Consider the following 563437-nt stretch of genomic DNA (forward strand, 5'->3'; position numbering starts at 1 on the left):
GCAGCTGGTGTAAGTTTGATGTTAAATCTATTTGGGGGGGAAAGTAAAAAAATCTATGCTGCCACAGCCATGATACAGCTTTTTAAATGGCTGAAGCTTTATGACACAAATTTTAGTGCAAGTGGCTTTTTAGCCACAAAGTTTGAATAACTGTAATCATTTTTAAATCAAATGCAGCAGCAAAATGTTAGAGTGCTCTGACAAAAATATAGGTGAATAATAGCAAGAAAACTGGTATCTGATGACATAGAGAGAATGTGAGATTAAACCTAGATGAACTGCAAAATGTAACAAATATATTCCATTGTAACATTTGGTGTGAAACTTGTATATAGTTTATAGGCTTTTTAAAGTGCTTTGAAGTTCCTGGTCAACTTAACAGAGGGTTGATACTTTTACCCTGAGGCATCAATTATACAACCACTATGCTTGTCTAGCTTGGGATATAAAAGCTAACAGAGAAAGGAAATGTTTTATTCTGTGATTTTTTACCAGTCAGCTCAGTTTGGATGTCACAGTGACAGGCAACCTTAGCTTTATCAGAATACATGTTCCAGCTGGAATTTGGCTGTGTGGAAGCAACTGGTCAACCTATTTGTATCTCTTGGCCTCTTCATTATTTCCACAAGAGTGGGCTTACTTGAGATCAGGCAGTTGGGTTTTGACACCTAGCAGGACAAGAAAAGTCTGCTCCTTGATGACTCCATTACCACTTACTTTCCTTCGCATCCTGTGATGACACTGGCATCAATTACCTTGACATCCTTCTTGGCCTCGGCCCGGATCTCACAGAGAAGCTGAGCTGCTGAAGGACTGCATTGACAATTGTGATTCATTCATGACCTAAACTGCCACAATTTTATCCTTCCTCTACAGTCCCTGTATGTTTTAGAGGGTAGTAGCAACCCTTTGATGCCTGTTTTTACAACAAACTGGCTTCCCGCCCACCAAATTCCAGTAAGTGTTTCTGAAATTTGAAAGGCAGAGGCCAGGGCTGATTCATGCACCATACACACAAACATGAGTCTCAGATGTACGTCAAAATCTCATGCCAAGCTTACAGGTAGCCTTTTGTATGGAGAAAATGAAAATGAATGAATAAAATATCTTCCCATCTACTTGGATCTCCATCGGTCTCTGCTCTGACCTGAGCTCTCAGGGTCTGTCTTCCTTCCCATTTAAGCATCTGATTCAGCTTGCACTGAAGTCAATGGAGAGACGCCCATTGAGTTTGAGGGAATGTAGATCAAGCTCTTATGCTACAATAAATCAAAAATGTAAGACTTATTTATTGCTGTTGTGAGCACCATAGCAAAAGGCTGTGTCAGCAGTCCTGCTAAAACCTAACGTATTACATGGCTTATAAATTTGCCATAAAGCTTGACTGCAGACTAAAGCTCGGCAACAAAGCATATGGCTTTGATGAGCATTCAGTTTCTCTTTGTTTTTGCAAAATGCAAAATGCAAAAAAAAAAAAAAATGATATGACTATCTTTAAGTTTACAGCTGTAACAAAATACATAGTCATTTCTAGCAAGTTCTTTTATTTTTTCATTTTCTCCTTTCTACAAATGTGAACCAAGAAATTTTCTTAGATTTTAACCCTACAGGTCTGTAACCCCCTTTTTCTGCAAATGAGATTTTTTTTTTCTACAAAAAGAGAAATGAGATGATTGTCCACAAGAAAGGTTGCCTGGCTGAAGAACCCATTTGGTTCCTCATGGAAGAGTTCATGAGACTCTTCCATGAGATGTAGTTATAGAAACAAATTTTCCTGTGTTCTCAACACTACTCATACTTTTTATGTGGGGAATGTATTTCCCACTCTGTCTACCTTGAGAGACACAGTCAAGCTATGCCTAAGATATTTCATGTGTGGATAGGACTGTATGATTCTGCCCCGATCATGTGCCTTGATGAAGCATTTGGGAAGAGTAATCACAATTTGATGGTATATTGGTTCAATATTCCCTTTCATTTTTAGGGGAGAACATATGAACTGCATTCCCTTGTCTCCTAACATTTCATTTCATATCACTATCTGAGCTAACATATGGACAGGATTTGGTTACTTTTCTTTCAGTGGTCCTCTGTGAAAAATTTAGTCCTTTTTATTTTGTTTTAGTTCCTGTCTTTTCTTTTCTTATGGTAAATTATTAGACAATATGCAAAAAAAAAAAAAAAAAAAAAAAAAAAAAAAAAAAAAAGAGAGAGAGAGAGAGAGAGAGAGAAAGGCAAAGGCAAAGGAAAAAAAAAGCTAAAAAAAAAGCTAAATCAAGTCTTCTACCCAGGGTTATGTATTTCATTATGTCGTGTTTTACGCATTTAATACTCTGCAGCAAACCCAGCTGCCTTTCGGGAAGATGCCGTCTGATTAGGAGGTGCAGAATGGGCTCTGTCCTTGAGGACTGGGGGCTGCTGCTCATGAGGGAAATGCAGCACCCCTTCAGATTTCCTAAATGTGAGCAGCTTTTCTTTACTACAGTCTCTTAATTGACGCAGCGTACTTTCCCCTCATCAGCAAACGAGCCACAGTGCCTGCTGAACGGCAGAAGGAAAAGAGCAATTGCTATTCCTATCACAATCTGTCCCCACACCATTTTGTGGAGAGGCACTCCACAGGGAAACAACTGTAGAAACCTTTCTCCTCTCTTGAAAGCAAGAACTGTCTGGTTATCCGTTTTTATGCTGGCCCTGCAAGAGAGGAAGAAAGAGACTGTTTAGTTTTTCCTTCCCTGCACATCCAGGACCTAACTGGCCCTCAATCTATTTCTGCATGAAGTTATTTTCACTTAAATTGAAATGTAGATCATCCATCTAAACACAAGCCAGACTTGCTGAAGGCCATAAGAGGTCAGTTTTTTCCTGGCAGCTAAAACCAAAACAATAGTAAAAACTCAGCTAGTGCTGTATCTCTCCTCTGGTCGCTATAAATACTATGGGAAAGAACACCAGCCGCAGTGAGAATGAATGTTAAAAAATACAGTCTGCTAGACAAAGGCCAAGATCCGCTGTTTTTGCTATACAACCACCTGAAAACCAGTGATACTAGGTGGATGTAACAGAGGTTTTTCATCACTACAAAACATGCAACGTACATCAGAGGAAGTCACACTTTCCCTCTGAATGTGCCTAAGAATGCTTTTCATGGCAATATATTCTGATTCACAGACCTGCTGCTTCCAAAGGTTTCTCTTTGTCCCCCTTCTCCTCCATTTTTCCACCTTCATTTTTTTTAAGGGTGTAAATGAAACTCAGCTTTTTTTTTTTTTCCTTTTTTTTCCTGAAATGAAGATAGTTGCATGAACTTGTTTCGTTCTGACATTTAGAATTAAAAGATGAATGCTGTCATTATTATTACTGAAAATAACTGGGAGAGAAATTCTCCGTTAGCTATCTAGCCTTTGTATTCCCAGGTCTTTTTGTGTTATTTGATTAAAAATTACCATTATGAATATGAATGCCATTATTTCTTTCAAAAAGATTATTGTTGTGCCTATTTTTCATCTGTATTGACCTCGTCCTTTCTATGTGACTGTGACTTCATTCATATATAATCACACTGAGGTATAAAAGGGGTCCATGAAATTAGGTCCTGCAAAAAAGAATAAAGAATAAAGGACTGTGACTTAGAAGTAAAGAATACCATGGTCCCCCCTTCCCGCCCCCCCCGGCAAAAAGAAACCACAAACAATTTAAAGTTTTTTGTTTTTGTTTTGTTTTTGTTTTGTTTTTAACTAATGAGACATAATAGTTAGGCTAATAAAATTATCCCCCAGAAAATCTGAAAAAGTCTGATGTGAAAGTTATTTGTAGCAATGGGTCTTTCTTCCTCACTAATTCCTATTTTCTTCTGACCTGCAGACATTAGGGATCTCTTTGCCACTTCTAAGAGTTAATTTTTGTGCTAATTCAGTCTTCTTCTCAACATCTGTAAGAACAGAGCCTCTTATTTTTCTTTTTTTTTTTTTCTCAGAGGACTCTGTACCTACATTTTTGCAATTTTTACAGTGAGCTGTTTTTCTTTTCTCTCCTGCATCTTTGATCTGATTATTTAAATGGTGCAAGGAGGTAATAGAATAAAATGATATAATAATACCAGAATCCTACTTGTTAAAACTTTTTAATAACTCAACGACCAGAATAACTCAGAGAACTACTGCTGTGGCTTTGAATTTCCACATTCATTCACAAATTCACAGTGGAAGAGTTTCTCAGCTGTTCTCATTATCATTGAAGAGTACATACACATGTCCTCCTGCTAATTCATAACCTACATTTGCCAGCTAGTCAAAGTATGAACCAAGCTTAGTGCAGTCTTAACAAGCCTGAAAACAGGGCAAGATTTGCTCCAACTATTTTCATTTCGGAATAGAACTGTATGATTGGATGTAAGATGTTTTAAGTAGTAATTCAACATCCGCTTCTCTTTCAAAATAGATGAAAAAAGATCTTCTGTTAGTGGAGATGGTAATTAACATAGTAATCCACATAAAAATTGTCCAGTTTTATTTTATGTTTTTGTAGACTTACATGGCTGACTTGGAAGCTGTGCCTGGAAGAAAATCAAATATGACCTTTCTATACCAATGGCTCATCAGTTCTCTCTTGCTGGTTATTTTAAGTGTTTTCTATCAGCTTTAAAGTGAAAATTGGAAAGACAGACAAGAAAATAAGAAAACCCTAGAGAAATATCTAGTCCATTTTTCCTTTTTTCTTTTTTTTTTTCCTTTTTCATTTCACAAGCCACCAAACGGTGTTTAATGCAACAAGAACTGAAACAAATTTCCCAGTTTCACTTTGGATTGGGTCATATATCAAAATACTCCACTGAACTACTTTAAGAAGTGAATCTCTGACCCCTGAAAGTTGCTAAATATCCTGATGCACCCATATAACAAATAACATAGTTGCATGTTGTATGCTGACTATGTCTATATATTCCTACTGGAACACAGAATTAACATACTGAAGATGCTAATTAGCTATACAAGTGATCAGACCTTTCTGGAACTTCAAGAAGGCTGTATTATGAAGATGAGAGGACTACACTGTTGTACGGTCAAAACTCAGGAGATGCCAAAGAAAAGGCTTCTGGTATAACTGTAACTGAGTTAGAAAGCATATGGAAAGTCTGCTGTCCATGCAGGTATATTATTTTCAGAATCTAGTTGATAAATCTTTTATAACATTCAAAAAACTCATTTCATTAAACATGTTCAGAATAAAAACTTAAACATGAAATACTTTCATGAAATACTCATGAAATACTGGTAATCTTTTAATGTCTGCTTGATTTTTTTTTTTAATTAGAAGAGCCTAGACTTTTTTCTTACTTGCTCTATAAGCAAGCTCTCTTTCTATCTTAAAAAATAAAAAAAGAGAAATGATTTTCAAAGAGAAAAAATGCCTGGAAAATATAGCCTCCAAAAGACATAACTTCTGGAGTCATACAAATTGTTTGCAATGAGGGATTAGAACTGATACAATTATGAAAACCTACATACAGCAAGCACAAATACTTTACATTACGGAACAGCAACGAGTTATGTAGCAGGCAGTACCTTTGCATTAATTACTTACATAAGGTAATATAAAAATGTGGGCCAAGAGACATAGTATATAATCAGCCATTCAGAATTCACAGTGTTGTTTACCAACTATGTACAGCATGTGTGCATAGTTCAATGTTCATATGCTTTCTTCAGTTAATATAGAAGCTCTGCAAATTTTAAAGCCTTTTTTATACTTCATTATTCTGATCTGTGTTTTCAATGTGTCTGTGCGACACTGCTCCTTCACCTAGTTTCATCATGGCTGTGTCTATATCAAGAAATTAAACAGTATCATCAAATTCTGCTGGGCACAGAAATTCAATTCTCCATACTGTTAAATTGTCAGAAAAGCCACTGGCATTGCTTTAGTGTGATCCAGCTAGTACTTTTTCAAAAAGTTTCTGAGAAAACTGAGTGTTAGTATAGGCCAAGGACAATTACCAGGAGGTAGTTAGTTGTGGTTAGAAGGTGTGCTAAATGTTCTAGTAGAGATATAAGTAATGGGATTGCTCTACCACATGGTATTAAGAACCCAGAGCTGTAACCCCAGAAAACATTTCTTTCTTAAAAAAAAGAAAAAAAAATACAGACCAAAAATCCCACACAGTTAAAGTCAGTCACCACTGCTGATATAGAAATAAAACTCGGCTTCTGGTAACACTTGCATATCCAAAATAACTTCATTTAGATCAATTGAGTTAATCCATCTAACGCAGTATAGTAGAATGGAAAGGAAAATTTCTATTTTGTCTACAAAGTAGATGATCATTTGACAAATGTTACTGTTAAAATAATACATAAATATTAAAGTAACCCCATAGAGAACTCTGATGATTGAAGCCACTGTGTCTTAACTGCTTCTCTTTTCTGTGAATTCAAACACAGGGTGTCTCATTCGAAGCTAACGAAGCCACGAAATGGTGAAATCAAAATGTTAGGATTTGGGTCATCTGAGTACATTTACACTGCTAAATAAGAGAGGGTCTGATAGTGAACTCAAGTATTGGACCACTGGTCCTTCTCACAATTTACTTATCTCCTTCCTTAGCTCTCTTCTGTTCTGGACATCTCCAGCCAGCCACTCAAAACACAGCTTGGATATGGTCTTCAGCTCCATGACTTCCAAGAAATGAGTGTGGGCAAGACTTAATTTTATACCTTCTTCCAGCATAGTCCTACCAAGCTTTGAGTATTCTTATTTGCTCTCACGCTTCCCAAAGGTGGAGCATATCCACTTGGTTTCATGCTACTGTTCCAGTGGTCTACAGCACAACCGTCACGCTAGTTTGAACAGAACCTCCTCCACTTCAAGAGCAAAAGATAATAATTATCTCTCAGGACAAAGAGGCAACTAATAGGCTGAGACAAGACCCAGAGAAAAGCCATATATTGAAGTGTCTGTTCTTGTCTGAAGGGGTTAGCCCTAAGCAACGAGGAAGTGAACCAGTCCATTTCTGTTAGTCTTGGGTCTCTGGATCAGAGCTCTTTAATCTGCTGTCACATGATCCTTGACCTTACAGGTTCATAGGTGTATGTATGGGAGTCCTTAAGCTACTTGTAAATTGGCCACTAAAAACTATTGTGATGATCTAAGGCAACTATGCTGTGGCATCCAATTTATGCAAAAAAAATTAAAAAAACAAAAAAGAAAGAGTAACAGAATATACACTGGAGAGGCCAACAGATCAGAGAGATCTGCAGCCAAAGGAAGCTTCAGAGCACATGATTCAAAAACAAAAGGGACAGTGAATTAAAATGAATAGTATCCAGTGAATAGTACCTTTATTAGGATTTAAAAAAAAGAATTTTAATAATTAACTCTTGAAATATTGTTTATTGTAATGAACTTAAAAGATTGCAAATATTTATCATTATAATCTACAGATAAGAAAGCAATGTGCACACAAAGTATCAATATTGTTTTTATTGTAATGAAGAAATGACACTAGAAGAGACAGTCACTTGAGATTAAGAATTTTGTAAAGCCAGACTATCAAGGCCGACACAGAAAGAGGTAACTTTCAGTTTCTCTCTCCCACAGATCAATTGAATATCACAGATTCAACAGACATAAAACATCTACTGAAAATAACATAAGGTATCTCTCTACATTCTTAAAAGTATAAATATCTTGAAAATCTAGTGTTTAGTAAATACAAATACAGTAGAGAAGTCTAGCAGCAACAATAAGCTGCAAAGGCAACAAAAAGTCATTATCTCCCATCTTCATCAGAAGGATGTCACAGAATCTCAGAATGGTTGAGGCTGGAAGGAGATCATCTAGTCCAAACCCCCTGCTCAAGTAGGGGCACCTACAGCATGTTAGATGGGATCACATCTGAGTGAGTTTTGAATATCACTAGAGAAGGAGACTCCACAACCTCTCCGGGCAACCTGTGCCAGTGCTCCGTCACTCTCACAGGGAAGAAGTTTTTCCTCATATTCATGTGGAACTTCCTGTGTTTCAGTTTGGGCCTGTTACCTCTTGTCCTGTCACATGGGACAACTGAAAAGAGCCTAGTCCCATCCTCTTGACATCTGCCCCCTTCAGGTACTTGTACACATTGGTAAGATCCCCCCTCAGTCTTCCCCCCAGGCTGAAGAGGCCCAGCTCTCACAGCCGTTCCTCGTAGGGCAGGTGCTCCAGCCCTCTGACCATCTTTGTAGCCCTACGCTGGACTCTCTGCAGTAGCTCCACGTCTCTCTTGTAGTGGGGAGCCCAGAACTGGACACTGTACTCGAGATGAGGCCTCCCCAGGGCTGAGTAGAGGGGCAGGATCACCTCCCTCGACCTGCTGATGATGTCAATAAATTAAGTTTGGATTCTCAGGCTTAGAGCTACAAAAAGGGTTTTCCATGTCTGCACGATCACCTTTGATCAGAAATATTAATGCAAGACACACATACTTCCTGATGTCAACATAGCCTTACAAAAGTTACCTTACCTAGGTTCAATCAGAATTTACCAGAAAACACCAGAATATTCTCCATTGATTAGTGTCAGCTGTATTAGTGCAATTACAATGGCTTGAACACTTTGGTACTTTCCAAGGACCTATTTATATATAGCAGTCTATTACTAAACTCTGACAACAGCAGCCCAAATTATGATGCACTTACTCACTTTGGAGAGTACTTTGTACCACGAGCAGTCACACTTTGAATAAGGCATTCACGATCTGGCCCATCACCCTTTAATTATAGACATTTCAGAGAAGAGTGAGCATCAGGGTTCACTGCACTATTTATAAAACAAGCAAAAAGCCAAGCATTACAAGGCTTCTGCTGCTTCAAAAACCAACTTTCCTTCCTTTTATGAGCCCTTCTGTTGTGCACTTTACACTCATTTGAAGGTTTAAAGCACAGCATTGTAGTAAAAGAAGCATCTACAAATGAGAAATAATCTCAGCCCGTGGAAAAATCCAGCAGTTAAATCGCTGATTTACAGTGTTATTCTGGAAATTAAATATAATATGTTTATTAATGCAACAAAGCATTCTTCAATTATAGGCTGTCATATTACTGTAAAGCATATTAGGTCACACTACAATAGCTATCACTATGTGAGCTAAATACCCTCTGAAACACAAAGAAATCGGTCTGCCTTGTCCCTTACACAAACAGGACTAAACCAAAACACTAATGTACACAAGCCAGCCTCTCTCTACCCAGTAAAATCCAGGAGAAAGTGCTTTATCCCTGTCTTTCCATGAATGGAGTGTTAGGTCTTCCCTTTGAAGTCTCTACTGCTAAACATTGTCTGAAGCAGGATATAAGCCTGAAAACAGCAGCATCTAGATTCAATAGCACAGGTGAGATTTCCTCAGTGTACAAGGGGAAATGTCCATGATATTCCAGTATACCACTGGGGAGACATGGGAAGAGTTTCCTTATCCCACACCGCAAGTGGCAGAGAAGGTCTCCAACTTGGATTCAAACCTTTCTGTACCCCTACTCTAAATTTACTTAGCCATTCTAGATCCCATGCTGTTATAACATAAAAACTGTATATAATTTTAGAATTAACTGGAAATATCAGTTCCTCGTCAAACTTATTCTTTGTATTTCCAAGTCAGTGCTGTTTTTGCTGATTGTCAGTGTTTTTGTGTATGTACAGATTACATATTACAGGCTACAGATTACATAGAATTATTAAAACACGTACACACCTGATGCAGTTTGTCTCCATAAAACCTGCTTTCAGCCTTGAGCCATTTACCATTCCTTGCCATAATATTTTGTGCTATCTCTAGATATTTCTATGGCCCTTTTCCCTGTAGCGTATGAATGTCTTAATCTAAAATGTTCCTCTCTTCTTTCTTTAGCCTTACAATATCCTATCAGGCTGAAAATAGTTACCACCCGCCTGGCAGGTGAGACTCAGTGGGTTTGTCAGTACTTCCTGAGGCTTGTGTGACGGAACTCCTCTCACCATTACTTCCTTCTCTCTTCTCTCAGATGATGTTGTTCCAAGAGGCAAAAGTATTCTTCTGCAGAGGTAGCCTTAGCGGTTCTCTCTCAATGGAATAATCTGTCTTTGATAAAGGATTTTTTGCTGGTGTAATTTCTTCTGTATAAGGGTTATTAACACTATGATCACACCACTAAAGGATTAGCTTTTTTTCCTTCCAACCAATACAGCTAAGCTGGCAAAACTTCTAAGCACACAAATGACCAAGTTAGAGAGATTTGTCCATGGATGTAAAGAAAGAATATGACAAAAAAGAGATCTGTCTGTTTGGGTACAAAAGGTATTTGTTTTGTGTTCTAGAGCAAAGCACTGGATCAGCTCATTGGTCATCCTTTATAAGATGCTACTGATCTTGAGGGATGCGATGATTTCTCTGGTACATAGCTGGAGAACCCCCCCCCTGTGAAGGGAAAAGGGAGAATCACAATTCTATATGTTCCCATTACCTATAAGAACAGGTGCACGGAAAAAAAAGTCTTCTTATTAGCTCTAAGGTTTCATTTTAAAGCAAAGCCATTCTTCTGCTTCAGGTGGAGCTCTTTTTGGAGCAGAGCAGATGGGCACTAGGTGGGGAAGATATATAGGGGACAAATACCCTGTACTACATGGTGAGTATACATTTATGTCCAAGATGAATGTCCCAAACACAGCATTTTGCTTTCTGGTCTCTGTTGCCACATGAGGACACAAAGCACCACAGTATGGAGTGGAGTTCAGAAGGCCTAAGTAAGGTGTTGAATGAGTCCCAGTCTAGTGCCAGCTAATATAAAATATTAGACACAGGGGCTTAGAGGAATTCAGGTCATCTGACTCAGACACCCAGTTCACTGAGTCCGTCATAAATGCTGCCTTTTAAACACTCCGTTCTGGAGAAGAGCTGAAAGTCTGTGACAGAAATGACTTGATTTCTAATAATAGTCAATTATAAGTTCTCTGCAATTGTGTTTGGAAATACAGTGTGACTGCTTCTGCTGGAAAAAGCTAATTTGTCTTCATTTTCCTCCGATTTCTAAAAATAGATTAGAATTAAATGTCATGTACCTTTGGAATGTGTATGTTTGGTAACTAACAAACTCACTTTGTCACTGTTTATGATCTCAGAATTCTTTCCATGGAAACTATTATAAGGTCACTATTATCATCAAGCAGCAATGAATGCTGTTCATATTTTAGAGAGTCATTAGGGAAAGGACAATCTTAAGACCTTAAAACCCATTTGTCCAGCAGGAAAGGAATGTATAATACTTTTTTGTATATATATGGTTTTATGTGAATATAGACAGACATTTTTGGTTTTAAGATTCAGAGTAATACACACTACCTCTTGCAGGAAACTCCTTGTCTGTCAGATGCATTTTGCTAGACTCTTAAACTACATTTTCATAAATGGCTCACATTTAAATGAAGACAAAAGCTACAAGGCTCTAAGTGGCCTTCAATCTCCATTAGCCCCTTTTTAAGGGCATTCATTACCTTGCAGAACTGAGATGTTTGTTCAGTGACAGCCAGATACTGAATTGTACCCTACTGACAGTACAAAGAAGTCGTAAAGCCAATAGAGCTGTACTTTTCTTATGTTGGAAGATTTTCTTCCATTACCAGACTGTTTTAAAGAAGTTCTCAAATAAAAATGTGGTACAGGAGTGGTTTATTAATGTAAGCTGTTCATGTGGAAAGCACTGATATTTACTCTAAATCAAATAGGATAATATAGACTTGTTCCAGTATTTCACTGTGTAAAAGACTCTGTTGCTTATTTCAGTGCCTCATACCATTTATACTATCATAACAGGGGGCTGCATGGCATAAAACAGCAGTGGTATTTTGGGAATGTAAGGTTTTGAGAATGATTTGAAAAGCTTTATTGCATATGCATGATTATATGTATAATTCAGCTAATGAATCTAACTTAGACTGTCTCTGGAGAACTACCATTGATTGATAGGAGTAGCTTTGGAAGCAAAGGAGAAAACATAGTCAATAGAGCATGCTACTCACACACATGTGCACAGATATGTATCATACTGAGCAGAAGAAGACTTTCATCAGTCAAGGCATTTCTTCACACTTTTCTACTATTAATCTGCTAGCAGGTTTGCACATTAGTTCAACCTCTTCCCTAGCTTTTGAGAAGATTTAATTAGAATCAGGAAGCAAACTGTGAATTTCAAGATTTTTATTAAAGTAAAAAAAATTATAAACACATGGATGGACTTGTGATGACAAGCTGAACATGGAGGTTTAAAATTCTTTTATTCAGAGCAAACTGAAAAATACCAGCTCAACAAAAATGCCTGAAATCTTGACTCGTTAATCTAACAGATAGAAATACAGATGTAAATACCTGCAGCTGTTTCCTAATACAGACTCTACGTAATATTAGTTGGCAAAGATAATGGTTTTATAAACAGTTACTCATAGAAGGTAGGAAATATCATTCACCCTAGGGTGACAGAGTGTCTGATCTAGCTGTAGTAAAAAGTGTGCAGATATTCTTTTTTAATTTCCTTTCCTTTCCCATTTGTTTTCCAAGTAGATTTCTTGAGCCTTACCAAACTTGACTAACGATAGTGACTTACCTAATGGCCATGTTTTAAACAAGACTATACTTTGGCTTGGTCTGATTTCTTTTGCTACAAAGTCTCAAACGCATAAGGATTTTCTGTACATAGCACTTCATATTGCAAATGTCAGGTGTCTCTGAGGTGCCGCTGGTTTACCGAAGGTGAATTTGCCTCATTACTTTATCTCACTTAATGTTTCTTACACATAACATCTTTTAATTAATTTGTAGAACATCTTTTAATTAATTTGTAGATCTTTTTGGAAAAAAAGTTTAATCTTTTTTTGAAGTAAATGTCAGTAAGAAATTGTATTTGATTGTCTCAGTTTCACATGCATATACAAGGAAGTTTAAATGAAGAATTCTCACAGACCTTAAATGATAGCCTGATTCAGAAATGAGCGGTGTTGTTTGTGAAGAAAAGTGACTACCTGGAAAATTGTCCTGTTTTCTCTCCCCGTGAAATATTCTGTCAGACATAGCTAGCAGAAGGAATTTCTTGTTTACCTGACATACATAATCTTCAGTATTCCCGAGGTTCCACAGATGGCCCTAGTCATCACTGGGTAATACTGTTGTATTGTCAATATATTGTAAAGCCCATGAAAATATTTTTCCTTTTCTGCATGCTGACTATGAACCAGCAGTTATTATTTATTCTTCTACTTATTTCTTCCAGGCTTGTAGACATCTTTGTGATGGCAGTATCTATGTCCTTGAGAAAGTAATTTGCATCTGTGGTATTACTCAGATAGAGATAATCACTAGTTTGCATGGTTCCTGGACTTCTTGAGCAGTCTGCTGCCATAGTCAAGAAAGGGGAAAATATCTTGGACTTCACTGAATGATTGAAAACCAAGTGATAACTGTCTGCTTTCTGTTTGGAGTTGCTATAGTACCTTAGAAATGCCCTAGTCACACAGCAATAACTTTAGAATCCATCAGCTGATTTCAATCAGATTTGGCACAGGGATGAAATCTCAAAGCCAGATGTGTTTCTACAAGTCCTATTAAAAACATACAGTTTGAAGAGAGATGCCCTCAGTGTGATTTCAGCCTCTCTTCAGAGCCCTGCAAACAGGATCCTACAGTATAGATTATGTAGATGTCCACTACATAGTCAATTTCTCACTACAGTTGATGACCATCTGGAGTGGTAGTCATTTGTCTAAACATTAGCATCTAGGGCCATCTGAGATGCCTCAGTGTATTTCCCCTAGCATCCAATTGCCACTTCAGAAGACCATGCAGTAGGTCCTTATCATACCAAGTGGATGTCTTAAATACCTTATGAATTACAAAGAGCAATTAAATCAAGCTCTAGATCTCCACTAACCAAAATGGGTACTTAACTATGCTTAAATGTCTGAATCTGTAGTAAATTCTAGCTCACGAACAGGATGCAGTTACCTCATATCAGTATCATCTTTAGACACCGTCTCTTCACTGCTTCTCCAGAAGGACATGGGTCTTGTAAATCCTGTCTGTTGGTCTTGGTCCTGTTCAGTCAGTGTCTTGACCAAAAGAAAGCTGTAATGTGATTTCACAGGCATTGAAATTCATCATTGAAAGAGGAATTATACATCTCCCAACCTTGAATAAAGTGCCTGTAAAAGTTTTCAACCCATGGCATGGCCTCCTGCAGATAGAGCCCAGAGAGGAATATCTCTCATGAAAGCTGAGATTCTGGAGCAGAAGCAAAGCCACTGCAGAGAGACATAACATTCTGCACATAACTCCTTTTAAAATAAAGCCTCAGAAGAAGGTGAACTGTACCTTCGTGATTGGCCGGCAAGAGCTGACTTTTTTTTACAGTCTTGTTCATCACCCCATCTTCAGACTTTATTTTTTTTCAGACTTTAGGTTTGAATTTCTCCCCAATTTCTCTGGATAAGCTGGACATTCAGAGCATTCTGTGTGAGGAGCAATGACATTCTTCTCAACCAGAACTTTTATACAAGCCCTTAGACCCTCTCCTTCATCCCTAGGAAACACCTAAAAGATTTTTCTTTCAGTAACTATCAATAAATAAATAAATAAATAAATAAATAAATAAGTGGTAGGGCTGTGCAAGAGGCAGTTTTCCCTAGTTCAGCTGAACTAACCTTTAGCAAGTACCACCTTCTGCCTCCAAGAGGTTTATGAAGACTTGCCCCTAGCAAGGACTAGCTTGCTCATGCCTTCCTTTTCTTCAGGCCTTAGCCTAACTTGGGCTTTGAGCTGAAAGTCCCTCTTCCTGACCTGCCTCCTTGCAGCCATTCCCTCAGATGAAGATGTTATTTGTTGGTAGTATGGTCATGGCAAGGAGGGTTGATTAATTTGCCTATTTGGCAGTCAGAGAGATTGCCTTACTGGAAGTTACATTTTTGTTTCTCAGTACCAGTCAGTACAGGTCTCACTGAACCTTTCTGGTATTCCTCTTTAGACCTGCCTATTGATTCAGCTGTGTGACGTAGGTATTTTCCTTCAAACCCAATTTTCATTCATAGTTCAACAAAAGGAAATTATTTACTTCACCTGTTTTGCAGGAAAAATAAGTGCTGGCATAGAAACCTGCTTCCAGCCTAATTTTCCATCCTTAGAGTCTCCTAAGTGACAGGCACAGTGATAGTTATTTACACAGCCATTCCTGCTTCTGAGATGAACAGCAGTTCCAAGCTGTATGCTCCATTATAACCAGAGCAGCCAGTATATGTGGGGCTTGTCTGCACATGGAAGAAGTTAGGGAACATCTAATTTGTGCATCCTGTCAAATAGTAGGAAAAATTAGGTTGCTTGGATGTTTGACTATATCTGAATGCTCCTGGTTGTTCATATGTTCCCATGACCTTGCCAGGATGAACGTGGCCTTGAAAGAATACCAGACACAAAAATGTGCCCTTGTACGGACATCAACATCTACAGGAAGTCATCTTAGACATCTCTGAAAGTCTATGGAGATAAAGGGCATTTTGGGAATGTGATTCATCTATTTTATATGTCTGTTTTAAAATGAGATAAATTGCTCTCCAGAAATACCTATCTTTACTAACTATGAAGGATGCTGATAGTGACCAGCTCAGACGTTGATGTCTCCATCATAGATGTCTCTCGTCAGATCAATGCCATCTCCATGGGCTTTAGGGATCAGTTGAATGAGGCTTTTCTGAATGTCTGGTGGGTACTGTAATATGGGATTTAACTGTCTATATATTGAGGCATCTCAGTTCCCTTTGCAAATCTAGTATCAACTGTTGCCAATTCTACTGGTGAGAAAAATGTCCAAGAGGAACTAGTACAAAACCACTAAGATAATTTCCAAAACATTAGGAGCAAAAATTCATGTTATTGTAGCATTTTTTTTTCATTATTTCTCCTCCAAAAAGAGGAAAATATTGAGCAGCTGAAAAGGTCAAGTCTTCTGAATTTGCCATGTTTTAGTGAATAAGTACCCCTGAGTGACCTTGATTGGCACTTTATAAACATTAACAGCCTTGATAGTCTTTACTAATTGCTATGTTTCTCAACTCTGGGAATACTGGAGACCTATTCCTGCTTTTATTAATTTATATATTTATTATAGTGTTGTTTCCTCTCTTCCAAAGCTGAGAGAGTATTCATGAAACTGTCCTGTGGGATCATCTCTTGAAAATAGTTTTTCACACTCAGGAAAGAATATTCTGCACCACACTTCGGATTTTCTGGCCTCACTGAGAAAAATGCTGCAGGGGAAATGGGAGTGGGGAGAGAAGGGGTACCTTGCATTCATCTCAGAAAAAGAAAACCCCAAACCAACAACCTTTGAAGATGTTTTGTTTTAACTGTTTTATGTGAGTAAGGTTAGTTCAGTATATAATAACAGGCTGTCTTGGCAACAAAAGGCTGAATCAACACAGAACATGATTGGAATTATGCATGTCAATTATAATGAATCTCATTATGCAACACGAAAGTCTAATTCTTTTGTAAAGGCCTGCAGTCTGCAGTCTTAAGGCTGATGTCAATGCTGAACAATAACTGCCCTCTCCCCCACGTCAGAGCCATAAAGAACAAATATAAACCTAATTTCTGTAGCTTTTTAATATGCAAATTTTCCTGGGGGAGGGGAAAAGAGAGATTTCTTCCTTTAATTAAAAATAGACAACTGCTCTGGTCTTAAAGTAGTCCATCATGTCCACAGCTTCTTTAGCTTCAACATTTTGCTTCCCACAGGAAAAATTTAAGTGCTGTTATTAAGTTCTTTCCTTGTATCAAAATAAAAAGCAAGAATGATCATTCCCCATACCAGCTCAGTATTTTATTGATCAAAAAAATAAAAATGTTATAGCTGTACTGATTAGGCTCTAATTTCTAGAAAGTAAGTTACAGTAACACAGGTGATAGTAACACCTTAATGAAATTACAGTGTAGTAGGGGTATATTCTCTCTGTGTGGTTACAATCTGCTATTTTTCACCATTATTTATTGCAAGTATTCTAACACTTCCAGTTGAAATGTCTGGGTTTAGGAGTTTGTTGCACAGTAATAAATATAAAGGTGGCTTTTCCTTTATGAGTACATGATTGGAATGCTGCTTGAGCTATTAAATATCTCATAATTCGTTGTTAAATAGTTGATAAGTTCTGCTAGAAACAGGTCTACAACAGGCATTTTTATTTGTCTGTTGTGACTCCACTAGATGGGGGCATGTTGCTAAATGGTAGGCAAATAAAATTCAAGATTTACAATCTTGAGACTGCCATGTGGCAGGACTAGGTGAGCACATTATGATGGGGAAACAATGTCTGCAGATTACTGAAGCTGGCCCATGGTCATCAAAAAATACTTTGCAGAATGTAACAGGACTAGTCAGTAACCTATTATATAACTGGTTACTTTCAGCAGTCATTGCAGAAAGGTACTGCAGTTGACAGCGAAGTTTACACTCATGAATACCTATACTCCAGGAGATGGGACTTACAACTGCAAAATAGTTACAGGGTCTGCACTGCAGTTCTGTGTGAGAATTCACGGCTCAGAGCTAGTTTACAAAAAAGCTTGTACTAAAATATCCATTTCTAGCTTGTGTAAATTGAGTTCTTAAAATCTATTATTCACACCAAAATTGCAACAAGGTATGTAGAGTCCAAAATAAATGTTGACCCAGAATTTCTTTGAACTATCACTGTTCTGACAGATCACAATTATTCACCTTTTCCTATTAAAGGGTAGATGAAAAATAAATTTGCTAGATACTGAACAAAACTTCCAGTTATTAGATCTAGGACAGATATTCATTACATAATTAGAACAGCAGTCCAAATTTTCCTGGTTTAGAATTTCTAGCAGCTTTCATGGGAAATGTATGATTCAGGTATTTTGCATCCTGGGGGAAAAAAAAAAAGTTCCTCAACGCTGACCATGACATTTATGGCACTATCTGGCTATCACTGAAAACAAGCTTTATATTTGTACCATTAAAATGTAATGTTACTGTAACGATGAATAGCACAAGAAAAATGATTAGAGACAGTAAATTTATAAATATTGTTTTTTAGAAAAACAGAAGTTATTCTTGTTATTATTATTGCTGTTATTGTTATGATCATCATCATCAGTGCAATTTTTTTCTGAGCTGGTAGAAACCAGTGTCCAGACCATTTCCTCAAGACTGCAACTTCCTTTGCACCTGCTTGTAAAGATCTATGGGGTCTTTTTGAATTAGTAGCTTTGTGCTGTTTTCTTCGTCAAGCAGAGGATAGGGCACAAAATGTCAGAAAAAGGACTAGCTACAAGGCCAGTTGAAAGACCTCCCGTTGAAGTGATAAAAGGAAGGAGGAAGTTCTCTAGTGCCAGGAGCACAAAACAAAATCAGGCATCTGGAATTTGCCATAGCCAGCTCCAATGTGAAATAAGAGGACCTGGGCTTGTTCTGCAAAGGGAGCGTGAGGGTCTAGAAAAAAGAAAGACCTATGTGCCAATCCTTGTTCCACCACAGACTTCCTTTGTGACCTCTGGTATGTCACTTAAGCCCAAAACTCTCCAATATTTTTATACATTTAACCCTCACTGACCCCCAGTTCTAGTTCACCCATCAGGTAAACTGAGCTGGTATTTTGGAAACCTGTGCCCTGTGGCAGCTTGCAAGTGTAGTCTTAGCTCTAATAAAAAGTTTTGGGGAACAGAGGGCATTTGGGGCTGTCTAAAGAGGCAGAAGTGCCCCTGGAATGGCCCTAATACAGAACTGGGTGCAGCTTTGACCCAGAGGATGGAGGGAGATGGACTGCAGCAGCCCCTAGCCCCTCTCCCCTAGGACTACAGACCACAGAGCAGGTGGTAATGGGGCAGAGGGAGGGCAAGGGAAATAAATAGACTATAACCACATCCTTCTCCAAGAATGTCCAGCCTAGTTTAACAAGATTTAAAATACTGTGCACATGAGAACAAGAAATGCATTTGCCTTCCTGACTATGCTCTTAGTTTATAGTAAGGTAACTGGGTTTCTCGGTCACCTTTTTCTATCAGACATGTGTGGTTGCATCGCCTTACTAAACCTATTACTTCTATTACAGTGTATATACTTACATACCAGCGGACTCTTCAGTGTGCAGTGATCTTTTGCAGTTTAATAAATAGCAACACAAGAATTATCTGCTCTTTGAGTGTTAATCTGTAAAATGCAGTCAGCAGAAGTGCTTAGCACAGGATTTTATTTTTAGTTTTATGGAGATTTGACTATAGGCAAATGAAGACCATGCAGTATGTCAAGGATATATGTATGATAATTATGGAGATGAAAGATTTTAATTCAAGGAAATAATCTTCTTTAGTTACAAAAAATTGCAACTTTAATGTTCTGATTAAGCAAAACATCCACATGATGAAATTCTTGGAGTGCATTTTATATAGATGGAAGAGAGTGTAAGGGCTTAAGAAATAATAATTATGAAGACTCCAAGCTAGGATAAAGTGGAACAAAGCAGAGGTTTTAGGGCATATTCAGTGTTAACTTTTCATCAGGCAAACCACAAAGTTCTAATCCATCCTTAGGTCCTGCTTTCCAGATATTAGGGGACATACCTTTACATTTATTTTTAATAAACAAGCTTCTTTCCTATAAAATAAAATTGTTCTCATGAAGATGGTCACAATATAGCATTAAAACTGCATAGGAGAATGTTCCTTGAGAAAGGGAACAGTGGATAAACAAAACATCCTTCTATATAGGTACAACACAAATGCATGCATTCAATATACGAATAATTAGTGTTACTGACAGCTGTGCTGTTCATAATTTCTCAAAGGTAATTCTCCAATCAGCAGTTATTTTTAAACAAAGCATTTACTAATTCTAATCTCCCTCTGCAATTGCTGTATTAGATTATGATTTACAAAAAAAAAAAAAACCTACAATATATAAAAATAAAAAATACATACATATATACATACATATAAATATATATATCCCATATATATCCCTACAGAACTGGTGTGTGAACACGATGATTTACCCTTAGCATAATCGCAGCCACAAGCCCTTTTGGTGTATGCAGCTGGAATTAGAATTCTTGAGGAAGAATCCTAAGTGAAGGGCTGCGGCAAGGTCTTTCTTTTTTTCTTTTCTTTTTTTTCTAGAGAACAAAAAACCCCAGTCTCTCCCTGTCTGGACAGAATGGTACTGTCCCAGACAGAAAGGTCCCCATAGGCCAAGCTATTCATGTAGCACTAGGCTGCCGAGAGTTTAAAGCTATGGTAAGGATAGGGAGCAAAAACAAGGAAACAACTGCAGTGCCCGCGTGGCAATTAACACAGTACAGATTGGCTTTTCTTGCCAGTCCTGAAGGAGGAGAGAGAGCGAAAAATAGAAAAAGAGAAACAAAGAAAAAGAGAAAGAGAGAGAAAGAGAAAAAGAGAGACAGGGAAGACAGAAAGAAAGAGAGAGAGAGAAAGGAAGGAATGGAGGGAGGGAAGGAAGGAAGTAATGAAGAAAGAGAAAGAGAGAGAAAGAGACAAGGAAGAAAGGAAGGAAGAAAGGAAAAAAGAACCACTAGAATTGTGTAAGGCAGGATTTAATAATTCAGAATGAATCATGAGTAAAAAAGGCAAGGTGGCAAATCAGTCTTTTCCCAAGTTATTTTGTAAAAGTGAAAAAATAGTGTTGTTTATTATTTTGCTTTAGAGAATATTCAGATTCATTTGTTAAATAAATGTGGGAATAAATTCACTGAGCATATGCAAAGTTCCCTGATTGACTATATCTCTGAGGGCCTTTCTCCTTTTTCAGGCCTTTTTTTTAGTGTTTGCCTACACTTTTTTAATAAAGATCACATGCTTCTCTGACCAAAGAATTTATGTTAAAAGATTCAAAAATTCCTAAAACAAAGGCAACACCAAAGAGAGATGATGGAAAAGAATTCAGTGAATATTCTCCAATGTGCCAGTAATAAAAACATTTTTCACGGTAACATCTCAAGGTGATGTATCGGGTTTTATGCACATCACTGGTAGTAAAACCAGCAGGAATAATCAATGTATATATCTGTGTGCTGAAGGAGAATTGGAACATTTAGTGTATGCCCTAATATTATGTCCCCTGAAAAACTGGACCATATTTTTCAGCAAGGAAAGATTTTTTTTTATCATCATGAAAAATTACACATGTAAGCAGTGTCTCCTTAATTCTAGTTTGGATTATTTTAGTGATATCCCAGACTAGAAAACAGTTATCATTCACTTGTCTCCTCCTATCCCCTCACACACTGCTGTTCATGATTCTCCTGTCATGCAGACATCCCAGCCGTGTCCCCTCCTTTATTTTTTCCTACTACATTTGATAAAACACAGTATTTTCACTTTTAGTTAATGTAAATTTCCTGTGATCAATGATAGTTTAAAACATACTTATGATGGGTTTCTTATCCTTTAAAAGCTTTCCCTTTTTATGGTCTTAAAGACTCACTAAACATTATTGCCTCACATATATAATCACAATACAAACACTGCAGAAAGGAGAATACCAAGATGCAAGGCAAAACAAATCAACCTAAGAAAATCACCCTATTACATTATCTATACACTAAATACATATACATTCATACACATTCATAATAGATGCATATATGTACACATATATAGAAACTTATATACACATTTTTATATAAGGTAAATCTAAGCACTTCATTTTTTGTGACTGATAGCTTAAAGTACCATTCGCTTCCTTGGATGCTTGGAAACTCTCTGGATTGGGCCCTGTATTACATTTCAGATGCTGCTTCCCCTTCTGCTTATGGTTTATTTGTAGAAAGTGGAGTGAGTTGCTGCAAGTGATTTAACTATCTCAGTATTTACCACAGCTAAGGCTGGTCCTCCATCGTCCTCAGTGAGGATGTAAAACGGAAAAACTTTCTGAAAACAAAACTAGTCAGACTGACAGTATTAGCATGGGCCTAATGCTCACAAGCAAAATCTCTTAGCATAAGATAGTGTTATGCTGCATAAGGGCTGTGGCTGACACAGTGAAGCCATCAGGACTGCCCACTCACTGGCCCTGGGTTGCTCGCTCTAACACCCCTGGCTGCATGACGATACCCCTTCGCTTAGGATGGCTCTGCAGCTTGTCTGATCCTGTGCTGAGATCACCATGCTGTTAGGAAACCCCCTAGAAGTGATGGTCAAGCACAAAGGGTGGTGGTTAATGGGTTATACTCTGCCTGGAGACTTGTAAAGAGCTGAGTACTGCAGGCATCCATCCTGGGACCTGTGCCATTTAATATCAATGACCTTGAGCGGGTGGCAGAGGGACTTTCATGGAGTTTGTAGATGGCATGAAATTGAGAGGATCAATCAATATATTTAAGGGTAGAGTTATTGTCTAGAGGAACCTAAACCTCTACCTGAAGGCTGGAGTGATGGACTGACAGGAACCTTGTGAAATTCACCAAGGAGAACTGCCAAGTCCTGTACCTCAGAAGGAAGAGCCCCTTGCAGTGACACATGCTGGGGACCACTGGCTGGGAGCAGCTCTGCCAGAAAGACCTGGGGGCCAGCGAACCAGCAACATGTCTCAGCATCTGGGATATAATTAATGGGAACACAGATAGTAGATCAAGGGAAGTGACTATTCTGATTTACCTGGCACTTATTAGACCACAACTAGACTACTGCATCCAGGTTTGTCCTCTACCCTCAAGTACAAGAGAAAAATTGACAAACTAGACCAAGGTCAGCCACTAGGATGGTGTCTTGTGAGGAGAGGCTGAGGGAGTGGGGCTTGTTCAGCATGGAGAAGAGACAGCTGCCTGCCAGGGCCTACGAGGTGGGGTCGGAGAAGTTGGAGCTATGTTCTTCACAGTGGTGCACTGCAGGAGGATGAGAGTCAAAGGGCATAAATTGAACAAGAGAGATTCAGGCTGGATATGAGAAGACACTTTATCACCATGAGAACAGTCAGGCAGAAGGATATTTTGTTCAGGGAGGTTGTGCAGTCTCTGTCCGCAGAAGCTTTCAAGACTGACTAGTCAAAGCCCTGAGCAACATGGTCTGATCTCATGGCTGACCTTGCTTTGAGGTTTGTTGAGAGACCTGTGGAGGTCCTTTCCTGCCTGGATTATCTTGTGAGCCTATGAAAAGTGAATAGTTTTCCCACGGTTTAATGAACTCTCCTCTCCTCTCCTCTCCTCTGCTCTCCTCTGCTCTGCTCTCCTCTCTCCTCTGCTCTGCTCTCCTCTCCTCTCCGTCCTCATCTTCACACTATTTGTCTATGTCCACCTCATCAAGCAATCCAAGTTGTTCTGTACCTGTAACCTCTTGTAGTATTTAGTCAATCTTTATATCATTTGCAAGCTTTATCAGTACTATTTTAATGTTTGATTTCAAGACATTCATAGAAGTCTTAGAAGATAAAGCAGGCTGAAAAGTGACCAGCAAAAGAAAAGCAATTCTGCTCATTCATATTTTCTCCTTATGTTGGTGTGATCTCTCAGCTGTTTTTTTAATCCATGTCATATATGCATAATTTATGAAGCACTAATATTTATTTAGAATATTATGTGATACTAAGTTGAATTCTTAAGAAACTGGAAAAAATATATTATGCCAGTTCAGTTACCCATGCTAGCTAGACTAGAAATCTTGTCAAAGAATAATATAGTGCAAATATCAGCTATATCAAGTGATGACGAATATCACATACATGAGTTTTGACTTTTAATTTTACAGTTTTTCCTTTGAACATCCACAGACACAAAGAACAGATTTTTCCCTTCTTCACAACTGCCAGTCTGGATATTCAAATTCCAGTCCCTCCCTGGAAGATTGATGGATGGGTAACTCAACTCGAGATTTAAAAGGAGTTTGAGCCATAGGATTGCTATGCCAACCTCCTACCACCTCTACTCCCAGTAACTATTTCCACACAAGAACATTTTCTTCTTCCTTAATGTCTTCAAGAAATTAATGTGATTAGAGTAGTACAAAGCGATGGGTTAGATGTTAAGGCTAGGGAGGAAATATTTTGATATTGTTCCTCTCTTCCAAATTACTTTTCATCTTCCTCTTTTCTTTTCATCCTCCTCCAAGCAATATGATACACAATAGATGAAATAGATGAGTAAGTTCTTTGTGACTCAGAATCTCCTTAAGAGAAAAAGAAAAATGACTGCTTCAATTTGCTGTGGAAATATACTGACTCAGCACAACCTCATGCCCCTTCTCACTTCTTGCCTGGTGTAGCTTCTCAAGTAGCCGCTTCTCTCCTTCCCCCTGAACTGAGTGAGTTAGCATTGTATTTCCTAATTAGCAGTTTTGTACCACTGCTTATAGTGACAGCAACTGGCTAATATTTACTCATGTTGCATGTAGCATGTCAGAAAAAGAATCTGAAAGCCAATTTATCATGTCAAGACTGACTAAACTTGGGCACTTTCAGGTAAACCTCATCCATCTTCCATGGAGGCTTGGTGATCATAAAACACACTGACAAGTGTGGGATACAGTATACATGAAGACTGCTTTTCACTATAACCAGATCATCTCCCTTTAGCTGAAATAAAGATTTTACTACTTACAACATTATAACAACAGAAGTCCACTGGTGTGGTTTTCCACGTAACAACTGGAAATGCTTCCTTTGAAAAATGACAAAGTGTGGGTTAGATTCAGTATCTGGCATGCCATTCTCAGTGGTGGTGGAGCTAAGGGCAAATTAAGCCTCTTTTTTTAAAAAAAAGTTTTGGCAACACAGTATTTATGCACTTTTCACTGTTCATCTTTGAACATCAGGGATGGGTTCTCTGTGTTTTAATTTACTACTACACCACTGATTGTTAGAAGCTAGATGCCTTCAGGTAAAGTTAACATCAACCACTTGAAAAATTTCTGGTCTGATTTCCTGTGAAGACTGCTATCAGCACAGAAACTATTGTAGCTTAATCATAGTTTTATTTGAAAAAGAAGAATACATATTTACTTTGATAATATTTTTGAGTTCCTAAAGGCCAAATTCTGTTCCCACTGGTGTCAGTGGCAAAACTCCCATTAACTTCAATGGAAACAAGAGCAACCACTTAGTTTGCATAATCTGCAGAGAGTAAATATTTTAACACTTGTTATCTGTGATTTTAAGCAACTAATAAAAATGTGCATGCAAAACTGCTGCATATTTATTTAAGCCGATAAAAAAGTGACTTTCATATAGGACAAAATATAGGACAAAAATATTTTGTAAATGAATATTCAATAAATAAAGCTGATTTTTCTCCTTTCTCACCTACCGTGCAGCATATGCTATTTAATAATGTAATGGAAATATGGCTGTGAACACTGAAAACAAATAAAATGTACTTATTATGGACATAAAATGGTACATAATGACTTCAAGTCCTGGAGTCTTCTACTGTAACACGTACATATATATTTATGTAAGGAAAAGGTAAATTGACAAACTACTCTCCTTGAGCTTATTTCTGCAAAAGCCATCTCAGTCCAGTTGCTAATGTGCTATTTATCCATTAAAGAATGTTGCTATAGTTACAATATCTATTGCAAAAATAATTTAGTAATATGAGAGAGCAGATGAAGAATGTAGAATAAACAAGCTTTCATATTTCCAATGTCTGGAATCTTATACTTGCACATGAAAGTTAAAAAACTTATAGTTCAAAATCCTTTAATGCTAGCTCTGCTTTGAATTAAAGCATTAGAACAGTACCATTTTACTCAGCAGACCTAATTTTTGGTACATTTGGTGTTATAGGAGGTAACTTCTATGACAAATAAAGGTTCTACTGCACAAGTTTAATCAAAATTTTCACTATATGAACTTTGAGCCATCATGTAGGAAGATAAAAACATCAAGATATGATTCTTCTATCCCAGTTTTCATTTGGAAGATCAGAAGACAGAAAGATTGTTTTATTGATAAACTGAGCAAAATAGGTATGAAACTTTGGACTGGTAATTACTATGCAATTCCACAATGTCATTTTAACAAGGCCATATTTCAGCACAGAGCTGCTCTTTGGCTGTGTTTTACATGAAGACATTCCAGATAGGTTTGATCTCCCCACCCTAAATTTGCTTCGGTGAAATCCTTTAACTATACAGAAGAGTAGTTGTACCACAACTCAGCTGCTTTGTCTTGTGGTAATTTGCACCAGAATTATAATGCAGTGTTGCTACGTCTAAGCAATGTGTAGATAGATGTAGAAGTCTGCCAAACTCCTGTTAGCCTTTAATCTTTCCCGTTTAAACAGAAAACATGATTTTTTATTTTCCCTTTTTTTTTTTAAAGGAATATGAAAATAATAAACAATTCTATCTAAGAAATTGTACAGTTGAACTAAGTGCTTTTTACAGTTTCTGGCCTAGAATCTGCTCAGTTAACAGCAGTTGATAATAAACTAGGATTAGGCTCTTCTTTTAGATAAAACACCCCTGATCCAAGAGTCATGGAGCTTAATTCAGAAGGTTCTTGGACTAGTATGAAGCCTTAAACTAACTCCAGAAAAGTTGATATAGTTACTTCAGTCTTAAAACTATTTGATATCAAAGGCATTTTTCCTCCACAGACTTTCTGCGGCCATTGTGCTTGAGAACAATTGAGACAATATTGCTCTCAAAGTAATCTTGAGTACTCTGACCCTTCACAGTTGAAGAGATAAACATGAAGACATGTAGGCAACATTTCTTTTTTGGATAACCTCCACAAAATTTAACCCAGAAAAGACTATAGGACTTTCAACTGGAATGTCACCTTGATAAGCATTGAGAATATCTGTTTTTCAAACACTAAAACTTATGGCCCTGAGCTATATATATATGTATATATGTATGTGTATGTATGTATATATACACACATAAAAGAGTACTGAAGTGAGGCTATGTCTATATTGTCAGATAATTTAGCTCAGTTCATTCCCTGGTTCCTGTCCATAATACTGCATGAATCACAGAATCACAGAATGGCTGAGGCTGGAAGGGACCTCAAGAGATCACCTAGTTCAACCCCCCTACTCAAGTAGGGGCACCTACAGCATGTTAGACAGTATCACATTCAGGTGGGTTTTGAGTATTTCTGGAGCAGGGGACTCCACAACCTCTCTGGGCAACCTGTGCCAGTGCTCCGTCACTCTCACAGGGAAGAAATTCCCCCTCACGGTCAGGCGGAGCTTCCTGTGGTTTAGTTTGTGCCTGTTGCCTCTTGTCCTGTCACTTGGTACCACGGAAAAGTCTGGCCCCATCCTCTTGACATCATCCCCTTAAGGTATCTGTAGACATTGATAAGATCCCCTCTCAGTCTTTTCTTCTCCAGGCTAAACATGTCCAGCTCTTACAGCCTTTTCTCACAGGAGAGATGCTCCAGTCCTCTAATCATCTTCATAGTCCTCTGCTGGACTCTCTGCAGTAGCTCCATGCCTCTCTTGCACTGGGGAGCCCACAACTGGACACAGTACTTCAGATGTGGCCTAACCAAGGTGGAGGATTGCCTCCTCGGCCTGCTGATGACAGTCTTCCTAATGCACCCCAGGAAACCATTGGCTTTCTTGACCACAAGGGCACATTTCTGACTCATGGTTAACTTGCTCACCAGCACTCTCAGGTCTTTCTCTGCACGGTTGCTTTTCAGCAGACCAGCTCCTAGCCTGTATAATGATGCACAGGGTTATTCATCCCTAGGTGCAGGACCCTGCTCTTGCCTTTGCTGAACTTCATGAGGTTCCTTTCTGCCCGTATATGCCCATATATACCTGTCGAGGTCTCTCCGAATGGCAGCACAGCCTTCTGGTGTATCAGCCACTCCTCCCAGTTCCGAATCATCAGCAAACTTGCTGAGGAGGCATTCCAGGTCATCATTGATGAATAAGTTGGACAAATCTGGACCACTGGGGGACACCACTCACCACTAGCTACTGGTCCCCAACAAGACTCTGCACCACTGAGCACAACCAACCGAGCTCTGCCATTCAGCCAGTTCTCAATACATCTCACTGTCTACTCACCTAACCCACATTTCCTGAGCTTACCTAGGAGGATGTTATGGGAGATAGTGTCAAAAGCCTTGCTGAAGTCAAGGTAAACAACATCCACTGCTCTCCCCTCATATATCCAGCCAGTCATTCCATCAGAGAAGGCTATCAGATTAGTTAAGCAGGATTTCCCCTTGGTGCATCCATGCTGACTACTCCTGGTCACCTTCTTTTCCTTCACATGCTTAGAGATGACATCCAGAATGAGCTGTTCCATCACCTTTCCAGGGATCGAGGTGAGGCTGACTGGTCTATAGTTGCCTGGGTCCTCCTTCTTGCCCTTTTTGAAGACTTGAGTGATACTGGCTTTCGTCCAGCCCTCAGGCACCTCTCCAGTTCTTCATAACCTTTCAAAGAGGATGGAGAGTGGCCTAGCTCCCTCACCACTTGTAGGTGTATCCCATCAGGTCCCATGGATTTGTGGGTGTCAAGTTTGCCCAAAAGATCCCTAACCTGATCTTTCTCGATCAAGGGAAAGTCTTCCTTTCTCCAGACCTTTTCTGTCATTTCTAGGGTCTGGGATTCCTAAGGGCTGCCCTTAGCAGTAAAGACTGGAGCAAAGAAGGCATTCAGTAACTTTGCCTTCTCTGTATCCCTTGTCACCAGGGCACCCATCCCACTCAGCAGTGGGCCAACATTTTCCCTAGTGTTCCTTTTGCTACTGATGTATTTGAAGAAGCCCTTCTTGTTGTACTTGATATCATCTTACCAGACTTAATTCCAAATGGGTCTTAGCCTTCCTTGTCACATCCCTGCATACTCTGACAGTGTTCCTATATTCCTCCCATGTGGCATGTTTCTTTTTCCACATTCTGTATGCTTTATTTTTTTGCTTGAGTTTGGCCAGGAGTTCCCTGTTAGTTCCATTCTGGTTTCTGTTTTGCAGAGATCCAACTCAGATCCCTGGCAAGGCCCAAGCTGGGTTCTTGTTTTCCTTAGCTCTGCTTCTAGCAGGCATTATAGACAAGAGTGCACAAGAGAAGACTCAGGGCCAATGCTAGCTAGTGAGAATGTAGCAGTCTGCTCCTCAAAAGGACTAGCGCCTGACCCACTTCGCAGCCCCTGGCCTATGAGCTACTGAATATTTGCTAGGACTGATGCATTTAACAATACAGACATAGTCTGATATTTAGTCAGAATCTATTCTTTCAAGACAGACTTACGCAATCAGACTGCTGAGTATCAGACGGACAACATCCACCTGCTTTTTTGCCAGTGGCTGTGTCTAACATTCTGCTCTTGTGGCTATCCAGAAGTATTACTTTAGCTGCACTGAGATCCTGCCAAAGCCTGTTTGAAATTCACAGACCTCCACCTGAATTACCAGGGAGGCCTATCTGTACTAACTATGCTAAGTGCAATGGCTTTGGCAGAAAGAACAGTGGTTGCTTTCACTGAACAGTTCAGCTGGCTGTGCCTGGCTCTTATAGCTATGCTTGTCTCTTATATCTGAGTAGCCAGAGCACACAAAAAGTACGGGATGTTATACCTTCGGTTTCTTATGAGGGTGCCCTAACTGTGAAGCAAATGACAAAGCTTAGATACAGACATGTTCCAAAACTACTGAGACTGTGACCATCATGCCACTGAGAATGTGACAGAGCAAGCAGGAAGAAGTGTGGTTAGATCTCCAGGCATTCACTTGATAAAGAAGCAGCTCAAAATAATGTATGCATTTTAGCAGCTGATTGCATAGTGCAAAATGCATAAGCATTTCTTTCTTGTTCTTGCTTGTTCTAAGGTCCAGAACAAGAATGAACAGCTTTGGAGGCAGAACAGTATTGGGCAGAGCAGTAAGCCATTAGCCAAAGGTGTTTGGCTCTTAAGTCTCATTCTAGATTTGATTCAAGGGATTGGAAAAGGTTTTTATTTTATCTGAGGAAGTCAGTATATCCTATAAAACCCTACTTAATGAGCTAGTCTGATTCTGCAATACCTATCATATTCATAACTTGGACCATATTGTGGAGTGCTGCATGGAGACTTCAACTGGCTGAGGGGGAGCGTAATTAACTCAAACATAATACTCTGCTAATATATCTGCATAGCTTTCAGGATCTATGCTGATGTCTTGTATTGCTCTCCTCTGGTGGCCAATTTCTGCACTGTATGTCCTTTGTGGTATAGTACTTTGTGGAAGTTACTGGATGAGAGGAGAAAATTGGGACATAAAGGGACACCAGCTACAGACACTCTTAAGCATCTGCTATGGGTCATTGCTGGAAAAGTGAAAATGGGCTGGGTAGATCTTTCCTTGGAGTCTGAATTCACTACAGTCAAATCCTGAATAAACTTGAATGGTGGTACACCTCAGTTGTCAAGCCTTGCAGGATAAATGAAAAGTCAGACTTTGTCCCCAGTGTAATATCAACTAAATATGTTCCCCCATGACCCATCTGCTGACTGCCTCGTCTCCTACTAATGCAGATACTAAGGACACTGCATGCTAGGCTGATACATTAGTCATTTATTATTAGTTTAACCAGCACTTATAATACTTCAACATATCTAAGACTCATATGTCAGAACTTCTGTAATTTAAAATTACTTTTTTTTTCGAATAATAGCTCATGTTAGATGAATTACTAAGAATTATGACCACTTCATATGTATTCCTGCATTTATTGATTGTACAATATGAATAAAGCAATAAATGTTCACAAAATTATTCTTTAAACTTTTATTTCATAGTTCTTTTGTCCTAAAGAGATGTATGATATTTTTTCAGTATTTGCTGATATTTTCAGTGCAGACTGTAAACTTAGTGGATCATAAATGTTAAAAAGATCCTATTTTAATACTAGATTCTTTTATAAAATTACCAATATTATTTTTAATGATTCCGCATCACCTATTTGCTTCTATATGACCTGTAAAAATATTGCCTGGGAACTGAATAAGCTCACTATTTCACATTAAGGCTTAGGAACTGTGACCCATATTTGATTAGATGTTCCTCGTAGTTACTTATCTGCTTTTTATAAACCATTACTTCTAAATCTCAAGTTTTCCTAAACTAGCAAGAACATACTTGGCTTCATTACCATCATAGCCTATTGCTTATTTTCATTGCCAGACATCACCAGGTGTATTTTTCTAGTTTGGTTCCTTCCTTTGATCTCTAGCTTCAGGACCAGTAGAGATGAGATACAATTACCAAGAAGCCTAATTCTAAAAGTTAGACCCTCAGAAGTCCAACTCTCTGGCTACCTAAGAATGCTAGGGAGTAAATACAAAAATATCATGATGTTCAACTACCTGGAGACTGATCCCTGTGGTGAATCCACAGCTCTGAGCCAAGTCAGTTCCTCATAACACGAATGGGAAGAATGGAGTGTATGGGTAAGGGAGCCAGCTGTCAAAAGGAAATAACAGGGGAAGGGTGTTTCTTAAGCCCCATTTCTGGGCTGTAGGTAGTTCTGACCATTGGTCTGATCTGAACCATCTTCCCATACGTAATACCTCTGACAGCTATTTGTTACAGAAATGTCACCCTGCTGTCAACTGACAACTGAAAGGCCAAAGAAACCATCCAGGATTGATGTGGGTTAAACATGAGGAGGTCTGTTTGGGAGAAGGGAGGGGTTCCTCCCATCTTCTAATGAAGCAGATTGCTGGACTGCAATATTTCACCGTTAGCTAGTGAGGAGCAACTTCTGATGATGGTCTTTGTTGGAAAAAAAAAGGAAAAGGTCCAATCCAAGATACTTAGTGAGGGTCTGTTCCCCTCACTAGCTCCCAGGTAGCTGCTGACAAGAAAATGAGTACAGACTTTCCTCAAGGGGTATATGTACATTGAACAACTTTTATGTAGCAGTATAGACATGAACAAAGAGTCACGGTGCCAAAGAATGTGAATAAGAATTCATTGAACACATAATGGCAATGTATGTGCCTGACAGCGAATGGAAACCCTGGGCTTCATTGAAAGCAGTGCACCATATCACATTGCAGAAAGGATGACAATGCTCAGATAAATTTCCTTCCCAGAGGATCAGGGGCAGACAGCCTTTGTATGCCAGGATACACACTGGTTCTTGTTCCTGTTCTCAGCTTATGTAATGTTAGTAGCCATAGGTGCTGCTGACATTGCTGGTTACTGTGTGACCCAGCTCATGTCCAGTTCCCTTCCATCAGCCCTCATCCCAGGAAGATCGCTACAGGATTGACAAAGAACTGGTGTTATCTCTTACTTTCAACTGTCTCCAGAGCTCCATCGCTGGAGCTCTGCATATTGCTTGGCTTTTAGCCCTGTGATGATTCTGGCATACTGTTAATAGTGTCAGAAAGTAGACTCACATGCTGCCCTTCTCTTTGGCCCAAGGAGCATTTAATTATTCTGTCCAACTGGCTTGAACAAAAATGTTTAAGAGCAGTCAGAGAAATTAGGCTTATGTTATAGAAAACGGGCAAATAGAAAATGAAAAGTTCACAGGTGAACTCACGATTGAATGTTTGACTGCTTCCTGAAGTCAAGACAGGTCGTCCATGTACTTTCCTTCCACTTCTCTAAGACAGAAAAAGATAAAAGGAAATCCAACATACAAACAAGTATTTTTCCATTTGACTATTGTCATTACTTTCCTGCAGAACAACAAAACCCCAGCTTTATTTACAAGAGCTCAGTAAAAAATAGTTATTTGGACATTGACGTACTGATAGCTTGGGATTTAACATCATCTCTTCAGGTGAGTAGTCATACTAACACCCTCCCTCCTAAGCACTTAGTACAAAAAATCTTTTTGAAGAAATCTATTATTTAAGTTTACTGCAATTAATCCTACAGCGGTCAGATCTCTGAGGAATCCACCTAGTGTTTTCATTAGATGTTCTCTTTCCTTTCCTATGTAACCAAGCAGCCTCACTGACATTTATTTGTATCAGCTCTCTGGTGCTAGCTCTCCCTTCCAAGAGCCAAAGACTGTTGCAGAGATCTAAAGGTCTGCTTCTATCCAGCAGTGATCAGTGATAGGACTGCTCACTCACTTCAGAAACTGTAACCCCCTCATGTAGATCTGTTTTAACCTTCACCTCATTGTAAATTATTTTCAATTGTATCTAAAACACTTCATTATACATCATTATTGCTATGGGTACTGTTAAGCTGTGGGTGTGGTAATCAGACCTCTAAATTGCACTGCAATACTTCTTTCAAGGAAACTGGAAAGGTTAGAAAGGGAGTGATACTAGGTTCCTGGACCTGAATCAGACAAAAGGTTAAAGGAGAGTTTCTGGCCTTTGCCTCCTGTCAGTATGGCCTATTCACAACATTCTATTATATTCTTCTCTCCTTGATTTTTCTAGCAAATGTTTTTGATAAGGTTGAGATGGTCATTGGTTCTTGGGTCATGGTGGCAGCAGTGCAGTTTAGCAGGACTTTGATATTGCCATGAAAGTGCAGGGACATCAGGAAGATCAGAACAAAGACAGACTTAGAAAAAAGGGAGCACATAAAAATCTACTAAAGTTCTTCTCTCTTTTTTTTCCTCAGAGTGAAAAATCAATAAAGCGGTATACGCCAGATAGCATGAAATATACAACTCCTAGACCTCCAATCTATGTATAAACTGACCTTGACCTGTAGACTTCTATTCTGCAATTTCCTATCATTAATTTATTATGTACCTCTCCTAACCACATCACTATAAACCACACAGAAAAACAAAACTTAAGAGCCGGATATTTTTATTTTCTTTTAAAGAAGTAGACTTACCAGGGAATAAAAAAAAAAACGGTTATTATTTACAACAAAGAGGGAAATAATTTCTGAAACTTTCTGAAAGTGTAATTATTTTCTGTACTTTTCTGCCTCTAGCCTCACATTGTTCTTTGTGATATTTCATGAGTATATGATCATAATGAGAGCAGGAAAATGGAAATGTGAAAATAGTTTGTCAATCAATTAGAAAAAAACTTAAACACATCACAGCAACAGTCATAGATCAGTTCATTGTATAAACTGCAAACAGAGGAAGATACTAACTTCTGTTTATATGTGGGCCAGGTAAGACAGAGATGTTAACTGAGTTATTCAGGTCATACAGTGCAGAAGCAGTGGACTCTGAAGTAGATCTCAATGTTTCAATACCAGTTATAACAAATGGACTTTAAATACATGTATGGAGAGCAAACTTTGGAAATTCTGTTTTCTATGCTTCTAGTCAAGCTCCTTCTATAGCTCTAATGACACATTCAAGATCCAATTCATACAAATGGTACCAAGGCAGTAATGCAGTCCATGGTTTTATACAGCTGATTTAGCTCTTGGAGTGCTTCATTTCACTTGGCTCTTCCTTATTTAGCTTGTTCTGGGCAGGTGGGTCTCATCCTCTCAGCAATAAAACTGTTGTGGGCCAGATTTAGTCACGTAAATGTCTTTCCTTGAAGAGCCCTGCAGGTGACTGAAATCATGAGAAGGTACCAGCTTTTGCACATATACTTGATCATCAGACAAAAAACAACTGGAAGCAAGGGTTTAAATCCATTATTCTGAGTCATGGTCAGGGTCCTAGCCACTGGGAAAAGGCCTTCAGTATTCTTCTTGTTCAGTCACATACCTGACAAAATGCAGGCCAAGCTTCAAAAGAAAAGGTGAAGATTATATTCACCCAGGACAGGCTATGGTCTGGAAGCTACAGCACAAGCTGGAGCTTTGGGAAATGATACTTCAATCCTGACTAGTGCCTAAAATCCAAGATCTTCTCCTTCCAGACCAAAAGACTAATACTGAAAGGTAGATACCCCTTCGCTCTGCTAGATAACCCTCCACAGGTGAGGGCAGCATGGCACGGCTTTCTGTCAATAAGACAGCCAGCAGGATGCTACAACACACTATGTAGCATCCCTGTCAGCTCTTCAACAGCTGAAGAGGTAGATGCCTAACAACTGTCTGAATCCCCGTCTTGAGGTACCCAAGTTCCTTACACAGCTGGTATTAGGGAAGTTCCTAGGTGAGGGACAGCAGTGCTCTCTCTGCAGTTTTCAACCTCTCCCTTTTGACAAACTGGAGAATTTAGACAACTCGGTTCAAGCAGATCCTTCTTCCTCCTTCCCTCCAACACCCATCTCCTCCTAGGGGCACATGCCTGAGATGAGGCAATGCCTAAATTAGGTGGCCTGGATTATCACCTTGTTCAGGTTATTCCACTAAACATACTGCCCTGATCTTACTAGAGTTCCAATTCAATTTTAATATCAAAAAGCCCTGAGAACATTGTGCATGATGGTGACAGAAGGTGATACTTAACCAAAATCAAGCTTTTATTTTCAAGCATGAACACTGAAAGTAGTTGCTGGGTTTTTCTACTCTACAGCATTTCAAGTCTTCAGCCAAACTGATCAAGCAGCCAACACAGTGAAAGGCACACTTACATTAACCGCAATTACTTCCCCAAATAACAAGTTTTCAAAAGACTTTCAAAATCATTAGTAAACAGCATTTCCAAAAATAGCAGCATGTTATTGATCCTCGGTGCTGTGCAGATGTGAGACTGACAGGGCACGTATCCACCTGCAGGGTAATGCAGTGCCTCAAAAGCATGGGTGCTTTGTGGATCAGAGCAGAGCGCTGTGAACTATAGCCAGCTTCACATCTGTGCTGCGTGGGTGCCCACCACTTCTTAAAATCCCCAGATCTGCTTGCATGTTTGCCCTTGATTTCAACAGAAGCAGGATCCTGCTCTCTGAGGGCACTTGAGAGCTGCTCTGCAGCTCGAGTACAAAGTGAGCGCATTCATACGCGGAGCCCTGTCACTCCTATTCACTGCCCGCTATACTAAACCCCAGGGAAGTTTTTTCTGGGTCAATGTCTTGTACAGTTGTTCCAAAGTCCTGGTCAGGAATCTGGAGGGGACAGACTCAAGACTTTCCCCAATAGTTTCAGATTCCCCTTTTCTTGCACTCTGGCTGAAATCTGCAGGGGTTTCACCCTGTAACCCTGCCTTCTGCTGCAGTATTGATTGGTGCTCCCCTGGCACTTGGGGATCTATATATCATACACACCTTTCACTTTTTCAATTCAAATGCAAACAGCATGTAAAAAAGACAGTGTCTCTTCTTGTCTGAACAAACACAGCTTTGCAGGAAGAGCAGCATCAGGCCCATACCGCTTACATTTCCATGACAGTAGAAAGAATAATGTAAACTAGTTTCTTTCAGAGTGAACCACTGCAAAAGCAGGTCTGCTTTGGCTGACTGGAAACAACAGGTATAAATAACCTCCCCTGCCCTAGAAAGCAAGAGCCTGGAAAGGCTCCTTGGGTTGTTTTCTGCACAGCAGCCTATGAGCTCGGCGTGTTTAATGCTCTGTTGATGCCACAGGAGCCGATAGAAGCAGGGACAGATTACACGGAGAAGGAGGTAAACAAGTTGTTTACGACTCAGCGGGGCTGCAGTGTATCCTCCTTGCATCGGCTGAAAGGCAGTGAGAGCATTGGACACTGGGCTGCTGATGGGAAAGGATCCCTGGAGCTGCCAAGCTCTGGCTCCAGAAATGTCTGTGGGGCTTCAATAACAGGAAATCACGTGTGCTGATGCTGCTGAGCGAGACAGATGCACCCAGATCAATATCAGTGTCCAATATCAAAGAGCTATTGTGAAGGTACGGAGCATTTTGAACTAAGGAGAACAACAAAAATATTTTAAATGATTAGGGCTGGCAAAAATCCCCAGCCTTTCTCTTTTCTGCTTTGTGTTTTTCTTCTCTGAGGCAGTGGACTCATCACAATTACAGGAACTGAAAGTCCTCTCTGCACAACGTAACTTTGATCCTTATTGATCTAATTAAACTATGTTTGCTTAAGGTTGCAGAGGGAAAGGGCTGAAAATCTTCCTGATCTCTCACAATAGTAAAGAGTATCTGTTCGCTCAGCTTGTCTTTCAGGAGGGCTGAAACCGGACTAAGCTTCGCTTAGTATGCCACATCTTCTGTTCTCTGAAAATGTAATTTAGGAACACAGCAAAACATCCTCAGGGATGTTTTTGTTCAAAACAGGACTTGGTGAGCAGAAATGTTGTGAACATAGACAAGTGTGCTCCCTGCACTAACATTACAGCTGTGGGGGTCCAGATCACACTGTCATTACACTAAACTGTTGATTTCTGTAATCGGCTTTGTGTTTCTTGTCATTAGTGTTGTCAACTAAAATACAACTGTAAACAAGGAAGCCATTTTTTGTATCGTACAAATTATATACTAAGAGCTAAATCCTGTTTTATGTGGAAATACATCCCTCGTGATATTTGTGCTTTTTTAAAATAGTTGATAGGTTAGGATATTTTGAAGGATTTTTTTTTCTTTTTAAAACATGGCAAAATGCTGCAGAGAATTCAGAAGTCTCCAGGCCTAGGATGTTCAATGGAAATTCACAGGTAGAATCAGGGAGCTGCTTTCACAGAATTTGAACAGAAATGCTTCTGTTATGCAAGGAACAGCCCCGCAAAAGGATTCATAGGAGGGATTTTGGTCCCTCCTTTTTCAGGCAGGGAAGAATCTGTGTCAAAAAGAATGGTCATAAGGTGAAACAGGTACTTCTCCCCATTGCTTCAGCTAGGTGACTGCTGTGCTATTAGCATTTCAGAAAAAAACCCACAGTTAAAATAGCTATTGTCTTTTACCACTTCTGATGGTGGCTCATCTGTTTGCACTACAAACTGTAGTTCATAATAGTGTGGCTGTATATTTGCATGCATGTGTAAACTGCTCACATAATCCTGAATATCCTTACAAGATCGCTCCATGAGGAAGAGAGACAGCACACTTGACGTGCTAACTCGCATACACATTTCTCTCAAGTCAGATATCTGAAGGGAGGTAAGCAGATTTACACCAGGAAAAGATCCAGCTTTGATTTTATTCCGGGTTGGGGAGCGGCCCTGGACTGAAGGGGTTTACCAGGTTTCATTCCCTTTAGTTCTTAACAGCAATCGGTGCAAGGAAAGCTGAGAGGCGGGGTGGGACCAGTGCTGGCTGAAGCAGAGACCTTCTTCTCTTACCTATACCCTGAGCAACTCCTCCACTGCTTCATTAAGGCTTGTGCCTTCAGCAGTCACCCTGATTGCTGCCCCTTCACCTGCCTTTAAAGCAGCCCTGCCTAGTTTCCGAACAGATGGGCCACCTCAGCGACTGAATCGGAGCTGGGCAGCTATTTCCTTTGCGCTGGCAAAGGCTTCCGCAAGGAAGGAGTTAAAGCAGCCGGTTCTCAGCGCTCCCATGTGATCGTCTAGGGCCTCTCCCAGAGCCCCCCTCCGCCTGTTTCGGGGGGCCTGAAGGAGATACCCTCTGGAGTACAAGGCTTGTCTCCCATGATAAGACAGACGAGTCCTTAATGTGATTCCTCAGCTCCCCAGAGAGAGATCCAGAAATGCTGCAGAATAAACAAACAGGGGAAATAATGAATGGGAGCGGAGCAGTACGGCAACAAAACGGGGCAGCGCCTGCGAGCCGTAGTAAACAAGTGCACATGCAGCTCCAGAACCGCCCCTTGCTCAGCAGGCTTAAGCCAGCCGCCCTCAAGTGCTCCCTTCCCCTGAAAGAGATTACGGCCTTGTCTAAATTCCTCTTTTCGACTTGCTCCAAGCCTGGATTGTGAGGTGTTCGCTCACGTGCTTTGAATGCATCATGCTATTTTTACAGCTGTCTGAGAGCCCTGGTTTCCTCTTGCAGATCCACTGCTAACACTGTTACCCAGCAGAGGAGAAAAGAAATGAAGCTGCTAAAATAACTGTGCATCACAAAAATAAATGGAAAAGGCATATTAGGTCAGGCAATCCATGCACTAGCCAGTAAAGGTTGCTCCCTACAGAATAAATCTGAGTACTCTGCAGATCAGCTTTATGTTGAAATATTCGACTCCCTGTTGCAAATGGATCTTTTTGAGCCCAAGTTTTGTTGTTTTTTTGATCACCTTGACCCAAAGTCTTTGCCAGTATAACCTGGCATAGCTTTGCTCTATGGTGGTAACTGTTTATCCCAGGCAAAATTTAGTTTCTTTTCCTCTTCTGACCACTTTTAATGATACAAAAGCTTACTCTGGGCAATACAGAAATGTTCCACAAGGTCACTTGCACAAAATGTAATAAAGTTGCTCTTTCCCAGAAGTTTATGTTTGAATTTCCCCCCTTTTTATTTAAACTCCTATCTGCAATGTGCTCACTTGAGCGGGGTTCAACTGTGAAAGTCACACAAGACTCCTGACTGACTCCTTGTAATATTGTTTCACACTGTTAACGTGTTCCAGTCAGTGAAGCAGATATTCCAGGGTTTCTCTGACCTTTCTAAATATTATAATAATCGATGGCCATCAAGTGACCCTGTCATTCCTTGGAGGCTTAGACAGTCAGGTAAACAAATCCACACTGACCTTCCGTTTGCATCCTGCCCATTCGTTCTCTTTGTTCTTCCTCTGGGAGGCCCAAGGTCCGAAGGGGGAACTGTCCCCACGGTGCAGCATAGCTGAAATGCCCTGACCTGGCCAAAGAAAGTTGGAGGGAGAAGTGGAAAACAACAGCTGAAATCTGGTGGTTGCTGTTAGTTGCTGTGTCTCAAGCTGAGACAATTTCATTGCCGTGGCTGCATCACCAGATCTGAGAGAGCTTCTGTGCTTCTGAGGCAGGGTAGGTGCTCTAGCCATATCCTAACCCCATATCAAAGCCTGATTCATATGTCAGCCTTCTCCAGCCTGCTCCTCAGTGTCTGTGGCAATTAAATCTTATAGTTTAATTTTACCCGGAGTGCTAAGTCTAGATGTGAATCTTCTGTGATTCTGTGATTCTCTTTGTCCCTTGTGATCCAGAGGAGAGGCATTAGCTTAAATCATTGGAAAGATCTGTTAGAGGAGAAACAGAGTGAAAAACAAGTGAAACACAGGAAGAGTGCTTACAGACTCAGGAGCAGGTAGAAGGTAGTTTTAAGAAGCTTCTCCCTATCAGATCTTAGGTATAGGCTTCTGCCACCCAATGGAGACAGTGCCTGCCTGTGTCCTAATTTGCCTGTGGCAAGAGTGGGCCAAATATACAGTTCAAACATGCAAAAGCCATTGAGAGAAAAGTATGCAAAATCTTTTTCCTACAAGGGTTTAAAATTTGCATCTCTCCTCAGGAGAGGAGGGAGTTTTGAGGCGAGAACAGGGATAGATTATGAGGAACTCAGCTTTGTCATTTGAGATACGGTGAATATCTTTCACTGTTTGCGCATGAACATTATAGTATCTACAACACGCAGCAGAGCATTCCAAATTTATTCTAAGAGAGCAATGATAAACATACTATATAAGTAGCATGTTAGACTAAATTTTATCTGTGTGATAAATTTTGCAGTTCTGAAACAAAAGAAAAATATTTTTTTTTAATTAGATTTTCAAAAGAGATAGGCCACATCATTGGGAATATTTCACCGTGGAGATGGAATATGAATTAACCATCTTTACAATTTGGTTAAGGAACAATAGCCAACAGAGGGAGACTAAAGTTAAATAATACATCAAGGTCTGAGCTGTTTGGGGTGCCTAGAGTAGCTGAGAGGGAAGCAGGAACATTTCCAACGAGTAAGGAAGAGAACCAGGAGAAGATTGGGCAGTAGGTCCAGATGTGAAGAAGAAGGCTATGACTAAGTGATTACTGAAAGCAGCAAGGTGTTTGAATGTGCAGGTGGTTCCTTGAGAAGGAGATAGAGAGATGACTTTGGTGACGCTGTTAAAAAGAACTTGAAAGCAGGAGGAGGACGATGACAACGACAACAACAACAGCTATAGAGACTGAAAAAAGGCAATGGGGATTAGAGCTACTGCTGTCATAAAGCAGTGGGGATTAGAGCTACTGCTGTCATAGACTGAAATAAGGAAATAGCATTATGATGGTAGAAGAGGAAGTGCAAAGAGATTTGTAGTGGAGGAAGTTAGCCTGTGCTGAACTTTTACCAGCTTCTTTCAGTGCCACAGCATTTGGCAGAAGAGAAAATGGATTATTGCTGATACGTATTTCTAGATTCCCATTTAATTTTAAAATGGAAAGAATGGGGTGGAGAAATGTATTTGTCTGCGTCTTCTACAGCCATTTTTTCTATTAAAAGAATGACTTTAGCCCTTTATATTTCAGCTTGTAACAGCTCTCCAATGAATCACACAGTCCTTTTAAGTAGCTTGTATGTAATGGCTCTTACAGGCATCTGCTCAAACTGTATCCAATTAAAAAAATAAATCTAGGAACAAACTGCTCCCAGTTTCAACTGGCTGACAGGTATGAATTCTACTTTCGTAAATGGCTTATTCCTGTTTTCAGTCCTGTTTATGGCCATCAGGCCAGGGGAAATTTATCATGTAACTTTAAAGTCATACAGCCTTTAAAATTTATCTAATGCTATTATTTGCAAATAAAATTACAACGATGACATCAATGCAGTGTAATAAACAGAACAAAACAGCTCAGAAAGAAAAATTGTGATAACATACCTTATTACAAAATACTACCAGGAATTTTGGGGAGTTAAGTGTGTTGCATTTCATTGGTTTGGGGGATAGATCTTATTGATTTCTGCCAAAATTCAGATGCTTCTTAAAGTAAACAGTTTCAATAAACACAAAACAAACACACAATCCCTGCCACTCGTGGTATCTCCCATCTCATGAGATCCAGGAAAAAGAGTTTATAAGCCTCCCTTACTTAAAGTCTATTTAGCATTAGCACAATTAACATCACTATAGAATGGTGTGTGGCATGGAATTCCAACAATGGCATTAGGGTAGCATTTTTGGCACTGGGTTTAGTACTCACTCATAAATAAGCTACGGTAAATTTTTGCACTCCAGTCTCCCTGCGGTTTGTAAGAACTAAAGCTGCTGGAAGTGTAGCAACAGGGCATGTAAGTGTTAGAATTTGCACTTGTAAAATTTATAGGGACCAACTGGCTTTGCAGGTGTAGTGCCTAACACTTGCGAGCATCCAGTTGCTGGAATATATAAAGTGTGAGCCTGGAGCTGGAATGCTCGCCGGTGCCTCGGGTGTTCGGTGCCACCCCGAGGCAGCTAAAAGGGGCCTGTTTGAAGAGGGAGAGTTCTTGGCTCTGTCTCTAAAACAGACCCTTATATGGTATGAAGTTTGACTCTCAGAAACTTGAGTATCTCTAAACACTATACTTTTTTGAAAAGGTTAGACCAGAAAATTGTTCACACTTAGAAAATACAGGCATGTAAAGTAGAGGCCTGGTACAAGGTCTTTAGATAATATAACTCATAACGTCAAGTCAGACACTTTTATTTTAACCATTAGACATAATCTCCAGCTCCTTATTTACTACCCATCTGCTCAAAGGATTTGTACTTGCAACCAGATTTGCTGTGGAGAGAAGCAGGGAAGAAAAGGAGTGGGAGAGGTGCTGGAAGGAAAATAAGACCCTCCCATGGATGATGTGACTGAAGCAACTCCTGCCACTGTGTGCGCCTTTCACTGTTCGGGCTGCAGTCGAGATGTTCTGTGGCCCCTAATTTAATTCTCCTTTCTTTTTAAATATTCTCAAAAGCATAGGAGAGTAAATGAGTATATCCAGTAAATGATACATTTCCATTTTTAATGATGACTGCTATTAATGTATGATGCAAACTGGTTGTTGATGACACAATATCCAGACATAGGATTTTCTTAGAGATCATGAGCTGATGACTGTTTCCATTTCTGATGCGCTTTCCTAGTAATTTTTCCCCATCAGTAGAATGAATATCAAAGTGTGCATAGCTTCCTGTTAACAAATATCTAATTGTAAAATGTCTTATTAGTTGACTCTAAGATCCGAACAAATAATTTTTTACTCTGTGCATCAGTGCCAAATAAGCTCCATAGTAGTCACAGTCTGTAAGCATTAGAATTCAAGATATTTTGATTAGAAACACTTTATCTGATGAGTTGTACCTTACTGTTTCTGATTAGACTGTCTATCAAAAGTCATTTTGTGTAAGAAGGAAGAAGAGTGATAATTTTACACATTCCCCTGCAGGACTGAACAGCTGAGGACATCAGCTATTGCACATTAATTCTAATAGTTTTGTGTGAGAAAGAACTGCTTTAAGAGCAGTTGCACCCAAGCCTCAGTGTGGCATAAAACTGTGAATCTGTGTATGCAAACTGAGGATAAGCAAACCCTTCTGTGCAGAATCCTTATTTGAACCTCTGTGTACTGTGGATCCAGCTGCAGCGGTGGTGGGGTATGTATCTATTCTAATAACTCCGCGTCTAATATAATTTTGGTGTTTTCTTCTGGCGATCACACAAATGATGTCGCGGCAAAACCTGCCCTGCGGTGCTCCATCTTTCTCAGTGCCGAGGGTGGCGAGGAAGCAGAGCGCTGCGATGCGCTGAGCTCCCTCCTTCTGTGCTCGCCGACCTCGGTGCGTGTAAACATGCCAGGACTGGAATGCCGCAGGCATCTGGGGCTGGGAGCCGGCCTCCCGGGGGCAGCGGCAAGGAGCAGCTGCTTTGTGTGACAGGCTGTCACCCGCAGCTCCTCTGAAGCCAGGGAGCCTTCTAAGGCTGCGGAGAGGCTCCCGGGGAGGCTGGCGGGCTCGGCGGCCCAGCTGCCAAGCGGCTCTTCTGCTGATCCGCCGGCGGCGGCGGATTCCACGCGCTCGCCCGTGCTGCGGTGCCGGGAGAAGCCAATTCCAACATATCTGCCCTCTGCTCCTCGTTCAGAGCACAGAACTTCTAACGCAGAGGCGTCGCGTGTCGGGAGGCACGTTAATTTTGTGCTTTTAAATCCTGCCCTTCCAGCTGCCGCGTAGTTCGACGTGAGAATCCGACCTAGGCTTTCCTTTGCACGTTCGCGGCCAAGCCAGAAACCAAGATAGAAGTGGTTTATCGAGAGCAGGTTTTGCTCGGAGCACGTTGCAGGAATTCCCAGCTGCTCTCTGTGGACATCTTTAAGCTGAAATTCACCATTAGATAAGAACTGAAACGAACTTTCTAGCTGGGTGCCCGTGAGGACAAGGTAGAGAGTGGGTCCATAAATCAAGTTAGTACTTTCACCCTCTTTGCAGATTTATCTCATTTTAAGATATCCTGTACTGCACAAAGATTTCCTTAAACTGATCAGAAAGAACATCCTTATTCCTCTGGGAGAGCGAGGGTCTTGTGGTTCATTCTCTACAAATCTATGCTGTTTTGTGAAAAGGCAATCTTTTCTCTGAGTGTCCTGAAGCTCTATTACGTATTGTTTGCTACACAAACTGAAACTCTGGACTGCAAATTTAACTTAAAAACAGCAAAGTATTCTTTGTTGAGGGAAAAAGCCTATGTGACACACAGATTGACCTGGGAGGAAGAAATTTGGCTAAATTACACCAAACTGTCATCCTTTTGTTGCCAAATATTTTTTGTGCCTGAAAACACGCTGAGTTGTCAGAACTCCCTAAGCACACAGAATAACTCTTTAAATAGCCACTGATCATCATATCATTACTTTCCTGTTCTGAAAACCGAAATGCCCTTTAATTATCCAGCTGTAGGAACATACAAGATCGTACTAAATTTTGCTTAAGTACAGACTATTGCCAAAAAGGAAGCCAAAATATATAATTATGTTGGCATTAACATTTTATAGCCGTGTGATATCAAACTGCACAATGGCTGGAACATTGTGTGAAGGGCAACGCTGTCTGGGTAATGTAGCAGAAACACTTATCTAATAGCGTGCCCTCCTGTGCCCTCTGTCAGAGCGCCAGCGTATTAGTCCTATTATCAGCCTGCAAATACTGGAGGCTTCCACGTTGGAGATGCTGCCAAAGGAAACAGTCTTCCCTGTTACGGGAGCAAATGTCTGCGCACACAAATGAAACTGAAGGGTAATTAGATTACCGTGATGCCAACTGACCCCTGTGCAACAAAATATTCGGGCCTGCTAATTTACATTAATAAAGATCCCACTGTTTTTACAGAATGTTTGATTTAGTTCACAGGTCGGGCGTTTTCCATAATACGTTCTAAACAGACTATTTCAATCAAGTAAGGAAAAAATGCTGAGGTGACCTCTCCTAAAATCATCTTTAAAAGCACTGCTTGTCTTTTCCTTTCCCATGCATTTTATAGATATATGTGTATTTTTATGTGGGATTATTATTTCATATATCATTTGGGTTTTTTTTTTACTTGACAATTTAAGCTGAATAGGCAAAAAATAAAAAACAGTGACAAACACTTGCCCAGTCAATACCCCTCAAAAACTGCCAGGGAATTATTTAGTGTATTTAGCTCTTTCATTAGAAGCATATTGCAATAATCTGTCATTGTATGACAGGCATTTTTGAAACAATTTCATTTAGTACAAGAAAAAAGGAACCAGACTTATGAGGCTAAAACAAAAAAAAAACAAAAAAACAAAACAAAAAAAAAAACACCACAAACTAAAAAAAAATGTATTCATTTAAGTTATTTCTAATAAAACAAATAATAGAATGCAGTTTTCAGGAATGAATTCATCCATTTGTTTGTAAATATTCTCATCAGTGCTATAGAGTAAAAAACATCTGTTCATTGGAAGCCATGTAGCTGAATTCATATTAGCTTATATAGTCAATCTATCTACTATTAAGCTCATCACAGTAAAAATAAATCAATCAGTGGTCAAAGAAGAAAAAAGAGAAGGATGAGTATTGTATGTAGTTTAGATTTTGTATTTATAAACTTCCAAAGTATTTTCCTGAAACCTAAAATAATAAGCCTATCAAAACTGAACCCTTCACTCTTTTGCTTCAGTTTAGATTACTCTTTATAATCCTGCTCTTTATAATGGCCAATTTGGTTTCCACAACTTTATGGAAAAATGCACTCAAAAACAATTTAATATAATATTGCAACGTTTTACACACAATGTTACATTTTGACTATAGTAGCAGTTCTTTTATATGGTTCTTAGTGTTTCGTTATTGACAGTAGAGGTTACCACTATTGCCTTGCAATAGATACTGGCTTTAAGCCTGTTCTCAACTAAATCACTGAGAAACATATTTCTCATCTTTTGCCCTAAATCAGTTCTACAGTGTGGACAAACTATGAGCACTGGATAAAATCATCTCCTTCTTTTAAAATAAACTCCATTTATTTATTCACAGAAAAGACTTGTAAGATGTCAGGAAAGAAAGAGTTAGAGATAGCTATAAAACCTAACTATAATCCAGTATTTGGGGGGGGGGGGGAGAGGGGAGAAAGAAAAAGAAAAGAATGAAAAAGAAAAATGAAGTGACGTAATTTCTTCCTTACCTGGAAAGTGAACCTTAAAAAAAAAAAAAAAAAAAAAAAAAAAAAAGAGAGAGCCAACACATTTATTTGCATTCAGGATGTGTGCCATTAGCTTTTTTTCGCCTCATAAAAGCAGTGCCTCAGCATTAAATCAGCACCCCTCAGTTAACTGGTGTCTCAGAAGAGCGTGCAAGCCCCTCACTTTTTAACAGGGAGTTTTGTGCATGCCAGGATGGATGAAGCCTGATTTCCAATGGATTCTTGCTTGTAGTTAATGGACGTTTTAGCTTTGTATACGAAGGCTGCATAGCAAGCGCCTTGCTATGTCCCTACATACCCCCTGTACCGAAACCTTGGGGCTCCCCGAGCGGCGCTGAGCTCTTGGCAGCCTGGGGCTGTGCTGCCAGCCTGGGGTTAGGTGAGCGCCGGGCTGCCGGCCGGGGAGCGCTGCGCGGGAGCCGGGGGAGCTGGGGTCACTGCCACTGGGGGAAACCTGCTTCACCCAGGCTTCGAGAGGTTTCACTCCCTTAGGACGGCAGGCTGAAAATGCACGTTATTAATTTTCTCTTGGCAGAATAAAAGTGGCAGGGAGAAAGCTGAGGTCTTGCCAAAGCAGAAACCAGATCCAGTAAGAAATCAATGGAAGTGCCACTGGCTAGGGAGGTGAGAGATTTGGGTTTAATTGCTCGTTCTGCTCCAGAACTTCAGGACATTCTTGGACAACTTGTTTAACACAAGGTTCTTTATGAAACATGAGGATAAGGACAATTTTATGCATTCCATACTGTCAGCATGGCATGGCATAACATGCTGGTGACTATGGTGATGGGGGACCCACCAGTGAAAATATATAGAGGGAGTGCAGACGTAAGCAGATTTGTTTTGTAGAAGAGAGAAAACAAGAGAAATGGTAATTTTATTGTTATGTTCTCAGGAGGAACTAGGTTAATACTTAGGAAAATCTATTTGCAAACAAGTATGTGAAATCCTGTTATGTACAGACTAGTGCTTTTTCCCTTTGGCTATGAATATTCATGCAATCAATTTTAATTCACCTGACTGGAGAGGTGCTTTTGTCTGAACAGAGATGGATATTCATGCACGAGTGCGGTATTTCGAAGCAAACAACCGAAAGTCATACTCAGAGTTCCCATCTGCACACGGTGTACCTGCTGGTTGAGTGAGTTAAGGACAGAGACGTTTTGAGATCAGAAGAGGAAGGAGCAGGTGAGAACGCCAGCAGCTTGCAAAGAGCCTCCGGTGCCTCGGTCAGCGCGGGCGACGGTGACAAAGCGAGGTGGCGTAACAGACGGAGAGTGCTGATGTGGTGGCAAACCCTCTGTCCTAGTGACACATTTAGTGTGTTTCAGCCTCGAAAGGCAGCGCTGCCTGCCTGTAGCGTGGGGCACGTCCTGGGGAGAAGAGCAGCCGCTGAGCGCAGCTGAAGGGGACACGGCGTGCCTGGGTCTTAACTGATCTTTACACTTAGGTGGCTCTGCCTGCAGGCTGAAATTGCCTCCAGCGCTGCATTATTAAAAGGCACGAGGGTCTGAATTCATCTTGTGTAATTATGGGATTATCGAGGATGCCTAAATTAGGACTGTAGCCACTTCACACTCCCTCTATGGGCCTCTCTAACTGTGAGATATAGGCACTGTCAGTAGGCAAACTGTATACAGAGCTTTCTTTGCTGTATGCTGTGTAGCACTTTTTATGGACCCTCTCTTTTCATCTTACCCTTGCAGAGTCCACACTGAAGATGTGTTAGCTTTCACATCATCTCTTTTTGGCTGTTTTGATAATTACTTCTGTGCTTTGTTCCACACTCTCCAAAGCATAGTCTCTAATCTACGCAAACCAAAGAGCCCCTATTTTTTATTCTTGCAATATCTGGTTCTCTCGATGCCTAAAGTCCTGAGATAGCCTACTGTTCTGCATATTCCTTTTAATTTACCTCCTGAAATAATTCATCCTGTTGTGTCCTGAATCTAACTGATGTTTCCTCTGGTCTATTCTTTTGTCGTGCCCCGCAATTACATTCCTGTCTGAGATCCATTCATAAGCTCATCAAGGCAGGAATTACAGCATTTATACATGTCACATCTTTGTTAAAATAGCTAATAATATGACCAATTATACAGCTAGACTAGGGGATACTGCAACTGAATGGTCAAATAAGGAAAACAGCTGAGAACAGCTTTTACACAAAAACATCCAGCTCAAATATGTTCATGATGGGCACTTCTTAAATGGTTACTACATATCCATAAAAATCATGATCAATGTTAGCTTACAGAGAGCAAAAAGAGGCATACCTGGTGACAGTTCAGAAATGACATTTGGTCAAGTGTAATCTAAAGTTTAGAAAACAAAGGTAATGTGATCACATGTAATGTCTTGAAATTTGTATTTAGAAGCTAAAGATAGGCAAATTCAAGTGGGAATTAGCAAGAAGGATTCTAACAGTGTGGATAATCAACTAGGAAGCACAACTCACTTGTGGGTACAGTTGCCTCTTCATCATTTTTTTTTTCAAATTAGCCACAGACTTCTGTTTTTTACCATTAAATCCTACAGTTCAATTTATGATTAAGATAATTATGGATTAGGTCTTCTGGTCCGACTTATGCAGAAGATCAAACTAAATTATCATGATGGTTCCTTGCAGTCTGAAAATCCATTTGAGGGGGCAAGGGGAGGAATGGGGTGGGAGGTGGTGGTGCTTTGTTTTTCATTCTGCACTTTGTGCAAACGACAGTGATTTCTTGTCAGGTGCCTGAAATTAGCAGATGTGGAAGAAAGACTAAAATAATCTCTCATTCTTACCACTGGGTATAGTGGGTATATTTTCCATTATAAAGATATATTCTCTGTATGTTTTAGGAATAAAAAGATATTTTCAGCAAGTAGTCATAACAGTCAGATACTTAAAAGACACTAAATAAAGAGTTTGCAAGGTTCTTTGGCACCTTCTCAAATACTGTTGCCTGCTGATCTGTGACTAAATTTAATATTATTCACTTTTTGTTGCATTGTGCAGATTGAGTCTTCTAAATGCATGATATTCCTTTTCTAGTCTTTATCCAAGTTGACTGTCTTTGAGGTCATAAGGTGATAATGATTTGATTTATATTAAAAATACAGATTTATACTACTGCATACAGAAAGGACAAAGAAAAGAATGAAAAGAAGTGTCTCGAAAATATCCATTATCAGACTACATCGTATGACCTTACTTTTATTTAACTCATAGAGTTTCAACTAGCAGATCTTTGTGCTTGGAGATAACACAAGTAACTAACTTTTATATTTTATGTTTCAAAATTTAAAGTATTTCAGTAAAACAGAGAAAATACAAAATCAGCAACAAAAGAGAGGTGAACTTCTGTGCCTCCAACTCCAGAAGGGCAAAGTTCTTCCTGTAAATTGTCAGCATTTATTTTCAGATAACTGATATTATAATGTGTACTAACCAATGTTTCTAAAATATTTTAACCATTCTTAAATTTGTACAGTTCCCCTCTGAAAGTGACACGTGGGAGACAATTTCCAATACATCCGTATTTTCAGATGTGTTATTTAAGCTTACAACTTTCCTTTTTTTTTTTTTTTTTTTTTTAAACCAGAAAGATCTGGAGCTGGCTTCTTATTGGAGCTGACACTGGACATTTCAAGCACTCCTTGTTCTGAAATAATCCACGCAGAAAAATCTTACTCTTTCTAAATCTTTAAGAGATATAAACTATCTCAACTACTTGAAATGATCCAGTGTTTCCTTAGCTCATCAAAGTTAGCCAAGGATGCTCAAATTGTCAGAGAAAAATACAACAACCTGAGTTTCAATTCATGTTGTTAGAGGAGGATAAAGCTGACAGAACAGCTTGGGTTGAATTTAAGAATAGTTGCTCCTAACTCCTGTTAAAATTAGCCTGTTCTCACTGCTACCAAACCTGAAATGACGAACTCTGGACAATTAACTAACATTTGGAATTTCTCTTTCTTACTTTTCATTGTAGAGTCTCTCTCCTCAGGAAAAGTATGGCAGAGTCCCAGGACTTTACTATAAAGACCTAGAAGAGTTTTGGAAAAAGAAAAAAAAAATCCTATGGAGAGGTGGAGAGTTGCATATGACTTAAAACTTTAGCGAAATGAATAAAGTTTGATGACTCGCATGATCAAACAGATTTTTGTTTTGTCTAAGTTCATTTATTTTTGTCTAGGTTCATTTAGCCATCGAAAATCCACTGTGACAAAGGAAATACCTGTACTGACCTTTCTGTGCTTCAAGCGTTCACCGAAATATTTCGGTAAGAATTCTTCCTAGATAGAAATTGGAAATTTCTGATAAGACTTATTTTTCACTGTAGTTTGTTTCCCCTTTGCCTTGCAAAACCTTTCAGGCCTGTGAACAGAGTAGCTGCTTGTATCTGCAGTGGTGGAATTTAACAAGGATTATTTTTTCCTGAAAAGAAGAAAGAAGATTATGTATCTTCCTCAGTATTTTTTAAAGTAAGAGGGATTTTAAGTTGAAAACAACACAGCATTTGGAACTATAAAAATGTGAACTACTTCAAGCCAGTGGATTACTGCTGTCACTGGAGTTATTCAAAGTTGTAAGCTGTGACGAATGTTGCCTGGTGACAAATGCCTAAAGAATCATGTCCTAAAGTCCTATCTTTCCTTCCCTTATTCAGGTAAACAGCTCCTGTTAGTCCCATGGAGGACAGTGGGCTCAACCCTGAAGCTGTCAGTCCGTGCTTAATCAGTTGTCAGTCAGGCAAACCACCTGGGAAGTCAAGGGGAGTTTGCCTGAGAAACGACAGAGCAGGAATTTATTAAAGCCCTTAAAATTGAAATGTATTCGCAAGATTTGCAGGATCAGGCCTTTAATTTAGCATGAACTGAAAACATTGATGGAAAGTTGATCATTTAAAAAATGTCGAAAGACTGAGCAGGGGCAGACGCAGTTCCGGGAAATGCCTGTCGTGTCTCTATATGTTATGGGAGTAGTGTAACAAGAAGCGACTTATGTAGTTTGACAGAACACTTTAAAATGACACATTGAGCTACATGCAATGAAAGGATAATGGACAGATGGTTTTCATTTTCCGAATTTTAATGGCTATTTGACGTTCTTAGCCATTAGTTATCATGCTTAAAACTTTATTGAGTAGTGATAATTTTGTTTCCCATTTAAACAGAACAATAGCACTGCTATCACTGCAGTCAGCAAAGCACGACTATTAAAAATTTCTACTTTTCAGGAGAATGATTGAAAGAAGGACTATTTGCATACAAAATATGCATACTTCCGTTCAACAAAAAAGTGGTGTGAGGGAAGAATTGGTCTTCTTTAACAGTCTGAGGATAGGTAGACTCACTACTCTACAGTGGTAGCATTTTAGTTCTTCAAATTGCCATTCAAAATCGTTTTGTAAAGTGAGAAGTAAAATGAACATATTCTATTTTCTGCTGAGATCTACTATTACAATTTTAAAAATATGAAGAGAAGTTTTAAAATAGACTCCTGGAAATCAGGTAAAATGTTATCAAATACATCCAACATTTTACAGAATTACAGTCCCGCAGAATACTAATCTAGACATGCCTGTAAACAAAGGTTCACATCCAAATCTATACAATTTTCTGTCTCAGATTTCAACTTTACAGCAAAGTTCACACTACTAGGTAAGAAAAATACAAACATCGTATACAGTTATATAATTTTTTTAAGCTACTGAATAATTACATAACTGCATATTCCCTACAGTGCTCTTTCTTTATTTATATTTTTGGTCTTTTATTTACTTGTGGATTGCTGCTGCCTTTAGAAAGTGTAAAAATATCAACATCATTACACATACAGCAATCAGATTCGAAAGAAGATAGCTAGTCAAGTGTCTATCTTTCATGAAGATACAAAATCCGCTGTTTCTTTGATGAAACAGATTCAGAGTACACATAGGTACATGTCTGAAAGAATGCAATTACTGTTTTTGTGAGTAACCTGAAGCTCTTTTCCAAAACATAGAATGCCATTTTTTTATAGTTTCATAATGATCTAGTGAAAATCTGGACATGAATTCGTTTTTTATATCATTTTCTGATTTATACTTTATTTCTTTTTCTACAGTAAAAGCTTATGGCTGTAGAATTTCTAGTATTGGCTTCTCTTTTTTTCTTTTTTTCTTTTTTCTTTTTAGCAAAACCAGTGTTACTTTATTTGCTACAGAAAGTTATGGTTATTCCAAATATGTAAGTTAATATTATGAGCTCTACACAGATCTAACAAACAGACACAAGAATAAAAGGTCAAGTTTGTAGCCTGTTGGCTCTGGCAGTTTCCTTTTAAAGCATTATTGTTTACCAGTGGATTCCTGTTATCAGACACATTGCATTTTCATTATTTATAAATGGTACAAGGCTTATTTCATCATTTATTTATTCAGATCCTATGTCCTTTCCTGAGGTAGTGAGTGTTCAGGTAACTTCCGCAGTGTCATGCAAAAGGTCAGATTATCAGCCCCACTTAGCACTCTGCACTTCGCCAAAACACATCAAAGCCCCCTCTCGAGTATTTGGCTGCTGGCCAAGCAGGAGGTAAAAGCCTTGATGGTGTAAAACTTGTATATTCCCTTGGCTGTGCTGGGAAGGGCAGAGGGAAAGAATATGCCTCCCAGGTCGTATTCCCACCCCATCCTGGTGGATCCAACCCATCTGTGCAAATGTGAGACTACTTCAGCCTGCACAGAGGACGGAGTCTGGGCTGGTGACCGGTTGCACAAGCATCTCTGTCCTCTCCTATGCCCAGAGCCGCAGCAGCTCCCAGGTCCCAAACAAACTGCATCTCCCTGCACCAAAAAGCGTACGATAAATTAGCAATATGCTTCTGGGAAAGAAACCTTCCCTTTCCACCAAGACACTGTGTTTGCATCCGCTGTTTCCAGTTCTCTCCCCAAGATCCGTTTTGCACCTCGAACCATCTGAGCTGCTGCGGCAGCCTGAGCATATTGCACTGGCAGCTGCGGGAGCCAGGTGCAGGACTGGACTCAGCTCGGCAGAGGCTTAGCGTACTGCAGCAAGGATATATGCACTCCCGAGGGGGCGAGGTGGGTGGCCAGTGCCAGCTGTCCCCTCACCCTGCACTGTCGCAATCGTGGGGTGACATTGGCGTCACTTCCATAAAGAGACCAACACGATTCTGCCTCTAAGGGGCCACAATGGCAAAACTGCACACACGGGCAGAAAGTTAAAATATGCACTGGAAATGCACGCAAAGAAGTAGTCTCCAGGTTTAATTTGAGGTGTGAACCCGATAAAAGAGCTTCCCGCATTCCTGGACAAGTGCTATCAAGACTTAAGTCTATCCTGAAAGTAGAGAGTTAAAAATGATCACACAGCAAAGTTTGTGTATGTAACCTTATCACCTGGCTGACAGAAGTAAGTCAGGTCTTACATATTGCTATACGCTGGTGGAGCTAATATCTGTGTAAAACAAAGAATTTTTAAAACAGGGAGGAAAAATTAAAAAGATAAATATAAATATTAAAAAAGAAAGAAGCAAGACTAATTTTAGAGGATTTTAAATATTTCTTTTAATTTCCGGTAAATCCTATTTTTCTTAATGATTTGTTATGCCCGACAAGTCACAATCTTTATTTTTTAAATTTAATTTTAATATCTTTTGTATCTGCAAAAAATATGATTTGACTCAGTATATGGCTTAAGTCTTTCACTTTTGCAGTGAAGGATATTTTTCTTAATTTTTTTTCACAGTGCTTTTATAATGGGATCACAGTTCTGAGTCCTGACTTGGAGGAATCATTCTGTTATACACTTCTTCACTAATGTCTCCAGTGATGCGGGTAAGAGGAATGCCAAAGGAACTGCTATTGTTTTCATGTAGCATGACAACCTCTTCAGCAGGAATAATTGGCTCTGACCAACAAGTCATTTCATATATATGGCAGAAAACCCATCTAAATTATTTACCCAAGTTGGGTTTGAACCAGCAGCCATATGATTTAAATGGGAGATGAGCATTGATCTCAAAATAACCCCAGCATTCTAAGCCAAGGAAAGTACAAAGGCTGAATGCTTAGCAGTGCAGAAAAATAAATGCCCTATTTTAGAAAACAGACCTTGTCACAAAAACCTAACACCCGCATATCACCTACTACCTTAAGTTGAAGAGTGTGCCTCTGCTGGTAAATACAAGGAAAATAATAAGAAAAAAGAAACAACATTTAATGAATCTTTACTGTAGTAGTATTCCAGTGCTGCTGCAGTGATGGGCATATCAGATATACCTATACTGATTATGATAATGTCAAGCATATCAAATTACATATCAGGTTACAGAGAAAGACTAGCTAAAAAGAACAGTAGCAGAGTAATGGAAACAAGTTGCTCGGCATACTAGAGAGTCCCATCTCTAATTTATGTATTTATGTGTGTATATGTATATATATGTATATATGTTTATATTTATATACATATATAGATAAATCTATAATGTGTCACATCTCCCAAGTTAACAAGTATTCATTACAAAGTTGACCCAAGCAATAGTTTCCTGAATTATTTTCTCTCCTCATGACAAGTGAGGCTCTTCCTCAAAATTTATATTTCAGACAGATAAAATTAAATCTATAGAATTGCCTCATATTTCAGATAGGCAAGGAGACACAGTGGGTGAAAAACATGTCAGCTTGTGCCAGGCCTGTTTTCTCATGCTCTCTGGAGCGTGTGGCTGGACAGCTCTGCTAGCACCAGGTGTCCAAACAGTCTGTTGCTGAAAATTCAGGGGAGAGGGATTTTTCTCCCAGCAAGAATCCAAGAGGGCCTTTGAGGAGAGAACCAAGTTTTTCTCCAGAACAGTTTACCATGTGACAAGTATTTTGCCTGTACAAGAGGGTATGTTTTGCTTCTGGAATCCACGGTGTAAACTGCAAAGAAAATAATAACTTCAGCTAAATGTGAACCCAGCGCAGCATCCGTTAATCTACTTGTTTATACCACAGGTAATATGTAAGTGCTTTTCAGAGCTAATCCTGTCAGCCATAGCATGAATGTGAAGGCCAATAAGATTACTTGGAGATGAAGCGTTTTAATAGCATCACGCAGTCAGGAAGTAAACAGGTTATGAAAATCAACAGCTGGCATTGATTTTGTTTTGCAACTTGGCCCAAATGTCCAAAACTTGATGACTCTTGGAATCAATATTCTTTGAATTTCACATAAGATTCAATCTTATCCAGAGAATAGGGAAATATGCAATTTCAAAAATCAGAAAGTTAAGAGCCGAAATGATGGGAGGGAAGAAAATCACAGTGTAAAACATAGTAATGATCTTCTTTTTGCCCAGCCACTGCGTGTCAGGGTTCACAGAATGACGTATGAAACAGCTGTGAAATGGACACTTGTGACAGTGCCCATCTGGAAGTCAACTCTTCAGGGACAATTCAGATTCTGTCAGTGTTTTGCCCCAAGCTTCTCCATCTGTAGGTTTATCCTTTTCTCCTCTTTTGCTATGGAATGCTCCCAGTGAGGACTGCGTTATTCTGTATTGCTTTTAATAATAAAGTGTGCATCTAGAATAAAGCTTTCAGCTTCACTTCTTCTGAAAGGAATCTAGCTCATGTGCAGCAAAACCACTTTGCAGATTGAACTGATGCATGGGGATGATCAAGGAAGCAGTGCTTCAAAACTGCACTATTACTTCAAACTCTAACTCTGATGGGTTTGAAGTAGATGAGGTAATATGACCTAAGTTACCAATTTGGGAGAGTTAATTTTTTGACAACCATCACAGCGTAAAAGCTGTTTGTCCCTGCTATACTACTACTATGAAAGTTCTCTACAATTGGTATGGAAACTGAGAAGTATCTCTCTGCAAGCATGACATTTTTGGAGAGCATAGGGGAAGTATGGATCAAAAGATTGTATATTATCTCGGATTTTCTGCCACATAAACCTTGATATAATGGAAGAAAGCACTGTGTTTGATTAAGTTAGCTAGCAAGATTTAATTAACAGGAGTTTCATACATGCTGTTTGCTTAAAGCAGGAACAATTGACACATCTTTTGCCACAGCTGCTTTTTATCCCCAAAGTGTTAAATAATGTTCAACATTTTGTCAAAAAAAAAAAAAAAAAAAAAAAAAGCCTGTATCTGATAAATGGTATAGGTATGGCCCCCACAGTTCCATTGGTATTTGCAGATCCAATGGATTTTAATACATTTTGAATCTGATCTATTTGAAATTCAACTCTTCCACTTTTCTCTACAGTTAGGCATTTTTTTTTCTTTTATAATCAGCTTTTACCAAGAGTTTATGCTGAATCTGCCACTCTACTCCTTCTGTGTGGTTATATTTCCATTTCATACTTCCAGGCTAAATGAGAGGACAGTTACGCTCCCCTTATTTTAGTAATAGCTGAAGCAAAAGAAGTTACTGCATAACAGTAGACAGGGACTAGGTAAAACAATTCAACAAATACACTTTGGTGCTGTCACGTGGGAGGGACTGGTTGGATGTAGAAGTGAAAGATAAACAGCAGAAACATGTTGAGTGCACACAGAGGAATAACAGCAAGCTGAGAGGAAAGCAAAAGGAAGGATTGGATGCCAGTGAGAGATCATAAGCACAACCATTTCCACACACAGCTCTGTTTCTTGGGCTACTCTCTCCTGTAAGAAAGTGGCTTGGATTTGGCAACATCCAAATTCATTAGGTATTTTGAGGCTAACTTCTACTGAAGCCTTAGCTCTTAATTTCGTAAAGCCTTTGGGTTTTTCTCAAGTTTTTGAAACAGAATTTCTGTATTTTTTGCACTGCATTACTTACCTTGAAAACTCTCCCAAGTCTGATGTATAAATATCATGATGTATCCTACAAATTCTTCTCAAAATGTACTTTTCCAATAGATCTATGAGAAGCAAATTAATTATGTGCTAGTTTTATGAGGAGAAGGGTTTTGTGTAGGGTTGATAGGGAGGAGATAAGAAAGTAAATCCAGAGGTGCATAATCAAATATTTTTATTGTGTATTTGAAGCAGGTATGGTCCAGCTAAGAATCAGAGTTTGTGGAAGGGGAAGGAGTAAATTCCATAATTTCCACACAAAATCAGCCTTTAAAAATCTGACCTGTCTTCTGGATCTATTTTTTCTGGAGAAATATTTCTCTTTTAAGGCTTTTGGAGAAGTGTTTCTCTTTTAAGGCTTACACAGACAATTTCATGACAGGCATGTAGTTTGTACTAAAGGGTCACCTCATTCTTCATGAGAATCCTCAGGCAGAGCATAAGTGGTATACTGTATAATAATACAACAAACAAAATGTTATTTGACTTATTTAATGAAAGCTTGATTTTAACTGATCCTTCACTGGCTGCTAATTTAGTGTATGATTTAGCCCCAAGACTTTCTGATTTTCTGGTAGTTTTGCCTTCCCAGTATAGTTACCACCTGCCCAAATTTTCCGTCATGTGTGTCAGTTTTGAGATTCATCCCTGTGACGGCTTACCTAAGTCATTGACCAAGAACTGCATTTCCTGCAAAGAGCAGCTGAGCATTCAAGGGTACGACAAGAGCTTTCTCTCCTACTTTATCAGCTGCCCTGTAGGCCAGTGGCCACACCTGAGTGACCCAGTGCCTGTGTTTTAAACACTGGGGGGAAAAAACTGGCATAGATTCCTGACTACTGTAACTATGATTGCCACTTTAGCAAAGTGATAAAACACTACAAGTTGTGAGTTTGTCTGCTGAGGCAGGTTAATGCTGTAATTCTTGCTCCACAGATTTTGTGGAAGCTTTTTGACATTACTACTCCAAAATCCACTTTTTGTTTTTTTTCCGCCTTCCAATTCTAGGAAAGCATGCAAGCATGTCACCATTCACCTTACATCCTACACTCAGGTTAAGGAAGGCATCATGCTTTCAAGCCTTCTAGAGATTCCTCTCTGTAGAGTCCCTTTTACTTCTTCTCAGCAGTTTGTCTCCTCTACTATCTCTCCTCGTCTTTTTGGAAAGGTGTGACAGGGCTTTTCCGGCTGACATAGTGCCATAATAGCACCTGTGCACCCTGGCACAACAGGTCGCCAGGCACTGTTCATCCCCAGGAGCCCATCGCGGTGGCTTATCTGTGCTGGTGTTCTGGCACCCAAGAGTCCTTCCTGAGTCGTAGATTTTATATGTTACATGAGCACTTAGTGTTATGCCAGAAAACCCCTCACGTCGCTTTTCTGCTCCATGATGTGGAGCAGAGGTAAGGCAGAAAATTTCAACAATAGCCCCCTGTTGCTGGTCAGAGGTTTTTTCCTAGACTGGGTATTATCCAGTGGCATCTGCTGCCCAGCTTGAAGTAACCATCTTTTTCTGCTACAGCTTCTGTCTGGGTTGGTCTTCTTACCCCTCCTTCTCTTAGTGCTGAAGAACAATTCACCTCTTGTCAGCAAAAGTACCTGCTGGCTTTTGTAGCCCAGAGTTGTTTAAGAGCTCATTTTGACATGTTTATAATGACTTAAAGCGAAAAGAATGAGCAAAAGCCCACTGTGATATCTTCCATTCCATCATATCGATGGAATAAAGATTTAAATTCTCAAAAATTAAAAACAGACAAGTAGCCACAGTATTATTAACCACTGCATTGTAACACTTCTCTTGCAGTCTAAATATGTCAGTGTTTCAATATTTATGTAATCTATGTTAATGTAAAACAACAACAGAACTATTGAAACAGAAAACCACCTCTTGAAAACCTCCATAATGATTAGACTATGCTCTCTACTGCAGAAATAATAGCATAAGGAAATATCCAGATGAATTATGTTTGGTGGGAAATGCTTTAGTCCTTCTGTCATTACTCATCTTGAAAAATAAAGCACCTACAACCATAATTTGCTGTTCTAGATTGTGGAAATGTTTAGGAAAATGTATACCCTTGTAGTGCCTGCATTGCAATTGTAGGGCTAGGGAATCAACGAAGTGAGTTTCTCTGCAAAAGGGATCAGCTATCACTGTGATAGGTAGAGAACTAGTCTGAAAATTATGAGAATTGGTTCCTTTCTATCTATTAAATACTGCACTGTTGCTGATGGAACTGTAAGTCTGCAATAAAATAAAAAACTCCATGTATAGAGCGTCATAGTGATACTGTATGAAAATGTAAGTATATTGTTTTAACCTTCCTGTAATCCTGCCAGATATGCTACTAACTATCCTGGCTTATGCTGTTAAAAAAAGAGCTCATACATTCTCCTATCAGATTGCTGAAACAGCAAGTTTTACAATATAAGAAATCATCCATTGTTTCCTTTATTTTATAGTAGCCTAGGTAAGGCACTGCACTGTAGATACAATCTGAAAATAAGCAAGCAATTTTCTAAATATTGGTATAAAAACTACGCAATAGTCTTGCAGCTTAATTTCAACTGAGCTGTGAAAATTTTCTAAAAAATCTTCATGTTTCTTAAAGTATTTCTCTGTCTTCCTCCATCTTCTTGTAATACAATAATCTATGTGTTACCTAGAAAAGAACAAAATCACAAAAACCACAGTTCATACATCTGTAATCTTTTCTGTGTTTCTTTGTTTTGGGTTATATTTATTTTTTTGAATGGTATATTGATTTTAGGATAACGATGCTGGACCAGACGTTAGTGTAAGCTCTAATAACAAACCTAAGAAATGTATTTTACAGTTCACTTCTGAGATTGGCTTTAAGCCACAAGCAATAATCTTTATGCATATTTTAAAATAAAAATAAGTATTCTGAGAAAAATGGAAGCTTACATACAACATTTTATGTTCACTTTCCTTCTCCCTAATTGTCTACGTGCATGAAAACACAAAAAATATAAATAATACTGAGTATAAATAACATTAAGTACAGTGCAGGAAATATTTCCATAGAATTGAAAAGCATTGGATTTGATATCATTGTATTAGCATTTAAATGGCATCTGTACAGTCAAACTATTTGCTAGAAAATAATTAGCATATGCAGAGTAATACTGGAAGCCTTATGAGTTTAAAAAACTCATGGGACATATCGAGAAAACACAAAACAGATGGGCTGTGAGTCTAAGGAATGTCAAGTCTCCTAATTTTTAAAATGTATATGGAACAAGCTTTTACAGTAAAACTCATATTTATTTCTAGAGCTGAAAGTCAGCCTGAAATGGACCCAAAATGCAAATACAAATGCAAGTGATCTTTAGGATCTTTTTAGGATCGGTTACTCACTGAAAAGAGAAAACAAATGTGATTCCCATTGAAGTAGAATTTCAGGAAAGTTATATATTCAGCTGATTTACATATTTAGCAGTAATTTACACTGAATCACAAAACTAATATTTATGACTTACAAGTAGGTAAATTTTATATTTAAACCATTAAAAATCCTGTACAACAAATTCTTCCATTTCTGCACAAGGTAGCAAGCTAGAATAATCTTTTTCTTTATAACTCTCTCCTTAGAATAAATTTTCTTATTCTAAGACTACTAAGAGTAATATGTTCCCCATCCTCCATCTCCTTCTTGGCCTATTTGGAAAAAGAATTGGTGCAGATTAGGAAGGCAAGTTTCTGTTGCAAGCACTATAAATTCTACTTATAGAGCAAATAAAAGCTGAAAACAAATGTCTACAAAAGAAATTCAAAGTTTGGATTTTGAAATATTCTTCATGGATTAGTTTTTAAGGTGTTTTCATTTATAAAATCTAAAAAAAAATTTAACAGCTCTGCATTAATATATTCATTTTAAGGAAAGGTCATTTTAGACCATTTTTAATTCAGTTATAATCTCTGCTTCTCTGCAGAAACAATTTCTCTTCTTCCTCTCTGTAGGTTTAAAAATACCCTTTAAAATATAATATGGAATCACAGAATTGCTGAGATTGAAAGGAACATCTAGAGACCATCCAGTCCAATTCCCCTGCTGAAAGCTGAATCATCTAGAGCTGGCTGCTCAGGACTGGTTCCAGTTGGTTTTGAATATGTCTAAGCATGGATGCTCCAAAGCCTCTCTGGACAGCATATTCCAGTGTCTGATCACCCTCATAATAATAAAAAAAGAGTTTTTATGTTTAAATGGAATTTCCTTTATTTCGGTTTGTGCCTGTTGCCTCTCATCCTGTTATTGGCTATCACCGAGAAGAGTCTGTCTCCATCTTTTTTACTCCTCCATCAGGTGTTTATACACATTGATGAGATCCTCTTAAGCCTTCTCTTTTTACAGCCTGACAGTTCCCAACTCTCTCAGCCTCTGGGATATGTCAGATGCTCAAATCTCTTAATCATCTTTGTGGCCCTTTGTTGGACTTGCTCCAGTATGCCCATGTCTCTTTTGTAGTGGCAAGTCCAGCACTGGACCCAGCAGTCCAGTGGCTCGCCAGGCCTGAGCAGAGGGGAAGGATCATCTCCCTTGATATACTGGCAACACTCTTCCTAATGAGTCCAACAGTTCAGGAAGCAGTTGGACTTCTTTCCCACAAGGGCACATTGCTGAGTCACAGTCAGCTTGGCGTTTATCAGGACCCGTAAGTCCTTTTCTACAAAGCTGCTTTTCATCCAGTCTGCCCCCAGCCTGCACTGGTGTGTGGGGTTATTCCTCCTCAAATGCAGGACTTGGCATTTGTCTTTATTGAACTTCGTGAGGTTCCTGTTGGCCTATTCCAGCTTGTCAAGGTCCCTCTGAATGGCAGCAGAGCCATCTGATGTGTCAGCCACTCCTCCCAGTTCTGAATCATCAGCAAACTTGCTGAGGGTGTACTCTGTCTCATTATCCAGATCACAATGAATATGTTAAACAGTATTGGTCCCAGTATTGACCTCTGGGACGCACCAGTAGTGACTGGCCTCCAGCTGGACTATGTACTGCTGATCACAATCCTTTAAGCCTGGCAGCTCAGCCAGTTTCCAGTTTTTTCAGTTCACCATACTGTCCATTTATGTAGACCATACTTCATCAGTTTGCCAGTGAGGATGATATGGGAGACAGTGTTGAAAGTCTTACTAAAGTCTAACCAAACAATATCTACTGCTTTCTCCTTCTCCACTGAACCAATCATCCCACTGTAAAAGGCTGTCAGGTTGGTCAAGCATGATTTCCCCTTCATAAGCCTGTGCTGCTTATTCCCCATTGCCTTCTCGGACTTAATAGAATTATTAAGTTCCAGAATTATTTGTTCTATCACCTTCCCAGGGATTAAGGGGAAGTGACTGCCCTGAACTTCCTCAGATCTTCCTTTTGCCTTTCTTGAAGATAGAAGTGATTTTTCCTGTCTTCCAGTCCTTAGGAATCTCCCTCAATTGCCATGACCTTTCGCAGATGATGGTGTCTGGCCTTACGATGGTATCAGCACTCCCTCAGCACTTACAAACAGTCGGGTCCCACAGACTTGCACATATTTGGTCTGTTTAAATATTCCCTAATCTGAATCTTCTCCACTAAGGGTAAGTCTTTGTGGCTCCAGATTTTTGCAGTGGTACGAGGGGCCTGGATTCCTGAAGGCAAGTCTTATTGGTGAAGAGTGAGGTGAATAAAGCATCGAGTATCTCCTCAACCTTTTCTGTAACGTTTGTCACTAGGTTTCCTGCCCCACTTAGCAGCAGGCCCACATTTTTCTTAGTCTTTCTTTTGATACAGATATACTTGTAGAAGCCTTTCATGTTGCCTCTTATATCTCTTTCCAGTTTCAGCTCCAGGAGGGTTTTGGCTTTTCTAATCCAAGCCAGGCACTCTTGGACAATGTCTCTGTGTTCCTCCCAGGTCATGAGATCCTGCTTCCACCTTTTGTATACTTTATTTTTATGGCTAAGTTGCACCAGGAGCTCCTTGTTCATCCATACAGGTCTCCTGCCAATTTTGCTTGATTCCCTGCATGTTGGGATGGATCATTCTTGAGACTGGAGCATGTGATCCTTGAAAATGAACCGGCTCTCCCGGACTCCTCGTCTCTCTGGGACCATCTCCTACAGAATTCTCCCAAGCAGATCCTTGAAGAGGCCAAGTCTGCTCTCCTGAAGTACAGCACTGTGATTCTGCTCTTTGCCCTGCTCCCTCCTCACAGGATCCTGCACTCCACTGTTTGGTGGTCACTGCAGCCATGGCTGCCCCTGGTATTCAGATTCCCAACTTCCTTGTTTCTAAGTATGAGGTTCAGCAGAGTGCCTCCCCTCGGCAGATCCTTGATCACCTGTGTCAAGAAAATGTTGTCAATGCACTCCAGAAACTTCATAGATTGCTTGTGCCCTGCTGTGTAGCCCTCCCAGCAGATACTGGGTTGGTTCAAGTTGGTTCATGAGGCCTGCAAACATGAGACTTCTATCAGCTCTCTGAAGAAGGCATCATCTACTTATTTTTTATTCAGGCACTTGGTAGCACCACACCATGGTAGGTTTCACCACACCATGTTGATCTGCTGACTCACAAGGTCTCAACTGATCCCTCATCCATCCCAAAGCAGGGCTCCAGTCATTCCCTCTGCTCTCTCACATAAATGGCAACTTCCCCTCCTCATCTTCCTGGCCTGTCATTCCTGAAGAGCCACCACGTCTCTGTGATCCCAGTGAGAGCATAGCTCTTCAACTATGTATGGACATCTAATTCCACCTCAAAATTCATAGGACTGAATGCTTCTGAACTACTGGTTTACTTTTGAACTGCCAATTTGAACTCATTGAAGGGAATGAAGATCATTCCCATCTAATGAATGGCTACTCTTAAATGGATTTTATGAGTCTTGTATTTCATTCTCTAATACATCTTCATTAATAACTATAATGAAAAATTCCAAAAGATTTTTGCAGCTATGTACTTGATTTAATTACATTAGTCATACAAAAGAGATTTAAACTATTGTAGTAACTAAACCAAGATTTTTTTCTTCCTCTTGTACTGTCTTAATATGTTGTATAAATATAATACTTCGTCTTGTTCGTGGAAAGGCATGTCTGAACAATTCTCAAGACATTTTTTCTGGAACATACATTCTACAATTTGCTATTCAGATAAAGCTGCTAATCTCACAAAAGTTTTAGCTTAAACTTAACTTTAAGAAAATGAATATATCATGAGAATATAAGTCCATATCCATCTGTGCAGAGTTAAGTATGAGTGCAAAGCTTCAGGTCACTAGAACACTTAAACATGTGCTTAACTTTAAACTTAAAGTCGGGCATATTCTAGCACTAAGTACACAACTGAATGCTTTGCCTGATTTAGACCCTGAATCTTTACTGGTCCTGCAAAGATTCAGGGCTTAGGACTGGTTTCACAAAGAAATCAATAGCTAGCCTCTGTGTATTGGGACTATTTCTTATCATCAGTTCTGTGGAGAAACACCATTTCTACAGTCTACTGCAAGGTACTGAAATGTACTTTTTACCTGAATAATCAATCTTTGTTCAACCTGAAACATATTTGTAGTTAATCTGAAGTAATACACTTTACCAAATGCTCTTTTATATTATATTGCATATCTTTCTGAAACAAAAAATTGTAAACATTGATTATAAACCTAGCAAACTATGTCTTGGATTTTGATTGGGTAGAAAATCAGTTGTTAACTTGGTAAAATCAATAATTTTCCAGCACAACTGCTCAAACATTCTGGGACGCTTACCATGAAAAAAAAAGAAAAAAAAAAAAAAAAAAAAAAAAAGAGAGAGAGAGAGAGAAAGAAAAGATTACCACCATTGTAAAGTATTGATTACAGTTTATTGCAAAAATAATTGCATTTAATCAATTTCACAGTTAACAAGTGATTTCTTAGGGTTTATTATTATCTAATTGTTATTAAAGATCAACTACAGATGGCATATGCAATTGCTTGTAGTTACTTTTACAAGCACAGATGGCATAGTAGAAACAGTAAGACTGTCAAGCAGTGATCTTTTGCTTATAATATCAAATGAATGTACAGAGTGATATTTCTAGTTTTGTTAAAGTGCTGTAACATTGCTAATGGACTCAACTCTTCAGATCATTTTGTCTCAACAGCAATTCCTGCAGATTGCGTGTAAAAGACTGTTCAAGAGATTTCCAGATTAATGCTACACACTCAAAATATTTGGGTTCTGATTCTCATTCCAGCTTGCCTGAAATTACCCTTTTTTTATAAGAGTCAGTTTAACTTGAACTTTGTAAACTCTGCTGGCAAAACTTCTAAGTTATCAAAGTACTAATAACAGTCTTACAAAAAGGTTAGTCAAAAGTTAGTTCAAGAACATTTTAAGGCAGTTTATTTGAAAACAAAGTGGTAGCTCTTTAAAAACTAGAAAAAATACAAAAGATACTTATGTAAGAGCCAAAAAAAAAAAAAAAAAACCCTTTAAACTAGCAAGAAAGAATTACTTCAGTGAAAGATCAAAACTTTGTTCAAGAGTAGAAATGCAGCACATGTGATACTTTCTTACCTTGCTTTCCATTTTTGGGTCATAAGTGAGTGGGTGGGAGGATAAGCATGTAATTTTGCTGACTGTCTAGTTAGATTAAATGTATCCTAAAAGCAAGAGAAGTGTGCTGTGATAAGTACAGCTTAATTCTTTTGGCCAAGTTTATCCAGCAATTATGTCTTGAGGTTACATTCCCTCTCCAAGTCTTGATATTGAGCAAGCAAGTCAATCATGTCATTTATGGTTGAATGGAATTATCACAATGTCTGAGAAGTGTTAGATTTCTAAGACGTAATTATAGTACTCCTGCATGAGAGCTTTCATAGTCATCAGTTACACAAAGTTGGAACATATTTTCACTATTCAGCTTAAGTCATACTAAAAATGTATATTTTGCCCTCATTAAAAATTTCTTATTAACATCTCAGAGAAAGCAAATAACAATGCTAAATGTTATTATTAGAGAAAATGTTACTGAAATACTTCCGTTTCTGAATAGAATGAAAAATGCATTTCATGATAAGAATATCAAACATGAAATAATGCTAAGTGTACAAAAATAGAAAAGAGAAAATGCATAATCATATATTGAAATGAAAAAAAAAACAGATAGTAAATCAGTTAAACATCAGAATAGTTACCTTTGGCTGAAAACATATCTCACAATAGCTACAGGCTCAAGTTTGTAATAAATAAAAGGAATTAAAGTAACATTATTTGTTATTAAAATACATATCTGCAAGTTCTTCCATTGCACTAATTCTGCCATACACTAATTATAAATCTCAACACCTCTAATATTTGAACTTATTATTAAAAACCTCCAAAGTTACATTCACTACTTTTATGTCCTTCTGAGTCTAATTCAGCATGACAAGATGTCAACAAAAAATGCTCTCTGATTTCTAAATAAAGTTTTTAATAATACGGTCAAATTCTATCCTTATATATAGAGTACTTACAAGGTCAAAAATGATTTAATTATCTTGTCATATTGAATTACTACTCAGCAGCTGAGCTGTGGTAACTGGCAAAATGCACACACTAGTAGAATCCATCTGGCAAGTAAAAATCCATTAGCTTAAACCATGATGAAAGAATTGTGCATAAGAAAATTGCCATGAAGGAGTTGGGGTTTAACTGGTGGTTCGATCTGGTGTGTTTTATTTTGCAACTGTAGCAGGCTAAAAGCATACACACAGGCCTTATCATAGCTTGCTAGAGAAGTAATAACTTGTTCAGTCATAGTGACATGATTGCTTCTCTTCTATGACCCATTCCTTACATATATTCCATTAACTTCAACAAAGAAGGGCCTGGTTCTACCTATCTTATGTTAAATGTGGGCTATTCAGAGTACACACAGCTGAACAGAAACTTCAAGCAACTTTTTTCCACCTTCAGTTTAACTGAGAGTAAAATAATTTTGCCTTTAAGGCTCACTAGAAGCCAAATACATGACAAGAAATAATAGACCGTTTGGTGAGCTGAAAATAGCAGATGTGTCAAGTTCAAAGGGTCATATCAGTGGTTCAATCAATGGTTCAACATCTGATTGTTGGCCAGCAACCAGCAGAGTACCCCAGGTGTCAATACCGGGGCCCTTACTGTTTATCATATTTATCAACAACCTAGCTGATTTCATAGTGCACCCTCAAAAATTTTAAATTAGAGGGATGACTGCCATAACAAGGAGCAGACCATGATAAATTGGAGGACTAGACTAGCAGAAACCTTCTGATGTTCAGCGAAGAAAAGCATAAAGTTTTGCATGCAGAGTGCAGTGCTCCTTATCTGGGAGTCAACTGATTGAGAAGTAGGTAAGTAGGTTGGTACATAGAGCACAAGATACACGAGAGGATGAGGGAGCTTGGCCATTTAATCTGGTTAAAATGGACCAAGGGGTGATGTAAAGCTGCCTAAAACTAGGGTAGCTAAAAAGGTGAGAGACAAACTGCTCTATCACTAGTTATATCACTGCAGGTGATATAACTAGGGGCAACAGCCACAAGCAGTGACTTGGGAGGTTAAAATTGGACCTTAGGAAAGACTTTTTCACCAGGAGAGGACTAAAGCACTGAAACAGGTTACCCATACAGGTTGTGTAATTCACATCATTGGAAATTTTCATAACTTGGCTCAGCAGCGCTATGGTTGACCTGATCAAGTGGCTGTCCGCCTTGATGGTGGGTGTGGAGTGGGCAGCCTCCATAGGTCCCTTCCACCCAACATTTCCGTGCTGCTAAAATTCTGTGGCTTTATGATGTATCCATATGTACTGAGTACAATTCAAGTACCTATTTTGGAGATAAGAAGACTTTCAGTAGTAGTAACATAACCATTTTAAGTATACAAAGCCCATGCCAGCCAAACATGCTCAGTATTAAGTGGTGGAACAACAACCAGAAAATAGTGGAATGGATCATATACTCCACGGTTATGGCTCAAACATAAGAAATAGAGGAAGAAAAAAAAACACTCAAGAAGTCTTCTGAAGTTTCTTACCCTCCCCCCTTTTTCCTTTTTTTTTTTTTTTTTTTCACGGGGCAGGGGGGGAATTCTACCCAGCACTAAGCTTCCTGTGATAACAAAAACAGGCAAGGAAACCCTTCATGAGGCTTTCTGGGGACTAAAGATATTTAATTTGTTCTCTTCAGCATTGATTTATTAGGATGAGAAAAAACTCTTCCTGGGATTTCAAAGAAAAAGTGGATATAATTAAATACAAAACAGTCCAAAATCTCTGTTGCTTTCAAATAGAATGTGACATAGAAGGAGGACTAAATGGTATATTGTCTCTGAACTGTAATTATTTCAGTATAATATGCTTTCCTTCCCAGTCTCTGCTTGTTAGCTTTAAATAAATTGTGGAGTATATGTGAAGCGATCCTGAGTTTTTCTTATGTCCCTTTTAATCCATTTTGTGAGGTGCTTTATTTTTAACTTTTTCTAGTCTTAGTCATTTCATCACTTCCACACTCTGAGATTGCTCTGCCTACTCTTCTCCACACCTTGCTCAGAGAAGTGTTGTACTCATGGAAGTCCCAAAGTCTTGATATAATTACTGGGAATGATCATTGTTATTACACAAGCCTGTGGCATTGGTGGAGAAGAGAGAGTGGTTCCTCAAGCTTTTCATCAACAGGCTCCTCCTGCTGTGTCTTCTTACACTGTTCTCTGCTGCTGCTGTGAGGAGGATTTATTGCACAACTGCCATGGATCACTGTGGCATGGATAATTTTTTACCTAATTAGTTCAATGACAAGTACAGTCAACTACCCCCTAGCCTCCCTGTATTCTTTCATGCAGGCTCTTTGAAGTATGCATGCAAACATCTCCTCCCAAAACACAAAATGTGCAGAGGACACAAAATGTGCAGGGGATTCTCCCTGAATGACCACACTTTTGAGTGACTGTGAATCAAAAGTGGTACAAATCTCCTAACCTTTTCCTGAAAGCATGTGGACAATAGAACGGAACCAATAAGTTTCTATAAAAATTCAGAGAATGTTACCCTTATTCAAAACATCTGTTATAAACAGTAATTGCTGAGTTAAAACTGTAGCCAAAACTTCATTGCCTTGATCTGGCAGTCAGAACTTCATTGGTCCTTCTCAGGAAAGTATTTCATCTTTGGTGAGGTCCTGCAAAGTATCTTTTTATTTTTACAGATGTTGTGGCTCAGGGACAAAACTAACCTTAATAAAAGTAATAAAGAAAATGTCGGCGTTTCAGAAAATGTTTGAAATTGTGAAGGATCTGAGACAAGCTGATCTTTATTTGAAAGCCAGCACTTTTTATCAGAGCTAAGATGTAACAACTTCAATATTCAGATGTGATTAGAAAGTAAACCTATCTTTTTCTTTGGTTCAAGTATTTCTGGAACAAGTGCTTTCTTCCTGCGCTGAAACTTTCAGCACTTCAGAGAGAAGTGTCCAGAATCCTGCTGTAAGGTTTTGAGTCTCAAAACCTGGTATAGATTTATAATCATTAAAATATAAAAATAAAAAAAAAATGTAAAATTAAGCAAACACAAAAGATCCCTTTGAAATACTTTTTCAAGAGTAAAGTAATGACCTGAATTCCTAGCACATGCACGTGTTTAACAAGAAAAAAAGGAATGAGCATGTGTACAGCTCCATATAATTGCATGGCAAGCAATTTATATGACTATTTACTCAGGGTTTGTTTTAATGAATTTGCTTCAGATGTGCTTTTCCCCCTTTCATATTCATTTTCAAACATGTATGGGTTGTGATCATGCATCTTAGACTTGAAGCTGCCAGAGCATTAGCAAAACCAATTGACACATCAGAGAGTATTTGTGCACTCCCCTAATCCGAGAACAGAAACACCATATGATTTGTCTGACCAGTCACAACTAATCAACACAACCAGAATAACGAATATCAGACACTGCATAAACACAGAAAACTGTTCACAAGAAGTCTCAAAATTACAGTTGCATAATAAATACGCATGATCTGCTCATAGCAGCATCAGCAGCAGGAAGGCTTAGGCTTATTAGAAGTATTATTAGTTTCTTTCTGTTTTCTTTAGTTTTCAGCAGATTTTTACTTCAGGTCAGTCAGTATGTGCACTTAGAATAAAGCTTCCCCATTCTTGAGATCTTCTCCATTAGCAAAATGGTAATTTTAAAATAAGCACTATTCTAATTTTTTAATTTCATCTTGCTTAAACCCAATGCTCCTTCATCAAAGGTCACCAAGTCATAACTTTAGTCCCAATTTTCTTCATGTTCTGTTTCCATCTATGTAACTCTATATGTAGCAGTGAGTCAATGATCTTGGTATGTTGAATGACCCAAAGCATAACAGAGCAATGGTTTTGTTACAGTTAACATTGGGAATTCCCTTTAGGAAAGAACAGATTCTCCTAAGTATGTATTCCAAAATCCACAACTTACTGAAGTCATCCTCCTGGAGACAGTGAGTGGTGAGGACAGAATAACAAAGATGAAAAAAGATCTGGAAAAGAGAAAGTAGGTAGGGAAATACAGCTTTTTTAATGCTTTGCAGATTTTCTTTCTTTTCTTTTTTCTTTTTCCTTGACTTTAATTTCATTTGCTTTGCTGTTTGAAGATTACGCCACTATACTGATTGTGCCTAAAATGGTCTTACTTGTTGAACATTTACCTCATACTTGGCATCAGTGGCCCCACTGGGAAAATCTATTAGACAATGGCATTTGGACACAGATTTTTCTACTGAAGGAAGTATAAATGTAACTTTATGAACCAGATGTTCACTTCAGAATAAAACTGCCGCTTTCTTGAGATCTTCCCAATGAAGCTGATGTATGACATGTGGCTTGGAAACAGAGCACCACACATGAGCTGATGGTTATTATTAGCCTGTGTGGTGTATAACCTGAAGAATAATTTACTGCTCTCAGTAAACTTACATGTTTGAAAGCAACAGGGGCAGATAAACTAGCAGGTCTGGAGACAATCTCCTTCTGAGGATCTGTAGCATTAGATCTCACTGTTCAGCAAATAGAGGCACTTGCTATCTCCTCCCTTCCCCATGGTCTGTGTGAAGTACTTTTATGGCACTCCTGACTCCCTCCCAAGGCAGGGAGAAAATACCAAGGCAAGAAGTCAAGTGGCTGCTGATTTTAACACATACAAGAGAGGCATAATAGCTGATTCAGAGCTATTTGCAGTCCAGGGAGCTGTCAGTAGCACGTTATCATTAAATACATGTAATATGACTTGTCAGTAACAGGATGCTAAGTTTGTCCTTCAGCAGCATGTCTCTGAGACTCCGCTTCTTAGTGCTCTCAAATCGAGCTGGACAGCCTGTGATTTCCTACTATTCAAGAGAAGGCAGTAGTACCTGTTCAGAAGCAACTCAGACGTCTGAGTATCTCCAACAGCTGAAGAAAGCTGACAACCAGCTCACGAGGACCAAAAAGTCAGCAGACAAGAAAACAAAAAGAATAAGCTGGCCATTCAGCCCTTCTCCCCATCGCCTTGTGTCTGTGAGGCCATAAGCCTAGTACCTAAGTTTTCAACAACAAACTCACTTAAGTGTTCAATTTATTCAAGGCTACTAGACAGAGATGTCACCATCTTGACTAATTTTCCTTATATGGTCACTTGCAGTTCAAAATCTAGATATCCTGGATAGCCTAGTTCAACAGACAATCTCAGATCATGTCTCACCACTTTAACACAACTAATAAAAAAAAACATTTGAAAATAAGAATGTCAGTGCCAACAATTTGAACAAAATATCCACTGTTTAGAGGGCTCACTTAGTAGAAAACTTTAGACAAAAGAGAACTAAAAACTATTTCTTCTATACTATAATCAATAAGTCACAGAACAGAAAAAGAAAATTGACCATAGGCAGCCAAAAACCTAAAAGTCATGAGGCAATCAGATAGAAATCAGGACATCTCTGTAATCTTCGATTAGGCATGAAGCGGAAGTCCTGGTCTTACTTACATATTTGCATTTTCTAATTTATGTAACTTTAAAAAGACAAATATGTAGAAAATTGGATCTCAAAAATTTATATATTATGTACTTTCTTCTCAAAATATTTTTGTAGACACAGTGACTTACTTAGTGTTTAAACTGTGACAATTTTAGTAAGTCAGTACCAAACATAACTGCTTTAGCTTATATGAGTTCTACAAAACAAAACTTAGTGATTCAGGTACTCCTATTCTCACTCATTTGTGTCTTAATTCATTTACATTCAGAGTATCCATTTGATCTTATAATGATCACATAATTTACAGTAGCTATAAGGCACAGGTCTCATTTGCAGGATGTAAGGTTCTTAGTAGTGTGCAAACTTTGCTTAGCATTAAACAGGCATTATTTAGCATTATTGGGAAACATCAGAAGATACCACAAGGATGACCCACATAATGTTAGCCATGATGCAATTCCCTTTTTGGAAGTGCTTATTCAGTTAACCATACTTTACTGAATAAAAATATCTTTTAGTCACACATCTGATACTAAAGTGTTATATTCTGAAACAAATGGTACCAAAACACCATTTAGAAGGAATTAAAACATTTACGTTTGAGATACTATTTAAATCTCTTAATTTTTTAAAAAAGTTTTTTTTTCTAATGTAAATCAGTATGCAATCAATAACCCATCCTTTTCTGACTTTTGTATATTGACTTACTTTTCCCTTGTCAGTTCAAGATTTTTTGCAGTTTCACTTACCTGTGGTGTTAGGTGGTTATTCTTTGAACAATTTGCATATACAAAGATCAGGCTAATGATCATACCGACTGCAAAATGGGTTCCCACTGAGACTTTCACTCACTCCTCTAATTATAAAGGTTTTGCACAGGCAAAACTGGTTTCAATTTGACAAACCATTTTGTTGATAATACAGCCATTCAAGGTATCAAAGAGTGAACTGAAATCATCTCCCAGCCAGAACAAGCTCTACGGCATTAAAAGGAATAGAAAGCAGAACAAGCATGGCTGTTATTAACACTGTATATCCCAATGAACCCAAGTAAATATAATGCAAATATCAGTCATATAAAAAAGTGCCATTTTTGCATAGTCACTGTTCAGAGCAGAACCATATTTCAGCAGCTTTAACAAAACTTTTTCCAGTATCTTTATAGTCTAAACTTGAATCACACAACATAATGTACGTGGAACACAACACACTGAACATCCATCTAAAGAGTAATCAGTAAGCACTATACTTTTGCAAAATATAAACAAACAAATGGCACCATAATTCATCTATTTGTACAGTGTAACCCCTACTTCTAGGCATAATTGCTGTTTATAAAAAACAATTTACTTAATACATTTTGAAATCAACTATTAATATCACTATATGTATGTCACCTATAGAAAGTTGATAATCATGACTATGTTCACTCATCATATTTGGAAAGCAAGTAAAACAAATAGGACTGTCATTTATTCATTAAAATTCAAATGTAAAAAAACCCTAATTATTGTACCTTCGAGGAATTTAGCCTAATATTTTGGAGTACTTGGTTGTGCAAACCAAAGCATCTTGGATAGCAAGAGCATGTTATACTTACATAAAGCACTAGGAAAGAGAATAATCCAGCACCAACCAGCTTGTTCATTTCTAATACACATTTCTGCAGGAGTAAATTGATTTACCTTCATACATCAGGCAGGCATACAAGGTTCATTATGAAAATAAGCTATTATCAGTGAAAGCCAACAAGCATTTATAAAATGCACCTAAACCTACACAAGAGATATCTTTCTAACATTAGTAAACCTCTTCCCTGCATTACAATACAAGTCGTACCGTAAGCCAAAAGCTGGGATCTCTTAATAGCCAGAGACCAATAGAAACATGTTAAACCTCCCAGAAATGCCTTGAACTAATTCCCTGAGAATCCTGGGGAGTGTCGTTAGGCCTCTAAATAATAAAAAAAGACTTTGAACCTTTTTGTTTAAAATGGAGACAATCATTCATATCTTGATCAAATAGGCATTTGATATAGTAGGATGTTGACAAATCTAGAATGCAAGGAAGAGAGAGAATTCTCTTTTTTCCCCTCAATTTCTTTTTTTTTTTTTTCTCTAATCTCCTTTGTTTCTTTCCCTTTCTGCATGATTGGCATGTTCACTTCTGCTCATTAATTCCAAACCCGTCTTTTTCAGTTGTCCACGTATGCAATCATCTAGTATTGACGCTTACATAGGCACAACTATCATTGCCTGCAAGACGGATAGAATGCTTATAACAACCCTCTGCTGTTGCAAACTAAGTCCAAACCAAGGTTCTGAAAACATCTGCTTAGCTACCATTTTAATCACAAGTATCTTTACTTTGCTAGGCACCCAGCTGTGGGCCTTACAGCTCCCCATGTGTTTACAATGCTGCATTTTCCTGCAGTCAGAAAAGTCTAGTTTATACCTGCAGTTAGGTATAAACCTGCAGTAGCTACAAACTGCAGGTACTGGTCTGAGCCCTTATCTCCTTTCAGCCGTCATAAAGTCACCTCAGGTCCTGGCAATGAGCAAGATACTATCCTCTCTATCAGCCTTAAAAGAATTCATATCTGTGGACAGTTTGTAGGCTGCAGGAGCTGCCTGCACACTTTTTCTGCTCCTGAATAAGGAATTTGCCCTGTAACATTCTAAATATGGTAAAACTGACTTACTATATTTATACAAGTTGCTGTCCTGTTATCTCTTGATCTTTCCTGTTCTCTTTAGGATAATTATACACCTTTATCTTGATATTCTCACAGAGTATATTCTAACTACTCTTTAGTTCCAGTAGCCCAATATATATTTAATTTATTGGTTTGAACTGTGGTAAGCCTTGCGGTGCATTAATATGCTGCATGAATTAATGTACAGAACAGGACTCTATGGCAAAATGTCCTTTAATGAGGTTTGGTCTTAACAATGATGCTGCCACTCCATGCAACAGAAGAACAGCCTTTTATTTTGACTAGTTTTGACTCTGTTTTCCTTTTTTCTTTTCCATTTGAGAATGGAAGAATGAAAATGAAAATTGTTATAGAATCATTCCCTGTAAATAGCTAGAGTAATAATGTGAAAATGAATTCAAGTTCCATGGTGGGAAGTTAAAATTAAAACAAACAAAGAAAACCTCTAAGAAACTAAACTTGACAAATGATAATAATTTTATAGTTATTAATATTAAAGCTTTATCTGTGTATTGTTACCTGAGTTATGTCACAGTTTAATTAAATATGAAAATTGTATAGAACAGCAAAAGGATTGTTTGTCTCTACAACAAAATGCTTGACGTTTCAAAATACTTTCCATTCCACATCAGGACAAAATTACGACCTTCTGACAATTCTCATTTAAAAAAACACATATCACCTTGCAGCACACTCATTTTGAGATGATGGTACAAGTCACTTCCCAAATTTGGGCAGAATAGGGTCTTAAGCTGAAGCTGAGCCATCAGTATTTGACAAAGAACCCACAGAATTGCTCTGAGCATCTTGCCATGCAGTGTTCTTGCATGAAATGGCAGCAAGGTTTCTTCAGGCTCCTTCCTTTCTAATCTTTTCTCTAATTTGGAATTTCCCATTAAAATGTTTATAAACTTTAAACTTATATATATGTATTTTAGTTTTGACCAACTGTAAGGAAAAACTTTATAAAAGGTCTTCAGGCTTTTTAATCTGTTCCTTATTGCACTGTAGGATGTCTTTGTCTGGGGGTGTTTTTGCCACCGAGTGTTGTAGAAGGTGTTCTTATTGCAGCAATATTGCTTTTCCTGTTGCATCTTACTTACATTGTCATCCTGAAAGTCACCTAGCTCATATTCTTGTGAATATACTTTTAGATTCAATAAGCCAAAAGAAGAAATGATTTGTAATGGTAATGATAAAGAGAGTCAGTTACCCACTGGAAGTTACCCACTTTTTTCTGGAAAAGCTTACGTTAGGTCACTATACTCGCATTATCCATCTGAACCAATATACAGCTGCTGTTTTCCCAAATCCTTACTCCAGGTTTGCTGCAGTGCTGTAAACAATACCAGAAATAAACCTCTGTTACTCTTACTTATGCAAATCTACTTTGGGTTCATGACACTGAAGAAAAGACATATCAACAAACCTGCTTTATTCATGCACTTCTTCCTTTTCCAGTGTTTTACTACCTTAAAATGAATGCTACCACTGTAAGTGTACATGCACCATTCAACCACTAAGCTGAGTCAAAAGAAGATGCCGATTCCCCAAACAGAGAGTCTGGTCCAGGGCTCCAATATCAGCAGAAGATCAGCAGGTGTTGTGCTGGACCCTGAAACAGCCTTCTAAGTCTTTTTTAGGCTCAGAACAGATTGATCAATGTAAAATCCTAGCAAAGCACTGCGCTTTGGGGTTTAAATATCAAGGAAAGACTGAGTGATTTCCCAACTTGGCCCAGTGCCTCTTTCCACCTCTCCATCTAGATCTGATCTTTTTTCCTCCTGTGAAAATCTGCTGCTCCCTTGCTTCCCTGCTCTTCTGTTTCTTAATCCGTTATTATAGTATTTTTACATTCTATAACATTTGGGGATAGAGTTTTACTAAAGCACATGTCCAAATATAACTGCACAGTACTTGCTTTAAAATCCAGCACAATATCTCCTATTAATGGAGCAGTAGTTAGGCAAATAAATCTTCCCTGCCACTGAGATTAGAAAATTATACCTCAAAGTATTTACTCACTAAAACAGGCCATAAGGGGAAAAGAGAGAAAAGAGAACTTTATAGATTATTGTCTGGCATTTATTTAATATATTAATCAAGCTGGCTTGAGTCCCACGATTGAACAAACAACTCTGTTTATTGCCAAAGTATCGACCCCATGACTCAACTAATGACAAAAGTTCTGATACGAGAAATTAGCTGATTTAGGCATAATCTCTTTTTAAAAAAAATTTATTATACCTATAAACACAGTATTACAAATGCTGAGGGAATTTTTTTTATGACAAATGCTAGATAAAGCTATTCATAACAGCTTTAACTGTTTTAACTATTAAACCACTTTCATGGGCCTAGAGAGAAAAAATTAGCCTAAAGACAAAAATAAATATTCTTTTGTTCTATTAATTAATCTCCTGTTACACAATCTATGAATTAGTATTACTGGAACTCAACTTTTACCATACCCCCTGTGACACTGTCTAACCATTTATACTTCTTGCATTTAAATGAAACCCTGGGCTTGAAAGCAGGCCTTTCGCTTCTCATTTGCTTTCTCCTAACAGGAAGAAATGATTGACTCTTTGCTCAGAGATGTCAGTACCTCATGACGGCACTGATCACTTCTTCCTTCCACTAGAGAGTTATTTTAATTATCAATCCCATTTTGCAGTTCTAACTAGGATGGGAGTTTGACTGTCTCTCTGTCCTTCCACAGAAAAGACAGAGGCTACAGGATGCTAAAGGTGGATAAATTATGGTTATGGATAAATCATGTGTTATTCCATCTTCATTCGTGATATACTACATTATCAGTTCTTCTGACCAGCTGGCGTTCTTAAAGCTGACTGTCCTCTTGACTGTCCCAAAACAAATCCAAAGAGGAAGAAGTAAAATGAAAGCAACATGAAAGGAACTTTCTTGGTCTGAGAACCAGGGAAGTATCATACACTTTTTATTCAAAAGATCTAACTGAGAGCATCACAGGAGGGTGATGAAAGGTGATAGAACTTGAGAATGGTCATGGAAAAAGGTCTTGGTTTCATATTACAAAAATATTTCCAACTCTAGATTTAAGCTAATAGTACTGATAGGTCAGGTCAATAAAGAAACTACAAAATGCTGCTTTGTTATGATTTCACATGTTCTTATTTCACATGTATTATAGTAACTTGAAGTCATTTGAATTCTTAATATCTTGTGGAAAAACTCTTTTTCATTTGTTGAACTCCTGTAAAAGCTCTCAGAGGTTGTTCAGTGAGGATAGCATAATGTTGCAGTACAGAAATTTTTTATGCTAGGAGTTGAAGTGGCTTTACGCAAACTCTTAGCTCATTTATTTGTAAAATAGAAAACTAATATTTCATTGATTGCTTTCCAAGCAACAATTAGAATCTGAGATAAGGTGCAACCCAGCTGTCTGCTGGAAAGATGTCATATGATTGAGGGTATGTATGTCACGTTGGACAATACTACAGCCTGCATACCTTCAGTGAGAATATGGAATATAAGGAAGGGAGTATTTCTTAATTAGGATATATCTTCTTCAGATGGAGTAATGCATCCTGCACAATTGGAATGCAAACTGCCTCACAAAATCTGATGCACTAGAGAGTAGATCTGATCTGAAAATAAAGTGTATTTATTTCAATGACCTGAATTCTACAGATGTGTCCATTTATTACAAAGTGAATCCTGGATAATTTTCCTTTTCTGATTCACAAGTCTTCATGTTTTCATCCACTTGAGAGTATAGTTTGGACAACAATATATTTGAGAATATATTGGACAACAAGCTGAATATGAGCCAGCAATGTGCTCTTGTGGCCAGGAAGGCCAATGGTCTCCTGGGGTGCATTGGGAAGCGTGTTGCCAGCAGGTCAAGGGAGGTGATCCTGCCCCTCTACACAGCCCTGGGGAGGTGATCTCTGGAATACTGTGTCCCATTCTGGGCTCCCCACTACAAGAGAGACATGGAGATACTAGAGAGAGTTCAGTGTAGGGCTATGAAGATGATCAGAGGGCTGGAGCACCTGCCCTATGAGGAACGGCTGCGAGAGCTGGGCCTCTTCAGCCTGGGGAAGAGAAGACTGAGGGGGGATCTGATCAATGTGTACAAGTACCTGAAGGGAGGGTGTCAAGGGGACAGGGACAAACTGTTTTCAGTTGTCCCGTGTGACAGGACAAGAGGCAATGGGCAGAAATTGAAGCACAGGAAGTTCCGCCTGAGCGTGAGGGGGAATTTCTTCCCTGTGAGAGTGATGGAGCACTGGCACAGGTTGCCCAGAGAGGTTGTGGAGTCTCCTTCTCTGGAGATCTTCAAGGCCTGCCTGAATGCAACCCTAACATGCTCTAGGTGACCCTGCTGAGTGGGGAGGTTGGACTAGATGATCTCCAGAGGTCCCTTCCAACCTTACTGATTCTGTGATTCTATGGTAAGTTAGCAAAGTTGATTTATTTCTTTTAATTTCTGGTGGTTTTGTCTAGCTTTATATTATCTCCAAGCTAACTTCACAGTATTCTGAAAGACACCTTGTATATACAGAATAAAAGCATACATTTTTTAGTATTCTCCTATATTTGATATTTCTTTCAATAGCATTTTCCTGAAGTGCAGGAAAGTGATTTAGACGAGTATCTTGAGAACATATTGACATTTCTGGAAGAGAGCTCTTGTTCGAATGGTTTAGCAATTTTTCTATTTATCAGCTCTTCTAGCTGTGTGCCTTCTTAAAAACATCTCTTCTTCTCCCTTCCTCCCCTTCCCCCAAAAAGCAAACCCCTACATGGAAAAGGAAGTAAATTACAATTAGGTACAACATCATCTGTGGCAAATTCTTTGATTCTTCAAATGCCAGAAATAGCAGTCAAGCTGATAGGTACTGCTTCCTGTCGTATGTCTTGCTTGTCACAGGATTCACTTGTTCTAATTGCAGGTAATTATTGAACAAGTCACATTCCACTTCTCCTGTTTCAGTCCTTTTGGTCTGGTGCAGTTCTCCACGTAAGGAAGAAGCACTTGGGGAATGTGAGATTTAATAACGAGGAAATCCGAGGAGTCTTCTTTTCCTCTAGAGAGAAATGCTGTATGTTCCTGTGTTTGTGGAAAACATCCATAAAGTACCTGATAATAGAAAGTCAAACTCATTTGCTACATATAAGCCTGTCTATAACTTCTGCTGACACTGTTAAAAAGCAAAAGAAATGAAGAAACAAAAGAAATAAAAACAAAATCTTTATTAAAAAAGAGAAAAATATATGTATTATCTATCAGTATGACCTTTGTCATTAATAATCGCTAAAATTGAGGAAAAATATGTAAAATATCTATTATATTAACAAAGTACACTGTTTGTTTGGACTATTTTTCCAAAACAATCTTTTAGCTTTATGCCTTTCAAGCAGTTGTTTGCAAAGTCTAGCTTAGTAATCAGCATAAACTAGAATTACAGATTTCTGGAAACATTAGAAACATTAAGGGCAGGACAAATAATGACAGTAATCAAAAAAGTATTCAAATTTGTGGTGAAATTCATCAAAAAGATGAGTTCAGTATGGTTCTACTAATTAGTGTCATGAATACATATATGCTGAAAATTCTCAATGGCCCATCATTTTTTCACTGTAGTATATTTTGTAAGTGGAATATAAATCCCACAGCAGCTGGAAAATGATAACAACTCACAATTTATATTGTTCATATTACTCATTCCTGTTACACAGAGAAGTGAAAAGGAAGAGACTGTTTTTTAATGCCCTATCCACCTTATGAAAACCTGTCTTGTCATAATGTTTAAAGGATCTAGTTAAAGCCCCTAAGATAGTTCTCTTGGAAAGGTAGGTATTACCAATCCGCCCTTTTTAAATTTACAATTATTTTGATTATCAGAAATTTTTATTGACAGTTCTCAAATCTTGAAAGTTATGGATCAATGTCAAGTTAATTAATTTTATCCTTTAAAATTAGAAAAAAAAAATTCTCAATAAAGTCAGCAAGAAATTTGTCTTTGATCTTTGACAAAAACTTTTCCTATATAGAAAGCTCAGCATGTGTGTGTATGTGTGTGTGTGCACGTGTGTGCGTATGTGTATGTAAAGATGTATATTTGTGAATATTTATGTATGCACGTACACAAGTGTGTGTGTGTGTGTGTGTACTCCTTCATTCCATCCATAAATCATTCCATCAAACACAAAGACTACTTTGTGAAAAGGTAGAAAGTTATATATGAAGATAACACATACTGACAACCTACTAATTAGCAAGTTTTTGTAAGATTCATATTTTCCCACTTACATAAATGTTTTCATAAAATATAACTTTAAAATTCCTATATTAATTCTATGGCTTTATGATATTACTTGAAGATTTTTCATATACAATATCACTCCTACCCTGGATCAAAATGTTACATTCCTCTAAGCAGAGTAATTTGGGATTAATTTACCCCTAAATGAATAGTACAGATACCATGAATTACTTCCAGAAGCCAAGCAAAACTCTTGAACCATAATTTTTTTAGGGTTATTTTTTCCTGTACCAATATTATGATTGTTTCTTTCTGCATTTTCCTTCCTAGTAAATAAATTCTCATGACCTTCTACACAAATTTTAATCACAAAGTCTTGATGAAATCTTTAAATTTGATTTTCCACTTGTTCCTGTTATCCACATTCATTTTATCACCGAATAAAAATAGAATATAGTACTACCAACTTTAACAACAATATTGCCAACTCTTCATATGGAGTCAGAAGAACTAGAAGCTCAGAAAAAAATTGTCTTGATCACCCTGTTCTTTAGCAAATTATCCCTGCAAAACATGGCTATTCTTCAAAATATGTTTTTCATTTGAAGGAAAGAAAAATTACCTTCTCAAGTCACCTTTCTATGGCATTTTATGATATGAACACATCAGAGGCTTATTTTAACACACCTCTCCTTAAATACCTTTCATTAAAAATATACTTCGCTATATTAGTCTTGTCAAAATTATTTCCTGCAGCTAATCCCAGAAGGAACTGGAGTTTACCACTGTTGTGACTGTGGCGTATCAAAGCTGGCTTTATACTTTGCAGTGTGTGTCTGCAGTTGCAGTCCAAATCAGGAGCAAGTTGAGGGCAGCTTAACCTCCTGTTTGGTTCACTCACACCCCTGGGTTCATTGTCAGGGTTGGCATCCTGCTCTGAAGTTCTCATCACCATTGCTAGGCTGTTCCTGTACCTCAGCTGATTTAAAGCCAGTTTTGGCATTCCTTATGCAGCACTAAGCATACTGATGGTAAAATAAGGATTAAAAGAGAATAACTGTAATACTGACTCAAAGTAGACATGATCAAAATCCTTCTTACTAGAACAACATAATGTATCTTGATTTCAAAAATGATAATGGAAATTGCCTTTTGTTACGCAAGTTAATGGAGTATTGACTGACTTAATATTAACGATATGTATCCCCATAGTTAATCATTGACTGCTGGGATGTTACAAAACAAGTGAAAGCTGTCACATAAGCAAGACTGAGTTTTGCCATGTAATGGTGCACTTTGAACAAAACTGCTTATAGTTTATAGTCCCTTTTCTTATACTTTTTGAGGCCCTCGACTTGAGCTTGATGACATCTGAGCACCCTTGAGTCCTATCATCATCAACCCTTTGTTGTTTCAGTTTTAACAAAGAATCTTATTACCTATTCTCTCTGCATGCCGTACCTGTTCACTTTATGCAAGTGAATTATACTGTCGCAGGGAAGAATTAGAGATGCGCAAATTTACTTTTTCAGAAGTAGGTGCAGGGATTCCTTTGTTCAAGTTCCAAAACTCATAACCAAACATAGCTACTTAAGCAAAAAAGCAGATGTGATTCCCTCTTCATAACCTTTCCATAAGACTCTTTGGCTCTGAGAATTAAATCTATACTTAACTAACATGACAGTTTGCCTGTGATTCCTCAATCTGCCAAAAAAATGTCAAATAGATTTGAGTGGTGAGTGGCTCTGAGAAACATCGTCTTGTTTCTCCTTTTAATGTTACTCTGAATCTGATAGCACTGCTGAAAGAATTGACTCTTCATTTGTTGTTGTTTGCTAAGAACCAGCATCCATGATGCTGTGAAAAGGAAAGCTAATTTTGCCTTACATTGTGTAGAAATTGAGCCATAAGTCTGTTTTCATAAGTTATTATGCAGATCCAGAGCTCTGAGATCATTTAGAAAACACAGATTGTCTTTCAATATATGTCTCTGAACTGGACTTCATATGTATGTTTATTTGAATTGCATTTCCTTTGGCACAGTCACCTTTATTCACCTGAAGGTTCCTTTCATCTTTCATGAAGCAAATGGACATACAGTACTAGTATCAAAGATAAGATCGGATACATAGCTAACATAAATCATCCTAGCCCTACTGAGTTGCTCATTTACTTCAGTCAAAGTTCAGATCTTAAACTCGTTGTCTGTTTTCTTCTGTACAGTGATAATAAATATATTAAATAGCACACTTTCTGCTGATATCCATAGAAGATCATATAATTAACCACAATCCACTCAGAAGCAACTGACTATGAAAGCTTCTTCACCATGTCTTGGAGTTTTCACTTGCTGATGTCTTTAGATATCAGTATGGCACACAGATTTCTGGTTAATAATCTCTGCTGTATGAATCATCAATTAGCAATGATGATTAGTTTAGACAAGCCTGTTAACTTTGATATATTTAACTAATACTTGCTGTTAACTTGCCCACAGCTACTGGAAGTAGAGCTGGAGTCACCACTGAATGGATCCATTTTTGTCAGTAAATTAAAACTTGTGGTCAGTTTCTGTTAGATAATTTGAGGTAAAGCATACCCATATTTTCCCACAGAGGGTGGTTTAATTTGGTTGGAGTTAACAAATAAACTCATGTCTAGCTTTGAAATCCTCTGCCATGTGGACAAATACATGCAAAATGGTGCTGTGGGCACAATCAGAAATCCAGTTTGCCTTGCAAATGTTCTCAGTCTATGCCTGGGGAAGAACAAAGACAACTGAAAGAAACTCCTTCTTCCAGCTGTTCCCAAATTTGGTAAACATCCATAAACACTTGCACTGTAATTCATTTTCAGTTAATACAGTTATACCTCCTCCAAAATATTAAGAGTATTCTAAGCAGAATCATTAGATATTAAGAACTAAGCATATTTTTATTGCAGTTCAGTGTTTGCATTATAAACAAAGGCTTCTCATTCAATTAATCTAACTTTCCTTTAAATCATTGACACCTGTAGTGTTCATACTTATGTCTTACTTGTACAACTCTCACGAACACTGTCACAATAACTTCAGGATCTTCAAAAGTTGGTATGAAGTATTTATAGTGTGTCTGAACTGGAGAATTTATTGGAGATGCTTGACAGTTGTAAGTAGTTATTGTGGGTACTATTAACTTTATAGCTGCAAACTCAGAGCTCAGTGTAGGTTAATTGCTTGGATATGTATTCTTCTCTTTTTCTAGCTTCTGATGATCCTTGTGTTACTGTGGCAGGAACATTTCTACCGCATGAGTAGCTAATTTAAATGTAACTCTGGCATCTCAACTCTATGTTTCAATGACAGCGGTGGCAGTATCGCAGACGTGCATTAAACTTTATTCAATGGGTCCTCAGTGACCCATTCACAACGCTGAAGAAATGAATGAGTAACTCATCACAACCATACATCCTCTTCTGAAGAGATGCTTTTGTAGACAGAAAGTCACTTCTAGCAAAGTGAAAATACATAACAGTGAAAGATCACCTTCATTCTGAGTCCTACCCACAGTGAGCCTAGCTGCATTATATTAGAGGTTTGGTCTTCCTAAGGAGACCTCTAGGACACTGTAAAAAGTGCAACTCATTTTGCTTTCGCTTCCCATTGATAAATTCACCCTTTTGGAAACAGAGAACTGAAGGCAGCCTGTGTTAGGTCCATGTATACCTGAGTTTGTGACTAATACACTCATTGCACTTTATGACAAGCTCTTTCTTTGCCTGCATTCAACTCTCTTCATGTTAGCTGATGTTCTGACTTACTGTGACGTATTCTGTCTTCTTTTGGCCCAATTTGCTGAGCTAACTGTGTACAGAGCCCTAGCAACAGCAACCAATGTAAATGCTTCTTATCTGCTTGCCAGACAGTTTCAGAACTGGGTAAGCAGAATGATAGATCTGTGTTCTCTGCTGACCACTCTTGACTTTCTCTGAATGTACTTTGTCACTTTGTGGGCAAAAATATTACCCATAAGCTTTCAACAGCAACAACAGATGGCCCTAAGGACCACTTGAGGCTGTTTACAGCATGTAGTAGTATGCTGAATAAGGCAAAAATATTTGTTGCTTTCATCTATTTGCTTCTGCCTCTTCATTATCCACTTCCAAAACAAGACAGTGTGTCAAAATACGCACAAGTTCTGATATTTTTATGTGAAGAGTGCTCTGCTATTTGAATGTTTCTTTTGTTTTGTTTTGTCTTTTTTTCAGTAGGCCAGACTGGGAGAGATCGCAATTTTGGTTTCTTCTGTCCCTTGAGTGGGTTCTGAGCTTTATTTTGTTTTTGGTAGATTGGAGGTTGCTAAAGTGGAGTGGCATTTGAGAAAAAGACTATGTTTTTCTCCCTCTGTCTATGTTTGTGCTTATGATCTTGAAGATTTAAGCAGGTTTCCTGTGAATCTGAAATGTGCTTATTAAATGGAAGTACAAATTTTGATACTTTGAACTGCTTTTCAGATTTAACTACATATATTTATTTGACACATCTGTTACTGTTAGCACAACAAGTCTACACAATTCTTTCACAGGCTATCACCTCTGTGTGATCTGTGTAAGTTCTGGCAGGGAAGTTGACCCTATCTTGCCCTCATACATCCGTGTCTGGCCAAGTCCATGGTGACCCTTTACCTTCACATGAAGAAACAAAGTGGAAAGTGAATCTGTGACATTTTCATCCTGTTTACAAATGGCCACAACTAAGAAGATGAATTTATTTAAGTATGACAATTTTTTCCTAAGATGGAGCAAGATATTTTGTGGTACTCCTGCCAGGAAACTGCATGGAGAGTTTTGTGGCCAAATTCTTTGAGCTGCATTGCTTTCAGATTCCTTCCTAATTATTGTGATGTCAGGAATGGCAAATCCAAAAGATCACTTTACGTAGTCCTGGAAGAGATTCTTCTCCCTTCTCTTTCTTTGCCTGAGAAATTACAATGAGCTGAGCTTGTTCATGTCTTTGTATCTCATTTGAATATGCTAAATACCTGACTCGCATTTACTGATTGACCCAATTACTGTAAATTAAACTAGACTATAAATAAATGAACTAATACACTGAACTAGAAAAAAAAATCAAAATGTACATCCAAAATAGTATCTTTGACAACTGGGAGAATGTTCACATAGGTTTAATGCAGCCTCCTGTTAACTACCAGGGAGTTTAGGAACTCAGTACCTTCTTTTTTATGTACTGCCCACTAGCACCAAATATTCTTCTTTACTTCAAAGAAAACTATTTTGGGGCAACAGTTCACAAATTATTTCATGAAATATTTTGCCAAAATGTCAAAATGTTTAGTAACTTTGTAGCCAGAGTTATCAGAGGAAACTCATATCTGAACGTAATAGTCTTTGTGTCTTCAGGTATTTTGATATAGCCAGAATAACACCGAGGGTCGGGGGAGAACCTTTTCATCGTATCCTTTCCATAAATTTCTACCATTTATAAGACAAGATACTGTACCCTTGGGGCTACCTAGTTGAATGAATGGAGGCTGTCTTGGATGGGATACATAGACTACTGTAGGAAGCTTCAAAATAAATTGCTCAGCTAGTGGAACTAATCTAAGAGTATAGATAGCTTTTCTGCTGGTATGAGATCATATTCATCGAGTCAGTGGCTTAGCGCTGATGCTGGCACATGACATCTCCTGCTCCAGAGTTCCCAGTGCTCCAGGCTCCCAGACACTTCCCCTGGGTGAGATGTCACACCACATAAGCATAAGGCCCCATACCAGGTGTCATATGGCTAGGACTGTGGACTCAATGCACTACATAGCCTCATAGAACAGCTTAAGCAGGGCTAATTATCTCAGATATTACACTTACACATAGCCTTGCTGCTTCCAAATCAAGCATTTGCATGAAGTTGTATCTGAGATAACCAGCCCCACTGGGATGGAGCTGGCCCCATCTGCGACACAGCAGATGCACAGTCAGGATAAACTTCTCACGGACAGCAGAGGAAAGATCACTTCTGCAGGTGTTTTTGCGAGGCCAGACAAGCTTCACAAGCTGAATTCAATCATATACTCACAGTCAATGGATTCAGGGAGATGTAAAAAGTGAGAAATGTTGGTTCAAATCATCTCAAGCAGAGGAGGGAATGGAGAACATGTTTCCTATGATGTTGTGGTCTCTTGGCCCTATTATATAAGACAAAAAGTGGACAACTATTTTTTATAGTTTAAATAGAAAAGCAGTCTGATCCACATATCCTGTATGAACAGAGGTACTGAAGCTTGCTGAGCCAGAATTTTAAGATTTCCTCCTACCCACGACAATTCTTTATCTCTCATTTGGCAGCTGCACATGGAGAAAGCTGGATCATCGTTGTGAAGGGTGTATATCATTTCAGACACTGTACTCATGCTTAGGTGTCTAGTTTAGTGACCTGGATGCCACTTGAATGTTCCTCTGTATTTGACATTTCGTCTTTCTGACTTCCTTTTACTTCTTCTATCAGGTTTCAGTTTTAATTTAGTGGAAGAGAAAAATTTAAAACACTATAGCTAATGCAGTGCTTCATAACTATAGCCTGCAGTTGAAAGTCACTTTTCACCTCTACTAGGAGAAACTGAGCCTTTTCCATTGTTCTGTTGGGATTCAGGTTTACCTGATGATGGACAAGCACAGCCTGGAATGGAGTCCCCTGAGCTTCACCATACAGTCAGCACCATACAAATTTCACCACAAAAAGACTCTGATTAGACAATTTCAGATATTGGATAACTGTGGGTTGTTGTATATAGAGAAAAAAACTCTACCTTCTTAAGTTATGAACCTTTGAAACCAGGAAAACTGGAATATTAAAGCATTAAGACTTCTCATGTCTTAATGATTGCATTCTGCTTAACATGTGCATTCTGCTTAACTTTTAGCAGAATTGTTTTCAGCTTGCCCTAGTTTGCTTTTCTGTTTTTCTTTTACTTTCCATTCCCCCTCCCGCCTTTTCTTGTAGACTAAAATAGCTAGAATAGCTCATACATTGTTTTGGAACTTGTAGTACTTCTGCTATGCTGTAGCTAGACTTTAAAAATGAAGCTTCATTGGTCCAGGCCTTTGTGGAGCTAGAAAATAAGGACCTATGCAGTTCAGCATACAAAAGAGATCCAGGCTCAGTCTCATAAAGAAAAACATCTAAACATTTATGTGATTACTAGGAACAGCATATTCTCCTGCACCCATGTGCTCCTGGATGCATTCCAAGATATTAATAGCAATAGTGGCAGGGCTGTACATTATATTGTTATTTCCTCCTTGGAGAGAACAGAATGTTAGACTGTGAGAATATGACATGGAAACTATGTGAGTTGGCTGCCCTGTTCTATTTTATTTACTCCTTCTTAGATCTTTCTGACTTTTGGGCTTTTGCAATCACTTTAAAAGGGATTCACTTTTTACCCAGGAAGAGGAACACTGGAATTTCCACTCTGGATCAGATTATAGACTAAAATCTATATAGTGTTCAGGCTTCTGTCTCTATCTGTCAGAAAAAAAAAACAGTCTGCAGTAGCCAATAATACATCATACAAAGGCTAAATCTTAAATTTCCTCTCCTCTTGAGTTAATATGGTGATCAAAACATGCCAATAAATATAAATATTGATAAGCTTCATATTTGTCATCTTGTTTGGACAGCAATAGATATTATACATTCAGATAAATGTCCATTTTATAGTTTCTCTTGCTAGACTAATCAATGACACTGGGTCTTCCTCAAGTTAGATCTAGGATTCAGCTAAGAGCAGGTCAAATACTACAAAGAGACAGACTGAGAAAGTAGGCAGAAAATAGTCGTTCATTTTTTTCTTCCTATTAGAATGCGGGGTGGTTGCTTTCCGGAAATTTGCTGTTCTACTGTTAAACGGGAGACCAAGTGTCTCTTAAACTGTCTTAGTCTGGACTGAGTCAAGTTACATTTTCCAAGTCTGGGTTTTTAAATTGATGGTTTCCCCAGCACTCTAATGAGGAGCAAACTAGTGGAGCTGTAAAAGCGGCAGCTGCCTCTTTTCTACACCTTCTTCTCTCTCCCACTTTTCCTTGCACTGCCCAAGCTCTTGTGCCAAAACAACTATTAATGTCACAGCATGGTAAATCAGATCAGGTAATTGTTCCATTTGGAAAGTGACTTTGTTTTAAAAACTTGAGCCTGTTTTGCACTGCCATTCACAATTCACTCATACCAGGTCACACTGAAGACTCAAGGTAGAAGGCAGCACAGGCTGGAGGTGAAAGAGGAGAGGAAGATGGGCAGAGCTGGCTCCATCTGCAGTGGTGCTGCCTGACATTTTCTTAAAATATTTTTGAAATTATGGGCTAAGACACTGTCAAGCTTACATTTCTTAACAGAGTATTTCATGGAGAAGTAAGATTTCACCATATAATGGCGCTAGATTCTGAAGGTTTGAAAAAATATCCTTGTTTCTCAAGACAGTGAAGTTTGTCATATGTATGCTCTCTGTGAACAAAACCAGTGTGTGCTTAGAGACCGTAGTGAAGCTAAACATAGCAAAACTACTTCAAACTACAGGCAATGGGAAGGATTATAGAATACTGACAATTTGTAAATGTATGGTAATAGTTGATAAATTTGTATTTCTACCCTAGATTTGAGGATTGTTTCTCTTGTTCTCCATATAAAAGAATCTGGACTAAAAAAAATGCCAATCAAGATAATGATGCCTGTAAAATGTTGAAATAATACTGCATTTCAAGGGATCTGGATTCAGCAATCTATACAGTACCTTTCAGTTTTCTGTGCAATGTTATCTTTGTTCCTTGTCTATTAGTTACAACACAGCCTGTAATTAAACACTTTGAAGGGAGACTTTTCTGTCTGGCCTGCCACGAATTAGGAATAGGGTGAGGGGAGAGGCTGGATGCAAACTTTTGTAGTGTTTCGATCCTTCCTTCCACAAATTGCAGACAGCCACTCGTATTCTCTGAGGACTGTATCGGCTGACCCTCATGAGATGATAGACAATAATAAGATAAGATTTCTCACACCATTTTACAGAAGCTGTATCCCATTGAGGATTTTGCTGTAGATTCATTCAGATTATGTACTCCATCTAGCAGAAAGACTAAGGCTCCAAACCTGATGCAGTGGTGTTTGCGTAGGTTATTAGAGGTGGCCCTTAGCATAACTTAGCCCTACGACCCCAGCTGAATTTTATTTCCGAGAGAATAAGATGGTTTGCTCCAGGATAATGAACAGTATATATTCAGTGTGGGTGATCAGGGCTCGTGACATAAGTTTGAGTTGCTTCATAGTATAGACATGGTCTGCCTACAGGATCTTCTATGTTTTGGTGGCTTTTTAATATAGGAGCCATAAAGTTTTACTGTTTGAAAACTATTTTTTTCCCAAATTTACGAAAGTGCTATTTAGATGTATGCAAAAGTTCCCAATTTTTCTTGCTGTATCAGTCTATGTGAAGAGCTAAGCATGTAATTTGTGTGGTGATCTGTGAAATTTCCATACAGATCTTCAGAGGTACTTGTCCATCTGCAGTGGCTGTACATACAGGTGCTTATTTAAGAGTAGTGGTTCACCTCCTATCCTTTTTGCTTCCAGCCTTCCTTCATCATTCTGCATTTAAGAGCCTAGTGCCAATTGCCCAACCTGATCTCGTTGGATCTGAATCTAAAATCCGTTTACACTTTCCTTTAGAAATAAGCCATGTTCATTTTCTGTGCCTAGTAGAAGGTATTACAAATACCAAACTTCTGTTTTCTGAAAGCAATCACTTGAGACTTTTATTATTACTTCATTTGCTCTCAATGCGAAATTACTCTTAGAGTTCTACCTGTGATTTATTTGATAAAACAGCACATCTACTCCTTGTAAGATTGTTCCATTCTAAATAAATTATTTTTCTGCTTGAATTAGAGTTGGATGCAGCTATGCAATTCTACCTGAATTCTCTGACAAAGTTTGCATTTGGGATCCTGCTTCAGATTTCTTTGCAGAGATAGGTCAGAGACATAAAAACTGAGTTTTACATTGCTGCTGAAATGATGTGGATGCCCAGAACCACAGTTTTGAAAATAGCAACTTACGTGCAGGTTTAACACCATATTAGGTTTGCCTCAGAGTGTCAGGGGCTACAGAGCTGACGTGCAGGCCCTTGTCAGTGCAGCGCAAAGCATTGCAGAGCAGAGCAGGGCGGGAGGGACCTCCCGGGCTCTGAAGCATTCCAAAACCTGCCGACAAAGGTGCCCATCGAGGAGATTAACCTCTAAAGGCCATACTTTCCTGATAGATATGAAAGGAACTTCATTTCATCATAAAACAAGTATTCAGGTTTCAAGAAGATTTGTGAAATGCTGATGTAAGCATTGTGGCATAAGACTCCTTACTTTTCTTTTTTGTTGTTTTCTTCCAGTTTGGTGAACATAACAGTGAAAACAGGAAAGCATTTACACATGACAATAAAACTACTTAATGTTATATATGGATTTTTCTGCCATTTAGAAAAAGTGAACAACATTTCCTTGGTATGTTTTTGAAGGGTTTTTGTTGTTTTATTTTTTCTTTCAAGTGAAGTGCTAAAGTCCAAATACATCAATAAAGCATTTTAATTAAAATAGCTAATCTGAATAGCTCTGTGATGAAGATTTTGCCATGGTACCTTCCAGCAAATAAATAAAGATACAGTGGCTCACACTTGCACAATGAGCTCATCAGGAAGTTACTTGTGGAACAGCAGCTGCAGCTAGTGTTAATCTAGAGAATTGATAAGGAAATAGGATGGACTAACGCACTTTCCTGGAGTGCTTATCTGTCATTTTGGCTTATATAAATTATTCTAATAATGTGCAGACCCTAGTAGCTAGAAGCTGTCACTAGGGTATCAGAGGAATCAGGGTTTGCATAACAACAGGAGGGGGTATCCTTGTTATGTTTCCTCCTCTTCTCTTGTTCCCAGCCTTCCCTGCATCTGGAATGTAAATTCTAAACCACTAAACAAGGCAGCAAGCTAATCCGCACAAGGCAGCCAGCAGGTGGGCAGCAAGTGGTGAGGACAGCAGGAGGGCACCAATACACTCTATGTCCTGACATTCAATATAGCTGTTAGGAGATTTCAGAGCATGCACAATCTGTACGGAAGACCATGGCTCAGATGTTCAGCTGCATGAAGAGCAAGCATGAAATCCGGTGCTTGAGCATCACTCACTCAAGTTTCCTGAAGATAATCTGGCCTGGGGTACTTAAAAAAGACACTTCTTAGTCAAGAGAGACCTCAGTTACATCGAATTCTTCTGCATATAAACTGAGTGTTCATGAAAGGATCTTGGATGACAGCATTGACGGCTGATGCGATCTTCATCTGTACAATTCATGGGTTATGGTGAACTTCACCACATAGCCCTGTTTGATTACAGAATGTCCTTTGAAGAGAAAGTGAGTAAGTCAAATCCACTGACCATTCTGACAGCCTCTAGGAGAAAATAGGTTTATAAAATCAGATAAAACTTGTTTGTTTGTTTGTTTGTTTGTTTTTAGTAAAAAGAATTCAAGGGCAGCTGAATGGGAAGAAGCCAAAAAAGCATATGGAAGAGAAAATAATATCCCAAAAGCCTAAGAATCACTAGAAAACCAGCAGTCAAACAAGAATAACAACAAAAAAAATCAATATGAAAAAATGCATATACTGAACCTAATCATATTTGCATTGATTATAGAGAGGAAAACAAAACAAATTTCTACTCATCTTTCTACTATTTGATTTAGAGAATAGTGTCCTTGTTTAAAACATTCCCATATTCCATTTCCATGATATTTAGTTTTCTCCTCTGAGAATGTGCCATACAGTCTGTTTGTCATTTGTGAGAGAATAAAATAAAAATAAGCAGAGAAGTCACTAAAATCAATCTGAGTTTTGAGAACTAAAAAATGCCCTGTACAAAAACAAAGAACTGAATGAATAATTAGGAACAATGAATATAAAAATCACACAGAGTGAAGAAAAACATCAAAAACAGCATCTTGCAATATGAAATTGTTTCTGTGAACAAGTGAAAATCAGTCTTCCAGAGTGTTCAAAACTTATCTACTTAAATGACCCCTCTGTTCCTTGAGAAAGCAGAAAGGCTTTCCAGTTCTTACTTGGTATTCTTCTGCCCTCTTTGCTACTATATGCCTGTGTACATATCTGTGCTTCACTCTGTCTCTTCTGCAGGCTTATTTTCTGTCTCATTCCGTCCTTTAATTTTTCATACATGGGTGTTTTGTTCATATACAAATCAAGAGTATGAACACTAGGGGCATATTTTCAATGACATTTATGTAAGCAGACTCCTGAAGGCTTTCTGCAGGCAGATGAGAAACAGGAGCCATCGAATCAAATGGCCTAGCATGATCTGTGACTCCCACTCCCCATGTAAGAAATGAGGAAAACAGGGAGGGAGAAGAAAGAGTGCAGAGCCTGGCCAATGCAATTTGGCCAAGGGTGCTTTTAGAGATACCTGTTTCAGGTTTGGCCACATGTTAAAGCAGGGCTAAGGAAGGACAAAAATTGATAGATACTTGTTCCTTCTTCTCAGCGGTGTGTGGTAGAAACAGTGGAGTATAAATTCAAACCACATCTAAGAGCCTATCTAATATCTCAGTTAAAATTCTTCAGCCTAGGCACTAACAAGTAGTGCACAAAGGTATTCAGGTATCTAACACTCACTTCAGTACCTACTATTCCCAGTTAATCCTATTGTTCTGACTGCTGTAGCCCATTTTACATCGAGGTCCGTATGCAAATCTGGATCAGGCAAGTGGATGAGAAACAGAAAATAAGCTAATATTTAGGTGTTTAAGGGCTTGTGGCTCTAAATTTCATAAGGAAGATAGTTAAAAACAACTATTTTTAATGTTTTAATGTTTTATTGACTTGAAGTTTCATTGGCTTTCCAGTTGAAGTGAGGATGATTTCGGAATTATAGTTAAAAAATCAAAAATAATGGATAAATTTGGAATTTATCATGGTACTTTTGGGGAGAGAGGGCCCCCAAAATGCTGCTTTTGTTTGTTTCAGATAATTGAGAAGTATCTATTCACAGAATATGTTTACTGACTTGGACTGAGATTAATCCCTCCTCACATCTAATATCTAAAAATGCAGTGTCTGATAAGTGCAAATTTGATAAGACCAGAAAATGTTCGATGTCTAAGGCAGATGTCTAAGGAGGTGAAATAAATTGTTTTTAAAATGTTCTTGCTTTTCAGCCAATGCAACAAATTTGAAAGAACTCATCTCACTTCTAGGCAGTTAAAGTTCAGTGAAAGGAATCACAGCTTGAGATCTAGAGTCAGAAAGGTATCTAAGCATCTGCTAATTTCCGTGAGAGTGTATTGAGAGATCTAGCTTTAGAATGCTATGTTCATACACTCTGCAGTTCAGGGCACTGTGGTGAAACATGAAGATCTGCAAGAACTTCCCAAAAGAGACATCTATGAAATTGTCTTTCTCTTTGGTTTCTTTGTTTTATTGTTGATGTTGTTGCTGTTTGGTTGATTGGTTTGATTTGGTTTGATTTGGGGTGTTTTTTTACCTTCTAACTCCAGTAAGGTGTCAACATGATAACATACTATATACAATGCACCATAAAGGGGAAAGTAAGCAACAAATTTCTGTAGCTACAGGGAGAAAGACAGAACGAACACATTATTTTCAATACAAAATAATTAGGCTGGGCTAATTTGGGCTAAAAAATAGTCCAAATTGTTAGAGGGGTGGAACAATGAAAGAGAAAACCAGAGTGCTTGTACAGTTTTCTTTACTGGAAATGCATAACAGCAGGTCAACTCACCTGTTAGTGACGATCTACAGGTAATAGACTCAGTCATCCTGCAAGAAAGGAGGATTGAGCTTGCTGACTTTTAGCCTAACACTTTACAATATTATGAAATGTCTAATCCTTTGCATTAGTGCTGGTCTGAGAAAATCTCTAAGCTCTACAAGGCATGTATGCCATGGTCCAGCCGTGTTTTAAATTCCCCAGCGTTACTGATTGATAGAGAATAAAGATTGTCTCACTTGGGTTTGCCAAGACTTGAGCAAGGCTGAGCAAGAACTGAAATGTTACTCAAAGTATTTGGAAAACTTTAAATTGAAATACTGGAATAGAATTTAGCAAAAAATTGAGCAGCTGAGCAGAATCACAGCTTTGAACTTTGGTGTCTGTGTGTTCTGTGTAAATCCCAATTTTGGTAAGTCTCTTTGGCTCTGCCTATGATGTGGGATGTGGAAGACCCTGCCAGCTTCTGCATCCCTGAAACTGGATCTGTGCACATACCATCTGCCTTTGCTCACCATGCTGTGGTCTTTAGCCAACAAAAATTCAGGCATAAAAGGAAGAAGATAATCACAGCAAGTTTCAGCAATTCCCCTACATGAGTGGGAGGTGGGAGTCAGGACTAGGTGAAGAGGGGTTACCACTGAGGACAATCAGCACAGCATAAGTGATCGCTCAGGCCATTCAAGGAGAGGCAGTATGTTCATTTAGTATGATACTGTATTTCCTGCACAAACCAGTGGCAGATGCCAAAGAAAGGTTTTCTGCCTCTCAATATAGACGTGGCCTCTATAATCTGATCCAGACAGCTGCCCCGAATCAAGTAAGCAAGCTTCTGAGAAGTCAGTTTTTTAATCAAATGTCATTAATTGGAAAGATGTTATGGATAAGTAAATGTTAAGCTTTGCTGCCAATAAATTAATATACCTCCTGAATGATCATCAGTTATTGTCAGAAATGTGTGCTGATCTGGAAGCTCTTTGGTGACTGGCCAAGCTGGAAGCAGGTGTATCCATTTGAATCCATTGTGACCTTTGGTTCATGTCATACGCTCATGTCTTGTCACATTACCTCTTCATACACAAAAGCTAAATATCAGACTGTGTAGGGTTAACCTAAGAGGGCTCATCAGTACGACTGTTTTCAGATTAGGTATCATGTAACAAGTGCATGGTAAATGCATTAGATCATGGGTTATTTTAATTGATAGCTGTAGAGTAAGAAAATGAAGGCAATACTCACACAAATAACAGATATTGTAGTTTATTCATAATTTATTTTGAAATAGAGGCTTATTTACTGAGCATTATTTCATAAATCATTTTGGTCAGTATTAACAAACCATATGAACAATTCTTTTCAATTGTTAGTACCTAGCCTTTTGGAAATCTGCTGATGAAGGGTCTCTGAATTATCACTATGTTTGAGATGAAAAAGTGTAGTACTTGAGGACAACTGCCTTATAAAATTCTTTGCCTTCTGTGTAGCTGTGGGATTGCCCTACTTACCGTGCTTGTAGCTTTCTATCAACCTCTGAGTCAAAGCCTAGTAATTTAATCAAGCATGTGTCTGTTTATAAAGCTTATGTCACCTGAGTAGGAAACTGAAGCAATCCCTTGTGACTTAGTGGATCAGTTGCACATAGCCAAGAATGACTGACCATGGAACTTGGTTGCCACAGGACATAATTTGTTTAGACAAATGGCTAGCAAACAACTGTGAGCAATGCACAGGATTGGAGAAATTATCATCGGTCCACAGAAAGCTCACAGACTGGAAAAGAAGGCAGGCAAAAGATACATTCACTATGTAAACTGGTTAAGTCATCTTTCCAGGCATACTCTGTCCATATCATGCTATCCTTTGACAAGAAATATATAAAATCAAAACAGTTAAAATTTAACATTCTAAGGACAAGTAACTTCCACATAGTTTCAAAATGACACTTGGCGGTCCTTGGGGAAAGTAGATATCATGCTTTCTCGGTGGGCGGAAAATGCTGCTTTCAGAAGATCTTTGCTTCTCAGAAGGTAGAAGCTGGATAGATCTGGAAATAAGAGGTTTTCAAAGCAAATGCTTCTAGTTGTTCCTCTAAATATGGTATGGGCTTTTCTTTCTTTCTTTTTTTCCCCTGTTTGGTGAGCACAGGAAGATGCAATTCCAGTGAGCGTGGTTGTGTCAGGCTACAAGAGAGAAACGTCTTACCCCACTTCCCTTCTCCTCCTCCTGTGCCATACTGGGTATGTAGGTTGGGAGGGGAAGGATATTGCAGAGCTGAGGCCTTTATGCCAAGTCACATGCTGGGACATTCCCAGTTCCTTTCCCTACCTCTAACACACTAACCCCTTGTCCACTATCTCATGCACATGATGGGGAGCTAGAGGCTCGTGAGACAGTGGAGAACGTTACACTTTTTGCATGCTGCTCATCTGCTTTGAAAGTCTGGGTGCGATTTAGCATTTGGCAGTCAGGAGAAGTAGTAAAATAGTGGGAGAGGGGACTTAATCTATTGTGATTAAGGACTTAATAGGGCTTTTGAGGTAAAGGTCAGCTTCTTTCAAGAGTGGATTCCTCCACTCACTCACTCCTTTTGCTTTCCTGTCACCATCTTCAGCTGAAACATCTGAAACTTACTAACTAAATCATTAACTGAGTTAAGCATTTTAATAGGCTAAGTAATTACTGCCCATGGTCATAGTAAATGATACGGAGGGAGATTTTTGGATGAAGATATGTTTTCCCACCCCCATATAGAAAATGACCTTCAATGTAGACCGTATTTTTGCTCACTCTGCTGCCCTGAGTGCATCACTTCTGTTTATATATATAAAAATAATGTTAATGATACAGTTGTAACCACATGGCTGCATTTAAATGAATCTCATTCCAGACTTTCCCTGAAGGGTGTAATCATACAGTTTTTTTTTTTCAGAACTACTCCTAGTTGTAATGCTGGGATTGACTAGTATGGTTGGTGGTTCTTTTGAGCATCTATATGCCAGTCCAAGTGTATACACACAGATATGACACAGCATTGAAAAATAAAAGCTTAACAAATACGACTACAAAGTACATCGCTTTAACAGCAATGATCAATGTTAAAGATTTACCTTTCTGCAGAATAGATGAATACAATTCTGAGCTAGCACTTCAGTGTAGGGTAGAAAACATATTTTCTGTTAGTTTTTTCCATTATACAATTGAAGGTAAATACATTTTTTCAATGTGTAATCATAGATGTTTCAAAATAATAACTAATTCAAAAAGAAGTTTTTGCTTGATACCCTTAAATTAAAGGCCTGCTTCAAAATCTGACACTTGGTACATTGGTGTGTCAGGGTATATTGATCTAGAGATGATACCTAAGTTCCGATGGAGTAGTTCTGGATTTATACCAATGCCAATGAGCACTAATTTCACCTTCTAAACATGTAATTGTTCTTAGTGCAAAATATCTATTAATCCCTCACAGCAGTCACTGACTGTGGAATTTTAACAATAACAGCCATCATGATTGAGTATTTTCAGTGCTTACTAACAGATGGTCATTGTGTTACAAAACAGCCTCCAGTAAATAACGACCAAATCCGCATGAGAGATAGAAAATGATTCTCCATTGTACAATACTTTTTTGCTGCACATAATGAAGTAGGAATGTGTCTTCTACTCCATTTTATACTGATGTTAAAAGGCTAAAACTTCCATTTGAATGGAAATTGATAAGAGAATGAAAGTGGAAAGGTTCCACGTTAGTTTTATTTGCTTGCTCGCCTGCTTGTTTGCTTCTAACAAACCATCATGACTTTGTGGTTAATCTTTGTCTACCACTATTTCATGGTATACAGTTCCCTGAGTTCTCTAATGAAACTGCTCTTCAAAGATCACAAGTAAACTAAAGGCATAAATATAGTTTAATAGTTACAAACGATAGGGCTAAAATTCTCTTAATGTGTTGAGTATGAAAGTGCATGGTGGTCTGCATCACTGGGGCAGAGATTTCATTCCAACTCAACCGTGACATATCCTAACAGTTTATTGCATTGACATTCACAGAGAGCTGTGAATTTGCTAATGTTTACCGCTATAGAAATTCATAGAATCATAGAACCAGAGAATCATTAAGGTTGGAAGGGACATCTGGAGATCATCTAGTCCAACCTCCCTGCTCAGAAGGGCCACCTAGAGCATGTTAGACAGAGTTGCATCCAGGCAGGCCTTGAAGATCTCCAGAGAAGGAGACTCCACAACCTCTCTGGGCAACCTGTGCCAGTGCTCTGTCACTCTCACAGGGAAGAAATTCCCCCTCACGCTCAGGCGGAACTTCCTGTGCTTCAATTTCTGCCCATTGCCTCTAGTCCTGTCACACGGGACAACTGAAATCAGTTTGTCCCCGTCCCCTTCACACCCTCCCTTCAGGTGCTTGTACACATTGATAAGATCCCCCCTCAGTCTTCTCTTCCCCAAGCTGAAGAGGCCCAGCTCTCGCAGCTGTTCCTCACAGGGCAGGTGCCCTCTGATCATCTTTGTAGCCCTGCGCTGGACTCTCTGCAGTAGCTCCATGTCTCTCTTGTCCTGAGGAGCCCAGAACTGGACACAGGACTCGAGATGAGGCCTCCCCAGGGCTGAGGAGAGGGGCAGGATCACCTCCCTCCACCTGCTGGCAACACTCTTCCTAATGCAGCACAGGATCCTGTTGGCTTTCTTGGCCACAAGGGCACATTGCTGGCTCATGGTCAACTTGTCATCCACCAGCACGCCCAGGTCTTTCTCTGCAGAGCTGCTTTACAGCAGGTCAGCCCCCACCTTGTACTGGTGCATGCAGTTATTCCTCCCTAGGTGCAGGACTCTGCACTTGCCCTTGTCGAACCTCAGGAGATTGCTCTCTTCCCAGCTCTCCAGCCTGTCCAGGTCTCTGAATGGCAGCACAGCCCTCAGGTGTATCAGCCACTCCTCCCAGCTTGGTATCATCAGCAAATTTGCTGAGGAGGCACTCTGTCCCCTCATCCAGGTCATTGATGAAGAAGTTGAACAGGATGGGACCCAGTACTGAGCCCTGGGGGATGCCACTAGCCACAGACCTCCAACTGGACTCCACACCACTGATGACGACCCTCTGAGCTCTGCCTTTCAGCCAGTTCTCAATCCACCTCACAGTCCACTCATCTAACCCACACTTCCTGAGCTTCTCTAGGAGGATGTTACGGCAGAGAGTGTCAAAAGCCTTGCTAAAGTCAAGGTACACAACGTCCGCTGCTCTGCCTTCATCTACCCAGCCAGACATTCCATCATTGAAGGCTATCAGATTGGTTAAGCAGGATTTCCCCTTGGTGAATCCCTGCTGGCTACTCCTGATCACCCTCTTTTCCTCCTTGGGTCTGTAATGTTGAGAAAGAATCTAAAGCACCAAACATGTTCAACAGATGCTTCAAAAATGTTATTATTAAAGGCCTTATTGTTACAGCAGGAATAGTGCAGTGGAAGTAGAAGAAGTGCTTCTACCTGACTAGGAGGTTGGAGCAGAATGAGTAAAATGTATTGTCTTGTACCAAATTATTGCTAAATAAAAGGAAAGGAGTGCTCTTCACAGGCACAGAGGCAGTTAAGCCTACCTCACTGAACGCATGTGATGCTTACTTTCTGAAGAATGAAGCATTGATCAGTAACTGTCTTCATTCTGACTGCAGAAAGTGTCAATGATTCAACTGAGTTGAAGTGAAACAATATGAAGTACAAATGAAAAATGAATTCACATAGCTATTTTTTGATGCTTTGACTGTTCAAGAGAACAAAAAGTAGCTTTTTCTTTTTTTTTGCCATTAAAAAGAGCAGATATATCTAAATGCATGGAATGAACAGATCTGTCAAGTCAGAATGTGTCTGTCAGCTCTCAGAACCAAATTATACTTCATCAGTAATTTTCAGCCCCATTTTTCACAATCTACAGCAAAAAGACTCATGGCTCCCATTGGATCTTTATCCATTTTGAACTTGATTTCTCTACATTTCACATTTGCATCTCACTGCATTTCATCATACATTTGATGACTTAAAAACTGGATTATTTCAATGGGTCTTACTTTTTTAATCAGAAGAAAAACAAACTTCTAAAAACACATACATTTTGTCTACAGAAGTTTTCAGGGCACACTTTGCACAAAGTTCACTGATACTGAGGTCAATAATCAGACTGAACTCAGAAACTACCGTGTGTCTGAGTGACCCATTCCAATTGCGAATACTCTTGGGTCATAACTTCTGGGTTTACTATCCCTTCTGTATGTTTACATATGTTTAAATTAAGAGTTGTGCTGAATCAGGTTCTGTGATCAGAAGCAAGAACAGTTCTTTTATTAGGAGCCATAATGAGTTCTCAGAGCTAGTCACTTGACCCTGACAAGCTGTGGGAAATATTTTCTGTCGTGGTTCCCATTTCTTTTTGATAGTAAAGTAGCCTCTTCAAGACAGACTAATTTCAGTGAAGGTGAGAGACATTCCCTTATCTATTAAATAACTATTTATAATTCAGAAGAACATTTCTGAAAGCAGCAGCATGCTTTTTGTCTTCTATATATGGGGATGACATTCAATTCTTAAGCTAAGTGAGCACTTTTGCAACAGCTTGTTGGCAGTTTGGAATCCTGTGGGGAATAAGTGCACGGCTTCATCACCTGCTGGAGACTGATCACAGCTCACCCTTTGCTAGTTATCCCACAGACCTTAAAAGTTGAATGAACACAGAGGTTTACCCTATCACCTTTTAAAGGTTGTGCCTTCCCCTCAAGATTGCAACACAGCAAAATAGACCTTGTAATAGCAGTAAAAAGATGTCTCTAATTTAGATTTCTGGCAATTTCAAGACCCTTTCATTGTTGTAACATAATTTAAACATGTCACTGTTTCTAAGTGAAATATATTAAAACAAATTCTTCTCCCTCTAAGCCAAGCAGCTTTGAAAGGTAAAGACAAAAATCATTCATTTCCTCATTTTCATTGTCACAGTCTTGACAAACTACTTCCTTGTCCAGTTGTACTTTAAGTATGTTCACCAGTTGTACACAAATGGAGCTAAATCTTACTTGATCGCCTCATAATGCTTCCATCCACTTTTTATTTGCTTGCATGAAAAACAGAAGGGGACATGGGAAATACTATTTCTCCAAATAACTGGCTGCAGAGCTGTGACACATGTACACATTGTACAGGGAGCAGGGTAGGGTGGGGGAAGAACATTTTTAACACCTTCTCAGAAGTCATATAAAGGAATAATGTTTGCATTATTGCAAAGGTTGACTTGAGAATCCTACAGTTCCTACAAGGGATTTGTAGGCACAAAGGAGCACATGCTAACTATATACACACACATATAGAGTATATATATGTGTCTGTGTACCACATTTATGACAATACTGAAGGCAATATTTTCAAAATTTTACCTCCATGCAGATGACCCAAACTGCCTAATCCAAAGGGCCCATGGACTCCAGCTTGCTGTTTGTGCTTTGAGACTGCTGCACTCCTAGGAAAGCTGATCAGGGCAAACATTTCATGACAATCAAATCTGTGGTCTCTGGACTAGGTAACTATGGCATCTTTCCATCATCTCCTTTCACTTCCTTTGGACCCTTTACTGCAAAACTCATGCATTGCCTGAGAGCATCTTGCCTCTGCCCATGCTATGGCTGTATCCTGCCCAGCCCTCCGCCAACCTTCACCTCATGTTCCACCCAAATTGTTCATATTTCCAGGCCCCTCTCCTAGCTTTCATACCAAGTACTTGTGTCCCTGCTCACATTGACTCAGCATGCTTCATCAGTTCACTCAGTAGCTTAGATATGGTCTTACTAACTTGAGATTTTCCCTCACTTTCTGGAAGAGCTACAGGGCTTGGAGTCTTCTTTTCTTCTGGGACTATGGGTGTGCATCTTCTCAGTAGAGGGAAGGAAAGAGCATCTCTTATTTTCCTTACTGCAAAGCCAAAATCTGAGTTATTCCCCCAACACTGCCCCCAATATTTCACTAAGTGCAGACTAAGTATCAGTGGGGTCCTACGTACACCAACCCCTTGGCATTTTCCTTTCATGATTCTGACATACATTTAGACTGTGGTTTTCTGTAAGTCTGATCCCATTTTCTGCATCTTGTTTTGCAAGTTGTTCTGCATCAAGTTCTGCATCTTAGGCAGAAACCTACCTCCTCTCCTCTCACACAACAGTACAGGCCTCCAGGCTGACTGGATAGGAAGCAGCTTTGTAGAAAGGACATGAAGGTCGTGAGAGATGACAGGTTTAACTTGAGTCAGTAGCATGCCTTTGTAACAGTGAAAGTGAACCTCATACTGGGCTATACTAGGAAGAGTGCTAGCAGGCTGAGGGAACAGATCCTTCCCCTCTATCTGACATATGTAAGGCCTCCTCTGGAGTATTGTGCCCAGTTTCACCCTTCCAGTACAAGAAATACTGGAGTAAGTCCATACTGGAGTAAGTCCAGCAGAGAGTCACTGAGAGAATTTGTGCTGGAGCACATGACATATGAGGAGAGGCTCTGGCAACTGGGTTTGTTCAGACTTAAGAAAAGGAAAGCTTAGTGGAGACCTTATTGCTGCCCACAACCACCTCATGGCTGAATTTAGAGGAGATGTTACCGCTCACAGTGGTGCATGGTCATGGGACAAGAGGCAAAAGACACAGATTACAATAAGGAAAATTCCAGCTAGATAGCAGAAAAAGAATTTCACAGTGGGGTAGTCAAACTTGGGAACAAGCTGCCCGGAGATGACATGAAATCTCAGCTCCTGGGGATATTCAGAATTCAACTGGATAAGATACTGAACAATCTGTTCTAATTTGGCCCTGATTTGAGAGGGGGTACAGTGGATCAGATGATCTCCAGATGTTCCTTCCCAACTATATTCCTGTATGAAAATATTAAATGGCCCATATTTCCTTAGTTTGTTTAAAGAATGTCATAGACTACAGTATCAAAAGCCTGTTGTGGTTAGGTTCAGCTCAGTTGGTTAGAGCGTGGTGCTATAATGCCAAGGTCACGGGCCCAATCCGCATATGGGCCTCTTGCTTGGGGGTTGGACTAGATGCTCTGCAGAGGTCCTTTCCAATCTTGCTAGTTCCATGATTCTACAATGAATTTTAAGAGAGAATATAGATACTGCTTTGTGTATGTATATACACATATATATGTATCTTTCAAGTCACTTACCTTGTTAAAGAAAAAATGATAGATACATGTGCTTCTGAGAACCCCATTTCAGCTTTTTTAAAAAAATCTAGACAGTTATATAATCACTTCTAGCATCAGAATGAGAAACAAAATAAAGTTGGCTAGGTATAATTTTATGCGTCTTTTTTTTCCTTCCTTTTTCTAATGTTTGCTCATCTTTATCTGTTTTAATCTTCTCTATCTTCTACAGGTTCTAGATGAGAATTGCTACCTGGGAATATATGCACCATCTTGAGAAGCTCTGTGTTCCTCTCCAGGATTTGTTTGTCCCTGCCTGGGCTTTTACTTCTACCTGGGAGTATCTGCAAGAACACTAACCTTGATTCATGCTTGTACTATCACTTTCAAATTAGATGCCAGCATCACTTCTCCTAAATTCAGGGTCACACTAAGTGAAAGGCATGGCAGTTTGGCAAGCTTCACAAATTTTCTGTTAAGTCTCAGAAACTCTCGAACTTCCTGGGAAGATGGAGTCTCTGTTCCTTTCATCTTCTTCTGTGTGCTGTGGATACACCCATTTCATTGCACAGGGATTTCAGGCTGCTGCTGTCTACTCCTTTTCTCTCTGAACTATAGTTTTTCTTGTTTCACGTACATAAGTGCTCTAACACTACACTTCAGAGCTCATAGCAGTTTCTTAGTCCACCATCTCTTCAAAGTGTTCTGCCAACCCTAGTGTCTGCTTTTGGAAGTGTCAAACTCTATGTTTCCTACCCTGCAAGCAAGTCTCATAGCAAGAAAGTTGGAAAAGGAAACCCAGCACAGTCATTATGGAAACTCAGCACAAAATTCTACACTCCTTTTCAGGAACAAGGCAGCTAAAAGGAAGGTTTCATGTTAATTTCCTCATGGGACCCAAATTCTCACAAGGATCTGTCTTTTTCCAGGGCCAGAATCCTACCCAGGGATTAAATAAAAGACTAGATCTGTGGAATTCATGTGATTTATTGCACTTATAGTCTTGGCTGGTCCTTTTGAAATCCAATATTGTATTTTATGGCTTCAAACTACTGCTCAGAACAATGAGGAAGGAAGGTCGTAATGTTTGAAGATTTCCATTTCTGGAACTGGGTCCTTAAATTTGGCTGTAGAAACACCAAAGTACCTCAGACTTATCTGTCCATACCTGACAAATCTCCTATCCTAGGCCTGTCAAAATTAATCACCAGACATTTTTTGCCTATCTAATTTGTTAGGCTCAGACTATATTACCAGGATCTGCACTATACACAGCTAGAACAAGTAGTTTCAGTCCAAAAGATCCATGCGGATACATCTTCCTGAAGGATGAAAAACTAGCTTCCCTGCATTTCAGAAGATTATTTTTGACCACTAAGTCACAGCTCATGTTGTAAGGCAGAGGAGCTACATGTACCTTCAGCTGAAGCTATTTTGTTTTGCATGGATGTTCATTGCCAAAACAAAATAGCTTCCTAACCTAGTACGTTGTTCACATTTGGCTAGTGACAGAGTTGCGTTCTGATTCCCATTTTCAGAAATATTTAAATAATTTGCACTACAGAACTACCTGGAGCACATTTTTCCCCCTTCCATGGGAGTGCTTTTTTTTTTTTTTTTTTTTCCACTGATGAAAGGCTCAGTCCTTTTCTTTGTGTAGTCTAATGAATTACAGGAGATGGGCGAGTTCATGTCCACATAGACAGGGAAGATCTAGAGCCCAGACTGGAACAGGAGGGGCACCACTAACAGTTGTCACATGAACATTGCTAGATTGGCAATATATCTGTGCTTGTCACATTTCCCCTGTTCACACTTGCAAGGACCTCAGCAGTCCTCTTGCAGCTTGAAAAAATATTGATTAGCATAGACTTTTCAGAGAAGAGTAGATTTATGAAAAATGTTGTCTGGGAAGGATTGCAATTGTATAAATTCAGAGTGCATCCAGCGAATAATTTCAGCTGGAAAAGGTAAAAAGCATTTTGAAAATACTGACGTATTTTATTTTAGTCTGTTTAAATGTATAATTTTCTGTAAAAGTTTGTTTGAAAATTAACATAAGATCATAGGAAAGAGACCTATGAGAGCTCCCCCCCCCTTTTTTTTTACTCTCTCCAAGTCAATAGCAAAACAAGCTACTTCAGGTTGAATTAAATGCTTCTAGCTAACTCAAGATTCTTTTTTTGTTTACTATAATAAATCAAAAATCCTCAGAAATCCTTTTCTGACTAGATTTTTGCCTTAGCCACTTCACAGCAAAATCCATGATTCAGTCAGATCTAACATTCATTCATGTGGTCAGGGAAAGTGTCAAGTCACAGGTGGAAAGACAGTCAGCCTTTGTTAATGATCTAATTCTCACAACCACGGTATACACCAGCACAGGGATTTATTTACTTCTTCCAAAAAAGGAAAATCCTGAGTACACATAGAAACAGCAAAGCTGGAAGAAAAGCATTTCCTTATATGCCCTTGTGTTTTGTTCTGATAGTGTGAAATAGTTATGCAGAGGTGACATTTTCTTTTAAAAAACTGCATATATAGAGTACAAAGCCATGAAATGTTTAATACTCTTCTGGAAAACTGACTTGTACAGAGTTTAATTACATAAATTCATTATTTAACAAGAGAATGGTAAAACTTATTTTAGGCTTCTCAGAGCATTTCAAATATTAGCAGGCTTTATAAAGATAATAAGGTGATTACTAGGGTTCTCAGTACTGTATAGAGCAGAATTGAAAACTACAATGAATATGGCTATTACTATCACTTTAGAACTATGCTACAATCTATTATGCTTTCTTAGCAAGTTAATGAAATTCTTTGTCCCCCACACAAAGGACTTGCAATGTAATAAAGTTATTAATGAACATAAGTCAACCTTTTAGAAGGAATAAAAAGGATCACTGGCAAAAAAAAAAGGGGGGAAATTTAATTCACTTATTCAACAATCATACTATTGTTTTGTAAACAATACAAAGTTTTAAAAGGCTTATCACTTCATGCTGTACACAGATGTTTTGTAAAATACTGGTGCAAGTATTTCTTCAAACATTTAAATCCAATTTTAAAAAGTAGAAGCAAGGTTTGCTTTTAATCTGCAATAGGATTGTAACTACAGCAACTAAAAACCACCAAGTGCTATTTCAGGAGTAACGAGGCAGATTTGCAGGCTTTAAAAATTTCTCATGCCAGCAGCTGTTGTTTTCTTTTAATATGGTTTTAGAATTCCCTTGGATTTAAGACCAATGAGTTCTTAAACATATCAGATTCTTACTGTCTTACACTGGAGATGTTGATTTGTTAGAAGTTTTGTTTGTTTCACATATGAAAAATTAAGCAATAAGGCACAATGTGGAGGTGTGATTATCTGATGATAATCCCAGCTTCCTGAAATTGCTTTATTGCAAATATATGTTAGATTGTTCATTGGATATTAAGGACATTAGCATGTTCATAGAGTTTAATCTTTCCCTTTAGAATATTGAATTCATTCACCTTTTTTTTCGTCCAAGCTATTTTTGAATGTACAAGAGAGAACTTCATATACTCAAGAAGTACTATAATTGGCTGGTGCATACACCTCTGGGGAGATTAATTTACAAGAACTGTACAGTTCTGCTAAAACTACTTCTCAACATTTCAAAATATCGATAGTATATTTTCCCGGCCCTGTAAACACATTTTGATACACAATATAAACCTTAATGGTAGTTTTAAGACCCCTCTGGGGGTATGGTTATTTAAGCAATAAGACACAGTAGGGTGTGAATTATGGTACAATAATTCCCTACCAACTGCACTGTTAGGCGCGAGGCCAAAGGCCAAGGGACCAATGAATGCACTAGGTGGGAATTATGACATTATAAGTCACACTCTGGAGTGTCTTGCTGCAATTAGAGAAACGCATGCTTTTAACACAAATACTTTTCCTATGGTATGGTGTTTTAATTGAATATCCTGAAAAATCTTCCAAGCTAAGAGTTGGCCATTGTACATCCTGGAACAAGTAACAAAATTTTAAAAAAGATCCTATATCCTCTGCTATTTACTTTGTAGCACTGTACTGTAGTTACATGCTCCAATGAAGAGCCCCATAAAATATAAGTCTTATCCAGGTTTGCGGAAAACAGGACAAAGGCTTTCTGCAAGGGGAGGAGTAATGTGCTTTGCCCTTTGTCTGGAGAATCAGACTCCCTACATCAGGTTCCTATCGGCTTCTTCTGCGTAACTGTATTGATGAAACTGCTAGAAGAGGTTTCTTCTAGCTTTTTTTTTCATACATGGCTTAAGCAGCTGCACTGGGATACAATACAGACTTTGAAAGAGCACCGAAAAGGTTCCTTAAATCCCATTTCAGCCCTTGCAGCTGAGACTGATCACAGTTCTAAGACAACTTTTAATAAGGATTGCAAAGAGTATAATGTTCATGATCCCTTTTTAAACTCCATTTGACAAATGTAGTCTCTGCCCTCTGGGTATTCCCACATTACAGACGCAGTAATGGCTATAGTGCAGTCCAGAGATGCATAAGCTTACCTTACAAATAGCTAGCTTGGTGACTGGTAACAGGCTAATTGCAGCAGCAGGGATCTCAACATGATCTAAACTGGCTTCTCAGACAGCTTTTACAGCTTGCCCTAAACCTCCACGCTGCTGTGAATTGATGGCTACCAGTCACTCAGCCAGCTAGTAGGCATTGGAGGGCGCAATATGGATGGCGCTTATGAGACGGCTATTTGCCAGGTCTGTTTGAGGAGCGATAAGCCCGAAGGCACGTCTGCATGGCTCAGTGCAGTGAGGTGTTAGGGATGGCAGAGCTAGCTGGGCAGGAGTCGTTATGGCTATGTACAGTGCTGCTGTGCCACGCAGAGATAGCAACTTGCATCCTGGAAGCAACGTAGCAGCAAGGGCAGGTTAATTAGCTCCCTTGCATCCAGTTCTGGAGCCAGTTCATTTCACTCTCATGCAGTGATCTCTGCATGTCCCTGGTTAGTCAAGCTGCAAGACAGACACCTCAGTCCTGCCAGTCTAAGCCTAGTTCTGACATAATTGTTTTGGAGGTGGGAGCTGATTTCTACATACTCACACAGTTGCCTTTTGCCCCTGCTTGGAAAGTAATGGTCTATGACCACATACATCAGATGAGGGTAAGGTTTAGAGTCCAGAATCCCTGCTTCTCCATGAAATAACAGGTAATCTTACATGGAGGACTGCTGGGGAGGCAATACTGTTAACAAGGTAAAATTCCATGCTGAGTGGTATTTGTCCTAAGAATCAGCAATCAACACACAACTAAAAAGAGAGTTAACCTGGTGCCTCCCCTTGCTTGTCCACTTATAGTGGCTATTTTAATTTCCAGCAAGAGAAGGCACCAAGTTCTGGCCACAGCTTATTGATGATCTTCAGGGTCTCAGGGGGACAATTTGAGCTTTTCTGTTTCCCCCGTAAAAACAAACATACACACACAAACAAGCAAGCAAGCAAGCATAGCACAGCATTACTCAGCCTGCTTGAAGCTTCTGTCAAATATGATAGAAAAATCTACATCTCTGTGCAGTTTTTTTCCCCACTCAACAACTTACAAGCAAGGATGAGCTCATTTTTTTAATGTCACTTACATTTTAAAACATCATTTTTATATCCACTTGCAAAATTACAGGCACTTTTCCCTGGATCCCAATAGGAATGGGGCAAACAGCCAAGAAGACCGCCTCACATTGGATGTAGATGCTCCAAGAACTTAAAATAAGCGCCCCCGACAAAATACCTTTGTGTATATATAAATTACACGTTTCATCGGCAAAGTAGTATTTCAAAGACTGCTGAGCAGTAGCTAACATGTTTCCAGCAGCATGCTTTTCATATATTAACATTGCTGCTCAGAACTCATATCCTCCAACTAGAATGCTCCAACTTCTGAAACCATTTCATTACATGAAATTTGATGTATAAATGCATCACTGTACTACTATAAGGACATAATCCTTTGATATACCCATCTCCGTAAAGCCTCCTGGCTTTTAACAATAAATCACAGCCCTATTTTCATACCTCATTACCATTATGTATTTTTCCAATGACACCTGACCTTATGCATAATCAGGTATGAATTTCAAACTGTACTTATAACCTAAATGAGTGCCTCATTATTTTACATAACCCAGAATGAAGATCAGAGATGTAACTAAAGAATTCACAGTTCACTCATTTGGAAACACAGGCTTATTGTAAGAAAGTCATGCTCTCTAATTCATGACTGCAAACAACATTAAACAACACCTGCAAATGGAAGCTTTGCAAGAATTTCTCAGTTTGATTTTAAAAAGGACATTGCCAGTTCTGGAAAAACAACACAGAGTTGAAACTGGTATGCTGTTAAGGATAAACTATGAAAGAAAAATGTGAGTACAGTATTTATTATCTGTATTTTGAAGAAAGAATAACAGCACCAATTGCATAAAGTTATAAAACACCAGTAATAAACATGTAAATAATCATTGGGTTTGCAACTCCAATAAAACACAGACATCTACAAAGAAATATATATATGTATACATGTAATATAATAAAACCATTCATTGAGGAACAAGAAACATCATATTTTTGTACTATATAAAACAGCTGTACAGTGTGCACACAGACTTTCCTGATCTCTCTGAAATGCCTGTCAGTTAGCTCTGCCCAATCTCATTTGCTTAACATAGAGTTTCCTCATTGTCCGTGGGAGAGCTTTAAATGACGGTCTTGTACTTTTAAGCTAAGTACTTATAGTGCAGTTTGTCTCCATATATATATATAAATATATATACATACATACACACACATATATACTCACAGATGCAACATATATGTGTGTACATATATATATATGAAAAGAACAAACATACACATATACACGCACACACAACAGATCTACATAGCTCCTGCCTCCTGTGCTCTTGAATGAGTGCTTGTAAAAAATCCCTGCACACTTTGTGGAGGGAAGGAAACTTGCTGATTGTGCAGATGGAAATCATCACATGGTTTCATTCTCAGCAGTCTGCAGACACACGCATCTAAATCATATAGTGGTATCCCATAGGCCTGAAGAGAGTCTGTTGCAGGAGGTATCTTCTACCTTCTTCAGCAGCGTTGGCTTTTTACAAGGGGGTGGAGGTGGGGCTGTGATCCTTTGCTCGGTGTTGTGCAAGATTTGCTGCCAGTCTTCTCTTTCTTCACACAGCTTTCTCCTCCAATCTAGAAGCTCCTGCAGAGCCACACTCTCATTCTCTGAAAGTCTAAGCTGATGAATAACCTGTTAGTGAGAAGCAAATGAAAGATAAAAATGGATGAAGCTAATTCTCTTGGCAGTGTAAAACTGCAGTGCCCATGCTTAAGGATACTCAGCACAGTATCCTCTGCCTCCTCCCTCACTGATGTAAACCTATGGTGAGGGCACAATCAGGTCCCTGCTTTCTTATCTCTGCAAAGAGCTCAGTGACATATATAATACTGTGATACATATAGTATATGAACAATAGTGATTTTCAACAAAATAACCTTGCCTTGAACTTACTAGAGGTATTTTATACTGCCAAGCCCTCTGTTGGAGGGAACCACTTTTTGCTCTACATACTACATCTTATTATTTGCAGAGAGCACTGCGGAGGATTATGAGCTTATCCACACGTTCTAGTAGGATCATGAACAGAAATCCTGAGACTGCTACCGTGTGGCCTGGCTTAGCCACTCTAGATGGTGAGTGGTTGGTGACTACTCCCATTCTAATATTTACAATTAAAGAAAAAAATAAATGCCTGTGGGTAAACAGTCAAGTTTTACACCTTTGCTTAGGTGCTATCATTTGTACTACAGCTGACAGAAAAGAGCTCAAACAACTTAATAATTTGAAGCGATCTTCTCCTGCAAGAGGATTTAAAACTTGGTGCTTAACTCTCCCTTACCAAGTGAACAACTATTTTCTTCCCATTTATCATTGTTTACACTGGAAAGAAAATTAAGGTATTAGAATTGTGTTCCATCATTCTCATGTCTGAAAGTCACAGACCTCAAGTTGTATGAAGCAGCTGCCAAAACCAAATGAATGGAAAAAACACCTTTACATCAGCCAAGAGCGCAGGAACACAGTCCTTTGAAACACACAAAACGATCACCTACACTGATGCATAGTCCATATTTCTAACAACCTATAATGCTTCTATACTCACAGACTATGCTTTTTCGCAGAGCAAAGAGCAGCTGCAGAAGTAGTAAGAGTTTGCCTATAACCCAAACAACCATAGCCAAGAAACTATACCCTGTTTTGCTACTTAGCATTAGTAATGCTGCTATGTGTCACAGATATATATTATCCTTAGAATTAGGGCCTGGCACTTCTCTTCCTCCAGAGGACACATTATCCACTAAAAATGTAGTTTCAGTCATTTTTATACTGAAAATAGTAAAGCTTCTTCCATGCCTAATGGAACTATTTATAAGCTCATGGTGAAGTAGCCAAACAGTTTTGAACTGGATTCATAAACCTTCTAGAAGAAACTGTTCCCTTCCATTTAACTTTTCTGATCCAAAGATTATTTGATATGCGGCAATTTGGAGCCCTTGTGTCAGTCATTCCACTAACCTAGGAAGTCAGTCTGACTATCCTTCAAGACCTAATTGTCCTCTATGCAGCTGAGCAGTATCTAGAGCAAGTGCTGAAAGCCACTTGCTTCTGGATACTCTGTAGCAGGAGTAGGGACTGTGAACCAGACTCATCCTAACAACTAATGGCCCACAGCCCCTTCACTTGCTGTCTTCTTTATCAAGGGCCCCAGATCGACTAAAATGCACATGCTTCACACCACGTGATGGGCACACATCCAGTCATGTGGGAAGTATGGCTATTCATGTCAAGGTTGCATCTACATTCTTCGGCATAATGAAGGATGGCTGCACTTTAATCACCACGACAAAGGCTTTGACGTGCACTGCCTTTAAATGCTTCCGTGAGAGCCCATGTATGCGGTCAGTTCCAGCTGCAAGGCCGGTTGGGTGATGTGAAGGACATTTTCATCACCGATGGGCAGTGAGCTTCTAGGGTAGAAGACTGTGATATTGTCTGTGGCTCCTGCTATTCCTTGTAGGAACTAGGGGGTACAGAAACCTGTGTACACAGGTTTTTATTATGCTGTTTCATATGTCATGTGTAAGTCTGACCTTGAACATATGGTGTCAGAGAAGAAAGCAGCTCTTACATGCTGATGCCTGAAGGTCTATGGTTAATTGGCTTAATTTCTGGCTGGTTGATATTATTATTTCCAAGATAACTGTTTTAACTTGTAAAATATCTTAATAGAAGGTATTATAATTTCAACTACAGTTTTAAATGCATTTTTAAGAAAAAAGAAAAGAGGAAGACATTTAAAATACTTTGCTACATCATATTTCGGTCTCATAATACCTAATTAGATAGCACTACGAAATCAAAAAAACATTTTATTTTTTTTTAAACAAATGCACTATGCATCCCAGTGACTCAAAGGGCAATGAAATATCCCGTGGATGGTTATTAGTTACTTCTTGTGTACCAAAACATATCAGTTTTTTTTTTTTTTTTTTTCAGCATGGGTGGGGATTAGAAGACAAAGGAAACTTTTGTAATTGGAAGCAATTTATCAAGAAAGAGATACCAGGTAATATTACCCTATAGAACAGGTATATAGTTTGGGAGGGTCTGTAGGTTATTGTGGTTGATTTCTAAAGATTTGTGTGGGTTAGATTATAGGCACAACCCTGTTTAGAAGACAGGTAGATTAGAATCTAGTCTCCTCAATTTAGACTCCTTATTTGCACCCAAATTTTAGGCAGTTCACGAACCTGTATTAGGTTCGCTTCTAGAAGAAGTGCTAGTACATATGAAAAGCTATGTTAGACTGCAAGAGTTAGTTAGCAAAAGTTTTATATGTGGGAGTTTCAGAGATTAATAAACAACGATGTGCCTAAATACTGGGAGAGAAGAAAACACACATTTTTAAACTCTGTAGATGCTATTGGGTGTGTTAGAGTGACAAAAGTTTGACAGCCTGACTCTAACAAAGTATGGAGGCATTTTCAGTTTTGAAAGATGTATGAAGTAGCTGAATTGAGACAGCTCTGCTGCTATTCTAAGAAACATTTTGCCTGGGCAAGGCAATTGACAAATGCATCCTATTTATAGCTTATAGGCACGGAAGAAGCTTTACTGTTCTGACACCGCTTATGCATGCTGTAAATTACTGTTGTGTCAGCAGTTCCACTACATAGCTCATTTTCCAGTGTATAGTGGACAAATCTTGGTCCAGTCTGCAAATAAGTGTACATCTCTTACTGCATTTTTTAAACAAGGATGCAAGAACACCTCATATCTTTATTCATTATGAGATTGATCTGGTAAATAAGCTGTACAAAATTTGTACTTCAACCTGCATGAAGGATATACAATAGAACTGCAGTGGAAATTAAACACAAATACACAGTAACTCACAGAGGTTTATATAAATCAATTAGTTTAATTAGATCTGTTTGAACAACAAGGTGATTTTTTTCCTGTCTTTTCTGTTCCTGATTAGACCTGTGACAAGCTAAAGATTTCTTACACATATTCATTATACAAAAGACTTGCTGAATTATTTTATATGAAGCAGAGTGTAAACTAGCAAGCCATGTTTCTTTATACTATTCTATATCTCGAACCATTGTGAAGGGTGATTGAGGTGTGTAGGAAGTAATTATTTTAAGAGTACCGATATTTTAAAAGAACACTGAACAAACAACTTTAACCATTAAGAGACAGAGATGGTACCAACTGTAGGCCAGGATTTTCCCACTGACAGTCAACGGTAAATTGGACATGGGCAACATAGTATTTGGGCTAGATCCACCAAGACGTATAAAATTCAAATACTTAACATTTAACAGCCCTGCCATCTGGTGGAAACACCTACCCTGTGTTTGGTGCCCAGAGTCCCTGCTGAGCAGATAAGGAAAGCAAAACTGTCAAAGAAAATGATGCATAAGAAAAAAGTATGTGGAATTGCCACATCTATTAAATGAAAAAAAAATTAAAAAAAAGTTTGAAACAGCTAAGCAAGGTCTGTTCTTTCTGCTAAGCAGTATGGCAGGAAATACAAAAGAGCTTTCTACTGAGCAGCCCAGGGAAGAGCACCCAGGAATTGCTCCTCCCAAGCAACAGTCCAAAGCATAACACTGCAGAGGCAAGCACTCTCCTTCTCACATTATGGATTTTGGTTGGTGACATAGCACTGATGGCTCAGTTCCAACAGGAAAAGCACAGTGGGGCTTTTCAACATAATCTAGTAGTTAGTGCACATCTGGAAAGCACAAGATGTGGATTTGACTTCTCTCAGGTTAAGGAAGAGACTTGAGTTCCCACAGCCTGAGAGCATGCTACAGACACTGCAGCTACACAGAGATGGCCTCTGAGTCTGAGGAAAAAGGATTTTGGCTCCCCCGTGTTGTGCTAAGGTGAGCTATCCATGTGTACTAAGTGTGTGCTAATAGCCATTCTTTCAGAGTGGGTCCCTTGTGGTTTTAATGTAAAGAGAAGAACACTGAGATGGAGGACTTTTTGGTGTATGTTGGCATCTACGAAAATTTTAGATGGAACAGGATTGTGCCTACTGAGTTACAAGCATTTAAGTATTAGATAGTCATTGGAGCATGAGTTCCTCAACTGCTTTGCTGGATTTAGGCTTCTAAATTCTTTGTAAGCTTCATCTTAGGAGCTAAAGTGGACACACTGGATTTCAATTTTGTCTTAGAATTAAGACAAGTAGCTATAAGTCAATAAATTTTCTGAATTATAACCTAATTTCTTAGGCTAGTGTAAAAATTCAGAGTTTTTAATTATGAGAGGTTGAAAGTTTCACACTTTTAAATAATTTGTGACAAAAAGGTGTGCCAGATAAAAAGATTAACAGGTCCATTTAACATCAACTTTAATTTGAGTTATTTACAGACTTAATTGCAAAATCTCAGGAAATTCATTCTTCATTAAAAGATCAAATAGTATAACTTTAAGGATGATAGTTTGTAACAATCAGAAGTGACAAAGTGCTTATATCCTCTGTCTGTGTGAAATCCAACACAAACTTAGCCATCAAACTATGGCAAGTGGATTCATTAAAATCTCTCTAACAAACATAGATTTATTGATTTACATTATTAGACTCTTTAAAAGTGTTTATGAGTATTTTATCCCATTTTTCTTTCTTCCTGGCCAATACAGGATTTACTTTTTCAAAACAAACAAAAAAAAGTATTCTGTATTCTAGTAAAGCTTTGGTCATTCATGATTGCATTGATCCTTCCACCACTCTTCACCAGAAAATTAAAAGAAGCATTTAATTACCTTCTGGTTGTTAAAATATATAAATAATTTTGTTTGCACAAAACATAGCTCTGTATGCTTTATTATAGTTTTATTTTTAGTTTCTTCCATAAGTTTTGGTAAAGTTCATTAATAAAGACATAAAACTACTATAGAAGATATCCTTTTAACAATATTACAATTTAAGGATACATATAGCATATAAATGTGTACTCTAGAGATACTTACATGAGGTAACTGGTCCATATTTTACTTTCAGAGAATTAATGCCATTATGTTCTTTAATAGATTCGTCGATTTTGATGCCTTTAAGGTAAACATCGGTAGATTCTCTCAATTAATTATTACAGCAGTAATACCCTTTCATCAGTGTTTTATGTTATTAGTAAAGCTGAAGTCCCATCATGGAAAAACCATGGGGAGATTACGTATAAAAAGGCAGTAATTTCCCTCTCTAAAATCTGATTGGGATTTAAAGTGACTTATGCCATAGTGTAAAATATTGATGACAAATTACCTTAATTAACTTACAAATTGCCTTGACAAAATCCATGTTTTTATCTCTTTCAATTTGCGAATTTTAAATTCCCTAAAAAATTGTAAGCAAAACAAATTTCAGCATGCAACCAATATATGGCTCTAGTCATCTTTCTTAGAGCCCTCAAAAGTAGTTCATGGACCCCAGTGGGTCAGCTGCTTCTCATCAGTTTTAAAGACAGGAGCGATCAGGACATTCTCACCTCTCATTTCACAATTAAGGATATAGAATTTCATTCAGTAACTCTGGAAATAACTCTTATTGTACATGATTATTAGGGAGACCAACACATTTTGATTCAGTCTGTGACAGGCATTCATTTCTCTCACACAAAGAAATGTTTCTAACTCATTTTAATGGCTTCACTTTTCTGTTTTCCTTTTGCATCTCACAAGCTGCCACACTGAATACTTCCAAAAATGTAAGACATAACTTTCTTCCTAACTACAAGACACACACAGTGCAACCTCAAAAATCTTGGCCCCCACTGACCTTTTAGGTACCAAAATAGATATGCTTTTATGTGTGTTATAAAAAGTATAGATTGGAAAAGAATTGCTTTGTTACCAACCCTTGAATCAAGAAAAGAAAAATCAGTCTACATGTTAGTTAGCAATGCCATATTCATTTAAAGACACAAGGAGAAAGCACACACAAAAACAAGGGTGTGCTAAGAAGCCTAGATAAGCATTCAACATAAATCAAATCAATATGTAAATTTATGTTTGATTGGGAAACCTGCATTGGTCACATAAGATCCCAGCAGGGAGCACAGAGTTGCTATGATAAATGAGTTTACATGCTTCTAAATACCAATTAAAAATCTTCAAATACAAAGGTACCACTGGGATCCAAGCTGATTCATCCAATTGTCTTGGGAATGCTGAGACATGCATTTTTTTGCAAATGCAGACCCACTGGACAGAATAACACGATATGTGTTCTGCAACGTTAAAGTGATTTTAGTTAATCATTCTCTTAAACTGCTGATGATTTCCCTTTGTATTTGAGTAATCTTACCATCTTCAAAAACAAAACTCTTCAAATGGTTGTCAAATGGGTTTACTGGAAAGGACAAAATACCAAAAGAGGAAGGTATTCAATCGGGTACAAATTTGAAATTGCTCTGGAGAAGGTATGCCAGTTTAAATAGAAATAAACATGAGATTCATAATTGATATGCAATGTCTGCTTTGCTCTGAACCAGAAAAACTTTGTCTCTTTCAGTTTAAATTTCTTGTTATACCGAAAGAATAAACTGTTTTTCGAAGAATTTCAAATAAAATGACATAATAAGGAAATGACATATAGCCGACATTTAAAAATGAAGAACAATCTTAAAAGTAACACCCTTTGTATTTAAAAAAAAAAAAAAAACAGAAAGGGACTATATTTCTGAACAAAAATTGATCACTACAAGAGTCAGGAAGAAATGTTTTCCCCTATGACAGTCATTTCTTATCTATCTGGGTTTGTTTGGAGAGAGATTTCATTTTCCTTCCAAACATCAGTCACATGGTAATGCTGGAGGCAGGATAGTCTAGTGGCAGAGGTCACTCAGACATAGGCATCCTCTCAATTGCATAGTTCAGTCCTCTGCTATCACATAGCATTTGGAAATGTATCAAGCTTTATCTTAAAAAATAAATTCCATTGTTTACCTTTGTCACACTTTCTGAAAGCTTTTTTCCAGAAAAGTACATGGAAGAAAAGTCCACCGAGCTTTACTAGCTACGAAATGACCTCTAGCACCAGAAGGCCCTCCATCACGGACCGCTGGAAGCTGGGAAAATGTACTAACAAAACAGACACCCTGTACAAATCTTTTTTTCCCCAGACCGCATCTTCTTGCCTCTGAAAGAAAGAGAATCCTGGGCTACACAGACCTTTGGTGTGACCCAGACTGAAGATTTTATATTCCTAATCTGACCAGAACTCCATTTCTGGCACAAATTCTCTGCTTTTCTCACACTTTTTTTCTTTTCTTTTCTTTTCTTTTCTTTTCTTTTCTTTTCTTTTCTTTTCTTTTCTTTTCTTTTCTTTTCTTTTCTTTTCTTTTCTTTTCTTTTCTTTTCTTTTCTTTTTTCTTTTCTTTTCTTTTTTCTTTTCTTTTCTTTTTTCTTTCTTCCCCCCCAGGACAGCTTTTAGTTGCAAAAAGGGGGGGTCTGGTTTTCAGATCTTTTGTACCTCTGCCTTAGTGATGTAGTAATACAATTGGGACCAAAATATTCTAGATTGATTAGGCTAATCCTCTTCCATGTAGGTTGGAGGTCTTTTAGCAATAAAACAGTAAATAACTTCACAAAATAGAGTAAATATACAAAACCTGAGTATAGCTGTAATGTATAAACCAGCATAAAGTATTAGAATAAAGTAAGAAATATTCAATAATATATGACTGTGTACATTTCAGGCACTCTGATTATCTGAGCTGGAAATTCAGTTGGACAAGCGTACACACTCAAAGCAGGAGTGTGTTTATTTATTTATTTGGACATTGTGGGTTTTATTATTTATTTGTTTTGGTTGAGTTTACCTCAGCTCAGTTTTTTTGATATTAACTAGAAATGATACCTTCCCAAAGTGACTAAAACGTCAGGTAATATAAAAAAATATTGTTTTTTCCTCTAAACTAATATTTCTCTCTCCCAAATAGACTCTCTACAAAATGCTTTTTAAAACCTTCAGGAGCATCCTCATAATTCACCACCTGACTCTTGAGAAAAACATTGTGTTCAGGATAGCAACTGTGTCTTTCTCCAGATGAGCTGTGAAAACAAATCATCTATTGTAGACATCTTCAGAACAGCTGACCTAACAATAGTGATACCACTTCATACATACACTTAAAAAAAAAAAAAAAAAAAATCTGAGAAACTGAAATTTTGTTTCTGTTTATTGGATCACTGCTACTTTGTGGTATTAACAGAGATATTTTTTCCGATCAAACCTCAATTACATCGCCAATCATTTTCCTCAGATGTTATCAAAAATCTCTCTGGTCAGTTTGAGACTAGTTTTACCACATTGCTTTTGCTTTTGCAGCAAGTATGAAAACAGTTACCAAGTCATATTTGCTTACATTGTATATAATCCTTCATTTTATAAAGAGGCTACAATTACAGTCAAATAGCATTAGAGGCAAATACCTCTTAATTTATGGGCTATTAGCAACTTAAATCCGTGACGATCTACATATATACCTGTTTCTAAATTAGGATGAGCCTGCAACTGGCAGTGTGCGAGTGTAAGAATGCATCAAGGACATAAGGACCCATTTATTCTCCCTCCTATCAGGTACCTGTGATGCTAAGTCAGAAGTGAAGTCATTGCCCACTTGCACTGCCAGGGCAAGGAGGCCACCCTCCCACTCCACTCGAGTCTGAGGAGGCCTTCTGAGGTGACCCATTGGCCATTGGGCCAACCCAAGGGGACTAGATACATACCTCAGACAAGCACCTGAGCTTAGGGAGGCTTAGGTGGTTCTGTTCCCTTCTTCTCAACACAGCCTCACAGTCACCCCTCTAGTATGGGAAAATGCAATGAGAATGAAGAAGCGGAAAGACAGTGAAGTGGCCTCAAATGTGCAAGAAGCTGGTTACAGCATCTACAGGTTCAAAGGGGCGAATCTGAGCTTTTTTCTCTTTTGGAGGTCACTGCAGTCATAACTAGGACTTACAAAGCCCTCAATACAGCAATTACAAGATTTGCGTACCAACTGATGAATTTATACTGTGCATTACCTCATACTATTTAACATATCAGGAACACGTTTTTGACTGCAAGTGACTAAGAAATAAAGCTGCACTGGGTTGGAAGCTCTGATTTTTGTCTGTATGTGACATTACAAAGAGAATTCTTTGATGTTACTGTCAAAACAATAAACAAAACATGATTTAGAGGAATATATTGATTCAGACTGATGATAAATATATAGCATTCTATGTCCTCTTTTGGACGTTACGTGTTAAAAAGATGTCAGTGCTTTGCTGTTACACTAGACTTATTTGATTGCCATATTTTTCTTCAAAGATGATCAAAGATTGCTTCCAGCTAATAGCCAAACATGACAGATATTAATAATGAATGTTAGAGCCCTGTGTTTAGGACTGTGACAATGGGCTAGGTGTAACAACGCATTGCATTCTTCAGTATTCATTTTTTTTTAACTTCCGAACACTCAACAAAAGAAGTGATTGGCAACAAATATTAAATCAAGTAGGAACAAAGAAAGCCCTTGAAACTATAATGAATATGCAGCTTTTTCTGAGAGAAGAGACCGCTGAAAGCAATGAGATTTCAGAAAATAAGAGCTATGGCTTAAGCTATAATGAAACAATAAATACATTCTTCATGAATACGAAAAGACATTTCCAATTTTTCATTGTCAGATGTTGGCTCTTGTATTACTGCAAGCTGCCAACCAGCACTATGAGGTTTAAACAAAATAGAAGAGATAAGACTGCAGATTTTTTAATATAACCATATGTGAAAAAATAACTGGCATTTTTTATATTACCTCTTTGAGCCCAAGCAACAGATAAAACAGATATTTCAGAAGTGGGTAACCAAAATGTTATGCCAGTGTGTGTTGTAAGCCTGATATTATTTTACTTGCTGAGATGGAAACACGCTTGTTTATTTGTTTCCTGTTCTGGGGGTTTTTCCATAGGATGCTGAATGCATGTGACTTCATCTGATTTCAAATGAATCAGCATTCAATCATTACAAAAATAAATTTCACAAAGATGTTTAGAAGCTGTTAATGGGAAATTTTCTACCTCTATTTCTCTGATGGTGGAATTTTCTGAAGACTAGGGTTGTAAACTAACTATGGTAAGCCACACTACAAATGTAGGTATATTAAGGATATTACAAAATTATTTTTGTTTTAAAGAAAAGAAAATATCACATTGATATGTGTCTGAAGATGAATGTTATATATGTAACATCACATTAACTTTCTTTTTACTCCTTAGTGTCTCACTCCTTTTTCCCCACTGACCTGTGCTCTTTCCCTGGTTCTTACTCTTCCATTTTATCTTCCTTTTAGTTGTTTCTCCCTCTGCTCTGCTTTTTATTCTCTTCAGCTATTTCCCCTTCCATCTTTCTAAATATCCTATTCCTTCTTCCATTATTTATTTTCTATTTTCTGTCTCTCTTGGTCACTTTGTTCTTGCTTCAACTTTTGTCTTTGATTCATCCTTTATCTGGTGCCTGTTTTATTCCCCACCATCCCAACACAGACACTTACTATCACTCACTCTTTAATCTGCCTTCACTTCCCACTTCTTTATCTCCAGGTTTTCCATCCCATCCCTTTACAGACAGACCATGTTGTTTCTTACTGCCCACGTAAGAAACAAGGAGCCTTTCAGCTGGCCTGCTTTTCCGCATTCCACTGTGTCTTTCTCTCACCACATCTCACTTCATAGTGAATGCTAATAACAACTTTACAATATTTTAACCTAAAAGACCCACAAACCCCAAATACAGTCCTGACTCTGTGAAAAATAAGAAGATGGCGATGCTTAGCTTTTTATGCTTGGTGCCAAGGATACAGCCCTGCTAGTAGTAGTCCACACTACTTTACTTTGTCTTTCTGCTGTTCCTGACATGCCAAAGTGCTTGTATATTTCCCGAATCTTCATGTTTATATCTTTTACACATATGTGCTCATAGAAGCTACCTAGAAAGAAGGAAGCAATAAATATAGACCAAAAAGGGTCCATCCGACTGGTTAAGGATCTGAGAAATGACTGGTATAAAATAAATGGATCACAAAGGCAACATAAACATTATAGAACTTGTGTAATTTGTAGGAGGTTTGGGGTTTTAGGCACTCTACTAAGTAATCTTAAGATTTTTGTAGTCTCCAGTATGTTCTAGGATCACTTCTTGGAGTGTAACTAAACAGAAATGGCTCTTCTATCATAATGTAATTTTCTGTTTAAGCCCGATCATGGCACGTACAAGCAGAAGAAACATCTCTTCCACTTTGGTGGTTTCTTTGCCTCTGGAAGAAATTATGAGATTCAAGACAATGGATCTAGGCATCCTTGATAGTCCCAAACCATTTCAACAAATCACTGAAGGAGTTGGCAAGGATCAGCTAAACTAATTTTGAATCATGTTTAGAAAAGGAACTATCACAGTTTTCTGCTATTTAGGGAGTAAGTGGGCAAGCACAGCTACCAAGAGGCTGCAGTTGATGTATTTGGGCTCAGCCATTCTCCTGTAAGGGTACATTAGGATATTGTTTCTTGAAAGACTATTTTATTGTAAATTTCTAGTTTACATTTTGAAATTTTTCTTGACTAGAATATTTCATTTTACAACGAAAGCATAAAATACATGGGATGTGGCACAGTGAGTTGAGATAAAGAACACACGTGGTTCTTCGTTAACAGATCATTTCCTAAGGATGTGGTTTCTTTAACAAACTAAAATTCATGGAACTTCTGGATAGCTGGTTCTGAGATCTATGACTCTCAAACCCAGGATTCAGGCTTCATCTCAATCAAAGACAAAGAAGATGCTGTGGCAGCATTATATCTGATATGAAGTTCTATATGTTTTTATGTGGTGCTTACTTGTATTCCATAGATATAATCATTTGGAAATCTATAACCATACAGCTCTAGAACAATACAAAGGAAAAGGTATTAGTTAAAAAAAAAGTTTTTTTTTTTTCTTTTAAAACACAAGACCTTTCATTTCTTTTGATGGAATTTCTTTCATTTTGATGGGACAAAAATTGGACTTGATTTTTAATTCCCTTCCCCTGATCTCTGGCTGAACAAAGTAGACTTTTTCCCATAACTTTCAAATGAGAAGTATTCTGTCAATATTTTAAAGATTTTTTTTCAATTTTGTCCTTTTTCATTCTACTAAAAATAGGGCTTTTTAAACAATAATTGCCTGCAAAAAGTAGTGTTCATGGCCAACAATGAACATCTTTGTTGTCAAATACCTTTAAGGATGTCTAGTTAAGTTGCTGGGTTCACATCTGTAAGATATTTTATACTAGTAATTGCTTCCAAAAGTATTTGTTAAGAGTTGATCCTTACCAAACATGTCTACAGAAACTAGGCTGAAGGATTTGTTCTCTACACTGTGTTTGTAGGCAGTGTGCAGGAAGCATCAGGCAGTGATGCAGGTAATTATCAACTGATGTGACAACTTGATGGTACAATGAGCCACAATACCTTAACTTTAGTTGGATGTATGTGAGCCCTGAGATCCTGTGACAAAAATGAAATTAATTCCTGTCACTTTAGTAAAGAACCAGCAGGGAGATATTAAAACACACACACATGCACACATACACACACTCTAGAAGTCCCTGAAGGCTAATGAACCAGTTTCCTTTAGCTGAAATGACAGAGTGTCTGCCAAGAAATCCAAGGACTCTGTCTATGTTTTTCTCTCTAAAGCAATTAGTCAATCAGTACCTTCACAGATCTGTGAAACAATCTGTCCTATTTTATATGTCTCTACAAGAATTACTTTAAAGTGATAAGGTTACTGCAGTGAAGCCTGGTAAAGAGTCCTACAATAGGGCTGTATGCTGTTAGAGTCACCAGCAGCATGCTAAGAAATGTCAACTGTAATTAAAACCAACCATTTCCAAATGCATGCCATGGTTTGGAAAGGGTGAGAAATGCTTCCTGCTCTGTGGATTTTCACACCTATGAGAACAGATTTTTTATTTTTATCTTTTTTAATGGAAGGAAGCTTGCAGCATTATTTTGGAGTATGTGTATCCATTATAGCAAATTGTATAAAAAAAATCACTAAACTGCAATCACTGCAGCTTCCTTCTCTCAACGTGTCACAGCTCTTGTTAAGGCTGCATTTAAAGATTGCCCCTACATGTACTTCTGCATACATGGTATGGAATTTATTTTAAAGATTTGTGAAAAACTTCAACAAAACATACAGTCAGTGAAAAGTGACATTTCAAAACACTGAACTGAACCTGTGCTGAGTGTTTGGCAAGTAGTCTTGGAAGAAACAAAAATAGATGTTTGTAAATGGTGAAAAACTTCTAAAATAAAGTATTTAAATGTTTCAGACTAACTTCACATAAGCATGTAGTGTCCGTTTGCAAAGATAAGAAGAGGATGATGGCTCTGCTATACTCAGTTCACTTGACTCTCCATGTACCGCACTGATGTAATAATTTAAACATGATCCTCCTAGCTCCAGGGCAAGCATTATAGCAATAGAAGTATAAGATACTCTGGGATGAAACTGTCTCACTATGCAAGGTTTATCATTGCAGCACTGTCTGGAACTTGGATTTTTCATTCCCTAGAGAGTGCTTTTCAGTTACTCTCATTCTTAATAAATATTTGGTTGATCATTTAAAAAACAAGCAAACAAACAAAAAACCAGAAACCACCAACCCCCATAGTCCTTATAATCTCATGTCTTCATTCAGTACCTTGACTTGAAGATAGTAGACCTGAAATCATTTTTTTCACAGTATGATAAAAGCACTTTTTGAAGGTCTGAGAAGCGTGGTGATGGCAAAGATCTGTTGTTCTTTGCAAAACACACATGTGCCAAGGCCCTCTTGCAGGCCTTGCTTATATATCTGAAGAGAGTAGTGTACTGCTGAGTGCTGTCCTGGCACAGTTTTTCAACTCAGAATGGGCCCTGTAGCTTTCCCTGTCCTTCAGACAGTGGGGCATAAAATCAACATGAAGACTTTTGTATTTACTCAGAGTCAGTTAAAACTAACTGTTTTTCAAAGTTAAGACCATTATGCTGAGGGTTGAATCCTGTTCCCATTGGAATCAATGGTCAAACATTCAACAGGTATTTATTAGGGCCAGGATCTTACTCTACTGGTTTAGAAATGCCAGCCCTCCCCCTTCCAGGCAATGAGCAGTTTCTAAATATGATAAAGCACTTTCCTTACCTTCTGCTAAAACATTTTGGAACCTGTAGCATTGGTTAATGATGGCTTTCTATTGAAGAAAATTCTTGTCAGCTCCAACATATTTTCCCTTTGGACAATATTTGGCACTTACTGTAAAATTCTTACAATCTCAAATGAAAAATGAACCAGGAGTTCTCTTAGAAAAGAGAACTGAAGATATAAATATTACAAGAGAATACGCTAATTCCATTTAAATGAAATCAAACAAAATTGTTTGACTGCTTTGATGCCTGAATTGACAACTTAGAATGTTAAGTGTTTCACTTTATATACAAAATGCTAAACAAAGGAATGAAGAAAATAAATTACAACAAATTTTGTTGCTTTTTGTTCACTTAATGCACTTCAAACTTAATTTTGTGTTATTATTATGAAGTGGCACTAATTAAACAGAAATTTTAAAATACCAAAGTGCAAACTTCACACTACGTTAGTATCTACTGATATTTTCAGTGTCTTCACTGCTTTTATATATACAGGAAATATAATTTTATGCATTTGTTTCTATAGAGTTGATTATTATGCCACTTTTTCTGGTATGATGCAATATTCTGAGTCTTTTTTCTCTTAGGGTGAAGAGACATATTTCCTGCCTGAATATAGCATCCTCACAACCTGCAACTGTAATTGCCATAAACTTTGAACTCTTCTATGAGAAACCTTCATGACAATTATCTTCCCTAGTGACAAAAGATAAGAGTAAATTAATTATTGTCTTTGGTTCAATACAACCGAATACTGTTAGAGAAGCCTGTATATTTGAAACCCAACACGCAAATGTGACTCAGGAAAGCTTTCAACACACAGGTACTGTGAACTTTTTAAATCCATTTTAGTGGATTCTATTAGCCCAACAATGAAACTTTTACCTGACTAGTGTGGCTCTCCCTATGTCTTTGAATTGATGAGCTTGCTGTAGTGCTGGTCGATATTCTTGAATATTCATTTTCCTCTGGTAAACCTAAAACAGAAAAATACTAATTTATAATCTGACATTTAGGCATGTTATCCCAGCTGTTTCTGACATGAGATTCAAAATACCTTGATGTAGTTTACTAAATAAGAGTACAAAACATCGTAAATTTCCCTGGATATTTACTATCCCCATGCCTACTGAAACTGTAAAGATTATTTTTATTGTTTATTGAGCATAATAAGTATCATAGGTATCCATGCTGGTTTACAGAAGGAGATATTGAACTGAAAGAGCCTACAAATAAGGTTACCTATTCACTGGCCAGAGATTCCTCCTGCAATGCGGAAATCTCTGGCACCTCTCCCCTGGCTCCTTTTCATCACAGAAGTAATGCAAAGGAATGGAAAATCGGCCTGTGGTCTGCTCTGAAATTAATGTCTCAAGGTCACTCAGGAAGTCAATAGTAGGTCCAGGATTTACAACTCAATCTCCTCACTACAGTGCTTATTGCACTTCTTGTACACTCTCTGTGTGGGAATTAGCTGCCCAAAGTTCAGTCGTGCGAAAACCAGTCATCCGGTATAAAAGAGCCAGGGAGCCTCCCTCTGTGGTCAGGAGAAACAAACATCTCTGTAAAGTGGTCCTAGAGTGAGGCTCACTGCTGGTGTTCCCCCATCATTTCTGCTGGACCAGGACCATTCCCGTAACGCTATAAAAGATCTGCAATTAGGAGAAGCAAAGGCAGTGGCAGAAACACAGTGAAGTCATGATATGCTGTCAGTAAGCTGCTTGCAAGCTCGAATCATAGATGTCATGGTAGGACTGGTAACTAGCAATTTTGATATGGCTTAATATAGCTCATATTCCAAATTCTCATACTACTATTGTATCCATAAATAGCACCTGATTACTCCTTCTTTAGTCAACTGAAAAGAGATAGGCACCACTACAAGATGACGTGTCCTGTCAAAAGATATGTAAGATGTAAGTTTGACTTGTTCTCTGTAGATAAGCATCTTACTCTAACAACTAGAAAGAGATAATATCTATTCTGAACCATTAGATTAGATTAGACATTTACTTTTTATTTGGCTAAAGCTAGATTAGATGAATCTGGAGCCAAATATGTATCTGTTAGACAGATAAGGAAAAATGAGAGCTATTCTCAGTCTTTGCATCTTATACACTGCATACGCACAAGCAATTCTAAGTCCAAATGAGTGAATAATAAACTGTATTTGACACTATGTTCTGTACTGAGAGGTTCAGTCATGCAACTGGCATAGAAACATACCGTATAAAATGTGTTTTTCTTCCGAATTTCTTTCTTTCAGAACTAAAAATGATTATTTTTTTCTTTTAATAGTGAGCAAAAACTCTGATGTCGTTATTGATACATGAATTATTTCATAAAATATCAGTTGTATGAATAATCATATAAGGTTCTTTGATTTTGTGAGAGAAACAGAACAAGAATTTTAAAGAGAAGGAAGGCAAATCTTTTTGGCCTCTCTCTTTTAGTCTCGCTCCTCCTTATACGGGGATATCACAGCTTTCTAGCTAGGGATGGCTCTTTTGTTGTTTTTGTATTCTGTAGAAAGCTTGTGTAAACTATCTTTTTTCTACAGCTACAAGTTCATTTGGACTTCATTTGGATACACATAGGCAGTGAAGAAGGTGGAGCTCCTACTTGTAGCTCAAGAGCTAGGGCCAAACCTAGTGAGAACCTAGCATTTCAGTCACACATCATATGGAGAGGAAATGTGATCCCTTCTCTCAGTGCTTTGAACTATGTGTTGTTTCAAGGTGGAGTTCTTTCTTTTTGAAGCTGGTCTGTGAAGTACTAAGTACATACTGGAACAAAAATATCTTGCTCCGGTATACTAGTTTGCAAAATACGCTATATATGAGCTATTACTACTGCTCTCTTGCCTTTTGTTAAAGTCAGTAATCAGTATCTGTCCTCCAGGTAAAAATCCTCCCTGAACAAAAAGCATATACATTTGGTCAAACAAAATGCTTGAAATAAATGCTTTTTCACTCATCCAGAATTTCCCTTCAAAAATTCAATTTTTGCCAACACACAAAAAATACTTTTTTTCCTGATTCAGTTACAGAACAATAATTTATTCACATGGAGCTACTATGGCTACCTCTCAAACAAAGTAATAAAAAAATCCACATTTTCAATGCAAAAGACCTTTTAAAGTGAATGTTATTCATGTCACTGGAAGAAAAGATATAATGTAAGGTATTTTCATGATACTAGATCACCATAAATGAATGAAATTATTTTCCTAGGCCACGAGCATGCTTTCAAGAAGGAAATCACTTGTGCACTGTATTTATACACTTTAGGATCTATGATACATGGTAGTCTTGATCTAAGCATAATGTTATCAATGATATGCTGTTTATTTCTATGAAAAGCACTTTGATAAGAGGTCTTATCAAATAAGTAAAGTTTCCATGTACAGTAAAAGCACGTCAGCACAGACATGGCAAGCAGAGACATGGTAGAGTTTGGAAAGATAAATGGAGCAGCTGATTACATTCCGAAAGTTTTCCTTTACATACACCTAAGTAAATATTAGGATACCACAGCTGTGTACTGAATAAGACCTTGCTTTATTTGGCACAAGGTTGGAAGCATCAATTTAGCAGGGCCAGGGGCAGAAGTACAAGAACATATGTTAATCACAGGTTCAGGTTGGAGCATAAATTACATCATCTGGACTGGGCTTTCTTACAGGTATTCTAAAGTTACCCAGAGTAAGTATAATTTGGCAAAAGCATTCTGCTTGGTAAGGTTATTATAGAAATTATATGAGGTGAGAAGTGTCTTAGCTGAGAATATAGTTCAATAATCTATGACAGGGAAAGTTAAATTTCTGGAACCTAAGAAATGCATTTCACTATTTTCATACAGTCAAGTCATCATTGGGTGAGACAGTCATCTTGTCTCACCCAATGCATATCTTCAAAAAAGAAGCTCAGTCTTTTACCCACTTACCCTCCTATTGCGTATTTACATGTCTCCTCAAAGGATGATCTCACACCCAAGATTTAATCTCCTCCCTCCCATACTTTCTACTACCTCTGCCTGCCTTGTTCTCAAATACCGCTGTTAGAATCAGGGTAAATCACCTTCCCCTAAAAATTTTGAGATCTAGATCACTGGCTGTCTATAGGTGGTTCTGTGGTTCCAGAGAACATCAACTCTCACATGCTCTACTATCTCAGATCTGTAGATCCTACACCTCCTGGCTTCCAATATCCATGTTTTCAAAACAACTGCAAAGCCACAGAGGCTCTGGATCCTTGCAACAGAGATCATACATTATACCCTAAAGCTTCTACCATCCTCCATGATTCTGCTTTCACATGGCTTGGAGCTACTGATCAAGTCCATTTGATAGATCAGCTGCCACACTGTGAAAGAGGAGACATCACAGGGAAAAGCGGGAAGGACTCCCTGTTTAGCTCCATGTTCAGCAGGATGCAACCTGTGTCATGGGAGTTTCTTACCTCATCACATGACCTCAACATGCCCCTTTTCTGTCAGGTTATCGGATATGACACCTCTCCCATTCTGTGACTTTCTGGGCAGATGTGACTTGTTGCCTGACTGGCTTAGATCTGGAGGCAAATTTCCAGACTCCACAGCAGACTGCAGCCCATAGATGACCTGCTTAGATAGAATGACTACTTCAAGACAGCTAAAGTTAGATAATTGCCCTATCTGAATAATGCTTAAGGCTCTTCGTGAAACAGGTAGATTCTTGACAGTAATTCTATCATGCTGCTCAGCAAAAACTATATAGTGACTCTAGTATCAAAACTACTCAATGCAGACTGAAAACTTACGATCATGGTAGCAAACCCAGGAGCTGACTCTGACACATAGTTGCTTAGGAAGGAACTCCAAAAATCTGAATTGTTTTTATCCCTTTGCACGTCTTTGTGAAGAGCTTACAGCATATTCTCCACACTTGAGTAAAATCGTCCTTAGCTGCAAGACAGTTCATGCCAGCTGTCCATAGCTGACCAGTTGTGATGCCGTGAGCTATAGCCTACGACTCATCAACTGCCCATTCAGTTTGAGGTAAAAGTGCTATCATACCCAAATTTTGTTCTTAGCTCATATTTATCTCCATACACAAACAGTGCCCCTGAGTTATAAGTGAGGAGAAGAGTAAACACAGGGAGGCTTCTTTAGAGGGACAGCAGTGTGCTAACGAAGCTGGATGCGTAACACAGCAAAGTGCATGTCTCCCTCTACGCCCAGATGGCACAGAGCAGCACAATGCTGTTAGTATGGCCACCTTTGGTCCATCTATACAATATCTAGTCTAATCTTCAAATGGATTACACTAAGTACCTCTACAACACACTTTATTGGGAGTAAAGAACTGTCCGATATTTGGAGAATTTCTCTCTTGCACTTCTCAATGGTTAGGCCACCTCAATCACTTTATAATAATTGTCGTATTTAATCATTTCACTTAATGATCAACCACTCTTCTATTTCATATTAGGCACTAACTGGAAATTAAGAACACAAATTTCCATTCAGTTTTACCTGCAGTGTTAGAGTGTCTTGCTCATAGAGAGGAAATACTTTTTTGTGAGATTTAGGATGATGATTTTCAGCACTATAATACAAAAAGTTATTATTACTCTGCTTGCAACTGTGTGTAACAGAGTTACAACAAACAGTAAAAAAGTTCTTTCCTTTAGACTAAAAACTTAGGTAGGTGTGGAAAGCTTGCGATAGAGAAATCATATTTTTATAGTACAGAGCTGTAGAAGGCTGTAACTACTAATATTAAAGATAAACTAGAGAGGAAGAGGATTACATTATATGAAATGAAAGAGAAACTTCTATTAAAATTCCAAACTAATAGCAGTGCTAGAAATTAAACTCAGCTTCTGAAAGCAACATACCATTAATCTATTTGGAAGCTGAGCAAGCCAGCTTTTGAGCTGCTTAGTAATCATTTTCTAAAGAATTCATCAGGTTACTTAATAAGTAAGATTAAAGTTTTGGTCAGAATGATCATTGTTATGAGCACAATGTCTTTACTTTTCTTTTATTATACAGACACCCCAGAGAATGATGTAGATGCTTCACTTCATAACAGAAAAAGACTAGTCTTATTTATGAAACTGCTTTCGTATTAACTCATAATAATGCATGGATCTAGATTCTAGTTCTAACAGTGCAAAGTAGGTTATATAGTTCCACTATGTAACAGCGGTAAGCAGGTTGCTCTCTAGTCAGGAATTCTGTAATCTCAGTATCAGATGTTTAATAACGCATTTTAAGTTTTATTTTCCACAAAGCCAGAAGAGTTTGATATACAGTTACAAAGAAATGAAAAAAGGATTTTCCATGGGGGGAAAAAAAAAGATACTAAGGCTGAATCCTGGAGAGACTTTTCCTTAAGTAACTTCTTTTTGAATTCATACAATAAAAGACCTCCAAAGTTTTCTACACTGTTAACTTTTTCAATTATTATTAAGGCTGTCTGGAAAACTAGAACTCCATAATACAAAGTGTACTAAGTTCCAGCATTTGATTTTGTTCTGCATCAAGATGAAACTAAAGCTCGCTTCATTTCTACAACAGTCTGATTGGCAAAATGGGGATTTGACCCTTGAAATGCCACAAACAAAGTCAATTCCTTAGCCAGTGGGAAACTGCCAGACTTAAAGAGACTTTTTTCTGCTCTTAGTCTACAGTGACTGTCAAAACTATTCCTTATGAAAGCTGCATCAAAACTGGCAACCTTCCATGAAAAGTTTGGGTTTGATGAATCAGTATTCTATATCGGAAAAAATGTCTCACTGGAAAATTCCATTGCAAAACATTTCACTTTCATGATTAAACCTTCAATTTATAAATAATTTGAAAAGAATTAGTTTACGCATTGCAGATATTGTGCCTTATCAACATAAGTATTCCTGGCTACTGATAGTTGAAAATACACTAATAAAAAATTTCATGTAAAAAATTGTAAGCACCCATCTCGTTCACTACTTGGCCATTTATTCAAGCAATGATCATTTATTTGTGTAACTGAGATCTCTTACTAATGTAACTATAAGCATTACAAATTATAAAGTATCATTTCATTTCAAAGCTGAAAGGAATACAACTCTTGTGATTAAACTCCCAGTTTAAGGGATCAGGGAATAAAAGGGTTGCTCTGATAAAAAGCTGATCCCCCCACAGGTCCCATTAGGGCATTAGAATATACGATTAAAATCCTACATAGAAAAGAATCAAAAACTTGGGCTACCCACAGATTTTAAGATAATATAACAGTCTGACTGTTACACATACAGAAAGTATGCTTCCTTCCTCCTCAAACTATTACATTGCTACTGCTCCAAGTGGGGACACACTTACAGTGGGACAAAGATGCCTTCTTTTCTGTTATAGTACGTTACTAGTTCCACATGGGAATGAATGTACCTTTACACTGATATAACTGCTCACACTAGATGAGTTTTCTGTTCTGAGTAACAGAGAGAGCATGAAGAATTAGTTTGCCCAAAGACTGTAGAATTTGGAAAGTAATTTTTCTTGTCAAGAAAGGAACTTTTAAATTTTGAAGATCTTGATTTTGTTAAAAAAGCTTGGTTTTTCAGTTCAAAATAGTAGAGCTTGCAAGCTAACAGCTGCATTATGTGCAGTTCTCTCCTTAACAATTAAGGCAATACAGCTGTTCTACTTATATAAACCTTGTGTAGATTTAAGTTACTGGTATGAAAGTAACTGTACCCAACTCAAAGCATCTAGGCACCTGCTTCTCTGCATGTCAACAAAATAAATAGGAAGTTACATGATTTATATGACACAAGTGTTATATCCTTAGGATTTATGCTTTTAGGACCTTAAGAAATTTCATTCTTTCTGCTATTACTCTTGCACCATTTTGATTACCTTGGTACAATCATAAGCAAATTGTCATTCACTGATAAGGCACTAGTACCAAAGGAAGATCCTGATTTTCCATTTGCTGTCCCATTTGTATTGATTATAAGATTGGGAATCTCAAATCTCAGTCCCCCATGCCTCAGCCTACTTACGGACTTGGAGGTAAGATAATTACAAATTCCTCAACAGAGGCCTTTCTAGTTCCTTCACATTCAGCTTTTATAGATAAAGGGCTTACCAGATCATATATATAAAACTAAGATAGCTCCAGAAAGATGGGTATTTCACAGCTCAAAAGATTCCAGTTTGACTATATCTTAAAAAGCAGCAGTTCAATAATTATATGTTAGAAGAGCTTTAGAATTAAAAACTGCTTACCATTTGACACTGAATTTCCGTTTTCAGCAGTCACAGAACTGGACAGTGGATTAGATGACTGAGTTCCATGGTTGTTTGCATTTTTATCCTGGGCTTCTGATCCAACATCTGATGTATTTGGATCTTCCCTGCTTCTCAAGTTAAGGTTAGTTTCAACACCTGGCACAAACAGAGGAAAAGCTTGTCAGCTTCATATTTACTAGTGTCTCTCATATACAGATAGGCAAAACTAACATCTAGAAATCAAATTACTTTATACAATCAGTTATTTAACAATCAGTTAATTACTAAACTCACTAGACCAGTGGTAAGTGTGGAAGGTTTAAAACACTGATTTCAGTGATTTTTGTCTTTTCTTTTTTTTTTTTCATTAGTGTTAGATGCGTAGCCTTCTAAAATTTATGAAAGTGAAAGACACAAAGTTTTATTTGCAATGTTTATTTTCACAAAAATATTAGCTGATAAAAGCAAAAATATGTTTTTATTGCTATTTTAGGTTCTATTCTATTTCATATGAATTCAAATACTGCTGTCATTATTGTGATCTATCTTTCACCATTGTACTATTAGATGCGAGTAACAGCTATAACATGGGTTTATTTCTTGTCTTATCTCCTCCCATGAGAAATGAAGTGCCTTTGATAGAAAACCATATCCAGCAAGATTCCTTCCAGCAGTGTCTCCCCCGTGGGCATTATTCATCCTGCCTAAGGGCTCTCCACTCATCAATTGTCATTTTCTATATAGTTCCAGGTTTTCATGTCATAGCCTTTTAATTAAATTTCTTCAAGACATCAAGGGGAGCCCTTGTCCTGTAGAAGTTCACAAGCTGCATTCAGTGCACAAGATTTTCACCAAAAAGAAAGGCAAAACTCTTCTCTTCTTCTCCATTTAGCTATGGCACATCTACTCACAGCAGTACCGTTCACAGCAAAGAGCCCTGAGCTGGCTCTGAGCTTGCCTGGCTGCATCAGCTCAGGGCAGTGTAAGAAACAGGGCTCTGGCATCAGGTGTGTCCAAGTGGTGCATTCCTACTGCAGTTGAGAGGCTGGGCTACTGGGATACAAGACCATGAAAAGATGGGGTCATGTGCCTGTGATGGGGATGGTCAGAAGGAGCTGCAACTTAATCCTGTTATCTCAAGCTCTCCCTACTCCACCCCTGTGGCATGGCTGGTGAGATCGGAAAAGGTTGTCCTGAGAGGATGTGGAGGCTCCTTCTCTGGAAATACTCAAAACCAGCCTGGACATGGTCACATGCAATGTGTTCTAGGTGACACTGCTTGAGCAGCAGGGTTGGACTAGATGATCTCCAGAGGTCTCGCCTAACCTCAACCATTCTGTAATCCCGTGAAAAACATTTCTTCACCAGGTAACAGACATTTTGCCTACAGGTCTTCAAACTTGAGTGGATAGTTGATTTATCAGTTTCCTGTCTTACCTGAAAAAATGGGTTACAAAGAATGAAAATTTTTAGAGTGAACTAAGGAAATGGAAATTCTGGTCGATTTGAATGTTATTTAAGATTTCATTCTCCAACGAAAGAGCTGTCTTCAAAAGTCAAAAAGTTCATTTCCAAACTGTCAGAATATATAGCATTTCAATGTTTTTTTTCCCTCCCTTCATTCCCTGATCATTATTTTATGCCAGATTTAATCGGAGTGTTTTAGTTGTATTGTTTCATAAACTGCATATTTAGGCAAATGTGCTATGCACTGAAAAAATTAGGCCAGCTCTACCCATAGTAACTGATTTGGGAAGTGAGGTAGAATCCAGAGTCTGAGATGGAAAATGCATGCAGTACAATTATAAGAGCATGCCTGATTTAGCTTTGGTACAAGCAAGTTGACCGCAAAATGCATCTTTGCAGCTCATATTAAATTTGTCTGCAAAGGAAATGTCACGTTTAGATGTTAATAGTCAGTGCACTTGCCTATAGATCATAATCCACCTACATAATTACCGTGTCACCTTTTACATCAAGAGTCTTGGGGGAAGTGGCTGAGATCCTTATTTTTCTTGATATCCAAAAGATTTATTGATTTGCCTGACATCTGCAATTCATTTGAGAACATGCAAGCAGAAAGACTTTTTCTTGCATCTTTGGTTTGCAAACGTCTTTTGTTTCATATGTGCCATGAAATGAAAAAGGTTACCTTTTTTCCCTTTATATCTGTAATATGCAATACAACAAAGTGTTGTGGACAGTTACTACCCAGCTAAAATATCATCACAAATTGGCAGAAACAAATACTGGACAGATAGGTGGCATATCCTTCAGGAAAGCTGTTTAGATACAGATTTGTTATCCTATTTGCTCCGTTCAGTCATTGTAAGCAATGCATACCTTTATTTCCTAAAGAGAAAATTTAATTTGTAGTGTCTTATTTTCTTAGGATAATCTAAAAGTGGTGCAAAATAGGTCTATATTTTGCTTCAAAATAATCTCGATTATATAAAGGAACTTGTACTAATTTTATATATACAGACATTTTCAGCTCCTCTTTGGTGCTGTCATGAAGCTATCAAAAAAGCGTAACTCTATATGTTGGCTAACTTATAAAAGAACCCTGAACCCGCCAGAGTATATTCCTCACCAACAACTACTGCTTTTTTATATTGGACTTTGTAAAATGGGTGTAAAAAAAAAAACTTCTTAAGACTATTTTTTCTATAAACAGCATAACAAGAGGATGCTTTAGTCAGGTGCAATCAGTGTACTGGGTCAATGCTGTCAACTTTACACAGGGTTAAAGAATAATTCAGGTTGGAAGGGACTTTGGAACTAATCCAAACCCCTGATCAAACCAAGGTCAGCTGTGAGATCAGATCAGGTTGCTCAGGGCTTCATCCACTCAGATCTTGAAAACCTCCAGGGAGAGGGCCTGCACAGCTCTTCTACACTATCTGGCCCACCGCTTGACTGTCCTCTTGGAGAGAAAGTTTCAGTATTCAGCCTGAACCTCTTTTGTTTACGTTCAAGCTCCCTGTATCTTTTCCTCCTGTCACACCTTTCTGTGAAGACCTGGTTCCATCCTCTCGCTGCCCTCCTCAAAGGTGCAGGAAGGTGGCTGTGGGGTGCTTCAAAGTTGCCTCTGCCCCAGGCTAAACAAGCCCTGCTCCTTTAGCCTCTCCTCATGGGGCAAGTGCTTCAGCCCTCAATCATCTGGAGCGTCCTCTGCTGAACTCACTCCAATTTATTGATGTCTTTCTTCACTGGGACCCCCAAAACATGGATGCAGTACTCTACATCTTGTCTAATGAGTACTGAGCAAGGGGGATAGTCACTGCCCTTGATCTTGCTCCTCTTAACACTGCCCTGGATACCACTGGCTGTCCCCGCTGCCAGGGCATGCTGCCAGCTCATGTCCAGCTTGCTGCCCACATGGTCTTTTCTGCAGAGCTGCTCCCCATCCAGGATGTCCCCAACCTACATTGTTGCAAGTGATTATTTTTCCCCAGGTGCACAACTTCACATTTGTTTTTTTCAATAGGCTGTAACATGTCAAAAGGCCCTGCCCTCACCTTCTGACCTGTAGACCTCTTTGTCTTTCCTCTCCATTACTCCAAAAATCTCTGAGCATAACAAATATGTCTCCTGACTTTTTAATCATAGTATTTTTATTCCAAAAAAATGTAGCACTGCAAAGTGTTATCTTAGACATGCATACTGTGGGCACTTATATAAGGAAATATAGGGAATATAGGGAAATAGTCTGGTAACATTAAAGGCTTATGTGAAAATTCCCACCAGTTCTAATTTTATCCATCAAATATTGGTCTGAAATTTATTTCAGTCTCATGTCTTTTTCGTCATCTGATATAAAAGTTTGGATTTTTCTCTATATTTCCAAATCCCTCCCTGCCCCCCCTCCACCACTGCCCTGAATCTTTGCAGATAGGAATAGGTACTCCTCCCTCATTCTTTATCTACTTTCTAGAATAGTCACAAATGGTTAAGGAGAGAGGTTTTTGTTGTTGTTGTTGTTTTTTTCAAAGTCATGGCTCCTATAGTCACCACATCTTCACTCACCAATCTGCTGAATATTAGCTCTTCATTCAGATCTGAATTCTGCTATTCTAACCAGATGGATTATTTACCAGAAGTTTCCATTTTTTTTTAGTAGTAATGTCTTCACAGTTTCCAACTAGCAATAAAAGTTGTTTGTAGAGTTATCCATGCCTATTTGTGAGAGAGTAGCTACAGAGACGTATCAGCATAACAGCATGATGGGACTTCATGATTGTAAAAGCTTCAAGTGAACACCTACTGGATATTTGCAACAGTGTACATTGCTTGGGATATTATTTGGTAAACTGGTGTTACCAGAAAGATATCTCTGACTCAGTCAAATTCTGCTCTAACTTCTCTTTGCAGTTAGTGAGGATGTACGGATTGTAAATAGGCGCATAACATGCCCCTCAGCTGTAGCATAGTTAATAGCTGGAAGCAATCTCATGTACTAGTACAACACTTCTATCCAAAGTATGACAAAACAAAGTGTAACAACTATTTCCTACAAGCAAACTCTGTATTCCAATAAACTCATAATTAATTATGTTAATTGTACTTGTAAATTGTAAAGGAGAAGGCATGCAATAGAGGCAGCTTATGAAATCCCCATTTACATGTTATTCTCAAAATTCCTGGAAAAGATTGAGTTTAGAGCTGATGACAAAGTCATAAGGCACAGGGTGTGCTGAAATTTTGCTTATTTTGGAAAGAAAAATCAGAGTATGGCAATCACAGAAATGATTTAATAAATCTGTTTTTTTTATTTTTTGCTTTACATTTTGAATCACTATCTCTCTCTTAAAAGAAATCTAGCACATTGAAAGTCTAAATGATCTAACTTCTTTGTCAAAAGACTAACTTGACTTTTTTTAATTGAGCTGCAAGTTCCAAACATCCTATCATAAAGCTCTTTTTTCTCAAGCATAAAATGTAGAAACACCATTCCAAACACTGTCACTATTTTTCAAATAGGATTTAGGTTGAATTAATGCTGTCATCATCAAATTACAAAATGAACTAATATTGGTTCTATTAAGGTGACAGATTAAAGTGCAGTACTGAAACATTTTGAGAAACTGTTTATTAGTTTTCAAAAGAAGGTATATATTTAGATTATTTAGTAAAATCAAAAGCAAAGTATAAATTAATTGATCAATCATGGACTGATTCATACTAGCATTTAGGTGGATTCTCTATAGACTCTCTGTGCAGCAGGACATGAAAAAAACAGAGTATTATTAAAAGTCCAATAGTAACTGACCTGACTGGATTGTATTTATCTTTCCTATCAATGCCTTTTTTTGCTCTCCTCTCTTTAAAAGTAGGCATACCCATTATTACATCTTTCCCTACACGTTCTTTTTTTTTTTTTTTTTTTCAAATATTTTTCCTTTTAGCATTTAGCCCTCATTTAAAGTCTGAGTGAAAACCTGTTAATAACAACAGAAGGCCTCTACTGCATTCAGTAGGTTTTGGATTAGATTCATGCTTACCTTGGATGCTTTCTACATTACTGCCAGTGCACTAAGGGATTCATAATATAGGGCGAATCTAGAGTGCCTCTTGCTTTGTCTATCCTAGTAATTTAAAAATGCTTGCGACCGGTTCCTGGCCCCGAGACAAACGATTAGAGAGACCCATGGCTGCGGTATTAAACTTTCCCGGTCTTTGCAGAAGACAGGCTGCATCCAGACTGTCTCATGGGAGCAGTTCCTGGCCTGTGCCATTTCCTGAACCATGCCCGGGACCTGTCTGGAAGAGAGCTAGTCTGCCTGGCCCCAAACCATGCCAGGGCCTGCTCTAACACTTTAACTGCTCAGATGATTTGAGCTGCAATACCCAGGACATTCCCTGGCACTGGCTCATTTACTAATATCGGCATAGCCCTTTGCCTTGGCAGCATTAGTTGCCACTATTAGAAAGGAAAAGAAAATCAGCATCAAAGGACAAAGTGACCAATATTAAGTACTTCTCAGAAAGGAAAGAAAAAAAAGGAAGAAAAGGAACCTCAGACTGGATGGGACCAGCAGGGCAGAGAATCACTGTTCAGTCTCTACTGAAGCTGCCACGTAAGAGTTTCATCCTGACTGGCATTACATACCAACATGGGAGAGAACAAGTCACCCTAGCTTTCCTCTGGTGTTAATGAAAAGTAATATACACTGCGTGATCTGACTGCGTATCTGGACTACTCTCTCAAGGCATACATTCCTTTTCATTAATTAAATAGAGAAATTAAGCTGAGTGTATTCCCAACTGAGGAATTTCAGTGCCAGAAATTAGGCAGGATGTATCTGGGTTCTAAACTAGGAAATAATCTCTGTCCTACTCCACAAAACATCAACTCCATAAACCAGAAACCACAAATACTATACAAAAAGCTTAAAAGCTCTGCCACAAAGGAACTACAAAAACATATAACACATTTATGAAAAAAGTGGGAATAATCCTTCTTATTATAATAAAGCCAGGATAATGTCAAACCTTTTATTTTTTTATTCATGAAGAGTATGAATTCCTGTAACCAAAAATTAATACATGACTTTCACATAATGTTATCAAAATCCAGAGGTGTTTGCACTTTGTAAGTTAAGAAGTAACTGAGAATTCTAGATAATACTTAAATTCCAGTAGAGAAATCAATGCGCTACTGGAGAGGAAGCATTTTGTAGGCAGGTTATCATGGAACCTAAAAGCTGAATAGCTTGATTTTCTTGAAACCTATGGCTGCTGTCCAGCAAAATGAAAATTTCAAATCAAGCGGCTTGTCATGATACACATGAATATGAGAGAACTGAGGGATCCTATTAGCTGACATATGGAATAAAAGACCTTGTGGACAGAAGGGGTTTGTAATCTGCGCCCTCATTCTCTCTTGGGAGAGTCAGGAACATACAGAATCCTAGTGACCAACTCTGAATGTTCGTTACATTTACCGTGGTAGTTGGACACAGTGAACTGAGAAAAAAAAAAAAAAGATGATTGCACAAATTATGCAGGTATTTTCTGATGGGAGAAAGCAAGAGGAAGGTTAAATAAGAACAGATCATTTTATTTTAGTTCCAGTGTTTACCGCTGCGTTTTGTTGCACCTTGACAATTTCACTTGACATTTCCTGTTTTGCCCTGACTTACCGCTCAGAAATTTCTTGCCAGTGTATTTTGCTAGCTACCGTTAGCAATGCTGCCTTGGGTGTCATTTTGCTGGATGAATGCATATTGCTTCAGATTAGTTCAGTTTACCCACATGAAGTCACACTGTGACCTGCTGTAGCATGACTGTTTACTTTGTCTGCTGAGAGCTGGAGGCAAACAGATGCATCTTATTTGCTGAAAGAAATGGAGCAGGATGAAGACTGTCAAGACAGGATTCCCCCAGCCTATTAGCGTGCACTGTCTGCTGTCTCACCCTCATAGCTGTGCTGCTGGCTGCCACTGCTGTGAGAGGCCATAATTATTCACTGATTTATTTCAGCTCGCAAAGCCTGCCTGTAGAGCAGCCATTGTCTAAGACATTCCCCCCCAGCGATGCTCCTAGGATAAGCAACAATGAATTGGTACCATTGCTTCCAGCACCCTCTCTCTCACAGCTGTGTAAATGGAGCTATCAGACTGTGTTACATGCCACTCTAGAAATCACGTTCTTAAATGGAGCAAGTAAATCTGGCACAAGGGAAACAGTGGTCTGCGTTGCTCTGGAAGACGTATTTGTGGAAGTGCTCCATGAACACCAGGAAGTAAAGAGAGGAGAAGAAGGCCATGAGGACTTTAAATTGACAAGACTCACTCCATTAAAGGTAAAGAGCTCCTCTGAATAATATTAAGGTGACACTGATCAATCAGAGTTCAGAAGGGAAGGCTAGTAAGAAAAGTTAGTTGCTGGAGCAAGTTCATTAACTCCAAGGTATGATCAAACCCTTAGAAAACCATCAGCTCAATCCCTCTTTTGTAAATGACTTTATAGCTATGGAAAGGCTATGGGAAGTATACATCTGGAACTGAAAATGTTCACAAAGGTTTCTTCTGCTTCCTTCTCTGATGGACTTGATGGGAAGTTTGTGGGAAAACTGCACTCTTAATTTACATTTGTGTGGATTACATAATGATCTACAAACCTTTCACTCCTTCCTATAAATGATAGAGATGTCTCATGGTCATGCAACTTTCAGACTTGGTGCGGGAGATAGTATAAGTGCCTCTTCTCACTGTCTGGAGGACCTTGCATTGTTTGAAATAGTGTGGTTCCTAACTTCAGAAGAAGAATACTGCTGCTAAAGTAGAGAAGGCAGACCTCTTAAATATTGTAACTCATGAAGAATACAGAATAGCATCTCTCCTGCTTCACAGTATTTAAGCACATCCTTGGAACACCTTTCTAATGCAGCAGGTATGATAGAGTCCATCAAGCATACATGTTTCAGAGAACAGGGGTTTCAATCACCCCAGCTTATTTAGGAACTGATCTCTGCAGAGCTTTCTGAGGCCACTACTAACCACAGAGGGAAGAAGGAAGACAGCATTGCTTAGGACAATTTCTTCCCTTAGGGGAAGCATCTCTCCCCACTAAATTCCCCCAGCTTTTCATGTCTAATATGGAAAAAGCAGCTGATTTTACTCTGTAATAGTTCTGTTTACAGTCAGATATGTTTAAATGGATGACCAAAGAATCTATTTCTTGTGTTTATGTGGTTAATAAACTGCTGGTGTGCTGGAAAAGGAGGAGGCAATTTGGTGAGAAACACAGCTTCCTTTTTTTAAACTGTTTTCTTCTAACTAATCTGGATGTAACAGTTCTTTTTGAAGACAAGCATTTAAGTTTGTTTACTTTTGTGTGTGGTATCTCAGTAACAGAACAGCCATTACTGCTGGGCTTCAGCTGCTGTTGGAAGGAATTATGTGACGAGACACTGTCTCAACCTTCCTCCCCCTCAAACATAGTAGTAAATATTGTGAAAATAAACAAATAAAAAATCCCAAACAAACAAACAGACAGGGATTTGCTACTGCCAACATTATCACATCAGGTCTATTTGCTTTTCCCACAAAATAGTTCAACAGAGATTTTTCAGGATCTCTGTCATACAGCTCTGGCCCTGACTTCAACACAGAAGTCTTAGTGCAAAGTGGTTGGATTGGGCAGATAAATTGTTTGTGTAGATTCTAGGAAATATGTTTGGATCACCTATACTCTAACCCATTCCATCAGTCAGGGATAGGTATTCTGGAAAATCCCTCAGACAACATTCCCAGTTTTGGAAGTCAGTTTTTCAAATAAGAATTGACTTTATAGATGTTTCTCTGCCTTGTCTTTACATTCATATTGAGGGCTTATTGTGACGGTCAATGACATGTCCATGTACCTCAAAGCAGAAACATATGCCTATCACAGATGCAGTGTGATAAGCACCTATACTGTGCACAAATGTAGGCAACCTGTGGCTAAAAACTGTCACTACATACTAGTAATATGTTAGCATAATTATACTAGAATCAGACCTTAAGTAAACTAGAAGAACAGAGCTAAAATAAATGATGTAACACTGAGTTTCAGGGATAAAATCTTTTTAATGAATTTTTCCTTTAAAAAGTTGCACTACGCACAGGATATTCATTTTAAAATAAAGTCAAAATTATACTCAAAAGAGCCCTGAATTTGAAGGTTTCTTTATTCTCCTATTCATTGGTAGGCTCAGGCAGAAGATGGATGCCCCAGATTGCTACCCCTCCTCTTACTGATACAGTGCAGTTGTGAGGAGAGAGCATGAGGGTTGGAGCACCCTTGCATTTATGATCATGTCTTTTTCCAGTACTGGGTCCAATTTGTTCAGCTCATTCGTCAATGACCTGAATGAACGGACAGAATGCTCCTCAGTAAGTCTGCAGACAATAGAAAACCGGGAGGAGTGGCTGATACACCAGAAGGCTGTGCAGCCATTCAGAGAGGTCCGGACAGGCAGGATAAACGGACAGAGAGGAACCTCATGAAGTTCAACAAAGGCAAGTGCATGTCCTGCACCTAGGAAAGAATAAGCCCATGCATCAGTATGGGTTGGGGGCTGACCTGCTGGAAAGCAGCTCTGCAGAGAGGACCCGGGAGTCCGAGTCAACAAGCTAACAATTAACCAGCAATGTGCCCTTGTGGCCAAGAAAGCCAACGGTATCCTGGGGTGCATTAGGAAGAGCATTGCCAGCAGGTCAAGGGAGGTGATCCTGCCCCTCTACTCAGCCCTGGTGAGGTCACCTCTGGAGTGCAATGTTAAATTCTGAGCTCCTCGGTACAAAAGAGTCCTGCAGAGAGTCCAGCATAGGGCCATGAAGGTGATGAGGAGACTGAAGCACCTTATGAGGAAAGGCTGTGAGAATTGCCGTTCACCATGGAGAAGAGAAGACTGAGAGGGGATCTTATCAATGTCTATAAATACCTTAAGGGGGAGTGTCAAGAGGATGGGGCCAGACTGTTTTCAGTAGTGCCCAGCAACAGGACAAGAGGCAATGCGCACAAACTGCAACGCAGGAAGTTCTGCCTGAACGTGCGGAGGAATTTCTTCCCTGTGAGAGTGACAGAGCACTGGCACAGGTTGCCCAGAGAGGTTGTGGAGTCTCCTTCTCTAGTGATATTCAAAACCTGCCTGGATGTGATCCTGTGCAATGTGCCCTAGGTGACCCTACTTGAGCAGGGACGTTAGACTAGATGATCTCTTGAGGTCCATTCCAACCTCAGCCATTCTGTGATTCCAAGTCTCTCTCCAGCTATTTTCTCCTGCTTTTCCATCCTGACAGACACACATAGGTCTTTATAATTTCATATGACAAGCTGCACAGTTCTACCAAGAACCTGGGGTAACCACCAAGGTGCTAAATTTTGTACAGTCACAACTGTGTTGCTCTTGGATACCTGAACTGCCAAGTTTAGAACCAGTTTTGTTTGTTTGTAGCAGACAAAAGCACATCTTTGTTTCGCAGACATCCCTCTATATGATGCACTGACCACTGTGCAAGTTGTCACTGGTAAACTCATGTCAAAAAAAGGGTCAAAGCTTCTCCTTGTTACTATTTTCAGTAAGAAACAAACAAACAAACAAAAACCCTCCTACCTAAATCTCTAAGTGAAGGACTGAAACATGAGTACAGGTGGGATTTTACTAAATCTCTAGGCTTGAAAGGTCCTAAGTTGAATCAGTACAATATGGTCATTGTGCTCCTGTTACAGAGAGGATGAAGGGGACATAAAGTAATTCAAACTCAGGAGAGTCTAAACTAAGGGAAATTAGCTTATAAATGGAATGCCCAAAGATCTCAGAAATGGACTATGCAAAAGAGAACAACAAAGATCTGTGCATCTAACTCTCCTCAGCTTCCTTTCTGATAAGCAGTGATTAGGTACAAACATTGAAAGCACCTGCACTGGGTCAAGCCAAAGGTCTCCAGGATCCTTTTCTGACAGCTGTAGATACTTACAGTATAAGACCAGGTCAAAAGTGCAGTAGTATTTCCTACATGATCCCGGGGCTGCACAGCCCTTCCTCTACTCCTTTGGGTGTGTGTTGGGGGTGCTAAGATTCGTTTTTATTTTTGTTAAAAATACTTAAAATGTAATACAAATATAGAAAGGTTTAGGACAATATGAATTCATTTTTTTTACCTGAAATTTAAATTAATCTTGATGTGTGCTTTTCTAATAATCTTCAGGTAAAAAAATTGTCTTTGGTATTCATATATAAAGCTTCTTTATCATGTCACAACAGAAAATCAAAGCAAATAATACATTACATGATTTTAGGCTGTAAGAGCAAACAGTGAAATCAACCTCAACCTCAAAGAAGGTAAATAGTACAATGAAAAAATTTTGTCATGACAAACCCCAAAATTTCTTCAGCAGAAAAATACACTGCTTTTCATAAATTCTATTAAAGTCATGGTTAATTATGCTTGGTGTAGTGTGTTTTTCCTAAAACAATAGTTCTCTTTTATGACAGATTATCCAGAAAATGGTAGACTTATAGATTAAGGGGGTATCTTTCAGATGGTAAAAAGTTCATAAGTATTTAGTGAACAGGAATTTCACTATACTATAAGAAGTATTTCACTAGCCTCTTCTATCCCCTTTTCCTGCTGCAGTAATGCAAACCACAATTGCTTCCCCAAGAAAAAAAAAATCATCGAGTACAGGACTCTCTGGCCTGTATTGTAACTATTTTGCCACCAGTTTTATCTTTATTTTCTGTGTAGGACATCTACAGCTAGCCAAATATGGGCCTTGTTTGTGACTCACTGCAGCATTAAACTGTTACCAGCAGTGCTTTAGCTTTTTCCCACTTTTCTTGGCCTAGTGCAAGAAAGCAGATCTGAATTAAGAGTTGTAAGTAACCCATGATGAATCAGAATGATGACTTTCCTATGTTTAGATATCTAATCTGAAAATTAGTCATTGAAAGTCATCTTCATTCCCTGTCAATTAAGACAATTATATAAACAGGTAATCTCTCTCTGAGAAGTATTGTGAAGCTTAATTCCTTAAAGTTTTAATGCTTTGAGAATCTCACCTGAAAGATGTTATGGAAGTGCAATGTCTCATGTAATCGGTTCTCTAGCTTTCTCAGGTAAAAGGAGATCAAAGGTGACAATACAGCTTTTTATATTACTCATGTTTTGTGAGTTGTTAGCTTTTGACACAAAGAAAATAAAACTATTATATTGCATCAATATGATGTAGGAATAATGAGATGCAGATATGAATATTATCTTTATTAAGTTGCTTAAGAGGAAAAGCTGAGTGGCTTAGAGGATAAGGAACTAGGATTTCATCTCAGAAATCCCAGTGGGAATTTAATTTGCAATCCACTGTTGAGATGTTAGCTGCACAAAAGTAGCTTATTTTAATCTGCTGATAGAGGGAAATTATTTACTAGCTATCCCAAGCATACCTGCCTTTGTCAGGGGAGTACTTCCTATACATACACAATAAATCCCATTATTTTCCAGAATAGTTTAGTGGCTTTAGTCTCAACTAGGAACATATAAATATTTTTATCTGTCATTTGCAACTATTTTCCTCTGACTTCCAGTGCTTAAAGTGGAGATCATGGAATAACTCACTGAAGTGTGAAGCTACCTGCTTTGGAATTATCTCACTTACGAAAAAAAAAAAAAAAAAGAAAAAAGAAAAAGCGATTCCCACAGTTAATGCATGCCAAAGATATCAGGCAAACATCTCATTAACGGTACCGATATTTTGGTAGTACTATACTGTTTGTATGCCTTTTCTGTTGCTACTATGTAAGTTGCTAAACTGTTTTGGAAAGGACTGGATCACAGAAGCACGAATTCATCTGTCCATACAGGTCTACTTTTTTGAAACTCTAATACAACTGAGGAAACTTTGAAGTCTATATGCTGATGAGTTAAATAAAGGAATGGTATTCCTAATTTTATTTCTTAGGATTTAGGCACCTAAATCTTGTTGGTAAATTTGCACAGACTCGGAGGCTCATAAATTATCTATGCTAGCCTTTTCTCAACAAACATGAAGCAGAGAAGGCATTAAGTTTTTATCTCAGCAGCCTGATTATAAGCAAAGCCTCTCAGGTTAAGGGAAAAAAAAGTTTAATTTGCTCAGTACCCTTGCATATATGTGTGCCTTATATACATACCCACATACATACATATCCCTTATCCATATGAATAGTGACTCTGCCGGTGTCAGTGGATGTAGCATGGATGATAGGGTGGGAATTATTCTATCTTTTGTTTTGAAGTTGAAACCATTCAATTTTGCAAGGAATAGCTTATTAATTCTATCAAACCAAGAGAAATAACACTATGACCTAGCAGTCTGAATACTCATCAAGACTGAGGAGAACAAAATTCTGTCCTTACTCCACAAATATTAAATATTAAATATGTAAACATGTAATTACCTCTTCCTTCTCAGGAATGCCGTATATGTTGAAAAGTGAAAAATATTTGTACATTCTGCTAGAGAGGGTAGTTTTGTGATTAAGGCATTGAACTGGATTTTATGAAGTCTAGTTTCAAATCTAAGGTTCCCACCTAGAGATACTGGGGTGCAGGGGTGGAACAACAAATGATCATTTAGTTTCTATCTCACTTGCAAGCTAAGCTTTCTCTGTAGAAATTAGGATGAACAAAAGAATACGGTGTTTGTGCGTGAGTGTGTGTGTGTGTGTTTGTATGTGTATTATGGCTATCCTGCATTCAGGTTTTATTTGATATTGGATTTAAAAAAATCCATGTTTAGCAATACAGATAGATGTACCTTTGGTGACAACCTCTTTTTGACCTTGGAGAAATCACTTCTGTTTTCAACTGTTACTGTTTTGCTTACTTAGACTACAGGCTCTGTGGAGCAGAAAATTTCTCTTACAACACGTACAATATTTTGCAAGAAATTGTATGCTATGTGATTCTGATCATTGCTTGAACATCTAGATGCTATTATTGCATTAAAAAAATAGGTCAGATATGCCCAACTAGGCCAACAGGTAATGAAAGTTGTTGCCATTTAATTATTCTTTTGTTGCCTGTGTGAAATAAAGATCTCGATTCAGTTCACAATGAGCCAACAGTCCATCACAAAACTACGAGTCCATTCCACTGGAATTCTAGACGAACTTTTTCCACAGAGGGGTCAGGAGGCAAAAGGATATAAGTGCTCTCAAGCCTCAAAATTACTCCTCCAGGTGAAAGGGAGGCATGCTGGGGGTCTGTCTGTATTGCATTTTAATTGTCAAAGATGCTTTTATCTCCAAGGTTGATGACCTGGTACAGAAACTTACTGATTTCTATAGAAAACTTTCCTTGACCTCAAAATGGCTCACAATTTCACTTCCTATTTTGAGTTAAGGTTGTTGGTAGGTTATGACTTTTGTAAATAAAGGAAATTGCACAACATCATAGAAGGCTGCTCTGGACAAAGTCTTTAATTTTCACAAATTTACCATATCACCTTCTATAAATAAAATACTACTACTTTAAAAAAGAGTTTGAGGAAGGGAGGAGTCTTCCAAGCATTTAATATGCATTAAGCAATGGGTGATAAAAGATCACAAGGTAAGACCAGGACAACTTCTAGTTTTACATAACACAGTCCACTCTGCTGGTTGCATCAGAAGTTAATTAAATAAAAGATAATATTTATTCCAGCTGCTACTCTAGAAAAGAACTGAACACAAGCAGTACACAACAAGATGTATTGTAAAAACTCTCCACACATATTCACCTTTATTTCTTTGTTACTTCCAGTCCATCTATTCATCACTGAACTAGTCATGTACTTAGTATTATACAGTAGCTTCCTAGCTCATAAAATATTGATTCAATTTTTTTATTGTATATCCTTCTTGAACTTTGATCTTTCATACTTAGTGTTGCCTTGATGAAATATTTAGAAGTAAAATGTTTCTCATACAGAAAGTAAATTTAGAGTTTTTAGATGTTAGGCTCTGTTAATGTACTAGCTTCAACCCACAGGAGACTGAGGCTGAACTCTATCCTTGGTCACATTTAGTTGAAAATTGACTTTGTACAAATCCTCAAACCCAAAGCAACATTTGTTGTCTATGGTAAAAGTAAATTTGCTGATTCGGTTAGAGTGAGCTTACCACACACGTACGAGGTACATTCAGTGAACTTTGAGCGATGTATACAAGGTGTTGATTTCAAAATCTGAGAGTTACTTCTCAGTGAATAGAATGTCTTAGTGCTATAATAAAACAAGACTCCTAATTAAAAAAAAAAAATCCTGAAGATGTTTACATATGGTTATTGTTATCAGTTAGTTTTGCCAAAGGAAACAAACCCACTGCAATGTCTCCTTTACAAATTTCATCAATTCATATACTCAACACAACAAATAAGGCATTCTCTTGAGGCTGAGAACTGATGAAGTCTGGATTTGTAACTCACAGGGGAATGAATTCAGCAGCTAAGGAAATACAAGGTCCAACTAACACTTTTTCAAGTAGAAACACCTACACGGGTTTTCTCTGCAGTGGCTTCTCTGATGACTGGTAGGAACATTTACTACATTTTAGGTCTCTTTTTTCCACCTAGCCACTGGTTTTCATGATACTTATAGACAGATAATTATTTTTGAGATCATTGTCTCCTTGTTATATTTGGTCAAAAGGGGCCAATGGCTGCCAAGGTTCCCAGGGATGGAGTGACAGGCCAGCACGCACACAGACACACACACATCCAGAGTAAGGTCAAACACCTGCTTCTGCTCTATTACATCTACATAAGCCAGAGTTTGATACAGAAATCAATGAGCAGTACATATATATATAAGAAAATAGACAATGAATAAGAGGATAATCTATCTAATTCTCTACTATTTTGTTATATTTCAAAAATGGGACTTCATATTCCCCATTTTGAATATGCTATACACAGCCCATCATTAAGGCAAGCTGGACAGATAGAAGTGAAGAGGCAGAGAGGTTCCATCACTCTGAACTTTAAACTCATAACATTTTGTGCAAATTAAATGTTGTACACAAGTCAGGTTGTTTGGGAGATGTTACTAGGGGGAAAAGTTTCTGTACACAGTGTACTGCAACTGTTTTCAATAGAAGCGCTTTTTTAGTTAGAAAAATAACATGAGGACCGAAGTCAGTGTTGTAACTGATACGCGGGATAGGCTTTACTTAATTGACTTTAAAAGTCAAGAACTTAAAATTCTACTAGGTTAATCATTTAGGCATTCCTCATATCCAGTGGAGAGATATATGTGGGAGGAATCCAGCTCTCAAACTGAATGTCTTTTCATAGAGTAACAGATAACTAGCTTTTAGGTGGACAAAGTTAGATCAAAAGCATCTCACCCCAACAGAGTATCTAAACAAATCTTTTTACATTAGGATGAATTTTTGAGATTCATAAGACCCATAGATCTTACAGTAATATCATCAAATCCTCCATTATCTGCACAAGGCAAATAACTAGCTGATATGGTCTGAGGATTGTGGTATCAAAAAATGTTAGCCAATTGGAAAGCTTTGCTTCTTTTTATAGCTGGGTTTTGCACCAGATACAAAAGATGTTCTCCAGATGCCAGAAAGCCAGGAGACCAAGTGGGTATGTACATAAGTATATGTGAACAATAGGAAGAATTAGAATAAAAGGATAGCACATGGAAATAAATAGAGTTTGTGGCAACACACTTTGTGTTCATTTAGAAGAAATATAGCAGTATTATCAAACTCACATTTTCATGGAAATTAAATAATGAAACTTTAAAATAAAGTATATGCTATCTTCCAGACAGCTAGTAAACTGAAATATTAAAATATATTTCATTCAAGGTATTTCCATGGGTTGATACCATAAACTAATTTTTCACATGATGTAACATGTATACTTATTTTATTGACACTGCTGGTATGTGAAAAAAATTCCATTTAAATGTGTGTCATCCAAATGTACTGGTAACAGAAATGTTGACATCTCAGAGAATACTTGAAGGCTTATACTTTTCATACATAACGCACTTTCCTTATTTGTTTCTTATGACCACAAAAGATCTTAAAAAAAAGTTTTGTTTTGTATTTTTTCTGACTCTACTGGCTTCTAATGTAAGACCCATTTTGGTGCAGAAGGAATACACTATACAGAAGCACAGAGCTCAGTCTTACCTTCAGGCTCCCTGATCTTTCTTCCTGCTGCAGATTTTCGTAGCACGCTTCGTCCTGAGTTGAACAAGCTAGTTAACTCATCGAGGGGACTGGTCAATGACCTTGAGTTTGTAGGACTGTATGGAAATGAAGACGATGAATTAGAGTTTGATCTCCTGTGATCTGCTCTTGCCAACTTTGGAGAGTAAGGCAGTTTGGAGAATGGAGAAGATGAGCATCCAAGCTGAGCAGAATTTTGTCTCTGAGGTACTTTTGACAGATCTGAGTTTGTTCCTGTTTTCCCTGTATTAATCAGAAAACTAGCACAAGTCTCTGAAGGAAATGCAAAATGTGTGGAAGCTCGGTAGGAAATAGGAGGTGGCACAGGAGGAGGGGGTGGAGGAAGTGGAGGAGGGGGTGTTGAAGGAGGAGTCACTTTGCTGGAAACGTTGAACACAACCAGGCTAGGAGATGCTGGTCTTTCATTCTCCCCTTTCTGGTTTTTTGAGTACTGTGGAGATAAAGGACTCGAGCCTTCTGACTGAACAGAGTATTTTAGGTTGGTTTCCAAGACAGGAAGCTTTTTGACTTCTAGTGGTGTTAGAGGTGATTCATCAGAAGCAGGTGAACACGTGACAGGGGTTGGAGGAAACACAAGAAGTGGTGGCCTGTGAGGGAGGAGGTTTGGGAAAGGGGCTGGAATGTCACATGAGTCTTTATAGTTGAAAGCTGCTTGACTGTTTCCATCCAGTTCTTCAATGTTAACATTTTTTTTGCTTTCAAACAACAGTGGAGGAGATCCAGTCACTACTGGAATTATTCCATTACCATTGGTTCCTTCTTCTGGAAGAAAATACTTCATTTCTTCATATACAGACTCGCCTTGTTCCGGGCTTTCTGCTTCAGCAGAACTGCTCTTCATTGCATTCCCTACCATTTCAATATAGACAGGCTCATTTTCCTCCTCTTCCTGTGACATATACAGACTCAATGTGCCATGCTGTGGCCCATCAGCAGAAGCAATTCTCTGTACAGTCACAGTGTCATAGACTACTGGTTTAATTACTGTGCCTGCCTGTTTCATATCCCCAGGCTTTTGACCAGGTATTTCTTCGTAAGAGCCACTAAGTTTTGTGTTGGGACTTCGTTTCGGTTTCCTGGGAGGGATTTTTTTCATTGTACTATAGTCATCGCTGTGTGGCCTTGGACGTGTCAGTACTAGGAAAGTGAAAAAGGTATGTGTTATTAACAGATCAAAATCTGTTTTCTCTTGCACAGGTACAGTACTTAAGCCTTCAAATATTGCCTATATTTTCACAATGAGCAGCAGTCATGAAAACAGGTATCCAATCAAAAATATATGTATGATAGGGAATAAAATGCAGAACTTTCAGCTTCCAAACCACAAGCCTTTGCCACTGGGCATACAATCTACTTTGCCTGTCACTACAGTTACTAAAAGGTGAAACCCAAACACCTGACAACTTATATTTTGAATCCAATTGTTCATTACAGGGTCTACAACAAATGAAAATACCCCAAGGGAGAAGATATGCGGCATGTAACTAGGAGTTTCAGCATGGTGCTACTTTGGCATATACGTTATCACCAGTAACTGAAATATCTCCCTTTCGTGTAAATATCCGTAAAACCCTAAACACAGGCAGATGCTATATTTACCTCCGCTTCTTTTGTACTGGTGTGTGGAAATAATTTATGAAGTTAGGGAATCCCGTAGCCTAAGGGGAATTCCCCAACTGAGTGTATAGATAACAAAACTAGATATCTTTTCACAGCTTGTAGGCAAGGAAGTGGTGGAGGGTGTAGATAGCTATCATCAGTAGAAGACAGGTCTTTTAAGATCAGAATTAGATTGCATAAATCAGAGTTCATCTTGGATGAAGTCTCAGAAAACCGCCATAAGTCTCGGAAAATGAGTACAGCAGAGAAACTGGTCCTATCATTTCAAATATACGAGAAGAATTCCAAACTTGTTTTGTGAGTGTATATAAACATTAGTATTAAGACCACATGTGCAAATACAAATTGCCTTCAAATACAATGAGCCTTCTTTCAGAAAGCTCTGCTAAAGCTTTTTAGTTAAGTCAATCATTTTTTGCAGTTCTGGGCACAGACAGACTAAACTACAGAGCTCCTAAAAGCACACTGAACTAGTCTGAAGTACCATACTGAACAAAGCGCTTCTCTCTCTACAAGGAGAGAATCTACAATCTCTCCTTGTAGAGACTGACTGAGGAGGTAAGAGGTTAGGAAAAATTGACTTGCAGCTAAACTGGATAGGAAAACTGTAATTATTATGCAAAAGCGAGCTGCAGAGGTCTCCAGCCATGGTATTCAAGATTAGAGAATAGTTGTACACAGCTTTAGACCCAACCTGAAGAATCTTCCCTGATAAACTTAGAGGACCCTTTCCACAAACCATGACTACTGAGACTTATAGAGGGAAAGTTGAATACATCCCTCTTATTCATCTTTTATTCATACATTTCAAGGGAGAGAACAATTTAACTCAAAACTGGACTTAATGCTTTGACATGCATTGAAACACATTGGGACTTTCATAGCACTTTCATTCTAACTGAGAAAAAATACTGTGACCAAGTTATGGCACAAATGTAAATCACTGAATGCACGGGTTATTCATGTTACCATAAAAAAAGTAGGAGAAAGATTAATGTTTAACTTGCTAGCTTTGAACATTGAAACATTCTGTTCTAACTATCCAAGGTATTCTAACATATAGTTTAAAAGGTGAAATGAAAGAGGCAGCAGGGTAGAATAGCTGAAGTTGACAAAGAGCATTTGTCTCTAAGGGGAATTCTGCAAATCTGTTTTGGTTGTTGACAAACTAGGCAATTAGAACATATGAGTAGTTATTTGCTGATTTATGAACAAATGACAAATTGACTAATTTTATTTACTGCCACCGAAAATATTTTAAGGAAGCGAGGCTTTTCAAAGGCGCTTGACTGCATTTAAAAGGATCAAAGCAAGAAGTATAAATCAATAACCTAAAGCAACACTTGTGACGGTTTCTCCCTTTTATGCCTAACCTTCATTAGCGGTTTCCTTAGAAGCTGCCGACAAGCAGGCACTAACAGCCTCGTAGGACGCGCTCAGTCGTGTGTTAGGGTCCCTCTTTGGCTTGGGAGGAGGCTGTTTCCTTGGTGACGGCAGGCTATTGCCATCATCCATGCTGAACACAGAGTGCAGGGAGGGGGATCTGATGGATGATCCCGCCGCAGAATGTACCAAGCCGTCCACCGCCATGGGGACAGGGACGGAGCTGGAATGGAAGTGCTTAGGCGTTCGACAGCCGGCAAAGCTGTCCTCAGGGACCTTCCCACCCCTGTCTTCAGCTCTGAAAGCACAGAAAGGAGGCCCAGATGCATTATTCAAGTGATAACAATGAACCTGTTCATGCAAACATAACAACAGCTTTTTGGTAAACAATCTCACAACTCCCCTGCTGTGCCTAGGGGATGTGTGTAGTAATCTTCTGACAAACAAATCCAGATCAAGCTGCTAGCTTTCTTCCATTTCCTGATTTATGATAAATCAGGACACTGGCCCTTTTTTCACACAAATGCGGCTTTCCTTAGGCAGTTTCATATTGTTCATCAGACATTCACTGAATGAATTGTTCACACTTTGATTGTTACACACAATCAGAAGCTGCGTTTTCAATCTGAATTATAATTTCTGGGAAATCCATTTTAATAGAAAGTTACTGAGGCAGTGAATGCTGAGCCTTTATCATTATTTTCCAAAAAGAAGACTGTAAATTCTATTTAGATAATCCAAATATTTAAAATATTAGACGACCTTTTTAACTAATAACTCTGCCTGCCTGGACTATTCCACCTGGATACCTACATGTCTTCCTGCTTAAGCTTAACTATTAGTTATTCTTTTGTTGACATTAACTATGACATTATAATTAGCTATCATTTTAATCACATTTGTAGAGTGTTTCACTTACTGCATTACTTTTTCCTGTTGACTTTGCTGTTTCAGTCTGTATTGAGAAACAATGCTTTATCACTTGCTTCCACTAAACTGATATTTTTTAAATATTCATGTAATGTTTTATTCCTCCAAAATCAAGATATCAAAAACTTTATAATTTAGAGTAGTAGTATATAAGGTAGAAGACATCCAAGACATCCATTTTACAAAAAAGCATTTTTTTTCAATTGTATTTCTGCTTTTTTAAAATGTATTTCTGCATTTTCAGCAGAGCTGGAATTCAACTACAGTATATAGCCAGTTGCCCATGTAGCAAATGAAATAGCTAAAGATGAAAGCTTGGTGTTCAGTGGATAATTTGTTTTCACTGTAATGTTTAATTACAGTCTTTCCTACAAAGGCATTTCCTCCAATATGTAATCACTGGGATATTTGGAGCTAATTAAGCAGATGCGTTGCCATTTTCACTTTAATAAAAATTACTGACAAAAGCAATGAAATCAAAGGGAGTTGTTCCTGATGAGGATTACATTTCTACGGAAGAATAAACAAGTTACAGACACACACAACAAGTAGCTGCTATAAGTACTGCAAAAATTACCTCTGCCCATTGAGGTATCTGTGAGTAAAGACTGGGGACTCAACTCCTAGGGAGACGCTCTCCAGTATTTTCTGGATTTGTACAACAGATATTCCTGAAAACTGTGTTGTGAGCTAAACTCTGACTGGAACAAAAAACTTTGGTATATTTTTAAATGAGAGGAAAGGATCCTCTTGGCAATCTGTCTAGTTCAACACATAATCAGTATTTCTTTATTTGGATTTCATTGTTTTGACAATTTCCCAACGTTGGAAGTCAGAGGAGTTTTTGTTTTGTTAGGTTTGGTTAAAGCTCCACTATAATTTATTTATCTTAGAATTAAAAAAGTATTTTTGTAAAAAAATAAACGCTCAAAGACTTGGATAAGTTCCTGTAAAACACAGCATCTCTTGAATCTGATATAATGAGTGTCTGTAAGTTTCTAGAATGCATTACCTGATACACAAACAAAACAGGGTCTAACATTGGTTTGAGGTAAGCATATACTTGAGAATTCACTTTCAGCTCTTCAGTCACTTCTATAGGCATAGAAGTGGACTTTCTAAGCAGTGAAGAAATGCACTAGAACTGGAGAAGTGTTTTAATTCTTCACTCTACAGCACTGTATATTCTTTCTCTTCTTACCTTTTAGGGACTTCTTCTGGTCTGTTTCTAGCCTCTAGCTTTTCCCTGTGATAAGCAGCATTCATTTCATTGCGGAGCCGGTCGTTTTCCCGAGCAATGTCAGATGCGTTTTGAATGACCAAAGCATCATATGTTTTCAGTCCCATATCCTCGGCATTTTGCAGGAAGCTTTTGATTGAGGTGACCTCTTGCTGTTTGATGCTCATCTTCTTTAGCAAACGCTGACGGGCTAGAAATCCTCTTACAACTACCATCATAGAAGAAAAAAATATGGACTAATGAAAGAGAACTAATTCATTAGTGAATAATTCAATATTATTGTGTGTTCTGCTGCAAAAGCTTGTAAATCAAGTTCAATCAGTACCCTGTACAAAGAATGAAAGAAATGTGACTGTATATAAATGTCATGCTAACATGGAACTCTATGTTTCTTATTGGTAGTGCTTTAAGTATGATAGTAAATTCATTCATAAATTTGAACTAGCACAACTCAAAATGTTTAGTTTCAATGAATACTTTTTTTATATATTACAACTGGCAATGTGTATGCATGCTGCAGAATGTGAAAGCACACATATACACTGAAAAATTCATATATCCAAATAAAACATTGAGTACCTGATTTTGTGATTGAATTCAGTAAGAATCAAAAATTTTTTTGGTTGTACTCAATTTAAAACAATATTTAAATATTTCTGTGCACTAAAAAAGGAGAAAAATCAAGATCAACACAAGACTTTTCAATAACACATCATATTAAGGACTTTTTAACCCACTTTCTTTCAGCCAAAACAATTAGATGAGTTTAAGGCAAATTTCTAAAATGTTTCTGTCACACTAAGTCTGTATTTTTCATGTTAAAATTTCATCTACATTGCATCAACTTTATGTATCTATTAGCTCTATTTTTTTTACACTTTGTCAGCCCTCTCAGGTAGGGAGAAGATTTTGGTGTACCTCCTATTATAGATTTCTGTATTATTTTCCTATGTACGTACAAATACTACAACAAATACCATACAATCTAAACTCCACCTAATCTACTGAACTTTCAGAAGTACTTAACTGATCAGAAACATATGGTATGGGAACTTATGGGACTTAATGAATATGGCCCCAAATTAATCACTCTACCTGCAACAAGTGGTATTGGTATTCTTTTGAGCATATGCTCTGGCTGGGAAGAAAGATACTAGCTAAAACATGCTTTATTTGTATTCTTCTTCTTCTTCTTTTTTTTTTTTTTTTTTTTTTTAATGCCACAAGGTACAATTTCTTTTCAGATCTAGAATATATGCTGTGTATTTCAAAGAGAAGAACTTATTTTGGAATTAATTAATTGATACCTGAAATACTATTGATGTTCAGGATCTCAACTTCTCCAAATATAAAAACTTATTAAATAAAATAGCTAAAATAGAGGGCAATATAAGGTGTTTTCTATCACCATCTCTATCCTTGTTCATATTTTTAAAATAAGATTTTTTTTTTTTAGAGATTCTCAGTGCCTGACTGCTGAAATACAACAAAGAGTAATGTTAAAGTATTGATAGTGCTCATGTCCAAAATTCAATGATTTGGAAATATACAGCTTCATCTCTTTTGAAATTATTTATTATGGGAAAATTTGAAGGTTTACATTTTTATAATCATAAACATTCATGCCAATTTCAATCCCTTTATTACATTCCATAATAAAAAATGAGGTCTTAAACACCTGAAACAACAATGTATTTCCTTAATTTAGTTGAAAAGGAAATTAATAGCACAGTTTGGTTGACAATTTGATGAGAATTCATATTGGCTGTATACATCACCGAATTTGAATTCATAATGTTGCTGTTGAGAAGGTAATGAATGCCTATATAGATCATTATCAGAGTTCACTGCTCACAAGTATGAAAAATTTGAAAGAGCTTAATAATCTAGAGTTGCTCCTTCTCCTGCGGTATTTTCTTTAAAACTATCTGCTAAAGAGCAGATAGGATATTTGACAAATGGTTAAGCATCAAATCCTCGATGACCTCTGGAAAAAGCCTGTCTTTAGAAGTTCCAATGCATTTTTAAAAGTATATGTGTGTGTATGTGTGCACTTTTACTTCGAACAGAAAGATAAGTGGTCACTAACACCACGAAGATGGGTTAGGAAAAAGAAATACAGAGGTTAATCCTCCAGCAGGATTGTTACCAGGCACGAGCCTGGGTAACAGGGTAGCCTGCTAGAACGGTGCAGTAAAATGATATCCTTTAGAGCTAGCTGTATCACTCAGAGATGGTGCAGCTACTCTGAACTATGCACTGGCATCAAAGTTGAGATGTTCTGAAGAAACATTTAACAAACTTTTGTAAAGATCTGGCACACAGACACTCCTTTTCTTTGCACAGATTTTTATGAACTGATAGCTCAGGTAGCTCAGGTTTGCATTTGAAAATGGACATTTCATCACAATTCCTTTTTTATAAGAGCATTTCAAAGATTTTATCTTCAGTTCAACACAGGGGAAAAAAAAAACGATTTTGTAACCTCAAAAGCTGCTCTGAAATGAAACTGTCATCTCCTAGACCTTTACTACTCAGTTTCATCTGCTACTATACCGGTACTACAAATAGTTTGTCTTCTGCACTTGTTCCTCAATTATGTAGATCTCAAATAATTCTCACTTATGGAAACTAAAATAATTGAGGTTAGCACTCTCAAGGCAGAGAAATATCTAATTCTTTGCAGCTCATCTAAGGATAAACAGTAGAACAGCAGAAATTCAAGTAGGCTGTGGATTAGGCTTCCATGACAAAGGTGTTAGCTATTGTGTATACAATGTATTAAAGTTAATTCCTAGTCTGTCTGAGCTCTGATGAAAGGACTTCAGAAGGATGGACTACGAATGCAGTTTCAGGACTACGCCAGAACTATGCACAGGTGCACTACCCTATTCACCGCTTCCCAGAGCTCTTTCACGTGCCAAAGAGCCAGTTTACTGCCAGTTCAGAGCTGTTCCTGCTTGTGAAGAGCAGTCTAGTTCATGAGCTACTACAGGGAAACAGATGTTTGCCTGCTCCTTACTCACACAAGTTCTTTATTCTCTCAGTTTTCCCAGACTGTAAAGACCGTGCAGACGAGCCACAGATACGATAGAAGTTTTGAATGCATGGGTTTGGGGAAGATGACTTTTCAACTTAGCCTAATTAAGGAGGACTAGAAATAAAAAAAGGAAAAAAATAAATGTGTAAGGAGCCAAGAAAACCTATTATCTTCGTCGTTCAGGCAGGATTTTGCAGATGTCTGTTCTTTTAACTCTACAGAGCATGGATGTATTTGAGGATGCTATACATTTTGATGTAGGGTTACATTAAAGTACTTTGCATAAATTTGACTAGGAAAGGTAAACATTTTATTTCTTTGGTAAGTCCGTACATGAAGGGAAAGAGGATAAAGCACTATTGCTTTTCTAAAAGAGTAATGTGCACAGCTATGCATAAAAAACAGAAGTTTAAGAACCTGACTGAACTGTAGTCTGTGTTACCGGTCACCCTCAACATTCGTTCCTGAACTGCTATGATTCTGGTTCTGTTTGCTTCGAGTTTTGTCTTGGTTTCTTTCATTTTTCACTCTATCCTCTCAGTGAAGAACAGACAATTAAAATGAAAAGTGGTTTATATACTTTCATATCTAGAATATTAAAAGGTGCTAATGGGAATTGTTGAAGACCTCAGCCAATTATATACTATTTTATAATATATTGTGTGAAGGAAGCGTCTTCATGAAAAACAATATTCAAATTTTCAGTAGTTATTTGAGATTTTGATAGGAAAAGGAATAGAAGTGGCAGGAAATCAGGTGCCAAATATGTCATATTGGCCTTAGCAAATACACTGTCATAAATATAAACAAAAAGTAAGTGCTGCCAAATATGAAAGCTACAAGAAAAGGAGAAAAATAAAGAAATCTAACCATATTAAATTATTAACTTAGTATTCACTATTGCTATATGTGTATACATACCAATTTTGCATCATTGTTGCTCTATGTGATTTTCAACCAGAAGTTAAGGTTGATACTGATGCCTTGAAAAATTACTGAACATATAAAAAGGAAATATTCAGGATCCCCTTAGTTTTAATTATAGTCAAAGTTTTCCACAAAATTATTTTTGACAGATAGAAAAGTGCAAGCACTGCCAATGTTAGTCTGGCCCTCAAGAAATCTGTATAAGCAGTTAGCTGGAAATATGTCTGTGTGGAAATATATAAAACACAACAACTATTCAAAGAGAAAAATTCTTTGCAATGCAATGTTCTTCTGCTTAGTGTACAAAGCTATAGCTCAGGAATATTTGTTCTGTAATTGTTACCTTTTTGACAGGTTATAATTTTCTTCTGAAGCTGAAGGCACAAATCGTTGAGATGGTCAGCTTGCCAGTATTTAAGAAACACTTTTCGAACTCCAATCTAGAATACAAACAGCAGGGGTAAACCTTCACTATCAAGAAAAAAAGCCAAAATGATGACAGGTAAATAATGATAATAAGTATACAATTCAGCTAAGGGTTGAGACAAGATTTGCAATTTAAGAATAGTACAATGCCAATGCTTGTTCATAGGGGTAATATCACTTGGTTTAATAAAAGACAAATCTGGAAAGGACAAACAAGCTCTCAGGCACACAGTCCCCCTTCAGGTCCAAATCCAAAAGAGATACCATAGAGTTCAAGCTAAATACAGGTTGGAAAAAAAAACATTCTGAATGCAATTTAATTATGCTAATGTGTTAGTCAATGTAATAAAAAATAAGACTTGGCATTTATATAACAGGGAGATGGAGGCAAGGAGAATGGCGGTAAGTCATAAACCTATGTGGAGCAGAAAAAGAGCAACAGACAGCTGCCATCTGTGGAAAAGCAAGAATTTAGCCAAAGTTAGAGGATGGGAGAAAACGGGCCATGAGCAAGAATGATTCTAGTGTCCAGCAAAATTATGAATCCCAGCTCCCAAACTTGCCTATTAAAACTATTCTGCAGGTCTCCCTTTAGGATCAAGCCTGAGAGGTCAGAGAGAGTGACCTATTTGTGAAAAACATACTCCTAAGTACTGACTGAGTGTATAATAGTATTCTAGTGCTGAGGAGTTGCATGATTTAACTCACCTAGTTCTTTGAAGGCATTAACACACACAGCAGCTGCTAACATTCTTCTCCTTTTACAGGAAAATTTAGCTTGTCAGGCCAAATGAAAATACCTTCCTTTTGATAGGTTTTGAACATGCTGAAACAACCCTTAAAATTCTTTTATGCATAATTTTCAAAGACATTCCTTTCTAATTGCCTTAAAAAAGCCCCAACAAATCTGCTACTCCACAAATAGCAACTTAATAAGAATGGACCAGTGAATAAATCATATTTTTTCTTATTGCCCATTTTCATCTCAGGAATTCTGTAAAAGATTTTTTCCTTCACTCCTTAGAAATAGGAAAGACCAGCACTAAATAGCTGTGCTTTCCACTGAAGACTACAGCTTCTGTCTTGCTATTCATTTTGAATGGCTAATAAGCATATTCATTAACTAATACAAGTCTGGCTGAAATTCTACAGATTTATTCCAAGTCTTCTTTGCTTCTTTGCCTACAGCTCACAAGCTCCTTTTCTTCCTATTACACCATCTTTTTTTTTTTTTTTTTTTTTTTTTTTTGTTGTAATAGATTTGTGAGACAGGTATTAGCAGGAAGATTTGCACACTTTTTCAACTAATCACTTTAAATTCAAACACTAGTCAGATGTAATTCACTGGTAGTGATCAACTATAGAAAACCAGGATATAAAACCATGTTTAAACTGCACAAATTCAGAAATGAGTGGGGCACTGTTTTGTCCCTCAATTTCCCTTCTTGCTACTGCAGAGGAAAAATATTTTGAATCAATTTGAAAGTCTCTAATTCCGAAGTTTGAACTAACAGACAATGATGGTGCAACTATTAGTCTTCCAGTTAAAATTAGATGCCAAATGCCAAAATTACAATGTTTTCAGAATTCTTTTTCTGCTAGTATCTCTTTCCTTAACAAAACATGTCTTTCTGGGTTATTATGAAGTGTGTGAAGATAAAGTGGTTAAAAAACATGATTTAGTAGTCTTGCCATTGTAGAAATCCATAAATAGAGGACAGGCTTTCTCAACGTGGCAGAAAACTCCTGGCACAGCTATTTCAGAAAGCACTGTGCTACTGTTCCAGAATATTTCCTCTATGCAGACCATCTAATTTGCACTAATCCTTCCATTTATAAAGTGAAGTATTCCAGAACAAAATTCCTGTTCTGTTCCACAGCACTGTTTCTGCAATGGTAACTACCCCAGTAAAACAGGTGTTGGCATCTATTTTTTAACTTTATATTAATTCAAAGTAATCTTACTGAGATTTCTAGTTCACACTTTCACACACTGCTCTCAGGGACATCCGCTCATCCTCCTTTTACTGACTACTGATTTCAAACAGTGTTTAGTTTTCTTTCTGTCCATTCCGCATATTCCTGGTTCCTTTAACTCTGACTTCCTTATTCGTCCATCATCTGTTCTGGAAAATTTACTGCTTTTCCAAGGCTTGTTAAATTTGCTTAGAAATCTTTCCTTTTGTCTCCACTTCTTTTATTCCTTATTTCTTCAACAAGTTCTATGAAAATGAGGTCATTTACTTTCTTTGTTTAAAGTTTTTGGTTTAAATTTGTTTCTCTTTCAAACATCCAATTCTGAGTCATGATCAAGCAGACTCTTCATGTTTTCCCAGCAAACTACGTCAATTTTCACGTCTCTTCTTTTCATCCAAAAACTCAAGTATTTATTTTTTTCTTTTTTTTCATGCCTTCAACTTTTTCTCTGGGATACTCGAACTCTATCGCCACTCCCTCCTGTCACTAAACCCTGACAATTCTGTAAAAAATCTGATGGAACAATTTTTTCCCATCCATCCTAACATACATTGAATCTTCCTTATTACTAGCTTTCACTACTATATCATCCATCTCCTGGCTCACATCACCTTACACTCAGAATTCTTCTGTAAGTAGTAATTGAATTATTATTCACATGGTTAACTGTAATTAAAATATCAGGTAATTATCATCATTGGTCTTCTGAGAGTTACCTTGGTGAAAATACTAAGGATCAAATATAGATACTTCATTCTTTTCCACAAGCCCTCTATATCACATTCAAGCCTTTTTCTCCACCTCTCTCAGGCTTATGCCCAACCATTCATTTCTTTTCATTTATTATTTATTTCCTCCCATTCCTAAAAATGCTTGTTTCTCCTCTTTCTTTCTCACTGGAAATCTCTAAACATAGAAACAGAAATCTCTGTTCCTCTCTACAAGGGCAAGGTTTGACAATACTTTGACAACAGAAACGTTGGAAAAAGAAGTCAGAAGGGATGAAAACTTACATTTCAAAATCTATCCCCCCAATTACCAGCACTGCTTACAGCAAAATTAATAATCCCCTTCTCAATTAGTCCCATAATTAACACACCTATCCCATCTATGCTACATTTCAAGCATTTAACTTAACTAAATATTGAACTCTAACTTACTTGGCAGTGTTTGGTTACAAAACCACTTTTAGGAAGACTGCTCCAGCTTACAGTCAGCTTAGCCACAAATGTTTGCTATTTGGCATTGTAGATTTACAAAACCAGCTGTGGGACATTAAAAGCTTTAGCTCTCTTTTCTCCTGTCCTGCACACTAGTGACAGCATAAATGGAGTTACTGCTGTATCCCTTTTATTGAGAACTTCATTAGTGGAAGTCTTCTAAGATTTACAACTGAATGAAGAAAGGACAGAAGTCCACATTCATATTTACATTCAGATAAAAGCTATTTACAGATTTTCTATCATATGGCAGATCTACTGAGAACAGCCCTTGAGACAGAACCAGGTTTAGAAGAAATTGTTATTTGTTTACATCATTATTGCTGGAGATCTGTATTACTTCATTTTTACACTGTATCTGTTACTCTCTGAAGCTGACCGAGAACAAGCTCGTCTCACTGCCCTCTGTACAGATCTGGTGTTCAGCAAGAGCACGAATCCTGAGAAATGTTGGAATTTCATACTTCAAACAGTAGTTATGTGCCTGATGTCAAACCAGTTTTTGAGGTTGCCACATGTCTCTGTTCTGATCTTTTCTCTAATCATAGAATGTTTCCTGCTTGCCTCAAGGGGGAAAAAAAAGGTTAAAATGTTCTCCCGTGAAAGTACTCACTTTTCAGTACTTTCTGGACTACAAAGTGCTCTCTCATCTGAGTCTGAAATTTTAATGTCATTCAGATTTCTGTAAAAGTAAACCATCTGTGAATTACAGTCATAGTTATTTTAATTAGAAAAGCATTAGGGTTTTAAATGTTATTTTTCAAAATGACAGATTTTTAAAAGAGTAAGTAAAATTGTCATTGATGACTACCAAAGCTTCAATTACTGCTACAGGCTGCTTCTTCCTTTTTTTTTTTTTTTTTTTTTTTTTTTTTTCCTTTTTTTCTTCTTTTCTTTTTTTCCCCTGGGAGGAGGGTGAAAAGATGGGAGGGGGATGTTCTTTCTCTCTCTCTCTCTCTCTCTCTTTCTTTTTCTTTTTTTCTTCCCCCCCCCCTTTTTTTTTGTACAGAAAAGGTGTAGGATGTAGAAGTACAGACATTCAAAACTATGGAATGGATGCTGAGATGGTGTGTAGGTGGCATGGAGGCAGTATTAACTCATACTTAATAGGTGTCAAGGGAATCTGTAAAGCTGTTCTTTAGTTTAAAAAAGGCAATTTGTGGGAGTGCTGTGTGTTTCTGGCAGTACTTTCAGAATAGCTACCCACAAAAGACAGAGAACTATAATCTAATGATATTTTACACAATGACACACATTTTCACAGTGCATTAATGAAATGTAGAAAAAAAGCCCTGGAACTACTGTAAAATGTGTCTTTTTGCAGTGTATATGTCTGCAAAAGTATTATAATGACAAACAAATTTACAGGGGACTGATCTTTTACAAGGGCTGAAATGTTATTCTTAAAAGCTTACTCTCTCTGCTTCATTTGTTAGCTTTTCTTTACGCAGTTGAAGAGTCCTCATTTGTTTCAGGCAAACTACTGACCTTACACAGCGGCACACGCTGAATAAACCCTTAGTTTAATGTAGCTTATGTACGGCCTTAATGTGAGGTAGGTGAGCAGCCCAGTATCCACACATGTAATACTAAGCACTTATGCAAGTATGCGTCAGGATCTGGACTTTCAAGAGAAAAACTGTCATTCAGCTCTGGGAAAGGATGGAACAAAGGTACATTACCAAAAATTGTACAAATCTCACAGTTCTCTGCACCTGTGAGACGACGAAAAGGACTGCAGCACAGGAAAGGAAATGTACAGAAAATATAAAATGCATCTAAGAGACCCTTAGTGGAGAAAACACTACTCTAGTTTTATCTCAAAGGACCTCTATACTGTGGACCTCTAATTCTGTTATTTGAAAATTCTAGAAATAGGCATAGGTACTGAAAGAAACAACATGGAAGTGTCTCTGTGTGTGAGCCGAGAAATGCAGGTAACAGCAACAAGAATAGCAATGGTGGAGAAAATAACCTGTGAGGTGGGAGGCTGGAGAACTGATACCAGACAAATAAGAGATCAAGGTCAGAAGAGAGTATTGAGTGAAGTATCCAGAAAATAAAGAAAGAGAGGAGAAGGAGAGAAAAGGGCCAAGGGAAGGCAAATGGAGAAAATCAGCTGTGAATTAAAACCTTGGAACCCAGACCTGAAAGCAGATTTGGATGCAAAAAACCTCAGGAAGAAAATAGTTTCCAGGACTAGTGACCAAAAGCAAATTCTGATGGGGGATGGAGGAATGGAAGAATATATTGTGGAGGGAAACAAAAGATAAGAGGAACCAAGAGTAGGGCTCAGTGTTGAAAGACTGAGAGCCTGTGAGTGTTCTGAGGTCCAGATGAATGATCCATCCCACCAGGATCTCTTAGGCCCAGGGGACAGGATGGACCTGTACTGTGTGGCACAAGTAGTTGCTAAGAAAGCTTGCAGGCAGCATCTAGCTCAGGCCAGGTAATCAGTAATATTGGTGAGGCTGAAATATGCTCAGGGGCCACTTCTGCTGCTAGCACATTATTTCCAAGAACATAATGGGATATGCTTCTTGGACAATGTAGTTTTGCTGACACAATTCAAAGTAAGGAAATATAGGTGATGGTGTTTTATTCATCTACGGTTAGTCTGGAAAATCTTCCCGAGATTATTTTTTTCATATGATCTTCATAATTTATCTAATTTTAAAATTGGCTAAAGGAAACGGACTCTTCAAATAAGACATTCAAAACAGAAAGGCACATTTACTTCCAGGACAGTTATGATTACCAAATGATAAATGAATAAATGGACATCCATTTTATGAGTACTCAAAGTTTTCCTACTCGAGGGGAAAAAGAGTTAAGAATCTCTTCTATATTACATTGCTTGCAAAGTAACCAAATTCTTTATCATATTAAGTACAAAGCAATTCGTATTTCAATGTAGCATAACTACTTTCATTTTAAGCCAAAATAAACAGTATTGTTTAAACAATAACTTAAAAACTCTGTTGTGAATTAAGCATACAATTTACATATATATATGATTTCATATGCTTTTGCTCATTTTTCTGATTTAATCATCTGTCACTTCTGTGCTATATTTTTGTATTAAATCATAAATATACTTTTCCAAGAAAGGCCTCTGGTATGCTAATATTCAAGATGTATATTAACGTCTTGAAGATCAAAAATATTTAAAGACAGTTGTATCAAAATCAATATATTAAACACCTGCAGGTCAATAATGAAATATGATGTTTCTTTTTGTGCCTGGTAAGAACTTATGGATCAGATTCTTCATTTTCCTTCTGCAATTCTAGGACTTAAGAAGAACATAAAATCTCTAGAGAGACTTCTGGGAATTCCCTTTATTGAAGACTTATTCTCTGCTTTTGTATTCTTCTTCTGTGGAAAAAGTTTTATAATATATCATCAAAATGGCAAGGACGATTTCTCCAGAAACACTGCAGACTTCTGAAACAACTACTGCAGTGTCTGTAGGTGAATAAATGCAGATGGGTAGCAACACAAAGTATCTGTCTCATTCAACTACTTGATGCTGATTTTGGAGCTTCATAAAAACATTCTGACTGACCTGCACCTAGTCTTAGGACTATTTTGGATCATCTCATTCAAACTTAAGACCTGTGTTACTGTTTCCAAAACAAGCAATCTATGGAGTTCAGGATTCAATGCCATTAATAAGAAGAAATCATTGTAGATTAGAACAAACAGGCTAAAAACTGTAAGGATAAATTCACACAAAGCATTTTGGATAAAGAGTCCTATATTTACCCAGACAAGTATTTCTAGAAGTCAAAGGCTGAAAGATGCACTTTTAGTGAAGTCTGGTCCTTGCAGCTCTTGCACTTAAAAGCTACACTGTAGAATGAGAGCATTTTAAACTGATGCTTTGTTTTACCTTTCGTATAATGCAAGTTGTTTGCATTTCAGCAAGATTAAGTAATTTAGCAGCACTAACGGCAGACCACTGACCACTGACTAGACAAAATGTAAAACTCCAAGTTTTGATAAGAAAGCCCAGTAACCTAAGAGCTAACCCTCCTTTACTGAATTAATATTTGCAAGCTCAATAGTGAGGAATGATAATCCAAATAAATGAAAGCTTCCTTCTGTCAGTAAGAGGAAGCCAAGGACTGTTTGTGCCCTGTATTTCTCCCTAACTGTGATAAAGTTTGCAGGCTAGTCATGCTGCTGGAACTATAGGATTTCCTTACCTAATGGCAATAAATGAGCAGAGTAAAGAAAATGTGGACTGGCTAACGTAAAGGCCATCAGATTTCTGGGAGCTAAGAGAATCTCCTGTATTGTAGCCCTGTGCTGAGCCATCAGTACTTTCACTGAATTTGACTCTAAAGTTACTAGATTATCATCTTGCTCCCTCTACTATTAATGGCAAAACTCTCACTGACTTCTCTGGGAGTTAGACAAGTTATTACTTTCACTCTGTCTGGAGTAGGAATGGTTTGTTTTGATTTAGAAATCTGATTTTCTTTTACATAAGATATGCTTAAAAGTCATAGCAAGTAGCTAAGCTTGTCATGATCAAGTATATATTTAAACTGAAAAGAAGACCTTATCTAGGCTGCACACAGAGTCAGGATGTAAAAACATAATAGCTCTGCACTTTCATAATTCTACTATTTAAGCTAAGTGCATGACTGAAACTGCACTGTATGTCAGCTTCAATGAAACAGCTATTTTATTGTCCTAGTTTAGTTATCTCCAGCTCAGCTTACCCAAGAAACAGCAACATTTCATAAATCTATCAACACTTCTCTAATAAATACTTTCTTCTAACACAGAAGCTGCTGAATCAAGCACCAGACCCTGGCTAGCTGATAGTGTTTGCTCTTCTGCTCTACAAGACAGCAGAAAATAAACCATGACTGGATTCTGGTCTTGGATTTTGTTCATCTGCCTTCTATTTTTAAGCAAATAGCAGCATTTACAAGAAGAAGAAGAACCCATTCTGTGAGCAGGCTCTAGGTTTTGTTGTTTTGTTGATTAAGAAAACATTCTCCAAACACAAGTTATGTGAGAAAGCAAAGAAAAACTGTCAAGTAGAAAATAAAGAAACCATTTTCTTTGCTCATTTTTGGGAGCTCACTCCAGAACACAGATTTACTTCCCTTGCCTCTCAACTTAATATCACCTTTCACAAAATGGGATAGTGAGGTACATTCTCACAAGGAGGTTAAATAATATATCGTCCAGATTCATCCAGCTATAGAGTCCACATTTTCCTTTTTCCCTCCTTTACCAGTGAACTCTGATGATGACATATAAGCAGGAGGTTGGGTTTTGATGTGTGTTGCTTTCTCCAAAACTTCATTATCTTCTTTCTTTCCTTCCTTCCTTCCCTTCCTTTCTTCCTTCATTTCTTTCCTTTACTTTTCTTTTTCCCTTCCCTTCTCCTCCCCCTCCCCTTTCCCCTTTCCTCTTCTCCTTTCCCTCCCCCTTCCCCTTCCCTACCCTTTCCCTTCCCCTCCCCCCCCTTTTTTTTCTTTCTTCCTGTCTATTTGTCTGTCTATTTGTTGGTATATCTATCTACTGAATCTTCTACTGCCCTTCAGGTAAGGACAGGTAACAGTGCTGCTGGGGAAGACACTCCTTGACTTACTAATAAACCCTTGCAGCAGATAGATTTTCAGCTTCAGCAGTGATTCATTTGAAGTAATCACTGCTGGCAATAGTGGCTGAATAAACTGGTTATACATGCAACCTCCGACCTTTCGGATAACTTTTAGTAATACTCTACAAATGACTCCTTTTAGTAATTTTAGTAACACATCTACAAATGACTCCTTTTCTTTAGATGTGGTAGCTGACATCATGTTGGATTTCTAATTCCTCTTTTCCTTCTCTTTTTTTCTCCCTCTTTCTCCTCTTCTATTTATTTTTTTTAAACAAGTCCTCTGCTGTAAAAGTACAGAGGAGGGCACCCATGACAACTGCAGATTGTATAAGCTTCCTCATTTAGACTGTTCAAATTTTGTGATTAGTCAAATGAATCAAAAAAGATAATTGAAAGAGAGATTATGTGACACAGACGTTAGTCACTAATGCTGAGGATCTGGATATATGGTTTTGTATCATCTACTACATTAGTGTCAAGCTGGTATTCACTGGGCATTTGTCTGTAAGAAATTTCTTTGGATTTAGAATGTTTTTTGTCCTAGTTCTTTTTTTTCTGCCATTGTCATCTTTTCATCTGTTTGTCATAGCTCTCTGTGGTTTGGAGAAGGTGTAAGGAGGTCACTCATTTTTTCAGACCTTGTTCCTTTTCACCTATCCTGTTCCTATGTGCCTCTTAGGTACTAAGTGACAACGGTATAACCCTCATCCCCAAACCCTCCTATTCCATTTAACTTGCTTAGCAGCTTTTAGAAGTTTTGTGCTTTTCTGTTTTGACGGACAATGCATTACACACTGCTGTAGTTCTGTACACCTCACTTTTCATGGTGTTAATATTATTCTGGAGGCAGGACCTCTAAAACCTGCCTGAGATCACAACTTTCAGTCCCCTGCACGATAGAGAGATTCTATTTTGCAATTTCCTTTTTATATTCATGTCTTTCAGGGTTTCAGGTTTGTTTTCAAATGTCAGTCACTATAGAATCACTACTCCTCACTGAAAGCCAGCTACTTTTTTTCAGGCTGTAATACTGTTACTGGCTCCTGGGGAAACAAACTACGTAGACATCCTGCTGTGTGCTTTTTGGAGCACAATGTGTGGTTATCATTACTCAGCTTTTTCCAAATGTCAAACTTGTAGCCCCAACTAAAGTTCTGAAGGCTAGTGGTACCCTCAGCTCCAGGTGCTTGCGAGCTCAGATACAACTTCTATATATTAATAATAGATTTTTTTCTAGGGAACTTCGTGGCAAGGTTGCAGAATATACTCTAGAAAGTTAATAATGAAATGCAGGTTCTGGTTGAATTAAGAGATATGGATAGGGACAATAAGCTCATTTTAATACTTCTCTTTTGTCAGAATATTTCCTTTTGTTGTATGCTATTAATAGGCAGTTGGACAATATGACAATATGTGCCCATTACACACTTTAATGACCAAAATGGAATTTAAATAGTATTTTGACCAAGAGAAAATTCTTATGTGTCCAGGCACACGTGCCCAGGCATGTGTGCCCCCAATCTAGAAAGGCAGTTACCTTCTTTCCTATTGTAACTGAAGAGACTGTCATATGGACCACTGAGAAATATCCACAGCACTGAGTCCAACAAAGTCATTGCCCTTCAGAAATAGTTGCAGATTTTTTTTCTGGACATCTTAATGCTTTGAGGTCTTAAACGACTTAGAAGACTTATGCTAACCTCTTCCTTTAAGCTATGCTTCCAAAGCCTACAGGAATGCCCTAACCACTAGCCAGTCCCTACAGTTCATACCTGCTCCTGAAACTGGTCTGGATGCTCTCTCTCATGCTGTCCAGGTGAATATTCTATACACTAAGCTACAGAAAGCCTCCTTTCTATACAATAGCTTATATACAGTACATGGGAACTCTGGTTTCTTTTGAAGTTGGATCTTAAAGAAATAAATCCTGCTCAACTACAAAACCACTCTATGACAACTGAGTTATCTGAATTAGTGGAGGTATCCACTTTCCAATCCTCATCCTGGAAAAGATTAAATATGTTATAAAAAGATTAAATATGTTATAAACAAGGTAAAGAGATAAGATGAGAAGTTAAGAGCTTCTTATTGAATTTTTCTTTTTTTTTCTTTTTATTTGCTTGCTGAAGTACAGAGATCCTAGGTACCTAATTCTAGCTCTGAATCAGCTAGTTGTTGCCTACACAGGCACTGCTTATATGGGAAGACCTAAGTAGATGTTTTGATTGTCTCCCATTCCTGTACTTATTGTACAACATCTGGTGCATTGGCTTACATAAAAAGAGCATGCAGATCTTTCTGTAATTTGAAAATTGCATTAAAGCACAAAATCACTCCAGCACTAAAAAAATGTTCACCTAGACACCTTAAAAAACCTTGTTGTAAATCCATAAAATGTACATGCTTAATTGAACTCTTCTGCTTCTCACAAGAATACACTGATTTTTTTGACACAATGATCATAGCTACTTTATGCTAGAAAATTCAGAAAATCAGTTTGATTCTATTCCAAAGCAGATAATAAATGTCAAAAGAATATACTGCTGCAAAGGATCTGGTAGCTTCCCACAATGGAAGTGACTCAGCTAGCTTGTTTAAAGAATGATATTTTAATTGCTTTGTAGATCACAAACCTGCCAGCCTTGTAATTTACACTGCTGAAGAACAAGACGACATCTCTCTTTGGCAGACAACTTCTTCTTCTCTCCTGCTGCTGTATCAGCCAAATCTTTATACCTATAAAAATCAGGAGAAGTAGAGTTACTCTATGTTGGCCGACACTGTCAGTTTTCCTCTGGCTTTCAAAGAGATATCCAAACTGGAAGCTCAGAATTCCGCTATGGGTGAAGAAAACAGAGAAGGTCACTTGCTTCAAATCTTTTATATTGTTAGACATGACCTTGGTTAATAATGGTGTGGGACAAGTAAGGACTAAAACTCAGATTTGCTTCTTACTGGTTCTTTTGATGTCTCATGGAAAATCCATGAAGAAAGAATACAAAGCCTCATCAATGATTTTTATCATCATCAAATCAGGTTAGTAAAAGGACACAAATATTTTTCAGTACTTCAGCCACATTACATGCGGCTATTAAGAAGTAATTCATATGATAGTGACATTGTTATGTAATATAAAAATGTTTTCCATCAATCTGATTTTTTCATTTTGAAGGATTTGAACAAAATGTCTTATAGCAAAGGGACTTTAAGGTACTCAATCAATTTATACTACTGAAAAAAGATCAAGAGGAGATTTGATTGCAATGTCAGAGTACCTTCAAAGACAGAAAATTCTAGAAAAAAACTATTTAGTAAATGCTCAGATTAGCAGTAGGAAACCAGGAGACCCTAGCTTCCTGACAGTTCAGCTAGCTGGATGGTCAAGGTGCTTGCATTATGGACTGCAGTTAAGGTTGGGGCCATCTGATTTCCATACTTATAACAATTGGATTTTCTTCAGCATCATGAAGAATCACAGGTGTTAGAGAGAAAACTGCTAGAAGGCTTGAAACACAGTCAGCTTACCACCTGCTGACTGAAACAAAAATGATTCAAGGTTGACTCATAACATAAAAAAGCAACTGTGAAAGCGGTCAGCTCACTCACTGTAGAACCCTAAAGGAATATACCTCATTCCTGAAAAAGAATCAAATTAAAATGCAAAAGGCTGAAATTCTAATCTTAGATTGGATTTATTTGAGATCTATACAAGTGGCAAGACTCAGAGTAAGGATAAACAAACATTTCATACAACTGGTATTATACAAGCAGCCAGATGAAAATGATCTACTGATTCCCCCAACCCTTAAAAGCCTTTGAAATTATATCATATCATCCTAGAACTCCAAGTAGAGTTCACAATTCCCTTCTAAAGTAGGCTCTAGATTAAAGAAAGAAAATAAACTAATTGTTATGGTAATAGAGGAGAAAGAACTAATGAAAATTTAAATTCATTTCCCACTTCTGCCACAAATCTCTAGGAACAGAACAAATCACTTGGAACAGAATCTGCCTCCCTCTGTGTTAGCCACTGAAAGCTATGCTCCTAGTCAGAGTTAGTCATCTCGTGCTCTCTATAATCTCTGGAGATGGGTATCTCCATAGGGAGATTTATTCAATGCATCATGGACATTTTTCTTAAGTAAGGATAGATTGCCCTCTGGAGGTACCCTCCTCTACTGACTATATATGGAGCTTAGAAGAAAAGTCTAAACCGGATGCCTGCAATCTGGGTGGCTGAGATGAATCTCACTCCGAGGTCTACCTGTCTGACATACTTATCTGCAGAATGAGACTAATAGAACTTCCTCATTTCTCCTGTCTATTGCGTACAGATATGTTGGCTAACTAAGCAGTCAGGATGAAGAAGCACCTTTATCCTTGGTAACCATCCTCTGGCATCTCAGACCACAGCCTCACCATCACTTCAACTGTGTATAAGACTGCATGGCTGCTGAAGATCAATCAAAAATGATACAAAAAGTGCAGCTAGTTTTCAGCCAGATTGGTTCCTTGAACTGACTCTCAGATCAGTTCTGCAAATCCTGCTGCTGGCATCAGGGAAGTAACTAGAATGGGTAAGTGGCGATGGGCAGACTACACCTGTTGGTGGCAGCCCACATTTATCCTAGACAGAAGTGGCTGTGTAAACATAAGCTTTATCTTTTTTTGTACCTAATTTCAACTATTAATGATTCAAATTAACAATTACATCTTAAGTATTAACATTTAAAGTATTTCAGATTTTTTCAGTATTACTTTTCTTTTTGGATGAAAAACAAACCATACAGTTTTGGTTCAGGGGTTTACTGTATTTTAAACATGATATTGGCTATACAACCCATTGCTAAAAAGAAAGCAAAATAAAATTGATAATAAACTAAGAAATAAAAAATAAACAAAAACTTAAAATAAACAGTACGTTATTATCAAAATGACTTCAAGTATCAAATCTTTTCTACTGTGAAATGAAGCTTGCGTAACCATGTAGACACAATAATTTACTGTCCTCTTAAACTTAGCCCTTTCACAACCTCAAGAATAGCAAAGAAAACTTTTTTTTTTTTTTTTTTTTTTTTTGTCAAACACTATATCACAGCAAACTAATAAATAGACACTGAATTCATGGAGCAGTCTTGTACAGATAACTTGAGTTTGCTTGCAAACAGCAGGTCTTGCTTCTCTGGAAATGTAATCTGAAGAGACTTTGAGACTTTCCCTTACCAGAGAATTCTTCTGCCACAACCACAGTCTTAGCTCATTCTGACATGAATCACCAAAACTGATTAAAAAACAGGCTGCTTCTCAAATGGCACGTCATATATGTTACTCCACCAAAATAATGCTGAGTGTAAGCCATTAGAAAGGTTCCTGAGGGACCTAGTGACCAAATTCAGTGCTACCTTGTTAGAAAACAGTTTAATCAAGCAGAATTCATGTCAGATAAACATAGATTGATGAGTTAGTTGTCTGGACTTTCTTAAGGGTCAGTGGAAGGCACTAGAAGGGTTTAATTTACCCTATTGTAATACTGATGTTTAAAATACGGTCAGATGGACTGTGTAATGTAAGACCCCATTTCTTCCCATTGAGTACAAAGGTAGTCTATGCTATTCATTCCAGTACAGACACTGGACATTAGATGAGGTGAATCTCTCCCCTAGGCAAGTGAAAAAGCAGACAAAACCCAAGATTTCATGGCCTAGTCAGAGGACCTCATTCATTAATGAATCCCAAAACCAGGGAGAAATAAGGGCCTGAACTGAAACATCTCCCCACACACTCCCGTATCACCACATCGGCACTAATCTAGAGTCGATTAGGAGACATGAGACCTCTTTGCGTACATCCACCTTCCTGTTCCAAGCTGAGACAGGAAATATGCTATTGCCAGGGGAGCACTCCCCAACTCCGTCCTTGCCACAGGAATTCAGCCTGAGCAAAGCCTCACTTTCCCCAGCTTTGCCCACAGGGCTTTGCACTTTCCTCTTCCCACCCTATCATTTTTACACACCTCAGCAGAAGACCCTGAGCTTTTGGCCAAGACTAGCCGTGTCAGCATGTGCTGCCTCTGCTGCTGCAGGAGCGGTGCTCTGACCTCTTTCCGCTTCTGAACGATGTACTTTATCAGGGAGAATTTCTGTTTGTTCAGACTAAATACTGCTGCCAATACCTCCAGGTAGCTGGTGAATATGGAAAACTCAGTTCTGTCGGGCCTTCACAGATAAGCATTTTATCTGATCATTTTCTCCCTCACTTCCCTAAGTGCGCAGCTGACAAGATCCAGCAGGCTGCCTTTTACTGAGACTGAATACCGCCCAGTTCAGGTTCTGGCACAGTAGCCTGCAGTATCATTCCCAGGCTCCGCACGCTCTTTGATTTACACAGGGAGCGCACAAATAAGCTGTAGGGCTGTACTCCCAGTTCTGTATGCGCAGCGAATCTTTAAGCATCGAAATAAACACCACGCACTCGGTTTCAATAGCACATCAACACGATGGCAGATACTAATGGAAAGAACAGGGCAAATACAAAGGGCATGAAAACAAGGAACTCCACATCAACAGCTTGAGCAAACCACGTAGAAGTCCTTGAACTAATGCCTCAGACCAGCTCCCCACCAGGATTTAGCTAATCTTTTTATGAGGATTATAATCTTTTCTCTTGCCCAGAAAAAGAAAACCCCAAACTGATGAAGTCAGATTTATCTACTGACTGCAATCCAAATACACTCAGTAATAGTTTTGAACACTAGAACTCAAATCATTCTTGAAAGCATCATCTTCTCACTGCTTCTCTGTCTTGCTATTAAGAATGAAAATCATGTACGGTTAGCTTGTAGCTGCCTCATAACAATGCTAAGTAACACAGTTCTAAACATTCAAACACAACTTATACAAGGAAGAATAATCAGTTCTGTCACTGTAATTCATTATGTTGCAGTTTCATTTTCTCTTTCTTTTGTTTATTACAATGTATTGCGTTTGCCAAGTTAAAATGGCAGGATTCTGTCAATACAAATTCAAAAGGGAATGCATTAAAGAAGAGGATTAAAATTAATTTGTATCCTGTGATTCTCCTAAAAAATGTAAAAATTATCATCAGAAAGGAGTAAAACCAGGTTGTACTGTCTTGCTAAATTCTCTTTTATTCCTTCCTAAACTTCCTCTTTTCTTTCTTTGACAGCCAGTAACAGATTGATGTATTATTATTTCTGTGAAATATGTGAAAGAGATGGACTTTGTTTGCAAAACTTGTCACTGTGCGCTCATAACTCAAAATTTTTAGCTTTGTTTGTTTAGATTTGGGAAGGATGGGAGAGTGGGTTAGGCATGATTTGTGCTTGGGAAAAAAAAAACTATGAAGTGAGAGCTGAAATATCTAGCAGCCCTATCTGCTGCAAAGGGAACCCTTTTTAAGAAAAAGAAAGGATGGCTGGAAAATTTGCACATACTAAAAATCTTGTAAAAATAGCCACCAGGAAAGGACAGGATCGAATTTTGATTAATGCTATGTATCTATAAATGATACATACTCATTCCAGTTCCTGTGTTATATCTTTTTTTATTATTATTAAAGGAATAACCTAATTATTTTTGAAATATGAGGAACAGGGGAAATTCCATATAATTAAAAAAAGGGAAATAGAGTACTATCATTTCCAAGAAAAGAAAAGAACCCTGATTCTGCCGATTTCTGTATGACATACATATAATATAAATCTCCAATTATATGACACCAAATATTAACACCAATAGCACATATTCAAAATTCTAGACAGAATAAATCATTGGATGGGAAAAAGAAAAAAATACCTTTATAACAAACAGATCATAGCAGACAAAACATATTGCATTTTGTTTCTGTGATAGGATTACAAAAATACAGTATAAGGCTCACCTTTATAGGAAACATTTTGTATTGAAGCTGCTTCATACAGGCTTATAAAAATAACTGAATTCAGCTAGAGGTGAACATACATGCATGAAGTGTAATTTACCTGATAGATCAGAAACAATGAATAATTATATAAGACAATGAATCAAAACTTTACAGTAGCTGCCTCTGGTACCAGTTTTATTTTTTTAAATATCCTGATTATTGGCTTAGACTGATATTGAACAACATGGGATGAAACGAATAGATCGGCAGACAAATTAAAGTTAATAGAGAAAATAAAATTAGACTCATTTTGGAAAAAAAAAAAAAAAAAAAAGATGTAAACGGCTTTATTCTCTCTGGGTTAATCTGATACACAGATATTTACTGACAAAAAGAAGTCTGGAAAGCAATAATACTGAGAGTGACCTTAAGATAAATTGATCAGGTATCTTAGTTTTATCACAATCCAGTGGCAATAAGGCAATGGAAGCCAGAAACTTTCCAGCTGCTGAAACATTCTCAACTTCTACTCCAGCAGTTACAACTTAATTTCTTATACAAAGAGATATAGGTGCCTACATAGCATGGTTTAACATGTTCGTGAAAAAAGGAAAATATATTTAGCGTGACATAAATGGTATGTAACTGAGATAGAAAGGCAAAATTAAGAACTAAGAAATAAAAGTGAAAAGAACTAAGAAAAGCCTCAGGACAAAATTCTACAGGGCTGCCCATGGGTCAGCCTGGCCCCAGGCAGACCTCAGTTCAGACTTCCGAAGGAGGATCACAGCGGTGGAATCCACTCAACTAGAATACCCACGCAAAGGACGTTGCCACTTGGGATATTTTAATATGGACTGGACAAAAGCTAAAACAAATACCTGAAGTAAAGATACTTACTTTGTGATGGGCAAATTATTTTTTTTTCCTAAATTTTATGGTTTTGTGTTAGGTTTCACTGCCTTCAGTCTTTTCTAGACATCTGAATTCTAATTTCTGGAGAAAAGAAATAACGAAGATGTGTGTGTCTTAATCCTAGAATATTTATTCATATACTTCATGCAATTAAGCAGGGGCTTCCTCATCTCAGACAATGTGGCAGCAGAATAATAAGTAGAATATAAATTATAGTTCAGCTCTTGGGATTAGTGGATTCAGCTATGCAAATAAAAAATGAATTCACAACATCTGCTAGAGATTTGCATTACAATACCTTTGCATCATCTTACTTAAAGCTGATATTCTCATTCTATCTTGATAAAGCAATGTAAAAATATATTTATTTAAGAAATGGCAAAAATGACATGTTAATGCAGAATTATGCTAGCACCAAAGAGACAATCAGCCCTATTACATGAACACTTCCTCTAACTCTGTAAATGTTTACATTTACCTCCAGATAGTTAGCTTTCTCTGTAGCTAACTTCATCCTCATGTTTGGGCACTCTATACACATACACATGTGCATAGCACATAATAACCTCATATAGTGCCCCTGTCCGGTGTTCCTTGCCATGGACCAACACCCAGCGGTGCCAGGGATTCTCCTGCACCCTTATTGCCTTGATCGGGAAATCACTGGGGAACCCCCAAGCAGATGCAGGAGTAATAAATGCCCAGTACCGACCATAGTGTGCCTTGTGTTGTGCATCTGTCCCTGCTCGGAGTCCGGGCATTGCCCTCGCCTTACCGTCACAGGATATTTAGAGAAGAACAAGTTTAGGCCCAGATCCTGGAAGCCTAGAAGCAGCTGCCTGAAATAACTGAAAACAGATTTTGTAAAGCAGAGAGCCTTACTGCACAATTTTTTTTTTTTTTTTTTTTTTTCTGAAAAATACATAAGACCTTTTTAGAGAGTTGATGTGACCCTGATTCGAAATGTTGCAGCCAATGTGGGTTTGTGCACTTTCCCATTTGGTCTCCTGCCACTAGATGGGATGCCGCTTCACTGGCTTTTTGGCTGCCAGGAAACCACTTCCCAGCCTATTTGGAAGTACTCTGGGATAGATACTTATTGCAGAAGTGGAAAGGAAAACAAAATGGAAAATGTATTCTAAGGGGAAACAGGATTGTGTTTGATGATCGATCTAGATGATTCTTGAATTCTTTGCTTTTCTTTTTCTCTTGTCTGCAACCTTCCCTAACTCACGGCTCAGAGCCAAATACGAACAGAAACACATAATATACTTTGTGACATGGCTCAGACAAAAAGCATTGGGATTATGAGGAAGACTTTCAGGATCTTAGTCCATACAAGCAAAATATCTACCTCTGCTGTCTTCTGTGTCTTCTTCTCCCTTGCGCCCTCTAAAACCTGTGAGCATCAGCCTGGATGAAAGCCTGTTCCAAGGGCTCCAGGGCTTAGACAAACTCTAGACAATCACCATTTTTTTTTAAGACAGGCTCTCTTGGGCTACTGTATGAATGCTGGATCAGGTTCTGCTCATATTTGCAACAGGAGTAATCATGCTGAAATTGATGTTGCTAAATTAGTGCAAAGCTGATCTAAGAGCAGAGTAAGATCCAGGCATTCATCTATGTAAAAGGATTTTACGTGCATAATTGTACAGGATTTTGTGTTTGTTCTCAGATGGCACCAGTATCAATACTTTCAGTCAGGCTGGGAAAATTGGCTTTAAGCAGTCTCACTTCATTCCAGGTTCTTCTACTGAAGATTAAAGGGATTCAAGGAATATCAGGATGTGAGAAAAGCGGAAAAAAGGTGCAGTGAATATCGGTGATGAACGGAAAGAACTTAACAGCTGCAACACCACAGAAATAAAGAATAAGAGGACAGTCACAGTGGGGTTTGAGTGTCGGGCAGCTGGACTACATTTATACAAGTCACATGAGCTGAACAGAAGTAGTGCAGAGCAAACAGTCACATTATTTTAGGCACTGGAAGCATACAGTTATATTGAATTAATCAATAAATAAATAGGAATTATTTAAAAACTATGTTTTATGGTAAAATTAACCTGTCCATGTGACTATTTACACCATAATTGGATAATTTAAGCTTCCTAAATGTTGCTATTAGCATAAAATAATGTGTAGCATATTTACTTCTTTAAAGTGTTTATTCTCTGAGGTAGTTTGTTTGTATTATGAGCTTTATTATTTTAATAGGCATTTCCTTAAAAGGAAATGTATAAGAATTTGTGAAGAAGTTAGTGGCTGATAATATTTTAACAGTTTTATTTCTATGGTGGGCATTTAACTAAAATTCTTACTACCATATATAAATCTATGTCCATTATCTTTGTCGTTATGTGCTGTCAGCAAATTATGAGGTACTCAAGAATTATTTTGGTTGAAATATCAAGGTTCTAAAGTCATTTAATGTTATCAGCTACTTGTTATGGACACACAGACCTCAGGCAGCTTGTTAAGATATCGATCAAGAACTTGTATTTGTACACAGATATAAATTTATCAGTCTTTGTATTTCAGGCCTTTAGACAGAATCCAGTACTGAGGTATTTTAGCACTCTATGGGAATATTTCTCCATGTTTAGAAACAGCACTAGCTTTTAAATTCATGGATGTAAAATATGTGTAGATATTATCAGGATATTATGGAGTAACAGGATTATTTATTGACTTAGTAATTATTTAGTTAATCTTGAGAGATGAGAAACAAATGCTAGCAAGAGCTGCATGTTACAGAGGTACCAATGGTAGCATGTAACTCTGGAAATGAAATAAACATTTTAAAATTTTAGAGATACCCATTTTAGTTAAAATAAAGAAAATTACTGGAACTGTTGAAATAGTTTGGTTACGCCGATGTTTGTTTTGCTCAGTATATCTATAATTACATATGAAAACAAACCTAATTAGGAAAAAAAAAACAGAAAAAAATATCACTCTCATAGCACTAGTAATGAAGGAATAGCAATATCCTGAGTTTCTCTTTGAATCAGTCTTTCTCTAACACAGAAAACAATAAACTCTCTGTTAGAAGCCCTGCTATGTAAGCTTTAGAAATACATTTTCATACTAAACGAAATTTAGATAACACTGAAAGATTATTCAGATTGCAAAACAAATACTTGGAAGCTAGGAACTGCCAGAGTTAAAACTGACCATGCCACTTTTATTTCCTTTTATGGAAGGAAATAAAAGTATATTTAATTTAATTTGGGTACTTAATTACCTAATCCCCACCTTCCCCCACCCAAGAGATCCCCGCTCCAGGTCAGTCTTGATCCTGCAGAACTCTAAGTACATGACAAACGTGAATAATTCAGCTGATTTCAGAAGAATGACATAATTCACATGCATTTGCAATTGCTTTAACAAATGAGGGTGTCTTTTTAAAACTTAGAAGGTGCCCAGCAAACAAGTTAGATGAAATACTTATTTTTATCTTCTATATACAGAGTAAATAAATGCTAGATACTTGATCTACCTTGAAAACTCCAGTGAAAAAAAGAATCTTTATTTTCTCTTATACTTATTGCTGCACTGATGGTAAACCCCAGAAACCCCAGCAGCATTATCATCCTCACAGTCCAGCTCTGCCACGTGTAACATAAGGACTGATACTGTGCGTGTACAATACTGCTAATTCTGTGGGCTGAAAAACTGACGATACTGTACGGTAACTGCAAAAGCTGCTTCTGTTTCAACTCCAAAATGTTGATCTCTGGAGTTTTTTTTTTTTTTTTTTTTTTTAATAAGCCTGTTAAAATCCACTAATTATTTGCCATAGAAAGGAGAATCAATATAGCTATAGACTGAGCATGTGAAATACCTGCAATGGGTAAATCTAAAATAAGTCAGTTGAATCATAGGCTAAAAGTACCCATTTTTCTCTATAAATTAAGTTCTAGGCTAATTAGTTGAATCACTATAGACATCTAGTTATCCTAGATTTATTTTTTGTTTTTTGAGTATTAAGGAGGCCCTAAGGAGAACACAGGGGATAATAATGTTAAACAGCTACAAGCAAACACCCCTAAAGAAGGTAAAAAAATATATATTCTAACATTTAGTATATGTTTACTACATGGAGAAATTTAGTTTGTTCATAATATGACACTACTACTAATACAATTCAAATGGCCGATGGCCTCCAAGACAGTGCCAAATACCCACTTACAACTAGGCACATCCCTAGGTGATGTGCACCAGTTATAATATATGTCTGTGACTTGCCAGGGACAACGTCATAGCGCTCTGAGCTCTGGCACCCCCTTACAGCACAATCAGTCCCTCGCATCCTCCCTCACATCAGCAAGGGATTAGTAATTTAGACTAATCCTGAGACTGCTGTAAATTATTCCAGAGCGTACACCGATATGAGCGAGATTAGGTGAAGAAGCACAAAGACGATACGCTTCATTTCCCCCGCTCAAGTGCAGCAAGAAGCACAGTTTGAGGTTAGGTTTGAGGACAAAGGAGTGCTAATATTGTGAACGAAAAAAGGAAAACCCTAACATTTCTTTGGAGCATCATTCATATTTGAACCTCACAGAAATGGTAACGTTCTGTTTTCTCTACTTCTCTGTGGATCCAGACTTACGAAAGTCTGAGGCCAAGATTTACCTCTGACATTAGAATACTAAATTTTCTTTTCTTTTCTACCTAGCTGCACATTAACAAAATGAATCTCCTGCTCAAGACCTCCACTTTTCTATTCTTTTATACAATTATTACAACAATTTCTTTATAGAATTTGATGATTACAGAAACTGCCAAAGAGATGGTCATTTTGAAAAGCACTGTTTTAAGCTTTGTGGATGACCTTCATCCTCTGCAGGAAATTAGTCATCACCATGTTTATGAATGTGGATTTAAAGTGATCTCATAATGATAGCTTCAAAATATTTCATTTATTCATCTTTGCTTGCATTCTGAAAGAATGTGCTCTTCCCTTTACCGAAACACAAACAAAAATGATCACACTACTTATCATATCAGCCAGAAATATCACTCCCAGATCTAACTGTGAAGCTACAACCTACATAATGGCTAGAATGCCAACTGGTACAAATTGGCACCATTACATTTATTTAACGGGCCAGCCAGAATATACCTTGCTTTTCTTGCAAGGATTAAAGGTATCATAGCATATATCATCCTACTGCTTTATGAGAAGAATGATGATATAGTATCACAGTCAGCAAACAAAATGGCCAGTCAGCCTGATGACCTATCATTTTGCAGTCTATTCAGTACACCAGTCTTACTAATGCCCTAACTAACTTGCTCACAAATATCTGAAAAGTTTAGCTGCATTTTTTTTTTATTCACAAATGATTTTTTTAAAAACGTTATCATTCCCCTGCTTCCTGGAAAGCTAGCTTTCATGGAACAAAAAAAGAAAGAGAGGAAAGCAAAAAAAGGTCAAAAATCCATCAAAAACATCAAAAAACATCAAAACACCAAAAAGCTTCTGGACAAAGGAAGTTCAGACATGCAATAATGAGTGCTACACAAGAGCCACAAACATTAACAACACATCTGTGCCAACAGAGCAGACTTGATCAAAAGCTTACAATAGGCTTAATGTTGGCTTTATGCCAGTTGCAGAAGGCCAGACAATTTCTGATAAAGCAATGATAGTACAAACACAAACTTTCCCGGGTAAAGAGTATTTTTTTCAAAATGATCTCCAAGCAGAGTAAACTGTCTGGATGAGTTTGCACTGACTAAAGTACTCTGAAGCCAATTTTGATTTTGTACTAAAATTCACTATTAGAGCATTGCAGTATCAACGAACACTGACCTGAGTAGAACTGCAAATTTCAGGATCTGCAGTTAAGTATGACTTCTAAGAAAAACCTCATAATGAAATCAGTGGAAAACCTGTAATTAGAAGAGGCATTGAACGTACTTTTTTCATCCTCACTGCTATGAATCTATTATTATTGTTTCATACCGTCAACCCTAATATTTCCTATTAAAATGGATGTTTTGCCATCTTTTTAAAATTTATTTTAAGACAAAAAAAGCATGAGAGTGTTAACTTCCTTTAACTTTCTATTTTTAAAACATTACAATCTTAAAGTTTTTTATTATTTTAATTGGCTCAATATGGCTTCTGAATTATAATGTATATATTTTAATGTATTCTGCACATAGGAGAGAATAAGATTAGTCAATTAAATGAAAAATAATAATTACAAGGTCTAACACCAAACCTATGCATGACACTGTCATATCGGTTAGCAAAAACAATTGCTATGAACTCGTTGTGTGTATAAGCATAGGGAAAACAAAAGATTAGATTGATATAATTTAAGCCATTGTTAAAGAGAACCGGAAATGGTGAATCATCCTGTTCTAGAGAACTACGTCTTCCTTCCATAACACTAAGACATGATTCTACACATAGCTTATAGGTTCTCCTTGACAGTACAAAATTTTCTGTGCTGTTCCTCAAGCAGTAATAGGAGTCAGGATGGGAGCTCCATCATGTAAGAGGCAAGACGGAGCTGAAAGAGTTAAACCCCCAAAAGGTAGTCTGGAAACCTGTGAGGCAGTGATGAAATTCTAAAGAACATTCAAAAATTGCAGAAACAAAGAGAAGGAACAGCACACTAGCAGACAATTATTTGGGCTTTCTGAACAATTTATGGTTTGTCATAGACATCCTGCAACTTTTGTAAGCTATTAAGTGAAAGGCTGCATTTGCTAATCAGTTCACATATCCCATAAGGATTACTCAGAGGGCCAGCAGGCCTGCACACGTGCCACAGTTGGCAGGGAAGGCTAGCAGGGATGCTGTTATTTCAGAACCTGTACAAGTGGATTTAGCAATCTCCATTGCTAAGCTGAGTCTCAAACACAAGACCTATGTCTAGCATTTGTACCTCAGTCTCTAAGGCAAAAGGGAGCTCATAAATTCTGCTCAGACCAAAGAACCCAAAACTTGGGCAGAGCAAAGAATTGGATATAGTTCAGTAACTTGCTGAATCTCATTAAAGAAAAAAAAAGGGAAAAATATTTTAATTTATAATCAAATTTATAACACGCTAATGGTATACAAAATTGAGGAAGATGGAATCAAAATCAAATTGTTCAGAATGAGTGAAACAGAGCACCTCACTGCCTCATTTCTTCCTGAAAATGCCTGAACAACTGTATTACTATCCTTCACTGAACGAGAAATATAAGCTCAGCTCATTACTCTAGATGGGTCCTTGATCACTATCATTATTTTTAAAAATTTATATTCCAAATGGCTTTTACATGTCTTCCTCGAGCACCAAGTGAGGTGAATGACATGAAAAGTCAGCCAGTTTCCATTTTATTAATTGATGCAAAGAGATTAGGTCCTAGATATTAAGCTAGCGCAATCAGGCTCCGCCTGTGCCCTGGAGAGCTTCTGTGCCCCATCATTCCACACCGCTAATACAGCGCATACTGGATGCTCACGTTGCCCTTGCACCAAATACCACGAACACAACGTATGTGTTCCTCCTAAAGTGCTCTCTGGATATCTTAGGCAGAATTAACTTGATTATAATTAACATATCAAGATGCTAAATGCTTGAGCTAGTCAGTCTTGACTCTCTTTCTTGGTGACTAGAAGGAGACAGCCACCTGCAGACAGTTACATTTTTGACTTGGATGTTGTGCTAGGTGGTGCTGAATTGCTATTTGGTAGCACTTGTTTTCCCCTGGCTACCTAAGAGGTGGCATAGACCATGCTACATCAATCTGTTTAATTTTAAGAGCTGGGAGGGAAAAATTCCATCATCTATGGTCCTTTGTAATAGCTGTGTACAAACTGGAAAAAAACAGTAGAGTCTGAGAAAGCTGTGTGAAAAGTTCCTACTTATATGGTTATTTTATTGTTTTCTTTCCTCCAGGAAAAGGATATTTGAGGATATTTTACCTATGCATATAATTTTTGCTGCAAATTAGAATCTTTGAGTTCTTTACAACATTATTTGCACTTTAACTTTGTCTGAAAATTATAGCTGAAATTTCAAAATCTAGTCCAATAAATGATTCTTACAATTTAATGCTAAAGATCTAGGTAAAATTTTCCTGAAGTTCAAAATGCATGTTATTCAACATTTTCTGTTTTAAAAAAGAAGGTAAAGCTTGGTATCTGTCTCTCTACTCAAAGAGCTTTAGAAACTGAGCCAGCACTGCAGGCAAATTCAGCAGAAACACTGCAGCTGGAGTTGGCACATCCCCTGAAATCACATATATCACTTTATAATTATATTGGTGCTGCCTGTTTTTACAGCATTTAATAGCATCTGACCTTATTAATTCCCATTTTTATTATATATTCATTGACAGTAACTGTCACAGCTTCCACTTAAGAACCCAAAATTCCACAAGGCTTCTCTTCTGATCAATGAACCTTGGCGATTGAGGGGTTCAGATAGCAGCTGTCAACTTCTACTTTCATAATACAGAGGCATAATGGTGAATCCAAAAGGATAGCAATAGAAATAATGATTAAGTTTTGTAGCCCAGGAAGAGGTGCTTTTGCAAAATATGACCTTTCCTTAGCAACACTCTTTCTTTAGCTATTGAAAGAGCTCAAATATGATTCATAAGTATATCCTAGGGACCAGTCATATTTATCCCTAATTAGGCATTAATTCAAATTCATTTAATTTCATTCAATTAAAAAAGGAACGATACTCTCTATTACTCACAGAATATCCAGTTGTTCTGATATACTATTCCTCTTCCACAAAGACCACTAATTCAAACATGCTGTCTTCTAATTGCCCACAAAAAAGCTTCTGTTTTTAAAGTTGTCATTAATTATTTTTTTAAAATTCTGACCACATTACTGATGCGATAAGCAAAAGCCTAAAAATAAATAGACAAAAACTGCAGTGGGGCTGGGAGGAGTGTAGTAATTTACTGTCATTTGAGAATTCAGTTTGGGATCTGGGCCACAAATTCTCTCTGATTTTGCATAGTGCTTTCAGACACACCATTAATATCCTTTACTTCTCAGGCCAGGCAAGCTCAGGAGAACCGGGCAGTACATTCAGCTCCAGGAAAAAAAAAAAAAAAAAAAAAAAAAAAAAAAAAAAAAAAAAAAAGGAGAGTGAGAGCGAGAGATTTCCTTGCAGTACTACTATAAAACACCTTGCAGCTGACCTGAGTGAAGCTGTGAACCACAAGCTGCATTCACTGAAACTTAGTCCATCAAAGGGATACTTCAAGACAAACACTGAAGGTGAAACTCTTACAATTATGGGTAACCCTCTCATGGGCACCAATAAGGGCACACATTTGGCTACCTTCATCTCTTTTTGGTTGAAACCATTTGTTCCTGGACTGATAGTTTTTATAGGTCAACTACAATAAGATAACAGGCCTGTTGTGTTTTACATCTGTAGGCTTTTTTCTCCCCTCTGGGGTCACATGGTCAAATTTATAGCTAATACGGCTCAACTGGTGAGGAAACCCTCCCCTCCAAAAAAGATAACTCACATGAAAATGAAGAGTCTTCTTTTAGTAGGGACCTAGCACAGAACAACAGCATACACCAAAAATGATTTATATTTGTATTTCTTATAAATCTTTCAAGAAAAGATTAAGGCATAGGCAAACTGCATTTCACTCCAGTGCATCCATCTCTGAGTTGAGAGAAGCAAATTGTCTATTTTTAATCTCTCCCTGTGGGTGTTTCTTCTGTTAGCTGACACTGTCTTTCTCCCTAAAGTCATGGGCAGTATTTCCTTTGCCTCTTGGGGTAAGCCATGGGAGACTAAACCTTTTCAGCCTGGTTAGAACTTGCTAAGAGCATTCACTTGGTCACAGCTCCCCACAGTAAAGAACGTAACTCCTTCATAATAAAGAACAACTCCTTCATCTTTGCCTGTGTTTTATTTCCTGATTTTTCAGACTCTGTCAGTAAAATCAGTGTAATATTAAACAATCATAATTAATTATTTCTTAAACAAAACAAAACAACATCATTTTCATTCCCTGTGATAGAAGCTGTAGTTTGTCTCTGGGACTCTGAGCATAATGGGTCTTTCTGGACGTGAAAGTATCATAGAAACTGGAGGCCAACTTATTACCAGTATATCTAAGGTACTCTAAGGTAATCAGTAAGTGTTCATTGTCTCTTACCTCCTATTCCTGCTCAAGATCGAAAGAGTTAATGAAGATTAACTATGAGGTTTCTACAAAACCTCTAATTATCCATCTGTTTATCTACAGCAACAGGAGTTTTGCAGGGAGAGGCGAGTTGCTTGTTTTTTTTCCCCTTGGCTCCAAGATAACTTGGGATGGAGTTTGTTCACATACACACCAATATTACTGTGGTCTACTGTGACCAATACTAGTCAAACTGAGACTTTTTATTTTAGCTGTTTGTATTGTATTTGGATGCCTGTTTTAGACTGAAGGACTGAGGGACTTTACGTAAAAATTAAGCTGATGCTATTTTTTATATTTCTTACAGTTTGAAGAACAATAACCATTATCTTTCAGGATGCTAAACTCTTCTGCAGCATCCACACTGCTCTGCAAGAAGTGGCTCATGGAAAGCTCAGTGCTCAGCACTCAGTAGCTCCGTGCTTGTGCTCCAAGTCTGTAAGAAGGCCACTCCAGTGCCACTACCACGGCCCATCCAGGGGATGGAAATCACAGAGCATCCTCAACCTCAACAGTGAAAAGGTCAGGATGAAGGAAAAATAATCATAGAGACAGATAAGATACTACTTTCCCATGGGCTGTTGGAACATTAGAAATAATGGTTTGGTACCAAAGGAAGTGAAAAATTAAAAGTGAGAAAGTCTATCAACTTCCACTCTATAAGTGTATAAGAAAATCTCAGAAAATCATTCCTCATTCTAACCAGTGAAGAGCAGGACGAGCTCAGAGTTAGGCTGAACAACCAACAAAGAAAAACAAGTTTCTAAGAACATCTCCAAATCCAGACATCCAGTTTCCAAAACTATCCAAACCAGACATGGAGGCAGTCTGGAGATATACTATAAGTGGCATTTTTCTCTAAGACTATCTAAAAAGGCAACTCATAAACTCTAAATTCAGTAATCTTCTACTCTTCTTATCTATAGGCCATTAGCTAAAAAAATATACAGCACTGAAAGGTGGCAGCATTTTTGAGCTGCAGTCTAATACTTCTGCTTAAAAATGTCATAGATAACTTTTCACTCAATAACAGAAAAAAATGCAGGTTTGCATTATTTCAAATGAAAAAAAATCATTCAAATAAACTGAAAATTAATATGAAGATTAACTGGTTATGTGAGAAAGTGAAGGATTTACATCTTTCACTATTCAAAGTAACATAAGCTTCAGACTGCATGACAGTAATGGCCGCAGTAAAAAGCCTGACGGCGCTGACGGTTCCTTGCAGCGCTTCTGAGACAAGAGTTCTACAAGCACTTGTGTGAGTCACATATCCTGTTTGTGCACAAATCTGAAAATCGGCAGTATCAAGAGATATATGCTGAATGACTATTTTTAATTTCTGAGTATAGTCAAAAGGTTGTAACTGGCAGTATTTTAAAGCAGTATTCTTTTTCAGTGAAACCATGTTAGCCACACCAATTCATTCACTTTATAATAATGCAATTATTACTGTCTGCTACCTGGTGCAAATAGGTAAAAAGATATAGGCCCAGCTGCAAGGACTCTGTAATTTATTGTAGGGAAAAAGGGGTAGAAATAGACAGCAAACTGGAATACCTTAAAATAGCATCATAAACATTATTAGCACTATATTGTTAGGTTATATTGCAATTCTTGTTTATTATCATTGCTTCAAACAAATATTCGTTATGGGAAACCAGGTGGCTTCTTGACTTTTAGGTAGAAGTCTGTCTTCAGGAGGTACTTGAGGTAGAGGAGAAGAATTGATATTATATTTGAATACTTAGATATTCTTTTTGTGTTATTTTACAATAAAATTTCTCCACAAAAGACCAGACATTCATAACTTCTGCCTGTGTTAGAGGGACAATGGGTGAGGCTATTCTCTGGGACTGACGGTAATTAACAAAAAATCGTCCTGTACTGTTATATTCTTTTACACTCAAAAGCAGAGCTGCTATATCCAAACTGGTCTCACCCAGCCTGCATTTCTGCATTCAAACTGTAAGATGAATATTGTCACAGGATATAAGCTCCTCTAGTCCTCTGCTTTTTGAATATTCACAGAAAAAATACAGCCCTGCTGAAGCAGTAATTTAACATACACAACCTTTTTTCCAAGAACACAACCGAGAGTTTAGATATGAGTAAGCAACAAATATTTCTGCATTTTTCCAGAACTAAAATAATACACAGGCAGGTCATGACTGATCGATATATCAATCAAGGCATAGAACATGCAGAGAGGATGAACATACGTGTGTGCAAGATGTTACTTACCTTGTATCTCTTGGATATTGTTTTGTCCCTGCTGAAGCATCTGAGAACGTAAATTAGCCAAAACCCAATAAATGAAATGGAGGGAAAGTTTAATTCACCCATACCTGGTAACATAAGTATTTTCTTCTTTTCCTCAAATTAATTCAAAATTTCACTCATTTCTAAAAACAATAATAGAAGTGGAGCCATAGCATGAACATTAATAACTGATTGTCATGCAGAAATAGGTCCTAGAATGTGAAATACAAATACTGGACCCACTACACCTACAATAAGAAACTAGAAAAATAAGATTATTTCTCCATCTGCTTTATAATTACCTGGAGACAAGATCCACTCTATTTTATTTTGGCATTTCTGAATTTTTCTTTTTATAAATTGAATACATTTTGCTGATGATATTTCATAAATGTTCACAATGTTTCACAAAGTTCATCATTATTTCGAATAAGCCCCCCCCACACACACTCCACATCCATGCTGACAGACATGATTTTTCTCTGAAGAAAGTCTGCAAGCACTTTTAGAACATAACAGAAGACATTGTGGTGCAGGCAAGAAAAAGCTTTTGTCAACTCAAAAGAATTTACCTTGACAAGAAGTCTGTGAAAGAGAGACGTACGGGATATCCGTGTCGTATGACTTTGACCATCTCTAGGACACCAATATACTGTAGTTGAGCAGACACATAAAAATTGTCGAAAGTATCTGGTGACTTAGAGTTATTAGGTTTTATACAATGAACAGAATGTAGTGTGCAGTTCTGCAGCTTCCCAATAATATCTGTGAGTGATTTCTGTGGAAAAAGTTAGTTACCAGTCACTACTGTGCAGCAAAAGCAGTTGCTCAGTGCAGCACAAACATGCTTTTCCAAACTTTTCAATACCATTTTCTTAAAAGGCATGCAAGTTGCTTACTCATGCATATCATTTTTCTGCCTTTGCAGTCTGTAAAGCCTAATACTGCTTTTTATTTATTTTTAATTTTCTTTTCTGTCCAGCAAATATTCACTAACCCTGAGCTGTGTTGCCACAGTGGTTGGACCCCCTCGTTCCAGTCTCTGAAGAAATGAGGAAGTTCCTTTCTTTTTCAACAGCTGTTAGGAGAAAAGCACACTAACATTATCTTAAGCTCAGCAGTAAGCCTTCTTATTCACTGTTAGATGATTTACTAATAAAGGCAAATATTTACACAAATACCTTGTCATAGACAGACAAATCATTAGAGTTTCAGAAAGAATTGAGAAAGTGGCTAAGTATTCTTAAATATCTGTGGAGGCATGGCTGGCAGGAAAGTTTTGATTTCAAAAGCAGCTGTGTGCTATTATAAAGATAAAATTCCATTTCAGAATAACTGAGTAAAGTAATATGATCTGGAATTCTATTGCAGAAGCAGGACTGGTACAGTTAGTATCCCATACAGTTTGCATATTAATAGTGCAATTCTGTTTCTCTCTAAAGATGTTCCTTATGTCTTTGGCAGATGCTTAAGTGAATAAACATAAGCAAGGAGGACCGAAAAATTTTGAATAGAAAACAATAACATTCTTATAAAGATATCTTCTGTTTTCTCCATGCATAAGTGAATGTCGTTAAAATTTCTTTTTTAACCACTTACCCGTTTCAGCCACAAATTATCAATAATCTTATGTCTCACTAGAACCAATGGTATACTACACATCGGAATTGGGAGTGGCGAATAGATTTCTTTTTTACTGTGCTTCTTCCTATCTTTGAGACTAAAATCGTAGAAATTAACTATTCTAGAAGTGGTCTAAAGAAGCAAGCTTTTTTTGTTAAACTATCTACAGCAAGGCTGCAAACTCACTGCATTCTAAGATGCGGCCAAGCAGCTAAATTATTACTCAAATCTCTGGACCAGTGACAGCCTTTCCACCTCTGACCTCTCTTTACTGCCTTTCTCCAGTCCACTTGCCCCGTAAAACTCCCTTTCTATCACATCAGCATGTTCTGTCCTACTCCTATCTTTTTCTAGTTGTGTCAGAAAAGTATATTTCTTCAATTTGCCCCACCTAGGTAAAAATTCACTAAAAATAATGCAGTGCCAGCACTTCTCTTCTCACTGTGCTCAACTGTGGAGTTCTTTTTCATTTCAAATCTCACTTATCAGAATGCAATAAGATTTTAAAGGCAAACTCATTTTCTACTTCAAATTGCAAAAGTAAAAAAGAACTGCTTGTTCCAGGTCTTCTCATAGAAAAGGCACTAGCCTGCCTATAATGCTTCTCAGTTAACGCTTACAAAATGTTTTAGGAATATAAGTAGAATAGTTGACAAATAATGCAGTCACCCCTTCCTCCCAACAGTTTGAGTCACTAGCTGAAGACCATTTGCTGAGTCAGCAGAAGAACCAGGAACAAAATTTCATATCCTAAAATTCCTGCCTGCTGTGCTGTGTTGCATACTTTTTTCCTATGGGAAAAAAATATTTGCATCAGAAAAAAGAAAGGAAACAAGATAAGAACAAAAAATGAATTTAATTCAACCTCTTCAAACCTGGATGTCCAAACTCTGACCTCTGGAATAAGATCTTATCACTCAATCTATACTTTCTATTACCCTCTAATATATAGCTTCAAGAAGCAATTTTATATTGGAAAATCTTGTACCTCCAATCTACAGAAAAAATGTACATATAAAACTTTGCAATTTCTCTTAAGAAGTTGAAAATTTCTCTTAAAAATCTCTACCACCACAATGTTGTAAAGCTTTACATAGAAGACACACCAAAAGCTTTGCAACAGGTAAGTTCTTAAAAAAAAAGAGACAATGAAACAAAATGACCATAAAGAGAATCAATCAACAGAGAGGAAAACCCAGTGCTAGTGATGTGTATTCATGTTATTAGACGTCCGCGGTATGAACTCTGAAGTTTCTCTCCCCTGGCTATGATGGAGTCTAGATGACTATGAGGTAGTCAAGTGAGATCTCATCTTTGGAAAGGGTTTCCTCTGCCCCAGCTGAGATTTCTACAGGTAGACACCTAAGAACGAAGCCATTCCTAGCTGTATTTTGGGGCCTCTATTATGATGATCAATGGAGCGAAATGTGAATTTACAAAAGTTTCCAACAGATTTACACTAACTTTTAGATCATGAGAGATAAGACATAGCACACTGCCCTCAAAAATGTTCCTATCAGTCTATACCTCCTGATCCCTTCCATTTTATCCATATATAGTAACATAGATACCATTCATTTTGTATTTCTCATTGCCTACAGTGTGATGAAAGTTACAATTCAGTCTCAAACAAGTTTCAAATATTAATGGAATGCCAGTCTCCCTGGTTGATAATTCTCTGCCTAATGCTTCTTTTTCTTTCTCCCCCTTATTTCTTATTTTGCTTGTTACCTTTACTCATGGAATAAACTCAAAAGAAGCAGTGGTTATGACTTTCCAAAATCTAGTCATTTTAATTCTAAGCTGATAAAGAATGGGCCTGACATTACACTTCCAGTTACAACAATAATAACAATATTATTTGAGCTTATCACAGTAGATTTTCAAGGATGTGCTGCAAAATGGCAGAAATTATGTGGGACAGCACAGTCATAGATGTGGCCTCGATCCACAGAAGAATTTAAGCATGTATCTGGTTCCATCTTCTGCATCAGCTATCTTGTTCCAAAATGCCAGGTTCTTCTGTTTTTTTGTCACTGCAACAGCTTAGATGCCTAAAGTTTTGCTTCAGTCCTGCTGGTCAGCACAGTACCTTGCTCAAATTAGGCCAACTTAGTATCTACAAACTAAGTAGTCTTCTGTCTCACTTGTACAACTCTTTTCAAAGAACATCCTTATGGACATCCTCATCTCTGTGGGCAGATGATGGAGGAAGTTCTTCCCACCTTTGATCTAGTACCTAAAAGTTGAGAGCATCCTCAGTGAACCTTGAGGATCGGATGTTATTTATTGTGCTCCCCAAAGGAATCTGGACAGGTTTTCTATCTTTCAGCAGAACAACCTAAGCTATAAGATATTCTAGAATGGTAAAAAGTCTTACAGTTTCAGAGAGCTGAGCAGAATGGTGTTTCCCCTTGGCTTGAACTTGAAGTTAGAACTAGGGTTCTAACTTAAGTGCACCCTCTGTGCTTTCCTCCATGATAGGACTTTTCCTTCCATGCATAGGATCTTTCTCACATCCTTAGGAAGCTTTCACTAGGAAGCTGTGATTTTTACTCTAGTAGAAAGGCATCTAAAAGTAGGCATTGCTGTGCCTCAGCCATTTGATAAATCTAACCTTAAATCAACACCATTTCCACTGAGATTACTGGCAACAGCAGTAAACTAAAGTTATGTTACCAAGCAGGGAGCAGGGCCATAAGAAAACTTTCACTGACATTTTTTGGATGTACTTGCAAGAAGACCTCCATGAAGACACATGACAGTAGGCTCCTTCGTCACATGACAAATCAATTTTACGCGGCTCTATGCCAAAATAAAGTTGTAAGCTTCAAGAAGCCTGGAAAGGCAGTTGACTGAGACTACTGCTTGCTTCTTTTCTAAAAGAAGGAGGATTTCCAAAACCGTATCAAGAATGGACTCAGGAAATTATGTGATTTCCTCTCAAATGTAGCACTCAGCTTCTAGGACAACTACAATTTCCACAATTTGTTTAACTACTATAAAAAGTCAATAACTTTATAAAAGCTTTTAACCCAGCACAAAAAATCTGTCCAACAAGAGATAATGTTACATGTGAACTATTAATTTTCTGGACAACCTTCCTTTTTTTTTTTTTCCCCATCCTCTTTTTTGTTTGTTTGTTTTTTTTGGCTGACTTACCTAACGGAAATGGAGACAGGTTCAGAAATGGATGAGTTTGATTTAAATTCAAATAGGCTGGGAAAATTTACATGCAAGTGACCACTCAGAAGAATAATATTTTCCAAAATTTACAGGTTCGAGCTTCATACAAGACCTCACAATCAATCTTTTACAAATCAAAATTCCTCTCAAATTGTTAACACAATAAAGACATGGAGGTTTATTTCTGAGCTTCCTATCTTAAGTTACTTAACCTTTCATCAAAGCTGGTCAAGGAGATGAAGCAAAGAAGTGTTCCTAGACAGACATAAAACTAGTAAGATTCACTGCTAAGTTACAGAGCCATAGAATCATAGAATGATTTAGGCTGGAAGGGACCTCAGGAGGTCCTCTAGTCCAATCTGCTGCTCAAGGAGTTCCAGGAAGAGGTTCTTTAACCAACATATTTACTAATATACTACTATCTGCTAGTTCTCACTATTGGTTTACTGCTGAAGTTAAGAACCAGGTTATTTCAATAATTTAATGCGCACACAGAAATAAGCGGAGGAAATGGAGCTTTCAGAAAAGACAAAGTTACTGAGAAAAACCTTAGAAAAAGAGCATAAAGAGTCCTAAATTCTTACCTTGCTGAGCTCCATATACTTTTTTGCTTCTCCACTTCCATAGGCCACTGATGGCTTTTTATTGAGTAAAGCTGCTTTACACCCTTTGATTTTGAGAGAATGATATGGAGGAACAAGTGATCCAGTTTGTGTCAGCTTGGACTGGAACAATTGATTGATGACTATATTTTCACTGGCTGGGAAAAAAGTGGTAATTAATGCATGAAGATAAAATATATGTAAGAAAAGTACATATTTGGTATTTAGAAGGCCTGTGCTAAACAAAATAGGGTGGAAAACAAAACTTTTCAGACTGTCTAAGCTTTTGTTTACTTATGTGAAAATCCTTCTGAATTTTGTTCTCTTCCAAACTCTTAGCCTACAGCTATTTATCCATACATTAAAGCAATACCACAGAGATGCAGGCTACATAACATTTACCTAACATGTAGCATTTACAAATGATCAAAGCATTTGATAGACATCAATTACAGACGGTCATTGCACTAAAGGAAAATAATTATACAAAACAGATTATAAAGGGATGAAAAAAAATGCTGGGAGAAAGATAGCTCTATAACAAGTTAGGTTCACACTTTTCTACATCAAGACCTTGCTTATAAACATTTTCAAAAAAGAGATCATAATGCCATATATATTTTTGATGTGGTGGTGGTAACCAGCACAAAACAAACACACTTCCAATAAATGCTTTTTTGGAATAAAAATATCTAAATTTTAATACAGAGAGGACACTTCATGCTAATTTCAGTTATGTTCTACTTTATGAGATTTTGGTGACTGTTTTTTTTTAAGATGAACATGGTAATTACATGCTGCTTGTACTGCCACAGCATCAATAAGCATTGAAAACCACTATGTGTGATATATCCTCAATCATCTTTTTTAAAAAACTAACAATCTGGGATTATGATACACTCATCATGTGAACAAAAGAAAGCAAAAAAAAAAATAGACGAATGGGATGAAGGTCATAAATAATGTCATTAAATTTACAGTAAAAGGCAGAAAGCTTAATTTTGCTCATTAGCTGTGTAATTATGTATTTATTTTATTACATAAATTTATTAAACTAAATGTTTAAATATAACAGATTTGTTTCCCCCCTTTTTTGTGGAGATTACTACTGTTGACTTAACAGGAATAATAAAGTTATGAGAAGGACAGCAAACAGATACTTGAATTCATTTCAGTAATACAAACTGTAATCAGTGTAGGACCATAAGCACAATCAGTGGAGGACAAGGTACACGTCCATATTTTAAATCAGGATAAATGCAGTAAATAAGGCTAGCAAAGGCATTAAAACTAGCCTTTAAATTAAAGCAGATAAAATCAATGTTAATAGTCTCTCATATTTTATTTGTGGGATAGGTATGTTCTGCATTCCAACGTATATATGCAAATATATTTAATGTCTTTAGTGTATATAAAATTTTTGAACCAAGTAAAGAAATTAAACTCAATGAAAATAGAAAGCAGTGAACACTTCTTTCTTGTGTGTGTGTGTGTGTGTGTGTGTGTGTGTGTGTGTGTGTGTATACATACACACATTACATTCTTATACGTGTATATATACACACACACACACACACTTAAAGTATAAGTCTGTATAACTTATGGAACCGGCCCTAAAGGATATGTGTCACTGACATCTAATAGGTTCTAAGTTCTCAAAAGCCTATGTTACCTTAAAAAGAAGGAACATAACCCTTAAATCACTTATATGTTTGCAAATACTCTGCCTTCAGAATTGAAACATTAATTATATTTGTTATTATTTGACTTCTTAATTATATATACTCAGTATTCTCTGCAAATCAAACATTTTATATCCAATCCAAATCTCCATTCTTCCCTTTTAACAGTTCCCATAGCTTATTACACAAAGTAGCAAAGAAAATACAAAATGAGACTATTTGAGAGAATGAAAAATTATCTCTGTTGCACTGATAGAACACACTGTAAGTTGACATAACTTCTCATACCGTTTGATAGATTATTATGCAAGTTCCAACTAGTAGGAACTGGAATGTCTCTAAAACTATAATCAATAGGATTATATTTAAGATCAATTCTTCCATTTCTTTTTTCATCCTTAGTGCACATTACTTGCCTTTAAAATACATCAATGATTTTACTAGGAAGTTTAGCTAATTTCACAGTAAAATTGTTAAAAGTCAATATACTGTAATAGTAGTTCTGATTTGGAAGACAAGTATGACCTCCAGAAGACCTTTATTTCTATGGAAGCAAATATATACCATAGTAAGTGAAGGAATTTGCAGTGATTAAAGAAAAGAAAAATAACATTTCAGGATGCACTGACATCCAAGGATAATGTTTTGTTTTCCTTAACAGAAAGAGTAAACAATAGAGGTTTTTAATTAACTAATTATGAATCATTAATGAACAAACTAAGATGTACTATTTTTAGACATATAATTATACAATATGCACATGGAAAGGTATTAAATTTTGTAATTCAATGGACGTTGTATCTGTTCACTGAAAAACAAAAGAACACCCACAAGATGCTACTTTTAGAAAAGGTACTTAGGCAGTTAACTACATTCTGTTGCAGTCTCTGCAACTTCAGAAGCCTTATTTATTTTCCTTATTTTCTAGGGTGGATTCATTTTTAATTCACAATGATATTTTTAAATTTATACTTATTTATCATACTATATCATTTTTACAGCACATCAGTTCTTTATATCACATCACATTATACAAAGATGTTTTATATTCACAGACTCTAAAAGCTTTCTAAAAAAAATAGAGTAAGTTTCAGACAATGTGTACATACTTCAGAAAGAAGATGCAGGGGGGGAGTTTGTCACTGGGAATAAAACTATATACAAGTTCTTCTTAAAATTAAGATGAAATTTACAATCAAGTCATAATAATGTTGCTCTCTAACAATAGCAACCACAAAACCAATTACTTACTTTTCATTACAAATAGGAGATTTTGTGAAAGGGAATCTTTATTTTTTTCTACTGAGCCAGCAATTTCGTAAGTAACCTATAATAAAATATTATGACATGATTAGTAATGACCAATGCATTTATTAAAAATCTTACAGCAGTAGAAACGAAACTGTGTGGTTGTTTTGCGCTCCACCATTAAAAGCTGGCACCAAGTAGTGTCATTTGTTCCTTTCTTAACTATGCCAATAATATTAACCAGAAGAACTGGTCGTTGAACATCGTGCATCTCTGTGTGAACAGAAGAAATTTCATCAGACATCATTGCACAATGCAAGACTCAAAGGTGTAAAACAGAACAGGAGACAGTGATTTAAACGTTATTTTCCCTCCAAGATGAGCCAGTCACTCCCAGACCACAGGTCTCCTTGTCAATGAGAAACTGTCCACACTCACTATGACAAATTGTTCTTGGAGCGATCTGAATCCCAGCTTACACCCAACACAAGCTCCAGCCATTTATTCTGCCTTTGGAGGAAAGCTGCCTTCAGTCTATAGGTTATGTACAAACCCCATTTACCCTTCTAACAGGTACGCAAATGAAGACTTTGGATCACCTTGTCTGCCTGATATCATTACTTCAAGAGCAGACAGCTGGAGCGTTACTCCATCTATTAGCTGAATGCACATAAAGTCCAACACATGCAGAGGGCATGTCTCCAGCACGAGTCCTGGGAATATGCCCAAAACAATGAAATTTGACAAAGTGACTGTTTTAGTACTGATACTGTGAGCCACTGTACAGAAAAGCAGTAATGAGACCAAAAAGCAGTCACTGAGCCCAAAGTGCCAGTTAAAACCCTTGCATCAGCATTTGATTTTTTTTTTGTCTTCAGATTTCCAAACTGAAGTTTATGTTGCCAAAAGTATTAACCTTTCACAACATATAATGATTAAAATAAAACAGCAGAAAAGAATTTTCATATCTAGAGTTTATGAATATGCTTCACACCATGGTTAGCATGGTAACCTGTATGAAAGACAGACGAGAGGAAAAACTTTCAAAATGAACTGGAGTATTTAAGTTCTGTTTTTAAAAATGGTCTAAGTACAAATGGTGGGATCCCTCTCACCTTACAGAGAAAAACAGTATTTTACACAGTGATTCATCTGGCCTATTTTTCAATGGGATGCATTTCATCATAGCAAATGCCTGTTTCCATTCATTGTCTACAAAGGTAGTTTAGATAGCTAGCTCTAATGTACATGCCTCCAGTCACATCAAAGGACATTTGGTTAGATGACGCTGACCCAGAGACCCTAAGAAATTCCATCCTTCCATGGACTAAGACTCCACCAACAAGCCATAATGATGCCTAAGCTTTATGTGATTAACTCTTGGAATGGAAGCAAGGACTGGACCAGCTAGACCTCCAGATCAGCACCAAGGGTGTTACGTGACTCAGCAAGGGATTGAATTCAAATTGTATCCAGCACCTACAGCCCATAATTCTTTCTTATAGCTACTCTTCAAGTAACTAAAATTCTTTTGGTCTTTTTTCTTTTTATTCTTTTTTTCTTTTTTTTTTCCTTTAGGTTTATTCTTTTTTTTTTAAGTGAATGCAGTTGACTACAGTAGATGTGTTTATTAATAGTATAATAGTATTAATAGTATTCTTACTCTGCAGAAAACAAGCTAGAAACACCCAAGTTAGATGAGACACCCAAGGCAATCTAGCCACAAAAGCTTAGAGCTTCATTAAACCTAAATTACCTACATGAAGAGAAAAAAATCAGTCCAAGCAACACTCTTACACACACACACACACTAAACCTACATAGCGGATTACAAAATAAATCCACCTTCAGTTTTTAGAGCAAACAGGAATAAAGAGGGAGAAAGAAATAAATTTCCCTCCTCTGATCAAGGTAGGAATTTACAGTTCTTCCCTCCCAATGCAGTTTTGTAAACTAGAGAGGATAGACGGAGTTGAAAGAAACGGTCCTCTCCCTTCCACTGATGCATTGCCTAAAGGCAGTTCAGTCACTAAGGTTTTTCTGGATATACTCTTAATCCTAAATTCTGTGCTGCATGGCAACTTTGCTTTAACTTAGGGAAAAAAATGCTTATTCCTGCTTCCTCTGCGAACTCCATTATTATCCCTGTCTTGGAGCTCGGTCACTCCCATACTAACCAGAACGTACAGACCCGATTCCCCTCCAGCTAAGGCAGCAGTAAACCCATGCTTCCTGCTTCTAAGACAAAAGCTCTCACCACTGAACTGCTACATAATGGGTAAGCGCTACTTAGCGGCTTTCTCCATGAAAGGGAAATTTTGTGAGAAGTTTATTTCTCTTGATGGGTATTTGCCATGTTTTACATGGCTTCTATGCAGGATGGTGGAGAAACAGCTGGTTTCTTCACTGGCTTTAGAAATAAGAGCTCTGGCTTGCACAGTAGTAGAACTCAAAGAGAATTTTAAAGTTAAATAGGAAGAAAATGTGCTGTACCTCCAGGATCAAGGAGACATTTAATGTGAACTTCTTAGAACACTTTTTTTTTTTTTAATTTAACAAGGGACCATGCTTTTATCTAAATCTTGTTTTAAATTCTTTATTGGCTTTATATCCTAAGCCACTTAGGTATTTGGGGAACTTTTTATCCTTGTCTAAGTGCATTTAATAAAGCCGTAAATATATAATTAACATTAGTAATACTAATCAGTACATTAATTATTTTTTACATTGGGTCATTTGACAATTATGTAATGCTATCTTACTCAGGAAAAGATTATATGACTTGAATCCGTATAATCTGTTACATTAAGTAATTGTCAAATGATGCAATTAGTTTGGCATCTGCCATAGAAAAGGTATAACAATAGAATTACATTCTTTTCTGTGACAGATGCAATATTATGCAATTTTCTAATTGTATCTCAAAAGACCATACAACACAGTAAACTATTAGGATAATTTAAGTATACTATTAAATGCTTTTAGTGTATTTAAAGTAAATGTTCCACCATACTGGCCCATAAAAGATAATTAACAGAACTTATTCTGCAAATCTATAATGCCAATTCCTAATTGAGTGTCTTAGTCTTTAACTAAATTAGAAAAAGCGAGTTAGTATTGGTGGAAAGAGTAGGTAAGTATAGCAGTGGGAGATAATAAATTATGATTACATGCCTACATTGAAACAGAGGGAAGTTGGGTATTGGTGTAATACATCACCAACCTTTAGAACTATATTCATAAGACATCTCTCATATCACATAAAATACATAAAATTTAACAGGATTCCCTTTTATGAAGAAATTGTTAACTCTCTAAGACTTTTTCCACAGAACTGGTAAGTTGAGTCACTGGATAAAGATGCTGAAAACTCACCCAAGCAAATGGTACTTCAGGTTCCATATTTATTGTCAGCTCCACAAATAAGAGAAAGAAAAAAAGAAGTCCGTTTCAAGCTGTTGACTTTGTAAATCTAATCCTGTCCCAATCAGAGACGCCAACCTACAACAGCCCTTTACTTTTACTGAAAGTGCAAATATTTCCCATTTTTTTTTCCAGGGGGGCATCTAAAGTAAACCAGACCAAAACTCTACACTGACTGGTGCTCAAATACAGTGGACAGTTATTCTGAGGAGAAAAAAAAAGACAAACAAATATTAAATGATTCAGATAGGAAATGTGCACTTAGTTAGCTCACAGTTCTAGTAACAGAAAACATACGCGTTATTTCCACTATTATCTGTTACAGCTGTTCTATCTTGCTTTGCATGGTGAGCCCTTTGAGTACAGACTATGTAAACCTACATTTCTATATTGATCGCAAGAAACATCTTTAGCTGCTATCTCAACTAGCTGTTTTTATTAAAAAATAAAATAACATACAGTTCCATATAGCATTTTATTTCAATAAAAACTGATTAAAACAAAAAAGGGATTGGATTTGGCTCCCTTTTTCACTTAAATTCAGAAAGCAAAACAAATTAAATTAAGCATACTGGTAGTGTGGCAGGCCAAATGTTCATCCAGCCCAGTTATTTTGTCCTGGACTTTAGGGAAAAATATAGTGTAAGACTCCTACCAGTTCTCATCTCAGCTTCCAGGACTCTGACCATTAGGGATTTCTTGAACTGAAGGCTGTATCTCATCTTGGTGTTTAACAGGTCTTGATGGATATTTTCTCCATGAGTCTGTCTAACTGGTTTTGGAACTCAGTATTTTTGGCACTGGCAAAACTCTGTGGCAGGGAGTTTTATTAGTTATTAGCTATATGAAAAAATATTTCATTCTGTTTGTTTCAAACCTGTTTTCTGGTCATTTAGGTTGGTGTCATTAGGTTGAGTCATTCAGGTTTAGGTTCTAATATGCTGAGAATCAGTATATAAGGACAGAAGATTAAAAAAAAAAAAAAAGATATGCACAGAGCTAACTTTGGGAACTGCACAACCCTCTTACCTTCCTACATATGCTCTCCACTACTTATCCTCAAGCCACTCCATTCTATAAATCTCTATGGTATTTTCTCTCACAAATCTCTTTTCTGAGCTCAAGTATTCTCCCTCCCACCTCAAATCACAGGACTTTGGCAAAGGACTTTAAATTTATTGGATTCCTCAATATACAGTATCAACAAGGCTACCTTTACCCCTAATTTTCATCAATCCCTTCAAACAGTAATTTTTTGTCAAAGACTGTCATATCTTGCCCAAAGCAAAAGTGGGAATTTAACTCTGCTAAGAATGCAGGGAGAATGCTCTTTGGCACTCGTGGTTCGCAGCGGATCCAATGAAAACCGCGAAAAACCAGGAAAGTGGTAATGTCAATTTGGCTGTATTCATAGCTAAAAAGGAAGATGTGACTATTTTAATAGTCAAATGTAATTCAGATATTCACAATTTTGTATTTTTTTTAAAAAAAATCAGTTAATAAGGATATACTCAGCTCACCTAAAATGTTAGCGAACATGTTCAAGGTCATTTTCAATGCACAGAAAGGTCACTTGTTATTACTTTTCTGCCATTACTTAAAGTGAGTGATACTATTTAAAAGCTTGAACCTGCCAAATTTTTAGGATAGTTGGGTTTTCCCCCAAGCAAAAACAAGGCTTGTTAAGCAATGCGTGAACTAAATACTCCTCCTATGGTCTGTAATTTTTATTCTAATACTTTGATAGAAATAACAGAATATTAAAAACCAGAGATACTTGGAAGCAAAAACTCCATGTGATTTCTACTGCTGTAGAATGCAGTATTCTACCTTTTTCTTCTTTAGCACAACCTGCTAGTGAATGTCCAAAAAAGTCTGAGAAAGAAAGATAGAGAAAAAGAAAGAAAGAAAGAGAGAAAAGAGAAAGGAAAAGGAAAAGGAACAGGAACAGGAAAAGAAAAAAAAGGAAAAAATAAAAAGAGCACAACTATCTTGTCTATGTGAAAAAGATAATCTTTGTCAAATAACCTTTAGAGGCTTTGGTATAGCTTAGACTAGACTGATTTGATTGTTATGTCTGGAGATTCAGCCTGGGGAAAACATAAAGAAAATGAAAGTGTCCTTATTGATTAATCCATCTCCTTTTGTCTTTTGATTTAGAGGTTCAGTTTCAGAGTCTGCCTGGGATATATAAGCATTTCAAAGAAGACTCCATTGGTGAAGGTGAGTGGACAGCTGGGAGGTATTTTTGAAAAGTGCATAGCTTAGAAATTGAACACACATTGATCTGCACTTAAAGGACATTATGTACACTTCTTTAAGGAGCAAAGCAGTTTGTCTTTTGGTCTGTTCAGTTTATTGCAGTACTATAGGTCAGAACAGTGGCAAGGGAAAACAGTGACAAGGGACCTGTAAGATTTGTTAATTCAAGTATGAATTTAAACTGCATAAATTTTAAATTATGATGACAGATCATTCAGATTATATGAAGAAGGGGCAAGTAGTTCATTATCTCATATACCAGTATGCTAAATACCACTGCTAGCTAACGATGCATCTCTTGGTATTGTGTTAAGATAACATATTTCAAATTTACTTACTGGTTTGTTAATGCTTTCATGAAATTAAGAAGAGGACTTTTGAATCCTGGAGAAAGCTCAATGATGGAATGTTATCCTTCAAAAACACTACTATCAGCAAGGCTAACAGTTCAGTCATATAATTCATGCACAGCCCTACATTACATGAGAGCCTATAAAGTATGTATTAATGTTATCATAAAAGTATCTAGAAATTCAGTCTGACACATTCTTAGAGCAGTTTCAGCTGATGTTAAGATGCACTGATCAGCTACACTCACAAAACGCTTTGTCTCCTCAAGACAAGTGCAGTATGCAGCATTGAACCAACCTGCCTCTGCTCTCATGATGCTGCCAGGCAGAGCCTTTACAAGAAGTAGCTGAGAATGCCCACACTCATGTTAAGGAATCCGAAATAAAGCAATATCCTACAGGAGCAGAATTTTTCCAGAAGAGATCGGATGACACCAGTGTTCAGAACATGTAAAACAACTTTCAGATAAAGCCTTCCACTAGATTTTTTTAAAGTTATATGCAGCCTAAGTCATTCTTTTCTGCCTTCTGCCTGAAGAGAATAGAGATAAGCTTTTTGTGTTTCAGCACGCAGATACCAAGACATTAAATGGCTCTTAGAACAGACTCATCATATGTCAAGGCATTGTGGAATTCTGTTCAGCTGCAAAATTGGAGATAAAGTAAAATACTTGATATGATCAAGTATTAATATTCTCACAGTGGTCTTTATTAAGCATGTGATCATATAGTTAACAACTGTATCATATTTGTCATGCATAAAATGTGACATTTAGTACTGTACAGGCATAGTATTGAATAAAATTTAAGTGAAAAGAAGAAGAAGTTGTTTGCTTTCTTCTACAGGACTTGTCAAATTTCTCTCATACAGCATTCTCGCTCAATTTCCACTGAAAAAAACACACATATTTTGATTTCTTTCATGTGCATAACCTTACTCGTGCACATTTTTGTTCCTCTTTTACTTATTTCTTCATCCCAAAACAAACAATAAAAATATCAAGTAAGGTCACAGACTTTTCTAATATATCATCTCCCCCGCAAAATCAAGCATGCATTCCAAATACTTTGCTTTTTTCCATTAGACATTATTCTGAGCCTCATCTCCCTATATGCCTTTTTAGGCTCACTTTCCATTGTTACTCACTTTTCTCCATTTCTTTGTGTTATCTCTACTCTTTTTCTCATAGTATTGCCTTTCCTGGAATAGTCTAAGGGTAATTAGGCTAGGAACAATGTTAGGACTAACAACATTCATCCTAGGAAAGGCTACCGAGCATAAAACATATGGGAAGGGGTGATACTTGACAATGCATAACTATGATCAATCCAAAAGGCTTGTTAGTGGAAGAAAAGACAATTTTCATTTCCATGACTATGCTGACACAAAATGTTAAGTTATCAAGGTTTTAGTGGTATTTAAAACTCCATGGACACATTGGTAATATCAGCTATAACTACCTCATACCACAGAGATTTCAGTTTGGTTCATGAAAGGCTCCCTGCTAATCTCAATAAACAAAAATAAGCAAAATGGGTCTCTTCAGTGAGGAAGTATCATTTTTAACAGCTGTTTTTCCAGTACAACTGCACTTGTAAGTTGCCAAAGCAGCTACAGGAAGCCCCTGGGTAAAGACGTGAACCCACTTCTTTGGAGACTGAGAGCTACATCCATAACCTACCGATGAAAAAGGGCCCTAATTGCAAGGGTCCATATGGTGGTCGTACCAGGGCCAGGCTGGGCTACCAGCCCTTCAGTGCTCTAGCTGACATGGAGAACCAGCTGCTTCACATCAACTGGGAACTGGAGCACAGTTACAACTTTTGTTACTCAGGGAAACGAGGCTGTCTGCCCTCACCTTCTGTTTAACATAAAGCCGGCACTCAGTGTAACTTCCTTCGCAAATACCAACCCAGACACATCACCAGAATATAAATGATTAAGCCAAGAAGTGGAAAAATTCATATTCAATTACCTGTCACATTTTACTGCTAATTCCTTTTCTACCCTCTGGGTCTGATTCAGCTTTCAGTTACACTCATGTAAATAATGAGATGCTTTACCAAGCTAAATGAGTTACATCAGTGAAAAATTGCGGTAAGTGAGAATAAAATCAGGCCCTCTTGTCTTAAATTTGGGTATCTCTGAAGGTAATGACTCAGAGAAAAAAATGTTTTATACTTCACTCACTTTAGACTCATTTAATTGATATAAGACTATAATAATGGCTATCAAAATCTGCCAAACTATACTGTTACTTTATATATGAAAGTGCCAATAAAACTTGATATATTTAGAAGTCTGATCTATTAACAATTTTTATCAAGCATAAATCACAAATGACTTCTATAAAATCGCTGCTACAATGTAGTAATAGCACAATCTCAAGAACAGCATCAGCAATTTTAAAATCCCTTAAAAATTTCATTTTTTTAATCAACTTATCAGGGTATATTAGTCTAGGAATAAATTTCACTTGTGCAATTGTTTAGTACATAAATACTATCACCAGATATTATGCAAATACATAATCACTGGAAATTATAACCTACGTTGATAACATGATAGTTTCATGAGATATCAAAAACGATTTTTAAGGATCTTGTTCAATTACTACTCCAAGAAGGAGAGTTAAACATTCCTACTGGATTTTTTTCTATTTTGATAAGGATAAGAACATTTTACTGCTGTAAGGAAGCAAAGAACAACCTGACAGTCTGGAATAGTCGTCCTTCGACTTCAAAGGAATTTGTGAATTCACATAACTTGGAGAGCTGTCTATTTGTTCATACTTTTAGTTTAGCTGTCATTACTACTATCAGGAACAGATCAAAGCAAGAGTCTTTGTAATAATAATAAAAAAGAATCTAAACAATTATGCAAGGATAAAACACATTAATGAAAACTATACTCCATATCACTTACAGTTTAACTTTCAGAACTGGACACTTGAAACTTTGATCTTAATAAATGTTCTTACTGAGCACTACTTCAGGGAATAAGACATACATTATTTTGTGGTTGTTCTTTTGAAGAAATATGTTTATTGTTCTGGTTGTTATTCTAATGCTCTTTCATTAGCTGCTTTTTTTTGTGTGTGTGTGAAAGTTTTCTTCAGCTATTCTGATAAATTTGTATAAACACAACAGAACTTTATGAAAAACTATTTACCTAACAACTACAGAACAGATTTACATGAGAATTTATACATCTGGAGTCCACTCTCAGCACCTAACTCTATCCCTTTAAGTGCCAATAAATTTTGCAAAATCCTCACTGTGCTGTTATCTAATATCTGTGTTTCTGCACTTCTGCTGAAAAAGCCCCAGTAATGGAAGTATTCAAATCACTTAACTTTGGGAACCGATGAAAGAAAAGCCTCCACAGAGAGCTATTCAGAGTATTTAGGTTAGGAATTTAAGTACTGACCAATTAGTCTTCATCTATTCCATGATGACGACATTTCTGTCACTGGGCAGGAACAAATTTGCCTACATCTTAACGCTAGTGAATCATTTGCACCTACTTCATTTCTGATGCCAAAAAAATATTTCCCTACTTATACTGCTGGCAAGGACCCTTATCCAGTAAAAGAAGTCTAAGCACACACATTCTGACTTCTCATCTGCTCTGGATAGCTCAGTGGATATAATGTTAATGTGATAAATGACAGAGTCAGTAAATATTTTTTGATGACTTAGAGACAAGTCTTGAATATGTCCTAAGAGTTCCCCCTACCAGTAGATGATTGGGTGTTCAATAGCATAAATCTGTTCCATCTAAAATATTCATCACATCAGAAATTGTGTTGTCCCGTCAAACATCTTTAGCAACATAGGTTAGAGTCATTTTTTATGATATCCTTGTCTTAGTGAGCATATCAAAAACTCCCTTCTGAATCTAAACTGATATTTCAGCAGCATGCTGGATAACCCCTTTGCATTTGCTATGTTGAAAGCCATGTGAAGAGAAGTCTGCTCTAATTATCTGTCACGATAAGGAGCAGGAAAGCTGTGACATTTGTTTCAGAACTGTAATAGGCACTCTCATCAAAACACTTCATCACAGCTGACCAACTTCCCACTTACTAGCCTTACCGTTACTTTCTCTGCTTCTGTAAAGTAGTCTAGGGATTAGTTGCCATACTGAAGCACCTGCTGTTTTCACATGCCTTTCACAAAAAATTCTCACGTGATTAGGTAAATATCACATTTACAACCAAAAGCTGGAGGGACTTGGTAGGACTTTGTCTAACCTTGTTTGTTAACTATGCACAGCCAAACATTCAAACAACTTACCCGCCCAGCATAATGCATAATAGTGAAAGTCGAGCTCTGATCCTTTGGGGCAAGGTTGCCATTGCCATCTCTTGTGGAGGAATATACTGTATTTGTTTCTGATGTATCCAGGTAAGACTGAATGCGTTTAGAAAGACTCTGTTCCATTGACCAAACAGATTGGCTTTCTTCATCCAGCATTGACAAAAAGCCTGACGGCTTCTGAAATGAAAAATAGATTTTCTGTTTTTAGGAGCAATAGAATTCCAGTTGTTTGCTTGTAATTTAGTAAACAATATTATATTGTTTACTAAAACAGTATATTGCCTTTGAGGGGAAAAAAATGAAAAAATGGTTAAAGTATGCTGCTAAGTCTCCAAATCTATGTACATCAGATAATTCTGCAAGATATATAGGGAATAATATTTCATTTGCCTAAAATGGTAGTTATTGTTGATCTTTTAGGAAGCTGCTTAGGCTATTTCTTTTTTAGAAGTTGTATTCCAAAAACTAGCTCTAGGCACAGAAGAGACAGTCAAGCTTACAACAGGGGCTGAAGGGCATGGAATGACACACAGGTCCTACGTGTGGACCAGTACAGGCAAGGAGCTTTGGTTACATCTTCTACGCAGGACTGTTACAAATCTCTATTAGTCCTCGTGCAACGGGCAGTTATGATGGCCCCTCTCTGTGGCCTCTTTGGACCCATAACCTTCTTGACAGATTCATAAATCAGAAAATGCAGGCACAAGTTTTTATTAGTCTAACACGCAGAGTATGTGCATAAATATGCATGGTGTGAAATGGATCTGAAAAACTACCTGAAAGAAAAAATCCAAGGCTGCAGTATGGTTACCAGGAGAATACACTGTTTCCATGGTGACTCCCTCTTGTACACATTCGGCCTGCTCTTGTAGGAAAAGCACTTCATTGATATACTGGTGTATCTTCTCATTGGTCATGTTGACACATAGCTATTGTAAAAGGAAGAAAAAATGAGTATTAGAAGTTTACTGGATAATTCATCAGTACAGGGTTTACTGCATGTCTAATACTGAATTTGATGAAATGCCAATCTGCACTATGTTATCTCTCAGTAAACCACAGATTAGGAAGACCCTAGAGAAATTTACACTGTAACAACCATTATTATTAAATTGGGAAGAAACAGTTTTCCATCTGTATAGATCATTCTGAATTCCACGTAAGAATTTCATACATGCCAATTTCTACCAGAATTATCAAATACAGTGTAAAGTCACACTAATTCTATTGATTGAAATGGAGTAACACTACATATAAATTGGTTCACTTAATATTCTTCTGCAGTTTATACTCAGGAAAACTACACAGTCACAATGTGTTTTAGAAAAACAACTACGTATTTGATTAGGATGGTAATTATTCAGTTAGTTCAATACTAACAAAGACATTCAAATTCTGCTTCCGCATATAACATCACTCAAGTCTAAAATGGTCTCTGAAGAACTCACTCTATCTTGTCCAAATATGTCTTCTAAAACAACTGAGCTAGATAGTCTTCCTGCCTTCAATATTCTAAGGAAAGGTCGACAAGAAATAATAATATGACTATTGAGTGCCTTATGAGAATTATAGTGCCTTTTGCTTTCATTCTCCTTTTAGGGGCCCTGCTGCCTGATATAACACCTCCAGTAATGCACCCCACCCTCAGCTTCTGAAATACAGTGAGGCACAGAGGGACTTTTACAGCAATGGAGCATATGGAAGTTAAAGGTCAAGCCTTTAATTTGCTGCAGGAGGAATGGGTGCAAAAGACAGCTGAAATGCAACTCCCACAAAATGCTTCAATAGCATTTAATGTCTCCAGGTGCTTTTGTCCTCAGATACATTATGTGATTTGGGGATGACAGTAGAAATATTTGCAATATCAACTTCTATTTTTTTTTTAATAAAATCTCCAAATTATCTACACAATGCCTCTATTGCAAATCAAATAGTTTGCAGGAATCTGATTTTCAATTAAAAATAGGTAGAGGCTGTATCAGCTTTATTTTGGGACTTTTCTTACCTCTATAAAAAACATCAACCTGAAAAAGTAAATATTCAGTAATTGTGCGGAATAAAATTTTTAACTGGTTTGTTTAATTTGAAGCAGAAAATTCAGTGGAAAATTTTAAAATCTCTTCAAATGTTACATAAGAAACAATAGGAAGTTAAGAAAATAGAAACTCTTAAAGGTTTGGAAGAACTGATATATGAACAATGATGTAAGGAATGATTGCATACAGTCTGTTTTCAGATTAAACTGTTCACATATTTGTTTTGGCCATAAACGATATCTTCCATGAATAAAGTATGTAAAAGCAATTCCACCAGAAAGTCATATTAGAAAATATGAAATATTCAGATCCATCATAAAAGTACATGGCTTAACATTCACATGAGGGAAAAGAACCAAGTAATGTATAACAGTGGCCTGAATTTTCCATTAACACCTCATGCTAATACAGTCTACTTGCATTTGCCGTATAATGAAATAGGCTAGTGTGAATAACAGCAAGAAAAACAGCACAGAATTTTATAACCAAATGTCTGTTATTAATTGAGTGTCTTTACCAATGCAGGAAAGTACAGACAAAAGAGAACCTTAAATAAAACCAGATTTTTAAAAATAGGATTTCTCAAATTCTGTTATCTCATTCAATTAACTATAAAAGCATAAAAATGACTTATGTGTGATTTATTATGTAAGCAAAGAGATAGCTTTTTAAAGTTTCTGCCTGCCAAAATACTGATCACTGTCCAAATTCTATTTCTAATTACAAAATCTTTTCAGAAGCTTAACATTATTTTATAAGATAGATATGAGGTCACAAGCTTATATTTCACAGGATAGGTAAAGCTTTAAATTAATTTATGCTGTTTACACCTTCATTTACAAGGGTTCTTTAGAGCATCATGTCATTTTATTTTACACAATTATATTTTACCATTAGAGAAGCTGAAAAAATTGCTACAGAATCAAGTTTATTTTTTATCCTGTGCAATTCCCCTAAAAAATTGTATAAGCAGAATAAATGCACTTGAAGATCTGACTGTGCAGCAAAATTATTAAACTATGTAATTTGAGCTGGAGGGTAAGAATGTCTTAGTCATATCTTAAAAAAGACCTGATAAACAACACTGGCTTCAACTGCCAATGGTAAAAGACATATTATTTTGTTAACACACTCACAGGGAACACGCTGGACTAGTAGAGGCAAAAAGCATTTGTAAATTTTACTGATTGGCATATTATGGCATACAGCGGTACGCTTTCTAGCGATGTAAGCAACAGCGTCACTCAGATCAGCAGACTTGCCCTCACGACAAGAAGGCTCTGCGAACCAGCTCAGAAAGCAAGCTCGAGTGCTTAGACAGACTGCAAGCTGCTCGAGAGCTGCTCTAGCTAGCAGCGGTTGTGAGCAACAGCTCTGCAGCACGAGAAGCAGGAGACCAGCCAGGGACTGTTGAAAAGCAAGACACTCAGCTTGCGTCTTTCCCCATTTCAGTGTGCTTTATGCAGCACGCTGGGAAAAGGTGATAAAAAGAACGCTTCAAAATGATATAGTTAAAACGGTTGAAATGTAGAAACGGGATGAAAATGAACTAAGCTAGCTTTCTAACCCAGTGGGGTTTTTTGCTCTGTCATATGAAATACTATGTAAAACAATGCTATATTTTCTATCTACACACAAAGAAATGAAAAGTTCAAAAAAACACATTTTTTAAACATGCACAATTGCATCAAAGAAAAATGGAGGGAAAAGTAGCAGTAATAAAAGAAAACACAACAAAATCTCTACCTAAAATAGATGTTGTGGGAGTACTTTTAGGCATTGTTTATTTGCTTCATTTTGCAGAGTTACCCAACATTACCTGTAGTGTTTCTTGTCGTTAATCACCACTGTTAAGCTATCATTCACATTCTTCTTACCAACTTGTCCCTCTGTAAGAAATCCTCTAATTCTTCTATCATTTGTAGGTAAAAAACCACATACGTGGTCTGTGTTAGACTCTTCATTGAAAAGTACTTTTAGAATATCATTAGAAAACAAAAAATGGATCTACTTCTTGCTCAGATATTTAAACAAACTAATTGTAAAGTAGCAATTTTTGTTGCTGTTGAACTTTGTAAAAAAATATAATGGCATTTGATAAAATCTTTAGGTATTCATTGCATTAGATATTTTTAGCTTGAACTTGTCCTAGCGCCTTTTTTTACAAATACATTTGACTGGTTAGTACTGGTCAACTTTAAAACTGTAAATCCAAATTTAGATAGGAGACCAAAACGATACTATATTCCAAAGACAATCAAGCACCTTTCAAAAATTGAAATTTCCTGATTCCCTGCTCTTCACTTTATATATACACACATATATGTACATATACACACACTCATTTATACATACAAATATATAGGCATAAGGCATAGCAAAATAAATTTGAATTTCTTAAAAGAAAACTCAGTGACTGTCAACCCATTGAGGGAATGATGGATATAAACATCCTCTGGAGCGCACATCCTTTGGTCATGCCGAAGGATTAGCTCTCTCTAGAGATGTGTATTCAGAGCATCAAGTAAAGCTTACAGCTGTCATATCTATCAAGCTGTGTGCTATGGGCTAAGATGATGAAACTCCAAAGCCAGGTTTAATTTGCTAGGACGTGCTCTAGCTTTTCTCAAAAATATAATTCTGAGACAATGGAAGGCAGAACCATCTTTTATTTACCGATGTTGGATACAGAAAATAATTTAAAACCTAATGTAGATAATCACTGATTTCTCAGAAGCATTTTGGCTACTGTTCCCCCTTCTATCTACCACCTTAAGGAAAAAAGAATTAAAAAGTTTTTCCTTTGTCTGTATGTGTCAGTAGATTTCCAAATCTTTTACATAGACTGCCACTCAGAATATTTTCAATGAATGTATAATAAAACCTAAAACCATCACATTTCTTCCTTTGTCTTTTTCAGGGCATCAGGACCTAATACTGACTTATTCTCTCACCTGGTGCAGCTCCAACACCAATTCAAAGTCCTGCCTCTCTGGCAGAATTTTATTTGCTAGGAATTTGAGTTGTCTCTGGTGTCATTTTCAATTAGCTGATCTTTGTTTCCCACATTCAGAAAATAGAACCCAACACTGTATTACAATTTTATTTTGAAAAGCTTATCAACTGTAAAGCTCTCCATAATGACTATAATTCAATTCAAAATGGAAATTCTTGAACCTGATTTTGAATGTATAACAACAACAACAACATTAAACCCATACACAAACATGGTAGTAACAGTCTTTCCTTGAAAGAATTTGGAATTAAAGATTCTTAAATAGTTCTGAATGCCAGTAATTCAATATTTCATACTGGCCAGCAAGAAAGTATTGTATGATGTAAAAGGATGTTGCTATGAAAAAGTAACATAGCAATTAATAATTGCCCTTGTGCAGTATTTTACCAATCACAAACTGAATCTAGGTGGGAATACATATTTTAAGTAACTGATTTTATTGACAGCTAAAAGGTATCTACTACAAAACAAAGAAGAAAAATTAAAGCATTTCAGTATTAGGTATATGATAAAATGTTGACATATCCAGCTCTAACAATGAGTAAAATTGGCTTTCCAGTGGCTTACTGGAAAACCTGACAGATGATAACGGTGTCCTACCCAATGAAAAAAATATGTGCAGAAAAAAGACCAAAAAGATTGTGAGGGAACAAGGAAACACCATAACCAAAGCCAGTCACGGTATAAGCTCTCCAGGAATTGGGTCCAGGAACAAATGAGAACTTGTGTATATGACCTCACATCCATGATCATTGAGACCGCTACGACAGCAGAAAATTAAAGCCACGTAACTTTTACCTATTCATATCCACCTGTCTACGTAAGAGGCACTAACATCTTACACTTGGACAGTTAGAACCAGTGTTGTGACTACAGCAATGCGATGTAATCAAGAATATGCGTTATTGGCTAGGGAAACTCCCACGACAAAATTAAATGCCACCTCAACAGGGTTAAAGAAATAATCCATTCAGAAGTCAAAATTTACCATGCCTGGTAAAAAGTATAGAGGGAAATTCCTGTGAATGCAGCTAGGCTGTGCAAGCCCCCTTGCTTCACCTTAGAGACTCCCAAGTCCTGAGCGGAGCAGGTGATGCTCTGCGGTATCGGGACAAGCGGACTCCTGTGTCAGGAAAGCCTTTGAGAAGGGCTGCAAAGAGCGGCCCCAGGAGCCACGCTTCTCCCAGCCCTCCGCTGCATCACACAAGTAACACTGCATATTGTTTAATGGTTGAGTGGGAGTAAAGAGACACTTGGCTCTTTCAGTGACCCGCAGTTCTGTTTCAGATAAATCACCTCTATTTCCTATGAAAAGGAAGTTACAAGAGGTATGTTCTTCTGCAAAGCTTAAAAGGTCCACAGAGGCAAAATACCATGCAAGAGCTACATACATTATTTACCAAGAGCTAAGTATTATTTCAGTTTACCACTCAAAATAGCCAGCAGAGAGGAAAGACTGTACTGGAGTCCATTTCACTTAATCTCATCACTGTTCTTCCCAACCCTCGGCAACCACAGAGGTCCATTCCTCCGACCCCATGCAAGGCAAAGAAGTGGTTCTTCTGATACAACAGTGTCTTCTTAGAAACGGCTTAGCAAAAATGGCACAGACAACTTCCTCAGCCTTCCCTCCTGCTTACTGCCAGCCTGTGTTCAGTTGTTGCAGGTTCTCTTCGTTTGTGTTGTGTGCTCATGTGGGCAAAGCACATACCAGCACAAAGGGATCTTGACCCTGGCTAGGTTTTTTGAGGGTGAACTGTGCAGGACCATGAGCAAGGACTAACCTAGTTTTAAACTCTACCAGAACAAAAGTGGATTTTTTTCTATTTTTTTAAAGGAGCGCAAACTGAACTGTAAGTGAAGGTAGCCCCTCAATGAAGAAGCCTAGGAAAACATTGAAAACTGCTGTTGCTATTTTTGGTAGTTCACTCATATTTCCTGAAATGATCACAAGATTGGGGCCATTTTTTTTACAGAATAGGAAAGATAAATCTCTGCTCACTTCTAACCATGCTCCAGTATGTCTGTATACAAATCTGCTCTGGCACAGCAGGTATGCAGCTGCTCTAGGAAAATGCTGTTCCCAGGCTAATGATTTCTGCTAAGAAGTGATTGTAAATTGTAATTGGGGTGAGCTAAAAGTGTGCTGTAGTCATTTACCGTAGATCAGCTGATGAGCAGTAACTCACTGAGTCCTGCTAATTCAAAAGCTTTCAGTCTTTCCTGAGCAATGACTCCCTCAGTCTGTGGCTTCTAAAAACAGTCCTGTGCCTTTGCAGTTTTAAAATCTGTGCTGTAAGAGTTTCATACTAGAAATCACAACTCCACCCATTGTCTCTTATTCTATACGATCAGTTACTTATGTTATTTCAGAAAAAAATGTGTTCTATTTTTGTTACTATTCTTTAAATATGTGTCACATATGTATGTTGTATAAAATGAGGACTTACTAATCCTCATCAAACACATGCAAGATTGAACACCTCATTAATGTTGCTTTTAAATTACGATGCATGCTTCTTTGACATATATAAAAAAATTCTGCATGTAAGCTGCCAGTTACATCACTTTGCAGAATTTATCAAGTCCTTGGTATAGAGATAATTAACCTTACTTTTCTAGTTCTTTGACATCTGCTTTCCTATGCATTGTTTATTAACAATCACTAGACTAATTCTTTGTTTGCCTTTAACATTTCAATACCCTAATGCCTTATCATTCCAACACACTCACTGGAGTGAACATGTTATTCTACTGAGTTTGTCCAGCTCTCCGTTCTTGAACCATCTTCAAACACAGTCTATTTAAATTTATTGCTTAAATTGACATATGACTCAGTACCATATTGCTCTTTTAACTATTACATTAACATGTCTATCAGCTGACCTGATTGGAAGGACCAGAGAGATTCAAAGCAGCTGCTTGGAAAGTGCTCAGGTTTGGGCAATCAGAGGGTCTTAATCTTTCTTGAAAAGAGTTGCAAATTTCTTTCAAGAAAGCAGGCAAACAGATATCAAGACGAAAACCTTTGAAACAAAAGGTTCATTTTCTCCAAATTATTTTTGCAATGCCATTTTACAAGATGTTAATCTAAATGCAATGAAAAAGGCAGTAATTTTTTATGGCTGCTCCACTGTTTGACTTTTAGGCCCATTTAATATTAATGTTCTTCAATCACAGGCCTTCACCCTGGGCATTATTTGCAGACATTATGCAACGCTTTGCATGAGAACCCTATCTGGGCTAGTCGGCCTGTTTCTCATCAGGGTTAACGAGCGCAGGCAGGAGACTGAACTAGGCTAGACGGCTAGACAGCTCGAGCTTCTCTGTGCAGACTGTTTGGGGCATGTCTGCGCGATTACATTGTGCCATGTGGAGATACCAACAGGTTCCCTTCACTGATATGCCATTTCAGGAATCCCATGTGTTAAGCACATTACAGAGTCCATATCAAAATGAACTTGGTAATTCATTAAATTCATGCAATTCACTAAATTCAGTAGTTTCTGAGGTAATGACACTGAATATTACTAAGGAAAATGCAGTCAGTCCAGGCTGGAGGACAGTCAGTGTCTGCTGAAATGCGTTTGCTTACAAAAAAAAAAAAAAAAAAAAAAAAAAAAAAAAAAAAAAAAAAAGCTGACTTTGAAATTACCATGATTGCCACACAGAAATCATAAATCATAACAAATAAATTACTCTAATCATTTCTCTGTAAGTCTATTTTCTTTTCAAGCATTCTCTGAACTCAGTTACCAGAAAATGATCTATCCCAGAAACTGAAATTCAGAGTATCTCATATGAGGTCAGTCACAGAACTTATGCGAGTCTGATGACAAAAAAACAACGCAGAATACAGTCAAAGAAAATAATCAGTACGTTCCAAGACACACCTCTCTCCTCTGAGATACATTTAAAATGTATAAAAGCTACTTTATCCTTATTAGTAGGTTTTATGGAAGGCTCTTTTTCTTTTCCTATCTCAGTCTGTTAAATTGATTTCTATTTTTCACTTCATTTTTTCACCCAGCGCAGACCTTTGCAGTCATGACTGTGAATATTGGGATGCATCAATAAGCCTCAGCTCAGCAAAGCTTTCAAGGAAGGTAGAATCTTAATAGCCCAAAGAGTTTTGTGAGAGGAGAACTGGGACTCTTGTGTAAGCATGTTACTGTACGCCTATGTGTTCCTTAGAAGTAGAGGTAAGTTCACTTTCCTTGGCTCTCACACATCTGGAAATTCAGTAGCCACATCAACATGCCGAAGACACTAAACTAATGTGGCTCCATGACTTTTGTTTCACTAGGCTGAGCCACCCATAAGACAGAGAATTGAATGGGATAAAAGGGTGACTTCTACCATTCTACTGATTTCAAAGAGCAAGAGGTCCTGCTGGTGACATCAGCTTTCTCCGACTGCTTTAATTTTCTTCAGCTGCATTACCCAAAGGATGAACAACTTAACAATAACTTACGTGGCTCCTTCAGCAGGTTGTATAAAGCAGCTAATGCTTTCTAAAATAGTTCAGAAGAGCTTTGGTGTTCAGAGATCAACTTTAAAGATGGGCATATAGTTCTGTAGTTTTCAAAAAATGTTTAATTTTAACAGGATTTTAAAGCATTCAGTGAGCTAAAATTTAATTTATTTCCCACAGATCTAATTCAATTTTTTAAGAAGTCATATGTTGTAAAGTCAGATAGAGGCAAATCTGTCAGTAATCACAGGTAGCATAATGTAGCATTTTTATTCTATTTATTTATTCTATTTATTTTTCTGGGGCATTTGAAGACCTTTTAATCTTACTTCTAATCCAGTCTACTGTCCTCCTACTTGCTGATCTAGTTGAAGTATCACTTGCATAAGCATGAAACCAGAAAACACTAAGTACTTTTCTCAAAATGTCTTTCAATGCTGATACTACTCTTCTTCAAGTGATTATGGTCATGTTTATTAGACTCTTTTAAAATGATTAATAACTCTGCAAAGCCTGTATTTTAATTCAGAGCCAGGCAGGCAGAATGGAAAAAAAAATGTTTTAAGGGTAAATTTTCTCCTCTGTGTATGTTTCTATTCTAATTAAAAAATTTGTTTTGGCAAAAACTCAAAACCTGAATAGACAAATGATAGTTACAGTAAAATCAGAAAAATAAAGCTACTTACCTGTTCAAAAGTATTCTTTTGGAATTCTTCAAATCCAAAAATATCCAGTATCCCAATTTCAAATATCTGATCACTGGAACAAAGCATATTATAGATCATAAGAGTTCAAGGAAATGAATAATATAGCTATTGTTTCTAATAATGTTACTTCTGTTCTAGCACAAAAGCAGCCTCTGTTTCAAAACATGCTATGAAATACAAAAGCAGACCATATACACAACAGAATTAAAATTGCAGAATGGTGTAACAAACAGTATTTATTTGGCTGCCTCATTTCTACCCACCAACCTATTATATCGAAGGTGAGTAAAAAAGTGGGGCTTGAGATTGTTTTAGAAGCCACTTTTAAAACTAAAATTGAAAGAGAAGGAAAAGAAACCAAACCAACTTAGCTTCTCTAAGGCCCAGTTTCCAAAGGTGTAGGTATCTACTCACTCAGGTGAGGGATACCACCTAAGGGAAGTTTCAGAATTGGTGTGTAGTTGCACTTAGTTACCCCATTCAGTTTATGAAAGTCAGAGTATGTGCTCCTACTAAATGCACATCAATAAAATCTGCTAAGCCAAAGCCCCCCGTGCCAGCTTGAAGTAGAGGTTGTGAACTTGGGCTGTACAAGAGGTGACGTTTCCCAGGAAAAGAATAGTCAGCGTCTGGGCATGCACAGGGAAGATGTTTCTTCTCTGTATTTATAAAAGAATAATGGCTGGCAGGGCAAAAAATTTGTCGTATGACTGTTTGCATTCAGGGAAGGGCTTTTATTTTGGCCTAGTGGAAGGATGAGGGTACCGTAGTCAGCTAGGTTTCAGAGCGGGAATATGGGGATGGGACAGAGGCTTTATTATTCTGTTCATACTTAGTAATTCTCATCCAGATTTGGAGGAGAAACTAACTTCATTACAGAGATTGAGATTAATGTTTTGGGATACCTGCTTGCCTGCTTTGGAAGTTCTGAAGAAAGGATGACAATCAAAAAGTTTTTGGAGCTTGCCTTTACGAATCTACTGGGATTGCCCAAGGGTGAAATGATCTACTAGCAGGATGGAAGATTTTGCACCATAGCCAGTGGCTCTCTTGGAGCAGGAAAAAACCTAATGAAATCCTTTAGCTTTGCAAACAAGGAGATGGATACTTTCTGAAGGAGATGAGTTTTTCTTTCTCTTTCCCAATATAATTTGCTTTTGTATTTGTTGAGTTTATACACATACAAATAAAATTGCAGCTTGTAGTTTTTGAAACCTGCTTTTGTTCCACATTGCCCCTTTCCCCCATATCAAAATTTACATGTATATCAGGGCACAGAGGTAAATGAAAAAAGGTGTAGCACTTTGGTATAGTTCTAAAATAGTCACTGAAACTGCAAGCATTTAATTAGGCAAAGATCCAGGCCTGAAAACAATTTCACATATAACAAACAAAAAATAAAATAATAAAAAATTGAGTACAATAAGACAAAGAAAAACAATACTGCTAACATTTTGCTCTTTTTGAGCATTCCTCAGGGACAGGCAGACCCTTCTACGGATATCATATCCATGAAGCCTGTCTTGATTTCTAAGGCATAGTAGTTCAATGCATTACTGATCATCACAGGACTGGCTCTACGTGCAAATGTCAGACAGAGAGAGCTGCATAATAAATCCAGTCTAGAATGACTATGTTGGGCAGGAGAGGTTATCGTGAGGTCGATTAGCCTCCAAGGGAATTTCTACAACAGGAAGCATAAAGATCTATCACTATCTCCATCTTTAACCATGAGTGCAATTTAAATTTTGTGTTTAAAAATGTAAGCCTCATTTTCAAGTGTTCTTGATTAGAAATGGGTAAACACTCTTTTTCATAATGGGGTTTCAAAAAAAAGTCAAATTTTCATAAAGAAAAATGAAGCATTTTGACAACAAACTACCTCAAAATAACATTTAAGAATAGAATTATTACATTATCTATAGATGTTTTGAAAAAATAGCTTAGAATTTTAAAATTTAGAAATAGATTTTCATTCTTATTATTTTTCATTTATCTATAATCTATTTCATAAGAAGGCAAAACATAGACTATTCAACACTAAAAAACAGCTGGCTGAAATATTGCATTGTACTTTACAACTATTAAGAGCATCTGCTACTTAACACTGATGCAGGAGCTTACCCCTTCTCTGTCTAATTCGATGAATGGAATTGAAGCTGAATTGCTTACATCCGAGCTCATTTTTATGACCATTATTTTGTCAAATTAGTCTCTCTTGCTCTTTCTCAAGGAAAATATAAATATTTACGTCAAAATGTTCTGTCTTCTTCTTTTTCTCTTATACTACTTTTTTTCTCAGAAGAAAGGTCCATTTTTTTGCTAGCTGTCAATCATAGTAATTCTAGCAAAATTACTTTCCTTAAATTAATCATAGCAGAGATTGCCAAGGCAAAATAAAGCATTAATGATTCTATGTTTACAAATTAAAGGGCACATCACCAGTGTCTAAAAGAACAAATATTAGAAAAGATGACTTTTTGTTCTGAAGAATCCCCTTGTTTTACTTTATTCTTTTATGTTTACTAAATATCACTGACTCTTTTCCTTTTTATGCTTCAGATATTCAATATTTCGTATGTAAAAATAAAGCAGATATCATAAAATACTGGACACAGAGATTCCGTTTTCAGTAAGTAATGCTCTGTTTGTATCTAGAAAATAAGAGAAAGTGATGCTTTCCTTTGTATTTTGAACGGAGGCAAAATTCAATTATAAAGCAGTAATTAGATATGTGTTATTATTATGGCTGATTTTTTTTCAAGCTTGACATACTTCCTAGCATACAAATTAGAAAAAACAGCAATTTGCCAGTATTTGGAGAATGTTGCCATCTCTCAGACCAGTACATAACTGTGAATAGTAAAAACATGAAGTGAATCTGAACTACATCTGATTTGATTTTTGTGGTTTACAAAGCAGTATTTCAACTGATAGTGTTTTAAAATGTCTGCAGTTCTGCTTTCTTCTTCAGAATGAAGTCTCTGTAAAGATGCTCCATGCAGACTAGAAACACCTTTTGTTCTTATACACTGAATAACAGCATTATAAATAAATTACATAAAAATTCTTGACAACTCCTAAGAACAACACATACATACTAGACATCCTGTCTGATGATGTATTGTCCTGGCATTTATCAAGAGTTGCTTTTGACCCATTTGTCATTCCTGGTAGAAGTGAACAGAATTCCCTTACTATAGCTCTGAACGATCATTTCAGACAAACCTACAGGATGTTATTTGATCACTATTTTTTCATCCCGGATGGTTTTTGGTTACAAAATCCTTAGAGTTCACTCCCATTGTCATTTTTTTGTAATCCGTCCTGTTTAAGGCAGTGAGAAGAATCTGTTGAGGCAGTATGATCTAACATGCCTTTTAATCTGTCCCAGATATAATATTTCTTGCTCTTCCTCCAACTTCTACTAGTAACCAGGAAGGAAGCCAGTTGGCTTATGTCTGGTTGGGATAAAGCAGAAGTGACACTGATTAATGAGGAGTACTTCTAGGATCAGATGAAGTATATAACCGCTCTTTCACAGGAGAGCATTTGCCATCACCCTCTGAATCCTGCTTAGACCCCTCACTGCTCCCAGGGGAGAGGTTACACCCGTTGTCATTAATGCAGCTCTTGAAGGGTGATGTTCGTGAGAGTGGGGCTGAGGTGCTCCTGGTAGCAAATGTTCTTTGCCTAGAACAGCTACAGACACAAATCCGTCTCCAAGACTTCTGACACAGATTTTTGAGAGATTTTTTGAGATTTTTTTTCAGATTTTTGCTGAGATTGAGTGGCATTGCTATCTCTGTCACCTTGCTGAAAACCTGCTATTTTTCTTTTAATATCATCTTACCAAAATGGGAATGGCACAGATAGACAGCAGCTGGACTCAGTGGGGAGAAATACTGGCTTCTTATCTGACAGGGATTTATTTTGAGTGACAGGGCAGGTATGACAGGAAGGACGGATTTTTTTTTTCACTAATAGACTTAAAATCTATAGCTGTCTTATCAATACCACATAAATTTTGCCTCTTTAAGGCAAAATTTGTTCCATGCTTTAAAAAATAGCAGCAGCATTTACTTAATGAAACACTAGAAATGATCTAGACTGAGGCAGACCTCAGAAAATGATATTATATGCCACATGGTATTGGCTGTTTTGTATTGCTTGTCTGTTTTAAAGATTTCCCTACCTCTCTCTACATACAAAGACAACTCTATTATGCTGGGGGTTCATGCACAGAACAGGAATTCTCTTTCTGCCTCTCTCACATTCTCAATACCCTTCTACTAAGTTCAGCAATGGAGGAAGGAATACATGTTCTGGTTTATGTTCTGATTTTCTTCTTAGGCTGGGCAGGATTTTGCTTGATATCTCACTCGTGATCATGTTATAAATCAGATGATGCATATTAAGAATTTGCTGAATGAGAGTCCTAAAATATCATCGTTTTCCAAATAAATGTTGCCACTGCTACTCTCTGTCAATGTTTAATTTCATTAGGTATAAGATTACACATCTGGAATACGCAAGTTTTAAGAACAGACAGATTTAGATGCATTTTATATGCTATATTTGAAACAGAAATCTGTCTGACCTGGTGACACAGATGGAGGGCATAACTGAATACTAACTTTCTTTAAATGTCTATAATCCTCACATACATTGGCATTAGCCCCATCTTCAGGCCATGTAACAGAGACACTCTTTACGAACTAGGCATTACAAACATAGTGCCTTCTATGAAGCAGCAAGGAAGACAGTATCTAGATTTTCTACAGTAAATACATCTAACTAAGCATGTTTTTCATCAGCAGAGAAAAAACTATATATCTCCCAAGAGTTCACAAACATTCTTGCATCCTCATGAATGTAAAGTCCTGTTACAGAATGAATCATAATCTTAACACATTTTATTACCAATATTTGGATCACTAGAGCCAACTTCAGCTAGAGTGCAAATAAAGTACTTTGATAGCAACATTTAGACAACTATGACTGCTCTAGTCTCTTCTATCCACAAAACTGACAACTGGCATAATTATTTGAATGAAAGTAAAGCATTTAGTAATAATAAACTTTAACAGTCTTTGGGAGATGTTCAGCTAGATGATTTCTAAAATAATAAGATTAGTAGAACAGGAAATCATTGATATCAATTAATCTAAATATCAATCATTAAAACAATGATAAACACCTGTGAGGAATTTTAATAGCTTTACTCCCATTCTAGGGTCCAAATACTGAAAATCAGTTTCTCTAGTGAATTTCTTCAAAACGTCATCTAGTATGATGAACAAAGTAAGAAACATCAAAGTGCCTTGAAAAGAGTCTAAACTAGCATTTATGATTATAATTTAGCTTTAATTAGACAAAATCAAAAGTAGCTTCTTATGAAAGAGAACAACATTTCTGAACTCACATTAAAACTCTTGCTATATATTCATTGGACAGTATTATAAAGTAATGCATTCCTAGGATTCTGTCAATGCTTTTATCCTGTACACTTTACACCTTTAGAGCTTGGTTTTTACATGTGTTCATAGAATCTCCTGCCTTTCCGTTAGATCTCATGGCAATCATCACTTTTACTTTGCCTGAAACTAGCTATAAGATGTTTCATGGTAAATATAAATCAATATTAATGATCAATATCTAAGTAGCTTCACCATAAAAGCTAAAACCAGGTAACTTGTTTCCTCAAAAATGCCAGAGTGAAATGTTTCTCTTAGTGAGAGTTATTAAGCCAATAAATACAATTTTACTGCTTCATAAATTCTCATGAAGTGGGATGGAAGTATAGCTAAGCTACCTCACAACAAGAGACCTGAGTTGGAAACCTTATTCCAGATTTGTGCTGAAGGTTTCAGCCCATCTGAAAAGTAGTAATTATGTACCTTTCTAACTGGGAATTAAGTGTGGCCTGAAATGTATTAGCCTTATTTAACCACATTAGTTAGTGCCTTTGGTGGATCGTTAGGCAGAGACTTATTAGAAGAACTCTGAAAGAATTCTTTATCTGGAGTCAAATGTTGCTTCAAATTATATTATTCAAATTACATCAAATTCGAGAGATAAACTGCTGGTTGATGGAATTGCTCAGGTGTATGTTATAGAAATATGAACCACAAATCACAGATTGATGCTATGACTTGCGTTAATCCAACTTGCATCATAAACAGTGTTATGTGTTGATCTACTATAACAGCTTACACAATATGATTGGGCTGAGAAAAAAAAAAGAAAAAAAAAGGAAAGAAAGAAGAAAGATATATTCCCACCTTAAGATGGCTAAACCAAATGTGCTACCTGAGGCTGAAATATCAACGAAAGACAGTCCATTTCATTTTTACTTGAAATTAGCTGTTTGGCTCAAGTTCAGGAAGGAGCTGAGGCTGCATTTATCTGCACTGCAAATTTATCCTGAACTAGTTAGCTCACAGTAGCCAACCTAAATGAAGAACTCTATTTTTTCAAACATAGGCATAACATAAGACTATTATAAATTCTTTGTTCCCAACAGCATCAAACAGCTGTCCTGTTTTAGGTAGGACTAACACCATCACGTAATCTTCAAATTTCCAGACCACTAGAAATAATTTCATAGAGTAATATTTACACCTCAAGTACATACGATCCCAATAAGATGAAAATTCAAGGTAAACAATATATAAACACCTCTCATTTGCATTATTTTAAGATCCTATGACACCTAGAAATTATAGCTTCACATAAAACCGAGATGCACAATCCTTTATCCTGAATGATCTTGAGAAATCAAGTGTCACTATTACACACCTACTCACTGAAAAAATGATTTCAAATACTTTGAGGGTTTTTTAATGTACTGATCCTCAAAAATCACTACAAATGAGCTCATAGTAATTAAGAATTCCTGAGCCGGACTGTTGTCTGTGACAGACAGGAGCCGAACTAAGCACATATTCCCTAAGTCCTAGGAATGAATAGGGAAATGTTAACTGTGACTACATGTTGCTGTCCTTCCTTGTTTTATAAGCAGACTATTTCAAATTTACATATGGATTGGAAAGTGGCTCTAGCTTGGTTGCCTTGGTTCCTGCAATTATAAGGGGCTGTACAATCAGAAGGAGACCAAGTACAACTATTCAATATTACTGGAAAGTCTTCTCTTTCCCTCCAGCAGGAAGCTGTATATAGCTAGACATTCAGGTGTTATATGTAACCAAGGGAAAGCTTTTATGTACACAAACATATGAGCTACTCAAGCAAGGTAACCTTTACTGTTAGCTAAGCTAAGCTAAGCCAAGAAAACAAATGTCATTTAGTACCAATTGGTCTACAAATAGGATAGGTACAAAAAAAGGTTGTGAAGTTTTCAAACTCTTCATATGTCTGAAAGAGTTCATCTCATAAATATTTGTCATATGAAGTCAATGCAGCTATGATGCAAGGAAAAATCACTTAGTCTTTTTTGGAAGTCCCATATCTGTCTTTTGTGGATTGCCATTTATCAATAATGCCAAGACATCTTGTACTTAGTGTTCATAATAAAGCCCATCTGAGCATGTGAGATGTTGAATCTTGGTTATGTTGCATGCATATGATCATCTAATTATGTCTCTTGTCTTAGTTTGCTGCCTTGATTCTACTGAGATTTCTTCCTTTTTATTTCTTGACTGCTCCACTGATGCACATTAATTAGCATTCATTTTTTCTAAGAAACCACAGTGGATAGCAACTGCATTGAATTTCACAGATGACAACCTAGAGACACTATAAAATTCTTGTAAGATTTACTTCAGTGGTAACTGAAGTTTAAACATGTGTCTGAAAGCCTTTGAACAGAATTCTGTTTTTAATAACCTGTGCTAAGGTCATAGATTTTGAGAGAAGGAACAAATATATTTTGCACTGAATGAACATTGAGCAGGCTTTCCTTGTTGAAGGGTTCATCCTGCATTGTCAGCTCTTAAAGATTACTAATTCTAACCACCAATCTAGATGACTGTATAATATACCACATTCCCCAACAGAAAATGCAATTTCTAATATAAAATACAGTGCCACAGGAAGGCTAACATACTTAGCACAGTTACTGGGTTTGGTTTGTATAAACAGATTATCATCTATATGCATATATTATTAGATGCTGACATCTTTTTGCGGTTGTAACTGTTTGCATACAAGCAAATAAATACATCACTGAGGAAAGGATTTGAAATATTTCAGGAAAGACCAGTAGTTTAAATACTCAAGTGTCAGTACTACACTATAATAAAAAACTTTAAATGATGGCATTATGTTTCCTTTGTGGAACTGGATTTGAATAGTTAATAACACACTTATTAGTTTGTAACGGTACTCATACCTGCCAGTCTCATCTTGATTTTGGAGGTAGCAGTTGATCGTGTTGACTAAAAAGCTAAATAAACGACCATATAGGGATTTTGCCAAGAGATCCCGGTAAAATTCTGCAATCTCTATCGTGTGTCTCCGTACAATCATGTCTCCTAAGACAGAAAGCAGAAGATGGAAAGGAAGGCATGTTGTAAAGCTTGCTTTAAATAGTTGTAGCTACAATACTAAGTCCTTCCACTATTTTCATTTCTCCTTTTGACAAACCTAGACATGATGCTAGTTTTCTCTGACGCCTCCAGTGGAAGAGAGGTCACAAGACTCATTATCTGCAAGATACACAGGCTGGAAACATGCACTTTTTTCAACAAAAATGGGATCACACAGAACTAGCATTTCACAGAAAAGCACTTCTGAGAATATGGAGTGTTTCCCCTCTCCCCTTCCCTCCCTTGTTTAAGGGCACTCCTGTTGACTTTAGTTCTTAGCATTAATATCTAATCTGTTACCTTGATACACTTTCTTAAGATTAATCATGCTAGGAGTACATCAGTGTCAGACTGAGGAACTGATTTGCTCCACGTTACAGAGGCTGTTGTAATTCAGTGGACCAGCCTGATGTATTGCATGGCAGATTATCCTACATGTTCCTCAGAGAAGAATTTTACAAGACCACTGAAGTAAGAAATAAAAAATCATCTGCTTCTAAAAGTTTGATCTCAGACAGATCAAAATACCACCAGGTATGATCTACGAGAATGTAAACCTGGAGGAGATTACCTTTAAAATACTGAACATCAGTTGTTAAGGCTGAAGCCAGTTCATCTGACGAAACCTGCAGCATTCCTGCCACTGAAATGAAAAGAATTTAAAGAAATTTGTGTTTTGTGTTCTACATCATGTTGCATTGTTTAGAACAAATTTTTGTACTTAGATGCTAATTTCTGAACAGTGGAAGAATCCACGTGCTAAAGAAAAAAGCACAGTCACAGCAGTAATCAAAATTAATGAACATGTAAAATTAGATTACTATAATCAGCATTTTGTGAAGTTTGATTGTATCTGTATATTACACTGCAGCTTTCCTCTTTGCAGATTACTCTGGCCTTTCCGCAGGGCTTGGCAGCCTCTCTCTAGCATTAGAGAGTAAGGTATGCTGCTTATGGACAATCTCTAGCCATAAACTCCTTTGAAAAGATTTGCAAGTGACCAACAGGGCAACTGCAAAGCACGAAACCAAGAGCCTCTTTTAAGACAAAGGTTTTGAGCGTAAGGAATCCCACTCGGTGCAAATTGCTCAGCTGCTGACAAGCAGCACAAGAGTGCTTTAAAATAAGACTGTGCAAAGCGCACTGCACAATTCCTTTTGGCAAATGACACCACTGAATCTGGCACTGAGTTAGATAATTTGCCATAATCCCATTTTATTTAGTCTTATAAAAATTAGTATCCAACTCGTTTGGATACCACCTTCCCCCAGTAATTTCTGGGACTTCCGAGCGCGGTTCTCTGTCTCGCTAGGACCGCGTTTCCTTCCGTCGGCAGATCAGCGAAACAGCCCCACGGCCGCGTCCTACCGACCTTGCTCCAGGAGCTGCAGGTCCGACACGAACGCCGTCTCCGCGTCCGTCAGAGCAGTAAACCGGATGTCTCCGAGATGCAGGACTGCGGCGAGAATTACAAACAGGTTCTCCACCTCCTGCACATATTTTAGACACAATTAAAGATAGAGAAGAGGTCTGTTGGAAACACCAGTGAACGGGAATGCTTTACAAACCACGCAAGTGCTGGTAGCTTGTATCATTGGCTTTTGCTAAATTAGAAAGGGTTCGTGTGTGAAAAGGAATAGGAAATCTGGATTTAGAAATCAAGCTGGGGCCCATCTAGGATATAAAACAGAATCAGAGAATAGTTTCTGCGAAACAGCAAATTTCTTTCTTTTTTTTCCCCCCTTTGTAATAATATAAATCATATTAACTGCTGGGTTAACAACCTTTTTTCGAATGTGAGAAAAAAAACACTGAAATATCTTTAATGGATGACTTATTTCTGCAAGAAATAAACATTTTTTCCCCATGGAGAATTTTAAGCAAGACAAATTCCATATCTGGGAACAGCCAGGTTTGTTTCTTTTTAATTTTTTCTCAGCCAATTGCATTCACAAGTAAATTGTCTAGCTTTAAATTATAGCAGGTTCCAGGTAGTAAAAGCTGTAGTTAATATTTGAAAGAAATAAAACCAACCCTCTTACCCCATCATGGTTCAGATGCCTCTAATGTTGTGAGGCAGTTATCTTTAAGGTTATATTTTTTTCTGGACTGATTTTTACCAAAGAAGGAGAGACTTAATTTTTTTTTTTTGGTTAATGTTTTTTGATATTTTTAAATTCAAGCACAAAAATGATGCCTGGAAAAAGAACCAAAAATGATATGACATATAAAATAATGTGTTTTGTGGGATCATTTTTTAAGGTCAATTCTACAACAATGGTACTCCTCTAAAATTATTAAAGAAGGAAATCTGATATACACTATAGCATGACATGCCACTATATATAGCAAATTTGTGTGTTACCTTTTACTTGAAATATTTCTGAGAAATAATATTTAGAATCTGATCTTAATGAAATATTATGTAAAGTGAGAAGCCTCACTTACTGAAATTTGCAGAATAAAATTCAAAAATATGCTACAGACCAAATACTTAGCCAATGCATCCTATTTATTTTCAGTGCAGCACAAATTAAGAGTTTGCACTGTATTTTGAAAATGCTGAAACTGACCTTGAATAACTTTTAATTGGTTAGCAAAAACAAGAGATCAGATTTTTTTTTAAAAAAAAGATCTGTTCTTGATCTGTTTCCTTCTCATTCTCTTTTCTAATAAATATTAAGACACTAAAAAAATCTCTGGGACATACACTATGGGGCCTCTGATGCTGTTTAAGTAAATCTGATTCTCTTAAACAAACTACATTTGGAGACAAGCACTTCAATTTCTTACTGTATGAGCTAGATGTAAAAATGGCAATAGTATTTTTTTTCCATTACACAGTTCCAACGCTGAAGACTGAAAAGAAAACAAGATATCAAAAAATATTTTGTTACCTTTCTTCATAGGCAAACCCTGAATAAGATAGCTCTTGCAGTAGAAGGAAAATTGCCATGCTAATATGGCATTTGAGCTAGGGTGATATATTCTGTTTCTCACGAGAGTCTCTTAGATGGGACTGAATATTGTACTAATACTGCACATTTCTTTCTTCTTTTTTAGCATGTTCAGAAGGTGGAGGTACAGTATCGAACAGAAGCAGGGGAAGATAGCTGTTGATTTTGGTGATTTTCATAAGGCCTCAGGTTTAGCCCAAATTCTAAAATATTTATCTGTAAAATTAGCTTTTAGTAAATGTTAATGCACTTTGCAGGATTTCATTAAAGATTGTTTAGGAATGTTTAGTTCTTCATAAAGATAATTTACTCTACTATTAAATGTGGCTAGATGGCCAAGGAGTAACACACACAGACCTATCCATATATCTTAGAAATTATGCAAGGTTATTTTATATGTGTTTTATTTACATTATTCTCTTCCTGTAGCCTCCAATACAGGAGATCTGTGCACAGTACCTTGGAACGTCACAGATTTCTAGCCACCTAGGTGGTCATTCTGGTGCTATTTGGGTGTGGAGGAGCTTGAAACTGGTTTAAGTTTTCCCATGGCAATTTCCTTTCTGGAACTCTGAATTTGTTGAAGCTTAGTGCTGAATCCAAAAGAATACTGTATTTTTCTAAGTAAAGGGTTTCCAGATAGTGTCTGGAGGCTTCCAAAATGTAATTTAATATGCATTAGTTATTTATTTATGGGCTGATGCCTTTCCTCAACTGAACGGAAATATTAATAAAAGAGGTAGAGAGATAAACTAGTGTGTGAACACTGTGCCAAATGCTGGGATAGATGAAACAAATGGAACTTTTTAATCAAATTCTACAGGTGCAGAGCTTGAGTCATTAAGTGTAAAAAATAATTCTGTTAAATACAGACATATGTGTTTGATTTCATAAGTGGCCACATGAATAATCATGGGGAAAAAAACCAACTTTTTTTTTTTAAATTGAAAGGTGACACAGGTTACCAAATAACATTTGTTACTATCTTAACTATGGAACACCAACCAACTACATGATGCACTATCACCACAGAAGCTGGTCTACCTCACAGCTAAATAACAGCTTCAGCACAGGGTCACAATCTTTTTGCTGATGTCCCTTGATCCCTTTTTATTACAATGGTTGCCCATCTGTCATCTTTTATAGCATACTGCCACATTAACTTTTCCTCAGCTTTTTTCCTGTGATGCTAGATATTATGTAGGGACAAAGGAAAGTAATTTTTGCCTCTTTCTGGAATTTCTGTTGTGTTTATACATTTGTTTTGCAGATTGCCTCAGCTATAGTTTGCTATGTAGCATATAAATTTGTCAGTTAATTACTATCTTAGACCTCCGTTTCCTCTGATTCCCCTCACATCTTTGTCCTCCAGAACCCTCTTCTTGATTAATTTCCTATGTTATCTTCATTAGAATTGAAGACAAATATCAGGCCTATCTTCCCTCGATGGTTTGGGAGGGGGACTTAAATCAGCTCTTTCAGGTTACACAGCTATAATTTTGTTTGTCTAAACATATATATGCTTCTTTTCAGATGCTGCTAGTAAAGGCATTTGGAAAGTGTGTTTCACAAAATTAAAAGGGACGGGGAGATAATCAGGGAAGGGAAAAAAGTCCTCTGGGTTTTATGAGGTTTCTGTCACATGGGATTTGATTGTTTCTTTTTATCTATGCAATTTAATTGTTCAGAGTATTATACCTTGCAGCTGTTTTGTGAATCTTTAAGAATGAAAAAGATCTACATTGTTGCTGCTTTGTCTAATTAAAAGTGATTACAGTAATTTCCCTGGAGTGAACTAGTACTGTATATTGTTTCAAGGTCTTTACCAATGGAAAAAAGAAAGACAGAAAGATACTTCTTTTCCCCACAAAAGATTATCAGTGAGAGTTCCTCATGATCTGCTTTTAACTAACACTGTGATTTTAGCTAGAAATATCATAAGCTTGTATAACTTACCAGGCTATTGAATCCCAGAGCACTTAGAGCTTGTTTGAGCACAGCTAATTTCTCCTTGTTTTGAGGGTTGGCTGTTACCATCGTCTCTTCCAGTACGGTCTGGCTTAGATATCTGCACAGAGGGAAAAACAGCACATGTAGTCTTTACAAGGCTGGTGCATAATCAAACTTGCAAGGTTAAAACTCTTCTTTTCCCTTCTAGCATAAGAAAAGATGTACAATGTGACCAATGTACACGTACAAGGTGCTCAAGTGTCAACCGGAGATTGATCACACAGTTTTATCAGCCTTTGGAGGGAACAGTACTTTCGACAGAATGCACCACATTTCTTCCCTTAAGTTCTTAGTTAAATGTACATTTCTTGAATACAGATATTAGTTCACAGACTGTACTCGTGATACTTGCTGTGTACAGACAAAATTCATAGGGTACATTTCTGTCACTCATGAAGAGACAAGTGAGATGGCTTCCTTTTTGTATCCTGATATTCTCTGGCCTTAACTAGCTCAGAAAAGAAATCTTGAAGAGGAGTTCTTCATGGCTCCTTGATTCTCAACTGTAGGCATAAACATAAGCTAAAACTTCAGGTTTAATTTATAGTATTGAGACTTTTGCCATTCTTGAATTACTAGAGATTTCCCCTTCAGAAGCAAGATATGAGGAGATCCCTTGGTTTAAACTCCTCTCCTGCTGCCAGGGGAAAAGATCAGTTCTTATCTACTGGATCCCAAGACCATTTTCTCCCTGAGCTGCTGAAGGGGTGACAAGTATACTCAGCAACTCTTAGACCAAAGTAGTACACTGAGTACGTAAAAGTGGAAAGCGTAGTAAATGTACTCAGCCTTAAGCTGTACCACAGCACACACTGTGAACCAAAAGGAAAGAACACACCATACTAAAATCTTCCCCAAAAATAATGATCAGAAGAGAGCGAGGGACAACCAGTGCAACAACTAACTCAGAAAAAATAAACAGAGCCGATAAAAAGAGTAGTAACATAAAACACAGTAACCAGAAACTATAGTACAGCAGACTACTGAAAAGAGCAGCAAGCCAACCTTCACCACAATGTATTTTGTCTTGCTTGAAATAATGACTGGGTCACATTTTAAAAAGTATTTAGGTGTCTAAGTACAACTGAAATCAGTAAGCCTGAGGTATCAGAATAAGATTTGTTTTTTAATTACATCATGCTGAGAACAGCAAATAGAAGTCTATGCACCTTCAGGTGACCTGTCCCAAACAAACAGAGCTGTTTGTCTGAAATTCTGCCAATCCGTGTCCACAGTCCTATTCAAACTGCGCCACCAGGGCCACAGTATGGTCTAAAAATGAACCAGAGGAAGATTGGCAGTGCTGGTAGCTCTCCTAAAGGCAGCCCTTTGTGTGAATGTATGTAGCTTTTAGAAACAGGCAGAGGAACTGGTATTTGCACTTTTCTAACTGACATTGAGGTTTATGAGGTATATGCAATGAAATGCATAGTGTGTCTTTAGTGAATTGATACTGGGTTTACCAGTGGGGATTTACCTTGGCTTGATATAACTTACCTCAGAAAATGAGTAGAGAAAAAATGATGAGGAGAAACATGTGCCTGGATGCATAAGCACTTCCCACACCCACAACACAACTCAATCAGCAGATATTTCAAGTACAAGCAAGTCTCACATCACAGTGGCTAAAGCCTGTGAATTAACACAACCTTTGAGAATGTGGTTCTATGATCATCCATACAAGAGCTCTGCACTGTTTCCTTCAGGTTACTAAAAACAAGAATTTTGTCCAAATCAGGTAGGAACACACGCTAGCACATCTGTCAAATTAGCTAGAACAGATGATACAGAGCATATGGCCGATTTCTTTTTTTTTTTTTTTTTGGACATTTCTCTAAAGGAGGCTAGAATAAACCTGAAACTGAACCTGGCATAGAACCTCATGGTGTAAAGGTTAATTCACCAGAACATTTTCCATAGCTCTGACCTGCAGTGTGAGTTTATATCAGTTCAGGGCTGTGCATCCTGCCTTTTTTCATCTGTGCCTTTTTTCATGCATCGTTAGGAGCCTTCCAGTGGCATCTATTCTGCTGCCAAAACATCCTATTGTTGGATGGCTGGAGGAGCTGGAAGCTTATGGACACATTTTACAAAAAAGGTTCCTCACTGGTGTTCTGCCTAAAGAACTCACTGTCTCTCTCTCTGGGTACTGAGCAGGAAACACACTTCCCCGTCCTGTGAAGACAGGATTGCATACCCTTCTTATTTAAGCAACGTCATTTAATTAGTTCTTTTTAGCATAGTTAAAGTGCTTGTGGATACCGTCCTAACAGAAAGATCCGTGAATACTACCAAGCCATATCAAAGCAGGCTGCGGTATCACAAAGTGACCCAGAATGTTTACTCCCCTAGGAGAGAGAGAGAGAGAGAGGGGAAGAAAAAAAAAAAAAAAAAAAAAAAGCTGTGATATGAACCAACACGTGGCACTTCTTGCCTTCAGTGCAAGCATTTCTTGCTGAGGCAGCAGGGGGCAAACTGGCTAGCCACCAAACCAGATGCCTCTGGCTCCTTCAACCTGGCGGCAGCATCTGCCGGGACATGCCTGTTGGAAGAGCAGCTGACTTTCCCAGTATAAATCTCTTGAGGTTTTAATCAGTAGATGTGCTGGTGCCCTTGGAAAGGGCTGTACTTGGACATTGTCTAAGGTGCATTTGAATTTAGAATCAATTTTCCCAGTCTAAAAGCAACAAAATTCCTTAACTTTTATAACATGTCACAAGGCCCACTCATTTTCCAGGCTATTTAATGACTGACGAAAGATGAAAATTGCTTCAGTGATGTGCCTATTTAACTGTTTTATGTTTGTAAAGTATTTTAAGGCTGAATTAATTGTACAAAGCACTTAGAACTGTAGAAAGATACTACACAAATCCCAATAAATGCACAAAATATGCAGTGTAGCAGAGTGGGGGCATTATACTGTCTGCACAAGGAGTCGCATAACAGATTTTTCTATTCTGCCTCAGAAGCATAACAACATTTAGATGGAAGTAAGAACAAATTTCTTTTCTTCCTGTAAAATACTTCCTTGCTCTCACCTTCCTTTCCCCTGAAGACCTTGAGGATGAAAAAGATTTGAGACATTATTAATATTATTACTACTGCCTATTTACACTTAAGAACCAGAGTGCTAAAGGAATTTTAAGTTGTTGCATCTGCTATAAAAATAAGAAAGGAGGGGAGGAGTATCTCATAGTGCTGAAGTCTTAATATTCCTGTAACAGTCTTTCACTGCAGATATGTCATTATTCCATAAAATATAAAACTGTTTTTAGTAGGCACAGTTTTTCTCTCATTTATAGAATGTTTTTGTCTTTTTGACTTTTGAGTGACCTGCACAGGATTACACTGCTGCTGCTGGAGGGGGATTAAACTGCTTAGAATTTCCACTGTGAGCTTACCATGTAGCTGCTGGTTATTAGTTTTACATACTTGTTTGCTACTGTAAACTACAGTGTTATTGGCATCACACATTTATAAAATCCTATGCCGTTGCTAGAGTGTGTCTGATGGTCCCATAAGCTTCCAGCAAGGCAGTTTGGAATCAAATACAAACCAGACCTGGTCACTCCTGGATTCATTCTTACTGAAAAATTTAGAAAAAGAGATATTCTATATAAGATGTTACTGATGTACAAGTCAGAAGTGAGTTTTCATAATATTTGACGCCTGCAGGCTGTGCACCAAGTGTGGAATTACTTATAGTTTTATGAGCCTTATTAGTCTGTGTGTGCAAAAATCATTCTGCAAATGCACATTTGCCTGATCTTTTACTTCAGAAAAAGATTCTCAGATTTTGGCTGAAGCTGAACCTTTTAGTTGTAGGTAGCTGCTCAGACAAGTGATGTTTATATCTCTGATAAACGTGATGAACCAACCAGTCTAGGCAGTTCTAATAATTAACTTCTCTCTACTGGCTGTCTAACCATCCATTTAAATGACGCCATGTCAACATTTGCACTGGACTAGTACTCCTGGCAGACAGCTTCTCAGCACACAGAAAAGTTTTAAGGACATGTGATCAATGACTGTTTATTTCAAAAAAAGAAGAAATTCACTGATCCACAAAATTGGGTTCATCTAGGAAGATAAACTAATCAATAATTGTAGTAGAGCACAGTCACTTGGAGTAAAGCACAATGATGCATCAGACAGAGAATTACTTACAGAAATGGAAAGGAGACCTTTTCATTCTATTTTTTCTTCTAAAAGCTATAATCTACATGTCTATAATATTCTCATATCTATGCTAATTTGCCAAAAGATACAAAATATGGGCTACTTAGAAAAAAATCATTGGTGCTAATTTTTCTTTATCTTGCTTATCATAGTACAATTTTTCAATTGTAATTTGAAGAATTTAAAGGACATAGATCAAGCTTTTCATGGAGGAGTCTGATTGTTGTGTCCAAGATTGTAAGAAGTTACACTTATTGTGACATTAAATTATTCATGATCATATAACTTAACAGCTATTATATGTATTACCATTCTCATTATAATTGTCACAACTCATTTATATTATTCCACTTATACCAGCAGCAGAGTTCATAATTTAGCACATACATCTCAAATACAAAGAATTACATAGGAAAAAATGCAAGTTTCTCTGAACAATCACGAGTCTTTGCAACATAAGCACCTTTCAAAATTTCTTAGAAAATTCTACTGGTTAAAAACTTTCTTTAAAGTAACACAGTCTACTTAGATGATAAAGCAATAACAAGGAGCTGAGACTAAAAATAAAAGTTTTGATTATCAGATTTAATATTGAATATTTGACTAATTTGCTCTTCTGCCAAAACATAGCAAAACAATATTTGTTTTGTATTAAGTCCATTTCTTTTCTTTTCTTTTGAAATGCAACCTGATAGCATTTAATATCAAATGAAGTAATCTGCTTCATTTTCATAAAAAAAAATGTGTCATTTCATTTCCTTACAAGAAAAGCAAATGAAATGAAAGGCATGAAAGGATTCACAAAATTATTGCAAAAGGTTAAAGTGCCTTTTTAGTTTCAGTCTATTAGAATTGTTATGTTTTTTATAAAATCCTTGAAGAGATTAAAAAAAATAACATCTTGAAAATTTGGTAATTATGGTATTCATTTGGGAAAGGAGTACCTGTTCTCTGCTTACTGCCCCACTGTCAGTCTGGTTCACAGTAAAGACCTGGAGCTTCCCTTCTTTTATGCGTCAGGTAGTCTAATTCAAATCAAGTAGAATAGAATAGAATATTAAGCCTTCATAGCCCACAACCCAGGTAAGTTCTGCAACTTTCTAGCTAGCTGATAAAAAGATGCTGGGGCAGAAAACCTTTATGCAGCTCCACTCAAGAAGTTCCAATATCTTTCTGCGTGAAGTTTAAGAATATCACGGGCTTTCAAAATTACATTTTTCTTGAGATTTTAAGTATAGTCAAAGCAAAATCAGAAACAATCACCTTTTGTGCCTGCGTCTATTCCTCTACACGGAAAAGCTTGTTCTTTGATATTTGATATCAATTTGATATATCCATAAACATCCAGGCTGTAGTCATCAGAGCTTCAAAAGAGATCTAAAGTGTTGATGTATGGCACAAAGGGACCTTGTAAGGATATCTCACCTCATTCTCTCTCTAGCGAGAAAGGCTGAAAAATAAGATATTTTGCACTAATCAACTCTATAGGTGATTATAATCAAAATGCAGGCTCTATTGTTTACTCTTGTCAGGTGAGAAAAAAGAACTTGAAATATAAGGTTGACCACAAAGAGGGATCGCAAGGGTGGCCACAAGGACCCTGCCATAGCAGGCTTTTCTGCAGATCATTGCATAGTTTGATATTTTACCAACATGCTTCCTCAACCTCTAAACACTCTGCATTTGTAAAGTCTGACACTTGAAATGTTCAAGCATTCTGTAAGAACAATCACTTTGTATCTATGCCATGTACATATACTGCTGTTCCTCACACAAACATACCTCGTTCATTACAGTAGTTCAACTGATATCTGACAGTGGAGCTGTCTGAAAGAGATTATCAGTTTGGGTCCACCTGATCAGAAATTCCCTTTCATCAGGATAGCTAAAGTTGGGTTCCAATTAGGTGAGAAGAGGAAGCCTGTTTTTGCCAGATGGACACTTCTTTTCAGAAGGCTTTCCTGAAGTAAATGCAATCTGTCATAAATAATTAAGAGAATTCTTGGTGGGATTATATCATTAAGTGGTTCTAAGCCACTATAAAGGTTTAAAATGAAGCCTTGTGATGAAAGAAAATGGATTTTTTTTAAAGTCAACATCTAGTTGCTTGCTTCTTTCGTCCTTTCCTGGTAGAAGCTGACTGCTGTTACATTTGAATTTTGTTGTAAAGCTTGATTGGCCATACAAGGCTTGATATAAAGGAAACATAATATAAAGATTAGTTGTTAGTCTTGAAATTTTATTATAGTTGATAAGTCAGTGCAATAAATGTTGCTTGTGGTAATAAAGATCTCTCAGATCACAGTTAACCTCTTCAACAAAAAAGCTCTGGTTATAGGTGAAAAGATTACTTTTCAAATTGCTTATACTCAGTTTTTTTGAGGTTTCAGAGTATTCTAAAGCTTCTGGGCTGTGCTCAGATTAGAAACAGAAGACATATCTTTAATACAAAAATAAAAACATAGAAGAGTAAGGTTCTGAATAAGGTTATTTGACCTAATTTCTTGGTTAGAGAAAGCGTCAGGAAGACCAGATGAAAGCACGTTTCTTCAAGGAGTTAAGGCAAACATGAATGAGTGCTATCATGATACAATTCAGCTGAGAACAAATGTAAAATAGGACACAACAATAATTGAATGTACAGTCAATTTTGCCTGTCTTGAATCTATGTCATGGATCTTAAAGAATACGTCACAAACCAAATGTGAGTCCCTATGTAAAAATGTGAGTACCTTGCAAAAAAGTAATCATCAAAAAAGTAATCATCATATGTAACATCCTTATTTACAAATCCCAGTATAAAAGCAATAAACATTCAAGCTTCAGTTGGACTATTCCACCAATTTTGGACGTCTCATTTCAGGAAAATTAGGATCAGTTATAGAAAATACAGGTGAAAGCAGTAGGAAATGTATCAGCAAATTTAATCTAAAGCGAAAAAGTAGATTTCACATAGCCTGATGAACATTGAGAGAAGAGGAAGAGTTCTACAGCTTATTGAATGCGTTGAGTCCAAAAACATGGACATGGAAAAATCACTGATTCATGCAGAACACACAAAACATTTATTGCTCCAAATTTTTTTTTTTAAAAAAAGCTTAAGTTGAACTATCTTGAAGATGCTGTTGCTGGCAGAATCACCAGGAAATAATCATCTCTCCCACAAAAATCTCAGTGAAGATAGGATTTTTATTTTGAAAAATTCTACTGGGCTTCCAGGTAAGCAAACTAAATGAAGGCAGCAGGGTGTAGCACATTAAATGATCTCATCTTACTTTATTTAGATGTTAGTTTTTTTAATGTTGTGTGAACTAGAGGAAAGATGTAGCTGAGACAGTGACTATAGACACTTTATTTATTCTAAATATCATCCTGAGGCAGAAATTTGCAAGTTTCAAGATTCAAGAATGATAAAATCATCTTCCTGGTAAGAACTAGGAACGTGAATGGGAACATAGCTAAAACCTGTCATTAGCTTAAGAGTCAGTAAGTTATCTCTTCCTTTTCTGTGGCTGTTGCAATGATTTTCAAAGAACTTGTCTGTTTGCACAGCAGATCCTGTTTTGATACAGAGTTGGATCAGATCTCTGGAGGCCCATTTCAAACAAAGGGTAAAGGAAAAAAAATATATTTTTTCTGCTTATATTCTTTTTGTTAGTGAAGGGGGAAAAATGCCTAAGATGGGCTGAATGTCATAATCTATTCTTCTTGGAGATACCACGGTAACTGGTTTCTGTGGGGAAATGTAACTTTCTATGGGGTTGTTTCTTCTTCTGATACCTGTCCATGTTGCAGTTTTCTGTTATTAGTATGATTACCCTTAGCCAAACCAAAGAAAAACAGAATAACATCAATCCTGGCTGTAGCACAGTTGACTACACTACCTAATATATTCTAGATCAATGGGTGAAGAATTTTCACATGGAGGCAGCTTAGAGTAAATATTTAAATAATTAACTAAATACAAGATTTGTCAGCATTACTTAATTATGCAATACAAATAACTGCAGATAGTGTTACAAATTAGAAATCCTGGATTTTGTAGACAAACCCCTTATTTCTCTTACGAAACAACTTATAAATAAAGCTTTTAATGACCATTCACTAATTCAAAATAGCTGTTAAAACTAAGATCCTGATAGATCTAATTTTTGGTTGAATATCATGCTGCAATCATGTGAAATCTATCATGCAATGATTGTCCAAAAGTATTCCGTACTGTTCTGTTGAAGAAATTCAGAACACAGAAATGAAGTGACGCTGTTTCAAAACATCATCTTCATCCTAAATGTAATTTCCTTCAAAACTCTTCCAACATGCAGAAGTATCCACATTTTTTGTAATTTTATTGACAGACAGTAATTAGGAGAATTAGCTTGTTGCTTGCTTTGCATTAGCTGGTCTGTAAGGCCAAGCTTTATAGGAAACTAGTAGGAACTACTAGTTCTGTTTTTATCCTAGAGGAGAAAACATTACTTGGACAGAATAGATTCAAAATACTTACTTTAAGTGTTCATACAATTATTGAAAATTGACCTGAACTCGACCTTAATTAAACTAACCTGACCGTAATTAAAATGGGTCATTAAAAACCATACACAAGCATCCTCCCTGTGCTAGCTTCTATAAAACATTGCACTAAGTGCTGTAAAAACACAGACAATGCACAATGTCATGACATCCTACTTAGTGGTTTGAGGCCATTGGAACAAAAGGAGGAAAGTAAAGATTATTTTTCTTGCCAGGTTTCTATGTACTGAGAAGCAGGATAATGATTTATTCCACTACTGCATACTGTCCAATTCAGCAAAAAAAAAAAAAAAAAAAAAAAAAGTGTGTGAATAACTTTAAACCCACACTCATCCCACTGTCTTCAATTGAATCTTTGTATCCTAATACATGCTATATAATACTAATACACGACCAGCATCTACAGTTATAGCTTGGCACCCTATGTCTAGCTCTGATTCATTATAAAAGGGAGGAAAGCAGATGAGATATTCAAGAGAGACAGCAAAAGATAACTAGCACTGGAGATTTAGTCTCCAAGTTGCCCTAAGTATCCTACATAATTTCTAGGCAAGCCATCTTATCATGTATTTATATCTATGCAGCACAATGCAGTATCACACAAAGATACCTGAATTAGCTCTGCACGACCTACTTCTGGTACAGGAAGTATTACAACTGAGTCTGGTTAACTGAAAGGGGACCACTGCCCCAATGTAGCTATGCTACTTTTGCTCAGCACCATCTGAGGTGTCTGTTACCTCCCACAATGATCCACATGGACATACCTTTTACCTGTACCTATCTTTACATAATACCTGTAAAATAAAACCAACATGAATTGATCTTTCCTTATTAAGAAGTCTTAAATCGTCATTAATCAATGCTTTGTTGCTAGAAAATTCTCAAGAGAGCCAACATCATAGGAGAGCAAAAGTAGTATTTCATAAACAGGTGTCAGCTCTAGCACGATCAATATGCATGTTGTGGGTGCCATTTAATGTGATGTTGTATTAAGAAGAATGGACTAATAAGCTAAATCCCTTCCTTTTCCTTATCAGTGCTACCCAGTGAAGCATGTACCTGTACAGACATATGAAATGTTTGTGGCTTTTGCCTGTGCAGCCCGTGTCTCTCCTTCCCATTCAGCTCAGCAGAGTCATTCTAATTAAGCACAATGGTCGCCACTGAAAATTCAACATTATCAATTCAGTTAATTTTACTTTAAGCTATGGGGAAATTGCAGTAGTGTAATACATACGTAAGCATGCTATTGCTTATAAGTATATGGCAATTCAAGAGAAAATATAACCCTTTATACAACAAGTTGTCTAAAAATGAGGCCAGTTTACTATCCTCGCTTTAAATATTTGTGGATTGTTTCTTTAAAATATGCCGAATCTTGCTACAAGGCTATCTATTCCTGTGCCTATTCTCAAAATCCCAAGAGTTGAGTTAGGTAGAACTAAACATTTACTTTATCAACAGTTTTGCCAGACTGAGAATAAATGACTTCACAGTTACACATATATTTTGAAAAATGCTTTCAAAGGTGCTGTGTAGAAGGGTATTGAGTGTATAAATACAGGGAATTACCTTTAAAAAATAAGCAAATCTGAATAATCCCTTCTACATTTGCAAAGTCACAGAATAAGAAATTACAACAAACATATTTACTTCTTTAGATCTCTCATGTGAATATGAGAGGATAATGTACTCTGTTTAGTGGGGAAAAGCTCTCTTGCACTTAGCACTGTTTGGTGTATAAACAGAAATGAGATAAGGACAAAACAAAAAGGTTGACATCAATGAAGTCAACGACATTTACAGAATATGATAACGAATGCCTACTGGCTTTTTCTTTGAGGGAAAGGCATATTTTACTACTTTTTTTCCTTGTCTTCAGCTTTTAAACCTATTCCGACCTGACAAAATTTTATATCCTTTGAACCATGTAATGCAGTAGCAGCAACTGAACTGAAATTACTGCTATTTAGTTATACAGATCTCTGCTCATGACTATAGCAATAATATACCAAAAATTGCCTTTTAAAGATAACAATAATTGTTAATGTCCATCAGTAAAGTATAAGCACAGTATTAGTAAATTAAATACTGCAGAGAGCTTTGGTGATAGCCAGAACACAGATCTTGTTTTTATTTTTCTAAACTGAGAAAATCACATGCTACAATACCTCTTCTGTAAACTGTATTCAGCACAAAAAGCCTATATTGGCTCTTGCACTGTTCTGTAAACAGTTTTGCCTTGACATTTTCACAATACAAAATCTTAAATAACTCTGTAAGTACTGTACCTATACTATGAGGTGTACAATAACTTTTTACAGACAGCAGATAGATCAAATGGGAAATGAAAAAATACATCTTCCTGGTCTTTATTTTCAAAATGCCAAATGTCAATAGGCTAAACTCAAGCATACTTTTTTTTGTTTAATTGCATAGATATTCCTGTGGAATAGTTTTAACGTAGAAACTTTAGCACTGTGTTCCGAAAATTACATATAAAAACGTACTTGGTACATAACAATGTAAATCTAGGATAATTGCACTAAAGAAAAAAAATGAATGCACAACAGCAATGACTCAAGATAGGATTTTTCAAACTTCTGGTGATATTAAAAGAAATAAAAAAGGCAGTACGCCTTTTAGTGCCTGTTTCTCCTACTCATAGTAATCAGTATTTTATGAACAAAAATGTTCAGGAGAAGTTCATAATCCTGCTAACTATCACCTGACCAGAATAATTTTGAAGCCAAATATATATTAAATAACAAGCATAATGATGATAATAATAAAAGAGTAGCAAGTATTCAGCATGGTTGAATATGCAGTCAGTTTGCACGCAAGTGCAAACTGGTGCAGTCTGTGTCCTGAAATGTTTCACAAAATCTTTGCTCCTACAGCTGGGATTAATTCTGTATTTCTGTGTTCATACTTATTTCAGCACAAGTTGCCAGGTAAATGACATTAAGTTTATGAGCCTCAAGGAATTTCTCCATCAGCAATCACTACCTTTTTTATTAATGATCTATTAAATAAAGCTTATTAGGAGCTATAGATCTAAAAGTTAAGAAGTACTTTCGGTACCAGATTATGACTTTCATCTGTAACCAGTTAAAACATTGATAATCTCATAACCGCTGAATGTAATCTGTGGATTAGTTTCTGATCAGCTGATTTAAGAAACACCCTCTTCCTGTATATGCAAGCATGGATGTGTGCTTTCAAAAATGTATGGTGAACAAGTAATTCTTGTTCTTGCTCAATAAGATCCTTTTAAAATCCTTTAACTTTACAAATGCAAAACTGAAGGACTCCCAGTCACTGGTCACGTTTGAAATACCGGGATTCATACATTATTTATACAAGAATGAGGCATAAGACAAGACACTTTTTTAAAGAGGCAATAGTAAAGCATTATATCAATTATTTACCTCTCACAAGGCTAAGAAAATCTCATACATGAATATGAGTTGGCGCAGTACCAAACATAACCCACTTGCTCCACAAAGGAAGGCTATTCTTTCTAGTCTATAGTTTAAATGCAGAAAATAGGTATGTTTCTATATAAATAGATATCTGTTGAGCAATCAGCCATCTTCCATCATTAGTGGACACTACCTCAGTGTTAGAAGAGATTATTCAAAACCCAGGGTTTTTCAAAAGCTCTGCTTTTTCACAACTGGTATATCACATGACTTTGAAAACAGATTTCAGTTATGGAGAGTTCAAGGCCTCCCTCTCATGCAAAGAGAGGCAAAGACAGTCTTCCTGCCTTTGCCTCCCCTCGCGCTGGGACCCATTTCCATTCCAGGTGCCCTTCCAAGACTGCCAAAGAGGCAAATAGGGGGTATGTGTGTGCACACATTTCTCTCACACCTTCCCTGCCCTCTTGGTAAAATCATGCTTGATGAGAGCTCGTGAAGGAAGGACTTTTGACATTAAATTTCCCGTTTTCTTCCATCACCTTTCATGAGGCAGGGAGTCCTAAAGACCAATAAGTTGTATTCTCAAACCCAAAGGAAACCTTAGAGGAGAACTTGATTCACAGGCTGAAGTCAGATTGACTTTTCACTGCATAAAAGAAATTGACTTGCCTGCATCAAGAAAATGTGCAGATTCCTTCAGTGTTTTTGTGGTTTGGACATCCAAGCAGCAAAATGAGACTCTTCTGTTGAGTCTTAGCACTATAATCTACCCTGCATTTACATTTACGCTGAGATTTGCCGTTTGTGCAATTTAGCTCTGTAAGGAAGCTAGGTTTCTATACAACTGCATTGTTTTCTTTGATAAAATATGACAAAATAAAGAAAAATATAAAAAATATAATGGCAGAATAAATTATGCCTCAGAGTAGTCCTTCTTTCATAGGTATGTGGGAAACTGAAGTGGAAAGAGAATGAAGTGCATTGCAGTTGCACATTTGAAAAACAGGCTCCACAATAAAGTGCAGAACTACGTAATTCGATAATATGTTCCCTATTCCTAGTTTTGACTGGAGGATCAACCTAATCCCATAAAAAGATGTACCATGGTGAACTTCAATGAGTATGTTATTAGATGTATTCTCAGTCTGCTCCATTCTTTTGGATGAGGAGGGCTGTTTAAATGGGGGATGTGGGGCTTTAGACATGGAAATATGGCAAATATACATAAACGATATGAAAGTGTAGTGAGAAAGCAGTAACTGAGGGCATGACAGAAACAGGTTAAGGGACTGCAGACACAAGAAAGTACAAATGCATTTCTAATAGATAATCTGATTTCTCTACTTACACCCCAAAACAAAGATACATGACTTATTTAGAAGTAAACATAAAGAAAACCTCACAAATATTATAATTAAAATTCTCTAACAGCAGCAGTTTGAACCAGCTTGTATTTCAGTCAGAAAATGAAGTCCAAGCTAACAATGATGTAAATAGCTAAACATATCAAAGGAGGATGATACAGACATTATCTGTGTCCCACTTACTATAGGAAAATTTTAGTGACATAGGAGAGTCCCCAACTGCCTTCCAACAAACTATTCTTCTAATTAAATAATTTTCCTATTTAATGCTATGATTTTTATCATTCATTTTCACTGTGAGAATGCCACAGATATTTTTTCCAAGTTACCAGCACTGGTCTCATCTTGGATGATGAAACTGGCATCTTGGATTATAAAAATCAGTATCAGTGTCAAAATAAACACTGGAATTACTACATGGGTCTAATAATAGTAAGCTGCCATACTAGCCTGGCAAACCGACTTTTACCCATTTAAAAATTTGGTTATGTTAAGATTTCATGAAGGTTAAAGCAGATATTAAAAGGTGACAGCATTTCTCATAAGCCATTAATTACATTTCTCTGTAACTACTGTTACAAACTTTGTCAAATAAAGTTTGTATTTGTACATTGTTTAAGTGCCATTTTCTGTCATTTTAGTCAGCAAAAAATTCTAAGTTCTTTATTTTAGAGGACTCTCTTGATTTACATAAATCTTTCTGCAAACTGAATTCAATCTAACAAGTTTTCTCACCCGTATTACTAATACTGAAGAAACGTTGAATCTTCAAACTGGATAAGCAGAGGCCTTGTTAGCACAAACAGCTGATCAAAATGGTATGTTAGGAAGCACAGACCCTAGCAGATCTTTTTTCCTCAAAACATTCTGAATTGCTCCCAATTATCTCTCTCCACTATGTCCCCTTATCTGATTCAGACTGCTGTTTGCACAGATCTGGTAGAAAGACCACTTTCTGTGCTTAAGCAAGTTAATGAATGTGTGAAAATCATTAAGCATCCCAGAAACACCTGCACTTTTCTACACCTGTTGATTGTTTCTGAATCAAATGTGACTTGATTTTTTTTTTTACTTATGATATCAGTTACTCAGTACATCAAATTTTATGTTTTATGTACTGAACTAAGCTGTGATTCCAAAAAATGTGTCATAAGCTAACTAGAGATAGACAGGATCTATACATAGAATAAAGAAGTTCAAAAGATCATCTGGGTGATGGTGGTTCAGTACATGATATTCCTGGACTGTTCTATCCTGTATTATATTGTATAACATAATCTTAGAAAGCACGACTGACAACTGCCATTTTTAGGAGCCATACAAAACAGATCCTAACAACTTCTGGTCATTAGCACTCTCCTAACATGATCGCAAGAACTGGATTGGTTATATGTAGGCCTTAGACAAAATTCAGCTTAAGTATTAACACGTTTTAACTATAAAAAATCCACGTGCATTTTCATCAGGAATCAAAGGAACACTGTGAATGGCACTAAACTGACATAATACAGTTTGACATCAGTGTAGAGGTCATTTTGAGATATGATCAATGAAAGAACTAAGGGAAGAAAACCATGCTAAGCTTTCAGTTGATCTTGCCTGACTTTCCCAGAGAGAGTCAGTTAGAGCAACAGTAAAGTTATTCCACTGCAATCAAAAAAATCAGGCTGGCTTAGGGAGCTCACATAGTAAGTTCAAATAATGGTGAGAGGTGTCATCTCTCTTAGATCTACCATTAAGTGGAGATGAGCTAGGTTCAATAACAGGCTTCCGCATGCCAATAACAAATTCTTAAATGACCCATTCCTGACTGGAAATTCATCCACAGTAATTGTATCAGGATGATTTTAAAAGTGACTTTTGAAATATAAATTGCAGAATTATATTATCACTCTAGATTTATGCAATATAATAGCTAAATGGTTTCAGGAGTTGAATCCACTGAATCTCCCCCCATATATGAGATGATTAGCATCCTAGTAAAGTGCAGAGGCATATTTTGTACTTAAACTAAAAGCCAAATGAACTCCTCTACCATTTTTATAAGTGAGTAATCACATCTACTTTTAAGCTGCAGTTTCTACAGCAATTTCACCCTTTGGAGCTACATCTATTTTCAGGCTGATGTGAAATACTGTTGGGCTACCTAAACAGTCAGAGCTTAATTTCTCCAACAGAGGATCAAATTTTGCCCCAAAGTATATATAACTGCCACAGACCTAAAAGGCTTTTTTTTTTCCTTTTCTTAAAAATGATTGAACTTGGCCCAGAAACTTTGAAGTGTAAGATACTCATCAACAGAATTAAACTCAAATTGGAAAGACAAATTGTTCATGTTATAGTTATTTTTGCTTTCTCTATTTCTATGAATTTTGCTTTCTCTATTTCAACTAACTTATTTCAAACGATGTTTCATTACATGTTTAGTTTTCTGTTAACACTAAGGCTGATGTATGTTCTGTCTTCAGTAGACTTGCATATATTCAATAGATCCTGGGGCTCTGAGCAGAGGTCTTCTTTTAAAAACAAAAACAAAAAAGCACTTAATTACTGAGTTTGTTTCTCTTATGGATTAAAGAGATTTCTTTCTTTCTTTCTTTTCTTTCTTTTCTTTCTTTTCTTTCTTTTCTTTTCTTTTCTTTTCCTTTTTTTTTTTATTTTTTTTTGCTGCCTCCCTCTCTCTATCTTTCATGCCACAGGCATTCTCCTCTTATTTTCTGCATGTGTATCTCTATTATGCTTACTCCAAAAGAGAGGAGAGAAAAAAAGCCTCTCTCAAGCAAAGAAATAGCAAATGATATCATACCAGGTCAAATGAAATAAATCCAAATTTGTGGATTAAAACTTAACATGCAAAAGTAAATAGAGTAGAGCTATAAAAAGAACTACCATATGAGTAGGAATTTCCATATAAAACCTAAACAAGTTTTATATGATCTGATGTTACTTTTCTGTTCTGAACAGTCCACTGGCACCAACAGAACACAGAATACCAAAGATGACCAGTTTTCTGAGTTCCTTTAGGATAATACAGAAGTACTGGGAGGAGTATACACCCCTCTATAAATGCAATTTGCTCCTACAAAAACACCTCATTTGTTTATTTATACATAGTTCTGCATCTTCAGCTTGTTAGGATTATGAGGGAGACATGATTTCTCTACCTCTGAGAGTCTGTCAGTGGAGCGCTGTACGTTCTCTGCCAGTATTCAATCAATATGTATGAAGAATAATACAAGGAAGAGCGGACTGTTAACATCAGATGAAGCAATATACCCAGAGGAACATTAGTTTTTCATTTACTCTTTCAAACAAAGCAGAATTTCTACAGCATTTATTCTGAAAGCCAGTCAAATAATAAGTCCATCTGGGATCTAAGACAAAGACACTGTGCTAAGTCTCAGACTTATCTTATTACTCTTATTTTGTTAAATAAAGATTATTCTTAGAATTCATACAAATTAATGATTACCAAACATTACAGGAGTTATATTCTCTTAAAGGCTTTTTTGGGTGAAAGCAGTCATGATATAATATACAGCTAATATCAGAACTGGAATCAATAAATAAATTAAACATCAAAATCCTAAGATACTGCATCTCTGCTTTCAAGCAGAAAAGTACTATTCTGGATTTTTCGGACATGTAATTACAGTGTGTGTGCACATGTGTGTGTGTAACTAACCCCCAATTCAGCATGATCCACTCTAAACAACTGCCAAGCCATACACGTTTTTGCAAAATAATGTTAATAACATAGGTGTATACTTCACGCTTGAGGTACAGGTATCTGCAGACAGAGAGAAACCTAACTGCTTAATTTGCAAAAGAAAGTAGAATATCCAAATGAATATTTCAGTTCTGTTTGAAAACCTGAGCCGTGATCCTTATTACATGTTCTTTAATTGCAATGTTCTCTCCTAGTAATATATCTTGTAGGATGTAACTATCAGTAAATGCCTCGTGAAGAGGGAGTTTAAGACAGAGGGAATTTAGTGAATTTCCAGGGAGATATCATATATTATTAGCTTTAATGCTGAATAGCAGACACTACTGCGAGCTATTTGTTGAATATTTAAGCGCACAGAAATAACCTTAGAGGAAAAGCTCTAGTCTACACAATCCAGTCATCACACTGCCTCATTAAAAAAATAATAATAATTTGTTAGCTGCACAATAATAAGTTGCTTAGAGTTCCACTTCATTTCCATTAAAATCTGAGAGACTATTTACCTATTTACCTGAAAAGAAGTGAACGAGTAGGAAAAAAATTAGAAGAATTAGATCTTAAAGTAACTGCTTAAAAAAGTCAATATTGGATGCAAAAATTCCTTAGACATTGTTGAAACTGCTATTCTTTCAGTTGTCAGGTACATCTAAATACACCTTCTGTAAAATGATCAGATTTCATCAAATTTAGATAAAATTAGTTTTGATCAATCACTAGCACTTTGTAACATGAAGATACATCTGAAAACAGAAGATTTTCCAGTGTCCCTCCCCAACAAAAACAAGTGAGCTAGTCACGATTATCATTATGCTTCATTACAAATAAATCACATACATCAGCCATTTACTGGCATTGACTCAACACTTCCTTTGAAGTCAAAAGAACAACAGAGATGCTTAAAGATCATGCTCCAAGAGATTAATGGAGCCTGAATTTCAAAGAAAGAATAGGGCAAGAAAAAGAGAGCTGAGGAAAAAGAAATGCTTGTTTAGGTTCAATTCATGTTCATTTTTGAGGAAGTAAAAGAGTAAAACAAGCTGAATAATCCCATGAACCCCAGAATATATGCATTAATGAGAAAAACAAAGGAAAAATAAAACAGGTAAGACTACTGAATTTGACAGTAATGAATGCTACCAGCTGAAATAAAAGAGAAGCGAAGGCTGAATTAAAGAGAGTATAAAAAAACCCATATGTTTTTCTATTAAAGATAAAAATTTGAAAGTGCATTTTCTAGAATATGCAAATGTTACACATCCAGAATGGAAAGTCCAACCTCCAAAAACACCTGCAAAAAAACTCAGGCATCAGAAAATGCAGGGTAAACAGAGAAAGACAAAGGCCATACACCAAACAAAGTAAATTAAAAAAAAAAAAAAAAAAAAAAAAGACAATACAGAAGATTTAGGCAATTCTTTAGATACTGAAGTGATTTCAGGTTACATAGATGTAAAATTCAGTGAAGCAACCTTCCCTCCCCATTAGCTTTCTAATAACTATCTGGTGTAGTTTAGCTGTCAGACTTCACCAGAATCTAAGTAAATGGAACTGTCTCTTTCCTACTGTTTACATTATTACAGTAGGAGAATCTATAGATCTTGTCCTCAAAATAGTACCACTGGTTGTGAGTCAGATTTTCCACAGTATGGGAACAGTTAGAAAACAATACTTTGTAGGTATGGCTTTTCGTTAGACATATGAAATGTAAGAAAAGCATATCATGAAGATTAATTGAAAATCAATTAAAGTATATAATTTTAATGTTATTTGATAACATGTAGATAAAATTCCTTTGTTTCCATTTTTAACTATGGCTTCACCTATCCATTTTTACTTCTTGTACCAAAATGAATTCCAGCAGAATTCCAACTAAAGTTAAGGGGGTAATTAAAGTAAGGGGAGTAAAGGGATGCCAAATGCTTCAACTTTGGTGCAGGTCTAAGAAGTAAGTTAATAATCTTGCTATAGCATAGGAAAAAGCTGAGTCTTTAGTTTTAAAGAACGTCTGACTATCCTGACTTTTCAACATGAGACAAAGAGAAGCACTAGCCGTCCAGGTGTTTTGAGTTCTCCCACCTGTAATCATAAAAACTGAAGAAAACAAAAATAACACATTTCTTTTCAAAATTTTGTCTGAGTACAACAGAAGCTGTTTGTTGTACAAAGCATATTAACTTAAACAGTCCTTGGCCCTGTATAGGAAGGCAAAGGAGATAAAATAAACACAATGACAATAAACACTTCTAAAGTGTTAACTATGGTGTCTATAAAGCAAAAATTAATGACAGCCAGCAAAATCATTGTAAAAATTTTCAGATTTTGGTTTACATTTAGTTCTCTTGAATACAGCAATCTTGAGACATAGCTTATCTCATATTAATTTGTTCAAGTTTCCCATACATTGTGAGAACATACATCTCATACATAGTGAGAAACTACAATTATCAGCTTAATGAAGGTAAGCCATACTTGCAGGTAGTTGGAAAGTGTTGCAAATGTTTCAGTTATTATTGAGATATCCAACAGTGTATATTCCAGGCAGTTAATTTTAGATGTCACATTTGAGACCTTGTAAAGAATCCAACTTTTGGGAGAAGAATATGCAGTGCTTTTTAGGGGTGTTTTTTCACTTATACAGAAACAAAAAAAAAATGGATATAATTGTTCAGTTAGAACTAGAATGTTTGTTTCCAATTTAAGAAATCTTTGGAAGAAAAGAAGGAAGAAGGAAGAAGCAGAAGAGTGGAAAAAATATTGAGTAAAACCATATTCGGTATGTGTTTCCTGTTTCTAGGAAATGCTTATATGTATATTACTTTGAGACATCTGAAATACAATAAGAAAGTGAATAAAACACATGTTCCTGAACCTTCAATAAATATTTTTAAAAAATCTAATGACACTAGGAAATGTCTCATAAAAATCTTATTTCACAAAAATCTGAGTTTCAACTGTAAATCTTGCAGCTGGTATCCATAATATTTACAGTCGAGAAAAGTCGAGAGAATTCAAAAGTATTAAGACAGGAAATTAAATTTATCTTGTATGCCCAATGAAGAGTAATATCTTTCTCTCAGAGTACTCCAGAATTACTTTTGTCAAAGTAAAACTTTTTCTAGAATAATGTCAGGATAGAAATTTGAAAATTAACTTTCTGCTCAGCATTCATCGCTGAAGAAATATGTTGGAGCAGGAAAATGACAAGATGATGTGATTTCAGATACTGTTTTTGAGAACCATCCATATAAAGCTACCTAATCTTTTAAAACTGTTATCTCTGTAAAATATCAGGTGCACTTCTATTTTTTCAAGTTCTTAGATCACCCTTCTAAGAAATGAACCATGCTAAGTATAGGAGAATGAACATTAAAAAAGTGAGTGGTAAGTGAGCTGTATGATTTAATGTAAGATAAAAAAATAGTTTGGTAAGGGAAAAAAAAGAAGTTGGAGATTGATTCAGGCTTTTCCTTTTATTCACCCACATCTTTACTAAGAGCTTAAATGCCAAAAGAATCATGGAGAAAAAATCTTAGGGGCAATGACAAACTTCAATTTATTAGCCTAATAGTTGTCGCAACAATAGCTGCCACAAGAGGGAAAAAATGTATTGGAAGTGTTAACTAAGCACAGGTTTACAGGGAAAAATCTAAGGAAAATACATATACTGAAGAGAATATACATATGCAAAGGATAGCAATTGAATGAGAGCATTGAAGATTTAGTTGCTGCTTGATAATGCAGGAAAACAGACTAGCTATTCATTAGTACTCATTAAAAATTGATGAAGAATGATTTATGCTACTGTTAGACTTTGCGTGCCTCCTGCCCCGAGGGTTTAGCTGCATGGGCTTTGCAAGGAACCTTCCTGGGGCCCTCCTGGCTCCTGAGCAGCCGTGCCTGTGCCTGTCCCCATCTCCACCGCCCTGCCTGGCCACCGCGGGCCGTGCTGGACCCGGGGATGGTCCCTGGACCTGCTCTGCTCTTCACGTAGCCCCTCCAGATGTGGCTATTTCATCCACAGTATTTAGACCCAGTTTTGTAAGGCAGGTTTAATACCTGTTTGGATTTCCCTCTAGTCATCAGACACAGGTACCTGCAATGGGCACTTTATGAAGCAAGGAGCTCAAAACGGCATTAGGTAACCATCTCAGTTAACTGTTACAGATGCAGCTGGGCTTTGTGTGGGTACTGAAAGCTTTAATCAAAAATAAATCACTACGAGAAAAAAAGGGAGGATTAACCATGTTGGAATACGAAAAAAATCAGAGGACCAGAACATACCTAAGAAGTCTGTTTTTCTCCAACTATGTAGACTAATTTAAAATATAACCTTTCTCTGTCGTTTAGCTTTGTATTATTAGACTGCCATAGCTACACTTGTAAACAAATGGCACAGATATGGGAAATTGTTAGGCCATTTTCAAGATGGGTATTTCTCTCTGTTGCATTTGAAATGGAAAAAAAAATCAAACAACTAGAAACCAAAAAAAAAAAAAAAAATAATAGCATCCAAAGATAAAAGGAAGGAAATAAGAAGCAGAGAAGAGATAGGAACATGCAATGCCATCCTGGCTTTATATCTATAGCAGTCAGAAAACAAAGAAGCTGTTTCCCAAGTATGCTGATCTGGGGAAAGTTGAGGTAAGCGTTCTCTCACAGTCCTGAAAATTCTCATCTTGTGTTCCTGGTGTGAGGGAGATGCTTTCATCGCCAAAGTAGAGATCTATATGAAAGATCCCAGAATAACCACTATTTTGTGTCGCACTGTTAGAACTTATACGAAAAGATGATGACTGAATGTAGAAAAAATCAGATATGAAAGATTTTGCACTTAATGTTTCCGAAAAATAGCTACTGGGCTCTTTCCTATGCCATTCACTTTCCCTCACTATATTCTCCAAGCCCTTTTTGACAACCAAACTCCATCATTTAGATTTGGGAATGATATTCTCAGTGATCAAGCAAAGAGGTCCTGATTAATTCAGATTTTAACAAGCAATTCAATCACCTCACTGAAATTACAACTTTATACATGAAATTAATGGAAATTTTTCTTACTGCCTGTAAACAGGGTATCTGCAACAAAAATCTGTAAAAGGAGATACACAATTTAGGCCAGTTCTGTGACCTGACCTATCTTTGCAGAAGAGTTACACTGCATATAAGGGATAGCAGAAACAGCATAGGCAGACAGAGCAAACACCACAGTGCACACTGTTCTGTGGGAGGATGGAAAGTAGCACACATCTGGGCATAGCAGCCTGAAAACTCAAATACAAAACGCAATTCCTGACCACAGTCCAGCTTCTGTATGAGTGCATGTGCATTTACATTTTCCCCACTTGAATGATGAAGTTTCTTTTTGCATAATATATATTATAGACAAACAATATACTTCAAAGTATAGATGTTGGGTGAGAGAGTTCTGACATTACAAAGGAGGACTAAAAAGTGCCTATCTGTAAGCATCTTTCTGCAATATTCAGATCTCTGCATCACTTTGCCTGGGCTACCAAAAACTGTACCAGTACAATCAATTAGGACAACTAGCAACCTTGTTTAAACTGAAAATGGTGACATTGAGTTGAACAAGTTGCCAAACTCACCATCATTTTTGAAATCATTTCCTATATCTAAGCAGTCTTAAGCTATGTTTCCAATATGCATACACAAATGTAATGATATGTTTTTCAAGGGCAACATGTTTGAACACCTGCATATACCTATGTATTGACATTTATATAAACTGTATACAGAGCTATACAAAGACACTGTTATAGCTTTGAAATGTTAATGCTAATGTAATGTAAATGGCCCAGAATAACAGGAGTCAGATTTACCACTTTTTTTCTGTCAGATTTTCCCAATTTTTTTCTTTCCTGTCTTTCGAAACTCTCTGGTCCCCTTTCTTCAGCAGAGTTGAGGACCTTTACAAGCTCATCTTTCACCACTGTCACCCCTTTTCAAGGCTCTCATTTTGGTTGCAAAATTCTTCACTTAGGTAGTACATATTGTAACTATGAGGCTAAACACATGCCAGAAGTGCAATGCTTAAAGAAACTGTAATGCTTACAGCAGTCAAAAAATCAAGGGCAAACTAAGAATATAACTTAAAATTTTTAATATTTCTGTATTACATCCCATTTCTACAAAAACTAGAATTCTCTATATCTTTTGAAGCATACGAAGTTAATGCAAATTCTGGAAATTTCAATCAAAGATCTGATGACAAGATCACTTCCTAAATGAAGTGAACACAGGGCAGAAGCTGCTGACAGTCAAAAAGCCTTAACTTGCCTTGTCAAGACTCTCTCCATTTCTGATGTACTCTCCTCCACTTAGTCATGAAAACTGGTATTACATTTCCATAATTCCTTCTACCTTTATCCATCATAGAATCATAGAATCAGTAAGGTTGGAAGGGACCTCTGGAGATCATCTAGTCCAACCCCCCTGCTCAGCAGGGTCACCTACAGCATGTTAGACAGGGTTGCATCCAGCTGGGCCTTGGAGATCTCCAAAGAAGGAGACTCCACAACCTCTCTGGGCAACCTGGTCCAGTGCTCCGTCACTCTCGCAGGGAAGAAATTCCCCCTCACGCTCAGGCGGAACTTCCTGAGGTTCAGTTTCTGCCCATTGCCTCTTGTCCTGTCACACGGGACAACTGAAAAGAGTTTGTCCCTGTCCCCTTGACATCCTCCCTTCATGAACTTGTACACATTGATAAGATCCCTCCTCAGTCTTCTCTTCCCCAGGCTGAAGAGGCCCAGCTCTCGCAGCCGTTCCTCACAGGGCAGGTGCTCCAGCCCTCTGATCATCTTTGTAGCCCTACGCTGGACTCTCTCCAGTAGCTCCATGTCTCTGTTGGACTCGGGAGCCCAGAACTGTACAGAGTACTTGAGATGAGGCCTCCCGAGGGCTGAGTCCAGGGGCAGGATCACCTCCCTCGACCTGCTGGCAACAGTCTTCCCAATGCACCCCAGGAGACCACTGGCCTTCTTGGCCACAAGGGCACAGTCTCAGTTCTCATACTGCAATATGCTTAAGCAAGTAGAATGAAAAAATATGTGTATCTTCTGATGTTAACAGGTGTTGCGTATTAAGACTGTTCAATTTAGTGGTGCAATATTAAACAACTTAAATAGAAACAGGAAAATTATCAAAACCAGTCAGGCATGAACCAACTACAGTTTCAAAAGGGCTGTTATCTAGTTACATTTTCTATTAGAATCAAGATTATACTTGTTTAAAGAAAGAAAACATGACAAATTCAACTATTGATTTTACATGAATGATATGATCTCATCAAAATTTGACTAAGCCAGAAATCATGAATTGATGACAGAGACCAAATCTTGCCTTCCTGATTCATGCATATGTTTGATGCAGTAGAAATTCACCTCTATCAGCTATTCAGTTCTATCAATCAACACCAATCTGGCCCACCAAACTATTACACTCAGGAGTTTAAGGGAAATAATATTTGGCCTGAACTCTCCCTCAGTAATACATGATACAATTTACTCTATGTAACCAAAGTAAAGTCTTATTGATAAAAGCAACTTTATGCAAATACTCAGCTATAAATTAGTTCCAAAGCTTTGGCACTGCAGTATACAGACATCTATGTAGAAACACTATTCTGTTCTTTTTGGAAGCTTATCAGATATCTTATCAGATAAAGCTTTGTTCATGTGAATCTAATTATTCAGGCTTTTTCTAAGCTCTTTCCTGTTGGAGCTTCTCGCAAAGTAACTTCAAACTGTTTCATTTTCTGAATGAACTGAGTGATTCTAAACAACTGCTGCTAAAAGAGGAGTAAATTAATGATCTGGCGCTCACAATCCTTTTGGTCTTCAAATCCTTCAAAGGATTTAAAATATAATATTTAACTCTTTTTTTTCCCTCTTTGAAGCAGGTCATTTTTAGTAAAGCAACTTAGCCACAGGTTTCTTCAAAGTTAGTGACTTAAAATATTCTGTCAGGAACCACGGCAAAATATTTACATATCAGAAGTGTTAATAGCTTAAAATGTTACCAAACAACACTATTCTAAAGATTTCTGCATAAGAAACAATCAGAATCAGGCAAAATGTTTCTGAATCTTTCTCTTTACAACTCCCAAATCTAGAAAAGTATTATTTTATTCAAATACTAGCTGGAAGACAGAAAAATTGACAAAAAGAATCCAAGGGAAAAGGTTCAGCTACAAAAGCCTCAAGACATGTATTTTAGATCATTGTCCTTTTTGCAGTTACTCACTTAGTACTAGAAACCTGGTCAACTTACGAGAAAATCACTAAGGCCAAAGAGGTCTCTTTCATTTCAGTGATATTTCCTAGGAATCACTGAAAGACAGATGATCTAATTCAAAAATATGTTTTCCTTCTAAAAGAGTCTGAATATTAATTTTGACACCCAAATTGCCTTAAAATAAGAAAACCTTTTTGTCAGATTAAACATTTGGAGTAGATTCAGCCTTAGACACGCTACATTTAAGTGTATATGTACAGCTCTTTATATGTAGGCTGTTATAGTTAAAAGGGTATATAGTTAAAAAGGAGTTCTTCAAGCTGCAAAAGTGGTTCAGTTCATGTTGAAGCACGCATCTACACATGTATCTACAAGGACCTGATTAGCTCCTTACACTCCCCTGATGGTATGAACTTGTCCTGCTTTGATTGTGAATGGGAGCCAGAACAACTGGCTCACATGGAAACACACACAGATACCTAACACCTTTAATTTTAAGCATTCAAAAATTTATTCCTGTTTTTCTTAATAATATGAAGTAAATATAAAACTTAAATTTCATTAGAATGAAAATTTATCAAAATCAATATATCCCAGGAGAGAAATTTAATCTTAATGTAGCAGTCTTTCCTGAGGACAAAATATTTCATCAGAAAAAATGGACATCTACTCTAGTGCACTGAAAACGTGGAAAAAAAAAAGTTAAGAAGTTTTTCTCCATTTTTTCCATTAATACAATTCTAAAAGACATAAGAATGTGATTTCATTAAGAGTGCATATATTCTCCAGAATGATATCCTGGAGATATCCAGAATGATATCTGTGAAAAGAAAATTAATGATAAATAACTTTAGAGATCATTGAAAAGTTTGAACAGTCAGCTATCAGAGGAAGCATCTCAACTCCCCAAAGGCACAAAAATAAAGAAAATATTAACTCCACACTAAATATAAAGTTGTTCTCCTACCTGTGTGTAGACAAATTACTGAGGTACAGGCTGTACTTTTCTTCAGCAGACAGTCCATCCATCATCAAATAAAAAACATGAAAATTGCTCTGGTTCAGAGGTTGCATAATGACACGAGACTTCTCCAACATGTACGTATAAATCCTAGCTGATTAAGAAATAAACAAATAAATAAATTCATCATTACACTGATTGTTCTAAACTGATTGCTCTGTTTTAAACAATTTGCCATTGTGACACTGACTAATAGACAATATGTTTCTTATAAAATAATCTGAGGCAAGCATGACATCAAAAATATTACCATTCATCCCAGCCTGGTTTTCTATATTAATCACATACAATAAAATTCACGGCATAAATTTATTTCTATTAATTTTAAAGATAATGCCAGTGATATATACCTCATTCTGGTTGTTTGAGGAACCTGCTGTCATATTTGGCTACATTTACAAAGGGACCATCACCTTAGCTTCAGGCATCTAAGAATTAGCATCTAAGCTCCCTCTTAATGAAGAGAAAAAAAAAGCAGGAGCGGTTTAAGAGATGTTGGAAGAACTGCACTTGGAATCATTTCCTCTTTCCCTAGTGGCTATAAGGAGAGCTCGGATTAATAGTTTAGATCAGCCACCCAGCTTCTAAACAGCTACAAGTAAATGAGACAAATCCAGTGCAGAGTCGATCATTAACAAGCTTACTAACCGGTGCTTGGAGAAACCTGGGCATCTCAGAAGGGCTATGATGAGCATACCAAATGAAAAACCAGGCCAGTCAGCACATCTGGGAGGAAGGGGGAAGAGGAACAACCTGCCTACAATTTGCCTACGGAAATGACTACAAAATCATGCCCAGAAAGGTTCTGAAGGAGGCCGGGCTACAAAAAAACAGGGAAAATATAGCACCCTGATATACATTCACCTGCTTCCCCAGATTATAGGCATTTTAGAGCTAAACGTGAAGCAGAGAGAGATTTGCTCATCTGGGTGGATTACAATTCAGCCCTTCCCTGAATATATGACACCATGTAATTCCAGATGCAGCAGGCTAAAGACAGCAAGGGACAAGGGAATGCCTCACTGTAGCTAGTGCTCACGTTACTCCACTGAGCAGGAATCTGACTCCAGCTCCCTCTTACTCCATTTTTTGCATACTTTATCCAGTGACCACTTAATGTAAAATACAGCCTGGGGTGCAAGACCAGAATCAGGTCCATCCACACACAACTGAGCATCCCCACCACTAGGATGCAGTGCATTCCTTTGCAGCTTTATGCTGTTAATTCTCTGCAATGTGGCAGAGCATTCACAGGGTGTTAGCAACCATCCTTACCCTGGAAAAGATCATCAAGTTTAGTGGTTAAAGTGTGCTCTTCAGCAAAGGAGAAGATGTATTTTTGAATCTCTGTGACCAGAGGAGGATATTAAGCCAAGATTTCCCATAGTCTGGATGGCTGACAACTCAACTAAGGCTCCTTCTCTAAGAACTAGAAGTAGTTATTGCACATGCAATGATATAAAACACTGGTATATGCATTCTGTAGAACAGTATGTTCTCTAAACACATACCATATTGAGCTTCTCAAGATTTTTTAAAGATTTTTTTCATTTTTTTTTGAAACAAACAAGGATTAAACATCCTATAAAATCCTATAAAATAGCACTGGGTTACTCAGTGCAGTCAAGACTGTATCATTTCTAGGCATATGCAGAAGCTCAGCAACAGATACTGGAGAGACTTGAAGTTTGAGGCACAGCAGGGAACTTAAGGACTTCTGCATATGGGGACAGTTGAAAGAAAATTTTCAGAATCAGCTCTGGACTTTGGACACCTAAGTTTAAAGCTACAGCCAATGTAACACTGAGCAAAGTTATGCAAGTTGGTTCTAAGTATGGTAGCAGCAGCACTAGCCTGAACACTAGGATAGAAACCAGAATGTTACACTCCTGTCACTGTGTAGGTGCCAACATCCATAGTAGCTCAATCAGAGCTAGCTTGGTTATCTCTGTACCACCCATACTGGTCTGCAAAATATAGTTTAAAATCACCTAAGTGACTTCTTATCTTTTGGAGAGTTGTAAGTCTATGTCTGTACTGTTAAACAAAATAGAGCCAGTGGTCTGTCTTTTTAAATTACTTTAAGTTATGTGTGTGAGAGAACGTGACCTGTGAGGCTAGTGCTGAAGGACAGTGCAAAATGGAGGGAAACCAAACAGGTAAATCTTGAACATAATGCTTTAAGGATGGTCACGGGTGAGTGCTGTCTGTGAACTACGTACAACCTTGCACTGCCTCAGAAAGTGCTACTTGGCACAGTCCAAACCATGCTTAACCATCCCTGGTTAAGCAGTATGGATGATTAGTGGTACACAGCACTACCTGGGGCCACTTTCTACTTTTTCTTATATTTAGCAGTACAAGTGTGGCCAGACACTAATGTTCAAAATCATGACTGGGGTTCTGGTTTCAGAAGAGACAGTAGAACAGACACAGTAAAGCTGCATGGCTGACTTGCCAAACCAGTGAGACATGATCTGGCCTATTTAATCATCCTACAATAAAATAATAGTGAATTGGCCACCTAACCCTCTAAGAAAAAAAGAACTGTGATGGAACTAAAAGGACATGCTTGTGAAATCATTAAGTTGGTACCAGGATAGGTTTTTGACTCCAGTAGCTGTTGCAGCACAGTATAAATTGAAGCAATGCAAACCCAGCCTCCCACGGCAGGACTGGTCCAGGCACACACTGTCAGTCATTACCTGGCTGCCATTTCAACAGGATAAAACAGAATACACGAACTGGAGGGATGATTTCTACCCTTTATTGTTCTTGTAACTTACTTCTCAGTAAAACTAACCTTACTATCAAATAATTTGGAAAAAAAAAAAAAAAAAAAAGCTGTTGCTAATCCTCAATAACCTTCTTGGGTGCAGTGGTGTTCACTACGGCTGTCTTAACTATCACACAGGTGCTTTTAATATTCATCGATTAATAAAAGGAAGAAAAATGATACTGAAGTCATCAGACTGATACATTTTACTTCAGTGGGGCAGCACCACTCATTTAGATGACACAAACTAATTCAGCTTCTTTCAACTACTTCAAGTCACCCACTTCAACAAGGCTAAATACACTTCATCTCAGTTTGCATCTCCAGCAATGGGAATTGCTGTTAAGAACTGTTAGGTTTCTTCTCAAGAATCAAACATACCATTGTCTTAATGGAGCTAAATTTATTTTGAGAGAAAATGACCATGATAATATGACTCTTCTACAAAGTGAAATGATATGTTCTTTAAGGTGTGCTGAAATACAAGGAAAAAATAATATAGCTCCAAAGCAAAATCTGTCATTTTTGTGCAATGTTAATCATGCCTGTAGATGTGAGGAAATTTGAGGAAATGTAAGGAAAAAAAAATCCCTTTAATAGTTCATTTGATCTGATGGACAGCTACAAAGTCAGCAAGAAGACTCTGTACTGAAAGTATGGCCAGTGAAATCTTTCTTCCAACAATGTACTCTTTCAAACTACCTTTCTTAAAACCCTGGCTGTCTTAAACACAGCTATTGATAAAAGCAAAAGAATGTTTGAAATTTCAGAGTTAAAACATTGTACAAAAAATATATCAGAGTTTGGTACCTGCAGTCTTTTTTTATACCAAAAAAGGAAACTCAAACTTGATTTTTTTTTAATTGATCAAAATTGTTTATAATACACACAAGGGCAGATGTATTCTGCTTCCTTTTACAAATCAAAGGCAGGATTGATCCTGCCATTTTAGTGTAACTTAACAGTTAATTCAGACCTTATTTTTTTTAAAAAAAAAGAGAAGTGAGAAAAGCAAGACAGAAAACACTTCCTTGTGTTTAGGCAGTGTATGTTAGGATATAAGTACGTTAGGACTGTTTTTCTCTTGCTAACCTTTTCTTTTTTGATCATTTGAGGATATTTACTGAAGTTTTACCTTTCATCATATGTCAGATGTCAACTTGCTCAGGAGAGCATTTATCCTCTTCCCTCCCAAATTAAATGCATGAATTTTACTTCTGGAAATACATAAGGTTTCACTGCTATGCACTGGGCTTCCTTTACAAAGAAATGTGTTTTTTTGATAGAGGTCAAAATCAGTAGGTGGATTCTGTTAGGTGTGACTTTCTTTTAGAAACTTAAGTCGCTGGTCTGCAGTTTATTCTGTATTTGTGTTCATGTAACACTTTTCACTAAGTTCCCACTGCCTTATCTTATTTAATACCAGTGAACAAGAACTTAATCTTGGTTATGCCTTTTCCACCTGTTTGATTGGACTATAACACAAAAGGTATCGCACCATTAAAGTTTTTTTTCACAGGAAAACTCCCATTTGAACCAACATTCATCAGGAGCAAGAGTCAGAGGAGGCACATAAAACCTCTGCTGCTGTCCACACTGGCTTTTAGTAAAGTCACATGCAAGGGCTCCATCCTTGTCTTCACAACTTCATGGCAAAGCCGCGGTTTAGCAGAAAGACAAAATCAAGCCCATAGATGAACATTAAGGGCAGCATTTCTGTTCTTTGAGTATAGTGGGCTTTCTGCTGTAAGAATAAACCTTATGTGACAAAGAGCACTTTCAGGGTATAGGCAGAAAAGAACACAAGTACAAACAAAAGAGCTGTCACAAACATCATTGAATTCCACTTAAAATGCAAGGAATGCTAACTTGAACTTCTCTTCTATAATAAAAATGTATATGTGTACTCTGCATGCATCTTTCTTAGTAAATTGTTTTGCATCTGCTCTCTTAGGCTTTTTCTGTTGAAGAGGTTAAACAGCCTAAACCCTTTCCCAGAGGCAGCTTAGTATTGCTTGAATTTTTATTTACAAATCAGACTTATTTAGCCCAGTTTGCATAAAGGAGTTATAAAATCATGTCTCAGCAGAATCAGGTGCTCTGCATATTTACACTGTTCATTCACGTTTAAATAGTGCAAGACAAAGTAAATACTGCTGTCAATGATCTTTCAGATAGATATACAGAATCATTGAGTGGGATTTAAACTGAAGCCAAAGATAACGTGCCTGATTCTTTTCTCATTTACAGGGTTGTAAATTAGGGACAATTTAACTCCGAACTGCTGTTTAGCCATGGCCTAAAAGGTAACTTCAATAACACGAACAAATAACATGAACAAGCGTAGTATTAGAACTCTTTATAACAGTACAAAAATTACTCTGCTGTGGTTTTTGACTTTTGACTCTATATTGTGGAGCTTTTGGCTACCTTAATTTAATAAGAGTAATTGATTCAAGTCCTAAATAACCAGGGAATGGGAGGCCATATAAGTCATTGGTTTATATTTTTAAATGGGCTTGACTCATCCCTCAGTTTTGCCATTTTATACTTGAGTTTTCAAAGTGATAGAAGCACAGCATTTGTGTAAGAGAACACTGATATCAGGGCTTAGTTAAATGGGTCTACATTTATATTGTTATCAAACAAGGGCTGTGAATTAAACTGATAAGTCTGAGTAAAGCTCCTTGAAACATCAGGTCCCTGCAACCTCAAGCATTGCACCTGAAAAGAGTGGAAACATTCAGCCTTAATAGTTTGATGCTTCAGTTCCTCATCTGTAAATGGAGTGACACAATCCTAAGTCAGAAGTACTGTGAAATTAAAACCATTTATGTTCCTGAAACACTCATACACTTAAGGATAATGATGAACACTTGAGCATTCTACAGGAAAATTATCATTCTGTTTTTAAAGCAGGATATACAATAAAAAGTCATCTACACAGAGACCAAAGAAAAGAAAAACTATTTAGTAGCTGATCACTGAGGCAACGTAGCACATTCTCTGCACTGAAATAAGTTGGGGTGGGATGAAAAAAAGGACACTATTAAATTTGTATCTACAAGACAACCAAAGATTATCTCAGACAACTTCAGCATTTACTAACATTCATAGGCTTAACTTTTCAGTGTACCATTTTCATCTGTTTGTCCAATGTATGTAAGAGTGACAGAGAAAGCATCTAAGTGTCATAACTCCCCTGACTCTACTTAAATACATATAATAAATAAGACTATTAAAATGTTAGTTCCAGAGATTGAACTTAATTTTACATACTCAATTCAAGACCTATTTTAGTACATTCTCATGTTTAGATCAATTTTATTACATTTCTCCTGAAATATTCATGAATGAAAAAACCGCAATGCACACTTTTTAATTTTACTCTATTCACAAATATTCTACATTTATTGTAAAACAAAACAGAAAAAGAAATGATATTGATTTCCCACACAGTGATATTTTCATCATTTTGACAAAAGCAACTATCTTATTTGACAGGGTATGGTGAACTCCCTAGAGAAAATGAATTATAATTGCCTTATGAAATATTTGGAAAGACTATACTTAGGAAACTCCTCTGAAAGCATAAGCCTATTTTTTAATGTTAAAAAATGGGTAGTTTTGTAAATGTTTAGCCCTTAAAAACTAATTTAGACCAAAAAATGCATTTCACCACACAGCTCTGCCATCCAGGAGAAACAGCATGAGTAGGAAACCATGCCCGTGTACAACTACTTCTGCATTCACCATCAGCACGGAAGAATTTTATGATGGCCTATAGGCACCAGAAATGAAAGTGCTCCCAGACTGGCTCAGATGATCAGAATACTCAGGATTAACCTGAAGTTTTGCCCATTATTCGTTTTCACCGCTGAAGAACGCTTGCCAGGGAGGAGCAGACTTCCACGCAGTGTGAAAGCACTTTCCACACTAGCCCGAAGAAGCATCTGAGCGATTCCTGCTGCCTTCAGAGGAAGCTCAGCGCTGTAGATAGTACCTTCCGGGGAGGGTATTACAGAGCATACTTGGTTTTTCTTTGCACCAGATGAGTTCACCACTTGTTTAAGACATACTTACAATACTCAGTACAATATTAGTTACAAATGCAAATAGTAATTCCTTCATGGCTTTTACTTCACATAACCGTCATACCTTGCTAATCTCAGACGTAAAGGGAAATACCATTTCCTGGGAAACCTTAGACAAGTCAGCTGCTGTTCAATTTTTTCCTATGTTTCCCTGCCATCTACTGGTTACACAGGGCAGGTTTCTCCTTTTTAATACTGCACACTGCTCTTGATGGCAATGAACTGGTCACGCGCTATTAATCATGCTACTCGTCCGCTTTGCACTCCGCAAAACCGCCTTACCCCTCTCCCGTAGCTCAGCCTCATTTCTGTCTGTGTCTATGGCACACTGGGACCCCGATCTCGTAGTCCGGAGGTGGTATCATAATAAAATCATTAGACAGCATACATAAAACTTACCTCCAGCTACTGTTTTTTTCTTCTCACAGAACTGCAGCTCAAAATATTTTATAAAACAGCTGGTCAAATCATTCAAGGGTGTCTTAGCATGTCCAAAGGCCTCCAAGATACAGTTTGCCTGCAAGAAAATGATAAACAAGAAAGGAAATAAGTAGATGTCAGTGAGAATGGTTTGCAGTCAATAATAATAACAAAATATAGTATTAGCTTTGAATTTAACAAATTCCTTGAATTTTTTGCATATATCAAAATTAAGATAGCTCAACAGAAGAAAAAAAATATGTTGTCAGACTAGTTGAAGTTGCAAATGAAAGAGGAAAGGTAATGACTTGACCTTGAACTCTGCCTTTGCAGGTAGTATGGATACAGATGACTGGAGTCATATGCTCCTAGCTGGCATGGCTGACAAAAAGATTAGGAACTTTGGCGCTGGCTTGGCTAGTACAGTGCCAGTCAGCTGATAACAGTAACCAGGCAAAAGAATTCACAAACTTTATATGATGCCATAAATGAAGTATAAAAGAGAAAGTGAGCCTAAATTATTAATTTCAAACAGAATTGCTTCAGCATTATACTAGCATAAAAGTAAGAAAAATCAGATTCAGCTTTTTTTCCTGGCATTCCACTATTAATGCATTTCCATGTTTCATGTCCATGCTCAAAATATTCTAAAAATAGTATTTTCAAAGCACTAAATGCATTAAAATGTATTAAATGTGTCAGATTTATTCCAAGTTTTTCTATGTATTTAGTTATTTCTGTGTATAATTAGTTTCTTACACTAAATTGAACACCTTCAATATTTTCATGTTTGCACCTGGAGAAACTGATTGCAAAGTGGCTCCAATTTACTTCTGCTCTTTATAACAGTGATTTGCAGGATAAGCCTAACTTACAGACCACGGCAGTGGCAGGTAGGAGGAAAGAGGGCTGCAGAGTGGCACAGATTATTCATGACTCCAGACACAGAAGGTCTAAAAATCAGAACCTCCAAAGTTATTAACCAAATCAGCTATTTGTGCAGTAGGTGGCAGCAAAAAACTAGGCAGTCCATTTCTGGTTCCACTGCAGTAGCACGGCACTGGCTGTATTTGCTCAAACTAGGCTAATTCAGCATTTGTTTTGACCAGTACAGTTTTATTAACTTTAATGGTGCTTTGTATAGCTGCAACAGGAATGAATACAGGTCATCTTGTTCATTAGAGCATCTTAAAAGGCAGCTAAAAGAGAAATTCCACTTGCTTCCCCATGGGTAAGATCTGTTACATCTACCTTAGCTGTCTGAAGTCAGGAATCTCATCTAAGCTAGTTATGAGGGATCTTTCTATAAGAAAAGACAACTCATTTTTCTTAATACGAGATTCTCATCTACCTACACAGACTCAGAATCATTGATATGTGTGTTAGGTCTACACTATTAAACTAAACAGGACTAGGTACTCCACTCCCTAATCTGTATGGTAAGTGGCACGATGAAGTTCACATTCCTGCATTTAACAACTCTTCCTTTGCAGAATGGGGTGCTCATGCTGCTGGGAATGGTTCCTGGCACATTCTGTCCTCTGAACTTTGGCCAGAGATCTGTAGATCTGACTCCTGTGTTTGCAATAAACTAAAAGTATATTGTCCCTATATAACAGTCCTACTGCAACATTAAACTTCAAAAATTAAATCAGAAAATTGAAAAATTAACAATAGTATTCTCGACGTTGTTGCATGAAAATTGGATTAAACATGTCAACCTAGGACCATCATCAACGAATCTGATCACACTGTGAAAAACACTTTAATGTGGCAATTTATTACTGTATGAAGCAAAGCAAAGCTGAAGCTTATTGAAGTGTAGTGTTTTTAGTGTCACCAGTGAGTCTTTACAAAATTTTTAAAATCCACACAAAATCCATAGGGCTTCTATTTCCTTATCAGCTGGAATGTAAAAAATATGAACCAGTAAATATATAGCTTTCCCTACATCCTAATAGTCCTGATTTGTAGGTTGTGTGTTTGTGTCAGCTGTACTTCTGACACTATTTTTTCATCTTTCTGGATCGAATTATGCATAATTCAGTGATAAAGTGGTGTGTTTTGAATGATGCATGTGACATTGTCAAACATTAATAAAACAAAAACAATGAAAAAGAGTTTAGAGTTTTATTGGATATCATACATCTGGCAAGGTAAGGCTGCAAAAAAGAGTATCTGGGGTTTACTGTAAGTGCTATACATGAAGGACACCAGAATGGGTGAAAAAGTTTAAGTATTTTTAAGCATGAAACTCAGAACTCAGTGACAATATAGACTATCTTAAAATATTTCATGTAAATCTGTCTCTGAGCTAAAATCTCAGATAAGAAGTTTCAGCAGAAAAGGAAGTTTTTTGAAAGAACCTGAATTGGCAAACTAGAGTTCTGTATAATCTAGAAAGCCAGTCTGAACTTGTGTAGTAGTATTAAAAACATAAATATGCAAAACACAACTGAGTTGCAATGCTCTGTCAAATGAAGATTTTATATTTATAATTTACTACGATGGAGACAAATTAATCTGATACACGAATAAGGTTCTCATGATTTCATGACTTGCACTGTGCAGAATCTGCTTGTGCTGTGGGAATTTGATATTTCAACAACTATTTCATATTTCATTTTTGCCTTGTTCTAACCTGTGCTCAGAATGTTACTTACATGTTTTATCTTGTTATCAAAGGTGTTTCTGCTGGAGCTGGCTCTGCAAGTGAGGTGCTTCACTATCTGTTTGCAGGCTTCAGTCTTTCCAGAACCACTTTCTCCACTGCAAGATAACAGACAAGGAGGAGAGAGAAGAATCATTGCTATATCACAGTTGACACTTTATGTTATTTATACTCTCTGCTATCTCTCTTGGAACGGATTTAACGTATCTCAGGCAAACTTCCACTTCAAATAATGGAAGGTTTATGGATGGCAAATAATAAAAAACAGAACATTGGAGATAGACTGGCCAACCGTCTGTGTCTGTGTGAGCTATCAGAGCTGTCATGTCGTACTGTCTTATAAAACAAGCCAAGCTAACCAAATCTGAAGCTCACAACCATTTTGAAAGTATTTAAAGCAAAGCATTTATCTCTTCCTTTATCTCCTGTCCAGCAAAGGAGTCTGCTTATACTGAAACTGTCTGGTTCTCTTTGCAGATGGGGAAGCACTACTGTGGTAATGACAGGAATCAGAAGGAAAGAAAAATGTAGAAAATAATAGGAATAGGTAGACAAAATAAAAGGAACAGGAAAGGAAAAGGAAAGGAATAGGAAAGAAAAGAGAAAGATATCTGAGGGTTAGGTGGCACTGAACAGTGTTAAACAGGCACAGTTTCTTTTTGCAGCACTGCCCTGCTCAGTAAAAAAGCTGCAGAGATTTTACAAGCTGCCCCATCTCTGCAGTGCAATATACTCAATATACTCCTGTTTCATTTCATTCCTTTCACGTGATGGAGAATAAATTATTCCAAAGAATGAGGACCTCTGATGGGAGAAATGAACAAAGAAAACAAGATTACAGGCAATGTGAACAACAAAGGTGGGAGGAAACAACAGAGAAGTGGAAGAATAGGGGGAGGGAAGGAAACTCAGTGGTGCAATTTAAGCACGGAGAAGGAAGGAAAAGAGACAAAGGAGCTGAAAAGGACAAAGTTAGTGAAGCCTGATTAAGAAATCCATGTAAGAATTTCCAGGGTGAATTGTCAGAAATTGTTTTTAACTGAATCAGACAAAATGTAATTTGATGCTCCTCCTTAATCTGCTCAGTCAAACTTAAACAGCTGTTTCTACAATAGCCAATTAGATTTGCCCAAGTATGGCCATGCTAGATGGTCAGTTGTTACTTACCGAATCTAGTAGTTTATGAAAATGAGGGGGCAGTGGCCATGGCCAACTGTCACATTTACTCCAATCTCACATGGAAGGAAAAAACAATTAAATAGAGTAAGAAACAAAAAATGGAAAGGAAAAAAGAGATCTTCATACTCAGACAGAAACAGGATCTCTGCATGATTTATTTCTATTTGATTATTATGGGACATACATGCAGCTTTGGTGAATTTCACAGTCGTTAACTGTTACGAGTCTTAGGTGACCAGACAGGTATCTTTAGCATACATGACACATCAAACCACTTCTGTCTGTATCCTCCTTGTTTCTGTAACCAGCTGGAGTCTGACCCTAGACTTCAAACTCCAGCTGGCATCACTAGGAGGTTTGTAGTGTAAGATTGCAAAAGCTGGCAACACAGATGCATGTTACACAAAGACCTCAAATAACAGGTCACCAGGCCATATTTAAGCCAGGGCTTAGAAAAAAAGAAATTATGTAAAGACAAGAAGGTCACTGTCACAGTTATTGTCACAGCTAATGTGACATTTCTTTTTGGAAGTCAGATGATACTCAAGGTCACCCTCTAAAATGTGCATGTGCTTCTGTTCTCTTAACCATGACTTCACTCTCCCAAAGCTGCACCATGCTGAATCTGTTCTTAAGAAATGACATTAGCCCTCTGCCTTTCTAACAGCTGTGCCCAGATCTCCTATCCTTTTTGCTATGACTAACAGGAAAACTAACAGGAAAAGAAAAAAGTGAAAGAATGGCATTAATCCTGTGATATTCCTCTCCTAGAGATATTTCATACCCTTGCAAATTACAGATCTTGGGCTCTTCTTATGCAGAATGTCAGTGAACTGTAGATAGTTTTGGATCTGGTACTGAAAAAGTATGTTTTGCTTACCCTAGGTTTCTGCATATTAGCCAGATTTTTCTAAATCTGTGTGAATTCAGATAGTTTCCTTAGCTGGATCATTTTTACTTGGTCAAATGTCAATTCTGCTATAACCTAAATCCTAACAATCATCTGCTTGGAGAACAACGTGAAAACATATCATAGAATAAGTAAGAAGGCATGTACCTATCACTTTAGATTGTGTAAGTGAGGAGAGTTAATATTGACTTTGTTTCAGTTTCAATTCTGAAAAAAAATGTACCACATTCAGAAGGGTAGGAACATTTAACAAAACAGACAAAAAAGACTATTCTTGCAGTACTTGAATCACAATCAGAAAATTTAAAACTTGCTCAAGTAAGATTTCCACCAGTGTAACACCAGTGCTAAAGCAAGATTCAGATCAGCATATACATGCTTGATGTTTTGTATGAACTTCTGAAACTCATCGTTTACTGTACCACCCTCAAATGTGTACAGTATTAATCCAAACACCCTTTCTGAGATAGCTATGGAAGACAGAGTGAGTTTACAAGCTTTTTAGAGGCCAGGATAATTCCTTCCTTCTCAGTTTGCACATTGCCTAAACAAGACATTGGGTCTTGCTCCATGACTGGGATTGCTAGATTTGAAATATAATTGTGTAAGCATACATGTAAAAGAAAGCATTTTGCATCAGCAGTAGTAATATTTGTAAACGACCAACCCATTACATTAGTGGGAAATTATATTTCTAAAGTAAACTAAACTAGAAAGTGTATTTCTAAATGATCTAAATTATAAATAGGATGCCTAAATCTACAATTATACTGCAGTAGACCATCCCAGTTATAACACACTGAATTATAATTTAAAAATTACAGATTATTAACTTGAACTGAATTCATGTGGTGATGCTAAACTGAGGAAATAAAAGGCTGTTAAGGCACTTTGCTTTAAGAGAGGATGACTTCTCCATTCCAGATTATTGGGCTTATAAATGTGGTTTATATCACAATAAAACCACTGGATATTGATATTTCTGGCTGTTAAAATGTACACAATTATAGCAATTCATTTGATATATTTTTTTGTTTTTTTTTTTTTTAATCACCAAATTAGTCATTGGTGTCCCATAAACCACTGGTTTGATCGACTAGGGATGCTTAGCTCTTAACAAGCCTGTAAACTATGTTTAAGCTTTCTAGACAGCTCTCACTTATCTTGTCAGTGCTTAATGCGTTCTCATATCCTGAACAGCATGGAGGTAAAATCCATTTAGAAGCAAGTTAATTAGGGTGGAAAAAAGCCTGTCTATTGGCTGTTTAGGAGTATAACATAATATTATTTTATTCTATAATTTTCATACAAAGTTTATATCAAGTAGTGTTAAGTATGCATGAATGATGGTGGTTTGCTATAGATTAAAAATGATAGTGAATATGCGGGAGCACACTCTTTCTTCAGTGTTTTGACTAAATACTTCCCTGCTGTAAAACATTAGATTTCAGTGAGCAAATATTTGATGTAAGGTGACTAAATTGACTAAATAAATAAATAAATAAAAAACAAAATACAAACAAAATTTTCTCATATCAGTGGTAACTCCACAGAGGAAATTAAGAGTAAATTTTCAAATAAAAAGAAAAATAGGCAAATTTTCAAATAAAGCAAGAAAAGACAAGGGGTTTAGATAAACTGCCTTTTTTTTTTTCTTTTTTTTTTCCTGACGAGTTCCATAGCACAGATATGACAGGATGTTTATGAGAGATGAGAATACTCACAAAGAAAACTAAAACAAGTCAACAGTTATATTTACATAAAATAGTAGTAAGTTTATATTAAATCTGAAAATGAAAACACAGCTTTACACAGTTTGAATAGGACCTTATGAAGGTTCCGCAAAATAGTGCCTTAACATTGTTTGAAAATCTAACAGTCTAAAGCTCAGACTGGATACTATACTTTGATTTTCTCTTGGCTTTAAACCTTCTTTAATGATAGGTGATCTGATAGATTCTCGAGTTCTGTAAGTTTTGGGTACGTGGAAGCATTTTCATTCCTACAGTGTCTATAGGCACAGGAAATGGAAAGGGTCCATATTAGGTGATAAAACTACAGAGGGGAGGATTTTCTTTTATTTGGCACAAGCCCATGCTGTTTTTGCAAACAGTAAGTAGCCTGGCACTCTGAGTACAGCCATACTCATGACAGAAGTGCTGATTTTTTATTCGATTGACTTTTGTGCACAGGGAGAAGCCACAGCAGATTTGAAGCTACAAACCTCTTCCCTGGAATCACAACATAGGAGCTTCTCAAAGCCAAATCTCTGTTCTTTGTTCTCAGAGAGAAAGTGGTGTCTCTGCTGCAGTATGTCTAATTACTATATTATTACAGTCATTTATTTGGAGTCAGGAGACTCCAGCCATGCACCTGCTGGCCAATGATAGAAACTGTCTGGCCCCGAAGAGCTTTCAGTTAAAACATTTGACTAGACACAAGAAATCCAACAAAAACAAACAAACAAAAATCAGATGGAAGGTGTATGAGAGAGAGAGAAGACAATAACTAAGAGTAGTGTTGTATACAATAAGCACAACTGCTCGCGTGTGTGTGCCTAATTTATGAAGGGTCTGATCCTACTGGATTGGCAATGATTTGAGAAAGTTTGTTGAAAAGACTTTAGCGCAGAAATACCTAATTTCTGGATCCCAGTCAGGCTTGAGCATGAAATAAATACTACTGTGAGGCTCTGCCCTATGAGAAAATATGTACAGAAAATATGTGTGTGTTCTGAACACACACACACACACACGGACTAAATATACAAGCAAGATTTGAAGGTCAGAAAATAGAACCTGGTAATTCAGCAAGGATTTGAAGACCATAACTTTGGACTTAGGTGGCTAAGTTCTCACTAAAACAACTTCAGGTGCCTTCATCTCTTTTCATTACTCTCTCTTGGGAAAATGTGGAAGGCAAAAATGACTATTTATACTATGAAAAATAGTACCGTTAAGTTACACTGCATGCAGAATTCATTAGCAACAGTATGTGTCCAATAGAAGAGTAATTCATGAGTTATTAGTAATGGCCACTAAGTTTATGGGAAGCTTCTTCATGTAATTAAGCTCTGGCAGAGAAAAAAATGTTGAATTGAAAACCACTGCTAACAGAAAATAAATGTTATTTCCACAAATTAAGCAAGCTGCCACGCTTGATGAAGATGATCAGATTAACATGAATAAAGATATATTTTCTGATATTATCTCCAGTCTTTTTGAAAAGATAGCAGGTAGCTTCAAAATAAAATAGAAGCCTTTTGTAAAGAAATTTTTGTTTTTAGAATAACAAATTCAAACTTTTCAGGAGGAACTCAGATGAGAGATCTATTCTGTTATCACTTGGTTCTGTGGCAGTTAACAGTTAAATTAGATATGTTTTGAGAATTGTACATGAAAAATAAAATATTAATAGTGGTATGGCACTAATTTTTAATGCTCTACATCATATATACAGAGCAAAACAGTAGCCTCTTCTTGTATTAAAAGCTATTATAATAAAACTAAAGCACAATTACTTTTACAAATTCTACTAGCAAAATATTTACTTATACTATAACATTTTGTTATATATACTTAAAAGTTAAGTAGACTTAAAAAAAGTAGAAATTGGGGGGATGAGGAGTTATTCTATAATTGCATCATCTTTCACTTACTAACAGTTCTGTGTACTTCTGTACACAAGTACACTTCCGTACTCTCAGTGTCCACTTTTAAGAGCACCTGTGAGCCAGAATGAAGTATCTTAATGGAACTCCATCTTGAAATTAGTGCATTCACATGAGGATGATCTGCTTTCACACAATTTTCTACTAATAAAAACACACAAAACTAGCAGCCTTCTGATATAGTGTGGTTATTTTCCTACGTGGCCTACTGATGCTACTCATTGCTAGAGCTCTGACTTGGACAGAGTTTCAGGCCACCACTTTGATCTTACAGGAGCAGCAAAAATTCTCTAGGTGACTTGAGTACGGGGATTCCAGAAGCTATCTACTTCAAGCCAAAACCATTAGCAAAACCACTGGGCCCTGCTATTCCTGCTCCGGAAACTCATTTCACCTCCTTGTGAATTTGGTTTGGGAAGTGATTCAGGTTAAAACAATGCTCCTGCCCACCACCACCACCAACCACCACTACTCTCCCTAGGAGTATTCTGACCCGGGAGCATTTCCCCAGTCCGCAACCCCACCCAAATTTTTGTGGTAAGACGACAGACGGTGTGAATATGAGGAAAGGAGTAGCCAAAGGTAGGAGAAGGGCAGGACCTCCAACTGGCAATAATGCCAGCTATTCCAGTGTAAAGTTCTCGTGGATCTACAGCATCACCAAAGAACTGAAGACTTGTTCACTTGTTTGTTCACAGGCTGCTTCCGTCTGACCTCTTCCGTGAAATGTCCTCTTTCTCCTAAGGAGTGCTTCCCTGAGCTTCCTCATCTTCACTCATCCAGAGATTCATATTAGAGAGAAGTGTATTGTTTTACTTTTAAAATTTGTTTTTAGGCGCACTCACTGCCCTATACGTATATGCATGCAAATGTAATCACAGCTCAGCTTTACAGCTGGAGATATTTTTAAAACTTCAGGCCATAGGCTGAACATGTTCAGAATTTCTCTCTCAGGAATGAAGAATATACTTGATAAGAACAACTAGAGAAAGCAATGTAAAACACAGAAGTGTGTGGAAATGGTTTTGAGCTTTAGAATTGCAGAACAAAGGTTGTCTAGTTCTGATAGGAAAGGAAACCGAGACCTTACAAAACTTTCCATAAATCCCTCCTCAAGCAAAGAAAATAAAGAAAAACTGACTGGATGCAATGCCACATGCCTTCAGGGCCAAAAAGTATGCCCTAGTCTATATTACTTTTAGCATAGAAATAACCAATGAACCGTTCCACACAGTCCTAGAACTACCTTCTCTTGCTGATAAATAATGTTATTTTGCACCTTAAATATGGAGAATGAAGAAATCCACTTTGACCACAAACACAAGTTTATCTGTGCATATTATATACACGCACATACATATTCAAATACTAATGCCATCAGCAGAGCACTCTCCTGTCACAGTCTCTCCATCAGGTCAATGATTTATAATAAGCTCCAGTTGGCTGGACAAGGATCAAGAGTATGATTAGCACATGCCTTGCCATCCTGATGTGAAATTACCACCAGTATCCATTCCCTAGCATCAAACCCATTCACTATTGAATAGACTGCTCTTTGCATATTACCATATAGTCCTTAATTTAGCAGTTAGCCTTTTTTTGAAGTTTGAGGAAATACTATTTTCATGCTTCATCTCTGTCTATACTTACAGTGAACCTCATAAAGATATTAATCAATCAGCTATGTCCCCAAAAAATAAGAAGAGAAAACTTTTACTCTGAAGAAAATGCTGAACACAGTGCATAAGGAAATTTCTTATTTTTATCAAAATTAACTATTTCAACTGGATTAGTGTGATATTTGTGAGGAAAAAATATGAACATACAGTAATGACTTCCTGATATTGCTTATATCTTCACTTGAATGTCACTGCTCACCAGATAATTAACATCTCCATTCTGATTAGGTTACAGAAAAGCTAGCAATTTGTTTCAACTAATCAATAGCTAGTTCTGTACATAATCAATTTAAACACTATGCAAACTTCTTTTAAAATAAACATTTAACTACAAAATTCAGATATATTTGAAGACTTTATATATAAAACTTCAAATAGTCAAAGGAGTCTGTATCCACATAAACAGAATGCAATGAAAAGGAATATATATGATCATATCTATGTGTTTATTTTAACTCTTATAACTCTACAACAATATGATCAGCTGCTTTTGCTTATTTGAATATCATCTCTCTTCCTTTTCACAGCATTCAAGTCACCTATAATCAGAGGTGGATCAAGAGCAATTACAAGTTTTTGAAATGGATCACTACTTTATTCCTGGCCAAAGCGAAATGTTTTTTTTGTTTTTTTCCTGTCTCCTATGAAATTCAGCAAACTCTTGCCAAATTTTCAGCCAACAGCAGCAGCAACTGATAACACCGAGAAACAAGTTTCCTTGAGCAACTACATCAGTCACTAGACTCTGCCTTCAGGTAGATGAAGGAAGAAAAGGAAGGGCAGAAGATTATTAGATTTGAGAGATCAAAAATTCCCAAATGAATTAGAAGTTTCACTGTCATTAAATTGGCACAGTTGGATGAAATTCTGCTTCACTGTAGATTTCTAACACGCTTATTCACCATCTTGAATGTATTTGTCATTGCAACAACACAACAAATTAAGGAAGGGGTTTAACTGCATTTTAAAGATAGAAAACTGACTAGCAAGAGCTCCTGGTCTCACAAACATATGGGGCAGAGCAAGAGCTCCAGTCTAGGTGCCCCAGCTCAGAGACTTGTGACTTAGTCAAGGACTTCCCATTTTCATTTTCATTAGATTCCAATTCTAATCCTGTTCCATGTAAGATAAGAAAACACACAGGAGTCTTGGATTCTTTTTCATCAACTCTTTCTTTCTAATTAAATACAACTAGATGGAGTGGCAGTTCCCCAAGATTTATGAACTTGAGATGTAATTAAACTTTTTCCAGTTCTATTTTGCTCTAACATATGAGACAGAGATCAGTACACAGAAAGAAATCAGTGAGAGAAAAAAAAATGGAAATCTTAACTGCTGAGTCCTGGGAGAAACAACTGAAAGGCAAGAGTTATAAATTAGTTAATAGAAAGACAGATTTTCACCTGAGGATGAAGCACTGGGGACGCTGCTCCTGGAATAGCATGTGGAAAGCTCTTTCGGCACAGGAAAATATATGTGGGGGAAGCGAGGAACACAGTTTTCCAGTGTTGCTTAAATAAAGTTGAGTGACCTGAAAAAATTGTTGAAAATTAACATGATCAAACTAATTGTGTTTCACACCCTAATTCTGGGTCTTCTGTAAAGCTCTCTTTCATCTCATGATGAAAAGAACTTCTCTATGGATAAAAACGGTACCTTTAAACTATCTGGGAAGAATTTAATTTAGTGAAAACAGCACAGAAGCTTAGAAGTCACCAGAGAACTCAACAATACTAGTTTGTGTATTAAATTAAACAAAAGCTAGTAAGTTACTTTGTTTATACCTCAAGTATATAGCTTTTCAATGTCTTGACTTTAAAATCTTACAAAGTAAGACTACCCTCCAAAAAAATAGAAATCAACAAGCTTAAGTTTTATGTTAATTAAGCTGTTCTATGTCAGAGCAGTTTCCACAAATACTGTCTGTACAGTAATACACACAGATGGCAACATACACAATCCTTAATGCTTAAGTATGAATAAAAACAACTATCTGTTTTGAACCCACAATTTTTCTGAAAATTTCCTGTTATTTTTTTCAACTAATAACAACCAATTAACTTTTAGCAAAACTAGACAGTCTGCTAATATCTACAAATTAACTCTTTCAGAATAAATAAATTTAATAAATACTGAATTTGAGTTAATGAGGTTGTGAGCAGAAGCACAAACTATTTTGCACATATTCTTAAATAAATAATTTTAGATGTCTTGTTATATAGCTTTTTTAAACTTCCTCATGGGTCTGGAAAATTAGGTCCCACAGGAACCCACAGCTTTCTACTGTGGCAGGTAGAGGCTAGTTGGAATACTAAAAAGCACCTAAAATACCACAGGAGAACAACTAAACAACTGAATTTCCCTCTTCCCACCACTTCCTGTTTGCTCTAACCATTCTCTCTAACAGTCTTTCCATCTTTTTATTCACTCCTTTCTACAAACTTTTTTTTTCTATCTTGCTGCCTTTCCCAGCTTTTTTTTTTTTTCATTTTTCCTTTCATTTATTTAATTTCCCTCCAAACTAGAGCTGTTCTCCTCAATACTAATAGTGAAAGCCATGCAGTATTTGCTGCCATCACATTGACCTCTGTATTTTTTATCACCTGTTCCCATGCCTGTATTATTTACTTAGATACTAAACTCTTCAATCTTGGGACCACCTACAAAAAGAAGACTAAACAAGATTAGAAGAGAATACATTCATACCAATTCTCACAGAATCACTTCAGCATGGCACAAACCATCCTGAAAGAACTTAACACATTTACCCTCACTGCAAAATGTTGCAAGTGTTCTGCAAGGCTAGATACTTTGCTAGTGGGTAAATTTAAACAAATTACTTCTGCCCTGTCCTAATCACAAATAAGTACTGCATAAACGTAACAAACTAGGATGACCGTAGTACAAGCTGTTTCTACAAAGTAGCTACAAATGTATCTCTAAAATGGTATCTGCATGTTCCTACTAGCTATATTGTACTTCAGCGTAAAAATTCATTAACATCATCATCTGGCAATTGCATCAAATGAAGCAATGCACATCAGCTTTCATTAGTGTATGATTCTTTATGTCATCTCAGAATGAAAAACTGGTCATAAAAGGATTTATTTCAGTCATTAGAAGTCTGTTGGAAGTAAATGCTGGAGGTCAATGCAGTACAAAAAATTAAAGACTGCCAATAAGAATGAAAAGTGATTAAAAAAAAAAGCAAATATAAGACGTTGCTGTTATTGAACACGGTACATGATCATCCTTTCGTTGTTTCATCCTGGATTTAAAAACAATGTCAAGTCCAATATATCTTTACATTCTTTGATAGTTAACAAACCACATACCTGAAAGAATAACACTACCTAATGAGCCACATCATATAGCATGTCAGTGTCTACAGAAGAATTTACATCATCAATTTTTATTACTTTAATTCACAGACCATCTAATACTTAAAGACTTGAATATAATACCAACTAAGCTGCTGCAGTGTATTTGAGGATTTCTGTTACCGACAGCAGCTGTCTTATAGCTTTGATCAGTTTTGATCAACTGGGAAATATCTGTCTAATGCACAATACTATACAGATAATAATGACAAGCTGAAAGCAATGGACATCTCAGATGACCCAGAACAGGGCTGCAGGACATTAAGAGTCTCCTACTAAAAGTGGCTAAACAGGTGTATCAAAGACAGGTCAAGAGAAGACGTAGCAAACATTCAGGAAACATTTTAATAGTTAAGCCTACCACCTAAATTCTTTTTCTTTACAGTTCTATACTGGTGCACAAACTCACTGTATATCTAACACAAAATACACAGTGACAGGAAAACTATCATCACCCAAAACCTTGTGGATGATTTGCATTTCTATAATCCAAATTTAGAATCCCAGCTTGGAGCCTGAAGTTAGTGCCATCAAAGGCAGTATCATTTATTTTCCTCAGTTTTACTACTGATACACCCAAAGCAACACAACACAGCAAAGAGTCAGTTTTCTAAAAACATTTTTGAACTCTTTATAATACCTGTAAGCTCAATAAAAATATTTGAACACTGCCTACCCAAACATGGGACCTGATATCAGTACAATAATGAGGAAAAATCAACACACTAATACTCTGAAATGGCTGAGTAGAGATCAGATAATCTGAATTTACATTATTCCCACAGACCTACAAAATCCATTTAATTTAACACCAGTGCCCCAGTACTGAAAAGATAAAGCCCTTTGTAAAGAACTGGTCTCCATCTCACACGTCCGTGTTGGCAGATGCAGCAGCAGCTCTGTGGCTGCTCTGCCCCGGGGCAGAGCTAAGCTCTTGCTGAGCGCTCTGCGCTCACTGCCTCTGCGGTGCCTGATCCAACGTCCTGGCACGGAGCGCACGGCGGCAAGTTTGAGCCTCTTCGTAACTCTCCACTTTGTCACTCCCTTAATTACATTTAGGGTTGTGGGGGGAGAACCTCAAACAAGCAGTGCAAGAAACATGCTTGTCTCTTCTTGCAAGATTGATGTTTGGCAGAGGTAGAAACCACCAAGCACAAGATATACATCAGGAAATATTTTTAAACAATCAAAAGTGCTATTGCTAAAACAAAAAAATCCATCTGCAGGAAGGTGGCTGCTCTACAGATAAGACACCAGGAGCAAAAATACTGGTGTATTTGAAGAAATCAATATTTCTTTTGCTAAAATGTTAAACTGAGATACTCTCAACATAAGAATGGGCAGGCAGGTTAATTTTTGGTATGCCAAATAAAAAATATGAAACCACTGAAAAAGGTCCACACTGTAACATTTTAAACAGGCAATGCTTACCATGGTAGAATAAATAGGAAGTTCTTTAAATGGATTAACAAGCAACAGTATATCACCAATGTAAGTCTGAAAAAGAAAAGAAGGAAAATATATAACTGCTTTTTAAAGTACTAAATTAATTCTTAAAGGAAGTAAATGGTTCTCTTCCAGAAAAGACTTTTGGCAAAAGGAATTTAAACCCAGCTATCAACATATTAAATATAATTTGAGAATTCAGGGCCCTTTGAATACCCAACTTTAAATTTACAATTCAGATAGCATGATTTATTCTTTTTGTAATAAAACTGAGTTTTTCATAACACAAAATTATGCACAGAAGAATTGCACTGCGTATATTATTGTTAGATTATCTGAAAGTTAATTTGTAATTCACCATTTGTTAAACTACAAAAATGTGACATCTTTACCACATAAACAAGTTCCTCAATAAACTTACCATGGGATAGATGACAGAATGTAGCAATGCTTACATTGCTTATGCTGAATGGATATGTTAAAATGTGTTGCTTATGGAATAAGAAAAGGAATTGATACATTTATAAATATTTCTGTATTTGTGTATGTGTATATGCACATACTCATACACATACAGAAAAAAACCACACTGTGGTAAAAAGAAAGTGTGGTAAAATCAGTATCAAATTACCCACCTACTCCAAAGTTGCCACAGTTTTACTCTTTCATATTCAGACTCTCATATTTGAAAGACGTACTTAAACAGCTCAACCTCATCACTACACTTCTCCCCCTACACACATCACTGCTGCTGTATCACAAATTTATTCTTTCTTAGAATGGAAAAATTCCAGGCTTCTGCCCCTGAAGAAATCAGAAAGTAAACTAGCATGTGAACAGCCCAGCGATGCTGCCATTTTCAAAAAGTATTTTGGTTTTGGGAGGTGGCAAATATTGCCTGCTCTAATGAATTTAATTTTTTCTTCTGAAGTGCCTTAATTTATTTCCTCTTTCTCTCTCCTCTTGATTTTAGTTTCGGGTTTTCCAAGGAACTTCATTAAGCTTTATGAAGCACAAAACAGGAACCATACAGTGCTCAGGAGGATTTCAGTTTGGAATTGAGTCCAAGGACTTTTCCGTGTAAGACTGTGAACGAAATTACTCAAAGATGCAATTCCCTGTATTCATTTAGTCTGAACAGTGCAACCAACTCATACATTTAAGACAAATCTGCATTTTTCACATTCACAGGTAACTTGGCTGTTCAATAAATGAGCAAAAAGGATTATGAACAGGAATGCCAAAATTTTCATGTGCAGATTTTTATGCAGAAACTATCTATACCTAACAAAATGCTTCCTGTGTTTAATACGGAAAAAATGGGAAAACTTACTTTAGAGAAATCTCCTTATAATGATTTCATTTGATATCTAAATGACAAATATTTTAATACAGAGAGAATGATTTGTGTGGATGATAGGAAATGATAATGACAAATCAAATCTCTCATGCTAATTTTTAATTCTTCAAACATCCGAATTTATTTTCTATTTCCAGTAATCACATGTTCAATTAAAATTAAGTTAACATAATGTTAAAGATGGAGGGATCTTTTGGTAGTTTGATAGTGAAGATTACAATGCACTTTCTCTGTGAAAAAAATATACACACTATTTTCAGTCAGACCTATTTGAAGCATTATTCCATTTTTTACATCTGATTCCTAAATCTGATATGCTTCGATAAGCTTGAGAAATTTTAGGGTTTATACATACATATGTCTTGTTCCATTTAAATATTAGTCATGGGAACTGGCCAGGTTAGTGTCCAGTAATTACGAAAGTAATTCTGTTCTTCCTATTCTCTCATTTGTGTTTTTGTGAAAGCTGGCCATTGACGGTGAACAGCAACACTGCAGTGGCAGTTTCCAAGTAACTCACATATATCTGATTATTACTGAAACGCTTCTGAATCTCGTAAAGCAGGCTGCTGTCTGTTAGCTCACTCAAAGAAGCCAGATCATCATTTGGAGCTGGAGGCATTAGCTTGATCTGGAAAATAAAAAAATATTCAGAGAAATAAAATAACTTCACAACCAATAATCCTGTACTGTAATGTTCTAACCTCAACTATAATACTAGATCACTAGAATTTATGGAAATTTATGAAAAATGTACTAGAAAACTAGAAAGTTATCACTCCTCCCAAACAAGTACACATCGTTAATCTTAAGCAAGAGAAGCACACCAAACAGCATCATCGATGTTAAATTGTATAATTGAATGAGTCTGATGGGCTTTTAAGAACACAGACCACTACTTGAGCGCCATTCGTCATTCACGAATCCATAAAGACTCCTAGCTCAAGTGCAATTCTCCTGCTCTCTTCATTAACTGTTTATGGCAGAAGAAATCAAGACTATAAAAAGTTAATGCACTTGTAAACTATTTATTGCCTACTATTGAACAAAGCTCTCATATTACTCGTCATCATACAGAATTTAAAATTCTATTAATTTTTTTTCTGCAGAATAAATGCAAGCTAATAAGAAGGAGGAATCATGTTGTCAAGGCGACCAGAAGAGATTCAGAAGCACCTACTGTAGCCAAAACTGGTGAATGAAATGAGATGGGTATTTTTCAGATTTAGGAGAAACAATATAAGCCCCGAAAGGCAAAGTAAGTACTAAGGAAACAAAAATAATTATCAAAAGACAAAATTGAACAAAGAAATAAAAACAGTGAGCCATAAGGGAAATATGATTAAAGACAAAATAAACAGATATCCCAAGCAGTGTGTTTATAAATTATGAACTACACTTAAAACGCAGGTTAATTCTTTTTCATGTCAGCCCAAAGAAAAGTTCTTTTGCATGTCAGTGGAAAACCTGGAAACAGCAAATTCTCATGTGACAGATGACAGAATGATTTGAGCTTACTGCAAAAGTACCCTGTGGTGTCTATTTTGAGGAAGGGTGATGTAGAAGAACCGTGACTGTTCGACTGTTCTGGTTACAGCGAAGCCTAGGAGAAAGGCAGACACTGCCCCTTCCCAGAGAGCAGTGGCATATTCTCAGCCCCTGGAAGCAGTGATGGAAGCAGCAAGCAAATCAGGAGATTTCTGAGGTTGCTTCTGGCATGGAGCAGATCACAATGAGTATGGAGAGCGATATATAATACTGGGGAGCTGAACCCGACCTGCTCAACTTCCACACAGTTTTCATGGGTTCACAGTCGTGATTCGAAGAATGTGACATTCTGGGTTCTCTTCCTAAACTTGTCAGTGTGCACTATGTGATACTGCTGAATAATTTCATCTTTCATCTCAGTGAAATAAGGCTAATATTATCACTTTGGCTCATTGTTCCAAGTTTTTTGAAACAAACACTCATTTCCATACCACATTAGGCAACCATGAGCAAACACTAAGGAGTCCGTAGTAATAACCAGGCAGGGTGAATCAGACATGATTTTATATCTTCTCTAAACCATAGAGCTTTGGTCCTATCAATATTTTCCTTCTAAAAAATAGTATTTAATATCAGTATCAACAAACAGACATGAAACAGATGGCATGCTTACCCTTCTATTTTGCCAAGAAAAAGCAACCCACACCAAACATCACAACCACAAAACTACTAGCTTTCGTGAGATAAAACCAAATCCTGTTTTTTTTTTCTATTTAAATATTTCACCTACTTTACTACTACTTAGGTGTTGGTATCGTACAACTGAAGCCACAGACTTTGAAATCCTCTCTAGTCTACAAAGAGAAAAATACAAATAGTTTGTAGATTATCAACTCTACACTTTGTTTTACACTAAAAATTGGGTTCAAGATGCTTGTCAAAAATGACAGCTCGCACATCAGCACAAAAAAACCCAAGAGACAGCTCTTTTTAACTATAGTTCTGGTAGCAAATGTTTTTTTTTCTGTTTTCCTTTTTTTGTTTGCCTCCATACTTATTATATGCTTGATTCACAGTGTGCCTCTATGAACAATTTTTCTTAGCTTCCAAGCTTTCTTATGGGCTTAATTATCCTAATATCCTATTATCTCCATTTGCTCACATTTCAAATAAATTGTCAATTATTATACCTGGCTTTTACTCACACAATTCAACCTACACTTGTCTTCATTTAAATCCAATATTGAATAAAAAGACACCAGCTTAATCACTCCAAAGAAACGGCCAAGTAGAGCAAAAGTAACTTTAAGAAATCTAGCACAGGAAGCATGAAGCCACAGCTCCTCGCATAGGAAAGGTATATGTAGCAGGGGTTACTGGACCCCAGATCCTGCAGAGTCCCAGAGCCCTTGCAGCACCTTTTGGCTGCAAAAGGCACATCCCTCGAAAGACCGGACTCTTTCATATTATGGAAAACAAATTCCAAAATACAAACTTTATATACTTCTTGGGCTCATATGCCTTATGATAGTTGCAAGAGTCAGTATTAGACCAGCTACATAGACATGAGTAGATGATGAGAATGATGAGAAGGCAGAAGAACAATTACATGTTGATGTTGCTTTGTATTTCCTGCTTTCTCTGAAAAAATTATGAAAAAATAGCTCCCATTCCATGAAGTCCAGAAAGGCATAAACGTGCACGTATAATGGAATAAATAGTTCAAGGAGTTACCTTACCTTTTTTTTTTTTTTTTTTTTTTTTTGTAAATATACATGTAAAATGTACTTACCTACATGTGTAAATTGTGGAGATATGCAAACAGGCTAGCTGAAAATTTCACAGTGAGCTTATTTCTCATGTACCTTACAGCTGTCCTCATTTAACTGACCCAGCTCTTTCAGAAGAGATGTGTACAGAGAAGTGGAGCACTGGACTGGGGTTCTCTATCATTTTGAACTGTTGGCACACTTCCTTGCATGGTTTTGGGCCATGCTGGTTAGCACTTGTGTAGATAAGTCTGTGTATGATTCAGGTTACAAGTCAACGGCCATGCCCAGTAGGCAGTCTGGAAATGGCCACATTTTTGAGTAGAAGAGCTTTGTCTTATGGATGTGCATTGAGCCAACCCACATGGCCCTATGCCTGGAAACAAGCCCTGCCTTGTTTTATCTTGTAATACAGGTTTAGCCAAAGATGCTGAGTCTGTAGATAGATATACAAACATAGTCTGTAGAAGTGCAAAGTGCTCAGTTAAATTCCTGGCTGAGAAAGTAGGGGATTTCAAATCTCTCACAGCTAACATACTTTTCTATAAAGTTTAGGGTTGGTGATTCAGCATTTTCTAACAAACTCATTACATTAAAATTCACAGTTAAATTCAATGAGCAAGCAAATAAGCTAAAAAATTACATTTAAACTGAGGTAGTATGTTAAGAAATAAGACATTCTAAATGTATTTAACTGACAAGTGATTTGACCTAGGCATAAACACTCTTTACATTATTAATAATTTATTTGAGAGCACCTTCAAATTCTGTTCCGCTCATCGCCTGTTTTGAGCACACAGATGCACTTTCTCTATTTTCCCCTTGCTGCAGGTATTTGGCTGTCACAGTAACATTGTGCATATTTCAGAAGACAGATATAAAAGAAAAATAACCGTAAAAACAACATAAAGTCTAAAATAACTACATCTCAGGAAGTTATTAGTTTTGAGATCTTTTAATGCTAACAATGAAGATTCCTATTTACACATTTAAATTAGATACACTTAAGAGCAGTCGCAATCTGCTCAGAGAACACTCTCTAGTGATTTTTATTTTTTAATTACTTGTGTCACTGAAATAAGTATGCATTCTAGGTTTTATGTGCTATACTATGATATACACTGCTGTCCCTTGTGCGTGTGGTAAGTGATACTGGAACAATAAAAAGAGCACTAGGGGATACTTGGCCACAGAGTTTGTGCGGCCAACAGTATGTAAACAAGAATTATGTGCCAAAGACAAAATATTAAAAAAAGAATGGCCTAATTAAGAAAAAAGAAAAGATTTAATCTATCTTTGTTTGTAGAACGAAGCACACAATTCAGTTCCAGGCCAGTGATTTCAATCTACTATCGGAGAAATATCCTTCCCAGCTGAGAGGAAAAGAAATCACCAACTATGCTAAAATTCTGGGAATTATTCATACAGCTTTCTTTGTTTGGCAGTATAAACCTTGAAATTACAGATAATCAAAGAACAGCTTTTACCGAGGAAAAGAAAAAGCTAGTATAAGCCAAGTGACTAAAAATGTTTTATCATTGTAGTCATTTGATCTCCTACATTTCATGTAATAAAAATCTTACTTCATGAGAAATAATATTTTGCTAAGGCTCTTTTTCTTTTTCTTTTTTTTTTTTTTGAAATAAAAAAAATAAACTACATATAAATCTGAGCTGTTATTTTTCTCAAAGTCGAAAAAGTTTAGTGTTTTCTGTATTAAAAAAGTATGTTTCAGATGTAGTAAGATGAAAAATTTCTCTCTGATCCCTCAATAAAGGCCTAATCTGCATGCCTTCTTGTCTATGCATGTATGGTATTTCTGATACAAAGCATATGAAAGATCATGCTGATCCATTTTAATAATATATGAACATAAAATCCAAGTAATGACTCCACATATCCTAATGAAAAATTAAACAGAACATAATTACTTTGAATGTAGTTTGGAATGCAACTGGTAAGGATAAATGACAGTGACCCTCAACAGAATTAGTATATCTAAGAGATATGTGAGGGGAAGTGTTCAGAGCTTTCTGCTGGAATTGGCAATAAATAAAAATTTCACTTTTCAATAATAAACAGTAATAGCATACAACAACAACAATAATAAGATGTGTTATTTGGAAATATCAACTCTGAAAATTCAGATCTGCATATTACACATACATATACACACACAATATGTACCCACAGTTCAGAATGTGTGCCAAACAGCACAGAATAAAATCCCTCTTTCTCACACGGCAACAAAAAAATGCTGCTACATTAACAAAAAAAAAAAAAAAAAAAAAAAAAGCAGCCAAAAAGTTTGGTCTTTGCTTCAGCTATGATACTTTTTACTGTCTCTTGATTCTTAAGGCCAGCTCATGATCAGCAGCTCTTTATTGCAAAAGAGAAGAGAATGGAAGAAACACCATAAAGCACCATAAAGCAATATGGTTAGGTTACCACAGCTTACTGCTCCATAAAAACTGAGACTGCCAATAAATACGGCAAAAATTTGGCAAGAGCACACTGAAGCAAGAAACAGTTATGAGAGAAAGGTCAGTTTCCAGGTTGCCACCTATTTCACTTAAAAAGTAATAATTAAGAAAAAGTACTCATATTTTTATCTTGACAAAACATGGGAAGCTAGCATCTTCACTTCAGCTAAATATCTCTACAAAGGACATTTTTAGAATTTGCCTGTAGTAGCAAAAATCTTATTTAATCCTTCCTGCAATGCTCTGACCTCTGTGATTTCATATCAAGAACATAAAAAGTAAAGGCAATAATGCTTTCTTTAGTTTACTAAAACTGTTATTTCTCAAAGTGATTGTTATTTTATCTTCTTTTTTTTTTCCATAAGAGGTCAAGCAAATTAAGCCCTGCTCAACTGAGAAATTGTGTTAATCTATGAGTTCTTCTGTTTTAATGTAACCAGTCATTTAAAAGTGTTACAGCTGAAATAGTAAGGTCTATGCTCCTAACCTATATTCCCTGTTAGTACTACCTTCTCAGATAGGACTATTCCTAATTATTTGCTTTCAAGGGAGCCAACAGTCCTTATTCAGCAACTGCAGATATTGTGCAAGCTTTGCATTGGTTTTACTGTTTCTAAAAGACCACAAAACGTACATTCCTTCTTGTTCATCTACAGCAGAATTTCAAAGAGAGACTTCTGCAGAAATTTATCAGCTAATGGGACTAAAAGAGATTCACCTTTAATTCTGTTTACTGTCACGTCTTTGAATCGTAACTATTGCACAAAGTTGCAGTACGGTGAAATAGCAGAAGAAATACATTTTTGAAAATGCACTAGGGCATTGAAATGGCTCAGGAACATCACGGTGGAGGGGCATGGTAGAGGCACATGAAGACCTCTGCTCTTTCTCACCAAAAAATTTGCTGCTTTTCTTTCAGTCACTTTCGTATTCATTTTGCTGCATGGACCGTAAAGGAAAAGATCTAGTCTAGACAAACAAAAACTACAACAAAAACTTTACAACAAAAACTTTAAAAATTTTAGCTAGGCCTGCAACAAATCAGAAATATGCGAGACAAAAGTATATATGGTCTGATCTACTTCAACTTCTATTAAACATGTAGAAGCAATTGAAAATTTCAGCAAAATCCAATTAAACACCCCTCTCTCTCTCTCTCTCTCTTCCCTGTCAATTATAGGAAGGTCTCTCCTAACACGGATAAGGTTCCAAGCATTTACATTCTTTACCAAAATTGCTTATCTTTGAGACTGATCATGTTATCACCACATCAGTGCACAGTCAGCAAGGCCAGAATTAGTATGAAACGAGAACAAGATAGATGTCAACTCCATCTGAAGTGGTCCCTTCTGATGGAGGAACTGAATAGGAACCTGGGAGCTAGGTGAGATTTCAGAACTGAGGACGTTCAGGGATAGACCTCACTGAACGAACTCACATGATTAATGCATTCCTCTGAAACTTGTTCAGGAGGAAGCCATGGTGAGTGCACATGCTTCTGCCACGGCAGGTGGGCAATTCTTCTGAACTAAACATGGTTTAAATGGAACCAGAATCTGGCTCCTTTGGTACCTTTCAAACTCTCAGAAATGTCTTTAAATGGACATTTCTCTCCCTACCCTCCATGCCCCATATTCTGATGTAGTTTTCTTTCTTTTTTTTTTTTTTTTTTTAATGGCTTAACACTTCTAGAATATGTGTTTCTTGAATGCATAAAACAAAAAATAAAGCCCCTCTCCTTCTCTCCTCCAAATATTTAAATTCTAAACATTCAAAGTTAGGACATGCCAGATTTACAACTATTCAAACAAAGGGTAAATGTCTCTTCTTACATTCGCCCCAACAAAATGGGGTTGTGATCCTATGAAGAAAAAAATAACGTCTCTGAATAACTAATGCCTATATACTAGCATATAAGCACAAGAAAGGGAGTTAACACTGCATCCCAGCTGTAAATCTGGCAATTCCTATCTTTAAATTTACAGTTACTGACTTTGCAACTTAATATTCCCTCGTCATTCCTTTTGTTTTGGGGTACATTCCCTTCCTCTGTAAACCAAAGGCGTAAACGGAGCGTGCTTTGGGCAGTGCTAGCAGTCGTCCCTCCCCGTTGTGAGCCATCAGTAGAGTGTGACCTGCCACCCCCAACTGCTGCAGCCCCGGACCTGCCACTAGTCGCTGGCGGAAAGCAGCTGCTCATTTTTCAGAGTGGAAACTCTTTGCAGTGCCTAGATTGTGACTGCAGGGCATGATCAAGGAGACAAGGCTCTTTCCCACAGTGCAAATCGTACCGCCATGTGGAGAGGGAAAAAAAAAATTACTATATTCTTAGGCTTCCTTGATCATTAAATTTGCAATTTCCAGGCCTAAGCACTAACTAGCAATTTAAAAAACTGCATGCGTTACCTGTTCAAGTTTGGTTGTACCGTTCACCGCGACATTTTCAGATGCACTGTCTTGAGATTGCTGCTTACATAAACCTTTAGCTGCATCTTTAAACATGGTGTCTTTCTCCAGCAAACTGTCTTGCTTGGCAATCGGTAAAGCCAGGGGATTGCTACAAAGAGAATCAATAAAGCAATTACACTCCTCCTGAAGATGTCAGACAAACAAAAGATTGTCAAATGTGGGTGGCACAAACACAGAACTAAGATATAATTCAGGTCTGAGACGATAGTTCCTGATACAAGTAGAGAGAGAGAAAAAAAAAGGGGGGAAAAGAAAGAAACAAAGACTGCTCATGTAGGTTGGTCTGTGCTCAAGCACACATGGGTCTCAGCAAAACACTTTGATTTGAAATTCACCTTTATGCATATCTGTTCTAAAGCAGAACTAAGCAAGCCAAACAGCGTACGCATGAGTTTGTATTTGACAGCAGTTGCCAAATTAATAGGCAATTTATAAATTGAATTTCAAATGCATAATTAACTTGCACAATAGTATTTTTAAAAGTAATATATTTTAAAATAATTCAATATAGATACTAGCATTGCAGTTTAAACATTCAAAATTCAAATTTTTTTAAAAAATAAAAGTCACTATACAAGTTATGTTTTATTTAGAAGAAAAGCTGCTTTGATTTTGTGATATGGTAAAAAAAAACAGCGCACACACATACACAAACGCACATACGCAGTCTGCATATGGAGATGCTTTCCCTACTGATGCTTCAGATCATACGACACTTTTGAAAAGACAGCAATGCCAAAATCTTAGATGATCTTGGCTGTGCTGTACATCCATGGGAACCAGGAAGGAATTAACTCCAGGAGCTGAGTCCACAAAGATCTCAGAAATAATCTTCTGACCTCTGAGCGTGCAAATGAGACAGCCTCATGGCAGCTGCTTGCCAGAATGCACGCACACTTTCTTTGACAGGAACTGTGGACTCAGTGTGGGAATATGGGAACGGTGCATTCCACTATGGCATAGAACCCAGATGTCAACCTCTGTTTAAAAAAAAAAAAATCTCATTTTTACTCTAGGTTATGTGAGTCTCACCACTGGTTATAATAAAGCCAGAACTAGATACATACACTCAAGTATATAGTATATACTGAAATATAAACACTCAAGTTTACTCAGATGAAATGAAGCAGGACTCACAGCTAATGTTGACTTCAACTCAGGTTAAGAACTGCTAGTGGAAACAAAAATGAAGTGTGGGCCTACCTGTAGAAAGGTGCAGTACTAAACAGAGGCAAAATACCTCCTAAGCAGAATCCGTTCGCAAACCAGTGTCAAAATAGCTTTCCATTAGAAAAAAGTCATAGCAGCAAAACTGGTTTTGATGAAATCCCATCAGTTATGATGGAGTTTGGATTTGTAAAGACAGAAAAAATGTTTTGCAAATATCAAAATAATTGATTTCAATATTTTGTAATGAAAGGTTGACATTTTATTTTCTAATGATGTTGTGCTTAACACATTTTACATTAAAATGTCTAGTGGGACACCAGTGAAATTAATTTTTTAATGTACTGTTTTGATTGATCCACAGTGATTTTGTCATAAATTTATTTACCAAAATCACACAACCAAAAGACCCAAGTGTCAACTATTTTTGCCCTTTGATTTGGGCTATAGAACAGAAAAGTCATTATCCAACTCTTTTCATGAAGCTTGGCAATTTTTAGATATCATACAATATAAGATACCATTGACTAGGATATAGAAAAAATAAATTAGCTTTGATACCCTGAAGCAGAACTAACTGGCACTATTTCACATTTTCCCAAAATTAGAATTGACAAAACATAATTATACACCACTTTCTTTTCAATAGTCTTTTGCTGTTCTCCAAAACTGCTCAAATTCCTTCAGACTAAATTATTTTTATATTTAACCACAACTGAAGAAAAAATTTTAAAATATCGTAAGTCAAATGAAATCAAACATTAAAAATGTTAGCATTGTCACTTACAGCTTTTTAGTATTCATAAGATGCCTCTTCTAAATTGAGAAGAACCAGGATTTGGGGGTTTTGCTATGAAATTTAACTTTTACTGTTTATTCTTACCACTTTTGTGCTGATTCCACAACACGCTTTAGAAACACTGTTTTTAAAATTTGGCTGTAAACTCCTCAGCATAGCTAGATAAAAAATAAACTTTTAAAGTGTTGTAGAAGAGAAGTAGGTTATAGAGGACACCAAAGTGTGGGGGAAAAAAAATGTCTACTGTTTCCACAGAGGCATTTTGAACTTAAAAGGAGAACAATGTATGAAATGTAGAACAAACACATTCAATGGGAAGCATTAATACATATGAATAGCAGTAAACCACAGAATATGACTTAAACAAGAAGTGTGGTAAGTACTAATGTATAGAAGAATATTATATGACCTATGTGCACTTGTGAGACATTAACAGGATTTTAAGCGATAAAAATGTTAGTATATAATTCATATTATAACAAAAATATGAACAATTAGAAGACAGAAAAAACAGATTAAGATCACTCAAATAATTCATTTTGACTTAGGTTCAAGAAGACACCATGAAAAACCAAACAAACTGAAATAAAATGTTTCCAGGGAACAGAGTGGCTTCTTAGATTCAACATTCATATACATTTCTACTAGTCACAAGATGAAGTCAAGAAAATTGCAGGACAGTGTGAAAGAAGATTTTATGTTAATGCAAGCAAGTGAATTAGCATGAACTGTCATCTTCAATGATAATTAATAGATAATTAATCACAAAGGGAGGCTTGATCCAAAATGATGTTGCATAATAGACAAGAGGAGGAGTTATCTAGGGTAATCTTATTTGAACAAGGAAGGATTGTTGCATACACTGGCATATATAACTGGCAAAAAATCTAGCATGTTATATGGAGGAATAGTCCCTTAAATTTTTTGGTGTATAAGCCATCATATGCATAATTAACTTTTTTTTGTTGTTGTTTTAGGTAATGGAGATGGAGTTATAGAAAACTTTACATCAAGACAGACTCTGTACAGTTTCTGTTGGAGAGCTGTAACTTCTCAGTACTGTTACTATGATCCTTCCATAGACAACTCTGAGATCCTCCAAACAAATCATAAGCCAGTCAACCTCTGTAAACTGTAAAAAGTCTGAAACTTCAGTCTAAAAACTTTTTAAAGTTCCACAAAGAAGACTTATAAATGGATGAAACACTAGAAGAATGTTCTAAAACACTAGAATAATTGAAACGTAAGTTGCTGCATAAATGGTTATAAATGGAAATGCTTTGTAAGAAAAAGAAAAATGTAATCTCTTTTCTGCTGTTGACTCTCACATATTCATCTATGCTTTTACATTCTTCCATTGATTTTGAACCTATTACTTGCTTAAATACATATTGTCAAACACACAACATGACTAAGTTGGCAATAGTTTGAGAATGAGTTCCAAATATGTTAGAAGTTAATACTACCCAGACTACTGGACTATTTGTGAACTTAGGGTAAAATTCACCTAAAAAGGTTCTACAAACACATATACTAAACTCAATTTGTTGTGGTGATCATTCAAGCCATATCACAAACCTAAACTTACCTTAAAATGATAGAGCCATTTTATTTCCTGAACTATAAGCTATTAATGTTTTCTAGTACAATTGTTTTTGCCAATGCAGTGTGGGAATCTGTTCTGACTATACTATTAGAAATATAACTAATTACTAGTTGTTCTATTCTTTAGCTAATTAACTTGGTCATCCTTCAAAGAAATTTTTACTGGCAATAGAAAGGAAAGACAATCTGATTATATAACAATGTGATCTCTAATACAAAATTAGCTTCCTACTCTTTGAACTCCACTGCCCACACATTTCACTGTGCCAGGTTCCACATTTTTATTCACAAATAGTAGTACCTTAGCAAAAAAGTAAGAGACACTTACTTAGATAAACTGGCAATGCATTAAGTCATGACGTATCACAAACACACTTGTAAATCCTTATCATGAGATGTTGTTAAAATATAAATTATAGAAATGAGCAAAATGCATTTCCTGAAAATTACCTTCCTAGTCCACCCATCCTAAATCAGATAGACAAATAGACCAAGGAGAAGACCTATAAAAGGGTAGTATCTAATGCTGGAATTATGGCTTCTTAATAACAGGAGTTCAGGTGGATGAACTCAATAACTGCCGAAAGCAAACTAGGTCCACTTGATAATCTAGAATAATGAAAACACACTGACCACTAATCTTTTTCTTTTTTTTAAAAAAAAAACCAAGTAAAAATATTGACCTTCAGTTCATCTATTCCATAGTATTCTTCCAGAAATCAATACTGTAATTTAATCTAGAACCAAAATTAGGTTTTGTTGACACAGTACAAGCTATTCACAATTGTTTGTTCATCATTATTGAGTCCTCTTTTGAATATTGTTTTCTTCTGCTTTAGGAGTTTAGCAGCTACAGTCAAATCTCGCTACAACACATAGTTATATCAAGTCTTGTAAAACTATCACCTCAGGCTAAACATACTTCCTTGTATCAGGAGAGTAAAAATCAAACCTTTGCTTACTCCTAAATCAAAAAGGAGAACATAAAATGTAGTCAACTACATTATCCATTTACTGTGGATACAATACAGACTAAAGGAAGAGCAAATGTAGGCTTTTATTATGTGGTCCTCTTTGTGGTACTAAAAAAAATCTGTCTGGTATGCAAGTATAGCACAAAGAGATTCATCTTCATCCTAGTGTATTTCATGACTCTCTAATGGCTACTTTAATAAAGCATGAGAAATGGAATTCTTTGCTTTTTACATTGACTATTGAAAGGTAGGAATTTATTTGAACTTAGTCATCCAGGTGCCTCCATAATTAGCTGAGAAAAATAGGCACTCTAGAGGATAGATCATTCAATATAACTTAAGTGGATGTCAGGTTTTGTTTTTCAGTGTTGAACAAGCTTACTACTACAGAGCTGAGGAGACTTGTTTGAAAATTTGATTTTCAGGTGACTATAAAGTAAGATTAGGTATATTGCTTCTAAACAAACTGGAAATATATGGACATTGTATGGATTATCCACAGTTTTCCACATTTTCCACATAGTCACAACTGGGTCATGAACAGGCCAAAGGCACCAATTTTCTGCCTTCTAAGAGCTCTTCCATGTCAGAGAAATTGCTAGCAAGGTCTTTGATACTTCAAGCCTACCATAGCCTTGTATTTTCCCTTCATGGATTTGCAATGGAGCACTGCTGAAGTCAGTGTGCTGAGTAAAACAGACCTTTAGTTTGACCTATTTCTGCATTCTCACATAGGCTGCTTGAGCACAACCAAATCAGCTACAACTGCATGCTTGGGACTAAACTGCCAACAGATCCTACAGAGGATGCTCAGTCAATTTCCACACATAAATTTGTTCCCTTCATTTTCCCATTCAAGAGACTTTCCTTTTCTAAGACTTCTGATGAAGTTCATGACTCACAGCAGCTTTGTATTATTGACATCTGAAGGGTAACTGTTTAGAAACTTCACAAAAAGTAGCTCTCCTCATTTACATTTCAGGAAGGAAAGGGTAAGGAGAGAAGATTCTTAGGGCACTTCTACTGTGCCCCAATCATTTATTTCACAAGTTGATGGGTTTGAACGTAAAGAATAGTCTCTAGTGCAAAGTTCCAGAATATGAGACACTGGAAATGAATCTAATGGTCAAGAGCAACAAAGCAGCTACCAATGTCTCTACAACCTTTAAGAATAACTCATTTGATAGGTATCATTATAATGTCACATGCGATTCTACTTCTGATATTTGACTGTTTAGTAATAATGATAAATTGGTTTTCTTTATGTCTGGGAATGTAAAGCCTTGGTTTTACATCTTAAAATTCAAACTTCTGACTTATCTTGAGACTGTGGACAAACACATAATTTTCAAGAGCATGACTCAGGATATTCAAACAGTAGATTAGACTAGAAGGCTGTTTATTTCATAAACAATTAAAAAGCATAAGAAATTAATAATTTCATAAGCAATTATGTCCAAAATCCAGGTATGCACATTAGTGTGACTACCAATCACTCAGCTGAAACAATATTCTGGGTGCACAAATATGCATGAAATATGCAAATATTACTATATATAAATATATCCTATGGAGTTCTGAATTCAATGGATTAACCATTTCATGACAATTACTAATTTCTTCCAGATTTTAATGTATTGCAGATACTCTTCATAGACCATAAATTGTGACTATTATGAAATAAAAGAAAGTACATGTTCTCCATCTCTCCATAAATAATCTGTTTTTTTGTTTGTTTTTTGTTTGTTTTTGTTTTGTTTAATTTGCTTCTGAAGTATGCTTTGGTGGTCAACACAGAAAAATTAATGACAATATTTCACAAGCTTACACAGCCAACATGTTTCAATTACACAGCAACTGCATACTATACGAAGAAATTATCTTCACCCTTTAAAATTCTCACAGACCATAATATCTGGAAATGAGAATGTAAGAAACCAATCTGTCCTGCACTACCATAAAACTACTGTTACTACTTCATATGCAGCTTCCTCTTCTGTTGACATACCACAACAGTCTTAAGATTTGTAAAAATATAGGAAAAGGTCAAAATTTAAAGATTACGATACAAATGGACTCTATATTCAATTCAATACTGAAATCTAAGATCACGCTGCTGAATTCTGCTTGATTCCACCTGAACTTTACACAGTACAAATCTAACTATGAATCTGTAACAGTCTGGAGCTGTATCATTTTATCTGTTATTGCTTCTATTATTTTTAGTTTAGGACTTGTCCGTGCTTCTCTCATCAACAATGGTAGTTTTACTAAGTTATTCCTAGCTACCTTGTGATGATTGGGTCTCGAGTATTAACCTGTAATAATTCTGCTAAGGCAGCCCTGGTTATTTTTACTGGCAATTACAACAATGTATTATATTGTTCATAGTTTGTATGTATAAAATTGAAGTTGACAAAAATGCAAACACAAAAGACTATTCAGAAAATTTCCAAAATGGAAGACTTCTGTGACCCATCAAACAGAATTCAAACAATAATCTGCCTCAGTTTGTCACTTTTAACAAGAAACACTTACAGTTTATTGGACAGCGTGGGCAGATCGTGGATGATCTCTTCATATGGTTCTTCTTGAGATAAAGTAGAAATAGATAAAGGATCTTTCATTTTTTCCTCCCAGACAATTTCCGCCTTTAGAAGCATTTCCTCAATAAACTCGGAAGCTGCAATATCTAAGACATTGGAATAGCAAGATATGACACCAAAGAAAATAGTGCAGAAAAACTCCTTTCGATTCAAATCTCTAGATTACATTAAGCAGCTGTCTGATAACCATTTTGTTAAAATGGAAAGAATTGCTCTAATATTGAACATAAAATAATAGTTGAAATTACTAGGGAACAAAGCAAAGGCAAGGTACGTTAAGTATGAAATTAAGTTATCATTTACAAAACTTCAAAACTCACATATACTTATTGCACACACACAAGTGATAAAATCTGTTTCCATACAGTTAACTTGACTGTGTTAAATACATGTGGACCGTTCTCAGTTTGGTCCGCAGTCTTTTACCCAAATACAAATTGGCATCTGTCTAACCACAAAGAACTTTCCTGAGGTTGTGTTGTGCAGTTTCATAGAAGAGTATTTTTAGATGACACATTATTTTGAAACAAAACATATTTTAGTTTTTTACACAAAGAGATTTTCTCCTCCTAATCGGACAGAAACATTGTTCAATCTTCTGCATTCCTAGGTTCCTTCTTCACTTTATCCTAGGCCTGGAAAGTTGCATAAGCATCTGTTTTTCTCTCCAACCGATCTAGCATCACTGATGTTAGTTGTGCTTTGATTATCGGAGGCCAGATGATAGTCCATGATTCTATTTCCTTTAAAGCTGGTGCTTAAGTTCTCTTTCACTTTGCGAACTAAGAAGATGCATTCTACTACGTGAACAGTGCATATTAAATTTGAAAATTGAATGTTGAATTTGTGTTTATTTAGCAGCTACAGGGATTCTGATTTATAGCTGCATGCAGCCATGTGATATCATCAGTCAAGACAGGGAGGGGAAAATTAGACAAAAGTCATCAAAAAAGTGTAAATGCAGCTACTGCAAATGCACTGAAGAACCCACGAGGGAGAAAAAACAACTGAGAGTAAATGAGGAGTAAAATTGTAAGTAAATGCCATCATTTAGTAGGACATCTTGTGTGATTATGACTAGCAGTTCTCAACACCATACAAAAATCATATAAGGACATGTTCATATGTGTATGTAACTGTCTACATTATATACACTGTGCATATATATTTATGTTACATATATACACATACATATGTGCATGTGTGCACTTGTATGTGTGACGAAGCAAACAAGAAGGAAAGAAGACAGTCTTACAACAATCAGTGCATGCAAAATGTGTTTGGATTTTCACCAACCTGAAGGCTTTTCATTATTGCAGTTAAGAAGATTGGGATTTGCCCAGCGCGTCAAAAGCAGCTTCACCAGATTTGTCTAAAAATGGGCAAAAATAGAAGTTTTTGAACAGGCAAAAGTAGGACAGAAGTACCGCAGTCATCATTCAGTTTATTCTCTCTCCTGCATTGGTTGGAATCATATAATAAACTACAAGAGATACCTCCAAAATTCCAGCTGCTGCAGCTACTACACACAGGTACTGTACAATTCACAACAGGCACAGTAATATCCAGTTTTCCAATGATTTCACTGTATCCTCAGCATATCTTACTCCCCAGAAGTCTTCCTCCACCCTCACAGATGCAAACAGATCCATATCAACACAGAAAAAATTAGCCCTTCATCATCATCATGTCTTAGATCATAAACATTTCTTTACACCTAACTAATTCACCAAATGTGTAGTATCATTGCCAAAGGGGATTGATTCACAGCCACTATGGACAGAAATCTGTCTCTGTAGCTAGTAGAAATTGGGACATCTATCTTACGTTTACCAAATCTATTTAATCTATTAGCGATGGCAGCAATTAAATAGTAGTATATCATCAATGACAAAATGTAACATATTTTTCAATTCCTGCAAGAATGCTGCAAGCAACTGTTTTAGCAAGCTTTTCTATTACTGCACTGAAGTCTCTTGAGATATTCTCCATCAAAGACTGCAGCAATGCCTACTTTGATAAATTCTTTGGTCAGAAAAAAGTAAGAAAATGAAAAAAAAAAGAAAAAACACATTTAGAATGTGAGCTGAAAACTAAACAAAAGGAAAAAAATGTTTTTGCACTTTGCAAAATATACTAAAGAAAACAGAATTTACAATATAAATGTGATTACATTTGGACATTTGGATTACATTTGGACACCGCAGGGAAAGCGAGGATGAGCACAGCGGAAAATAAGCTGTGAGACAAAGAAAGGATTCTTCAGAGCAAAAGAAGAGAGTAAAAGAAAAATGGGACATGGATTGGAAAGCAGTAGGGATTGGATAGCAATTTGGCACGAAAACAAGAAGACAGTTTAAATAAATAAATAAATGCTATGAATGAAGGAAAACACTGCAAAATAAATATAAAAATTCAATATGAATTCAATAGACAGGAGGCAATTTATCCAAAAACACCACACAAAGCAAGCACTATTTAAATACAGAACCAACCCCCCAAAAAAACCCAACCACCCTCTAGTGACATAAAACAGAAAATATGTTGCAGATTTCTATAAAAGTAAGAAAGATCTTGAGTTCCTCAGCTTGTTAATGCAGACTTTCCATTCTGGCAATAACAGCAGAGAATTCAGCAGACTGTGGAAGTGGGGAGGAAGCCATGACGGCTTTATTTCCAAATCCAATTAGCCCTGCTTTCAACTTAGAAGCCTCAGCACATATATCTCTGTTTTTTCATTATGAAAAAAAATAGAACATGCTTATTCATTGAGCAGACTAACTCAGCAGCAATTGCATAATCTTGTTAACAGCAGCTCTGAAAAGTGGCAGTAGTTGCATCAAAGCAGGTTTTTCAGTACTCTTTCCATTTAGTAACAATAGAGAGGTTTTTGGGTAACCGAAGTCTTAGATTTATGCCACAAGAGGTCTCCTCCATGCTGTAATGTCAATGCTTCCTGCTGTCAAAGAAATAATTCAAGCTGGAAATCCTGGATGAACATCACCAAGACTAAGATATTCAGGTCACTGCTAATTTCAGTTACCTGCTCTTGTATACAGGAGTCTGTCTATGTCAGTTTTAAACTCAATTTGTTTACATGTTTTAGAAGTCAGTTAAAATCCAGCTGTCACGTATCTTCAGAACTGTGCCTAACAATGGAAATGTTTCTAAAACAATTACAGCAAATTACTGCTATACATAGGCATTTAAATTGTAGAAACAGCTACTAATAAAGCAGATACGACTATTTCAAGAGAAATTATAGTATCTAATGTAGCATTGTAGATCCTAAGGATAAAATGCCGGAAAACTGTTAATGTGCAAAGAAGATATATTTTAATTCTTATTTTCCAGTGTTCTCTTTGCCAGTCAGTATACACAAAGGAATGAATACGGGATGGCTCATGTGCAGAAATATAGTAATAGCAATTATTTAAAACATACGCTTACAAAATGTCACTTATCCTGCTTCTCCCCTATCCCCCTAATTATTAGTCAGTGTCCAGGAAACCTCTTAGACTCTTCTTTTTTCTTTTCAAGACTTATTTCTGAGTAATCTCCTTCACAAAATACAAACCTTTGCTGTACAAATAAAGCACAGCTCTATCTCCACCGTCTAGGTGTTCTGTCCAAATTACAATTTTTCCCTCTCTCTCTAACACCTCTTCCCAGATGTCTTGCCCTCCGACCATTGAGAATGCTGCTGCAAGGAGTATTTCGCTATCTCACTTCTTTAATCTGAAAGTCCTTTACACTGTCCACTGGTTTCTTCTTTTCTCTGCAAAGTATATACCTCTTCTCCTCATTTTTAAAAGGCTTCCAGAGATGCTCCTTGTCTTACTTATTCCCATTTTATCAGCATTCAGACTCCAGTTCCAACCTCACATCATCAGTTTGCGACAATGGCCTTCATTAATGCATTTGAAAATTATTATTTCTGTGCTTTTTTCCAAGTGATTTCTCACACTAATAAGAAATTCTTCATAACATCTGCAAAATTACATTGTTAATCTCCATTCACAACTAGTTCTGATGTGGTGCTTACAAAGCAGAGAAGCAGTTTGGTCACTACCGTTCTGAAGCTAATGCAGAGAAAATCCCAGCTTCTTCATGCCTGAGATGATAACAAATCTGTTGATACATACGTAAGCTGGAATTATACAGGATGACTTGATAATATCTATTACAGGAATAAAGTTGGAAAGCTACTATAAAGCCTACTTGAGGTTTCTTTCCAAGTTTTCTCCAGCTTCTTATAGAAGAGGTATTATTTATAGTAGCATAGGATCTGTGTTTATGTTTTAGGGGAAGCTTCAGAAACCTTGATATTTGCATGGATATATGTTAATGTCATAGTTAATCAAAAATGAAACATCTCTTATAGCAACTGAAAACCATACTGAAACATTGTTCTGATTCTTTAGTAGATTTTCCTGTTAGGAATGAATGAAACTCATGGCTCTGGTGCATAATGAAAGTCAACTACATAAACAGACTCCCTCCTTCTCTCTTCTCCCAAATATAAAACCCTCAGCACACAAATCAATCATCAAATTAATGAGACAAGGAATAAGCCTCTGAAAGGTAGTGTTTTTCCCACGACAGCTAATATGAATGCTGTTTTCTCACAGGCTTTAGGTTCTCATTGCCTTCACTGCCTCTCAGCAGCTCCTGTGGACCCATTAGAGCCCCCTCCAAGGGAGCTGGCTTGGCTGCTGCTGGCAGTGTGCCCACATGAGGCTCCTCAGCATGGACAACCTGCCCAGGCGCTTCCTTGGCAGTCTTGGACAAGACCTGTAGCCTGGTTCTTTGCTATCTGCTCTCTGTCTCTTTTCTGCAGAGCAGCCTCTGAGACGCCACTATTTATAGTGCAGCCTTTTAGACCTGAGCTCTGAACTCCAGCGGATTTGGAGCCATCTCACAAGCAGCTTGGCTCTCTGCCGCCAAGCTGGGGGCTGTGGTCCTCGACTGTGGGTCAATTTTAAAGGTACACTAGGGTGGTCACATTTAAAATAACGGTTTCACTGCTGACATAATTATCTCTAGAGGCAGAATACAGAAATAGACATATAATGGTTTTTACCCTAAAGGGAAAAGTGTCCTCTCTCAGTCCTTGGTATGCAAAGCACTCATCTATTTTCATTGCTTCGGTCATGGCTTATCTTTCCATATTAGCAAAACAGCAAAAGCTAATGTGATAAAAGAAGTGGTAAACAGATACTCAGTATCATTTACCATAGAAAAACAGCACAGCTGGAATCATGTTAGTCTCCAAAATTTTACTGTCCATTAATATCTTCATTGCTATGGTAACACAGGCCTTTTGTTTGAAAGTTGCCAGTGTCAGAGGAGAAAAAAATATATTAAGTAAGGCAGTATTTCAACAGTGATTGTACTCTACAGTCATAAAGTTCAGTCAAATTTAACTTCCCTAAATTCCTTTCCAGCATCATCACATACACTTTAACATAGCAGAGGTCATCTATGACTTTTCCAAAGCAGACCATTTTTTCCTCCATCTGAATCAATCTGTTAGTAAATATTTACAAATTTGAATATTTATGGACACAAGAAATTCTTGATGAAAGGTGTTAAGAAAGATTATAATAATCACACCTTCACATTAATCAGATTAAAGAAAAGCTTTGTGCATGTGTGTGTGTGTGTGTGCGCGCACATTTGCAAATGCTCAGTGTTGAGCTAAACAAGACAGAAAACACGATCAGATGTGCAAACAGACTACTACGGTAAAACCAACAGAACTGTATTTTCCCCCAAATAGCAAGTGATTAAAATCATTATTTTCCTGAGTTTGATCTAAATTTAAGAAGATGCTAATCTGAGCTTTTCTTTTAGAGAAGTCAACTTGGCATGTTATTGTTCTGACTGGGAAATCAAATTGCCGGGAGAACCCAGTCAAGACTAATCAATGTTTTATTAGCCATATACTAGTCTTTCAACAACTGTAATAAGAGGTAGAGGGAAACAGAGAAACTATTTTTTGAAAAAAACATAGAAGGCTCTTTCTGTCATCCTTATGAAAAATTCATCCAGCAACTAGCCTTGGAAAAAGCTCAGTGTGAAAGAGCTTTGACAGAATTATCAGTAGCTAATTTCTATCTGCTTGGACTAGTTATACCATGCAGGTATAGTGAACACTGACCTGAGTTTGTGAGACGACTTCCTACAGGAGGTGTCTTCCTTTCTCTCTCTTTTCTTTTTTCTTTTTTTTTTTTTTTTTTTGGTTGGTAAAAAAGAAAACTCTACGTCAGCATATAAATTTCCTTGCACCCAAATGTCATATCTCACTCTGAGATGTGCATTTATGGAAGGATCAGATGAGCACCCTCTAATAATGTAGATAAGGACACACAAACTCTGCTTCACATTTGCACACTGGCTGGAGATAAAGAGCTCACACTGTTAAAAAATACAGCCTTCCTACTGCAAACTTAAGCTTTAGTCCTCAAAGGAAATGTTACAAGGAAATGAAATGTGACCCACACTAATGGCAGCAATGTTTATAATCTAAGGAAATAGAAATATATATACATATATGAACAAAGAAAACACTGACAGGAGGAAGACTGGAGCTGAACCACTCTTTAAAGCTAATGAATTAGGGAGTGCAATACCGAAACCAAAAAGCTATAGGAGAAAAAAAGCTGCATAAATAGGTAAACTACTCAAGGCACATTACACAGCCTTCAAATACAATTCCACTCTGCCAAAATTAAAGGGAGATGAGTAAATTCCATCGCACATAAAGGTTTAGCTAAGAAAGTCAAGTACAGTTTCATAAACCACAGGCTTAGGTGCACAAATGTTGGCCAGCTGACAGACTGTGAGGCCTGTTGCCACAGATAAGATGACACTGCAGTGGCAGCATAGGAAATATGAGATGAGCAGTAGTGATTGAAATTCCTCAGGAATCTCCCTATACACTTGAGGCTGCAAAGGCAGCTTCAAGCTGCTCTTAAGCCACATGTTTTACTGCTAGTGATGTAGCTCAAGAGCAAAATGAATGCTTGTGAAAAATGTCTCCCTTTCCTTTCCTTTCCGGTCTAGTATTTTCTTCTGAAGCAGTTTACAGGATGCTACATCTGTGCCAGCACCTGCAAAGGATGAGCTGCAGGCTCAGGCTGAGCTTTGCACTCTCGAATTACTATCCAAACCTTAGTGCCACTAGCTCACAGCATTTTTCCCTTCTCTGTGACTGGGGAGATACCTGCCAGATCTGCAAATTCAGAGACCTGGAGGTTTTATGCTAATGGACTGGTGTGCATAGCAATGAATATGTATCATCTAATTTGCATGCACTTGCAACAGTAAATTCCTTCTATCCCTCACTCTTCTTCCTTGTCAAACCCAGCACTTCTCTCCATACCTCTCTTTCTAAGTCAGACATTACCTTGCCTCTTTGTGATCTGGTTCACCATCAAATTTTTGTTCATTTCTGCCACCCCGTTCTTGATTCCTCAAGCCCTCTCTCCCTATTCCCTATATCTTGTTAAATTGCTAAATCCTCCCAGCTCTCTACATGTACTTCCATCTATCTCCCTAACCTTCTATCTTTTTCTTGGTGCCATCACTCCTTTTTTGAGTCAAATCCTTTTTTCCTTTCCTTCCTGATATCCTTACTTCAGTCCTTGACTAAAAGCTCCTTACTCAGCTCCTGCATCAGCATCCCATCTGCTGCCACTATTCAGATTCCCACTCCACTTTCTCTGGATGTGGTCCCATATTCTTATCAAGACTGAAACACAGCCATATAATAATAGTACACAAGTGGATTGACAGCCTTAGATGAAAATTAGTATTACCTCGGAACACAAATCTCATGATATTGTGTGACATATAATGAAATTCCCAAGCATTATTTTAATCTTTAAGCTGTTTAATCTTTAAGGTGTTTATTCACAGGTGAACAATAGGCAGAACACATGAAATAACACTGGTTATACCAAAATTATAAGTGGTCTAGAAGCTTCATCACTGAGTAAGATAGCTTACATCTGCATTCACAATAACATGTTTCCAGTTGCTTTTAAGTATGCTAAACTTAACTTCACTAGGCTAGAAGATTGGGTATTTATCTCCCTGTGTGATTTTTGCTAGCCACTTTGCTAGGATTGCTGCATGTATGTGCTCGTGTTTCAACTTCTAAAAAAATAGATAGATGAATCAACCAAAAATGAAAATATGGGAAAATATATTGCTCAATCCTGAGGAGCTCTTCTACTATAAGCTCCAATGTTTGCATGATTTGAAGTCTTCATATTAGGCAGAAGACAAATTTATGTGGGTTGAGGATATTCTTTTGTTGTCACTTTGGAAAACTGTCAAAATTTAGCCAAGTTTCAAACCTCTGAAGCCAAGTTAAAAGCCATCACATGTTTATAAGAGAGCTTTAAGATAACAGATAAATCAAAGATCTCACCTTTGTTAGCATAATCTACTGTTGGCCTAAATGTTAGTCTAACTAGTATCAGTGTCTGTTAGATAGATGAAAACTTGGATATCTCAAAAATTTGCAACAAAACGAAACAAAAAAAAAGATCAGGGAAGTAGTCTAGATGATGATGATGATGAATTCTGTGGTGAAATTTCTGTAACTTCAGACTAGCCAGACTAGCCATATTCAACAGATATGTGTAAATCCCGAGCAGCAGTATCTTTCAGAGGCTAAGCAGCATTTCCTCCGCAATTGCAGGTCTGATCTATGGTACTGCTCCAGACACAGGAAATGACATCTGAAGCTTGTTACAGATCTCCTCTTCTTAATACAGAAGAGAGGAGGAAGGTATTTTTCCTGTTTGAGAAGATTTTAACAACCTGCAATCAGCAAAGTGGAACAGATAGGAAAAGGAGGTCAAGGGAACAAGACTAGCAATAGAGAAGAAAGAGTAGAGCGGAAAAATAGAACAGAGCATGGATAAAATGCTGAGATTTGGAATTATCAACATAAGTGAAGTGTAAGAGAAGAAGAAGAGAGATTTGGCAAGGAGCCAGGCCATAGGTAGGGGCAGACTAAACAAAGAGAATTAAAGAGTGACACGGTGAGGAAAACAACCCACTGAGATTCAACAAGGGAGGACAGGATTTTGAGTTAAGTGGGAAAAAGGGATAAAGTGTAACAGAAGGGCAGGGAGGTTGGCATGAAGCCAAAGTAGAGGAGTGAAAAAGCTGAGATGAGAAATGAGAAGGAGGGAGAGGAGGAGGGACAGAGGCTGGCTGTGCAAGGAATTAGGATTGGCATAAGAAGCCTAAGGAAGGGATATGAAGCCAGGTAAATGAATAGGATAGTAATGTTAAAGTGGGACTACACTAAAGGCGAGAATGGAACAGACTGGAGAAAATGGAACGAGCAAGGTTACATGCAGGAGGAATGAACTGAAAAGACTGTTTATATACAGAACTTGGAATGGTCCCCAAGCATCACCACTACCTTTCTCTTAGTATGTTTAACATATATTGCCTACATATATACCTTTTCTGCCTCTGGAATAGTTCATACAAAGGACAACATTGTACGTTTTTAGCTATCTTAAGAAGTGAGTAAGGTCAGTTAAGTTTTTCTTCAGCATTTGAGCCAGGTAGCTGGAAGACTGATAACCTAAATTGTTTCTTTTCAGTCTCCCTAGGAAATTAGAGAAAAATAAGGCAGAATAGATATCACATGATGAGGAGGATGATTAAAGATGCTTGTGAGTCATGTGCATAGAAGTTCTATATGAATACCACACAGAGAAATCTGAAATCTGGCACTTCCCAGAGTCTGTCTGTTTGTACTGTCTTATTAGCTCTCTTTTTCACATATGCCTTTGGTATTTTATATAAACACATATATGTTTATGACACAAAGTTATTATAGTTGGCATTTCAAAGAAAATTAAATTTATATTGATCAATGAGATACTGCAATTGTCAAGCAGAATATATAATGCAGTTCATGTACATCTCAGTTAACAACATATATATATATAAAACATATATATAAACACTGGATTTTTTTTTTTTTTTTTTTTTTTTTTTTTTTTTTTTTTTTGGTGAACTGTGGTTGCCCCTTCTGTTTATGAAGCTCAGGCTTGTAAATCTATTTTCTTATCATTTGGTATTGTGTGAATCTAGCTTCTCCTGCTTTAGTATTCTGTATCCACAATTAGCATTCAAAGGATTTATAGAAATCACCTGAATATATTGAGAGTGAAAGAAAGATATCACAGGCAGAAATCCCAAAGTGCTCCCTCTGCTTCAGGGAAATGAGTGTAATTTGATCTGAAGGGAAATGCTGCTGTTCTACCTGAGCATCATCATGCATGCCAAAGAAGAACAAAAAGACTAAAGAAAAGAGGATGAGATGTATCTGGATAAAACATTCTCTGAAGGATTTTCTGACCATAAATGAAATATTCCAACTGCGTGGCAGGGAAAATATGTATCCCCTGAGTGACTCTATTGTATTCCTTTTGAAATACTGAACAAGCATAACCTTCTTTAGGCTCTTCTCAGTGAAAACATTTGTGGAATGTGTTTGCTTAAGTCTAGAAACTGAATTCAAAGGAACTGCTATGACAATGGCCAAACTTGAATGAGATTTAGTATGACTTCTTACACTGAGTTTGGGTATCTCATTTAAGTTGAAGCATGATTCTGAATTTTCAATCTAGTTGTAAGAATGCACTTAGAGAAAATGAAATTAAACTACAGTCCATTACCGAGCCAAATAACTAGTGTGTCTGGGTAACGAGGAGCACATTAGACCATGCAGTACCTAGGTGTGTTCTTGCAGACATAGCGTCTCTTCTGAAAGAGTCTGAAAGAAATGCAGTATTTGGAGGAACTAGCTAGCTAGATGGGTATTATTCAGTCCAACCAAACAAGCCAAGCAATTGTATTAAGGGAGAACGTTCTTACAGGACAGCAATTTTCTTCACACATTTTGAAAATGATTCAGGATATATATAATGCAGTAACAATGAGTAACTGCACATGTGAGCTCCCTAAACGTCAACAAATTTAATTTTGCTTAATGAGACAGCCTTGCTTGTCCAATTGTTATTCTTGGAGAGATACAGGCAGAAGCTCATGAATTTTCTTTGCATTTGACATCATGAAATTGTTAAAGCCTCAAAGCCACAGGCTAAGTCTATCTTGTTAAGTAAGAGAGCACCACAGAACAAGCTTAAGTAGCTCTTAAGTAGCACTCCTTCCCTGACTGTACTTTGGATCATTCCAACCAGCTCTCTAAGAACGAGTTTAATCTCCTATAGATGGAGCTGGGTCTATACAACGTGGAACTGAGCCAGAATCTGTCATCTAGCTTAATCCCTGGCCTTCTTTTATTTAGCAAGTTAACAGTTTAGACATGGCCAGCATGTCTGAAGAATTAAATTTTGGGAGAGGTAGTGTTTAAGCTACTGAGGAGTCAGCTCTGACCTGCATGCTTCCCATAGCTGGTTTGAAAGGTGACACTTCTGTGATAAACAACAAAGAAACAGCTTGTGCCTGGGAAATGTGCCAAAGTACCCAAGGAAAATGTCAGAGCTGCAGCCTATTCCCACTGCGGCGAGGGCGAGCGTGTGCTCTCCTCATTGCAGCAGCCGGGAAGGTGTCTGGCAGGGGCAGCACTCCCCCTGCCAGATTAATAGCTCTTCAGAAAAGGATTGCTACGCTAATCCCAAAATTCAAATTAGGGGTCAGCTAAGAAATCGAAGTTGCCCTTCTACAGCTGGTGTCAGTGACAGTACGGAAGGGGTGATGCCCCAGTGAGTGTGTGTGCTCCATCACGGTCACACATGTATCAGCACTCCCCATCCTGCTGTGAATGAGATGGAGAGCCACAATTGCTGTCAATGACAACATGAGCGTGCATATGTCCAAAAGGCTCAGTTAAATTTATGTAGCCAACCCCGACATATTCTAACTTCTTGATATTCGACTTCACTGCCTTCATTACCTTATTCTGAAGAGCTTTTTGTGTGCAACTGATGCAGATTTACATGTGGGCTGAAGAGGTTCTTATATCCCATTATTTTATTTAAGTATTGAGCAACTCTGACCTTAATACCTGAATAATATCTATTTTTCGTGTAATGTGAGAATCTCAACTTGCATTAAAAAGAGGTCTTCAGCGCTCTTAGTTACAGGGGGGTGAAATGACAACAATAGTCCTAAAAACTCAGAAGAATATCACTTAAAAATATGCCTATGTTTTAATGCGACTATTACTGTTTTCTTAATGTTTGCAGCTGCTAGTATTTCAGTAACTAGTTTGCTGCACTCATTGTAATCTAATCTGTTCCTGCAAAGCAGAGCCTCATCTTACAAAGAGAAAGTGACCTTCAGTCAGCAGCTTCAGTAGCCTCATCTTGTACTCAACAGCCATATACTGCACATATCCCTCAGACGCAGTAATAATATGCTGTACGCCCGTGCAAGGAAGAAATATGTTCTACACTGGAGCTACACTCTGGCCCGAATACAACAATTCATATATCATTCATTTATTTTCTTTTTAAAATATATGCACAATTTTTAAGTACATTTTAGATAGTAAGTCTATCAGCGACTAGAATATGTTTAAAACTGCTTTTAAAAAGTATATGCAAATAGCTACATTTTTTTCATATCAGATATTGTATTATAATATAATATAACATAGCCACTTAAAGCTTAGGCTATTCCTTCTTTGGAAAAAATGCAACAAATCATTTTTGCTTTGCTTTTGATAAGACTGATATTCCTTCAAATCTTTAACTCTTCCTATTTTTCCTCTGTAGGATTAATTCTTTGCAACTTTAAGCCAACTAAGAGTAAAAGCCGTACCCCATACCTACCATCCAATGCCCATGGGTAGCCATGGGCAATCTACCTATCATTTGGTCTGTTCACTCCTCACTTTGAAAATATATCTGAAAGTATATGTTTTAATGACTAAGAAATTTGCAGGTACATCATGAACAGAACGAGAAGAACTGTCAGTCATTATGACTCATGAAATAATACTACTAATAATATCCCAGGTGGGGGCTGGCTGCAGATCCTTCAGCAGCAGTGCTAGTGAACTACTAAATACCAGTGTTACAGAAAGGCTCTTCTTGTTTGTTTGGTTTTCTAACATCTAGAACTAATCACTAAAGGATCATTGCTTATTAGACAAGCTGCTAGACAAGAACCTCTATTCTTCCACTCAGATACATTCCTGGAAGGAAGGAAATCAATTCAAAAGAAAAGAACTTGCAGGTAGAATGCTAATTCAGTGTAATGGAGATGGGAGAATGCATTATACATGAACTTTAAAAAATATGGAATTAAAAATACATAAAACTGTGAACCAAAAAGACTGTTAAAGATTCCCAGCATAGTTTTTTTCTATATATTCACATTTTAAAAGGCATCTGCTTCCCTCCATAAATTTAAATGGATCTGTCCCATTCATTTAGATAGGAGGTTGCACGGGAGTTAGTTTATCACACCTGAAAATGGCTGCCTTTCTCACTGTAAATACAAACGGTAGTTCATCAAACTAAACCAAATAGATTTATTTATAATTTTCTGCTAGAAGACACAGATTTATCACTCTAGTAAAAGTTATCCAAGTGAGACTTTTAAACAAAAGCAACCACAGATTTGTACTATAAGAAATTGTGAAATCGTAAGGGCCTAATGATTGTGAATTTTAAGAAATGCTAAGCGAGGAATTTATATTAATAACTTCCTCAGGAAACAAATTTTTTTTTTGTTAAAAATCAACTAATTCCTTGAAAATATATTTTTATTTAATACAGAATATCCTAAGTCATATCTTGACTAAGATTATTCCTATTCTACCATTTTTCCTCTCATATTTGTCTATAATTAATTATTCAAAATGGAATTATAAATACGACATGCATATGAATCAAGACTAAAAGATGTTTCAAAATTACTACCATAAGAATGGAAATATTAAAAACACTCTGATGGCTTAGTTACTGGATGGAATATTTTCTCTCTATAAATCCCTCTTGATAAAGCAATTTAAATATGATTTACTTCTTCTTACAAACAGAATCCATACACAAGCCATATCTATTTTCTAAATAAAGAAGATAAATTATCTATAATGTTAATAAAATAGCTCCAAGATAGTATTATTCATTAACAACGCATAAGGAAGATATTTGCTCTGTATTTTGTTACTATTGGTGAGGAAAATCATGCATTACTGCATTTGTCTTGCTCAAATACAAGTTGTGCTTGTCGAGTGCCTGGCACAATTAGTCCCTGGTTTCTCACTGTAAACTCTGAGGACAGAATGATAACAAAAAATCAGTGTCATCATCATCTGGAACATGAAGGGAAATAATTCAAAAAAAAAAAAAGCCATCTATGAGGATCATCTCACAGAACAGCAGGCTGAGCTCTTACAAGACTGCAAAAGAAAAGTTATTATTTTTCCATTAGCCACTTGCAATCACAAACTTAAGACTTATCTAAGTATGGAGTTTGCATTCTCCGCAAAAATCCACCAGTATTTCTATTTATATTTACTGAAAATTAAAAAAAGGAAACCAAGCAGAATCATACAAAGGATCATCAACATTTTGCCATTGTGTGTTATGCATAAAAGCGCGCTTTTTCTCTGAGGCAAACTGATAGAAACAGGCATTACAATATGTCAAAATACAGGGGAATGGCTTGATAGCCGCAATTCACAGCGTGTTCGTACACCTCCACCCACCCGTGGCGAAGGACATCCCTGCCGTCAGCAGGAATCTGGGCAGAGGAAAGCAGGAAGCTGAGCGCAAGGCAGCGATGCTCCGCACCGCGTCCCCGGCCCAGAGCGGGTCCCCGCGCCTCGCGGCACGGGGCAGACGCGGGAAGGGGCGAGTCCTCCGGGGGCGGCAGCGGAGCCCTGGCGGGAGCAAGGGCAGGAAGGCGGGAGGCCGAGCTGGGACGCGTCGGAGGGGTTTCAGGAAGGCAGCCGTGGGCAAGCGGCAGGTGACAAGCGGGTAGGGGTGCGTGAGTGGGACGAACGAAGATGGAATGAAGGCGCGTGGGGTGCTCTGGGAGAGCGGGGCTGAAGAAACCGTGAAATGGTGGGGTGGGAAGGAAGAGGCACGAGCCACACTGAGACGTGCCCCGAGATCCCCGTTCAGCAGATTCTTCCGCAACTCAACGTCCGGAAAGATTTCAATGCAACAACTGTGTTAAGTGGATCCTGGACGTTCCTTCACAGAAAAGTACACAGCAAATCAGCCAGCTAAAACCAAGCCTTTGACATCAGAATAAGAGAAAATAAGCAAATGTGGTTTTTTTTTGGCTTCCTTTCAAATTTCAGTGTAAATTTAACTTTTACAGAAGAGAAACTGTTGTTGACGGTATATTGACCTTAACGAGCTGTACCAGGTTCATAGCTTTGTGATGTTTATTCTCAAGTGCTGTCTGCCGTTTCCTATGCCACTTATAGTGCAGAAATGTTAATTTTTTTCATATTAAAAATAAAATCGTCTTCTAACGTAAATGTATTTACCATTGCTAGAAAATACTATCACAGAAAAGAGAATGAAAAGAAGAATCATGCTTTACCTGTCCATACTTTGCAGCTAAATGCAGGGGTGTCCAGTACTGATTATCCACCACATTGAGATCAGCCCCATGATCCAGAATCAGAGATGCCACATTCTTGTATCCATTTGCACAGGCCACGTGAAGCTGCAATGTGAAAGCAGTTTACACAACTCTTACAGACCTGTAAGGGGTTATAGGACACGTTGGGTGTTCCACAGAGCTAGCCATATAAATCTCATCAAAGACAAAAGCAAAATCTACATGTTGCAAACAACATTCTAGGGAACCACAGCAGAATCTTTTTTAGCATTCATAAAGAAAATCTACCAATAAGCACGAACGCCAGCTTATTTATATTTATTTTTCCTTTAAACAATCTAGTTCCACACAATTTCAAGCATATCCTTTTAAACATTTACTTGAGCTCATGAAATTTGTGAAGATTCATATGTTTCAGCAGAGCTTGGCCTAGACCTGACTTTCTTTTATGATAGTTCAAATACCTTTTAGCTGTAAACTGACACTGTTTTACTCTAAATTGAATTCATTAACACAGAATCAGACTAAGCACATTGGGTTTACAGTGCAAAATCAGTCGCAGTTCCCAATTTTCAAACAGAATGTTTTTATTTCTCTTATTTACCCTGCTTCACTAGATATTGCTTAATTACTTTGGGAGGTATTGCTTTAATAATTTGAGTTGGTTACCTAGATCAGTAAACTTCATTTCAGAATCAAAGCTGAACAGAGAGTGCGGAAAGTGTGAGGGACAACTTTAAAGTTAGCTCCTTTTGCCTGTGGCTTGTCATCTTGAGTAGCAAGGACAGTATGAGAGATCAGGTAGTGAGGACTAAAGTGGTAAGAAGGGGTAAGAGAAAGCTCAAAAATATTTTCTGGTATTAACAGTTTTTTATTTAATAGCTTGTTAATAGATTTGAGAAACTGGACATTCACTGTGTGATATATTGATAAACAAGGCTCTACATGTGCTTGGCATTCATATCAGCAATAAAATAAACTACAGATGGTTTCTATAGCATAGGCTTAAAATAATTTAAATATAATAGAAATATATATATAATAAAAATAAATAAAACAACAAATATGTAATAAAAATATAAAACTGACATAAATATAAAACCAAAGAGGGTTGTGAAGAGAACCACACAAATCAATCATATAGAAAGATATGCATTATAAGACAACATAAATTCTTTATTTACTCTAGTAAATCAAGTAAAAAGGAAAATGAAATTAAAAAAATCATACATCGGAGAAAATTTATCAGTAGTGGTTCTTGGTGAAAACTGCTTCATATTTATTGTGAATAAGTGTGTTGAGTCACATACTTCAGATGTCCCAAATCATTCAGCTTACAGCTTGGGAGTGTTTAATGTCTTGTGGTTCTCTGCTATGATTGCAAATATTTCCTCTACTTCTGGGAGCAAAGGGGATAAAACTTGCATTTGGAAACCAGCACAATATAACTACTCTTCCACAGTTACGAGGAATCAGCTCTCACAAGGTCAGTGAGAACAGGCCTCCATAAGTTTGCAAGAATGGAGGTTTGCTGGAATGGGGGAAGTTTGCAAGAACTGCAAAGTATGCCCTTTGACTCAGGGCAAGAGAGATCCAACAGATACCGTGAAGCAACACTACCCGAAGAAACAGGGTAACAGCGTTTTTCTGAGAACTGAAATGGATGGCTAATGGCAGAAAAAGGTTTTGCAATAAATCTATCTTAGATTTGAGTAGTCTCAGAGTAACTATAAGAATAGGAGCCTCCAAAAAATGAGTCGTATTTGCCAGCTATTTCTGGTTGAGCTGCATCTGCAAAGTATGCACGTTTTTCCTTTTTAACATTCTTGATACAGATGGATGAAATATACAGCTCAAAAAAATTTACTCTAGAAAATTTTCCCACCAAGAAGCAATTCCTTATCAAAAATGGAATGGGAAATGTGTCCAGGAACAGAAAAGGGGGGGAGGGGGGGCAGAACACCAATTCTGTGCACTATAATTGCTTTCATTTCAAGTGTACAAACAAACAAAATTTTTCCCCTAATTTGATTTAGCTTTGGCTTTTTGCTTTTAGGGAAAGAAATTTTATTTTCCATTGAAATATCAATTTGATAACTGCTATTTTAAAGCTGTTTAAAAGTTCACAGGACAAAAGACATATTCTATGATTGAAATATCTCTTCTACAAAAGATTTTCACTAGAAAATTTCTCATAAAAATATTTTTGCCAGGTATCGTTCTTTATCTGTATATATGTATATATTATGCATATAGCACAACATGCACATACATATTTATGGGCCTCAATTTTTGATCTTATTCATCCTATTTTCCACATGGACTCAGATAATGTAGCTTTCCTGAAGAAGAGATTGTTTCTGACCTATAGAGAATAAATACCTGAGCAGGCTTCAGTGCTACTTTTCCCATAGAGTTTGCCACCACAAAGAAAGTACTTTATGTTTGTCCTGCTGGTGCAGGTTATCCAGAGATACACCAAAACGCTTTGGTACACCTGATTGCTATAAAATAAAGAATCTTGCTGTGTTAAGGTTTGTAATAAGACTTATAATCCACCTTCAGAAATGAAGAATATTCAGGGAATATAAAATATACTCGATTGCATGCAGTAAGAATGAAAGCACATGAAACAAGTGTTATAGGGAAAAACAGACTTGCTGAACTTCTGTCAATAGGATTGGAGCAACAAACTTTTAGTTTTTGGTAGAGTTTCACATATAACAATATCCCAGTCTTAAACTGTATCAATTTGGACTCTATCAGGAAAAAAAAAAGAAAAAAAAATTGCTACTTAAAACTAGTATTTTTGTTGTTGTCTCTGTACAGATAGATTTAGAGCAACAAGAACATATTCCCATAACCCTTTGATACACATACAGCTACGGGGCAGACTGGCTGACTCCACACCGATGAATAGAGACAGAGCACTCTAACAAACTGTGGATTTCCCACCAGTTTGTAAGACAAAAGTTTCACATAATAGAAATCTCCAACAAAAGCAAAATGATCCACTCTGCAGCTACTTGTTGCAAGACTGTGAAAGAAGTTCAGAAATCAAAGTTCAACATTAAATCCATTCACATAAAAACATCCCCTTTGTCCACACTCCACCAAGCAAAGAACAAAAAAAGCAGGCTATTCAAAATGATTTTTCCTGATGCATGTAATAGTTACACACATTTCAGGCATCTATTTCAGCTAAATATCAAAGAAGTTTTATACAGTGATGATTATGTAAGTTCTTAACTTGGTTTAACTAAGCCAATTCAGACTAAAATATCAGTAAGAGCAAAGTAGAATGCACACAACTTGCATTTTCCTGTTGAATTAGCATCATAGCTTAAATGTACCAGGAAACCTGAAGTTACATCAATGCTTTAATGAAATAAACTAAAGTTGCCTCATCGCGCTTTCTCAACCCATTGTTCCTGGTTTTTACTGCAGTTTTGCCACCCCAGAATTATAACTTTCAGTGCAGACATAATTAGTGTCTGAATTCAATAACCCTAGATATGAGGCTGCTCACTTTTTCAGTTTGATAGTTTAAGTGCCCTGCAAGTTTTCAAAATGTGGCACTAAATACTAATGATCTGGTGCATTAATTCAGTATCATTGGATGTAATTTAGCAGAAATGCAATGGTTCAGTAACACTAGTCTTTTTAATTATTTTAGTTTTGTATTTTCAGAAAAAAAGCAGGACAACAGAAAAAAAGGGATTCAACATCTAGATGCTACTGATGACTATTTACTGATTTATAACAATATTGAGAATGTTTTATGCAGAGAGAACATTTCACAGACGTATTCAATTTAGGAAAAAAAATAATTACTTTTTAAAATGATTCAACAGCTGAAAAAATAGTAATCTTGAAAAAAGAGAACAGAAAAAACGAAAGTACAACAAAAGTACATAAAAAAGACTTTAGAAATAAAATGCAAATTTTGAAGAGAGAATATTTATCCTCAGATATGCCGAATACTCCATTACATTTAATCAACGGGATACCTCCTAGCTCAGCCAGAAGACACAAGCTTAAAATAGGAATCACTCAGCGAAGTTTTAGGACATCTGTGAAACAGAATATTAGGGATCATAAAATCTGCTGTAGTTTTAAACTACACTGCACAATACTTTTCTTGCTGTTAATTTTTTACGTGAATGTTCAGTGTAGTTTTAAAAAATATAATTAGAGCTAAGAGTGAAAAAGTTGTCATTAAAACACAGATGCTGCACTAGACTTTTAAAAATCAGGACAGGATATTGACATAAAGCTATTTTCAAAAGGCCGGATGAGGACCAAAATCTTGTATTCCTACATTTTCTCTTTGTATCAACAGACCCTTCTAGCTCAGTGGATTCTCCTGCATCCATATTTGCAAATATGCTCACTGGTAAACAGCTGAAAAACATGCGTATTCACAGGGCTGAAACTCTGATTTTGACATATTTCCACTCACCAGTGTAACTCCTTCATCATTCTTCTGATTGACATTTCCACCATTTGATATGAGTTGTCGGACATCTGTAAGCATTGTCATAGGTCTCTGTATCTTCATTTGGCGCAACGAATTCAGATCTACACCTGCACGAAAAATAAAAAGAAAATGGTTAAAACCTTCTGCTACTTCATTCATCAGGAAAGAATACATAAATGATTTTGTTTTCTGGGTTTGTAAAAGTGTAATCAACAGCTTAATCAGATTTCAGTATGCATTTATAGAACATTTGCCACTTATATTTACCAACAAGTTTACTCATATCTTTATTTATCAGTAGATGACTTAATGTCAGTCAACAATTCCAAATACATGTGCTTGATTCACTACTCACAATAGCAGTTGTAGGTAAAGCAGTTGTAATATCATTAAACCTACAGGGACCGTGAAATGTAAAAGAGCTGCAAACAGGACTTTGCACTTGAAGGAAGCCACTTCAAGTCTTCAGGTCTTATTTAATGAATATGACTTTTGGCTCCATTCTTTCATCCCCATGTGTATATCACAGCACCCAGACCAATCCCTAAAATGTGTCAGCTCTGTTGCTTGAGAGATCGAGAAGTCAGGGAAACGACATTAAAAATCAACACATTTTTTTTTAATCTGCCTAGGTAATTTTTAAACGGGATTAGTTTTCCATCCGGGCCTGGACCTTTGTAAGTCCATAAACAAGTGAATATGTGGTGTGGAGGCAGGAACAAATGGGAGGGGACTAAAGGAACAAAGCGCCTGGGACAGCTTGCGTCAGCATTGCTATTGAAATAAACACTTGTCAAGGGACAGCTTCAAATGGAAGATAACCAAGGCAGTCTATAACCAAAAGGAAGCATGGTGTCCAATTTGAAAAGATATAAAATTAGAAACAGAGAGTACAATAAAATTGCAAAGTGGTTAAATTAGCAACTGGCCACGGCTTGATCAGAATAGCTAACCAAAATTCAGGGCTTGATTCTCCGGCTCGTAGCTTCCAGTGGCAATTTACATCCATATATAGAAAATGTAACTTGAGTATAAAAATTCTTCCTCACTGGCTTAGCCATGACTTAATGAAAACCACATGAAAAGTGAGTTCTTGGTTCTCTCCTACATTTGTCAGTGAGCTTAAGAGTGACAAATGATTTGTACGCAACCTAAATATTTTATTTTATATTTTCTCTTCAATGTTTATTTTTTTACCCTGTTAAAACAATCGAAGCATTTCAATATAAAAGCATATTTAAAATTTCTTAGCTTTATGCTATCCCAGAACTTGCACGTATATATATGTCTTGTATGTAGTTCAGCAAAGAATCCTGTTCATTTTCTTTCTTTAACATCCTACTTAATACATTGCCTTATGTTCTGAATTTTATCTGCATGCAGCACTTCAAAGAGTTTCAGCTCTGAGGTGAAGTGTTGAGAGCATAAACACTGTGGCCTCGACCACATATTCTTATAGTTTCATACCTGTCACCTACATGATACTAAATGACACACTAAATGATAAAAAAAATGTAAAATACAAATATAAAGCTAAGCTAGAGAAAATGAGATGGGTATATTAAGAAATTGTTTTCTGTATTTGGGCTGAAACCTATCATCTTTCACATAAATGCAGTTCAGACTGCAGATACACATTTAAGTATAGCTTCCATTAGATCACCACCCAAAATGTTCAGTATTTCTTTCACCACAAGTCAGAGAGTTAGCTCTTTAAGTCTTCTACAGGATTTTTAAATGGTAGATGGTTCATGAACCATCTCTTCTAGCATGAGGCTGGCATGTGGCACAGGGCCCTAACGAACACCAGATGTGGAGCTCCCAAAATACAGTCTTAGTTTAGTAGCAGCCACAGTACTAACCAGCAGGCTAATCCTGTAAGATGCTACTAACATAATGCTTTAATACTTTAATGCTGGCATGAGTACAACACGCTGTAGCTTTATCAGGCATAGACATTCTAGGAGACTTGGACAAGGAGACCTCACCACTAACTGCCTCACCGTTAATGAAGTCTGTAAGTCCAGAGAGTCCCTCCCCAGGGAGTGATTCTGTTCATGTATTTGCATAGTATAAAAAAAAAAATTACTCATACAGTAACTCTTGTTGGCTAAATCAGAGAGTGACCTTCATGTTGCTTTTCAAAGGGAAAATATGGTCTAGATATTCAGTTTAAATGGGATGAGAGCCAACATGAATAAATAGAGGAAGAAAACAAAACTGGCACGTACTATGGGAACAGATTCACATTAAGAAGAGGAGGAAAGTCAAAGAAAGGCACAGGATGGAAAATACACTCCAAATACCCTGTAAAATCAGAACAAGACCTAAATGCTTTCAAATCCCTGCTGGAGATGGGGAGGAAAAGAAATAGTTAAAAAAAATTAGTGATCCTGCATGGCACAAAGTTTGGTGATGAGTATCAGCGCTGATGACAGACAGGGGCATAACCTAAAATCTAGAGGCTGCCGCACTTCTCACTGCTTAAGACAGACACCTGACAAGGCCATTTCATGACCTTTGGCTATCTCACCCTCTCTGGCATATGATTATAAAATTGACAAACCAAAGGAGTGTAAAAACCTTGGATATTAAGGGGCAAGTAGCTTTTAGGAAGTTAAGAGTGGTAAAGAAATACGTGGCAGACAGAACTGAGAATATTTTCTTCCAAGACGTCTAGCAATCAGGACGTCTCCCCACCCGCAAGGAGAGTTCACCTGTTTCTGCACCTGGTGCAAAGCAATACACTCCAACACTCTTGGTTAAATACCAGTTCCACACTCCCAGCAGCCACTTTTTTCATAACTTGCATGTCTCACTCCCTAGCGGGCATAACAGTTTTTAGGAGAAATCAATATCATCTTGTCTTGAAAATACAAATATGGGTTAAAAACTTGTAACAGCTTTGATAAGCCAATTCTCCCTCTTATTAAGTCATATTTACATGCTCTTTCCTCATACTTATATGCTATATACTATCATTAAATACGTTATAAAAGCAGGTGAAGGACACTCGGTCTGTTCCCCTCTACTCTGAGGGAGAATGCTATCAGGAATGAGAATTCTTGTGTCCTCCTCATGGAGGTACGAAAGTGATAACTCTCCTTCTGCAGCGAAACATGACGGAGCTTTTTCCCCTCCTGTACAAGAATGATGATCATATCCCTTCTAGCTAAAAATTAGTTCAGTGTACTCTGTCTCTTTTTATTTTGTATGATGAGAGAAATAATCTTTGCTCTTTATTTTAACACAAGCACAACATCAAGGCTAACTACTAAAGCATTCATCTATGGATATGTCTTTCACATTTACTCTTTTGTCTCTTTAGCCTTTTCTAATATTAATATTAGAACACAGAAGCAAAACAAGGACAGCATTGTGCCAGGTTAGTTGCCACAAGTCTGAGGTCTGAAACGAGGTCAGCACATACGGTGCTGGATACTTCTATATTCAGTCTTTTTCCACAAGTTCTTAATATGTTACGCTTGTACGTTTTCGTGAGGCAGCAGTGAAAGCAGGCTGCTCAACAAGGGCAGCAGAGCCGGGAGCTGAGCAACAGATCACAGGTGAAGCCAGGAATTTAAGTCAATGAGTCAGGGTCAAGATTAGGAAGGAAGAAAGCTGGGCTCTGATACAGCTCACGCAAGAACCACAGCAAGAGCCTGAGCTCAAATGCAGCTCCGGAGGCAACGGATGAGTGAAAGATTATGATGTGACAAGGTATCTCCTCCTCATGACTTAGGTGTTTTTCCAGTCCTCTGCTCCCAGGTTGCATGGCTGCACCATCAAGATACCTGGGGAACAGGTTGCAGAGCCAGTGGGTGTACACTCAGATGGTAACTTTTTTTTTTTTGATAACTTTTTCCAAACTATTTAAAGGTTACAGTTTCATGAATTTCATCAACATTAATATTTTATTTCTGAAAGCATACAAAAGCATATCCCCAGTTTCTGAGTTTTTTCACACTTTTTTTCAAATTTCTGCACAGCTTATTAGTTGAGGTATTATACGAGTTGAGGGTATGCCCATTTCTAGCATCTCACTTCAAAGTCAAATACTCAAAAGTTAGAAAACATAAAATCTAAGGTGGCCTGTTTGGGCTTGCCTCAGCAAGCACAAAGGCCAAAGGAAGACAGATGTGCAATCTCAACCATGACATTTTCCATGTGTCACATTTCTGTGTGCTTGATGCATAGGACTGGAAGTGACCCTCTGAAACAGTTTGGTCCAACATTCTCACAAGCAACAGCATCATATAACCCCTACCATGAACTAATCCAGCTCTACAGAGGCTAGACAGATTTTTCTGTGTGCCATAATCTTAATGGTAGGTCTTCCCCAATCAGTAAAAAAAAATCAGAGTGAAAAGTTTTGAACTGCCCTGAAGTTGTTTGGTTTTGGTTGGCTGGTTTTCTATCAACTTACTGCATCAATATTTTCAACAGAAAATTTATAAGCAGAAATCAGAATTATTTTGAATATTGTTCTAAAATAGAGGAAAAAAAAGAATCAGGAAAATAAATTTTAGCTGAAGTTCACTAAACTTTAGTGCTAACAGTCCGAATATGTTGACATTTTAGTCATTTCTTATTGTAGTATCTTAGCAATAATTCATTACTGTTTAAAAAAAGCCTTTCAAATCCTTAGATATGAAAGTCTACAGAATTTTCTTTAATCAAATGTGATTGATTTATAATAACTGATTTTCTTGAAGGCACTGAAGAAATGACACAGGTTTTTTTTCCCCTTATATTTTGGCACATGATTTCTTAACTTTTTTTAAAATAAAAACAATCAATTAACGTAACTGATTAAAACTGGGGTCCCATACATAACTTGGATTTTCATATTAATTTTTTTTTCATAAAAAGTGTGAGAATGCTGAGAAAGCCATGACTGGATTTCATTAAATATTTCAAATTATTTCAACTTTTAAACCACAATAACCTTTTGGATGTTTATCACTCTCAAATCATAGATTACTATATTTCCTTAGTCTTATGACTCATTTATCTTTAATCCTTTTTACAAATTTTAATGGGCTGTGGTCTATTTTTGCAAAATCTGGATAATATTTTAATAATTTATATCATATTAAACTATTTATGTAGGTAGCATTTGTACATGACTTTGGCTCTATATATTTCACATTGAAGTTTTTAGAGAGTTAAACGTGATCCACTTAATATTCACAAAACAAAATATATCCATTACTCACACAGCTTGGAATTCTATAAAAGATTTTGATTAAGCACATGGAATCTCTATTATCATCAAAGGTCAATAAACTTAAATCAGCTACTTTAAATTAGTTCGGTGCATGGAAAGTTAATTGCTAAAAAGAAAAAAATACTTTGTAGTAGGGTAGTAACCATTTTTTCAACACCTGAGTCATATTCCAGGTGAAAAAAAAACATCTGTATCTTCCAGTTGATAAATTAAATATAAGCATTCTTTCAATAAATTATTTCACATCACATTATTTTCTTTTCTTTTTTTAACAATTTGATAATGCATAAGTTGTCATTATACAATAGACAAGCAAGACTTTGTTTTCTAATGTGGCTACTGTGACAGCTCTTGTCACGGTAAAAAAGCAAACTAAAAAACCTCAAAGATATTGTTTTCTGAGATTAAATAACATGCTGATGTTCTCAGAACGCACAGTTATCATACTGAAAGCAGATACCTAAGATCTTGGAGAATAAAAGGGAACTCCTCTTTTTTGGATACTATTTACACGATGAATTTGTCACATCCCGTCACATGTCAAAGATGAAAACAAGAAGTATGTGTCAGTCATTTCCAGTTTATAAGTCATTTAATCTACCATGCAACTAAATATTAAGAAAGAAAGCACAAAAAAGAAAAGAAAAAAAAAAGAAATGAGTTTCAAAGCATTTAAAATTTAGAACAGCCAAAAGAAAAAAAAGGAAGCATAAGTATCATACACCGCAATCAGTGTTTTGCTGCCACACTTCTGCAGTAGAACATTCTGCCTCCAAAAACACATAGAATATTATTTAAAACATAAGTCACAACAAATTGTGCCTTTCAAATATGTTACGAGTTAATTCAAAATATGATGTTTTTAAAACAGCTTTAACAAATGAAAGTTTCCTTTTAAACAAATTGCTGATTTTACTCTAAATAGAGGTTAATGAAAGGTTCCAGGTGGACATTCTTTATGATCCCAATAATCCACCAAGCACAAAACAAAACAGAAGTAGTAAAAACTCAAAGCCTTTGTACACTTCCCAGTGTTTCCACTTCACCTCTGAAGTGAGACATTCTCAGAGGTGAACAATGGAATGATAACAGTCAAAAGTTGCAATAAATAAAATTCTAGTTGACTATTAAAAAAAAAAAAAATCTCCATGAAGATAGTTCAGTCCTTCGACAATAGGCCAGAGTGACTGTGGAATCTCTAACTTTGGAAACAGAATTTGACTGAAAATGGCCCTGAGCAACCTGAGCTACCCCTAAGTTGGTCTTGCTTTGGCAGGACATAGGACGAGAAGGCCTCTCAATCTTCTTTGTCAAATTCTTTAAGCATCGTAACCTTCTTCTGATACTGACGTAAGAACAGCAATAAGCAGAAGCAATGAAACAAGGGCAAAGAACAAATTTAAGGACGTTTAACAGTATTTGTATCTGTACTAGCAGCATTACCTAGAACTCCACTAATTGTAACAGGAACTTAGACACCTAAGCTCATGTGTAGGTACCTATTTGTAGGCCTGTAAGTGTAAATATCATACCCTTAAGCTGAATCAATCCTTCCTTCCTAGCCCACAGAGAAAAACATGGAGTTCAGGTCATGATTCATCTGAACCATTACAGACACCTATATCTGAAGCATCTCCTTTGCCATAAGGTGAATTAGAGTGGCTAGCAGACATCTGTTTTAGCTAAGTCGATCCTAAAGTCCTGGAGCTCAGGAGTACACTAGGCTTCTGAGTGCTCCCAGGACATGACCAGCTCTCATATAGTTAAGCTATTTCTACCACTTGTCTAAATATGACATTGAATGCTGTAGTCCTACTTCTACTTTCGATTAAGGATCTCTTAAACGAGGCTTATAATAAATTAGAAATGTTAATCACCTAACACAAAGGATGTTCCTAATACGCAGAGGATATATACAACAACTCGTTTCTTCCTAGGTAAGTTAAAACTGCCTCTTATTTTCTTCAACTGATAATTAGTTTCAGTAGATACCATAAAATCAGTACAGTACTTATTAGAAGCTGTTATAAAGCTGATATTGCTATAGCAAAATAGAATATTTTAATGAAATACACCAAGTTTCATGTAGATATCCATATTAGAATGTGCATATAGAATTCTGATACGCCATGTCTCAGAACACCACCACAAAATATATAAAATTTTTCAGGCAGTTGCTAGAGGAATAACTTTACTTTGCATTTGTGATACTCTTATGCGTAAAAATATTTTACAAACAGAACTCAGAGGACTCCATTTCCCCTCAGCTGTATTATGTTTCCTTAAGTTTTCCTCCTCAATACACACCTGCAGACTCTCTGAACGGAAGTCATGCGCTAAGATTTGCAATGCAGGTAAATGCATCAAAGTTAACTTCAACATAGCTAGGCTGGATGCTGTAAGTCATGTGGACGTGGAAGGGAATTATTCAAGAAAGCTGTCTGGGAACCTGAGCAAATATTTAAGCAGCTGGTCAGTCTGAGCTTCATGTCTGCAAGGCTTGCAATTTATCTCGGTTAGGCCTGTACAAACTGAAATGTATTTATACTTCCAGAAAGTAGAAGGGTTCAGTAACTTAAAACCTCTCAGGAAGTACTTGAGATAATGAAGAACAAGAATCCTTACCAAATAATCACATGTGGAAACACAAGACTGGAACTGTCATTTACACAGAAATGCTACATTTTTGTTATCTTCAGTGAGATGTTTACCTATCCAACATTTTAATGACACTCCTCAAATCAGAGAGCTAGTAAGAGAGGAAATTTAAATTATGCTTTTCCAATTAAAAAAAAAAAAAAAAAAAAAAGAGAGAGAGAGAGAAAAGATTTGAAGGGTTTTTTTTGTAAGTTAACTTACAAAAATACAAGAACAAAATAATGGTTTATCTCATATAAGCATCACCAGCAACTGGAAGCAGTTAACTACCACAGTGATGAAATCTGGAAGAAATTATAAATCCACAAGAGTTTTAAGAACTTTAATCTCCCCAATTAACAAAGTTTTCTATAGCATCAAAGCTAATTGCTCCAATCCTAACTTTGTTTCATCAAAGTAAATTCATAGCTTCTTGTTTTCTTGTTAGCTGAGTCATAACGCCCTCTACTTTATTTTTTTCTGTGAACTCTCTGCAATTAGAGGCAATGATAGAATACAGTCTATTTTACATGGCAATTACTTCATGTTGTAAAATAGGCTGCATGGCTGAATGGAAAACATCAAGGGAACCTTTCAGGTATGCAGGGGAAGTACAGGCAACAGGGAAATGCATCTCATTTTGTACTTACAGGGTGAGACTGGATGTGAGCATTTCAAAATACTACAAATTGAAGAAGGTATTTACTACCGGATCACCTAATGCTCTTGTACAACAAAATTTTGGACCATGACATTGCTTTGCATGTGAGTATGCATGTACTGCAATAACAAGGGCTTCAGGAAAACAATCCACAAAGATCCCTTTAGTCTCTGCATTTCAAAATAATTTATACTTATCCAGATACCTTTATTCTCCTTAATGATCTCCTCTTCAACTATTATTTTTGTATATATAGTAGACTACTCCAATACTTTAGAAGATACTAATTAAAATTTTAAAACTAAGTACAAAATATACAGGTACATTACACCACTGCCTATAGTGAGAGAAGAAAAGCAGCAGACCAAGTAAACTTGACAGGATTTTTGTCACTGACCACCAGAAGGTCAGGATTTCACCTAGAACTTCTATTAAAGGGTAAATTGATCAACTCTAACCCTCTAAAATTAAAACCAATCAACTAGAACTTGTCAACCTAAGTTCCCATTACAATCAACAGAAAAAGGCAGTCCTGGAATTCAGTTCTTCTGATCTAGCTATCTTAGGAAGAGCTGAAATGCTATATATGTTTCCTATTTCTCTGTCTTGACCAAAAGAAAAATCTGTGGATAATTAGCTCAGGCTTAGCAATCTCAAGTTAGTAGATGTAGAAAGCTTAATCAGGTTTAATTTTTTATTCTCTAGAAATTTTCCACATTCACAGAATCATTGTTTTAATGTGAGATAGTACCTCTGCTATCTACCATAAAAAAGCAACATTGATAACATCGAAGTCATAAAAATCTACTGTTCTATACACCTTCCTTCAATGCAAGCATATTGCAAAGAAACTAGCATTTTTTTAATTCTATTCTTAAATTTCTTTTCTGCAACCAAATCTAAACAGAGACAAACCAATGAGATGGGAAGTTTCTTCTGATGGATCTACGTAGATGTTCTATATTTTGTTGTATAATCACATGCTTTATAAATGCAACATCAGCCAAAGCTTTTAGACCTCTAAATATATGCATTTTGCAAGACACCAAGGATTTTAGTATCTTGCCATTGAAAAAAAAGTCCAAAACTAGAGTCCAGGAGCTAAGAAGGCTTTTCCAGGCACCACAGAAATAAAATTATGAAAATACCAGGGTGTGTAACACACAAGATATACTGCTGACTAAACACACAGGATCAGACACTGAATGTTATTTCCTCGACAAACAAAATTAGCTTTTAAATGTCCATTAACAGGAAGTAACTTAACTTGGTTTAAGTTAAAGCAAATTTCTTTTATGGGGACAATGTTAAAGTTACATTTTTTGTATTATAGCTCTTTATTATTTCTGTTTAATACATTTCCCTCCATTTTATGCCACATAAAATCTGAATGCAAACTATTACAGTCAAAAGCAATATTAGATATCTCATTTCAAAACCCATATCTTATTTAGGAGCTGGTAAATGACAAAGCATATTTTGGTATATAGGCGCTGCCATCTACAACGTATTTTATATAATACAATATTATATAATACAAATCTACCTACAATATTTTCTCCATACAAAACAAAAACAGTAATAATATTTTGGAATAAGCGGTAAAGTTTCACATAGACTTCCATTCAGAAGACTTGAACAGATTTGTATTTAGCAGCTATCACTGAAGAAAACAAAGGCTGCAGCTATGCATCACTCATATGTAAAATGAAACTAAATGTGAAACCTGGCCTTCAAACTGTTCGATTAGTTGTTCCAAAAGCATCTGGGCTACTGCTGTTTCTCTGCTTTTAATTCACATTTTGGCATCTCCATATGAATGGGCAAAAACAAAGCCGACAGTCACCAATTGTCACTAACCTATATCAGTTTTCCCAAACTAGAGCTACTGAAACGGAGTCCGTGACTCCAAACCCTCTTCATCTCTAAACTAATATAGTTCCAGAGGCTTCAGTGATGACTTATGTTAAATGAATATCTAGCCTTTTTACTTTTATGGCATGTTCAATAAAAACATTTCAGAATTTGAAGAGCTGACTTACCATTTTCTTCCAAGTACATCAGAAGGATGCTGCTGGATTCGGTCCCTTCTATGGCATAATCAAGTGCAATGCTTCCATTAACATCTTGTAGTAGCACATTTGCTCCAGCCTACACACAAGAATTAAGAACATTTCAGGATTTTGTAATGAAATCTCAAAACACTATGGGGATTCTAACATATTGGGATCAGTTAACATTCCCCCTCAGAAACATTTCAGAATTTGTGCTTTGGGACTGTAGGTTCATTGTAACCTGAAACACAAAATGAAAACAAAGACAAAACTAAAGGACTCCGGATCGTCAGAAAGAGCTGGCACAGCTGACGCTGGCAGCGCCCAAGCTGTCCAGCCTGCTTGTACTGCACAGATGTCTGAGCCGCCCATCAATGAGATTTGGAACCACCACGGTTTGTAACACAGTGTCTCAAAGTAAAGAAAGCTGTCACCAATTACAGCCTGCCTTAAAATACTGCACACCAAACAGCAATGGTTCGGCAGCTGACTGACAAGCAGCACAGACACCCATGCAGCAGGGATGGGTAGACAGCTGGTAGGGGTAACCTCGTCAGCCGGACCAACCTCTGTGGCCTCATTCATCAATCAAACTTCAAAGAGAATCATCCCTTGCTGAATAAAATTGCCATTTGTCACCAACTGAAGACAATGAAAGTGGGCTTGATAATTTCAGCTGTAGTCCCTAAAGGAGCCAAGCTGACATTTCTATAAGCTTCATTCAAAATCCAACATAAAGGACAGACAACTAAAGGGAGCTACAGAATGATTTGAAGAGTGTGGAAGTGGATAGGGGGAATAAGCACAATAACCACAGAAAGAAACTACCAGAATGATGAGAAAATTCACATTTTCTGTATTGAATATTGTTAATGCTCTAGCATTTGCAGTATGAAGGGCATTTTTTTTGTCTTTCTTCTTTAATATGAAAGCTTTCTTCTTTTCCTTGAAAATATTATATATTTCTGGTGGACATAAAAGTTTAAACTACAGGGAAGTGTCATCTGTCATCTTTTAGAGGGCATAATTTTAATCCATTTAAAGTGCTCTTTCTACGGCTTTAAACTGGAAGCAATTATGAAACAAAAGTGACCTCTGGTAAATTTAATTACTTTTCTTACCTACTTGTATGAAAAAGTTGTAACTAATGAAAATGATGGCTACCAGTGACAGCTTTTCACAGTGGCAAAGGTAAACTAGTAATAAGGAATTATTAATATTGAAAGATATGACATCTTCTTTCAGGAGTCTGCACTGTAAGTACCATATCAAATAAAAACTCCCAGTGGGGTCAGCTCCTGGCTCAAGGTAATGTATGACATGAAAATTCATGTGGGTTTCATGTCCTCCAAATTAAACTGTTGAAGCTGGACTGCTAGTCTGAGCTAATCTCCTGTGTTCCCTTTCTAGTGAAAGAGGAGACAGGCATCAGAGGACTCATCCCAGGTATCTCAAACACTGAGATATCCTACTCAAGGATATCCTACACTGTAGGATAACCTGTCTTACTACAAGATATAGTACTTTCTGGTAGTGTCTATCTCGCTCCACTGACCATAAGAGGAAACTAGGACAGTAAATTTAGATTAGATGCATAATTTGTAGATAGCTGAATGAGATTAGGAGAGGAGCTAAATGAGAGGAGTTGAGTTTTCTCTCTTGGTGAAAAGGAATGGAGGGAGACTTTCAAAACCTAAATTTTACATTCATTATAGTGCTATAAAAGTAAAATTTTGTTTATCTATCCTACAACTGAGAGCTAGAACTGAAGAGGTGATAAAAAGCTGGTAAGGGATGGATTTGTAGAACACAACTTCTTTGAATGATGGCTTAATGATATTCACTGTACTTGTTCCACTACTAGGCAGCAAGATTTTGTGTTTGGACTTCTATTCACTAACTCATGAGAGTTTACTGGTGATGATAGAGTCAAAGAAGTAAAAGTAACAAATTTTTGTGTCTGATTGATTTATACATAATGAAAAAAAAAGCATAAAGTCTTTAAGGTATCTATCCTGCCTAATTTTCAAAGTCAGAAGTTAAAGTAGATAATTAAAAAATAAACCTACTTACATTCTCTTCCTTGTTGATCTAAGAAACCATATATCTTTAAAATACTAAGATTCGGGAAAAGTGGGATATTTAGCTTGACCAGCAGCTCACTGTCCGTTCTTTATCTAAGGTGTAATATCATTGAACAATACATGGAATTATTCAGTTCCCCATAATTTTTTATTGGGTAATTTTACATTAGTTTATTTTTTTTCTTCAAGTGTTGCATTTTCCTAAATATCTTTTTTTTAGTTACCAGAAGATACATGTTAGTACTTGTGAAATCTCAGCAGCACCTGAACACATTCTTGATCATTTCTGTTTCTTCCTCTATATAGTACCAAGGCTACAGAGGCATTATTTAGTGTGGACCCCAAATAGCTCCATCAATTTACTTCACTAACAGATTTTATTATGAGATAATGTATGCGCTGCTTATGGGCTACATACAATAAAACAAACCTGAGATTCAACTTTCCAGGACAATGACTTATCTGTCAACTTGTTTTCCTTGCACCATTTTTAAAGTGCTAAAAAAAAATGACTGAGGCTCCAAATAATCATTAGAATGACCTCAAAACTATACTTGGCTTTTTAAATCTGCCTGATTATTTATGTATTTATTTTATGATTACTACCATAAAATTTTCTTCCAGAACCATAACAAACAGAAACTTGCACTTTATTAAAATTGAAGATGAGCCTGCTAGATTCATCTGACTTCAGCAAATTTGATTTTAAGAACTGTATCAAATGTTTTGAGAATAATCAGAAAGACTGTCATTTGTAAAGTCCAATATGTTTCATAAAGAAAGCAATTATAAGTATAGCATATAAAAGAAGGTAACTCCTCTTCTGTGAGAGGAAGCATCTTATCCGGGATTATGCGTTTGAGGATTTAAGTGCATATGGATTTGGGTACTAGAAATGTTTCCTTGAAGTTCAGTTTCTTTGGTACATTCTCATAATGGTTCTTAATTCTGTTTCTATACTTAGCTATGCTTTCAAATAAATCCTGACCTGAAATAATCCCTCTTTGTGATAGTTATCTGAAAAAGCTTTCAGAGAGAAATTAAGAAAAAAATCCCTATTTTTCCCTATCTATTTCCCTATTAGTCCCTATCTGACAATTTTTTCTATTGATATAAAAAACAAAAGTTGAAAAAGAGTAAACAGATAAAGATTGTTTCCCTTCTTATCAAGTTCTATTTTTTTCTCATTTTCCTCTCTTTCACAGGAGGGCATGGAAGGCAGACTCTTCACTGTAACCATTTGCAAGTAACTTGGTAAAAAAGAGTTTTTATCCAGGAACTGATTTTAATGAACTTTTTATATTCTGAACCAGATTCTGGAGTAGATATAGATGAAATACTCTCACTAGTTCTTAGTATTTATCATTCAAACCTTCAAACCAATGAAAAACAAAATCATTAATCCAGGTACATGGAAAGCATTGCAAATGTATACCGCTCTACAGCTGCTCACAATATCAATGTCATCTAGATTTAGTGATACAGCCACTGTCACAGATGAGAAGGAGTATAGAATTTCCCAGATGTTTCCACTGGCTCTCTGGGCACTTTTCTGCTATTAACCGACACTCAGTTACCCGAAGAAAAGTAACCTATAATGCATGCTTCATGTTAATCAAGAAAATACGGGGAATTCTTAATAAAGTAACTCCTAATAGATGTGTATCTTTTCATTGTGCCACACAGCAACATGCACATATATTGCAGACTGCACAAGTGCTACTGAAACTTGTGGAAATGCAATGGCATCAATTCACAGGGAAAGGGGAGACATTCCAAGACATGCAAAGCAGCTGATGACAAGTTAGGAGCTTGTTTGCTCGTATAGGAGAGGTTTACATAGCCATGAATACAGATAGACCAGAATTCTTCCATCTTTGCTGTAAGCTGGTGGATTTGAGCTAGGACCTGAGCTAGCTCAGGTCCACAAATTTCCCACCTGTGAAAACATGGCATCATGGCTAACAGGTTTGTTGACTATTATCCAAGTTGAAGGCTTCCAGATTTTTTGAGAAAAAAAATAAAATCCAAAGCAAAGAAACACTGTTTTTGTTTGGAATTAGACTGAAACACAAAACTTGTAATGCTAAAATTATCCGTGAAATGGAAATCCTGGGTTTCAAACAACTTTGATTACAATTCATAAATATATTGTGATGGCTATCTACATGTGGGAAATTTCACTGTGTTTCCCCTCTTCAGTGAGTTCCTGTCAAAAAGTCTGCAGTTGTTAGTATGACACAAAATGTGCAAACCAATATTTTCAAGCATGCATAGGGTAGAGCATATCTTCCTGTTCAACTCTGATCATGTATTTGTCTGCAATATATTGGAAATTCTTCATTGTTTAATGTGAGACTGGCTTTCCCGTTACCCAGGATACCTTTTACTTCCAGGTATCTCTCAGCTAGTCATGGCCAGTGCTAAAAATTTATTTGAAATTCGTTTTCTAATTAAACCTCAAATTTTCCATTAGCTTATTGCATAAGTAGAATGGAAATGGGAATGCCACAGCTGGCAGAAAACATGACAGAAACTCACACAAGTATCAGATGGGGATCAGACTCTGATAAATGAGAGAGAGGTAGGCTGAGCTAAGCAGCAACAAGACAGAAGAGCAGTAGATTCAAGCAGAAGTGTGGATAGAGCATGACAAAGATGTGCAACGTTGTAAATAATAGATGTCACAAGCATTGTACATATATGTCCAAATTCAGATGGCCAAAACTGTACTGAACTATTCAAGTGTTACCAACATATATATGGCCTTGTAGACTAGACAATAAAAAAACCCCACAGATATAATTAAAGATATAGATGGAATTAAGACCATCTGAATATTGTCTTATCTTGCTCTTAGGTCCAGAGTTCTTAAGAAATTATGGGGAATACAGTACCCAGACTATTGAAATTTGAGATTCCAAATATATATTGGAATTGTATAAATATGTTGGTCTTGTTTATATTCAAATGCAATTCTGAATTTATTCTATTTCCATTCAAATATTTTATCCACTCACTTGAATTCAGCATGCAGTGTGCAGCTTACATGAAAAGCTACTGGTTTATCCATTCAATAACACATCTTCATTTTCCTATTATTTCTTAGCAAGAACCCCCTTAAAAAACTCTATCCAATATACCCTCTAATTGTTACAAAAATATTTTTAAGAAAAATATTTTTCCAAAATGATAACTTGCTTCATTTCAGCAAGACTGTAAATAATAAGACCGCCAAGCAAGAACACGTTTAAATATGATAAAAGAAATGCTCCTAAGAAAACCTACTTCAAAATGCCACGGAAGTAGATGCACTGTTATGTGAGAACAACATCCATACACAGAGGGTGAGTGAACTCTGGTTCTCAGTAATTACCGAGGAGATGGTGCCAGACTTACACAGTATCTCCATATGATCAGAAACCAAAACCTGTTACCAGAGAGAAAATACCTTTTCCTAGAGAAAGGAGGTAAGATTTTTCTTATGGTTCTGGCAACAATGACTGAAAAGAATTGAAAAGACTTCAATTTATCTTAGGACCAATTTAGTATACACTTTTAATCTCTTTTAATTTTTTCATTATTCATTAATTATTCATTAATTTGTAGAATCCATATGTCTTCATTTAAGATAAACTCAGTGGAATAGCTTAATTCCACATATATTAAAAGACTGATGATACTAGAGACTGAGACTGATCTCAAAAATAGAATAGAGCAACATAGGTAGATATGAACTGCTTTGCAATACCTATCTATATACAGACCCTTGGTTTTTTGCCAAGTGTGAGGTATTTGAGGTGTCTTACCATTCAGTAGGAGACAGATGAACAACTTCAGATTCAGCACAGAATATTATGAATCAAGAGTATGTACATCAATTGTCACTGTACATCACATACATCACACAATGTATGTTCCCACTCTAACTTCTCTGGCTTATCCCATGCTCACGTCTCTGTATATCTATATACTTAACTCTGCCTTCCCAAATACTGTTTCAGAAAGTAGGTGAAGAATCCAATAGCTTCTGGAGTCCAAGCTCTATTAAAGATACCACATTTCTACACAATACCGCATATTCACATGTGAAGTGTGTTCTTCAAGGTAGACACAGTATGTGTTTTAGCATGTATGATCTAAAAAGCAAAACTTTACATCCTTCAGCATCTCAATATGAGTCTGCATTACTGGAGTGTATCAACCATGCTTCTTAAGAACAACTTCAGTTCAAAAAAAAAAAAAAAAAAACAGGGCATGAAAACAATAAACACATCTATAAATGTTGTTCACTGCTGCATTTTCCCTTGTCTGACACTGATGATGCAATCACATGCATCATTTTTTTTACTATGTGCTACAGTAACTGTTTAAAACAATAGTATCATTACAGTAAAAATTAGCCCTCTGAATTACCACTAAACAGTTGTGGCATTTCACTTACCATAACATAAGCACGTTTATTTTTTTCTGCATTGACCTATACCTTTGCACCTATTTCACTAAAAGGTTTTGTTCATTGAAGCATATCCAAGACTTACACATAGTCTCAAGCACACCTGGACAAAGTACACACAGTCCATCCTTCTGAAGAACTGTGTTGAAAACCTCTGCTAAAAGTTTTGTCGTATGCTATCAGTTGAATAGAAAGCAACAGCAAACAGGATATAATGCTCTATTTGCTTGTTAACAGGGAAACATACTGGAAATCCCACATGTCCAAGGGCTCCAGCGACCCATTTGATCTGGCTCTGCAATCTCAAAGGCTTGCATGAATTTTCATTCAGGACACCAAATCCCAGAAACCTAGCCGGCTCCTCTTTTTGTAGCTTATATTGGCTTTCATTAGTTTGACTTCCATTCATTAACAAAGCCAAAGGTATAATGTTTTTCAATATAGTGTTGTTTTACACATTACTAGCAATGGATCTTGCTTTTCACAAATTCATGATGCTAAGCAGAACAGGAAAAGCTGTCAAGGAGGCCTCACAAAAGTCAAAGACTTTTCTACGTTAGAAAACTGCAGACAAAGAAATAAAATTAGACATTAAATGAGAATGGCTGAGCAGCTGCTCTCAGTTCAACAGCATGTTTTTTTTTCCAACTCATTTCAACAACAGAATTCCTGTAGGCAGGATATTTCACAGAAATAACAACATAGTTACTAGAAGAGCTGGGGGAAAAACAAATGAGGATTTAGTGTTTACCAGTCATAGATTTGCACTGACAGCTCCCCTAGCTACTCCCTGTTGCAATCCTGCTTACTAAGAAGACACCTGACATGTACATAAGCTGAGCAGCTACTTTTGATTTCAATTTTTAGACATAAGACAATCTAGCAACTATTTTATTGAATTTGGATATTGTCCTTCAGAATGTTGATTGCAGTCTTAATACTTTCATTTTGACTTTTTCCACAAATCTTTCCACTAATCTAGCCTCCACTCCCACCTCTGCCTGCTCCACAGCACTGCAGATTCTTAAGACATCAGAGATACAGTTAATAGTATCTGTCTATTCTGGAGTAAAGCATGGATTCTTGTCCAAGAATAAAATGTCAGAAGTGCCCAGAAGCCCATGCAAAGCCAACTATCTTCCCCTGAGCAGATTCAGGACTAGGAATTTATCATACAGCTTACATACTTCTAAATTTTAATCATTATTCCTGCTCCTCGGGGCTTGACAGAGAATGGAAGAGGAAATATAAATACCTTAAGGGAGAGCGTCAAGAGGATGAGGCCAGACTCTTTTTAGTGGTGGCCAGCAACAGCAGAAGAAGCAACAGGCACAAACTGAAACACAGGAAGTTCCACCTGAATATAAGGCAAAACTTCTTTCCTGTGAGAGAGCCCTGGGACAGGCTGTGGAGTCTCCTTCTCTGGAAATATTCAAAACCCGCCTGGATGCAACCCTGTCTAACATACTCGAGGTGACCCTGCTTGAGCAGGGGGGTTGGACTAGATGATCTCCAGAGGCCCCTTCCAACTTCAACCACTCTGTGATTCAGTGAAAGATAAATGTTTATAAGCCATCTGTAAAGACCTGTAACTTTCACTATAGTCCATGACCCCCAATGAAGCCTGCCAAACAAAAGGGCACAATAATTTCCCAGTACAGAAGACTGGTTGAAAGTCATTTACCAAACAGTGATATCTGCTATATACCTAATGCTAGAAGGCTTTTGTTTCATATATCTTGGTGGAACAGAAAGTAATTAAAATTTCAGTTGTACAAAATCAGCATTTCACAAGCCTCTTCTTCAGGGCAGTTTCCATCATTGCATCTTGAGGAGACACACCTGATCTTTGATTAAATGCAAATTTCAGCCACTCAAGATTGATGACTGGAGCTTCAAAGTATTATGTTTTGCAAATAATAAAATATAATTTCTCTCAGTTAGTTAAATTTCATATCTAAACACCCCCCCCACACACACACACAGACTGCAACAGAAACCAGACCTGGGCACAACTTTTCCAAATGATAGCTATTCCTCAGTAAATTCTGATTTATTAAAACCTGAACTTTTAAGTGCCTTGAAGAAATGCAGACAGCACTCTCATTATAATGTAGGAATTTTCAATTCGAAAGTATTTTCTTCCTTTGTTTCCAGAGTGTCTTTGCTCAAAATAATCTGAATAGTAAGTCAAACTCTGTGCAACAACTTAGAATTTAGATCTAGAAATCATTAAAATTATCAATGTTCAATAATCATTTTGATAATCATTTAATTTATGGGAAAGGCAATTTTTCTTAAACTAGTAATAAGTAGGCAATGTCATGCCACAGAAAGGATTTTCAAGTTAAAAAAAATAAGTCTGTCATGGGACATATTGCAGATTGCTTGACAGGCATAGTCTGTTCCACTAATGCATTCAGAAGATAAAAGAATTAGCAGTGATGACTGAAAACTAAAGACCAATATTTTCCAATCTGCTTGTGCACCATGGGGACTTAAATTCTGCCCATCAGCTGGAAGGCTTGTAAAAGGCAAAAAAGAAGCCCACCCACTTCCAGTACTGAACTCTACTGATAACACTGCAGAAGTCAGTGTGTTTTCAGTAACTTCTTTCATGGTAAAATACAACTCAGCATAGGGTTAGGAGATGCGAAGTTAAAATCTACTAACCCAGAAGCTACCAATTCAAAAATAATGCAAATTTCTCAAATTATGGCTGTTTCCATGCCCTAGCACCACAACATTCATGAGGATTTGGGAATATCTTATTAATTCAAAATGCGTACAGCTATTTACATGGATCTTAATTAGTTGGCAAGTAGGCTTTCATGGTTGTTCTCCATATTTTGGCTCAGTATGCATCCCCAAGGTTTCTTGGAATATAAGCTTTTCATTTCTGAGCTAAATAAACTGGTTTCCGTGACCTACTTTTTCCTCAAGAAATTATTTTTCTTCCCTCTCTTCTCCTACCTAAGTCTGAAAACATGAAGAACCATCAAGTTAGTTTAATCAGAACGTAGGACAGAATTGTATTTGTTGTATCCATTTTTCCTTTTTTACTACCATACTTTGGTATTTTTCCAACAAGCTCAAGCTAAGCAGTCTTAACAATCTAAATCCTTAGCTCAAATACATGACCAAATTTTGTAATTCAATTTGAACACTAACTGCAGCAGCCTTCATGTGTCATCTGCATATGTAATCATGGCTATTTGATTAGTCATCTGCTTTTAAAGCTATGAGGAAAGGCGCAAAACCAATACGCTTTTCTCCTGCCTGTCATGTTGGCTGCATATGAGAAAGGGGTGGTACACTCCCACTTAGACACAGTGTTGGGTAAATGAAGGAGTTTAAGGTCTGATAATAATTTCCACCAGACAGTTGGGACTATGGGTAGGATATGTTCAAGTTCAGGACCAGGTTCCCCAATTACTCATGTCCTTTAACATCCAATTCTCCAGTCTCCATGCATAAGCTTTATTCAAACACAAATGGCTGGAAAGTATCTTGCTCTTGAGATCCGTACTTTTCTTAATGTAAGTCAAGATTGTGGCTACCTTGCATTTAAAAAACTATTAAGATGTTAAAGGGCAGCTACTGAAGAATTATATCCCTGATTTTCATCTCCATGGCCTGGTATGATAGGAAGAAAGTAGTGTCTTCCTTTATTTATTTATAGGGGCGCTCTTGGGTCAAAATTCCTATTGGACAGTTTTAGTGAGGACTTATCAAAAAAAAAAAAAAAAGAGAGAGATATAAAGATGAGGCAGTAAGGGATATGAGTGGGTGCTATAAGCATGAAGAAATTCCTAGTTAGCATGGCAGAAGAAGAAAGTTAAATTGGGATAATTATATGAATTGGATGAAGTAGTTTGAATATCACAAAATGTGCTAGATAAAACTTTAATCAAACATTTTTCTTTGCAAGTAAGAAAAAATTCAGGAAAGACTTCAGAATATATTTTCATAGAATAATTTCGTATCTATACTGGAGGTTGAGGTACACTAAAGAAATGGCACAATAAAAAACCAGCAAAGCATAGTTGTGTAATAGTACATCACAAAGAAAAGTTTTCTTTGTCTCAAGCAGCATTCAGTTCTATTTTTAAGACACTGCAGCAAAAATGCTAATGACCAGAACAAGGTCATCAAAAAGGGTAGCTAAAGTACAGAGGATGGGTATATGACTTGGTATTGCCAATCCTCAAATTGTTTGGCAAGAAAAGAGAATTAGAAGGGAACCTTCAAAGAGCACTGATGGCTAAAGACTAAACTTTCCCCATCTGCTTGTGCACATGGGACTTCCACACTCCCCATCAGTAGCAAGGCTTATAGCAAAAAATTAAATGATTCAAGCACTGAATGCCTCTGATAACAGTATAGAAGCACACATTCTTTTCAATTCTAAATTAATTTTAATCATTAAAAATGCACAGACACACTGAAAAGTGATCAGTTGCTGTCTCATTATATGGGAAGAAAAGGTCACTTTGCAAAATTATTGCATGTTAGTCTTAGAACAAGAAGAAGGAATTTTTTCACAGAGCAGGGAGTGAGCCTGTCAAAAAGTCTTTTGAGTCAGATCATAGAACCACAGAATCACAGAATCAGTAAGGTTGGAAGGGACCTCTGGAGATCATCTAGTCCAACCTCCCTGCTCAGCAGGGTCACCTAGAGCATGGTAGACAGGGTTGCATCCAGGTGGGCCTTGAAGATCTCCAGAGAAGGAGACTCCACCACCTCTCTGGGCAACCTGTGCCAGTGCTCCGTCACTCTCACAGAGAAGAAATTCCCCCTCACGTTCAGGCGGAACTTCCTGAGGTTCAATTTCTGCCCATTGCCTCTTGTCCTGTCACACAGGACAACTGAAAAGAGTTTGATACTATAGTTATTGTAAGAACTAGTATGTTTTACTTTATAATCATTAATGAAGTATGTAATTGCATAAGGTTAACAAAATCTTGTATTTTAGGAAAAAAAGATCACTTCTCAGGGTTAGTAAGAACTGTTGTTCATGTACACCACTGCACAGTAAATAAGGTACAATTTTACTGGAGGCAAAAAGGAGTAAGAAACATCCTCTGACATTCAACTATAGTACAGCCAGGGACAGGGCATAAACCAAGCTAGAATGAAATTAAATTTTCTGATAAAAAATTGCAAGTATTACCTTTTACTAATACATTTCCTATTAGTTTCCACATACGTATGCATGTATGTGTGTGTGCATTTGTGTGCACACACACGCGTGCATGCTTCCAGTGACGCAAATTAAGTGATGCAAAGGTGGAAAATCTGACTGCAACCAAAACTTTAGACCCTATTTAATAAGATGGTCATCTTCTTACTCTCTGTTTATGGGAAGTCAGTTAGCCTTTTCTTCCTTTCAATGCACACTGCCATATCCTTGACTGTAGTTACACAAGTTCAAGTGACTGATACTGAATACTGATTTTCATACTCCAGTCTATGTTGAGATTATATGTATGTATTTGTGAATGTCTATTATGTCTGTAAATTATATATGCTTCAAATAGCACATAGAAATAAAAAGAACCACTTCAGATATGACATTAGATACCATCATTTTACTGATACAGAGAAAATGACAAAGCCTACATAAATGTATAGACATGTACAGTAAAAGTAAAGAAAAGCACACTACATGTCTCTGTTGGAAAAGACAAGAGATACCTAGAGGTACATAGAAAATGATAGCTGCATACAGTATATAGTTTCTGCAAAGACAATTGCATTCATTTCCTGCAAGGAACTAAGTGTACAGAAACACTAATTTAACACAGTTAATTTGCATTTTTGTTATGAAACAAGCTCATTGTGTTGATTGATAACATAAGCATATTCCCAGTGTACAGGGAAGAGACTGTGTAGCAGCTTAATCAGCATCTAGAGTGACACTGACCTGCTGGTTAGTAATTAAATCTATACACTCTACAAACAAGTCACTGTGTGAAATACCAATGGTATTTAGGAAGTTTAGTATGCCAGTCATCTTCACATAGAAAGAAATTGGTTTCTCAGAACACTAGAGTATGCTCGACAACTCGCAAACAGCTTACATCATTATTTTACTATGCCTAGTTGATGCATGAAGTGTAGTATATATAAAAAACTTCCAGCCACACAAAGTAACCCTAATCTTCTGCACAGGATTGTGCTATCCTAAAACAGCCCTGGTGGAAAAAATATCCCATGCCAAATTTTCTCTTCAGTTGCATACAAACGACAGCATGTATCTATATATTCCACCAATAGGAGCATAACCCACAGCTGTAATTTACATATTAATCAACCATAAGATTATAGGTCTACCTGCATAACATACTGTCAATTATTTAATACATAGTTCGACAAAGTGACAGAATTTTAGAAAAACATAAAACAAAAACACCTAAAGACATAATGCTATGTGGATCATGGATTACCTATGTATTTTAACAGGCAAATTCTTTTTAAATCAGTTGTGTTCACACAGTAAAATCTTAGTAATAAATGATGAGGTGATGGGCATGAAAGATTAGTTCCTATCATGGCCCAGCAACGTTTGCCCATAATCATTCCCTAATGATCCTCTGATCTTCTTCGTTGCTCCAAAAGCTTTTCCCACCTCCAATACCCTTATAATGTTTATGAACATCCTTCTTCCCAACAAATGGAGTATGATTAATCTTGTGTTATTTTTTCTAATTCAACAAATATTTCCCTTTTTTAACATTTTGCAAAAAATGATCTTATGTACAATATTTAAAAAGTTTGCTGTAAATCATATTTCCTAATGAGTCATTTGAAACGAAGGCAAGTATGATTTGATAAACTTTGTTTCTCACATAGTTGACGCTGCAGCTGTTTTTCATAAATCTTATAGAAAGTAATCTTTTTCATTACATTTTCCAACATCCTCTTAGCCTTTCTTCCTTGCAAACAGCAACCACATCTTGTTTAAGCTCTTTATCAAAAAGAAGACCAAAATTCCCTTAACTCTCCACTATTTTTTTTTGTAAGTCTTTAATTCTCATGCTTCATTATGCATCCCAGTCTCATTATCTCACACTGTTTTGCATTGAACTGAATTACCTACTTTTTCTCATAAAGTTTATACTAGTTATTTCAAATTTGAGATGTCAGTATTTTTCTCCTTTTTTTCCTATTATAATTGAAGAGACTTCAAAAATGCATGCAAACATAAGCCTTTTACTGATCCTCAGGTCACCTCATTTATTACCTCCACTAACCCTGCATTGTTATAATTTACCAAAACCATCTGCTTTCAATACATAAGCTAGTTTTTCCTGTGGCAATTTTCTTTCCAATGACTTTATACATCAATCTTTATGGCATATCAATACAGGTTGCCCTTGAACTATTGATAAATTGTATCAGTGCTGCATTTTCCCCTGCTAGTTCACTCATGAATTCCAGAATTCATGAAAATTCATTTGATGGCTCTTTTTCATGTTCACTAGCCGTTCTAAATTATGCATTTCAAAATACGTGATAGAGCTATTTCATTCCACTGTTTCCCAAACAAAAACACACAAAAAAGCCATATAATTGAGTTCTTTTTTTGGAGCGGAGGGAGATTTTTTTGAATACTGCAGGACAGCCTTACTCCCAAAGAATATCCCTCTCTCCACTTATTTCAAAGAAGGTCAGCAGCTGACAATAGAGGTTCTAAAAAATTTCTAAACCGTGGAAATCACATCTACCATTCTTGATATAGCTTTGTTTTACTGGAGTCTTGCACATGCTGCAAGGCTCAGTCATTTTCTGTGAGCTAGCCATTTTTCTCAGTCACAAGAAAATGGTGATCATAAGAGATCTCAAACACCAGAAACATGGTTTTGGCTTATTATGGTTGTTAATAACTTGATTAATTATTGAAGAAGAGAGCATAAAAAGGAACTGAAGGAGTCTAGTCTGTTGTTGAATATTTCATATTTTGCAGGAGTGCCTAAAGCAAAGGGCAGACACAACCTTCTTTTACTAGTAGGGGGAAGACAAATGTTGGTAGGTAATCACTTCCATAAGAGAATATAATATATGTGTACATCCTGCTCCACTAGCTCTAACACCAATGGCACACTAACATTCAAACAAGCTGTTCAACCCAGCACACTGCCAGAACTATCTCCTTCCCCCTAAGCACCCTAGACTTCAAGAGAGATGGCAGCTTGTAGGAGTAGACAAATTAGCTGCAACCAGCTCAGGTCCTGCTGACTGTCCTGTCCGGGCAGCACAGAACTTAGCACAAGCTATTTTGTCTATTTTCTCAAGTAGTTTTACAGCTGGCTGACCTGCACGCTAAGCTAAGTGGAGCCTCAGATAACACAGACTTACATTACACCTCCTATCCTAGGTCTTCCATACACCAGACTACTGCTCTAATCATTAGACCTGACAAAATTCATATCTTTATATTTTCAAATATTCTTTTATTTGTATAGCTCTTGTTAAAAAAAAAGGGGGGGGGGACTAATAAGAATAAGGAAATCAACAGGAACTGTTAATAATTTCAAAGGAACTTCACTGAAGGATTCTCTTATATAACTTTTATTTTCTCTTTGTAATTCTCACCTTAATAATTTTTTTGACTAACCAGATTGCTTGGTATATTTCTATTTTGTCTGCCTGTTCATACTTGTTATTGAGACAATATTCAGATTTATGCACCAGTCTGCAGTTTCTCTTACAAATACTGCTGAGGCAAATAATTAATTGCAGATCTAAATATAATTCTCAGCTCTAAATATAATTCTCAGCTTATTACCAGTGATTCTGTATCTGACTTTTGTAGTTTTGGGGTTCCTTTTCCTGAAGAAGTGTCCTCCATTTAATGAAAAATTTTTTGGTCTTGGTCTTGATTTCATACTGCTTGTCTGATATGCATTTGCTTTTCATATACTAGTCAGTATATTTTTTTTTGCTTTATTTGCTGTAACTCAGATGAACAGCATTTTTAAATATCCTCTGTATGTAAGTTTATTATTTCAAAGACACAAACGGGATAATTATATCTGCACAGCCCTCTGAACATATGCCAGGTGGGAATGTAGTATTTGACTGAATCTCCTGAGACACTACCTTGCTAACGCAGGTAAATACGGAACATATACTCTCATTCACAAATTTGAACTCCATCTTAAAACCAATTAGGGCTTTTTTATCCCTATTACTCCTACATGGAATGCTATTTCCCAGCCTAAGTCTCCTAACATCTAGAAAAATTAATTTAATTTCTATCATAAGTTTATTCCTGGCCATTTTATACTTACTTATTTTCAAGCCAACAGTAACCTCAGGCTTCACAGCTCTTCTTACTTCCTCCTCTATCCTGATATACTTACAGAGAGTTACACAGCATCTCTCTCTTGGCCTTTGTTTTTTTTTTTTTTTTTTTTTTTTAAGGTTAAAAAAGCCAGTTATTTTTAGCATCTTCTCATAAGATTGGCTTTCTATTCCCCTGCTTATTATTGTAGTTTTCCTCTGTGCAATTTAGCAGTCTTGAACATGGCTGTACATAGTTAACTTCAGGCAGTCTTTGCAGAGCCTTGCACCAAGAGCAATAATTCTTTCCTCCTCTCTACTGGAAACGTTTCCATTCTGATAAAGCCAAGAATCCCTTTTCCCTGTTGGCAGCTGCATATTGCCAGCATATAATCATTTTACAACTGCCTAAAGCTCCCAGATCTTTCTCCTTCCTTGCTATTTCCAACTGATGATTCCTGAGTATATCACAGAAATGCCTATTACAGCTAGCTCAGAGCATGACCTTGTACTTGGTACTCTTAAATTCCACTCCCATTTGTATAACTCAAGTCTTCGGGGACATCCTATTCTTTCTGTGCAACATTCTAATCCTCACCTGAATTGACAAGGCATCTCAGCTTTGTGTCATCAACAAATTTCATTATCACACTCCTGTTTTTTCTCCAAGGTTATCACTGAAAACTCCATGTAAAATAGCACAGTAAAACCAATCCTAAAGAAGCTAGAGTATTAACTCCCACCCACAGAGTTTCTCTCTTAAAACCTAGCCCGTTCTTTTCAGGTTACCAAGTTTTCAATTACCAGACAGCTTTTTTCTTCTCTAATTTAGCTAAAACTTTTCCTCCTATTTGCTAGCTATTCCATAACATTCCATACAGATTAACTGTATCACTGATTCAGACAGTGGCCACCTGGCAGAAAGATTGAATCTCACCTTCTTCAAGTGTCTCCCAGTGGTAGAACATTCCTAGATCTTTTTTTTTCATAGCACAAACCTGCTTCCTGAAGATCAAAAAGCCAGATGTTGACTTTCATTATCTTGTCATTCTTTCATCCTTTTTCTCTGAGGATCAAGAAAATTTCACTGAAGCTAATCCAAAATTCCACATCTGTCCTCCGCTTGGTATAATTGCCCTGATGCATTCCAGCCAAAAACAATGGTGTTATTTTTTCCAACATGAAAGCAATTTATGCATATTGTTGTACTTTCCTCAAGATACTATTCAATCTCAGGTCAGCATTTTTAACTCCAGGAATTTTTTATTTTCTGGATGGGCTCTGGTGACAGGCTTGTGAATTCTTCTAAGAAAGGACTCCAAATCACACAGATCTTGTTACACTGGTTTGAGTAACTCAACTGCTATGCCACCCCAGACCAACAAGCTCGAATTTTTTCTTGCAATTTAAAGTCAAATAAATCTCTTATATATTGTTCATGTAGAAATATCCTTTTCTTTCCTACCTGAATGTGAAAAAAACTTTTAAGTTCATCCTTTTTTTTTTGTAAATCTGCTGTATCTTATATCACCAGAAATTACTGTGGAGAAGAGTTACTGGTGGCACTTTTCCAACACTTTTCCTTGTAAGGTCTCAGCCCAAAAAGATTCAATTCCCCTCCTGATGACAATGGACATCTTGGTGATTTCTAGCCAATTGGCATTCACAGACTCTTCATACATAAAATCATTATCTTATGTCTGAAAACAGCACATGATCTTGCATTCTCCATGCTGTGTGCATATTCTGTTGTTTTTCTTTCTGCCTATAGAAGAGGTTTTTCTCCTCTCATTACACTATCTTCATTTCTTTGCTAGGTTACAGTCCTTACACTATCTCCGCTATTTATTTTGACGTCCATCTTTTGTTTAGGTCTAAGAAAAATCTCTTCCTAAAATCTACTTGTTCAGTAATAGCTGGTCACTTCTTCCACTTTCTTTATGACCGTATTATAAGCATCTGCCTTGTTTAGCATCTTCCTTGGTCTATGTTTTCATGTTGGCAGCTCTATGCAAATCTTTTTTCTTTAACCTGTTTTTTCTTCTCTTCTTCAGTTTCTGCATATCTCCATAGGAACTTCATGTTCAAGGAATGTCTAACCCTTGGATTCCCTCTGACAAATTCATAGCACCAAGCAATATTTCATATACAAATAGCTCTCATGACAGCATTCAAAAGACAAAATACATTCCAAAGCCACCGTATCCAGTTAAGCTCCTTTTCTTGTCTCTCCTTGTACAACTTTTAGTGCTGCATCACTATCTAGCTTCATCCCTTCCTCTCAGCCTTAAAGGAGAAAGAATACTATTTCTACAGCTTCCCCTAAGAATTGCCATATGGTGTTTACAACTTTTTATTAGACCTCACCTGGATTCATCTATCCTAGCTCAGCCAGCATTTATTTCTCTGTTAGCAATGATTAAAGGCAGTAAGCCAGGCAGGGAGTACACACTTTGTGGATGGTCCCTCCTATGCTCAACAAAATATTTAAATATGTATCCATAGCTTTTCATACAAAAGACTTCAATTGAAAGCCTTTTATAATTACTAGATATTTTCAGCTATCTCTACAACAAGAGAAGATCATACAAAAATAGTCATTTTTCTTTTAGGCTGTACTTTCATTTATACTTTGAATTGACATCCACAGTCTCCTCTCTGCCTCCCAGTGCTACTCATTCTCTCCACTTTACTGTTCTGTCTTACAATAACACAAAAGAGCAAGAAACATTGGGCAGGAATAAGTGGAAGGGCAAAATTACTTTCTTTTGAGGAAACAATTGCTTATCCTGGTTTAATTATTTCTGAAACTATGAAAGATAAAAATCTTTCATTAAATCCTAAAGCTAATAACATTGCGTTCATCTCTGTTTGCTAAAACAGTCTGATGCAGCTGCAAAGAACAAGGGCAGAATAATTATGAGACTGTTCTCTGATTACATGACCTGAAATACAGGCCATATCAAGTGCGTGGAAAAGGAGAAAAAACAGTTACACCCCCCTTAAGATTTCTTTCCTACTCCCACTAGTAAATCTCTTTAGCTATTTCCAGTAAATCTATTCCTGTATCTGTTTTGTAAGACCTACATACAAAAGAGCTTCTAACTCAAAAGCAAAAGTAGGCATCCTACAGAAAATATAAAATGCCTATCCCCAAAGGGCTAAAACGGACAACAGTGAAGTAACTAATAAAGTCAAATTTGGCTAATTGAATATAGTTTTTATCCTGTCAGGCAAAAATGTGGTAATGTTGCTGGAGGGCTTTTTTATAAAGTATTTCCTAAAGCCCCAAAGAAAAATAGAATCCTTTCAGCTCACACAAGCTAATCAGAGTCAGCATAGCTCATGGCAATTTCATAGATAATATTCCAATATACCTAGAAAGAAATCCATAAGATGATGTCCTGCCTTCTTCAATAGCCCAGTATTTCATTTAAAAGCACCAGGCTTCTGGATAAAGTCATGAGAAATTACCTAGCACTTGCTTTACTGTATGTTTTGCAAGAGAAATTGTTCAGATGGCCAAGCTTGAACTAGCATAATCATGTTCTGTTTAATGGCATATCCTCTGTAGTTGCTTCTGTATTCTTTCCTTTAAGCAGTATGTAATGAACCTTTTGCAGAATCAGTAAGTTTCAATACAGAGAAAGCTGGAGTTCCGTAAAAGGTCAAATATTATTCTACTGATTGTCTGACTATGCATTGAAAATCCACTCTGACGAGTGAGAAGATTAAGAAATAATACATACGATTTACAAATTACAAATTTAAGTCTTTCTTATTACATCAAAATGAGGAAAAATAAAGCAAAGTGTGGGGAAATTCTTGTCCTTCCAAATAATGTTCATATTCCTTTGGAGGCCACAAGTATACAGACACAGCTCTATTGCTCACACAGAGATGAGAGGTTTTACTTAGCGCCAGTTCAGAGTACCATCGAAAGTACCTCCATCCACTTATACAAGTGTAATACAGATCTTCACTAGAGCCTCCCATGTACAGGCCCATAAAGCTATCTCAAGCACAAACTGAGAAATGAGAAGCCACATCTACTGTTGCAGGGCCTTAAATACTGCCTTTCTGATACTTTGCTTATGGTGATGGAGACTGTGAAATCCACCTTCTACTTCCTCTCTTCCCTACTGCACTCCAGGCTCTTTCCACACTCTGCTTCTTTTCTTAATTGTGCTGGCACACCCGAGTCCTTTGCTCCAAAAGACTTCTAAACATCTGCAGCAGTACTTTGAGAGCCTTTGAAAATAAGGACAAAGGAGGAAGCTTCTAGATAACATGGACATACTAGAGACCTCACAGAAGGACTTAGAAGAGTCCTTGAAAGAGACATCACAGACCTGCAGTTTGAAGGCAACAGGCCACAGCAGGAACAGATACAGCTGATAATGATGATAGAAAACTATGTGGTTTATACAAAAATAAAACAAAACAAAACAATCAAAAAACCCCAAATAAATCAAGTCCCAAGCTGGAGCCACAACACAGAGTTTGATTACACTTTTCACGTTTCACCAGCATTAATCATTTTTGCCTAAAATGTTTATGCGATATTTCTTGCTACTTTATTCACAGCCTTCTATGTCTAGTAAAAAGCCTTGCAAGTTTAGTCTAGATCTTGGTGAGAAGTAGGCCTTGAAGTTACTTGATACATCTAATCTACTTAGTTAAAAAAAATACAGTATGAACAAAAACCTCTTTTCCATTTCAGCCTACAAAGGGGACAGTCATGAATGTAAATAAATTAATTGGGTCTAACATTTCTAAAACTTAACTCCAAAAACACATAACCACTTAGAGATGATTAACCATATGAAACTCTTTTTAAAATGTCTTTATATGAAATAGCAAGATCTGTAATGTGATGATATATTTTTTACAGAAATAATCTTCTAAACTGAGGAAATTTTATTTATTAAAGTCTTCTCTATAAAGGATAAATCATTTCAGACTGATTAAAAGTACCTGCTCTTCTCTGTATTTCTCCCATTCACTTCTGAATGCTCTGTTAGTGATAAGTCATATGGTTTATTCTCAGGGCATAAAACAATTTGCAGAGTAGGATCAGTATATTCGGAAGACATCCTGACCTCTGAGTACATTTTAAAATGCCCAAATAAACTCAGTGGTGGATAGCCTTATGCTGTTCAAGTATTCTAGCCAACACTATTCATCTACTGTTGGTGACTGTATATCCAACAAATGATTCAAGCATACTGCCTCCCTTTTGCACACTGCTAAGCACTGATCTCCCTAAGTTCTTAAAAGGAGAATGAAGGAATAAATCTCCACTGTGCAATGCATTGTGTGAACACTAGAATGCAGTCTAGTATTCCTAGTTTCATTCAATAAGATCTGGCACTATATAGAGAGGAAAACATTATTCATGTTGCCCACTAAAATGTGCATCCTGATGATGGCAAAATAAAGTGGATTACACTATAAACATGCATTCTCACTTGCTTTATTTTTTCTGCTGCTCTTAACTTTAGCTCAGTCAACTTAAGAAACTCCATGTCTCTTTTGAGGGTGTGGAAGAAACCTCCCCAAAACCAAAACCTACTGTATCAAAAAAGAAAATGCATTACCATCAACCTATTATGTGTATATTCAGTGATAAAGCCCAATGATGAATTATCTGTGACACACTGTGACATTAAGGAGTAACAGCAGGCCAAAAAGAGTTCATAATACAAACACAGTTATCTACAGTCAAAACACAATCACAGTTATCTTGAGAAAAGTAACTAAACATAGGAGCTTAATATGACTGTGATACCTAAACACTATGTTTCAGAAATAGGGAGAAAATAGTGTGCCAGGATCCAACTAAATATATCATGGAATTACATAGATATGAGTCAGAATTTTATCAGTTATATTTTTTCTATTTAATTTGCAAATGCTTTTGAGGTGGAGGGGATATAGGAGAGGAGGACAGCCAGACAGCTTGACCTCCTTTGTCTGTTTTAATGATCCAGTGCTAATTCTTACAACAAAGAATTCATAACAACAAATAAAACTGTCAAAATGAATAAAAATGAACAGAAAAAGAAAAAAATAAGATTCTTCAAAGTGATATTTATTTACATTTCCTATTGTTTAAGTAGCTGAGGTTAATTCACTAAATTCCAACAGTACTAATGTTACTCTATCAGAAGAATTTGGTCAGATCTGATTTGCACCAGATATTTTGATTAATACATAAGTGAAGGTTGGCTCCTCTTAAGTGTCAAACAGAAAAACACATGAAGCTAGAAAGTGTATACTGCAAAGGAACAATTATACTGTAAGCCAAGGATAGAAATTTAAAGATACAGCCACTTAAAGTGGTGCAGAATGGACTGAACACTTTCCTTCAGCTAACAAAGCATGGGCAAAGCATTTCTGGAACAGTCAGTTAGCATTTTCTATAGGATAAACAACTTTAGATATTAAAATAACAAATTTTAGGATCTGGTGTTTCAATTCCATATAAAAGATATGGAAGAAAGCTCACGCAAAATGCAATTTTGCAATGTGCCCAGAGATGATGGAAAAGGCATGCAGCACAGTGGGACAGAACTGCTCTCAATAGGTCCAGTTCTGAGTGCTCAGTTCAAAAGGCAGCGAGACAAGATAGAGCAAACACTTCTAATTAACAGCTGGTTGCTTTCACGCCCTCTTGGAGGTTTCGTTTGGGCACAAAGGTATACAAGCCTCTACATCTTTGGTCTTAAGTGAACGGAGCTTCAGCACTCTCCTCAACCTGCTACAGAAGCTTTCTGAATACAACATTTACAGAAACAGTCCCCTACCCCAAGGAGAAAACCTCCAACCCCAATGCTGCCAGACAACGATTTATGAATCTGACCTTTTCCACCCCATTAGCATGTATGGCAACCAGACCTCTAAGGATTACCTTGATCTCTGTATTTCCTCATGTGCTAGCAGCTGCCCCGGGGCAAGTTCTTCAGTGGCTGACTGTTTTAGCAGATATGGGATATATTTCCTGGCTGTACTGCCCAATGCCCTGCCTTGCTGACATCTACAAAACGGAGGAGATGCAAACTCCTTCCCTGGAATGTTATTATACCTTGAGTAAAAGGTTGAGTTTGGAGGAAAAAAAAAGGTTCAAGCACTCCATCCTGCACTGATTCTACGAATGATGCCTGCAATGCTAATCACCATTCGATTTGGATGTGATAGCAGATTATCATATTACAGACAACCACAGCCCCTCCTAGCTCTCAGTGAAAGGGATTTCAGCTAACAAGCTTTGCTTTGTCTTTGCTTTCTACCAGAGGACAGAAATACTGAGTTACCTACCCCAGCTCAGCTGATGAACGATAGATCACTATCTTGTTTGAGTCAGAGGAACATGAAGACCACCAAAAGTGGGATATAATCAGAAGTGGGGCATGCTTAGTTCAGCTTTCATAAATAGTCTTCTAGGATTTATATATAACCTATACTTCTTTCATTCTGATTTCCTTGTAGAAAGGAAAGTCCTCATTGAAAAAAACCTTCACCGGCTTCCATGGCATTTTTGCAGGAATCAACTTGCACAGGTTTCAATTTCAGGATCTTGCTGTTGTCTTTTAGCTCACATCTTTAAAACAGGTAATACAGGACTGAAATATGAAATATTTCATTAATATTTTTATGAAATATAAGTCATATGAAATATGACTTATAAAGTCATTTCAGAAAAAATACAAATCTAAAAGTAATTCTTGAGGGTACATGAAGTGTTATTTACTCTTCCAACTAAAATTTGTGGCATAATAGAAGCTGCCTGTAGCTCATATTAACATTATCCAAACCCATGCTACACATTAGACATGGCCCATGAAACACTTCAACCTCAAGGCAAAGTAATTTCTAATATCAAATACTCATGCAAAGACAGTTCAGGGTTGTGAAAAATACTTCCCTCCAACCTCAATTTCCATTTTCACTTAGTGAAATATTATTAAATACAGCATTAATGTCATGGTTCAAAAACTACTGCTTACCTAAGAATATTTCCCTTTCTTTGCCACAATTTTCTATTTATTATTCCCTTCCCTGAAGGGAAAGCATAAAGTTATTATTTATGCATTCAAGGAAACTCTAGCTTGAGAAGTGCTGACCACTTAGAATGTGGGAAAAATTTGCCAGAAGTTATTACAAATAATACATAAAATTCAAACATGTATTGTAAAAACCCATATGGATATACCACTCAGTGAAAACTTTAATACATAAGATGACCTATTTAGCCCAATGTATCAGAAGATACTCAGAATTTCAGGAAAGGAGTGTTTGTAATAAACAAGGAGCAAACTGAACAATGCTCAAATAAAATAGGATATGAAAAATAATTCTAGATATAGCCCTGGATAAAAATACTTAATGAGTCTTTACCGGACTGAGCTTCTTGGAAACTCACACCCAAGTACAATCCTAAATGCTCCTATTAACATGAAAAGTAGTATAGCTTTCAATATTTTTGAAAATTCCCCATTGAGCAATATAACAGTTGTTACAGATGAGCTCAGTTTTAACCACTTTTGTGGTTCACACAGAATCTAACAGATGCACTGACTTCAAAAGTATATACATAGTACAGATCAAGAAAATTTAAAAGATCTTAATTTAAAAGACCTTACAGAAATTTTATTCTTGATTTGCCAAAAGTTGTTTCAATATTTAGAATAGGATACTCCTAGTAAACATATGAGACAGCTGCAGTTTAAATAAGTAATACTACTTTAAACACTAAAAACAGAAAACAATAGTTATATATAATACATTTCACATTTACTGGGACTAATTACAACTGTAATAGACAAGTTGAGAAAACTGACATTCCACACAGACCCACACATTACAAAGGCTATATTTATGCCACTAAATCAAATGTGCCTGGGAACTTTGTAGGCATTGAAGACAGCTGGAACTAACCTCATTTATTCCAGTAAATGATAACATAACAACTGGATGCAAACTGGTCCCTGGAACTTTCTAACTTCAGAACCTACTGGAAGACTGTCTGGAAGAGAACTAGGTGGCACATGCCACAGTCATGCCAGAGAATATTCTAAGGTTACTACAATAGATGATCGTGGTCCAAAAAGGTTCCTGGATGCTATTTAATCTTCTAGAGCAGGTACAGCCAGAGGCCATCAAAATCATGAGAAATGATCTGGACAGATTTGGTACAGTTCAGTGTTAAAGCAAGAGTTACATACTGGAAAAAGCAACCAGAAGACACGGTAAGAGTAATTCCAGATTCCAAATTAAGGTTTTAGTGACACCCCTGCCATTTACAGAAGGTCAGGTAGTAGCCAGAGTATTTCTTTCAGATACCTGACATTATATTATAATTAGCATAGTTATTAACTCAAAATCATATAATTCACTGTGCTGAAGTAAGTCAGATGATCATCCCCTCAACTATTGAAGAATACTGAGACTATTCACTGGTGGTGCCATTATAATTGAATATATTATATATTCCACAACATATAATTTTCAAGTCTAATACAACATGCTGACTTTGACCTATGAGATTCTAAATGCAATCAATCTTATTTATGTTATTAAAAAACATAAAAGAACATCACAAAAATTCTTCTCATAAAAGGTTTCATAACAATTTAAGAACACAACCTATGTTTATAGGGACACTTTTTTTTTTTTTTTTTTTTTTTTGAAGAATTCCTCCATTGAAAAATTCTTTCAGATTTGGTGTGATAGAACAAGAGTCTTCTCATAGGAAAACCTTCAAGACTTACCTGTCCCATCTTCAAATAAAGTTCAAAATTTAGATATTCAGAATTGAGGTGAAGGGAAGGAAAGCATTACTAATTCTGAACTGAATAAAATATTTTATTTTGGATTTATTTTCTAATTTAGTTTAACTTTACTCTGTTTTCTATAAAATGAAGTATATTTGTTAGAAGGGAGAACATCTGTACATTTTAGCAGCAGCTTGCATGTAACTGAGAAAGTCTGAAACAATAGCTCTAAGATGTAAACTATCCCATTAATCTCAGTGGATGCTAGTTTGTATGCTGTTTACTTAAAATTAGCAATTAAGCATCAGAGCATTCATACGAAAGGAATGGTATTATGAAGCCTACCCAAAAGCATAGTAAAATACTCTCCTAGGAGAAGATACGGATTTGACTCTTCAGCAGAGGAGAAGACATTTGGATGCAAGTCCTCAGAAGCCCAAGAGGTCTCTAACCAGTATGACACTGAGAAAAGCTCCCCTTCCCATCACTGACCTAATGTAGGCATATAGTTCCAGAACAGTGTTTCCTTATACAATCCTTAACCTTTCCTTACAACAAATTAGACAGCTATTAAAAAGGACAAAGCTTAGGTTTACCCTTTTATATAGTATTTCCTATTGTCTAGCTAGACAGCTTACCATTCAAAATACTGCCTCATTTTTAGGCTTTTAATTTTCTTGTATACTATGTAAGAGACCTGAGCATTACAGTTAAGATCCTAAATTACTAAAGGTGGTCAGATGCCTAAAGTTATTCCTAAGCAATGCAATCCTTTGGAAGTGCATTGACAGTAACTTCCTGACACAGGTGATGGAGCAGCCAACAAGGGGAGGTGTTTGGCTGGACCTCATACTTACAAACAGGAAAGACTATATGGGGATGTGGAGGCTGGAGTGACCACAAGATAGCGGAATTCAGGATCATGAGAGGCAGGAATAAGCAACGAGCAGGACCACAACCCTGGATTTCTTGAGAGCAAACTTTGGCTTCTTCAAGGATCTGCTTGGAAGAGATGGTCCTGGACAGAAGAGGGATCCAGAAGAGCTGGTTGATTTTCAAGGATCGCATTTTCCAAGCCCAAGAATGGTCCATCCCAACAAGCAGGAAACCAAGCAAAGGTGGCAGGAAGCCTGCACGGATGAACAAGTTGCTCCTGGCTAAACTCAGTTGTAGAAAGGAGGCATACAAGAGGTGAAAGCAGGGACAGGTGGCCCAGGAGGAATAGAGAGACACTGTCTGAGCATGCAGGGATGAGGTCAAGAATACTAAAGTCCACCAGCAGTTGAATCTGCTAGGGGTGAAAGTCAGTAAGAAGTGTTTCTACAGCAGCAAAAGTAGGTAGGGAAATGTGGAGTCACTGCTGAATGAGGCAGAGGCCCTGGTGACAAAGAACTTGGAAAAGACTGATGCGCTCAATACCTTTTTTGCCTTGGTCTTGTAAAACTAGCCTTCAAGACTAAAATTAGGCTACTAATTACTTATAAAACTACCCAGGTCCCTGAGACCTGCTGGAAAAATTAGAGCAAGAAAGACTTACCTTTGGAGAAGAAAATTCAGGTTAGGGTACATTTAAATAAACTGAACATACTAAGTACACAGAACTTGATAGGATGCACACAAGAGTGCTGATGGAACTAGCTGATGTCAGTGTGAGGCCAAATCTGATCATCTTTGAATGATCACGGCAATCAGAGGGGTTCCTGAGGACTGGAAAAAAAAAATAAATGTCCCTCCTGTCATAAAGAAGGCCAAGAAAGAAGACATGGGGGGAACTACAGGCCAGTCAGCCTCACTTTGCTCCCTGGGAAGGTGATGCAGCAAATAATCCTGGAAACCATTTCCAAACACAGGAAGGACAAGAAGGTGCCTGGGAGTAGTCAGCATGAATTTAAATCATGCTTAACCACCCCGACAGCCTTCTACAATGAGATGACTAGCTCAGTCAATGAGGGGAGAACTTTAGATACTGTTTATCTCAACTTTAGCAAGGCTTCTGACACCGTCTCCCATACTATCCTCATAGACAAGCTCATGAAGTACAAACTACAAAATGGACTGTAGGATAGACTGAAAACCGGCTGTACAGTTGCTCTCAAAGGGTTGTGAACAGCAGCTCAAAGAACAGCTGGAGGCCAGTCACTAGTGAGTACCCCAGGGGCTGATAGGAGGGCCAATACAGTTAATGACTTTCACTGAAGACCTGGATGATTGGATTGAGTGCACACTCCAGAAGTTTGTAGATGATAGAAAAGTGGGAGGGGTGGCTGATATCCTAGATGGCTATACTGCCATTTGGAGGGGTCTCAACAACACTACAGAAATGAGCCAACAAGAACCTCATAAAATTCAACAAAGGGAAATGCAGGTGGGGAGGAATAATCTCCACACACGAGTGCAGGCTGGAAGCTGATAGCCTAGAAAGCAGCTTTGCAGAAAGGGTACTGGGCATCCTAGTAGACCACAGGTTGACCATGAGCCAACAATGTCCCCTCATGCTGAAGAAGGTCAATAGCTTCCTGCACTATATTAGGGAAAGCATTGCCAGTAGGTCAAGGGAGGTGATCCTCCCCTTCTACTCAGCCCTAGTGAGGCCAAATCTGGAGGGCTGGGTCCAACTCTGGGCTCCCCAATGCAAGAGAGACATGGACCTACTGAAGCAAGTCCTGCAAAGGTCCAAAAAAAGATTATTAAGGAACTGACACATCTCTCATAGTATGAAAGACAGCTGAGAATATTCAGCCTGGAGAAGAGAAGGCTTAGAGGGATCTCATGAATGTGTATAAATACCAGATAGAGGAGTAAAAAACAGGAGTCAGACTCTTTTCAGTAGTGCTCAGTGAAAGGACAAAAGGCAGTAAGCAGCAATTGAAATACAGGAAATTCTTTTTAAAAATAAGGAAAAAAACTTTTTTTTCCCCTCTAAAGGAGGTCAAACCCTGGAACATATTGCTCAGAGAGGTTGTGATATGCCTGATGAAATTCAAAACCTTACTGGACATGGTCCTGAGCCACCTGCTCTAGTTGACCCTGCTTTGAGTAGGGAGACTGGGCTAGATAATCTCTAGAGATATCATCCAACTTTAACCATTCTGTGATTCCATGAAAGCTATTATCAAATATACAGTCTTGAAAAAATATTTCTCCCTTCATCTTTACCCATAAAACATGGAAATATCATTATGAGTACACTAATAAATGCTGATCTACTTGCAATGATTTATTAAAATCATATACACAGTTTAAAATTATATAAATAGATTAGAAAACAGTAAGTCAGATGGTGAACCATTTTTGCACTATTGCTTTAAACAGTATATAAAACAAAATGGTACAATCAGCTGCATTAAAATTCTAGACTAAAACTAAAGGCTGGGTTCCTAGGCACGGAAGCACAAGAAAAAGCTGTTTTCTACAAAGGCTTGAATGCCTTAACTCTTACTATATTGGGTATTCTCTACTTCAAAAATTAAAAGCCGTTTAGAAAATTTAAATTGGCCTTACTTTGGCCACGTTCACAATTGCTTCTTTATGAATACTGAGTGTAATTGAGTGTATACTTGCTTTTAAGAAGCAGCTCTTGATAAGATTGTCTGCCAACTCAACCCTTAACAGAAAGTGACAAGGAGAAGAGAAAGGAAATTATCTGAATATCCCATTTGGGACTGAATGCTTATCAGAGATATAAGCTCATGACTACAGGGAAGAGACAGAGGAGACTTGGCATGACATTTATACTGTATTCACTTTAGAGACCTGAATATGCCCTACTATATGCCTTCTAAAAAAAATTAGAACCCTCCAAAATGTTAAGAAAACAAAGAAATATAATATATGCTTTTACTGATACAATTAGTTATATATTGCATTCATACAGCAGTTTCAGAATGTATGGTGTTAAATTCTGCTTCCTTTTCAAGTGCACAATGCATTGTATTGTTTTACTTACTAGTAGCAGTAGCAGGACAATATCAGGATTATCACACGCACAGGCTACATGCATTGATGTCCAAAAATCCTCATCTTGATGATTTACATTAACTCCTCTATCAATTAGAATTTCTGCAGCAAATGCATTATCATAGCGGGCACACTAGAAGAAAGAAGAGGAGATTAGAGACTCAGGGGACAACTGAATTTATTATATACATTTTTTTCTTTTTCTTTTTTCTTTTTTTTTTCTTTTTGCCCCATTTACCATTTAAATTGAGCAGATCACAAACTGTAGTTTAAATAGCTGTTTGTAAGGGACAACAGCTGATGAGTCCATAGAAATAGCTTTGTGCAGACTAGAGGTTCCATGTGCAAGACTCACAGGGTCCCTTATTCCCTGTGAAACAACACTATGTGAAATCTGCTGAAAGCTACAGTGAAGGTGAGATTTTCTTCCAGATCAATACTGTCATTCCAAATCAGCGCACTGGCACTGAATGAACACACTGTGAGTAGAAGGGTCTACATATATGCACACCACACATACACATGTCCACACATATACGAACTCCTCCCTTTTATGCAGTTTGTAACAATAATACATGCCTTTTTTATATTGATATTATACTGATCCCCATTCAGGTCTCTGACACTGCAAACTAGTGTGTGTGAGCATGAGCGTGTGTACTTTGCTTCATTTCGATGACCGAGGTCACTATTTTTGCCAAAGAACTAGCTTTGCCATAGTTTCAAACTTAGTACTCTCTCATACCTTTGATGTTTTATGTATTTGCTCATGGATGATAATTTCAAGGACAATTAGAGAACCTAAGTTAAGATCCTAAGTCAAGTCTAATATATACTCACAGTAACCATTTGTAGAAAGACCCTCTCTCTTTCCCCACCAGAGGGAGGCTTCAGGGAGCCTAAATTTCTATACTGGACACTTAGATGCTTTGAATATCATTCTTAATCTCTATGCCTTGACCCATATATAAAACCATGGTTACATTTTTCTGTCCCAGAAAACACACATATACACTGAGAGCATAAATGTAATGAAATTTGCAGATAATTTGCAAATTAGGGTCACATAATTGTCTATATCACATATGGAAATTCACCATGGCTTCCATCCAGTTTGCTCACCCATATTAATTTGGTGTAGAAGCCAGGACATTGGAGGAAAAGAGGAAGAAGGAAGAGTATTTAACTGGATCTCACTTAAGTGGATCTCACTTGAGTGGATCTTCCACTGGGAAGTTAAAACATAACAGAGTTACTCAGCTGAACACACACTGCACATACTACTGGGCTCATTATCCCAGATGTAACATAGACACCTGCGAAAATGAAAATTAAACTCTAGGAGGTGAAGAGCAGCCCTGCCTTAAATAATTTCCAAATATGTTGGCTATTAAATTACAGAACAGAAATTAAGTTCTAATGTAATGAACTTTGTCTAGTTTGTAACTTATCTGATACCTCTAGAAACAGACAGAAGTTTTGGTTGTATCAGTATCATTGTTCAGCATACACTGAATTATTCAATGTTCAAATTTTAACAAATCAGAGATAAGACATTTTCTAATACAGGTCAGCACAAGCTCATATCAATCACATTTTCAACATATGGTTAAACAACATAACCATAACAAGTTGGCGTTGAAAAAAGACTTTCTATAGAGCATCCATACAAAACAAATGACAAATGTCATTGTATCATTTCTTGTAGGAATAATAGATATAAAGCCTTTTGTAATTAGCTACTAGTTTGAAAAATAGTCTAGATTTGCAGTAGCAGTATACTGCTGCTCCTTGATTCTTGTTTAATGGCCTTTGTGAAGTAATTCAGAAACCTCAGTCAAAGTTGCAGGAGAAAATTACCACTTGTCCACTTTGTTGCTAGGGTGGGTTGATTGCCTGGGTGAGGTGGTATGATATTATTGTGCCTCCTACTGAATGAGCAACTTAGACAAGTACTGGATTTTGCTGTTTCTCCTTTTATGGATTTTAATGAGAGTTCAGTGAGCACCTTTGAAGCTTGCATAGCCTACATGAGATTCAAGCATACTGGGCTACTATCTGCAAAGACAAGGACAGAGTCCTTATTAAGCACTGTTACATTCATTTTTTGTAGAAGCATGTCATATTCAGGAAGAATATGGAAAAGGGAGAAGGAAAAAATATATTAGGAATCTGGTTTTTTTGACTGAATGAAATGTGAAAATAAATATATTTTCTATTCATTCTGGAGCAAAAAGATTTACCCTATAACCAGAAAGAACTAACACCGATCAGACTCCTCCTTCAAGAAGTAGCTTGCATAGAATTACAGTGATAAAACCAGTACACACAACGGAGCTTAAAAAAAAGTTTGTCAAATTACTATTTTGAGTTCTTGCTGAAAAAGAAACTTGGTTTATCTTTTTCCTTCATCATGACTACCCTCTTCTGTTTGCACTACTCCTACATGGGGGCCAAATTCAGGTTTCATTGAAATGAATTAGCATTTTGCCCCTGTCTCTAACAGGACAAGCATTTTGCTTTATATGAATTAAGAATGCTTACAAGCAACTAAACTGAGGCAGTAGGTTACACACTGCTTTGTATAGCACTTTTGTTACTGCAGGGAGTTTTCCCTCCTTTTGAAGTGTACGTGTGACTGTGAAGTAGCCAGTCCCAATGGAGAGATACTGAATGTGCTAGACTAATGAGGCATGATACAGAAGAACATGAAACCTGAAAAGACACTGTTCACTAAAATCTGCAATTAAAAAGTGCATATCAGTTGAATTAGACAAAGCAAGCAAAAATCCCTAAAGATGGATTATTTTTTTCTCTTTTATTATAAAATGTCAATGGGACAGATGGCACATCAGCCACACTGAAGACCCATGTTGTCTCCTAGGGCTTTCACCATAAGGCAAGATTTGGAATGTCTCAGTTTTGGGAGTCTCAAAGATAACACCTCATACGGGCTGCATTTTTTAAAGAGTGATTGGTTCAGCACCTTCACAAAGGATAAAGAGTTTGAGAATAGACAAGAAAACTTAAGTTTCTCAGCTGTATCTCATTACTGCAGCCTCCCCTTATATAGGTCTGTATTCCCCAAAGTCCTTGGTAACCAGCATCACCACAGAAGATGGAGAGCAGAGACTCATTACACAAGGAAATGGCTACATATTGCAAGAGTATGGTTCCAGGAGCGCTGCATTCCAGTAATGTTACAGGATCCTTTTTTGATCAATAAATTGCTCTGTCAAGGGAGGGTGTCAAGAGCATGGAGCTGGACTCTTTCTAGTGGCGCCCAGTGACAGGACAAAAGGCAATGGGCACAACCTGAAACACAGGAAGTTCCAGCTGAACTTTTAGAGGAAAACTTCTTTACTGTGAGAGTGACAGAGCACTGGAAAAGGTTGCCTAGAGAGGTTGTGGAGTCTCCTCTCAAGATATTCAAAACCTGCCTGGATGTGATCCTGTTTAACATGCTGTAGGTAATTCTGCTTGAGTAGGGGTTTGGACTAGATGATCTCCAGAGGTCCCTCCCAACCTCAAACATTCTGTGATTCTGTGTTTTGTGGATCTACTAAGAAAAACTGAACTAAAATGAAACACTCTGCTAGCAGACTTTTGAACAGATCAGTTATGTCCTTGTATTTGTGAAGACACATTTATTTCAGAAAATTATGCAAAAAACTTGGATCCAAGTATTTTAAGAGAGTTTCAGACTGAACAGAGAGCAAATCTGCAACTGAAGTGTTACAGAGCAAAATGCAGGATCACAAGGCTTAGGAATTTATGATGAGTTTTGCCACTCTCTTCAGCAAAGGCAAAATTTTACCTCTGCAGTATTTTCTCCCTGGCTGTCTGTCAGTTTTTCTCCCATAAGCCCTTACACATTGTTTCTGTTTTAGTCACTGAAATAAACAACCTGGGTTTCCTTTTATCTCTCAGCTATTTAATGTAAATTGATATTCAAATAATCATAAAGTAAATGCATGTAATGTATAAAACATGTCTACGTAGGAAAGCAATGTAAGAAAATATACACAAAAACAAAAGTAGGATGTTACATCACTGCATTTTTCAAATAGGATTCATGAGTCTTTGAATAGTATTATTCTATCTGTAGAATCAAGCAGTATTTCTTTTGGTTTTACTTATTGTGTAGATAGTTAATATATAAAACATTTCATTCTACTTTGTTAACAACAATTCCTATGACATGATCCATCCTTTCATAAGCAATTTGAAAACCACCACTTACTTTACATGCATAGCTGGATGCAATCACAATCACTGTGGAGGACACTGAAGAAAAAAAATTATTGCTAAGCCTTTATTTTTGTTAATATGCCCAGTCATCTCAGAATCCCACCATATTTATCCACAGCCACTAACACTAATCTTCAATCACTCTTACCAGATGCAGCAAGGAGCCTCCTGAGGAAATGAGTGTATGAGGGTCAACACCATCCTTCAACAGCCGTAGCACTGAAATATAAAAGAAAAGAGGAATAAGAATTAATGCAGCAATATACCCAATTCTGAGCTGTTAATAGCCTGATTCTTCATCATCTTCATTAACAGTTTTAATAATAAATGCAAACCTCTGAGATAACATTTGCAAAACTATCATGCCAGCATTTTCCATCTCATCTATTTTAATGAGTAGGCCTGGAAACATAGGACCTTTGATAATGATGTTGACTATGAACAATATCAAGGCCTTCTCAAGAGGAAAGATGAGGATATTTAGTTCTGTAGACAAGGGAGGGGAGAGGAGTGGAGGGGAAATCCAAAAGAGAGCCTGTGTCTGAAGGTCAATATTATCTGATTAGTTCATGTGGTAGCAAAATCAAAGTTAACTGGTTTTATTTTATTTCGTAGAATTCCCGTGAGACCTATTGGCTTTTTCAGTAAAATGATTGAGACCAGTGTTCATAACTTACATCATTGCTCAAAGTTAATCTTCATGCCCATAGCTAAGTGAATTGCATTCAATTCCACAACGCATTGTCAGATCACTAACGCAGCATAATTCTTAAAATGATATTCTGGAGCCAAATTCCACTTCTAGTTACACATATCAAAACCTCTTTGAAATGAAAGCAGGCCTTTAAATGCAAGCAGAAAGCAATCCTGCATATTGGCGTCCTTCAAGTATGAAAATTCAGTGCATTTTCCCCTTGGTCTTTACTGCCTTTATAACCTCTTCACTTGGAATTAAAGCATTGACAGACTGATGCTATCAGTGTTCATTCCTGGAGCAGGATTGCATAGTGACAACGTCAGACGCTATCAGAGGAATTCACCCCTGTATTGCACCCTTTCTTCAGTCAGCTGATATAAAGAACACCTTTACAAGGTCACCATCCAGGAGAATTACTGCCAAGAGTCTTCTCTCTGTAGGAACACAGTTGGTTCTACCTCTTTCATCATATGGAAATTCTGGTTTTAATTTCTATTTAAAAACATGAATGGAGTTGTGAAAGGCCGGCACAGAACTCTGAAGGTCCAAATTCCCTGGAAGCTTGCACTTCTGCAACATCTGTCATATGGGAGGGCCATAAATTTGTCTCAAATCTGTTCTCACTTTTGTTGATCTGTCAAGAGACTAAACCATCTCTTTCTTGTCCATGCATCTTTTTGTGTTTTCCTTATCTTAAGAATATCTTTCAACTGCATGTTTTTTTCACCGTACATTTAAACTTCTTACTGCCTTCAAACATATAGCTGATCTATTTTAAACTGATCAGATTTCTTTTCAAATACTGGCAATTTACACGGTATCTTCTGAAAATGTTCAATTATTTTCCATCATGTGTTCTAGAAAAATTCAGCCTGAAAAATAAAATTTAGCTAAATGGTAGCATTAAAATGAAAGCAGACCATAAAATTCAGAAAGACTTGACACCATCATTATTAAATGCTGCACACATAGTAAACACACAGGCACATCAGGCACAGATGTACAGTACTTATACACATCCCTTTAATCTTTTTCTCTTTTTTACACTTTGAAAATCAAAAATCAATCCAAGCCAGTTAAAATTCATCCTTTATGAATAGTTCTGTGGTACCTATTTCACCTCACTCAAGGTTTTGCTTCATTTAATTTATATAACTGTAAAAGACTTAAGTTCTGGCAATGCCATTTTGAAAGTTAACTACTATTAGAAGACACTGCTGTCCCCAGCATATCCATTAAAAGTAGAAGCGGAACATTAAGTAACATAGATTAAATGAGCTGTACAACAACTGCCAAGCAAGATGAAAAACACTGAAGGATAGGGGGAGGGTGGAGAAACACTCACAAATTTTCATAACCTTGCAAAAAATGGATGAATGACAAAAAACAAAGGACTTCTTTCTGCTCTCAGATACAGACATCCAATACTGAAGGATATAATTGTCCTCATCTAGCCAGAGCCCATTAAAAATAAATATTCAAAACTAAGTTCCCTTCTTCTCCTACTTTTATTACCTAAACTGCTGATCATAAATGGAAACATTTTCCCTACCTCAAGTTTTAGTGGGTGAAGACCTTACTTTGAATCCCCCCTCTTTCAACTACATCCCAAAGAGTTGTTATTTTTGATATTTGTATGCTATGTAGTTTTCTTTGTGGGCCAGAAAATAAGAATTCTGTATCACAAAGGATGTTTTTCAGGCTCCAAAAGTAATTTCATTCTGCCAATCCTGTCAGGATTTCATCAGAACAAATTAACGTTTAAAGTCATTCCCCGTCCTGCATCTCTGTGTTTCGTGGTGGGGGAGGGAGAAATAAATCCCACCCATTTCAGTCTCTAAGCCACTAATACAGTGTTTTTTATGTAACATTCTTTCTTATAGACTCTGCACATGGCTTAACCATGTAAACCATGGTTTCATCCACAAAGAAGTACTCTTTTGCAAATGTGGAGATTAAGGCAGATAGTCTTTAAAAATGTGGTTTGTAGGAATTATTAAACTACCATAATTCTGTTCTCAAGGAGATTTTAATTAATGACATGAGCTGGAATATGTCATTCTTTGAAAATGCTGTTTTTATGGTGTAGTTGCTGCTGCCAAAAAGGGGAAGGCATGCTTTCTACCGCATGCTCTACTCTTCCCTCGTGCCAGCTCTCCCCACACATGCCACTGCACACTCAGCTAGACCAGTAAGTCTTTTTTATTATTATTTTTTGGAGGGATCAGAGTTAGTTTTCAGCCCATCAATACTGATGACTGCATAATTGCATAACCACAGAGGACACAAATGCATAGGTCGGGTGGAGGCAAATGAAATCATATTGTTAGGCAGTGTTTTCACAAGATGAGATGAGCTGATCCAGCAGCCAGCCTAAAGGCCCTTCCCTCATTCACCAAAGGTGATACACATCATCTACCCCTGCCTACTTCTGCCTCTGGGAACTGACTCAAACAGCAGAAAATAATCCCAGCAATAATAAAGTGGATAATTTCTTCTTAGGTCATTGAGATGAGCTCACTCAACACAGGTCTTGGGAGCACCAAAACTGGCAAAGGTAGAAAATGAAAACCTCTCGGTTTTGACAGGACACATCACAAGGTCAGAGTGTTGGGAAACTGCAGATCTGAAAATATTCCACAAGAGTTTCATCTGGAGCCTAAAACAGTAAACAAGTGACAGAAAAACGCTGTGACTACTTCAGCACACAAAATACAGGCAATTTACTGAGTCTTTTGCATCCATCAAACTCCCAAAGACATGGTTCTTTACAAAATAGCTTTGCAAAATGAAATAATGTGTTTACAGTCCCACTTAGCAACATGCTACTGTCGAGAACTTAAAAAAAATAAGCTCATTTCTAGATCTGAGACCTTCTGACTTGGTAACAAATACAAAATAACCACCCATTTCAAGATTATATCATAAAATATTAATAATTAAACTGCAAGCTTAAACTAGAGTTATGGACTATAATTATGTCCATAAACAAATGATTGGCTTACGTATAAAAAATCAGGGTAAGTGGGTAAGAAGTAAGCAATTCTTTTCTTTGGTTTATTTTTCATTATTGCACACAGCTTCATCAGTGCTACAGGAAATGCACATCACAAAGACTACCAGCGAGTATATGTGATCTCTCATTTCAGCTAGGCAGGAATCTTTGATCTCATCCAGAATTATTTGCTACATTCCTCAACACATAAAGTCAGCTAAAAAAAAAAAAAAAAAAAAAAAAAAAAAAACAAAAAACAACAAAAAAAACCCCCTTCCTCTTTCCTTCAAATCACCTCCCCCTCCAAAGAAAAAAAAAAAAAAAGTGATCACAACAGCAAAATGTTCCTGCCCAACATGTAATTCACTTAGGTCATTCACTGAAGACTTTACTAGTCAGTATGAAAATCTTTAGTATATGTTTAATTTTTCTTTTTTGTAGATCTGCTCTAGTTATTACTAGAGGACTTTGGGATCCATAGCTCTAATGAGGGAAAAGCCATAGATCACTATATTCCAGAAATGTTATGTATCTCTTAATTAGTTTCCTTTCATGGAATTTTTCATAGGGCTTGCTTTTAAAACTTTTCAGATTGAAAACAATCTTTAAAGCTGACATTTACTTGAAAGAAAATATTTGAGAGAGATTCTGGATGAGCTGAAGCTCTCCACAAGCCATGGATACTGACCGTAGTGACTAGACTACAATTTATTACATAGCCCTACAGCCCAGTAAAGACTAATGCCATGCCTGCTACCAGTCACAGGCCTTGTACTAGCTTTGCAAAGTCTCAGGACTTGGGCTGTGAGACTTATTTTGCCCGAGCTTGTCTTAGTTTGCTTGGAGCTTAGTTTTAGCTTGTTTAGTTGTTACAGCAATTGCTTAATGAGCTGGTAACAACTACCTAACTTGTTTTAGTTTTGCTTAACTTTGTAGAAGTGCCATGTAATGTCTACTGTTAATAATTTTGATACATACATCAATGACAAGCTGGTATGCTATGCTACATAGAATAGCATTAGTTATTCTAGCATGTAGAGTTATCTATGACACTAGAGTATGCTGCAGACTAAAGGAGCACAAAGCTGGAGTGACAGCTGAGCCTTGGAGGCATGGGTGTAAGAGGGTATCAGAAGTTCCAGGACTATTGACAAATCACCTGCAGTTAGTTACTGATGGCAATGCAAGCTTAGAAGCTGGACAAAAACAGTTTTAGTAGTAACAGAAAAGACAAAGAATATATGTAAAATACACCACCGGCCATCTGGTGTATTATGGTGCTGAATACAGGGTACAAGCAGATGTTTCTACCAGTCAAGCCTCTGGCAGTAGCAGCTAGCTAGTGTAAACTTTGTCCTTGTTAATGTTTACTTCTGTTCTCTTCAGTTCACAGAGAATAAATCTAGCTGGAATGCTCTACTTGTTTGTTATGTACTGAAACACAACTCTTTAACTGCTGAAGCCTAGCTAAGACCATGCTGCTGCTGAAAAGGATTATTCTAAGTTCCTCCTGCTCAAGGCTGCAGGTTTCCAGCACTTTCTTTGTGCTGACACATGCCAAAGATTGTTGAGCTACTTGAAAACTATCTGGGAATGTGTGGCAGAGGAGGGAGAATGGGATAGCCGCTACTTCCAGCCAAAACCGGAAGCAGTTTAGGTATAAGCTGATCATCAAACTGTACTACTGGACAACAGAAGTGATATTGGATAAAGAGAAAAAACATACTTCTACCATCAGTAGTTAAGGAATTGAAAGAAAATATTTTGCCCTTTCCTTACTACAAAATTCTGCTATTTCAAACTCTGCATAAATGAACCACTTAGAATTCCTGCCACCTTCATGTCTCTCTAGTATTCTTGCCTTATTCTAGTCACACTATATTTTCATCTTGTATCAAATGCAGTTATGAGAAAATTGTTATACAAATCAGCTGTTTATGAGTGCAGATGAACACCAATCTCCGGTAAGTTATTCTTAATCAGAACAGCAAATTAAATCAAGCCAAATGTCATAAATTTTTGACAAATGCAGTCTTAGAATAATACTTACCTTGATACCTTCACTACGAAGAGTTTAAAAGGAAATTTTAAAATTCAAGTAGCATTACTGGTAGATTTAATCATCCTTTTCATTTGTCTTGTTTATCTAATGGAAACACATTTAGAAGCAATACTGTTACTACACTGTAACTAGTGAGATTGCTGACACTTTCCTTCAAAGCAAGCTCTTCTTCTTGGCTTAGAGTGATTATTCAGAACAGTCATACCCTTATTGCCTTGTTCAAGGAACTGAGTCAATCCCACCGCTTTTTCCATCCTTGAAATATTTCCAGCAATCACTCTCAACATCTGTCAAACTTGTTCAAACCTCATCTTATTTTTCATTTCTGAAGAATAATTACGTTCTTGGAACTAAATTCCCACCTCCACTGCATAAAGATTAAAGTCAACAAACCATAAAGGAAATAAGCACAACATTTGGAAAACTAAGGCTCATGCCTTTCACAGGAAGCAGAAATTGAGGGAGGAAAGAGACTTTTTCCACGCTGACTGAATTTGAGAACGTTAGCCTTGATAGCCAAGCTATATTGATCACTGTTGAACAGAGCACTGATTGGGATAGGATTGATGCTTCCATTCTCCCTGGAAAGAGTTTATGTTTGTTTGTTTGTTTGTTTGTTTGTTTAAGGCAGCCAGGAATCAGATTATGATGGCCCAAAGTAACTAAGATATTTTATTTATTTGCTGAATTTGAAAGCGCGATGTGAATTGTCAGGCTAATTTTTGAGCTCCATTCAACACAGTGTTATCTTTAAAGCAACCAAACCAAACCACCACCAAAATGGACTGACAGGGATAGTCCTACAGCCTCAGGCGACATCTCTTGCAGTTTTAGCGTTGGGCCCCAGTCTCCTGATCACAACACACATTAGTTTTCTGCCATGCTGCCTTTGTGCAGAAAACAATCAGACCTCAAACTTGGAAGTGGTTCAGGGGATAGATCACTCCACTGCATGAACGAACGTTAAGCAGCACAGGTAAGCACATGTCGAATCACATCTGTTCCCTTGTGCATACTCCTCTGCTGCTTTCCCACAAAGCCTCGCACCCTCTGCTGTTCTTCTATTTTTTATGCCTAGGCATTCAACAACTCTGACAGCATCACACTTACACATTATTATTCTGGAGGTCTAGAGCACAACCCTCCTGTTACCCGAGATGCCTTGAGCAGGAAAACTGCGTAAAAACAAAACTGCGTAAAAACAATGGTTTTATCTCAGTTTACATACTGACACTAAGTCAAAGCCAAACGAGGTCCAGAGGAAGGTTAACCCAGCATGGCAGGTATATCTAGCAGTGCATACATAGCCATAATAATTCACCAGTTTAGGGTCTACTTAACAACTGCTTTCATTTCCTCTGTTTAATTTAATTTCTATATTCATTTCTCCATATATGATATTTACAGTGCAGTCTGTGCCTGCACTGGGAAATACTGAGGCCACAAACTGAATGGCCTAAAAAACACTAGTGTGTACTCACAGTGCCCAAGCACAGTGATACAAATTAAACTACCTCTTTATACAAAGACTACAACCAGTAGCACTCAAATTTGACAGGCCATGAGTTAAGCTGCAGTGTGGTAGGCTATGTATCTGAAAAGACAGATACTCACATGAAAAAACAGTGTGGGCTCAGATCACTTCAAACCAACAAGATTTAAAATTAACTGGGCCATGTTACCTAACATCTAAATATGACTTTTCCCTCTCTCTCTTTTTCTTTGTAAGAAATTTATTCCTAAGCACTTTTTTTTTTTCACTTCACAATATCCAACTCCTTCCTGCTATATAGCTACTCTTTCAAACAAAAGGACCCTAATCCACATCACTTACATGGAATTACTTGCACTGATAGTACCTAGGTTCATGCCAGAGTGAGATGGAAAGTCAGATGTCTCAATCACAGTAACTTAAAGAAGACTGGAAGCAGCAGTTCAGTTCCTTTACTCAGAGACATTGCTGCAAGGAGCACACCGCCAGGGCACCACCCTCAGAGGTGATCGATATCGCCTGATCCCTTCCAACGACGTTGAATCAGCTCTTCTAGAGCTAGAAGCCGGTTCAGGTCAAAAGGGGGAAATTGCTGGGGTAATGTCTGTCTTATTAGGTTATAAAACTTTGTGTTTTCACCTCAGTAAAACCAAGGACTACACGTATTACAGAGAGGCTGCTACAACAGTTTACACTACCTCACAGAATAACACAGGCTTAACTAAAAATAATGCTGCTGTCAGCACAGCTGATAGCTACCCTGGCAAAAGCCCTGCTGTGCTACGCCCCACGGCAAAACAGCTATGTCAGCAAAAGCCAGCAGCACAGACCTGACTGAATTCTGAATTTCTGCTAATGAGGTAAAATTACAAGAAAAACAAAGCTTTTTAAAATTTACCATAAGATGAGTGCTCTAAAATTAATCTTAGGGGGAAAGTGGTCCATCACATAGTAAATTTTAGAAAGATTTTCCCAAGGTTTTTACTCAAGTTAGCTCATTAACTCAAATAACATTTGAGTTATTTATCTCAGGTTAAAAAAAGACAAAAAGATTTAAAAAACCCCAACCTAATAGTTTAGCATTTAGGTCATCTCTAATATTCTATACATCCATCCATATTTTATCTGGCTTTCCTGTGTAGGCTATCCTGAGGGTCCAGAGAAAGGTTGCTACAGTTGGTTATACAAAAGCTCACATCCCACTGGGAATATCTCAGAAGCATCTGTCAGTTAGAAGACTAAAATTACATGTGCAGGATAACTCTTCTGCTACAGATACATCTAGCAGCACATTCAACTCAGCAAACACTTGAATACAAAGTTTCAGATTCATACAACATTTTATTAAATATGTTAATTTCAGGTTTTACAGGTTTTCAATTTGATATGCATTAAATGATGGACACTAAAACACACATCAGCAGAATAACTCATTCTGTGGCTAGTATTACCTATTCTTGTTCATCTTAAAGCAAATTATTGTCTATTTTAAAGTCAGCAACTATTTTCTTACAGCTTGAAAAATTATTCCCAACACATTAATTTGGAAAGCTATAGTCATCACTTGCTTTTCCCTACTCTAACAATAAAAGTTAAAAGAATTTCCACACAATTCAATTCTTCTGCTGAAGAGACTGTATTCTCTGTGAGTCATCCACCACTTACAGTGAATCTACACCAATATTACTTAATTGGCATAAATCAAATTACTCCTGACGTACATTCCATATGAAGTGAGACGCAATCCCTCTTTTAGCTCTCCTACCATGCAGAGCAAGTTTATGCCAGCTGTTTTACAAGCAGTGTGAGCAAGTCATTATGATTTGTATTAGAGATCTTCAAGGATAACAAGCTATTACCCTGCTAAGCAGCTGCTAAATGGTACTAATTACCAGCTGTAGACCACTGGCTGGGTAGATTTTGTGTGTACAGTGGAATTCCCAGGATGTATACAAGGGAGCAAACAAAAAACAGACAGCATGGAACAAACTATGGACATTAACTATCTACACATTAATCCAAAATAGCTATGCATGTGGCAGATGAGTTGCCAGGCCTAACAAGGAAACATCTGGTTTCAGGAATATTTCACGACTTGACACATTTGGCTCAGGCACCCCCTTTCAAACATTTCTGTGTAGTCTATGACATTTACACTGTCAATCTACATTGGAGATGCTTCACTCTTGTTCCTGCTTCTATCAATGCACTCCTTCCCTCCACCTTGCCCAGCAGTGGCATGTGACTGACCATCATGAGCTGCAGGGTAACCTTGTGAAAGAGTTTTCAGCTGATTTAGCTCCCTGAACTGGCTTCCTTCAAGGGGAGCATAAAGGAAAGAGCAAGAAAGGACAGGGCAGAAAGGAAAACAACCCATGGCACCCCCAATTTAGCTTAGCTTTCAGTTGTGTTAGAAACATACTCTGCAAGTGCCGCTGGATATTATGTGTTTCCTTCAGCTACTGTCAAAATTATGCCAGTGGCTCCTAGCTGCCTGCACCTTCCTCCCCACTTTCTGTGCATCAGCCCCATCAATTATGCAGCAGCAAGGTGACTCAACTCAGTGAGCTGACATAGCAGGTAACTGTTCATTTCCTGGGCTGGTTCATTCTGCCGAGCAGGATCAGTTTGCTGAGCTGATTTGCTTTGCAGCCACACAATTGCTAGATCCGATACAAGGATTACTCAGCCAGAGCTGTGGTAGGAACAGGCTTGTAAAAATAGGAATGCAAAACTCTAAATTAGAGAATACAAATGAAAAAATACTGGCCTAACATCCAAGGAATATAGAGATATACCAGAATAAGCATGCATTTTATCAATATAGTTTGACTCTCTATTAAGACACTCATGTTGTAGAAGTACCTTTTTACCGATGTCCCTACCCTCGTATCTGAGCGTGCAGTACAATTTCAATTAAAGCAGTGTGACTGCAGTGATCCAGTTCTCATTCTTTTTAGGCGAACCATCACCTATAGAAGGCCGCTACATGGTGTAATCAGGATAATACTCCCCCAAATTTTCAATATATAGAAAATACTTATAACTGAGAAAGTTTACATAAACAATGCAGATTTGATGGATTGTAAAAAAACATTATTTTAAGTGTCCCAAATAACGAATACTGCCTATGTCATCTGGCAGATCTCATTATCCAAGAATTTTTCTCCGCCTTCTAAATCCAACCTACATTCTTTGTTTTCTTTGATTTTATTTACTCCGTCTTTCTGTATCTGCTAGCTACATTCCAGTTCCTTCCCATATTGGTATTTATGTGTTACAGATAAAAACCACCATAGCAAACTTTCATTAATACTTGCCCTTATCATTTAGGTAGCTCTCAGTTTTTACTCACAAATCGTATCAATTGCCCTGCTAGTTTCCCTTTCCTATCTTGACACTATCTTTCAGATGATTTACAGTGATAGTATGACAATTAATGAAGCCTTTCTGTAAGAGCAAGCTTAAAGTGGATTTCTCCTCCCAAATTCAATATTTTGGTCTTTACTGTTATCTTTCACTTAAACAATCGTTATCCACTGTGGATGATGTTGGATGCTGTACAGCCATCAGGTCCCTGGGGGCACCGCCAGCCTCCTGTCCCTGCCCCTCCTCCACGACCGCCCCATCCAGCCCTGGCTCCTCTCAGCCCAGCCTGGGGCGGTCAGCCGCTGCCCCGTCACACTGCGGTGCAAGCTCTGGCCTCACCACGGCCCGGCATCTGCCCAGCCACAGGATCTCCACCCCTGTCCCTGCCATGCTGCCCGACACCCCTGGGGCCCTGCTCCCTCGGGGTGGAGGGATGGGCCCTGGCGGCCAGCCCTGGCCCAAGCCCCCACTGGAAGCCCCCATCTGCACTGGCACCCCTGGCCCTGGGGAGTCCCCAGCCCCTGCAGTGCCCTGTCTTCATTCACCTGTATTTGATTAAGTTCAAGCAATCACCTCATCATGGATTTAGAATCCCACTCACACTTGATGACAAAGCTTCCACTGATTTCCTGCAAGTAGGATTGCACCTCCGCTGTTGCACCCTTGCACCTTGCAAGTCCATGGAATAAAGTTTTCCTGACTAAATTCCTTATTATCCAACTATGTCACTTTTCGCACTTTAAAATTTGCGGACTGTGAGACATTTTCTGGTTGAGGTACAGTCTCCTGTATGGTAGATTTAATTCTATCAGCCCAGCTCAGTCTTTTAATACTAGTTGTCTCTTTCAGGCATCTCAGAGCTGGTCAACAGATGTGAATAGTGTAGGCTACTGTTCTATATACGAACTTATTTCTCTCTTAACATTTACATTTTGTTATGGAGAGAAGTTGGATTTTGACATATACATCCATTATTTGGCAACACTCATTATTTTTAAGTTTCAAAGATATTAGCATTCAATCATAGTATTTTATGATTTGCCAAAAACTGAGAACATATTAAACTTTTAGGTAATTCTTTTCTAGTTTACAATGCATACCACACCTCTCAATCTCTTTCCTTCTGTTTCCTTCCTTCCTTCCTTCCTTCTCTCTCTCTTTCCTTCTCTCTCTCTCCCCCTTTCTCTTACCTATCTCCTTCTGTCTTTCTAAGGCATGAGATTTGCAAAACCTAGTAACTCCTTGCACATATGGACAACATAAGCCACATATGCCTGCTGTAGATGATGTATCATGAATCCCATAGACTGGACATAAGGGAGAAAGTCTAGAGAAGGGAAGACCTTCCTTTGGTTCTTGTATTGCAAGGGTAGTCTCTCCAGATCTCACTATTCAGTCTCACAGTAAGCTTTATGTAGCAGATGATAGGTGAAGAGTAAGAAAGACTCCAAGCTTTCTTCCCAGAAGCTCCCCATTCTGGATGTATCTCTGCTTGGTAATCTTATCCTTGAGCTGACAACGAGAGCAGATCTTGTTACATAGAATCATAGAATCAGTAAGGTTGGAAGGGACCTCTGGAGATCATCTAGTCCAACCCCCCTGCTCAGCAGGGTCACCTAGAGCATGGTAGACAGGGTTGCATCCAGGCAGGCCTTGAACATCTCCACAGAAGGAGACTCCACAACCTCTCTGGGCAACCTGCTCCAGTGCTCCGTCACCCTCACAGGGAAGAAATTCCCCCTCAATTCAGGCAGAACTTCCTGTGGTTCAATTTCTGCCCATTGCCTCTTGTCCTGTCACATGGGACAACTGAAAAGAGTTTGTCCCCATCCCCTTGACACCCTCCCTTCAGGTACTTATACACATTGATAAGATCCCCCCTCAGTCTTCTCTTCCCCAGGCTGAAGAGACCCAGCTCTCGCAGCTGTTCCTCATAGGGCAGGTGCTCCAGTCCTCTGATCATCTTTGTAGCCCTACACTGGACTCTGTCCAGTAGCTCCATGTCTCTGTTGTAGTGGGGAGCCCAGAAGTGGATGCAGTACTCGAGATGAGGCCTCCCCAGGGCTGAGTCGAGGGGCAGGATCACCTCCCTCCACCTGCTGGCAACAGTCTTCCCAATGCACCCCAGGAGACCATTGGCCTTCTTGGCCACACGGGCACATTGCTGGCTCATGGTCAATTTGTCATCCACCAGCACTCCCAGGTCCTTCTCTGCAGAGCTGCTCTCCAGAAGGTCAGCCCCCACCTTGTACTGGTGCCTAGGGTTATTTCTCCCTAGGTGTAGGACTCTGCGCTTGCCCTTGTTGAACCTCAGGAGGTTCCTCTCTGCCCAACTCTCCAGCCTGTCCAGGTCTCTCTGAATGGCAGCACAGCCCTCGGGTGTGTCAGCCACTCCTCCCAGCTTGGTATCATCAGCAAACTTGCTGAGGAGGCACTCTGTCCCCTCATCCAGGTCACTGATGAAGAAGTTGAACAGGATGGGACCCAGTACTGAGCCCTGGGGGATGCCACTATCCACAGGCCTCCAACTGGACTCCACACCACTGATGACGACCCTCTGAGCTCTGCCTTTCAGCCACTTCTCAATCCACCTCACTGTCCACTCATCTAACCCACACTTCCTGAGCTTATCTAGGAGGATGTTATGGAAGACAGTGTCAAAAGCCTTGCTGAAGTCAATGTACACAGCGTCCACTGCTCTGCCCTTGTCTACCCAGCCAGTCATTCCATCCTAGAAGGCTATCAGATTGGTTAAGCAGGACTTCCCCTTGGTGAATCCATGCTGGCTACTCCTGATCACCTTCTTTTCCTCCCTGTGTCTGGAGATGACATCCAGAATGAGCTGTTCCATCACCTTTCCAGGGATGAAGGTGAGGCTGACCAGCCTATAGTTGCCTAGGTCCTCCTTCTTGCAACTCCAGCCTCTCCAAAATTCAGATATAGAAGTTGGAATTACAGACCTCTGCTTCTGATTTACCTTCCCAATTCCCTGCCATGCATTTAAAGCCTCTACAGCTATTCCTTGTCTCCCCACTGAACTAGAGGCTTAAGAGGATTATGCTGCCTCTTGTGGAGGTGGAAGGACCACATCAGGACCGTATGTCAGAAATTCAGCAATTGCATGCCTACAGTCATTACTAACTTATCAAATACATAGAAAAATATACATTCATTTTCAGAAATGGAGGAAAATAGAGTGTAAATAACCCCCAGCAACAACAGAGGCTGGGGACTCACTGGCTGGGGAACAACTCTGCAAGAAATGCCCTGGGGGACAGCAACCTGGGCATGAGCCAGCAACATGTCCTGGTTGCAGGGATGGTCAACAGCATCCTGCATGCTACTTTAACAGGAGCACAGGCAGTTGATTGAGGGAATTGATTATCTCCCTCTGTCTGGCACTCACTAGACCATCTACAGTATTTTGCCCAGTTTGGGGGACTTCAAATACAGAAGGACTTTGATTAAGTGGGGCAAGTTCAGTAGAGGGCACCACAATGGTTGGGTACTGGAGCAGTTGCTCTGCAAGGAGAGGTTGGGAGAGCAGCGCTTGTTCAGCCTGGAGAACGGACAACTTTAGGGAGAACTAATAGCAGCCTGCCAGTATCTATGAGGAGTTTATTGATAAGATAGAGCTAGGCTCATCACAGTGGTGCACGGCAGGAGGACAAGAGGTATGAGCTGTAACAAGACAGAATTCTATAGGATGTAAGGAAAAACTTTTTCACCATAAAAAGAGTCAGGCAGTGGAGAAGGCTGCCCAGGGAGGTTGTGCAATCTCTGTTCTTGGAATTTTTCAAGACCTGACTGGACAAGCCTTAATAACCTGATCTGATCTCATAGCTGACCTTCCTGGAGCAGGAGGTTGGAGTAGAGATCTCCTGAGGTCCTTTCCAACCTAAGTGATTCTACAACTCAATGAATTCACCAATAATGAGGTGGACATGGAAAAGGGTAGACAAAACCACATTATCTGACTGCTTCCCAGTTCCAAGACACCATGAGTCCATGCTCATATGGAGCCACATGGTAGGTTTGGGCTGCAGTGCTGAGCTACAACTGTAGGGGCACAAACTTCCCAAATGATAAGCAATGCCAATTTCTCTTCTGCTCAAAAAATCTATGCAACAGACCTGTAAGTTACATCTGGCACACAAAACTGAGAAATCAAGGAGAAGCCAGAACCCTGTACTAGAAATGCATGTTACCAGTTTCCAACAGAACAAAAGCTGAGGACTAATCTAAAGAGAATATGCATGAATATAATTAAAATCACATATATAGCAGTAACAAATTATGCCCATGTAAGAATCAGTGGAATCAGTGTAAAGTATTTACTTTACATCTGGCCTTTTCTGTTCCTATTGCATGGTTTTGAATAGTTGCACCAATGAGTTTTTTTTAGGGAGTGGAGGGATGCGGGGGGAAGGATTTAAACCAAAACAAGTCCAACATTCATCCCATATAGGAATTCAGTAAAGCCAGTGAAGTTCAGATGGGATTTATTAAAAAGTTTACCATGACAGCTGGTGCCCTGTTACAGGATGCTCCTTGGTAGACAGAGCAGCAGTTCACATTTCAGACAGATGCTTCCAGCTTTAAGAAAACTGCAAGTCATATTTTCCTTATTCTCAAGGAGTTTATGTGGAATTCTAGGAAAAACTACTACTATATAACAACAATAGTTGTGATTGCTAAAATCTGGAGCATAGACCATAGCTCAGTGATTTAATGCTGCAGCTGTCATGTTTGCCTTTTGAGTCTGAATTTAATCAAACAGTACACAGTGTGAGAATCAGCTCCTGCAACCATCTTATTGTTTCTCATGTAGAATCACAGTGTGTACTGCTTCAAGGTCACATATATACTACACTGCAATATACAGTCATTGGAAAGCAACAATGTAAGAAAGTAATACGCAGCCTCAGGCTAACTGTCAAAATTCTACCTTGAACTGTTTACATAATGCTTAAAATCCATGTTTAAAGCCTGACATTTAGAAATATTGTCAATGTTACCTTAACTACTGACCTGCCCACCTCTGATCCTGGATGCAATTTACATAAAAATACAAGTTAGATTACCTATTCCTTTAGATTTGTCGATTGTATGTACAAGCTTCAATTCCATCCCTGTAATAACCTGTAACTGTGATGGCTGCAAATAGCAAAAAATCAAGAAGAATCAGTTGTCTATTCATTATGCCATAAAACCCTTTTTATTTATTTCCTTCTTAGAACTACAGACCTTGTTCTCTGTCAGCTTGATGTGCAAAAGGTTTTAGCAGCTAAAGCCCTGCATATCAAGTTATGATACCTAACTGTATTAAGAAAAAAGAATCCATCAATGTATATTTCAGCAAAAAGAAAGATCATTGAAATAATAAGCACTAAACATACTTGGTGTTTAGACTTTTTATTGAGGAAGGACAGACTTAAAGAAAACTCACAAAACACTGTACAGATAAATCTAGCTCTGCCTCTTGTGTTTTGACTGGGAATAGTACTGTAATTCAGGCACAAGGAAAGAGCTTAGCAATTAAAAAATATTGCATCTAGTGGCTGGGCTATGTTCATTTAGACCTTCAGAACTACTGGAGAAAGTTTTTCCCCTTATTTGTTCTACTTCTAAAAACTTTCAAAGAAATATTCTTCTCATTCTTTCGATTAATATGATGGTGATCAACCCAAGTTTATATGCTGCAGGATTCCAAAATATGGCCTTTTTCCAGAGTTATGGTTAATCTATTAAATCAACATTCCTCTGGTGAAACAATGGAAGTTACTCTGTTGGAAAAGCTTTGTAAAATTAAATTGAGAAACTGAAAATACTTTTAAGGTATTGTAAAGAAATCACCTGTATTTTTAATAAGGAACTGTATTATTACTTTAAGGGTTTGTTGTTTTAAAAAAGGAGGAAAGAGGAAAGGTTATTTCTATTTTTATGCTAGACCAATTGGCAATTGAAATAAAGACATCTTAAGATTAGTGATATTGAAAGTCAAATACAGAAAAGTTTCCTCTTTGAACTGAAGTATTATTGGAAATCAATTTGAAGCATGAAAGAGAAATACCCTGAAGGAGAAATCAATTGCAAATTGCACAGGGAAGATTTGATTCTTTCTATCTTTATATTTCACAAGTACAGACTAGGGTCTTCTGCCATCACAGGAGAATTTCCTTTTAATCAGTGTGACTTCTAACAACATCCAGGGGATGCCAGCAGTACCTGCTGCTCAGTGGATGCCCTCTTTCATCAGGAGAGCAGGCTTCTGAATGGTGCTGATTTATAGCCTTGCCTCCCAGTGCATGATGTGAGGAACACCAACCACAGATCCCCTTTGAAATGAATGGGAAAACTGCCAGATGCCAGTTAGCTGGTTGTTAGTGGCTTAACAAACTTCCACTGGCATCGTAGTGAGTTTGTGAGCGATTAGCCTTAGTGTTTCCTCCTTTTCTCGTGCATGCTAAAGTGGAAAATTGTTTTTAGTATTACACGGAAAGGAAAGACCTTATGGAGAAAAACAAATGAGATTGATAGACTTAAACTGAAGGAAGTGCAGATAACATGTCTATAACAATTACCAGTTCAGATCAATTATTCCCCTAAAAAAACTGGATGCATATATAAGGTAACGGTCTTCTGAATAGATTTTCTTAACATTTTAAACTGTTAAAGCTTTTTGAATTATATCCTCATTATGCAAAGTCATGATGAATTTACATACTGCCTAGTCCCTCTGAAGAAAAGCATTATATCACAGTCTATCAAAAGAAATAGTTGAGAATTTTGAAAAGGGGCTCAAAGCTGAAAGAATAACATTCTTAGTAATCTCTTTTAGAAATATTGTGGCAAAGTTTTCCTCATAAACATTACGTTCTATAATTACAATAGAGGCAACATATAAAAATAATGATTTCTAGTTCTTAATTGGATTTATAAAGATAATATTCAAGAGCAGACTTCTCTGTCTACAAACACACATTGCATTGCCTATGATTTAAAAATCTGGTCTCTAAGGAAAAATCCAAAAGCTATGTTTCTAGAAACTCTGTATAGGAATAAGAAAAAGGTATATATTTCAGAGAGGGGTCCATAAATCCCTTAGGGTGAACTTAGAGACATCCAAAAATTTCCAATAGGAACTACTAAATTCAAATGTATATCTCAACCTTGACTTCTCAGAGCTTAAACATGTAAAAGAGGACTAAAAAATAATCCAATTTGTATATCTACATACATATGTGTGTGTGTGTAATTTTAATATACTTCTATTTTCCAAGGAACTAAGGGGAGTTCATCTAGTGGTAGAGACAATTTATTATTGTACAACAACAGCTTGTTTCGCAGTCAACTTTCTACAGCTTATATAGCAAGCAAGACCACCTAGCTTCAGCATGTCTCTTAGTGAGGGGACATGCACCCAAAACAGCCAACAAAGCAATCCAACTTAACTTTCAGGCCAGCAAAAAAGTGCAAGTGACAGCTCTTCTCCCAGTTATATGGAGAAAAGAAGGAAGCTCTACCTCTGTTTTCTGATGGGACGTCGTTATGAACACCTCCACTAGATCAGCTCTGGAGGACTCAAAACGGAGGGAAGCCTTTCTAGTTCCCTACGAGGTGTAAGTAGAGATAGCTACTTCAGTAAGTGTAATTCTGGGCATGCACAGAAACAAAACTTGCAGCTAGATCTGCCCAGGGAGCTTTCAGAACTAAAAGAAAAGTGGCTGATGGACAGAAGCACTCCTGGTTAGACAGTACACAGGGAGAAGGAAGAGGCTAGATAAAATTTACTCCATCAAGCCTATTGTTCACTTCAGTGATATATTACACTTTGGTTTTGTAAGTTTTACTTATTTCAATAAAATAAACCTTGTCTACCAGGAATCACACATATTTTTGGTAAACAAAGGTAGCTTAAGATACAGTTCTCATCTTGTAGCCTTACCTAATTACTAAAATGTAAGCACACATACAAAAGAACAAAAAGCACACATGGTATCCTGTAGGAATTCAAATGTATTCACATTTCATCTCCCTGTGATTTTATGATTGCTTTTGAAATAGGCTGCTTTAATTACTTAACATCTGTTACCTAATAACTAAAGGCATTATGTGTCCCTGTGCTGTAACAAAAAGATGGCCTGTGTTGCCAAATTCAGCACACATGGTACTAAACAAGGTTAACAACCATGTTGAGCCTAGGACTGGAGGTTGACTCTGATTTGAAATGTGCTTCAGCCTTCAGGGCTTTTGAAACTGCTTCTTCATCAATGGGTGGATTGAGATGGTTGATTGATGTTTCATTTTTCCATACACAGACTGATTAAGTCACTAGCACCACGCCTGACAGTCAGCTGAGTTAGTCCTTTCCAAAGTTACAGCCCTATCAGTTCCTAATGCAGAATGCATGTAATTGTCCATCTTGTCAATATATTCAGTTACAGTATACATTTTTTCCCTCAAGAGCCCTGATCGTGCAAAATTTTGTGCATTTCATTAGTTCCACATGCTATGAATAGTCCCTTGACTTCACTTTTCAGAGCATTTACTATTCAAAACTCTTAAAGATTGGGCCCATCAATATTGAATTGTACAAATTATAATACTTATGTATTGTGATTTCTTTTAAAGTGGTTCCTAGTAAATTAACATTTGTCAACAGTAATTTTTAGATTATCGTCTAATTTACAATTTTCTCCCCTAATATAAAGAAAACTAACTGTAAATTCCCAAATATCTTTATATTGACCAAAAAATATCCCTAAAGCTGTTATTGCATACGTATAGTGAATTCTACAAGCATTCCCAGGAAAAAAAATAGTTTGCATGATGATTAGAGTGAGAGTAAATAGTAATTTGCAATTAAAATATATTAAATAAAACTAACACAATCCTGAACCAAAGCATTACAAATCCTGAGAAATTTATCTGTGTTTTAAATTTAGAAAAAGAACTATGCTTGCACAGTCTTTTCTTGGGGTAAAGAAATACAGAGTATCTGATCTCTCAAATAATTTTTAGCTGCTCTGTAGTTCTGCTTTAAGAATGCTCTTAAACGTTATTTTTTAAAAAAATTCACCAAGTTGAAATTACATTAACTTTTGTCTTTCTTCATGATTTCTCTATTCAGAAAAATGCTAATAGGTGTACTGTATTAATATCATTTTTGACCGAAATTTTCATTTATTAATTTTGGGAGGTTTCTTTTGTTCTGAAGGTTTCTGTACTCACGGTAAACACACCCCAACTGTTTGTTATTTTATCCTGCTTAGGGCTGGAACAAAACATCCAGAGCTTATTGGCTGATGCGACAGGGTTTCCCAAAGAGATTTGTAAAACCAAGAGCACAGCCAGGGAACTGAGAAATGCTACTCAGATTACATAACCTAATCCTGATTCACCAACTGTGTGTGTTTGTCTGGCCTTTATGCTCATAGCGTAATACATACGTAAGAATATGTGCATATATATACATATATGTACAAATATATATATAACACCTCAGATCACTTATAAAATTTTACTCCTTTCTCTTCAGAAGATTGTAAAAGAAAGAAATAGTCTAAAATCAGAAATACATTAACACTATAAATAAATGTAAATATACAAAATAAATGTTAAGTAAAGTGTCTTTGAGAGGAGGAGTGAAGGAAAAGGGTGATATTATGTATTTAATCAAAAGCAACACGGTAGAAAGATTTTGAAAGGTGGAAGTAAGCAAGAGTGGGGTATTCTAATTTGAGATGACATAGAAGATTGAGCTGAACTTTTACACAGACTTCTTTTTCTCCTCAGCAGTCACCTTTTTAACACAAGAGGGAGGGATTTTTGCCTAATACAGTGAAATTCTGGCTTATCAATAAAGATCCAACTTGGCAGATTTAACGCCACAACAATTTTTTCACCTCTTTCCTACACTTTAGGTACAATCATAATAATTTGTTCGGTTATTTTGTCATTAATTTTGTTCTATTACTGACTATATGTGTTTTTAGCAAATGTATTTATTTATCTTTCAGTCTTGTCTAGTAACTAAGATACCTCTGAACTATTACTGACACACAAAAAGGCAATCTTCATCCAGCACTTTGGTGACCTTTAAAAGCAATGTATTGACATGCTCCGAGCCTAGCTTCCTAACTGCGCCTCCTAGCATATGCAGAAAGCCAAAGGATGTGCCACCAAAAAATTCCCTGCAATCAGTTTGAGAAGAGATATCTCAGATGGCAGGAGAAGAGGTGTCCCTGGATATGAAGAAAGATAGTTGAAGGTCAGAAGGTCCCAAGACAGGTAAGATGAATTTATTCCCAGTCTTTTCAACTATACAAATATTTAGGACAAACGGTTTATTTTACACACTCTCAGTGATCTTCATTCCTCAGACTTTCCCCAGTTTCCTGATACCTGGCAACAGACTTCACCTAACGCTTGTCCATGGAGTCTTCTGTTCACGAACCGGTATCTATGGCCCACATCCTGGCTCTTGCAGCTTTCTAAACAGACTGTTTGCAACTCTTAAACCTGAGCTCTGAGGATCAGTAAGTTTACCCCGATACATTTGCCAGGCACAGGGAGTGGAACCCTGTGTTTTCCAGACTATCCTGGTAACCAGCCAAGCTGTTAGTACTAGAGAAAGATACAACCCTAAAGCATAAACGAGCTTACTGCAGTAAAATACAAAGATAAGAGGTCAGTTACTAGATTTTGAAACAATGCAAGGAAATAAAAATGTGCTTTACTTCCCCGAGCAGTGGAAAGTGCAGCAGAAGGGGTACTGGTATCTTCTGCTTCTTACTCCAGCTTTTCCAGGTATCCTATGGAGAGAGAAGGGGGAGTAAGGCTGTCCCCAGCCACTACACTCTCCCACTGCTAAAAGGAAGTGGCCATGCTGGTAGCCCTGCACTACTACTGGGAAGACGTTCAGGCAGGATGGAAGCAGAGGCGAGCAGGGCTGACTAAAGCAATCAGAGCTAGGCTCAGCCTCAGAGGAAAGGCTTATATTACACATAGCATCAGTATTAACATCCAATCACTTTGGTATCAGACCCATTTGGAATCACAGCGCTACCACAGAATCAGCATACTGTCCATGAAAAGGATGAAGGGAACCTTAATTAGGTTTAGGGAACCTACATTCCCCTTCTGATGCTGATTTTCACAGGAGTACCTCTTTTGTCTCAAGGCTGAGTTGCTGGCTCTTTGAGCTTCCTATCCTGACTCTCTATGCCCCATAAACATGGCAGACCTTATGGTTTACTTTATGACTGCATTGCAACTTAGTGTTTTCACAACCAAAGATATTACATAGAGAGCATCTCTGACAGCCTTATGATTTCAGATACGCTGCAGCATTTCTAAAAGGTTGTGTTAGAGAGTATTCCAAAAGATGACTGAAAATAAATTCAGTCTTTTAGTTTCCCTTTTTTGTCAGATGCAGGGTGCAGGACTGTCATGTTCACTTTTTGATACTGTTTTCGTCATGACAAGTTTATCTGTCAGTTCACAGTGCCTAGAGATGCTCAAAAACTCACCTCTTTCAAACTGCCATCATTTCCCATTGTTGTCAGTAGTAATATCTCAAGCTTTCCTTTGGGAAGGAGGCATATCCCATATTCTCAAGAAGCCAAGCTACCCAGACCTTTGGGGCATGACTATCTTGTATGTTAAGCAGAAAGGCAAGCTCAGATTCACTCCGTTTCCTGATTGCTCAGTTCATTTCCTAATTGCTCGTACATGAGGCTAAGCTGATGCGCAGGTTCTGAGCAAATACTGGAGCATACATGTCAGAGAACAAAATCTGAGCTCACACTAATCATAAATGTAGGTGCAAGCATACCTGCTCTGCAGTAGAACGGAACAGGATGCAGAAACCTCGCTGGCCTCCACTTTGCAGTAACATTATATGGCTGATGTCAGCAAGACAAATATCCTGCTCTCCATTATTAATGTGGATTTGACATCTCTCTCAAATAACAACAGTGAGTAGGATTTAAAGGCAACTGACCCACAGTTTGTTCTCTTGCCAGCAGAAAAGATGTAAAAAAACCTGTGTCACACAAAACATTATGCTCACTTACTCACTGGTTTCTGCTCCTATACGTATCACCACTGAGAACAACAGTTTAAGAATCTCTCAAAAGGATGACCAGCAGCTAGGTGTGGTCCACAGAGACCAGATGCAAAGCTGGGGCGGGGGGGGGGGAGGGGGGGGAAGGAGGGGGAGGATTTCTTTTCAGTCTTCCTGGGTCAGATGAAAGACCAAATTTCAGTTATGTATAATAATAGAAAAAATAGAAATAATCATTTAAAATGCCTCCAAACAGAGCAAAACCACAACATTTTGCTAACTTTTAGCTTATGTGACTATATTTCATCACCAAACTTGAGACAAAGCATGTCACTACTAAAATTTCTAAAAGCCCATTTTAAAATTAATTTTAATCCAAACGAATGATTCCATCTATTAGCATACATTAGCAGAAATTCATTTTGTGCCCAGTAGCAAGTACTATAGTAATTTTGGAGAAGATATATTCTGCATGAATAACAAAGGCACTGAATTCTTAAGAGCAAAATTCCCATTAGATTCAAGTGTGAAATGTGTCTGCACACTAGCCACATTACAAATTCATCTTCAGATACATATTCATGTTATCCAACTTACCTCATCTATCTAACTAGCTTATTTCTCACCATTTCCAAATGTGCTGTCCAATTTATATAGTTTCTGACACTCAAAAGAAATAAGGCCCTAAACTTCACCTGGGGGACTACTTCTAGTCCACCCTATTGTTGTGTCCTCTTTCCACTTTTTATACTAAATGATATTCTCTTCATACAACTGTAAAACATCATTTTTAGCCAGCTTTTTTAACCCTGCAGAATGGGTGTTTCATCTTGCTGAATTATTACTAGCTGAGTTCAAACTTATTCAAACAGCCACTGCTTTGTTCCTCTCAAATTTTGCTCTTTTTCTTCTCCTGTTTAAATTGCTTTCTCCAGTTCTTACTAGTTATGTTGCTCTTCCATGAGCTCCATCCAGTGTAGCCACATTTTCTACTTAATTGCTAACTATGTAGCTGATTTGCGCTTTTTATAACTGGACCCCAAACCAAGCAAAATTATTCAAGGATTCATCAGCAAACAAGAGTTTGCTTAAGAGTCTCAGAGACAGGACTGTTAAACAGACTTGGGACTTGCTCAGTTTAAAGAACGGAGGAAGCAGATAGTTGTGGTAGAACTTTTACAGTCTCAAGATTTGCAGAAAATTCCTAAATAGGCCTCAGAAATGAAGAAGATAGGCCTGGTTGTTATTCTTTTAAATCTGTGATTGTATAAATCCATTATTGTACACCCTCTTCCAAGGATAAAAATGCCCAGCTTTTTCAAACACAACGTCCTATGCAAGGGACACAGATATTGAGTACAGGGATGTTGTTATCCCTACTTGGCTTATCTGTGGGCTATCTGAGCTCCCTGCTTCTAGGGATCTAATATTTTTTTTAAGTGAAGGATACCATCACTGTTCTTCCCTCGTCTCACTTTCCTCCTCCTTAGACATTTTTTTCCCTTACGTTCATGCTATTCAGTTTCAGCAGTTGCTGAATTTTCTGTTCTGATTCAGATGCAGCTCAAGGCCAAATAGAGGCACCATAAAAGACTGCTGATCCTCATCACCACGCCAATAAGTGATCTATATTTCTTCAGGAAAAAAAATGTTAAAAATAGTCTGAAGTATCTGACTCTTATAGAATGCAGAAAATCGTATCTAGTATTCTTCTTGTCTTTCAGAGAAAGTGGGAGCTATGGGAGCACTGAGAATTATAATTCTTATATTTTTACAGATTAGGAGAGTGGAATGGGAAGTTGTGGATTTTATTTGAAATTTCAGTTATGAATGCTGCCCCGGACACTCACTTTAAAAGAAGAGTCTTTTGCTCCATTTCCTATATAGATCTAAATATGTAAGACTTTCTCAAACAACAATAAATAATGATAGAGCAAATGCCCACTAAAATCAAGGTTCAGGAGTGAGTAAAAAAATACATGTAGCCAAATAGGCAAAAATTAGGCCAAGGATGGCCAGTAGGTTGCACGGTGTGACTCCAGCTCAGAGCCTCTCCAGTTAGGGCAGTTTTCTGCTAATACGATTACATAAAGCTGCTTTAAAATCTGTTTGCAAGAAGCTGCTAAAAGCATTACAATTGTTTTATTACTGGCCTTCCAAACTATGATATGGGGATTCCCGGAGACATCTAAAATGCGGGAGATCACTGCTACAAAGTTTAGTTCCCTTTTGGGCAATAAATTACAAAATTCCTCAGATAATTATCAACTGTACCAGGGATTAAAACAATGCTAGCAAGACCCAAGAACAACTAAAATAAGAATCCTCCAAATGTAGCAACATATTTCAAAAGTGTATCATCACGATATTACAACTGGAGACCTGACCCTCTGCAGGTCAACTCCACCTCATTGCACAACACAGGCCAATGTCAGTGATATCAGCATTCTTTACTCCAGATTTTTGCCTAAAAATGGGGAAATAATTTTACAAGTAACTTGCGTGAAATTCTGTGGCTGATGATATGTAAGAAGGCCACAAATAATCATGATGATAGTCTTGACTGGTCTTGAAATATATTAACTTATGCATAATATCAAGCTCAGAGTGATTTTGTTAGGTGTCTGAAGGTTTATTTTCTATGTCTTAAGCAACACGCTGTAATATATTGCATGTAATACATTTTGTTACATTGATCACTTTATGAAAAGTATCAAACAAAGTTTTACACCAGGTAAGGAGCACACGGAGGCTTCTCCTCCAAAACGAGACACGTCAACGTTACTGGGTACCTTCTTTATCGTCGTGACGTACGATCGCATCCTGTATCGTGTCGGCAAGGCTGAAACGAACCCGGTGGCTCTTGCCATGCTTCAGCTTTTTCGCGTGACCGTCCCGCTTCTGCAAGGCTTTCTCGCGCTCGTAGTAGGCCTTGATTTGATCGCAGCGCATGCGCTTCACCAGCCGCTGCCGCTGGCCCAGGGGCAGCGACTCCAGCAAGCACTGGTCAATTTCCATCTCATGCGATCGGAAAACGTTACATAGCTGGAAACAGCCTGGAAGAGAGCAAGCATAAACCCATGCAGGTCAGGCAACGGCGGGCGTTCAGATATTCAAGTGTTCGGTTATCCGATTTCCTTCTGTCCTTTTTAGCCATGCCTATGGCTCTGTCGTGTGAGCGCTACTTGAGCACGCAGAGAGCGTGTATCATTACCATAGGCTTTCTGGAAACACCACAGACATTCTGGAAACACCATATAACTAATTCCATTAAAACGTTGATGCATATTTTCATACCTAACCTCAGTTCATGGAAACGAATGTGAATAGAAAGATGTCTAAGAGCTCACTAGGTGAGATGGGTGAATATTTAAATAATTCAAATAGTTCACATTTGCTTACAAACACAAGACTATTATGAACTGAAAAGTAAGCCTGACGCCTGTATTCTTTTTTTAACGCATTTTCATCTTGCTTTGAGTTAGTGAATTTCTGTTATGCAGTGAGAATAAAAATCATCATACAACAACTATAATGAGTTCATTAACATGCAGCGAGTACTCAGGCAACTATCTCTTAAAAACATCAAAATCATTCTGGAATCATAGTCATGCAAATGACTTTTTTTTATGGCATTGCATATAGCCATCCAAGTTGAATTGTCTAATGAAAATGTCAAATACTGGAATCTTCATGAGGAAACAGATCACATAGATCTTCGATTCAGTTACTCTTAACATTCATAACATTACCTTCAAGTCAGATTCCTCTTTTGTTGTCACTGTTAAATTTGCCATTTTTACTAGCATTTCAATAACACTAATGTTCTTTCCCCATATGTTCTCTATTCCACTGGGAGTGAACACCGTAAGAGAATGTTCATTGCTGCTGGTGTCTTTTCAGGGGACAGTTCCATTACACGGGGAGACTAGTAATTGCCAGATAATTTTATTGCTAGAGTCCTGAGATGTGAATCTGCATTTTCCCCATCAATGATGTACCCGAATTTCTTATTTCTAAGGGCTGCAAGCAGCCCAGATGAGAATGCTTTTTCTTTCCTTGGTTAACGTAAGAGCTCTTGAAGAGGATGTAGGCTCAAGCCACCTTGGGCAGTTAAAAAATACAAGGATGTTTGTGCAACTTTAATTAAGCTTGCTTTTGTCTACCCATTTTTCTAAATCTCTAATTACATAATAAAAGTATCCCTACTTCATTCAGGGCACTGGCTGGGTAGTGCTGACTAAATGACTACTTTGTTTTCTCCTTGCTGCTTGACATATGCCTAATCTACTGAATACCATTCAAACTCTGCTCTGAAGGCATAATTAATAATTTCCTGTCAAGCTTTTGTAAAACTCATATCACCAATGCACATAAGTGCTTCACAAATATTTATTATTTTCATAAAAAGACAGATAAAGGGGCATTATTATCCATATTTGGTACTGAAGAACTGAGATGAAGACAGGGACTTTCTTTTTAAATAACCTATTTAGGGTGTCCAATTCAAGATGTCTATGCTCCTTCTCAGAGTTTTTTGTTTTGCTTTAAAGATGTAGTATTCTATTATATAATGTTGTTTTATATAATACCATAACAAAACACTATTAAAGTGAAATTTCTACTAACTTTAGCTGTGAATATGAATGCCAAGCACCCCTACAAATTAGATCTCAGGGTCTTACGTCAGACATCTGAAAACTGAGGAACATATATTTATGCAAAAAGTAGCTAAAGTATCTTGTTGATAAATTCCAAAATACAAGCAGGCGCATGATACAGTTCTATAGGTCAAGTTCAGTCAACTTATTTTAACATAAATTACCCTTTCCTTCCCTAAAAATTCTGATCTTTTCTTAGTACACCATCAAATTATGCAAAAACGAGTCTGTCAAACTAAAAAACTGGAAATACGTACTGGCTTTCATTAAAACAAATTGCAAACACTTTGTGTATGTCAAAAGCAAACAACTCTTCTGTAAGACAAATCTTCTATTTGACCTTAACTGAGGTATTTAATTTCTGAGTGTATTTCAGAAAAGACAAAGAAATGAAAGACTAGCACCATAAAGCTGCTAAAGATGTAGCTTTATGCCTCCTTTCACTCCCAGGGATCACAGCATTCAACTAAGTCACAAGTCCAGACCGTCCTTAGCCTGAAGCAGTTCGTGACTGAATCTCCTTGGTGTCACAATACAACTGACTGAGGAATAAGCAAACTTCAGAACTCTTGTATTGTTCTGCCTTGTATAAAATCTTTCAATAACCACCTCTTAGTCTTCCTCACAAAAAGTACTGTGTAGACCACTGAGCTTATATGATACCGCATCTAAGTCTGGGTGTACTGCCTGCCAGATAGGCTTACAGCTTCAGAGGAAGAACCAGCTTGCTGTGTTGAACCATATTTGACAACACAGGCTGAAATGCTGGGAACAGTTAAAGAGAAGTTCCTCCTAACTGTTTTTCAGCTCTTCACTGCTACTTCATGACTGCTATAGGAGCCTGACTGCAGGAATTCTCCTCTTCTGCTCCTACATTTCAGGAGCAGCAGATAACAGCACTGCCAGCACCAGCTAAGATGCAGAAGACACCAACCAATTGCTCAGCCTTTGCTCCCTGGTTTGGTGGTCACACATGCGGTCACAGATCTTAGCTGGAAGAAGAGAGCATTGCAACCCAGCTGAGCTAAGAGGCCAGCTGTACAAGAGCTCTGCTCTGTTCCTTCCTTCTCTTTTACCTTCCAAAACAGAACGAAGAAGCAACACTCAAGCACTTGGGCTCTGGGAGGCTATAGCTGAAGCTGCTATCCATCTCTGGAAAACTCAGCCAAAGGTGGGAATCATTGCTGGTGCTTTAGTCTTACCCATATATCAGTGTTGTTTGCTAACAACAGACTTTAACTGTATCTTTGCTTTTCATCTAGCTCATCTGCAGTCTCTGCTCTTAGGAGGAACTCGTGCTCTTTGTTGCTATGTAACAACTGAGACTGGTGCCAGCTGTTGGACCCCTTCTCTGACACACCTCTACTCCTCCAGTGCCATAAATCAAGCAAATTAGCTTAAAGTGTTGGTTAAATAGAGTCCAGCAGAAGAGGAGATTGGACAGCCAGACTCTAGTTTTAGCTTGGATGTGGCTGACCTAGTGTCTTCTCCTTTGAGATGACTTTCAGCTTTTATGAGTGCTCCCATATTTGCCCGCTCCGTGAAGAACTGGACTGAGATGCTGGACTGCCAGACTGGCTGCAGATAATAGTTTTCACTGTGTGGCTGAAGTCAAACAGATTAGGCAGATCCAGAGGGTGACTATTAATCCACTTGGGCACTGGTCCCAGCTGAGAAGTGATGAATTGCAGATGGGATGTTTCCTCTCAGCACATCTGGAACATGATACGTCCTAGATGAGATCACTATCTGACTGTGGATTTAATAGCTGCAGGTCAGTAGGCTTGCTGGGTTAAGCTTGGATTAAACAATATATTGTAGACAACAAGGCAAATTCTCTGACTTCATCATTCAGTCACTCACCTTTAGGACACACAACATTCAGTTCCAGTTTTAGAACCAGGCAGATTTGTTCCCTACACTACGGGAGCCTAATGAGCACTGGCAATTGCCAGCAGCACAACAAGCAGGCCTTCCTTGCTATCACCACCAGCGACTGGAGCTCTAGGCTAGGGGGTTATAGTCCCATAGACAAGTTTCTGGAGGGAATTTTGGAGATCATTCACTCAATGACACTTTGAGCAGGAGACTGATCAGCAACATCTGATCAGGTTACTTATGTGTTTGTCTAGCAGAGTCTTGAAAATTTATAGCAATAGAGATTCTAAAAGTTCTCTGGGTAACCTGTTCCACTGTCTTTTTTTTTTTTGGGGGGGGGGGGCATTTTTTCATTAGGAATTGTATCCATCTTACACTAGGAGGGCCCAAAACTGCACACAGAGTTGCAAATGCAGCCTCACCAGCCCAAAGAAGAGGGGGACAAGGATTTCCCTCAGTCCATTGGCCACAGGATTCTAATATAGACCAGTATATGGCATGCCTTAGTTGCAATGAGAGCACAGTGCTGGCTCGTATTCAACTTTGCAGCTACTGTAAAGCCTAGATCCTTTTCAGCCGGGCTGCAACCCAAGTGAGTCAGTCAGTTCCCAGCCTGTACCAATGCAGAGGGTTATTCTGTCTCAGGCACAGAAATACGCACTTTTTTGTTGAACTTCCCAGGTCTGTTGGCCCAGTCCTCACAGTTAAGATCTACTATTCAAAGCATGTCAACCCTCCACCCTAATTTAGCATTGCCAACACCAGCTGCAGTTTAAGATGCAAAGAAAATCTCCTGGAAAAAATAGCTGCTAAAATCCACAACTCTATTAGGCGGACGTAAACTGTGGACACCTGGCTACAGTCAGGATCGAAAGCGACGCTATTAGAGCCTAAGTGTAACAGGCACAGCAGGTTTGTCCATCGCCTGGGACCCGCTCAAATAGCAGAAGATGTATGGGAAGCATGCTTTTGAGGAGAGCTCTTCCTAAGTGTGTCAGGAGACACACTTGCTGTGCTAGTCAAAACAGAGTGTGGCCTCACAAAGAAAGATCTGTAGGTAGAGAAAGGTTGCCTTCTGGGTCAATTTGTATAAAAGTTTTTATCTCTTTATATGTATATGAAATCATATTTGAAGATTATTTCACATGTTTTTTTTCATGCTTCAGTCAGTATATGACAAATTACAGTTGTGTAGAGTGATTTGATAAGGTCACTGTGACTGTCACTAGCAGATTGCACCGGTTAACTCATTAGCAGTGTGATGACAACATTATCTCCATCAAAACACTGAAAAAGCTTACTAGGGTATGATTTATTTAATGAGATACCCCAGACCATAATGACTAGAAAAATGACTGACAGTATGTATCTGTTTTTAAGGTCTGTATGCTTCATACAATCACACAGTATAAAAATGTTTAGGAAATACTGAAATACCAAATGCAGATACTTTTATTATATCATAATGGTTATTAACTAGCACAGCACAAAGAAAGCCACTGCCACTCTAATTAAAATAAATAAATAAATAAAAGCTGTTTCAAGGATACTTGCTAGTGTAAAGCCACTTCACCAACCTGGCCCACTCTGAACTATTATGAAGAGAAGAATGATTGCTATCAAAACTGTTAATAAAATTGTAGCAATTTACTCACAATTGACCCGAGTGCCAACTGCATTACAACACAAATTACGAGCTTGATCCTGTATGAACAAGAGATTTCTGAGTAAACAGGAACTGCTTGCTTTGAATTGTTTCCAGTTCTCACTGTGAAAATGAAGTATTTTGTGGCATCACATGGACTAGCTCATGGACAACTTGAAAAGCTTGAGAAGGAAGAGGGGAAATAGAGAGAGGAAAAAGATGATTGCTACTAGTTATTTTCTTCTATCTCTTACAGGTAATTTGAGCCCAAATAACTTTATACTGTGCAGGGACCTTTTCACCACACTTCCTTTTAGAAATAGTATTTATATAGCTTTCTTTTATATTTTCTGCTCTTATGGCTTTATCTCTTCATCTCAACCTAATTTTAAGCATTTGCTCTGGCATCTCAATGGGACCCTGACAAAAGGCACCTTGCAAGGTAATTCACATCCTATCAGTCTCTGGAGGACAATAGGACACATTTGTCTTTCTCCACTGGTTTAAAAAGAGCCAGGGGTGATAATTTTCCTACCTTATCCGGATCAAATTACAAGAGGCATTTTCAGGACTTGCAACTGCATGCAGAATTACCTACACACATGTTCACAGGACCTAGAAAACAGTTTCCTTCTGTGTTCATATCTACAGTATTTTGATTGTTTCTTGTAATACAGATATTTGCTGCTGTGATTCAGGAAAATAAGTATGACAGAAGAAATAAGTACTGGACTCTAAGAGGAATTTGTTTCGCAAAGTATTGCTAAATTAACAAACTTTGCTTTTTATTAAAAACACACAAGCAAGCAAAATACTGGCACTGCCAGCAATAACTGTAGCAATTATTTCAAATAAGGTGACACAGAATTATGGCACAATATGCTGAAAACTAATAATTTGCAAATACTAACTCATATGCTTATCTACAGATATGTAAACATTCCTGTTGATTTCAATGTTATTCTAATATGAGAAAAATTCTGCTTTTGGGTAAATGTTTGCTGGACTATGACCTTCAAATATAAACTTATAGAAATCTGTCCCAGGGCTATGCTCAGATTGGACAATGTTTTCAAATCTTTAAGGAAAACATCCCTTGAGGTAAAAAAATAAAAAATCAACTGTATGTTCATACAGATACAGACAGACACACACACACACACACACACACACACACCAGCTTCTTGTCATATCTCTGTTTGAAAAGTGTAATTAAACTTATATTTTCTAAGCTAAATTGAATACAAATCTGTAAAATTGTGTACCACAAACCCAGTGGTAGATAAAAACAAAATACTCTTTGCACTTTGAAAATTCAGTGCTTACACAGTAAAACCATATGTGTGGAAAAAAAACACAAGAGTTTAAATACAGTTTTTCAGCTGCTTTTTCCTTTGTTCTTTGAAAAGACTACAGACTATCAATTTAAAGTTGGTAGGCACTGATGAATGGGTAGAAGGAGTATATACCTGAGAAAAAGCCCAAGATAACTCTCCAGTGAATTTGCCTCACACTCGCTGTACTTTTAGATTGACTAAAATGATTATTTAGCACTAAAAGCAAAATTTCTGCTATTTTGGGGGCTATATAATATGTAAATGAAGGGCATAACTTCAAATCATTAAGAATGATGTTGTTCAATGTATAACTTTATTTAACCCAAAATGGAAGAATAAACATAATAAAAACCCTATCTAGATACATTACAGACTAAAACAGTTTGAACAAAGAGCCATGATACACAAGCATAAAGCAAACTTAAAAATAAGCGGGCAACTTTAAAGCTATCATTTCCTAATTTTGTAGTACATATTTACAACATATAAGTTCTTTTAATATATTCTTTTTGGAATATATTTATATTTTATTTTAAACAGTGTATATTAACCTACACTATGTTCCACTTGGGTCCTCTGACACTTTAGCTCCAAAGTCTGATCTGTTGCCGCTGAAGATATGGTATCTTCAGCCCAGCTTTGGAACTACAATTAAGCACCTAAATCCTAATCCAGATACCTGAAGTTGTCCTCAATTTCAGAAGGATGAAACATTTGAAAATGCTGCCAACTTCAGTGAACAGTCGTCAAAATAGTTTAACATTCATTATATAGCAAAAAACAAACCAAACTGCAAGGCAAATAGCAAAGCAAATTTTGATTAAATTACTATAGTATTGCATTACAGTATGTTTTAAAGCTGACTAGCTAAAAAATATTCACAGTAGTAGTAAGCATGCATGAGAAAAGCATACAGTGAGCAGCAAGTGATCTGACACTTACAGGACTAGATACACAGATGGTGTCAATCAGTGCAGCCTCATCTGTTTCAAAAAGCTGCACTAATTTACACCTCATTTTTGATAATAGAAATCAAATCAGAAACTAGAGAATTGACCCTTTCAATAATATGCATTGTTGTTATACATGATGACTTTACTATTCCTAGTGATTTGCTGCTATCAACAATGAAAATTATTTAAATTTACTTTATTAAATTAGTAATATTAATTTATCCGTATCTATGCAGCTGAAGCTGAATCCATGTGAAATCAGTAATATAAATGCAATAGCCCTGCTGAATTTACAGTGCCCACAATACACATCAGTGCATATGATTAGAGGTGCCCTCTTCAGAAATAAAAAGTTATTACGCATAATCTCCTGATCTTCCAGTTTGGAAAAGAAACACTTCTTACCCACAGAAGGGGCTACATTAGTTTAAACCCATCTCAAATTGCAATGTTAAGGTCAGTATCAAAATACTTGGATTTGAAAATCCTTTGTTCATCGTGGGGAAAATTACTTACATCTCCAACAGCCTCTCTGTCATGTTTATTAAGCCGTAACTGAAGCACAGCACTCCTAACCACTCAGCCTGATTTTAACAGCTAATGTATTTTCATTAAATCAGCAGTGCTATGTTCAGAGTAGCGTGCTTATTCCTTTCTTTTTCTTGGTTCCCGTCCTCTCCCGCAAGCAGATAATCATGAGGGAGTGGTATAAATGTAAACTATTTCCCTTCAGGTACAGAATTCAATTAATGCCAAGTCTTCTGAGAATAAATTACACTGCAGTAAAGGGGCTGATCTGGTTCTCCTGTTCTTGGCTCTGCCGAGCCTCTTTTGGATGCAATTACAAAGTTAGGCCTCTTAAGTGAGTTAATATACAAAGCTTCCCGATTTGCTGCTTAGCTCTCAACTCTGTCTTTGCTGAAGAGTAATACTGAGTATATTCAAGCAGCCATGAAACCCTCCTCCTGTACGCTGCTCTTCAAGAGCCTTCCGATGTGACTAGACTGGTAAGCAGAAACTGCAATCAATTTCCAGCCTGATGCCAAGGAAAAGTTACTTATCAAACACTATTAATCAATTCCATAGGCTTTCTAATAGACTCTATTATCTATCTATCAGCGATTTAGTGAAGTTACAGCAACATTCCATAAAAATTTATTACACTTAAATCAGAGAGTCAACCAGCTTAGGATTCTGCATTGTAGAAGGGAGCACGAATAATAAGGAACCAAATATGACAGAGGGCTCTATACTGTCATTTGTTATTTATATCATATAGCAGTCTGTAATATATACAAATCTTGTATGTCGTAGGTAAAAGGCACTAACTGCATGCCAGCTTATTCAAGAAACACAGCTAAGCTACCTTGCCCAAGCACTGGCCTTGAATGTAATAATATGTGGATTTCAAATACAGACAAAAAAGGGGGTACTCTTCATCTTTAGGAAAAAAAAAACATTATTATTTTGTTTTGCCTGTGTTGAAGCACAAGGAGCTCACAGGTGCAAATGCTCTCAGAGGAACTGTGTATGTTCCAAAACAGAAGTCTCTCCTACATGTGGATGACGTCCAGCAACCGTGTGAATGCAAACAAAAGCAGTTTGCTTGTGCTCATACTGTTACTTTTGGTAACTGTAAAACTGCTGTCTCCATATTCTTTTTACAACTATAATTCTTGTATATGCTTTTGGTGGATGAGACTCTGGTGCACTCTAGATTCCCACACGGCAGAGCATACCTCAAGTATTTTCCCCTCAAACACCAGAACTTTTTGCAAAACAGAAGTAAAACATCATTGACTGCTCTAGATCACCAGAGTTTCCAACTGAAAAGACTGCACTGTCTCAGAGATGAGTAAAGCACACTAACTTATTCATCTCTTTTCAAATAAGACTCCAAGAAAAAAAAAAAAAAAAAAAAAAGAGCTTTTAGCAGACGAATGTCTGCCCTTTCCCACCCTCCCAAACTGGTTTTAGGGCCATAAGAAGCTTCTCCAAATAATGACTGTCCAGACTACAGACTGGGACACTTGCTATTGCTCTTCTGTGGTTTAAGGAAGGCTTTTGGAGAACGAGGTGCACGAAATTTGGGATCCACCAGCTCCTTACAAACAGAAAAAAAGAACTCTGATTTGTTTGATTTTTGGATACCTCTATCCTAGTACATAAAAGAAGGGCAGGGAGCAATCTCTGGTTTGCCAGCTAAGTGGCATGTAATGTCTCATGTTCACATCAGTGAAGGTTCATGTAGAACAAATGGGACATACCTTGACTGTATAGTACAAGGTCCTGATTCTCCTATGAGCATAATGTGGTGCTACTCTGCTGTAAGACATACTTATCATTTTTGTGTATTTTAAATTTCAAAGCCTCTGAAACAGAGGCCATGCTGCAACATATCAGAAAGGTATTTTTATTAAGTAACAATGAAGGTGGGCATGTATACCCTGGTGAGTAGTATGAGAGTGGGGTGAGGGACAGTATTTGAGTACCTGAAATAGATGAAAGATTGAATGGGATATGGAGTGCATAATCTGGGACAGTTTCATCACACTGTCTACTGGGAGTGGCCTTTGGACACTCCATAGCCTTGATCACATGGATCTGTCCAAAACTTAACCATGAAGCAAAACAGCAACCATGCAGACCATACAAGGCCTTTCTCTCTTTTATTACAAAGTTCAGACCTACCCTTTGAGGCTAAATGAAAGCCTTCTATGAAGACCATCTTCTTCCACGAGCACTGTCCCACCACTGGATTTTTATTTCCACTTACAGTGAGATAAGTGGTACAAAGGACCATTCTGAATGGCAATGTATTTCACCAAGGAAGAAGGTATTCCTCGCAAGATGCTTCAGTTTCCTTGGAACATACCTGACAATATTCAACATCTTTTGTGACAAAAGCTTTAATGGCTATTAGACTAACCCAAATATCCACATGGTAAAAAAGTAATACCATCTTTTCTTACCATAATTAAATAGTTGTTTATCATTCTTAAACAGTGTAGCACCAAACATTGCTCACTTTTTTCAGTTAAATGTGTAGAGATTAATCTGTTTTTGATTCATTTTCTTGAATCTGGATAACAGGTTTGGAAATTATGATGGGAATGAAAGCTAAAAGATAAACACATATAGGTAGCACAATCACACAGGTTTTGTTTCCTCAGGAAAATGAAGCCAAATGTGCCTATCTGTCTGATCCCTGAAGAAAAAGATGCTGTTCCTAAAGCAGTTAACTATAGATTTTTACAGAAATAGCTTATGTTCCCCATGCCAGGATCTGATGAGGGAGTTTAAAACAATCAGAAAGTAATGGTCATCTGCTTCATTACTGGCACTAATACATTTTTAAAGATATATCTAGGTACATGCAAGTTGGAAGAAAAACTGTAATTTTGATGCTTGAAATAACTCTTATAATCTTTTGTTCACTTCTGGATCTATGGATGTGTCACCCATTATTTGGTGACAATACAGAAGCAGGAAATGTATATTTATTAGATTAACATGAAGCACTTAATATTGCTTCTTGTTGTCATATTTTAGTAATCTAAATTGCTATATTTCACACCAACAGTAAGTAACACTCAAGAAGCTCCAAAATAAAAGACACAAAAGGAGCAAAGAAGATCTGGGCTTACCAAAAGGCAGTAAAAAGATAACAAAGAAGAAATGAAAATTCTTCCAGAAATGATACCTCCTTTTAGTCTTTGCAGAGACCTGGCTGCCTTTATTTGGCTATAGAGCAAAACTTAGGAAGTTGCAATTGAGTTGTGAAGAGTTATGTCCTTACCATACAGTAAAAGGAGACATAGTAATATATTCATCTTTAGTTCATGCTTTCAGATATAAGAAGGAGAGGAGGGGAGAATTTGTTTTGCAATGAAGAAATTCTCCCTGCCATGATAGGAAATATAAACAGCTTGTTATGCAGACCAAGGACACCTAGATCACAGTAAGTGATGAAAAACACTTAGACAATTGCTGCTACTTGTAAATCTGGAACTCTGAAGGATGAATTAACATGTAGGTGCACAGTGAGAAGAAGCAAAAAATTATAGTTGTTATGCCTCAAAGATTTTATTTAACTAACATTTAACTAAAAAAAAGAAACTGGAAAAGTTCAACGGAAGCAGAAACAGCAAACTGTTTTACAGTAAATAAATCACTGAACAAAGAAACTAAAAATAAGAATGTTTCAAAAGCTGAGGCAGTTATTTCATCACAGACATTCTCAGGTATTGCTATTTAGGCTGCAAACATGGCAGGGATCAAGAGATATATTCAGCATAGGAGAATTACAGAAAATTCAGGCAAAAAATACATAAATCAAAAGTCTGCAAAAGCCTGCATGCAGTGAGTTCAGCAAAAAGAAAGTAAATATGGCCCAAGACAAAGAGGATATTCAGTATCATACATCACAGATATAGTCAAAAGTTAGAAAGGAAACAGTGGTTCATAGACCCAACCATACGGACTGGCAAGCACACAGGAAAGGAAATCCTGTGCCAAATGGTTCTACACGCAATTTAATCGTTTACAGAGATTACTGCAAACTAAAACCAGATGCAAAAATTCTGCAAAAGAACTAATATGCCTGCCTTTGGTCGCTGCTCAGTGTACGTCAAGGGACTACCATTTCAGTTTTCAAATTGCAAAAGGATTGGAAACAGACCTTTCTGCCATTCTGCAGAATGGCAACTTATCAGGAATACCGTATTCTATTCTAGACGGTCAAATTGAAGCAGTTCAAAAAGACCACCACAAATAGTTCTGGGGCCTGAGGGACTGATTTATGAGGAAAGATGAAAAAAATTAAAAATGCATAGCTTAAGTAAGCATTGACTACAGAGAGACAAGTTAACAGAAATTTGAAGAGTGAGAGGGAAAAAGAAAGGTTATATAACATAAAAAGGAAGTGAATGAGAGAAAAAAAAAAGAATTTGTTTAATATAGTGGAAATTTAAGCAGAGTACCAGAAGAAAAACAACATACATGGATGAGATCAACAGGTAGGAGTGCAAAATCCCTTGTTTGGTATACTCAGTAGAGAGCATACAAAAGCCCCCAAAAAAGTACAGCAGTGCGATGCCTCGGGAACTCAGGGCAGCTCCTTCAGACAGCTCTGGCATCCCCAGATGGCCCTACATAGCTGTGTAAAGACAGCCCTCCTGCAAAGTGGGGAACGAGCCGCTAGCACAGCCTCTGCTATGTGGAGCTTCACTACCAGCATTCAGGAGACCTTCCTCTCCCCTCACAGTGTAGGCATACTTGCTGGGTATATCCTAGTCAAGCTTGGGCTATTACCGTCATGCCAAGGACTCCAGCTAGTCTCTGTTGGATTTTCATAGCTGCATAAATTAAAGCAGTCTGAGCAGCTGTCTTGACAACAGAGTTTACTATAGTATCTTCAACTCACTTCTCACATCCCCAGCTAACATTATAAATCTGGTCACACTATCCTACAACATAGTCATATGGAGGTCTATAACATAAAACAAGTGCAGAGGATGACTGTAGTATACTTAATTGTGACCATGTGTTAGCAGCATCACTTTGGGGTTAAGTTAAAAACAGAAAACACTGTGAATCATTTGTCTTTTGAGGAAGAGGAAGGAAAAACAGCTCTAGCCCTTCTGACAAACTGTAAAAGGGTAAAGTGACAACTGATGGACTCCTAGTTTACAGGAACCTCCAAGTTCCTCTACTGAGGCAACAACTAGACAAACATACAAAAATACGCTTCAAAGCTATTGAAGAAACTGAAGTAAAAATCATATGGAAATTATTTTTGCAGCTCCAACTTCATGACATGAAAGACAGAAAAAGTCTCTCTCAGACACAAAAACTATGACAATTCCTAATCATTGATGATTAGGAGTAACTGTGTTGCTTAGATTGCCTTATGTGCTTTAGTATTCACAATTGTCTGTATGATTTACATTTGCAACTATTTTAACAGCATAAATCAAAAAATGCGTACATGGCAAAGCATCTGAAGAGCTAGGCATTCATTTCAGCTGCAGTCTGAATATGAAATTTCTCCTGTTTCACATAAAACAGAGTGTTTGTTGGCTAAGGGATGCACTGATTTCACAATTTTTCTCATATCTTTCTCTGATAAGTTACCTGAAGACAGGTATCCTCTCTATAAAGACTGAGGAAAAGGAAAATATTTCTGTGGGCCTCTCTTCCTTCTTCCTTCTTCCTTCTCAGCTCAGATGCCACCATTTGCAAAACTTTTGCAGTTTTGATTCCTTGCCTAGTAAAAGGATCACATTTGAAAACTATCAATTAGCTTTCAAAATGCAACCTTAATAGATCACTCCATTTTCAGTAGATGTCTTTACGAGGTCTCATATATATTTTACATGTCATATTTCATAACAGGTTTTTCATCGAATGGCACCACAGCAGGACTCCATCAGCCTGCAGTGGTATGCCCCAGATCTGTTGTCTGTCTACACAGTCTAAATATGACTTCGATCTCTTCTGAAAAGTCACGTGCATGGAAAAACATTCACAATAGGATTTCCAGCCACAAATACCAAACTTCATATTTTGCCTCTTCCTAAAAAATGCTATTTTCTGTTTAAAAGTCATGTATGAAGTGAAAGAAAACAGAATAAACTTCCAAGGGGAAAGCCTACTGGAACTTTTGTATTCCAGTTATTCAGTTGGGTAAAAACCCAGTAATAAGTGACGAAGTACTCTTCCTCTGCTCCTATACTGTGTCATCCTGTTCACACTCCTTGCCAGCTGCCTTACTGGACAGCAAGAGATTAAAATTGAATAAACCCTGGTCCTCTGAATCACCTTAAGATAGGGAAAACTTGTTATAAGCAGTTGTCTTTCAGTGTACAAAAGGACAACGATACCTTTGAAGAAACAACCAAATATGAAATTACTAATTTTGGCAGTGCTCCTTTATGATATACCACAAAATCTGCATTAGGATAACTACCTGTTTGTTCCTAATCAAACCAAACTTCCACTGACTTCACTGGTTTCTACTTTTTTCTTTAAGAACAAATTAGAATTACTTTGATTTAAAATTTTAATTGCCTTAGAATATTGTTTATATTGTGGAATTTTTTTTGATGTAGATGTTTATTTCATTATCTACAAGGTTTTTATTTTAGGAGATTTTCTGGTTTTAAGATTTACCACCTGTGCAAAACTTAGAATGAGATATTATATTATTTTTTCATAAATTAGAAAGAAAAGGAATTGTGATGACTTGTAACAAGAAACTACCTCAGGAAAGAAAATATGCTCCATACCCTCAAAATTTTCACAGACTTTGAAATGTAAATCGGCTGAATTAGCACAATTTCACATTTGGAAATAGAGAGGTTCAGGGGTTCTGTCTGTTTTCTATTTTTGCATTAATCTTCTAAAATGTAATACTGGAATTCTGAAGTTTCAAGCATGCTGTGCAGTATGGTGAGAAAATACGACACTTTGACCTTTATAATCTTATTTCATATTATTTTCTGGATAGCTGTATTTCTTTGATGTCTGCAGAATCACTATGTTAGAAGAAAAAAGTGGTTAAAGTACTGCAAATATAAGAGACTTCTTTATAACTTCTTCAAAAGTTCATGGTAAAGTTTTCCACAGAAAATGCTGATGTGTCTCTATCATTACAGATTTTTTATAGCGGGAAACAAAATGATGAAATCATAGAATCAGAAATGGGAAATTATTTTTGGGATGACTGTAATTTACGTGACAAATGTTATTACCAGAACCTATTCTTAGTATAATATGACACTGGAAATCTTGTGGTCTTTAAATGTTGAAGTTAATATTGCTTCTCTTGCTGCAATTTCAAACTGTATTTTTTCCTAATAGCAAGTTAATATAAATCTTCTATTTATAATCTCCACGTGCTATTCTAAGCAACGAGTTGTTACCATCAGCAGAAAATGTTATATTCACTTAGAGGCACACTCTCCAAATTATTAGATGGTGAGTGTTACAGAAATGCAAAGATTATAATTGTACTATTGTCATCCCAAAATATTTTTTTAACTATCACCTTTCATGTCTAAATACAGATATCAAATTAAACATTTTTTTACTTCTTAATGGTATTCCCTGTCATGATTGTTACCATTTTCATATTTAGGAAAGGTAGAAAATTAGTTTAAATAAATAATTAAAAAGCTGAGTTTCTGTCATTGCCACACAAATCCAGCAACTCAAGATTAAAATCCAGATATATCTAGTATCATGAGCTGGTACAGAAGAACTAGACTTCTTTCTTTTTCTTTCCTGTTGACCTGCACCTATCCTGTGATTAGAATGAAAGAGAGAGAAACAGAAGTAAAAAATATTCTAGCTGTGGCTCTGCTCATATCGCAGTTTGTAAGTCAAAAAACATTTGTAGAATTAAAAACCACTTTTTACCTCATTTTTCAGATATCCCTCATGATATGTTAATTATCATATGGACAACACTTCTTCTTAATCTATACATTGTACACCAGTGATACGCTTAGATTCAGACTCAGTCTGTCAAAGGGAATGAGAAATATTATGTATTCTATTATCATGACTTTTCTGCATTCTAAAATATTACTGGGCAGCAAGCTTCTGAAACAATTACCTTTCCTTAAAATCCCTTTATTTCCCCAGTGCTTGAGAATCAGAAATGATTCAGGAGGATCAGCAAACTCCCCAAGCAGCAGTTGACATCCAGTTGATCTCCTGGCTCTTTCTGGTATTCCAGGGAAGAAGACCCTCTCTTTTTTCTCCCAATCTCATTTTGAGCAGGCAGGTTCTCTCACTTATGCTCAACCTCTCCTTTCAGTAATAATCTTAACCTTATGCCATAGGTCACTGTGTCATAAGCCTGTACAAGGAAAAGGTAATTTTTCCTGCAGCCATACTGCACTTAGCTTTCTTACTGCAGAAATAAACCACGGAGCTAGAGTTAGCTGACACAATCATGAAATATCAACCTAAATTGAAGGGATGCCTCTTGAATAGGGCCTGGCACAGACATCTTGCTTCTATTTGCAGCTCTCCTTCCTACCACCTGTGTAAATCTTTTCTGTGCCCTGAGCTGCTGGCAAGCAGCAGGTTCTATAAATGTGCCAAGACGACATGAGAATTCAGTGGAACACCGTCACATGGACCGAATGAACAAATACCATCTCCTGCTCAACCCTGGAATAGAAGAAATCCTGCTCATGAGAAGGAGAAAACACTCAGAAGACTCTACTGCTGGGAGGAAGGCTAAGGCCCAGTTGGAATTGAGTCTGGCAAGAGATGTCAAGGACAACAGGAAGGGCTTCTTCAAATACATCAGCAGCAAGAGGAGGACTAGGGAAAACGTGGGCCCGCTACTGAATGGGGCAGGGGCCCTGGTGGCAAGGGATACAGAGAAGGCAGAATTACTGAAGGCCTTCTTTGCCTCAGTCTTCCCTGCTAAGGGCAGCCCTCAGGAATCCTGCAGCCTGGGCGTGAGGGAGAAGGTCTGGAGAAGGGGAGACTTTCCTTTGGTTAAGGAGGAAAGGATTAGAGACCTTCTGGGCAGGCTAGACGTCCACAAATCCATGGGCTCGGATGGGAGGCACCTACAGGTACTGAGCGAGCTGGCAGATGTTACTGCCAAGCCGCTCTCCATCATTTTTGAAAGGTCCTGGAGAACTGGAAAGGTCCTGAGCACTGGAAGAAAGCCAATGTCACTCCAGTCTTCAAGAAGGGCAAGGAAGACCCAGGCAACTATCGGCCGGTCAGCCTCACCTCCATCCCTGGAAAGGTGATGGAACAGCTCATTCTGGATGTCATCTCCAGACACAGGGAGGAAAAGAAGGCAATCAGGAGTAGCCAGCAGGGATTCATCAAGGGGAAGTCCTGCTTAACCAATCTGATAGCCTTCTCTGATGGAATGACTGGCTGGGTAGATGAGGGCAGAGCAGTGGATGCTGTGTACCTTGACTTCAGCAAGCCTTTGAGACTGTCTCCCATAACATCCTCCTAGAGAAACTCAGGAAGTGTGGGTTAGGTGAGTGGACAGTGAGGTGGATTGAGAAGTGGCTGAAAGGCAGAGCTCAGAGGGTCGTCATCAGTGGTGTGGAGTCCAGTTGGAGGCCTGTGGATAGTGGCATCCCCCAGGGCTCAGTCCTGGGTCCCATCCTGTTCAACTTCTTCATCAATGACCTGGATGAGGGGACAGAGTGAATCCTCAGCAAGTTTGCTGATGATACTAGGCTAGGAGGAGTGGCTGACACACCTGAGGGCTGCCATTCAGAGAGACCTGGACAGGCTGAAGAGCTGGGAAGAGATGAACCTCCTGAGGTTCAACAAGGGCAAGTGCAGAGTCCTGCAGCTAGGGAGAGATAACCCTAGGCACCAATACAAGGTGGGGGCTGACCTTCTGGAAAGCAGGTCTGCAGAGAAGGACTTGGGAGTGCTGGTGGATGACTTGGTTGACCATGAGCCAGCAATGTGCCCTTGTGACCAAGAAGGCCAATGGTCTCCTGGGGTGCATTGGGAAGACTGTTGCCAGCAGGTGGAGGGAGGTGATCCTGCCCCTCTACACAGCCCTGGGGAGGCCTCATCTCGAGTACTGCGTCCAGTTCTGGGCTCCGCACTACAAGAGAGACATGGAGCTACTGGACAGAGTCCAGCAGAGGGCTACAAAGATGATCAGAGGACTGGAGCACCTGCCCTGTGAGGAACAGCTGCGAGAGCTGGGCCTCTTCAGCCTGGGGAAGAGAAGACTGAGGGGGGATCTTACCAATGTGTACAAGTACCTGAAAGGAGGGTGTCAAGGGGATGGGGACAAACTCTTTTCAGTTGTCCCGTGTGACAGGACAAGAGGCAATGGGCAGAAACTGAAGCACAGGAAGTTCTGCCTGAGCGTGAGGGGGAATTTCTTCCCTGTGAGGGTGACGGAGCACTGGACCAGGTTGCCCAGAGAGGTTGTGGAGTCTCCTTCTCCAGAGATATTCAAGGCTCGCCTGGATGCAACCCTGTCTAACACGCTCTGAGTGACCCTGGTGAGCAGGGGGTTTGGACTATATGATCTCCGGAGGTCCCTTCCAACCTCACCGATTCTATGATTCTATGATACTAGTTCTTTCATGTCATTAATAGTCCAGTGTGATAGAGAATCTATGTATCACCTCTACTTATTGGGTCATCATACATCCTGCACACACTTTGCTGTAATAGCAAAGGATTCATTTATCATAGGTCTATTCAGGGACTCCAGTTCTTCTTTTCAGGCTCCTGCTCTTATCTTATTCAATCCGACGTACAGTGTTCACTCTACCAGAAAACAGACGAAATTCTTACAGCCTATCTCAGCACAACATGGCTTACACCAGTGCATCACATGCGTTTCACCCACGGTATCAACTCTTCATCCACAGTAGAATCAAGTTCAATTCCTAGCTGTCTGTAAACTAACACTAATGTATCACATACCATCTTCCCCCATGCTTTTCCAAGTTGTATAAGGTTCAGGTAGAGCTATCACTGTGGTACAAGCCTGGAGCTGCAAATGTTCTGGGTGATGTAAGAACTGCTGAATTCCTTTGCAAAAGCTCACAGACTGAATTCAAAGTGCTAATTGAATTGACGTTTGTTTCCACCAAAATATTCCAGAATACGATAATACAGTCTATCCTATAACCCTGGTGAAAGAGACAACACCATGAGTGAAATATTCATCCTACCATTTTAAGAGTTCTAGTGATTAATAGTTTTATTGAAAGAAAAAAGCATAAAAACAGCAAGCTATGAAAAAGTGAGGCAAAATTAAATTAAATGTAAACTGTAGCAGTAATCCACAGACTTTACCTTTTTAATTCACAAATATGTTTTTTTATTTTAAAATATTTTATGAGTTAGAATGAAAAATGCTCTAGATGATACCTCCAAGTACTTCACTACTGGCTTCAACCTTTCAAGATAAAAAATGCAATTAAGGTCTCTGGCATTGCTGACTTAAATCAAAACCATGTGGGTAGTATATGGATATTATTATGAGTAGGAGGCAGCAAAAAGAACGAATAAATCAGTATAGATTACAAAATCTCTTAAAAGAATATAGCAACATTTAAAGGCCAAATCTTTCAGCGCATCTTTTACTCTAATTAATTTTCTTCACTGACAATCCTTGCCATTTATTCAGATGCTGGGGGCAATGAGGTTTGAATGTTTGAGGGAATTATTGTACTTGCTTTTTATCTTGATTCAAATCCTGGATGAAATTCACCAATAAACATCAAATTAGTATTTCCATCCTGCTTTTCTATAAGTATTGGTCTGTAATAAAACACAGTTCAGTTTTGAAATTCATACAAAGGAGACAAAAGAAACAGAAACAAAAATAATCCAAAAAACAAAAGGAAGTAGATTCTGATGTTTAGATTTGATGACCTAATATTTAGATTAATTGACTTTGCTCAGATTTTCAGTTGGTGTGTGCATAACATGTTACAAAGGTTTTTATTCTTTTGGGATTTACGGACCCCTGAAGAGTCGGATTGCCACTGTAAATATTTAAGTAATGAATTTAAGCCTAGTGACAATAGTCTTGTTTTTCTTAAGTTACCTCAGCAGATCCCTCAGAGGAAGTCCACAGACCTCCAGATCATAGGTAGAAAACTGTGGCCATAACACAGATACGATGATATATATGTCATAACAAGAGAGAGAGATTTATGTCATACAAGAGAGAAGATAGCAGCAAGATGCTGACTAATTTGCAAAATTACATTCATCTGGGCAGTCTGTCATATACATCCTGAGATAAGATGGTGCACAGCAGCAGGCAGATAACATAGTAGTCTCCTAAGTATTACTATTCTCTCTTCTAGATAGCTCATACTATGTTGTTTACACTACCCTTTGCCCAAGAGAAGTTACTAGCATGGCTAAGGACAGCTCTAGCCAGCAAAGATATTTTGGCTACAAAAAGAGATGGGCACTAATACTAACAACATGAAACAGGTGGACAAGAATAATTAATTTGGGACAAATACTGCCTGGTATTTTAAATGCACCAGTTGCCAGCTGATGCTGACATGATGGCAGGCACCAAGCAGTAGCAGGTTGTATCCCAGAGTATTACCAGAATGGGAGATAGGGACCCCCTGGATATTGCCTTGAGCAACCTGCTCTGACCCCACAGCTGCTTCTGCTTAGACAAGGAGGTGGGACTAAGGACCTCCCAAGGTCACTCACAATCTTAAATATGCTATGACCCTATGACAAGAGGATCAAGAGGACACAGTGAGACAGAATGTCTCATTTTGACAGCCTCCTAGTGGGAGCAGCACATTAAAAAAATATACCAAAAAAAGTGAAAATATTAGTCAGTTATGCTAGAGCACTAGGAGAAAAATAGCTATACTCTTCACAACTCAGATTGCCACAGTCTAGTCCGCAGAGATTAAAAACAAGAAAGTGCAAACACTTGCATAAGGCAGGCACAAAACACTACAGTTCATAAAGCACCAGCTTTAAAGTAGCACCAATTTACACCTTTTAAATATTTCCCCTCTCCCCAAAGTAAACTCAGGACAGCACTCTCTGCAAACACACTTCCTCTGGTTCAATATCTTTTCCTTTGGATAAAGAAACCATCAGTGAAATGGATTAAATATAATGCAGGGTATAAAGAGTTATACTCTAGCCATGGACTGGTTCAGCTGCTCTCAGCTGATCTTGGAACACCACTGGTGCTGCCATCCTGTGCTCAGCCCTTGCCTGTATTTGACCCCAACTGCCAAATGCAAAGATCAGCAATGCTCTTGCCATGTTAAGTAAAATGGTAATGTTCAGGAGATGGGCAAGAAGGAAGTGTTTCTCCTTCTCTAATTACAGGTAGAGATGGAAGCACATTTGCTAATTTTGTATGAAGAAGCACAGGCAGGAAAAAGCCCTTCTGGCCAGCTGCAGCCAGCATCCATCACTGTTTAAAGAGAAATATTATGTGGTAAAATACTGATTTAATGAGAAATTCCTTATTACTAAATTCTAAATTTGTAAAACTGGAAACAAACTGTATTTTCAAAACTGTACCTTCACTTTTCTCTCTGATGTAGTTTTAGTCCTTCACCCCTGCCCTCTAGCCAATGCAGTGAACATCTCAAGTGGTCACAATCTGCATCGTTTTAATGAGAGAACCTCAGAGTCATCCCTATCACTTTCCAATTAAGGAACCTATAGCTTCATTGAAGAGTTGCATATACCATCTGCTATGAGCGCACAGAGGCACATATACAATTGATTGATACAGCTTAACTTTAAGAAGTGAAAAAAAGACAAAACAATACTTTTCTGACATCTTCAAGATGGCTATTACTCTGCAAATTCCTCATTTGCATTTATCAAGTTTCATGACAAGCCTACAGACTTACTCTTAAAATGCGCCCTTAAAAATGCACAGTAAAACTAACATAATCCATGGTTCTCTGCATGAACAGGGAATTTCAGTTTGTAACTCTCATTAGTATTAAAAGCAGTTCCACATACAAATCTCACTGAATCCAGACAAGAGAGAACCCTAATATTTCAGTTCTCCTAGAATTACAAAAATAATTCCAAGGCACTTTATTTGCATACTAAAACATCAAAGAACAACATTCTTGATTTCTTAATAGTAATACAGTATATTAAAAATAGTTTCAGAAATGGCCTTACTACACTTATATCAACAAAGACATAATCTGGGAAGAAAACGTTTTATAGCAATGTGCCATTTGTCATACATACTAAAAGTCTGAAGTTTACCAAGTCCTGCAGTAGAAAAAAAAATGCATTGCTAACAAAGTACTTCTCACTATCTGGAACAAATATTTAAACAATAATTTATTAATTCAACATTCAAACATTGGATACTTTAAAAAGCAAAAATAAAAAGCCAGAAAACTATGAAGCTATGAAGACAAGCACAGCCTCGATAGGCAGATCAAAAAAAAAAAAAAAAAAAAAAAAAAAGGTGCTAGGAATTTGCTTTGCATTGAATCAATACATTTAGCATAGCTCCTAATTTCAGTCCTTAAGGGGGCAGCTTGCATGATTCAAGGCTGAAAGTTTTTTTTGTTGTTGTTGTTGTTTTTTTTTTTTTAAGTCATTCCCACTAAATAGCAATATATTCCATGAGGGAGCAATGTTAAAGGTTTGATCTATAATAGATGATGAAATGTGCTCTTAATTACAGAGCTATTCTCATTTATATTACTCTCATAAAATACTAGAGTCATGCCCAAGGTTATCCTTGTATGAATCTTTAACATAGTACTATGAATGACATGTTTCTTCTTTTTGGATGTTACTTGCTTTAGTGAATAATTAAAAACCAAAAGTTTAAAAAGCTAATCACTACAAACTTCAGAATCAGAGCATTATCACACAATGAAGTTACCTCTGAACAGAGGAGAAAAAAGAAACGCTGTACTCTGCCTGCATATTCACATGCAAAGTAACAACTCCCCTTCCTGACTACCACATTGACATCATGCAGCATCTGCCTTCTACTTTTTGCATATTCATTGAAAAGACACATTTCAGAAAATAAAAAGACAGTCTTATAATCGAAGTAACCATTTTGCTTTTTACTTACAGCATTTGATAAAATGGTAATGAGACATTCTTTCATCTCAGGCTGTAGTCTTGCTACAGGTTTCTGCATTCTCTTCTGCTACAACTGTCATGCCCAGGAAATGCATTATTTAGAGTCCTTCCTCAGGTATCCAGTATACCTCAGAATACATTATTTAACGTAGCTTCTGTTCCACGATCTTGCAGAGGCTTCCAAGTCATCCTCACCCGGCTGCTGGAGTTATGATAAACCTCTCTGTGTCTTGAACCATGACTATTGCACGTGCTATTGTAGCACAACTGATTGACACTGCTCCTAATCCCACATTCCCAGGAATAGAAAGATTTAATTGGTGTGCACTTGCAGCCACATTCTTCCAGCACTGAGGTGTGCTGCTGCACTGCGGCTCTCACAGTCCTGCCAGTTAATGGCTTTTCAATAGCTTTCAAATGGCTGCAAACTAAGCTTGATGAGTGGGCTCGAATGAAACAGCAGAACCCGAGATCTTAATTTTTATTTGTGCATGTTGTTTGTGTGCCAAGTGTGACCAGATTTTTAGCCAGCACTAAAATAGGATTATTTTTAGTTGCCACCAGTTGCTGTGTGAATAGGAAATTGATATGGGTTGCCAAAAATAACCACCTTTTAGCATCACAGATCATTTTGTCAGTTTGTTGTAAGGTAAAAATCAGGATAGCACTCACAGCCATCTTCAGACTCTTCTGGTTTATGCATGGGCTCATTTTAACTGAGCTAAGAAAGATGTTTGTGTGCATATTCCTTAAAATGTTCTTGTTTTGTCATTTCTTTGCAGCATATGGCATCTTTTTTAGGGGAGGCATAGTTATGTCAGAAGAAAGGAACTGCATCCTCTGCATGGTATATAACATGAATATGTGTGTGTCTTAACCAGTAATTGTAAGAAAAAAGTGCCTAATAAAATGCATCTCATTTAAATATGAAATAAACTCCACTGAGAACAAGTCCAGACAATTTTTCAGTAGATCTCAGCATAACAAATCAGTGTACTGATGCATTACCCTGTGTCAGATTAAGGGCACACAAAAGGCAGACCTGCACTGTATTTTAAACAACTGAGGCTGCACCGTCCTCTAAATACAATTCCTGTATTACCTTCCCAAGAATAGTCACCTAGGAATGTGGTTACTACTTCTTTGAGGAACCTATAGCAGAACTATAGTAAAATATTTTAAAACTCAATTAGCTATTAAAAAAGCGAATGTTTTCAGAGATTTACTTTTGCTTACCATGTGTGATGTACCACAACCGTTGTCTCACTGAGTGAAAGCTCTTATCCAGCAAAATTGATAGGCTAGCCATATTTAAATCTTATATTAGTCTGAAAGGTTCTTACCCACTATTTTGTATACATATCATTTTTAACAGTTATGAAGTGTTAAAGGGACTACAAAGGGAAAAAGGTCTACGTGATTAGTAAGGATTACTAATTTAGATTCTATTAACTATTCTGCAAAGTTCCCACAAGAGAAGAAAGCTACACATTCACAGGTTTTGAGTGACAATTTGACAAAAAATTAGGTTAAATCTCTCAACTCCTAACTAATGGCAACACATTTCAAATCTTGTTTTAGATTAAATATATACAACAATAGTTTTAATTAGTATACTGTTTCTTTTTTTTCCTGAAAGTATAATTCTTCAAAAGAAAAAAAAAAACAGAATACAGAAATAACCAGCAGAAATAGCAATAAATTATGTAAAACACAATACAGTAATTATATTCTGATGGAAACTTTTTACTGTAAAGCTCAGTAGTCCAAAGTAATTAAATTAATCCAGACTTTCTTTCACACCTGGATAACACTAGCCCAGTTTGGGCCATATGGCTTATAAAATAAACATATACAGAGTTTTAAGTGGCAGTGTTAGTCGCAGTTCACAAGCAAGCGACAAGTAATATGACAAAAAGCCTTTTGAGCAATACTTATTGGTGGATATGCTCCTTACACGTTCCTCTCTGGTGGTACTTTCAAGCAGGCAGAGTGCCTTGTCTCAGATCATGCTTCCACCAGTGCACAATGGCTAAAAGCAGGATTCTGGGTAAACACTGGCAAACAAGAGCAACAGCCAGAAGACTTTTTCCTAAAGATGGAGATAAAAGAAAGAAGAAACATTTCTGATTTTGACTTGAACCAAATGTGGCAAAAATAGTATTTGGACCTAACTTCAGAGTCTAACGTATGCATTTACCTATTGCACTGCCAGATTAGGGGTTTAGTTTAGTGCAACTTGCACCATTTACATGATAGTTAAGACTGCATATTCTACCTTGTAAGGAACAACACAGAAGCATACTCTCTTTAAGAGCATATCAAGATACACGAGAGACACTTGAGTATTTCTAACACTGGACTTCACACTTACATCAGGTTAACTGGGAGCAGGCTATTGCCTTCTGTATCTGCACAGCTAAAATACCTACAATTTCTTCTCTCCCAGTATGTGAAGAGTATCTGGGCATGAGGCCACGTAACTGGGGAAGCCCAAAGGGCCATTTTGATTAGAGAGGTGCTGCAATATTATGCCATAGCATAATACTGGGGGTTGCACCTTTCAACAGGCTCTTTGGACTGTGTGACTCCACTGGGTGGCAGACACCCTCCTGTAGCTCTTCCCATGTGGTCTCTCATCATCCTCTTGACTCCATGAGCCAGAGACGTGTGGTCGGCTGCACAAGTACGAATGACAGCCTGCAGGTGAATGAAAGACAGGCGCCAGTCGTATTTCAGCCTCCAGATGTGACACTTGGCTGACAACTGCCTCAAAAGGCCTTTCACTTCAGAATATCTCGTGTGTTTTTTTTAGAATGTTTACTTTTATTACTTGGGTAATTATTAGTAGTGAGCTTCGCAAAAGAAGCAAAAGTTTAAATAAAAGATGATTGCATTATATATCACCGGTAACAGGAATGTTCTGACACAAATTGGAGGAGGAAAAAGATACCAAAGGAGTGATAGAAAGGAAGCACTGCACACAGCAAACAGAATGAGATTGAAAATGCAAAGAAACCAGAACAAGCCATATACACTACTGCAGAGACAGGACAAACCTTGAGAAGTGGCAGATGAACCTGAGACCAAGGAAGTCAGAATAGGAATACCTAAAGACGTAGAAATCTGATCCAGCTGATAGAAAGAAATATGCTTTCCACTGCAGCCTTTAGCTAGGCTACAAGGTAGAGAAAACAGTGAAGAAACTGCTGTATTCATAGTGGTGGATGTCCATGCCATTAACAAATATTTCCGTTGTGAAAACAAGCAGGAAGATTTAGGATTCTGAAATGTGTTCAAAAGGAGGGGTATTTTGTTGTCAGTGATTTTAAAATGTAAACTGTATAATTTGTTTCTTCACCACAAGAAGATGGATATTATGCTAGACTCTTGACTGCAGAAACAAGCAATAACAAAGGTATTCTGAAGAGAAGGAAAAACAGACAACCTAAATGACATTTAAAATGTGATCATGTAAGCTATCTAAGAATATCTGGACAAGCTCTAAGTGCACTGTGAAAGTGCCTTCTCTGAATGTTAGGGAACAGACCTGTTTCTAATCACAGCCCTGCTGGTTTCAATGGGACTGCTCCAGTGCTTAAGTCTACAGAGACGCACAAGTGTACTTGGATTGGGGGACAAAGACCAAACTGATATCAAATCTAATAATTAAAAATCTAGTGGTTAAAACTATGACTATTAATGTATTTGACTTTGCCCAGCCTCACAAAAACAGTGATAAAAAAGAATCAACACATATCCAACTCTCCTGGAAAAATTCCTGACCACCTCTCCTCTCCATACAGAAAGAAAATAAAGTCACTTTCATGCCATGTACAAATTCAGCTTTCAATGAAATTACAGGTTTTTGAAAGTGAATTTTGAAATTGGTTGTCCATCACTATGACAGCTATCACAAATTGCCATCTCAGAGTACATACTACTTCCATATCTTGACTTGCAGGGCTCAAAGCTTGTCTTAGAAAGAACACCTATGAAATGTTTCCCAGAACAACCTAGCAAACAAAAGCATTGCTTAAAATAAGGTTTTGTTGCCAAGAACTGACACACTGTATTGTATCCATGTCAAGTAAATATTTTGTTACCCTTTTAATGTCTCCTGGTATCACAAACAACTAAATATCTTGCATTTTTAGCATCTTAGTATTTTATACTTCACATAAAATTGCCAAATTTGATAGGCAAATGCAGAACTATTTGAAGGCAATTTGAATAATGAGAAAAACCCCATAACCACTAGTTTCAGAAACATGACAGATGCTCTCTGTTTATACTATTTTCACTCAGTGCAACAAAGCCTGCTAGTTTCCTTTCAATGTTAAAATTTCATTGCATTATTTAGGGGTTTTAAAACTGCAATGCTTCACCAGGAAAAAAAATGCAGACCAGTATTAATATCGCTCATATGTTTTGACAAATGATATTGCTTAGCAATCAGTCCTTGGCCATTCAGTCCAGCAACAAACAAGCCACTCTTCAGACAGTATTTCCTAGTCGTATGTTCCTCAGGAAGCTAGGAATGAGCCACAGCAGATGTACACACTTAGCAAGACACACTTTATATACAAATTTTCTCTACATGCATTACAGCAGAACAAAACACAGCAGTATTTCCAAATAAATTTCCAAAGGAATTGGCTCATGAGATTGATGTGAGCCTTGCTCAACAGATTGCAGCAAAGAACCAAACCCAGTAACCTACAGAGTGGTTGGCCTGTAGAGAACTTCTCCTCCTTTTCTCCTCCTTCAGCCTTTGTACACTTTCCTCCTTTCCTATTTGACCAGAAATGCCTTATTTTTTTCAGGAAGTAAGTGATCTTCCCTCCAATCTTCTACCACAGGATCAAATCCTTACAGAATAAGAAAAGTAAGAAAATGGTTTTGTTTCATCTCCTTACAGGACATTGCTACCCAGTACTGATGACCTCTAGCAGAATTACCAGTAGAACTTAGGTATCGTTTGAGAGAACTGATTGCTTCCTCTCATGTCCAAAATGACTGTTTTTAGGCTGTGCACCAGGAGACAAAGAGCTCTCCAGCAGTTTTGTAGCTGGACGAGATGAAAAAGCTGTCATATGTGGTGAAAAGCTCCAGAAGAGAATAACAAGGGCAAGTGCAAAAAGGAAAAGCCTGTTGCTTGGTATAATGGGAAAAAGCTCTTCTCTGACTCGTTAGTCCTATCTTTGACACTGTTAGTACTTTATAAGTAATTTCTTCATTATCGATGTATCAATGTATTAGATACCTTACTAAATTTGAAGTAAAGATGTAGAAACTGCAGGGTTTTTTATATGAAAAGCTGCTTGTGATACTGAAAAGAAACTGTCTAGACACACATTCAAATGACAAGCAGAAAAACATAACGGTCATCACTATCACTATCACAGGAGAAAAAGAACAAACCACAATGATGAACTCCCATATAAAGGGTTATTGCATGATCAGCAATACAGATTTTTTAAGTTTATAATATTCAGGAAAGAAATAGACAAAAAAAAGACACTCATTTCAATATGAAAGTTTACCTTTATCCTCCTAATAATTAGCAAGTGTCATAATCCGTTGTTTGTATCCCTATTTTTTCCTCTTTTTTGATAGTTTTAATAGTTTTAAACTTGATAGTTTTAAAACCAGGAGACAAACAGTGATAGTATTAGGGGATGGATAAAAAGCTGGGAATAGAATAGGAATGTGTCTGGCCCTGTTTGGGGCAAATGTTACTACAATAGCCTAAATCCCCAAAAATATGGGTAGAGGAAGCTTGGAAAGAGTATAGAAAAAGTAGTTAAGATGGCAAGTGATTAAATTAGGAAAAAAAAATATCTTTGACAGTTGAAAGAGATGAAGTGGTAAGTGACAAAATTGGTCTCTTCAGGGACAGTAGGACAGCACAGAGGATGGTACAACAACGTAGTAATTACAGGGTAGGTTGTAGCCAATTGGAGATTTTAGGGTGCATGACTGGTTGATGAGATGTGATATTCTGAACCACTGTCATGGTGCTTGAAGGAGCACCTTCAGATAAACTACACTGTAACCATGGTTTTCTTCCCTAATGTTATTTGCAGGTATGCTGAATAACTATAATCCAAGCCGTAGGATACCCGTATCACTTAAACTACTTATGATGTGAACTTTGTATCCAGATAGATTCAGATGGCTTGCAGTCTTTTTATTTATTATTTTTTTTTTTTGCAAGCGAAGGGCAGGGAAGAACTAAAGGGGCTTTTTATTTATGTGGGGAAAATGAATAAATGAATACAATGACAAAATCCCAAATTATATAAAAGTGGCTTTTCTGTTTGAGATCTTTAGTGTTCCATGTTTCTAATGAAACTTGGAAATAAATCACTGATTGTAACTGAAGTCCTTTTTTGTATGCAGTCAATGTAAACAATTGCCATTAACATACGCTTTTTATAAATCTCAGAGAAAATTCTAATCCTAAAAGTTTTTTTTAAAAAAAAAAAAAAAAAAAAAAGTGAGCTATTAATGATATGCTACCTGGATTTGATAGATTTAATTTTCACAATATTTCCACTCTGAATTCAAGATTATCAGGCTTGTTAGCAAGCCTTACATTGAGTAAGGGGAAAAAAGACTATCTGGTATATCTTTAGAGGTACTTTTCCTACATAATGAAAGAAAGAGGAAAAACTGAGTTGTAACAAAAAGAATGAAGACTGTGAAAATCCAGTTGCTTGAGTGACTCCTTAAATCATTCTTATTACCTTAGAAAATGACAAACAAGCGAGAAGAAAACAAAACTTTTATTAAACAGGTGATGATTTTGTTCTTGTCGGTGTTTCTGAAATGTAGCAAGACAAGGTAATTGGAATGTCAGCATAGAAGTTACAAGGGGAAGTCAGAAGAGGAAATAACATGGAAGAATGGTGCCAAATATTAAATAAAATATTTACAAACCAGTAAGCTACATTCAATTGCACAAAATACATTGAAGAAAATATATTTATATATCAAAAACTGTGCGCAACTGTTATAAATGAAGAACAGAACAGATCTTAGATATAAGTTTAACTAACAATACACAATACTTTGAGGAGTTCTACAGACACAAAATGAATACTGGATAGCAGTTATTTTATGGACAATCAGCATTTACATATTTTTAATTTAAGAATTACAATCAAAAAAGAATATTATTAAATTATATAAAAGACAAATAATCTAAAAAGAAAAGACTAAAACTAATAGAGAACCTATCCAAGATCTATTTTACTTTCCAATATATTTTCTTTCTTCTTGTCTTGCGCTAAATACAACATAGTTTCTTTTCCAAAGCCTTTCAGCATTCCATTCTTCATACAACTCAGCTCAACTTGTTAATGGCTACTTTGCTCCCAGTTTTTGTTATGAATGAAGCACACCGCAGAAGCAGGGAGGAAAGAAGTGCACAGAGTGGCAAAAGAGATGTCACTTTTAATGAATCGCACTGCTGCCATAACCTGCAAAGTGTGAGTACAGGCAGCTGGAATGATCATTCTGATTTTTCACTTTCTCCAGTCTCTGATGGTTGTATTTGTTTATTTATTCCGGTCATATTTATTTATTTTTCCCCTCTTTTTCTTTGTCCGCATCAGCCCCTAAAGATTTCATCATTCTGAGTGCAGGTCTTAGGGTAGGCCAGAGATCAGGGCAGGGTCTGAGCTGAGGAGAATGATAATCAAGTGTATGATGAGAAGAACTTTTAACATGACCTAAGATTCCATGATAGGGCTTGAAGATGACACGGACAAGTAGCTCAGTTCAGTGAATAACAGAGAGATGCAGATTTTGCTGTAGTCAACATGAGCATAACAGTATCAATGTCTTATTCTCAAATGAGCAAGAGAGAAATTAGAAGCTGATGAGCATTAGGCAGTTGGTAGCAGAAGGAGAGGGAAATGAGAGAGACACATGAAGCAGTTGGGAAATAAAGGTACAGTAACAAGTCGAGTATTAAGGATATTGACCCGTAGGGTTGCCCAACGAATACGGAAAGAGCAATGAGGTGGGGAGGTCAATTTAAGGGAAGTCAATGAGGCTATAAACCAAAGCAGTCAGAAAGGTAGTAGAAAAGTTCTCGCAGAACCTTGTGGGAAATGGACAGGTCACAGCTGCAATGCCAGTGAGTAAGAACCAAAAAAGGGAGGATTCTTTGGAAGTAGATAGGAAATCGTTTCATGGAATGTAACACAGAAAGCTCCATTGGGCAGTAGTGGGTGCTGAGGATCTGTTCAAGAGAGAAATACGAGGTGGCTTGGCAGTAGCTTCCTCCAAACAGCAATGACTGCAATGTTCCAGTCAGATTTCTGTGTTTTGTACAAACACGAAAAATAAAGAAAAACATCCTCGACTCAGCAAGCAGCTGATTTACACATGAACAAGCAAAGAGTAAGGCAGCTTTGTACAGTTTCTGCACATGCCGTTAGAGTAATAAACATTGTCAGACTTTCCAAATCCAGTGAAAATGGAGATAGATGGAAACCAGCTTTCCTATTTATTATAAAATGTACTTTATGTTATATTTCATTCACTAACGATTCGAAAACCTGTGAATCCTATTCTTACAGAATAATGCATTTTTTTTCTGAGAGGAATGGCTGGTCTATTGTTGGAAATAAATGGAAGGTTCATTTCTTCCCTCTCAAATGATCACTTACTTCTTTCAATCAAGCACTGTATTGGAGAAGTAGTTATATTCTAATATCCTTTCCTTGGAAATATAATAGTAATTACCTTCTCTTACAAATAGTGAGGGATACCTGAGAAGGTAACAAAAGATAAACACACAAGCATAACATGGTAAAACATGTCTAAAAAGAACTATCCAGTGGGGTAAATCACATCACTCTAATCAACTTATATGGCTTGTGCTTTCATTTACAGTGGAGTTTTCTTTGAGAAAGAAAGCGAGTATTCAGGAGTATTAGTGTGACACAGCATGTTGCCATCCTGGCAGAGGACAGGCTGCATGAGAAGTTATTCCCTTCACCCTTCAGCCAAAATACGTAATGCTGAAATCTTCACGAATTGCCACTCATCACTGTAAATTGTTAGAAGAAGAGCAAGCCACACAAAGTGGCACTGACTATAAACCATTCTTCTAGAACTCTTAGATTTTAACTGCAAAAGCATTAGGGATTCTGTCACTGTCTTCAAAGGGAGCAAAACTAAACCTTTTAGAGCAGATGACCTACGATTATTGGAAAATGACATAAACAAGTTATCTTGGATGAAAGAATGTGCAATTATTCACAGCACACCAGGACTAATTTGCATAATATCTTTCAAATGTGTGTGTTGACCTCGGTATTAACTACAGACTATGCATTTCTCAATTTCTGAAAGTCCTTCTGGTTTTAAAAATCAATTTTCCTTGTCATTATCAACATATTTCTGTCAAATTCAAGGACCATATAGCACCAGGTAATGATAAATTGATACATTTGGGTATAGAAATCAGCGAGATTTTTTTCTTCAGTTGATCGTAGGTCTAATCTTATGGCCTTGGCTGGAGTCAAGAGCAGATAAGGCTCAGCACTTTCTACTCTCAGTCCTTCTGGGACTTTATCTATGCAAATCTAATATTGCATAACCAGAGGCTTACTGAATTTAATTCCTTTGGTTATGTTTTAAAGAGAAAAAAATCACATATATTAAAGAACATTGGCATTTGATGAACCTAATTAGAGCGTCTGACACTAGCACATATTTAGAGAAAAGTGTTTGCTAAAGACAGTTTCATTTTAGTATGCATTTAATCATCAGAAGTAAATCTCAAAACTGCACTAATAAACTTTCAAACAAATGAAAAAAAAGGCATAAAGCTCAGCACACAAATACATTATTAATAATACTGACAGGTCCAAAACCTTGGGATATCAGGAATCTTCTTTGGTATACTTCTAATTTCATTCTGTTTTTGATTAAGATACCATACACAACAACTACAGAGAAAAAGTTATAGCTGGCTCTCTGTGGTTCAATCTGAAATGCATAGCCACAGTTAGAACACCTCAGAGTTGGCAAACCAGGTCAAAGCGTGAACCAATAGGGTTATTCAATGACTAACTCAGATCAGTTACCCTACTCTTATTCTTACCTCAGGTTCAATGCCTTTGTGTCCAGTTTCAGTCAACACCTAGTAACAAGCTGTATCCAAAACCTCCTTTTAAATGGTGGTGTGTAACATGTTCACCAATTTAAAAGGTGGTAGAAAAATAAGGGTAGACAAGTTGATCAAGTTGAGACCAAGGGTGACAAGGCTGGGAAGAGTGTTATCCTCCCTGAGTTAAGTTGCTGATAACAGATGGATGAAGTAAAGTAGAGAGCACTTGATCGCTTGATCTGCCAGAGACATTGCATCTCAGGAAGGTTCAGTCCACAAATCAGCAAGAAGTAAAACCTAACCTACATCATGAATAAGTAACAGACTAATACACTCTTAAAAAAAATGGAACCTCTGCAAGCTTCCAACAGAGAAACTGGTTCTAAAAGCTGGTATTCTTCCCCAGGAAGGGTACAATCTAATGAATGATATATGAGACATTAAGCATAAAAATAGCAGTGCCCTTAACGAGACAGGTCACTAAGTTTTCTGCAGAAACTCAGATGAATAGAAGGAGGGAGGCTTTCCAGATTTATTTTTGTGTCAGCTGATTAATGGAGACTTTTGCTGTTATTGTTTCACTGATTTCCTTCTTTTGTAAAAATATTTTTAACTACTGTCTACTTTTTAAGTTATAAATAAATATTCTTATTTACAATTATCTTAATCTGACTATAGGTGATTTCAAGGCAGTTAGCTAACATCAAAGTACTCCATACCTAAAAATATGATGCTACTAACATAGGAGGTAAAAGAACGCAGTAGTGAGCTTCTACATTACCAGAATAATGCAACATACTGCTACAAACCACGACTGGCTGACAGTCACCTCACAATATTTCTCAGATGAGTTGGCAGCTCCTGGCTACCCAGCTATGTCCCACCTGTGAACTGAGAGCCCTGCAGCTCTCCAAGATGCTCTCTGAGATTTTGCAAACAATGGCAATAAAGTGAAAAGAGAGTGAATAGGTCAAAAATGTTCTTCCCACCAAACCGACAGTAATGGGAGCAAGCTGCACTCTGAGTATCTGAGGTATTAAAAGCTGAATTACTAACCAAACTGCTGCAACAAATACTCCCTAACCCACTGCCAGAAATATAGGCTTGAAATCTGCCCCTCCTCACAGATCTTTTCCTTTCCCTTGATTTTCCTCCATACTAACACAGGTGCACGGTGGGCAAAAGAAAGCCTTCTTCCCTCAGAATGACTTTAAAAATACAAGATGAAAATAGCAATGGCTGGCTTTTCAGCTGCACTCTGATTTGAGGCAGTTTGTAGTATGTTCTTCTGGCTTTTCTTCATAAGATCACATCCTGCACTCTTATTCTTGTTTGATCCGCAGGATTCCAGGAAATATTGCAGAAGAGGAGCATCATCAACTTTAAGGATGACAATATCAAAAAAAAGAAAGTGGGGGGGAAGAGTAACAAGGCTTTTGAGGTGCTTCCGGTCCTGCTACATTGACTACCTGAGTTGATCAAGATCCAAAAATGGGAAAATTAACAGCTGTTAGTTTTGCTCTCCTGCCAGCTGCCCAAGGCATATCAAGGGTAGGGAAAGTAGAGAGGAGAGAGTCAGGCTGACAGCCGCAGGGCCCTCAGAAGGACAACCAACTCCAGCTCCAGCTGACAGGAGAGGCAGGTAAGTGCTACAGCTAGGGAGCCTGGAGCAGACGAGTGTCTATCCTCACCGAAAAACAGATGTCTTCTCCTCTCCAATAAAAACTGAAGCGGGGAGGACAGCAGAAGTTAGATAGCAGCGGGGTAAAGTTAATGCTGCTTTGACATGCATTAGCCTGAGACTAAGCCTCCGCTTTGACTGTTTGTGCTATATTCCTTTATATGTAATGTATTTTTTCTTGCTCTAACTTCATTTTCTAAAATGTCTCTTAGAAATCTTCCAGAATCCCCAACCACCATGCCTCACTCTCATTCTTTACTGCTCTGGCATCTTGGAGTTCTGTTTTTATTTACATCCTACTGCATAACTCTCAGCTGAAGGAAGGAGGCAGCTTCTCCCCAGTAAGGTCCTCTGCTTAGTCATTTCTGTCACTCTCAGTCTGGTTGTGTACTGAGAAGTGCACTCGTGGAATAGCCCTGCTGACTAGCAGTTAATAGTAACAGCAGAAGTTAATAACACACTCTTCCTATGACAATGAACATCTCCACGGTTGATTTGCTGCATCTCTTTGGGAGTTTTATAAATATTCATATAAATAAATAAATCTTCTCAAGGAGACGAAACAAAATCTGGAGACCAAATCTCTTGTGTAACTTGCTAAACAGTAAGTGTGTTGTGCACAGAGAGGATTTGCTGGCAAACACACACAGACTACTGTTTGAATAGGTAATGTCATGGTCCATCTACTGCTCTTGGATGACCCAATTGTACTTATCCCCTTGTAGAAATGCCACAAAGAACTGCAGTGTTCATTTTTATAGAGTATAAAGTATGCAAGAAGAAAACCAGTGTGAGAGCAAGACTACATTCCTTCCAGTTTCTGTTCAGACCTACATCTGAAAGGAATAATAACCCATCAAGGAAGACAATTTAACTATGCTAATATTGAAGTTTTGAAAAGCAGCACAAAGACTGTCTTTGTAAATAGTAATCTATGTCATGGGAGCTATTCGTTAATAAACTAAGTGAAAGGTTAGTGATTTTAGATGATCTGTGTTGTTTAACTACAGCTGAGACGAAAGACGTAAGATTCACAGAAAAGATTTACATACCAAAAGTTGGCAGTAAACTAGACAAATAACTCATACTGACACCAAAGTTCCATGTAAAAATAGTATGAAGGTATATGGACAGGTGGAGATATCAAGAGTGCTGAAGAACTAACACTACATTACACAGAGACCATGCATTACCAAAAAGACATTATTATTAGGAAGTTTAATGCAAAAAAAGTGAATAGGGAGTTATTTTAAGCGGACTTCTAGAATCCATAATAGGTTAAACCACAGAAATGGATATATAAATCGTAATCTATGGAAAGGTGTAAAAAATTGTGACACTGCTGATCTATTGAAAACCTTCCTCCTGAACCAGCCACATGACTGTAAAAAGTATTAATTAATTTACTCAGAATTAAACTGGAACTATGAACTCTCATTGATCTTATCATTCTGTGTATTTTGAATTTCATGGATGTGATCTGATCTGCAAGAAAAGGGTACTTGGCTTGAAGCACTTGATAGTACCTTCTTTTTAGCCCCTGCTCTGAAGTACACACCTCTCTGTGGGTACACATTCCCCATAAAATTTATGATGAAATTTGTGTTTTTCTATCCTAACAGAAATGTAAATGGATAAGGGAATTTTAGTGAGCACTTGTGGGGTGATTATACTCAGAAAGAAAAGTGCTGTCCCTCTACAACCCTTCTCTCTTGCCCTGTCACCCATACTGCTGCCTATGTGCTGTCAAGTATCCACAGTCTCCAAAGACAGAGGAAAATATAGTTACGATTTTGTGTTGCCAGAGTTTTGGCAGACATCTCAACCTGCTGTTTGTTAAAGCATATGGCAGTGGTGCAACCTGTCCCATTCTGGGGGCCCAAGAAGCTGCTGAATTCAGAGTTTCACTAGACAGGACGTCTCTTCCCTTAAAAAGAGCACCACTGCCTCCACTTTGATTCTGTGAGCAGATGCACCAAGTGCAATCAGTTGACACATCAGAGACCCTACTGACCAGCCTGTCTCACCCATCAGATTTCACACTGGAAAGGCCATATGCAAAATTGCCTCAGACATGCATAACACTATGCAAGCATACAAGACACCCGCCAGACACACTTTTTTTTTTTTTTTTTTTTTTTTTTTTTTTATTATGAGGGTAGTGTACAGATGTGAAAAAAATTAATTTATTTCACGTTTCCACACTGAGAAAACTGCTATGAACTGCTTAAAGCTCGCTCTTTCCTAGCTGCGAAAGTAGGCTGTAAAATCAACAGTGTTACCAGTGGGACCACACCTCACTCATTCCACAGTAACTTTAGTACAAAACTTGAAAATCAGAATTATGAGGATATTATCTGTACATTTGGAAAAAATGGGGTGCCAACCCACTTCAAAAGCAATTTTAATGTTCTGAATAACTTGAATAGATTACCAGCAGCTTTGACATCCTGAAAATACACATGCCATTTAATCAGCTAAGTGTTCTGAAGCAAAAGACCTTATGTGTAAAAGGAAAAAAAAAATACATGTAAAATATGTAACTTGAGCTTCTTGCTTTACTTTTTCTTAATTTTTTGAACTAAAAAAAAAAAATGTTATCTGTTCCGAAAGTAATGTTATGATTCCAAGTATGTTCTGTTCCTGCAAAAGACAAGCACAGCTCTAGGAGTGTTATTACTACTACTACTATTACTACTGTTATTTATTTCCTACTCATCTCAATACTAGCTACGTTTTGTCTGTTACTGGTGAAATTAAAATTAAACAATTTTTAACAGAGCATATAGGCTATTTGATATCATCTATTTTATAGAGTATTTACCAATACAGGTTCTATTGACAACAGAACCAATTTTGCTTTCAGCACATTTGATTCTTCCAGCTCTGCCCTCCAAATGTCCTTATACACTCTCAGCCCTGAGAGCTGAAGCCACAGATCTCAAAAAACTTTACTGTTTCATTCAGTGCTGTCTGCTTCCTTCCCATATGCTTAGTTCTCTTCAACTCACAAAGGCTGGGAGAAGAATAAAGCCACGGTCACTGGCTTTAGATTTTGAATTACATTTGTAGGTCCATTTCTTTTCATCTTGTGGCGAAAACTGCTGATATTAAGCCTGCACAATCTTATTGGACTTCATGGAATTACTGTTGTTTACAATGTTAAGGAAAAGTACTTTGTCTAATGTGATAGAAGTAGTCACTACTCTATGAATAAAGGAAAGTTTTGTAAGCTTAAAGACAGAGGAAAGATGTCAGAGACACAAAGATGTCAGAGAAAAGAATTTTCTACCTGACTACAAAATCACCTATGGCCTTTGATAAGCATCAGAAATGATGCACAGACCAAACGTAAATCTAAGGAGTAAGGAAAGACATTAAAACATTTGAATAAAGGAGAAAAAAGCATAAGAGTCAGAACTGGTCTTCAACATGCTGCACCAGAACTGCAGGATCAGACCATTAGTGATAGATTTGGCGGCAAATAATGGCTGGAAAGAGATCTTCCAGAAACAAAAGGCTTTTAAGTAATCCTGTCTATTATGAGTACAAGTGCTAGGAAAAGATTCTGTACCTCTGATCATTAAACTCAGACTTCTTAGGTTCCTTTTTTTGTATAATCAGAAAAGCTATTTTCAGGTCAGTCTATGTAAAACTAGCTAGATATAATAATAATAATAATAATAATAATAAAAAAAAAACAGGTAAATTTCATACACTTAAAATAAATAGCGATTTCATTAGAGTGTGTTATCTTGGAAAGCATGCCTGGAAGCATTATGTAGAGTACATTGGCATTAGGATAATACTAAATCCAGTAAGTCATTGCAGCAAAAATAAGGCAAGAATGCTAGCATGCATTGCAGAGAGAATTAGGTGGAGTTTATATTATACATAAGTTCTTTTGTAGTTCCTTCACAGATTAATTTAATCCTCAGTGTTTTCTCTTAAATCAGATTTCTATTCATTTGATCGGTTTTTCAATCAAACTCTTTTTATAATCAAAGTATTACAAGGGAATATATATTCACAAATGCCCTTAATTGGTAAGGTCCTTTATGCGAAATTCCCACAGATATACTGGGAAATCTGTGCACATGAGAATAACAAGGTCAGGTTGTGTAATCACAGCTGCAGAGATATCACCAGGTATCAGTTATACTCTCTAGAAATTATATTGGATATTTGGTCTTGAAGAGAAAAAAATGATTTAACTTTTTATTTTGGGGGTAAAACAAAAAACACCACACAATATAACCTAGTGTCTTTCTAAATTTTCAAATAGGGCTTTCATTTTTAACTATTATTCTTAAAGGACTGATCCAACGTCAACCAAAGTAAGTGCTATGAAAATATTTCCATTGACTGCATGGTATAAGGTGCAAATTTGGATAAGGTGAAAAATTTCTCAAGTAACTTACTGCAGATACTTCCTTTCCTAAACTGATATTCAGACCTAGCAAGCACAGACATAGACAATGTTGGGAACACATAAAAATAGGAGTTATGTAACCCAAGGTGCTAAGAACTCACACAGAATATGAAGACTAAGGGTTATGGGGGAAAGACATCTTCTGGATTGGGGAACTGGAATCAGAATAGACAGATAAAAGGTCTCTGAGATGGACAACCTGTTGAGCTTGACATGAGAATATGGAAACTTTGGGGGTTACAGCATGAGTTTAACCTCCAGATCCATATGAAGCACAGCCTTGGCATTCATGGCATAGACGCAGAAGCATATACACAGAAGTCAGTCTTCAATTGCATGTTTGGTATAGCTGACAATGGCCTGGATCACATTCTAAAATTACCTTTCGAAACCATGCAAGTCTCTGCAAATCAGGCCCAAAGTACATTTCACACCTAGGATGACAGACAGATGATGAACAGTTGGCTCAATTACAGCCAGGGCATTACCTTACAGAGCCTTCTGGTGGCTTTATCATCCCTACCTTGAACAGTCACATTGGCTCAGTATAGGACACAGAAATGGATAGTCCTAATGATTGTGGTGTAACCTGGCAAGGAAGACTAAATTCTTCATCCTTCCAAGAAAATGCAGATGTGTAATCTGGGACCCAGTGCAGATGAGTGACGGAAGAGCTAAGGCACTTACCTTATGGTATGTGCTGTAAGCACAGCCTCTCCTCAAGTCTGGGATACCATGTAGAAGGTAAACCTGGTAAAAGAAACAGCACTGGCAAGGTCTAGTAAGGGAATTTCTACCACAGAGAGGCAGGGAGATTGTGATGCTGCCAAAATCTGAATTATAGACACTACAGGAAGAAGGACACAGGGCAGGTGCTAAAAGTAGGGATCTTATGTTCAAAGTATGAGACTTGCCAAATCAATAGTGTTGCTGTGCTATAAGCTTCCTAGGTACATTATAGGGTCTGAAGGTTACTTAAGCACTCTCAAGGGAGCCCCAAACTGTCCTTAGCAGATTGAAGCTGCTTGGCAGTTCTGCAGAGTCCAGAGGCAATAAGCATATAAATAAGAAGAGTGTGAGGAGAACTCATAGTATTTGGCAATTTTTCCAAGGAGTGTGTCAGATGTATTTAAGCTGGATAAAAGAGCTGCAGCATGAACTTTTATTCTACTGTGCTGCTCAGATAATCTAGAAATAAAAAGAAAAAAAATCCAAGAGGAATATGTTTAGCTATGGTTAAAGAAGCTCTACAGAGATTCCAGAACATAGCTAAATAAACCACTGAAAAAAAGATGCAAAAAATGGATAGAACAATTAAAATTCATCTGTATTTCATGGATTTTAAAAGAGTTTATAAACCTCCAAAAAGTAAAGGACATATAAGTAAAACTGCTCTTCTACAGTGATCTTTAATCTTGGTAAGAATTGTATGTGGTTTAAAGAACAGCCAGAAATGAGTCCAAAGGAATATAATAGTCAAGACTCAAACAAGATCTGTTTACTGTATCAATCTATATTCTCAGAAAAGTGACAAAAAAGTACCAAAAGTTTTAATGCCTCATTACAAAATATATGTAACATAAAGATTGAGAAGCAAGTAAGAATGAATTTTAGCTGCTACAACAAATTATCATGTCTTTGGTATAGCAAAGACTGAAGAACCATATATCTGTTGGATATTTTCTTCCTCTTTATCAATAAATTCTATTTCCAAACATGCATTTGGCAGACCACACCAATACCATGATAAAAGGTTTACTTTTAGCCTAGAAGCCACCTCTATGAAGGTAATTTCACAAAAGGAGATTAACAGTTCCTCTGGCACAGTCATATTTCTTGGGCAAAATCCAAAGTTCTTAGACTAGTACACCACCTTTAAATTTTTATTAATTTTTTTTGAAAATAAATAAAGAAACAAATCTGTGATTTTCCAGGAATATGTGTCTGTTTATACATTAAGTAAAGATCTGATCTCTAACTTCAAATGGAAGTAATTTTGTTTCTTAAAAGGAAAAAGAAATAGAAAGAGGCAAAGACAAAGAAGGAAAAAATAGTTATAAAAGTTAAATGAAGAAAACTGAGGATTAGTTTTTGCATGACAGCTTAAGGTAGGATAATAAAGCAGCCACACCTCAGCTGACTACAAAGGGACAGAGCTATTTTCATGTCAGAGACAAGTCTGTACAGAGAGAATAAGACCCAGCCTTTGTTATCCATTAATCTCCAAAGAGATCAAAAGGTTTTTTTTTTTTTGGAACTGGTAGGGATTCTTCCCTAGGGAGAATTGGAACGGATGAGCTTACAGCAGCCCATGCTAGGAACAGGATAAAAAGGAGTGGGATGTGGATTTTAGCAAGATGTTGATTCATTGAAAACAGAAACTTTTGTAAAAATTTACATATTTCAGTGACTCTCTTCTTGGAAAGGTTTTTCAGTATCAACATAGTATTTCTAGTCAAAATAAAACAAAAGCACCAGAGTGGGCAACAGCACAGTGATCAATATGACTTGGATGCAGGAAGAGCAGATCCCACCAAAAGCCTGCCAGGTTTCCTGCCAGCTTGGCTGGTGACCTGAAAGAGAACAAAGTTTGCAGTGTCTCAAGGCAGTCCTGCCATCTGGACTGCTTCCACATCGTGAATCGTAAGGTCACTAGAGACTACAGTTCCAGGAAAGCCCTGCCATGAAGGCATCTTGCAGGTCACTGTCTTAAGAGCTTCCCTGCACTGGAGGTCCCGGCTCCCAAGACTGTCAGGCTCCTGCTAGAGACAACAGTGTGCAAGTAACCTGAAAGAACCAGGCGCCAAGGGCTTAGCCACAAACTTTAGTCCTGGGTTTACAGTGTCATATAAAAATTGAACAGAATGCTACTAAATAGTTTTACTGCTTTTGTGGGAAAGTACATGTTTTGTTCTGGGACAACAAAGAAAGCTGTAGTTTTTTGGAAGTTTCATGAAGATTGTAAACATCAACAGAATCTTCTAATTAAATCTCATACAAGAGAATTACTGCATTAAACATCCATCCACCCAGGTATCCCTTCCAGTATCACTGTGAAAAATGTCATGCCACATAGTCAAAGAGGTTATATTTGCATTAATAAATTCTGCTTCTTATGCAATGCAACAACAGCGAATTACACTGAGATTAGTGCATCAGTGCAATTTAGAAATGGTATTTGTCCATCAGTGTTTATTTTTCACTATGGTTCCCTACAGCCTACAGTTACTACCATTCTTCCCATGACAGCCACAAGCAAGGCAATTAAAGGCTTTTTTCATGGGAGCAGTATCTGCAGAAATGGGCAGCAGAATGGACAGGTTTCCACAGCAGCTTCTTTCTTTTTTTTTCTTTCTTTTTCAAAGTAATCATAGGTTTTCCTAAAGCATCCCAAGCCCACTCCAGCTAGTTTTAACTTTTGTGCCTATTAAGAAAATTAAAAGCTGCGGAATTCACTTCCTGCTCTTAGAAATTCTGTCTAGACTGCTGATTTTTCCTACTCTTCTTCACTCTCTGAAAAGGACTACGCGGGTGTGAAAGCCGAGCAGCATTCTCTCACAGAATATAAAAGTGTAGGAAGCTTCAATAAAAAAGACAGATGACAAACTTATTTTCTGATTTATGTCACTTCCAAACACAAGTGCAACCACACATTAAAATGAAAATCACTGCAAAACAGGAGACAGGGTTTAATTGAAACTTGGGCGTGTGTACATGTTCATTTGGCAAGCTTCCTGAAGCTTCTCTTTCCAGAGCTTGCAGTCTGCTTGCACGTATACTAAAGTTTTCTTTTTTGCCTGTGGCAATTTCCCCCACAGTCATAAGCCTCCAAAATCATGTTCTAGGTTATAAAAAGATCCTATTGCTTTCAGTGAGAAAATATTCATAAAGAACAAACACAAAGTGGCACAAGAATGAGAAAAAAATACCCTGCAGCACTAAGGAAGTTGGTTATTATAGAACATTATTAATTGTATGAATTGTAAATGATGCCTCAACAGGTGATCAAAGCCTCAGTAAGTTAGCAAAGCCTCAATCCATCGGGGACTGTAAGTAGTCATGATGGAGCAGTCTTAGCTCCAAGCTGCTGAGAGTCTAAATGTCCAAAGACAACGGGACGGGTATCATAATGAAGCGAAAAGAATGAGGACAAAGTATCAGTGAAATTAAAGCATAAGCCAGAGCGGACCAGCTGCCTAACAATTGTTACACATCCAAAGCCATCCAACTTTGGGCCTCTGTCTGCTTCTTAAATTTAACCTGCATTTTCCACATTCCTCAGCTATCGAATAACACAGCATCAAGTGTTAACTACCACTCAGCCCTGGGGATATAGCATGGGGGATCTTCTCATGCCGACACAATTGTTCCTATTTGCTAGTTCATTTTAGTTGCCAGGATCCACTGCCAACTTGCCAGAGATCTGCTGCTTCATCCCTACCACACACCCCTCTTCCAAACAGCTGTCACAGCATACAGTGTTCAAACCTCTGATGCCAGCGAGCTAACTATTCAAGTATTTTTACAATGTGGGAGGGGAGATTTAACACTATGCATAATGCAGGCGCATACACTTGTGTTTACACTGGAATTATCATGTTTCTCAGATGCTTGAAAGAACGTTAGGTCAGCAGCTATATCAAGTCATGTCATTCGCTTTGCTGATCTTAATTCCCATGCAATGACAGATCTTGGTTGTCAGATGGCTCGCTAGCTATTTTCCATCTTGCATTTTGGTAAATTGCAATGCAATTCTCAATCCACATTAATTCTATACCACAGCTAATGACAAATGAGTTAATCGTGATGAAATCTTTACAGAGGTTCCTTTGGGTTACCTACTTAAGCTGCTGTCAGTATTCCACAGCCATTACACTCAAATTAAAGGATTATTATGGCATATATTGAATATTTAGCTTCACAGCGGGTGAGTTCTGTTTGACACATCTATGATGCTGAGCAACAAAATAGTCTCTTTTGGTCCCCCTCTCACAAATACCACCATCAGGAGAAAACCTGATGGGATTACCTTATGAAAATGTTCTCAGTATTACCTGCTTGATATTTGCTAGAGTGCTCCTGGGACTGCTCGAAATTTCAGAGCACTGCTGACACTTAGCACTCAGTAACTATATTATTCTTACTGTGCAACTCTACAAATCTCTACTACTGTGCTGCAAAATACATTACAGTTTGTACAGTAAAAACCCTAGAAGACAAGGCTGCTGATTGTTCATTTTTGCTGTCATCGTTACTATCCCTGTCTCAGACACGCTACATAACTGGATGCTGCAGAAAATGGCTATGTCTGTTAATTTTACTGGTATGTGAGCTCTGCGAGCTGCTCTAAACTGTAGCTGCACTGAAGATTTTCCTTGAAACTTGCCAAACAAGTGCCTTAAACCCATTTCCGAGGGGTGACTTACATATACAGGTGGCTATATATGTATACATATTTGCCTCAAAGGCACCTAGGGATCACTCTATATACTGGCACCAAAACAAACACTAAAATCCCCAGTCCTTGGGGAAAAGTCCTCCAATTATCTCACATATCAAAGTATCAAGGTATATCACTGTAAATTTAAATTCACTTCACTGTATATACTTCTACCTTTACTTACTCTGGATTTGTACAGATAAAAGGGTAGGGTGAATTTGCTCTGCTGTTTTTATTCTCTCTCAGTGTGAACATGAGGACTTGGCTTCCTGACTAGATGGAACCAAGCAGAAAACATGACAGCGGCACAGGTCAATGGAGGAAGGAATGTGACTCAGATCTGTATCTCAGCTATTCTGGGTTTGATGGCAGAAACAGCCAGACCTAAAAGTAACCTAAAGCACCTAAAAGTAACTTCAGACCTGTCAAGACTCATGTTTTTCATGACACTCATCCAAATTTCTTCCATCTGACTGAGTATGGTTGTAAAAAGGAGCTAAGGGGGCTTCACCTCCCACAGACAGCATCAGCTGGCCTGGCGATGGCTCCAGCACCCTGTGATACGATCGCACGAAGCTGTGCAACGCTCCCACTCATGCTTGCGTGGGGGCTGTGTCTGCTCTCTTGAAGGCAACCACACTCAGTTCATGGCCTTGAAACACAGTGGCACTTCTGTCCTCTGCTCGCAAAGCTGATGTTGAGCGCCCCACGTGTGCCTAGCATGCCAGGGGGACCTGGGCTGTGGCACCTCCTGCAGCGGGAAAGCACCCCCTGGGATCTGGAGGCCACTCCTAAATGTCTTGAAAGACTATTCTGGAAAGTCCAGAAAAGAAACACAGTGTTTCAAAGTTCAGAAATACTCTTTAATGTGGCTAAGTTTTCCTACACCATGTAGGACAGTGAGAAGTAACAATGAAGGGGCAATAACTGGAGATGAGTGGAAGCCTTCTTCTTCTTTTTTTTTTTTTTTTTTTTTTTTTTTTTTTTAATCAGCTTGGGATACTCCCCAAATTAGCAGAATTCATTTCTGACAAGATCAAATATGAAAGGAAAGGCCATACTGCATTAACAGCTTATATAACTTAAGCGTTGCAGAAGTACTTGATAAGGAACAAACGTATCAGCAGAGTAACTCGCCAGTTGTGCAATTGCTTCTAAAATACAAATTCAGCAGTACGATAAGACTCTAATCGGAATCAATCTGTTTGAGACTGGCAAACTTCAATAGTTCCCCTCTTTCTCACAAGAAGCCATGCATTTAAAAACACATTAGATTTTTTTTTTTGTTTTTTGTTTTGTTTTGTTTTTTTCCACAGGCAATACTGAGGAACTTATATGAGCCTATTACAAACATCTCAGCACTCCGAAAAGAAGATTGGACTGGAAGTGACCCACTTACCATGTTCTGGGTGAGTAGGTTTAAACAGAACACAGATATTTCCATTGGGAAACACTTTCCTGGCTTGGGTTGAAAGGGCCTAGTGCCTGGATCTTGTTTAAAAAAAATACTATGGCCCAAAGTCAGAGGGTACTCAAAAGAAAATAGGATTAAAAAAAAAACAAATAAAGAAACCCAGCATGACCCAAAGACTGCACAAGTGACAGTTTCACAGCATTCTACAATCACACTATGGCACATTTCTAACACTGTCGCTTCATTAACAAAAAGATACTAAAGATACTACTTTCTCTACAATGATGCCAAAAAAAAAAAGAAGAGAAAGCAGTCTTGGCTTTGAAAACATTGCTGTGATTTCTAAATCAAGCTGTAGCACAAGGAACATTGCAACACAATTACACCTGTATTAGAAGAGTACTAAAACAAAGAACTACATGGAATGAGGAGATATATATTCTATGATTCTATGATTCTATATTGACTCTCTGAAGCATCTGAAATACATATAAGCTCATTTTCCTTGAGAAATGACAATTCAAAAAGATAAAATAATAGAACTGACAATATAGTTTTGATTTTCCTCATTAAAAATATTTGTGAAGAAACAGCATTACTCCAAAGCTTCTTCTGGCTATATAGCTATTTGCAATCATGTGTACCATATCAAAAGCTGAGTATTTTACAAACACTGAGAATACTCATTTATGATCACAAAAGAGAATCTGGCTAGATACAAAAATAATAATCCAGATGTCATCTTTTTAAATAACAGTGATCCCATGAACATCATAAGCCTAAGTAACAAAACAAGCTTTTTATCCCACTCCCTAAAATAAAGAAAATGGAGGGGAAATGTTTGTCAAAGATATGACAAATATTTTTTTGTTATTTTGTTAAAATGGTGCTATTGACATAGAAAATAAACAGAAAACCTTAAAATATGCCAAATAGCATCCATGCAGGATAACTTTGCATTGTGCAGCACTTTTAAAGGCAAAATCCCAGCATAAGGCTGTCAAAATAATAGCTCTAAAGGATCCATTTACATTTTCCTAGGAACTAATGAATTGTCATGGAAAATGGTAGCAGATGAGCTTATGGGAAGCATCTTTAAGTCTGTTTTTTCTCCTTCTAAAGTATGAGCTACACTTCACAGTGAAACACCCACTGTTGGCTCCGAAGACTGAATGAATCCTAATGCATCTTTGATACAACTCCATAAATGTGATGTTCATTTTTCATATACAAAGGGAAGAGGAAAGGAAAAAGTAAGCTATTGTTTAGCTAAAAAATGCCAAAAGGCAGAAAAATACACATGACAACGTTAACCTGCATTTCGTAATTTTTATTACACGTGCTAAAGGAAAACTACAATGGAAACAAACATTTACTATCATTTATCAATGTGCCTTTCAATAGTTTTTCTGAGACAGCAGGCCTGACACAACCTATCTTCACACAGTGCCTTGATTATAGCTGACCTGTACTTTAGAGCCTCTGCACAACACAAAACAACATATTCTGTTTAGCTCTCAAAAAAAGCCTTTTTAAAGGTACAGTTCTTCACAGCACTCTTTTGACTTCTCACAAACAGAAGAGAGTAAGAATGCTTGAAATAAATGAATTACAAGGCAGATAACTTCATTTATTTTCTATCCAAATAATATAACACAGTTTTGTCTTAACTGGAAAACAGAGTCTGAAACTGTATTCATTCAAACACAGGGTGTAAAGACTGCCTTCTGGATTGTGACACACAGTCTGAGTCTCAAGTTTGCCTAGTCCTGGGCATTTTGATAAAACCACTGTAAAATAGTGACAGTGAAACCAAGGTAGTGATGCTGTCACCAAGCTGATGATGCATAACTGATAAAACATTTAGCTAGCTGGCAGATTGTGAGGCATATGAATATTAGGACTAGGAAAAGGCTTATATAAAGTAGGTGATCCAGGACACAAACTAGCCTGATTAGCACAGAAACAGCCTATTAGCCCTTCGCTAGCATTTGAAAGGGGTCTCTAAAGAGAAAATTGGAGAAAAAAACCTAAAAAACCTACTTCTTCAGAGTCTTCACTTTAGTTGCAACAGTATGGAGTGTAACTCAAGCCACCACTGTTACTATCATGCAATTATCCAAAACTCTCAAGAAAAACTTTCCCGTAACTGCTCAGGAGAAAAAAGCTAACAAAGGAACAAGTGTTTTACTGTCCAAGACTATTTCACGGCTACCATCGCCCATTCCTTTCTTAATTATACATAACAGACAAGATTCCCGTAGTAAGGAATGATTAAATTACTAAGGAAAATAGAGACTGTGTTCGAATTGTGGAAAACCTGAAGTTACATAAGTGCACCTGAAGCTTCCAAATTGCTTAATGTCTTATCTTGAGCCATAGTTTAGAGGGCAGAAATTTAAGCAGTTTAGGTGTAATATATTATATATTTTCTCCTCTCCTCACAGAAAAATATAGAAAACCATTTTGCTTCCAGGCTGGTATTTATTCTGCACCCAATAGGCCTGTACTTCTGGAGAAAGGACCCCATACTTAAATCTTCCAGTGAAAGAGCTCTCTGAAGGCTAGCAAAAATACTTGGACATTTTAAACTCCCATATATTCAAATGTATACTTTAACAACATTAGTTTCAGATAACATCTTAGAATTCAACATCTTGCTGCTTTTATATGAAGTCCTATTTGTCTGAAAGTCTGCTTAAAACTGAAATTTAAATTTAAACTGAAATTATGATTGGGAATATATCTTCCTTACTAGCTTTTTCAGGCAAGCTCATCCAGAGGACTAATTCTACTAATTGCAGTCCTCATTTTGTTTGATACTAAACCAGACTCTTTGCTTCATCCTTTGGGATTAATTTCCAGAAATCTGTTTTAGCCAGCATCTGAATTACCAACTATTAACAATGCGTAACATGAACATATGCATAACAGAGAGCTCCAACTGGCTTATATGCTCCTAAATTGCCTAATTCTTTCACTCATCTTCAAATTTCCTGCACAACTTTGGACAAATCATTTCTCTGCATTTCTATCCTCTTCCACAAAACTGAAATAATTATACAAGCCTTTTTTTTTTCTTGCATAAGTTATATGTGCAGGGGAAGCTCAAAGTGAAATTTTCACAGGTAGAGAGTGTTGAAAAGATAATTTTATTAATGTTTCTGAGTAAGTTCTATTGAAAAGAACCTCAGTGGACAATTTTCACCAAAATTTGCATTTTGAACAATCCACGCAACACAAAGTATGCCCCAAGGAATCAGAAGAATCATTATTCTCTCCACACCCATAATTGTCCTTGCTCCTTTCTGGGATGCACAGGTATGTTGGAACAGTGCTGAGCTAGATCTCAATATCTCCAACAGGAGCCATCAGCAGATATCTAAGGAAAAGTAAAAGCAGGGCAAGCATTCATGGCATCTTCCAGCATCCAGCTATTTTCAGAGGAATTCCTGAGCCTCATATGATAGCAACACTAATGAATTGCTCTTCTGAGTAATTTTCTAGGCTCCCTTTGAACTCATGCAAGGCCAAGCTGGAAAACATACACCTCCCCACTCCAAAGCGATTCCAAATGCACCATGCTAGCACATGTCCTGCTTCCGTGGACTGTTGTGAGCTCTTCTATTTAACAGCCAGCATTTCTACACTCCTGTACATAGTGCGCTAAAGAAAAAAAAAAAAAAAAAAAGCCACAGCTATCCTGTGCTGACCCCAAAACACAGAAACCTCCTGAATAAATCTCTCACTTATTACAATAATGTCCTAGTTAAATCTAGGGCAAATCATTAGGACACATACTACCACTACTAGGAAAGAAAGCTTGACATAATATTAATATACAGAGAATAAAGAGTAGAAACACACACACCATTAAAAATAAATATTGGAAACAAAAATATACACACAAGTAATAGATTGTTGCAAAAACATTATTTATGATTAATATTTTATATCATTCTCTAACTGTTCTTACTAACTCTGTGCTGTTTGCCAATGAATTTGTAATAAATGTTTTTGGAGGCCAAATTCTCCCAGAAAACTCCAGCACTACTAACGGAAGTCTGTGTATGTGATAAAGGTTTCACGTAAGTCTTTGAGCTACCAGAAGAAAGATACTAAGAGGAATCTACCACAGGAGCTTCCATAGACACCACTGCACACTACGCACTTGAAGTCAGTCTAACCTATGGCAGATGAAGTCTGTTGGATCTGTAAGAATCCAGTCACGTTTGCACCATTAACTTCTCAACCTTTGTTAAATTCTTTTGGAAGGGTAGCACACATTTATCAAAAATCATCATGCTTTGGCTTCTTATTAACGTTCTTACTGGAACTCTGACTCTAGAAGTCTTTAAAAAAGTGCTTCTGTGGAATATTGCCATTCATATATACTGTCAGTTTGATATATGAGCTCTCCTTCCAGTGAGAGAATGATTTACAAATATGCTCTCTGAACCACAATACTACATCTTGAACTTTTCCTTGGATATAAGACTCAAAAAGAGATATGCAAGCTTCATGTACTCATCTACATTTCGTGTAAGGACTATTTTATGCAAATATTAGGAAAACCAAGCTATTTTATTCAGTCAAACACAGAAGTCAGGAAATAAAACCTAACAGGAGAAAAAAAAAGAACACTTTCCTGTGACACAAAGTACAATAATATATAATAAAATATTCAAGCTGCTCTGTTAAAAACTTCTTAAATATCAGCTAAGATGAAGGATCCTAGATCTATTGCCATGCAGCACATCTCCCAAGCCTGCAGATACTGAAAGGGGGATATCCTGCTTTGCCTCATTTGTCCCTGCTTTTCACACTCCGTCTCCTATGCGATGTAACATCACCTCCTATCTTGCACCAGCTCTGGCTCCTACAAGTCCGCCACTGAACTGACTTTACTCACTAATCCAGTAGAAAACTTTTGAGTTGTGGCTTTTTGTTTCATTTTGTGTGTGTGTGGGGGGGGGGGTTCTTGGTAGTGGTGCAGGGGGGTGTTTAGCTAATCACTAGCTTAGTGAGTTGAAGCGACCCTGTAGTGAAGGTGACAAGAGCCAGAGTCACCACAAGGGGAAGGAGGAGCTGCACAGAGTTGAGGCCCAAGTGAGCGTCCACCTCCCTCCTGGGCAAGCAAATCCTCACATTGAACACACAGTTCAGAGGGTCGTCATCAGTGGCGTGGAGTCCAGTTGGAGGCCTGTGGCTAGTGGCATCCCCCAGGGCTCAGTACTGGGTCCCATCCTGTTCAACTTCTTCATCAATGACCTGGATGAGGGGACAGAGTGCCTCCTCAGCAAGTCTGCGGATGATACCAAGCTGGGAGGAGTGGCTGATCCACCTGAGGGCTGTGCTGCCATTCAGAGAAACCTGGACAGGCTGGAGAGCTGGGAAGAGATGAACCTCCTGAGGTTCAACAAGGGCAAGTGCAGAGTCCTGCACCTAGGGAGAAATAACCCGAGGCACCAGTACAAGGTGGTGGCTGACCTTCTGGAGAGCAGCTCTGCAGAGAAGGACCTGGGAGTGCTGGTGGATGACAAATTGACCATGAGCCAGCAATGTGCCCTTGTGGCCAAGAAAGCCAACGGGATCCTGTGCTGCATTAGGGAGAGTGTTGCCAGCAGGTCGAGGGAGGTGATCCTGCCCCTGGACTCAGCCCTCGGGAGGCCTCATCTCAAGTACTCTGTACAGTTCTGGGCTCCGCACTACAACAGAGACACGAAGCTACTGGAGAGAGTCCAGTTTAGGGCTATGAAGATGATCAGAAGACTGGAGCATCTGCCTATGAGGAATGGCTGCAAGAGCTGGGCCTCTTCAGCCTGGGGAGGAGAAGACTGAGGGGGGGATCTTATCAATGTGTACAAGTACCTGAAGGGAGGGTGTCAGGGGAATGGGGACAAACTCTTTTCAGTTGTCCCATGTGACAGGACAAGAGGCAATGGGCAGAAACTGAAGCACAGGAAGCTCCGCCTGACCGTGAGGGGGAATTTCTTCCCTGTGAGAGTGACGGAGCACTGGCACAGGTTGCCCAAAGAGGTTGTGGAGTCTCCTTCTCTGGAGATCTTCAAGGCCCGCCTGGATGCAACCCTGTCTAACATGCTCTAGGCGACCCTGCTGAGCAGGGAGGTTGGACTAGATGGTCTCCAGAGGTCCCTTCCAACCTTACTGATTCTGTGATTCTATGATACATTTGTTCTCAGGTCAGCACCATGCTTTATTTTAAAAGCTCTTTTGCCCTCATCATGTTCATTCCTAGGAAAGTATTTTTAAGGAATGAAAAAATATAAAATAACTCCAGCCCCAAAAGAGCTGCAGCATTACTGAAATGATACTCCTACCGCTATCAAAACTTCGCTCATCTCAAGGACTTTTTGATGAGAAGAAAAAAAAGAAGCTTTATCATGCAAAGCAGGTATTTCATAGTTGCAGTACTAACAATATAATAATAACAAATATAATTGTCTAACCTACACAGAAATGCTGACTGAAAAACATTAGACTAAAACATAATTTATATAGTTTTTAACCATGAAAACTCTTCCTGACTACTCTTTTATATGTTTGGGAAAGCTAGTTTTTAAAACATGCATTCAAAAACCTAATATAGGAAGACTAACGTGAATTACACACCTAATGCAATACTCTCATTGATTTTTAAATAGACACAAACTCTAATATTAAATCCAGGACTACTGAATGCTTTCATAAGTCTAGTCTCAGATGTGTCCAGATTCAGGCATACAAGCAGATTTCAAAATCATAACACAATTCTATCTCTTCCGTTAATGTTATGTTTTGTATTATTACATATTCTCTATAACCGGAATACACCCACATCTTGTATTCTATACAAAGTTCTGGTCACTCCAACCAAAACCACCAAAATTAAAAGAAAGATACAGATTGTCAGAAGGATGCAACGACTACAATAGATAGAATAAAATACGATAAGTTTTTTAATTTGGGAAAGATGTAAATATGGAAAGCCCAATGAATAGAGACAGAGTCTTCCTTGTTTATTACAATACAAAAACCAAGCAGTGCCATGGATTATCGGGCAGGAAGTTTACAACAAAATTGTATTTTTTCATGGCACGTAATTAAATTGTGGAACTTATCACTGTAGGATTTTATGGAGGGTAGAAGTAAATGCATTAAAGAAATATGTCTACCAATGGCTTTTAGGCATCTATATATTATGATCTGGATGCAGCTCTAGAAAAGAAAAAGCATCACTATACACATGCCCTGTTTTTTAATTCTCTTTTTAAGTATCTGCTTCTGACCATTGCTGGAGATAGAACCAGTGTCTAGCAGGTCTTATGTGGTATTTGCCATGGCAGTTCTTACATACATGTGGACATACATACAAAATGTATTGGATATATATATTTAACTGTCCCAATAAAAATTTAAGTATCTTTAATACTGATATTTTCTTCTCACAAAATATTCATGATTTTGTAAAATACGAGTAAACACAGGCCAATGAAAAGCTAGGAAATGTACAGTGCACCTGAAAAATCAAATAGTATGAGACCATTCAACTATTCACTCTAATCTAATCCCCTTTTCAATTTCAAAACAACTTTATAAAATTACATTTATATCAAAAAAAATTAATAAATCTTCAAAACTGCTTTCAACTGAAATTCTCACCTCAATAAAGATGACAAACTCAAGGAATATACGATTTGAAATTTAAGTGCCATGATGAGTGCATACTTTAACAACAAATGTATAACATGCTTCTCAGAACAGGAAGATTTTCCAGAGTGAAGTACTTTGGATTCTTTGAGTCAGGGTGATCATATTCTGAAGTAAATGTATGTTGCATCTAATCTTGTTTGTCTCCAAACATCATTTATTTCAAAATAATAACAGGACAAAAACTAGAAAGTCAAACTAAAAGCATCCTGCCTCCCTCTCCTTCCCCCCAAAAAGGAATGAAAGGAATTTAATTGAAGAAATTCCCATGTTGATATAACTGAAGCAAGAACATCTTGATAGGTTTAAGACAGAAGGAAAAAGAAGCAAGAAAGAGTATTTGACTTGCACGAAATTTTATACTGTAATTCTGAGAATTTAAGGCTTCTGTTTGATACAGAAATTATTCATCCATGCTGTGATTAGGATCACGCTGTGCTAAATTACAGTGTAAGGATCTGGCCACCCTGTAAGCACTGAAACTTATCACTTACGAATTTCATATTCATTTCTAGGACTACCAAATCAGGTCTTAAAAACATAACCAAAACATTTTCACAAATTCTTCACTGTCCCTCCCGCAATACCACAGTGTTATTGTGTCCCAATATGAAGTCAATAATGGACTTCAAAGTCAGTAAAGTTAATACGAAATAAAGAACAATGAACACACAAATTTCAAAAATGCCCTCTTTTGAGCCTAAATCATTGACATTAAATATGTTTACAGTTCCTCCTTCATAAAGACAAAGGATAGATAAAGAAAGGGTATTTTTTTCTCTGCAATTAACATTTGCAAGATAGTATTGGCTCCTGTAAAGATTCTATATTTTGCAGAAAAGTTATCTGATAAAAGATGCATTTCTAACATGCACTATTTTCCCAAAGCTTATATGAATATGAATATGAATATGAATACGAATGAACCTGTACAGCTCACCTAATTGCTCTAGGACAAGGCAGTTGATTCTTTCATACTTGTCCAGCACCACAGATGCACACACAGCTGTTTAAAGGAAATTAGCCACTCTTTATTACCTTTAAAGTCTTAGCACTGAAAGATAACAAATTACTAAGAGGTTGAAAAACAGCATGAACACCATTTGCATTAGGACAATATATGCTTGGAAAATGTGGGATTTGGTCTGTTGGCTTCTTTTATTTGAATGTTAGGTTATGGTCAGCTTCTCCCCTGGCTTCAAGTGATTTAAGGGGTTGCTGCTTTCCCAGATCTTCATTGTGAAATTTTTTGCCAACCTGACTGCAGGGGTTTCTGGCCTCTAACCCAAGCCTGTCAAAGTGAGGCTGTTTTCAAAAGACTTTGAGTAAAAGTCACAGAACTAATCTAGACCATCTTGACAGAGCTCGGCTAACACCTGGCTATGTGCCTTTCAGCTGGCATTTTGGCAGTGTCCCCTGGTTGGTGTAGCTAGGAAAGTGATGACTCAAACTGCATAACCTGCACATGTAGCAGAGCTCTTACTTTTCAAGAAAAAAAATATCCACCTCCAGAACACACAAGCAAATAGATTTTATGCAGGTGAAAGGCAAAGAGAAGAACTGTGGCACAAGGGCTGGAGCAAAGCACATGCACAGCAGAAACTTCAGGCTGTGAGCTGGATTAGCTGCCAGCCACCATCTGCTTTTGCTGGCGGGTGCACATACGCAGCGGATGCTTCAGGCTGTGCACAGCCTGTGTTTACCGGGATTGCAAAGACCAAGACCTGGAACGATGAGCTGCCGAACTTCCCTTGGCCACCAGCTTCACCTAAGCTTGGAAAACTTGTTTTGTGGGAAAGTCCATTCAGTGTGAGGGGGCAAAACCAGAACCATGAGATGGAGTCATAAATGACAGTAGGCAAGTCTCACATCCTCATGAATATCAGTCTTCTTACAAACTCACAGCCAGGACACAACAGGAGCTCCTCCTCACAGATAAGATACGCACACAGCTATGAAATATAACTGGAAGCAGACTTTGATGAAAAATACTCGTGATAATACTTGGATGAGCCGTATTTTAACCTCGATTATACTTACTCAACCTTTACTGAACACAGTGGTTTACTGCTTTGAAGAAAATCTCCTTCTCTCAGTTTCTTCCAGCACTGAGCTCATAGATCACTGTGATGTACTAACTATGCCTTCTTGTTTCAGGATGGGAACATCCCTGTTCAGAAGTGGACTGCTCTTAGGTGACAGTTTAGTTAATTCTCAGTCTTCTTTCACATGCACATTTCATGCTTTCAGTTTGCACACCTTTGAGTTTCTTGTATTTTGTCATTTTTAACGTTTTTTAAAAAATCAAACAGACACAGAAAGAAATATAATTTAAAAAAATGTAAAGGAATATCCCCTTTCAAATCAGGAATGAGAGTTCCAATTTTCTACAGCAACAGTAATTTATTGATGAATATAAGACACAGGAAAGTTAAAGAAGTATCACACTGTGCCAATATTCATTGAAACAAGCAAAAGAAAAAACCTTACATGCCATTAGTCTTTCTGTAACGAGATAACATTGGATAAGTAATGCAGTAAGTGAATAGTCTCAGCATCAAAATTAGTTCTGTTTGCACATGGTTGAAAGGAGGCACACAAAGTTAAAAAGAAAGAGCACTAAGCAGTGAGATTATATAGTGGATAATAGAGATTTTATTCTTTCACTATGTATGCAACCCAAGTGAATTGTTAATATCTAGAAATGGGTCCCAAAAGAGCAAGCAAAATGAAAATTGTGCAGAATAGAATTACAATTTTACATCCCACAAGTAAAATTGATATTTATTTAGTTTTTTTAAAAAATATTTATTGTCTTTCATAAAATCTGGAAAGTAAAAGCTAGGTCTCAATAGACTCACAATGACCACATTGGGAAAATATGCAGATATTACATACAACTATAATGTTGTAACAGATCTTATGCTATGCCTGCAAGAGGAATATATAAAGGAGGTAGTAATAAGGAAAGTGCCCTAGTGATGAAAAGAAAACAATCACAAGTAGTCTTAACACTCTACTGCTTTTCAAGCAAGAGCAGAAAGAGGAAGAAAGGTTAGTTCTTGCCTGAACTCTGCATCTACAGGTGTTTGCAGACATGGTTTGAAAAAGATAATCATAGAATCACAAAATCAGTAAGGTTGGAAGGGACCTCTGGAGATCATCTAGTCCAGCCCCCCTGCTCAGCAGGGTCACCTACAGCATGGTAGACAGGGTTGCACACAGGAGGGCCTTGAAGGTCTCCAGAGAAGGAGACTCCACAACCTCTCTGGGCAACCTGTGCCAGTGCTCCGTCACTCTCACAGGGAAGAAATTCCCCCTCATGGTCAGGCGGAGCTTCCTGTGGTTCAATTTCTGCCCATTGCCTCTTGTCTTGTCACACGAGACAACTGAAAACAGTTTGTCCCCATCCCCCTTGACACCTTCCCTTCAGGTACTTGTACACATTGATAAGATCCCCCCTCAGGCTTCTCTTCCCCAGGCTGAAGAGGCCCAGCTCTCACAGCTGTTCCTTGGAGGGCAGGTGCTCCAGCCCTCTGATCATCTTTGTAGCCCTACGCTGGACTCTCTCCAATAGCTCCATGTCTCTCTTGTCCTGGGGAGCCCAGAACTGGACACAGGACTCGAGAGGAGGCCTCCCCAGGGCTGAGTCAAGGGGCAGGATCACCTCCCTCAACCTGCTGGCAATGCTCAGTTTGTGACGGCTCTCAAATCCCTACATAGCTACACTCATCCTACAGGTCAAGCAGCTACTGGGAGATCCCGAGTCCAAATTAAGAAGCAACTTTAGCATCAAAATCCTAACATGGTTGCAGAAGTCTAGCAGAACTAGAGAGGGGGTAGACGCTGGTCTGAGACATTGGCAGTAGCTTATCTGAACGAAGGTATGCACTTCAGCCTTCCCTACTGGGTCCCATTTCTGTAGATACGTCTTTCACATGACAGAATATATCATGAAAGAAAATGCTGCAAAAGCTTTTCTTTTGTTCACTTAAAACATCTGTACATTTAATTTCAATGAACCGTTCTCCATTCATGAATTTATTTTTATCAGTAATATCACTGATTAATCAAGTTAATGACAGTGTCATAATCCTACAGGGGAAAAGGACCTTTGTTTAGTTTGCTGAAATTCAGGCTGTCAGCTGACTGCTGTAAAGGATCTGTTAGGCAACAATACTTAAGTAATTCCACAGCTGAAGGACTTTACTGCTCTTCACTCTGTATTTCCCTCCAGGGAGGAATGTTAACCATTAACTAAGAATTTATTTAAACCCCAATACTCTCATAGAAATGATTTTAAAAGACATCATATGGTCAATAGCGTGAATTGCTCTACAGTAGTTCATTAGAAAAAACAGGTATCTGCCTTTAGTGCCTAGAAGAAAGAAAACCCAAACCAATTTATCTTTTAAGCAGTTTTAGATTGGCCAAAGGTCTAGAATTTTCGGGTATGAACATGTGAAGAAAATAAGTAAAAAATAACTCATAATCTATAATGTAGCTTACAATATGTGCACGATTTTAGCCTTTCCTTTGACTTAAGCTGCATTTTACTTTGCATTTGGAAGTCCTACAAATAGACTAAGTTGTTTCAGTTGATGGTGTCTCATTAAACTACAGCAATTGGTTAGAGTGTGGTGCTTATAATGCCAAGGTCGTGAGTTCAATTCCCATATGGGCTACTCGTTTGAGGGTTGGACTAGGTGATCTCCAGAGGCCTTCCAACCTTACCAATTCTATGATTCTATGGGTATTCAGAGCTTTCAGTGTTAGGAGTGAATTCAGTGACAATTCATTTTTTAAGAGAAAGGACACTTTTTTTTTCTAAAGAAGGCAATGGCTATTTTATTCAAGCATTAGATTAGTTGTGCATGATTTGTTTTGACAAGCCAGTAAAAACTGTGAGGCAAATAAATCTTAGGCGGAGATATCCTTAGGATGTTCAGAACATCAAACGTGGGAACACAAGCAGATTCATGAGGCTTGAGAAGGCTTCCCAAACGCCTGTAACAAATGTTAGTCCTCTGCAGTGACTGAAAAGTTCTGAATTTACACAGCCTCTCTCATCTGTTGCTGATGCAGGTTAGCACCATAAGAAACATCTAGAACTGAGCTTGGCAGCTTCCTAGGAAGTCAAGAGGCAGATTTTTTTGTCGTATCATACTCGTTACACATTTTCAGGACTTTTAGAGGACTATGAGCAGTATTTAAGTTTTAGCCCTTCTATCCATCGAAATAAGCTTATCAGAAAACCCAGAGGAGTGAACACCAAAGAAAGTCCTAATGATTCAGACTGCTGAAACACATAGTTCAACATTTTGTCTCTAGCACTGGCAATCAGAGTTGCTAATTAGGGAAAGAACATGAGCTGGGCCTCCCTGTCAGTTTATTTCTCTAAGATTCCCCTGCATTGACCATCATGGAATTAAGGATGGAAAGCATACTTTTGACTACTTCCTTTAGTATCTGTCTATGAGCCCCCTATCCATTGATTCATCTTTTTTTTTTTTAATAGTATCTGCATTTATAACCTCTTACAGTTAAAAAGAATCTATGTTTTTAATTCTGCTAAAAAGTCCTTTCATCCGTTTTAAGCCAATCTCCTCCACATTCTGAGTATCTTCTAATGCTAGTATGACAAGAATAACAGCTCCATCCTTATGATTTTCACTGTCACATCCCTTCAGACTTCTCTTTCCCAAAAGAAACCATCCCTGCCATCTCAGTCTTCAAAGGAATCAGCTTCATCCCTCTCCATCATTTTAGTGGTCACTCTGTTTCCTTGCTTCCCTCTTGAGGTGTGGAAACCAGACCTGCACGCAGCTCTAAAGACCTAGGCATACAAAAGCTGTATACAGCAGTAAAATACAGAGCAGATACTCTGTCTTATTCTCAATAGTTTTCCTGATGATATCCAACATTTTGACAGCTTTTTTTGGCTGCTGATACAAATTAAGTTAATGATCTCAGGGAATTGTTCATGATGACTTCAGGATCTTTGCTAGTGCAGCCCTGTCAGTACTCATGTTGAATGCTCCCAAGATGACATGCATGAGATACTTCAGCAGACTTTTTGTGATACTTCTTGTTTGTAATACTCTATAAACAGGATTGTGATCTGTTTGCTTTAGCTCTAGTTTCTCTTGTCAGATGAATTAACACAAATGAAAATGTGACACCTGAAGCATTTTCTTATCTTTAATGTTGGCAAAGAAGATACTGCAGTGCCACCTGCCTTCATGTTCTGTCTAGAATTGTAATACAACATTCAAACAACCCCCCAAAATCAAGTATTCCAAAGAACAGACTAGACTGATAGCCTCAACCAGGCAGATCTTGGTTATGCAGACCTAAAGTCTTTAATAGATCTTTTATTATCTTACATCACCTTTCTGCATATCTTCCCTTTTCAATAACAGGGCATAACTTCGTCTGCATATGTGTGTGAAATTGTTTTTAGTGTTTCCTTTTTAAATATAACTTCTTTACTTTTATTCATTTCATTTTAAAAGTTGTATATTCTAATTGTCCATCACATTAGCTAAGTATTAATTTTGGATCATTCTAAAACACCAGCCTCAATAGGATCATGTTCTCCTTTCATCCCCTACTACTCAGTGCCCCTTCCTTGTTTGCTGTTAATTCTTTTTCTTTATCAGTGATAGGATTTCAAGAAAGCTTCATTCCTTCTGATAGTGTCAAAAGGTGATGTTTTTGAAAGGTCAGTCTGCAAAGTAATGAAAACTTTTGACAATCCAATCACTTTATGGCAAACAGAACACTTCAAAAAATCTCATTCAAAGTGTTTATACAGCACATATTACCAAAGCATCCAATGATTTAAATTTACAGAGTGGTTATCCTTATAAGGAGAGTTGGGCCCAAGTTCCAGCAAGTACCAGAGGTTTAGCTACCCCTCCCTGAGGCACATCAAATAGTACTCTGAGATCAGTACTCAAAGAAAAGCCATCAAAAAGCTGGGCTGAATTAAGGAAGTTGGTCTGTGTAAGAAGGTTAAGATGCTAAGACGCATTGGCTATAGGAGGAAAGGTGAAAATGAGGAGTAGGAGAGAATTTTGTGTTGAAAAAGAGCAAAATAGAAAACCATAGAGTTTAGGAGAAAGTATCGACTGGTTTTCAACAGCCATGAGAAAGAAAAAGTTGTAGCCCTGAGAAAAGGGGCTGGGCATGGTGCCATGCCTTCTTGAGCTCAGAGGGCAGGCTGCCAGCCTATACTTCTAAACCTCAACAGATTTCTCCTGACAGCATCTCTGTGAAAGAGAGGAGTATTAATTCTCTCATTATAAGAAGGTACAATCTTACTGTCCTTAGGGTTAGAGGAAAGGCTGTAGGGAAATGTGATTAATATCTTATTTTTTATTCAGTTCTGACTTAAGTTTCCAATTAAACTAGGTCTTCCAGGATGTAGGACCTGGGAGGTTTGGTGCACAGTTTCTTTAGTGGAAGGAGAGGGAAGATGGAGACAGCGTCTCCTGAGAGTTTTGCCATTCTATCTTTACAGAGAAAATTTGGTTTTGCTTTGTTTATTAAAAAAAAGGATTGTTTGTTCTATATTCTACTAAGCTATATTCAGCTTCAAAACTAGATTGTCCACCTTCTTTACCTTTAAACACCTTTCCTTAAACACCTAGAGATAATCTGTGCAGAGGAAAATAAACGCAAAGTCCCTAAGAAAAGAAAATAAAGGAGCAAAGGAGAAAGAAGAATGCACTAGAATACACCTGTGTAGAGAATACTTTACAGAATAAAATAATATTTTTCTTCAACAAGAAAAAAAATCTCAAAGTGCAACTTTATCGCTTCTATATCTCCAGATCACTATAGACCACTAATGAATGATTTCAATGGGAAGTTATCTCTGCAACTACTTTGCTGTGGTCTTGCCACTTTCTCAGAGAGACATTCGCCCCAGATACACTGGTGGACTTACATAGTAGGTGCTTCAGCTTCTTGATTTCTCAACCACCATTCCAAATATCTTTCACAATAGTTACAGTAACTTCTTTCCTTCATCCATAGCTTAAGTAACAAAGGTCAGGGGGCAAAATGGTGGGAAGAACGCCAACAGAAACTGGAAAATTTGTGCAGCTCTAAAAGCAGCAGCAACAATAGTTCCATTAATAAACTTTATGATATGATTCTGGGTTTTCAAATCCTATTTCAGTGTACAATGAATGGACTATACTATCCAAGTGTATCTGAAAGAATTACAATATATTTGAAGTGAATTTTAATGCTCAAAGTAGCTATAACTTCCTGTTCCAGTAGTAAAGTGCATATGGCAATGAACATCTGTGGACATCGAAGTCAACCTAAGGTCTAATTGCAATACCAGATGCTACAGTGACACAGTCAATGTCAGAAATTCACTGTAAAATTTTATATCCAGAGATCTACAGCTCACTTAATCATGTATACTTGGATAAAACCTCATCCATAAATTGTAAGCTCAGAAGTTACTGCAGAAATAAAGAAGCCCAAAGCTCCCCTGGTAGAGGGAAATAACACTAGCAGTTCTACTGAAAACCACAAAAACTGTAGTAGGTAGAATCTAATTAGGTAGTTATCTAACCCACTTAAAATCAAATAGCGATGTACTTATTATTACATGTCTCTGTAAGATGTATACACATATTCTGTGTGGACAGCTTCTCATCTGTGGCCCACACTACAAGCAATGAACTATTGTTCTACTGGATAAAATAATTTTCAGTTGACACAGCTATGTTCACAGTCATAGTGTAGAGATAGCCTTTGTAAATAGTACAATGTATAAATGATATATATGACATCCTCAGTCACCTCAGAAATAATTTTGTTCAAATATGAACATTTAATTTGCATGGAAGTCTTCAAGTCTTACAAGATTTTTATTATCACAAGAAAGAGATTCAACTAAGCAATGATACTGAACATAGATAGTAGGGTTTCATGAGCAAGGGCAACACCTCACAGCAGTTTAAAATGAGAATGAAGTCTGCTACAGTTAATGGAAATAGCAAAGAGAAAGTTTAATTAGCCTATAATTAAAGGAGTTGAAATTCATACAGGATCAGAGTGAAGCGTCCTGTTTTTGTAAAACGTGCTCTAGATTTTTTTCTAATGACAAGTAATCTCTCCATGTCATTCAAAGAAAATACACAATCCTTTAACATACAATTCAGTGAAGAGCCAGGAAGGCTGGAGTACAACCCAGATAGAGATCAAACATTAACTTCTGGCCTGCAAAACCACCTTCTAGGACTTCTCCACCTAGATCGTGATGCAGTCTTGGAAAAGACAGTTTCTGGATCCTATGCTCACCAGTCTTGAACTGTAGTAACGGAGACTGTGGTGTTCCCACTGATATAAAAGCTCCAGAACCAGGCTCCAAATGTTTACATAAAAGTGGACCAGAATTAAGTCTTCATCTTCACTGCTAACTATTGCAATTTATACATTGCAAAAACATAAATTGATGCTTCCAAAAGCCATGAAATCTGTTTTATGTTTTTTTTAAACCAATCAAGCAAGGTTATCATAACACTGTATTTGGGGGCCAATTTATTCATCGGCTAAAGGGGTTTTTGAGCCTTTAGGGACCATCTCTCCATCTTTATACTATACAAAGTTCCCTACCAGACTGAAAAAAAAAGGCTGGTTAATCAGTAAATACCACAAATATCTGTACTTGATATGAAAATCAGTTCTCCTTTGGGAACTTACCCACCCTAGCTGTCACTAATGCAGTTCAATGACTGAACTAGCAGCAGATGAGCTGATAGTCTTCAGGTCATCTGATTCTTAAAGAGAAGGCTAGGAAGTAGCTGCAACAAACTCATACAGGTCTTCTGGTCTCAACAACTAGGGAACCAGGACAGCAGGGTGCAAATGAAGTGCCATGGACCATAGGAACCATCAAGTAGTGTCAAAATTGGGATCCAATTACAAGATTAATAATTCTGAATTTTGGTTCTCTTTAGCATTAAATATAGGGTAGTTCCTCATCCAATGTAAGGTTGGTTTCTCTTTCCTGGAAACATATTAAAACTGCTCAGGTGACTATGCATTTCATTCAGTAGGCTATTGTCTGATCCAGAGCTATTTATCCAAGTAATTACTGGCCTTCTCCAACCTTTGCCCATCTTTTCTGTAGATGAGTTCTGGGGAAGCTTCCATCTCTTATTGGATATTTGTACCAGGAGTTGTAAACAACGACATGGTAACGCTATCTGGCATTTCTAAGCTCAACCATTACGCAGGTAAAGAAAATCATTAGTGTGAAACAAGCTGATGCATTGATGTCTGCCTAAGTCTGACAAACAGCAAGCATGTAGCTTCATCCACCAGACAGAGGTTTCAACTGTGACACGTGGTAATAGGAGTGTAAACAGAGATAAAGCTATCTGCGCTTACCAGAACTGCAGCTTACGTATCCCATCACTTTGTTCCTTTACGCAGCAGCGTACAATGAGGCCTGTTATGAGACACCGTTCCTCTCCACTCACAAGCCAGCTCTAGACTGCCAGGGAGGCGGCAAACTTGCTGCTTTTTCTGTGCTCTTATTTCCCCCATTTAACCTATAAGATGAGTTGCTCTTCCGACTTACTCTTTTTATAGCAAAAAGATAACGATACAGCAGAAACATTCGACTAATATACGTAAGCAGGAGATACTGGCAGAGAAGCTTTTGGAATACAGTTAAATCAATTAATTAAATCAACTCCTAATGCAGTCCGTCAAGAAACAGAAACAGTAACTGCAGGCAACACAGCTTGTCTGAAAAACTTATGGTGCTCAAACAGATGCAGAGAAAAATGGTAGAGGGAACCAGCTGTCCCAAAGAGAACTGAAGCTAGGCCATAGGAACCACTGGCAACTGTACAAGAAAAAATGCCAGCTGGCGGCCACTGCTGCAGTAAGTGTCTTACCAAATGAACAGCTTCATGATCTTGAAACCTACAGAGAAAGAGCAAAAGAAGCTTCTATGCTCAAGAAGGAGGAGTCAGACATCCCAGACGGGCTGGAAAGAGACTGGCACCAACTACAAAAGGAAGACATTAAGGACTTTATTGACTAAGGACTCTCCCGAGAATGCTCACGAGATGCCAAAAGCATGTTCCCCAGTGAAGAAAAAAAAAAAAAAAAAAAAAAAAAGAAAGAAAAAGAAAATCACAGGAAGTTTCTCAGCTTTTTCTAGACTCCCTCTGACTTCTGCCCTCCGCCACTTACCACACTGGATCGCCCTGTCCAGACCAGAACTGACTAGATGGCTCTGAGAAAAAGAACGATGGGTAATGGGGCATTGACACAGTTCTCATCCGTGGCCTCATTTTGCATTTAGAATTAAAACTTGAATAGCCTTCCTCCTAATATCTTCTTTTCTTTTGATTCCACAAAGTTGTTCTTGACACATTCTAATAGTAAAAAAATTAGTTGGGAATCCGAAAGAAGATAATTTGTACAAAAATAAAAGATGAATTCATGATTCCAAGAAAGGAAGATGTGAAAAGAATAAGAATAATTGATTTCAGAAATTTAAGAAGTAGCAAGGCAGTCTCTCATGGGAAGCTAACCTACAGGATTTTGGAGTATGAGAGAACTGGCAGTTATTATAAGAGACAAGACATTATAAGAGACATCAAATGCACAGAAGCAGACTATCAGATTGAAAAAAGACAAAAAAAAAAAAAAAAAAAGGGAGAAAAAAGGAGAGAGACAGAAGAGACAGCTTAGTAAGAGACCTATGACCCAAAACTCAGGAAGAAATAGTTAAAAAAAAAAAGACACATGAAGACAGAAAATAGAACATCTAACTAAGGGACTAATGGTAAATACAAAATGACAGTACACTTTCGTAATTCTGAAAGCTGACAGATTGAGATCAAATGTTGAGATGGTATTTTTCCAGGAAAAAAAAATGCTCATGGTCAGATTCAGTGTTTACTTCCCTTCTCCACACACACATACTCATAAAAGTCGCATTCATGTAAACACACACAAACACACACGCACAGCAACTACTGAAGATACAACACAATTACTCATACATAAGCAAGGATTTTCAGAGAATATGAAGTCGCCTTATGCACAGACCAATTTTTTGCTAGCATGCAAGACTACCTAATGAAGTTGTAAGACTTTAAAAATATTTCAATTTATTCTGTAAGTAAGGGGATGTAGCTCAGTGGAAGAGCGCCTGCTTCGCATGCAGGAGGTCCTGGGTTCAATCCCCAGCATCTCCAGGGAAGGCTTTTCTCCTCCATCTCTACCCCTCCCCAGCAGGGACCAGGAGGCATTGCTCCTGTCCAGAAAGTGCAGGCTCACCCTCTGACAGCAATGTCCTGGGGGTGGTGGAAGTCCCTGTGTGGGCAGACCCTGGCCCTTGGGGTAGAGGGATAGTGTAGTGGTTATCACATCCACTGTGTAGTGGTTATCACATCCACTTTATGTGCTGAAGGTCCTGGGTTCAAGCCCCAGTGGAAGCAGCACCAGGAAATCCTTGGGAGGTTGGACTACATGATCTCCAGAGATCCCTTCCAACCTTGCTGATTGTGTAAAATATTCTTTTTAGAGGAACTACTGCTGATCATGCTCTGCTTGCGGTACGCCCTTTACCCCTGAACAGAGGTGAGCAGCGGGTGCTACAGAAGAAGCAAGCAAAGGGAGCCGGGCACTCCCTGCTGTTCCCAGTGGTGCTCCGGCTGGCATATAGATACTGTGTGGAAAGACGAAGCCCATCTCAAACGCAGAGAGTCAGCAAGGGGAAAGACTGGCACAAGAAGACACCAGAGCTGAGTTCTATACAAAAAAAGAATACTAATAGAAATTTATTTGGTTGCTTCCACACACTCATGATTTTTGTCTTCAAGAGTTTTATCAGAAGGATTGGTATGAAGGCAAGTGACACAGAGCAGGGGATTGCACACCTGAAGATGTGCAGAGAAGAGATAATTTCCAGGGCAGTATGGTGTAGCTCCCACTGCTTATCGAGAGGCGATGCTTCCATGAATCTCCTCCTACCTTGCATCCTTTCGTTTCTGTACGTATTACAATGTTGACGTGTATCTAAGTTCTGCAGTGCAAAGATGAAAGCTGCCAGCAAGGGGGTACTAATGCCACCGACTACGCATACAGCACGCTTCTCTGCAGACAGCACTTGTATGTGCTACAATGCTGAATACGCACTGCTGCCCACAGTGGACCTTTGTCCCCAAGTGCTTCAGAGGGCAGGAAGAGGGGGTGACACGAGTCTGACGTACACCCCCACACTGATGGGGATGGAAAGCCATCTTGGAGGAAGACAGGCCAGCTAGCATAATTCATTTCATTTTACAGGAGCTAAAAGACCGAAATAGGCGGGGAGGGGTGGGGGACAACCTGAAGCTGAAGCAATAAAGACAGCTGAGGAAAGAAACCCACCTCTTCTGAGACTTCCTAAAGAAATGCTTCTTTCTTCCCTGCCCCAAAAGCATGTTTTTCTTGCAGCAACCTCTGTGTGACCAAGGACTCTGGCTTTAAAAACTGCTTCTGAGTGTTTCAAAAGTGAACCACTGTCTGTAGTGACATAATGGTTGTGCAGTTTGATGCACACCAGGCCACTTAGCAAGCTCTACTAACAGCTGCTCAGAAGCACTATTTCAAGCTGACACCACCTGGAACAGAATAGGTTTTCCTTTGCTTTCAAAGGAAACAGAACAGAACAAATATTCTGCACGTTTGCCATAACGAATTACCAAAACCAAGAGAGCTCAAGCCGCAGGTGGAAAACTGAGCTCTCCCCAGAAGCACCTTTCCTCAAAGATAATATTTCCACTTATTTTAGTCGCACGGCTGAGCTCACTGAAGCCTGGCCGGCGCTCCGGGCAGCCCTGGCAGGAGCACGCCAGCGCGGCCGGGCCACAGGCGGGCCAGAAGCGCTGGGGTGGCAACCTTGCCTCTGCTTCATGCTCCCTCCAGGGCAGGACTATCCCTACAACACCTTATCCTCCTGCCCACTGAGCACTAGGACGCGGGGCCGGCGTCGCTTTGTGTACGACCAAAATAGCCAGCGACAAATGAAGAAACGCACGACAGGCACACGTGGTCTACTGCAGAAACTAGCTTCTGGCTCACGTTATTTCTTTTTGCATCTGTTTAACCTTCCTATTTATCTGGGTTTACTCAACTAATTTGGAGGTTCCGTTCAGATTTTAAAACACCACAAATGACCGATCCCTGGAGACGCAGCTGCCTGCTGTCACACAAACGTAGTCTAGGAACCTTATTTAGTCAGAGCTTAACGTTTGCAGGAAAGCTCAGGAAAACGCGCAACTGCCCGCTTCGGAGATGTTACTGCGTCACTGCACTTCTGTTTTCAACACCCCAAATCACAAGAAGCTTTCAGAGGGAACAACGGCGCAGTCAGCATCTGCACCGTGTTTTTCTTTGCCTTATCGTTCCGCCCCAGTGTAAAACGCTTCGGTCAGCAACTTCTTTGCCAGCAATCTGGCAAATGTTGCTCTCTGGAATCCGAGCCAAAAGGGTAAATGCAAACAAATACTGGTTTCTGTTCCGAAAACAAACTGAGCTATACAATTCTGTGACCTGAACTGAGGAAATCAAAGCAGTAGAACAGCAATTTTTAAATTAAATTGCATTCTTCATTTCATTGGCTGTACTTGATAGGCCATTCTGGTGTTTTAAGAATTAAAATAATATTTAGCTTAACATTGTTTAATTTAGTGCTATTATCACACATATTTTTCTTCGGGAATTTTAAGATAAAAATAGCATGGACATAAGAATATACTCATTGAGGAAACTGAAGATGAACAGAGAAGGACAGGTACACTGTCACATTTTTAAGCTATAAATTAACACTAGATTTGGAATAAATCAAAAGTAAAAGAATTATAGCACTGAACCAGACAGAAGAACAGCTCCTGCCCAAAATTACCAGATAGTCTAAAAAAACCTCTCCAGAAATAGATTTCATTACACCTTACACAAACAAGTATCAATTTCAAACATTTATAACTTGCATACAATAAACTGCCCTTCTAGTACTCTACAACAGGACTTCTCTCAAGACTAAAATTTTTATCATTATTTGATGGTCCGCCTGGATGGCGATGAATTAGTGAAACAGAAATTCTAAATAAAAATATGCCCAATAATATATTTCATTTGCTGTACATAACAGAAATGCACTGCTGATAGTACATTTCCTTACAATCATTCCTTTCACAGGATGTTTTAAAATAACCGGAAAAAAAGATTTTATCATTGAGACATTGCAAATACAAAGATCGCTAAATAGTGCAATGAAGCATGATCAATATTTGTACAATCAATCTATAAACACAGATATCTGCCTTTTGTTATATCAGCGTGCCATATAATTCAAAATACGTAGCAGCTCTGGAAATTTGTGCGGATTATGTCACTAACACTTCACATTCACATATAAAGAACAAGTTTAATCATGATGTACTTGAAAACACGCTTTCAAATATGACTTCTACAATATTAGCATCCAGCTGATAACAGAACTCATATACGAGTTACTTTATTTTACCTGAATATTCTTTTACTATCAATTCTTTTTATTTCTTTAAAAATAATATATATTTTTTCTTTACAAAAGTCATGTCTAGCTATAATCATTATCCATGAACACATTTCTTAAATACTTTATATGTGTTGAAATACAGAAATAACATCCGTTGAAGAATACATAGTTTATGTTGGAAAAAAATACTTCCACTACTATTATAGGAATTCATTTAAAAAAAAATCATTCTAATAAAATATTGAAAGTGTATAAAGAAATAGATATTCCTACCAGAAATTTTATCCTGACAAATTTGGCTCCCACATATTCCTCTGTTCAACTGAATCAATTTCACACTTACTCACCTCCCTGTCTCTGTGATGTGGTTTATTCATTGGTTTGATATTGCCATAGCAACTCTGCAACATGGTAACATGTTAGCCAAGCAATGCTGTTCACCTCCTCCTATAGGGTGAAGAGCTGTCTGGCACATATAGCATAATATTTTAATGTATATTGATTTCTGCTTCCTGCTATTAACCTACTATTTCAACTCCACCATTTCTAACTTTGTACTTAATAATCTTTCATCATGATCTTTGTAGCAGTTAATCTGTAGTGACTTCAGTTATAAAAATCAGCTGCTACCTCAGTTACCAGTAACTGATATTCAGAATCAGAATACATTTTGAATATCAATTTCAACTAATGTGTCTGGACATTTTTGATTAGCTAGGGAAAAAAAAAAAGACAATATAGCACAATTCCCTTCCCCAAAATTCAGGACTTCTCCAGTGATTTTGCATTTTTGCCCCACGCAAACAAACGTATGCGAATTGAAGACCAGGCTGTGACTAGCACGGGAGTGCACCCATGCACAATTTAAGCAGCTTTCTCATGCGGCTACGTGGCCTGAAGGGAGTACAGAAGCTAATCCCTGCACGCCTCTCTGCAAACCGGGCAGCAAGCTGGCTGCTCTGTCGCAGGGAAGGAGGATTGCGCTTCGTCCCCCGAAGGGACGCGGCGATGGTGGAGCCAGTCCTCTGGCAAGGGGAGATGCCCAGGCAGGGCTGTGCTTCCACACTCCCCCCGCTAACCGTGGGCGTCACTGGAGGCAGTTTGTTCCCCCCGCCGTTTGCATAAAACAACCTCCCCAAACAAAGTAACGTGTTAGTACCAAAGCAGGGCTGCAGCAAGCATTGGAGGTTTTAAAGCCGCTAAGCTCATCGACTCAATAATATGCAAATGAGGGCATCCCCAAACGCAAATCTGGATCATAGCAGGAAGACTAGGCAATCATCCAGGGCAGCAGTACGAGTGGGAGTTGAAACTGTCTCATTGACTGAGTCTTTATCTTCACAAGTTGGCAACTGTTTCACAACTGTGCTTACTCACAGAGGAAACATCCTTATGTTTGAACTAGGTTGTACCACAGCTTGACCTAACTGGGTTTTAAGAAAAGCAGTTTATTTGCCCTCAGATACTCTTGGACAAGTCCCATAAAACACAGAGGATCTGACCATACGTAATACAGAAAACTAGAATGGAGACCAGTGATACCACAGGACTAAACACACCTCTGGATGCTCTAACTTACCAGGATACCTCCTTCCTACCTACCCAATAACACTGCAACTGTTCCAGATGGTATTGCACTTGAGCTCAAAGGTTAAATGCTGCTGTTTGCCTTAGGCTAAGTGTAAAACACATCTATGAAATAATAGTTAAATGCTTCACAGTAGAAATTCAAGTTACTGCCACACTCATACAATACACTGAAGTTTGTTTCTAAGATGTACCACTAAAACATCTCTGCACGGACTAACAGAAAGAGGTTGTAATCCTCCCCTCCCCCCCCCCCCCCCCCGCCCCAGCAGAGCAGAAACCAACATTTCGGTCTGAAATTTCTTTAGATTATAGCAGGAAAAGGAGGAGGTAGGGGAGAAAATGGGGGAAAGTTTCTGAGTAAAAGTTGTTTCTGTTCCTGACTACACTTTCCAACGAGTAATCACAAGAGTTGGAAGATAAATTCCATTGTGTAAAAGCAGAGCAACAGCAGTATTAATTGTTCAGGACAGTGAAAGGGATTTCTACCACCATTTCCTGTAACTTTGATTTGTTCTAAATCAAAATATCCAAATTCCTAGTAAATGTAAGTACTCTACACACAGTAATGATCCTACAATAGTTGTTTCAACCGAGACACCAACATTTTTTGGTACTAAAGGAAGCAAAACAATGAATTTATGTGATCTGCACATGCTACTAGGAAATCATGATTTTCTTTGCTTATGGACAGCTCTTTTAAAACAGTGTGAACAATTAAGTGATTGTTCTCTCCTTCTAGCAAGCGTTGTGATGCCTCTAAGCTCCTAGGCAATTTGCAGTATTAGCTGTTTTACTGAATACATTCTGTTTTCCCTGTCATAGGCTGGAAGCTCTAATGGAGTTAAATAAAAACTATACTCCATCTAATCAGAGAGTCCATTTTGTCTGAGTACACACTCAATTTAAAGTGACCTTTGTTGGAACCCTTACAGTAAGTACACAGCAAGGGCATCTAAGCAACATTAAGCATTAGCAACTGGTCCCCTTCATCCTCTCAACATCAAATTTGAATCTTCAGGCTCCAGTACAGTCGTCTACCTTCATTAAGGGAATGGTCCCTTCAAACAGGGCCAGACAGGAATCTCTGTGCAAACACATTCTGCAGACTCATAGCCAAAAACAGGACACGTACATGTAAAGATATTCCGCATCATCCCCACAGGCAGTAATGTGCACTCTTCAGAAAACACATAGTACTGTTCTGTACCATAGAACAGTTACCATATGAACATCCAACTTGTAAGTAATCCTCAAACTTTGCACACAAAAACTCCTATTCAATAACCAAATCTAGATGTCACTGGCAGGCCTAAATACACATGAAGATACATAAGTGACACTTAAATACTAAACTCACCTTCCCTTTTGCTTCCAAGGTCTTGACAACCATAAAAACTGACTTACCAAGCACAGAAAACAAGAATTACTTGTCTCCTAAGTATCATTATGGAAGTTAAACAAGAAAATTGGGACTGAATGATTTAATAACTTTTACAGGCCTGAAACAGATGCAATAGACAGTCCTCCCTTTCAACTATACAGAATCAGATGGCAAAATGTTCTTGGTAAATGTCAAAGCTGCAGTCCTGTAAACCAGGGTCCAACTTCAAGTTGCATAGAGTCCCAGTAACTTTTCATTTCCCTAGCGCTTTCACTCTTAGCTTTGCAGCCTTAACATCATCTTTTGTAAATGCTTACTGCTCATTCCCTTTCTACCTCTAACTTGATTTCTTATGCCAACCTTAAAAGAAAGAAAAACACAACAGCAACAAAGACTGCTGAATAAAAGCCACATTTTACTTACTTATCAAACTGTGACACTTACTTTAAGTCACAGAGCAGACATACAGGCCAGTAAATTATGACAGTCTAGCCATGCCTTTGCTATGGGTCAGATGTCATCCTTGGGGCACTTTCATGGTCTGCTCTCCAGTCTTGGCATTTCCCAGGGCCAGAAACCAACTGATACACTGAGTATTCACACACCTTAGTGTCAAGGCCTTCAGTTATGTTAGGATAGTTTGACAGCTTCTGGCTTCATGCAGAGCCAGGAATAATTTTTTTTTTATCTCCATTCTCTGAGAAGGCCACATCTCAAAAAAAAAAAAAAAAAAAAAAAGAATGAAAAAGAAAAAGAAAAGTAAATAAACCACTCTGTGTCTAGTCATAACTGTCACAGGAGCTGCTAGTCAGACTATTCTGATTAAAACAAAACAAAAAAAAGTCATACAACATGACTTCGACTTCACCTTTAATTTCACTTATTTGATAGTTTAGACCAAGTGAGAGGAATGACAGCTCTGATTTCACATAAAGATTCTAATTCTAATATATACCTTTTAAATGTATGTATTTTAAAATACATCTGTGGTTACCTTTATCTTCTCCCCATAGAGGTGCAGATATGCACCTATAGCAACTAGAGATGGATCTCTGACTTGCTCAGACTCTTAGGAGTTTAATCTGTAAAAAAATAGAAATAAATAAATAAATACAGCAAATATGTCTTACAACGTGTAAAATGCCCTGAATGAATAACATTCATATTTTAAGCAACCCCCTATTCATTATCGGACATTATTGTAACAACTGAAAAATAGCTTGATAAGATAGGTGATTCAAACAAATAAAATGGGTTGCAGCAAATAAATTGATGCCAATATAAGTAACCATCAGTTCACAGCATGGAAGCAGTACAATTAGAAAATGAAGGGACTCCAAGTCTAGCACTATCTGGTAAAAATAACTGGTAATATTATTTGTATTTGGAAATCTTTATTGGAGATGTTATTTTAGACTTGACATGTATTGCCATTGACATGGTATTATTTTGATTGATTTCATCCTTCTTTAAATCAAGATGAACCAACACAAGTATAATCGTAATATATAGTTGTATAGACACATACAAGTATACAACTGTAACTGTCTCTAATGGCAAACAAATATTTATGATTTTATCTGGGATTACCATCACTGTACAACATGGCTTTTTTACCATCTGATAATAATAATAAAAAAGTTAAAACAGACTGTTAGGGCAAACAAATGAGAAAAACTTCACTGCAGAAGATGCATTCAGATTTATGTTGTGTCACAAGTGTTGGGCAAAGTCTTCCACCGACTTTTGAAAAAGTTAACCTTTTTAAGGTTCTTTTGGTAGCAACCCAGCAACATGCTAGCAACTCTCACATGGGATTTAGCATATTTAGCTCCTAATTAGGAAAGTCCTATACCCACAGAATCACAGAATGGTTCAGGTTGGAAGGGACCTCTGGAGATCATCTAGTCCAACGTCCTTACTCAGAAGGGTCACCTAGAGCATGGTAGACAGGGTTGCATCCAGGTCGGCCTTGAAGATCTCCAGAGAAGGAGACTCCACAACCTCTCTGGGCAACCCGTGCCAGTGCTCCGTCACTCTCACAGGGAAGAAATTCCCCCTCACACTCAGGTGGAACTGCCTGTGGTTCAGTTTGTGCCTGTTGCCTCTAGTCATTTCACATGGAAGAGACTTTTCTCTTCCATGTTTTCATGGAAGTTTTCAAGCTCACTGAAAAGAGTTTGTCCCCATCCCCTTGACACCCTCCCTTCAGGTACTTGTACACATTGATAAGATCCCCCCTCAGGCTTCTCTTCCCCAGGCTGAAGAGGCCCAGCTCTTGCAGCCGTTCCTCATAGGGCAGGTGCTCCAGCCCTCTGATCATCTTTGGAACCCTAAACTGGACTCTCTCCAGTAGCTCCATGTCTCTCTTAACCCATGACACTGTTAATTTTAATGCACACATTACACATACATATTATATTTTCATTTAGCCTGTTACATAATAATAATATTAAAGAACAGCCTGTGTGACCCACTGTGAAAGTAGTAAGGCATCTGTATAACTTCATTCATATGAGCAGGCTCACAAATAGGAGTATGTAAAGTCATGCATGTTCTTTCTTGCCAGACCAAGTCCTTCAAAAGTTTGCTTTAATGGCTTTATTCCTTTACCTAGGAATGCTGAAGGTAGATTAGTGGTATTAAAAAAAACACCTCAACAAAAAGAAGTACTTGTTTTTATGCTAGACACTCAGATAGAATGTTTATGCTTGAAAACTCAAAATGTTAAAAAGGCCTTTAAAAATGAGTACTTTTTTTCCTAAGAAACAATAATGCTTTGAAATTCACTTACATGCAGAATTAATGTAAAGTAAGTCTAAGAAAATACACCTCATCATACATTTAAATTTGACATGACTCATTAAATGAGTACATTTAGCATCTAATGCTGACTAAACACAGAATTATCAGTTCCTATTACACTTATGAAAACATCTATGAAAAGCAACAGCCACCACAACAAAGCATAATTTTCTTCAGAAATTCTAATACACAGCATTCAAGAAGATAATGAAACAGAAGCTGCAATAGGATTAGTAGTTTGCGTTATTACCGGTTTCCCTGCTGGTTTCTCTGTATTTCTGGCAAATGTTCTATTTTGTACTATCATTTATCAAGTATATATTTTCGTTTGTGCTATGGTATAACAAAATTATTACTTTGATTCCAATACATTGATATGAACTCAACAAATTATGCTATGGTAAAGTAATATGATTTGATTCAGGATGCTAAAGCTGCAGGATTTTGATTAGCCCTTGGGACATGTTGAGTAAGTTCAGCATCTCTTTAACTCCCAAAAGGATTTAACCTTTATCTATACATGAAATAACTACTACTCACAACACTCTGTGAAAATCACCACATCTTACACCATCCCTCATTTCAAGTTTCAAATCCACTCTGAACATTACTATCAAAAGTGGGAAGTTTTCTTTTGGAGTATCTACCCAATATGAGCAAGAGCAAGAGAATTTAACTTTACTCCACAAACAAATTTAACCCATAAAGAACATTCTGCTAATACACACTCATTGTTTGTATTTCAGTGCTACATCAGCACTGAAAACAGATATTCTTTGCAGCTACTTTGAGATGTGCAATTTGTTATCTGTATTTCATACAGCTCTTGCAGTGACAGACAGCTGAAAGCCAGAGCAACCAAAACCATGCAGAAACCCACAAGCTGAATAATGGACATGCCCCTGGAAGCAATCCTTAAATATGCAGTAGCAGCTGAGCAATTGGAGGAACCGACAGGAATCCCAAGCAATCAAATCATATCAGATTAATTCCTGATTCAAAAGTTATCATCTTTTCTGCAGAAGTGAAGCTACAGATATATTAAAATGTCTCTCTTTTTATTAATGTATGAATACTTATACTAATTCTCTGTGCTGCTAGCTGATTGAGCAAGATATGAATAAATAGAAGATCATAATAATTGACTTCTACTATTGTATAGTATGCATTCTTTCCTACTAGAGGAGGAGAAAAAGAGTAATTGGACACTTGTGTATGCACCATTTTCATTTCAGGAGACACATTCAGTGTGCACTGAGTTCTAGCAGTAATTTTGTGACTGCATTGCAATACATACAAGCACTATTCAACCTAAACCCTACATAGTTCCTTATTTAACATATGCATTTTTTTGTTTCTGTGCTAGAGAGAGACCCCAACACAATAAGTCAAGAAGACCTGATTACCAGGCCTGATTCCTTGCATTCACACAGCTTTTAGCATTTCACAGATACCAGACTTCCTTGGCTAATACCTATAAATACCTAAATTGATTAGGTATGTTGATTCAAGTCCTTCCTAAAGAGCAGTAGAAAAATCAGGCTATTTTTACCATAACGTCAGGCCATGCACAGAAACTCTAAATAGTGTATCAGATTCACAGCTTTGAATTGGTTGAGACTTGTGCAATCACCAAGATTTGATTGTCAACTGGTATACCTTATTTCCATGACATTAAGAAGGAAGACTTTTTCCTCCATTGTCTTGTCTCTACACTCCATTCAAGTGAAGAATTTTATATTTTCTATCGTTTCCTCATCTTCTAACACTGAGAAAAGAATGCTGAGAAAAGAAACAAAATTGCCACTGCTGCAATTGTACAACTCTGTAATTTAAAGCAAGAACTTGGATTTAATTACATTATTCTATTCTTATGCATAGTTTCATTTTTCAGAAGCCCAAGCCTGCCGTTATCCAGCAAACTCTTTATACTGCAATCTTCTACTGAGAGAAATAAGTCTTTTAAAAAAGTTTAAGGCCTCACCCCACAACCTCATAACAGCCAGTCCTTCATATATGATTATTTACAGGACAAGAGTAGAGAAACACATGTTTTGACATGTCACAATGTCAGGTTCCTAACATTCTGAATTGCTAAGTTTCTCTGGAAGCCAGAGAAAGCTCTGTAAAAGCTTTGTGTTTCAGCCTGTCTTCCTAACAATCCATCATCTGGGAAAAAGAAGGAAAAAAAAAGAAGAAAAAAATCTTTGGGGGGAACCATGCAAACAAACTTTCCTGGGGAAGGTGCTCCTGAAACACTGCTACACCAGAACATATCTGGTCATCACCAACAAAGAGATTTAATGCTCTACAAAAAATGGCAGAGTCAATTCCTGCGCTTTGAACACCCAGGGCTCCTCCCAGGAGAAAGGAAATACAGTAGAACCAGTGACATTCCTTTGCACCTGATTGACGGAACAGAAATACGAGGTTTTCATTCATACAACAAACGTAAATATGTAATGATCTGTCCTTTATATAGTAACCAAATGACATCATATTTTTGCTGTATGTTTTGTTCTAATTAGGGCTATAGATGTCTTTTTCTGAAAGAGAAAAAAAACTCGTTTCATGTGAGCTGGGCGAGCTCTATCACAACAGATTTTAATGGTCTACTTTAGTAAAACAATTTCTGCTGCAATTTGACAAGACAAAAATACAGATCTCTGCAAGTTCTGTCACTTTTTCAAATATGGACATTTCTCTGCATAGTGATTGTTACTTTTTTTATTTTTTTTTCCAGTTTTAAAGCTATGCTAAGACTTCTGAGGCAGTGAGTTACCAAGGCAACTCAGGCAGCTCTCATTATCTAAATCGCATTATTAAAATTTTGATTTTAAACAAATAAACTACATTATTCTTTCAGGAAATCTTTTAAGATGGTAAGCTGAAGAATCTTTTTTTTTTTTTTTTTAAAGGTCAGGGTAATCCAAGCATATGATTCTATTGTGAGTGAAGATAGTCAAAGAAACACTCCCTAAATCTCTTCTGGGTTTCCCTTGTCCCCATTTGACCTATATCTAGGTTTCTGTTTTCCCAGCCCCACTTTCCTCAAGACGATAATTTCATCGATTCAGAAGAGAAAGGGAAACATGAAGAGGTTACAGATAGTGTCAACAGACCCCAGACACAGTCAACACTGAATGCAGATCTCTGAGGACTAATGAAAAGGAACTGCTGGTTTCACAGTGCAAACATTAAATCATCACTATAAAGACTGTGCAGTTCAAATCACCAATCTGGTATAACCTTAACCTACCAGATCTAATTTGGTTTACTTACAGGGTGAATAAGTTCATGCCAATTCAAGGGAGATCTGTCTACAAGCTTTTCTGCCAGTTGCTTTGTGCCTGTTACTATTTCTTGCCCTCTCCAGTCAAGGTCTCTGGTTGCCATTTATTTACCTGAAGGTTTTAAACACAGTGTTTTCATCTTTACTTTGAATACTACATAGTTGAACCTTCTTCTTGCCAAAGCATCCAATACCCGGTATGGCAGCATGGCCAGGCCAGAGCTAGGACCACCTTAGGCCAATTACAAACTTCTGAATTTTCCTCAGTCTGGTCTCAGACATATTGTAACATGAGATTCATGCAGAGGCAGGCAGCCTCCTTAGTTAGTGCATAGTGTTGCAATGTTACACAGCCACATATTAATCTGCTGGTGCTTTAGTGCATGTGCTAAAGGACCTGAAGCAGCAGCAGCAGCTCAGAATTCCTAAAAGTGCTGAAAACAGAAACAAGAATGCTAGGGAGCAGACTGCAGGAAGCAGGATGAGCAAAGTGCTCTGATAAGCATGTGACTTCTAAGCACAACATGTAGAAGAGCTACACACAGAGCTCTCCATAACAGCAAGGTCTATTTGCTTCCTTTAAGGAAGAGAAAACGTGCACAGGAGATCCAGACCAGGAACCAGTGCCCTTGAGGAGGAATAATCGTGCAGCTTGTAAACTTTTCCACTTCCCAAGCACCAGCTGGAAGGCTCGAGAATTGAGAAATAAAATGTGCATCGCTTTATAAGCCTTCCTCATCTCCACTCACCCTCCTTTCTTGGATGCATGCGCTATGTTCTGGGCGCATTAGTAACAAGGTAGTCTTGAACAAGATGTTAATATGAAGAAAAGCTTTGATTTTGCAAAAAAAAACCCATCATTTTTTGTTATAAGAAAACAGCACAGGCAAATACTGTTTATAGTTTCGGTGTGTATGGGAAAGACAAATGTTTTTAGCAAGAAACTATTATAGAACTCAAACACCAATGTGATAACATTACTGTAAATGCTACACAGGAGAGAAATGTAACACAGAGAAAAGGCCAATTTCAGATTTACCTAGGATTATCACAACATTTAATCTGCATAAAGGCAGATTTATATAATTGGAAATACTTGCAAAAGTGAAAGAAAACTGCCTTCAAAACAACTTGATAATCAAAAAATGCCACATTTTCCAATAATCATTAATCCCCTTAAGCATGTATTAATCATGATTTATGACCTTTGGGGATAAAGCATGTCTGCAAACTATTTGATAGTATTAAGCTGATCAAACAGAAGCACTGTGGATCTGTTTATGCATTTTAATGCTCTTCAGATGTATCCTGGCACTGCTGAAATCAGTGGGAGGTTTAACATCGACTTTATAGGATTTTCTCAGGCTACAAACATATGAACTGAGACACACAAGAGGCGCTATATAATTCTGAAGGCAGAGTAACACCTTCACTGAAAGATGCATTTGAATTCATTTAGAGGTCAAAGCAACGCTGCTTTGTTTCTGACGACAAAAGTATCATCACAATATATTAAGAAAGGAAGCTGGCCCACAGCATGGTGTTTTAAGATCTGAGGATGATAGAAGAAAATTATTATTCCAAGTAAATGATGTAAATTCCAAGTGTTGTAAACTACAACAGTTACTAAGCAATGAAGACTGAGGGAGCTGGTCATTAGCGGGATGGGAGGAAGGTTTCCATACGGTAAATATGGCAGTTTATGTATAGATTAAAGACATATTTTGTCAGGAAATACAAGCTATCCGGCCTTGCTGACTACACATCATCTAAGAGGTGTTGGAAGGAACGAAGCTGAATGCCATCACCCCTTCCTAGAAAGGTTAACTAACACTGAGGGCAGTCCCCATAGGACTTGGAGCTTTCTGAGACAAAGGCAGATGCTACAGTCAAGTGGAACAGGACCATACATTAGGCTTCTTGTGAGGGCTTGCACTGGAGTGATCAAAAATATGCAAGAGCTCCTTTTGCTCTTCTGCTTTTCAAACTCCTTTTGGAAGACGCACTTGAAACCCCTTTCCTCACTTTTTCTCCTTATCCTAAAACCTTATGATAGTAGGGCAAATTAAAAGCCCAGAATGTAAATTTCTGAGTGTTACAAATGTGCATCTTGGATTGAAAAAAACAAGATAAATCTAACCACAACATTAGTATTAATGCAAGTGTCACTGATATGTGTAAGTTCCAGTCTGGAAACAATAAAAAGGATGAGGTATTCAAACAATAACTAAGAAAATTCTTGTTAAATCAGGACAGCACAAATTTAAAAAATGAAAATGAAATTCTAAAGTAATGTATGATTTCATATTCCAAACTGTAGCGCACACCAAACTGGCAGTAAACAAATCCATTCAAAAATGGCATGCAGCTGCAGTAACTCTTCATTCTGAGTATGTGGAGATGCTTAACCATGCAACAGAAGAGGCTCTTCTCCACAACTGCTGCTGATTAGCGTTAACCATTGACTAACTCATGTGCTGATTTAATAGTGGTCTGCAAAAACTTGGTAGGTCAAGTTTTCCCAGCTTATTCTACTCGCAGCACCTGATGTGTGAATCCAACGAGAGCAAAACCTTCCTTTCTGGCCCCGGGTCACAGCTAAGAAAAAGTAAAGCAGGCAGTATGGGCTTGGTTGCCTTAGGCGCAGGGTGCTGGAAATGGGTGAAAGAGTAAGAGGCAAGAGAGGGATGAGACTGCACATCCCATAAGGGAGTTCTACCTAGGGGTGGTCATAGAGTCATAGATAGCATCTGGCACAGAGCTGATAGCAACTCCTATCGATGTTAAGTCTAGTGCCTTTGCTGCTGACACTTAAGCAACTTGACACAGGCATCTCTGTTACAACAAATGCTAAAGCTGAGTCAGAGTGGCAGTTTGCAAAGCTAACACACACTGTAATCCATCACATCTCTGCACTAGCCCAGGTATTATCCTTATGGAGAAAAACTTTCTGCTGAGGCTAACAGCTTCAGATCTACATCCCTTAAAGCCTTTTTGCATCAGCTTGTTGGGATACCTGTTATCCAGCAACACAACTAAGTCTACTATGCGTGTGCGTGTGTGCGTGTGTGTGCGTGCGTGTGCGTGTGTGTGTTTGTGTGTTTCCTTAAGCAACAAGAGAAAAGGTTCAGGTTATCCATTAGAAGATCACTGACAGTAAGTAGGTGAAGAGGAGAAAGCTGTGAAGCCTTCATCATGGGAAGACTTCAGAAAACACATTAATGTCTGGCTAAAACTTCACCCAACAAACACTCTTTCAGTTGGATCTGCATCTCGGGTAGCCCCTAACTGACAGGAAATAACACAGAGGCTGAAATTTAGTCCCTGATATCCCATCAGACCTCTCACTGGCCCCATTAGTCCCTCTTGGCCCATTTCTCCAAAGTACCGTATGTAGTCACATCCATTCACATCTGTAGTCTGATTTAGAGAGCTTCTGTACCTGGAAGTGCTGCGCTTGAGGTTTGCAGTCTTCACACAATTAGACAAGCAATGGCTGAGAATGAAGAAGAGCTTATTTTGTTGCTTTGAGGATGGATTTCTCAAGGTTTTCTAGCTCTGTTTCTCTTATATTTAAGAGACCGAGAAAAAAGGAAACTAGTGACCCATTGCTCTTCTCCTTGTTCACCAATAATTAGTCCTGGAAAAACGTGCCAACAGCACAACATCTTTCACAGTGAACATCCTTGTTGTCATCAGCAGATACACCAAACCAGGCGCTCACAACCTGCTTCCTGAGACCATGTCCATGCAATGTACTGTGTAGACATAAGCAGAGCTACACAGGAGTAACTGCATAACACAACCATGAGACTAGATGGGTTTAGCCTAATAAATAGGTTGATATTTAGAACTGGAGTCAACCCTCACCAGTATGTATTTAACTTGTGCAAAATAGCTTTTAAAACTAGTTAATTAAATCATTTTCTGCATGAATAGTTGCTGTGCTTTGATTGAGCCCTAATACGTTTAAGTTGCTTTAATGTATATGGCACCTTGCTCTGGGACAGCTTTATATTAGTCTGAAGCTGTATCAGGGCACATCATAGTCACAATATGTGCTGCTGCATCTGCACCCATTTTATTTTTCTGACAGCTGGCTAGGAGGAACAGGCAAGGCAATGTGTTGTGACTTAAAGATTTCTTACCAGCCTGGGCACCAGAAAAATGCTTATTGACTGTTTTGGGTGACATTTTATTGAAAATTCCATATGCTCAGCTGAAATATCCAATGCTTAGAATGATAATAAAGAGATTTCATTTGAATACACTGTGTTGCAAGTATTTTCCCCCTTAGCTATTATAGTCAGTTACCTTCTAAAATAAACAATGCATATCCTACTTGATCCATCAGCTGAGACCTGTAGTATTAGACACCATTGTGCAGCATCTGGATGTATCTAGGGTACAATCTCATCTTCATTCACGGATATTTGCACACACGTTTTCCTGCACACTAAAACGAGAATAGAGCCTGAAGGCTGTGAATTCTTTAATATGGTGTATAATGAAAAAGCAAGAGAAGCAAGACAGCTGTAGATCCTTTCACTAAGCACCTTATGTTTTTGCTCTTAGCTATAAGCATAACTGTATGATGATGTAGCACTGAAAAAACAGAAGTCCTGACAACATAAAAGGACCCAAACAAGAAAAATATCCGATCTCCAGAATAATTTAATGCATACTGAAGAGAAATGGCCATTATTGTAGAAATCTCCTTAAATATCTGTACTCACATGCCGTCACAAATTAACAAGGAGACTAGGGTATGATGCACAGGACAGGCAGTCAGTCATCTCTGCCATAACAGTGTTCACCGGTTCTTACACGTGTGGTCAAGCGAAGTGGGACAGTAATGTTGTATATAAGATTAGCAGCTTTGTAGGGACAGAGCTGATATGGGGTGAACACAGGAAGGCAGAGGAGGGCCAGCTAACTGCTAGGGTCAAATCTCAGTTACTGTCCTTGCAGAAGATACTACGTCTATCATATTAAACTATTGTTGTGGGTAAGCAATGTAGTGAAAAGCTACTTGGGGGGATTTCAGGGGTTACTACAATATTTAGGATCTTAGAGCAGCTCATTGGATCATCTACTAAGTGGTAAAGTAATGTGGAGAATCCCTCGATAGCCAACAGTGAACTCTAGCCAAATGTTAGAGGTTTTAGTCTGCTTTAACTGGGCTAGGCATCAGCCTCGTACAGCAGCTGCAGTATGAACAGGACTTCATGCAGACCACCAAACCTTTGTCCCTATTTATTCTTTGTGCCACTGGACTAGAAACTTTACATTCTATGCAATATTAAAGCTATTTTTTTGTCTCCGTCCCAAATATTAAATTGATCTATTGAGATTTATCTTTCAATCACTTCACACATTCCTCTTTTCTCCACCATCTTCATAGCCCATAAAAGCTCAGTAATATTTTAAATACGGAAGAGCTGTCTTTTTACTTCTCATCTCCCTTTCTGCCCACTTAGAGCTGAATGACAGCTCCTTTGGTGTTAAATCATGACCAGGCCCACTAATGTCAGGGAACCTTACCCATTAAAAAGGCAATATATTGATACGCGAACACACCACGCTGCCCAAAAGCTTTCTCAACACTTCATTAACATTTTTCACCGCTGAACCATTAAGTCCTTCCGAAATGGGCCCTTACAGTTCAATTTCCTCGGTATACCATTAGCGACGCAACAAAAGGAGAGGCAATGGCAGATAAATCAGTCGAACTTCCCGTTGGGTTTTCCTTCTGCGCTCCCGCCATCTGTGCTGGCTGCCGCCTTACCACGTATGTTTCCAAACACCACCACCAGGTCACACCGCGCTCCAGCCACTTGTGCCGCCTGCTGTGATGGTCACAGCCCAGTACTCCCAGTGCCGGCCTGCAAACGCACGTCTGCGGGGACAGCTCTCGTTCACCATCGACATCGGGGACACGCAGCTGAGCTCCCGGCACTACAGACGCCCTTCTCCTCAGGGGAGAGGAGAGGAGAACTTGCTACTCATCACCTGGTTCATATCGTGCAGCTTACGAATCGGAGATTTCAAGACTGGAGAGTCACCTCGTCATATTTCGAAAGGCCTGTTTCCAGCAAGAATTTCCTCCTGATACAAGACTATCAGATTAAACTGTCTCTTTGGCAAAGAACAGTATTTTCAAACAAATAAATAAGCAGGAAGCTTAAATCATAAACAAGGCTAGGAACATGTGAACATTTCTTTCTACTAAATTAACACTGGCAAAATACAGAATGAAATATTGATCTTTGTTTCTGAATTAGCTTTCTGAGGTTTGCAACCACCTTTTCATAGCTGTGAACACAGCGCAACAAAAAAAATTGATGATCACTCACTTTGCAAGCTGAACTGCATGGATCGTTAATGGTTGACTTGTTAATTAAATACGGTAGCAGAATCCCAGATTAGTCCTTTCTTTATAAGAACGCCATTAATAAACCCGTTTTTCAATTTAGGAAACATCATCTCTGCATACAGCAGCCATTGTAATATCCCTGCCTGACTACAGTATTTCATTCGTTACCTTGACAGGTCACATCACTTATGCCATCCACAGGAATATGTTTCATCAGCTTGCAAATGCTATCTCTGGTTCCATGTAGCAGTCCCACATGCACAATGTCTCTTTTAAGTCTTACATCATCCTTTTTGTAAACCAGCAACACACACACAAAAAAAGGAAAACCCACAAACAAGAGAATCACAAGTTTTCTAATTTATTATTTATCACCACACAAAATGACTATTTAGCTGAAGAAATATCCCTGCTCTTGCACATTCTCATCTTCCTATTTTTCATTTTTTTTCAGTCTCTTGCACTGTACGCAAAATAGGAAGCAAAAAATACTTCTCCATTGATGTCCAAAAGCAAGCTTAACAAATCCAGTAGCGCATGTGTCCTTAATCATGTCATATTGTGTTTTACAGTATGAACACAAGCATGTACAACACAGCACAACAGCTGTGGGCATCTGATTTTTCATTTACCATGTGATGCCTCAGTAATGTTGATACAGTCCATCCCTATCTCCTCTCAAGTATAGGATCCAAGGTCAGCACTCGCTCCTTCAGAAGACAGACAGCAAGTGCCACTGGGAAAAACACTTCTCCTCAGAGAAGCCTCAGACAAAATTGGTAGCTGAAAGCAATTCTTTCTCAAAGTTTCTGTGATACATGGCAGACAATCAAATTGTCTGCTACTCCCATATACACACACACACACGCATATACATACATATATATTTATATATACACACATACACATATACACATACATATATACACACACACATGCACACACATCAACAGCACTCCAGACTTAAAAATATTAATTTAGGGACTGCAACAATGAAAATATGAAGATCAAATGCAGAGGTAGCAACACTATTAAGATATATGCAGAGATTCAATCCTGCCTTCTTAGAAAGATAAAAATCATCATTGTGGAAGTGCAGATTGTCTTTGTGACTTGTTCTTAATCAGACTCCAACTATGTATTGCTAAGAACTATGAATAATAAATTAATCCATGGGCCATACATGCACACAGAAGACTGATCAATGGTGTTAAGTGGTCTTTTTCAGAGAGATAAAATATCTAAGACACTGTATGAATTATGTTTATCTGAAATAACAAATTCTTAGTAAGAACTTCACCATTTCTTATTTTAAGTACACATAAAAGGAAATTTTTGGAAATAGTGACATTAAGCAAAGTAGAGGACAAATGAAGAATAGGCAAAGTTCTTCCTTCATATGTTCTGTTTTCAGGGAGATGTGACTAATCCAAACTTAGTAGTGTTTTTTCTGAGGTATGTTTCTCATAAAAATACATCAGTTTACAGTGAATCCTTCATATTTTAAAAGCTTCAACTTGTCTCTGTTCTGAGTACAGTATTTCTCCCTCTCATACATACAGAGTAAAATTCTGTCTTTTGAGGTCATCTGGTATAATATTTTCATTTGTGATGTCTTATCTATAAATACAACTCCCACTGTTTCAGTTTTAATAGTATTTTGTGTCATTCCCTCACACCTTGCTATTTTAATAAGGTCTCTGTCCTCTTACCCCTAAAACACATCTCAGGACAGAACAGATCTCTAAGCATTGACTTCCATGGTGTGAATATGAGTAACGTAGAAGTATAGGGAGATTCTTGGAAGGCAGAAGGAAGGAACCTGTCTTCACACTGGATACATAAGATACAACTTCTCTTTTTCTTTTGTGTTTAAAAGAAATGCAGTCTGCGCAAATCTACAGCAAGAATATAATTACTCAAATTCAGTGCACTTGTACAACAATTTCTGACTACTAGGTGGGAAATAAAAGGGAAAACCTATAAAAATAGCATTATGGTAAATACACTTTTGAGATCATACCTTTGCCTCTATGAATAGAAACAGCATTACTTACACTGGAACTAAACTAATTTACACCTGAGTAGTGCATTTTATTCTAATTTCGTAGAGCTGGTTCTAATAGTATTTACCTTGCAATAATGTCATCACTGGTATGAAAACAAAATCAGGAAAGGAGTCTTATCCAGCTTACTATACTAACAACAAAGTAGCAAAAATGTGAGCTGTCACTAAAAGGCAAAGACACACAAGTTGTGAAAGCTAGTTGGGTCTGTGGTATATATAGTTGTTCACATAAATTTTGCCAACTCTACCAGTTTAAGTAGAGACATGGTAAAGTGGGGGGGGCTGTATACATGTTTGGAGGGAAGATAGGAAGAGAGAGAGAGATTCGGTGATTAAAATATTAACATAACATAATACTCAACTGAAGAGGTTTTGCCACAGAATTTAATGCGGCAATTCATTATATTTTTAATAGATTTTGTTTACTACATTCTATCACATAATGCACTATGAAACAGTTCGTACAGCCCTTTTGCAAATAATAATAGCATTCATTGTGTTACAGTGGTTGCAATTAAAAGGGCAATATTTACACACAGCTACCACATATGGTATGAAATAAGACACTGCAGTTTTCTCTGTGCTTAGGGAAGAGAATAACCAAGACATTGTAGATACCTTATTTAATGAAGGGAAGCCTATGCTTCTTTTGAATTACTTTTAATCAATACAATTTTCTTTGTTAAGGAGATATTGAATAAATTATACTCGTTAATGTGCTTTTTAGATGGACTTAATTAATATCAGATATTCACAGACAATGTAGTAGAGTAAATCAAAATCAGTATGATGTCCCTCAAAGGCTCAATAATTAAGTCCTAGAGAGTTCCAATATGTACAAAAACACCTCTGACTACATAGTTGAGTTCCCATCTATTTTGAAATCATTACAGAAAAATCTCTCAAAATTCAGACTACTTCAGCCAAAATCTATTCTCCCCCCCCACCCAGAATAATGTTTTAATCCTGCACATAATTTATCACATCATTTGTGTATGTAGAGACACATTCTTTTGAGGGGAGAAAGATGCATAAAACATATATGTCCTTGAACACACACAAGTATTCCAGTTTTACTATCTTTAGTACCAGAGACTACAGCTACCACTTCACCTACAGAGGTTGCAATTTGGATGGAAGACTCTGGAGTATCTCAGTTGTAAATACATTAAATAGCTTATGTTGCCAATCAATATATTTCTCTCCTCCAGCAGTGAAATATATACTTTTTGTCACATCATCATACACCCAAGCCCATTTAGTTTTGCTGTTCAAGTCCTTAAAATAAGTTTATTCCCTTCTGAATTAAGCATGTCACTTATTATTTCAAAAATTCTTTTAAAATGAAAGCCTAAGAATTTAATGATTGCATAATGCATGGGTTCAGTGCTTTTTATATTAAGTCTGTGAAAACAAGAAAAAAGGGAAAACTTATTTATCAGTGAATATCATACCAGAGTACTGAGTTCTTCAACCTCCCAAAGCAACAATTTACTAGAGGAAAAAAAACTCAATTTGTCCATGGAGACGCTCCAAAGAAATAGCATAACTGAGGCTAGGCTTTCTGTAATGCAATTCCCAAAAAGTTTAATATAAAGGAAAAAGAGCTGTACAGATTTTAATGTTAACAGACTCCATTGTAAGGAAGCCTAAACCCACACCACACTTAACCCAAGTAGTATAACTACAGCCAACATGCAGACTGGAACAAAAACCTTGAAAAAATATTTTTATTTATTCAACAAACAAAACGCATAAAAGTATAGAAACAGATTAACATATTCATTGAGGAACTCTTAACTCTAAATTTAATACATAAATTTATTAGGGAAGCAATAAACATACTGTACAAATTAATTACTTTGTGGTTATCCTCATTAAATGCTACTTAATGAGTTAATAAGCTTGAAAAGCAGTGACAAATTGTTAAAGTGCATGTGCAGAATTTTTTTATTATTACTGAAGTGGCATGTCTAGCAATGCTTCAGCTCCAGATACAAGCTAGTAAAATTTATTCAAGGTGGTCTCTTAACCTTCTAGAATGCACTAATAAGAACCTTTTTCTACATGATTTGAATCAGAAAAGTGCAGGCATTACCAAATTTGACTTGAGAAGATACTCCTGCTGTTTTAAAAACTACCTACTTCTTAAAACTAAGAGGAAAACTTTTACTTGTGTGACAGGATGACTTCCAGTTTCTTTGGAGGCATTCGTCTTTGAAAAGTCATGGAGAACTGGAAAGGTGCCTGAGGACTGGAAGAAAGCCAACGTCACTCCAGTCTTCAAGAAGGGCAAGAAGGAGGACCCAGGCAACTATCAGCCCGTCAGCCTCACCTCCATCCCTGGAAAGGGGATGGAACAGCTCATTCTGGATGTCATCTCCAGACATAGGGAAGAAAACAAGGTGATCAGGAGTAGCCAGCATGGATTCATCAAGGGGAAGTCCTGCTTAACCAATCTGATAGCCTTCTCTGATGGAATGACTGGCTGGGTAGATGAGGGCAGAGCAGTGGACGCTGTGTACATTGACTTCAGCAAGGCTTCTGACACTGTCTGCCAGAACATCCTCCTAGAGAAGCTCAGGAAGTGTGAGGTAGATGAGTGGACAGTGAGGTGGATTGAGAAGTGACTGAAAGGCAGAGCTTGGAGGGTCGTCATCAGTGGCACGGAGTCCAGTTGGAGGCCTGTGGATAGTGGCATCCCCCAGGGCTCAGTACTGGGTCCCATCCTGTTCAACTTCTTCATCAGTGACCTGGATGAGGGGACAGAGTGCCTCCTCAGCAAGTTTGCTGATGATCCCAAGCTGGGAGGAGTGACTGATACACCTGAGGGCTGTGCTGCCATTCAGAGAAACCTGGACAGGCTGGAGAGCTGGGCAGAGAGGAACCTCCTGAGGTTCAACACGGGCAAGTGCAGAGTCCTGCACCTAGGGAGAAATAACCCTAGGCACCAGTACAAGGTGGGGGCTGACCTTCTGGAGAGTCGCTCTGCAGAGAAGGACCTGGGCATGCTGGTGGATGACTGGTTGACCATGAGCCAGCAATGTGCCCTTGTGGCCAAGAAAGCCAATGGTCTCCTGGGGTGCATTGGGAAGAGTGTTGCCAGCAGGTCGAGGGAGGTGATCCTGCCCCTCTCCTCAGCCCTGGGGAGGCCTCATCTCGAGTACTGCATCCACCTCTGGGCTTCCCACTACAACAGAGACATGGAGCTACTGGACAGAGTCCAGTGTAGGGCTACAAAGATGATCAGAGGGCTGGAGCACCTGCCCTGTGAGGAAAGGCTGCGAGAGCTGGGCCTCTTCAGCCTGGGGAAGAGAAGACTGAGGGGGGATCTTATCAATGTGTACAAGTACCTGAAGGGAGGGTGTCAAGGGGACGGGGACAAACTCTTTTCAGATGTCCCATGTGACAGGACAAGAGGCAATGGGCAGAAATTGAAGCACAGGAAGTTCTGCCTGACCGTGAGGGGGAATTTCTTCCCCGTGAGAGTGACGGAGCACTGGACCAGGTTGCCCAGAGAGGTTGTGGAGTCTCCTTCTCTGGAGATGTTCAAGGCCTGCCTGGATGCAACCCTGTCTAACATGCTCTAGGTGACCCTGCTGAGTGGGGAGGTTGGACTAGATGATCTCCAGAGGTCCCTTACAACCTTAGTGATTCTATGATTCTATGATTAGGTGATGCCAAATCCATCTATCTATCTATATACATGCATGTTTGTATGTTATATATTGCTGCATTGGATAACTGCAGTCAGGCTTTTGTGGCTTTAATGTCGAAGATGACAGACATAAAACCATGCTGTCACAGTTATGAACTGGGAAGTTAATTGCCAAAGGCTGAGCAACGCTCGAGGAAGCCACGTGCACCACTGATAAATACTTTAACTTTTGTGATGACGTATGTGCATTCCAGCATTGACTGAGCTCTGCTATTAGCATGCTTTTTGGTCTGAAATAGGGGTCCCATTTGTCATGTGTCAGGTATAGACTGCTTACGCTTTCATTTTGCAGAGCACAAGGCAGAAATTGCTGTTGATCTGTGTTGTGATTTAAATAAAATAAAACCCTACACACACACATTCTTCACTTCTCTCAAATATGCATTATGGCATGGACAGAGATCAAGATGGTATGTTGCATCTCAGGGTACCTTAGTTATATAAATACTGTAAGTATCTTTATTCCAAAGTAAACTATAACCTGAACACATCTTTGATGCAGCTTCAGTGCATTAGCAAAGCACGGTGCAGTGAACGTACCAATGCACAGTCACCACTCCTTCCCTGCATATAATTCACAATTAAATTACCAGCTTTACTTTGAATAAAATATTTAAAACAACCTTTGACTATTACATGCTCAGACAATTCCTTAGATAAGCTGAGGATATTAATGCAATTTTTGACCCTTTAAATCAATTTTGCTAACTCCTTAAAACTCATTTACACCAAGAGAATCTAATTCCCCTTAAACGGAAGAGTAAACAGATAAAGAAAGTGTTTCTAACACTCTCATTCCTTTTCTAAGTGATTCTTGCTCCTCAGATAACGTTCCCTTTTTCCCCAAGAATACTCATAACACGGAAAGAAAAGTACTTAATTCCTGATGCTTTCAGAACCATGACTAATATCTGGCAGATCCGAACGAATACAGGATTGCTCACACACACACACACCTACGCACACCATCAAAGTAGTTTCCAGCATTCTCCAGCATGACCAGTCTTAACCTGCAAGGTCTCAGTATCAGTTCTTAGCATGGGAACTCTTTTGAAACAGTATCCAGAAGAACTCGACTACCACAGCAGCATCAGAGAATGCCACAGTATTAATCTTGCATCTGCTCTGCACTGTAATGTCAGCAGCATTAACCTGACAAGGAAAAAAAAAAAAAAGGAAAAAAAATTACACTTCACAAGAAGGCAAGTGAACAGCTACCAGAAATTCTTTCCTTGAAAGTAAATAACCCTTTGTTTGGTCAAACCTTGAACTCTTCTATCTAAAACCTAGTCATTCTGTAAACACAACCATGCCCATCAATCACACTAAATCTTTAGACATTTTCAATTGATTTTGGCCACTTAAGTCTAATTCACAAAGGATTTGAAAGCCAGAGCACAGTTAGATGACATCTACACAGTTGCATCAAAATGTATTTTAAACAAATCAGGACTTACTCATGTCACAAACAAATCCCTAACAATTTTGTGTTGAGACCTAGGTAATAGACAGCTAATGAGAACAGCTGTACTCTGCTTAGCACTGTTCAGGACACTAAAGCAAACAGACTTAAGATAATTTGTTAGCAAGTCCCAGCAGGAAGAAGACACATTCTTTAAAAGGGGGGAGGCGGGGTGGTAACAGGTCACAGAATGGTCATCTAAGGAAATTTTTGATCCCAGGCTAATTACAGTGATAACAGTAATAAATGGTACTGGAATGAACATTTAACATGGAATAAGATTAACCATTTATCTCAGATACTATTATATGTTTTTGATATATCAATAGGCACTTCAGATTCATGCCCTAGCTTTCAGCAATCATTATATCACTTTTAAAATAGCTGTTTTGAAAATAAATTAAAAGGTGTTTTGAAATACAGGAAGCAGAACCAGTCACAGGCTACCTTCTCATTAAATTAAAACTAAAATTTTGTGTTGGAGTCACAAAATGAAGCATAGATGGTGAGGATGGGGATTGGTTCTCTTTTTGCCTTTCTTTAATATATCTTATTATCTCACTCCCGAACCATTACGTTTATGGGAGAGAAAAGGAAAGGTCATCAGTAGCCAGTGGCCGCACCAGCTGGGAGCTCCAAATGGCACTTGTAGACTTCAGCTGTCAGATGTTGGCTGAAATTTAACTAGTGCCAATATGACGTGATCTGCAAATTTGTAGCTTTTTTTAGGCTAGAGAGAATAAATGAATGAAGGGTTTTAAGAGCAATGAAAAGTCTATATTATTATACTTTTGCATAAAGTATTTCACTCAAGTTGTTCAATTTCACTGGTTCCTGGGTTGGAACTCCGACTCATACCCTACACTTAAATACTGAAGCTAAACTGCAATCTGCATTAAGTTTTATACGCTCCCTGTTAAAATTTAACGACCTATTTTCTCTGTGGTTGTTACGTTCTTGTGAAAATAGACATCATAGATAAAATTATATGAGAACAAATAATTCGGTCACCTCTAGTTACCCTTATAAGTCGTATCCAAGAATTGCTGATGTCTCACTAATAACAACTGAAGCAAAGAATGCTAAAAAAATACGAGGAAGATACAGAAAGCCACACAAGCATACCAATATTTTCTAGCACCATCAACACGATGCTTTTGGTCCAGTTCTGTACTTTATGTCCAGAACTGTTTCTTTTGTGAACTAGACTTTTGCCTTTTCCAAAGAGTGGGTTCTTCATGTGAGCTGTGTGCATCTGAACCAAGATGGAATTCACATATGTGCACCCACCCCACAAGCCAGATAAAAAGAGGACACAGCTTCCTCCACAACTGCTAGTTCAGCAAATGCACTGCAATAGCAGCCCCAGCATTGCTGCCCCTCCTTTATGAGATGATCAGCTAATATTTAAACCTGGATATAAGGAGAGGCTAGCCCCACCCTAACCATTCCAAAATGCCAATCTATTTACTGCCACAAATAACCCTTACAGCTCGCCCACCAATACCACAGTACCCATGGCCTCCCATCGGCCTCTTAAATATCTTTGTCTCCAGTGTGGAGGACACTGCCTCAAATCAAGAGACAAATTGTGTTTACTATGTCAAGCCACACAAGAAAGGCCCACAGCACTTGTCTTCAGCTGGATGCGCCAAGGTCGTGAGTTCGATCCCCATATGGGCCACTCATTTGAGGGTTGAACTAGATGATCTCCAGAGGTCCCTTCCAACCTTACCAATTCTATAATACCAACTTTTAGCTCAGTTAGTTAGAGGGTGGTGCTAATAATGCCAAGGTCACGGGTTCGATCCATGTACGGGCCACTCTTTTGGGGTTAGACTAGATGATCTCCAGAGGTCCTTTCCATCCTTACCAATTCTGATTCTATGATTCTTTGGTTTCAAGACCTAATAAACTGGTGCTAATGCCAACTACAGCATGAAGCAATGCGGGGAAGATAGGCCATGATCATTACAAACCAGGTAGACCAAATTTACAAGCCATTGAGATTATTATGTTTTGTGATTATGCTTCCCATGCTCAGATACACAACTTGACATGTCTGTATCACAACCTCGGAGTAATCAAATTTGTCCTCTTAGAAGTGGGCCAGTTTTGTTTTCCCTTCCTCAACTCTCAGTGTGCAGTATGCTCTATAGTCCCTGCTCTCAAAGAATGAGTAAATTCTATGCCACTCACTTGCACTGAACTTTTTTTTAATCCTCAATATGTATTTTATTTAAATCACGGACTTTAAAATATTATGATCTAGCTAGTCTGACAATGGCTTATGATATTCAGCAGAAAAATAGAAATGGAAAGTGTTCTTCTCTAATGAAATTCCTCTGACTTAAATCATATTTGCTATCTCATTTGTCCCTGTAGACACCACCTGATTTCCCCTTGCTCTTCTCTCTGATAGACAGAAAGCTTTTGGGGGGCGGGAACTGTCATTTATTACATGTCTGTACAGGACTTAGACTACCAAAGCCTGTAGGCTACCTCAGTGTCATCTGACAGTGAGTACACTTCTAGCACTCTTTCAAGTGGACAAGACTTGCAATAGCTACATTTAAAGCTAATAATAACAAAGAAAAAGTTTGAAAGCGGTGCTCTCCATTCTTGAAAAACTACATAAAGAAAATACTAAACCCAGCTCATTCCACCTTTTTACTCTGTTGGTGATTAGATTAATTATTGATAAGGTATTCAGATCTGCTGGAACACAATGAGTTCCATGAGATGGAGAAACACAGGCATAACTACAGCCCTGGGGCTGTTCAAGCAGCATGCTCTCCCTTTGGGTTTCCAAGACTCTTCTTTCTGCAACAACTGCATAGTTATCTTAATCTAGCTTCTTTTGTTAATGCTCTGTAAGGAAATACAGCACACAAAATTGAGTGAATTTGATATGGAATAGGGGGAAAAAAATGCCAACCCACAAGCTACCAGTTCTGTACCAAGGAACAGTTCTGGAGGAAAACAAAAAAACAAATCAGCATTTTGGAAGGAAACTGATGCCACAAAAAAAGTAGTACTACAAGCCTAAACTCAGAAAGCCAGGGTAGTACTTACAGCAATAAACAAATACACAAATAAAAATTGTTAGAACTATGCAGCTCTAAAAACTAAGCCCCTGTGAGTGAAAGTTACCAAGAACCAGCTTGGCTTCCCAACGTTTACCTCACCAGCTGCATGAAGGGTCTTCATCCCTATTATGTGGACTGGATCCATCAGAGCACACTGCAGCACTTGCGTGCTGTCCATGTCCTCATTTCCCTTCACAAGAGGGTGAGGGCTGGAGGGGAAAGATGAGTTTGTAAGGGCAGAAAAGACCACTGTATACTAAAGACTCACTTGATACAGAATTGGAGCAAAACAACCGATGCTGTTGCCCTTCCCACTTACACACCTCCATCTACCCCTCTGCCTAGCAAGCTGCAGTCACTATCAGGGTTAGGGTCTTCTTATGGGAAATGCTGATACTGAAATCCAGCTGGGTCAGAGATTCATGAGTGCTTCCAAGTTCTTTCTATAAGTGGCAGGAGGGGGACAGTTAAGGGCAGAAAACCTCCTGGGAGAGGGCTAGAGAAATGTCCCAGGCAGAGGAAGCCAAACTTGGCAGGGTCTGTTTCCATACTGTTTATCTAGAGCAGACTTTGGAGCAAATCAGCCAGCCAACTCCTTTGCTCTTCTGAAGGAACTACTTCACTATCTCCAGTAGGGATACTGAATTAATTAGCATATATGTAGTGTGAACAATCAGGAGACTTCAACCTGGGGCTATAGTGAGAGCCAACTTGACACTAAAACACATCCAATGAGAAACAGTGAAAGGGGTCAAGGAAGTACTGAGCCACTTGACACCAGAGAACAGTATCTGTGGTAGGAAGCGGAAGCAGAGAAGAGTAGCTTGCAGTGTTTTTGTATCCTTTCCTTTATATGGCTGTGTTGGCAAACAGGGATATAAACTAGTATGTCCTGCTAGGAAAGGAAGAGATGTGACAGGACTGAGGAATCATGAGTTCGGGGCACAATCTCACATTCTGAAATGAATCCTACTCCTCTTGCATTAAATACACATTTTCACACTTGTTGTCCACAAATATACAGTAGGCCTGCCTAAAAGTGAACCACTTTGCTTTACAAAAACAAATACAAGATTAGTTTAAAAGCCTACTACTGCAATAGCAAATAAAATAAAAACAATTGCAATAAAAACACGCGACAAGCTTTTAAGCTTAATTGCTTCATCAGGTTCAGTAAGGGAATGAGGCACTCTGAGCCCTAAGAGCATGTTTGTTTTTTTTTCCAGCTATATCAATTAAACTAATAAACAGCTCTCTCTCTCTCTACAAACCTTATTTATAGTATATTACTCCAGGCTGATTACAAAGCTCTCAAACTGTTAAAAAACTTACCATTTAGAAAGACCAAATTATTAAGTTTATTGCTGCAAAGCATAGGCTTCCAGAACCAGGGCTTAGACTAATTTATCAGTCTCTGAAAAGAGCAAGTCTACCTACCAAAATTAGGAAAAAAACTGAGAGACGTGCTATGAGAGGAAAATTTCTATGACCATCTGCCTGATGGGCCATAATACTCTTCACCAGATTTTATGGTCCAGCTGAGCCATATTTCACAGATATCTAGAAGCATGGTACAAAAATAGCTTTATTCTTGTAAGGTCACAATACATTCAGAGTAGCCTTAGGACTTCTCTAAGTTGCACCTTACTACGTCTACAAAAAAACTGTCTTCTGCTATAAACTGCAGGAGCATTCAGCAAGTACGACTACACCCTGACCTCTCCTTCTTACCATTTGAAGGCCAAAGATAACTGGCATAATGCTATTTGTGAATGACTTATCCGCTAGGAGAAGAATCCACCTGAGTAGAATCTGATCCTACCTACCTGTGTTCTAAAGCCAGAGTCATCTGAGCCATGATGATTGTGTAAAACAAGTATCTTTGCCATTGTGCACGAGTAAACAAACAGTTGTATTTCTTTCTAACCATTTTCTACCGAACATTGTCACAGAAATAAAGCTGTCTATAAATATTGGAAGTTAGAGGTCCCAATTTCCTTGATGGTGTATTTTCCATAAAAAGACTTCCTCCAATGCTAATTACAAAATTAATATGAAGCTTAGCAGTAACTAGATCAGGGTGTTAAACCATTAATGTTCTTTAAATAAAATTCCTAATTAGGACACACTGCACATTTATCCAAAAGCTAGATCTGACACATTGCTCAAACTTCCCCTTTTCAGCTGACATCCAGGACACCACAATGGAAAAGGAGGGCACCCCACGTTTTTTGTTCAGAAAAAAAGTCCTCATTTAACTCATGTAGTTATAGGCAAGGATCCTTATGCCCATCTGTTTTGACCCCAAAACAGACGGTCACTGTACAGAAAGAGTCATGACCATATATTCAGACACCTACCACCAGAACCTGATTCATCTCTCTCTCTTGATTATATAGGCAGTCTAAGTACTTAAATAAGGTACCTAGGTCTAGGTACTAGATTAAGCTTCCAGGACAAGATTCATCTGCTGATCATCATAAAAACATAAAGCTATCAACACTGTCTGGTCCTCCCCTCTCTTTCCTGCTACATACTATTTCCCAAACTCTAAGAAGGTAAATTTACTTGGAGAGATGCTTTTGTTTTATTACATCTAATAAAACTCCACCTGGCACAAAGGCATCTCAACTGAGAATTGATCCATAGTAAACTATTCCAATACAAACAGGAACAGCTGTTATTCCTTTACAGTCCTCTTATATGAGACATATATACTGCTTCCCCCCTCAAAAAAACCAAAAACCCTCAACTATATTGATACTTCATGCAGCCTTCAAAAAAGCCTTTCCTAATATATTATATCTTTTTCTAGTCGCTGAGTAAAATCATCTGTGATCTCAGAAAGGTAGAAACATTAATTTTTAGATATCAGAAGGAAAAACTATTTTAAAAGCTTTTCATCAGTTTATTTCAAGTCTACTCAATATTTCTGCATGTGACAAAAGAATTTTCTTATTTTATATTTTTATATTTATATATTTTTATATTTTTTTCTTATAAATTGAGTACTTCCTTTCTGCTTTGACATCAGCCATCATAAAACTATGTGTGTTTTCTGGACCATAACTATTAGTCCTCCGTCACTTTTTACTATCCAATTTGAATTTTACTATCCAATGTGATTCTGTTATATACTTGTGTCAGGGCTACAACATACCTACAAGGTGTCCTTGCCTCTAGGACAGAGCTAGCTTCCAGTATTTCACTATGACTGAAATCCCACAGCCCAATTACTTTTAGACAAATCTTTGAACAGAAATGCCTCATTGCCAGACGTATTCACGTGCCAAGCCCAGCTGTGCCATAGGCATCTAGCCATTTTCACAGAGGGGAAAATAAAGCTTAACGTGACCCACAGAATACATTCAAAACTAAATACCTTTAAACTGCTAAAAGACGCTCTATGTTTTGGAACAATTTGTATTTCCTCCCTAAAACTTATCCTTTCTTTGAATAGTTTAGATCAGAGCAGTTTATGTCCAAAAGTACCAGAAAAAATAGCTGTTGATCACAGTATCTGTGTCTCTGAGTGAACACTGATGTGTTTCATCCTCACGTTGCTGACAACACATATGCTCCTCCATCTCTTTGAGGGCACTAAAGTTGGTATTTTAAAGCTTTTCCACACATACACACACTTTTTCCAGACAGGAATAGAACATTTTTACCTGGTTGGAAACAATCAGCCTCTTCTCTGTAGATGACCCAAAGCCACTGTTATTTCAACCACCCTGAAGACACTTACCTGTGATCCCTCATTGTTGGAATTACTTAATTTCTTTTTAGTCTATGTTTTAACATCCTTTTTTGTTTAATACCATGGAAATAAATCCAGTAGAAACATACAGTATTTGTAATATCCATTAGAAATAAAGCACAATCATGCTCTTCTACAGCTGTAAGAAATCATATACCAGAGTGAATGACTTTTTTATACTATTTTTCTCCTACAGTAACTTACAATAACCCCACAATTCTTTTCAATTAGATACACCTAACCTTTTGTACTCAAAATTTCATTAGTATCAGAGATGTTCTTATTAAAAATGGGCTATATGTTTTGTCACAAGAAACAGGTTTTACTGAAACAAACGTTTTTCTCAGAATGGTTTTGCACACCAAATATGTAATTTTAGGAAAGAGACAGTGCAGTGGCATGATGACCAAAGATCTCAACTACATCCCAAGAGTCCAAGCTGTAAATGTGATCTAGCTCTGCCACAATCAAGATTTGCATCCAGTCCTACATTTCACGTGAGTTATTGTACTGTTATTCTGAATGCACAGCTTTTATTTTCCTTATTTTTTCCAGTCTCAAGAGGATCGCAATCAAATCCCAAGAAAAACTAAAATTTCCAAAGTTATACCATAGAACTTTGAAGATCTCAAATATTTTAAGGAAAAGAAAAATCATTCTCTAACCAAATTTTATTAATATTCACATCAAAAGTCTCAGGAATTAAGGATACCAAACCGCTACTTTAAAATGAAAACAGTTGGGAAGAAGGAACAATAACAAGAAGATCAAAATTCAATCCAACTCTCCTCTTCAATATATACAGTAGGAGTGGCCAGAAACATGCACATGTACAGGCACGAGTCAGACTACTATATGTTAGTAATTACTCCACAAAAAGGCTGCATGCACAGCAAAAAATATGTATCTTGATTTTTATTTGGTTGCCATGACCTGTCTCTAAGAAGGTAAATGAATTAACAGCTAGGCTTGGCAGCACATTAAACACACCTTAGGCAAAATTAGCAAATGTAAGTGCAAAGGCTAGAGTTAGCAGTTTAGCAAGGACATTCTTTCATCTTATTGATCCAAGAAATATTTGTCTTGTTTTTCAGAAAGATGTAATAAACTGTATTTCATCTGAAACTGGCAAATTCCTAACCCAGCAGGCCTGGCCCACAAAATGGCAAGTATCTCCAGCAGCTGTTATTGTTGACAACATGTGACAACATGATATTCCCAGACATCAGCAACTGCATCCCCAATTACTGCTAATTTTGTGTAGGATTACAACAGTCTCCTATAGTCATTAGTTACAATCATCTTAATAATAGTTAATAGCAGACAGAAGGTAAAATTAAAAAAACAGAGAATACGCAAATAAGGTTTGCTAGGCTATGACCTGAGAGAGATAATAAGCTCCAAGGTGCAATCTTAACCTGAGATAGTACTAACGAACCATTTCAGAACAGTTTTGGACCATTCTGTTTGGGGTGGAGGGGCAGGTTGGTTTGGTTTTTTAGGCAGAGAATTTCTTTGTTATTTTGTATAGAACTGAACAAGAAAAAACACCCAAAAATTCAAAATTTCAGTAAAAGATTCATACATATATACATCACAACTGAACTAGAATTAGTTTGTGTGTATACATACATATTCAAACCGAGTATTTCAGCACATCTTCTTGAAAAACAAACAAATATAAATAATACTGAAATAATCAGTTAGTTTGGACAGTCAGGTCAGATAGAAGAGGCCCTTGTTCAAGTCTAATCCACCACACTGAAGTGCCTCATTTACTATGACCACATACCTATTAATCATGATCCCATGCCAGACTTTCCATCTCCAAGCTAAGAAACAGTTTCCCTCCCCTCAAGAAAAAAGTGGTCAAAAGTGGTCAATTTGACTGTCATTTTCTGAGAAAAATGTTTTAAGACAGCTTTAACCTAGATTTTAACCTAGATGTGTATTTTCCTTGGAATGGCATCCTACATAAGCATGCTATTTTATAGATAGCCTTAAACAAAGATCTGAATTTAGCACTGAAATGTTTTACAGGAGTGCATGCCAAATGCTTTTCATCTCATTATGCTGGTTTGAAATAGTGATATTACTTAAAGTAATATCGTGCTACAATAAAATGCAAGAGCGATTTCAGAGTAACGCAATAAACCACTGCCTCATGACGATCAGCAGCCTCAACAAGTATTACAGAGCTCAAACAACTAAAGCTCCACTTAATTTCTACTATACAGTTTAAAACTATACACTTGCCAGATGCATTCAAATGAAGTTGTATACCATACCCTCCAGTCAGAAGACTTAGATCATTTATCCATTTTCCATATTAAATAGATGTTTTGCATATTTAAACATTATTGCCACTACTTGCAAAATTATTCCACAATCAAGATTCAGTTTACAATAGAAAAGTACTATTGTAGAATCATAAAGTATCACTTCAGCCAAGTTAGGCTCTGGCCTAACCTGTATAATACTAGCCAAAGCATTTCCCCACTGTTCCTTCCAGTTATAAATTGCTTACTGTACCTATATCATCTTTTGAGGGCAAAGACCAGCATTCCTTGCTGTACAATGTGCTTTACAGCTGGGATTTCTGAGTGCTACTAAAAATCCCATGATCCCAACAGTTCAGAGCTCTAATTTACTGAACACCCCAATCTGAGTCTTCCCTGAGTCTTTCAATGACGTCCCCACTGCTCTGTGATAATAGTCCAGCCAAGAGAACTTGTCCCATCACTCTGAACATACCATTCATACCCACGCGTACGTGTACACACACATAAAAATACATTTCCTCAGGTCAAATCGCACACATGGACACTATGGTCTATTCAAAGCAAAAGGGAATGGCTTTAAACCCACAAAGTCATATCTCAAGTAAAGCATTGCCTAAAAAGCTACTACTTCAGCACTTGTTCACTTGTTCTTGGTAACATACTGATAATGAGTCTTGCCAAGGCTCTATAAGAGAATACTCTCTTACAAAGACGGGAGAAAAGAAGACAAGAAACCAAGATCTGCCTGAGACTCCACCTAAAAGTAAATCAAGGCAGGAGATCCAGGTCTGAGATCACATCCAGTCTCCTGCATCACTCCAAAGACGACATTTCTGTTTTGCAGGACTGACATTCAAGTCTTCAAGATGGAACAAAAAATTCAAGTTTTAAAGTCCCCCTCTCCCTGAAATGAACCTGGTGATTCTGGCACACTACTCAGTGAAAAGGCAGTTTCCCCCAGAAACCCACGAACTCCAGAAGAAGCCTGCAAGGCCAGTGGGCTCCCAAGGTCAGTGATTTCAGTCCTTTGGAGCCATGCCTCTGGTGCTGTCCCACACAAGACCCTAATTCCCCATTAAAAAAAAGGGGGGGCTCATGGAGTCCCCAACCTGACACAATGAGCACAGGGGAAGCACTCAGCACCCACCTGAGGAAGGCTTGTGGAAACTAGCCCGGCAGATGGCATCCCTTTGAAACCCCTCTTCCACCTTTTTGGAAGATACACTTCCACAAAACACAGGGATTTGACTAACTGACACTATCAATGAAAAAAAATGTTTATCAGAAAATTCCCATCCAGTTCCCTGTCAGCCCTGATTTGCACTGGTGCCACGGCAGGCTTGCAACACCACTCCACCCAAGCAGGGGGGTTCACAGAAGTGCAAGAGCATGCAAAGAAATGGGCTGATCTAAGGCAAAGAGCTTCAGCAAATCCGAGAAACAGTGCCTAGATTACTTGTCTCACCTCCGCACACAAAAAGAGAGGATTCAGCTGAGCGAATATTCAGGTGATATCCCCACTGGATCTCCCTCATTCACTCTCCAACGGCAGCAACGAGCTTCTACCTTTCCCCGGGCTGCTCTCACCAGGGCAAGTGCACGCATAAACACACACACACACACAAATAAATAAATAAAAGAATTCCCCCCCCCTCCAAAATCCTCCCCCGAAACACCAGAACCTGCTCCCAAGGCTGGGAAACTCGTGGGGCAAGCCCTCCGCGGGGCGCGCCCGCCGCGGGCGGGGGCAGGCGGCGGCCGCCGCCCTCGCCACCCCGACGGCGGCACCTCCGCGGGGCGCGGCGCGACGCGGAGCGGAGCGGCACTTACCTCTGCGGGGACGCGGCCTCACCGGCAGCTTGTGCTCAGCAGAAACTCGCCGCTGCGCCGATTTCGGGCAGTCTGCTGCGAGGCACGGCACGGCACGGCACGGCGAGGCGGGGCGCGGCGGTGGGGCGGGAGGCGACCGCGGCAGCCCGACCGCGCTCCCGCACTGGGGCCTCGCTCCCGCACCCGCGCACACTTTCACTTTCTCTCTGGGTGTCCTTTTCTTTTCTTTTTTCTCTCTCTCTTTTTTTTTCTCCCCAGCACGGTGCACCCAGCCCCTCTCCCTGCCCCCCTCACCTCGCACGCGCCTTCTGCACACCAGACCGCTTCCTCCCGAAAACGTCCAGCTGCTGCTGTGCTAGCGGGCAGCAGCGCGGAGGAGGAGGAGGACCCCGAGCAGGAGGAGGAGGAGGAGGAGGAGGAGGAGGCGCCCCCGCCCCGGAGCTGCCGGGCGCCCCGACAGCGGCGGCCGGGGGGAGGCACGTCGGCTCCGCGCTGCCGGCCCCCGCCGCCGCCGCGCACCGCCCTCCGCCGCCGAGCCCCTCTCCTATCCCCCTTCCTCCTTCTCCAGCACGCACACGCTGTGCTTCGGGTTCACCTAGCCCTGCGGGACACATAATGAAGAGCTGTTGCTTTTTTTTTTTTTTTAATTATTATTACTATTAAAAAAAAAAAACTTCATTGTCTACTCGTCTGCTTCAGTAAACTGCTTGAAGGAAGAGGGTAGGGGGACTGTTTAGGTTGGAGTAGCCTACATGTAGTTCAACATAACAAAGACCCACTTGATTCCCTGCTGGCACATAATGTCAAACAAAAGGGAAACACTGAGAATGTCATAATTATCACTCTGTGAGATGGAGGCAAAACCAACTCTTCTTACAAAGTTCGTAGTCATGGAATAAATACCAGCTTGGATGTATCTATTTCTATCCCGGTACTATAAGCAGCTTGCTCGTGCCTTGCTGCTTTAGTGCTGTATGTGTAGACAAAAAACATAAAGGAGGCAAAACCACAAGTCCCTGGTGATGGAGAAGTCTTCTGCCAATTTATCAAGTAGTGAAACTGGCTGTTAAGATATATTGCCCACAGGAGGGAACCTTGCTTAACTTTTATCCAGTTAAAGTATATACCAATTTAAGCACATCAGTGCATCTATTTTCCAGGATTAGCTAAAGAGTATAAGCACCTATGCGTTAGATAACTCCTCACTTGGTACTGAATGGTCTCTGCTCCCCGGGTGCTCCACCCAATCGTGGCACCCACATCTGCTCTGAGGTGGATGGTGTAGGGACAGGAGTACCTGTTCCCATCTAAGGCCCAGCAGTGATCCAGGTGCAGGCAGCCAGACACCAGATTCTTCTGTGGCGTTCCAGAGATGCCCAAGCTGCCAGCCATGGATCTGGCCACAACCAACTTCAGGAGAAGTTTTAGGGGTCCAACACCCAATGCTTGAATATTTAGTGCCCCGGTAGTTGGCTAAATATGTAGCTTAGAAGACTGCCCTCCTGCAGGCAGAGGCATATTTGGGAATAGAGCACACTCTGCCCTGTGACTGGAAGCTGTCATGGAATGAAAAAGTCACAAGGGTTTAAGGAAAGTGACAAAGAGATCTGGTCTCTAGCTTTGTAACTGGGATGTTGAGCTGTCACATGTGTTCCTGCAATGGTCTCTAGTGAAGTCTGGTGCACTACAGGGAGCAGAATTAAGATCCTTTTTTAGCCTCCTGCAGATTAGATGCTTGTGTAATGTCTTCTGACTCCCTGACTTTTGAATTCTGATTGCCCTCTGTCCCCGACAGAGATGGAGTATCCTATTCCCTTTCCCCTACTCTCAGCATGCCTTAGGACCTTATTAGAGCACTTTCTTAGGAAGTGGATTGAAACTGTCGGATTGAGGGAGACCTGTAATGGGTCTATTGCTCCTTGGCCAAGCACTCTAAATAATCAGCTGTTGTGCAAAAGATAGGTAGCTTCCTTCTTGTGCTCTATGAGTAACAGTCATCGATAAGATCTATCATTTCCTATTGATTTCCACTTACTCCAGAGAGACTGTTGTGCAACTCGGGTGGAATGGTTCTCCTAGAAGTCTTTAGTGGTGCCTGTTTTTCTCCTTTGACTGTTTAAGAAATGTAAGACTTTACCCTAGAGTCACCTGCCCTGCACAGGACTAAGCATGTAAAATGGAGATGAAACAATGCTTACATACCATAATTAAGGCACACCAGATCCGTATTTCTTTGTATTTTTTCCAAAAACATTAAATAAGTCAACAGTATCCTATGTTTTCTTCCTTGTGCCATGGCCTTTTCATCCAATTATATAGAATAAATTGAAACTACATTTTATTCCTAAACAATATTGTTGTTATGGTATTTCAGGAGGAGCTCATTTTTCTGTACAAGAACAGGCCCTTTTTAGCTCTTAGTGTCAATGGCCCACAGATTGTGACACATTACACTATTACTTAAAAGCAGCCATTTCAAGTCAAATAGAAATCAATGCCAGTATTACAGAGGTGAATCTCATTCTTGCAAACACTGATACTTTAATTTTTATTTACAAGGCTAATTGTGATTAAAGTCATTAAGCTGACTCATGTGAGACAAAACATAGAGGAAAATCCTGGAGGCTGAAAGACTTTCTCAAAAAGAGGCCCAAAAAGTTACAAAAGAATGAGAACTACATAATGTGAAATGAACAGTTGATTCCTTTTTGGTTCTTAAAAGAAGAAAAATCACTTCTTTGATGTGAGAAAAAGTCCTTATATACAGCTTATATAGAGTCCTCCCATAGAGCTTTATTTTGATGGTGTCTAAGCTACTTAAAGCACAGAGAGGTTTAGGTGCCACAGAAGGAAATCCCCCAAAGATGGTGCAGTAAATCGGGCTGTTATTTTCACTAAGGATGTAGTTTTACAGTGCAGCGAAGCTGGGTTTAGAGTTATCTGCTATCCTAAATGTGGCAGACCTGCTCCTGCCACTTCTTCTGTTGGAGCAAAGCATGGAGCAAAATTGCTAGAAATTGATAAAATTGAACATTTTTTATAGCTAGTTTAGCTCCATGAACAAACTCTCTGAGAGTCAATGCTGGGTAGCTGGAAAAAAGTAGAGACCAGCCATTGTGCTAGGGAGAGGAGATGGAGACTGTCTCTTGTGCAGCAAGTAGCCACCAATTTGACTTAACTGTCCTGTGAAATTCACCTTCATAAGAACAGTTTGGAAGAAGTGTATCATAAATCCTGCTCTTCCTGTAAATACCATTCCATTTTTTGTATGGCATCAGTAAACAGCTTGCAAAAGAGAAAAAGAAATTCTGTTACTTCATGGATACGATACACCATCTGGCAGAGGGAAGACCTCACCTCCACTCCTTGCTTGAATAACTGATAGTAGGAGCAAGGTGTTGGATGTAGGTGTCCCTAAAAAGCTTCAGTGTCAGGGAGAGATACATGACTAGCTCTCAACATGTTAGCCCGGTTAACACGTGCAGTATGTGTCAATGTTACAGTGGCAATCCATCTGGTCCTGAATCATGCGGTGTCCCTAGTAGCACCAGCTATGCTAACGTGACCATACTCATTCCTGTACACAAGCAAGCTCTGGTGTCTTTGCAGGAAACAGCATTGTGCCGATGCATATCCACTTCCAGCAGGCAGTCCACGTTAAAATATTGCAACAGTTAATAAATTATTGAATTATTGTCCAATGAACTAACAATATTTCATTAAAAAAGCAATACTTTTTCTGATTTTAAAGCTGATCCTTTCCCTTTTAGGAGAAAAGCCAGTACACCACTGACCAAAAAAAGCCAATATATATAAAAACACACCTTTTTTTTTGTATTCATCAGTTTGCTAATATAGAAATATCTACAATTCATCTTTTGAAAACCCACAAATTAGGATTTAATGAAGAAAAAAAGATTTCAAGTTAATGATGTTCACTGTAGAAAAAAAAACACATATGACTCTGGAATAAAAGAAAATTACTTTGGGGTAAAATCTTTGTAATGGTGACTTAAGATTACCCAGTGGTGTTAACTGCATGTATTTGAACTTCAATATGAACAGAATGTGACTTAAGTGTGATTCTGATTATTGTGCAGTTTACCAAGAATGGTGTTGTGAAAGTCTATTCATTCTCTTATTGATAGTTATGAATCTAAATTACTAACACACCTGGCACTAACCTGCAAGGAGATGATTACTCCTTGCTTCTCCCACAGAATATGTCATTATCATCCATCAGAGGATGAAATTTTGAATCATAAGGAATTTGGAATCATTTTGAACTGTTGTGAATCAACTCCGTAACATATTAGTGATGGGAAATTCTGATGCAGGTGCACAGCTAAAAGGGCAGGGAACAGCCATAAGAGGAAATGGGATTTCTCATGGCATGAACCTTACTGAAATGCTAATCATGCTGTGTAATAGTATGACTGGCATCTCTCAGTTCAGAGCTTTCTGTTTGAAGAGAAGGGGAACTGAACTTTTGTGGTTGTTTTGAGGCTGTCCTCACATGCCTCACATGTCCTCACATCCTTTTTTTTTTTATTGAGTAGTATCTTCCCTAGATCAGTCCAAACTAGAGATCAGACTAACCCCACACTGCCCTCATGATATATTCAACCTGTGCATCCCTTTTAGGCTTCACATTTCTCTTTGGAAATGCTATTTTAGCTATGTACGTTGCAAAGATAAGAGCATGACACTGTCTCTTCTTGTGCCAAGCAGCTACCACACATGCTACTCAATTGTGTTGGCTGCTTCTTAACAGAACCTTCTTTGTGGAAGAAAAACTTCTGTAGTTTGACATCTTAAAGCTTAGGTAGGAGGTGAGAATCATTGCATGAAAGCTGGGAGACACTTGGCTCATGTGAATTGCATAGGGTGAAGTAAGGATAGCAAAAAGCTTCTAGACAGCCACAATAATACTGTAGCAATCTCAAAAGGAGAAAATGGAGAAGCTGGGTCACAGAAGAATAGGAAAGAAAATGGAGAATACGCGTATTTTTAATCATTCCAAATACCCTTGAAGGCATTTCAGTTTTGCTACATAGACACAAATGGACAGGTTATGTCAAAGAAAGTAAATTGACGGGTAAGGAGATACTGTGATCTCAGACATGGCAGGTGATACGAAAATATGAAGCAAGTAAAGAAGAGGAAGTGACCTAGACTACACATGTTGAAGAATTGCACTCTGTTGCTCTCTGTAGAATACCCTCATTACAGATCATTATTTTTAAAGGAGAGACGATACAGCATCAAAAACCATAAGTAAAAGACAGAAGGGAACACAAGAGAAGGAACTGCCCTTTCAGAAGAGAAAACATCTTTATTTATACATAGCCAATACACAGCAGCCTGATTTACTTGGTTCCAGTGAATAAATGTCTTTGCTGAAGTTTTCCACCAAGGTTAATGAAACATTATGAAAGTTAGTCAAGGAGAAAAATTTTGTATCCATTCAAGTGTATATGAATTTCACAGTATTTTTGTATCTGTCACTTCAAATTACACTCATCAATGTTTTTTTCCCTTCTTTTTCAAATAAGACAATGGCCTGATGAGATTGCTTGCTTTCTTCAGATCTGTTAGCTAAAATCATAAATAAAGATGTGTTTTTAAGACAGAAATTTTGTAACCTAACCTGAAGACTCATATATCACTTTCTATTCTGGCGGCAAACTAATTGCAGTATTGGATAGATTATTTTAATACTGGCACAAGCAAGAGAAATTAAATAAAAAGTGTCAAAAAACAACTCTGCTGTCATATTCAAAGGTTTACTTTTGCACCATCAAGGGTTTTCTGTGCATCAGGATCCATTCTGCACACTAGATCAAATCCTAAACTTAGGCAAATTGACAAAGCCATTGGTTTCTATTCATGGTTTGCAAATTAAGGTCTATAGTATTTCAATATGCCACATATCTTAAGGAAAATGATTCCTGGGATGAACAGGATTAGAAATATTAGAACAGCCTCTAACCTGTGAATAAGAAAACTACAGGCCTGAATTTGTGACTATCTGTAAGGGCCTGTCACAACAATAAAACTACTAATTACTGAAGTGTTGATGGAGGACTGAGTTGCCAAAAGCTTCAGCTGCTTTGTGATGGTTGTATTTTAAATATTACGTTAGATGCCCTTCTATGAAAGGAAATATGTTGTGCTGGTAGGAGTAAATGTTCAGAAAACTTACACTGAGGCATTCTGGAAACTTCTGCTTGAAATACTCATTTTTGACAACTGCTCCATAGATTTTTACCCATTTTCATCATTATGTGAGTAACATACTGGGGTGAGCTGCACAATAGTCCTTATTTTTAAAGGTGAAGAATGGCTTCATGACTATTGTACCAAAGTAAGGCTGAGGATTTGGGTTTAGTTCGGTTATATTGGTGTGGCTTCATGTATTTTAAATTTTTTTATGTGAGTCATTTGTGGAAACTAGTGTTATGAGAGGAACCATTTTTTTGCTGGAACCCAAACCTTCCTTAATACTGCTAGTCTGAGCCCAGCTTTTGTCAGGAAAGCTTTCTCAAGAACATGCAACAGTGCAATCAGATTAACAAGGCTTAAACTTACTACCAATTCAATGAGCTATAGTAAATAATGATGTGCATGTCCATGGTTGCTAAATGGCAGTGCAACCGGTTAGATAAAATGAGACAGACGATTCTTCATTACTACAAACAGAATGACTCCCTACTCTGAGTAAGGCTGAGACACAAACTGAATATGTATTTCTGAAACACTAAGTAAGTGTTCTTGTGATTCTTGTTCTTGGTGGGTCAGCCAGCTGATCTTTTACTTCGCTGCTCCTCCTCTTTCAAAAGGTTTTGTTTACATCCTAGTAATAAAAAGTGAGTGTTTCTAGTGTCTTAATAAGCCTGTAGGATGGAAACTTGATTTCCTGGACCTCTTGTAAATGCTGAATCTGCAAAAAATGGTTTCATATTTCTTTTCTTACAACCTTTCATCGATTTAATACAGGTTATAAATGTTTTCAGACAGAAAAATTCATGATACTGATTTATAGAAATTTAGCTCTGATCTCACTTCCACACAAGTTTTCCTTTTAAGTATATTATGTTTTAATGAAAAATATCATATTTTGTTACAACCATCAGCCTAGTCAAGCAGCTTATTCAGCAAAAGGAATTTATCTGAAATTGTTGGTTGTATCTGTGCTCTGCTGCTAGAGCACATGTAGCAGCCCCCTGCAGGTCACATTCCTCAAATGTTTACCCTGCGTAGTCACTGAGGCTTTTTCTTGGAAAAACATGAGGAAGATGCCAAAAATATCTAACAAGGACTCCTCGAAGCCAGTTGCAGTGGCCAAAAACTACGCTGAGGCAGAGATAGCTAACTGAGTGAACTGAGTTGCAACAAAACTAAGGATGGGGAAAAAAGCAAGACAGACTTGACAAGAGATGTGTGAGGTGTAGGTATGAGGTCTTTCAGAGGAACTTGACACCTTGTGCACAAACACAAGTAAAGGAGGAGAATAGAGGGGAGCAGGAGGAAGAGGTAGAGGGCAAAAACAGTTTTTATCCCTGATGATGCTTCCAGAAAAGGTAATGTTGATTAAGCATCCTATATTTCCATTCAGGCTTACTCTCACTGTGGACACCATCAAGTATGAACTGATGACAACCTCTTTATTCAGGACCACAGTATCAACCCTGCAAGTTCCTTTTCTTTCACAAACAGCCTACATCCAGGAAAGTCACATCTGAGCATAATGCCTTGAGCCATTAGTGATATTCTTCCACTCCACAGGGAAATTAACCTGGCTATCTCCAACTGGTTGTTGACCACTATCCATCAGTAGCCTGTCTAAACTTTGCCCATGGCTAAGCAGCTTTTAGAGCTCAACAGCTGCTAGGTCTTCATAACAGCAGGCTGAAACTAGCTTTACAAGAGTGTCACTGAGCTGTTCGTAAGGCTGGCAATTACTACTTCCTGCAAATACAGATTTGATCTTGTGGATTCATGTCCTCTGGAATGGGCTGAAGGTCTGGGAATGGAGGTACTTCTTGTCTTAGAGTAATCTACCTGTGCCATAGCTCAGGTAGAGGAGAGTAGGAGAGTCTTTAAGTACATCCAGTCTGAACAGAGTTCTAGTAATTCCCAATGATGCCAGTAATCATTTAGTCAAATGAATCTCACTCAAAGTGCCTATTTTGTTTAGGAAAAAAAAACTATTTTTCAGTAGAAAGCTTTTTTTTTTTTTCCCCAGTTATGAAAGACAAATTCGTCTTAGTTTCCAACAGAATTTTCTTAACATTAATTGAAAGCTTCTTTAGAAAATAAATGTTTTGCTAACTATTTTTACATTCATTAGGAAAAATGAAATATGAGCAAAATGCATGTTTTTCTCACAAAATCCATTTTCTTGCAAAAATCATTAGCAAAGATGGTAGTTACCTGTCATTTGGCTAGGTGAAGGCTTTTTACTTCAATTTTTGCCTTAAAAATGCAAATAGAACATATTCTTTCTTAAATGAAAACTTTAAACATAGGGAACTGACAAGTTCCTCAGACAATTTAATCAACCAGTTAGGTATAATCAGACATGACCTTTCCATTAGTTTTACTAGATAACTGACTTTGCAGACAGCAAAACATCTTGTGAGGGAATTAGAACAGCATTAGGCAAGGCTAGGAAGCTCTTACGTTGATTCAGTTACGCTTCTATACATGTGCAAAATTCACTATCTGTTTTTAAAGCAATACAGACAGATACAGATGTATACAATACTTTAATGTGGCAGTGATGAAGTTTAAGTGAGGAGATCAATATTAACTTGCATGGTATGAATCAAATTAAATGACCTTAATTTACAATTTTGGAAGGAGTTTTTGGAATTAGCAAAGAAAACATTAATGACATTAATGAAAAAAGTATGAAGAGCTGTTGTCATTTTAGCTTAACAGACTAATGACTACCTTCTGTATTATACAGGGGAACTGAACAAACATCGGTTCTACCAGTCATATTCATCTCAAATTCCAATTTCAACTCAGGTGTTCATGACCCCTTCATCTAAAGACCTCTTCACCAATAGGCAACAAATCTAGGGTTCAGATTGAGCCAACAGACTAACAGTTCTCTCAGCTTGTCTTGTGCACCAGTATCTGTGTCCTTTAAGAAAGAACTAGAACCTTTGGCGCTAATTGTCCAGTCCTCTACTTATTATGATAGTCCTTGATAATCATCCAGGAGTAGGGTACTATTGCTTCCCCCTTGCACCAGCAGAGTAGAGGATGTCATGCAAGATTAGAAAGAACATTAATAATATTAATAAACTATCTCATTCATTTCAGTGAGATACTATTTCAAATATGTGATGTTATCATTCCTATTTGAGTGAAAAAATGCTAAGAAAATAATTTGATTTTAAAGATTTATGCACCTTGTTGTGATCATTCATTCTGGTTGATGATGAGTTTTGTCTGAGGAAGACTACACAAAAATTTCCCTGCCTAAGAAGAATCGAGCATTAAACAACCACTGAAGTGTGTGAGTCTCATCAAAGATGAAACTGACTGCAGGGAGCTCATAAGATATGTACAAACTCCGCCATCTCTTGAAAGGAGGATTTGTTATCTACAGAATTTAATTTGTGTGTATGTAGCAGAATGCCACCTCCTTCCAAGTTGGCTTCTGGAGCAAACTTTATATGTTAACAAGCTCTGGAGGATTTTCCCTTGAAATAACTTCAGTATAGCTCTTTTAATTCTATATCAAGAGATCCTTAACATTCTCGATACTAGCTGAAGAATCCAAGCCAACATATTTCCTACTTCAGATTTAGGATGAAGTCTCAAAGCAGAAGTATCTGGAATAAAATCAGAAAACAGAAAAAGTAAGAAGAGTATGTTAATAGATGAGAAACAAATATTTTAAAATGGTTCATTACAGCATTCTGGTCCAATCCATGCCTTCCAGAAATCTCCCATCTGTTTCAGGAAGACTTCTGTAAGTATAATTTCTGTTACCTGGATGTCAAGTGTTCCAGAACTGATAAGCTTCTTAAAGAGAGACCATACTGAAATAAGCAACATTTTTTTTATAGAAATATAAATACTGCAGAGGTTACTTAGCTACTTTGAAAAAATTGTCCCAAGCTGAATGAGAAGCAGTCAATTCTCTTTGCTTGCTATATAATTTTCTACTATTCTTAATGCTGACTTGCTGGCAGAAACGGCAATAGGACTAGAATTGGTTATAATACAATGGGGAAAAATGTATGGAGAATGTCAAGCTCAGGTGCCTACATTTAGATCATCTGTCCATGAGTAAGCAAGAAAATTGCTTATTTGTATTTGGGCTGGAATTTTGAAAGGCTCTGTAAAAAGTATAGGAAAGGTATGTCTTGGGATAAGGTCTGCAGCCCTAATTCCTTAATCGTTGCAATTCTTTAGAATGAACTATAGAAGAATCTAGACCCAGTTTAATTGTAATTATCAAGCAAAAAGAGGAAATAGGACTCTCAGCTTTCAACAACAGTAAGGTGTCTAGCTCTGAGTTTACATAAAGGCCTAATTAGGACACCCAGGTTCGTAAGCTGTGTCCACAAGTGACATCATATTATCCTGTCTGGTTACATTAGGGTATTGACCAAAATGCAAGATATCTGCTTCTTTCAGGTCTGACTAAGGGTCAGTTTGAACAAATTGAGTCACAGGGGTGAAGCGACAGCAAATGTCATGTGGACTTAAGTAGAGCAGTAAAGCAAAATTTATATGTCTTCCAGCGAGGCTACACTGGAGGCAAGTTCAACAAATCCAGTAGAACCAACCTTCAGCAAGTTCATTTCCATGCCACCCTTGTCTCTCCTTGTACTCGCACACCTGCGCTCAGTTTGGCAAGGTAAGTCTTCTCTTTCTTCTCTGTCCCTTTAGGCTTATTTTACATAGATATCTCTCCCTACCTATGCGAGTACGCATTTTTAGAAAAGGAAAGAAAAGAGTATCAGGATGAAGTGTTACTGTCTCCCTCTTCTTGAGCTAGAACTGGTTAAAAGCCCTTTGTCACCATACACATGCCTCCCACTACTGTGCGTGACCCATGAAATTCATAGACAAAGGCATTACAGAAGGCGTAAAGGCTTCTAGGTTATATGAAACTCCAGGAAAGGTCTGTGGTTTGATCCTATCCTCACTCCAGTCAAAAGCAAATGCTTAACTGATTTTAGTTGTGCAAGAGCTAAACACTCAAGTTTGTTCTTCCAGTTTAGGAACAGAATACTGGTAGAATGTCCCATGAAAAACCTTTTCAAACCTCAGATTTGTGTAATAATAGCTGTAAAAACACTTAGAGAACAGTTTATGTTGTAGTCGACTAACTATTGATAATGATGAAGAATGAAGTAATTTCAGGTGAATAGATAAATATAAGAAATGTCTAAATTATTTTTAATTATTTTTCATTAAATAAATCTAATTTACCTGTAATGCTGAGATATCAGAGAGAAAGATAAGTAGTGACAGACAGAGGAGCCTTGCCTTTTACTATGATCTTTACTCCAGTATTATGCCACACAAATATGTCAGTCTAACCTTTTCCTTAGCAATGTTAGAGAAACTAAATATACATACGTGTGTATACAAAATATACATATCTGTATATCTCCAGGAACTTGGTGAGGTGAAGGGGTTAAATCATGTTTAACCAGAATGTATACTTAGTCTTCTTTATCTCCCTGGAACTTGTTAGCACTTTGAGGACCAATTCACTAGGAATGAATAATACCATGAATGACATCAGCTTCCGCCAACATGCAAGAGGTTACTATGGTAATGGAGAAAGTTTTTCACAGTACAAAGCAAGTACCATACTTGATATATTAGCCAGCCAAGGAAAGCAGTCACATATAAACTACAGCATCTTTCTAATGAATAGCCATTTATGCAGCATGCATGTTAGCAATTCTGCAGAGTTCCTCTGAACATCAAACTGTTGGCAGTTATATTGAAAAACTTGGCAGATTTACAAAAGTTTTAACATTTTGTTTTCAGTAGCCTGTTTTTGGGTTTGTTTTTTGGTTCTTTTTTTCTCTTGGAGCCCTATCTTCAGCATATTCACGGAGCTTTTAGCCAGTGCCAACCAGGAAGGTCTCTGATGTGAGCTTAAATGTACTGTATATGCTCACTGAGAAGGCAGGATGTCCAAGCCATACAAGTGATTTAAAATAGACTTTTTTTTTTTTTTTTTTTTTTTTTTGGGGGGGGGAAGGAAAGGGGGGTAATTTGTGGTAAAAGAACAGATGGCTTCTTTGTTGACCCTTTTTTCTATATTTACTCAGCACCTTTTCCATACGAGTTTAATCCACAGAACAATGCATCATACTTAGTACAGTGCAAAATTATTTTATATATATATATATATATATGTATGTATGTATGTATATATGTGGGGAGCAGGGTGTTTGATATTTCTTTACTCTATTAAAACCAATGCTAAACCAAATGACATCAATATACTCTTGTGACAGAAATAAGTAAATAAATCATACAAAAAAGAAGTGTGGTGTTATTTCTTTGTTACTTTTACTTCCTAAAAGAAGAGATTTCTTATTTCGGATATGGCCATGTCAACTCTCTTTTCTAATTAGTGATTACTCAGGGGATTCTGAAGGATGCGGGAAAGAAGAAATCAGAAGGCAGTGATAGAGGAAAGGTTCTAAGATCTCCTGATAGATAGCTCCAGATTTTGGTACTGCAGATTTCTGTAAACCTAGTGCCAAAGGACAAAGTTAACAACTGAACAGAACTTCTCCACAGCACTTCTGCTGTGCTCCTTCATTGCATTCCATGTGCCAAAAAGAAGGAGTGGATAAAAAGCAATATTTTTACAGTGACTGAACTTTCAAGCAATGAAGCATTCCTATATTCTAAAAAAAAGGGGCAACTGATTTTGGATTATGACTTCTCTGTGTCACCTAAGTAGTGCATTTTGACTGCTAATTATGCCAAATTTATATATTTACTATTCTAAATCAAAATTAAATTTCATTTCCTATGTCTTTCTGTGGATGGTCATCACTTCATTCTGCCTGCTATCATTTTCATAGGTATGAAACAGTGTTCCATTTCCACACTAGTATTTCTCATCAGCCTCTCAAGAAAGTTTTAAAAAAGTTTTTAAACATAAAATACTATTCAGTTGATCAGTTTTTATATAAATTATTGTCTTCCTAATGCCAGAATCGGAAGAATAATTCCTATTCTAAAATTTGTCTGCTCTGTATGTTCTGCTACAGAATTTCCTAAGGCATATTTATAATGGATATCTGAAATACATGAATAATTAGGAATAATTTTTTGGTAATGATTTCACAATTTAGCTTTTTCTGTGTTTTCTCTTTTGTTGCAATGTTAGCTGATATACTGATAGTGAATTTTTTTCCTTTCAGATATTGTCAGAAAGATAAACAATAGGAAAAAAAACCTAGAAACCTTTTTCCTTTTTGTTTTGTATCCTGTTCCTTTTTGTTTTACAGCTTTGCTTTATTGTCTGTAAGAGATTTCATATTTAATTGCCATTCAATAAGTGCAAAGCTGTGGCAGTACCAAGAACAGATACCCAATTTGGGACACAAGCTGAGAACCACAAGGAAATAAATCTCTCTTAAAAAAAAATCTATGAGTTTCCTCCCCTGTGGTTTCATTACAATATTATAGCTTCTACATTGTATTTCTAATCTCATATCTGCCAGCTCCACCTTCATATCTTATAGCTGTTGTGTTCTTACTGAAATACTCCCTCCATTGAAAGAAAAATATTTGACTTTAGGATCAACTTTGTCCACCTCTCTATAAAAGACTGATACGTAAAAAATAAAGCTGCCATATATAGTAGCATCAGCATTCTTTGAAAATGAAGGAGGCAGCAGCCTAGATGATGCATATTGACCCAAATTTTGCTGTGACCTGTCTGCCTGCTGACCAGAATGCTCGCATGGTTCTGGCAGCAGAATGAAGTCCATTTTTCCGTAGCAGGAGAGGTATCTGTTATGTTTATACCGGGATTTTGGTGTGGGGCTAGGTATATTTAGGCACTGCAGTAAAAATTGTACTTTTCAATACAGCTCATGCAATTTATCTGTATTTCAACAAAACCTTTTGTCAGTTCTCTCATATGTCTCAGACAGGAGCACAGACAGGTTTCTACTTTGTAGAAAGTTGTTTAAGGCCTTTGTGTTAGCACCATCCCAGAAGTGACAGTAGCTTTCATTTAAGAAAACAAAACAGTGATCTTTAAAATACTATCATCGCATAATATTACCGGGAAGACCTAATCTGGCCTCTCATGAGATGGGCCTTGTAGGATCTGGACTTTTAAAGGTATTTAGATATCCATCTTTTAAGCTCACACTGTCCTTAGTACTGCTATTCAGCAGCTGCTGACTTCAGAGTCATCTAACTCTGAAGACTCAGAGCCATTTCAAGCTGCTCACCACCTACATTAATCAGGGAGGTTATTTCATTTCCTTGGCTCTGTGGGAGAGCAGCACCTGATAGCCCTGGAGAACAGGCATTGAATGCTTGTTCTCTGTATCTTACATGCTGTCGTAGTTGTGATGATAGGATATTGAAGCAGATAAACTGAGCACAATCCTTGATATACACATTCTTTACATTAATTTCAGTTTCAGCAGGCTTTCTGTTGAGATGCAAGCTGTATTTTATAGACACAACAGAATCAAGAATCTAATTTTAAGCTGTGCTTCACAAGTTTCAATGGATTAAGCACAAAGATCTAGTTAGTAATATATACAGAGTTTGGCACTGAAAATAGTTATCGGCCAACAGTTACCACATAATCTTATGAGAGATCAGTTATTTTATCACTTTCCCTGTACTTCAAAAGATGTTGACAATAATTTTAGTTTCACTTAGCAGCAATGATTTCTCTGTCATATTTGCACAAAAAGAAGCAAAACTGAACAAAACAATAATTTAAGTTTAAGGCGTGTTCCAGGAAGATGACAAAGAAGAATTTCTCATACTCACCATTATTCTTCCCAGCTGTGTTGGTTATTTTTGGTATTATTTCCAGTAGCCGATTTTATGGTGTAAAGCCAGAAATTCAATTTTCCTACTTTATTTACAATCAAAGGTAGACTAGGGATTTTTTTAGGTGATTTGAGTTTGATATATTGCAAAAAATCCTGAAGATGTCTAAAATTTTCCAGATTCTATTGCTTGGAACTGTTACAGTAAAAAAAAAAAAATCAAACTTTTATTCTTTTTTTAAAGATGTCTTTTTAAAAAATTGAGATGCTATCTGATATAGACAGCAGTAAGTGTATTACCAAGAGTTACAATAACATTTTATAGCATTAAACAAGACAAGTTCAAAACAGCACAGCTCCATTTCTACTGTAGCAGAATTAAAATGAATGAGGATAGGAAGTAATAGTACCAAATACCACATCATTTTTACTTGTTCACTCATCAGCTTTGCCAGCATGAATTATTTATGTTGTCTGAGCAAGTAGAATCAGTCTCACTCACAGCTAAGCGCAGGTGACAAAACGTAACAGTGATAATAATGATGATATTCTTTCTTTGCCCTCAGTTATTTTTCTAACAATTCCCAGTGATGAACCCACATTCATGAGTATGCTCCTGTTGTTTTGCTTTGTTACCATAGCATAAGACATCTAAAAAGGTGGCTTAATAGATTTTTTTTTTAGGTGTTGAGGATCCTGCAATTGTTTTGAATTTGCCCAGTTCAGGCCACTGCAATTTTCTCAGCCCTCATCTCTCTCTCAGACCTATCTAAACAGTCTGTAGATGACCAGGGAAGCTGATGTTTTATAATTTGGAGACTGCTTTAAGCTAGTTAGGGAAGTTATCCTAGACCTGGCATTTCAGAGATGACTATCGACTTACTCGCTTTACCCAGCTCTGTCCCATATCCTTCACCTGTAGCAGTAGCCCCAGACAACATTGCCAGACATCTGGCTTACATCTGCTGTGTGGATACTCATCATCCTTGTACCCAATAAAAACCTTACAATCACAGCACATTCACACACTATTTCCCACTCTTATATTATCTCTGTATCCCACTCTTTCTGTTCAGATCATCTTCCTTCCACCCCAACCTGAGAAATACAACTGCACATTCCAGTTATATGCATAAACATATATAGACATCAGATACAATTGTCTCATTTCTGAATGCACTTTTTTACTTGAAACAATTCACAAATGAGATGACTTGACAGTATATGAACTATCATTAGCTGGAGGACATGTCAGGTAAGTGAATATCTGGGGAGAAAAAGGAGAGACAACTGACATTGGCTGGGAAATCTCACAGTGTATCATATAAAGTTTGTGTCTCCAGCAGAAGAGAAGTCATTGCGTATTAGAGCACCAGAGAAGAAAAGACAGGTGAATGTGTGGAGTGTGTTTTGAGACCTGTGCTTGACCAATCAGTAATGCACAGGAGGCTAAAGGATGCACCCTACGACTGCTGGGCAGAGAGCAGAACTCTGAATGTGCTCCAGAGCAGGAAGGGCTTACTGCTGTAAGGTAACTTGGGCATTTGACAGAGCACGGATTGGAGGAAATACTAAAATCTGGCTAGAGTGTGGAAAAAAACAGTGAGAGGTGCAGAACAAGTGCTGAAACATGGGGCTTGAGAAGGAAGATGACTGGAAAGAAGAAGGAGACCAGCCCTTCTCATGGACTATCAGGAAACAAATACTGTTCTTCCTACTGGGACCTTTTAGTCCAATGTATTATTTTTAAAGTTGTCACCCTTACACCTCAGAACATGCAGTTAAAGTGGATCTGGACATTTTCAATCAAAATTCTCAGGATAACTATCTTCTTTCTCTTTTCCCCCTCTATGTGAATTTTGAGATATTTTTGATCAGCTTCGTCATCTATTTGTAGAGTTGTGCTAGGCTGCCAAACAGCACCTCCATAACAGGAGTAGTGCAGTGCTGAAGTTTTTAAAGCATGCCATTTACTGCAGGAAACGGCAGATTGTTCAGTTAGAAATAGAAAGCAAGTTTACTGAGTAAATAACAGAGGACTTGAAAGCCACATTTCACATGCCTGACTGAGTGCCAGACTTTGAAACTCTGGCAAAGAGCTCACTGCCACATTATACTGCATCTTTGCCCTAGTTTGAGTTTTTAATAGGAATTATCCACCAGCCTCTAGTGTATAATGAAACAAGTAGGAAAATAACCTCATGCTTTAATATTTGGAATTTAACCTCAAGCAACGACAGAAAGCCTAGTCTATGATTACCAAAACAAAAAAAACAAAACAAACAAAAAAGAGAGAGAGAGAGAGAGAAAGAGAGAGAGAGACAGAGAGAGGGAGAGAGATGCTAATTTTGCTTTCCTTTAATAACTATCTGCTCTCCTAAAAATACAGGTTTCATTGCTAGAGCTCAGTGGCAGAGCTAGACCTTCCATTAGTCTGCAGGAAAACACAGTTAAAACCTTGATCCCTTTCCTTCTAACACAGCAGTGAAAATTACAAATGCCGTGGTTCTCATAGAAATAAATTGATAAAAATAACCAGAAAAGACTTAATTCTGGTTATGTTCTTGCTAACTTCAGGTAAATCTCTATTTAACAAGTCTGTCCTCTTGGATGGGAACTTTGAATAGATGGTGTCTCAGCTGAGCAGATAAAGCAAAACCCCGGAGAAAATTGAATGCACAACATAACCTTTTTCTTTTTTTCTCCTGTTTTTCTACACATAAATAGAAAAAAAAATTGTTTCATTCTTGCAAATTGTCCAGTTCAAACAACAATGAAAATTCTGCGATTTGGAGCCTCATCAAATGTTTAGGAGACCTCCTCTGGCTGGAAGAAGTATTGTATTTGCAAATGAGGATCCTAATAATTAGACTCATTCTCATTCCCTCTAGATCCAAACATGTCTCTCTTCTTTAAGTTTTAGAGCGGAGGGTGTTTCCCTCTTCGCGTGTACAAAATGCCCTTATTCTGCTGACCACCACTGGCTGCTGAAGATTGCCGCAGGAATGGTGGCTGCTGTTGTGAATGGAAGGGTTAATGTAGCCTTCTATTTCATAAGATGATTTAGCTTGACAGTGTGGCTTGCATGATCTCATGATCTAACCCTAGAATTTAATCAACCACATAACTAACGGCTGCCAAATCCATGCCAGTTAGGATTACATATGTGCATGTCAGGGGGTGTCGGTATGTTTCCAGCTGGAACAGTTTCTTACATATTTCTTCTCACTTCAGATGAACCCCAGCAATGAGATGGGGCTAAGGTCAAGGATGAGTGCAGAAAACAGTATTAAGCATTTCTTATGGGAAACAAGAGGAGTCTGCCATACATCATAGTTAAAAGAAGGAGGAGGGCAAACAGAACATCTCCAGAGATGGGGAATAAGTGACAGAGTAAGGCATGTGTTGAGGGTCATTTTTAGCAGCTGTTTCTACCTTCAGGATATGCTTGGGTACAGCTTTCAAGAACCCTAAAGTGATACAAAAGATTTTTATTCCAGTAACATTTTTCCTTAGATTTTGTAGCAGATTCATTCTAAGCTCTCAACCTATAGAACTTACCTAGACAGATGTCCAAGTCAAGCTTTAAAAAATTCCCTTTCATCCAAGAATGAAGGTTACCCTTCCACCACCCCCACCATTTTGGCACATCATCATTGTCTCTAGAGGAAAGCTGGGAAGTAAAACAACCTCCAAGATCCATCGTTGCTGTATCCTCTGCATAGGCTTCACATACTTCCTATGGCGTTTATATTCACATGGGAAGGTGACAAGGATTACAGTTATTTATGAAGGTCAGTCTGTAAAGAGTTAACAATTTAGCTGTGTTGCTAATGATATTATAAAACACTGTGGTCTCTAGTGCTTCGTGGTTGTTCAAAATAGTCCAAAATCCAACAAAGCTGGAAAACCCCATTATGTACCTACATTGTACAGGTCAGCTTTGCAATCAGGGCAGTTGACTAAAACTCAAAGCTTGGGTTGCATTTCAAGCTCTGCTATTGATTTTGTGAAACTTGGCAAGTTTCATCACTCCACCTCCTGTCTCCATCTGTAAAATGTAGAAAATCACATATTTATTATTTAGCTTATTTTTCGTAACATCTACAAAAATGAGCATGGCTACTATTTGTATGGCCACTATTATGTGCATACAAAAAGGATGTATTTGGCCTACTAGGATATTAGAGTCTGATTAGACCCTTTGGGATATTCCAAACAATTAATCAGATCCATAGTATCCAAATTGGTCAAGAAGGCTACAAACAATCAAAATGGGAGTTTTCTGGCCTGAAAGCAAGCAGAGGTCAACATGAATTCAGGAGACCTGTCAACAGGCCACCCATTAACAGGGATTTCATCATTAATTATTTCCTTACAATACAAGACTGATGCAAGAAATAAAGAGCATCTGACAGGGTTTAATGAGTTTATTGCATAAATGCAGATAAACTATTTCACTCTATATTTGCATTTATTTGGAATCATTAAAGAAGTTAAGTAAAAAGTATTACATTTGGAAAAAATAACAGTATATAGAAAATTATTTAAATAAATACACATTTGATAAAATAGTAGCAGAGACTTAAGACATTGAGATTCCATATTAACATATCTTCATTGTATTAACAGTGTTAAAATGAATAGCTGTGCTATTTGCAGTGGCTTTAACTAAAAAGAATGATCATGTTAGCTCACTCCCTATGAATAATGTATGAGTCTGAATTCAACTTATTCACCTCATCTTGTATTCAGTCTAAAAAGCCACAAAATAACGGGCAGCTATATTTGGCATTAAGTAACAATTTCTCGTTTTAAGTGCCATATCATTACTTGTTGGAAACTTGCATGTAGGGTGGATTTGCATTTGTTAGAATTTTCAGATGCGGTCTCAGTGTCAGATGGAGGCCAGACTGGGAGTTTTGCTATTTTTCCAACTTTAATCTTTTAGGTTTTCAATGCATTTTTTTAATAGGGCATAGAAGAATCAATTAAATCTTATTATTTGGACATATTACAGAGTTATGTGGTTATGGGTGTCTAGCTAGTGTTAATTAACCAAGGAAGAAAGTATTTTGTGCTTTAAAATGGTATAAAATGCTACGTTCACAAGTTAAAGATATAACATGGTTGAGAATTGAAAAGACTTATTAATGATAGCAATGCATTGGTGACTTATGACTTCCAGCTGAAGAAAGTGACTACAGAAGTAGTACAGAAGACTTCATTAACACCTCTGTTTAAATCAACTTATTTTCATCATTTCCTTCTCTTAAAGAAAACTATACTTCCTAATCAGTTTTGAAAACCTAACAAACAAAAGTAATGACCTTGAAGAAATGAAATCACTCGTTCTTCCATAACAGGTAAAAAGTTTCCTGAGAAAAACACTATGACGCTTTGAGGAACCTTTCCAGCCTTGCTTATGCTTGGAAAATTCAGTACTGTCCCCTCCAGCATGGGCTAACAAACTGCATTTGAAAGGCAACAGTAAAGGTGGACAGTAATGGATTAGAAGACATTCAGGTCATTTCATTCTGTTGCTGTTTTTAACTTTCCCATTCAACAGTGAAGGGAGACAACATCAGAGTTCTGTCATCGGACAACACTGAAAAAACAGGGCTTACTAGAATCAGATTAACAGCTAGTAAAAAGTGGAGACCCACTGGGTATTTTTATAGCAACTAAGCAGATACCAGGGCAGGGAGGAGTGAAATAAACCAAGAAAACAGAACTGAAAGGCGATGAGAGGAGACCTAAAGAGGGAGAATCAGTGATTGTGGTAACGTGTATCAACATGGCCAAATTGCAGGAGGACCTCCTGACTCCTTCTGCTTTCTTGCAGCTGGAGAATGGCAACCTCTTCCTTAGTCATGCCTTCTGGAGAAGGAGGTGAGGCTTTTGTATCACATAATCTTCTGATGAGGGTCTTGCAGGATTGGTGCTTGAGATTTCCAGGGTCAGGTCCTTGCATAGCCACAGGCTATTTGTAGACCAGAGTAATTGCCTTAGGGTTACTATGCCTACCTCTGCTTAGCAAATGAAGATGTTAATCCATCTCTCACAGAGACAATGACAAACAGCATACTGATGTTGCGGTGTTGGTCACAGGAGTACTGCAGACCAATGTTAGGCTGAACAGCCAAATGGAGAAGGGATTGCCTGAGGACAATCCAGGAAAAGGCACTATGATCCTTTAAAAGAAGGAAGACCTATAGCATATAGTTCAATAATTTTTGAATATATCATAATATTTGACAAAGTTATAATTAAATATTGTGCTGCTGTACTCCTTCCACATTGCACTTAGCAGCACAAGTTGCTTTAAGTTTGCTTAAGCCATTGTAACATTTTGTGCAACTATTTTCTTTGCTATTACTTGAGACAGGCTGTATTATATCAAAAATTAGTTCCTTCAAGATAATATTTATGGAAGTGAATAATTGTTAGTAGAGTTTATTTCAGGCATTCAACTTATCTTTTTGTTTGCTTGTTTTTTCCTTGAAATTCATATTTAATCTTCAATTATCATTGTGTCTCCATACGCCCCTTGTTAAGCCTGGGGAAGACCCATCCTGACGGAGTGCTATTAGAAAACTACTTTTCTTCAGGCTAATAGGATGGATTTCTTCTTGTATTGATATTATAGAAAAAAAACCCAAAACAATAGGTTTCTGCAGCAACTGACATTCAGTAAGGGATCTGATCTTTCACCAAGCACAAAGTTTCCCAACAAGTACTGTCTATGGGAACAAATACCTTTATGCATATAGAACCTGCCCTGCTGCTCAATCAGGTTTTTATGGGTTTCTTTTCCTAAAACACAGATAGCCTATGTATTATGAAAATGAAAGTGGGTTGTTATTTTCTATAGAGTGGAAGTGATAGGAATTTTTTCTGAGATAGTCTATTTATTAGAAAAAGAAGCAGACAATATGCATGAAGTTATGATACTCAAAATAATGAGGTGATAATTTGTTAATAAATTTGTTACTAAAGTGTCCCTCAATCTGGAGATCCAAAATGACAGAAATCAGCGTAAAATCCCCTACACATCTTCTTTATACGAAGTTAATGAAGCCTGAGGAAAATAAAGAACATGAAAATAAAGTTTAGAGGCATGAGTTTGTTCTCCATTAAAAGGTTAAGGCGAGATTATGTACTGAACATTACTTTTTTTTTTCAGCTCGAAAGGCTGTCCTTGCTTCCTAAACTCTATATGCTAATCTGCTCATCCCAACAGTGAACTATCCACAGCTTCCAAAATAAATAACTTATTCTGATTTTTTCCCGTATAGCAGAAAAAATGCAAATTCTTGTCTTCCCAGACAGTAAGCACACTATTTATACCTCTTTAATCTTAAAAATAAATTCCTACAAGAGTTCAAATAGAAGGCAGAAATTGTCTTTATAAAAAAAAAAAAATCTGCAGAAGCTGTATTAATATGCATTTTGGCATATTAAATTCTACATTAAGAGCATTTGTACCATTCAAACAATCTCACTAGCATCAAGCCTTTGGCTGTCAAAGAAAAAGATCCTGCGTAAGGCAGATAAGCTCTACCAAGGCCCTTATTTGTAAACATAGTACAGCTGCCAAGTGCCTCAGAATACTCTTAAGTTACCTGATCACGTAGTTGGGAGCAGAATGTAGAACAGACTTTGTCAGCTTGCAAACAGAACCTATGTCTCCCGATCTGCAACAAATCTTTCAAGTATTAAAAAAGGATAAAGTGTTATTCAAATCCTGCAGATGTCACATAACACATTTACTGTTTTACATCTTATAAAACCAAATTATTATTTAGGGCAGCTTCCCTCCCACCTCCGGCCACCTCTATCTTTCATTTTGGGCTATACATTATTAATCAGGTAAAATTGCTTTTTCCCCTGTGCAAGTTTTTTTTTTTTTTTTTTTTTTTTTTTTTTTTTTTTTTTTTTTAAGACGTTAAATAAATCTGAACTTTGTCAACCTGTAATACTGGAGAAATTCATTCTTGCCCTCCACATATTCCTGTCATACTCAAAAATGCAGAATACAGGCAAATAGAGGAAGATAGAGCTCCCAATAACTTCAGGAGGGCAGGACTTCACCATAGCTTTACTATTCGTAGCTCTAGCACTAGCCACTCATCACTTCCTTTATGCTCCAGCTTCTCTTCTTGATGAGAAAAGGAGAAGAAACTCTGTTCCTGTAAATGCATTCACTGAAGGAATCTTGTTTTCAGTGGTTCCTTTCTCACAAGTGTGACAACAAATTTCTCATCTGCGGTGACTGTGACCACACTTTCACACCAAGCCCTCGCAAACTGCCCTCAGCAGGTGCCAGCACAAGGAGTTCCACCCCCATATTCTCAAGCACTGACTGTGTGTCTCCCTAGGCAGATTTTTTTCTTCCTCAAGCACTGAAGTGCTTCGTTTTGAAAGCTGTGCAATGTGTTTGTGAGAGATATGGGCCCAATGAAGAACCAATAATCACATGATTGAATGTCAGAACTTGTCAAAATGATTTTAATCTTTGCTTCAAAGCAAGTAAATGACTAACTAAAAGTAAATATTATTTTTAACATAGGTCTACATTTCTTCAAAGTACAGTAAACATTGTGTTGTCTATATCTTACTGGTGATGAATGGATGAAAGAAGGTAATTGGTGCATCAAAGACAAATCCGTACAAGCAGTCATACTTCTAACACAGTAACGCACGCGTTTCTCCAGTTGTGCCCCTGGATTTTATTACACATCTTTTTGTGTTCCTGACAGTTTTTAGGTCTGTGAAAAGTCCCTTTGATAAATTTCATTAAAGCGTCACCACAGGAATATGAAAGGTTATGTTCTGCCACCAGGATGACAAATGTCTCTTCTTCCTCCTTAACCTTTGAATCAATCTGTGCAGCACAAAATAAGTGTGTCAGCTTCATGCCCGTAAGCACTTCTTATCTTGCTTCTGTTTTGTAGCTGGTGAAAGTCATAGCAGCTACAACATCTAATTTGGAAATCAATTTCAAAAGCTGTACTGTGTCTTCTTTGCAATAAGAAGTCACATTTCCAACAAATTGAACTCATTAAAATGTGTTTCTTAAAGGAAAAATATTTCAGTGTACTTTAGTGAACAATTTTTCTGGTTTCTAACATTCTTCCTGGCTAACTTTTTGTGGGGAGCAAGGAAGTTAAGAGCCTCTCTGAGCCTTTTTGAATCTTTTTTGAGTCTCTTTAATTTCGATTTGAGGCAATTAATATATATATATACATAGTTCCTAGAAGTAGATACTTACTTTATTACTCATAGAACATGTCAGAACAACCAAAGTAACAGGCAGGTCATGATGGGAAGAGTTTATCACATAAAACTTGTAATGATCATGGCATGTTCTAACCATTTCCGTAGTTTCTTGGACTTAGTTTCTTTTGGTTTCTGTTTTTTCTTCTTTTATTTTCTTTTTTCATTTAAAATCTCTTATGAGTCCCACTTCTCCTTTTCTAGGGTGTAAATACTTGAGTTTGCTTCCTTTTCTGAAAGGCAGCAAGTTCAATGGGCATTCATGGACCCTCAGCATCCCTTGTGCATTCCTGTCACTTCTGTGTTATTTCCCTTTAAAATTCCATCACATTTCCTCTCTCCTGAATCTTTAGAGGAAGGAATAATTTTCAGTGAAGCCTTTTTCTTTCTTTCTTTCTTTTTTTTTTTTTTTGACTGTAGAAACTGAGAAAGTAGATTCATTTGCTTAAACAAAAATGAGCAGAGTAAAACTATTGATGGATTGCATATAAGACCGGGAAACTCCTGTCTATAATCCTGTCTATAATTCTAGTTTAGTTACTAATAATGACTTCTATCCTCTCTTTGCCTAGATGTAAAATATTTTTCTAAATACTTTGCATTTAGAAGATACTATATGAACACTACTCTGGTGTCACTCCATTCATGAAGTGACATTCTCCAGTCATTTCGGAGATCCATCAAGGTAATTCTAATATAAAAGAGTAAATCTTTGCTTATCAACCAAATGAATCACATTGTTCATACTGATGTTTTTTCCAAAAACACCATGTCGAAATGTATGGCTTTTCATTAGGGTCATGACAATCAAGTGAGGAAGTGGTGGACTGGGTTGGCAAGCAAAGGGTGTAGAGTGGTGTTAACAGAAAGGACCTTACATTCACCACACCTGGGCTGCAGCGAGCCCAGGTGTATGCAGGTACATGAGGGCATGCCTGAAGGACAGCACTGCAGGAGAGGCTTCCACTCCCTTTCAGTAAACTGGGGGCCTATCTGCAGTGCCTATGCACTAAAGTGCGCAGCATGGGGGGCAGACAAGAGGAATTAGTGGTCTGTCTGTCTGCAGTTACGAAGTTATGATCTTGCTGGGATCACAGAGGCGTGGTGGGAGAGACCACGCAACTGGAGTGCTGCAAGAGGTGGGTACAGGCTCTTTGGGAAAGACAGGCCAGGACACCATGTGCGCTGGGGACTCCCTGGGGCCAGGGGCTGGCAGCAGCAAGGGCAGGGGCAAGGTGGACTGGTGCTGACCAGACAGGGTGCAAAAAGTGCAATTCAGAGCAAGTAGCTTCTGTTGTACTCAGGAACAGATCAGGTGGCTGTCAGAAAGTCATCGACAGTTTTTGGCCCGGCTCACCCTTACTGCAGTCTAGTATATCATGCTAAGCAGAAGCCATTAAGATCACTAAAGCTGGACTTGTGTAAGACAAAATATTTTGTAGCAAACTGCTTATTTTTAAAAAAACTGATCTGTCAGTTGCATACACTGAATTTGATATTTTGAAAAGGAAAGAAAGCTCAGCAGTATAAATGTTATCACGTAAAATGTGTTTTATACACATGTAATCATGATATCATATGGATACCAATACTGAAATCAACAAAGTAGATTTTTTTCCATTAAATAATTAAATTTTCCTGAAATAATTCTTATTGTATAACATTACATAACCATCAGCAGGAAAGACTAAACTCCAGCCGTCAAGTCATGGTCTGAAAGAGGTTAGCTGGTCTCATGGAGGAGCACTAATCTGTGATGATGCAAAATTCTCTATAGATACTCTGCAATGGAAAGATGTCACAAATGCAATGAGAGTCAGAACTCCTTCAGTGCAGAAATCTCCTGCGCATTTCGTCCTCTTTCCTTTTCCTCAGTCCCCTGGAAAGTCTAGTTTCTCTCTCAGAAAAGTCACTTGTTGATTTATGAAAATAGTTTATATATGAGCTATGTTAATGATATATTTAATTAAATAACTGTAACAAAACAAGGGGAAAATCATCTCAAATGTTTTTTCCACTTCTCTGTGGTAGAATTCAGTCTGACAGAGAGCAGTTGGTGCTGAAAATAAATGAAGTATGATTTTCTTGTTACTAAGGGTGACAGGAAGGCTTACAGGCAGCTACGGATCCAGGACTTCTGTTCATTTGAAAGCTTTTACAAAATATATTAAAATTTCCACCTTTCTCTAATACCAGTGTTTTTCTGATATGTTGATCTGGGGGCTTCTCTTCCCTTAGTTTCTAACTAAATCATCATACCATATAGCCCAACATGTTATACATGCATTCACGCTGGGATAACCTCACTAATTACACTTTAGTTTCTTCCCTGTAAGAAACTGATTGTTTTTCATACAGCAGTAAGTCTTTCTTGATATAAGAAAATAAAGATATAAAAATAGTACTAATGTATTTCTGCCATGGTTGATATTTTAAAATAAAAGAAAAAACACCCCATGGTGCTCAATGTACAAGAAATAGTGCTTACACAGTAGTATAACATTCTGGATAAAGACTTCAGGTTGCTGGGATAGCCTGGCTGTGTGTTTTTTACCAAAAGTATGTTGTTGAATATAGCTGCTAAGCAGTGAAAATTAAAAAATAAAATAGAAAAAAGAAAAGGCTGCTTGTGAAGTAAATGAACTAATCTTTGCAACCCATTTGCCTGCTATACTCACTTTGTTCTTGGATTTAAACAGGAAGACCTATTAACCTGCTTCTCAACAGTACAGAAAATTAATCCACCCAGTCTAAATGAGGCAATCGTAAGTGAAAGGCTTTCCTGTAGATTTGTCACCCTCCCACATCCCTTCAGCAGGCAGACAGATACTCACATATAAATAGCAAAATGTGGAGGATGCTAATGTTGCTTGGGACCACAATTCATTTAGAAACCTATTAACCAGTAAGCTATTTTTCTACATGTAGTGAAAGCTGTTATTTGTTCTGTAGGTTTCAGACAGACAAATAGCAACATGAGCTTTGAGGGGATATCGATTCCCTTCGCATATGCATCTCTTGACCAAACAAAAATATATACATCCAACAAGATGAAAAAAAAAAAAAGAGAGAGAGAGAGACTCACAACCTGCAAAGTGCAGCGAGATCATCTTTTGATAATGACTAGTGTAGCTACAATAATACTTAACACTAAGAGGTGGTGCAGGAAATCCTAGGAGAGCAGGTATCAGGGGACCTGGGATGACGTTCTGCCCACTGACAAGAATGACAGAATTACTGTTAACTGCAGTTGATCCAGGTTGCTGATCTGGTCTCTTCGACCACAGCTCTACCATTCCCATAAGACAGTGATTAAATTATTTTTACTCTGTGCCTCTGTTTCTTTACTTGTTGGAAAAGGTTTGACAAACATAATCTTGTGAAACAGCCTTTCTTGTACCCAATCTTCAATCATCATCTTACTATCTAAATCTCTAAAGACTTCTTATCCAGCCATACTAAATGAATTGAGTCCTCCCTGCTGGGTTTTATTAATTTTCAGTGAAACAGGAATAATGATACTTGCCTGCCTTTGTACTGCGATTTCAGATCTCTGAATGTAAAGTTTAATATGAAAAGCTTAATGAAAGTTAAATATTTTATAAACAAAAATCAGATATGTATAAATGCATGAAAGCCACATTATAAAATATAATAAAAGCATTTGCCATAATTAATTTACAAGTATATTTGATTTGCTTTTTGTGTGTTCTGACTTGCAGATATAGTTCTACAGAGTATTCACATGCAATTCACACATAGCATATTCCTGATCATAAACAATAGACAAGAGTAATATATATTCGTTTGAATACAATATGCTTTGGCTTCTAAATTTTTTTGCCTAAAGTTTAAACTTAGTAGGAAACAAAGATTGGCTCATATTTCAGAAGTGAAATGAATATGATTGCATTTTTCTTTCAAAATCTCAAAATATTATGAAATGTTTATTTTGAATCAAAAAAAAATCTGATTGTTATTTTTAATGGAATAGCATTTTTCTGGTAAACACAAACATAATAATCTTGGTAGCCATAGCAGTAACTGTTTTTGGTTTTGAATCAAAAATAAAATAATGGAAAAGAACTAATACGTTTAGGATGAACTTCTGCAAGTGGCAACACATTTAATATATTAAATATTTAATCTAGTCCCTTAGTGTCACTACTCCACTTGCCATCTAATTATATGAGTAGCATGAACAGGGTATTTCTGACATGATCAGAATTCCACAAAAATGACTTACAGAAAGATCCACAGGACTATTGGGTCAAATCACCACAGCAATCCATTTCTAGCTCCCATCCAAAGATTTTGATGCACAAGACATCTCTAAGGACAGTACAGATTACTCAGCTAGCTTGTGCAGCTAGCTTAGAACCTCACCAAAATATATAAAAAATGGGAGGAATGACAGATCCAGGTTGAATAAAATCCTGAGTACAGTATTTGCCTGGGTAAGTTTCAGTTCAGATGGGAAATTCTAGTAACAGCTTTAAGGAAAAAAAAAAAAAAAAAAAAAAAGGAAAAAGGAAAAGAAAACATTGCTTAGAAAAAAACAATCTCTATTGGTTATTAAACAACCTACGAGAGTGTGTTTATTTTGGAACATTCCCATTTAATGGGTGAGGAGATGAGTTTACAGGGTCTGACGTCTTTAGAAATTCTTTTAATCAGCCAGAGTACAGGAATAGAGACCCTGGCGGTGGCTCTGCCTAGCTCTTGACTCTGGCACTGCCCCCCTTGAACGTGGCTTTACGGCCCCAAGGCAGAGCCCTCCTCCGCAGCAGCCAGGCTGTGGAGCAGCGCCCTGGCCAAAAGCTGGCAGGACCGCAGCGGGCCACGAGCTGCCAGCTGGGGCATCGCCAGGACAGAAGTCTCTACGCCACACTCGGGAGCGTGGTGCGGGTGCACGTCCAGCGTGCGGTGAAAGGGCTTTAGGGAGAACTGCTCTGCTCCTCTTTGGAAGCGCCTGCACGCTGAGTGTACGCTAAGCCTGGTGTGCAGGTTCGCAGAGCACACACGGAGACCCTGGAATTACACGCAGTAGGTTTTGGCGGATGCGCTTCCGGAGAATTATTAGAGGAAAGGTAGGACAACACCTCAGTGGGGCTCTTCATGGGTACTTTGGCCTGTCCTAATGAAACTTTTTGCAAGATTTGGGTCACAGGAAAAAAAAAAAAAAAAAAAAAGTTTCAGAGAAGTGTCTCTTATTTTAACACAATAAATGCTGTGCCTTTAAATACTGGTAAGAATGACACAAGACTGTCACAAGATTGTCACGCTGTTATATTGCCAGTGGTACGCAAAATACTCAGACTTCTGCCTTTGCCTGGCTGACCTTACCATATCTTTTTTTTCCTTCTCTGATTTGTACCCAAACCATTCTCTTTTTCGTTAGTGATAGCTTCTGAATCTTAGTGTCTGAGACACTTCCTCCTTTCAAATCCCTCCTAAAAACTCCCTTTCTCTTTAAGCTCCCCAGCTATAAGTCTCTGTTAACAATAATCATAAAAAATGGATGACTTGAAAATTTACTTCAAAGGATAGTTCTGTCAGCAGCAGAGCTAATCAAATTGATTTTGCCTGCACACGGCGTCTTTAGAATCTAACAAAGGATGTGATTATGAGTCTTTCACTCTTGGTGGCTAGTAACAACCCAGCACCCTGCTGCCGGTCGTCAGCAAACTTTAAAGTACTGAATGTGTTTGAGTTCTCTATACTTTTTGTCAAATCTGGCAGAAATTAGCCAGCAGATTCAAGATGCATGGGGGAAAAGAGCACAATTGCATAAGCCTCACTTCGTTTAAAAAGTATACTTAAAATGCTCCATTAGCAGAAGGAGATTTTGAATTTGTTCTTGATTTTCGATTATGATGAAATAGTAGATGCAGAAATCAATTCTTATTTTCTCTCTCACATATAAGTGAGCAATGTACACTGCTCACATACACTGCGATTTTTTTTTAAAGAAATTACATACAAATCCACACACACACAGTAGCACAGTAATAAACAGATTATCCCTCTTTGGGCAAAACAAATGCCTGAAGTTTCAGACTTCCATAAAGGCTCTACTCATCAGATCAGTCTGGGAAAATGGATTATTGTGGAAAAAATGACACTATTACAAACTAATTTCAAACTAATTACAAACTATGCAATTTCTAGCAAATTATGCTCAGCATTACAAATCCAATATAGTGTGTGATACAGTACTTCCAAGAGAATGTGTGTTGAATAGAAGATATCTGGGGCTCATTTTTCCTGGCAGACTTGCTAAGCCCTTACCAGCTTCATGCAGAGGAACATAATTGCAAAAAATAACTCTAGTGATCTATTCCAGTTTCAGATCTAAATGTTGCTTTTGTTTCCTATGTGGAGTTCACTTCATACATATCAATGCAAATCACATCGCATGGAATCATCTGACAGCATTTACCACAGGCTTTTTTATACACTTTTTAAAAAGATCTGGAGAAACTGTTTAGGCAAGAATTTGCCAGAAGTGAATGATAATTCTTACAAATTAAGCAAGGTCTTCTTTGTAGGAGGCCAACAAGCTAATTTGTTAAGCTTGCTTGTTCTTGTCATATGTTAGATCCTATTTTGATGCTCTTTGAAAGTGTTGAGGAAAAAATGGTTGGGAACTTGACTTATAACATTAACGCTTCCCCTATACCCAACCAGAACCCTCTATACATTTTATTACTAGGTTTCAGACAAAGACTGATGATTTTGCTGGTCAAAATCCATCATTTTGCTGGATTTTATCCATTCTGATAAAGTGCCATATGGTCTTCTCACACTTATGGTGTGGAAGGAGTACATGACAAGTTCACTAAATGAGACAGGGGAAGGACAGCACAGAGGAAAAGGAGTCATTCAACATAGTATTCTCTTTCCATCTGCACTTCCTGCTTAATGAAGCCATGTATTTGGAGAAACACGTGCTTAATGGAAAAGCAACTCATTAAAAGATGGTAAACCAAAGCAAGTGCTGTATGTAGCCTTGCTTGAATTGAAGTAAGTTTTAAAGATACATGATTAATTGCCATACAGCTTCCCCCTCAGCATGTTGCTGCAAGTGCCCATTTGAGGAGCAGCTTTCTTCCCAGATACGCCGTACAATCAGGAGTCACTGATTGGCCAAAAAAAAAAAAAAAAAAGAATTGCCATTGTGTTTGCTTTTTAGCAAAGTGAGCTGAGCGAACTATCATCACACCTTACATCTGCACATATAGGAGATCAAAAAAAAGGTCAGTATTTTTAGTTTTAGGAAGGCATATACTCTAAATACTTTAGGAAGTTCAATACTCTAAATTTTAGGCTATCTTCATGTAGGTGATCTGTGTAAGCTTCTGTTATGTCAAGCCAGTCAGTAAACCTGAGGGAGTTTAGAGAGTTATTCAGATGACCATGTGACTTTATGGTCTAAATAGCTCTCTAGACTTAAATGACTATGGACACTTACTTACACACTCAATTCATATGTAGATACCTGCATTATAGACATGTAAATGTGGATACTTGTGGATATGTGGCTTGGAAGCCAAATGCAACTCCTTGTTTGCACACAAGACAAAGCTATTTAATTTACTGCCATGATTCCAAAAACTGCACATTCTGGAGTATCACTAGAAGGATCGTTGAGCTGAACTAAGGCAATGAAAGCAGCAACTGCTCCTGGATTTGCATGAAGCGATGCACATGTACAATACAAGATGTTTGCACCATCTTCTCACCTGTGAAACTGGCTTCCGTAGTACCTGCTGGCAGAGCTGTTCAGAGCCTGGCAACTCTTCATGGTTCAGCTACGACTATCCAAACAGCATTTTTAACCTCTCCTAGGAAAAATATAGTAGGTCAGATTTCTATTACTTAATAAGGAGGGACCCTCATACTAATGGACTAATGGCTTGAGAGGTGTTCTTTAAACTCAAGGTGAAGAAACTTCTTTGGAGAAAGGTTTTCTTTTTTTTTTCTTCTTTTTTTTTTTTTCCCCAGAAGAAGAACAAATCTTGTAAGAACCACATTTGGAAAAATACTTTTACACTCTGCCCCACCCCAACACCAACATTTATATATAACTGATCTGACAACTAAATTTTTAAAATTTAAGTTGGTTGTCATGGAGAGAGTTCATTACTAGATATTTAACGCCTATGCAGTATCCAAGATATAAAACCAATGAAATAACATTGAAATTTACCTTTTCAATACAATCAGGGTCAATAAAAGTGGTATCCTCCTATTCAGCAGTGACCCAGGATGTCTCCAATATGAACACAAAGTGATTTTATGATCCCCGGAAAGAACAATCAAAGTGAAAAATCCTTTAAAACTAGAATGACAAAGGTCAAAACCAATTGTTCTCATAGAAAGCAAGACTTATGTAACCTGTTACAGCAAGCTGCATATAGCTTGTAAGCTCAAATAAAGTTCAAAAGAGGTAGATCACTTGCCTTCTTAGTTATTATATCAGCCTTTGATTATTCTTCCTTATCAGGAATATCTATAAACTGGGAAAATCCATTTGACATTAATCTCCATGGAAATGACAGAGGAACAGCAGAGACAAACACATATTTAAAAAAGCAACCTTCTTTTGATAGCTAGGTCACCTATCACTAACTCTTTTCTGACAGGAAAAAAATTGACCTTGATCCTATTATCCAGCTTCCCTACAGATGGTCTGAAAAAGCCTGAAGGCTTTCAGCCCCATATGGATCCACTAACAACTAAACTAACTGGCTAAACAGTAACTAAGAGACATTAATACACTCATAGCTCCATTCTTACTCTCTTTTCTGCACATAGTGCTTTGTAATTTGTCCTTGGTGGACTTAGCAAACATCTCAGTAGGGATACTCCATAGGTAGGTATGGTCTTCCTAACCCCAGTTTGATCTGACTAATATTGCTGCATTTTAGAAATGATTCCCCTCCGAATTATGTAGATGTTCTGATGTACTTTCATACACAAACATTTAGGGACACAGTGTAACTCAATTGTGTCTATGGAGTCAGGCAACTCCAGTGTTATATTGCTTCTAGACAAGAATTATTTTCAGTGGAGCAGTTCAAAAAAGGAGAAGGAGTATACTTAGAGGTAAAATCAATTATAAATAGATATTAGACCTGTTTATGCTATATATATCCATGAGATGCTCAAAAAAGAACTACTGGTTAGAACAGAGCTGTGAAGTGCAATTCTAATTGTCTTAAAATTTCAGATTAGAAAAGTATGTATCTATATGAGACCTCAGGAAGTAACTTAAGAATGAAAAATCAAACAGATGCTGAATTTTGAACCTGTTAAGCAATCTACCTGAAAAACTACCCCAAATCCCTGGTAAGCTGACAGGAAGATCAGGTTAGCTTTAGTGGAAATCTACTTTTGCTCTTTCCAAATCTTTGTCAAAAGAAATACATTGCCATAGGATGATCTACTTCCCTTGAGTCAGTATTTTTTTGAGGGAGAAACGTCTTCACTAGATCTCTAACCAGTTAGTGTTATGTTAGCTAGCAGTGGGCACACCAATCCTGCCTTCCTTTGAAGTTCAGCAGACAGACAGGTCCGTAGAGAAGATCACAATCATTCACAGGAAAACTCCAGCTTCCCTAGATTTTTCCCTGTCATGGCAAAAAGGCATCAGGAGAGATCTGAGGGGAAGTGATGAATCTGGGTTAGGGATTTTTGTATACTATGGCCAGGGAGAGAATATTGAGGAAGGATGTCTCAGTTTCTGTAGGGGAAACGCAATGAGACAAAGTGGATTTTGGTTCACCGGTAGAGCAGCCCACAAAAATCAGTGGGAGGGAGTGATAAGATTTCCTATATGTTTTTTTTTTCAGAACATTTCCTAAAAAAAAATCATCTGTTAACAAATAAGGAACTGCCTCCAGCACTGCATATTTAGAAAATAAAACACACAGTGATGATAAACAATTCCACTCTGCAGTACTGGAAGAAGACAAAGGTGGCATAACAACAATTTTATTGCAATGCTTACTAGCTTTTGCATAGCAATCCATGCTGCCTCCAGGCAGATTGGAGTATATGAGAGCACAACCTACCACTGCAAATTTAAGCAACTCCGACAAATAGCTGACTCATCAGGAATGGCATATAGCCACTTTCTTAAGCAAATTCGTTGTCTTTGTGACAATGCAAAAATTTTTGTCAGAAACTAAGTTACTTTTAATAAACTGATTCCCTTCTTCTGCTTACCCTCTTCTGCTTCTGTCTGAAACTCATTTTGGTTATTAATTTTACTTTGTTTTGTTTGTAGAGCCTTTCATTGCAGGGAAAGGTATAATGTTGTAGAACTGCCAGGATAACTTTCCACATGAAAATCTGACTTGGGAAGCAGCTATTCTCAGGAGAATATAGTTTAATTTATACATCAATTAGCAGTGTAAATTAATGCTTTACTGTTCATCCTATCTCCAAAGATTTTAAACGCCAGTGGAGGTTTTCATTGTGAGCAAAGATGAAAGACTTCAGAGCAGAACAGATGAGAGCCTCAAAAAAGGCATCTGAAATGCCTTGAGTGCAGCTTGCTATAGCTGGTTTGGGTTCTCTCATGGATTGTCCTATTCCACATAGCTGGCAGACCAGGCTAGAGAAAAAAGAGTTTCTTTTGTATGAATAGTTTCAGATTTCAGAATCTTTAGTTCCAAACCAGGACAGAAAACCAAATATTTTCTACAACCCTGAAGTTCCTGTCTGAAAAATTCAAAAGATTCCACTTAATTTTTGGACCCAGAATGAGAGACAGAGAAAAAGAAAAAGAGAGAAGAAGGAATAATGGCCTCAATGCTTCACAAAGCGCTCCATAGTATGGCAGCATTTTCTACTGATAGAAGGACAGTTGAATATGGTAGCTTCTAGGTACCAACAACTTAAAGTCCAAGTTAAACACCTTCTCTCACTCTGAGAATCACCCAGAAGTGCATGGGAGGCAGCTGAAACAATTGACTGACACATTAACTGGCACACTACTTGTCTGTCACTAACCCCCAAACCAAATATTCAGTCCCACCTTCTCACCTGAATGTAGCTACATACATTTCTAGCTTTCTAGAACATTATAAAGAAAAATATGCATTTGGGGATAATTCCCCAGCAAGGAAGGGCTGCCAAACTACTTAAAATGAAAGGTTTCAAAAGTGCAAGAAATAAGCATGAAAGGAATTAACTACTGTTTTAGTTAGTTCTTCATAATAATTCCAAAGGAGAATAGAGAAAAACTTTGCTCTTTCTTATATCAGCAGCTAGAAGAAACTAATCTTAGATATAAATTACAACATATGTGTATGTATGTTTGTTAATATGAGATTTAGATAGTGTTGCTCTATCAATTAGCTATGCTAATAATTAACATAGCATATCTAACATATTGGCAGTTAAAGGGTTTGAAAGCTATTATGATAAATACTTTGCATCTGTGTACAGACTTCCCTGTAATTCAGAAAACAAGCTCCTGATTTTGGTTTATCAGCATGTTTTGATCTGCACAAGGCTATTTAGTTTTGCTTCACTGATATCTCTCTGGTAACATCCCTTCTTGTTTTGCCTTTCAGAATTCAGCTTGATAGAGACAAGCAGTAGAAGTTGTTTATCAGTCTTGCACACATTACTAACAACTTGCCAGAATTACAAGAAAAGTTTACCTACGAGATTGTCTTTGCAAATGTTCTATGTGTAATTACCATAAACCTGAAATTATTTTACAAAACAGACTTCCATATATCAGCATGAAAAAGACTGAAACATGCATACTGTGATACGTGCAAAAACTAACCATAAAATACTGCTCTATGGCTTAAGTCACTATTAGAGCTGGTGTAATTCTTTTAAACTCTGAGGGAAGATTCAAATGACATTCTTAGCAGCTGTACCCAACACAATGTTACCTGGACTCTTTTAAGTTTCCTTATGCTGCTTAAAGCTAAACTTGAATTCATATCTGTTACACAGAAGTAGTACCTAAATTTAATGTGAAGAAGGAAATCAGATGTTCTCTTTCTTATATTTCAAGCACTCCTTTTTACCTATCATACTTTTGTGAGATCCTCCTCTCTCTGGATATGTGCTGATCTTAAGAACGACAGGGGGGGTTTTAAGCCAGTTTGCTGCTCACTTCTTTATTATATCCTGAGCCTGACTTCTCCTGAGACACTTTTCATCTACACAAACCATTGCCAAACCCATCTCAAGTCTTTTCAGAGAAAATCTTTTTTTTTATGTCAACTTTTCTAGATACTAAGATAGACTTCTCAAGCAATCACCTAATGAAGTTCATTTCTATCAAAGATCTCTGTTCTTTACCAAAAACTAGACATGCTATTCCAAGACTGAACTTCAAATATACTGTACAGGAATGTAAGAAAGATTGGAGAGTTATCAAAAACCATTTCCCAGAGTCTCCAGAACAAATGTCAGCATTAGCTGCTACAAAAACACAGTGTCCAAATGTGAATACGCATTTTTTGGATGACAGTCTTTGGAGAAATAAATGAGGACTCATTTACAGGTTACGCTAATACTATAATTACACTGGCAATCATTATTCTTCTTGTCTTATAGTCTGCTAGCTTCACATGAAAAGTGCCTCATGATGTTCTAAAAATAAATATGAAATGTATCAGTATATAATGTCATGTATCATTGACTGCCATTCTATAGAATTCCACCCTTGCTGCAATGTTAAAGCTTGTTTCTTTAAACAAGTAATATTTCAGATCATTTTCTTCTACTTATGTTAGCATCACTTGCAATTCAGAATTAAACTTAGCTGTAACATCCCAGGTTGCCTTCAGCTATTAGCTTCTCCATTTGGCAAGGTGACATTTGTGCTATCAGGATTAAGATTCAAGTTTGAGTTGAGTGCACTATAATATATACGCTACGATGGTTCACATTTTAACCCTTGAAAAGTATGGAGCTTTTTTGTATTTGGATGCATTGTCACATTTTAGTAAGATTTTTGACAGATGAATCTGCAGAGGTTTTTGAAATCCTTCATCAACTTGTCCCATTGGAGTAAGAATGTGGATATCAACTAGAGTATTGTGTTTGATTTAGAAAGCTGTGCTAATTCTTTGCTATTGATTAAAACCATCACCACTACCATGCTGCATTTTACATTCATTCTAAGAGTCCCCCTAATTTTCAAAACTTAAATGTCACACCAACACTTACATTTTCTGATCTGTGGCCCAGCCTCAAGTCTGCATCAGAATGCCATCACCAATTAAACATTTATAAGTATTTTCTCATAAGAAACTAATACAATTTAGAGTAGTTAACTTTGCTGTGTGACAAATACTAGAGGCAGGCATTCCTTGAGTAAAAGTCTTCTCAGATGTGCCCGCTGAAGTTAGAGACAAGATTTTATTTACTTTAATAAATGCAACATACAAGCTATAGTTATTTGTTCAATTTGAATTTAGTTATATTCATTTAACTAATGAGCCAATGACTCATATTCTACAGTGTATCAAAAAAAAAAAAAAAAAAAAAAAGATATAGCTACACTTGATTTTATTTGTCTGGACATAAATTTTCAATTTAATGGAAATTCCTCACAGCAGTAACTTCACTACCTGGAATTCCTGTCCTTGACAATGTTTCTTTGTGGACACTCTTATGCCTCTCATTTAGTTACTCTTGTCGTTTCTTTCTGAAAAAAAAAGTATTGTGAAAAAGCTTTTCAGATGGACACCTGGAATACTGTACTTTGCAGATCAGTCATAGCCTTTCAAGAAACTAATGATCCACAAGCACACAAGATACAGGCTGAGAAATGACAAAAGGCAGAGTTCAATAATGCAAGTTTCCCATTCCATTCAGAAATGTGTGAGATTACAAATTCTTATCTGTACCTCAGACTGATTATCTGTGTATTTATGATATGTTTAGCAGTAGTTAACTTAAAGCTGTTTCCTTTACAAACAAATGGCATAAAACTAGAAAAAAAGTGCCTTTACAACTTTATTATGCTCATCTCACACATTTTTTTCCTGCTACTTTATTTATATTCTTCATGTTTTCTCCTCTGCAGTTCAGCAAAATCAGTGATCCCTTTAACATTCCTCTAGCTAAATGAAATGGTACATAGAAGTTGGTGATTGAAACTTCCTTTTGACAACACTTTATTTGTAATGAGAAAAATCTTGTCTCTACTTTTTCATTACTAACTTCTCTTAAATTCTTCTAATCTTTAGAGTGGGCTATATGTAGCTCATGGCACCTTATAGTTTTGATCTAGGGAGAGCTGCCTTCTTTTCTTGGATACAACTTCTTAGAACAGTAGATCCATGGAGAAAGAGCTTGTGGCAAAGTGCCATTTTTCCTGCCTCAGTTTAGCATTAGTTTCCCAAAAGGCTTATTCATTTCATGGTGTTTTTGTAATAGTGCAGTAAAGCTAAAATAGTCTTGCTGACCAGCAATTTGGGAATGGATGCTGAAGGAAACATGGAAAAGAGAATCAGTTGTTTTACTGCATTTTTTCCCCCTCTGTGTTAACTCTTCTTAAAGATTTAAGAAATTTTCTTTGCAATTATTCTTCTAAATTCAGAGAATGTTTTCTGCAAGATTAAAGAATACATGAGAACCTCTAACATCACATACAAACTGATCAACTCCTTTTACAACAGATGAGTTTCTAAGAACAATTGTATCTATTATACTTACTTAAGAATATATAATTTAATACATATTTCCACTTTTTGTTCCTTTTTGTGTACAGAACTGGCAAATACTGTGGGTCTTTCCTCAGGAAAGAGTTGCTTAAATGTTTCCTTGTTTTTAATCCAAAATATATAATCTATTTCTGTAATATGATTCTTCTGCAAGAAGTGGAAAATTAGAAGTCAGAGCTTTTCCACAGCTCATCTATTGACTGTTAATGCTTCTGACAGGAAAAGGAAAAGAATTAGCCCAACAGCCATGGAGCACTGGACTTGTAGCTGGGGAGCAGCATGTACTCCCAGCTGTCCCACAGCACTGCAGCGTCACTCCAGCACTCTGCATCCTGTATGCAGCAGCAGGGAAAAGGAAACAGAGTTTTTCCAGTAGCAGGTGAATCTCCTGCACCTCAAGGAGATGAGAGGAAAGCTTTTTTAAGTCCTCAATCTATTTTTATGGTTTTACCCATTAAATCAGAGTTAAACGCCATTAACTGATATATGTAAGTAAAAACATCTTTCAGTAGCTGCTTGAACCAAGAGTAAAGAGTAAATTAAATGAGATTAATGACATTAACTCATCATGTCACCATAAGGACTTCTGTGTAACACTGTGAGTAACCCTGTATATGCAGCAACAAATAGAGCTGGGAGCTCCATAAAATCTGGCGTATTTGCCAGACTCAGGCAGTATTTAGGACAATAAACTTTCAAAGAAAACTAAGGTTAAAGCTAACGTGGAATTTTTCAATAAAACTTTTCCACAATCCTCAGTTTACAATGAAAAGCAAGATGCTTTTGTAGAAGTATTTTCCTCCTAAATAAAACTGATATATTGAGATCCACACATGAAAGGCGATCATTGTAACAAGTACAGCCAACAGCCTTAAGGACAGGATCCTTACAGATTCTTTACCTGGCATGAGAGAAAGATTTAAATTCCTGCTTTAGAGTAGGAAATTCAGCCTATCTTTCCAAACGCAATCTGAGGGCCTTAATTGCTATGCTGGTATGCACATATCTTGGCTAAGCTGCATTGAAAGCTTTTGGCTTCCGATTTAGGTTTATATAGAATGGAGATGAACATGAAAGTGTGAATGGTTTGTGAGGACAGAAAACACAGAAATGAAATACGTTCCTGAAGTGGCAAAGATAATAAAAAGAAGAAAAGAATTACCACAGTACTCCGGTTTATTTCAGTTTTCAGTTATTTAAGGGAGTGCCTTAGAAAAGTAACTACAGAGATTTAGAAAGAACTTAAGGAAATGTAAAGTAGAGATATTAGAAAATTCAAGATGTATTAAGTTATTGCTGTGTACTGTTAGAAATTTTCCACATCTTCAATGCAATGTTTATATAGTCTGATTTTCTTTTCCTTAGCAAATCTCTCATGGGATTTGAAACATGTAACACCAAAATGGATGGAGCTTACTCCTCACAGTACAGGATGTGACTGAGAGTCACTGCTGAACTATGGTAGATCACAAGGGTTTTGCCTGACCCATTTCTGATATTAGTTGTTCTAAATATGAAGTTTCAAGTTATTTCAAGCTTTGCAAACTAAATCTAAGTTTCTTCCACATTTATGCTGCATGTACACTTTCTGGAAATATTAGTACTGTAACTAATAAAGCATGGCAGTGGGAGAAGTGTAGTTAGAGTTACAATTGCTTTTCTTGATGACTTTGATTTACTATGAAATTATATTGGAACTAGATTGACACACAGTTTGACTGTTAAGTTTTAATTGTACAAGCAAAAAAGAAGCAATCTCTTTCTGATTTTGCAAAAATAAATGGTCCCATTTTTTAAAGGCCTCAAGGATTAAGTCTCTGAATTACTTGCGAGCTCTTGAGATTTTGCAGAACAAAATCTATTAAGGGTTGGTTAAAAAAAACCACAACATCTCCTGTTCACACTGTAGTAAGACTTGTATAATGCCTTATTATGCTGAACTTCTTTAATTATAGGGTCATAGATTTTTTTTGTTGTATACATCAAACAGAATATTCAATTTACATCAAACACTATTCTACCAAAAACAAGGAAATAAAATGCATCTAAAAGAGCTGTTTTTCTGCCTGAATTAATATTAAAAGGAAAACTATAAAATGCAATCTCTGAAAATCAGCAAAGGTAGAAACAGGATTAAAGCCATCAAATCATTTAAGAACAGTCCCAGAACTAAAACAGTAAAGTAGGAGGACTTTAATGGATTTCACTGGGTTTTGCATCAAGGTTCTTAATTTATTCCCTTACAAGCACATTTTCAGCTTTTCTGATTGTCTAGTCATCTTGCTTTAAGCTCTCTATACTTCACATCTCTTTGCATAAAAAAGTCCAAATGATGTAATACCGCTACAACAGCATTTACTGAAGCGTTTACTGCCAGATGTGGAAAGGAGCTCTTTTTCTACAGCTCAAATTTATGATCCAGAAAAGCCATCTAGTCTAGTCTAGTCTAGTCTAGTCTAATCTAATCTAATCTTTCAGATTTTGAGGCACGCCAAGTCACTGGAAATTCTATTCTAGCAGCCCTAGAAGAGTCAAGCAATCCAGTGACTAGATCAGGCCAAAGTGTCAGTAGAATACAAGGACTAGGGATAAGTTTTCTCTTGCGTAATCACAGAATCAGTAAGGTTGGAAGGGACCTGTGGAGATCATCTAGTCCTAATTCCCTGCTCAGCAGGGTCACCTACAGCATGTCAGACAGGGTTGTGTCCAGCCGGGCCTTGAAGATCTCCAGAGAAGGAGACTCCACAACCTCTCTGGGCAACCTGGTCCAGTGCTCTGTCACTCTCACAGGGAAGAAATTCCCCCTCACGGTCAGGTGGAACTTCCTGTGCTTCAATTTCTGCCCATTGCCTCTTGTCCTGTCACATGGGACAACTGAAAAGAGTTTGTCCCCGTCCCCTTGACACCCTCCCTTCAGGTACTTATACACATTGGTAAGATCCCCCCTCAGTCTTCTCTTCCCCAGGCTGAAGAGGCCCAGCTCTCGCAGCCGTTCCCCATAAGGAGGTGCTCCAGTTTTCTGATCATCTTCATAGCCCTATGCTGACTCTCTCCAGTAGCTCCATGTCTCTCTTGTGCTGGGGAGCCCAGAACGGGACACCATACTCGAGATGAGGCCTCCCCAGGGCAGGATCACCTCCCTCAACTTACCTAATATAGATGCCTATAAAATAAATGTCTGCATCTAACCTAGCAAAATGTGAAACTACTGGTATAGTTAACGGAGAGAAATAGGCATTTACTAGGGATATTTCATATGATATATTTAGCATGTCTACTTCAAGAAGAGGCAGTTCTTTGCCTTATATGATTTATCTATTTTTCTCTAGGGATTACTAAAGGACCCTTAGCTGACTACTTCTGAGCTATACTGTAACATATAAAATTAAGTGAGATGAATTCTGCACTAAAAGTCTTTTCACTTTCCAAAATAAGGGATTAAATATGGAAATTATCCATATTTAGATGGCCTGGAAATATCAGCCATCTGGATTCTATAAAATTTGCAGTGGTAGCCTTGAAAAGGAACAGGAAAACAGGTCTTTTTTCCTATAGTCAAATAGCTAGACTGCTTTTCCAGCTAGTGGCACACATAAGTTCACTTGTCCTCTTCCTCGAAAGAGATTCAAACTCACATTTTCTACCTCTCAGGATAACATTGTCAGCTGGATGTAAACATGCAACATCCTATTCCATCTTATGAAATAGAACCAAAACTCGCTGAATAAAACAAAATCTCTGTGAATCTCTAACTATGAGGTTAGAGATGGATTTCCTTTACTCTCCTCTATGATTTGAAAGCCTTTCACTTACATACACAGACAACAAACCCAAAGTACATGGCAAAACTCCAGAGACTCTAGACTTTGGGTGAGGTTTAGAGACTCTTCCTCATTTTTGCTTCTTTGATATTATCATCAGCTGCATTGCAGGGAAAACAGACAAGACTTGCTAAAATACCTGCTTCCACCTACTGGTACATGAAGAATGCTTTCGTACAGACTATTTATGTGTTTTACCTCTCATCCTTATGACAAGAACATTTTAAAGACTAAAACATCTTCCTGCAGTGTAAAACTTACTTTGCATCATGTCATTACTTCAACTTTCAAAAAGAGCTCAATACTGTTAATCACACTCAGAATCTTTGATTTTAACACATGGTTAACCATTATGTACATTATTATTTTCTCCTTTAACTTCTTAGTTATACAAATCACATTAATCAAGAAATTCCTTCTATCAAGTAATCTTTCACTCAGTAAAAAGCTTATGTTATCTAAATTCAACATGATAGAGTACTCTACAATTTCAGAAGTAAGATTTTATGCCAGATGCTCTTCTCAAATATGCAGGGCATGAGTTGTGTATATCCTGAGAAAGGCAGCACTTCACTGGCTTTCTTATTTCATGTAGTTTATTGTAAAACTAATAATGAAGAAATAACTTCTGAGTAGATCCATTCAAGGATGATATTGCAACCTGGGAGGCAGAAAAACAAGAGACACTCCACTAATAAGGGGAAATGAAGAAATAATAAATCAAACAGTCCTCTGGCTCAAATAAAAATGGTTTCAGAGACATAGGCTCAAGGTGGGAACAAAAATACAACATCCCTATGCTACTAGACTTTGAGGAATTTGAGGATAGCTCATTCACAGACATGTCTACTAGTAGAATTTAATAAGCAGTTGCAAGGCCACTCGTAGTCAAGGAATGGATATGTTCAGACATGGCTTTGCATAAGATTTTAAATGGGATAGAATGGAGCGGGGGTAGCCAGAGTGCATGTATTTGAATATTTCATGTTTTCAACTATATCAGAGCAATAGAACATTGCAGCTTAAGCAAATATTGTGATTAACTTCTCTTATGGAAAGAGGAAGTTAACATAGTTACTTATTTGCTACGACTGAAGAGTTTTCAAAGATAGATTTAATGCCTTTGCATTTATTGCAGGCAGCTGTGGAAAGAAATGATGACCCATCAGAAATAAAAAATTAGTTAAAATACATAAGGGAAAAATAGAAATAAAAGTCCAATTTCTATTAAAAAAGTTGATAAGTTAACTCATAATCAGTACTCCATCTGGTTGTCTTCAGTATCTTAATGATGAAAGCAAATGAGGTTGGCAAAATATGTTGACAATGTTAACTTCATTCAAGATTAGGAAGAACTTTGGGGAATGCCAGAAAACTATGGTAATAAGGCAATACGATTGCAAGTGAAATACATTATAAACAACACCAAGATAGAGTATATGAGACGAAGGCCTGGGTACTTGTGATATGTAATGGAAAGATTTTGGTATCTTCTGTGGAGTGGGGAAAGAGACAACCTGACATTGTATAGTTTCAGAACAATATAAAAATGTAGTTAGATTAGAAATACCAAAAGTGCTAACAAGAGAGGTGATCAGCGATGTATTCTTAACTTTAATTCAGGCAAAAAATGACTGACAAGAAAATAATGTAGGCAAATATGTTGAGATTGTGCATATCCTAGAAGAAAAGATTAAAAGAAGCTGCAATGTTTTGTTGGGAAGGATGGTTAGTTGTGGGGAGTAGAAGGAAAATTAATGTTTATCTTCAACAACTAGGAAAGATTTGCTTCAAAGAGCAGCAGGAGTGCACTTTGAGCTACAATAAGAACATCATCATCAGGAAAGAAAAGCTATTTCTCTAGCAAGTCTTTCTATCTACCTTGACAGAATGGTTACTCCTTATTTCACAAGCAGCATTCATGGATTTGACTTTCTTTTGTAACCTTGGCAATGAAATGATACAGGTGTAGACTTCATGACTTACTTACAGTTAGATTTTTCTTAGGCTTTTTTCCAATCAAATAAGTAATGTTTTTAGTTTCTTTACAGAGCTAAAGAACTTACAAAAGTAACTAGTCAGCTACTGCTAGACTTTTACAATGGTAGCTTTTTACATAGTTTTACATGGGTACATATATGCACTTTTTTACATGTGAATACTTGTAAAATGCAATGAGGATCTTTACTCTTCTTTACCTTCCCCCCCCTTTTTTTTAATACCTCCTTTTCTGGCAGTTACAATAACCTAGAATATCAAATATGACAATAGAACCAGTACTATAAGCAGCTTGTAGTAAAATATTAGTCTAATGAAATATAGGTAAGGGTTAGGAAAGACATACATTTGACATGTTCATTCACAGTTAAGTCATGAAGCTTTTGATTTCCACTTCAATTTTTAGACATACAGCAAGTAAGATCAATTAAACTGTTAGCAAATTCCCATGCTTAGTATCCATTTGCAAAGATCTGAATCCACTTTGGAATTTTCATTATATATTGGGTAACTAACCAACATATATGACTGGAAAACTGATTTATTCTGACAGATTTTGAAAGTACCTTGAAGCTTTCTTACTATGCACATGAGTGCTTGCATCTGCAGGATATGGATGCATGAGTGAGTGCATCTGGAGACTTTAAGAGTTTATGCTTCATCATCAACATGTGTTATCTGTAATGATGCTTACTGCCAGTTGTTCCATCTGTGCTCCTTGCTTTATACAGCTGTACTGTGGCCATTTCTGAATACAGATATGAATCCGTATGTAAAATCTGCATGTTCATACAGATGTGAGTCATGTCTGTAAAACACCTGAATGTGTGCTTTAACTTGGAAAACATGCTTATTTCGATTGAAAGGTATAAAACTGAAGTAAAAGAAAACAAAGCAGGAAGATTAAAGACGTAGTTATAACTTCAGTCTCTCATTGATGAGAATCTTCAGTTTGACATATAAATCAACAAGAGGCATCCTTTCTCTACATTCATGGTTATCTTCCGTTGCCTAGCAGAGTTCAAAAAATGTACTGCATGGAAATAATGTAGTTGTATACCATGATGTTTTTAACAGTGCATTGCAAAGTATGTAAGATAATGAATATACAGTACAATACTGTAATGGTGTGACAGTGCCATAAGAAAATAGCTTGCCTTATTTTTAAAGAGCAGTCAATATAGCAAAAGGTAAGCATTACTGCAGACATGTCATTTATACAGATTGAATAGCTTTTGAAGTTTAAAGATGCATGTGCCAATAACTGCAATCAAATCTTTCTTTGTAAGGCTTGCCACTACAACATAACCAGAATTACACTAAGCAGCTTATATCTTATGCTTTCCTTGTTGAAATGGTGCTATTAACAGAAGGGATGGTATTGAAGAATTGACTTCTCAAAGAAAATTGTAGGATGAGAATACCATTTAGCAGAATGTCAATAGCATTATGGGTAGACGACTGCATTGATCACGTACAGGAATTATACCATAGTGAGAAAAGCGATCTTTGGCCTATACACGCTGTCTTTATTTTGTGTATCGCCTTATTGTGGAGAAGGCAAAGTTTTTATTATATTAGAGAAAAATATACTCTGAATAGTAAATGCTCTGGAAGTAAAGGGGAATACTTAACCTGCTGATAATTAAAGACATTTCAGGATACCCAAGCTAATGAGTGACAAGCTGAATAAATATCACAGATTAAAATATTTTACACAGCTCCTCAGGTTGTATTTTCAAGAAAGGAAGGATTTTTTATGTTTGAAAGTACTTCTAACTTGCTGCTTACATTTCTGTTTCAAAAGATATCCTTTGGGGCTAGATATACCTCTGCATGAATATTTTGGAAAGACATGCATGGAACCATTTCAAAACTCAGTACCTCAACTTTTTGTATAGAAAGGACTATTTCTTATGTGTAGTGGATAACATCTAATAGAATGCAATAAGTTAATCTTAAATTGGCATTCATAATGATTTAGTGTACTTTTATCCTATTAGTTATATTTCCTGTTGTAATCAAAGCTTTTAATTGGAACACCCTGGTGGATACACAGTCATTCTATTTAAGTGCTTGCCCTCGTTAAGAAGCTCATTTCAAAGGGCATAGAGAAGTATATTACCCAGTATTATTCCCTTCTTTTCTTACGTCTTTTTGATGGCAATTTTAGTATAAAGATTGCAAAAGGCTGAAACTTTAAATTCTATGCCATTCTAACAAATAGTTAAATATCACTTAATCCCCTCATTATGCAGTCCAACATAATTTATACTATGTTCTTCTGTTTTTCAATAGCTATTTCAATTTACTGCTAATAATGATCACATTGTTTCTGTGAAATAATAATTATGCCCCAGTAACTATGACCCAATGTGATCTTTTAAAGCCTTTAAGAATATGTATGTGTAGGAGGAAAGGAAAAACAGATGCAATTTGGAGTGCTTACTTGAAACAAAAGAGTGAGCAGGAAATAATAACAGCTAAGAAAACAGCAAAGAAAGGAATAAAACAGAGTGCCTAAATTCTTCTTTTTTACTAACAGAAGCCTAATTCTTTTTTTATATAGGATTTCAGTTTAACAAGTAAGATATCTTGAAGAAAGAGATAATCCCCTTTCTACCTAACACTCAAAAGACCTCATCTAGAGGACTGCATTCAGTTTTGGATCCCTCAAATCCAGGAAAGATACTGTCAAACTGCAGTAAGTTCACCAGGGTCTACTAAGACAGTTGGGGGCTGGAGCACTTGCCCTGTGAGGAGAAGCTGTGAGAGCAGCTCTTGCTCCACCTGAGGCAGACAGAGATGGCTTCAAAGGCACCTCACAGCTGCCCAGTAACACCTGTGAGAAGGAAACCAAGAGGATAGCGCTCTTCACAGCGGTGCACGGCAGGACAGAGGATGAGACATAATAGGCATAAACTGAAACAAGAGGGGCTCAGAGCAGATATAAGAAGAAATATTTTCACCATGAGGACAGTCAAGCAGTTGGACAGATTCCCCAGGGAGTTTATACAGGCTACATCTTTGAAAGTTCTCAAGAGCAGACTCAACAAATCCCTGAGCAACCTGGCCTGATCTCACAGTTGACCCTGCTTTGAGCAGGAAGTTAGACTAGAAGCGTCCTGAGGTCCTTTCCAGCCTGAATTATTCTCCGATCCTATGATAAGAGTCAAACAGTTAACCTTAAAGCTCTCCATCTGGCATAACTAGATTCATAATTCATAACAATTTCAAGCCTATGCCCTGAAATACTGGTATGTCTACAGCCATTATAAAGAGTTCCTGTCTGGACAGATTTATAGATGCACCAAAAAGACATACTAATGTCCTGGAGTGATGAGAGAGCCATAAAGGCCTACCTAGGGCTCTGGTGACTTTAAGCAGCAACTGTTAGCACCATGAAGGTCATACAGGATTCAGTTCTTTTAATTGCCCAGAAGAAAAATAGAGGTGGATAGAGTGTCCCCATACTACCACTAGATGACACGGCAATCTTCATTTATGTCAGCTGAGGACAGATCCAAACGAGAATTTGTTTACTTTTAAGTTCAGCATTGGAACCCTAAAATCTCCTTCTGAGCAGCCACTCAAGGCTGAAACTGCTTAAACTTAGCTTTTGATTTCAAAGCTCTGTAGGTGAACATGCCTGTCACAGCCCTCAGGCTAGAGCAGTACTAGGGCACTCAGCTCAGCAGCCAAGTGTTACTGGGATTTCCCCGAATTTGAGTTGGGTTTCCCTAGCAGGGCTGGAGCTCATAAGGGTGCATGTTGTGGCACATGCCCAGTCTCCTGGATCTCTGGATTTTGCACCCAAAATTTTAAAGCTTTTGGGGGTCGTCTCAGTATTGCAACACCCAAGAGACTGAGATGGCCTATTTTCATCAGCATAGATGAATATATATCCCCAAAATACTACATTAAGAGCATTTCAAAGTTGCAAAGTCAAGGACTTGAAAAATTAGGATATGCTAGACATTACGATTATGCAACTTTAAACAGTCCTGTTCTGAATGTATTTTAGGATGCTGCCCTTAATTGCATCAGTCCCAACGGTCTTCATTCCTATTCTCTTTGACTATTTTCTTTAACTCCCTTAGGCATTCCTGTACCAATTCTTTGACTTCGTTTGTCCAGAAAGATCCAGCTCTGTACTCAGCTAAGCTATTTTGTCCCCTGCTACACTTCACTCATGGACTTTCGGTGAGTTGCTTATCCAGTGTCAGGCTCCTGTTCTCTGCATGACTGGAAAGCAAAGCATCCTCCCTCCTGGCTTGAGAGGGGGGTAAATGGCAAGAGTTTTCAAAAATGCTTCCCATCATGTAGATTTTAACCCTCTTTCCTAAAGGAAAGAATGTGTGGACACGCATGCATATCAGACAGCCCTCAGCTCAGAAATAGTCTCCTTATCTCTACTTGTATTAAACAAATTTCACAAAGGGATAGATGCCACAAGTATATCAAGGTCCTGAAAGTTTTATAAAAGTACAGGTAGAGAAGAGATCCCCTTCTTAATGCAGATAAAAGACTGTGTTCATTCAAAACTTATTAGTTGTCAGAGACTCCACGCATGCATTCATCCTTAAAACAAACATAACAAATAGGATTTCAGTGGTTCTACTGCTCATAGAGCAACTTACTTAACTTGAAGGAAACAAAGCATTTTCCTCTTTCCTCATTCAAAATTCGCCCTGGAGGATAGTATGGAAAATTTCAGTCTAAATGGTCAAGATTTGGCAGTTATAAACATCTCAGAACAGGGATATAATAATAGGCAGCTCTAAAGTTTCACCTGTAATTATCTGTTATTCCCCAAGTGAGAAAGCACAAAACTTTTCCTTGAGACACAGGGAAAGCTATTACATCTGGACAGATCAGGTTTTGAATCGAGTCCTGTCTATGGTAGTATTTACCGATTAACACTGATTGGAGGATGATTGGAAATTTTCCTATGATATGGAGATGAAGTGTTCTAGCAATGCAGCTGCCAGCAGAAGTCTCCAGCCTGGTAATGACACAAGCACTTTTTATACTTTAATTGCATATGTTCCAAGCTTGCTGTAGTGCAATAATCATATACTATTGCAACTAACTGTGCTTTATAAAGATAGTGGAGGGTCCAATTCTCTTCTTATGGAAAAATAAACTCCCAGTGTTTTTAGTGAAAATGAGATAATGTTATGGATTCCAGAGAGCCTGATCTGACTGCCCACAACTTCAACAAGATCATGGATAGATTTCAAAACCATGGTTTCTCACAGAGGCCAGACTTTGTTACAAGAGTGCAATTTGCTCTACTGCTCCAGATTTCCATATATCATTAGGAAACTAATACTTTAAAATTTTCTAGGTTGCCTTTTATAGTTTAATTGGAGCATTCTGAATGGCCTTGAGATTTAAACTTTCTTTGTGCCTTATTGTACTCATTTTCTGCACAAGTACTTCTACCCTGTGTAGTTAAATTTTGGTCAGCATTGTTTTTGTGCTCTTGGCTCCTGTAACCTACTTGCTAAAAATGTGTCCTGTCCCCTATGCGACAGGTTTCAATGCTCTGAATGAGACTCGTTAACCAGGATAAAAGCGTGCCATATCAGCAAGGGGCAGGTAGATGGGGCAGAGGAGAGAAAAGTCATGACAATGAAGAGTAAGCATGGCTGAGCCCTAGCAGTAACTGCTGAAGGGAAGAGGGCCTATTCTTGAATGATGGCACTAAAGCAAGTATGGAGAGGCAGGGAGTTCTTCAAGTGAAGGGAAAAAAATTTCTGACTTTCAAAACATCAAGTTACAGGCGGGACTTGTTGTGTAGAGCAAACAAATACAACAGTTTTACCTCACTGTCCTGGATGAATTCTTGTCTATATTTATCTATTCCTTCAAAGAAGGACAACCTGTTAAACAGGAAGCAAACTTTCATGACTACTAACATGGTGGTTAGAGGAACGGGGGAGATTGCTAGATCCTCTTGGTCTCCAGTAGCAACGTGTTTGATGAACTGTACAACTTTGTTGGCTGAAATAACCTTGCTTTTCAGACTATAGGCCAAACGTTCCTTGTGACAACAAGGGTGTCATCAATGGTCGGCAATTTTCCCAAGTAAAGATGGTTTTATAGTTATATATCACATTCATGGCTGAATGTTCTCACAAAACCTTATAGACTTACATTCAAGATATTGCATATTAGATCTGTAAAGATCACATTCTTAAGAGTGTCTTCTTTATTTCTTTGTATATAAATTTACCTATTATATATAGGTATATCTTTGTATATGAATTTACCTATATATATATATATATATAGGTATTTCTTTATATATATATAAATATACTATACACAATTTTTTATGTCTATGTTATATGTATTCACATATATATATAACCTGTATGATCTTCACACATTCAGTTCCATTCATCATCATGTTCACTATATGGTGAAGGGGTAGGAAAGAAGGGGATAAGAATAATGTTTAATTTTACATAGGAAATAGTATTTGAATATTAAAACACCATCTAACTGTTTAAGAGAACAAGTTTTATTTTAAGACATATCAGCCATTTGGTAGCTTTTAGGTTGAACTGTACACTGAAACAACACACAGAACAACAGAACAAAGCAATAACAGTTTCATTAGCACGTCTCTACCCTACCTTAGCGTGATCATCTGTATGGGAGCTCATTAAATCCTCAGTCTGTCTTCTGCAGCTACTAGTTGCAGTAAGGTTCTTGGGATGATTACACAATGAAAGGAAATGGCCCAAGACCCCAAATATCATTTCAGAACCCCTCTGAACAGATGGAAACCAGTTTAGCCCCTGTTCACCTGGAACAGATTTAAACTGGGCAAGAAATGAAAGGTCACAAAGCCTATTACCAAGGCACTCAGTCACAAATAAATGTATAAAACTGGACTGATTGTGCTTCCGCATCTGTCTTGCAGTGAGCAAAGATGTTCTGATAGGTGGGCAATTTCCTAGAAACAATTCATGAATGTCTGCAATAGACACCATTTTTCATGATGAATTATTTTTTCGCCCTGAGTTAGTGATGTGTGTAATTGTAAGTTCAGAGGATGACCTAAAAGATAACATTCTGTGTTTTGTTTCAAAGATGGTGTGTATGCACACTTTTTATGAGATAACCGTACTCACAAATAGCACAAAAAAACAGGTACATATAGATGTACTGGAGAAGGGCAAATCCTTCCTAGCCTTTCCTCTTCAGTCCTCGATTAACAACATTTGCTACTTGCAAACATGACATGACATGGGAATGATTGCATTCATCACTGAGCACTCAGGGATTTTAAAAAGATGTTTTTTTTTTCTTCATTGGTGTTTGATAAAGCCCTGTGCTCTCACAGAAAAACAGCACTAGCAGAGGTCGGTAAGCTCAACCCCTTGCCTTAAAGCAGTGTCTTGTACACCACCTTCACCCTGCAAAGCTGTCTGTCATTGTCAGTGATCTCCTCTAAGATGTTTCTGCAGTTTCCTTAAAGTGGAATAGCCAGAATCAGGCAGAGTGCTTTACAAGCGGATGCAATCCTCTTTGGTTGCCACCATGGTCGCATGATGGAGACAGAGCACAACAGCACAACTGAGAGCCCAGATTTGGTAGGGACTGCAATACCCAAGCTCTAGTCTGCAGTAGGGTTTCTCTGCTACCGGATTTTGGATTGATCCCAGCACTGAATCAGCCAGAACAACGCTGCTGTCCCCACGGCTGTAGCAATCACCGCAGCCAGTGACGCTGGCAGAATGGAGCACCCTCTTTTGAATACATGCAGAAGACGCTTAGTGTTAGGGACGTGCTAGAGCCAGCCCAGGGCACTGCAAAGTTAAATGAGTTTTTTCTTGAAAAAAAACAGAGCGGATCTCTGTCTGTATGTACAACTATATTTTTCAACTCTGTTGCAGGTTAAATATATACTCTCTTTCTGTACTTTTTCAGAAGAAATGTATAGTAGTTACCTTTTCAATAATATACTGCAATGGTTTTGAGTCGTCCATCTATGATCTACCTCTATAGATGTACTTATAAAAGAAGGGTTCAGTGATCTTACATTTGGTATAGAAGGCCCAAATAAAATTGCTAAAGACCCAGAAATTGTAAAAGATTTAAATCACTGCAATACTGATGAAGGCTGAGTTTGTCAGATTTCTCGTTCTGTTCTATTTTCAAATGATTCTTCAATGTTATTTCTCTTTTATAAGATAAGTTTCATGTGCCTGACATTCAAGATATGACCCACTCTCCTCACTGTAATTGGCTTTTAGTATTTGTGTAAAAACACTGTTATTTATCGATATAGTTGTATCCTTGAAATAAATAGGACACTGCACAGGTGTTAATTATCCTTCACTGGCTTCCTTTGTGCCATCTCAGATGCAAGACCTGTGTAAAATCTCACAATTTCTTGCTTTTGCTCTTGCTGCATCTTTTCTATCAGTTCTTCCATAAACTGCAAAAATCTCTGGATTGAGCCATACTGCAATCTTGTAAACCCTTCCTTGTGAAGCTGAATATTTTTCAATTTGATATTGAAGAATCTGGAACAAGAATTCCTATATTTTAAACAAAGTTCAAATTAACATTTGTTTTATTTTAGCCTCAATCTCTGCAGCTAAGAGGTTTTTTTTTCAAGAAAAGCAATTTATTTGAAAAGTCAAGACAAAAAAACAAAAAACCCCTTTCTTTAGAATCTGTTCAGCTAGGAAGTTATGTAGCTATTTGTAATATACCAGATTGTGTCCTGTGCTTCCCTGTTCAGCATAGACATCTCATCAACTCTGACATAATCCCCAAGAAACTGAGAAACAGCTCAATCAGGTTTTTTGCAGCCATATCAGAAGACAAAGCATACATTGCCAATAGAAAGGTGTCTTTGTTGATGCTGTTGCATCATCAGTATGTTTTTTATGTGCATGGAGTTTCTAGGGAGTAAAAATAATGAAAAAGGAATATTTATTCTGCTTTCTTATTCTAAATGCATAAACATGTGATAAATATTATAAAATCTCTAAATACATAAAAGGTTGTAGTTCAGCCCATCCATCATTCACAGCCAAAAGCAGTTTTCCTCAGTATGTTGCCTCCTACACTTCCCTTCCCAACTTCCCAACTCATGAGTCTAGGAATAAGGTAAGCCTTATAAATTGTGCTAGTTATGAAAAACGTATGCTTTAATCACTTAAAAAAAAAAAAAAACAAAACAAAACAAAGCCATCAGGAAAGACTAAAACAGGAAAGCATTTTCATCTCCTTTGTCAGGTCAACCACTGGCCCACCAATACAGGTAGTTAGGTAGTTAGGTATGTATGTAGGTACGTAGGTGGGTAGATAGACAGATAGATACTGATAGATATAAAAGAGTAACAGTAAGCTTCAATTCAAGGCCCTCACATACCGTTCAGGTAGATGCCTTGTACATTTACTAGACTGGATTTTTTTTCCCCCTTTTGAAGACTGTGGTATTTTATCAAAAGCAAAGACTTTTCAAAACCTTTTTTCATCTTGAGGTTTTGGCTTGTTTTTTTCACATAGAGCAAATATTTGCATTTAATCTGGAATAAATTGATTCACACAAAGGATGGCTTTAATGTAAAGCTTACAACAAGGCCTACATAAAAGAATATAGAACAGAGTAAGGGATATTTAGGTGCAAACATGTTGAATGCACATATTTCAAATATTAAGAGAAATCTAAGAATTTTAAATCTCGAATGTTCATTTTTTTCAGTTAAAGGAATTACGTTACGGTAAGTGAATATTTATTTTAATCTTATTATTTTATAACAATCTTTTGATAAAATGATTATATATACAAGTTAATTGAAAGCAGATGCAGAACACACCTGAAAACAGATACATTAATACATGCACTCACTTATTATAGTATGAACGATATATTTTTTTCCCACAAACTCCTTTCATTTTCGTCTTTAGTACTGACATTACTGTGAGTGCCTAAGTTACACAGCCCCTTTCTGTGGCTGTTCACTGTGGGAATGCAGTAGAAGTGCACCATCTTGTGGTAGGAAAAGGTGAAAGAGCTTTTAAAAGCTGAAGGAAGTCTTCCTCAGTTATTCGAGAAATCAGGAACACCCCCAGGTATACCCCCAAAAATCCTGACGGTGCAAGATTTTTCATGAGAACAGTGTGAAGTGTTTACTTTTTTTTTTCATAGACAATTATATCAACAAAGATAATTTGAGGTTTTCTAACAAAACACATTGCTATTTAGCAGTATACTTTCGGTTGATAATACTATGAAAAGATTAAATTTTGCATTACTCTGGAATGATTGGAAGACAGAATAGATAGGTTATAGGTTTATTATGAAATTTCTAGTTAGAAATTCATGTAAAATTTTGATTGTTGTTGCCTGGTTTTTCCATCACATTATAAAGAGCAACACAAGCACTATCTTTTTACAAAACACTTTGCAAAATAATTATTGACTTCATTGAGCCAAGAAGAGAGAAAAATTATGCCACAGCTTTTAGTACTGCATATTATATTTAAACGATTGCAAAACTGTAATTAAACCGTGGTAAACTGATGGTTTTTGTAGAGAGTTTGGATCCAACCTGGGTAGACCCTACTGAGGTGGATCAGCAGAGGTCACGGACAAACGCGTCTCCTTTCTCGAAGCTCATTATAACCTCATGCTGCCACTTTATTTTTTCTTGAACGGCAACAGTGTGAGGCCTTTATAGTGACCCCATTAGCCTTTGGAATGAGAATGCCGACTAGCAGGAGATATTGCTTAGCTAATCCAAGCTGCCTCTTAGAGAATCGATATTTCTGATGTCTTAACTATCTTTCTAGTGTGTGGGTGCATTTCTGATGTCTTATCTACCTTTTAATTCCCAGAAGAAAAGGCATCAAAGGAGGGGGTAAACCAAAAAAGATTATACACAGCTAGTCTGGTTGCAAGCTATGTTTTTGGTCAACATGTTTTGCATTTTCAGCTTAACTTTTGCACTGGAGAAAATGATTTCATTTTGAGTTCAGACTACTTCTGCATGCTCCAGTTCACTGTAACCTTGAAGTTCCCTGACCTACATTTCTAAGCTGTCTGTAAGCCTTCACTTGCCTGAACATTAAATGTGTTGTTCCTTACACTCCACTTTTTCAAACCACTGAGCACTAATCAATATACCTGAAAATATGCTAGTGCGTCTCACTGCGAGATTTAAAAAAAAATACCCTCCTCACATTTAACATCTCACATGAAATAATGTTTACATAATAAGGCCATTGCTTTATTATGAAACAGGTTTTCTTTTCTTCCTTTTACACCACTCCATTAAGTAGATAAATCAGGTCCTACCTCAGGATATTTTAATGCATTTGAAGTGATTTGTGAGAGCGCACCCATTTATATACTCCTGTATGCTGTGGGTGAACTCTCTATATCCAGCATTTCCATTGCATACAGTAACAGACACCGTATTTTGGCATCTCAGCTACTGAACAGAGAATTCATGGAAAAATCAGTTTCAGGAAGGTTTTCAGTATCCCTCATTCCTGCATGCTTGTTTGGCATCTGAACACTCTTTGGTCCCACTTACTGAAATAGATTTTTTAATATCTCAACACCCTTTCTTGAATGCTGCGTTAGCAGGAAACAGGTGCTGATGCCATAGATGTTAAAAAGCCCAGTAATAACTAACAGTAAGAAATAGTTTACATGAAAAAACTGTTTCTTTCTTAATGGCAGAATGAACATGTCAGATATGACAAATTAAACTCCTCCTAATAGTCAGTGCAATCTCACTTTGCAAACATTCATATACATACAAATTTTATCTCCTAAAATTTGCTCTAGATATAGGTGGATTCAGGCCTAAGAGGAATAACAAAGAAAAGATATTTTTTGTAGTTGTAAAGGCAAGGTGACAAAACTGATAGTAAATCACTGAAGCACTAGTGCTGTTTTTTTTTTTTTTTTTTTTTTTTTTTAAGTGTTTTGAATATCTGGCTTTTCGAATGGATATCGAATTAGCTGGAAAAAAGAACAGGAATCTAGAAGGTGTGAGAAGAGTGGTCATTATACAGAAATACATTTATATAACTGTAAGATAACTGATGAAAATAGCAAGCAAAAATGAAATCCTCATAAAGGTAGGAAGTCAGTGTCTGCCCCATTATAAAATTGAGAGGAGTTAAGATGTTCAGTGCATCATGGCCAAGATTTTACATAAAATTTTCAGTTTCCAAGATGTCTGCAACAGCCAAAAACTGCTGATGACCAGCAGTCAAAAAGATGGTACAAGAGTAACTAGATTAGGTAGAACAGAGAAAACTCACAAGATTGGCAGGTAACTCAATTACTTCTCATTATAGGATATGCCCCTCATTTTAACAGTCAAATCTTCCTTGTTTTGAACACCCCAAAGAGATGAACCATGCCATAAATTGACAAAGAGGGTACAGTGCAGGCTGCATAATCTGAATCTCTGATCTAGACAATTAAATTTGACATGCATGTCTATCTTCCAAGGTCATTGTGGAGCCTCAACAGGGGTTAACTGATTATGTGATGGATCTGCCAGTCAACTACTGTCATTTAAAAGAAATAATGCTTAATTGTGCTACTTCAGAGGAGCATTTCCCCATTGTTTTATTGCCACAGGCTTGTCAGAGGAAACCTGGCTCAAAGCATTTTTTAATACTTGAGCAGGATGATAAATTCTGTAATGCTAGCTATAGAACTGATAAATGTGTAAAAGAAAAACACAGAAGGAAACAATAGAAAGCTTTAAATACAAAGAAGCTTTAGGATAGTGAGTTGTAGCCTACCTGGTAAGAATGTATTTACAAAAAGGAATGGAAGAAAAGGGGAGTTTGCAGTGAGGTCATTAAAAAAGTCAACTTGCTACCATTAGAGACACAACTGACACAAATCAGGCTGAAAGATGCTGAACACTCTAAAGATACATAGCTATTTCATTCATTCAAACAAAGCATTAGTTATCAGAGACGGTAATTTGACAGAGGAGAATCTAACTACCCATTTCATGAAAATTACTTTTTTCCCCATTAAATTTCTTTGCTAATCAAAACAATGAAAATGTAGCTACAATGAAAAGGATTTCTGCAATCTAAACAAAACAGATTTGGCTGGCAAACATTCTTCCTCTAATGACTTACTATCCGGAAACAGAGACTTCACTTTTAAAAAGAAAGAAAGCTAGCTGAAAGTCCAACTTGGGTAAAGAACTTGTGTAAAGAAATTATAGCTCCCAGTGATATACAAAGCTGAAGTTGCTACCCACTGGAAAAAAAAAATAATATGGAAAAGAGCTTTTTAATTTCTAATTTCAACATCTGATAAGATTTCTTCTATATAGCAAACAAATGTCATAATGCTATGGTATTACCAACATATAAATAGAAGGACCAAGATGCTGTGGCCAAATTTTCAAGTATTTTTAGCACTAAAAAAGATTTAGCTGTTTAAATTTGTCTCTAGATGTCCTTTGACTTCAGCAGCAACTCAGCAACAGCTTCTGAAAAATCACACGCTTACTGTAAGGAATTCTATATGATCAGAAATTTTGAGCTGTAGTTAGGACACACAGTTTGTGTGTTAGGACCCTTCAATATATTTGAGTGCTGTCTGGAGTATTTTTAAAAAAGTTTTTAAATAAAGCTTTTTGCCTTTGTAGATGTTAAATTAAGTCAAGTAATTCAGAGACAGCTAATTCTGACTCCATCTTTCTGTCAAGGCTGTAATGCATTTTTTTATTATTTTTAAATTACAAAAATTGATTAAGCATCTCTGAAAATTGAATCAGCATAAGTAAATGCCATATTATACCAGTTTGGGGGAAAATAAGGTACTCAGTGGGGATCAGAATAGACTTCTTTTCATGGTTTCTTATCTGAATCCAGTCTGTTGGCAAATCCTTCCATCGCATCTACCTTTCTGATGGTCTTTAAATCAGAGGAGGTAGCCAAAGAGAGACAAATAATGTTCTCACATGTAAGCAGACATCTAATACTATGGAATGTTGGAGCTTTTCAAAATCAAACCCTGCTTATAAGTTTCTTTAAAGAGCTCTTCCAAGATTAAGTTATATATCAGCAGAGTAGATTTATTCAACACTTTGAATATGTTTTAAAAATAAAATATCATTGTGGCAAGTGATATAGATGTAAGATGGTATGGGGCTTTTGTTGTAAGAATTTTTGTTCTGACAAAGTCATCTTTCCCAAGGTTCTCAGTGGACAGGAGTTATTTCAGCTCTTGGTGAAGAATACAAATTTTTGTTCATTCCAAATTGTACTTTCTTGAAGACAATATGGCACAAAAAATCATTACACTTTTAAGCCATTTTCAATTTTTATGCTGAGAAACTTTTCCTTAGTAGGTCTTTCTATCACCAGATATGACTTATTTCTCACATAAAGACAGTACATATGCTCTTTTCATTTATTCTCATTAGTTTAGCTGTTAGCCAGTGACAGGTTTACCATTTCAAGCATTTGGGCATTGAGGGGTCTGCAAATTCCCTTGAAATAAACATCTCCCTGAATTTGACTTTGGTTGAACAAACATATTTTAGAAAACATTGCAGTTCTAATATTGAAAGATAAAGCAATTCAGGGAAAAGTAACTTAAGATCTGATCACCCAGAACTGAAAAAGGCCCAGAATCACCTTCCCTCAGTTGTGAGGGACTATCTTGCTCTTTCTTTTCAGAGCACATGTGTTCAGCAAGGAGATCTGGGCAATCTATTTGATTCCCCCCGCAGGCTAATGAGAGCACTGAACTCCAGGTGCCCTTCTTCTTCAGCAAGTGCACTAACTGCTAAGCTATCGCATATAATAAGGTCAGGCCAACACTTCCTCCTCTTGTGGCCGAGTTTTAGAATAAAAATGTGTCACGCTTTGGGCTGTCATGAATAGGGGTGACTAGTTTATGAATACCAAACAGATTTAAGCTTGAGATAAGGACTGAGACACTCCGTTTAACTGCTTTGGGGCATGCACATTGTCAGAACACTAGACACTTAGGGAGCTTTACCCGTGGGCGCTGAAAGCCTACGGACTCTTGGCTGCCTGAATAGTTACGTAGAGTTAAGGTGAATCATGTACAGTATTTCATCTGAATTGTTCTTCAAATGGTTTTTGATAAATTTGGCCTTGAGTTCAGTTTTTCATGATCCTTTTGGACCTCTACCCAGCAACTCACAAAAAGTGTTTTTTGCATAATGCTGTCAGTTCAGAGGGCATGTAGATATAGCTCCTAACTGCCTGTGCAGAGGCACTGATCTGAGCCTGCTCTCAGGGATTAATTTAGGTCTTAGACTGTGAGTTAAGTACATGGGAGCAAAGTCTTAGTTCAGCAGGTGAAAGGGTTTTGCAGCAGGACAGAGGGAGAGGGTGCTGCCACTTACGGCAGGTGCATGTGAATAGGCACAGAGCCAGAAATCATCTCTACCACTGCTGGTGATGCTCCAGCAACTTCATTTGAGACCCATACCTTGCTTGCTAAGCAGAGGAGAAGGCCTCGTCCATCTGTGTGGTCAAGGTAAAGGAATGCTATAACTATTCATGCACATCTGATATGACTGAGATTTGTGATTGTGTCCAGAAGGAGAAGAAATAAGAGCAATGAAATAAAAACCAAAAATGAATAAAGAAAAACAATAGGAGAGAAAAGCAGAGAAGCTAATTTGCCTCTAGAACTTGTCTAGTATTTAAGAATAATTGAGAGATTGAAATAAATCAATTCTTACACATAAACTATTGCATTGATATGAGTCCTGAGGGTCCCACTCAAGGGGGAGGCTTGAGGCTCCCGGCAGCAGTGGCCCCAGCATGGTAAGCCTGTGCTTGGCCCCGTGGGATGCTGCACCCCAGTGGGTGGGCATGTGGGTCATGGGGGATTCCCGCCAGCACAGGGGTTAGCAAAGCGTGGAGTGCAGCACAGGGACAGCAAGAAGCTGGGGCATCCACTGCCCCCCAGGAGGGATGAGCACCCAGAGGACCCCACTCCCAGGGAAGGGGGCCAGGCTGTGACCCCCAGGGCTGGGAGTACCCCTGCCACTGCTGGGGTAAGAGCTTCCTGGAACGTGTTATAAAATGGTGTTCAGAAATTCAAAGGTATATATTTACAATTTTAAGTGTCTTTTGCTATGGTTTATGTATTGTATTGTTGACACTAATCTTGAATGCACAGTTCATTGGTAGCTAGTTAATTATATGTTATTAATAAGTCACATGAATTGTTCATTTTTTCTCTGTGACATTTGAGTATTTTTTTTTGTTAGTAAAACAATGCCTAAGGTAAGTGTGCAAAAGCAGCTCAGTTGTAGAGAAGAAACATTTTATTTTCAGTGTAATTGATTTAAATTTAAATCCAGGAACTGTTTGTAGAATTTAACATTATTGTGTCACCTGCAATTTATTCTTCCTAGGATGCTCTGCTATATCATAATCAGAGACAGAAGATATTACAGAACACCTTGGGATGAATAAATTGTAAAATTAACAGTATGATTCAATGGGAGGATGCAGTGTCTGGTGTTAAAAAATTATTAGCCTTCTAGAACTGTGCTTGGGTCAAAAATATATAAAGAAGTGCATTAATCAGTTACTTTCCTGTAGCTTGAACCTAAGATACAGGAATAAAATGATGGAGATGGAGGGTGGCTCTTAGCCTCTTGTCATATATGACAGGATTTAAAATAGAAAATAAAATTATATTTACCAAGGTACAGCTGCAGCTGTCTGATTTTTAAATATTACAGGGCACATAGTACAGATACAAAGGCACATCATCTATATTAAACATCAGACTCAGGCAATTGAATCAACCACCAGAGAAACTAACCTCTTCCAAGTGATTTTACAAGCCAAGTGACTTCAAGCTCACATAGCTGACAGAAGACTATCCCAAGCAAAACAAAACGAAAACAAATATAGTTCTTCTGTGTTAGTCATGTGAAATGGTCTCAGGAGCACCAGCCACAGCACCAGATAAAAGTTAGACTGTATCCTTGAGAATGGAGGTGAAGGGCAGAGTATGGCAGCAAGTGATTAAATTTTCCCACACTACCAGGATCTAGTCTTAGTAGGGCCAAAGTAGCTCAGCTGGGAGAGCGTTAGACTGAAGGTCTGAAGGTCCATGGTTCAAGCCCAGGCTTCAGCAAGGGAAATCCCTGTTGCTGCAACCCTGTCTAACACACTTTAGGGGACCCTGCTTGAGCAGGAGGGTTGGATGAGATCTCCAGAGGTCCCTTCCAACCTTACTGATTCTGTGATCTTTGGTTTCCTGACCTGCACTTTGGCACTCACTTAAAATAGCTTAATGTATAAGGTGAAAATAACCTGCAAAATATTCATAAGTAGAGTAATTGCTGAGCCCGTGAATGTGGCTCCCCTCCATCCAAAGTACTCTGTAATGGCACTTCAACTGTTATTGTCATGTTTGTTTACTTAGATGTAACTTAGACTTGAACACAATTACGTAACTTTACTCAAGCAAAAACAGTCACTGAAATCAAATCTTACTTGAATTAATCTTGTGTAGCTGTGTTCATCTTCCCTTAAACAGATCTTCTTTCAGCTCTTCATAATATCTGCACCTGCACCATATTCTAGCAATTTTTTATTAATTTATCCTGTACTGCACAAGCACTGACTGCACAATATTTCATAAACACTCTTATAACGCTTTGAAATACGATGTTAATGTGTTGGTGCTTCAGATTTGATATAAATTTAATATTTAAATAATTATACACATCTCATTATGCAAGTAAGAGTGCTTTTTTCTGAAGCTACAAGTTAGGTATAAGGCTCTGCCGCATACCCTCCTAGACAAGATGAGCACTTTCTTTGTGATGCAGTTCACTAAATGTAATATGAGAATGTCATTGTCTCCTGTTCTCCACCTATTCTCTGCATTACTTAAACTGCAAAGCTATGAGTGCAGATACAGAGACAAGCACAGCCAATCCCTACATGTCACTGAGGCCTCTAGATTAATGTGAACTTTATAATATATAATGTGATAATGGCAGGCTGTGTTCAAATTGAGAGCTCCAGTCACTAGAAAGATTGTGAGAAAGCATAACTATTAGCCTAGAAGAAAAGGTAGATGACTTGGGAAAGACAAGTAATATTTGAAAGTAAGATATAAAAACAACAATCTGCATCTTTGGAGGTATTTTTTTGGTTGATAAAATACTGAAAATGGTAAAAGAGCAAAAAATAGCTCTTAAAATAATTTCTCTAAAGGAAGAACTATGATCTTGAGTTAATGTAGGCTGTTTCATGTGATTGCACACAAATAGTATAAATTATGCAATATTATAAGACTGTCATCTCTTCCTTGGGGAGGAGCAGAACAGGACACATCAGAGCAAGTGCTCTTGTAGGTGAAGTCACAGGGAAAGACCTGAAAGATATAACCAAAGGCCCTGGGGAGGAGGAATTTGAAACAGTAGCACTTGAACTGACTTCTGATACCAGAGACAAGAAAGGGCAGTGTGGGAAGAGAAATGGCGCACGCATACAACTGCACTGCTCTTCCTGTGCAGGCCACAGGTTTCCACGTGCGATGGGGCCAAGACTCATGACCGTGCCAAGAAGTGCTTATAAGGTCTTTGCTATGTTTTAACACAGAGCCTACATGCTTTCCCACTTCATTCTTTAAATATCAATATATGGATATATGCATGATTTCTGTACTTTCCTCTAGTTTTCTATGAACTAACAACAAGCAGCATTAGAAGCAATCTATGAATTTGCTTAAATTCTTGACAGGATTATTGATATATTCCTATTCAAGACTGTGCACTCAGAATTTCCTTGGCTACTTTGTTTACAGAGTTTATTAACAAATATTTCCCAATAAACTTCTTCTGAAGCAGTCTTTAATAATGGGAAAAAAAAACAGCTTGAAATATTTGACTTAATTCCAAATGATACCGTAAAGGCTGTCTCATTTCCTCTTTCATTTGCTCTTGTGTGCCCTCACCTCTCACTTTGCTGATGGTCGTTGCTTTTCTTTCCTGCAAAGCTTGTCCCAATCTATTTAACCTCCAAATCAATATCTTGATTTAACTAATTAATACCAATTAAATCACTCTTCTCCCTCAGTACTTGAATAAAATACAATAATCTTATTATCCATGGGCCTGGCACTGGTATACAACACAACTATCTTTATTTTTCCTTTCTTAACCTCCACTTTTCTTGCAGCAACAAGTAAAGCATTTGGCAACAACTGCGTTCGCTTCTAGTATATGAATGAAGTTCTGTAATAAAACGTGAAACTCTATAATAAAACAGTGTGTGTCCTTTTTCACTCACTGGCTGCCACAGTAATCATGAGTGAGATGATGAACTAAATTTGTACCGTTTCATTGCAACTTGATGGTAACTTGAGGCTTTTACAGTCATGGAGGAAAAAAAGGTAGTTTCCAGTATGATTCACCCAGCCCATGAGTTGTTTGCGTTAGGAGGAGACGAAGTGGGACGCAGATGTGCTGATTTCTCTCCAGTCACTATAGAGGGACTCAGGATGGAGACATCCTCATCGCAGATGTCTTCATTAAGTCAGATGAATCCCATCTTGGGTGTTTAAACAGCGCTAACGTGATCTGCTATATTTGTAATCAGCAGTGGAAGGAAACAGAGCAATAAGGCAGTGGCAAGCCACAATTATGCATAACGTTGCCATTCTGCTGGGCTCTTCTTCATGGCCCAGCAGTTTGTGTGTCCCAGGGGATCAGTTTTAATACAATTCGTTTGTGAGGAAAACTAATGAAGATACATAAGCAACCACCATCTCTGAAAAGGCAAATATTTGAAGAGACTAAAACAACACATCAGATCTGGCAGCTGTGAATTTGAGAGTAATATTGAAGGAATGGGGTTTGCACTGCTCTTATTTTATCAACACTGCATAAAGAGATTTGCAGCTAGTATAAAAATCTGTATCAGAATGTGAAAATAGCTATAGAAATACCAATAATTCCCTTACAAATTTAAAATATGAATAGCAAAACAGGTTCTGATTTTTCTTCTCACAATTGTGCTGCTAAATTGAGGTGAGGAGAACGGATTTACTGAAAATATCTCAAAGCACTGGTTTCTAAAGGACTGAAAAAGTGCTCTTCTTTCCACCCTCATTTTTTCAACCTGGTCAACAAAGAACACAAAGCAGTAAGATGCTCAGAGTCTTCACAAGGATGAGTTCATGCCAGGAATGTATGCATTTATAAACATACAAATAACCAAATTTCTCATACCACAGGGAGTTTACCATCTAGCACATACACTGAAAGTGGGTAGATTCAGCTATGCGGACAAAAGAAAGTGAAAATTAATGATAAGGTGAGCCTGATCAAGACTACGCAATGTTTAGATGGTAAGAACACACATTTTCTAGTATTAGGCCTTGGACAAAAGATTTTGTGCCGTTTAAGGAGATCTGCAAGTTTAGTCTGGCCTTTGTGTGATAGACATGCTTGCGTTCAAACTCTTTCTTTCAAATAAATACTTTATTTTGAGAAATAAAATGGAAATATTTCTCTTCCCTTAGATAAAACAAAGGAAGTTTAAGTGGAGAAAAAAAAATCTCAGAAGCAAATGCAATGCACAACTGACAGCTTTGGCTCCCTGTTAATTTACAGGCATAAAAGATTATTTTAGTAGTACTGGTGCTCTAGCAGCACCTCCTTTCTCTTTCAGGAGTCATGTATTTGGGTGGATGGAAGGGGAGAAGATTTTTACTACGAGCTTGTTCCACGCTAAGGTTAAACTGCAAAAGAAAAGGCTGTTTGGTATGTGACACCGCTGCCCTCTGGCGGGTAAAGGGGCATATGTATACCACCACGGGATACTCTCCTACCATCATCTCCCTGCAGCTGGCAGATTACTTAAAAAGGTTATGGCTGTGGGAGGTTACCTACCAAAAATTAACAAGGGGGGCCAGCTAAAGTATCTGCTTTTCTGCTTCAAAATCCCTTGCTTATTCTAGTCATCTTTTCTTTTTTTCTTGATGGTCTGAGATTAGCGGTGATGAATATGAGTGAGCATATGGACAGAGAAGGCTGGGAAAAAAGGATTCTGGATATAACAGGCAAAGGCTGATAAAAAGAGGCAAAAAAGTGATGGAGAAGATGTCAGGCCATTTTCTTCTCCTCTTTCTACTGCTCACTGCTTCCACTGATGGTAGAAAAGATAACGTTTCGGGCAGCCGCAGAAGCAAAGGTACTAGCATCATTTTACTGATGGAGAATGTCAACCCACTTTCTTTGCCTGTTCATTTTTTAACAGCAGTCCTGACTCACATTTCCAGTGTAGCATCTCAGTATAGTATCATCACTATTTTTCTACAGATTCAATGTTAGAACTGGTAACTTTTGCTGGTAATTGCAACTGATAAAGAATAGAAACATGAGGTATTCATGAGTATGACCCATCACTAACCTACTCATTCTCAAAAAAATATCAGCTGTGATTGATGACAAACTAGTGCCATACTGAAAGGTTGCATGGAACTACTGAGGCAGCTGGAGAAGACAGGCAGCTGCAGCATAGTGTTCTCACTGCTGTTGCTCTGGTTTTCCATCTCCCTCCCACACAGCTACTTCTCCTACCCAGCACAAGGTCAGACGTGCCACTTCCCTCCATCCACTCACTTCACTATCACTGTCCCCTCCTTTGGGTGCAGGCAGGCTACAACTGCCTTTGAGAAAACAAGTTAGTAAACTGATTATTTGTTATGAAACAGTTGTACATCATTGCAAATCTCTATCATACTTATTACCTTCTCGTTCAGAGGGCAAACAAAAATGGTTAAGAGGTCCTGAACCAGCAGTCTGCCACCAGACCCTGCTTATCTCTGCTCCTCTGGGCAGAAGTTAACCTGTATTCCTCCCGCTTTAAAACTGCTAGGGTTGCTCCCTAGCGGTGTCAGCAACTATGAAGTGGTTGCTTTATAGTTCCCTTGGCAGAGAGAGAAACACAGCTGAGGATTGTCACCACCTCTTCAATAGCTACATACATCTTGTCTTTAGGTGGTTTAGTGGGATTAGAGCTTCTCTTTTAGTACAGGAGATAGGAACGGGTCTCTGGAGGTGCTCTAGCTCCAACCCCCACCACATGTTCCCATTCAAAGTTAAATGCTCATAGTGAAGATGGGGCAAAATTGTCTTCATAATCTCACCTTGCACCTATAATAGCAATTACTTCATATCACCACACATTATCTTTCCCGTTAAATCCACACCACACTGTGGATGATGTTCACAGTCCAAGCATTAATATAATAATTTTTTCTCCTGCTTTTTTCCCCAAAACATAGCTCTTGGCTCACTGCACACTATTAACTAATTCTGTCTCCACATCAGGATTTATTTTCCCCAGGGGTTTTCCAGAATATTTGTTGTTATAGTATCGCTAAGTATAATTATATAGCCCTCCACATACTCAAACAGCAGCTCCTGCTAAAGTTGCAGCTGTGAATTTCAACACTTCTGCAAACCAGACCACAAGGACACTGGTCAGCCAGGCAGAAAATAAGGAACATTCAATTAGTGACCACCTGTGAGAAATCTGGTTTAGGGAACCTCCACAGTAAAGACAAGAGCAGCTTGGAAATTTTCTGACAAAGCAGCACTTCATCAAAAATACAGGTTTATTGAGCCCAAAGTGTTCTGTTTAAAATACTTTGCACTGAAGGAACTTTTACCAAATTCAAAGTGAGATCTGAAGGAAACTCAGCTTAGATTCCTGAAGCGTCATTGAGTACTAGGCCGAGGAAACTGGAAGGAGCAGTCACCAGTCCCGAAGGAGCTCCTCTAAAGGCCCCCCGCCCAGGACAAGAAACTCTTAGTAGCACACCGTACCTGAGCTCAGTCTGAGAGGAGAGCTCCCTGTGGAGATATTGCAGTTTATGCAGCCATTGAGATGATTAGTATTCATCAGGATTAGAAAGAGGATCTGAGGAACTGAAGTTTGCCAAAAAGTTTTGGGAGAAATGGTTTTAGGTCAGACTTAGTATAACCCCAGAGCTAAAGAAAAAACAGCAACAATAAACTGTGAAAAATAAATATGGCTTTTCAGGCAGCTATCAGGGAAAATTTTAATTGCTTTGACTGGGAGACTGTAATTTCTCTACCTGCAAGTTCTGCTCATTTTCTACTTCCTAACAATATTTCTGAAAAATAGTCAGCTTCCATCAATAGCCCAGTTTTTGATAGGATGAAGCAAACATCTTCTATCCATTGAGTGAAGCAGGGGGGCAGGAAAAAAGTCAAAAGAAACCTGTAAGCGAGCGAATGAAGATTATTACAGTTGGCTGTGTGTTTTGATTCAATTTACACTCTTGAGTTTCAGATCATGCAGTACCTGATGACTGCTAGCAGCTTGCTGTGCTTAACTGGAACCAGCACTGGGTATTTCGTAAATATCTGCTGATGCTGTTGAAACACACGCTGAGGAATCTAAATTTCATTTACACTCAGGAAATGAACATCTTTGTCACCAGCATAACCCTTTCTGACCTGTTCCCTCTGATTTGAGTCCTTTCTCTGTCCCTCACATCTTTGTTTCTTACCATAGTACCATGCAGGTGGAAAGGGACCTGGGGAGGTCTGCAGTTCAGCCTGCCCAAAGCAGGATCAAAACTGAATTTATACCATGTTGCTCAGGGCTTTATCCAGTCAAGTCTTGAAAACCCTCAGAAGTGGAGATTTCACAGTCTCTCTGGGCAACCTGCTTCAGCACTTTACTGTTGCCTTGGCAAACATTTTTTTCCCCTTATGTTACTCTGGAACTTCCCATTTCAACTTCCAAATATTCTCTCTTCTCACACCACCATGCACCTCTTCTTAATCCAATAATACCTTAATACCTGAAACTTAGATACCTTAAACTAGGTATCGGAAAGTTGCTATTAGGTTCCCTTTAGGACTCTTCTTCAGGCAGCACAAACACAGCTCCTCCAGCCACTCCATGCAGGGCAGGCCTGTGCTCCACCCTGACCGCCTGATTGCGTTCCAGCGGACTCCCTCAAGTTTCTCACTGCCTTTCTTGTATTTGGGTGTGGGGCTGGAAGTGGCCTAAACTAGATGCAGTATTTCAGATGTGTTTCAGCAGTTACCAAGAAAAAGGGAATAACCACTTCCTTTGATCTACTGGTGATGGTGCTGCATGCTGTTAGCCTTCATCTCTGACAGCACTCGTTGAGAACTTCTGTTTAGCTTGCTTTCCACCAGGAACCCTTAGTCCTTCTCCACAGAGCTGCAATCTTTTTGTAAACTCAATTAGTTCCTAGGCGTTTCAGAACCAATCCATTTCACACTCAGTTGTTCCCCCTTCTAATCTCTCTACTTCTGGCTCCAAATCTTACTACTTTTCTTCCATTGGGTGATGCTCTATGTAACCTGCAAATTCCATGAGATTCTTTCCATAGCAAGTGTTTAAATTCCCTCTGTGGCTGCATCAATTTGCTTTTCATTGCTACCTGAACTGAGCTTGAGAAACAACCTTGGATCTTTCTGCTGGTTCTAATCCATTAGCTCAGCCAAGTGATGAAATTAGTGGGAATGTTTTCTCCTCCACAGAGAAAGTAAGGCAGGAGACATAAGATGCTTAAAACGCTGTTTTTAAAAGTCTAAGATGCCCATATTAAGCAAGCATAAAAATATTTTTCAAAAGCATATTCATTGGCCAAATATGGGTGCACAGTTAAGAAAGAAAATCATGATTAAAACAAAACAAAATCCACATTACACCTATTTCCTCTTTCAAATCATAGAGCTCTAGATCTTCTGAAAGTAAAAGTAGCTGAATGATTTAATAAATAATCCGATGTGTTTTCCATTGCCTTATCTTTAGAACAGCAGCTGAGCTTACTGGAGCTAGTTATCCAAGACAATTCAGCCTAAGGAATAAAACAGAGACACATATATTCTCAACTCTAGCAGTATAAGTTTGGTAAAATCATAGGAAAATTGAAATTAAGGTCTTAGAGTGGTGGATACTGAGCAACTTAAATAGTCAGGGGCATGGTAGTCATGTAATGAATGTTTTACTCTGTGTGTAGTTAAGGTGTGTAACTGCACATGATATAGCATACATATTTTCATTTTAATGACATTTCAAAACAGTTGATACCCGCCAAATGGCCCCTATTTAAAAGGAAACCTCACACTTTCCATGCAAGCATTCAAGTCCCTTATGTTGCCACGACACTGCTTAACATCGCATGAAAAAAAACTGAGTAATTGCTCAGATTCCAGTATTTGCAGAAATTTATCTTCAATATTACATCTCCTAGATAGGATTGCAAAATATGGTATGAATCAGCTATATACCACTTATTACACACATGTTTAAATACAGGTTGTCACAAGTAGAAAGTTTTGCTAACTCCCACTAATTGTGGCGTAAGTACGACTCTACTGTGTATGCATTTTGCTAACTTCTGCATTATCAGTTTGTTAGCAGAACCATCAGGAATGAGGTATTGTCCCTTTCTTCTTGCTTTGGTCAGAAAATGCTGATCTGTTGAAACAGTTTTGTGCAGAACTAGACTGATTTTGAAAAGACAAATGTTCTAATGAAGCCAGTAGAAAACTGAATTGCTCCCTCCCCTTGCCCCACCTCTCCCTCCCAAATATTGCCGGTTTTATCAGTAGAAATATCTAACAGTCTGCCCACTTGCACTGTGCGCACATGTGGGAGATCTCACAGTCCACATTTTTGAGAGGAAACTTGAGGTTCATTTTTTTCCTATTGTAGGAAGGGTTTTTCTCCGAGGTATACTGCACCTAAAACACTTGTCAGTGTTCTGCAGTGCTTG

At 37.6% G+C, this 563437-nt stretch overlaps 1 protein-coding gene and 1 non-coding gene across 2 annotated transcripts; one reads left to right on the forward strand and one right to left on the reverse strand.

The window, feature by feature from the left end:
• Nucleotides 1-111177: 111177 nt before the first annotated feature.
• MYO16 (myosin XVI) lies at nt 111178-389706 on the reverse strand. Its single transcript, XM_062575533.1, has 34 exons — nt 389451-389706; nt 364122-364192; nt 359712-359855; nt 330150-330258; nt 319562-319686; nt 315079-315204; nt 300802-300877; nt 299438-299591; nt 292292-292442; nt 284666-284776; nt 282771-282836; nt 279363-279490; nt 270514-270619; nt 267830-267947; nt 260507-260654; nt 234002-234113; nt 230461-230578; nt 229660-229731; nt 228893-229034; nt 220519-220591; nt 211083-211235; nt 210283-210483; nt 199952-200027; nt 197001-197176; nt 192605-192685; nt 192180-192385; nt 173001-173103; nt 161456-161552; nt 157107-157353; nt 154966-155273; nt 151913-153109; nt 134245-134403; nt 126874-126965; nt 111178-111443 (listed from the first exon to the last, which is right to left on the reverse strand). The coding sequence occupies exons 1-34, from the start codon at nt 389674-389676 to the stop codon at nt 111210-111212; spliced, it is 5706 nt and encodes a 1901-aa protein (XP_062431517.1). The 5' UTR covers nt 389677-389706; the 3' UTR covers nt 111178-111209.
• Nucleotides 389707-455726: 66020 nt separating this feature from the next.
• TRNAA-CGC (transfer RNA alanine (anticodon CGC)) lies at nt 455727-455798 on the forward strand. Its single transcript has one exon. It is a non-coding gene; the product is annotated as a tRNA-Ala (tRNA).
• The last annotated feature ends 107639 nt before the right edge of the window (nt 455799-563437 follow it).

Source organism: Rhea pennata, chromosome 1 (genome assembly GCF_028389875.1).
Source record: "Rhea pennata isolate bPtePen1 chromosome 1, bPtePen1.pri, whole genome shotgun sequence".
NCBI lineage: Eukaryota > Metazoa > Chordata > Aves > Rheiformes > Rheidae > Rhea > Rhea pennata.

Bases quoted from the DNA above. Each gene is read 5' to 3' on its own strand.
- MYO16 (XM_062575533.1), bottom strand. From the start codon at position 389,676: ATGGAAATTGACCAGTGCTTGCTGGAGTCGCTGCCCCTGGGCCAGCGG. The intron at 300,878-315,078 runs GTAAAGCATGAT...GCCCATTTTTAG, and splicing joins TAGCTGCAAAGTATGGACAG to ACAAATCTGGTGAAGCTGCT. The intron at 270,620-279,362 runs GTGAAAATCTGT...GTTATCTTGCAG, and splicing joins CCCCAGTGCTTCATCCTCAG to TGGAGAAAGTGGTTCTGGAA.